The sequence below is a fragment of the Triturus cristatus genome, chromosome 9 (genome assembly GCF_964204655.1).
Source record: "Triturus cristatus chromosome 9, aTriCri1.1, whole genome shotgun sequence".
Taxonomy (NCBI): Eukaryota; Metazoa; Chordata; class Amphibia; order Caudata; family Salamandridae; genus Triturus; species Triturus cristatus.
The window spans coordinates 691,587,705-692,164,420 of NC_140592.1; the positions used below are offsets into that span (position 1 = coordinate 691,587,705).

At 43.5% G+C, this 576,716-nt stretch overlaps 2 protein-coding genes across 10 annotated transcripts in view; both read left to right on the forward strand.

Moving 5' to 3' along the window:
* LOC146798508 (cytochrome P450 2F2-like) overlaps positions 1–17,405 on the forward strand; it is a 528,068-nt gene extending 510,663 nt beyond the window's left edge. For all 3 annotated transcript variants that reach the window (XM_085625796.1, XM_085625797.1, XM_085625795.1), the window contains one exon: positions 16,140–17,405. In XM_085625796.1, coding sequence (XP_085481922.1) covers positions 16,140–16,321 — 182 coding nt within the window. In that variant the 3' untranslated portion in view covers positions 16,322–17,405. The remainder of the gene's footprint in view (positions 1–16,139) is intronic.
* A 10,533-nt stretch (positions 17,406–27,938) lies between these two features.
* Positions 27,939–276,899, forward strand: LOC146798509 (uncharacterized). 7 transcript variants are annotated; one of them, XM_085625800.1, is made up of 10 exons: positions 27,939–28,006; positions 91,393–91,476; positions 149,994–150,077; positions 164,345–164,428; positions 179,868–179,951; positions 220,653–220,763; positions 225,882–225,962; positions 242,903–243,001; positions 271,955–272,065; positions 276,671–276,899. In XM_085625800.1, exons 2-10 carry the CDS (start codon positions 91,405–91,407, stop codon positions 276,821–276,823), a joined length of 879 nt encoding a protein of 292 aa, XP_085481926.1. In that variant the 5' UTR covers positions 27,939–28,006; positions 91,393–91,404; the 3' UTR covers positions 276,824–276,899. The 7 variants fall into 7 exon arrangements, with proteins under 7 accessions (XP_085481926.1, XP_085481928.1, XP_085481925.1 ...); XM_085625799.1 differs by lacking the exon at positions 27,939–28,006 and adding an exon at positions 28,121–28,353; XM_085625798.1 differs by lacking the exon at positions 27,939–28,006 and adding an exon at positions 29,967–30,092.
* The last annotated feature ends 299,817 nt before the right edge of the window (positions 276,900–576,716 follow it).

A 576,716-nucleotide genomic window follows, 5' to 3' on the forward strand; every position in this document is an offset into this window, starting at 1 on the left:
GGGGCATATTATCAAGACAGGCGATAAAATTATTGCCGCTTTAGCGGCAGAAAACTGCCGCTAAAACGGCGATAATGGGCTTGATAATATGCTCTATGGAATTCCAATTGTAGCCCATGTTAGACGTCCTTCACATCTAACATGGGCTTCAATTGGAATTCCATAGAGCATATTATCAAGCCCATTATCGCCGTTTTAGCGGCAGTTTTCTGCCGCTAAAGCGGCGATAATGTTATCGCCTGGCTTGATAATATGCCCCTTAGACAGGAGTGTAAGTCTACCTTTGTGAATCAAGTCCTATGCCTTGCATTTCACGGGAACCCATGCAAAAGTTTAGTAGATTGAGGGGGATATTCTCAAAGACCGGCGATTCCTATCGCAAACGCCAGTTAGCAGCAATTTTTTTATCGCCGCCTAACTCTGAAAACTATTCCCGTGTTAGCAGTGTATTAACAAGCCGTCGCTACATGGCAATAGTATCAGCTAACATCAGTGTGATGGCGATAGGGAATCCGGCGTTAGTTGGCGAAAACTACTGATAGGTTCATTAGTGGCAAAAAAAACTCATGTTAGTCAGCCCAACGTGAGTTTTTTTTTGCCTCTAATGCAAAAAATAGCCTATCAGTCAACCTCCAATATATAATAGGCATAAAAACCAATAAAATGCAGAATGGAGCAGCCAGGGCCAAGTGCAGCACACATCAACAACCCCTGCCAGCCAGCCAATATCTAGGATGATCAGGATGAGAGCCTTGATGCCTCGCTGGACGTGCGCCTGGAGCCTGGATGCCTTGCTGGACCTGCGTCTGGAGCCTGGATGCCTTGCTAGACCTGCATCTGGAGCCTGGATGCCTTGCGCCTTGCGCCTGGATGCTTTGCTGGACCTGCACCTGGAGCCTGGATGCCTTGCTGGACCTGCGTCTGGAGCCTGGATGCCTCACTGGTCCTGCGCCTGGAGCCTGAATGCCTCTCTGGACCTGCGTCTCGAGCCTGATGCCTCGCTGGACCTGCGTCTGGAGCCTGGATGCCTCGCTGGACCTGCATCTGGAGCATGGATGCCTCACTGGCCCTGCGCCTGGAGCCTGAATGCCTCTCTGGACCTGCGTCTAGAGCCTGATGCCTCGCTGGACCTGCGTCTGGAGCCTGGATGCCTCACTGGACCTGTGTCTGAAGCCTGGATGCCTTGCTGGTCCAGCGTCTGGAGCCTGGAGTGGGATGTGGAGGAGCTGTGGAGTTGATGAGCCGTGGCGGTAGACATTGAGGCGTGACGATCGCCCGTACGTGGTGCTGAAGTCTGACAAGTTGCTGACCCGTGTGAGAAGACAGCCTTGCGACCCTTGGAGCTGTTAATGGTAGAGGCGCGACTGTGCACCAACATAGTGAGGTCCGCATCGCATACTACGATCCACCACTACACCTGGGTGCACGAAGGGGATTACCTACGCTGTGTGCCGTCTCCCTGCATCACAGGCCCGATGATGTTGGACTGGCCGTATGCTGTGGAGAGTGATCCACCTGTGCTACGCCAAACTTGTGTGGCGGGAGCGCTGCAACTTCACGCCTAAGGGGGCCCTTCTGCATCATTTGCATTGGGAGGTCCACCCGCGGACTAGGCGGCGACTGCTGTACCCAGCCTAGTGAAATCACACCTGGCTGAGGCTCCTGCTGGCTGAGTCACAGATTTGGAGAGAGTGGATTGCACCACAGTGTCAATGTCCAGATAAGGAGAAGGTGGGACGCGTAGCGCAGGAGGGCCGGGGGCGAGTCGCTCAGGCCTATCACACCTAGATGATGCACCACCAGTAGTGGCACTTCCGCAATGGTGGAAGAGCGTTGCCCCACTGCCCCAAGCAGTGCAGAAGAGGAACAATCTTCACATGAAGATAACTCAATCAATCAACCAATCAGGGGAATTGTAAGCAAGCTACTCACCCGTGAGGGTCTCAAGGGGCAAGGGGGGGAGTTCAAAGATCTGTTAGCCAAAGAGCCATGTCTTGAAGGTCTTCCTGAAGGTGTTCAGGGAGGGGGCGCGTCTGATGTCTGCCGGTAGCTCGTTCCAGGTCTTGGCTGCAATGTGGGAGAAGGATCTTCCGCTCTGGCTCTGTAGATGCATGGGTTTTCAGCCAGTGTGAGGTTGGAAGATCGGAGGTTTCTTTTGGGTACATGGAAGTTGATTCTGTCGTTGACGTATTTGGGTCCGTTGTTGTGTAGGCATTTGTCGGCGTGAGTGAGGACTTAGAAGGTGACTCTTTTCTTCCACGAGGAGCCAGTGGAGTCTTCGTAGGTGTTGGCTGATGTGTCCGTGCTGGGGGATGCTGAGGACGAGTCTGGCGGCGGTGTTCTGTAATGTTTGGAGTTTGCGGAGGAGAGACTTGTTAATGCCGGAGTACAGTGCGTTTCCATAGTCCAGTCTGCTGGTGATGAGTGCATGAGTGACTGTCTTCCTTGACTCCAGGGGGATCCATTTGAAGGTCTTGCGGAGGATGCGGAGGGTGTTGAAGCAGCTGGAGGTGACGGCATTGACCTATCGGTCCATGGTGAGGGATGAGTCGAGTAAGAAGCCAAGGTTTTTGGGATGGTCCGAGGGGGTAGGTGGACTTCCAAGGACGGTCAGCCACCAGGTGTTTTCCCATGCTGAAGGGGTGGTTCTAAGGACAAGGACTTCTGTCTTCTCGGTGTTGAGCTTCAGGCAGCTGTCAGTCATCCACACTGTGACATCTTGCATACCCTTCTGGAAGTTGAGTCTGGCGGTGGTGGGGTCTTTGGTGAGGGAGAGGATGAGCTGGGTGTTATCAGCATAGGATACGTTGTGGAGGCCATGGTGTCGGACGATGTCGGGGAGGGGGGACATGTAGATGTTAAAGAGGGTCGGCTCAGAGATGACCCCTGTAGGACTCCTCAGGTGATTTACGTGGGATCAGAGAGGAAGAGTGCCAGTCTGATCCTTTGGCTTCTTCTGGTGAGGACTGATCGGATCCAGTCTAGGGCTGTTCCTTGTATGCCGGCGTTGTGTAGTCTGGCAACTAGTGTGTGGTGGGAGACGGTGTCGAAGGCCGCAGAAAGGTCGAGTAGGATGAGGCCTGCAGAGTGGCCTTGATCCAAGAGGGTGTGGATGTCATCTGTGGCGGCGAGTAAGGTCACGGGGTGTTTGTGCACGGAGTGCACGCTGAGGAGGATGCATCTTAGGGTGTCGCCGGTGCTGGCATCGGCTGTGTTGGAGGCTGGGGTGGTAGTTTTTTTTTTTGTGCTTATTTTGTCTGGTCCGGTAGGTGATCTCTCTCACACAGTACAATCTTACAGTTTGTGTTGTACAGAAATTAAATATACATATGAAGACATTTATCTGCAGGTGTATTGAATCGGTCACCAGTACCTTGACATTTTTTATTGGCCAGGAAGGCCTCCCACACATTATAACAATTACATGCCATTATTCACCCCGGTGTAGTGCATTTAGATAACAGGCCCATGTTCATACTCCCCCCCCCTTAATATACCCAGTCCTCTCCGCCCATCTCGTACAGAGGTTGTTCAAATCTCCAAACTTGCCTTACTCATCACTCTGTCTTTGCTGAAGGTATTGCCTTAGCGATTCCCAGAAATCCCCGGGCCTTGATGCTTGTGGTAGTTCTTCCGCATAAACCTCCAGAGTTTCCCTGCAGTATGTCATGTCTACCAGCCAATCCTTGAACCTAGGGGGGCGCTTGCTGCCCCATCTAATTGCCACCTGTCTTTTTGCCAGAAGCAGGGATACCGCTAGGAATTTTCGCTTCTTCACGGGCTTTAGTTTATATATCCCCAACAAACACGCCAGAGGAGTGCTCGGCACTAGTTCAGCCAGCATACTCGTTATTGCATCCATTATTTCTTGCCAGTATGTGTGTATCTGAGGGCATGCCCACACTAGGTGTAGGAAATCTGCGTGTACAGCGCCACATCTTTGACATTTGTCATGCGTTCTGAGACCATATCTAAGCAATTGCGTCGGGGAGTAATAGAATTGATGCAAGGGATGGTAGTTAAGGTGAGGCGGCAGTGGAGGCAGAAGAATTGGCTGTGGGTCGTGTTTGGCGTGGCCTGTTGGCAGTCTCTGAGTTTCCTGGGGATGAGAGCGTGGAGGGTGGCTGTGCTGTAGCAGTGGGTGGCTCGAGATCCAGAGGTCCTGGCGCTGGTCGCGGTCGGGTCGCGAATGGGGGCAGACGGGCTTGACTTCCGTGCGCCAGCGGCACGCCTGCTGCATGCCACCACGCTGCGGCAGACATTTAGTAGGAGGGGAGGAACGATCAGCTGGGAGGCGGGAATAGATGAGAACAGGGGGCCGTGTTTACCTCCTCACTGCTGTCCAGCCCCCCCAGCACTTCTCAATGGTGGAAGCTGTGCGCCCATGCACAGTGGGCATACCACTCGTGTGCCAAAGGCACATACGTAGTTGCGACGCATGCCATAACATCGCATTCCATTCCAATGCATACTAATACTCGGTACATTGCAACAGTAGAGTAGGTGTTGCATAGCGGAGACATTAATATCACTATTCCCACTTCAGTGAGTGCGACCCAAAACTAACCTTTGCACCCCAAACCCAACCGTGAACCCTGGAATTCCTTTTTAAGCCCCCATAACACACCCAAAAATCAAATTTGACCCAAATGCACACCCTAATTTCCATATTTTACCCCAAAACACACCCCAATTTCCATGTTTTACCACAAAACACCCCCCAATTTCCATATTTTACATCCGAAACCCATACCCACCCGAAAAACTTTAAATTACCCCATTGCTGACCTCACAATGCGTTGTAGTCAAATGCGATGTAAAGGCACCTGCGTTGTCAGCGTTGCGTTGTTAACAATGTACTGCCTGCGTTGCAATGGTTGTCTACTGTGCCAAAAGCAACCCATGGGCTATGCTGTTTGCGTCTGCCTGCCCCTGGACCGCGCTCTGTACCAAGGAGCCTTCCTCTTGGACACTCCACCGCTACGACGCCAGCACCCTCCTCGCCATCAACCCTGGATGCCAACCTCTGCTCCGGACCGGACATCGCCATCACTGACGGCTGCAGTTTCACCCGCAAGGAGCACCCCGAGCATCAAGGAGGAGGCATTGCCATCAACTACAGAAGCACACTCCGACTGACCACGCACTCTAATGACCCAAGGGTGACCAAGGACCACCTCAACTCCCAAATCCAGACCAAGCCCAAGCACATCCTCTGCGGCACCGTCATGTGCAGGCCCCCCGGGCAATGGCCCCCCATTCTCCAGTTCCATTGTAGACCCCATTGCACCCCAGGGTCTCCCATCCACCGACAACATCCTACTTGGTGAACTCATGTTCCACCTTGACAACCCCAGTGACTAGGACACCACCCCCTCCCGGGGAAGGTCCCCTACATCAGACGCAAGCAGCAAGTCACTTCAACAAGCCACCTAACCGGACACACGGTCGAGCACGTCACCTCTGCCAGCGGGAACTTGAACTACTGCCACAACACCGGACTCTCCTGGACCGACCATCATTGGTAACATCACGTCATCACCTTGGCCACCGGACGCCACCGCCATCATCGCACCCCCTCGCAGCTGGATCAAGGCCACCGAAGATCGTCTCGTCAACTCCCTCCGCACCAACACTTCACCAAAGCATCCAAATGATGACATGCAGCGCACAACCACCACCGATGGATGTCTAACACCGCCAACATTCGGGCACCCCTCATGAACGGCACTGCGTCAGTACCTTCTGCCTTCCTGATGGCAGGCGTGAGGGTGACGCAGTACCACAGGGATAGGCTGGCCCCATGCATTGATGGAGTTGCATCATGGCTGTGACACGATTGCAGCACAGCGTGACTTTAGCGCAGACAGATACGTCTGGATTCCTGACATATCTGTCATTACTTGCGTCATGGAGCACTGTCCCGTGAATACAGCGCCTCCATGCTGTTGCAAGAAGGGCGTAGTGAGTAGTGTTGCAACGCTGTCTTGTTGCAGTGCTGCAGCACTTTTCATGACTGGGGCCCAGGAATGTGCATTATCTTATTGAATCCCGAGTCCTGGTTATACTTTTGGGACCCTCTATTCTGCGGCAAGGGCGGTTTTGGCTCTTGACTCTGCTGTCTGACAACCTTCTGCTGTTGCTGCTGATGATTACACACCTCGTTCTGCACCTGTTGATTCAAGGATTTATTCTCATTACTCACTAATGGTGGATTGGTACACTCGGATCTCCAATGCCCCAATTGTCCACAGTTGTGACAAGGGAACTTTTTCTTTGCTTCTTCTAGATCCCCCTTTCCCTTTCCTGCATATCTGGGCCTATTTCCTGGATTATTTGCCTGTTCCACCAACTGTGCTTCTTGTCTCTCTGCAACTTTCACCTGTGCCCACATTGCTTTTTCTTTCAGCTTTCTCTGTTTTGCCTCAATCTCATCACTGAAGTACTTTGCATGTCTCAAGATTTCATCAATCTTTTTACTCTGCCAATCAACTGTATGCTCACGTATTCTTTCACTGATTTCAGGTCTCAAGCCATATACAAATCTGTATACAAAATGACTCAAATCCTTATCACCCAGGTGTTCATCTCCACTGAACTGTTTAAAAGCCAGTATCAGCCTTTCATAAAAAGCATGAACTGATTCTTTCGCTTCCTGATGTGTTCGATCTATTTTAACCCAGTCTGTCTCTTTCGGGGGTACTTTATTTTTCAGGAACACAATAACTTGGTCATACTTCTTCATCACCTCTGGATCTGGTGCTCCTGTTTTCGGATCTCTTGGATACTCCTTAGCAGGCCAATCTACAACTATTTTACACTCTGCCCACAAGTCTGCCGGAACAATTATATCAAACAGACTATTCAGGTCAATCCACAGCACTTTTGACAATTTCACAAACCTGTCTACCTGCCTATACCACTCGACGGGCTTTTCTCTCAGTCGAGGGAAATCATTCGTAAATGACAAAATATCCTGTCTAGGCCATGAGACATGTACATATCCTCCTCCAGGAATCTCTCTCATAGGATAAGCATCCACTGTTTTTTCTTTTTCTCTCATGGGAAAAGCTGAGTAAGTCCTGTCCACTGAATCTTCCCTCTTCTTGTACCACCTATCCTTCCACCTTTCCACATCACCCCATTTTCACAATAAGGCAATCATTTCCTTAATCTGTCCTGTTCTGCCAGCACCATTTAGATTCTCAATATCCTTATCGGTGAAATCCACCCTGTAAGGCTTCTGCAAAGCTTTCACCTTATCCATGTCAACTCCTTGTTCACTCTCTATTGCTCTTAACCTGTCATGTGTACTCTTAGCCCTCCAGGTGATACTCTTGCACATGAATAACAACTCTACATCATGATGATTTTTCAGTATATCTGTAGGAATTGTTCCTGCAATAAACTCCTCCAGTTCTATGCGTAATCTGGCTACATCAATTGCCTGTGAATCTTTATCCTTCTTTTGAAGAACTTTCAACCAATCATTCAAATCCTCAGCTGTTATTTCAGTAGATCTTTTCACTGCACCCACTTGTTCTGCCATCCTCTGTGGTTCCAAAATCGTTCCTCCCAAACAACCAGTATTCAATCCTGAATTAGGCTGCACATCTGATCCTCCACTACATGTGTCATGTCTCGACTGTCTCAAATTATTTCCTCCCGTTCTCATTCCTGATTCCTCCAAAGAGCAAGTACCAACCAAACCATTTCCAACATAGGGAACTGTCAAACCATTTTCACCCATTCTTTGCTTATCAAAAATAGGCACAACCGGACCTATGGTTACAGGCACTGTAACAGCTTCCAGATTTTTCGTCAGCTCTCTAATTTTCTCAGTCAGCTCAGATGTGGTTCTGGCTAATTCTCTTGTTTTCTCGTCACTGACTCGATTCTCTCTCTCCCGCTCTCTCTCTCTTTCCCTTTCCATGAAAGAGCTACCACTTTTCAAATCAGGTGTCATAACCTCAGTTTTCACAATTCGCAAAGTATCTCTTATTGGAGTAGCAACTGGCGTGCTCTCTTCTGGTTCTGGTCTATAGGGAGGTGGTCTCTTGTAAATCATGTCATCTAAGACCTCATCCTCATAATCATTAGACCCATACCTTCTTACTTCTGCATCAGGCACCTTTTCCGTACCCTTCCTCTCTTACTTCTCGTCAACTGTCCTCATAGGATATAATCCCTCTGACATACTAGCATCTCGCCATCTCCTCATTCGATCATGATGAGTTTCACGATCATATTTTCTCCCGAACATATACTTGTAATTGCCTCCACTCCTCTGCTTTTCTCGCTCATGCACCTCATCTTCCCATTCCACCAACGCCTCGAACAGTGTCGGCCTTGGTCTAGGCTCTAGACACATCATTTTTTCCCGTAAATTTCTCAACACGGCCAGATTAAATGAACCATGTTCCGGGAACGCTAAAACACCATCCTCTTTAGTGTACTCAGCCCAGTTATCTAACCATATACAGGTATGATACCCATATTTCGCAACCATGAAGGATGCAGGAGTTCTCGTAGGAGGTAGCAATTCACCTTCTCTAGTTATTATGTTTTTATCCTTGTCGAACCACCTTTTAATTTTACCGAACAAGGATTTCTTCTTCTTTTCCTCCGGTTGGTAATACATTTTAACGTTTACCACTATTCTCTAGTCCCTTCCGCAACTCTACGATCTTTTGTCCAATAACAGCGCGACTCACACTAACGCACCAATCCCAACGCGTGCACTATTCTGATCCACTACCCAATCACAGCGCGGTCTGTCTCTGACGTCAGTAGTCGCTGCAGACGCTTCTGCTCTGTCTCCTGTCACTCGTCTACCCCTCCTTTACAAAGCCTTTTCAGTAGACTTCGTCTCAGATTCTACAAAATTTATTAGTTACAACATATAAACATCTCCATTGTCTGCTTCGCTAACCACAGAATAGTAAAGAAAATTCTTTCTCACAAGAATCCCGCTTCTCTCTAGAACAGCGCTTACCTCTGCTCCACTACGGAATTATTACTTTCGTTGACACAGTAGCACATCCCTCTACTCTGCCCTTCAAACATGCATCCATTAACTGTTTCCTCTAGGACTGCTCCAAAGAGTCTTACAATCAACTAAATGCTCATTCATTCACGCACTTTCACACCAGAAAAATATAGCACACCCACACAGAATCCTGCCTTTCCCGAGAACAGCGAGCAGTCTGTCCCACTACAGAATTATAACACACGTTAACCAAGCAGCGCTTACCTCTGCCCAGTCCTTCAGACAAGCTCAGAGAATACCTATTACTTCTCCAGCGATAAGCTTTAACGGCGAACCTTACGGATCCCTGGGACTTAAGACCAGAGTCTCACAGATAACCTTCGCTACCATACGCACTCCTTTTATACTGAAAATATGTCTCTAGTAGTAACACACGACGATGTCACTGATTCCAAACCCAGACAATGTGACGCGCAACTTCAATTGTCACACGTTTTCCCCCGCATACGTACAGGGCCAACAATACCGTTTTTCCCGAGAGCAGCACTCACTTCCCTCTGCCCTACTACAAAACCGTCACCAGCTCCCCACGTTCCAGAAGCCGTACACACTACATAAAACTCAATACGACGACCTCAACATATAGTATTAGTACATATACCAACATCAATCAATAAATCAATGAATCAAAAGCCTATGTACAAGCAATCTATCAGATCAAGACAATAATCTCTAACCATCATACTGCTACCAGGAAACTGCTGCAGATCGGCGCATATAAATTCTCCTTACTTCCACGGACAAAGTAAATCTACAGTCGTACGCACATACACTCATCATACGCTAGGGCCCATCACACTAACATTCATTACTATTACTCTATCCACACTGTATATATGAGCGAAACCTATACCAATCTGCATCCAGTGCGAGGTCAATGTGACCATAGAGATATGTCCTGAGTCATGATTTTAAACACAGGGAATACATTCAGAACTCAATAAATGACAAAGAAATAACCACCCAACACTGATATTCAAACAAAGGTTATCTTTTATCTAAATTAGTTCAAATGAAAGTCAATCATTAGCAAGATCTTCATTCTCATAGTTACCTATTCTAGCTAAATGGGTCAGGACAGGTCTCTCAGTAAAGTCTACCGAGTCGCCGTCCTCTCGATCAGCATCGATCCTCACGAGCATAGGTTCAGGAAGAAGTGGCCTTAGACCCTCTCTAGTCTAACATTATTTATAACAAAACTAACGAAATAAAAGTAACAAACAAACTCTAAACGTCCGTTGAGCCGCTGAGCAGAGCGAGCAGGAAAGGATGTATACTCGCACCATTTGGAAAACCTCCGCTCACAAAAATCACAAAAATTAAAACACGGAAGAAGGAAACTCAAGTTAGGAAACGATACATTCATGAATGCTTTTCCTTGGAACCATAGCGAAGCCACCGCAAATTTATCACAGTTCATTGTGGCTTTATTCTTCTCCAAGGGCACTTGGCAGCAAGCCTCGAGCTGCTGTCCTCACGGAAACTTTTAATTCAGCCAGAAGCCATGGTCAGGTGACTTTCAACCATGTTCAGCAAGGCCTCTCGTCACATTTCAATCACTCGAGTGCAGGCTGTAAATAGCGGCCATCTTGGTTTAGGCCAAAACGGACCATCTTAATTAAAAGAAACACAAAACAACGTTACCACATCATAATGATTATACAGTGTTAATCCCCACTAATACCCCCATGTGTATGTAATTACCTAGCCATCTGCGACACAAAGAAGCATTAAAGCACGTTATTTTTAAAAGCGTTTGCGCTTTAAACAAATAACAAAATAGCACATTAACCACACATATCTAATTTAATTCGCTCACCAATTTAGTTCACATGTTAGTAAAGCAACATAAATGCATTCCCGCGTGTAATTCTCTCATTAGTAATGTTGGTTAATCAAGACTTTAAACAAAACTAATAATTAATGATTATAAATCAGTAATTTTAATCATGACATATAAACAAAAACTGGAGCTTAAATCTCAATAAATTTTCAATAGAAAACTCTGCTCCAGCAGTGCACATTCCTGCACTGTAGTTTTGTCACAGGGCAGCGCTGCAACATTGCTTGCAGCACTGTCCAGCACCAAAACCTGCTGAGATGAGGCCCCAAGTGTTATCCCCATTTTTAAGACCAGCTATTTTCTGGTCTTAAGTAACTGACTCTAACTGCAGTTAGAGACAGTTTTTTTGGTCATCAGAGCTTCAAGGATCCCCTTGTGAATATGGAGTAGTGGGGTTTGCTGCCGTTTTTGCATGGGAACGACTCTCCTGCATATAATTATCGCTAACAGAAGTGGCAATCTTTACAATGGACGTTTTCGCCTAAAAACTGTCGCTAACTACTATTAGCGACAGCTTGGAAATAGGGCAATAAAATTATCACCACATTAGCAGCAGAAAAGTGCCGCTGATGCGGCGATAGCTCCTTGTGAATATGCCCCTGAAATTCTTTTTAGTTGCAGTGCTTTTTCTTTGTTCTGCATCAATGTGTGTTCATATGTGCGTGTGTGTGTGTGTATGTGTGTGGGTGTGTGTGTGCACATGTTTGTGCGTGCATGTGGGTGGGGTGCGCACGCTCTTGAGGTGGCAGGACAGGTAAAGTTCAGGTAGCAGGTTTTATCATGAATGTGTTAATGGACATAACTTATTAGAAATGGGAGGCCCCAAGAACAAAGTAAAAAATCTCCAACTTGATGCACTTGAAGAAGTAGTTGATTGGGATATTTACTAAAAGTTACTGCTTATCTTCCTGTCAATGTTTGGTGCAATTCTGAGTTTAGCTGAACTACCATTCTCTGCTTTCTTTGCTTTCAGTTAAAAGTATTTTTGTTACTTTACTACAGGTCTCAGAGTAATTTTGTAGCCTGCCTGGCTTCAGCCACTTCCTTGATGAGGCAGAATGTCTTGGCAGCAGTGTGAATACCAGCGCACTCTCTTTCACATATAAATTATTATTTCCTCCTGTCTCCGAGTCTAACATATCACATATTCTTAAATACATTCTAAATAAAAGGACATGTTCATCCTGGTATCGTGGTGCTGAAGAACAGATGTTTTTTTGTTACTCATCTGAGTGGTGTTTACTTTAGTGATCTCAGAAGGATGAAAGGTTAAATTGATCCACTGACACTGGAACCTGCCACCAAAGGGTCAAACATGGATCCTCATGAATGCATATGCCCATTAAGACACCTAAATCAGCCATTATTTGTTTTAAGACTATCCATATCAATGATCAAACGGTTTCTTGTTTCATTAATTCTACCAATCAGCATCTTACTTTATGTTAATTTACTTCAGTTTGATTTTACAACTGGAGCTTAAATTTGAAAGACTGGAAGTTTAGGTAAGCAAACATTACAGTCGAAATCAGATTTTTCAATTTTTTACATGAAGCTGCGGTTTGAAGAAAGACAAATGTAAAACATTTGGCTTCCTACATCTGAAGAAGGCTAACGCTCCAAATCCAACTAATAGTTCAGGAAAGAAAATTGTATGGCCACTTCTGAACAAGACATTAGCACTGAATTTGTAATCCTTTATAGAGCTCTGTGTGTGCAGAAGAATTAATATTCCACAAAAACGATTTTTTAAACAGCCTAACAATTGCAATGATTGTTCACAGAGAGGCAGGTTAGACTGAAGGAAATATCAGATTATTTGAAATTGGGTATGATTTACTCCCTACGCATTAGATAGGACTCTATTTCTGCTAGATTACGAACTAAGCCACCGATTTACAAAAATCCAGCATCACAGCATTGCATGAAAATTCAAAGCGCTGTTTTGCGTAAATGGGCAAATTATGCAGCGCTATATTTAGTATAAGCCACAGGGATGATGTCAGCCGCTATCATATTAAAAAAAAAGTGCATCAGAGTGATGCTACAGAGCTATTTCAAAGTGCAAAGGTGAGCAGCGTCTTGAGCCAGACTTAACCGTGTGGCCCATCCTCAAATGCAGATTTCTATACCTGGTCCTGTGTTGTCACATATTCCATGTGGGATAAATGAGTCAGATCTTCTAAAAAATGTATGTTGGGACTCATTTCAATATTTTAATTCTAATGAAATTAAACAATAAAAAATTGCTCCACAATTGAAATTGCATTAAAATTTCAAAAGTGGAGAAAGGGTTAATGGTGCAGTTGAACTCAGATGCCTGAAGACGTTAATAAAGTAGAATAGTCCTTTTTCTTTCATGCACTGTGACCAATGGGGTTTAGACCTAATTTTAGAAATAATCGTCAGCAATCAATAGCTCAATGTCAAATGGAAATCCAGATATAAGCTTCAATCTAGAAACCTACAATGAGATGGAGGAGGGTTTGGGGGGGGGGGGTTTACATGGTTATTTCACAGTCCAAAGGTGAGAGGCGTCTAGAGCCAGACTTATGCTTGTGAAAATCAGTGTTGATCTGGTTGGTCCTTTCAACCTTCTTCCTCCCTCCTCTCACTTTGCTGTTGTTGCCATTGAATACTATTCCAAGTGGCCCGAGATTCGTTTCTTTGGCGATCTGAATTCCAAAAATGTCATCAATTTTCTCACGGACATTTTCCTGGGGTAGAGTTTTCCCACTACCATTGTTTCTGACAACAGGGTACAGTTTTCCAGTCAGGAATTCCAAGCTTTTTTAGCGCAAGGTGGTGTTGCTCACTCCAAGAGTTCTCTTTATCACCCACAAACTTACAGCCTTTTAGAACGAATGAAAAGGGTTTTGAATAACTGTGTACAATGGGCTGTTGCTAGCAAGTGCATCGTTCAGAATGCTGTGCGCTCAGTGCTATGGTTCTACCGAACCACTCCCCACTCATGCACCAAGGTGTCCATTTTAAATTGTTGCGCAGAAGGAAGCCTTCCTCCAAGCTGTGTCATGGAAGGATGTCTAAATGTGTGAAGATGGATGCCATTGTGGGTATGGTTGACCTTGTCAGGGAAAATGTCTCCAAAGGTCAGTTACGCCAAAAGTCTTATTTTGGTGCTAGGAGAAGAATGGTTCCTTGTACATTTGTTGATGGGTACACTGTGCGTGTGAAGGTTCCTGTCACACCAAAAAAGGAGATGCTATGTTCTCCGAGCCCATGGTTGTGGACAGGGTTTGTGGAAATGCTGTTAGGGTGAACAAAAACATTAGTGGAACTTGTCTAGGGTTGTTAAGTTGACTGGATATACTCCCACCTGTCGCTTGTTTAGCAGTTCTGCTGATGAGTCTATTGAAAAACAATCAGATGCTCCTCTCACTCTGGAGTTGCGTAGGAGCACTAGACGCCGTTCTGTTCCTATGAGATGTCAGTAATTTGGCTCTCTTGTTCCTTTCTGTGTCCGCCTTCCCTTGTTTTTCTTTTCATGTGCACATCTGCTCACTCCCCTTTCCCCCCTCCTGTCTATCCTTGCTTCCCCCTTTATTTCTCCTGGTTCTGGGTTCTTTAAAAAAAAAAACATTTGGGGGGGTTAATGTAGAGGCTTCCCTCACTGCGTGTTCCTCTGGTGTGGAATGCTCACCCCTCGCGGGTACTTGTGTGTGTGCATTCCACAACAGAACCTTGAATGCTGGGTTTGAATATGTTGAGCAGTTGAATGAAGTTGCCTGTTCTGTTGGCTGCTTCGCAGTCTCTGTTGCAGATAAAGTTCTTTTGCTGGTACCTACCTGTGTTTTCCGTGACTTCATCACTAGAAAATATTTGGTCTGTAGTGGACTCTAACAGTGCCTCATTCCATAGATCTCTTAAGAATGTATAGTGGGGGGAGGGAGGCTCTGTTTGGAACACATTCAGATTTATTACACATTTTGTGCTAATTCAAGTCCTAATGATGCCAGACAAGATTGAAATAAACATTCAGAAATGAGCACCAAAAGCTCAAACTCCCTTTTGCCTGCAATTCAAACTGTACCAAAATAAAAAGAATGACCATTGATTCATAGATTAAGCCAATTCCTTTTGCAACTGGAAGCAGTATGTTTCAGCTTGGCATTGGTGCAATTTCTAAAAACTGAACTCTTACATTAGGATTTTTACTAACTGTGAAAGTTGTCACTTTCGGTATAGGTTTACAAATGATGGCCTGATTTAGATCATGGTGGGCGTGTTACTTTGTCACAACGGAGACGGATAACCTGTCCGCCAAAATATAAATCCCATAGGATATAATAGGATTTATATTTTGGCGGGCGGTTTATCCATCGCTGTGGCAATGGAGTAACACGTCTGCCAAGATCTAAATCAGGCCCAAAGCCTACAGCTCTCAACTTTGCACAGGGCAACACAGTGTGTAGGAGTGGATCTGTACTTAGAAGGACTATTGACTTTCCCATTTACTTTACCAGGGGCCCCCTTGGAATATGGGTGTCCTGGGCAATTTACTACTTTGCACTTTGCTTTGGAATAGGAAAGAATCAAAGATGAAATAGAAAGCATGAGTATATTCCAAACAGGCGCCCCTCGGTGTCTGGGGTAAGGGGAACATTTGGACATGGGGAGTTACCTGTTAAAAACAAATCAGGGCATTTGGTGATTATTCTTAGATGTGGAAACACTGGAATAGTGCATACATATTGCCTCTGCCTCTGTTTACCACAAACAAATCTATATTTTGGAGGTAGGCGCTCCAATTTTTTCTGTGAGGGTGCTCACTTCTTGATAATAAATTAGGCCCACTTTACTTTTTATGTTTTTTATTTACCATTCAAACTAGGCAGTCAGCCATCTTTGAATGGTAAGTGAAGGAAAATGACTGCTGCACCAAGACGCAAAGCATGCATGTGTGGTGACTTTGTGTCAGCCACAGCATCATAAGACATTGAGGCATATGTGATAATGCATTTATGCTGTTCATCATTACACATTTTTGCTTATTTTCAGCATTGGTAATAATCTACTTTTTTGTTTTTGCTGAGGCTGAAAAGCATCGGCAAAAAAACATTAGCAAGATCAATTGGTCTACATTTATAAAGCCAAATGGCAAGACCCATTGACTTTACTAATACTTGTCAAAAGTATATTTACCCTGGAACAGCAAGTTCATGTGTGCTATATGAAAGTTCAGAATCTGGCAAACCTTTTAATATCTTGTCATTCTCTTTCTTGTAGGAAAACGCATATGCCTTGGAGCAAGCTTTGCTAATATGGAGATTTTTATCTATATCATGAGCATCTTACAGAACTTCACACTGAAGCCCTTCCTCAGCCCTGAAGAAATTGACGCACACCCAATCGGGATTTTTTTGGCAAACGTACCCCGGTCATTCAAGTTCTCCTTGATCCCACGTTAACACAGCTACCCTAAACAAAATAAATTCATTGCTTGTAAATCATAGTAGCGGAGCAGCGAAATTTATGCTCTAGCCTTTAGTTGTCATAATTATGCAATTATAAACTCATATACAACATTATATTATATTGTGTTTTAGTTTCATTAATGTGAGCGCAGCAACTAAATGTACTAATGAAATGCAATCACTGTAGAGGCTAGGGATTTATATATGACTACACTAATATTCAATATAAACATGTAATCATGCTTACATTTATTCATGTTTTTGCATTTATACCCAAGTTAGTTGTGCACCTGTATAGTAATGCACTTGAAGTTCATGCTTACTGCTGGATTTATTTGCCCTAAGTTCAAATGTGCTTAGTCTTACCAGAAAACCTCTTTTTGAAGGTGAGTTATCATGTTTCTCATTAGCTAGAGAAAGGCATATTGTTTGTATTAGACTGCCAATAGTGAGGCCTGAAGGGAAACTCGGTAGTGAACATGGAGAAATAATGGTCGAAAGAGGCCTTCTATTCCTCATGTACAAGGACAATTGGATGTTTAAGGTTGCCATCTACAGTCTCAATTTCAATGCAGTGGGAAACAAGGGAGAGTGCGGATGCTTCTCCAAACAAATAATTTGGTTGGGTCCTGGTTGTGTGAGAAAAGAAAAGAAAGTAACTGAAACTCCAGTTGTCTTAATTTGTTTTCCCAAAGTTAGTTGTTCAGATTCTTTCTTGACTTAGAGAAAGACAGTCCTCTCTACTGCCCTTGAGAGTGTGAAGCTTTATGCTAAACATATTCCTTATTCTAGGTTACAGTTTCTGCATTATGCTGACACCTTCTAAGCTCCCTGAATACAATCCTTGATAGATAATACTATAGTTATTATTTATCAAGAAGAGAAAAGGGAAGTTTCTTTATGGAACACCTATTTACTATACTTTGTTTCTATATCGTTGTGGCTGTTACTATTCTGTATCTCATGTTATTATGCATTAACTTAAATATTTCAGTTTACCAGCTGTATTGCTGTACCTATTGAATCTATGTCTGCTCCGTTTATATACTGGATTGATTAATATTCTAAAATGTAACCATATTTAGTGACTCTTAGTCCTTGTTGTGTAGTCACATTGGCTTTACAAGTCCGAAATGCACTGCTGATGTCTTCTCCCTTACATTACTTCAAGTCAAACAACAAAGGTCCATACGATCATCGGGGAAAAACCTTTAATGACCTTACTAAAAGACTGTAGTGTAAGTACCAACAGGCTGTCAATAGTAACAATACAAAAAGTTAGGTACACAGCTCTAAAGAAACAGTATCAATTGAATAAGATTTGAAAACCAGTGGCACAATATTCTCTATCCATGCTGCATTGTGTAAGCCTTCTATTACCAGGACTCCTCCCAAAATACTAGTATTACTTATAGCTGATATTGTCATATTAGATCTGCTCTATTAATGAAAGTCCATTTGATGTGTCTCAGGCTCCTGTGGCTAAACAGTTCCAGTAATTCGCAGTGAGGGTGGGTGTAAGTATTGTTTTTGCGTGCAAGGCCATGTATCGAGTATTATGTGTCAAATATGAGCCCAGATGAATGTGCAAGACAATAACCTTTTGAAGACAAATGCACCATGAAATTCACCCTCACAGGTAACGGTCGCTCTTAAGCACACCAATGTTCTTATATACTTTATGGGTTGTAAGCAGTGCAGTGCTTCTATGTGGTTGGTACAGCACTTGTGCACAAAACTATGAAATTATGCAAGAGAGCATAATGTCTTGCCAGCAATAGTTGGAGGCTCAACAAATCCCCCCCATGCTGAGGTAGAAATCTTGTGATATGTTGATGTATTTTGCTTTTTTTACTCTCTTTCGGAAAATAGCTTGGCAATGCCTTCACATTACTGCTATTTCAGTTTAAAATATTTTATGCCAACAAGTCCATTCAAAACAAAATGTCAATATACCTCAGAGGGTATTGAACACCAACCTTTTACTTTCTGAAATGTAATGAATTGTGACTCTTTTGATTTATTGGCAACATGTGTATTTTTCCACTGGAAGTTTTGGGGAAATTATGTGAACTAATGCAAGGTTTTCAAAATGTTTGAGGCCTGTATCTTGCATGAATTTTCCAAGTGACAGTATATTTTGAATTGGAAAGTTACTCGAGATAGTAGAAGGCGAGTAATTTCAGCAGAAAATGCCCATCTATGGCACATTTTCTTCTAATACCTGTATTTCACAGGAAAACATCAGGTAAAAATTGCATATCACGAGGAATGGTGAAAATCTTTCACTTTGAGCTTAACATGACATTTGGTGATAACGATAGAGGTTATAGCTTTATAATTACAATTATAAACTGACCTAAATTTGAATAGCAGCTTTATTTTTACAAATGTACCACTCAAAGCCCACACTCAGAATAGAAAATCATACAATTATCTTAACTAAATACTAGAGCACTGAAAGCAATTGTTGTTTCTCTATTACCCTAGCTTAATGTATTTTCTATGGAATCAAATAGATTCTATTTTGCAGTGATTTTTTCACTTTAATTTCCATTAATCCTTACCTAAATCTGGGCCCTGAGTGTTAGATATTATCAAGTAACCTAAGGAGGTAGGTCAGTGAGTTATTTGCTCACTCATGCCTTATTATACAACCTACAGGTCACATGTTCAAATCCTAGAAAAGCTGTCTGAGATTGTAATCCTTTTGAGGTCAATATTCTAAAAGTCAATGCATTATGAAATAATAAAGTCTGTTTTGCAGTGATGCAAAAAGGTGCCATATACAACAAATTAAGAGTAGGTTTGCAATGTCAATAACCAGGCCTAAGCACAATAAAAGGGGTAAACATCTTTTACTATGCAGCCAGAAGTACGCACTACCATTACCACGCGGGCAACACAACTAACATGTTGTTGCCACGTGTTCCATTACCACGCATTCCATTCCCACGCAAGTTGTTACAACGACTAGCATTAGGGAACATGTTGTTGGATGTTAAAGTTGGAATAGTAAATTATACTGTTCCAAAGTCCATCGCTTCCCTAAGGCAAGTCGTTGTAACGTGTGGTAACACTTTCGCTGTATTGCTCACGTTGTAATGGCATGCGTTGTAAAAGCATTCATGATTGTGTCATACATCCTAAAAGGCTGTTAGCATGATGAAAGAAATGCTCTATGCTATCGCAGTCAAGGGGAACTGGCAATCTTGACTCACACACAGTCTTGTTATTGCTCATACACCTCTATTAGAAACCTCATTGACCTACACACTACAGGGACTCAGAATTAACTACTTGATGAGCTTCCTCTTTAATTTGTTCCAAAAGCCTTTTGCCTAAACAATTAACAATGCTTGTTTTATAAACACAGGGTTCTAGGCAGATTGAAATTCTGTAGCCATGGCAGCAGTTGGACTTTTGCCACTGCAGCATCATCAGAGAGCCCTCATGTAGGCATTGTTGTGTCATGGGCCAGTACTCTAGAATGTGGTGTCTTTGGTCATCTCATAGCTGGGAGAGGTGTTAGCGGAGAAGGAGTTGGAGCTTTAGTTGGAGTCAATTTATTCTGATATACTGTGTGCTCCATCAAATGCAGAAAAACAAGGTAAGAGCACTTCCAAAAACTGAACAGAAAATGTAGCAATTATCTCTAAAGGCTGATCTCAACCTACATTTCAGTCCACAATCAACAACTGCCTACTACTACTCTTTTTCTTAATTTAAGAAGTAGTGAATTAAAGAATACTTCTAAGGTGGCTCAACTATTTATTTTCTTGTGCAGTCCTTAGACCCATTTGAAATTCGAGGATTATTACACTGTGTCTAAAACCTGCAGGAAGCAAAACATGCACATAAATGGGCACTGGAGTATTGAAACCGTCTGTTTCCAAATTAAATAGCTTGCTGCACATGTATATTTGATTGACCTTAATGGAATAGCATTATAAGCCTTAAAATAGTTCTGTGAAAGATAATCGCCCTATTTAGAACCTAACAGATGGGGTACTCTATCCCCATGGGGAAACAGTGTTTACAACGCTGTCATTACTTCGCGTTACCTTTACAACACGGTCATTACAACAACCGCGTTTTTAGAATGCGGTAGCTTTAGAACGCAAGTTATTAGATCGACTTGCTGTAGGGGCGCTCTAACCTAAGGAATAGTATAATTTACTATTCCAACACCTTCCCTACTGTTGCACAGGCTGGAGTTGGAATAGTAAATTATACTATTCATAAATCCAACGCGCCTCCTACAGCAAGTTGATCTAATGACTTGCGATGTAAAGGTATCGCGTTCGTTGTATCAACGGCGTTGTAAAAGAACGCAATGTGATAGCATGCATTGTAACATGCTTTATTCGTCACTATGTGATGGATATTCCATCCACCTTATTATAAGTGGCCTATACTATAATCAACTTGTAATACAGTGGATGGGATGTCTCTCATGTCTGTGACAAAGTAACCCATCTGCCAAACTCTCAAACAAGCCTTACATTTCCTATTGGTCCTATATATTTGGCTTGATGTCTTTGAACATTTTGATGCAGCAGATTTGCCTTTACTGGTCTCAAGTTAGTGTTTTTTTGATGATGAAATGTACATTGTGTAATTAGTATCCTATACCAACTTCTAACTCTGAGTAAAGCGTTGGGCTTGATGAGTGAGATTAGCACCTTGATTTCCTGCATCGTTAAATCACTTATTTGACTTAGCTAATATAAATCATTACCTTAACAGGAGATATCCAATCAAAGATGTTTCATGATGATGATGTGTTGCAGTTTGGTGCAGAAGTGTTTGATTTCTGGCCTATCCCTTTTACAAATATCAAGGTCGACAATCACTCTCTAGAGATCTAGAGCTTTTAAACAACCTTGAATGATACATGTTTGAAATGATTAAAAAATAAAAATGTCAATGTTGCATGCACCGGACATACAACTTCAAGTAAATGTTTGATTGATTGTACATTTGTTTTGTTAAAGACATACTAGGAGATTGATGACTGCAATGTCTTGTGAGAGATAATAATTTTGTTCACGTTTTCTCAGAGGCACTACTCACAAGTTGATCAGAAGGCCATAAAGTATTTCTCAGACCCAGCAGATACAGACACCATTGGCTTGACATCTGTGAACATTTTGATGTAGCTCATTTACCTTTTCTGGTTTCAAGTTAATGTTTTTTGATGCGGAAATATACATTGTGTAATTAGTATCCTATACCAACTAGTACCTCTGGGTAAAGTGTTGGGCTTGTAAAATTAGATCAGTACCTTAAGTTCCTGTGTAGTAACCACGCAGACAAAGTTGTGGTTATTCTTCTTTATTGTAGTCGTCCAGTTTAGAAGTAAATGGGTGCATGCAGTAGCAAGCAGGGAAAACACAGAATGGATACATACATTCCAAGTTCTAACATTTATACAAATTCCATATGACCTATTCACACTCTAAATTCTAATCATTCTACAATGCTACTAAAAGCTGAGTTACTACACATCCCCCGTTCTTAAAACAAATAAACAAAACAAGAAATAAACAAAACAAAAGAATAATAAAATAACTCAATAACACAAAACTCTGCAATTGAGGGTAAGAGAAGTTGAACATCTAATACAAAAGGTGCACATTTAGTCACACACAAAGTCTTGCAAAGTTTTAGGAGTCTTGATTCGTCTTCCACATCTACTAGATCATTCTGCAATCTCCACATCCTCTGGTAATTCAGATTCACACGTGGATGATGTTGTGTTTTGACCCTCACGCTGATGAACATCACCCAAATCAGTTTCAACCCCATGATCATCTGAGTTCATCTCCGAAATTGTCTCCACACCAGGCAAAGAAGAGGACTCAGTGGAAACAGAAGGCAAATAATTGACTCGGTTGAAACACAATCCATCCACCAGTATTCACCTCTTCCCTTTTCCTTGACACTCTTCCCAGACAAAGAAACATGTTGTTGTGCTAAGGCAACACGATTCAAATGATGAACACTACCATCATCCAGCATCACAGTGTTCCGCATGACCCTAGTGACAGTCCTGGGTTCTGAAAATTGACAATGTAATTTTCCATCCTTTTTCCCACTTTTTACTCTGACAAGTTGTCCAACTTCCAAATGCACTTCTCTAGTACCATGCTTGGCTTCAAATTAAACTTTGTTTTTACTTTGAGATTTAGCAATACATTCCCTAACTTGATTACTGTCCCACTCATTCTTCCTACTGCTTCCCATCCATCCAGGATTAATTATGCAATATGGAAATCTTCCTCTCATAATACCAAAAGGGCTTTCACCCACCGCATCATGGACAGTAATTCTATAGGATCAAATCAACTTCTCCAACTCATCATTCCAATTTGTAATTGCTTTGTTAGCTATGTGTAATACCCCTTTGATCACTCTGTTGACTTTCTCAACTACAGAATTACCCCTTGGGTGGTACAAAGCTGTGAACCTTTGCTTAATGCCAGTAAATTCCATACACTTTTTCATAACATCCAATTTAAATTGCACACCATTGTCTGTCAATATTAAAGCAGGAAAGCACTCTCTAATGAAGCATTTTTCAAGAAATGTAATGACTGAAGACGTATCAACTTTCTCAACCACTTTCACTTCAATCCATCTAGAGAATAAATCAACCAACACCAGAACATACTTACTACAACCATCCTGCCAAACCATAGGTCCAATAATATCCAGGGCAACATCTTCCCAAGGTGATTTTGAACAACCTAGAGAAGACATGGGAGGATGTAATGTTTTCTGAGTCTTTTCAGAACACTCACAACTGACACATCCACGCACAAATCTCCCAGTCTCCAAATCCACTCTAGGCCACCAATACAATGCTTTAATGTTACTCTTAGTCCTGGACACACCTGGGTGTCCTTCATGTCCAATGCAAATAATCTTTTGTCGTATACCATTGGGAGGAATGATTCTCTCATCTCTACAAACAAATTCGCCATCTAAACATAACTCGTCCCTTACTTCCCAGAATGCCATAAGGTCTGGATTACTCTTGCATTCATTAGACCATCCGTTGGTAACTTTATCCTTCACTGCACGTAAGTTTTCATCCTTTACAGACTCTTGCTGCAATTCATCCATACGCAAACCGCAAGAATCTGAGAAAATGCCTTCCATGGATCCTGATGCATTTCTTTCAATGGTAAAGACAGTCTACTGAGAAAATCCGCAATGATGTTCTTAGTGCCAGGAACATACTGCACTTCATAAACAAAATCTTGGAGCCTCATGGACAATCTATCAATTCTAGCTGAGGCTCCGCATAACCATTCTGTGGTAAGTATTTTGGTTGAGGGTTTATGATCAGAGAGAAGAACCAACTTTTTTCCCTAAATGAACTTCTGAAAATGTTCCATGGTCCATACGCAAGCTAAAATCTCCCGCTCAATCACGGAGGACTTCTCCTCCATTGGGGATAAAGAGCGCGAAGCAAAAGCCACAACCACTTTCTTACCATGCTCTGCCACTTGTGATAGCACTCCACTCAAACCTGTACCACTTGCATCAGTGGTTAGAAAAGTATCAGCTTTCGGATCAAAGCCTTGTAACATGGTAGCATTAGCAATAGCCATTTTGATATCTCTAAAAGCATTCTGACACACATCACTCAACACAAAAGCAGTTTGGTTCTTCATTAATTGACATATTTCATACCTTTTCTGAGAAAAATGATTGACAAATTTCGAATAAAGTTTGGCTAAACCCAGGAAAGACCTGAGTTCATCCTTAGATTTAGGTGCAGGAGTGTTGACAATGGCATCAACCAGTTTTGCTTTCGGTTTGGTACCACCATCACAAATTTCATGCCCCAAATAAGTGACAGATATTTCAGCAAATTTGCACTTGCTACCTTCAGCCGCCAACCCATTGTCTCTTAAAATCCTGAGAACCTCCCTGAGAGTAGAATCATGGTGAGTTCTGTTCTTCCCCATGATTACGATATCATCCTGAAAGAAGACAACGTCAGGAATATGGCTGAATAATTTTGACATTAACCTTTGAAATACTGCCACAGCAGGCGTCAACCCAAACGGCATACGTTCAAATCTATAGCATCCAAAGGGTGTGAAAAATGTAGTTAAATGTCTACTTTCAGTATTGAAAACCACTTGATGGAATGCTGTGGATAAATCAAGAGTGGAAAACACACTTAGCATTCCGAATCGAAGACAACATTTCATCAATTCTAGGTAGGGGAAATTGATCTACTAGGATGCTGTTGTTTAAATACCTCAAGCCCCCACATAAGTTGGCCTTTCCTTTGGACATGGGGGCAACAACCAACGGAGAAACTCACTCTGATGCCTCCACAGGTTCAATAACTTTTGCTTTCAATAAAATGTCTAGCTCAGCTTTGACCTCATCACTAACAATAAAGGGAATATTACGTGCCTTGTGTACTTTAGGAATGGCTCCTTCCTTCAATCGTATTTGATGAGTGAATCCTTTCAGTTTACCCATGGTACCTGCAAAGACAGTGGAAAACTCTTATAATACCCAGTACTTGCTCCTTGCTATTGGGATCAAGGATAATGTTTAAACCTTTTTGATCTTTCCATCCTAATACCGTTGGCCCTTCTTTGGCAATGTACAATTTACCAGTAGAATGTCTATCTTTAAAACGGAAGATCAGAACTCTGAAGCCTAAGAGATCAATTTTTTCACCTGTGTAACTCTCATGACAAATGTCATTGGGTTCCAGCCAACAGCCAATATTACTTGTGAAATACCTTTCGCATACCTCTTGAGAAATAATGGTGTACGGAGACCCAGAATCAGCAGCAAGTTGAACTGAAACTCCCCCTAATGAGACTTGGCACATAGGATTGGAAGAGGAAGAGGAACGGTCAGAAATATTCACTACAACCTGTTTCTTTCAAATAAATTGTATTTGCACTTCTTCATCACTGGAGCTAGAGTAATAGTCTTGCACCCCTTCTTGTGCACACGCAATTGTGCCTTAAGGCTTCTTCTTAGATTTCCTTTAGCAAACTCTAACAAAGTGTCCAATAATTCCACATTCAAGACACTTTGCAGATTTTGCAGTGCATTTATCATACCTAGTTGAGTGATATGGACTACCACACCTGAAACAAATTATGTTGCCTTTTCTTTTAGGATCAACATTTTCAGTCTATGTGTTTTCCACCTTATACTCCCGGTTACTTTTGTGATTAGCTTTACTCTCAGTAATTTTCCCCACCACCTCAGTATCTTTTTTGTCATGAGAGAGAGTGGCTTTTGCACTACATTCAGACAACTCTGCTTTTTTTCACCATGGCAACAATATCTTTAACTCCATAATATGGGGCGACCTCTCGTCCCAAACCACTCGCACAGCTGTATGGTGCCATTTGGCGAATTTTCACTCGTTATTTTCATAATTTTCCTTCTTCCATCTTGCTTTTACACTATACTCTCTCTCGAATTATCATCCGCACGTGGAAATGAGTGCCTATTTTCCAAATTTCTTAAGTTCCCAATGTGCCCATCCGGACCTCTATGTAAGAACTCGACTGAAGCACTGTTCATAAAAAGGCAGTGTTTATTCGAATAAGACCCAATGCATTTCGGGCGAAAAAGACGCCCTTCCTCAGGGGTCACTGTAAAATGACAATGAAAAACACAATCAATTCATGTTTTTTTACAAAATTAGCACAAGTATATTCTAGCAACCATAGTATCAGTTTACATTACAACACTTAATTTTGTTCATAATCCCCACAGTAAGATCATGTATTACCAATACGAGTTCCTACCTTCTAATCACATGCAATGCCAATGTATAAGTGGGTAAATCCCCTTTCCTTCATCTGTATTTCCCTTCGTGCAGTCAGACCATCATCTCCCCTTCCTCACTAACAATGTCCTTTCCACACGTTATGTAATTTACGTTCTCGCTTCCCTGTTCTCCGTTCTTATCCCATTAAGTCAAAAATTAACCATGGCAACATCAACAAACATGTTATAATCCGTCTATCTTTCTCTCATTGTTTTAAACCTCTGTCCATTCACACGTGTTGGTTGCTTTCATTCAATCGTAACTTGAACATAAACATAACGAGGCTACTCCCTTCCTTTCAAATTAACTAGCGTTTCCTCGTACCTGCCAAATGTGTTAAAACTGCTCCGACCTCTTCTATTCCAGGAAGTAATTACGCTCCATTTTCCCTCCCCTATTTAACCTGAGTTCATACCCTCTATACTCCCTCCTGATTGGTCCTTATTTCCATCCATTCCCGCCATAAGCACCGCTTTAGAAATAGACTAACTACAAAACCCATGGTGCATTGTAACTGTGTGAGAACTTGAACTAAACAAAATATATCGTCTTATTGTCAGATCCAATTACAACAAAACAAATGGTTGCAGAAACCTATGTTAGAACATATTGTCATCAAAAAAAACTTATCAACCGTTCAAGAAATCAACGACCACTTTTAAATGAGCCGTGATGTTCCGCCATCGTGCGGGTTCGTACTGCATTGTCAGTTTCATGTTCTTGTCGCTGTTAAACAGGCGGGTGCAATCCCAAAAGGGCATAATTCAATTAACATCATATGTAGAAATGGGATGCACACCTTTATTATTCAGTAGTCACATATTTATCCAAACTGTTCCTTGAATGCGTGCAGGGTGGTACGGCGCCATGCCCGATAGACACCAATTGAAACAATAACTCCATAATATGGGGCGACCTCTCGTCCCAAACCACTCGCACAGCTGTATGGTGCCATTTGGCGAATTTTCACTCGTTATTTTCATAATTTTCCTTCTTCCATCTTGCTTTTACACTATACTCTCTCTCGAATTATCATCCGCACGTGGAAATGAGTGCCTATTTTCCAAATTTCTTAAGTTCCCAATGTGCCCATCCGGACCTCTATGTAAGAACTCGACTGAAGCACTGTTCATAAAAAGGCAGTGTTTATTCGAATAAGACCCAATGCATTTCGGGCGAAAAAGACGCCCTTCCTCAGGGGTCACTGTAAAATGACAATGAAAAACACAATCAATTCATGTTTTTTTACAAAATTAGCACAAGTATATTCTAGCAACCATAGTATCAGTTTACATTACAACACTTCATTTTGTTCATAATCCCCACAGTAAGATCATGTATTACCAATACGAGTTCCTACCTTCTAATCACATGCAATGCCAATGTATAAGTGGGTAAATCCCCTTTCCTTCATCTGTATTTCCCTTCGTGCAGTCAGACCATCATCTCCCCTTCCTCACTAACAATGTCCTTTCCACACGTTATGTAATTTACGTTCTCGCTTCCCTGTTCTCCGTTCTTATCCCATTAAGTCAAAAATTAACCATGGCAACATCAACAAACATGTTATAATCCGTCTATCTTTCTCTCATTGTTTTAAACCTCTGTCCATTCACACGTGTTGGTTGCTTTCATTCAATCGTAACTTGAACATAAACATAACGAGGCTACTCCCTTCCTTTCAAATTAACTAGCGTTTCCTCGTACCTGCCAAATGTGTTAAAACTGCTCCGACCTCTTCTATTCCAGGAAGTAATTACGCTCCATTTTCCCTCCCCTATTTGAAAATGGAGCGTAATTACTTCCTGGAATAGAAGAGGTCGGAGCAGTTTTAACACATTTGGCAGGTACGAGGAAACGCTAGTTAATTTGAAAGGAAGGGAGTAGCCTCGTTATGTTTATGTTCAAGTTACGATTGAATGAAAGCAACCAACACGTGTGAATGGACAGAGGTTTAAAACAATGAGAGAAAGATAGACGGATTATAACATGTTTGTTGATGTTGCCATGGTTAATTTTTGACTTAATGGGATAAGAACGGAGAACAGGGAAGCGAGAACGTAAATTACATAACGTGTGGAAAGGACATTGTTAGTGAGGAAGGGGAGATGATGGTCTGACTGCACGAAGGGAAATACAGATGAAGGAAAGGGGATTTACCCACTTATACATTGGCATTGCATGTGATTAGAAGGTAGGAACTCGTATTGGTAATACATGATCTTACTGTGGGGATTATGAACAAAATGAAGTGTTGTAATGTAAACTGATACTATGGTTGCTAGAATATACTTGTGCTAATTTTGTAAAAAAACATGAATTGATTGTGTTTTTCAGTGTCATTTTACAGTGACCCCTGAGGAAGGGCGTCTTTTTCGCCCGAAATGCATTGGGTCTTATTCGAATAAACACTGCCTTTTTATGAACAGTGCTTCAGTCGAGTTCTTACATAGAGGTCCGGATGGGCACATTGGGAACTTAAGAAATTTGGAAAATAGGCACTCATTTCCACGTGCGGATGATAATTCGAGAGAGAGTATAGTGTAAAAGCAAGATGGAAGAAGGAAAATTATGAAAATAACGAGTGAAAATTCGCCAAATGGCACCATACAGCTGTGCGAGTGGTTTGGGACGAGAGGTCGCCCCATATTATGGAGTTATTGTTTCAATTGGTGTCTATTGGGCATGGCGCCGTACCACCCTGCACGCATTCAAGGAACAGTTTGGATAAATATGTGACTACTGAATGATAAAGGTGTGCATCCCATTTCTACATATGATAACAATATCTTTAAGACATCCCTCACCTTCCACCCATAACCTGTCTTGCATAGTCTTGTTTTTAGTGTACATAACAACCTGGTCCCGAATGAATTCATCATGTAATTGCGCAAATCTGCATTTGCTTGCCAACTTCTTTAAAGCAGAAACACATTCTTTGACTTTCATGCTTTTCTTGTTTCCTCTGAAAGAAAGCATGTCTAGTCACAGCTATGCACACAGCAGGAGAACAGTGGTCATCAAGATCTAAGATTGCCGCTTTAAATACCTCCATATCCTCACCCACTCTATCATGTTTTTGCAATTCATTATACAAATGTAAACCTTTGGGACCTAAAGAATACATAAGAATTCTTTTTTTCTTTCTGGAGAAAAATTCCCATTAATATCTTCAAGATTGGCAATATAATTAAGAAAGTACTCTTTCCAGTCATTCCATGAAATAAGCGGTTCATCCGGAGTGGGTAGAAATTCCTTTGGAGAATTGATATGGATTGCAGATCCATTTGAATCACCCACAGCTGTGCTTGTCTGTGCTGTAGACATGGCCAAAAGCAAAAGTTCCTTCCAAGGATGCTCACAAAACTTAAAGTCCACTAGAGACTGACTTGGAATTGAAACTTCACAGTGTGATGTAGAAATAAAACAAGAGTTACCAGCTTAGCAATGTAAATCCACCTGTGATGTATTATATCTCTTTACCATCAGTAATAAGTATGTCAAAAACAGCTGTCAATAAAGAATGTAAGGAGACACAAAATGAATAATGTTACTGCACAGGACTGATGGAAAGCGAAAATGCTCTGCAAAACACCCTTGCAGAAATAGAAATAAATAAAACAGTACCGTGAGTTATATTCTCTTTTATTTTTTTATAAACTGGATCCAGTAAAAACAAACTCCGACGCTGAGTTGAGTCCTGTAACCTTGGAAACGACTCCTGAAACTATCAAAATGACTGCCGTGCATGACCTTTCAGCATGCTGGCATCAGCTGATCTCTGCAGCGCGTACAACGCGCCGTAGCACTCCAAGACCGTGAACGTCGTATGCTGTGCTGCGTCACTCGGAGAGCCATAGAATAAGGGTTGAGGAGCGCGCGGGGAACTGCGGTATTTGCAAATTTCAAAAGGCCGTTAAAGACTAACTGTAGGTAAGGCCTGACCAAAGCAGCACTGCACTTACACTTACACTGAATGCAGTTTCTGGTCCCTCGACGTTGCAGGTCACCGTTACAGCAAACTTTTATACCTCCGGAACTGCAGGAAATGCCAAAGATTTATCTTTAAAAAAAAAAATCCTAGGATGTAGTAGATTGAGGAGAGAAAAAAAATAAAACACATCTCCCATTTCCGTCGCCAAAATTAATGCAGTAACCACGCAGACAAAGTTGTGGTTATTCTTCTTTATTGTAGTCGCCCAGTTTAGTAGGAAATAGCTGCATGCGTCAGCAAGCAGGGATAACACAGAATGGATACATACATTCCAAGTTCTAACGTATACAAATTCCATATGACCTATTAACACTCTAAATTCTAAGCATTCTACGATAATACTAAAAGCAGAGTTACTACATTCTGCATCTTTAAATCACTTATTTGACTTATTTAAAAAAAATCATTACCTTAACAGGAGAGATCCAATTAAAGATGTTTTATGATGACATTCTGTTGCAGTTTGGTGCAGAAGTGTTTGATTTCTGTCCTATCTCTTTCCCAAATATCTAGGTTGACAATCACTCTCTAGCCATCTAGAGCTTTTAAACAACTTTAAAATATTCAATGATACATGTTTAAAAGGTTTAATAAATGAAGATTCCAATGTTGCATACACCAGATGTACAACTTTAAGTAAATGTTCGACTGATTATTCATTTGTTTTGGTGGGGACATACTTGGAGATTGTTGACTGCAATGTCTTGTGAGAGATCCTTTTGTTCAAGTTCTCTCGGAGGATTATTCCAAGTTGGTCAGAAGGGTATATGGTATTTCTCAGACCCAGTAGAGACTGACACCATTGGGCGAAGCATTTGCTGGTTTCAATAAATTCCTCGCATTCTGTCTTCTGATAAGTTATAGATGGAATTGGTACACGCTGCACACAATTCATCATGTCCTAGTAATTACCAGACATTTTTTCCACAATTAATGTTGGCAAATTTTGACCTGTCACAATTGAAATGAAAATAATTGCGGAGATGCAGAATAAATAATACTAATTATTACCATGCCTGGTAAACTCTGCATTGTATCGTACTGATATCCCTAGCAAATCGGGTTTCGCACAGGGTTCCCAATTTTAAAGTTCACTTGTTTTCTACAATGTGTTGTTTTCGCTTTGCCTATTTTGCGAGTTTGCATAGACACAGGCAAGAGAGAGAAATTAATAATCTTTCTATAGCATTGATTAATAATCTTTCTATAGCATTGTGAAAAAGGCTTTGATTAACTCAATATCTGAAAAAATAAATATATTTCAATTGTCTATAAAGCAAAAATGCTTCAATGATGTTGAATATCCCAGAAATGTGTTTAAGAGAAAATATGAATTAATAAATTCTGCAATTAAAGTAAATTATTGTTTGCTGTGTTTGAAGCTAATTAGTGATGGAAACATATCTCCCTGCCAATTTCTGCAATAGCACTAGAAACATTTCAGCATTCGTCATCCTGATAGATCACTGTAAGAAAATCGATTGTTGGTTGACTGGGGTGTGAGCCTGGTCAAACAGCAACCACAATCCTTGTCAGGGTGAGGCACAAGCCAACTCTAAACCAACCCGTGCTCAACCCTCTGGTAGCTTGGCTCAGACCAGTCAGGCTTAACTTAGAGGCAATGTGTAAAGTATTTGTGCCACACTTGAAACGGTAATAAAGTGAAGACACCACACAGCAAGCATTGGCAATGCCAATAGGTCTAGCATTTGTGAGAGTTAGAGCTATTGGTGTTGTAAATGACAATGTCTTTTACCCATGTGTTATGGAGTGGGGTGGATGAATGTGGTGTGGAGTAGAATTATGTGGAATGGATTGGAATTGTTGGTTGTAGAATTGTGTGGCATGGAGTGGATGTGTGCAGTGGAATTATGTAGATAGTAATTATGTGGTTTTGAGTATACTGGAGTGGAACTGTGTGTCATGGAGTGTAATTATGTGAATGGCATTTGTGTTGTGCAGAGGCACGTTGTGGAGTTTAATTATGTGGTGTGCTGTTGAATTTTGCGGCCTGATGTGTAATTCTTGCTTTAGTGCAACTTGAAGTGCATGCTAACTTGAAACACGCCAGCACGAGTCAGGATAAGGTCTTTGGGTCAGTCCTTCATGTATATATGTCCCAAAGAAGAAGAAAGATAACTCACATTTACCACACTACACCTAGATGCTGTGAAGGGATTAATGGTTGCATTTATTCTACTGAGCTAAAGCCAATACTCTAAAATTCAGCATGTAAACTGTATTTTTAATATACGAATATAAAAGTATTGTGTCATGCTTGGAGCTTGTCTCATCATTACAATAGGTTCATAAGTGCAGGCTCTTTTCTGTGATCTATCAACACCTGTGACTATAGATGAATTTGCTGTAATCACCCTGAAGGACATATCCTCTGCATCCTGATCCCAAACCCCATATAAAGGGTTTAGCTGTTGCCTGTTGAGTCTGCCTCGTGTCAATTTGTTCACTTAATTATATGGTAGTGCACCCTCATAGACCACAGAGACTATTTTTGAGTTACGCGCAGACAGATCTTTAAGAGAGCCATATAATTAAACAAACAAAATGAATCTCAATGAGAATCTCTGAGTAAATCATCACATCATGAGTGCATCAGTAGCTATTTGTATTGGGACTTTAAAGTGTTCAGCCTTGAAAAAGTAGCAAATGCAAAAACAGTCATATGCAAATCAGTCTTGACCCTGTGCCTCATGGGAACAGTCCAGCCCGAACTGCCAAGCCAGGTCCTCCCTGGTGGAAACAAGCATCCTAGGACCGGTTTCGGGGTTTCACCCCTCTTCAGTCAGGATAGCTTGATTCCAGTGGCATGGAGGGCACAGGACCCACGTCTGGGCATACCCGTCCCACTCAGGGTGACAAATTGATGGACAGAATGCAGAACAATGTCATACATTCACCCCAGTAAAGAGATCTGGGCCTAAATCCATGGTGCATCCAGGATGCTTGTTTCTGGTCCAGGGAGGACCTAGCTTGGCAGTTCGGGCTGGACTGTTCCCATGAGGCACAGGGTCAAGACTGATTTGCATATGGCCAGGTCTAACCTGGGGTGGCATGGTAGGCAAAAGAATGATGGATTTAACCCATATCTTTTGGCTTGGAGTGAATGTTTTGATTTGTTCTGCATTCTGTCCATCAGTTGTGTGTCTTTTGCTTTCTCGCCCTAAGTGTGCCAGGTATGCCCAGACGTGGGTCCTGGGCTCACTGTGCAACTGGAATCAAGCTATCCTGGCTGAAGGTGGGTGAAACCCCGAAACCGGTCCTAGGATGCTTGTTTCCGGTCCAGGGAGGACCTGGCTTGGCAGTTTGAGATGGACTGTTCCAAAGAGGCACAGGGTCAAGACTGATTTGCATATGGCCAGGTCTAAACTGGGGTGGCATGGTGAGCAAAAGAATGATGGATTTAACTCAGATCTTTTGACTGGGGGTGAATGTTTTGATTTGTTCTGCATTCCGTCCATCAATTGTGTGTCTTGCTTGAAAAAGTAGCAGGCTTGCATGCCAAACAGGCAGTGAAATGTGTTGGCAGGACTATGATTCATTTATTTGCAGTGAATATAATTTGGAATATCGATTCCTACCACATGACTGTATTGTAATTCATGTTTTTACAATGATTATATTCTGGAATATCACATCTTCCCACATGATATATTGGGAGCTGCGCAACTGAATCTCCGTATGAAGCAGAAATATAAGAATGATTAAAAAGTAAAAAAAATATTTTAAAAAACGGGATTACATTTCGGCATTTAAACTTTATTCATTTGAGGAATCATTTGTATCATCCTACTTTGTACCACTGGTATTTGTTTGCAGAAATATTGGGAATAACACACTCTATAAAATACCACTTGACAACAAATTAGAGGTCTCAGCTCTAAATGAGTGTAAATATTCCTTCAACACAGATATTATGATACAATAAAGGAACTGGTTAGCAGGTCCAGAGTGATTTGGGCCTTCATCATTTAACAGACTATCAGCATTACAAAAGTGGATGCACAAGTGTCTGCAGCCCCTATCTGTAATACCATTGTGACCTGGGGGCACACAAAGTGGGTGCACATGCTCGTTGTGCCAAGGGGCACAATGTATAGTACAGCCCCGGTGTGCATGGATTACAAATAAAAGGCTAACGGATTTACTACAAATTAATAGGGTATGGTTGACTTGCTTCTATCTGTTTCCTCTCAGATGGTGCAAGGGTCCTGGAAGCTCTATACATGTGACAATATAGACAGCTTCCGCTCTCAGTGGGGTTGAAAGCTCTGCCAATACCACAGGCCAGAGCTCCATCTGCACCTGCCAAGGGTCCATCTGCCAGCCCACCTTGTATCAGTGTGCACTGTCAGTGGTCCCCTGCTTTGTCGGGGTGAAAATCCCAGACCAGGTCCTCAGTTCAGTGGATGAGGGGCCCTCAGACCTGGGTCTCTGTGTGATGGACTGCCATGTTGCTTAGTGCCAAGGTGGGGTCCTACAGGCCCAGGGAGGGCTTCACTGCTTCACTAAGTTAAGAAGCTCTGACCGGCCAGAACTTGGCTAGCCCAGAAGTGTGAATGTCTGGTTGTGGGAACCACTTTACAGCCTGCTATGTTGCAAAATGCCGAGGAGGATTTCCCACAGCCCCAGGGAGGGCTATCGTGCTTCATCAGGATAAGAAGCTCTAACCGGGTGCAACGTCCCCATCTCTGGACACCATTTACTGACCTGCCATGTTGCAAAATGCCTGGAATGGGGCTTCCGAGGTCTGGAGAGGGCTTCCCTGCTCTGATGGGTTAGGAAACTCTGACTGGGTCTGACTGGGAGTACAGGCCCCAGACCTCAGGCCCTGGGCTCTCTTCTCTGGCCATTGGCATAGAAAAGTGCCTGTGACGGTGTCCTGTACCTGCTTTTTTGCTCTAAAGGGTTGAGAAGCTCTGACAGGGTCAGACCCCCAACTGGTCTGGGTTTGTAAAACACCATATGATCCGAAAAAGGTTATCCTGCTTAGCTGGCTTAAGAAGCTCTGAGTGGGCTATGACTGGCCCTGTTAGAAATGGGGTTTCTGGTTTGCTAGGGTATGCAGCTAAGCCATGCAGAACCCACCACTCTAGTCAGGGTAGGAAAGTTACACACTGAAGATAACCCCTGCTCACCCCCTTGGTAGTTTGTCATAGCAGTCAGGCTTATCCCAGAGGCAATGTGTAAAGCGTTTGTGCACCACAGACACACACCAGTGACATACTAGGCACACCAAAAAAAAGAGTCCACACAAGATTATACACAAATATCCTTAGTATTATTCATAAAAACACATTAGACCACAATCACATACATCACTGCACCACTAGGCACTTGTCATGATGTGACATAGATCATAAAACACTTTGCCATAGGGCAATTTGTCATTACATATGTAGTGCACTGAAACAATGCTTATAGGGCGCACATGTTACAAAACAGCATCAAAACATTATGCATAAACACCATCACTGAACACATATCTGACCCTTCCTGACCATTGCAAGATATGAGCAACTACACCACATCATAATATCAGGGCACAAATATGAGGCAATTAGAGTGAGGCATGACACATAGGAATCACCAGCATACCCATTACCATGGGTTACCACAACACTTGGAGCGGCACCGGCGCTACTACTTTAGATCACACATTAACCTTGTTTCTCACATGTAGGTTCCTGGGCCACCTGCCCGCCTATACCCGGGAATGTGCCAATTCCTGGGTCCTCCACTGCATCCAGGGATTGGGGCCCTCCGTCGAGGTCTTAAACCGTCTTCGAACCCAACACAGGCTGCCCCGGTCTTTAGAAAACGGGTTATCCTTAATTTCAGTGTAGGTTAGCCAAAGTAGGCAAATTAACTCTCCCTCGGTCAGGAAGAGCCCAAAGTGTGGTCAGCGACTCCCTGTGAGCCTTGGAGCCAGGCGCACCCGTGCTCACGGGAGCTTGTCTCTGCCCCTGGCCACTTCTTACCGGGTGCCTTGGTAATCCCAGGGAAGAGGCATGAATCCCGGAATGCCACAGTTTGCAATATCGGCCCCCGCGGGTGTGGGAACCCACCCACCTGCCCGCTCACCATTAGACCCAAAAAGCTCCTGGGGCCTCCATCGACTGCAGTACACTGGAGCCACAAGGATTCCTTCCTCTCTCCTTGGTGGCTGCCGGTCGTGGAGGGTGGGCGTGGCAGTCCTTTAAGGCCTGGTCCACAGCAGGGTAGCAGCTGAGGCTCTAAGTAACGTGGTCCCGGCTGGCCACGCCCACACCCAGGCTCAACCCTGCAGCCCACAACCTATGCCTGGTTTCTGGCTGCTTCCTGGTCGGTGCAACTAGCCATGGCGTCTCGGTGCTGGGTGGTTGCGGGGCAGTGGCAGTGTGAACAGAGGGGACTACTCCGCCCTTGATCCTCCCTGTGCAGAGGCTCCCCTCCCTCGCTTACCACGCACTTCAGTTGGTTTCCTTTGGCCCCGGGGGGAAGGTGCTGCCCTGCACACACTTGAGTGAGCCAGTACTAGGACTGGCAATTAGCACTCTCACCACGTTGTATAACAATTACAGCGCTCACCACGCGTTTTCTCTCAAACACGAAAGAAAGCAATCCCGCACTCTATAAGCACTTCCTGTAGGTCAGCCAAAAGCGCTCACCATGCTCTCTAGTTGCAGGGAACAGGGGCAGCCACCAGCCCCCTCCTGTGCTGCGCCTCCTGGGAGAACACTGGCAGCACCAACCCGAGAAGCACAGGCAGGCCAGCACAAGGGTTTCTGTAGTAAGAATTGCAGTCCTTCTCTCAGCCCAGCAGGCAGCAGGACCGTACTCCAAGCAAAGAAGTCCAATAGCGGGTTCTCCTGGCAATTCTCTGGCAAGGTGCAGTCTGTAGAGCCAGCAGCAGCTGGGTACAAGTCCACGCAGTTTCTTCTTCTCTTCATGGGGTCACAGCCCCTGCTTTTGTAGTGCAAAAGTATTTGTTCTGGGGTCACTTCAAACACATATTAGAAGTGCACAACGCCCCTGTTCACATTTCAATCCCTGGCTCCAGACACACCACAGGGGGGCGGAGACAGCATTGTAGATGGCAGGCGCAGCCCTATTCAGGTGCAGGTGCAACTCCTCCCGCCACTCCAAATGCAGACCAGGCCTATTCAGGTGCAAGGGAAACTACTCCCAGTACTCTAAATTCAGCCAAGGTCTATTCAGCCTAGCGCTGAGTCACCAATGAAAAACAGGACACACCTCGACCCCCCATGTGGCTGTCGAGAATGCACATCCCCTCTCTCCTGTCAGCCAAAACCAGATGGTGAATACACATCCAGGCAGAGCACAAAGACACATAAGCACACAGAAATGCCTACTTCTAAAAGTGAAGATACCTAGATCCAGTGGTATAGACACAGTGTGCACTATTGTATCCATTGCTGGGATTATTGCATGATAGAACTCTAGTGACTACTCTTCAACAATGTGAACAAAAAAGTTACATCAACAAAAGTACTTAGCAAACAAAAGTAGTACACATTTAAACAATGCAAATCAAGTATCTTTTCAATATCGCCCTCCGCGGGTGTGAGAACGCATCCACCTGCCCGCTCACCATTAGACCCAAAAAGCTCCTGGGGCCTCCATCGACTGCAGTACACTGGAGCCACAAGGATTCCTTCCTCTCTCCTTAGTGGCTGCCGGTCGTGGAGGGTGAGCGTGGCAGTCCATTAAGACCTGGTCCACAGCAGGATAGCAGCAGAGGCTCTAAGTAACGCAGTCCCGGCTGGCCGCGCCCACACTTAGGCTCGACCCTGCAGCCCACAACCTATGCCTGGTTTCTGGCTGCTTCCTGCTTCTGAGCCCCGGCCTGTAGAGGCCCTCTGCATCCCTGGCAGTGGACCTGGTAGGAGTTTGGGAATCCTCCAAGCTGAAAAAACCAATGTGAGTAAGGGTCTCAGGGGAATTAATTATGGACTGAGACAACTCCAATCCCCAATCAGTACCTAACAACTAACAGGAGGTGCTCAGTCTGTTCATGACAAACAGACAGCCACTGACCGCTGTGAAGAATGCTTAGAAACCTCTTCAGATAGTTTGATCATCACCAGGCAAGAGTAAAGAGTCCATCAGCCCACCCTTACTGGCGGAGCTTCGTCATCTGGGCCTCTAGAGGACTAGGTCTAGGGCGACAGTCTAAGGCCACATGGACCTACTGGGTACCTGACCTGACGTTCCTTAGGAGGGCTCTTGCCAAGGTGTATGTTCAAACCATATGAACTCTAGTGACGTGCAGTGCTCTAGTGTAAGTGAAAATTAAAAATGGCTACCTGGGCAAAACATAAATTTAATAACAATTGTCCAAGTGTCATACTTAAAAGAATCTGATAGTCTGGAAATCTTTTTTGACTATTTCCTGGCTCGTAGTCTGGTCTGAAGTACCGACGGACAGAGCGGTGCCTCCATCTCCGAGCAGTCAGGCGGGTGAGGTGAGGTTTTTCTCCCACATAAAGCTGGGAAAGAAGAGATAGCTCTTACCTTCAAGCACGAGGTTCGCTTGTACTGGTAGGGTGGCAATTGCCACATACTTACCTGATTATTATACTTCCTTTATGGGTATTGTTTCATAAATTTTTTTTGCACGAAGTGTATTTATCCTGCAGTAGCCTTTATTCGATTACATCTAGGTCCTGAAGAAAGCCGGGTCAACTGACCAATTCGGCTGAAACATGTCGACCGCTTTAGACTTAGCCAGGAAATAGTCAAAAAAAAATTCCAGACTATTAGATTCTTTTAAGTATGACACTTGGACAATTGTTATTAAATTTATGTTTTGCCCAGGTAGCCATTTTAAATTTTCACTTACACTAGAGCACTGCACGTCACTAGAGTTCATATGGTTTGAACATACACCTTGGCAAGATCCCTCCTAAGGAACGTCAGGTCAGGTACCCAGTAGGTCCATGTGGCCTTAGACTGTGGCCCTAGACCTAGTCCTCTAGAGGCCCATATGACGAAGCTCCACCAGTAAGGGTGGGCTGATGAACTCTTTACTCTTGCCTGGTGATGATCAAACTATCTGAAGAGGTTTCTAAGCATTCTTCACAGCGGTCAGTGGCTGTCTGTTTCTCATGAACAGACTGAGCTCCTCCAAGCTGACCAGTTCCAGTAATCTTCAGTGATAGGCAGATGAAGACATGATTTTTGCCTGTGAGGCCTGGTCCCTGTAGATCAGCGTTTTAGCCACTGGGCAGAGCCACCTGCCTCGCCCTGGGGTGTCTGACTGTGGAAGAGTCTGGGGCTCCTCTAGCTGAACAGTTCCAATAATTTCCAGTGAGAGGTGGTTGAAAGTATAGTTTTTGTGTGCAAGGCCCAGGGATCCGTTGTCACTTTACAAATATGAGCCCAGCTGAATGTGCAAGACAATAACCTTTTAAAGACACTGCACCACGAAGCTCACCTTGACAGGTAACAAAGTTGTTTTTAAGCAGCCCACTTTTCTTATATACTATAGGGGTTGTAAGTAGCTCCAGTGCTTCTTTGTGGTTGGTACGGAACTTGTGCACATAACTATGAAATTATGCAAGAGTTTAATATCTTGCCTGCAACAGGTGTGGGCTCAACAAACCCCCCATATACTGAGGGAGAAGTATTGTGGTATTTTGACGCCTTTTGCTTTTCTTAGTCTTTCAGAAAATTGCTTGGTGGTATCTTTACATTACTGCTATTTCAGTTAAAAGTATGTGTGCCAAAATGTCCATTCACAACAAAATCTCAATTTACTTCAGAAGGTATTGAACACCAACCTTGTACTTTCTGAAATGTGACGAATTTGTGACTCTTTTGACTTGTAGGGAATATGTGTATTTTTTGGGGGAAAATTATACGAAAATATGCAACGTTTTGGAGCATGTATCTTGCGTGAATTTTCCAAGGGACGGTATACTTTGAATTGGGAAGTTACTCGAGATATTAGAAGGGGAGTAATTCGAGCAGAAACTGCACCTCTATTGCACATTATCTTCTAATACCCGTCTTTTACAGGAAAATATCACGTAAAAATTCAATATAATGAGGAATGGTGAAATTCTCCTATTTTGCGCTCAACATGACATCTGAAGATTATACTTGAGGCTATGCCTTTATAAATAAATTATAAACAGACCTAAATTTGAGTGGCAGCTTTATTTTACAAATGTACCACTCAAAGCCCACACTCAGAATAGAAAATCATACAATTATCTCAAATAAATATTAGAACTCTGAAAGCAATTACCATTTCTCTATTATCTGTATTTTCTTTGGGAACGGATGGCTTCTGTTGTGCAGTGATATTTTCACTTTAATTCCCGTTAATCCTTACTTAAATCTAGGCCCTGAGTGGTTGGCATTATACAGTAACCTGAGGACGTAGGTCGGTGAGTTATTTGCTCACTCATGCCTTACTATACAACCTGCAGTGATACAAAAAGGTGGCATCAACTGCCATATACGACAAATTAACATTCAGCTTGCAATGTAAATAACCAGGCCTAAGCTCAATAAAAGGTTGTTAGCATGTTGAAATAAATGCTCTTTGCTATCGCAATCAAGTAGAACTGGCAAACTTGACTCACACACAGTCTTGATATTGCTCACACACCTCTCTTAGAAACCTCATTGACTCACATACTACAGGGACTCAGAATTCACTACTTGATGAGTATTCTGCTTTAATTCGTTCCAAAATGAAAATATCTACCATTTGCCTAAACAAATAAGAATGCTTGTTTTATGCAAACAGAGTTCTAGACAGATTGACATTCTGTATCCATGGCAACAGTTGGACTCTTACCACTGCAGCATCATCAGAGAACCCTCATGCAGACATTGTTGTGTCATGGGTCAGTACTCTAGAATGTGGTGTCTTTGGTCATCTCATAGCTGGGAGAGGTGTTAGCGGAGAAGGAGTTGGAGCTTTAGTTGGAGTCTATTTTTTCTTATATACTGTGTGCTCCATCAAATGGAGACAAACAAGGTAAGAGCACTTCCAAAAACTGAGCAGAACATTTAGCAATTATTTAGCTTTCATGTGATTTTCAACACTGTCTCTAAAGGCTGATCTCAGCCCAAATTTCAGTCCACAATCCAAGACTGCCTACTGCTTTTTTTCTTAATTTAAGAAACAGAGAATTACAGAATACTTCTAAGGTGGCTCAACTATTTTTTTTCTTGTGCAGTCTGTTGTGCTTACTTATGCTTGTTTAAGGTTCCATATAGAAAACTTTATGTACTGTCATGGTTCTCTGCGGTGCAAGTTCTAAGAAGAGTCAGTTGCTGCCTCTCTCCTGTGCTGAGAGGAGCGGTGGCTCGTTGTGCCCACAAATAAAGGCCTGTGACCTTTCTTCTGTGTCCTGTGGTCAAGAGTCTTTTTTTAGGACACAACAGAGTACTTATAGCCATTTAAAATCTGAGGATTATTACAATGTGTCGAAAACCTGCAGGAAGCAAAACGTGCACCCAAATGGGCCCTGGAGTATTGAACAGCCCTGTCTCCAAATTAAATAGCTTGCTGTACTTGTAGATTTGATTGACTTTAATGGAATAGCATTATTGGCCTTCAAATAGTTGTATGAAGGACACTGGCCTTATTTCGAGCCAAACAGACGGGTTACTCTGTCACCATGTGATGGATATTCCATCCACCTTATTGTAAGTGGCCTGTACTATAATCAACTTGTAATACGGTGGATGGGATATCTGTGATGTTTGTGACAAAGTAACCCATCTGCCAAACTCTAAAACAAGCCTTACAAGTCCTATTGGTCCTACATATGTGGATTGATATCTTTGAACATTTTGATGTAGCAGAAGTGCCTTTACTGGTCTCAGGTTAAAGTATTTTTGATGATGAAATGTACATTGTGTAATTAGTATCCTATACCAACTTGTAACTCTGGGTAAAGTGTTGGGCTTGATAAGTGAGGGCAGCACCTTGAGTTTCTGCATCTTTAAATCACTTAGTTGACTTAGCTAAAAAATCATCACCTTAACAGGGGACATCCAATCAAAGATGCTTGGTGATGATGATGTTTTGCTGTTTGGTGCAGAGGGTTTTGATTTCTAGCCTATCCCTTTTCCAGAATATCTAGGTTGACAATCATTCTCTAGAGATCTAGAGCTTTAGAACAATTTGAATGATACATGTTTAAAATTATTTAAAAATGAAAATGTCAGGGTTGCATACAGTGGACGTACAACTTCAAGTAAAATTTTAACTGGTTATACATTCGTTTTGGTGGAGGCATACTGGGAGATCGTTGACCGCAATGACTTGTGAGAGATCATTTCGTTCATGTTCTCTCGGAGGCACTATTCACAAGTTGCTCAGAAGGGTATAAGGTATTTCTCAGGCCCAGTAGATACAGACACCATTGGGCGAGGCATTTGCTGGGTTCAGTAAATTCCTCGCATTCTGACTTCCGACTCAGAAAGAGGGCGTTATAGATGGAATTGGTGCACGCGGCACACAATTCATCATGTCCTAGTAATTACCAGCCATTTTTTCCACAATACATTTTGGCATAAATGACCTGTCACAATTGCAGTGGAGACAATTGTGGGGGTGGAGAGTATGTGGTATTGATAATTACCATACCTGGTACACTCTGCATTGTATGGTATTCATATACCTAACAAACATGTTATTGCAATTTGCAATTTGCGAGTTCCTAAATGCATTCACAAAATAGGTCATCTCAATTTTGCGAATTAGTTTTGGGTTGATGCATCCTAAATGGCAAAATACCGGCCGCAAAGGGGCCGATTCTGCGAATCGGTCCGTTTGCGACCAGTATTTTGCTTGATGCATGTGGCCCGTAGACCTGTTAGGGCGTGATCCATTTTCTTTTACTTCTATATGGGGTTTTGTTTATCAGTGGAAACACTTTGGTCTTGTCGTGCAGAGCACTATGTTGCTCAATCTAATGATTTGGTCATTTGCATATCCTCTATTAATGTAGTTTGCATATTGTTTCTTTAGGCCATGTAAGTGCCACGAGCATACTATTTTGTGAATTATCAGTACGGTTTTTGCTCGTCACATTACTAATGCAATGTTAATGATATTTCCTGAATAAATCAAAAATGTTGAAAAGGCCGAGTGAATTTGCTTGTGGAATTCTTCATGGCAGAGTTTCCGAATCCTGTTTGCCTCCCAATGGTCTTGAAGATTGACTCTTGTTAGTAGAACAGGAGTGTCGACAGGTACAACACTGTAATGAATATGAATACAAGACAGTCAGGGGCACTGCATGACTACTATAGTGAGCCGTTCTCGGAAAGTCAATATTTGTCCTCTTCGTGACAGTCTAAACCATCAGCCTGTGTGCATGTTGCAAGTGCTCAGTCACACAGTTTTTGTAACATTCACTTTGTACTATAATGATGATGAGACTGTGACCAGACACAACAAAGGTGTGCATTAACCACCAGGGTTCCCTTACCATTATCCCCTGAAATCTGCTGGGTGTTGTGTTTGTGCTTGAGGCAAGGTGACCTCATTGGGTTCCAACTAGCACATTCTGTAGCTATGGAATTCGGTGAGATCACTTGCTGGCCGACCGACGTTGGAAGAGGAGTGTCCACACTGTCCTCCTCGCTTCTGCTGGGTTTTACAGAATAAATCGACTATACACATAATGACTTGGATCTGTCTTATGTTATAATGGCGACGAGCGACTAAACCCAGCAACAACGGACCCACATCAAAGGAAAAAAGAATAGAAACGCTTCGTTCTTCAAAAAGATAAAAAATCGGACTTTAAACGCATCGTTACTTTTATGCGGAAGTGTTTTGCATCCTCACCGGTGAAGTTCGGCAATCGCAAATCGGCAAATCAGCAAGGTCAGTGTAACGCTGTGTATACAGCATCGTTGGAAACCTCCGTTAAGCGTGATTTGAATCTGCAAGGTCCGTGCTGCCATTTTCAGTTTCCTTGCGCTGTGACGTGCGTAACGATTCACACGTCACACGCAGATTACTGAGACTAACGCTGTTCACGCGCTGTATCCTGGCAACACGACGCCTGCAATCGTCATCACGCTACGGAGTTAGGGAGCATCAGAGTGTATCTTAGCAACTGATACACGGAGAACAATCTCGCGTTTAACACGCGTTCTGCCACAGTAGTTCACAGGTAAAACCTAAACAAAAGGTCGTCTTGCTACGGTGATACACACACCGTGTATCAAGTTAAAGATTTTTTTTTCTTCTTGTCTTTATTTTATTCCTTGTACCTTCTCATTAGTCTTGTGCATTTAAAAACTGTCATTAGCACAGGAGAAAGGAGCAAAGGATATACTATGACAACAACAATGAACTTACCAGCCCCCCAATCTTTTATGGTTAAAGAATGTGAAGTGACTAGTTTGGAGTGGGAAGTATGGAAAGATCATTTTATAAATTATTTGGAAGCTTTTGACAATGAAGAGTTATCACCACAAAGGAAAAAAAAAATACTTTTGCACTGTTTAGGTTCTAGTGGATTAAGTATCTACAAAAGGATGGATAAAAAGACCAGGAGTGGAGATGAAGGAGACGTCTTTTCATACGCTTTAGCTGATCTGGATTCTTATTTTACTCCCACAGTCTGCAAAGCAGTACATCGCTATAATTTCTATCAGCGCAAACAAGGGTCTAATGAAAAAGTGGGAGACTATATTGCAGCATTAAAAAACTTAGCGTTACCAGCTAAATTTGGAACAATAGAAGAAGAATTGATCCGAGATCAATTGGTGATGCATTGCAACAATACGCATTTACAGGATAAGTTATGGATGAATGGTGATTCCAGCCTAAGAGAAATAACTACTATTATTTCCAAGGCTGAACTCACTTCCAGATGTGCAAAAACAGTAATTGCATCTAGCAATAGTAATAGTACACAAAGTGATGAAGTCATAAAAATTGTTAGGACTCGTATTCGTTCAGATGAACAAACAAAAAAAAAAAAGATAAAGATGTTACAATTAGAGAAAAAAAAAGTTTCAAAAGTTACCAGAATGAACGAATAAGTGACCTAAAAGGAAAATGTTATAGGTGTGGAAGCACATCCCACCTTGCTCATGACAGAAAATGTCCTGCATTGGGACAAAGATGTACTAATTGCAAAGTCTTGGGTCATTTTTCAAAAGTGTGTCAAAAAAGATCAAGATCTGTAAAATGCATAGTTGATGAATACGCAGGTGAGGGTGAAGGTTCAGACACTGATGATGTTATTTGTATCATTCAAGAACCTGAGGTTTTGGGAAAAACTGTCCAGAAGAAACCAGTTTGTAATATTCTCATCAAAGATATCTCAGTCTCACTTATGGCTGATTCTGGGTCACCATACACGATTATTAATCGTAATACATGGAACGAAACTTTTAGAGAAAAATTGGGTAACAAATTTGAGGTTCCTGATGTGCATCCTGTAAGTTATACAGGCGAACCCATTGACCTTATAGGATTTAAGAAACTACCGTTCGAATATAAAGGCAGGAATGCTGAGTGCAAACTTTACGTTTCTAAGTCAGGACCTTGTGTCCTAGGATGGTGGGACCAGGGTGAATTAAGAATATTATTGGATCCTAATAGCGCAGACCCAGTGCTAAGTATTGTTGATTTCAACAAGAAACAGTATGACACAATCACGGCAACATTTCCTAAAGTCTTTTCAGGGGAAGTAGGAGAACTAAAAGGATTTTCTCATAAGATTATTCTGAAGAGTGATGCCCGTCCGTGTATTCATAAGGTCAGGAACATTCCAATGAGTGTCAAAGATGAGGTTATCAAAGAATTAGACAAATTGGTGCCGAATGGTTTAATTGAGCATATTGAATCATCAGATTGGGTCGCCCCCTTGGTAGTTGCACGCAAGGCCAACGGCCGCGTCCGCCTCTGTGTGGATTTAAGAGAACTCAATAAGAATATTTTTGTTGATATGTTTCCACTACCAAGAATTTCAGAATTACTTTCTGCCACCAGAAACAAACAATTATTTTCCACCATTGACCTAACCTCTGCATACCATCAGGCTCCACTTCATAAAGAAAGCAGACACCTAACAGCGTTCATTACTCCTATTGGCCTTTTTCAATTTAAACGAGTACCTTTTGGTTTGGCATCAGCTGCAGCCATGATTCAGCGGCTGATGTATAGAATTTTCAAAGATTTGGAAAACATTGTTTTCTTTCAGGATGACATTTTGGTCATGGGTTCGAACAAAACTGAGCATGATAATACTTTGATCAAAGTTCTTGAAGTTCTGGAACTCAAAGGATTAACTGCTGAAGAGTCTAAATGTAAACTAGCAAGAAGTAATGTTACCTACTTAGGGCATGAAATAAGTAGTAAAGGAATTTTCCCGAAATCGGAACTAGTGAATGCTATTATAAATGCTCCAGTTCCCCAGAACAAAGATGAAGTTAGATCTTTTTTAGGTTTAGCCGAATTTTATTCTAAATTTGTACAAAACTTCTCAGGAAAAATGTACAGTATTAGACAACTAATGAAGAAAGGGTGTACATTCTTTTGGTCCCCCGAATGTCAGAAAAGTTTTGAGAGCATTAAAAAGGATATATGCTCTGCACCAGCGCTCAAAGGCTTCTCCCCAGATCTAGAGAGTATAATCACCACAGACGCCAGTGGGAAAGGTTTAGGCGCAGTGTTGTCACAGATCCAGGATAATGGGAGTGAGTCTGTTGTCGCATTTGCTTCTAGAGCTCTCACTGAGACAGAAGAAAAATACTCAGTGATTGAAAGAGAGGCTTTAGGCTGTATTTGGGCTTTAAAGAATTTCAGACAGTACATTTGGGGTACGTGTGTAACGCTTAGGACAGATCACAAACCTTTAACTAAAGTCCTTACTTCAAAAGGTTTGAGCAATGTGTCACCCAGAATTTCACGAATGTCAATTCAACTATTAGACTACGTCTACAATGTAGTGTATGTCCCAGGTGTAAAGAATAGAATTGCTGATTTTTTAAGCAGATGTCCACTTCACAATATTAATGAGGATAAGAGTGAAAGTGACGAGTGGATGGTTGCCTCTGTGTTTGGTAATGAGTTACAAAGTATTTCCTATTCTGAGTGGACACAAAGCTTGAGAAAGGATTCAAACTTGACATTAGTAGTTGAGTATGTTCAAAAAGGATGGCCAGCAAAGGCACTTATACACAATAGTCTAATTGCCTTTTGGGAGGTTAGGAATGACCTTTCAGTGGAAGAAGACTTATTACTTAGAAGTGGAAGATTAATTCCTCCCTTAGACTTTCGCAACAACATCATTAACCTTTGTCATGAAGGTCATTTAGGAATCGTAAAGTGCAAGGCCAGGGTAAAACAGTCATATTGGTGGCCTGGTCTAGATAAGGATATTGAGAGGGAGATAAGAAATTGTGTCCAATGTTCTAATTCGGACAAGAGTTTAGTTACTCACAAAACTCCTTTACATCCCATTGTTGTTCCCCATATGTCATGGGAAAGAATTTGCATCGATATTTTTGGCCCGGTTCAACATAACCATAATTTTGCGAAATACATTATCGTCATTGTCGATCATTTTTCAAAATGGCCTGAATATAAGATTGTAGACAAAGCTGACACTGAAGCTATATTGTTATTCCTAGCTGATATATTTGGTCGTGAAGGTCTTCCCAAGGATATTATTTCCGACAATGGTGGACAATTTGTCAGCGAATCATTTAAAAAATTCGTTAAAGAAGCAGGTATCAATCATAGAACCACCTCACTGTACCATCCAGAGGGAAATGGTTGTGTGGAACGCTTTAATAGGGTAATCAAAGGTATTATCGAACTCTCGGGCAGTAATCATCTAGACTGGGTAGATGAACTACGGAAAACTGTAAATGCATATAGAGTAACTCGTTGTGAGTCTTCAGGTTATGCCCCGTTTGAATTAATGAGAGGTAGATTACCACGCACAAAAGATAACATGGGTTGGTTAAGAAATACCAGATCTGTAGCCTGGTCTCCTGAGGTGGTAAGTAAAACTTTAGTAGATAGTCAACAGAAACAAAAAAATTACTTTGATCACATGCATAATGTTAAAAAAGTACAACTTTGTGTGAATGACATTGTTAAAGTAAAAAAAGGAAGGTTGGTGCGTAAAGGAGAAAGCAAATTTTCAACTCCTTTAAGGGTAATTAAAGTGTTATGCAATGCTGCATTGTTAAGCGATGGAAAGGTGTGGCATGCTAGCAAGATTGCCAAATTCAGGGGTGATGTAGATGATTCTTTCATAGATGAGACTAATACTCGGCCCATTGAATATGATTGGATTGAGGATTGTCCCTCTGAAATTGATTCATCTTCTTGCACTACTGAAATTATCACCCACAATGTATATTCATGTAATCCTGAACAGTCTTCTTCTGCTATGGAAGGGGAAGAGAGTGTTGTTGATGACACAAATGCCTTATCTAACGCCCTGTCTGAAGAGTCTGAAGAGTGTACCATTCCTAATTATGATGTTACTAGGGCTGGTCGGGTTTGTGTAAAACCGCTGTATTTAAAGGATTACATTACACATATTTGTTCTTCGTGAATGAGCATGTTATCACATACAAAGTTATTTACAATGTTTCATTCAAGCTTTATTGCTATACATGTTTTGAAATTTGTATAAGAAAGGGGAAGTGTTGTGTTTGTGCTTGAGGCAAGGTGACCTCATTGGGTTCCAACTAGCACATTCTGTAGCTATGGAATCCGGGGAGATCACTTGCTGGCCGACCAACGTTGGAAGAGGAGTGTCCACACTGTCCTCCTCGCTTCTGCTGGGTTTTACAGAATAAATCGACTATACACATAATGACTTGGATCTGTCTTATGTTATACTGGGCACACAGATTTTTTTGTCAGCAGGTGCCTTTAACCCAGTAAAATATTTTAATATGCAGCCTGTTTGTAACCAGCTGAGTACACCCACCGAAGAAGCCATTTCATTGTTGTATACATTATTTATGCCTCACTCACATTACACACCAGGTCACTTGGAATAACAGCTTGGTGGTCAGATCCAGTAACGACCAGGTCTGGTGATGGTGAGTTGAGTTGTCACTAAAATCACTGGTGCTGGTCAAGGAATGGGCTGCCATGCAGGTGAGGGGCAGAGAAGAGCAGGCACAGCCCAGTGGTAGAGTGGCCATGGCAGAGCATGTGTTCTGCACACAGAGGCAGAGCCAGAGGCTGGCCAGGCTGACCCAGCAGAGTCCCACACCAAAGAGCTGGAGTCTCCTTCTCCTTCACTCAGCTTCAGTCCTACCAGCCCAACTCGCTTTCCTTTGTCTGGTCTGAAGGTCATCTCACTCTCACAGTGAGTAAGTAGCTGCTCACTCTTCAAACATTTTGGCTGCCTGGGCCTAGATGGATGGTAGGTCACAGCAGACACACCTTGTTGGTCAACGAAGGAAAGGCACAGGAAGACACTCAAGAGCGTCCCTCAGAATCCCGCCATGGACATTTTGTTCCTAGAGGGCAGGGGAGGTGAGGGTAGTCCAATATGATTAAACTAGGGCTATCATTATTAGCGCTTTAAGGTGCTTCTGCATATTGACCACTGTGCAACCACTAACGCCACTGGGAAGGGTATCTTGCATGAATTTGCAAAAAACTTCAAAGAAGTGCATGTGTCAGTGAACCTGAGATCACCTAATGCTTGTCAGTGGGTGAGAGTGAGAGACTTCTCTGGCTCGCTACTGATGGATGCTCTGGCCTTGAGTGGGGTAGAGTGCAGGCAGTGGCACTGCGTCACTCACATGTTCGTCAACTTGCTTAGTGCAGTGTGGTTTGTGCAAGGGGCAATGCTTGAGATTAAAAATCTCAGCACTCAAGATTCAAAGTAGCCAAAAACGAAAGTGACCCAGCAGTTGAATTTTTTTCCTCCCAAAAATATCTCTCATACATGTGGGAAATAGCCCAGTCTGCCAACACTGCCCTTAAACCCAGGCATTCACCACAGTGCATTTCAAAAGGAAAAAAAGTGTTGGAGCATCATCTGGGGAAAATGCACCTGGTATGGTTCATATAACGTTCATCTAATTAGAATCAAGCAGAAAAGACTCAATCTGACCAAACAGCCTGTGGATTTTTTTTACCCAAATGGGTATGGTTTCAAATAGCATTATTAAACAGAGGGGGTGACACTCCCAGGAAATTGTTGAACAGAGTGGATTACTCCATCCCACTCAATACCTCCCTGAGAGTGCCTTGACTTTGGATAAGATTGATTAAGTATCTACTGCTTCTTTCAAGCTTGTGCCTGTAAGGTTGTTAGATCCCTCAACAATTCATGAGTAATTATCTGTGCATTTAGACCTCTTTCTCACTTTCTGCATTTAAAAAGGATATGACTGAACTACTGATTTTTTATATGACACACAATCAGTCCTCATAGTATTTGGGGTGGTCAGCCTTTGGGCGGAGCAGGGAGATTATATTGAATTTGCATCCTGTTTAGATGTTTTATAGTACTTGTTTAAGAAAAAGGTCATATATTAGACTGGCTTCTGACACCTGGCAATGCCCATTCATTAAATAATTCCACTCAGATTTTGCATGGGCTAATCATGTCCATCTTTCATGTATATTTCAACATTATTTAGGTGTGGTCTATAAAGGTCCACCCAACTGAATGTCTAGGTTCTGCAGGAGTGAACATTGTCCATCCAGTCCCCCATTGATCGTCCCTCAACACAATTTAATCTATATGAGTGTTGGTGGTAGACCTTCCCGGGAAAAGGGGATTGGGGGGGGGAGAGAGAGAGAGAGAGAGAGAGAGAGAGAGAGAGAGAGAGAGAGAGAGAGAGAGAGAGAAGAGATTTGGCTACTGACCTCTGGATTGTTAGAAGTTGGTTCTCTCAAGTTTCTCGTGGGTCAGTGTGACTGTCAGTTCTAAGTTTGCGTTCTTTCAGGCTTGATATTGCACTGCATAACATATGCACAAGAAGAGAGAATCTGAGATTAGCATTCCTAATACAAGGTTTGTTAAACAACAGTTACTCAAAAACACTAAGCATTGATAAATGTTAACTCATTTGCTCTCATCCAAACATTTCTAAGAATACAAGTAGATTAACCTTTCTTTTACAGAGTGGGTTTACATTCTATTCTATTCTGTCAGGATTTATAGAGTGCATGGCTACGAAAAGGCTTCAGAGCGCTAGCATTCACAACACTACTGACACCTATGCCCATCAGGGGACCCTTTCATGATATAGACTAAGCTACACAGAGCCGTGCTTTTAGGTGCTTTTTCAACATGAGTTTGTTCTCCATCAGACGCAGGCTAATGGGCATGGAGTCCCAAAGCTTGGAAACGAGATAAGAGAAAGAGCGTCCACCCCATCGCTACACTGGCTCCCAGTCAGGGCTCACCTCAAATTTAAGGCTCTCTGCATCGCCTATAAGGCACTGCATGACACTGGTCCTGAGTTTCTGATGCAGGCATTTGAATGGTATGAACCCAGCAGAAATCTGCGATCCTTTGAGGCCACACAGTGGTCCCCAGATTCAAGAGGATGAATTGGGGAGAAAGAAGGTTCATTACGGGCATGATCAATATTTTTAATCTTCTTACCCCTCACATCAGGGTATTGTCCTCTCTGCTATCCTTCAGAAAGGAGCTGAAAATGTGGCTTTTTCAAAATTAAGCCCGTATCCTTTTTGTGCTCAAGTAAAGTCAGCAACAAGACACCTCTGGGTATTTGAGCGCTCTATAAATCGCTGTAACATAACATTGCATCCTGCGTACTTGCGGCACTTTCATGAGTCGTGCATTGATTGACCTTAGGGCCCTGCTAAGGATGTAAGGCACCATAAGGGTCAGAAACAGAGGAGGACCTTTTGCATGAAGTCCTCTATGTGCCACGCATAGAGCCTTGAACTTCACCCACTGATGAATGGGAAGCAGTGACTAGTAACCGGGGTATTCTGAGCTGAGAGATGTCTTGGAATGTTAAGCAGAAGCAGAGCTGCTGCATTTTTGAAGACTTGTAAACTTCTGGTCATATATCTTGGAGCCCCAAAAAGGAGTTCTCATAGTCCAGACGTGAAAATTTTAAAGCCTGTAAAACAATACTTCTAGAAAGGAGAGGGAGCAAATCTAAACTTTCTGGAGTGTTCTAAGACCAAAGCAACTGGCGGCAAGTTGCCTTGGTTGTGCTTCTATTGAAAGTGATTTGTTGAGACATATCCCCAAGGTCTTCATGGGGCATTGGGGGCTGGTGGTGTACCTAGACACTCAGGCTATCCTAACATAGTCTGGAAATTCGGATTGTTACCAAGCATCATGACCTCCGTCTTGCCCCCATTGAACTTGAGGCACGCCATTGAACTAGCTACCTTTTCCAAACAAGGTACAAGTTGTGGAGATTGTGTACCCTGCTAGGATGAAATGGACAAACCAATTGGGTGTCGTCTGAGTAGCAAACAAGTGACAGCCTGAATTCAAGAACAATCTCTGCCAGAGGATGCATGTAAAGATTAAAAAGCGCAGGACTGAGTGCGGATCCTTGTGGCACTCTGCACTTCAAGGGAAAAGTATCTGAGTAGTAGGTTTTTTCACACACCTGAAATAATTCATGCTATAGAAATGAAGTGAGCCATTTCAAAGGATCATCTTTTATTCTAGCATCACTAATTCTTTGGGTAAGAATTCTGTGATCCACTGTATCAAATGCCGCACTGAGATAAAGGAGTATGGTGGCAGCAGGCTTCATTATCCAGCAGCATCTTAAGCTTCTCAGTTACCTATAAAAGTGCAGTTTCAATGCTGTGTTGAGGACGAAACCCATTCTAGGTGGGGCGCAAAATGGCATTCTCCTCCAGAAACAAAGATAGATTCTGATTTACATGTTTGTTCCGAGTCTCACCAGCTGCAGGAAGCAGTGAAATAGGCCGGTAATTCCCTGGACACAAAGGGTAATCCTTATCCTTTTTTAACAGGGCTTTTAGAACCGTATGTTTCCAGGCTGGGGCAATTAAACTACTGGAGAGTGAAAGGTTAAGACGTTTGTTGAAATGAATATCAGGAGGCAGAAGTAAGACAAAGTGGGTTTATTCCTGAATAATGTTCACCCACGACCACGGCGTCCTGCTGCTACGGATTCAAGCACGAAACTAAACGTTGCTTGAAAAACCGCTAAGCAGTGAACGGCGTGGAACACACTTTAAGTGCAAACATGTTGACACATGAGATGATCGCACGCAAGAGCCTCATAGAAAGCTGCATGCGCTGCGTTCATCTTGTGCACGGAGTTGTAACATCACTACAACATCTTTCCCCTTAACAAATAAAAGGAGAAAAATACATATCTATTAAAACAATAAGCTATCATTAGTAAGAACAAAAATACAATATGTAATGCAACTTTTACAGAATCTGAAAAATTAATAAAAATACTAAATTATTCTAGAACATAATCTTTGTATTTCTCTGGTAATCTCCTTGTACGAATAAAACTTTTTCCGCACATTACTTCACCTTTGTCACCTAATTGTGTAGTTGTAGGGGTAACTGGTGAGTGTGTATGACTCATAAGAGAAGGAACAGGTGTAACCAAGATTTTTTCATTTTGAAATTTGAAAGGAACCACATCTTCTAACGAATTGTAGGATTGTGAACGACCTGCGTTGTAACCATAATGGTTAACAATGATGTCAGCTTGAGAGTTTGAAATTAAAACTAGATTCCTTTTGTTCCACCACCCTTTGTTGAGTAAGAAGGCTGAATCTTTGGTTACTTTACAAACTCGAACGTGAGATGAGAATCTAGAAGAACACTTCAACACTTTCTTGGGCTTTTTGATTAAAACCCAATCACCATGTTTCAAAGAATCACCACTAAAGTGTTTGTTTGAGTCAAACTGACTTTTCATCGTTTCTTGATTGTTCTTTACTCTGTCTCTAATCACATCTAATGAATCAACTTTCCGTTCTGATTTATTAGATAACCATGTAGGGGAATAAATTGGAATGTGCCATTCTACCTCTCAGCAATGTGAAGGGCGCAACCCCAGTGGTGGAGTGGGGAGTGGTATTGTAGGACCAAACCTTTTCTTTCAAATACTCAGCAACATCTAGAATTGATGCAATGGCAGTTTGTATACCCTCCTTGATAAGTTTGTTTCCTCTTTCAACTAGACCATTTGAAGATGGGGAATAAAGATCTACTTTCAAATGTTGTATATCACGACGTTCTAAAAATGTACACATACGTTGAGATGAGAAGTGCGTACCATTGTCAGTGACAATAGATTTTGGTGAACCTTTAAGTTTAAAGACATGTTCTAAAAACTTGATGGTGTTCTCAGTAGTGGGTCCATCACAAAAGCAATGAAACATCCACCTAGGAAAATAATCAACTATTAAAATCAAGAATTTATTGTGTGTTGGCAATAATTCATAGGGTCCAGAAAAATCTATACCTACTTTGTCCCAGGGGCCGCATGGGAAGGGTACAGGATGTAATGGTGTTTGTAACGTTTTCCATCTTTTATCAGATAAAAGACACCCTGGGCATGTTTCAATGGTGGATTTCACTTGAGCTTCAATGGAAGGCCACCAATAAAACTCCTTGATTCTCTTACAGGTTTTAGAAATACCAAGGTGACCTTGATGTGCTAACTGAATGATTCTCCTGCGTAAATTCTCAGGAGGGAAAAACAGATCATGACTGTTAGACCTGGCATCTTTGGCGTGGTTACCCCTGACTTTTTTGCCTCTACCTCCTGTATTTTTGATGCTATGCTGGATTTCGTTTTTGCTGGTTTAGATGCTTTGGGCACTTTGCCACTGCTGATCAGTGTCAAAGTGCAAGTGCTCCCTTGGTAAAGTGTTATGTTGATTGGTTATCCATGATTGGTATATTTGTTTCACCTGTTAGCCCCTAGTAAAGTGCACTGAGTGTGCCAGGGCTGGTGATTTAAATGCTACTAGGGGGCTGCAGCACTGATTGTGCCACTCACAGGAGTAGCGCTAAAATGATGTCTTAGGCCTGCTTGCCGTGCCTATGTGCAGTCCAGGACTGCCATGTCGACCTGGCCAGTGCGCCCACTGACCAGGCCTTATCCTTCCCTTTCTGTACATGTCAGGCATCCCTATGGTGGCCCTAGGTACCCCCCTGGACTGGGTGCAGTGTGTCTGAAAGGTAGGGCATGTACTGAGGTGTGTAACATGCCCTGGTAGTGAATTACAGCCATTTTCGTTTTTCACTGCTGAGAGGCTATCTTGCCCATAGGATAGAATGGGAAAGCTGTTTACATGCCTATCTTCCCATAAGGGCAAGATAGAAAATCCAAGTTTGGTATCTCTGTGTTCAGAATTTAATTATAGATCTTTTTAGCAAGATGGTTTTTAAATTCACTGTGTGAGAATAGCACTTTTTAGAAAGTAGCTATTCTCCTGTTTAACCTTCCTGTGTGCCTGTGTGCTGGTTGGCTGACTGGTGTCATGTGATGGGCTAGGTGGCTCCAGGAGCCTGGATGAGTCAGCAGCAGGGTGAATAGGGATATCTGCTTTAGATGGGTGGGAGGAGTAGTCCCTGGGTTTGAATAGGGCTGTCCCTGCCAACACAATGCTGGCTCCACCCCCTGCTAGCCAGGCTGAGGACTCTGCCTCTGCCAGCACAAAGAAGGCTCCACCTCCTGCTGAGCGTCTAACGACCCTGCCCCTCACTCTGAAAGGAACCAGGTGCTCCAGAGCAGAGCACACCCAGGAACCGGTTTGAGCAGGGGAATCCCCCCACTGAAACACAGAGAGACAAAGACTTGGAGGGGTATAAGAAGAGGACCCCAGACACCTAAAACTTTAGATCACTTTGGAACTAAGAAGAAACCTCTGCCAAGGAGAAAGCTGAAAAGAACTGAAGAGGAGAAGACTGCCTGCTTGCTGTTTTGCTTTGCTGCCAAGGAGAGGGGAAGGACTTTGCTGTGTCCCCTTCTTTTGATTCTGATCTCCAAGGGCCTGAGAAGAGCTGGCTCCCTGTTAAGAAGTCCCAGGAACAAAAGGACTTCACCACCAGCTCCCCTGGAACTCTGCTGAGGGAGTTCTGACCTGCCTTGGAGTGCTTGCCCAGTCTTGGGGCCTCAGGAGGTCGTTTTGCTGTGTTTAGGGAGCTGGGAAGCAGAAGCGTGAAAAAGAGTAACTGGTACCCAACGCATCATCCGATTGCGTGTCGCAAGAACGAGAGTGCGAGGAGAATTTCATCGCGGCATCATCGCAGCTCCCGGAGTCCCCGCATCGCCAAGTGCGTCGAGCATCGTCCCGGTGCGAGAAGATTCCTGATGCTGCGAGGGTCGTCGCAGAACCAGTTTGCGAGCCGCACCACTGCCGGTGCGTGAAAGTATTCAGTCGCTGCGTGCGTCCACGCAAAGTCCCGTTCCGTGGCGCATCGAGAGTTGCGGCGCCGGAAGTCAACCTGTGCGTGAAGCTTCCCCCTAAGAAACCTACGCAACGAAAGCCAAAGTCATCGCATCCTCCCCCTACAGATCGGAGCCGGCGCATCCACCTCTGCTGCGTGAAGCAGGGCTGCTGCAAAGCCTCTCCAGGATCTCAGGAGTATCGCATCGCCTTTGCCATCTTCCTTGTGATAGCTTTTGGGAACCTTATCGCAACTACAGGTACTCTTGGGCACGAGAGTGTCGCATTTTGTGCATTGAGAGTCGCATTGTGCAGGACACTGACTTTTACAGCCTGGAGTACTTTCTGCAAACTCTTGAACTATCTTTAAAGTAACCTTTTTGAATTATATGTTGGTTTGTCTGTAGTATTTGGTCTTGTGAAGTTTTTAGTAAACATACATTATTTTTCTAAAACTGGTGTGGACTAAATCTGTGGTGTTTTCACTGTGTTACTGTGAGTGTTGGTACAAATACTTTACACATTGCCTTTGATAGCCTAGACTGCTCAGGCCAAGCTACCTAGAGGGTGAGCAGGGGTTATCTTAACAGTGTATCCCCCTTTCCCTGACTAGAAGCAAGGGTCCCTTCTTGGACAGTGGTATCTACCCTGCCAACTAGTGTTAGACCCGGCCCTCGTAACATAGCCAGACCTGACCCCTGCACCTCACTCCAGCCCGAGCCCACGGCCTAGCCGATCCTTCCCACCAGGACACACACACCCGACCCGGACTTCCCCGTCCGTGGCCTTCCTCCCTTCGGCCACACCGGGCCCGCGTGCCCACTTCATGCACCAAGATGGCCGCCCGGCCCCAGCGCGACCCTGGCCTAGAGGTGCCACTCCGGCTGGAGGACATCGCGCTCCCCTTGGGATGAGAAAGGGAGGAGCAGTTTCCATCACACCTCTGCGCTTCCCTGGGAAGGTGGGTTTCGATCGACCCGCCGGCCTCACCAAGGGCTGGCTCCACGCCTGCTGGGTGTCTGGGACTCCTCCCGACCCGGCCCGGAAAGGATCAAAGGACAATGGCAGGAAACCCCAACAAGCGACCCCCAGGTGACAAGACCCTGCCTGCACAGACTCCGGACATCAAAGAGGAGTCGCCCTATAACAAGGGGTGCTCTGGGACTGTCCGGCAGATTCGCCTTGGAAACACCTGAGCCCTCCTGAGTGACTCGCAGCTCCCTGAAGATTGTAAGACCTCCGAACTTGTGCTTGAGCCCTGCTGAGTGACTCGCGGCTCCCTGAAGATCGTAAGACCTCCGAACTTGTGCTTGAGCCCTGCTGAGTGACTCGCGGCTCCCTGAAGATCGTAAGACCTCCGAACTTGTACCTGAGCCCTGCTGAGTGACTCGCGGCTCCCACGGATTCTCTTGGTCCCGCCGGACCCCACGACGACAAGCGTATCCCCCAGCTCGAGGATTGTGAGCTGTGCGCCGGGTACGCTCCTGCATCTGATCCATATCCCCAAAGACTGTCCCGCTACCTCCTACCCTCCTCCAAGACGTTTGTGAGCCCGCGCTCCACTTGTATATATTTGCCGTGCTGATCATAAAGATCCTACAACTCCGATCTGATAAAGATTTATTCTTAAGAACTCTCGGTGTTGTGTCTCTTTGTCGTGTGGAGCCGAGTGTACAATCCTAGATACGAGATTGCTCCCCTGAGGAATCTCCCGCCAGTGCCCGGCTACGATACCCCGAGGGTGGGTCTCAGGACAGTCAGGGCCCCCTCCGGGCCCCTCTGAGGTCGCCTTCTAACATTGGTGGCAAGCGACGGGATTCGGGCCCATAATCTAGAGATCGTACCGTGAACGGCTGACGTACTACCGACAAAGATGGCAGAAGGAAACGCCGTGGTTCGCACAGAAAACGACACCAGTACCGTGTTCCAGGTGGAACAGCTGGAAGAGTACACACACAAAGAACTGAAGCAATTCTGTAAGGAACTCAAAATCGCTACCACTGGTCTCAACACCAAAGAAGATATGCAAAAGGCACTGAAAGCTTGGGTGGATTCTGGAGCCTCCCGCCCAGAAGGAGAGGGGGAGCCCCACGACGAAGCTGGACCCTCCCAAGGAGAACGCAGCAGCAATCCGGTGCGAGGCTTCGTACCAGACGGGGGCCTATCCCCGGAGGAACTCGCAGACCGAGAAAGAAGTCGCCATCACGAACTCGAATTAGCCAAACTCAAAATTGAGGGCGAGTTGAAATTAGCCGAGAAAAAGCTAGCGGTGGAACAGCTGCGAGTGCAGGGAGAACTAGAAGAGAAGAAACTCCAACGGGAACACGAAGGAAGGAGACTTCAACTAGAACATGAACGCAGCTTGAAGGAAATGGAGCTGAAAGCCAAAAGCGAAGAAGCGCGGCCCCCGGGGAACCGAGAGGCTGCCTCCCCGGCGGAGCAGAAGGTCCACATCCCCAAGGATGTGGTCAAAGAATATTACAAAAACGATGACATTCAACAGTGGTTCCGGGCCTAGGAGGTCGCCATGACCTCCCATCGGGTCCCGCAGAAGGATTGGGGGGCCGGGTTGTGGGGAAGATTCCTGAGCGAAGGGAGAGACACCCTGCTCGACCTACCAACCTCCATGCAGACCTCCTATGACCACATGAAAGCGGCCCTCCTCACAAGGTACGGCCTCACCCCGGAGATGTACCGCCAGCGGTTCCGGGACTGCAGGAAGATCCCGGGTACCACCTGGGTGGAGTATGTGAATTTCTTCAGCCGCGCCTTCGATGGGTGGATCAAGGGCAGCAAGGTAACCACCCTGGAAGAACTAACAGACCTTATGTTGTGGGAACACCTGGCTGCGAACTGCTTTGTGGAACTGCGCCAGCATCTGCTCGACAGCAAGCTCACGGATCCGAGAAAGCTGGCCGTCGAGGCGGATCGCTGGACCAACACCCGGGTCTCCCGGGGCCCTGTGGGAGAGTACCCCCGAGCCAGTCAGGGACCACCCCGCCAGAGAGGGGGGGGAAACCAGGGAGGGCAGAGAGAGTCCCAGTCTGGTCCCCCGAAGTCCCAACCTCCGCCTTTCCCGGCACCCCCACCAGCTGTATCCGGCCCCCCCCTGAGACGGGGGCACCGGGTGACCATCACTTGTTTCCGTTGTCAGAAGCCCGGGCATTACGCCAACGACCCTGAATGCCCCATGGCCCCACACACCACCCAGGCAGCACCCCCCGCTAGACAGATAGCCAATGAAGCACTGGGGGAGGAGGTTGAGGAGACCGAAGAGTGGGAACCCGCAGCCATGGCCCTAGTATCCTTAGGAGATAGAGAAATGGTCCCTGGAAGCCTCCTGCCCTCCAAAACGAAGAAATATGGGCAGCTCGTAACAATCAATGGCCACCAAGTAGAAGCCCTCCGTGACACCGGGGCCAGCATCACCGGTGTCCTCAGTCATTTAGTCCACGAAGACTAGGTCCTCCCCAACGTCTTTTGCCCGGTCATTTCCGCAGACAACACGGAAAGCCTATGTAAGGTAGCCCTGGTGCCTTTCGATTGGGGAGGGGTGGGAACCTCCCAGCCAGTCGACTGTCTCCTGGGGAACGACCTGGAAAGTTCCCCCTGGAAACAAGTCGAACGCAAGACCCACCTAGGGATGATGGGCCTCCCTGAGTGGGTGTGCGCCACCACTCGATCCATGGCGGCCCGACTGACCCCCCTGAGGGAAGTCGACGACACCCCGACCACTGAAGATAGGATGGTCCCCGCCGAGGGTCCCCACATCCCCCCACCAGAGGGGTCGGTGGCCAGTGACGAACCCCCGCCTTCCGACCCCGCCCAGGTCACCGAGTTAGGCGATCTGCCCGAATTGGCCCAGTGGCGCCATGAGGGGGGCCCCTCCAGAGAGGAGTTCTGCCGAGAGCAGGTTACCTGTCCTTCCCTGGTCAGGCCCCGGCAACAGGCAGAGGCCCAGGCCGCAGGCGACCAGACTGGGACGCACCGGGTGTATTGGGAGAATGACCTTTTGTACAGCGAGCAGAAGTCGGTGGAGCTAGGGTCCGGCTGGGTGCTGGTGGTACCCCTACGCTTCCGAAACCTCCTCGTGGGCTTGGCCCACGACGTTCCTCTCGCAGGCCACTTGGGCCAGGACAAAACCTACAGTCGCCTCGTGACTCACTTCTACTGGCCCAGAATGAAAGCAGATGTAGAAGCCCACTGCAAGTCCTGTCCCACGTGCCAGGCCAGTGGGAAGAGCAGAGGAAAGCGCAAGGCTCCCCTCCAACCCTTCCCTGTCGTCAGTACCCCTTTTGAGCGGGTCGGGATCAACATCCTGGGGCCTCTGGACCCCTCTACTTCCCAAGGGCACCGTTTTATCCTCGTCCTGGTGGATCATGCCACCCGATACCCCGAAGCCATCCCCCTGCGCACCGTCACAGCCCCCGTGGTGGGCCGGGCGTTGATGGGAATCTTCTCCAGCATGGGTTTTCCCCGCGAGGTCGTGAGCGATCGCGGTACCAACTTTATCTCCCGATACATGAAGTCCTTATGGCAACAATGCGGGGTGTCCTATAAATTCACCACCCCGTACCACCCCCAAGGAAACGGCCTGGTAGAGCGGTTTAACCGGACTCTGAAGGGGATGATCGCGGGCTTGGAAGAGCCCCTCCGGCGTAAGTGGGACGTCCTGCTCCCCTGCCTCCTATTCGCCTACCGAGAAGTCCCCCAGAAATCCTTGGGGTTCAGCCCCTTTGAGTTACTCTATGGACACCCCGTCAGGGGGCCCCTCAGCCTGGTCAAGGAAGGGTGGGAGGCGGCACCCCGAGGCCCCCCCGAGATGTGTTCCGTTACGTCCTGACCCTCCGAAACCAGACTAGGAGGTTCCGAGAGATGGCCGAAGCCAACCTGGAGGCGAGCCAGGAAGAAATGAAGCGCTGGTACGACCAGAATGCCACTCTGGTCGAGTTTCAGCCGGGCCAGCAGGTATGGGTCATGGCCCCCGTGAAACCCTGCGCCCTCCAGGATAAATGGACCGGGCCCTTCAAAGTGGTTGAGCGGAAGAGCCAGGTCACGTACTTGGTGGACGTCCAGTCACCCCGGGACCCCCTCCGGGTCCTCCACGTGAACCACCTCAAGCCCCACTTTGTGCGGACGGAGCTGAGCCTCCTACTGGCCACTGATGACGGGTCCGAGGAGGAGTCGGACCCTCTCCCTGATCTCCTGTGCACCAAAGAGAAGGACGGCTCCGTAGAGGGAGTGAACCTCTCCCCATCCCTCACTCCCCAGCAACGTGAGGATTGCCGCCAGCTCCTAGGGCAGTTTTCTGACCTCTTCTCCCTGGTCCCCAAAGTCACCGACTGGTGTGTCCATGACGTGGATACCGGGGACAGCCCACCGGTGAGAAACCGAGCCTACCGAGTCCCTGATCGGGTCCGGTCATGTATCCAAGCCGAGGTCTCGAAAATGTTGACCCTAGGAGTGATCGAACCCTCAGACAGCCCCTGGGCCAGCCCCGTGGTCCTGGTCCCAAAAGCAGCTGCCCCCGGTGTCGCCCCAGAACTCCGCTTCTGCGTGGACTACTGGGGACTCAATGAAGTCGCCCGAGCCGATGCCCACCCCATTCCCCGAGCCGACGAGCTCATTGACCGGCTCGGGGCTGCTCGGTTCCTCAGCACCTTCGATCTCACCTGCGGCTACTGGCAAATTGCGCTCACAGAAGGAGCCAAGGAGCGGTCCGCCTTCTCCACCCCGGATGGGCACTATCGCTTTCGCGTGATGCCCTTCGGGATGAAAAATGCCCCGGCCACCTTCCAGCGACTGGTAAATAGAGTCCTGGCCGGGCTGGAGAAATTCAGTGCTGCATATCTCGACGATATCGCAGTTTTTAGCTCTGAATGGAGTGAGCACCTCCAGCACCTCCGGAGGGTGCTGACCGCCCTGCACCAGGCAGGCCTCACCGTGAAAGCCAGCAAGTGCCAGATTGGGCAAGGTTCGGTAACCTCCCTGGGGCACCCGGTCGGAAGCGGGCAGGTCGCCCCACTACAGCCCAAAATTGATGCCATCCTAGCCTGGGAACCCCCCACTACCCAAACGGAGGTCCGAGCCTTTCTGGGCCTCACGGGCTACTACCGGAGATTCATCCGGAATTACGGCAGCCTGGTCGGTCCCCTCACGGGACTCATGTCCAAGAAACAGCCCAAGAAAGTGCTGTGGTCCCCTGCCTGCCAAGAGGCGTCCGATGCCCTGAAAGCGGCCATGTGCACTGCCCCCGTCCTCCAGGCCCCCGACTACTCCAAGGAGTTTGTGGTACAAACTGATGCCTCCGAGCATAGCATCGGGGCAGTCCTCTCCCAGGTGAATGACCAAGGCCTAGAACAGCCCGTAGCCTTCCTCAGCCGAAAGCTGTTGCCCAGGCAACAGAGATGGAGCACCATCGAGCGCGAGGCGTTCGCCGTAGTCTGGGCCCTCAAGAAGTTACACCCTTACCTGTTCGGCACCCATTTCAAAGTCCAAACCGACCATCGCCCCTTGCGATGGCTCATGCAGATGCGAGGAGATAACCCCAAGCTACTGCGGTGGTCAATCTCCCTCCAGGGGATGGATTTCACCGTGGAACATCGCCCTGGTACGGACCACGCCAACGCCGATGGCCTCTCCCGGTTCTTCTGCCTCAGCGAATAGAACCCCCAAGAGGATGGGTAGTTCTCTCCGGCTTTCAGCTGGGGGGGACGCTTGTTAGACCCGGCCCTCGTAACATAGCCAGACCTGACCTCTGCACCTCACTCCAGCCCCGAGCCCACGGCCTAGCCGATCCTTCCCACCAGGACACACACACCCGACCCGGACTTCCCCGTCCGTGGCCTTCCTCCCTTCGGCCACACCGGGCCCGCGTGCCCACTTCATGCACCAAGATGGCCGCCCGGCCCCAGCGCGACCCTAGCCTAGAGGCGCCACTCCGGCTGGAGGACATCGCGCTCCCCTTGGGATGAGTAAGGGAGGAGCAGTTTCCATCACACCTCTGCGCTTCCCTGGGAAGGTGGGTTTCGATCGACCCGCCGGCCTCCCCAAGGGCTGGCTCCACGCCTGCTGGGTGTCTGGGACTCCTCCCGACCCGGCCCGGAAAGGATCAAAGGACAATGGCAGGAAACCCCAACAAGCGACCCCCAGGTGACAAGACCCCTGCCTGCACAGACTCCGGACATCAAAGAGGAGTCGCCCTATAACAAGGGGTGCTCTGGGACTGTCCGGCAGTTTCGCCTTGGAAACACCTGAGCCCTGCTGAGTGACTCGCGGCTCCCTGAAGATCGTAAGACCTCCGAACTTGTGCTTGAGCCCTGCTGAGTGACTCGCGTCTCCCTGAAGATCGTAAGACCCCCGAACTTGTGCTTGAGCTCTGCTGAGTGACTCGCGGCTCCCTGAAGATCGTAAGACCTCCGAACTTGTACCTGAGGCCTGCTGAGTGACTCGCGGCTCCCACGGATTCTCTTGGTCCCGCCGGACCCCACGACGACAAGCGTATCCCCCAGCTCGAGGATTGTGAGCTGTGCGCCGGGTACGCTCCTGCATCTGATCCATATCCCCAAAGACTGTCCCGCTACCTCCTACCCCCCTCCAAGACTTTTGTGAGCCCGCGCTCCACTTGTATATATTTGCCGTGCTGATCATAAAGATCCTACAACTCCGATCTGATAAAGATTTATTCTTAAGAACTCTCGGTGTGGTGTCTCTTTGTCGTGTGGTGCCGAGTGTACGATCCTAGATACGAGATTGCTCCCCTGAGGAATCTCCCGCCAGTGACCGGCTACGATACCCCGAGGGTGGGTCTCAGGACAGTCAGGGCCCCCTCCGGGCCCCTCTGAGGTCACCTTCTAACATAGAGACCCCCAGATCTAACATTGGTGGTCAGCGGTGAGGATTGAACTTGTATTTGTACTTGACACACAGTAATTGGTGTACATCACTAGGAGCGCAGACCAATAGACAACCACATACTGTATTTTTCTATTTTTGAGTAACTCTTCAAGAGCATCATGTCTCAGTTGGCAACAAGTGAGAGGGCAGAATTGGAGTTTTCCATTGCGGATTTATATTCATACAAAGTTGAGCAGCTCAAGCAATTCTGCAAAGACCTTGGTTGCCCTGTGAAAAGCGGAGCTAGAAAGGATGTTCTACAAAGAATCTTGAAGGCCTGGTGGGAGGCCCAAGAGGAAGGTGGTGCAAATGAAGAGGATGGTTTTGTTCCCCAAGATCTGCACGTGGGCAGAGCAGTCTCAAGGGCTGGCAGCTCCCATTCCAGTAGGGGGCTCACTCCAGAGGAGTTGGAGGAGAATCAAAGGGTGAGAAACCATGAATTGGAAATAATGAAAATGAAAATGAAGCAATTGTAAGTAGACAAGGCGACGGAGGAGAGCAAGAATGCCCGTGCCTTGGAGTAGAAGAAATTGCTTCTGGCTCATGAAGTGAGCATGAGGGAACTGGACATCAAGGTCAAGCAGGTGGAGTCCGGTTCAAATGGTGGCAGCGCACAGCCAGTGCAGGGGGGTAAAGTATATATCCCCAAGGATTTAGTGCAGAATTACAATAGGAGTGAAGATATCTATGCCTGGTTTACATCGTATGAGATAGCATTAAGAATGAATGGTGTGCCTGAACAGCATTGGGGGGCGGGCCTGTGGAAACATTTTGAGGCTTCTGGGAGGAGTGCTCTAGAGCCCTTAGAATTAGCAGGTACCATGACCTATCCCAATATGAAGGAGGCCCTGTGTCTCAGGTATGGACTCACTCCAGAGCAGTATAGACTGCAGTTTAGGAACTCCAAGAAGAAAGAGTCTGAGACTTGGATGGAGTGTGTGAATCTGTACTCGCGGGCACTGGAAGGTTGGATGAAGGGCAGCAAGGTAACTGATTATAAGGGGTTGTTACATTTAATTAGTTGGGAGCACTTGAGTAGTCTATGTGTTCCAGAGCTGCGCCAGCATCTTTTAGACAGCAAGCTGACGGACCCCATTGAGCTTGCTAAGGAGGCGGACCGCTGGACCAGTACCAGGGTCCACAGAGGAATTGTGGGTACCATTGCCAAAGGTGGGCAGGGTCCCCAGCAGAAGAGTGGGGGGGACAGCACCTTCGATCTCACCTGCGGCTACTGGCAAATTGCGCTCACAGAAGGAGCCAAGGAGCGGTCCGCCTTCTCCACCCCGGATGGGCACTATCGCTTTCGCGTGATGCCCTTCGGGATGAAAAATGCCCCGGCCACCTTCCAGCGACTGGTAAATAGAGTCCTGGCCGGGCTGGAGAAATTCAGTGCTGCATATCTCGACGATATCGCAGTTTTTAGCTCTGAATGGAGTGAGCACCTCCAGCACCTCCGGAGGGTGCTGACCGCCCTGCACCAGGCAGGCCTCACCGTGAAAGCCAGCAAGTGCCAGATTGGGCAAGGTTCGGTAACCTACCTGGGGCACCAGGTCGGAAGCGGGCAGGTCGCCCCACTACAGCCCAAAATTGATGCCATCCTAGCCTGGGAACCCCCCACTACCCAAACGTGTCCCCTTCTTTTGATTCTGATCTCCAAGGGCCTGAGAAGAACTGGATCCCTGTTAAGAAGTCCCAGGAACAAAAGGACTTCACCACCAGCTCCCCTGGAACTCTGCTGAGGGAGTTCTGACCTGCCTTGTAGTGCTTGCCCAGTCTTGGGGCCTCAGGAGGTCGTTTTGCTGTGTTTTGTGAGCTGGGAAGCAAAAGCGTGAAAAAGAGTAACTGGTACCCAACGCATCATCCGATTGCGTGTCGCAAGAACGAGAGTGCGAGGAGAATTTCATCGCGGCGTCATCGCAGCTCCCGGAGTCCCTGCATCGCCGAGTGCGTCGAGCATCGCCCCGGTGTGAGAAGATTCCTGACGCTGCGAGGGTCGTCGCAGAACCAGTTTGCGGGCCGCACCACTGCCGGTGCGTGAAAGTATCCAGTCGCTGCGTGCGTCGACGCAGAGTCCCGTTCCGTAGCGCATCGAGAGTTGCGGCGCTGGAAGTCAACGCTGCGCCGCGCATCGTGCCACATCGAAGAGTGTCGCATCGAACCTGTGCATGAAGCTTCCCCCTAAGAAACCTACGCAACGAAAGCCAAAGTCATCGCATCCTCCCTCTACAGATCGGAGCCGGCGCATCCACCTCTGCTGCGTGAAGCAGGGCTGCTGCAAAGCCTCCCCAGGATCTCAGGAGTATCGCATCGCCTTTGCCATCTTCCTTGTGATAGCTTTTGGGAACCTTATCGCAACTACAGGTACTGTTGGGCACGAGAGTGTAGCATTTTTTGCATTGAGAGTCGCATTGTGCAGGACACTGACTTTTACAGCCTGGAGTACTTTCTGCAAACTCTTGAACTATCTTTAAAGTAACCTTTTTGAATTATATGTTGGTTTGTCTGTAGTATTTGGTCTTGTGAAGTTTTTAGTAAAGATACATTATTTTTCTAAAACTGGTGTGGAGTAAATCTGTGGTGTTTTCACTGTGTTACTGTGAGTGTTGGTACAAATACTTTACACATTGCCTTTGATAGCCTAGACTGCTCAGGCCAAGCTACCTAGAGGGTGAGCAGGGGTTATCTTAACAGTGTATCCCCCTTTCCCTGACTTGAAGCAAAGGTCCCTACTTGGACAGTGGTACCTACCCTGCCAATTAGAGACCCCCAGATCTAACAATGACGCATAATGATTTCATCAGCAATAGACAACTCATCAGCGACATGAGCAAATTTCTTCAGGTCACAAGAAAGCGTTCTAGTTGCTGGCCAACCTTCAACGATGAATTGTTTAACTTTGTTGAGGTTGTGATCGTTGTCACTTTCTTCTTTCGATGTATGCTCGGAAATGGAGGGGAACTCAATGACAGCATCTATGGCTGCCACCACACACTCAGAAATGTTACCATCACCTTCATTCTGAACATTTTCCAAAGACATTCTGGACAGGCAATCTGCTCTATAGTTCTTTCCTCCCGGTAAATGTTTGATTACAAAATGGTATTCTTGCAAGGTGGAGAGTAAACGTATGAGTCTTGCAGAAGCCTTGTTGGGGCCTGAGCCTGAAAGAATGTAGACCAAAGGTTTATGGTCAGTGAAGATGTCAAATTCTCGACCCCAAATATAAGATCTAAACTTCTGAATAGCCCAAACACATGCAAGTGCTTCTCTTTCGATTGTACTATAACGTGTTTCTGGAGTTAGTAATGTCCTTGAGGCAAATGCAATTGTGTGTTTCTTGTTTCCCACCCACTGACAAAGAACAGCTCCTAAGCCAGACAAACTAGCATCAACATTTAAAAAACATCTGCAATCATCCTGAAATGGACGGAGAGCAGGGGCACGTTCAATGATAACCTTGACCTGGTTAAAAGTGTCTTGCAAGTCATCGCTCCATGAAAATTTTGCACCTTTCCTAAGTAAAGCTCAAAGGGGTTCAACTATCTGGGCATAACCATGTACGAAGCAAGCGTAGTACTCAGCTAAGCCAAGAAAAGAACGCAGAGCATCTCTATCTTTAGGAGGTGACGCTTCACGTACCACTTGGATTAGTGAAAGTTTAGGTTTGATACCTTCTGGGCACAGTGTGCGAACCAAATAATCAAGAGTTTGAACACCAAATTTACATTTCTCATGTCTAATGGTCATACCAGAGGTGGGCAATATATACAATACTTTGGCCAAGGTGGAATTGTGTGCTTCGCGGCTGCTGGCATGGACCAAAATATCGTCCTGATATGCTTGGACTCCAGAAATATTTTTGAAAAGCGAGTCCATGAGTTTTTGGAATATGCTAGCAGCAGATGCGAGTCCAAATGGTAGCCTGAGATATTTAAATGCTCCAAAGGGAGTGATAAAAGTGGTGAGTTCTTGAGAATCGACGCTAAGGGGAATTTGGTGGTATGCAGATCATAGATCAATTAAAGAAAAGTACTTGGAACCTCCTATACCACCTCGCCTGATTTTTTTTGCAAACGACGATGTGAGAAACCCATTGGGATGAATCACAAGGGACAATGATCTCTGGCATTGAGGGGTAAGGGTCTAACTTTGTGTACTACCGGTTGGGCATCTGGTTTGAGTCTTATCTGATGTTCAAAACCCAAAACGGTACCAATTTTATCAGTACGAACCAAAGGAAACTGGTTAATGATATCATTGACATCAGTGCAAAGATCTGAAAATGAAGAAGTGTTAATAGCCAACATGTCAATACTGTCAGTATTGTCTGTAACATACCCTTCTGGTAATTCACCAAGAACAATAGGGTTATCTGAGCCAGGCTTAAGATAAATTCCCATCTTTGCAAGATCCTGCCATCCGACAATGTCCCTACCTTTAATTGCAACATAAATTTTTGGCAAAACATGACGCCCTGAGCATATTAGCTGAGATTTAAAATATCCAAGCATGTCAATTTCAGTTTCCCCAAATGCCTTAGGGTTGATGTCTGTGGGAGTGAGTGATATGGAGTCATGCCTAGTGTTTACAAATGAGATCTCTGAAAGAATTTTGATGGGAGACCCAGAATCACCCATGGCTGTAAATGGAACATCTGCAATAAAAATATTACACCAGGGACCTTTAGCAGTACCAACATAACTAATAGAATTACATTCAATTGTCACAACAACATTAGTGAGTTTTTCTGAAATGGTTTGTAAATCTTCAGCTACGTCTATGCTGTTGATTTTCACTGGTCTCCTTGAATTTCTGCATACTCCTTGAAAGTGTCCACATTTTTTGCATAAGTACATTTCTTGCCTATTGCTGGACATAGAGGAGGATTTCCAATATGTGATTTTGAGCCACATCTGTAACATATTACATTTTTCATTTGAATTTTTTTTCCGGAATTGTAGGTAGAGATAGCAGAAACAGTTGCTTCAGGTTGATTAGTAATTGAATTTACAGAATGTCCATCATGAATGGCTTTAGATGAGACCATAGAACGTTCAATTGATTTAGCAATATCAATGGTTTCGGATAGTGTTGGGTTTCTGCAGCTTAACAATCTTTCTTGTATTTTGTGCAAAAAACATCTGAAAACGAACTGGTCTCGGATTGCGTAATCTGTATTTGCACCAAATTCACAGGTGGATTCCAGTATTCTCAATTCTGCAATATATTCCTCTACTGTTTCTTCAATATTTTGTTTTCTTTTAAAGAAATTGTGGCATTCTAGCATAATGCTTGGTTCTTCATCATATTGTTTAGTTAAACGAGCTAAGGCTTCTTTGTAAGGGTCCCAATCATCACCAGAACCTGAATGAGCAATGTGAGGTAAATTATCAAAGACTTTTTGTGCTGCGAGACCAATGCAACTATATAGAATGTCAGCTTTCCGAACAGCTGGGTACTTTGTAGCATCAATTGCCACTAAATAATTGTCAAAAATGTTAATCCATTGATGCCATTTGACACTAGGTTTGCCAGGAGACTGAAGAAAAGGAGGAGGGGTTGTGATTTGTTGAGCTGACGCCACGTTAACAAATAAAGTCTGAGATTAGCACAATGTAATTAAGTGACTTGAAGAAATAAGAAATGATTTGTAAAGGCACAATGTGAAACAGTAAAAGGAAATAAGGTGCCTAAATAACGAGTCTGTGCTTGAAAATGATTTCAATTTAGTGGCAATTAATAAAGTTTAACAGTACCTGAGAGGAAGCTGCAATACACACCAATGTCACAACGATCAATAAAGGCTCCGGTTGTGTTAAACACTTCTTTTTTAAACCTTCCCGTTATAATTAGCGCGTGTAAGCACGTGAAAATTGGGTGCTGTTCCTTTAAATTTCCAAATTGTAGCAAGGACGTAACGTTGGAGATCGACGTGCACAATCTCGTTTGGATGTGATGCAGAGCTCCCCTGGTGAACCAATCGCGAAGGGTGAAGCTGGAGATCAGCGCATGCAAAAAGAACAATTGATGGACAGAATGTTGAACAGTGTCAAACATTCACCCCAGTACAGAGATCTGGGCCTATATCCATCTTTTTTTTTCTCCCTATGCCTTTCCAGTTTAAACCCAGCCATATGCAAATCAATCTTACCCTGCTCCCTATGGGAACAGTCCAGCACGAACTGCCAGGCCAGGTCATCCCTGGACCGGAAACAAGCATCCTGGGACCAGGTTCGGGCTTTCACCCTTCATCATCCAGGCTAGCATAACTCCAGTGTAATGGAGATCACAGGCCACGTCTGAGCATACCTGTATTACTCAGGTGATAAATGCAAAAAGAACAATTCAAGGACAAAATGTGGAACAATGTCAAACATTCACCCCAGTGAAGAGATCTGGGACTAAATCCATCATTTTTTTGCTCCCGATGTCATTCCCGTTTAAACCCAACCATATGCAAATCATTCTTGACCCAGCTCCCCGTGGGAACAGTCCGCCCAACCTGCCAGACCAGGTGCTGCAGACTGTCTTTAGAAGTAAATTATATGCAAATTCGACTTTGGAATGAAAGTTACTTCGAAGTAGTAATCCACCTTATTTTTACATATAAATCACTCCTAAGGTCTCCCTTAGGTACCTCAGGGGTAAGGTGCCATTTAACTATAAGCAGGGACATTATAAGAGATATTTTAGATGCCCTGATGAGGAAAAAAACTACCAATTTCGTTTTTCCCCCATTGTAGATAATTAGCTCCATAGGCTAACATTGGAATATTTAATTTAAGTAAAATATTGACAGAAGTGAGCTAGAAATTTCAATCAAAGACTTAAAATGATAGTGTTTTAAATCCAACAACTTGCCACAGTTAGATATATAATACCTATTACAGAAAAGGAGCTATAGAACTTTCTTTTCTGTAAGCCAAAATCCAGCCTTCCAGCTGCCCTCTACTGATTGGCCAGCCTTTACCAGGCTGAGCCAAGCTGTCTTAATGAGGTGTGAAGAGGCTTGCTAGAGAGACAAAGAATTTCCTGTAGGAGGAGAACTGAAACTGCAGAAGGTGAGTGGGGTGGGCGGAGTGGTCAATCTAGCCTTTAAACGGAGAATGGCACTTTGGGACAGCACAGGCTTACCCCCACATCCTGCACCCCCATCCACACAAGAGCCCATGTAATTTGATTAGTGAGAGGGAATCTCAGAAAGGGAATGTTACAGAATCTTAGCCACACCAGTGGGTTGGCTTAGCCTAATTTAACCTCCAAGGAGAGAGTTTCTCCATTTTGGATTCTGGAAGAAGGGTGCTCTCTGGCAAGAACATGCCACATTTTGAAGAAAGAAGTCATACACCTGGGTGGCACCCACCATCCCATTGGTCAGAGGTGCGCCCCCTGCTTGACGCCCAGGAACACCGCTTAAATACGGAAGAGCTGAATTCCATCTAATTCACTTAGATGTACTGCCTGCAACTTCAAGGAGAAGAAGGACTGCCCTGCTGGAGACTTGATCTGCACCCCAAAGGTCTGCACTCTGAAGGACTGCACCTGCGGCACATTCTCGGACTGCAGCCCTAAGGACTTTGCCTTGCTTCAAGAAGGATGAAGGAGTGGACTCCTTGCAAGCTACAGGTTAACAGAACTCATCTGCATCATCTCCACCAAGAAGTCCACAGCCTGGAGTGTGTCCAATGGACCTTTAAGGATTTAGCCAGGTGCATTGTGGGAATTGTAGTCCCAACATCTCAAGGACCATCTCAGAGATTCTAGTCCACTAGATTGGTGTTGTGAAAACTTTGAACCCTCAAGGAGACCTTCTGGAAGAAGATCCAGAAGTTTGGCGAAATTTTGAGAGTTAAGTTGGCGACCTCGCACCGCGACCTGGCCTGGATTTCAGGTTTGTCCCACTGAAAGCTCTGGAGCTCCAGTCTAGCAGGATTTTACAGAGGCCTCGCAGAAAAACAAGCTGACGATGTTGACACAAATCCGGCCTGAAGAGGAGCCTCACTCGGCGTGGAAAGAAAAAGCGCCAGAAAAATGACTAAGTGCAAAGGTCACATTTTGACCGAGGCCTCCCAGTTAGTGTATCCAACTAGAGCTCCATTGTGGTTGGCCTCATACTTTGACTTTGTCCCGGTAAAGCATGACCAGATGTCCCCATTTGGCACTATTGTTTTTTAAGCACTAGAAAGTGTTTATTTTTTTAAATGTTTATCTCCAGTTCCGTACACTAGATTTTTGTCAATTTGGTGTCTATTTGTTCATAAAATTATAACATACTTTTCAGTGGCGGCTCCTCCGCAATGGCGGAGGAGCGACATCCCACTGACTGCTTCAGAGGCAGCAAATGCAGAATAAAACGATGTTCTTGCCTCGTTTTATTTTACATTTGCCAGCTCTTAGCCAGCACTTTTGGGAGGGGCGGGCCAAGTCATGGGAGGGGGTAAGAGGAGTGATACGTGCACTCCACTCCCTAAGTGCTCATGTGTGTTTGGCAAGCCATCTCAGGCCAACCAAAACACACATGCGCACTTAGGTTTTCTCCAGCCCTGCTGCATTGAGCAGCCAGGCTGGAAAAACCCCACAGACTCTCTGGTCTGAGCAAGGCGACGGGCTCCTTTGACCAGGCAGGAAGAGGAGAGGCAGCGCGACAAGACACGACACTGGAGGCGGCCTGCGGCAAAAGGTAAGGTTTTCCTTTCTTTTAATATTGTATTTCTAACCCCCACGCAATGTTTCCCACGCAACCCACCCACCCACCCCACCACCCACTGTTTATGGCATCCGCCACTGATATTTTTATAAAATGGTGTTGGATTTTTATTGTGTGTTGTGTCTTACGTATTTAATGTATTGGTGTTTTACACACCTGTCTCCTAAGTCAAGCCTACCTGCACGTTGCCAGCTACCAAGGGTTGAGCAAGAGAATCATTTTTGAGACCATAACTGATCCTTTTACTGTGTTTCTGACCTTGTTACTAGTGGTACGTCATTTCTTATCACTCCTAATAAACTACTTTCCACCATTTGGTGTTTAACGGTGATGATACTTACTTGTGTTTAAATTACACCATACAGTAAATTAAGTTAAGATCTTTAAAAGTCATATAAATTGACTTAGAAAAAAAATTGAAATTTTGGGAATTTTTTACATTTGGACTAAACTGATGTTAAATCCATATTTTTGATTTTTAAAATTTGTTCTATTTCTGAAAAGTAGGGATACCATGGACCTCGATCTGGCTAATCAAAACAAATTCACAGTGGCTGAGTTTATGGTCCAGTGTAAGGCTAAGGGGCTACCTGCTGCTAATAGGTTTAGGAAGGAAGAGTTGGTTAGGTCCCTTAAGGCTGGATACAGACAGCTCCAGAGAATGAAGGGGAGGGTGACCCCTCCAACGACTTAGGAAGAGGATGGCAACCTTTTTATTTCTTCTAGCACCAGGTTCCTATTTCCAGCGGTTGGAGGGAGGGCAGGCTCCCCTGCTCAGGACCCACAGATACCCAGAAGAGAGAGGGAGCTTGATACTCAGTTAGCTTCCATAGCTCGGGAAGAGTAGAAGTTAGAACTAGCTAAAGAGAAGTGGGAAGTGGTGAGAGGAAGAAAACATGGTGGCAGCAACAATGACAAAGAAGATACTGAGATGTCCAGGGGTGGTGGGTTTACACCCAAGCTTCCCAAGGTAATAGTTCCAATGTACACTGAGGGGAGTGACATTGATAAATGGCTGACTGCATTTGAAAGAACACTTAATATGAGAGGGGTCCACACCAATTGTTGGGGTTCACTCAGGGGGATGAGGCAAAATCTTACTCCCACATGAAGAAATGTTTAGTCAATAATTTAGTCTCACTGCAGAGCAGTACAGGGTGAAGTTCAGGGACACCCAGAAAGTTAACACACAGTCCTGGGTGGAATTTGTGGACATCTCAGTGAAGGCACTAGGGAACTGGATGGAAGGTAACAACGTGAGTACATATGAGGGGTTGTATAATTTAATTCTTAAAGAACACATCCTGACTCACTGTGTACAAGAGAAGTTACGCCAGTACCCAGAGGACTCTAAACTGTCTAGTCTCAGGGAACAAGGAGAGACAGCTGATGAGTGGGTGAGAACCTGGGTTTTCAATCAGCACTGGGAGGACTCCAAGAAGAGGGGGTTAGGCCCATAAAATCCTAAGGAGGGAGGTGGTAAGCCTACCACGGTGCCACACTCAGGACCCCAGAACACTGAACAGGATGAGAGGAAATGCCACCCCAAATCTGATAAGCAGAGGCAGGAGAATCCAGGGCTGAAAAAGTACTTGAACAACAGGGTGTGCTTTGACTGTCAGCAGTCAGATCACTTCAGGGGTGACCCTTCCTGTTCTAAGAAAGTGATTAACACTGGGCTGTCCAGTGTACCCATAGAGAAGGACTACTTAAATGAGCAGGTCCTCTTAGCATTTTGTTGGGAGACAGGTCCAGATGGTAAGCTGGTGATCCTTGAGGGTTGCAGTAGGCACTTCCACTCCATTCAGGTGAATGAGATCCCTGCCATTGGCCTGTGAGACACATGTGGCAGTCACACTATAGTGAGTGACAGGCTGGTGTCCCCAAACATGTATGTGCCAGGAGAGACAAGAAGAGTAAGGATAGCCCCTGTAGCCATAGTACCCCTAGAAGGGGAGCTTACCCTTAGCTGGTATAAGTTGGTAGTCAGAGGTAGTCAGTGCAGACCTCCCCTTACATTGTCCCCTGGGCAATGACCTCCCAGAGGTTGGTCATATTCTAAGTGGGGCAGTCGGTCAGAGCCAGTCCCTACTGTTAGGAAACTGGAGTCTCAAAAAAAGGGAAATAGAAGAGGAAATGTAAGCCACTCTTAAAGAGAGTTCCAGTGGGCCAAGGGTCTTTTGTTCCAGTGAGGGAGAAATACAAAGTTGGCACTGGTGAGGCTTCACCTGAACGCAAGGAATTCCTGAGAAATCCGGCAACTGTCAAACAGCTGGGTGCCAGTGGCGTAACACATGCCCCCGCAGCCCCCAAGCTCCAAGGGGCCTCCTTAGCATGGTACTCCAGTTGGAGATCACCTGATTGAGTCTGGAGGAGGCCTCTCCACTTGCCTTGCAGGGGGGCCCCTCAAATTTTGTTACGCCAGTGCTGGGTGCCACCCCTGCACTGACAGAAGGGAGAGTGGACGGAGGATGTCTGCCACAGGATGTGGTAGCCCCCCACTCTAAACAGCAATATAGGTTGCTGGAATCCACAGTTGCCCCTAAATCAGCTCAGTCTTCTGTCAGTGGAGATCTTGGGGTGTGGTTATGGATTCTGACAGGTGTCAGTAGCCTCTGCTTGTTGCTGGCTTTCATGGCAGCACTGTACGTGACATGGGAGGCAGACCCCTTTGGCCAAAAGTAAGTTAGGCCCCCTGACCCTGTTGTTTATGGTGGGATTGCTCACGTGTTGGGTAACCTATGTGGTTAAGCTAGGTATCACCCTAGCAAAGTTAGGGATAGAGGGGGTGGGCACCTCACTACCCAAACTAAAAAGGGAGGAAGAAAATTAAAACAGCAGTGATGAAGCATCAGCTTAAAATGGACCCTGTTACTGTAGAGATGGTTCAGCCTTCCAGAGAAAGTGACCTTGGGAGGAGGTTGTAAGGCAGACTAGGTCCTGCAATTGTACAGCCTGATTTGTGTACTTTCTTCATTGCCTGACAGACCAGGGAAACTCTCCCAGGGTTGGGCTGAGTCTCCTCGGCTGTTTTCTGGGAGGGGGTTGTGTGAGAAATCAGTACCTGTTAGCAGTGTTCCCCACTTTTTGCTCCCATTTTGACTACTAGTTGCTTGTTTTCTGACTCTGAGTGTGCCCTCGGCTCTGCTAACCTGACCCAGGGCCAGTGCTCTTATTAAACATACATGATAATTAGGTAAAATTACAATTGATATTGACAGACCGCTGTAAGTCCATAGAATATAATAAGGCAAGGTGGGATTCAAACTTCCTATAATTTTCCAGTATCTAATAGGGCAGGGAGGTTTAGAGGCCCAGTAGTTTTCCTGCACCAGAGTGTGCGTTGCTGTGTTGTTTCCTGCTGTAATTTAATGGAACAATTCTGTTTATTAAAGCCGATTCATGACAATACATAGCTATTTGCCTACAACCAAAGGCAGGCAGTGGTCTCTAAAATATATAGTGTAGTTATAACAGCTTTTCTGCCTACAATTCTAGGGCCAGCAGCGTTAATCAGGTAGTTTAATTAGACAAAAATAACCTGTCAAACACCCCTTATCCCTCAATTGTCCTTAAGTACAGTAGCGATATGGTAAATAGTACTGGCATCACAATATGGTGTAGTATGGAAGGGAGGATGGTAGGATCTGGAAGGGTGCCTAGCTGTCTGTGGGGTTCTCAGTGGGAATCAAGTAGAGTAGCCCCACATAGGCCGGGAATGTCAGGTCTTGAAATTCAGAGGAATCAATTTGAATGAAGGGTGCCCACAGGTCAGAGTAAGAGGTGTGGTTCCGATCCAACTACAGGGATCGTTTCTCCAAATCCGTGTCAAACCAGAGCTTGTGTAACCAGGAGATGTGGTCAGGAGGAGTCTTATCAGTGCCCCAAAGTGCTAGAATCATCAGGTGGGCCACCCCCAAGGCTAGGACCATCTGCCTCCCTAGGTTAGAGCGTAGCGGATAAGTCCAGAGATTTGGAAGTCCAAGGATAGTGTAGGCTGGGAACCTCGGGATTGAAGTGTTAAAGTCAGAGTAGATGTTCTTCAGTATTTCATTCCAGTAGGTGGTGAGTTTTGCACAGTTCCATAGAAGGTGGAGTAGAGTCCCAGTGTCCCAGCACTCCCTCCAGCACTCTTTCAAGCACCCTGCATTTGATTTGTGAAGTCTTGTTGCGGTCAGATACCAATAAGAGACAATGTTGTAAGCAGTCTCAATGCTAGCCAAGTTATGTGCAGTGTGATGTACTCTGTATAAGAAATCCTCACACTCCTTGGAAGTAAGGGCTCTCCCAAGCTCTGCATCCCTTCTCGACTGTCCTTTAGATTTAGTCAGGGAAGACACCTTGCCTAGTATGGCTTGTAGTTCATTTATGAGGCACTTGTTGTCAGCTTTAAGGACTGGCCATTTCTCAAAGGGGGTCAGAGGTCGCCCTGCTTATTCTCCGGTCTTGTCACCTAGTGTCGTAGTTGTAAATAGTGTATGCGGTCGGAGTCTGTTAAGGAATAATCAGCCTTGATTGAGCTAGTCAAAGGGAACAAGCCCTAGAGTGTTGAAAAGGCTTCTACCCCCATCTTGTCATTGCCAGATCAGTTCTGGTTCCATCCCTGGGATGAGATCTGGTTTAGGCAGAATCAGGGTCCTGGTGGAAGGGAAAGTTGTGAGGCCTGCCCAGAGTGGGACCATGTCCCACACTTTGAGCATGTAATTCGTCACTTGGGAGGAATAGAGGCCCCCAGGCTCTATGTTTACAGGTCAGTCAGATGTCCTTCCATATGTTGGAACCAGCAACTGGTTAATCTATAAAGGACCAATGTTTTTCAGAGAGCGGGTGGTTCCATTCTACTAGAAATCTAAGTTGGGAGTCTTGGTAGCAGCGGAGTATCATAGGAACCGCAGGATCACCGTCCTACTTTGAGCGATAGAGTAACTAGTTATGAAGGTAGGGTTTCTTGCTGTCCCACAGGAATTTGTTGATTTTCAGTTGGAGGGAATGAAGGGTGTTGCGTGGAGGGGTCAGCGGTAAGATCTGGAACAGATTAAGTATACGCAGTATTAGGGTAATTTTGACTACCAATATTCTAACTATCCAAGAAAGTCAGAGACGGCTCCATGTAGACAGATCTCTGTGAATTGAGAAGTAAGGACGGTGTAGTTGGCAGCCAACATTTTAAGGAGAGTCCGGGCAAGCTTAACACCCAGATAGGAAATGAAACACATTGCCCACTCAAAGGGAAACATAGAGTGTAAAATATTTTGTTGAGGGGAAGAAACAGAGAGGTTCAAAATCTAGGATTTCTGCACATTTACTTTAAATCCCAAAACCTCCCCAAAGCTCTGGAGCTCTGCGAGTAGTGCGGGAAGCAAGGACATTGGATCAGTGATTGATCAAATGATATCTTTATCATAGAGGCTGATGAGATCATGATCACCCCTAAAGAAATCCCAACAACAACCGGATTATCCCTCAGCCATTGTGCCAGAGGCTCCATGTATAACGTAAATAAAAGAGAGGACAAGAGACTCCCTTGACTTGTGCCCCATTGTATAAGGAAGGAAGGGCACAATAGACCATTTACCCTCACTGCAGCTCAGGGGGTGCTATAAACGCTTCCGACCCATCTACAAAACTTCTCACCAATACCAAATTTCCACAGCATCTCAAAGATGTAGGGCCAATGCACAAAATCAAACTCCTTTTTGGCATTAAGGGAGTGAAGCAGTGCCTCTTTCCATGACCTATGAATTTGTCAAAGAAGTGCAGATGGCATTTGGTATTATTGCTAAACTAATGTGCAGGTATAAATCCCGCCTGGTCTGGTTCAATCAGGCCTGGCATTAATGGGTTCAAGCGGTGGGCTAAGGTACTGGTGAATAATTTTGCGTCTATATTTAAGAAAAAGATAGGTCTACATGACCCACAGAGGGCCGGATTTTTGCCTGGTTTCGGAATTTCCGATATAGCGACCTCCAACATGGAGCCAGTAAGGGAGCCCGAGACAGCAAAGGAATTATAGTGACGGGCAAGCAAGGTGGTGAGATACTGGCAGAAATCCTTGTAAAATTGTGTACTAAAGCCATCGAGCCCTGGTGACTTCATTGGTTTTAAACGAGCGATAGACGAGATCACCTCTTTTGTTCATATGGGTCGTTCCAGCGCCTCAGCCTCTTTGTCCGGATTGGGACTGAGGGTGACATTGTGGAGGTAACCGAAGGGATCTCCACTGGAGCCATCAGAGATAGAGTATAGAAAACCCTAAAAGGCCTGAAAGGCCAGTGCTATCTCTGTGTCTATTGACAGACCTCTGTAGATGGTTCGGTAAGTATGGTCTTCACAGATCCAGAATGGAGTTTGCTGTGTAGGCGGTGTGCCAACATATGACCGCAACTGTTACTCCCAAGATAACATGTATGTTTAAGGTGTACCATAGCGTACTCTGCCCTGATGAGATCTAAATGTTTGAGAAAAAGCAGTGCTTTTTCAAGTTCCCTCCATACTCTAGGGGTCTCTGTCCACTTTAGTGAGTTTTGAGGCAGATCTCTATAAACTCTGTCATTTGCCTTGGCGAATGTGATTTTCTTTGATGGAGACAGCTATAAGTTCACCCCGCACCACTAGCTTCAGAGCTTCCCAAGTAAAGGCCATGGAGATCTCCCCAGTATCGTTGGTTTGGAGGTTGTCTGCAATCACTTTCCGGAGGGAAATGACCATGGCTGGTGACTGAAGCAAGGAGTTTCTAAGGCACCAGCACAAAGTCCTAGGTTGAGAGACATTCAGTCTGAGAGATAAGGAGAGGGGGGCATGGTCGGAGAGCAACTGGGAAGCAATGTCCGCTTCTAATGTAAGAGCTAGCAGGGTCGCAAGGAAGTGATCAATACATGCATACGTTTTATGGGCATCCAAATAAAATGTGTAGTGTCTAGTAGTTGCCAAAAGTCTTGCAGTCCACAATCTGCTAGGCATCGTAACCTTGCAGCAGAGAAGGCCCCGGTTTGGTTGGAGCATTGCCCTGAGCGATCCATATTATTGTCAATTACCAAGTTCATATCCCGCCTATGAAGATAGTGGCATCAGGAGATGGAGCAGAGGTGCCAATGAGCTAGTAATAAAGGATTCTTGGTGCTCGTTAATTGTGTAAATACTTGCCCGGGTGAAGTGAAAGGTGCCCAATCTCAGCCGGACTATCAGGAGGCGTCTCTTAACCTTCGCTATTGTGGATAGTATTTCCCCTTTAAACCCCCTTAAGAAGAAACTGGCCACTTCTCTGTTTTTAGGGAGGCATGAGGAAAAAAGTTGGTGCTGGAACCAGTAGAACTGCATTCGGGATACATCCTTAGAAACTAGATGAGTTTCCTTCAGAAGGCATATGTCACTTCCTGATTGTTCCAGGAGTGTCAGGACTGTAGACCGTTTATTGGAAATATTAAGGTCTCTGACATTGAGGCTAGTGACCTTAAGTTCCTAGAAACAGGGCTGTAAGGCAGAGTGCTCTCTAGACTGTCAGATATTAGGAAGAACAAGGGTCCCATACATGTAGGATAGGTGCAATATCACAATTCTCACAATCAAGAATTGGAATTATGCGTATATACAGGAAATAAAACCAATTTATTTCCAATGAAATTGAAGCAAATTAATAGGAAAAGGGTGAGTGAGCAAACCGTGACGGGGTACAAGGAAATCAGCCGATTTCCATACCGCAGGTAAGTGACTTAAAAAGTGACTTTTAGACTGTGTGGAAATGCAGATAAACAAAGTCACAATCAATTAGCATCTCATACTCAATAATATGATACAAATTTAAGTATTAGAGTTTAGAGACGTGTGTTGACGACGTTTCGATCCCCAAGAGATAATGGGATCTCATCAGGACAAGGCGAATGAACGGGTGCCTGGAAAGTTAGCCTGGGTAGGTGCAAGCAAGGAGAATGGGGAAGGTGGGAGAGGAAGGGTAGGGTGGAGGGGGGGGGGAAGGAATAAGGGTTAATGGAAAGTAAAGGATAAGAAAAGTATGTATATATTGGTCACAACATACTGATATTTAAGAGAAGAATTAAAATGAATTAAGAAAGGGACTTAAAGAAAAAAGCAAGATTTAAACCGTCTGGTATATGCTATATTGGGAGATAACAGTATATGCTATATTGGGAGATAACAAGAACAGCGAACAATAATCGTGTGATCAAGGGGTATATACTTGCAGGGAATAGCTAGTGTAAAGTTAAGAGAGAGGTAGTAATAAGAAGGAAGGAGAAAGTAAAATCAAGGTCCAAGCATGGTTGGTACGTAAGGAATAGTTCAAGGGTGGATGAGTTTTAGTAAGCTTCATGAGATGAGAAAAGAACTGTGTCAATCAATCAATCAATCAATCAAGCATTTGTAAAGCGCACTACATATCCGCAAGGGTGGGGAGAGGGGGGGTGCTGTTGCTACTGGTCGAACAGCCAGGTCTTGAGTTGTCTCCTGAAGGTTAGAAGGTCTTTGGTTTGTCGTAGGATGAGGGGGGAAGGTGTTCCAGGTCTTGGCGGCGCGGTGGGAGAAGGATTTGCCTCCGGCTGTGGTTCTACGGATGCGTGGGACGGTAGCCAGGGAAAGGTCTGCGGAGCGGAGTTTCCTGTTTGGTACGTAGAAGGAGAGTTGACTGTTGAGATAGGCTGGGCCGGTCTTGTGGAGTGCCTTGTGTGTGTGGATCAGGAGCTAGAAGGAGATTCTTTTGTCAACAGGGAGCCAGTGCAGGTTTCTCAGGTGGGGGGTGATGTGGTTGCGGCACGGGACGTCGAGGATCATGCGTGCAGAGGCATTCTGGATTCTTTGCAGTCTGTTGATGAGCTTGGTCGGGGCTCCAGCGTAAAGGGCGTAAGGGCGTTTCCGTAGTCGAGTCTGCTGCTGACTAGGGCCTGGGTGACTGTTTTCCTTGTGTCTGTCGGGATCCATCTGTAGACCTTGTGGAGCATACGGAGGGTGTTGAAGCAGGTGGAGGAGACAGCGTTGACTTTTTTGGTCATGGTGAGTTTCGAGTCGAGGATGACTCCCAGGTTGCGTGCGTGGTTGGTGAGTGCGGGGGGTGTCCCCTGCGATGTGGGCCACCAGGAGTCATCCCATGCTGAGGGGTTGGGCCCGAGGATGAGGATCTCCGTCTTGTCTGTGTTCAGCTTAAGGCGGCTATCCTCCATCCAGTCGGCGACGGCCTTCATTGTCTGGTGGAGGTTGGATTTGGCGGTGAGGGGGTCCTTGGTGAGGGAGAGGATCAGTTGCGTGTCATCGGCGTAGGAGGTCGTGATGTCAGGCGATGCGTGCGAGAGGCACCATATAGACGTTGAACAGCGTCGGGCTGAGGGATGATCACTGCGGGACGCCGCAGATGATCTCAGAGGTTTCGGATCGGAACGGTGGAGGCAGTCTCTCTGGGTTCTTCCGGAGAGGAAGGAGGAGGTCCAGTCCAGGGCCTTGTCTTGGATCCCTGCGTCGTGGAGTTGTGTGCATAGTGTGCGGTGGCAGACTGTGTCGAAGGCGGCGGAGAGGTCCAGAAGGATGAGCCCTGACGTCTTGCTGTTGTCCAGTAGGATCCTGATGTCGTCTGTAGTGGCGATGAGGGTGGTCTCGGTGCTGTGGTTGCTGCGGAATTCTGACTGCGAGGGGTCCAGGATGCTGTTGTCTTCGAGGTAGGGGGTGAGCTGGATGTTGACAATCTTCTAGATGACCTTAGCTGGGAATGGAAGCAGGGAGATGGGCCGGAAGTTTTTGAGTTCGCTCGGGTCCGCCTTGGGTTTCTTCAGTAGGGCGTTGATCTTGGCGTGTTTCCAGCTTTCAGGTAAGGTCGTGGTCTCGAAGGAGAGGTTGATGATGTTGCGCAGGTGGGGTACGATGGAGCTGCCAGCTTTGTTGAAGATGTGGTGTGGAAAAGGGTCAGACGGCGAGCCGGAGTGGATTGTGCCCATGGTCTTGATTGTGTCTTCGATGCTTACGTTGGCCCAGGTTGTCAGGGGGTCGTGGTCGGTGAGTTGTGGTGGTTCCGGCGTGTTGGGGCCTGCCCGGGGGTTGAAGCTATCGTGGATGTCAGCGATCTTGCGGTGGAAGAAGGAGGTGAGGGAGTTGCACAGGGCTTGCGATGGCGGGATGAAGTTGGCGTTGGAGCTGGGGTTGGAGAGTTCCTTCACGGCGTTGAAGAGCTCCTTGCTGTTGTGTGCATTGTTGTTGAGGCTGTCTTTAAAGGAGATCCTCTTGGCGTTCCTGATGAGGTGGTGGTGGTTGCGGATGGCGTCTTTGTGGGCTGCGCGGCTGCCCAGCGACTTCTCGCTGTTCCATATGTTCTCCAACTTCCGGCAGGTGCGCTTTGACGCTAGGAGTTCCGGGGTGAACCAGTTGGCTCTCTTGCTGGTGTCTTTGAGGGTTTGTTTTTTCAGCGGGACTAAGGTGTTGGCGCAGTCGTCCATCCATCGTCTGAGGGTGCGCGCACCATCGTTGGGTTTGGAGGGGTTGGTCGGTGGGTTGAGTGCGAGGTTTGGCTGTAGTTGTACTTCGGTGATTTTGCCCCAGCAGCGACGGGGGATCTGTAGGGTGCGGTGATGTGCGATGGGTTTCTGGAAGGTGAAGTGGATGCAGTGGTGGTCAGTCCAGGTGGGTTCGGAGATGTGGCTGAAGGAGATGTGGGGGCTTGAGGAGAAGATGGCGTCGAGCTTGTGTCCGTCGATGTGGGTCGGCGTCGTGATGAGCTGTTCCAGTCCGAGGTTGGCGAGGTTGTCTATCAGGGTGGAGGAGTTGCTGTTGTTGTTCCTCTCTAGATGGAAGTTCAGGTCTCCGAGGAGGATGTAGTCGGTGGAGGTCAGTGCGTGCGTGCTGATGAAGTCGGCGATGGCGTCGCAGAATTGTGGTTGGGGTCCAGGTGGTCTGTAGACGAGGGTGCCTCTTAGGGTGGTCTTGGGGTCCGTGTGGATCTGGAAGTGCATGTGTTCAGCAGTGCTGAGAGTGTCGTCGGTGTTTGTTGAGACCCTGATGGTCTTCTTGTGGACGATGGCGATTCCTCCTCCGATTCCGTTGGTGCGGTCTCTGCGGACGATCTTGTATCCGTTGGGGATGGCTATGGTGATGTCTGGAGAGGAGGCTTCGTTCATCCAGGTCTCGGTCAGGAAGGCGACGTCTGGAGATGCGGTGTCGAGTAGCTCCCAGATCTCGACGGCGTGTTTGCGTGTGGAGCGGGTGTTGATCAGGATGCATCGGAGCTGGTTGTGTTCTGTCGTGGCGGGTGTCTCTGCATCTTCGATGCAGGAGAAGCTGCAGTTCTGGCAGGCGAAGGGACCGTGGGTGCGGTTCGGGGTGGCTCTGCATCAGGTGGGGGTCCGTCCTGGGTTGAGAGCGATGAGGGTGCTGGCGTCGTATCGGAGGCGGTCTTCATGGCTGGTGCGGGGGCCAGGGGTTCTGGCGCTGGGCGCGGTCTGGGCACGGACGGGCGCAGACAGGCTTGCCTTAGGCGCGCTAGTGGCTGCCATTTTAAGGGGAGGTGGGAGGGATGAGCAGTTGGGAGGTGGGAGGCGGGAGGCAGGGGACAGCGAATGGGCACGGGGGTGGCGGGGTCACAGGGGATGCAGCTGCGGGAATGGGAGCGGCGAGGGGGGTGAGCAGGCACAACAGGGGGCACAGAAGGCAAAAATGGGCGGTGGGCACAGGGGAACGAGGGCACACAAGAACGGGGAAACAAAAGGCAAAATGGGCAGCGGGGCAAAGAGGGAACGAGGGCACACAAGAACGGGAAACAAAAGGCAAAATGGGCAGCGGGGCACAGAGGAGCAAAAGGGCACAGAGACACTCAGAGAGCGCAGGTGGAGCTGCAGCGGGGAGGGAGTGACCTACCTGGCAAGGTCAAGGGTCGCTCTTGTCATGCCAACAAGATGTATAGCCAGTATAAGGGAGGGAGGTAGGTACGTGAGGAAAGGTTAAGGGTTGGAAGTGAGGCGCTGGTATGTGGGAGCGGTGGGCGTTGAATAGAAAACGATGAGGGGCTGGCGAGGCCCAAGGTAGAGAACACGTTATGAGTGAAGGTGCGTTAAACCCATACTGCTAGATTAAGAAAAGCATGCAGGTAGGATGAGGTGACAGGAACTTACAATGATCACGGTGGAGGGGATGGCCGTCGGGCGGCAGGTAGCTGTGAGACCGTGGTGTAGGATAACGCTAACATTTAGCGTCCAGGGAACAGAGAATGCAGGTATCCTGTCTGGGATATCTGTCCTGGAACTCAGTAGGGCGGGGAGTGGCGCCTGAATATAGAAGCGCACAATGGTGGGAAGAGGTGGGGGAAGGGAACCTGGTGAAGGGTAATTGAATTGTGCGCTTACCTGCGTAGATTGAATGAATGAGGCACGATGTGGCAGGTAGGATCCCAGCCAGGATCGAGTTCGAAATTTTTGGTGGGTCAAGAGCGGTGCCTACAGAGGGAGGCAGGGATGTAGGGACAAGTAGGCACCAAGCTACTGACAGAATTGCAGCAGTGGCGTTAGGTCACGTGGAAGAGTTATCCAGTGAATGAGTGGGCTGATGGGTGAGGTGAGGGCTAATGTAGTCCCTCCCTCCAGAGGCAGACTGCGAATGAGAGCATGCGTAAGGGGGCAGAAATAGCACGGCCATCTAAGAGAAGGATGGGCTTACTGAGGTAGTATGGAGAAATTAGAGGATACGGTAGAATACCTAGGAAAGGTGCGTAAGGTGACAATGGAAGAAGGAAATAATGATAAGAACAAGAAATATGGGTGAGTTGAAGGCTAGGGTAGTCCCTCACTGCCAAGGGGAGACTAAGGGGCCCATTAGTATGGCGGGCGGACTTTGTCCGCCTGCCATACCCTCGGGAAACGGGACCGCCCGCTGAGGGTGCGGTGGTCCCACACTCCTGATTAGCATGCGCCCGCCACACTGGCGGGCGCATGGCGCATCTGCAACATTGCAGCGGGCAGTGCAGAGAGCACCGACCGCCGCAATGGCACAAAGGCAGCCTGTGCCTTTCAATGCACAACGTGACAGGCACCACGTTGTACATTGAAATGCAGGGGGGTACCATAGGTACCCCCCATGTGCACACCCCACCCCCCAAAATCCCTGGGGGCCTGCTACAGGCCCCCAATGTCAAAAACCGCCTGCCTTTCCGAAAGGCAGGTCCCTGCCTGCATAGTAATATGGATGGCGGTGTCTACCAGACACCGCCACCATATAAACTGCTTTTCTGCCCGGTAGGCAATCGGGCGGATTGCCTACTGGCGGGCAGTCTTCCCGTCCGCCGGGGTCCCCCCGTCATGGTAATGTGGCGGGGGTAAATTTGCAGCAGGCGGAAGTTTTTAGCGGGTGGATCGCCACCACCATACGGGCGGTGGCGATCCGCCCTCTATACTAATGACCCCCTAAGAATGAGAATATGTGCAGAGGGTGAAAAAGAGCACGGCCATCTTGGAACAGGATGGGGTTACATAGGTGGTATGCAGGAGGATTGGTAGACTAGCGAGGGAAGGTGTATGAGGTGACAAGGGAAGGAGAAAATAATTGTAAAGACAGAAAAAATACAGAGAGTGGAAAAATAGAGTTAAGGTAGGCACATGAGACTGGGCAAAACATTTTCAGAATGTAAATACAGTTCATAATATATAGACATTAGGCAACTTGACATTGTTTCTTCAGGGTAACACCCATTTAAAGCAGGTTTGTCCAGTCCTCCAGGCGATTCAGACCTGTGTGGAGGCTCTCAGTGCGGATTATCCATTTAAGTTCTTCCTTGTTAAGGATGGCAGCAATGTTTGTATTTCTTGCGGGCTGCTGGATCACGTTAATCACTTGCCATTTTAAGTCATCTTCTGTGTGATTAAGGCAAGTGAAATGTTCAACAAGTGGCGCATTTGGTGTTTTGCAGCGTACGCGGCTTCTGTGCTGGCAGATTTGGATTCTGATCTTTTGTGTCGTTTTTTTCCACATATATAAAGTTACACGGGCAAGTGATTGCATAAATAACATTGATGGTATTGCAGTTGGAGAAATGAGTCAGAGTAATGTCAATATTTGCATGCACAAATTTTTTTGTCTCAGTGGTCAAATGGCAAACACTGCAGCCGCCGCATTTGAAATGGCCAACTATAGGCGGTAGGCCCCAAAGGCCTCTTAGGTACAAGTCTTTTCTGGTATTGGGGATGGCTGCCCTGACCAAATGGTCTTTTATGCTTTTGCTCTTTTTGAAAGCGAAAAGAGGACGTGCTAATTTGAGCTGGCCTACATTCAGTGTGTGCCAGTGTTTCAAAATGCATTTTCTTACTATGTTGGAAATGGGTGAGAATGTGGTTACGCATACTATCTTGTCACCATCTTTTCTTTCTTTGGGACTAAGTAGTGTTTCCCTAGGACAGTACCATGCTCGTTTCAGTGCTATTTTTACCAGTTTGCGTGGGTATCCTCTGCTGGTCAGTTTTTTGGACAGAATGTTAGCCTCCATAAAATAATCCTCTTTACGATAGCAATTGCGGAGTATACGGAGGAATTGTGAGTATGGGAGGGAATCACTTAAGGCTCTAGGGTGGTGACTATTGTATGCTAGTAGGGTATTCTTTTCAGTGGGTTTACGGTATAGTGTAGTGTAAAGTGTGCGGTTGTTAGCTATGATAGTTATGTCAAGGAAAGCTACCTCCTGTTTATTGGTACTGATGGTAAAGCTAAGGCCATTACTATATGTGTTATCCGCAGTCCCATTCCAGATAAGAAAAATATTGTTTATGTGTCGTTTCCATTCAAGAATATTAATTCTGAATGGGTTGTAGGGGAACAGTATTTTCTGCGTCTCTATCCAGTCCATGTAAAGTATAGCAAAATTTGGCGCAAATACTGCGCCCATGCTGGTACCCATAACTTGCTGATAAAAATTGCCATCGAACAGGAAAATATTTAGTGTGAGACAGATCTTTAAAAGGTAGAGAATAAATGATGTTGGGACAGAATGGGGTTGGGGTCTCGAATTAAGGGCCATGCTAATGACATCAATGCCCTTGTCTTGGGGAATATTGGTGTACAAAAAGAACTATTGATGGACAGAATGCAGAACAGTTCGGGCTGGACTGTTCCCATGTGGCACAGGGTCACGACTAATTTGCATATGGCCATGTCTGAACTGGGGTGGCGTGGTGAGCAAAATAACGATGGATTAAACCCAGATCTGTGACTGGGGGTGAATGTTTTGCCAATGTGCAACATTCCGTCCATCATCTTGTGCGTTTTGCTGTTCGCCCTATGTGGGAAGGGTATGCCCAGATGTAGGTCCCGTGCTCACTACGCCACTGGAGTCAAGCTATCCTGGCTGAAGAGGGGTGAAACCCCGAAACCGGTCCTAGGATGCTTGATTCCGGTCCAGGGAAGACATGGCTTGGCAGTTCGGGCTGGACTGTTCCCATGTGGCACAGGGTCAAGACTGATTTGCATATGGCCATGTCTGAACTGGGGTGGCGTGGTGAGCAAAATAACGATGGATTAAACCCAGATCTGTGACTGGGGATGAATGTTTTGCCAATGTGCAACATTCCGTCAATCATCTTGTGTGTTTTGACTGGGTTAATGTCTCCACTCCCCATTCATGCACATGCGCAGTCATCTCAAGTCCTGCAGCAAGGCAGTTTCACTTTCATTATGGCCCAGAAAGGACAGGAGAAACACCATTGATTACCGCCACAGAAGACTGAGGTAAGCCGTAAAGCAGGTGGCAGTCTGGTAGTTAGGAACCCTTCAGGTCTGCTGCATGCATTGGGCGGAGCCGAATTCCACTGAGTTTTTAGGTAACTCTGTAGAAATCTGCTTAGTGCCATTCTGCCAACTCCGCCCACCCTGAGTTGGGACTCCTTTCATGCATATATTGTTACGCAGTGAGCGATTTTCTAAGTCCTCGGCATGGGCCTGTAGGTTGAGCTCTTGCTCCCGGAGTCAGAGCACTTCTTGTGGCAGCCATTCAACTTCTTCAATTCACCCGGACTCTTGCTACTCCAGAGGAGAGACCCTGTCACCCATGTCCTCCAGGTCTTGACGAACCTCATGCAGATCAGAAGATAGGTCCTTTGTGACTGCTTGTAGGTCATCTTGTAGTGATGCGAATAAGGACACCAGGAAGGACCAAGTCACAGACCCATCCGTGTTTCCAGTCTCCAGGAGGTGATCTTTGTTAGCTGTGGGAATCTTGTCGCCTGAAGGCCCCCCAGTGGACCTAGTCAGCATGTCCTGCAAAGAGCAAACTCTTTTCACCCTGAACAATGACATGGCAACGTCCCTCTGTATAAGCGAATCCAGAGATGGTCAGCTAGTCAGCGATGACATGGTCAAGGGGAAACGCACATGAGCAATTTCACAGGTATGTCAGGAGTGGCCACCGTGGGCCCAACAGGTCAAATGTTTCTTCCTTTCCAACCAGAGCCCTGGCCGGAGAGAAGTTTCACCCAGGCAGCAGCCTGGATGAAGCCAGTACAAATTGGCCTGAACACGGCTACAACCCCCTTAGTCTGTCAGGTGTCACCGTCGACGGTGAGGGCTCTCTGGTGATTTAGGCTGTTGCCCCTTTTAGGAGGGTCTACTCAGGGAACTCCAGAGTCACAGACCAGGCCCCCCAGCAGACATTGGAGTGGGGGTCAAGTGTCACTACAGCAGGTGGGAGCCACTGGTCTCACGTCCTACCTCACTCCGAGGTATCCAGGCCAAGTTTGGGTATCACAGACCTTGACCACGTGGCAGGTCGCAGGCAGCGGTAAGCAGAGAATCATGAAAGATATGCCTATATTTGACCAGCCATCCTCCTCAGATGGGCACCAACCTCCAGTCCGTCTCCTTCCTTGGGTGGGGAACGCAGTGGTTGCAAGGGCCAGCAGCCACCAAGGCAGGTCAACGGCTTCAGGGGGTGGGCCTGCCTATAGTGAGCAAGACACTAAGGGGGACCCTCTACCTCTCAGGTCTACTGTTTTTCGGCTTCCCCAGGCAGCGCCATTCACCCTCGAGGATCCGGGGGTGGGGCAGCTATTGCCTAAATCTCTCAGCCGGTTTTCTGCTTGAGCCAGCCCCATCCATATCAACTGCCAGTCCAGCTGGGGAGCCGATGTCCACTCCACAGGTACACAGCAGCCCAGGCCTCAGAGCCGGGTCCGGGAGTCCCGCCGTTCACATGTGCTGGATGCTGTAGCTGGCCAAGTTCCCCGCGACTGGTCTCACTTATCTATGGCCACCAGGTCCTCATTCGGGGCTTCACCACAGCTTAAGGGTGCTGTTGCAGGCTGAACGCGGGCACCTGTTGTGCGCTCCTCTGCTCTGCAACCTGGGTGCAGGAACACAGCAGGCAGGACCTTGTCTCTGCTAGCTCGGGCTGACTGTCGCCATCTTGTCGCAGAGTGTGGCCTCCACTCCCGCAGCCCATACCAGGAAGGACCGCCTGTCAGCGCCAGGAGGGGCTCCCAGTCTTGTCCTGTGTGCCCAACAGCATCTGCAACCTGTACGGGGCAGAGGGAGTGTGTTATGCATTGTAGGTACGGTGCTATATGAGGGTAAAGTTATAGGGGGGACAGAGAGACAAGGAAACACGCCTTACCCGTCCACTTTCTTGGCCACGCCCCCCTTGCTGTCATTTTAAAGGCAGCCCTATTTTGCATATTGTCTTTAAAAGTAAATTATATGGAAATTCAACTTTTGGATTAAAGGTACTTCCAAAGTAGTGATCTAGCTTTTTATTACATATATCACCTCTCAAGTCCCCCATAGGTGCCGCAGGGGTGTAGGGTACCGCGTAACTATAAGCAAAGATATAAAATATGTTTTATATGCCCTGGTGAGGGAAAAACTGCCAATTTCATTTTTCCCCATTGTAGATAATTACTCCATAGGCTAACATTGGAATATTTAATTTAAATATATAAATATTGACAGGCATGCTTGCTCATTGCCAGCTACCTAGGGATGAGCAGGGGAATAATTTATTGAGACCCTAACTGAACCTTTTATTGTGTTTGTGGCTTTGTTACTAATGGTAAGTCACAACTTAACACTACTAATAAACTACACTCCACCATATCTCAAGGATCCTTTGAGAAAGTTTGCACACCCTTTGTTCATAATTTCCTTCAAAATAAAAAGCCTTCAAAATGAGTCTGAAAAAACGAATCAAAAGTAAATCCCAAAGTGCGCTATGTCTTTTGACTGTCTTACGGTTCAACGCAATGACACATGTTCACAAAGTCTTCTCTCTTCTTTTCTGTAGGTGATTCGAACCATGGATGCAGGAGCCAAGGAGGACTCTGATCCAGGAGCCCAGAACTGGAACAGAGGAGCAATCAGGAAAGAGGTACGTTTAGAATGCAGATGCGGGAGCTGGAACTGTACGGAAGATGTTCTTTCTGCAAAGACTGCAAACCAAGCAGAGTTGAGAGACTGGGCATAGTCTTTACAGACCGTGCCCAGAGATGACTGCCTGATCTCGCTAGAACCCAAGACCTCGAGAGTTCTAAAGCAAGGCCCGAACAGATGGGCTGAAAGAATGCCTTATTTGTATGGAATGTGGAGGGCAGGTGAGTTTGCTGCAGATAATGGTGGAAGCCCCCATAAGGCCTGTTCAGAAGCAGGGCAAGGCTTGGGGAAGGAAAAGGTGACAAATGGGGAAATATGGATCACATGATCTAGTGATGATATGTACAAAGGTTTACAGGGATTCACTTGGTAGTGTTGAGCATGCCAGAAATGCTGAGTGATTCCCAACATGGTCCAGATAGAGTGAGGCTCCAGAAAAATACAGAGAAAAGGGTAAAACACTTGTTCATATGGATTTGAAGGGCTCTTGTTGAATTATTTACCCACATTCTCCCTTGACATATATTGATGGTTGACTGGCAATATAGAACCATATTAGCTGTTTGCAATCAACTATACCCTCTAAAAGATATAAAAGTTAGGGAACAGGCTGAATCTTCCCAGGAGTGATACATTGAGGCTCTTAAAAAGGCCAAACAATGACCAGGGTCTGAAACTCAGAACCAGTCTTCTGTAAGATATAGAGGTAGTTACCACCCAAAAGAAAATATACAGACAAGAGATTAAGGGCCGATTTAATTCTTGGTGGTAAGGATACCCCATCACAATGGTGACAGAGTAACCTCATCACCAAGAATGAGTTCCGCCTGCCACATTTAGATGCAAACTGATCTTCTGGCTCATCATGGCTACTCTGTCTCCACCGTGATTAACAACCCTAAAATGGCCCTGGGAAGCAAAGCCCATCGGAGAAATTACTACATGTCCACCGTTCCAAATTGGATGGGCGGGTATGTAACATTTTTTACTGTTTCTTACCACCAGTTCAAGCCTGGCGGTAAGGAGCAGTGAAAACATTTCTATGATCCCCCCCCACCCCCCCATAGAAGAAGCCGCACATTTTGAGGGAATCCTTACTTTTTGTCTTTTCAAAAAGAAAATCCCATTTTGGGAATTTCTGTTTGAAATGAAAAAAAAATTGCTGTTTGTTACAGGGCTGCGTCCTTCCGTTGTAGCTCTGTAACAAACAGTAAAATGCATTGACAACAACTGCCATGACCGCCATTCCTGCCAATGCCTTTATAAATGACCACCTGCGGGGCAATCATTTACATATTTGGCTGGGAGAGTAGTATCAGCATTTCAGAAGAAAGGTCCTCAATAAGCTATGGTGACTACTCCATCCGCCAACAATTAAATTGGGTCTTTAGTCTGCTAATGAAATGTACCATAGCACACAAGTATTGGAGGCAGGAATTGCAAGAAAAATCTTAATTAACATTCTCAAAGAGGGAAACACTTTTTAAATTGTTGAATGAATACTCATGCTTGCTATCAGGTCACACGATACTGCATGAAGTTTGCAATTGAAACAAATGAAAGCATGAGTTTTGGGTTGTTTTCAATTTCCAAACTGACTAAGGCTTATCGCACAATAACTCACGAACCACAACTTCCTTGTTTAGCAAAAAAGGCCACTTTATTAAGACAGGTGCCAATTATAATTTTCTGCAACACATTTTGCCATTATCCAAGGGAATAAAAATTCCCCAAGTTTGTCTTCACCTATCCCCAAAACATACCCCCAATGTAAAACCCCACTCCGAACCAGAATAACTGACCCCTGTGTATATCTTCCCCTAATTCTCATTTCCTGTTCACGTGAGTGAGCCCCCCCTCCCCCGTTGGAGGATGGACTATCCCGCTCAAGGCTGCCCACCCCCCCAGCAAAACCTGCCTACACAAGCTCACTATCTAGCCGAAAAAAACAAAACCTGTCTTAGCGTGGCAAGAAGAAAATAATTCAGGCTGTCACAAAAGGGGGATAAACATAAAGGCTCCCAAGAAAGGGGGTACAGACAGATAGAAAAAAGAGAGGGGAAGGTGGGTGGGTCAAAAATGTTGCGGCCCCTCCTCCCCGCTCCCGATGGCACACTGATTTTCCCACCCTTCTCTCCCCCTACTTATGCCCTTTTCTCGTGCGCCTCCCGCCTCCCTGATTGACCCCCTAGCTACACCTGGGTGGCCGCTCCATTGTGCGAAGCCACCCAGGGGGAGACCTGGTTCGCGCCCTGCACCCCCTGGGTCCCCCCTCGCCCAATAACTCACGAACCACAACTTCCTTGTTTGGCAAAAAAGGCCACTTTATTAAGACAGGTGCCAATTATAATTTTCTGCAACACATTTTGCCATTATCCAATGAAATAAAAATTCCCCAGGTTTGACTTCACTTATCCCCAAGACATACCCCCAATGTAAAACCCCACTCCGAACCAGAATAACTGACCCCTGTGTATATCTTCCCCTAATTCTCATTTCCTGTTCACGTGACTGAGCCCCCCCCTCCCCCGTTGCAGGATAGACAATCCCGCTCAAGGCTGCCCACCCCCCCAGCAAAACCCGCCACCCAGGAAAACCAACAGAGTTTTCCTGCCCCACCTAAAAGAAAAATTGTGTGAAGACCCTTCTCAGGAGCACCATATACTTTCTTTCCAGATTTGCGCAATCAAGTCCCTTAACTCCAGTAGGTAGTAGGCCTGCCCCATCTTAGACAAATGTACCCCATCTTCCCGAAAAATATACCCTTCCATGCTTCTTATGTTAGAGTGAGCGAGAACCCTCACCCCAAGACCCTCACAGAACAGTCTCATGGCTCGGTTGACCTTCCTTCTCGCCTTCTCCATAGCTGCGTGATGCCGTGCTCCTCTCCAGTGCAGCCTCGTAATGAACTCTGTCCAAATCAACTGAGTGCCCTCCCAAGTAGACGTGAGGACCTCCAGATCATGTTTCGTCAACTTTATTAGAGTCAGCCCAGATAAGTCAACTAGATCATTCTCGCCCAAATGAGTAATGAGCAAATTCGGTGGGCCCCCTCCGGAACACATCGTGGCCAACAAGGGAAACAAACCCTCCCATCGCATTCCCCCTTTTCCTTTCCATACAACTTCATGGCTTGCACTTTGAAGTCCAAGTGATCTCCCGCAAATCTGTTGCTCAGCATAAACAGCGGCCCATTTTACGAAGGAGTGTCCTATTATCCATGTTGTCTTTTTCGAACTTACAGGCCCCGGAACCTTACCTAGATAGAAAAACAATTATTAACCAAAGGAACGAGGATCTATGCGGAGTATTTCCTAACATATTTTTCGCAACATTTGGACTTCCATCTCCCAATGCGACGTATGTCTGCCCATGACCACCCCAACCTGGCCGCCTCTGTGGCTGCCCCAATACAGAAAGAGTGCGTTCCAAAACATAAGGGATTTTCACCCAAGCTAATGAGCACCTTCCTCATCACTGCCAGCAACTGAGCAACGGAAATCGGTTGTCCCGAGGCATGGCAAAAAATGTTTCCCGTAGAAAAATGACTAGAAGCCTTGAAAACCTCCCATTCCCCAACAGGACAGCAGAGGCCCACCACACTTCTGTTTAAGAAAACCCATTTGCCCCTGCCCAGCTGATCAGTCTTGGAAAACCTCAACCAAAGGCGCAATCTGTGCTCTTCTAGAAAAACCTCATCACTGTGAATACCTGACCTATGGCGCAGACCAAGAAGCTCCAATGCTCTGAATGCCCCATAAAACAACCATACAAAACATAACCGAAAAAGGCCACACTCAGACTCATTGTAACAGAAAAATGGGAGCTGCAAAAGCATTCTTTGTAGCAAATCATATGTCACAGCCCTACGCAACTGCTTCGTCCCCGCCTGCACCCTACTTAAACCTCTAAGGACCCTCTTCACCAAAACCTCCTTTAGCAGATCCCTCCCCCACCACAACTGCCCGCAAAAGGAAATCCCAGCCAATTTGCCAGAAATGGTAGTATGGGAAAAACCTTTGTCTATCAGGTGTAACACAAAACCTAATACAAACTGGTCATCGTCCATCATCCACCTATTCTCAGCACACAGGTTACCATAGCGTAAGAACTCGCTCCACGCTTGCTGATAGCTCCGTCTTGTAGATGCCGCTATTGAGTTCTCTATCAAGGCGACAAGTCTCAGTCCCCCCACTCCCAGACACACTGCAGGATTTTAGTCTAGGTGTGTTCCGCCCCGGGGGCCAGCCTGCGAAATCTCGCCCACTGCAAACGAGACAGAGAGTCTGCTATACCATTATGCACTCCTGGTATATGTCGTGCCTTAAAAACAATGTTAAGCTGTAAACATTTGAACATAAAAGCACGCAACAAGCGTAAGACTCTCAAATCCCTGGCTTTCTGTTTACTAATCAATTCCACCACCGTCAGATTATCTACATTAAACAGCACTGAACGATTCTGAAATTCGTCGCCCCAAACATACAAGGCAACTAGAAGGGGAAAAAACTCTAAGAAAGCGATACTGCGACCTTGCAATATCCAACGCCGTGGCCAACTTTCAGCGCACCAACGCCCTTCCCAAAATACGCCAAAACCTTTTGCCCCAGACGCATCCGAGTAAATCTGAACTTGCCAAATCATGTCTTCATCCGTAATAAATAAAGACACACCATTAAACTCCGCCAAAAAAGTCAGCCATATGGACAAATCAGCCCTAGTAGCTGCTGAGATACGCACTCTGGTGAGGGAGAAAAGCCCCTGATGTAGACATCCCCAGCCTCCTACAGAAAGTTCTCCCAGCCCGGACCACCCTGCACGCAAAATTGAGGTAGCCCAACAGTTTTTGCACCTTCCTGAGCTCCAATTTGCGCTCTGCCATCACAGAGGTCAAAAATTCTGAAATCTCCTGAACTTTTACCGCTGGCAACCGTGCTACCATAGACACTGTGTCAATTTCAATACCCAAGAAAACCATCGTTGTACTTGGACCCTCCGTCTTGTCTGGTGCCAACGGCACTCCCAGCTCCTGTGCCATTATCTGAAAAGAATGCAAAGCCCCTTGACACTGACCTGTGTTCTGAATGCCAATAAACAGAAAATCATCCAAATAATGACAAATGAGGGCATAACCAGTAACATGAGTGAAGCGCCACTGCAAGAACGTGCTGAATGTTTCAAAAAAGGCACACACTATAGAACATCCCATAGGCAGCATTTTATCTACATAAAAAGCCCCTTGCACCTGCATTCCCAACAGTTCAAAATCGGAAGGATGAATGGGTAGCAGATGAAAAGCCGATTGGATATCACTCTTGGCCAATTGCGCAGCTCTCCCTGCCGATCTAACCAAACGCAGAGCATCATCCACAGAAGCGTAAGACACGCAGGAGTCTACAGACAATATAAAATCGTTAATTGAGGAACCCTCAGGCCATGACAAGTGGTGTATCAGACGGAACTCCCCCGCTTTCTTTTAGGGTACCACCCCCAGCAGAGAGACAATCAAATTGGGCATTGGACAGGGCACAAAGGGACCAGCAACTCTACCTGCCTCCACTTCGGACCGTAACTTCTGTTGAACCACCTGTGGGAACTCTTTAGCTGACTTCAAATTATCAGACCACCTACTCTGCCGTGGACCCTGGTAGCCAATTTTGAAACCATCCTTGAAACCCCAAAAGAGTCTGTTGGCAGCCTCAGCATCTGGATAATCCTCCAGCCATCGCACCAAAATCTCAAACTTAATTGGGGTATGACCCTTTTGCCGCAAACTGTAAAACATGTCCTCTTCCCCGCTGCCCCCTGCCCTCTTCACCAAACCTCTGGCCAGCGAAGCATTGTGTGAGGGGATGTTTGCCGCCACATTGTGAGCACTCATGCTTATATCTGCAAAACTGCCTACTGCAGAAACCCCTGTTGAAATTCCAACACGCCCCAAAATTGGTTGTCTCACCTTTGCCACCAAACCCCGCACCAGGCTGGGCGGGACAAGATTGAAAGGGCCGATAAGATACTGGTAACCCACTTGCCGTATGAGTGGTAGCAGGCGACTGAGAAGACGCCATCCATTGTAGCCACAGCTCGGAATCCACATCACCCCAGGGTCTGTCATGGAACACACTCAGTCGAGCTCTAAACTCCTCGTCATATGACAACCATGCAAAACCCCCAAAGTAACTCTGAGCCTTCCTTATAATATCCTTGTATTTGAAAATTGCTGCCGCCCTATCCGGATATTTTTCACAATATATGCTGGCGTAAATAAGAAAATCAGAAGTCCAGTTCTCAATAGTTTTGGGGACCCTAGGACGCCTGTCCAACTCCCATTCTTCCTCCTTAGATCCTTCTTTTGCCTGAATATCACGATGTAACAATTTAAAAACATCCACAAACTCATGACGTCAAATTCTGCTTTTTGTCTTTTCTGATAAATGCGAGTCCAATGGCATAGCAATCCCCATATAAGGCAATTTTTTGTGTATATTTTTATCTTCCTCCACTGCACCTGTGACCTCCTTACCCGGAGCCGTAATGGACTGTGCCCCAGGGACGGGGGCAACCCCCGTACCTCCCCCAGGGATGAACCTTGTTGTAGAACCCCGGAAGGCACCGTATCCCCCAATGTTTCCCCCCCCAATGCCAATGGACCTGGTTGCTTTTGGCGGGTGACCCCTTTGCTGCCAAACGGACCACCATCCCGCCGTACCTTTAGGCAACGGAGCTGCTCTTATGTTGACGACTGGCCGGTCCTCTTGTGGTTGACTGACAGTTGCAGGATCCCGCACCTTTGCATTGCCCGCACTTGACGTCTGCAGAAAACTAAGCACATTTTGTTGCCCCAAAAAACCCCTCTTACCCCTCACAGATTTCCCCAAATGTTCCCCATTGTCACCATCCCCGTCTCTCAATTCACCTTCCTCCAAATCATCACTGTCCATATCCGGACGCACAGAATCACCAAAATCACCAGAAGGTGCCCCACTGTCCCCCATCATATCCAAAAAAACCCTCTTCCAGAACCCAAATGCCAATTATCAGTCCTTGTAGCGGAGGGGTGGCCTGACTGTGAAGGGAAATCCGCTCCAGATCGCCCTCCCTCATTAGGCCCCCCAGACAGAGCCGCAGCATGCTCCATCCGCAGTGTGCGCTTGCCGGCCGCAAACCTTGTGGATAAAACCGGCATATTGTCTTGCCAGCCGCTCAAACCATACTGTTCCTTCTCACCAGCTGCAAACCCCCGGTCCTCAAGACTGCCACCCCGTGCCTTGACCGCTGCACCCTCACTACCCACCCATACCCACTGACCCGCCCGTGGCTCCTGTACCCCCGTCGGGGAAAACCCCTCCAAAAGTGATCCCTGTGGTCCATGCACTGACGATGTGCATGTGAACCGATGAGCTGCCTGGCCACTAACCTCACCATGGGAAAAAAGGGGGCACGTGCCACAGAATTGTTGAGATCTGGCAGGCAACTGCACGTATTCTGCACCTCCTTGCTCACTCCTCTGCCCCAAACTGTCTCCACCTATGTGGGCTGTACCTGGCCTGACTGTACCCGGGGCTCCCACGACACTCCCGATTGGCAATACCCCCAACGGCTCCCTATTTAACTCCTGTGTGGAAATGCCTGGCAATGACGGCGCTGGGCTCAGAATAAACTGTAACCCATTAACTTGCACCAACTGAGGACTGTCCTGCCACACCAAACCAGCAGGCCCTAAGGCTGGGGAGGGAGCTTGCTTCTGAACAGGCCCGGGGATCTCCACTGCCTCCAAACTCCTTGCACGCCTCCCTCTCCTGCCATACACATGCTGTAAACCAGCCCGGCCAACAGCACTCCTCCCACGAATCCCAGCTGAAGCTAGGTACCGCCCCCTCCTTCCTCCCGCTTTAGCGCGCTGCCCGCCCACAGCTAGACGGGCGGGCGCACGTACCTGCACGTCTTCAGTCACCACATCGGAAGGGCCAGCCTGTTCCTCCACTCCCGCAAACCAGACCAGTTCAGGCCCCACCGTCACCTCCAGCGCGACCTCCTCAACTGCTGCGTGTTGCGGAGATAGGCATGCCGCCACCGCTCGAGCGACGCCACTCCTCGCTTTCCTGGGAGCGCGTTCGAGGCCCACCCTGGCCTGACCAGAAACGCCGGGCTTTAACAAATCGCTTCTGCCGGCCTCGCAAAGCACCAAGACCGCCTCCCGCACCACCTCCTGCGACGTCATCCTGCCAGCGCAAACACTATGGTGAGAGAAAAAGGACAAACATTTTGCGGCCCCTCCTCCCCACTCCCGATGGCACACTGATTTTCCCGCCCTTCTCTCCCCCTACTTATGCCCTTCCCTCGCGCACCTCCCGCCTCACTGATTGACCCCCTAGCTACACCTGGGTGGCCGCTCCATTGTGCGAAGCCACCCAGGGGGAGACCTGACTCGCGCCCTGCACCCCCTGTGTCCCCCCTAGTCCCAAACACTTGTCCCCCAGAATTCTAATTTCTCTGATGTCTCATGAGGCCATGATAAAAATCATCAAAGATATGAATATTTGTGGTGTCCCCTCTAGAATCCCCTATTTCTTGTCCATTTAAAAATCTGCATAAAGCCTTTACATGGCCTTTTGACTGCACTGGGTTAAGGTTTGAAATCAACACTGACAATACACACATGTTCCTTTGTGTGAGTGGAGATGCAGGTTTAGACTTTGATATTTTGTCTAACCTGAAAAAGATGACCAAGGAATGGATGCAGAAAAGCTGGCTAGTATTACCACTTACCAGTACACCTCATTTATTTAAGGCTGGTGATAATAAAATAGAAAAGTCTTATGAATCGTGGAGTGTGTCGGTGAGCACAAAATAGTCTCTTCAGTTAAAGTGAAAACTCTTGGGGCCAGGCTTTAGGTTATGCCAGGTACTTAATTAACATTTGTTTACATCATATCTTATCAATATTGAAACTCCTGTCCCAGAAAAGGGGAAAGTCATACTAGCTAGAGCCATAACAGGCTCAAACTTGAATACTGTGTTTTGTTCATTACACGTGGCAACAATAAAGCGCTGAGTCTATTATAAAATTGAAGACTTTGTAGCATATGCTTTAGCATACCTGAACTGACATGTCATAGAAGCCCAAACTTACATAAGCTTCAGTGAATCCCAGTGTTAGAATATATTAAATTTCAGAGACTTAATACAATTTTAAAAGTAATTAACCATAGCTTTTGGAAAGATAGGAAAAGCAGGCTTAGAATCTGTAAACACAATAGGCCTGTGAGATTATCAGAGAAAGAGTACCTGGAGGTGTAAACCTTTGAAAGGATACCTTTGTCAGAAAATTAATGCAAGTTTTGGGAGCATGCTGGCAGAATGATATCCCTCTGGAAATTAGCCAAATAACTAGTTTCCTAAGGTCTAAGAGGAGGCTGAAGGCATGTATTTTCTAGTTGATTGCAATGGTTTGTTGTGCTGACATTGGATGCCCTTGGGTTCTAGAACTTTGTAAGAAACTTTGACTTAACTATATACTGTCAACCTATTCCTAACTCTAGTCTTATCCCTAACACTATACATACCAACCAGACATTGGGTGACCACTAACAACATAATAAACACAATCTGGTTAGGCCAAAACACAGTTCCTTGAGAATCTGCTTAACCCACAAGAAGCAGGCAAATCCCAAGTGCTTGTTAAGCTCAAGCATTATCAGCAATTTTAAAGTCAAAAATCCAAAATGAAATTCCCTTTGCAATTTAGCAAAATAGATCACGATCACCCCTAAAGGAATCCCAACAACGACCGGATTATTCCTTAGCCATTGTGCTAGAGGCTTAATGTATAATGCAAAAAAAATGAGAGGACAAAATACACCCTTGACTTGTGCCCCATTGTATAAGGAAGGAATGGCACAATAGACCATTTACCCTCACTAAAGCTCAGGGGGTGCTATAAATGCTTCTGACCCATCTACAAAACTTCTCACCAATACCAAATTTCTACAGCATCTCAAAGACATAGGGCCAATGCACACAATCAAACTCCTTTTTCGCATTAAGGGACTGAAGAAGTGCCTCTTTCCGTGACCTATGAATTTGTCAAGGTGGTGCAGAAGACATTTGGTATTATTGCTGCACTAATGTGCAGGTATAAATCCCGCCTGGTCTGGTTCAATCAGGCCTGGCATTAATGGGTTCAAGCGGTGGGCTAAGACACTGATAAATAATTTTGCGTCTATATTTAAGAAAGAGATAGGTCTATATGACCCACAGAGGGCCAGATTTTTGCCTGGTTTCGGAATTACCGACATAGAGACCTCCAACACGAGCCAGTAAGGGTGACCAAGACAGCAAAGGAATTATAGTGACAGGCAAGCAAGGTGGCGAGATCCTGGCAGAAATCCTTGCAAAATTGTGTACTAAAGCCATCGGACCCTGGCGACTTTATTGGTTTTCAATGAGCGATAGCCGAGATCACCTCTTCTATTCATATGGGTCGTTCCAGATCCTCAGCCTCTTTGTCCAGATTGGGACTGAGGGTGTATTGTGGAGGTAACCCAAGGGATATCTACTGGAGCCATCAGAGATGGAGTATAGATAACGGCAAATAGGCCTGGAAGGCCAGTGCTATCTCTGTGTCTGTTGACAGACCTCTGTAGATGGTCTGTTACGTATGGTCTTCACAGATCCAGAACGGATTTTGCTGCGTACATATGCCCACAACTGTTACTCCCAAGGTAAAATGTATGGTTAAGGTGTACCATAGCGTACTCCGCCCTGTCGAGATGAAAACATTTGATAAAAAGTAGTCCTTTTTCAAGCTTTCTCCATACTCTAGGGGCCCCGTCCGCTTTATTGATAGCCTCGAGTTCTGAGACAGATCTCTCTAAACTCTGTCATTTGCCTTGGCGAATACAATTCTCTTTCATGGAGAGAGCTATGAGTTCACCCGCACTACTAGCTTCAGAGTTTCCCAAATAGAGGCCATGGAGAGCTCCCCAGTATCGTTGGTTTGGAGGTAGTCTGCAATCACTCTCCGGAGGGAATTGACCATGGCTGGTGACTGAAGCAAGGAGTTTCTAAGGCGCCAGCACAAAGTCCTAGGTTGAAAGACATTCACTCTGAGAGATAAGGAGAGAGGGCATGGTCGGAGAGCAATTGGGGCTCAAAGTCTGCTTCTGATGTAAGAGCTAGCAGGGTCACAAGGAAGTGGTCAATACGTGCATATGTTTTATGGGCAGCCAAATAAAATGTGTAGTGTCTAGTAGAGGGGTGCAGTAGTCGTCAAGTGTCTTGCAGTCCACAATCTGCGAGCCATCATAACCTTGCAGCAGAGAAGGCCCCGGTTTGGTTGGAGCATTGCCCTGAGCGATCCATATTAGTGTTGATTACCAAGTTCATGCCCTCCCTATCAAGATAGTGGCATCGGGAGATGGAGCATAGGTGCCAAGGAGCTAGTAATAAAGGATTCTTGGTGCTTGTTAGATGTGTAAATACTTACCAGGGTGAAGTGAAAGGTGCCCAATCTCAGCAGGACTGCCAGGAGGCTTCTCTTAACCTTCGCTATTGTGGATAGTATTTACCCTTTGAAACCCCTTAAGAAGAAAATGGCCACTCCTCTGTTTTTAGTGGGGCATGAGGAACAAAGTTGGCGCTGGAACCAGTAGGACTGCATTCTGGATACATCCTTAGAAACTAGATGAGTTTCCTGCAGAAGGCATATGTCACTTCCTGATTGTTCCAGGAGTGTCAGGACTGCAGACCGTTTACTGGAAATGTTAAGGCCTCTTACATTGAGGCTAGTGACCTTACGTTCATGGAAAACAGGGCTGTAGGGCAGAGTACCCTCTAGACTGTCAGGGCACAGAGCTATGAAACCTCCCCACCCGAAGTATACCCCAACAGCCAAGGATTGACCAGATCCAGAGAAGGAGTAACAATCCCCCCAAAACAACCCCTACAAACGAATCAGAAAAATATGCAACAAGTAACCATAGATGTCCATCAGTGAAGGGAGCAAGGAGTGGAGTGCCGACCGGGTGGTCAGAGCTGAGGTTCTGGACTTTTAAGAGTCCAGAGGTGTCAGGGAAACAACACCCGAAGACCCCTGAGTTCCCGCTGTCCCGGTGCACAAATAAACAGAGACACGGGCTTCTCGATGGCGGCGTCAAAGACCAAGGTTTATTTACTGCAGGGACACAGAAGTCATAGGAACCACACAGAGGCAGAATCTAGGAGACTGTTCAAATTGCATTAAGTGGGTCGCTTCTTAAATACAAGAAAAATGTCTTGGGGCAACATTGCACGAATATTTCTCATGCCCAACCCGGTATCCCAAACAGATAATAAATAAATATCAAACAATGATTAGTTGTAGGTTTTCGGTATTCGATCAGGTCCTCTCGACAGTTTTCCATTCTTCGCCCGATCCTCCCCATCATAAAAATCTTAACCTCCCCATTGTAAAAGCCCAGAAGGAAAGGAGCAGAGCCAGGTGCAAAGGATTGAAATGTAGGATAAGAGGTGTTTATGGATCATAAACGGGCAGGGCAATCGTCTTCGGCCTTTCAGTCAGGACAACGGACACGAGAACCAGTATAGCAGGACTGGCCTCAGGCAAGGGAGGCAGCTTGATTCTGCCTAGTCACGCATCGTCAGCCTTTCTCGGGCTCGAGCTTACGTGTCCTTAACAAGGTGATCCTGCCGGGGTCATCGTCCGTTCATTGACTATGTGAGGGCAAGAAACAAGATGGATGCCGTAACTAAAATGGATGCCGTGACTTTTACGAGAGAATGCCCTATTTTTCAGTGAATTCATGCTAGTTGCGCAGCGAAAACACTGTCATGTATACAATGGATCATTTGCGGTTCATTGGTACCAAAATCGTGTCAGTACTATGATACCGAATTCACGGGTTCGGATCGCTACAGAACCTCAGACCGTCCTTTTGCCCTTACATAGGCAATAACTCACTCTATGTCAGAGTCTATTTCTATGTTCATCAGGTCACTGATGTGCTGTTGCAGCATTACTCTATCTCGTGGCATATCTCTGAAAACAGGTGGTCTTCTTACGCATGATGAAACACAAACGCTACATAAGGCAGGGCCACACTGAATAATGAGACAGCACGAGAATAAAAATACCAACGCAACACCAATGACCATTAGAACCTTCCACCCCCCTGCAGATAACAGATTATTATTATTATTATTATTATTATTATGTTTCTTATATAGCGCCTGAATCGACCCCCGAAGGGGTATCTCCGCGCTTGCCTTGGGAACCCATCCTGGCTTTTCCCTGTGAGATAGCCCCTACAGGGCATCCCCAAGGTGAAAGCCAGGCATCCCGCCGCGGGGGGCCGTTGTGGAGATTAAGCAAGCTTAATGCCCAGAGTTGCAGAGTGTGAACCCATGATTAGGTCAGGCACCGAAGCGAGAATTATCGAGTCCATGGACATTTGAGCTCAAGCCCCTGCCGCGTCGGGAATTGAACCCGGGTCCCGGGTCTGACCTCTGCTTCAGGGTCAGCCTGCTCTAACCAGTGAGCCACACTTCTCCACTTTCCAGAACCATCCCATTAGTGACCAGTCACCTTCCTCTACGTGAATGGAGTCGGAGATTTTGTGTAACTTAGAGATGGCCTTGTATACTGTTGGCGCATTATCTGGGATAAAAACGCAGCAACTTGATTGGATCATCTTGCATACCCCACCTCGATCTGCAAGTAACACATCAAGAACCATACGGTTCTGTAATGTCATGAGGCGATCCGCTTGAAGCTCAGCTGTCAGGTTACTAAGGGCACCTGTAGTTTCGGTAATGGTGGATTCAACTACTCGTGTTAGTTGACGAAGGTTTCTACTGTTGACCATAGGCCCCCAGAACGGGAGGTAACCTTTGAAAAAGTCTCCTGCTTCTTGGCCAGCAGTATCTTCTTTACTGAATACACCTCACAACTCTTGTTTTGTGATAGTCCGGTGCAGCAGTGTATGTCGGAGGTAACAGTTGAGCAATATAACATGAGCCTGAGAAGTCAGCGGGCAGCCATATATATGATCTGTCTTGACAAACAAAATAGGTACCCTTAGCAGCTAAGAATGCAGGGGAAGATTGTGACGGGAACACGTATGTTTCAATACAGTCACTCTTCCCTAGTCGAGCTTTCGGATTCCTCCCATTTCCTTGCAAACAGACCTGACCTTGGTGGGGTACGACCCAGATCGGAGTTGAGCTCTTACGTTTGTTCTCACCCAGAGTAATGCCATATTCTGTAATGTTCCACCCCATGTAAACTCGCAACTCATCCTTGGGAATGTACGGAGTATTATTGACATCTCTCACCATATCAGTGATTCCTTTTACCAAGGCTCTATTAGCAGAGTTATACCGGGTGGAACGCGGAGGTCGTGGAGGGTAGGTCTCTAGAGCATAGGCGAACATGGTCTGAAATGCCCAGAATGATCCATTTTAACTGAAAGGCAGAACCAAATAAGGGATGCCCTTGTCCATGGTATGTGGTATCAGGCCACATACCCAGCAGTTTGTTGTGTTAACCACTAGTTGATGTTGGTGCAAGAGCTGAATGAAAGTGTTATTTATAAACTCAGAGCGTCGAGCTTGCTCGTGGGCAGGAAAAGGATGAAAAGAATGAATAGAACCAATAGTCGGGGAAACAGAAATATGGGGAGATACTGTAGACGTAACAGGTGCAAAGATCAATTGAATACCAAAAATAATTCCGCCTACCAGAGTTATAAAAACAATCAGAAGTGTCAGGGCACATTGCATTAGGAAACATTTACTATACAATATGTCATATAATTTTGTCTTGTGCACATTTATGACTTTAACCCGTCGTAATTCAGGAAGCTCCATCTTCTACAACCGTTCGCAACGGATGGTTTGTACCTGTTAAAAACTTACCTCTGTTTATCCTGGGAGTTCCCAAGACAAACAGAAGAAACCGACCTAATGTCTGATTCCCTGTAAATTAAAACAAGGCACACGTTACGACCCTACGGTAACCCAGACGGCAAGGTAAGAGGATAGCAAAAAAATAAAAGCAAACTTCCTGACTGTACGGGATGCAATACGATCAAAACAGTTTTACAGTTTTCAAACAGAAATGTAATAATGCAATGTCATCAGTTCATCACATGAGAACGTAGATTATATCTGTACTTTCCAGGTCTTGTCTGGTCTTGAAATAGCTGGTCTACAGGTGCAGAAATGTTCGATTCCACTGGTGACAAATGTTCACTTTGTACAATACTCGGTTCAGGATTCGAAGGAGCGGTTCCTGCTGAGGTGTCAAAGTTCTGCGTTTCAGTTCGTGGATGGTCCGTTAGGTACTCTGCATCACTGAAAGGGATGTGCCTAGGAACAGGTTCTGTCTCGGATACACCAATTCCCTGTCTAACCCAGTTGTCATAGGGGAGTGGAAGAGGGACACGCTTCGTGTGGCTGGCGTGCACCCAATTTTTCCTTCCAGCTAGGCGTACTGCAGTTCTGGTTACGAGGAGGACCTGGAACGGGCCCACGAATCTTGGCTGAAGGTTTCGAGTACGTTCAAAGTTCCGAACTACAACCTGGTCGCCGGGTTTCAACGTATGGCCTGGACTCTCCGGCAGTTTAGGCAAGGATTCGAATACCTGTTGATGAATAAGGCTCAGTTTAGCAGTCAGATCATGAAGGTAATCAATCAACATTGGATATTCTATCTGTTTGAATTCCTTTGGCCTAGGGACTCCCCAAACATTAGCAGGGCGGCCGAACACAATCTCATATGGGCTAAGCCCTACTCGAGAGTGTACAGTCGCTCTGGTGGACAGTAAAACTAGAGGCAGTGCGTCTGGCCAAGAGAGACCAGTGGAAGCTTGAATTTTCGCAAGTTTCAGCTTCAGGGTGCCATTGTACCCTTCCACCAAGCCTGCTGACTGTGGATGATTCGCACTGTGGAATTTTTGTACAATTCCTAGACCTGCACACACACTCTTCATAACTTTCCCTACAAACTCACTTCCATTGTTTGACCAAACAATCCGTGGCATACCATACCTAGGGAAGTATTCTTTGAGGAGGATTTTGGCAGTGGACATGGCAGTGTTATCCTTTAATGGGTATGCCTCAATCCATCTTGAAAAGGCACATACTACCACCAGGACATATTTAAGATTATTACACCTGTACATATGGATATAATCCAATTGAATCACTTCAAAGGGACAAGAAGGGGGAGCAAAATGACCAATTGGGGTTGGGGTTCCCTTGCCAGGATTATACATCAGGCATACCATGCAGTTTTTCACCACTCTTTCCGCACACTTAGTAACTCCATCATTCTTCCATACTGGAGCTAACATTTTACAGATCCCTTTCGAACTGATGTGCGCCGCTCCATGCGCCATCGTGACAGATCAACCCAACATCCACTTGGATCCATTTTACCCGTTTTCTCCTTCCATTCATTCTTCTCATTTTCAGTTGCCTCATTCTGGATTGCTTTCACACTGTCAATCGTATTCTTACACATTCCTGATTCAGCAATCCATCTTGCAGACGTTGCATCATACATCCGGCTCGTCATGTTCTTGGCCGTTTCTTTAGCGACCTCATCAGCAAACGCATTCCCTCGGCCAACATCATCCGTAATCTTTCGATGTGCACTGCACTTCACAATCGCAACTTCATTCGGTAGGGTCAGGGACTCCAATAGATCGCTGACTAACTGTCCATGTTGGATCTTAGTTCCATGGGACATGAGAAAACCTCTTTCTTTCCAGAGACGTCCAAAGCTGTGTGCAACGCCGAAGGCGTACTGGCTATCAGTAAACACATTCACTCTCTTTCCCTCAGCTAAAACACACGCTCTTGTCAATGCAATTAATTCTGCAGCCTGGGCAGAATTCTGACTCACTCTTGCGGTCTCAACAATCGTACTCAAAGTCGTAACTGCATACGCGGCCGTCACATCACCATTCTGTAGTTTAAAGCAGGACCCATCGACATATAACGTGCCGTCTGGGTCTGATAACGGAGTATCTTTTAAATCAATTCTACCTTTTGTCTCTTCCTCAGTTCTGAAACAACAGTCATGGGGCTCTGAATCACTCGACTCCTGAGTAGTCGGCAACAGTGTTGCTGGATTCAATATGTTACATCGCTTGATCTGAATGTGACTTGCCAAAAGCGTCAGCTCATAGCCTGATAATCTAGCACTGGTGAGGTGCTGAGTTTTCGTTCGATTCATGAGTGTATCCACAGCATGTGGAACCATGACTACTAACATGTTGTTCATGACTAGTCCAGCAGACTGTCGAATAGACACTGCGGCTGCTGCCGTGGCTCTTAAACAACTTGGCAATGCTCTAGCTACCGGATCTAACGTGGATGAGAAATACGCACAAGGCCGCTGTTTGTCGCCAAATTGTTGTGTTAATACACTTAATGCACAACCTTCTCTTTCATGGACATATAGTGTAATCGGCTTACTGTAGTCAGGAGTACCCAACACAGGAGCTGAACACAGCGCATCACGTAAGTCGGAGAAACTCTGTTGACATTCATCAGACCATGGCAGAGGGCTCGGAACACCTTTTGCAGTCAGGGCCACCAATGGTTTTGCCATGAGAGAAAAATTTGGGATCCATTGCCTACAGTATGACGTAATACCCAAAAACGCACGCACTTCTCTCTGTGTGCTTGGTACAGTCATCTGCGAAATTGCTTTGATTCTCTCTGGGGTCAACCTTCTTCCCTCCTTTGACAAAAGATGACCTAAGTAGGTCACTTCTTGGCAACAATATTGCAGTTTAGAAGGTGACACTTTGTGATGTAAGTCTGACAAATGACGCAATAAAGAAATAGTAGCTGCTTTGCAAGTTTCCTTGTCGTCAGCGGCTAGTAAAAGATCGTCTACGTATTGGGTCAGAGCAACACCATGAGGAAGTACAAGAGCGTCTAATTGACTCTTTAATGCTTGGCTGTAAATTGAAGGGCTCTCACAATAACCTTGTGGAGCTCGTTTGAATCTGAAACTGCGTCCTCCTAAGGAGAAACCAAAAATGTCTCTACTTTCTTCTGCTATGGGAATGCTGAAAAATGCATTTTTCAAGTCGATCACCGTAAACCATGATGCCGATGCAGGAATCAACGTCAGTAATGCAGTGATATCTGGTACCACTGGAAACTGTGGAATCACAATTTTGTTAACCTCTCTGAGGTCAATCACAAATCTGTAGATTGGAGGTTTGGAAGGGTCAGTACGTTTCAGAATCGGCAGAACAGGACTATTGCAGACGTTTCCTCTAGTTTCCTCGATCACATCTTTCTGTATCAAGTCTTTCACGATCAGTAAGAGTGCTTGTTCACCTTCATTCGAAATCCGATACTGTGGGATTCGTGGAAATTTAACATTCGCTTTTAGACTTACCACGTAAGGGGGAATTTCCAAGAGGCCTACATCGTTAGGACCAGTTGCCCAAAGAGTATCAGGGAGAGAACGCAGCTCCGGTGGGAGCTTGTCCATCGACATGTACATCGGAGATATGACTCCTTTGCCTAATGTGAGCTGTACTCCCGAAGGAGAACAGTACAGTGTCGCGTGTAGGCGTTTCAACAGGTCTAAACCAAGCAGATTCTCATTACAACCGGTTGTTAAGATGAGGGGTGCTTCTAGCTCGCATGGCCCAACAGAGATAGATAAAGGACTGGACACAGGATTGTGAACAGGGGCGCCTGAGAAACCTACTGAAGTGTTTGTTAAGCCGGACAAAGGTGCGCCAGGGAGTTTCGTACGCATGATTGAACTTTTTGCCGCACCAGTATCCAACAGAAACGGTTCGATCACGCCTGATGTAACTACTGAGACATAAGGTCCACTCTGATCAACTGGAACTGATACTACTCCCTCTCTCTGCCTGCGGCTGTCCTATTGCTCGCTTCTTTGAATCTCTTCATTATGATCATAGTAATCTTCAACATGATACTGTGGAGATCTACCTGGTTGCATAGGTTGTATATTTCGCTGGTCGAAATAATTCGATTGGCGATCAGCCTGTGGTGTCATTGTACCACGCCCTCTACCTCTAGGAGCTTGCATAAACCCAACATTACCTCTCTGAGCTGGGACACCACTAGTTTGTGGGTGTAGTACTGGACACTCATTCTTATAATGACCCTCCTTTTTACAATAAGCACACTGATTCCATGCTAACTGTTGTCGGGGAAAATTATAATTAAATCTTTGGGCCGTCCCTTGCTGGAATTGTGACTGTTGCTGAAACTGGGGTTGCTGCTGTGAATCTGACTGATTCGAACGAGGCGGATATGCCTGTTGCAAAAGAACTTTGGTTTTTAAATCTTTCGTTTTCTTTTCTGATTTTTCCTTCTCTTCTTTCTCTCTATTCTCGTAATACTGAGCAGTTGCAAGTATCTGTGCTGTCGTTGACACTGCCCATGCACTTTCAGAATCCTTTAACTTGTTACTAAGCTCAGGTAGTAAATTAAACACGAACTTATCGACAAACAACCTCTGACCTCCCTCGGTACTCATATCTTGCCCACTGTGGTCTACGAAGGTCTCTTCAAATCTAGTGAAGAAGTCAGAGACGCTTTCGTCCTTCTTTTGCTTGCATGCTGATAGTTTATCCCCATTTACTCGTAACACTGGCATCAGCGTTTTCATCAGATTAATTATTCTGCCAGGTAAGTCAGCAATCAGAGGTTCAGGTTTAGCTCCGCCAACCTGCTGTGCGTCTGCCGCTACGATAGCTGGCCAATCACCTCCTAAGGCGACTGGGTGGTTCTCTTGCCGAATCTTGGCCCATATAGGCTGTGGCACTACATTGCCAAATAGCATTTCAATGTCTGCCAAATTCATGATACACGCTTGGACTGTTTGCGTTAACTCTTTATAATAACCAGCAGGATTTTTACGAGGGTCTGGTAATGCTTGTTTTACCGCTAGTACTTCAGCTCGCTTCCAAGGGATGTGTATCCACACTCTCTGGAATTGTGCTGGAGCAGCTGCAATACCCAAGTTCCCATCAGCGGCAACTGCTTCGCGCCATATGGGCGGAACTTCCCTCATTGGATACTGACCTCGTCTTTTTCTAGTTATCGGTGAACCATCATGGTCTCTTGTCGCCCGAAAAGGGGACTCATCCCTATAAGCTAAAATCAATTCTATCGCTCTCCCTACTTCTGAACCTATCACCATTCCTGCGGCGAATTTCTGCTGAATATTTATTAAATCAGAGGGGACTGTATCTAAGTCATCATCTTTCCATTCTTCACGCACAAGAGAACACATCACATCAAAAACATAACGTTGAGTTGGTTCGTTCCATTGCATAAAGGTGTCTAACACCCTTCGTACATCATACTTCGCAGCTTTCGACATCCACCTAAGAGCTGTCGAATCTAACGTGTCTCGTTCCTCAGGACCAGGAAGCTGGCTACGTCTCTGTATAGAGTCAGAAACGGGGGTCCCAATTAAGGACCTGTAGAGAGGAGTTAAGATATTAGTTACAGAGTCGGTTATTTTCCGACGAACGGAAAGCGGAGTCAGAATGACAGGGCTTGGGGACAGGGCAGCTGGAGCAGATGAAATGGTAAGGGTGGGAGTAGTAGGTAAAGCAGTTTGCGAAACGACAGGCAAAGGCGGAATAGGCGACCCAGGAAGAGGGGGTGCCGTAGGATCATTGATCACGGGAAAGACAGGAGCTGGATTCAAAGGAAGTGGAGCACCTATTCCAGGCTGACCAGCAGCTGGCTGTATAACAGGTAGTAACTGTGGTGCTGTAATACCCTGTGCATACGGTGGAGGTGAACTCAACAGGTAAGACAACAGAGGATCCTTTTCAGGGTCCTCTATCGGCTTAGTAGGACAAGATGGCAATACAGGGTAGCATCTATCAATCGCCAAATTATGTTTTCTATTCGCCATCTCCATTGCTTTCTCGGTCTCGTTGACGTGCAGCTGCCTAGCAGACTCCATTAAGGTCAACCCTTTCTCTTTCTGTTCTTTCTTCGTTTTCCTAATCTCTCTCTGTTTGGCTTCTTTGCGCCATACGCGAAAAGAATCAAACATTGCCGGCCGGGCTTTTTTCTTGAACAACTTCATTTCTAAATTATCTAGTATTTCCGTTTCGAAACTACCATGCGGTGGCCAACTAAGGACACCATCTTTCTTGGTATAACGGACCCATACTTCATTATACGTAATAGGACCCACACCATGTTTACAATAGAGCTCATATGTAGGAGTCCCAATCGGAGGAACCGAACACAAATCCTCCAACCGTGAATCCCCGTTGCAACGTAATAAGGACAAGAAACAATTGTTACCTTTAGTCATGACTACAAAGAAAAATTCCAACCAAAATGCGCAGAGAACTTAGGCCTACCAAAATGAACCAATACCAAATACAAAGATTATCTTAACAAGAGCAACCAATGATAATCTACAAATCCAAAACAAACGTATCCAAATAACCAAACTGAGCACAACCCACTTAATACTTAACTGAAATGTGGAAGACGTCACCAAGGAGAACCCGTCTACGTCTCGCCGTACTAAGGTCTGCACCTCGGGTCCAAGACAGGGCGACAGTCAAGGCAGCGGTCCTTTGTAGCCGTCTGGGAACGGGAACCCTCGTGGAAGAGATCGTCGGGCCACTTTTACGACATGCAGGGATCGATGAAGCGGGGTACCTCCCTCCGGAATCTTCACACGAAACTTCTCGAACTTTTCAGGCTTTGGACCGGTACCGAATGACGTCGCCCCACGTTGGGCGCCAATTTGAGGTTCTGGACTTTTAAGAGTCCAGAGGTGTCAGGGAAACAACACCCGAAGACCCCTGAGTTCCCCCTGTCCCGGTGCACAAATAAACAGAGACACGGGCTTCTCGATGGCGGCGTCAAAGACCAAGGTTTATTTACTGCAGGGACACAGAAGTCATAGGAACCACACAGAGGCAGAATCTAGGAGACTGTTCAAATTGCATTAAGTGGGTCGCTTCTTAAATACAAGAAAAATGTCTTGGGGCAACATTGCACGAATATTTCTCATGCCCAACCCGGTATCCCAAACAGATAATAAATAAATATCAAACAATGATTAGTTGTAGGTTTTCGGTATTCGATCAGGTCTTCTCGACAGTTTTCCATTCTTCGCCCGATCCTCCCCATCATAAAAATCGTAACCTCCCCATTGTAAAAGCCCAGAAGGAAAGGAGCAGAGCCAGGTGCAAAGGGTTGAAATGTAGGATAAGAGGTGTTTATGGATCATAAACGGGCAGGGCAATCGTTTTCGGCCTTTCAGTCAGGACAACGGACACGAGAACCAGTATAGCAGGACTGGCCTCAGGCAAGGGAGGCAGCTTGATTCTGCCTAGTCACGCATCGTCAGCCTTTCTCGGGCTCGAGCTTACGTGTCCTTAACAAGGTGATCCTGCCGGGGTCATCGTCCGTTCATTGACTATGTGAGGGCAAGAAACAAGATGGATGCCGTAACTAAAATGGATGCCGTGACTTTTACGAGAGAATGCCCTATTTTTCAGTGAATTCATGCTAGTTGCGCAGCGAAAACACTGTCATGTATACAATGGATCATTTGCGGTTCATTGGTACCAAAATCGTGTCAGTACTACGATACCGAATTCACGGGTTCGGATCGCTACAGAACCTCAGAGCCATAATAAGTTGAATTTCCAAAATGGTGGAATGTCCCAATGAGGAAGGATCCACAAGACTTGCACATGTCACCAGGCTTCCCCCACGTCCCATCATCCTTCACTCCCCGGTGCCGTGGTAAGAATCCTTGTAACCAAAGTCTCCTCGGCCTCAAGGTGTGTTTGTCTTTTCAGCATCGCCAGTTAGCATCTCAAGAACCGACATCCTTTCCAGCACCATCATTTTTCAATTAGGCCACAGTCCAACCGGCACATTTTTGGACCGATGCCAGTGTGGGCGCCTGCACGCCGTTCAACTCTGTGGGCTGGTTCGTTGTCCCTCTGCAGGAGGGTCTGCAATATCAAGCACTCGGCAGGCCTCTATAAAAGATCTGGTTTGGTAGACTTTGTTCTCATATCGGAAAATGATCTGGAAAGGGTGGCCCCAGAGTATGAAATACAGGCTTCCCTTAGGTGAAGGTAACTAGACAGAAGTCTCAGGGCTATTACAGAGTAATGGATTGTAAGTCCTGATATAGCAAAGGTGTGTCCCCCTAAACTTGAACTTTGCGCAGTATGTTCTCCTTCAATTGAAAATCATGGATGCACACCAGATTGTCCGCAGAAGGGGCCTTCTCTGGTCTCGGTGCTCCTACCCAGTGAACACGTTCCAGCTTTATTTCTTGGTCTGCTCTGGCCCCCAGGATATTTCTAAAGAGAGCTCCCACATAGTCTCCCAAGTTGGCCCCTTCTGCATTAATTGGGACTAAGGGTGGGTGGCAAACTCCCCGCTGCTAGTGGAGTTTGCAGAGTTTTGCCAATTGGACGCGGAGTTTGACAAAAAACTCTGATTCTGCCACATGGCAGATTTTGTCCCTGCCGCCCACCCCTAGTTGTAAGGGAGAGGGCAGCGGGGGTTGGACAGTAGTTGTGCAGTGACGGAGAGGGCTGCAGGAAAGACTGTGAAGAAGACAGAGGACTGCTAAGGCTTGACAATGAGGGAGGGGTGGTGGTGAGTAAGGGTTGGTGGATAGGGAAAGAACTGTCAGGCATGGATCGTGAATGAAGGGTGGTGGTGAGGGAGAGGGTTGCAGAATTTGGACAGTGAGGGAGAGGTGCTAGCAAATTATGGTTGGTGACGGTACAAGTGCAGAGGGGTGAGAAGGGGGCAATGTTTGGTTGGTGAGGGAGAGGGCTGCTGGGGCAGGTTGGACCTAGCGAAGACAGATTGTGCCCGAGTCCTCCTTACCTGGATCAGGCATTCTCCGTGCCCGGGCTGTCCTCCTCCTGTCTCCTCATTCTCAAGAGTGGAGACTGGGTTAATTTATCCACTCTCCAGGCGCGCACATGCGCAGTCATCTCAAGTCCTGTAGCAAAGCGGTTTCACTTTCATTATGGCCCAAGAAGGACAGGAGAAACAGCATTGATTACCGCCACGACAGACTGAAGTAAGCTGTAAAGCAGGTGGTAGTCTGGTGGTCAGGAACCCTTCAGGTCTGCTGCGTGCATTGTGCGGAGTGGAATTCCACAGAGTTTTTAGGCAACTCTGAGGAATTCCGCATAGTGCCATACTGCCAACTCTGCCCACCCTTAGTTGGGACTCCTTTAATGAATATATATTTATGCAGAGAGCAATTTTCTAAGTCCTCGGCATGGGCCTGAGCGTCGTGCTCTTGCTCCCAGAGTCAGAGCAGTTCTTGTGGCAGTCACTCAAATCTTCAACTCGCCATGACTCTTGCTCCTCCAGAGCAGAGACCCTGCCTCCTGTGTCCTCCAGGTCTTGACGAACCTCACGCAGATCAGAAAATAGGTCCTTTTTGACTGCTTGTAGGTCATCTTGTAGTGATGCGAATAAGGACACCAGGAAGGACCAAGTCACCAGCTCATCTGTGTTTTTTAGTTTCCGGGAGGTGATCTTTGTTAGCTGTGGGAATCTTATCCCCTGAAGGCCACCCAGCGAACCTAGTCAGCATGTCCCGCAAAGAGCGATCTCTTTTTTTACCCTGAACAATCACATGGCAAAGTCCTTCTGTACAAGCGAATCCAGCGATGGTCAGCTAGTCAGAGATGACATGGCCAAGGTGAAACGCACATCAGCACTTTCACAGGTATGTCAGGAGTGGCCGCCGTAGGCCCAACGTGTCAAGCGTTTCTTCCTTTTCTACCAGAGCCCTGGCTGGAGAGAAGTTCCCCCAGGCAGAGACCTGGATGCAGCCGGAAAAATTTGGCTTGAACACGTCTGCAACCCCCTTAGTCTTTCAGGTGTTCCCGTCCATGGTGAGGGCTCTCTGGTGATTTAGGCTGTTGCCCCCCTTAGGAGGGTTTACTCAGGGAACTCCAGAGTCACAGACCAGGCCCCCTAGCAGACATAGGAGGGGGGTCAAGTATCACTACAGCAGGTGGGAGCCACAGGTCTCACGTCCTACCTAACTCAGAGGGATCCAGGCCAAGGTTGGGTATCACAGAGCTTGATCACATGGCAGTAAGCAGGCGGCAGCAAGCCGAGAATCATGAAAGATATGCCTATATTTGACCTGCAATCCTACCCAGATGGGCCCCAACCTCCAGTCCGTCTCCTTCCTTGGGCGGGTACGCAGTGGTTGCAAGGGCCAGCAGCCACCAAGGCAGGTGAACGGCTTCAGGGGGTGGGCCTGCCTATAGTGAGCAAGACACTAAGTGGGACCCTCTACCTCTCAGGTCCACTGTGCTTCAATATATTTTGTTGGCCTCCCCAGGCAGCTCCATTCTCCCTTGAGGATCCGGGGGGTGGGGCAGCTATTGCCTACATCTCTCAGGCGATTCTCTGTGTGGGGCATCCAAATCCATACCAACCGCCAGGCCAGCTGGGGAGCCGATGTCCACTCTACAGGCACACAGCAGACCAGGCCTCACAGCTTAGACACCAGGCGCCGGGAGTCCCGTCGTTCACATGTGCTGAATGCTGTAGCTGGCCAAGTCCCCCGCGACTGGTCTCACTTGTCTATGGCCACCCGATCCTCATTCAGAGCTTCACCACACCTTGATGGTGCTGTAGCAGGATGAATGCGGGCACATGTTGCGTGCTCCGCTGCGCATCAACTTGGTTGCGGGAACACAGCAGACAGGACCTTGTCTCTACTAGCTCGGGCTGACTGCTGCCACACCACCGAGTGCGGCCTCCACTCCCGCAGCCCATACCAGGAAGGACTGCCTGTCAGTGCCAGGAGGGGCTCCCAGTCTTGTCCTCTGTGCCCCGCAGCATCTGGAATCTGTACGGGGTAGAGGGAGCGTGTTAACCACTGCAGGTAAGGTGCTATATGAGGGTAAAATAATGGTGGGGACAGAGAGACAAGGAGACACGTCTTACCCGTCCACCATCTTGGCCACGCTCCCCTTGCTGTCATTTTAAAGGCAGCCCTACTTTGCAGACTCTCTTTGCAAGTAAATTATATGGAAATTCAACTTTTAGATAAAAGGTACTTCCAAAGTAGTGATCTACCTTATTTTTTAGGTCTCGCCTAGCGAAGCAGCACAAATGTGCTGCCATCGCTTTGCGAGGCATGCAGTATACACTGTAGTGTGGAAGCTTTGTGGAAGCTCCGCCCACTCTCTGCCCATTGGCTTTTGTCTTAAATGCTGCCTTCTGATTGGTTTGAGGCTTGTTAGTCCCGCCTCAGTCATCATTTGTATCCTTCCACGGCTACTGGCCCCTTTATTCCTAACACTATGTTCTTTTAGGTCTCGCCTAGCGATGCACCGCGAATGCCGGTGCTGTTTGTTTCCTCAATGCAATAGGACTCGTGTAAATGACAACGTGCTTTGTTTACGTTTAGCGCGTCGTGGTCCGACTCCCTGTTGCTGTCTCAAGCCGTAGGGGAGGCTGGCCAATTATCATCGATTAAGAAGGAGCAGGGGAGGGCAGCCCATTGTTTAGCAACTTTGCCACCCCTCCCCGCCATTGCAGTCAAAGGACACCCCTGCTGAGAGACTGGAGGCAAAATAGGCGACCTCTGAACAATCTGCCAGTGCTGTCGGTCCGCTGAGGCAGCCGTGACCCAAAACGCCTGCTCCGAAAATCCTCACATGTTTAGTAACTCGAGGACAGACTGCAGGAGAGGTTAGAGCGGTGGATTCACTTGGTGGCAATCTTGCTCCGCATATTATGCCTCACAATAAAGTTGATTGATTGATTGAAACATAGACTAGGAATATGATGGAATTGAGAAATATGAAATATAAAATACCAGTAACCACATCCATTGATGGGCTGCGAATTGACTTTTCAATAGCACATCGGAAGCATTTTTGCTCACTGTTATCTTTGATATGCTTATGATGCTATGTCTGTGCCCTGGGATCTCTCCATATCACCAATCATTTTTATTTCTGGAACCCCAATTTTGTGAATCAACAACATCTGAAATGTTTTTTCATACGCAGTGATGTCTCCCTGCCTACAGAACACCTTGACTTCCTTGCAAGGGCAAGGTGTTTGAAAACAGCGCGAGGCCAGATGATTGTAGAGGGCCCCCGTAGAGTCCATGGGGGGAGGGGTGGAAGCTAAGATTTTGTTACCCCACAGAAGCATTGGGGTAACTTGGAACAGCATGCATGCTGTGTTCATCGCACATTATTCCTCTGCGGTGTCACCCAACACAGAATTGACGGCAGAAGATTTACGCACATTTTTGAGTTAGCACTTTTTCTGTGACTTAATAACACACTCAGCAAAGACCTCCACGTGCGATATTTAGCGGTATAAGCTCGCAATTACCGCATCACTCATAACAAGCTGCTTAGATTTCAGAATCCTTGGGTTGCTGTACTGTACAGAGCTACCAGTTCAAGTTTTAATTCTGAATTTTGTAGAATGGGTTCCATGACCCCACTGTGCAAAATGTAAGAGCTTTTACAGGTTAGAACATTATTTAAACTGTGTAATTTCTCGTACGGCTTGGAGTTCAAGCCGCTCATGCATATAGATGACTTAAATCTATACAAACAGAAAACTCTGGAGGTGTTAAAACCAGACCTAATGTCGTTGCCAGTGCTTGTTCAACCTTGACATTCCTGCGAAGGTTAGCCTGATCTCAAACCATAACAAGCTTCGCAGATCATATTTGTTTGGCAGATCATATTTCAAGTTCGTCTCGTGTCTTTCTTGAGTGCAGAACACGCTTCTGTTTCAGTCTAGCTATTGCTCATGATCAGTTTCAGTTTCATACCACACAGTTCCTTACCTCCACATTCCTCTGCTGATCCACGTCCCTTACAAAGCAACACAAGCATTTGCAAAGGTAGCTGGTCCAACTTATGCCAATGCATTAGTGTTGGACTTGGCGCTTTTTGCAGGGTCATCCCTGAACTTTTTGCCTTCCTCCTGTATTTCTTCTGACCTGTTTTTGTTAGTTTTATGAACCTGGGCACTTTGCCACTGCTGATCAGTGCTAAAGTGCGTATGCTCTCCCTATTGTAAATTGATGTATGGATTAGTGACTCCATGATTGGCTGATTTGGTTTACTTGTCAGATCCTAGTACAGTTCACTGTGTGTGCCCAGGACTTGTAAATCAAATGCTGCTGGTGGGCTTGCAGCACTGGTTGTGCCACCCACCAGAGCAGCTTGTAAAGTGTGTCTCAGGCCTGCCATTGCAGAGCCTGTGTGCAGTCTGGTCATGCCATGTTGACTGACAAGTGCACCCACTTGCCAGCCCCTAAACCTTCCCTTTTCTTCATATCAGACACCCCTATGGTAGGCCCAAGGGCAGGGTGCATCGTAAGTATAAGGTAGGACATGCACTGGTGTGTGTGGCATGTCCTAATAGTGAATTACAGCCATTTTCGTTTTTCACTATTGCAAGGATACCTGTTCCCCATAGGCCAGAATGGGCAGTTTGATAATAACATCCTATAATCCTAACTGACCCAGGGAACATGTTAGAAATTTGAGTTTAGTATGCCTGAACTCCGAATGATAAAATACATCTGTTAGTGAAGTTGGTTTTAACATTCTGTGTTTGAAAATACCACTTTTAGTAAGTAGGTATTTTCTTGTCTAACCATCCAAGCCTGCCTCTGCTAGGTTGTGTATTCCTTGTCTGGAGTTTGAGTGACAGGGGCTGGGGCATTCCAGGAGACAGGGTGAGTCAGCACAGGGCTGAATAGAGAGATCTGCATGTAGATGGGTGGTAGAAGTTGCACCTGGGAGCTGAATAGGGCTGTGCCTTCCCTCCACAATGCTGGCTCCACCTCCTGTGGTGTGTCTGATGTCCCTGGCCTGCACTTTGAAAGGAAAGAAGGAGTCTTGTCAACAAAGTGCTCCAGGACTGACCAGAACTGGTTTGGACTAGGCAAAGGCGTCTCTGCCTTCAGAGAACAAAGAGAAACTGTGCATAAAAAGGGGGACCCAGACCCCAGATCTTTGGATCACTTTTGGGAAACAAGAAGAAACCCTTGCTGAGGAGAGGAGCCAGAGAGACTGAGGAGAGACTATCCTTAAGTTTGACGGATTGGCCTGCAGTGGTTGCCTGACTGCCAAAGAGAGATGAAAGGAACTTTGTGTGTACTTTTGATCAACTTGAGAAGGATCTCCAAGGGCTTGAGAAAAGAGCTTGCCTCCGGCTGAAGTCTCAGGGACAACAGACTTCACCAACCAGCTACCCAAGAGTTATTTGGAAGTGCCTGCAGTTGTGTTGGGCTTTCTGAGGGACTGCATGTCGCAAGGAGCTGAAAGCGCGACGCACGAAGAAGAAGCGTGTCGCAGAACTGCCGCTGTCGCATCACAATGTGAAAGCGCCTCGCATCGCCGGAGAAGAAAAACGACGTCTTACCAGACGCCGCCGCATCATCGGAGAAGTGCGTCGCAGCCGCTGTCATCACATTGCTGGGAAAGCGTGTTGCCGCTGCAATTGTCGCATCTTTGCCGAAGCGCCTCGTATCGCCAAAGAAGAGGATTGACGTCGCATCAGATGCTGCCGCATCACCGGGAAGCGTGTCGCAGGGCCTGTCGCGGCTCAGAAGAATCATTGAGTTGCCGCACGGCCATCGGGTATGCACGCATCGTGTCGCATCAAGAAGAAGATGTCATCTTTGTCACGTTGTACTGGATCTTCATCGCATCACGACGTTGTGGGCCGCATCGCCACGGAAGCGCAGTAAGAAACCGAAGCATCACCTCACCTCACAGAGAAGAACCAACGCATCCCCTACGCATCAGTAGGAACCCGACGCATCACAGTTTTTGCGTGTAAGGAACCGACGCATCACCTTCCCTGCAACACTTTCGTTGTATAGTGTTACGCATCCTAAGGTACATTGAACACAAAGTGTCGCATTTTGACATCTGAAGAGAACTAAGCTAATTCTACCATTTTAAGTGCAGTATTGTGGATTTTTGTCGTTTATGGTCTTGTGTTAAAACTATATAAAGAATACTTATTTTTATACTACAACTTGTGTGGTGTCCATCTGTAGTGTTGTCACTGGGTTACTGTGTGTTCACAAATGCTTTACACACTGCCTATGAGATAAGCCTGTCTGCTCGTGCCAAGCTCCAAGGGGGTGAGCAGGGGTTATTTTAGGAGTGTACCCCCTTACCCTGACTAGAAGCAAGGGTCCCTATTTGGTCAAAGGTACCTACCTCTGCCAACTAGAGACCCCCAGTTCTAACATTGGTGGTCAGCGGTGAGGATTCTGGCCTTGCATTTGTGACTCATGTAAAGTGATTGGTGAACACTACTAGTGAGTGCACACCAAACGCAACCACGTACTGTTTTTCCCTGTTTCCCTTTGGAATTTCGTTCTTGTAACTCTGGTTAGTTGTTGCACCTGTTGGACCTTGTCAAAATGGAAGTCAACTTTTCTCACCTGTACATCTACAAGATAGGGGAGCTAAAAGTATTTTGCAAGTAGAGGGGGCTGCCTGTGAAGAGGAGATCCACAAGGCAGGATCTTGAGGCAGCCCTGTATAGCTATGAGGTGCTACACTGGAAAGCAACACTAGCAGATGACTCTGAGGAGGAATCTGATGGGGAGTATCCACAGCCAGAATACCAAGAGGGCAGTGGCCCTGAGGAGGAAACATTTTGGAAAAGATTGGCTCGTGAAGAGAGGAATCGGATTCGTGCTCGTGACCGGAGGCTGAGGCAGCTAGACCGGGAGTGCAAGGAAATGGATCGAGCCTTAGCTGAAAAGAAAAAGTGTGTAGCTCAGGAAGTGAGCTTGGCTGGGTTGTAGGTGGAGTCCAGCTCAGATGGTGGCAGAAAAATTGAATTTTCTAGTGCTGAGGGAGTAGTACACACACACAGTGAAGTGGTGCCTGACTTGAAGGAGGAGGTTAACATACACCAGGAGGTTCAAGGACATGAGGTAGCTCCAGTTGTGAGCAGTGTCCCTGAGGAGAGCGGGGAAACTGACGCAGGGGTTCATGGTCCTAGTGGTGGGAGGGACACTCTACCAACTCTAGATGAGAGGTGCAGGGAGAGGGGTTCCCCCAAAGTTGGAGTCCTGGTATGTGAGTGTAAAGACCGCCCAGAAGAGTGTGGGTTGATTGACAGAGACAGTCAGATGCTGTCTTGCCAATCTCAGGAGAGTGGTGTGGAGTACGTGTGCGAGGCACTGGATGGTGAGGTAAAGGATAGTTTGGTTAACCCTTGTAGGGGACTGAGTGATCCAATTGTGGGAGAGCATATTGTAAGTCCCTGTTTTCCAGAGCTATGCCAACACCTGTTGGAGAGTGATATCTCTGACCTCAGGGAGCTCACATTGGAGGCAGACCTTTTGGTGGATTCCAGAGGGTCTGGAGAGGCATTGGAGACTGACCCTCAGAGGACTGGCTCAGGTATCTTCCAGCCCAGAGTGGGGGAAGAGGTTCAGTGTAGCCCTGCTAGGTCTCAGTGTAGTGGGAGGGTGTAGGGGCTCACGTCCTGTCTCAGTGGAGAAGGAGTGAGGGTGGGACTGCGTGTCCCAAGGTGCCTGAAACCCAGTCTCAGGACCTTGATGGTTCCTTAAGGGAACACCAGGTAGGGAGCTTAGGCTGTCCCAGTAGTCCATGGGAGGGGTTCCCCTAGTGTCTGGTGAACTGGGAGTGTCCGTAAGCAGGCCTCCATCAGTTCTGGTGTCTGGCAGTGCCACTCCTAGGTGGAGGGTGCAGAAGTACAGATGGGGGTAAGAGGGGGGGGAGTCCCCAGTGGAAGAACCAGTGGGTCAGGGGCCAGACAGAAGGGTTGAGTCACAGGTGAATGACCATGGTTACCCCACTTCTGTCCTGGGGGATCTTCACGTGCTGTCAGATGGACAGGGGTCGGGAGATCTGCGCCAGGCAGACTGTCACATGACACATAAGTTGTGTGTGACCCTCCGGGGGGCATATGTGCTCCCAATGAAGTCCTGGTATGCCAGGCAAGTGTTCAACCGCAGGGGATGGTCCCTGGGTTGGGAAGCCAGGTTCAGGTGTTGTCTGACCTGGAGGAAGGGGCAACTGTAATCAGTGTCCTGACCGATGTAGCTTCTAGGGGTACCACTTCAGTTGGGAGGGTGCAGTGCTCTGGATGAGGGTGCAGAGCAAGGGAGTCCTTACCTCTGACCCCAGTGCAGCCCGAGGGTTTAGACCCTAAGTTGGAGGGCCAGGTTCAGGGTGTCCCCCCTGACCTGGAAGCCCAGTTGCAGGATAGAACCCCTGAACTGGTGGGTGAATTGTGCAGGACACCTGCTACAGGCACCCTGACAATTCTGGAAGGGGGTACTGCTCCAGGTGGGAGGGTGCTGAGCCCCAAGGAACAGGACCGGGTGTGGGAGAGCCCACCCCAGTCTCTTGTCCAGCCGCTGGGTACAGGCCTTGGGCTGGTGGGTCAGTGTCAGGATGTCATACCTGACATGACAGGAGGGAGAGTGGACAAAGGGTGCCAAGCACCTGGAGCTACTGCCCCCATTCTCTCTGACGCCACAGAGGTTTGAGAGCCCTGAGAAGCATATGGCCTGGGTCTCATCACTGACTACTGTCAGTGGTAACTGTCTGTTGGGACACACCTGTGAGCAAGTTAAGGTTAGGTGCTGCACAGATGGTGTCCACAGGTGAGGGGAAGGGTTCCACATGGGTTGGCTTGGTGGACCCTGAGAGTATGGACAGAGGTATCCAAATAGGTTCAGATTGGCGTAGAACTGGAGTATGCCCTTGCGGTTGCAGGCCAGGGTCTGGGTTCTATCGCCCAAAGCAGGGAAGCCCATCAAGGTACTGATTGGTCTCCCTTGCGTTTTGGCTGGAAGGGGGTTGTGCTGGACTTGGCCCTTTTTTGCAGGGTCATCCCTGGACTTATTGCCTTCCTCCTGTATTTCTTCTGACCTGTTTTTGTTGGTTTTATGACTCTGGGCACTTTGCCACTGCTGATCAGTGCTAAAGTGCGTATACTCTCCCTATTGTAAATTGATGTATGGATTAGTGACTCCATGATTGGCTGATTTGGTTTACTTGTCAGACCCTAGTACAGTGCACTGCGTGTGCCCAGGGCTTGTAAATCAAATGCTGCTGGTTGGCTTGCAGCACTGATTGTGCTACCCACCAGAGCAGCTTGTAAAGTGTGTCTCAGACCTGCCATTGCAGAGCCTGTGTGCAGTCTGGTACTGCCATGTTGATTGGCAAGTGCACCCACTTGCCAGCCCCTAAACCTTCCCTTTTCTTCATATCAGACACCCCTATGGTAGGCCCAAGGGAAGGGTGCATTGTAAGTATAAGGTAGGACATGCCCCGGTGTGTGTGGCATGTCCAAATAGTGAATTACAGCCATTTTCGTTTCTCACTATTGCAAGGCTACTTGTTCCCCATAGGCCAGAATGGGCAGTTTGATTATAACATCCTATAATCCTAACTGGCCCAGGGAACATGGTAGAAATTTGAGTTTAGTATGCCTGAACTCCAAATGATAAAATACATCTGTTAGTGAAGTTGGTTTTAACATTCTGTGTTTGAAAATACCACTTTTAGAAAGTAGGTATTTTCTTGTCTAATCATCCAAGCCTGCCTCTGCTAGGTTGTGTATTCCTTGTCTGGAGTTTGAGTGACAGGGACTGGGGGATTCCAGGAGACAGGGTGAGTCAGCACAGGGCTGAATAGAGAGATCTGCATGTAGATGGGGGGGAGAAGTTGCACCTGGGACCTGAATAGGGCTGTGCCTTCCCTCCACAATGCTGGCTCCACCTCCTGTGGTATGTCTTATGTCCCTGGCCTGTACTGTGAAAGGAAAGAAGGAGTCTTGTCAACAAAGTGCTCTAGGACTGACCAGAACTGGTTTGGACTAGGCAAAGGCCTCTCTGCCTTCAGAGAACAAAGAGAAACTGTGTATAAAAAGGGGGACCCAGACCCCAGAACTTTGGATCACTTTTGGGAAATAAGAAGAAACCCTTGCTGAGGAGAGGAACCAGAGAGACTGAGGAGAGACTATCCCTAAGCTTGAGGGATTGGCCTGCAGTGGTTGCCTGACTGCCAAAGAGAGGAGAAAGGAAATTTTGTGTACTTTATTCAACTTGTGAAGGATCTCCAAGGGCTTGAGAAAAGAGCTTGCCTCCAGCTGAAGTCTCAGGGACAACAGACTTCACCAACCAGCTCCCCAAGAGTTCTTTGGAAGTGCCTGCAGTTGTGTTGGGCTTTCTGAGGGACTGCGTGTCGCAAGGAGCTGGAAGCGCGACGCACAAAGGAGAAGCATGCCGCCGAACCGCCGCTATCACTTCACAACGCGAAAAAGGATATACGTCGCGCCAGACGCCGCCACATCATCGGAGAAGTGTGTCACAGCCGCTGTCGTCGCATCGCTGAGAAAGCGTGTCACCGCTGCAGTTGTCGCATCGTTGACGAAGCACCTCGCATCGCCGGAGAAGAGGATTGACGTTGCATCAGACACCGCCGCATCACCGGGAAGCGTGTCGCAGGGCCTGTCGCGGCTCAGAGGAATCGTTGAGTCGCCGTACTGCCGTCGGGCGCGCACGCATTGTGTCGCATCAAGAAGACGCCATTTTTGTCGCATTGTACCGGATCTTCAACACATCACGGCGTTGCGGGCCGCATCGTCAAGGAAGCGCAGTAAGAAACTGACGCATCACCTCCCCTCGCAGAGAAGAACCAACGCATCCCCTACACATCAGTAGGGACCCAACGCATCACCATTCTTGCGTGAAAGGAACCAATGCATCACCTTCCCTGCAACACTTTCGTTGTATAGCATTACGCATCCTAAGGTACATTGAACTCAAAGTGTCGCATTTTAACATCTAAAGAGAACTAAGCTAATTCTACCATTTTAAGTGCAGTATTGTGGATTTTTGTTGTTTATGGTCTTGTGTTAAAACTATATAAAGAATACTTATTTTTATACTACAACTTGTGTGGTGACCATCTGTAGTGTTGTCACTGGGTTACTGTATGTGTTCACAAATGTTTTACACACTGCCTCTGAGATAAGACTGTCTGCTCGTGCCAAGCCACCAAGGGGCTGAGCAGGGGTTATTTTAAGAGTGTACCCCCTTACCATGACTAGCAGCAAGGGTCCCTATTTGGTCAAAGGTACCTACCTCTGCCAACTAGAGACCCCCCCAGTTTTAACAATTAGCTTTGTCAATGCATATATGTTTTGGTAAACTTTATTGTTTGGGACTAACAGTTACCTTAACCCCTTTCCATGGCGGCCCACTGAGAGCAAATGCTCTTTTCATCCGGTTATAGCAGTTGTAAGGCTAAATGAGAAGAGTTAATATAACACCCAGGATAATGTGCTGCATGTCTAAATACTTTTAAGATCCTAAAGGCGAGACCGTGGCATTGCAAATGCTTGTTACATATCTCACAGGAGCCCAGAACAGGAACAGAGGAGCTGTCAGGAAACAGGTAAGTTTAGAATGTGGGTGCGGGAGCCGGTGCTGTACAGGAGATGTTCTCTCTGCAAAGACTGTAAAACAAGCAGAGTTAAGAGACTGGGCCCAGTCTTTATAGACCGTGCCCAAAGATGGCTGCCAGGTCTCGCTAGCACCCAAGACCTTGAGAGATCTCAAGCAAGGCCCAAACAGATGGGCTGAAAGCATGCCTTATTTGTATGGAATGTGGAGGGCAGGTGAGTTTTCTGCAGATGATGGCGGAAGCCCCCAAAAGGCCTGTTCAGAAGCAGGGAAAGGCTTGGGGAAGGACAACGTGCCACCTGGGGAATATGGATCACATGCTCTTATGATGATCTGTGCAAGGGTTTACAGGTATTCACTTGGTTGTGTTGAGCATGCCACAAATGCTGAGTGATTCCCAACATGGTCCAGATAGAAGGAGGCTCCAGAAAAATACAGAGAAAGGGGTAAAACACTTGGTCATGTGAATTTGACGGGCTTTTGTTGAATTATTTACCCACATTCTCCCTTGACATACATTGGTGGTTGACTGGCTTTATATAACCATATTAGCGGTTTGCAATCAACTATACCCACTAAAAGATGTAAAAGCTAGGGAAAAGGCTGACTCTTCCCAGAAGTGATACACTGAGGCTCTTAAATAGGCCAAACACTGACCAGGGTCTGCAACTCAGGAATGGCAGAAAACCAGTCTTCTGGAAGATATTGAGGCAGCTACTACCCAAAAGAAAATATACAGACAAGAGATTAAGGGCCTGTTAGATTTGGTGGTCTCTGGTTGGCACAGGTAGGTACTTGTGACAAGCAGGGACCCTCTCCTCTAGTCAGGACAAGGGGATTACCCTCTCAAAATAACCCCTGCTCACCCTCTAGGTAGCTTGGCGCGAGCATTCAATGCTTATTTCAGAGGCGTTGTAGGTTAAGCATTTGTGACCACATACAGTAACTTAGTGACAACACCACAAATGGACATCACACTCATATTATATCAAAAAAAGCTTAGCTTTTATGTAAGACTTAGCACAAGACCACATAACGACAAAAATAATCCACAATACTGTCAGCAATAAAGAGTTCTGGTTTAAAAATGCTTATCTTAGAGTTCTGTGCGCTTCGCACCCTTTGTCTGGCTCTCACGGTGATGAAAATGCCCGAAAGAGTCTAACCGGCGCAGCAGACGCTCCGGTTCGATGCGCACACAAATGCAGTGCGAGTTGTTCAGAGTACCTTAGTTTGATGTGTCCGGCACGGACGGGGTGATGCAAAAGAAAGCGTTGTATGCGGCGATGTCCTCCTGTCACGGTGCGAGCTACGGCTCGCCGACGTCCTCAGTGCGGGTCGTTTGGAACTCAGAGCCGCGTTGTTTGAGGGGACGGTGCCTGGTGCGGTGCGATCTCTTTACGTTGTAGCGTACGAGCCGTACCTTGGGAGCTGGCGCCTTTCAGTCTTTAAGCGCGGTGCGAGGCATCCAGTACGACGTGGATGGGCGAAGCGTACTCCACCTTTCAGCGCGATTGCAGATTTGACATCAGCGGCAGGGTGCGCGGTGATCAGTGCGGCTCGAAGGGATGAAGCGAAGTGCGGGGCGTGGTCCCCCTGTCACGGTGCGAGCTACGGCTCGTTGACGGCGCTTGTGCGGGTCGTTGGGCTCAGAGTCACGTTGCTTGAGGTGGACGGCTTGGCACGGGGTTTCACAGAGTTCGAGTAGATCCTGCGAGGCGTACACAGCTCCCTGCCTCTGCGCTATGGGGAAAACAGCGTTTCCAGCACCTCTCCTCAAGGCAGGTGGAGTCCACTGGTCCTGGAACTTCGTTCAGGGGGCAAGCTCACTCACAAGCCCTTGGAGATCTTTGGCACAAGTTAAAAATAAAGTTGTTGAGTCTTTCTCCTCTCCTTCAGCAGCAAGGCAACCACTGCAGGCCAATCCCTCAGGTCAGGGACAGTATTCCTCCTTCAGCTTTCCCAGTTCCTTCTTTTCAGGCAGAGGTTTCTTCTTGGCAAATCTGGATCTAATTTCTTGGGAGCAGGGTCCCAATACTTATACCCCTAAATCCTTTGTTCCTCTGGGGTAGAGAGGCCTGTGCCTAGTTTAAACCAGTTCTGGAGCACTCTGTTGACATGACTCTGGCTTTTCTTTCAGTGTGCAGGGCAGAGGCATCAGACACTCCACAGGAGGTGGAGCCAGCATTGTGGTGGAAAGGCACAGTCCTATTCAGACTCCTCCCACCCATCTGGATGTAAATATCTCTATTCACCACTGGGCTGCCCCAGTCTGTCTCCTGGAATTCCCCAGCCCTGTCACTCACAGAAACCAGACAGCAGATACACATCCTAGCAGAGGCGGGCTGAAATGGTTAGGCAAGCAAATACCAACTTTCTAAAAGTGGTATTTGCAAACACAGAATATTAAAATAACCTTTACTAAAAGATGTATTTTATTATTCTGAGTTCAGGCATACTAAACTCGAATTTCTACCATGTTCTCTGAGTCTGCTAGGATTATAGAATGTAATAATTCTAACAGCCCATTCTGGCCTATGGAGAACAGGTAGCCTTGCAATAGTGAAAAACTAAAATGGCTGTAATTCACTATTAGGACATGCCACATCCACCAGGGCTTGTCCTACCTTATACTTACAATGAACCCTGCCCTTGGGCCTACCATAGGGGTGACTAATATGAAGTTAAGGGAAGGTTTAGGGATTGGCAAGTGGGTGAATTTGTATGCCCTGATCTGCAGCAGGTGCACTTGCCCATTCAGCATGACAGTACCAGACTGCATGCAGGCTCTGCAATGGCAGACCTTAGACACACTTTACAAGGCTGCTTCTGTGGGTGGCACAACCAGTGCTGCAAGCCCACTAGCAGCATTTGGATTTACAAGCCCTGGGCACTCCTGGTGCAATTTACACAGGGAGCACTTGCACTGTGGCACTGGTTGGCAGTGGCACAGTGCCCTAAGCAGCTAACACCAGCAAAACACATGAGGCAACAGCAAAAAATGGAAGGGAGACCCACGCCAATGGTGCCAGGTCTAACACGGCCCGATTTAATTTTTGGTGGTAAGGATGCTCCATCACAATGGTGACAGAGTAACATCACCAAGAATGAGGTCCTCCCACCACATTTAGATGTGAACGGATCTTCTGGCTCATCATGGCAGAGACTACTATGTCTCCACCGTTATAAACCCCCCTCTAATGGCCCAGGGGAAAAAAGCCCATCGGAGAAATTACTACATGTCCACAATTCCAATGCTAGGATTTTCTTTTTTAAAAGAAAAAAAGATAACTGTTCATTACAGGGCTGCGTCCTTCCGACGTAGCTCCCTAACAAACAGTAAAATTGATTGACAAGAACTGCCATGACGGCGGTTCCTACCAATGGCTTTATAAATGACCACCTGCTAGGCAATCATATATAAATTTGGCTGGGAGAGTAGTCTCAGTATAGCAGACGTAAAGTCCTCACCAGGCAATGGTGACTACTCCATCTGCCAATAAATAAATTGGGCCTTTAGTCTGCTAATAAAGTGTACTATAGGACACTAGTATTGGAGGACGGAATTGCAACATAAATCTTAACTAACATACTCAAAGAGGGAAAAACTTTTTAAATTGTTGAATGAATACTCATGCTTGCTATCAGGTCAGACGATACTGGGCATCTTTGTACATGACGTTTTGTGGTGTCCCCTCTAGAATCCCCTATCGCTTGTCCATTTAAAAATCATCTGCATAAAGCCTTTACATGGCCTTTTGAAGATTCCAAGGCTGGTGATAATAAAATGGAAAAGTTTTATGAATCATGGACTGTCGGTGAGCACAAAATAGTCTCTTTACTTAAGGTTAAAACTCTTGTGGCCAAGCTTTAGGTCATGCCAGGTACTTAATTAACATTTGTTTACATTCTATCTGATTAATATTGTACCTCCTGTCCCAGAAAAGGGAAAAGTTGTACTAGCTAGAGCCATAACAGGCGCAACTAGAATACTGCGTTTTGCTCATTACAAAGGGTAACAAAAAGCACTGAGTCTTTCACAAAGCTTTAGACTTTGTAGCACATGCTTTAGCATGCCTGAACTGACAAGTCATACAAGCCCAAACTTACATAAGCTTCAGTGAATCCCAGTGTTAGAACATATTAAATTTCAGATTCTCAACACAATTTTCAGGGTAATTAACCATAGCTATTTGAAAGATAGGAAAAGCAGGCTTAGAATCTGTAAACATAATAGGCCTGTGAGATTATCAGGGAAAGAGTACCTGGAGGTCTAAACCTTTGAAAGGATACATTTGTCAGAAAATGAATGCTAGTTTTGGGAGCATGCTGGCAGAATGATATCCCTCTGTAAATGAGCAAAATAATTAGTTTCTTATGTTTAAGAGGAGGCTGAAGACACATATTTTCTAGTTGATTGCGATGGTTTGTTGTGCTGACATTGGATGCCCTTGGGTTCTAGAACTTTATAAGAAACTTTGACTTAACTTCACACCCTTAACCTATTCCTAACTCTAACCTTATCCCTAACACTATACATACCTACCAGAAACTGGGTGACCAATAACAACATAATAAACATAATCTTGTTTGGCCAAAACACAGTTCCTTGAGAATCTGCTCAACCTACAAGAAGCAGGCAATTCCCAAGTGCTTGTTAAACTCAAGCAATATCAGCAATTCTAAAGTCAAGAATCCAAAATAAAATTCCCTATGCAATTTAGCAAACTAGAGTAAAGCATCATGAGTTAAGTAATACCAAATAATTAAAATTGAGTTAGAAGAGGCAGATATATGAAATGTAGAGTTGTAAAAGAAAAACATGCGAAAGAGTACCATGGCATACCTTTGCTGCTGGTACAGCTTTGGCACCTAACCCCCAAAGGTTTTTTACCTTCGGTCTCAGTTACTTTTATTTAGCTCCCACAATCCTACGGTCGACCTGGACTATGTAACCAGACAATGCTCCCTGAGGTTGGATGCCTTTACCAAAAGATGCTGCAGAATTTATTCTAAAGTGATATAAAACAACAGGAAGAACCAATATACCCAGCTGAGACCTTGGGTGAAAAGCAGTATCATTCAACAATGTCTCACCGGGTAACACTTTTAATGATAAATCATATAATGTAACTAAATTATAAAGACAAATAAAGCACCAAGGGTAAAGTCAAGAGGTATATATTTTCAAACGATAAACAAAAAGAGCTTGTAAGCAGCATCAATGTTATTGTGAGTAAAGTGCATGGTGAACACTTAGTGCTTGTAGGGAAATAGTGAACTGTGCAAGTGAAGCACGTGAACATTGGAAGGAAAAAACTGCGTTTGGAATTAGAATTAGCAAATATTTAGGCATGAATTAGGGCTTAATTAGGTATAATTTGACAAACTCATGGCATAAATAGACAATCCGGTCATCATCAGGGCAGATAGAACACATAGATTAAAGATTGCTACCTAAAGAGTGAAAGAAGAGTAGGATTTTAAGAAGTAAGGCGAGACTAGGATTGAGTCAATTGCATGTAAAAGACGGGCCATATCTGATTTACCTGTAAGAATTCCAGGGACCTACAAGAAATGGGTAGAAAAGAAAACGGGTAATGTTAAACTTAAATCTGGAACGATAGCAATCGCAGAATGAAGTCCTCAGGTCAGAACGGATAGAAAACTCACATGTGAAAGGGGTTGGTACAGTGTCAGAAAGTGATTCTTTGGCTCCGTGTGGAAGGAAACAAATCAAAAGATGTTTCGGGAAGAGGACTGTGAATAAATGTGTTAGTCGGTCACATTTGGAGGAGGGAATTAGATCTAAAATGAAAAAGGCAATGTGCTCAAGATATGTTATATTTCAAACCCACATCGCATTATGGAGGACAGCGTGTTATGCATGTATACAATAGTTGTCATGTTAGTTCTTGCGGCCAGCTTGAGATGTGTGTATTGTGCTTGTGCTTGTATACTTATTGTTATGTGAATGTGTTGCTCGTGCGTGCTTCCAAATCACAGTGGGGGGGCTGTCTATTCTGTTACGGGACTTAGGGGCATATCAACAACAACCGGCGATAATTATCTCTAAGCGCACTTAGCGCTAGGATAATTATCGCCGGCTAGCGTGAATTTTTATCGCTGAGATAGCGTGCTATTAGCAACGCTTATCTCAATAGCGATAAAAATCCTCACGCTAACAGGCTAACGTGAGATTATCGTTGGAAACCCAGCGATAATCTCACGTTACCTTGTTGATAGGGACAGGCAAACTTAGCCATGATATCCTCCTTCCATAGGATATCATGGCTAAGTCTGAAAAATACCAGACGTAAAAAAGCAGCGTTAACCGCGGTTAGCACTGCTTTTTTTGTCTCTAACAGGGTTAGCGACATTCTTGATAATAGGAGAAATGTCGCTTAGCGACATTTCTCCTATTATTTTACTCTGGAACGCCCCCTTTGCATCTCATTAGAGATGCAAGGGGAAGCGTAGAGTAAAAGGGTGCTTACATGCAAATTTGCATGTTAGCACCCTGTTGTTGATAGGGCGCTAGTTTTATTTCTCCTTTTTTGGCTTTTAAAGCCAAAAACGCAGAGATCAAGCCCTTGTTGATATGCCCCTTGGAATCAGGCTGAGCAAGGAGGCAGTGGGAGGTCTTCTACCTCCTGCATAGGTGTTTCAGTTTACAAGTAAACTACTTGAATTCTTAAGTATGTATTCATCATTACACAGCGTGCCTTAGTACTCCCCAGCTGGTGAGTCTGATGGTCCTGGATAGGAGTGCAGGGTAAATGCGCATTGGGTCACTGTAGTAAATTTGGAAACTTAACAGGAATTGCTATGGGGCATGATGCTCTTGAGCGGTGCGCTGGTTCCAGTAATCGGATTAAGGGGCTGATGATATTCACTTAGGAAGGCAGGCGGCACAGTGTGCTGTCGGATTTACAGAATGGAGAATGAAGCTCCAGGTGCGGATCAGCATGAACAAATTGGCACTGCTGAGTAGGGCGACAGGATCAAGATTTAAAAGTGTTACGGGGTGTCAAAGGGCTCACATTCAACTAGGCTGCTAACTCTAAGGTAGAAGGCTTGGCCCAGGGGGGGGACTAGGGCTCAGAATGTAGCCCTGGGGGCACTGACAGCCACATTTGTTTGGCTGTAAGGAAGGCCCAATATGGATAGAAAAGGGAATAAAAAAACAGGAAAAACGTAACGTAGGTCTTGTTCTGTCCATATCAAAGGGCACACCTTCTATATTGGACATGGTGAAAAGGAGTACTATATACAATCACATGAATTCCTAAGAGTTAAAACCTTAGTAAAACCTTTATATGGGAGGAAACATTACAGAAGAACAATTTCATTTGGGTAAAACAAGATATGCTACAAAAACATGTTATGCATATTTATTGTGACCAAACCAGTAACATGAACTTAAGTTGTAGCCATACTGTTCCATTCTTCAAGAGTTTTTAGGCCGTTGTTGACAGAGTTACAACATGTGATCCAATGGCATTCACAGTGTTGCAAGAGTTCCTGAAAATGTTGATTTTCCACAGCTGTGGTGGGCTGAAAATCTGGTTTTTATTAAGGACACAGAAGCTAATATTATGCAATAAATCCTTTATTGCTACCACTCAGCAGCAACAAGAAAAAAACATGTTCTTAGAATAAAGTATACAGAACCTCCAAGAACATTCCAATACTAACAAAACTCCTCTACATCATCTGTTTTTCCTTCTGACATTGCCTGCTAAAAGAGTAAAACTTAAAACATATTTCATATTTTCAGTCTAAAATCACGAAACAAATCCAACAAATTGAGTTATTCTTTCTTTCCCAAACGTAGAGATGAGATATGTCCGAGATCGTCCAATCCCATTCAGCTTAATTTTGACCTGCATAAATACAAGACATCAACATCAGGGTTGGGTAACAATAAGGGAGGGATAATATTAGCATCCGTGTCCTTAATAAAATCCAGATTTTCAGCCCACCAAGGCTGTGGAAAATCTACATTTTATGTCACGACACAGAGGCCACCATTATGCAAGTTTAAAGCATATCAACAATACATTGAGCTGCACTCTCAATAGGTTTAAAATAAAATCTTCTAAAAACAGAATCTGTTGACCAATCTGCACATTTTAAAATATCTTTCAGACTACCTCCTAAAATACGTGCCTTTGATGCGGCTGCACCTCTCACAGAGTGTGCACCAAACATACTTATATTAATACCTGCTTTTTCCATTAAACATTTCACCCATCTAGCCAAAGTGGGTAATGAAACAGCTTTATGTGGGTACCTGAAAGAAATGAGTAATTGATCCACCCCGACAGGTCTTAAAGACCTTGTTCTACATTCATATTCCTTCACACAACGCACCACACAAAGCTTTTCCTTTTCTAACAGGTACGGATAAAAAACAGAAGTAGAATTAGTTTTCGTTCTTTGTTTTATATAAGAACGAATTCCCTCAGGAGTAAAGCATCTGCTTGTAATCTCTAAAGCACGTACATCAGAAGCTCTTCTAAAAGAAAGAAGACACAACAACATTGTAAGTTTATAGGATAAATCTTTTAGGTCCAAAAACCTATTATCATCCCAAGATTCAAGAAAGCGTTAGACCAGAGACACATCCCAAAGGGAAGTATACCTTGGCCAGGTGGATTAGCCAACCTGATGCTCCTTAATAACCTCTTTACCATAATGTCCTGACCAACTGTAATTCCATTCACCAAAATATGACCTGCAGACGTGAGGCCCTTGCTCACTTTGCCACTGGATTCTAGCAAGCCTGGCTGAAGACGGCTGAAATGCCAGAAACTGGTCCTAGGAAGCTTGTTTCCAGTCCAGGGAAGGCATGGCTTGGCAGTTCAGGCTGGACTGTTCCCATGAGGCACAGGGTCAGACTGATTTGCATATGGTCATGTCTGAACTGGGGTGGCAGAGTGGGCTAAAGAATGGTGATGGATCAAACCCAGATCTGTTGACTGGGTGTGAGTGTTTCATTGTATCTGATGCTCCGTCCATCACCACCCCCTTTTGTACCGCTTTGTTCGCCATAAGTTGGCAGGGTATGCTCAGACGTGAGTCCCTTGCTCACTTTGCCACTGGATTCTAGCAAGCCTGGCTGAAGACGGCTGAAATGCCAGAAACTGGTCCTAGGAAGCTTGTTTCTGGTCAAGGGAAGGCATGGCTTGGCAGTTCGGGCTGGACTGTTCCCATGAGGCACAGGGTCAGACTGATTTGCATATGGCCATGTCTGAACTGGGGTGGCAGAGTGGGCTAAAGAACGGTGATGGATCAAACCCAGATCTGTTGACTGGGTGTGAGTGTTTGATTGGTTCTGATGCTCCGTCCATCACCACCCCCTTTTGTACCGCTTTCTTCGCCATAAGTTGGCAGGGTATGCTCAGACGTGAGTCCCTGGCTCACTTTGCCACTGGATTTTAGCAAGCCTGGCTGAAGACGGCTGAAATGCCAGAAACTGGTCCTAGGAAGCTTGTTTCCGGTCCAGGGAAGGCATGGCTTGGCAGTTCGGGCTGTACTGTTCCCATGAGGCACAGGGTCAGACTGATTTGCATATGGCCATGTCTGAACTGGGGTGGCAGAGTGGGCTAAAGAACGGTGATGGATCAAACCCAGATCTGTTGACTGGGTGTGAGTGTTTGATTGGTTCTAATGCTCCGTCCATCACCACCCCCTTTTGTACCGCTTTGTTTGCCATAAGTTGGCAGGGTATGCTCAGACGTGAGTCCCTTGCTCACTTTGCCACTGGATTCTAGTAAGCCTGGCGGAAGACGGCTGAAATGCCAGAAACTGGTCCTAGGAAGCTTGTTTCCGGTCCAGGGAAGGCATGGCTTGGCAGTTCGGGCTGGACTGTTCCCATGAGGCACAGGGTCAGACTGATTTGCATATGGCCATGTCGGAACTGGGGTGGCAGAGTGGGCTAAAGAACGGTGATGGATCAAACCCAGATCTGTTGACTGGGTGTGAGTGTTTGATTGGTTCTGATGCTCCGTCCATCACTACCCCCTTTTGTACCGCTTTGTTCGCCATAAGTTGGCAGGGTATGCTCAGACGTGAGTCCCTTGCTCACTTTGCCACTGGATTCTAGCAAGCCTGGCTGAAGACGGCTGAAATGCCAGAAACTGGTCCTAGGAAGCTTGTTTCCGGTCCAGGGAAGGCATGGCTTGGCAGTTCGGGCTGGACTGTTCCCATGAGGCACAGGGTCAGACTGATTTGCATATGGCCATGTCTGAACTGGGGTGGCAGAGTTGGCTAAAGAACGGTGATGGATCAAGACCAGATCTGTTGACTGGGTGTGAGTGTTTGATTGGTTCTGATGCTCCGTCCATCACCACCCTCTTTTGTACCGTTTTGTTCGCCATAAGTTGGCAGGGTATGCTCAGACATGAGTCCCTTGCTCACTTTGCCACTGGATTCTAGCAAGCCTGGCTGAAGACGGCTGAAATGCCAGAAACTGGTCCTAGGAAGCTTGTTTCCGGTCCAGGGAAGGCATGGCTTGGCAGTTCGAGCTGGACTGTTCCCATGAGGCACAGGGTCAGACTGATTTGCATATGGCCATGTCTGAACTGGGGTGGCTGAGTGGGCTAAAGAACGGTGATGGATCAAATCCAGATCTGTTGACTGGGTGTGAGTGTTTGATTGGTTCTGATGCTCCGTCCATCACCACCCCCTTTTGTACTGCTGAAATTGCAGACATATGTAAATTCACTGACCTATATGCCAAACCTCTTTTATACAAATCAGTTAAATTATTCAAAACATGAACTACATCTGCTGATACGGGATCCATATTCCTTTCTACACACCAACCATTCAACTTATTCCAAGCTGACTTATATACCTTCCTTGTTCCATGTGCCCATAATTCCTCAATGAGTTTCGAAGCTGCAGATGAAAGTCCTGGCTTACTCCAGACTCTCCTGAAAGTCTCCAAGCCAGCAGATGAAGTTGACCTGAATCCACCAGACTGTGAACCTCCCCCAGAGGGCCCCACAAGATCCCTTGAAACATAGGTACAAGAATTGGCATATCCACACTCATCTCCAACAACATAGGGTACCAAGCATGTGAGCTCCAAAACGGAGTGATCATCACTACCGTTTCTTTCCACTTCCGAATCATCCCTGTTACTCTGCTTATCATTGACAAAAGGAGGAAAAGCATATGGACGTAGACCTCTCCAATCCTGCAGAAAAGCATCTATCCCCATCGCTTCCGGATCTGGATGCCAACTGTAAAACCTCTCTAGTTGTGTGTTTATTCTGTTCGCAAAAAGATCTATCTGAAATGGACCCCAAAATTGGTTCAACCTTGCAAAAACTAACCTGTCTAACATCCAGTCGCTGGAGTCGTAAAAGGTCCTCGAATACCAATCTGCCACTGAATTGAAATTCCCTGGAATATGTTCTGCTTGAACAAAAATATTCCTCTCCAAACAATACTCCCAAAAGATTCTCGCTAAATCTGCTAGACCTTTCGGTCGTGGACCTCCCGTCCTGTTGGCATATCTTACTACAGAAACATTATCCATCCTTAATATGACAGAACATCTTGCAGTCTGTTCCCCAAAACATTTTATTGCAAAAGATCCTGCTAATAATTCTAAACAATTTATATGCAGATTTCTTTCCTGACTTGTCCATCATCCTCCAGTACTTAACAATCCGCATCTTGCACCCCAACATTCCAAGCTTGCATCTGACTCCACAATTAGATCCGCATTCTCTCCAAAAATTGCTTGCCCATTCCACGCTTCCATATTCCTCAGCCACCAAATCAACTTATGCCTTGCTTCTTGCGAAAGACATACACTCTCTGAATATTTCAAACCATTCCTTAAATGCAAAGCCTTCAACCTCTGTAATGCCCTGTAATGTAAAGGATCTGGAAAAATTGCCTGAATTGTAGAAGACAGAAGTCCAACTATGCGAGCCAACATTCTTAAAGAGATGCTGTTCATTTTCAATTCATTTTCAATTCTTTTTTAATTCTCTTTAGTTTTTCTCTTGGAAGTTTCAGAACAACTTGCACCGTATTTACCACAAAACCTAAATACTGTGTTTGTTGACTGGGTACACATTGAGATTTTATCCTGTTCACTACAAAACCCAGAGACTCTAGCAACTCTGTTGCTAACTTCGTATGAGAAAGAAGAGTATTCCTGTCCTGATCAATTATCAATATATCGTCCAAATATATTATCAAACAAACACCCCTCTCTCTCAGGAATGCCGCCACCGGCCGTAGTACCTTTGTGAAACACCACGGAGCGGATGACAGGCTGAAAAGTAGACACACAAACTTCCTCATCTGGTCTCTCTACACAAAACTCAAATATCTCTGATGCTCTCTCCATATTGGTATTGTAAGATAAGCATCCTTCAAATCCAATCTTGTCATCCAATCTCCTTTCAATAACATCTTTCAACAGATGTATCCCCTCCATTTTGAAATGGTGAAAAACCACACAATAGTTAAGCTGACGTAAATTTATTACAGGACGCATCTCCCTTTGTCCTTCTTCTCCACCAGAAAAATATTGCTTATAAAGCCTTCCACAAACTCTCTCTCTCTTTCTATTGCACCTTTCCTTACTAAATCTTGTACCTCTAAGTCTATCATCTTCATCTGTTCTTTTTTTGAAAACCATACGATTCGGTACAAATCTTTGAACTGAGTTTGCTATAAATTCTATCTTGAAACCTTGAACTGTTTCCAACACCCAAAGGTCTTTTGTTACTGACCTCCAAACCTCTGCAAATTGGGCATGTCTTCTGCCCAATTTTAAGTGGATAACAGAAAGGTCTTGACTTACCACTTGAGCCTCTGCCTCGTCTCTCTCCTCTATTGTATCTTCCTCTTGCACGTTGACGTTGAGGAAAAAATCCACCTCCGGGAAAAAACTGTTGACCCTGGTAGCCTCTGCTTCCGAAGCCACGTGAAAAGGAGCCTTGTGATTCCTTGTCATCGGCCGGAGAACCGACTCTGCATTCTCCCGGCCAAACCAAAAACTCGCTCACTAAATACCTTTTTTTATCTCTCTTTGAGACTTTTGTAGGCTGCTGAACGCACCTACATACCTTGATAAATCTTTTACAAATTCATCACCAAATAGAAGACCCTTAGCCAAAGGTCCTTCTTCTTTAGTCGCAAGGTCTACCAACTTTGGGTCAATTTTGAGTAATAAACTGTTCTCTCAATTGATAAAGCTGCATTTGCGTTGCCTAATAAACATACAACTCTTTGAACCCATTCACGAAGTTCCTGTACATCATTATTGTGCTTACCAACATAGGCCTCTTCTGCCATGTCAACATTTTTTCAAACTGGTCCTACAACATCTAATAATCTATCTTGGCAGGACTTCAACCCTTGATCAATTGCTTTCCTTGGGTCACGACCCCCTTTCGCAATAAATGCAATCACTTTTGAGTCAAGTTCTGGTGTCATCAACACCCTATTCTCAACAATAGGTCGAGGGCACTCTGATCTAAGTCTAACCCGTACCTCCTTTCGAATTTCCCTTCTGATCCAGTATTCCAAATACTGTGAACATGATCAGATGGAGTCCACTCTGTTGAAAAAGAATGTTTTATAAGTAATGGGTCAAACATATCATCACCCAATGGATCTTTTATATTTTTAATTTCTGATCCTGTATTTTCATCCTTTTTTGTTCTTTTTTATAATTACCTCGTCTTCAGATTCAAAATCAGAACTACAACTTAGTTCTATCTCTGCACTCTCAGAGGAATCTTCACATACCACGTATTTATGTCTGTGCATTCCCTTACTGGCTTCATCACTTGTGCCTCTTACTTGCCCCTCTTTAGTGCCCGAGGCCTCCACTACTTGCCTGTCTGAACAGCAAACATGCTCTACCACAGTAGATCTTGACTTCTTCCCATGTTGAACATTTGAGGAAACATGTTTCCTTTTCCTTGAAGCCTTCTTATTACTAGAATGTGCATTTTCATTCTCAGGAGCTGACCAAAATCTTTCCTCCTCCTGTCTTCTTGACTTAGAAGCAGCCATTAATTCCAATTTCTTTAGCATTCTCAAAGATACTTCTGACGTTATTTTTTCTATTGCTTTGTTTAATTTTTCTTCTAGCGTTCCTTCTCCTTGCTCAATATTTACAAACTAAAAATGTTCACACTCCAAAACATACTATTCCTTAAATTAATAAATATTTATTATTATTCCTAATAACCTAAAGATATTCAATTAATCTCTATTAAAAAATTTTTCTTAAATATATTCCAAAAATATAACCGCTTTCTCGTCCCTAATCAAACTTCCTCCACTCCGATCGTAAAACTCCTTCTTCACTCCGTACTAATCTCCTCACGAAAACCTGACCGGAAAAAATCCCGAGTTCGTCAAACAAAACGTCGTTGCAAGCAACTAACGTCTATACGGCAACTCCAAAGAGACAAAAAGTCTCAAACTAGCTCACGTGTATACAATTCAAAGCGCGATCACCTTCATTCGACTGAAGCTGCGTCACACGGTAGGCACGAGAGCACAGCTCGTGAATATTTTAACTTTTAAATTTGTTTGCGCATACAGCGCATATCAACTGTATCGCTCACAGTGCATTTCAATTGTTTCCCTCACGCATACAGCGCACATCAATGGTAGCCTTTTCATACGCTTTACTAAACTTGAATAATAAAACTTCGAAATGTCAATAAACTCGCTCTAAATCCACAAACTCAAACTACGCAAAAACAGTTCTACTCTATACTTCGATCTTAAAAAACGGTAACATCATGTAAATGCGCTATAAACCATATTCTTATCTCATTTAGACAAAGGTTTGTTCCGCTTTACAAACCCTTCCAGAATTAATTTTTACTTTCAAATCTTCTTTAGTAATACTTTTTTATAGAATTTATTTCAACCCAAATCTTAATAATTAACTAAACACTATATATGCAATTCAATATGTGTATCTCTACTAACATCTTCATTTATTAATCATACAAACATCAAAACATTTTACAAGTCTGTCTTTCATTATATTATCATTTTTAAATATATCAATTATATAAGTGATACTTATCTCTTTGAGCAGCAGCAATAAAAGAAGGAAGAACAGATTATGTAGAGGAGTTTTGTTAGTATTGGAATGTTCTTAGAGGTTCTGTATTCTTTATTCTAAGAACATGTTTTTTTCTTGTTGCTGCTGAGTGGTAACAATAAAGGATTTATTGCATAATGTTGGCCTCCGTGTCGTACCATAAAATCCCTCCCCTTAATGGTAGATTAGGTTGAATAATTACCTGCCAGGTAAAGTCACTCTCAGTGTAATTAAAGGAGGTAAAGTGAGAAACTAATGGTGAATTCTCAACTTTGCACCGCATGCAGCTTCTATGCTGAATGATCCGGGCCTTGACCTTTTGTGTTGTCTGTCCAATGTAAAGCAGATCGTAAGGGCAGCGGATCGCATAAATGACATAGGTGGAGGGACAATTACTCCTTTGTTTGTGAGGATAGGTGTTGGTTCCTGCTCTAAAGTTTTTATAAAAAATGTTTGGGCACATAGTGCAGTTTTGGCATTTCAAGTGTCCTACAAGAGGTAGTAATCCCCATGATGTTATGATCGATTGGTTGGTGTTAGTTGTGGGTGTCTGTGCTATGTGGTCCTAGGTAGTCTTCTAGATTGTTACCCTCTTTCACAGGAGAACAGGGGAGATTCACTGAAGATGGTCTTGGAAAGGAGTATTTCCAGATTTTTCTTTATTACTTTGCTCACCTTATTGCTTGAGAAGCAGAAAGCAGATATGTTCTGGGGGTAAGTAATGTGGATACCTTTACCTACAGATCCTGCTGAACCCATTTTAAGTGCAGCAAAAAAGTGCTGACCAGAATAAACTTGGTTATATTCCCTATCATGTGAGTGAGCTCAATCCTGAAGCTTTAGTACCATGACTAAGTTTTAACTTTCTTCACACTGCTGGTAAAGTTCCTTATGGTGACTCCTACATCCCTCAGTTCCTCAACTGTGGCTCCTGGGCACATGGTCGTCTGTTAGAAGGGCTACTAATCCTTAGTAGTCAGCTGGATCTTTTTGAAGTCAGGATTCCTTCTATTTTCTTGAAGCTAGCTGACCATTGGAGAGAAGTTCCGGTCCTTGGGTCACAGAAGAAGTCCTTTGATCTTCTTTTTTACAGTAAGGATTTCTTCAAGTGTAGACTTCCAGGTCCGAGAATATTCTGATTAGGTGGTGGTGGGGTACCAGTCTTATCCTTTCCACTTGCTAATGATTAGATGAGCACATTTTCACTTCCAAGCACTATTTTCCTGCCCTAACCACACTTCTTTTTGAAACACCTCCTCTTTTTTTTACTCTAAAAATCTGAGATACTCAAAATTCTAGATGGTTAACCCCTTCTTCCATTAGAAGGGTTCTGGCTCTTTATAAATTTCTCATTTTTTTAGATGAGGAAGCCGCCCCTCTGTCTGGGTCAGCATTGGTTATCCCTCCTGCTGAGAATGAGGCCAGAGTGTCTAGCAGGGCCCTGTGAATGAATAGGAGCAGATTTTGTGTTACCCATTTCGGATCAGCAAATCAAAACAAGTGTTAGGGCCTTTCTTCTGCCACCTGTTTCTCTCCCTCACTCTTGAAATGGCTAATTTCTGCTATAAGATCAGTTGCTTGTAACACCCCTACTTTATTGGACCCAGGGACCAGGTCATTGCACTCTCGAAAGCAGGGCTATTAACTCCACCCAGGAATGTGCAGAGAGCCTCTACTGGTGAGATGAGTGTCAGAACTGGTTCTGGAACAGTTTTGGCAAACTTGGCAAGTGAGCAGGGTCCTAAAACTGAGGGAATTTTTGCCACATTCAAACACAAACTGGATGAGGTAAACACCGAATTGGGCGAGGACAGGCCCTACCCAATGCAGTCAAAAATATCGAAGCTGCAAAAGACCTAAGAAAATTCTCAAAAGGAAAGGTGTACCCCTATACCAATGAGGACTATGTTCAGCAAAAACTTGCAGAAATGGAAAAAGGAACCCAACAGGGAAAGAAATATCAGGATATTCTAAGCAGTAGTAGTGAGGGCAATGATTATGAAGTCCCACAACGCAAGAGAGGTAGGGGTAGAGGTCATCAAAAGGGACCAAGACCCTTCTTCCCACCCCGTTCCAAGGCTACCCGAACCAAGGCTACAACTGGCCTGGGATGGGCTTCCCCCCACATCCCGGCTTACAGAACTCACTTTTTCAACCACCCCAATTCCAACAACCAGAGGTCTCTTTTTTAGGCAGGGGCAGAGGCAAACAGAAGGGCCAGCAGAGAGTGACTTGCGACGAACAGGACCAGGAGTTGAACCAATGGGTGACGAGGAGCATGGCCCAGAGCATGATGCCAGGAACAAGCAGAAAACATCACTAGTGGTCAATTTGTCCTCTACCATCCTCACCTTTCCCCAGGAGAACCTCCTCAATAAAGGTCTGGGTTTCGTTCCAACCAACCAGCTGGACCATTTCCTATTACGCCAGGAATTAGCCACGTTCTTCAGAAGTGTGAGATTGAAAATCTTCTTTGAGGATGCCGAAGCAAGGAATACCACCACAGGGGACACACCCTTACGCCCTAAGGCAACGTTTACACTACAGATCGCAACACTACCACAGGAGGTAGGGACATTTGAACAAGCAGTCATCCACGAACTTGAAAGCCTGGGGAGACGGGACCCATGTTTGTTTACCAACTTGAGCAACATCGAGAAAGGGGCACTCAAGGAACTGAAGGAAAATCCCTCCATTATCATAAAACCGGCGTATAAAGGAGGAGCGATAGTTATTTTGGACAAAATAACTTACACCAATGAATGTCAGCACCTCCTCTCAGATTACAACACTGGTGGAAGAGGGATTGGTCAATGATTGGATTTCTAAACATGATGCGAACTATCTTATAAGAGACCAATCGAAGACGCCATACTTCTACATACTGCCAAAAAATCTACAAACCCACCAGACCCCCTACCGGAAGTCCCATTGTGTCGGGCATCGGATCTATTCTGGAACCACTGTCACAATTTTGTGACTTCTACTTAAAACCTTTAGTCTGAAAACTACCAGCCTACCTACAGGACACCCAGGATATCCTTAATCTCATAAAAGAGATGGATTTTGACCCAGACAGCAAATTCCTACTAGGCCTTGACATCGAGGCCCTATAAACCAACATTCCCCAGAGAGAGGCACTGAAGGTACTGGAGGAAATCCTTTTCAATTGCGAATGGAGATACCAAACTCCAAAAGCCTTCATCTTACATCTAGCGGAGATAGCCCTGACAAGAAACATTTTGAGTTTGAGGGCACCCTGTACCTGCAGACTCACGGGACCTCAATGGCCAGCACTTTTGCCCCGAGCCTGGCGGGTCTGTTTGTGGGCGCCTTTGAAAAGGCAGAAATATAGAATCCCTTATGCCCGTGGACGGATAACATCAAACTATGGCGTCTCTAAATTGACGACGTCCTGGTGATATGGAAGGGAGACATGCAATCAGTCACCCTGTTCTTGGATTGGCTACTCCATTTTACATCCACAGTAACGAAGACTGAGTTACCTTTTCTGTACCTAGTAATTGAACCAAAAGGAGGGAGACTCCACACCAAGGTGTACCATAAGCCAACTGATAAGAACTCTCTGCTAGCATACGATAGCTTCCACCGAAAATCCCTCAGAGCAATCTGCCGGTGGGGCAATTTTTCAGATTAAGGCATAATTGTACAGAGAGAACCACCTTTAAGGGAGAGGCAACACTCCTCACGAAGAAACTTGCACAAAGGGGAAACCCTAAGCACACAATTGCTAGAGCCAGAAAGAGGGCGACCAACAATGACAGGGAAAACCTTTTGGAGAGAAACATCAGGCCACCAACTGAAAAACTGGTGTGTGTCACCACCTTCAACACGGCCTCACATCAAATAAAACAGACTGTGCTAAAACATTGGCGTGTTCTAAATTCAAATGGTATGAACCTAGAGAAGCCCCTATTCTCTTTTAAGAGGAGTGCTAACCTAAAAGATCTTTTGGTGCACACAAGACCAACGACAACCATATCACAGCAGAGAAGGACCACAATAGCAGGGGGACTACCTCCTGTAGAAGGACACTTGCGATGTGGATCATACAGTGTTTGTCACCTCACCAAAAACCCGAAATCAATTGAGGTGGGATTGACCTACCTGTGGGAGCAGAGATCACAGACCAACTGCAACTCGAACTTTGTGATCTACATATCACTTGCCCTTGCCTCAAGAAATATGTGGGCATAACAAGCAGGAAGGTTAAGACACGGGTTATAGAGCACCGCAGCACCCTAAGGTGCTTAAAATCTAACACTAATTTCACAGCACACTATCTGTAAAAATACCATACCACCGAGGATCTTACTTAGACGGTGATCGAAAAACCCGCTCTGAACTCTGCCACTGGAGAAAGGATGAGGGCTCTCCTACTTAGAGAGCAGAAATGGATGGATCGTCTGAAAAGCCACCTAGTGGGCCTTAACGACGACATTCCTTGGCACACCATGAGCAGATAGGGACCACCCTACTAACAGACCCCTGGGACCAAAATCCTATCACTAAATGTAATCTACAAATAGATGTCCCCTTAGCGTGTGTAAGGGGAGCTCACAGATACTCCACTTTCAAATATCCTCTGAGAATGAGATTACATGATAGGTGGTAAAACAGTTAACAAGATGAAACGTCCTTTCATATGAGCATCCTAAGAGGCATCCCATTTTTATTGTGACTTTAGATACTTTTTAACCCTCAATTTACTTAATACAACATACTCCCACCTTTTGTGGCAAATATTTTTTGCCACAAACACCATTTGAATCAAATCGACACTTCTCTAAAATCTGAGCTAAGCATCGTCTCCATAGGAACAGGACGCTATGCGTACCTCAGCCGACGCCCCCGGCAACCTGCACGCGCATGTGACCGGAAACGCTCCGTACCAGGAAGGCATTTAGTACGACCTCGTCCACTGCCCTGCCATATCTCTACACGGCAGGAGCAGGCGAGCTGTTTACAGGAGGTGTACCCACCTTAAAGTAGTAAGGAGATGGGGTGGCGGGGCATTTCATATTCGGGTGCTACCCGTACCGCACATGCATTAATGGGAAAGCTCCGCCCGCCCGGGGCCATACACTTTACAGGGGTATCTCTCGTAGCCACAACTAGAGGCAAGGCAATTTACAGGCACAATATCGTGAGGCGGGTAACTGCATAACTGCATGTCTGAGTATTCAACGGCTTGATACAGATAGCATTGATAACAACTCTGACCACTATATATCAAGTTTTCAAGCCATTGCGGGGAGAGATGCATGTTTTGGTACACATCAGCTCGACTCTGATTACAGTTAAAACAATTTCAAACTCGATGTACTCTACATCTTGGCCATCACGGCACACTCATATGACTGTCGATGTTTACAACCACCACAGAGGTGACAAATAGCATGCCTCAAAAAACCTACAGGATGTACTGCTACCATTATCATTAACTACGATGATGTTATTTTTGTCTTTCCAATTTCTTTTTTCCTTAGAGTGTGTCTACCGTGGGACTCTCCTTGCCTACCGCTATTTTTAGCATTGGTTAGGGGTAAACTCGGTAAGTCAGGACACACTATGGATCCTATGTTCAAGTGCACAACATCGCAGTTTGGTGCATTAAGTTGCATTGCTCTACACCTACCCTATGGGTAGGATAAAACTTATTGTTAATTACAAGTGACTAGCTTGACTCCTTAATGAGGAACACAACAGGGGTGAATCAACTCCAGTATGTGGTGGAGCTTATGTTTCTATTATGTCTTTGGTAACATAGAACCACAAAGGGGAATCTAATTGCTGAACCCCCTTTCTGTTCTGTTGTCTCCTCCTCTTGTCCCCTCTTTAGTATACCAGCAGAGTACAGTCGAGGGGATATATTGGAGCCAGAAAAAGTGGTTCTGACACCCTCCTATCTCGGATTTCGAGGTGAGAGATACATAATATAATAATCTGGGACCGGCAGAGCCCTGAGGAAGGCCGGTGTGACCCCGAGTATGGGGGGCACTTCATGGCTGAAACATGTCGACGATTTGGCAGTAAGGAGCACATTACATCTCCCAATAACCACCATCCTTCACATTTTTAATCCTGGCCAGAGGGTCCAGGAATAAAGTATAGGCACAGGGACACCTTCGAGCTAGTTTTAACCCACACTGCACTTTTCACTTCCGGTGATCCCAGTAACTTCAGACTTTATTGTTTTTCTTAAATGTTGTGTTTGTCTTCCCCCACTCTATTGCTCCACACCAGGCGTTGGCTGCACAGGGGTGTTTGGTAGCAGTCCTTTAATGAAGCATGTCACACAACTGTGTGTGTAAGGGCACTATTAGGAATCACAGCACGTGCCACCACAGAAAACAAAAACACTAATTTTTATCCCTCCCTGCTCCTTCAGGTGTTAAAAAGTATTGTCAGGGGGTTCGGAGTAGGCGAGTCCGTTACCCTCACTCCTCCCCCTGTGTGAATTACAGTTTTGGCTCAGTCAGAACAAAATAAATGTTTATAACATTACTTTTCAACTACTTTATCAAAAAGGTGATTTCAACCCCTAAATTATACTTTGAAAACTTACTAGAAAATCATTTTGATTCCTTTTTCTAGTATTTTCCCAGGCAGACGTGAAATAAATATTTTAATCGCTCTTAGGCTTGTTTATGGAAAATCCTGCCTAAACCTACACAATGACCAAAGCTTTTCGACATTCTTTTACAATGTCACACATCTGCAAATATGTAGTGTCCCACTTTTTTATATGTTAAGTACACTGCCCTGTGCACTGACAGAGGTGACTTATTATGGCCACCAGGTACTCATTCGGAGCTTCATCACATCTTAAGGGTGCTGTTGCTATATGAACGCAGGCCCCTGTTGCGTGATCCTCTGCGCAGCAACCTGGGTGCGGGAACACAGCAGGCAGGACCTTGTGTCTGCTAGCTTGGGCTGACTGCCGCCATCTTGCCGGTGAGTGCAGACTCCACCCCCGCAGCCTATACCAGGTAGGACCGCCTATCTGCGCCAGGAGTGGCCCCCAGTCTTGTCCTCTGTGCCCCGCAGCATCTGCAAGCTATACACTGCAGGTAAGGTGCTATATGAGGGTAAAGTGATGGTGGGGACAGAGAGACAAAAAGACACTACTTACCCATCCACCATCTTGGCCACGCCTCCCATGCTGTCATTTTAAAGGCAGCCCTACTTTGCAGACTGTCTTTAAAAGTAAATTACATGGAAATTCGACTTCTGGATTAAAGGTACTTCCAAAGTAGTGATCTACCTTATTTTTACATATCTCACCTCTCAAGTCTGCCATAGGTACCTGAGGGGTGTAGGGTACCATGTAATTATAAGAAGGGACATAAAATATGTTTTATATGCCCTGGTGAGGGAAAAACTGCCAATTTCATTTTTCCCCATTGTAGATAATTAGCTCCATAGGCTAACGTTGGAATATTTATTTTAAATATAAATATTGACAGGCGTGCTTGCGTGCTTGCTCATTGCCAGCTATCTAGTGACGAGCAGGGGAATAATTTATTGAGACGCAAACTGAATCTTTTATTGTGTTTGAGGTTTTGTTACTAGTGGTAAGTCACTACTTATCTCTATTAATAAACTACTTTCCAACATATCTCAAGGATCCTTGAAAAAGTGTGGACACCCTCTGTTTATAAATTCCTTCAAATTAAAAAGGCTTCAAAATTAGTCTGGAAATGGATCAAAAGTAAATTGCGAAGTGCGCTATGTCCTTTGACTGTACTATGGTTCAGTGCACTGAACCTTGTTACTTTTTTTGCATAGCTGTTGACCTTTCGGGAAGTTGAAACGCAATGACACCTGTTCAGAAAGTCTTCTCTCTTCTTTTCTGTAGGTGAGGCGAACCAGGGATGCAGGAGCCAAGGAGGATTCTGACCCGGGAGCCCAGAACCAGAACAGAGGAGCTGTCAGCAAACAGGTAAGTTTCGAATGTGAGTGCGGGAGCCGAAGCTGTACGGGAGATGTTCTCTCTGCAAAGACTGTAAACCAAGCGGAGTTGAGAGACTGGGTGCAGTCTTTAAAGACCGTGCCCAAAGATGGCTGCCAGGTCTCGCTAGAGCACCCAAGTCCTTGAGAGATCTGAAGGAAGGATTTAACAGATATGCTGAAAACATGCCTTATTTGTATGGAATGTGGAGGGCAGGTGAGTATGCTGCAGATGATGGCGGAAGCTCCCAAAAGGCTTGTTCAGAAGCAGGGCAAGGCAAGGCTTGGGGAAGGAAAAGGTGACCCATGGGGAAATATGGATCACATGCTCTAATGATGATGTGTACAAGGGTTTACAGGTATTCTCTTGGTTGTGTTGAGCATGCCACACATGCTAAGTGATTCCCAACATGGCCCACATAGATGTAGGCTCCAGAAAAATACAGAGAAAGGGGTAAAACACTTATTCATGTGGATTTGAAAGACTTTTGATGACTTTTTACCCACATTCTCCCTTGACACATATTGATGGTTGACTGAATTTATATAACCATATTAGCGGATTGCAATCAATTATACCCACTACAAGGACTGTTGTGTGCAGATTTAGATTCCGTGTATCGGTTTCCCGATTTATGCCCTTATATAGTTACAATTCACATTGCCCTTATTTGGACATAGAAATCCAGCCCTTATTTAGACATTGTCCGTACAAACCAAATACAGGCATGGCCGCCTACATCCGTCCATCCACGTCACAACAAATTCTTGGAAAACCAGACCCATAAGCCTTTAGGAATTTTCCTCAGCTTGAATATTGATTTCTCCAAGAACTCATTAAGTATGCATGAACATCTATTCCTCCGCATAGGTTATATGAAATAACACTCCGGATGGAGGGAGACATAGCAAGAAAAGTGAAAGGACTCTTTTGGGAGCATCTTTCAAAGGGTTATGATATACTTCTAGCAGAACAGGACTGGCCACCAGAATTTGTCAGGGAGTGCCAACATGGCAAGGCCATCATTATGCCTGCCTTCTCGAACCATATTCCAGTTCATTTAAAATATCCAATAGCCAGGAAATGGGCAGTAGCCCAAGCCCCAGCACTGTATAAAAATCATGTAGGATGGGATGAGGACTCACCTCACCACAAAATCCAGTTAAAAAATCAACCGACTGCACAAAGGCAGTACCCAGCTAAAACACAGGTCAGGGAGATCTTAGTTCAACTTGAATATCAGGGGCTGATTGAAACATGGACCTCATCAATGAACAATCATTTGTTTCCTGTCTCCAAACTAGACAATACATATCGTCTAGTTTTGGATTACAGACACTTAAATTCTTGTTGCAAAACATTTGCAGTGCAAAATGCACATAGTACAGCATTAATAAATAACATTGTACGTAAAAGTTATTAAACCACATTAGACATTTCAAATGGTTTCTTTTGTCAAAATATTGCACCAGAAAGCAGATAATTGACCGCTTCTCAATAATGGGGACCCAGCGTCAATTTTCTTGTCTGCCCCAGGGATTCAAAAACAGCCCGGGGTTATTCTCAGCAAGGGTAACAGAGTTACTCCAAACTTATGATGACGAGGCATTGTCGTATGTTGATGATATATATCTGACAGATGATGACCTGGATAGGCACTTGAACAGGGTGAGCACCATAATATTGGGCTTCACCTCAGAGGGTTACAAATTCAATTTTGAAAAGTCAAGAATTGCCCACCTGTCAAGGGCGTCCTTTAATTGCGAACCACACAGGAGTAGAATGACGCAAGTTCCCAATGCCCTACTCAGAACCTTCCCCACTAGGTTTCTATAGTTTCACCTTCGTAGGTAAGTACCGAGGGGGGAAAGGGGATGGGACAGAGAAGAGACAGCTCCAACACACTCCGTTCTGCACGAACTTCCTTCCTCAATTGTAGGGTCTGCTGTAGATCAAAACTGGATTAGATAGCTTACTTTCTTAACTTACTTGCATTTTAAATTAAGGATAACTTATCTTACCAGGAAGGGTGTGTGGACTTGCCCCTCTTCTACTTCTCTATGGTTTCAATTGTGCTTGTAGAGAAGTCTACTCTATTCTTGTGCTATTCTCACAGGAACGCCACTATTCACTGCTCTGTGGAGAATGAGAAAACAATTAGTGTTCTACGTACTTTTCTAAGTTCAGTCAAATTGGCGCTAACCCTTCTCTCAGAATACTCACTGAATAGTTCTAGAGTAGTTTTATTTATTGGGAGTCTGTATGGTTATTGTTCTTAAATGTTGCCTCTGCTTTTAGTCTGGAACCTTTCTTTTAGAGAAACGTTTATTTTCTGGTGGCTAGATTTGCTTTCATTACGTTTTATGTTAACTCACCAATTGACAAGGCTTTTATTAAAGATTCCTTAATGGACAGTCTGTGTTCACTATCTTTTAATATATTTCTTATTTATTTATAGCGTAGCGAGTTAGCGTGCTCGCATTTGCTAGGATTGCTCTTCCCTTAAAATGCGTCTTTATTTGAGAAAGAGGAAGAGTTTAGATATTGCAGTCAAGCCTTCTGACAACGCGCGTAGAGCTTGTGGATGAATGTGCTCGCGTGTCTTAAATGCTGCCGGCAAGAGTTCCTGGCTTGCTCTTCCTTTTTTATGCGACTTTAAAATTAGGAAAAGGAAGAGTCTTGTTACTTCAGGCAAGCTTTCAATCAATGCGGGTTGAGCGTGTGAAAGAATTCGCTCGCGCGTCTGAAATGCTGCTGGTTAGAGTTTCCTGTTACAAGATTAAACCCGCATAACAATAACTCACGCGTCTCTTTTTAACTTCCTTTTTAAAACGACACGAAGACTCTGAGGCTGCGTGTACGTTAATTTATTCCTTGGTACACCATTGAGAATATTATTAACGCGGCGAAAATGAGTGAATTCGCCCGCGTTCTCTCTATTTAATATTTCAACAGTTTGGTCTTTTAACAACAGTCCTAGTTATACTTGAGGAATTGCATTAATTGTAGTTATTTTACCTCACATAGGTTTCTGCTGATTATTTGTTTACTGAAATTCGAATTTATCTCTTGGCCAAAATCTTAAATACTCTGCTCATTTATTCATTACATTTCTCACTGACCTTGGGTTATTTTACCGACGAAGCTAACCCCGAGAATGTCGCCACTACCCTGACTAGCTTTCTCGCCGCAAGAAACAGGTGCTGCTCCTGAAGAATCTTCGGTGAAGTGCATTATAGAATGTTAGAGCACACCTCACCAACTGTCATTCCCTACAAGACTAGACTGCTAAACTGCAGTATGCTACTGCAGCAAATTAGCGGCCATGTTGGAATTCCTACGATGCCAACAAGCACTCCAACTGAAGGAATTAACTGTCTTTTCAGTCTGTGATGTAAGAATAGAGGCCACGGAAGCAGAAGAAGGAGGAAACCTTCCGTGATTCCTGACACCACCTCAATGTCCTTTTCCTAGGATATGAACTATCAAGTGAAGGCAAAAGCCTGGCTGCCAACTTTTTAGAAAAGCGTGCGCTGCTCCAACCACCAAAAACGCAGAAAAATTTACTGTTGATTCTAGGTTTCCTGAATTTTGGAAGAACTTACATTTTAAATTACGCAGAAAGGGTTAAACCTCTCTACGAATTAATCAAACCTGATTTTAAAATCACACATTGGACACAAAAACACACAGAAAATTTGCGTTCACTACAAACAGACATGTTAGCAACGAAATACTTGCAAACACGCGTAAACGTACGCAACTTAGTGATCCGAATAATTCCGGGTCAATGCGGATTCACCTACTTAACTTTTAACGAAGGTGAAAAAGTAACAATTGCATACAAGTCCCACTTGTATACACAAGCAGAAATTAAATTCACTTCTACAGAAAAAATTCTGACAGCAGTTCAAACCGCTGTAGCAAAAGAAAGAGCCCTAGCACAGGGGAAACACATTATAGTTGTGACTCCTGTACCAGCCCTAGAGGCAGTTACAAAGGCTAGCATTCCAAATGCAAAAGCTTTACATCCGAGATGGATACAATGGGTTAATTCTCTTGCTGCAACTGATGTTGAATACGTTTTTGATCCATATTTAAAAACACAAGCATTCCTGCAATATGAACACGAATGTCCTCTGCCTACTGAAATTCTTCCTCTTGACCAGTACGTATTTATAATTTATACTGATGGATCTGCACAGCCCGCTATGGGAGTAAACAATCTTACAGTGCAGCGTGTGCTATCATTAAAGATTGCATGTGAGATGGCAAATTCAGACCAATGGTCACAAAAACCCAATCTCTAGGAGATTGTACAGCTCAGCAAGCTGAACTACAAGCATTGAAGATGGCACTTGAAAACACGGATCGCAAATTCCCCACACTCATAGTATGCGATTCTTTTTACTGTGTTCAATCTTACAATGAATAATTACAGAATTGGTTTCAAAATGGTTTCAAAGATGCGAAAGGTGGCACAATCAAGCACAAATTGCTTTGGGAGCAAGTAGTTCAGTTGCGAAACGGACTACAGAACACTCACGTGATACACACGCTGAATCACCAACGTGATGGCGTTCACGTTGAAGGGAATTTATTGGCTGATCAAGCCGCGAAAGGGGCTGTGCAAACGGCTTCCGTAGCTGCAATCACTCGTTCAAAAACGAAAATAGACAGCGAAATAATGCTGGCTGTCAATGCATCATGCAAAGGCAGCGGTGCGGCATTACCTAATAAGTTTCCACTCAAATACTCATACATAATTGATGCGAATGGCATTACGTTTGCTTGAATCCCTGGAGTGGGGGATAGAGTAATTCCAAACAGGGAACGTAGAGCAGCTTTGATTTACAAAACGCATCTGGGAGAGGGTCTGATACATCAGGGGATCTCAAAGACAATTTTAGAACTTAAAGAGATGTACTGGTGGCCAGGGATGAATACTTTCATTTACATCTTCATTAATAACTGCATAGACTGCAATAGAGATCGCAGTACAGAACGCCACCAGATACCTGACTACAACATAGCCCAGTTCAGACACCATTATTAGACAGCATTAGACTATCTACGTGCAGGCATCCTCTTGGACAAATGCAATTCCAGAAACACTAAGTCTAGGTTCCTAGGGGATGTGGCCTCAGAGCTCGGCTGACACTCGAACTGTTATAAAATATTTGCGAGTCTTTATCGGCACATACGCAATAGGCACACTACATTCTGACCAGGGTCCTGTATTTAGCTCTAGGGCTTACAAAGAAGCCATGGCCAGTCTGGGTGTAGCATTGCGGTATTCTTCTCCATTCCATCCTGAGGGCAATTCTGTTGTGGAAAGAAAAAGCCGGGACATAAAGCAGCCTATAACAGCTAGGGTATTAGGTTCGGGTGATGGGTGGGTCAAACATTTATATGGGGTCCAACTTGCCAAGAAGTTCTGTAGGGGGTGTCACTCCATATGAGGTCCTGTTTGGGACTAGAATGTTGGTTCCGGACTTAGACATGAAAGGCACAGTGGTGGAAAACAAACAATTTGGTATCAAAGATCGTTTGGCTGTTTTACAGGACTTAAATGATTTAAGAACGCACCAAAGCAACGTGGTCATGAAGCCAACCACCACTGAGAAAAACCCAGTCGTCCCAACAAGGCCTGTCTGGATCCCAAAGCTTGGGGATCTAGTCAGAGAAAAGATTGTGGACAAGAAGGAATTTGGGCCTTCTTACAGACAACCAGTACCTGTCCTAGCAATCCACGGATCAAGAACAGTACTTTTGCCGCCCCTTGCTGGCAAAAAGGAGAATGATTTGTGTCCATCGACCTGATCAAACCACACTATGTGGCCAATACTGAACAGTAGGCCAAGTGGACTGCGCCAATGTAGGAGACGCACTCCTCTAGCTACAATCCAAGAGGTTCAAACTGAGAGACTCATCACCTTTGAAGATTCGACAGCAAGAAATAGAGGACTAAGCAACAATGCTATGGACCTTGTACCTCTTGAGACCCAAATAACAGTTCATCCAGATACACCTGTTTACAACAAAGTAACAAGTGATCAACTGGTTACAGCAATTTCATCAAATACGGATGCAATTCCAACCATTGACAGAACTGCTTCTGGCTATTTCATGAACTTTGATACGTTTTCTGAGGATCCCAGCGAGCCTGAACGACACCAGTACAAAGAACTTTCAAAGAACAAGCAACAAACTCTTTTCATCTACTGGAAAAAACTTATCTGGTTTCACCATGGATTGAAGTATGAATTGATTTGGGAATATTCTTCTTTTTACTTTGGTTAGCTCTGGTAGTAACTCTGGGTATGCTGATTATTGGAAGATATATTCAAATGGACACAGCAAGTAAAATAGTGAACTTACTTCTCCAGCCACACAAATCATCCCATCGTGAAGCAAGAGACTTGTCAGCAGTGAACATCACAGCGATTACTATACCTGATGGTATAGTTTGGGACAAAACCGAATATGACATTTTTGGTCCGTCTGAGCTTTTGAAGATTCCACATTTATTTAAAATTTCATTAAGTGACTTTATTACCTTCAGTACCTTTTCTGATGATTGGGACTTCGAGACTGTTAATAATATGATGTCTAATCTACAGATGTCAACTGCATTCACTAATAATGAATATTTAGTAGGTTCATCAGACTATGAACAACTTTATTGTTATAACCATTATGGTCATCATTTCTTGCATAAATCTGTAACACCTAGAAATGTATTTATGTATAACCAATGGGAACATTGTCCTAAGCCACCAAAGGGTAGCTCAAAAACATTTGCAATGAAATTTCCATATTTTTCAGGGTTTTTTATCGCAACATACCTTAGTCCTATGTCAAATCTATAGTGTATGTTATTCCAATGTGCAGAGCCTACCAGGGATATAGGAATTACACTACAGGACTAAAAGCGAGGGATAAGGCTGACCCTTCCCAGAGTGATACACTGAGGCTCTTAAACAGGCCAAACACGGACCAAAGTCTGCAACTCAAAAATGTCAGAAAACCAGTCTTCTGGAAGATATTGAGGCAACTACCACCCAAAAGAAAATATACAGACAAGAGATTAAGGGCCCGATTTAATTTTTGGTGGTAAGGATAAGGATGCTCCATCGCAATGGTGACAGAGTAACCTTATCAACAAGAATTACATCCTCCGACCACATTTAGATGCAAACGGATCTTCTGGCTCATCATGGCCGAGACTACTCTGTGTCAACCGTGATTAACCCCCCTCTAATGGCCCTGGGGAGAAAAGCCCCTCAGAGAAATTACTACATGTCCACCATTCCAGTTTGGATGGGCAGGCATGTAGTCATTTTTTACTGTTTCTTACCACCAGCTAAAGCCTGGCGGGAAGGAACAGTAAAAACATTTCAATGATCCACCCTCCATAGAAGAAGCCTCCAATCGTACGGGGAGCATTACTTTTAGTCTTTACAGAAAGAAAATCCCATTTCAGGATTTACTTTTTGAAAAAAAGAAGCCTGTTTCTTTCAGGGCTGCGTCCTTCCGACGAAGCTCTATAACAAACAGTAAAATTAATTGACAAGAACCACCGTGACGGCGGTTCCTGCTGATGCCTTTATAAATTACCACCTGCAGGGCAATCATTTATGAATTTGGCTGGGAGAGTAGTCTCAGCATGGCAGACGTAAAGTCCTCACAATGCTATGGGGACTACTCCATATGCCAATAATTAAATTGGGCCTTTAGTCTGCTGATAAAGTGTACTATAGCACACAAGTATTGGAGGCAGGAATTGCAACAAAAATCTTAACTAACATTGTCAAAGAGGGAAAAACCTTTTACATTGTTGAATGAATACTCATGCTTGCTATCAGGTCAGACTATTCTGGGCATCTTTGTCCATGAAGTTTGCTATATTGGAGAGAACATTGCTATTGAAACAAATAAAAGAATGAATTTTGGGTTGTTTTCACTTTCCAAACTGACTGAGGGTTATAGTCCCAAACACCTATCCCCCAAAGTTCTAATTTGTCTGATGTCTCATGAGGCCATGATAAAAAATCATCAAAGATACGAATATTTGTGGTGTTTCCTCTAGAATCCCCTATTTTTTATCCATTTAGAAATCTGTATAAAGCCTTTACATGGCCATTTGACTGCACTGGGTTAACACTGAAAATACACACATGTTCCTCTGTGTGAGTGCAGATGCGGGTTTAGACTCTGATATTTTGTCTAACCTGATAAAGATGACCCAGTAATGGATACAGAAAAGCTAGCAGCAATACCACTTACCAGTACTCCTCATTTATAACAAGCAGATTTCAAGGCTGGTGATAACAAAATGAAATGTTTTATGAATCAAGGAGTGTCGGTGAGCACAAAATAGTCTCTTTAGTTAAGGTTAAAACTCTCTTGGGGCCAGGCTTGAGGTCATGCCAGGAACTTAATTAGCATTTGTTTACATCATATGTGATTATCATTGTAACTCTTGTCCAAGAAAGGGAAAAGTCATACTAGCTGGAGCCATAACAGGCTCAAACTTGAATACTGTATTTTGCTCATTACACGTGGTAACAAAAAAGCGCAGAGTCTTTTAAAAAAATGTAGACTCTGAGGCACATGCTTTAGTATGCCTGAACTGACAAGTCATACAAGCCCAAACTTACATAAGCTTCAGTGAATCCCAGTGTTAGAATATATTAGATTTCAGATGCTCAACACAATTTTCAGAGTAGTTATCCATAGCTATTTGAAAGATAGGAAAAGCAGGTTTAGAATCTGTAAACACAATAGGCCTGTGAGATTATCCGAGAAAGAGTACCTGGAGGCCTTAACCTTTGAAAGGATACCTTTGTCAGAGAATTAATGCCAGTTTTGGGAGCGTGCTGGTAGAATGATATCCCTCAGGAAATGAGCAAAATGACTAATTTCTTAGGTTTAAGAGGAGGCTGAAGGCATGTATTTTCTAGTTCATTGTGATGGTTTGATGGGCTGACATTGGATGCCCTTGGGTTCTAGAACTTTGTAAGTAACTTTGACTTAACTTCACACAATCAACCTATTCCTAACTTTAGCCTTATCCCTAACACTATACATACCTACCAGAAATTGGGTGACCACTAACAACATAATAAACATAATCTGGTTAGGCCAAACCGTTCCTTGAGAATGTGCTCAACCCAGAAGAAGCAGGCAATTCCCAAGTGCTTGTTAAGCTCAAGTATTATCAGCAATTTTAAAGTCAAGAATCCAAAATGAAATTCCCAATGCAATTTAGCAAAATAGAGTAAATATCATGAGATAAGTAATATCAAATAATTAAAATTGAGTAACAAGAGCCAGATATATGAATTGAAGAGTATTAAAAGAAAAACATCCAAAAGAGTAGTATGGCATACCTTTGCTGCTGGTACAGGTTTGGCACCTAGCCCCCAAAGGTTTTTTTCGTTCGATCCCAGTTACTTTTATTTAGCTTCCAAAATCCAGTGGTCGACCTGGACTTTGTAACCAGACAATGCTCCCTGAGGATGGATGCCTTTACCTAAAGATCCTGCTGAGCCTATTCTCAGGTGATTTAAAACAACAGGATGAACCAGTATACCCAGCTGCGACCTGGGTGAAATGTAGGATCATTCAACAAAGTCTCACCAGGTAACAATTTTAATGATAAATCATATAATGTAACTAAATTATAAAGACAAATAAGGCACCAAGGGTAAAGTCTTGAGGTATATACTTTCAGAAGACAAACAAAAAGAGCTTGGAAGTAGCATAAAAGTTATTTAAACAACATGAGTATAGTGTATGCTGAACACTTAGTGCTTGCAGGGAAATAGTGAACCGTGCAAGTTAAGCAAGGTAAGGGAAAAACAGGGTATGGACATTGAATTAGGAAATATTTAGGCATGAATTAGTGCTTAGTTAGGTATAATTTGACAAAATCATGCCATAAATAGACAATCTGTGAATTTGCTGATGAATGTCAAAGGCGTTTTGACCTTCGTTACTTTCAGGTCATCATCGAGACAGCTAGAACACATAGATTAAAGATAGCTGCCTAAAGCGTGAAAGAAGAGTAGGATTTTTAGAAGTAGGCATGGACTAGAATTAAGGCAATTAGATGCAGAAGACCTGTTGCACCTGGAAGAATTCCAGGAACCTACAGGAAATGGGTAAAAAAAAGAAAACGAGTAATATTAGGCTTGAATTTGGAACAATAGCAATCGCAGAAGGAAGTCCTCATGCCAGAACGAATAGAAAATTCACATGTGAAAGAGGTGAGTAAAGTGTGCCAGAAATTGATTTTTGGCTCCATGTAGAAGAAAAAAATCGAAAGATATTTCGGGAAGAGAACCGTGAATAAATGTGCCAGTCAGTCACATTTGGAGGGAATTGAATCTAAAATAAAAAACGGCAAGGTGCTCAAGATACGTTATGTTTCAAACCCATATCGCATTATAGAGGACAGCGTGCCTTAGTACTCCCCAGCTGGTGAGTCCGATGGTCCTGTATAGGAGCGCAGGGTAAATGCACAGTCGGGTCGCCATAGTAAATTCGGAAAATTAACAGGAATTGCTTTGAGGCATGATGCTCTTGAGTAACGCACTGGTTTCAGTAATCGGATCAAGGGGCTGATATTCACTTAGGGAGGGAAGCGACACAGTGTGCAGTTGGACTTACAGAATGGAGAATGATGCTCCAGGTGCGAATCAGCATGAACAAATTGGCGCTGGCCAAGTAGGGCGACAGGGTCAAGATTTAACGTGTTATGGTGCGTCAATGGGCGCACAATCCACTAGACTGCTAACTGTAAGGGAGGAGGCTTGGCAAGCTAGTGAAAGGCCCACGGGGGACTAGAGCTCAGAATGTACCCCTGGGGGCACTGATAGCCACATTTTTGGGCTGTAAGGAAGGTCCAAGATGGATAGAAAAAGGAGTAAAAATAGAAAAAACATAACGTAGGGCTTCTTCTGTCCCTATCATAGGGCACACAGTCTAATTTGGACATGGTGAAAATGAGTACTATATATAATACATGAATGACTAAGAGTTAAAACATTAGCAACACCTTCATATAGGAGGAAGCATTACAGGAGAACTATTTCATTTGGATTAAACAAGATATGATACAACAACATGCCATGCATATTTATTGTGACCAAATAACTAACAGAAACTTAAGTTGTAGCCATACTGTTCCATTCTTCAAGAGAGTTTAGGCCATTGTTGACAGAGTTACAACATGTGATCCAACGACATTCGCAGCATTGCAGGAGTCGTTAAAAATCCCGTCCCCATTATGATTGATTAGGTTGAATAATTATTACCTGCCAGGTAAAGTCACTCTAAGTGTGATTAAAGAAGGAAAAGTGAGAAAATAATGCTGATTTCTTAACTTTACACTGGATGCGGATTCTATGCCGAATGATCCGGGCATTGACCTTTTTTGTTGTCGGTCCAGTGTAAAGTAGATTGTAAGGACAGCAAATCGCATAAATTACATTATTGGAGCAACAATTACTCCGTTGATTGAGAGGATAGATGTTGGTTCCTACTCTAACGTTTTTATAATAAATGTTTGGGCACATAATGCAGTTTTGCTATTCCAAGTGTCCTACAAGAGGTGGTAATCTCCATGACGTTATGATCAATTAGTTGGTGTTAGTTTTAGGTGTCCCTGTTATGGTGTGTACCAGGTGGGCTCCTAGATTGTTACCCTCTTTCACAGGAGAATAGGGGAGATTCACTGAAGATGGCTTAGAAACAGAGTATTTCTCAATTTTTCTTATTTACTTTGCTCACCTTATTGCTTCAGTAGCAGAAAGCGGATATGAATGATGTCTGTTTATTCTGTCTTCTTGTTCTAGGGGTAAGTAATGTTAATACCATTACCTAAGGATCCTGCTGAGTCTATTTTTAGCGCAGATCAGGATGAACTTGGTTTTATTCCCTATCTTGTGAGGGTGCTTGCTGCTGAAGCCTCAGTACCATGACTACGTTTTAATTTTCTTCAACTTCTGGTTAAATTCCCCATGGTGACTCCTACATCTCTCAGTTCCTCAACTCTGTCCCTTGGGCACATGGTCATCTGTTAGAAGGGTTTCTAACCCTTGGTAGTCAGCTGGGTCTTTCTAAAGTCGGGATTCTTTCTGATTTTTATTTTCTTGGAGCAAGAGAATAGGAGCTGAGCTAGCGGACCATTGGAGAGAAGTTCCAGTTCTTGGGTCCCAGCAGAAGTCCTTTGATCTTCTTTTTTACAGCAAGGAGTTCTTCAAGTGTAGTCTTCCAGGTCCAAGAATATTCTGATTATGTGGTGGTGAGGTACTAGTCTTGTACTTTGCACTTGCTAATGATTAGTTTAGCAAATTTTCACTTCCAAACACTATTTTCCTGCCCTAAACCCACTTCTTTTTGAAGCACCTCCTCTTTCTTTTTTACTCTAAAAAATCTGAAATACTCAAAGTTCTAGAAGGTTGACCCCTTTTTCCATTAGAGGGTTCTGGCTCTATATAAATTGCTCAATTTTTTAGATGAAGAAGCCGCCCCTCTGTCTGGGTCAACATTGGTTATCCCTCCTGCTGACACTGAGGCCAGAGTGTCTAGGGAGGCCCTGTGAATGAATAGGAGCAGATTTTGTCTGACCCATTTCAGATCAGCAAATCAAAATAAGTGTTAGGGCCTTTCTTCTGCCACCTGTTCCTCTCCCTCACTCCTGAAAAGGCTAATTACTGCTATGAGAACAGTTGTTGTACACCCCTACTTTATTGGACCCAGTGACCAGGGCATTGCACTCTCGAGAGCAGGGTGATTAACTCCACCCTGGAATGTGCAGAGAGCCTCTACTGGTGAGATGAGTGTCAGAACTGGTTCTGAGACAATTTGGGCCCAGTCAGTACAAAATAAATATTTATAACATTACTTTTCCACTACTTTATTAAAAATGTGATTTCAAACCCTAAATTATACTTTGAAAGCTGACTAGAAAAAGCTTTGATTCCTTTTTCTAGTATTTTCCTAGGCAGATATGAAATAAATATTTTAATTGCTCTTAGACTTGTTTGTGGAAAATCCAGCCTAAAGCTACACAATGACCTACGCTTTTCAACATTCTTTTACAATGAGGTCACACATCTGCAAATATGTAGTGAGTCACTTTTTTATATGTTAAGCACCCTGCCCTGTGCACTGACAGAGGCGACTTATTTTGGCCACCAGGTACTCATTTGGGGCTTCATCACAGCTTGAGGGTGCGGTTGCAAGATGAATGAGGGCACCTGTTGCACGCTCCTCTGCGCAGCAACCTGGGTGCGGGAACACAGCAGGTAGGACCCTGTCTCTGCTAACTTGGGCTGAGTGCCACCATCTTGCTGCTGAGTGCGGACTCCACTCCTGCAGCCCTTAGCAGGAAGGACCACCTGTCTGCGCCAGGAGGGTCTCCCAGTCTTGACCTCTGTGCCCTGATGCATCTGCAACCTGTACAGGGCAGAGTGAGCGTATTATGCACTGCAGGAAAGGTGCTCTACGGGGGTAAAGTGATGGTGGGGACAGAGAGACAAGGAGACACGTCTTACCGGTCCACCATCTTGACCACGCACCCCTTGCTGTCATTTTAAAGGCATCCCTACTTTGCAGACTGTCTTTAAAAGTAAATTATAGTGAAATTCGACTTTTGGATTAAAGGTTACTTCTAAAGTAGTGATCTACCTTATTTTTACATATTTCACCTCTCAAGTCCGCCATAGGTGCCCGAGGGGTGTAGGGTACCATGTAAATATAAGTAGAGACATGAAATATGTTTTATATGCCCTGGTGAGGGAAAAACTGCCAATTTCATTTTTCCCCATTGTAGATAATTAACTCCATAGGCTAACATTGGACTATTTAATTTAAAAATAAATATTGACTGGCATGCTTGCTCATTTATTGAGACCCTAACTGAACCTTTTATTTTGTTTGTGGCCTTGTTACTAGTGGTAAGTCACTACTTATCACTACTAATAAACTGCTTTCCAAACATATCTCAAGGATACTTTGAGAAAGTGTGGGCACCCTTTGTTCATAAATTCCTTCAAATTAAAACGGCTTCAGAATTAGTCTGAAAAAATGAATCAAAAGTAAATTGCGAACTGCGCTATGTCCTTTGACTGTCCTATGGTTCAGTGCATTGACCTTGTTAGTTGTTTTTGCATAGCTGTTGACCTCTTGGGAAGCTGAAACGCAATGACACAAGTTCACAAAGTTTTCTCTCTTCTTTTCTATAGGTGAGGCGAACCAGGGATGCAGGAGCAAAGGGGGATTCTGACCCAGGACCCCAGAACCAGAACAGAGGAGCTGTCAGCAAACAGGTAAGTTTAGAATGCGGGTGTGGGAGCCGGAGCTGTACTGGAGATGTTCTCTCTGCAAAGACTGTAAACCAAGCGAAGTTGAGAAACTGGGCGCAGTCTTTATAGACCGTGCCCAAAGATGGCTGCCAGATCTTGGTAGCACCCAATACCTCGAGAGATCTGAAGCAAGGCCTGACCAGATGGGCTGAAAGCATGCTTTATTTGTATGGAATGTGGAGGGCAGGTGAGTTTGCTGCAGATGACGGTGGAAGCCCCCAGAAGACCTATTCAGAAACTGGGCAAGGCTTGGACTGGACCACCTCCTTCATCACCGGTAGAACCCAGAGTGTCCACCTCCCCCCATTCCGCTCTAAAGACACCAAGATCATCTGCGGCGTACCCCAAGGAGCGTCCCTCAGCCCGACACTCTTCAACATTTACATGGCACCGCTCACCAACATCACCAGATCGCACGACCTCAACATTGTCTCATACGCCGACAACACCCAACTGATCCTCTCCCTCACCAAGGCCCCCACCACCGCCAAATCCAACCTCCACGAAGGAATGAAGGCCATCGCCGAATTGATGATGATCAGTCTCCTGAAACTGAACTCGGACAAGACAGAGGTCCTCATCATTGGATCCACTCCCTCCACCTGGAATGACTCATGGTGGCCGGCCGCACTGGGAGCTGCACCGACGCCCACTAACCACACACGCAACCTGGGAGTCATCCTGGACTCCGCATTGTCAATGACCCAGCAAGTGAATGCCGTCTCCTCCTCCTGCTTCAACACCCTCCGCATGCTCCGCAAGATCTACAGATGGATCCCCACCAGTACCAGAAGGACAGTCACCCAGGTCCTCGTCACCAGCAGACTGGACTACGGCAACGCTCTCTACGCAGGAACATCAGCCAAACTCCAGAAACGACTAGAACGCATACAGAACGCCTCTGCACGCCTCGACATCCCCCGTCACAGCCACATCACAGCCCACCTGAAAGACCTACATTGGCTCCCTGTCTACAAGAGGATCACCTTCAAGCTCCTCACCCACGCTCACAAAGCTCTCCACAACACCGGACCAGCGTACCTCAACGAACGACTCACCTTCTACACTCCGAACTGTCAGCTTCGCTCCGCTGACCTCACCCTCGCCACCGTCCCCCGTATCCATCGAGCGACCACCGGCGGCAGATCATTCTCTCACCTCGCTGCAAATACCTGGAACACCCTCCCCAACTGCCTACGACAGACCCAGGACCTGCTGGCCTTCAGGAGACTCCTCAAGACTGGGCTGTTCGAGCTGTAGCAGCACCCCTGCCCCCCCTCCAGCGCCTTGAGACCCTCACGGGTGAGTTGTGCGCTCTACAAATGTATTGATTGATTGATTGATTGGGTAAGGAATAGATGACAGATGGGGAAATATGGATCACATGCTCTAATGATGATGTGTACAAGGGTTTGCAGGTATTCACTTGGTTGTGTTGAGCATGCCACTAATGCTGAGTGATTCCCAACATGGTCCAGTTAGAAGGAGGCTTCAGAAAAATACAGAGAAAGGGGTAAAACACTTGTTCATGTGGATTAGAAGGGCTTTTGTTGAATTTTTACCCACATTCTCCTTTGACATATATTGATGGTTGACTGGCTTTATATAACCATATTAGCGGTTTGCAATCAACTATACCCACTAAAAGATCTAAAAGCTAGTGAAAAGGCTGACTCTTCCCAGGAGTGATACACTGAGGCTCTTAAAAAGGCCAAACACAAATCAGGGTCTGCAACTCAGAAATGGTAGAAACCCAGGCTTCTGGAAGATATTGAGGCAGCTACCCCCCAAAACAAAATATACATAAAAGAGATTTAGGGCCCAATTTTTGGTGATAAGGAAGCTCCATCACAATGGTGACAGAGTAACCTCATCACCAATAATGAGGTCCTTCGACCATATTTAGATGCAAACGGATCTTCTGGCACATCATGTCAGAGACTATTCTGTCTCCATCGTGATTATCCCACCTCTAATGGCCCTGGGGAGAAAAGCCCATCGGAGGAATTACTACATGTCCTCCATTCCAATTTGGATGGGCGGACATGTAGTCATTTTTTACAGGTTCTAACCACCAGATAAAACCAGGTGGTAAGGAACAGTAACAACATTTCAATGATCCCTCCTCCGTAGAAGAAGCCTCTCATCGTGAGGGGAGCCTTACTTTTAGTCTTTACAAAATGAAAATCCCTTTTCAGGATTTTCTTTTTGAAAAGAAAAAAAAGACTGTTTGTTACAGGACTGCCGCCTTCTGACACAGCTCAGTAACAAACAGTAAAATTATTTGAAAGAACCGCCATGACGGCGGTTCCTGCCAATGCCTTTATAAATGACCACCTGCATACTCTATCCGCCAATAATTAAATTGGGCCTTTAGTCTGCTAATAAAGTGTACTATTGCACACAAGTATTGGAGGCAGGAATTGCAACAAAAATCTTAACTAACATTGTCAAAGAGGGAAACACTTTTTAAGTTGTTGAATGAATACTCATGCTTGCTATCAGGTCAGACGATTCTGGGCCTCTTTTTGCTTGAAGTTTGCTATATTAGAGAGAATATTGCTACTGAAACAAATGAAAGTATGAGTTTTGGGTTGTTTTCAATTTCCAAACTCACACGGGGGATTATAATCCCAAACACCTGTCCGCCAGAGTTCTAATTTCTCTGTTGTCTTATGAGACCATGATAAAAGATCATCAAAGATACAAATATTTGTGGTGTTCCCTCTAGAATCCCCTATTTTCTGTCCATTTAGAAATCTGCATAAAGCCTTTACATGGCCTTTTGGCTGCACTGGGTTATGGTATGAAAACAACACTGACAATACACACATGTTCCTTTGTGTGAGTGGAGATGCAGGTTTAGACTCTGATATTTTGTCTAACCTGATAAAGATGACCCAGGAATGGGTGCAGAAAAGCTGGCAGCATTACCACTTACCAGTAACCCTCATATATTACTAGGAGATTTCAAGGCTGGTGATAATAAAATGGAAAAGTCTTATGAATCATGGAGTGTCAGTGAGCACAAAATAGTCTCTTCAGTTAAGATTAAAACTCACGGGCCAGGCTTTAGTTCATGACAGGTACTTAATTAGCATTAGTTTACATCATATGTGAATAATATTGTAACTCCTGTCCCAGAAAAGGGAAAAGTCATACTAGCTAGAGCCATAAGAGGCTCAAACCTGAATACTGTGTTTTGCTCATTACACGTGGTAACAAAAAAGCGCTGAGTCTATTACAATTTTTTTTAATTTGTAGCACATGCTTTAATATGCTTGAACTGATAAGTCGTACAAACCCAAACATACATAAGCATACATAAGCTTCAGTGAATCCCAGTGTTAGACTATATTACATTTCAGATGCTCAACACAATTTTCAGAGGAATTATCCATAGCTATTTGAAAGATAGGAAAAGCAGGCATAGAATCTGTAAACACAATAGGCTAGTGAGATTATCAGAGAAGGAGTACCTGGAGGTCTAAATCTTTGAAAGGATACCTTTGTCAGAAAATTAATGCCAGTTTTGGGAGCATACTGGTAGAATGATATCCCTCTGGAAATGAGCAAATTGACAAGTTTCTTAGGTTTAAGAGGAGGCTGAAGGCATGTATTTTCTTGTTGATTGTGATGGTTTGCTGTGCCGACATTGGATACCCTTGGGTTCTAGAATTTTGTAAGTAACTTTTACTTAACTTCACACTGTCAACCTTTTCCTAACTCTAGCCTTATCCCTAACACTATACATACCTACCAGAAATTGGGTGACCACTAACAACATAATAAACATAATCTGGTTAAGCCAAAACAACGTTCCTTGAGAATCTGCTCAACCCACAAGAAGCAGGCAATTCCCAAGTGCTTGTTAAGCTCAGTCATTATCAGCAATTTTAAAGTCAAGAATCCAAAATAAAATTCCTTATGCAATTTAGCAAAATAGAGTAAAGCATCATGAGTTAAGTAATACCAAATAATTAAAATTGAGTAAGAAGAGCCAGATATATGAATTGGAGAGTTTTAAAAGAAAAACATCCAAAAGAGTACCATGGCATACCTTTGCTGATGGTACAGATTTGCCACCTAGCCCCCAAAGGTTTTTTTTGTTCGGTCTCAGTTACTTTTATTTAGCTCCCAAAATCCTACGGTTGGCCTGGACTTTGTAACCAGAGAGTGCTCCCTGAGGTTGGATGCCTTTACCTAACGATCATGCTGAACCTTTTTTAAGATGATATAAAACAACAGAAAGAATCATTATACAAGACCTGGGTGAAATGTAGAATCATTCAACAATGTCTTACAAGGTAACAATTTTCATGATCAATCATATAATGTAACTAAATTATAAAGACAAATAAGGCCCCAAGGGTAAAGTCATGAGGTATATATTTTCAAACAATAAACAAAAAGAGCTTGTAAGCAGCATCAAAGTTATTCAAACAATGTGAGTAAAGTGCATGGTGAACACTTGGGGCCGGGGAACAACCTTTACAACGCGGTTAGTACAACGCGTGCCGTTACATCGCATTCGTTACAACGAACGCGATGTAACCACGCTATGCCATTACAACGCAAGTCTTTACATCGACTTGCGCTAGATGGCGTGCTAACATTAGAAATAGTGTAGTTTACTATCCCAACACCTTCCCTACTGTGGACTGGAGTTGGAATAGTAAATTACACTTTTCTAATGTTAGCACGCCATCTAGTGCAATTCAAGGTAAAGACTAGCGTTGTAATGGCATAGTGTGGTTACATCCGTTCGTTGTAACGAATGCGATGTAACGGCACGCGTTGTAAACAATCGCGTTGTAACATCATACATCCCTTGGGGCCATATTCTCAAGGAAGTGGCAGAGAGAGGCCTTAACTTTCTTGGCTCAACTCCTCTCTCCGCCACTTCGGAAATGCGAGGCTGCACTCTAATCTCAAGGATATAGTGCAGCCTCGGGTTTCCCCCTGAGAGGTGGCTAAATTTCACAACTTAACGCCAACACAGGCACCCTTGCACCAGAGTGCAAAGATGTCTGCAAGCAGGGTGGTTTGTTTATGTACAGGAAGGTGTCCCTTCGTGCACATAAACAAACCTTAAATGCCAGTTTGTAACTTACATGTGTGCTGCTTCATGCAGCACACATGTATGTTACAAAACAGCATTTTTAAAAAAAAGGTTTGTTTATGTACAGGAAGGGACACAAGACAGCACACATGGAAAAGCAAAAACAAGGTGAAATAAAGCATTTCGCCACCTTAAGACCAGATTTTTCCTGGTGTTAAGTTTGGCGCTACCTCATATTTACGCTGCCTTTGTGAATAGGAGGTAGCGTCAAACTCAATGGGTGTTACGGTGGAACGCCCACCGCAACACCCACTGCACACCCCTTTCACGCTAAAAACAGCGTGAACGGGGCCCTATTCACAAGGCAGGGTTAAGCCGCGTAGCTTAACGCTGCCTTGTGAATAGGGCTAATCCCCTATCGCCACAACAACGTCACTGAAACTGACGGTGTGGTGGCAATGGAGGCTTGAGAATATGTCCCTTAGTGCTTGTGGGGAAAAAGTGAACCGTGCAAGTGAAGCACGTGAACATGGGAAGGAAAAAACAGGGTATGGACATTAAATTAGCAAATATTTAGGCATGAATTAGTGCTTAATTAGATTAAGTATAATTTGACAAAATCATGGCATAAATAGACAATCCGTGAATTCGTTGATGAATGTCAAAGGCCTTGGTTACTTTACTTTGAGGTCATCATCGAGGCAGCTAGAACACATAGATTAAAGATTGCTGCTTAAAGAGTGAAAGAAGAGTAGGATTTTTAGAAGTAAGCAGGGACTAGAGTTAAGGCAATTAGATGTAAAAGCCCTGTTGTACCTGTAAGAATTCCAGCAATCTACAGGAAATGGGTAGAAAAGAAATCGAGTAATGTTAGGCCTGAATTTGGAACAATAGCAGTCGCAGAAGGAAGTTTTCATGCCAGAACGAATAGAAAATTCACATGTGAAAGAGGTGAGTACAGTGTGCCAGAAATGTTTTTTTTGGCTCCGTGTAGAAGAAAACAAATCAAAAGATGTTTCGGGAAGAGAACCATCAACAAATGTGCCGGTCAGTCACATTTGGAGAGAATTTGATCTAAAATAAAAAACAGCAAGGTGCTCGAGATATGTTATATTTCAAACCCACATCGCATTATAGAGGACAGCGTGACAGCTGGTGAGTCCAATAGTCCTGGATAGGAGTGCACTGTAAATGCGCAGTCTGGTTGCCGTAGTAAATTCGGAAACTTACCAGGAATTGCTATGGAGCATGATGCTCTCGTGTGGTGCGCTGGTCTCAGTAAACAGATTGATGGAGCTCCGATTTCACCTATAAAATGTATGCATTGTTATATGACAAAAAGCTGCAGACAGGCACACAGATTTTGGCGCAAGCAAAATGAAAACATGAAATGAGTCAAATGTATTCTTTTTTAAGTGGCAGAATTTGGTGCATTAAAAGTGAAAACATGAATCAGATGCTTTTAAAGGGTAACACTTTTGGTGCCTACAAGTGAAAATATGAAATAAGGCCTGGTCAGAATGCTCTCAGTAAAAACAAAATTCTTTCATGTAAAACATGCTCAATTAATTAAACATCCATGTTTAAATGTGATTAATCAATATGTAATCTCACTATAGAATGCACATTAATTTAGAAAATATGTTTGCACTTTCAAAATGGCATATAATTGTACTCAATTGACATGTATTTTTGCAAGAGTAGAAATGTGCTGAAATGTGTTTTACAGTGTAGAAAACCACGTGATTTCAGTTTGCTTTAGTAGACTCCGCTTATTGCAGTTTTTGCCCTTGAAGATTAGAATAGAATGTGCTCCTCTTCCCTACCAACTCTCAATGAAAGGGTTTTGTTAATAAATCACGCCCTCCTGTTTCCTTCTCTTCGACCTTGACTATGTTGTTGTTAAAGTATAAGGATGTGAAGTCATCTAGCACAAGACTAAAATTTGAACAGTAATACGCCTGATTAATGACGTATCGAATCAACCCATGGGGAGATGATGTGTCTTGAAGTTCTGATTGGACCAGCTACGAGGACCAAACACGTGGACTTTTGCTTGAAATATGGCTTACAAGTGGGAGGGGTGGCTTTTTTCTCATTTTTTCCTGAGGGTCAGGCCCAGCTTCTGTGCTGGACACGGAGAAGGGGAGGAGAGAGGAGGAGCTGCGTCTGTGGGGGCTATTTTGCAACCTGAGACAGTGAGACAGACCAGCACAGCGAGGCAGAGAGAGAGAGAGAGAGAGTTGAGAGGATCAGAACAGGTTTAGATTTAGGTGCTAAGCTTTAAATTTCATGCTTTGACTAACTGCTTTTAAAAAGATGTATTTGTCCTATGCATTTATTTCTCTTTATGGAAGATTTTTGCCATTATTAATTATTGATTAGCCTTGCAAGACTCACTCTTTCCTTAGAAACTCTTTAAGAGTTTTGACTGACATTTTGCGCCACTTTTCTTTTCTATATGTGATGCTTATATGCAGACTGTAAAATGTTCTGTATTAATGTTATTTTCCTAATTTCCAAATTCTGTAACCTTATTGATATTTAACTAATGAATAAAGGGTCAGAAAAACTTCACTTTTAACTAAGAAAATAAAACCCTTTAAAAATACTCACAACTCTCTTTATTGGCTTAAATATTAAATGCGATTTTGATTTTTCATGTAAAGTCTCCAGAAGTTAATACATGGTCTCAAGGGCTTAACACCTTTTCAGCTGTAAAAAGAGGTAAATAAGGTTTTGCATCGAGAAATTACCGTGAAATTACCGCTGCATCAGGATCAAGGGGCTGATATTCACTTGGGAATGTAAGTGACATAGTGTGCTGTTGGATTTACAGAAAGGAGAATGAAGCTCTAGGTGCGGATCAGCATGAACATATTGACGCTGGCCAAGTAGGGCGACCGGGTCAAGATTTGACGTGTTATGGTGCGTCAATGGGCACACAATGAACTAGATTTCTAACTGTAAGGAAGGAGGCTTGGCAAGCTAGGGAAGGCGGGGTGGGGGGGGGGGGGACTAGAGCTTAGAATGTAGCCCGGGGGCACTGACAGCCACATTTTTGGGCCATAAGGAAGGCCCAAGATGGATGGAAAAAGGAGTAAAAACAGAAATAACGTAACATAGGGCTTTTTCTGTCCCTATCTTAGGGCACAGTCTGTATTGGACATGGTGAAAATTAGTACTATATACAATCACATGAATGCCTAAGAGTTAAAACATTAGTAAAAACCTATATAGGGGAGGAAACATTACAGAAGAACAATTTCATTTGGGAAAAACGTTATATGTTAATTACCCTGCCCTCTGCGCTGACAGAGGTGACTTATTATGGCCACCAGGTCCTCATTTGGGGGCTTCACCACAGCTTAAGGGTGCTGTCGCAGGCTGAACGCAGGTACCTGTTGCGCGCGCCTCTGCGCAGCAACCTGGGTTTGGGAACACAGCAGGGAGGACCTTGTCTCTGTTAGCTCAGGCTGACTGCCGCCATCTTGCCGCTGAGTGCGGCCTCCACTCCCGCAGCCCATACCAGGAAGGACCGCCTGTCTGCGCCAGGAGCGCCTGCTGGTCTTTTTCTTGGTGCTTGACTGCATCGGCAACCTAGACCGGGTGGAGGGAGCGTGTTATGCTCTGCAGGTAAGGTGCTATATGAGGGTAAAGTGACAGAGAGCCAAGGAGACACGTCTTAGCCGCCCATCATGTTGGCCAATGCCCCTTGCTGTCATTTTAAAGGCAGCCCTGCTTTGCAGACTGTCTTTAAACGTAAATTATATGGAAATTTGACGTTTGGATTAAAGGTACTGCCAAAGTAGTGAACTACCTTATTTTTACATATGTAACCTCTCAAGTCCCCCCAGGTGCCCCAGGGGTGTAGGGTACCATGTAACTATAAGCAGAGACATTAAATATGTTTTATATGCCCTGGTGAGGGAATAACTGCCAATTTCATGTTTCCCCATTGCAGAGAATTAGCTCCATAGGCAAACATTAGACTATTTAGCTTAAACATAAATATTGACAGGCCTGCTTGCTCATTGCCAGCTACCTAGGGATGAGCAGGGGAATAATTTATTGAGACCCATTTTCATTTCATTTCATAAGGCTTTATTCGGAGCTTAAACACAAAGTCCATAAAAGCACATACATTGCATTATAAAACAAACATCATTAATACAAATTCAATCAGACAGTTAAAAATACATAAAATGACAGTTTAAAATATCATACTAGGCCTTGCTTTGATGGCTTGAAGAAGAAAAGTGGCAGTGAAGAAACAGACATCGGGTGGTGGGTTAAATAACAATTTCATGGTGTCTTTTACAATCCTAACTCCATACTTCTTAAAAACAGGTTTTAAAAAAGCTGAACGAAAATTGCCATAAAGTGGACAAAACAATAAGAAGTGCATGGTGCTTTGTACGGTAGTATTATCACATGGGCAAGGACCAATCGGGTGTTTTTTGATACTTGGAAACACCACCAAATGGTGAACAATCCCAAAACGCAATCTTGTCAGTACAAACCGGTGGGAGGGTCTGGTTACAAAGCTCAAATACGGTTGGTACCCAATCGTCTCACAGAAACTACCGTAGAACAGACAGGAGGTTTAAGTTACCACTGGCCCTCCCACGCCGCTCTGACTTGTGGCTCATAAAAACAGATTTCGTCTCATTTTTGGTCAAACTAGAGGCTGCATAACAATCCTCAATTACATTAATACCATAGATCTCCAAAAAACTACCCGTAACAAATTTGACCCATGGGATCTTTAGATGATTATCAATAGAGAAACAATCTTTAATGATAGCTCTATTTAGGGAGGTCTCTTCCTTTGCCCAGATTGCACGCCACAACATCAGTGGTCTGAGGGCCACAGAATCTGAAAGATGTTGAATTCCAAACTCCCTATGCACCAAATCGGTAGAAACCGATATGGGTAAACTTAGGAGTCTTTTTAGGAAGAGATTTTCCTCCACTTGTAGACGCCCAGTCAGAACATGCCCCCAAATACCAGCACCATAAAGAGCAATAGAAAGACACCTCATTTGATAGATTTTCAGCATGTCTTTAAGCCGTTTATCCCCTATTTTAGATGCGAACTGAAACACCCCATGGGCACATTTCGCCATTCTAGCCCTAACAAGGTTGATCTCACTGGACCAGCTACCTGACTTGGAAAAGGTAATACCTAGGTAGTTAAAAGAGTCCACCGTTTGGACCTTATGCCCTTCTATAAAAAACGAATGCGATTTTTTACAGCCTTTACCACACTCCATAACAAACGTTTTTGATTTATTAATCATCAACTTCCTTTCCTTAACGAACAGGGAAAACCTGTCCATTAGGCGTTGTAGGCCAATAGGGGTCCTAGATAAAATAACGGCATCGTCCGCATAAAGTAAAACTGGAACGTGAAAATCAAGTGTTTTTGGGGCGTCAGCCTCAACGGTCTTTAAAACAGAATCGACCTCATTAATAAAGAGTGTAAAAAGTAAAGGGGCAAGCACACACCCTTGTCTAATACCGCGCCTGATAAGGATCTTAGGGGTGCGCTCCCCTCCCGGGCCGTAACGAACACTTGAACTAAGGTTGGCGTATAACCGGGCCAGGAAATAAACAATGCCCTCCGGTGCCCCCATTTCTAGTAATTTCTCCCATAGGATCTTATGGTTCACCATATCGAAGGCACTGCTCAAGTCTGCAAAGCAGAGAAAAAGAGAACCTTTCTTGGCCTTCGTATACTTCCCTATAAGAAGTTCTAGGTTGAGGCACTGTTCTACAGTCCCTCGTCCCTTCCTAAAACCATATTGGGAATTTGCCAGTATGTTATTCGATTCGGCCCATTCTTCTAATCTGACCAGAAGCACCCTGCTCATGATTTTCACAGAGGAATCTAGAAGGGAGATTGGACGGTAGTTCTTAGCGTCCCTCCTCTCGCCCTTCCTATAAATAGGGATTATAATAGATTCCTCCAAGGTGTGTGGGACGCCATAACAGACAGCTGCATTGAACACATTAGTTAATAACGGGCCCCATATCTCTGGTTCTTTTTTGTACACATCTATGGGCACCCCATCAGGCCCCTGGGCCTTCCCTCCCTTACTAACAGAAATACAATCCTGAACCTCGGAAGTGGATATATCTAAAGGAATGACTGGCCAGTCACCTCCACCTACATCCATAGATTTATCCGAGTCAAAAATCATGGAGAAGTGGGAAACCCAACTTTCTACACTAACATTTGCCGTCAGTTCAGGCATCTCCTCGTTCTTAAGAAAGGGACAATTGACTGTAGCCCAGAATAGGGAGGAATCCGAAGTTTCAGCCGCCTGGTCTAGCTTATCCCATGCCTCTTGTCTTAATTCGGCCTTCCTATTTTTAACTGCAGCCTGATAGGTGGCTCTGAGCTCCCTAACCAAAATTGTATCCCTTGGTTTGGCTACAAGGGCCTCTTTGAGACCCTTAAGGGCAATAGTGCTGGCATGGTCGAACCACCCCCTTTGCCCGCACGACTTACCCTTGAGAAGCTTAGTAAATTTGGCATCAATAATGAGATTAATATTTATAAACTTGGGTATAATTACATCTGTTAGATCTTTGCTCTCTAAGATAACAGCAATATCGTTGACACAATTATTAATAATGGAGTTTGACAGGATGTCAGCTTTATCCCCCTTCCACCTAATTCTGGTTCCATTTGGTCGGTGGGGTTCAATATTAGCTATTATGTTTAAATTGGGGCCTTGTTTCGCCTTCCAAAGGACAGCCTCCATAGTTAGGCAGTTATGATCGCTAATTAAATTATCAACTACCAAAGGGGCTGTACACCACGGGTTAAGGCTAGATGAAATGCAAATAAAATCAATCACAGTATTAGCATTTCGGCCCGTGAAAGTAGGAATGGTTTCACCAGAGGCACCTCTCATATTCTCCAGCATCTCCATATCATAGGTCACCAAGATTTTATTTAGTGAATCTCCATAAAGATTATGGGGGAAATGAGAGACGCCTTCTCCCCTGCAATTTACAAAACCACAAACCCTATGGGCGTGGGATGGACACGCAGCTGTCTTAAAGTCCCCAGGCCAAATGAAATCAAACACGATGTTGTTTCCCGTAACTATATCTGCCAAAGCGGACTCTAAAGCAAACACTACCTGCTGCCTAGTATTATCAAATACATTATTATAAAAATTAATTAAAAGGATATTTCTACCCAGCTCCTGATAAAGCCATAAAATCTGGGAATGGGCCCCAATCGGTACGTATTTCTTAACAATGAGTGGAACTTCCACTGAAATCAAGGTTAAGAGCCCACCCTTTGCTCTGCCCGAAGTGGAAGCCACAGCCGGCAGATGGTAAGAAACAAAACCCTTGTAATTAATGGGGTCCAGACTCCAGGTTTCCTGAAAACAAATAATATTAAAAATGTTAATAAAATCAAACCAACCTAAACATACATTCTTTTGTGAGAGTCCAGCAACATTCCAACAGGCAATTGAGCACAGGCCCCAGTTGTCTGGTACAGTGAGCTTAGTTGATACAACCCTATCCCTATGATCAGTGGTCGGTCTTTCAGTTCCGCAATCGACTGGGACATCAATATGGTCAACACTGCTACCACTTATACCAATAGCCTCCTCTGATTCTGGAACCCCGGGGACCACACTACGCCTCCCCTCTCCCAAGGAAGCGACCACAGTCCCTGGGTCCACCAAAGGTAATACCAGTCAATCGTTACAATCAAGCCCACTCAGGGGCTGGAATCTGTTAGACGTGGAAATAGTAGGACCAGCACTCATGTTTAAATCTCTAGACCTCCATCGGTGACACTCAACATCAGATTGAATATCATAGTCTCTATAAAAGTACCCAAGGGGGCGTAGAGAGATTCCTTGGTCTCGTGTAGGGAGAGATGCGGCTTTGATCAGCACCGTGGAGGTAAGTTGTGGGTTTCGAAAATTGATAACAATACAATCCCCTCCACAGGTCTTACGAGATTTGCCTACCCAATTAGTTCTTCTAGTGCTTAAGATATCCCCTGATAAGGCTACGGGAAAGCCACACTGCCGGTGGAGCCAATCCACGGTTTTATTCTTTAGTGACGAATGGGATTCACCAACGCCGTGGTTGCTTCCGGACACTCTAACTGGAGGGACATTGGTTAAAAATGCCACAAAAGGTGCACAGGTCGGCGGTAAATCCGGCTGGGGGCTACTTGAACTATTAAAATTTGCATTGGGACCCACCTGCTTCCTCAGTACTGTGCTAAAGGAAGGTTTAGTTTGGCCCGACAACTGCGGGAGAGTGTTGGGGACAGCAGGAACCGCTTCGCGATCATTCCCAGAACTAGAGTTAGGATTACTACACACAGCCGACGTTAGAACTATGTTCGGAGTATTGGAGGGAACCTCAACAGGTCCATGTTCATTATCGTTAGTTTTGGCTCCTGGACCAGTATTAATAAATGTATCCAATAAACCTCCCAATCTGACTACTTCATCTGAGATTATAGCAAGTTTGGTCAATAGGGGTTTAACAAGTAAATCAAGCTTGACATCAATAGCATTTATCAAAATATCAAGTTGCTCTTTATCTAAATTGACCGTGGTACCATCCTGCGTCGTTTTTTGGTCACGTTGAGTATTGGGCAATGAAGGGTCTACTCTCTTGGAGGGGCGATTCCCCCCTCGTTTAGGCTGATTAATCTTGCTATTGTTCCTGCATGAGCGTAATAATCTTTGAGGCCTCGGGGCCGTCACGCTAGGAATTAATGGATCAAGAAAGGTTTCTTGACCGGATTCTAAATCGTTAGAGGGCCCGGGAGTGACACTAGCCTCGCTTGTGATATCCATTGGAACAACCAAGATGGAACTATCCATAGGATCTAAAGAAATACTGACATCTGGATTAGTAATTGACTGGGGGCCAATCGGTTAAGAGAGGGAGGGCTCGAGTTTAGTGACCCCGGCCGTCCTAAGGACTTCCTCCGTTCTTGGTTGATTTTATCAACCATCTTGACTAGATAGTTATCCATAGTAGTGGACACAACCGCTGGTTTAGCTTTGGGCATTATAAGCCGGGTTTGACCAGTACCGATACTCAACCACAGAGTAACACCACAATATACAGCAACCTATTGACCTACGGTGTTTCTGGCTGCCTAGCACAAATAATGGCTTCCCGTAATACCACCATACACCTCACTGCCCTACCCTGACAGTAGTAACGTTTAGGCGGATCACACAACAAGTTAGGCAGGTTAACAACATTCATTGAAAAAAGCCTATATTCGGCCCCCTCCTACCCGCTCCTGTCCCAGACTGTCACAGACTGTCCGCCCTTTGTCCGGGCTTCGTCCTGGGCGTCCCGCGGCGCGTCCCGCGCTGCGGTATCGAATGAAATTAAAGGGATACTGGAGCCAATAGGCGGGTGGGCAGGCCGCGACTCAGGTGCGGTCAGGCACGGGCTCCTGGGAGCTGTAGTCCATCCATCAGCCCCTCTCACCCTCAACTGCGGCCAGCGACTCCAAACACAGCCCCTCCAGGCACGACAAAGCTCCGGTATGCAGATGCCCACAGCTGCGATGCGGGACCCGCGCCAGCGGGTTCCGCGAGCGTATTTAAATGTTTGTGGGCGGGTGGGCGGGCCGCGACTCAGGTGCGGTCAGGCACGGGCTCCTGGGAGCTGTAGTCCATCCAGCAGCCCCTCTCACCCTCAACAGCGGCTAGCGACTCCAAACACAGCCCCTCCAGGCACGACAAAGCTCCGGTATGCAGATGCCCCCAGCTGCGATGCGGGACCCGCGCCAGCGGGTTCCGCGAGCGTATTTAAATGTTTGTGGGCGGGTGGGCGGGCCGCGACTCAGGTGCGGTCAGGCACGGGCTCCTGGGAGCTGTAGTCCATCCAGCAGCCCCTCTCACCCTCAACTGCGGCCAGCGACTCCAAACACAGCCCCTCCAGGCACGACAAAGCTCCGGTATGCAGATGCCCCCAGCTGCGATGCGGGACCCAAATGAACCTTTTATTGTGTTTGTGGCCTTGTTAGTAGTGGTATATCACTACTTATCACTACTAATAGACTACTTTCCAACATCTCTCGATAATACTTTGAGAAAGTTTGCGCACCCTTTTTTCATAAGTTCCTTCAAATGAAAAAGGCTTCAAAATAAGACTGAAAAAACAAATCAAAAGTAAATCGCGAAGTGCACAATGTCCTTTTGGCTGTCCTACGGTTCAGTGCTCTGACCTTGTTACTTGTTTTAGCATAGCTGTTGACCTTCTGGGAAGCTGAAACACAATGACACGTGTTCACAAAGTCTTCTCTCTTCTTTTCTGTAGGTGAGGCAAACCAGGGATGCAGGAGCCAAGGAGGACTTTGACTCAGGAGCTCAGAACAGGATCAGAGGATCTGTCGGGAAACAGGTAAGTTTAGAATGTGTGGGAGCTGAGCTGTACGGGAGATGTTCTCTCTGCAAAGACTGTAAACCAAGCAGAGTTGAGAGACTGGGTGCAGTCTTTATAGACCATGCCCAAAGATGGCTTCCAGACCTGGCTAGCACCCAAGACCTCAAGCTCTCTGAAGCAAGGCCCGAACAGATGGGCTGAAAGCATGTCTTATTTGTATGGAATGTGGAGGGCAGATGAGTTTGCTGCAGATGATGGTGGAAGTCCCCAAATGGCCTGTTCAGAAGCGAGGCAAGGCTTGGAGTAGGAAAAGGTGACACATGGGGAAATATGGATCATATGCTCTAATGATGATGACAGTGTACATGGGTTTACAGGGATTCACTTGGTTGTGTTGAGCATGCCACAAATGCTGAGTGATTCCCAACATGGTCCAGATAGAAGGAGGCTCCAGAAAAATACAGAGAAAGGAGTAAAACACATGTGCATGTGGATTTGAAGGGCTTTTGTTGAATTTCTTTTACCCACATTCTCCCTTGACATATATTGATGGTTGACTGGCTAAATAGACCCATATTAGCGGTTTGCAATTAACTATACCCTCTAAAAGATGTAGAAGCTAGGGAAAAGGCTGACTCTTCCCAGGAGTGATAAACTGAGGCTCTTATAAAGGCCAAATACTGACCCGGGACTGCAACTCAGAAATAGCAGAAAGCCAGTCTTCTGGAAGATATAGAGGCAGTTATCACCCAAAAGAAAATATATAGACAAGAGACTAAGGGCCCAATTTAATTTTTGGTCGTAAGGATACTCCATCACAATGGTGACAGAGTAACCTCATCACCAAAAATGAGGACCGCCCGCCACATTTAGATGTGAACGGATCTTCTGGCTCATCATGGCAGAGACTACTCTGTTTCCTCCGTGATTAACCCCCCTTTAATGGCCCTGGGGAGCAAAGCCCATCGGAGAAATAACTTCATTTCCACTGTTTTAATTTGGATTGGCGGGCATCTAGTCATTATTTACCTTCTCTTACCACCAGATAAAGCCTGGCGGTAAGAAACAGTAAAACATTTCAATGATCCCTCCTCCATAGAAGAAGCAACCCATCGTGAGGAGAGCACTACTTTTTGTCTTAATAAAAAGAAAATCCCATTTCAGGAATTTCTTTTTTAAATGAAAAAATGATCACTGTTTGTTACAGGGTTGCGTCCTTCCAACGAAGCTCTGTAACAAACACAAAAATGCATTGTCAAGAACCACCATGACGGCGGGTCCTTCCCTTGCCTTTATAAATAACCACCTGCTGGGCATTCATTTATACATGTGGCTGGGGGAGTAGTCTCAGCATGGCAGATGTAAAGTCTTCACCAGGCTATGGTGACTACTCTATCCGCCAATAATTAAGTTGGGCCTTTAGTCTGCTAATAAAGTGTACTATAGCACACTAGTATTGGAGGCAGGAATTGCACCAGAAATCCTAATTAACATTCTCAAAGAGGGAAACACTTTTTAAATTGTTGAATATATACTCATGCTTGCTATCAGATCAGACGTGTCTGGGCATCTTCATGCATGAAGTTTGCTCTATTAGAGAGAAAATTGCTATTGAAACAAATGAAAGTATAAGTTTTGGGTTGTTTTCGATTTCCAAACTGACTGAGGGTTATAGTCCTAAACACCTGTCCCCCAGAGTTAAGCACCCTACCATGTGCGCTGACAGAGGTGACTTATTATTGTATAAAAATTGGCAACCACATTTTTCCTCCCCATGTATCTTTCCATTTATTTTAAACTGCAGCCCAGAAAAATAACAGTGGTGCTCCTCAAGCCCGATACGTTTATCATATATGTTGAAGGTGCAAATACTCGTTGCAGCCACCTATGACATTTAACATCCATGAAAATGTTGCAATTTCTGCGCAATTTACCATTGCCTAGTGGGAAAGGTAAAAAGACCAATTGGGTGGAACTAATTTGACAGTACCATTTTAAGGCCAAATCTGATAGAGGTGTGTCATAATACCAGAAAAAATAGGGTTCAGAAAAAGCAGAACAATCTGCAGTGACCCTGTAGAAAAGGCCTGGATTCCTTCCAATAAGCCTAGCTTCCAACCTCACAAGTACCCTTATACTTGCCCTTACCGGAACTCTATTCCTATCCTTAATCCTAAAGCATGCCCATAACCATATCTTTACACTTACACTAAAGCTAACCATAACTCCTTCCTTAAACTAATTTGACAGACTCCATATCTTTGCATGACATATTCATTGATTGGTCTGTACTACTCAAAAAGACGTTCAAGCATGTAATACGATTAGTTTCAACGTGTTGGCGCCTCCTGGATGAGTGCTTTAACTGGCATTCTATTATCACGTTGAATGATCCTCAGCTGCTTCTGGGCTTTAAAAGAATGGCTGAAATGTGTGCAGATACTTCTGCAGGTGGTCAGTAAGTTGCTGGCCCAGCTTTCTTTTTTCAGAAAGTCTTGAACAATGATGTTATTGCAGTGTGCCAAACACAGGACCCTGAAAAAGCCACCATCAGCCACGGCTTTAACCATATTACTACCATTGTCCGTGGCAACAAAACATATGTTAATCCCGCTTGGTCACAGCCATTTAAAGACCTTGTTGTCAAAGTCTTCCAAGATGTTTGCAGCAGTATGATATTTCTCCATGGCGAACATGGCTACTGTTGCATGTTTCCAAGCCGCATTAAAAATCTCAACAGTGTCAACACCTGCAGCTATCTTTCTCTGACCACCACAAAATAGATCCAGTGTGCAGTGATGCACATGTAATCAGTGGCTTTGCAACTGGTCCACATGTCTGTTGCAGGTGGATAGTGTGAACAGCACTCTGCTGCAAAGCTTAGCCAAGCAATTCCAGCATGTCGTGATGTAGTGCTGGAACAGCAACTCTGGCGAAATAGGAGCGGCTGGAAACCTTCCATTTTGGGCAGGTGACTGCCACAGATTCAAGAAAACCCATCCCTTCCACAAAAGAAAAAGGGAGGAGGTCCAGCGCTAACATTTTAACCAGCTATGCATTGTACAAATGTGTCGTTGGGTGGTTGCATTCGTACTGCCCCTCCGATCTAAATGTGCTGAGAATAGTAGCCTGAATTGTTTTCTATTCTGGTGCTACTGATGCAGGTGACTTCTTGACACCAGATGTTAGACTCAATGTGAGTTTTTTTGTTGCTGTATTCTCTTGCCTTGGACCCCTTGGTATCTCAGCCTGGCTCTTGTGCTGCTGCGATTTTGCTGATGGTGATGTGGGCGGTATCACTGCACTGCTGGGGACAGGTCTGCTTTGTGTACTGGAGAAAGTGCCTCCCTCTTGTTCACCTTCCACCGTGATCGGATCTTCTTTCTCCCCTCCACCAACAACACTTGCAGCTTTTTGGCCACTAAAGTGTGCCTCCCACTGGATCAAGTGGTGTTTTCTCAGATGGGTTGTTTGGGCTCCAGTACCATAGTTTGTACCAGGTTTACTCTGACTAACACCTACTCCACAAATGGAGCATATAGCAATGTTCACCTCCTTCCTGCTAACCGAAAAGAAGTCCCAAACTGGGGAGGTCAACTTTCTGACGCTGCTGGTGCCACTTGCAATGTCGGATGAACTGGTAGGTGGGTGTGACGTTTGACTCTCTGCAGTACCTGAGGTAGTTGTGGTGGATGTAGGTCGCTGTCGGGACTTTGTAAATATGGCAGCTGGAGGTGGTGTTGGTGGTATCTGTGCCAAATCCCTCAAAGCATTTTGGGATGGTGTAAAATCAGTCTCTACTGGGGTGGGGCTAATGTCCATGATGACTGGCTCGTCATCATCCTCCTCTTCAGCACCTTCCTCCATAACTCTAAGGCTTTCTGGAACCTTCCTTTTCTCTAGCCTCCTCTAGCGGCTTGTCTCACTCTCGGACTGAGATGGGATCCAAGTGCCATCAAGATCACAAGAAAGAGGGCTTGGAGAAGAAGTTGATGGACTAATCCTCATTTTCCTTGCTAGGGATCTGGAAGACAATTGATCTTCTGATAGAGTGGCTTGCTCTTCTTCTTCCTCAGCAGGAAGCTCAATCTCCTGAACTGCCCCTACTTTGGGAGGAACAACTACCATTGGGGGTGGTTGCGGCTGTTGTTGCCCACTTATCTGACTTTCCTGCATTGATTGGGTACTACTTTGCGATAATGATAAGTCAATTTTAACATCATTGCTCGTCGGCGTTGTTATGATTAGACTGGCTGCCTCTGCGACAGACATGGGTTTTAGCCTAGGTTGGCGGGGAGGGTCCACTGATGAGGGGGTTCTGCTCCCAGCTTAGCTTGCTCACCAGACACCGCTGGTGCAGGCGCAATTTTTGGTTTCCCATAAAAGGTCTTGGGTGACATACCGGTGGTGGTAAGTGACAGTGCCTTCTTCTCACTGGCAACTTTCTTGGTACTGGACCTGGTACCATTCTTTGGGGCCATCTTTAAGATGTCAGTTAGCACGCAGTGGCACAAGTTGAAGAGATGTCTGTCTATGGGCACACGTCACATGATGTTGTGTGCAGGGCGCAGGCCTTCTGTCTGTTAGTACAATGGGTGATGTAGTCTCCTCCTCTTTTGTGCACCTAAAAGCAAAGAAGCAAGAATGTGGCATTGTTGTGGTTCAATTACTAGTTCAAACAAATACAATATAATTTAGTTTATGTGGTCACACTTGTTAGTGTTATTACCTTAGTTATTAAAACAATTAACAATACAGTGTAACCATTTGTAAGACGTTAACAACAACAAGGGCTTTCATGGTGTACTTTGTACACTAAAGTAGTTCACTTAGAAAGGATAGGAAAGAAGAAAAATAACAAAAATACAAATGTAACTGTTTGGCATTGTGCATCATGTGGGATGCCGCACTCAGGGAGCTGCAGCTGACAAATGACAATAAAAGCAATAGGCTAAGGGGAGAAAAGGGAAGATAGACATGCAGGCCCATGTGGCAAAAGCACAATACCTGCCTCCACAAAATGACTGCCAGCCACAGGTCAAGCAACAACAACAAGAGGAGGCCTGGTAAACGATGAACTCAAGCAGGCCTATATGGAGTATGGACTCCTGCCCACATGGGGAGGCTCAGCCAAGGTAAATGATGGCCCACTATTACAAACACACTCACACACTGGCCAGACAAAGTAGGTATGCTAAACAACACATCGTTAATGCAATAATGTCAAAAACGAAAATCCACAGGGCTAAAAAGGTTTGCAAGTTACAACACCACACATCCAACAAAGGCATTTAATTTAACAATATACCTGAAGAAAAAAACTTGGTGAAATAAATACCACAAAAAAAACATTTTGTATTTTTAATCCAATGCCATCCATGACCAAAAGGATGTTTACATTTAACAGACACCATAGAAACAGTTGTTTCATGCACCCATGAGTAGCTCTGGGCCTACTTGCTGAAAGGCCTATTGGCAGACTACTGGGATACATAATGAATTAAATAAATATTGCAAATTGATTTCAAAAGTTGGCAAAAATGTACTGAACATGTTTCCTTTATAAAAGAAGAAAAATGACGCACAAAGGAACAACTAGCCCCCTGCTGAAACAACAGGCCACCCACCACAATACATTTTAAAAAACGGTGAAAAGTACAAATAAATCTAGGTGCATGGCCACAATCAAACAAACACCAATTTTCCAACTTACTTGTGAAATCTCAAATGCAAAAGTCCTCAAATCCAATGATATATGATGCAGCAGACACAAAGAGTGTTCCTTCCAGCTAAAAAGCCAAATGAAAAGTGACCAGGAGATGGACAAAGCACTGGGAGGAGCCTGCTGAACAGGAACAGGAAGTTGGAGACTCTGGGGCACTTCCTTCCTCTTAAAAAAAAGAAAAAAAAGAAAAAAGACTCCTTGCACAAAAAAGTACAGCAAAATGTCAATTTGAGGAGTTTTTTAAATCCGAATCGTCGTTTCGAGAAGGTTTTGATGCTGCTCGGGGAGAGAACCTTCTCCAGATTGCATTCGCTGTAGATTCAGCATGTTTGGGATTATGTTCTTCAAAAACTTCCGCTGGAAGTCTGATGGCACGCCCGAATGACCTGTCTGTGACCACAAACTCTCGTAGGACCATGTGGTCACTTAGCAAATCTCGTGGCACTCGCAAAAAACAAAGGAAATCTCGTTGGCGATCACAGGCATCCGGGAAGTCGCTCATGCGCATTTAGGGCAGGCAAACAAAAAAAACCTCTGCTCCATTGAGGAGTGCGGAGTTTTTCGGCAACTCCGCGTTCAACGCGGAACGCTGAGCTGCCAAAACTCTGCAAACTCCACGAGTGGAATTTTAAGCCCAGGGTTAGTTGGAAGTCTCAGAGAAACCAAAGACTTCAAAATCTTTTGGGTACCGTTCTCTGGAAATTGATGTTTTATCTGCCACAAAGGAAAAAGGTAACCCAACACCATCAACGACGCCGCTGCTGGCTCCGTGACCCGAAGGCACTGCAGAGGACACCGCCACACTTCGCAGCACAACCTTAGTCTCATCAACGCCACCACCGAGCCGCTGCTTGCAATGTGACCTGTGGGCACTGCACTGCCTCACTTCCCATGCTGCCCTGGTATCCCCAGAGACAATGCAACGCCATCACTGACACCGCTGTCTGCATCGTGACCTGTGGAAATCACTTGTGAAGGACACGGAGCACCGCCCCACTTCGCACCACAGCTCTGGTCTCACTGACGCTACTCTAAGCTGAAATCAAGGCCGCTGTCTGCACTGTGGTTTGGGGGCACCGCTCGTAGGTTACTGGATAAACAGCCCCTACCACACCACAGCCTTGGCTCACTGATGCCAGTGGCATCGACTCCAGATCGTCAACCGATGCCTCTGCCTGCAAAGCGACCTGTGGGCCCCGCGCACTGTATTGCCCCATCTCGCACGGCAACCTTGGGTCTACCACCGACAGCGCTTCAGCAATGATGACAATGCTGGTTGCACTGTGACCTATCAGTACCGCAACGAGCATCACCCCACTTTGCACCACAACTCTGGACTCACCAATGCTGCTGGATGACCATCACGAGCCGCTGCCTGCACTGTGACCTGAGGCACTGCACGTTGCTCCACCATGCTTCATACCGTAGCCCCGACACCTGCCAACGTCCATGCTCCTAACTTCAAACACACAGAGCTCGACCTGCAACGTGCTTGACTTCAAGAGCCAATGACTTCTGCACAGACTCCTAGAATCGACGCCACTGCTCCAGAGCTCACCATGAGATCTGATGCCCTGCATCTCCAAAGGTACTTTTGAAGGGTCTCCCAGACACCGTAGCTGGCCCACGATGCCGTGGTCAGCCAGAACTGTTGGATTTGTTTGCTCATGACACCGTGATAGCCCAGGACAGAGCTAATGAATTCAAGGAACTTTATATAAAGACTGTTTTTGCTTTATTAGTATTTGGATCACTGTATGGTGAGTTTTTATCGTTTTGGTCTTGATTTTACACAGATAAATATTGGATATTTTTCTAAAACTGGTGTGGTGTCCTTTTGTAGTGTTTTCATTGTATTACAGTTTATGTGCAAATGCTTTACACACTGCCTTTGGGATAAGCCTGGCTGCTTGTGCCAAGCCACCAAGGGGGTGAGCAGGGTTTATTTTTGAAGTGTATTCCCCTTATCCTGACTAGAGTGGTGGATTCTGCCTGGCTAAGGAGCATACCCTAGCCAACCAGAAAACACATTTATATAGTTGGTTGTTGGTGGTGAGGATAGGACAAAAATGAAATTGAACTTTTGGCACTTGCACATCTACATGATGGAGGATTTACAAGTCTTTTGCAAGGATAGGGTTTTGCCTGTGAAGAGGAGATCCACAAAGTGGGATCTTGAGACAGCCCTATTTGAGGAAACACGTTGGGTAGCAGCACTGCCAGGTGACTCTGAGGAGGAGTCTGAAAGGGAGAATCCCCAGCTAGAGTACCAGGAGGGCAGTAAACATGGGGAGAAAGATGGGCTTGTGAAGAAAAGAGTAGGATCCGAGCTCGGGATCAGAGACTGACAGAGTTCGACCGGGAACTCAAGAAGACTGAGGCTAAGAGGGCATTAACCTATGAAAAAGAAATGTGTGTAGCTCATGAACTGAGCTTGGCTGCGCTGGAAGTGGAAGTGGAAGCCATGAGGGCTGAGTCCAGCGTAGATGGTGGGATCAAAAGTAATATGTCCAGAACTGACGAGGGAGATGCAACCACAGAGACTTGATGCCCTACTTCAAGGTTGGGGTTGACATACACCAGGGGGGTTCGGCATTGTGAGGTAACTCCAGTGGTGTGCAGGGTCCCTGAGGTAAATTGGGGAACTGGCACAGGGGATCATATTCCTAGTGGTGGGAGGTACACTCTAATAACTCTAGATGAGAGGTGCAGGGACAGGGCTTCCCCTAGAGTAGATGCCCTGGTAAGTGAGTATGGAGACCACCCATACGAGTATGGGTTGAGTGACAGCAACAGTGAGACACTGTCTCACCAGTCTTACATGGGTGATGGGGGTACATTTGTGAGGCACTGGATGGTTGGGTGATGGGTAGTTTGCTTGACACTCGTGAGGGGCTGTTTAATTTGAATGCTGTAGCATATGTTCAGTACCTATTTTCCAGAGCTGTGCCAACAATTGGTGGAGTGTGAGTTCTCTGACCCCAGGAAGCCTGCACTGGAGGCAGACCTTTTGGTGGAGTCCAGAGGGTCTCAAGAAAGAAGCATCTTGGGGGGCCCACAGTGAGTAACCCATTTCTAACTGTGGTCCTGCTCATTTTATCCCAGACTAAACTTAGTGACTCCAAGTGCCAGTTGGCAGACCTTCTGTTCTGAGCTATAGGGTCACAACAAGCTCCAAATGTAAGGAACTCCAGGCGGAGCTCCCCTCAAGGAATATTTCCCTACGGATGTAGTGTACTGAAGCAGAGGAGCAGTAAAAGGCATAGACCAGGAAAGGACAGATGCAGTGTAAGCACAGGAATCAGATAGAGAAGGCAAGCAACATAAACTGACCATATCGGGAATGGACCAATAATGGACGAACACTCTGGGTTGCCACTAGAGTTGTACACAGGTAAGACTCAGAACTATTAACAGCTACAGGGAATGAGAATGCGTCTGTACAGATCACTCTTACAGATAGTCACACTGCAAGCCCCATGGAATGGAGGTAGCAAACTTTATTCTGTCTCTGGACCCTAGGGCACAAACAAGGATTGTACTTACATACACGTTACAAGCCCTTATAGGTCCAGCTGGATAAACAGTGGTAATTCCTAAGAACAATAGAAATGGTACACTGTCTCAGATAAGGCACCTAAGACTACATATAACACAAGAAAAAGAATGGGGAAGTAATAGCCTTGTGGAAACCAGTAGCCAACCCTTGTACAAACGAATACACTTAAACACAAGTCTGGACCAGAAAGTATACTTACCAAACACAGGAGCCCAAGGGGAAAATGCAAAGCAAGCACTAGACTGGATCCTAAGAGCTGTAGCAAATAGCTAGGAGCAAGGTATTCATGGAAAAATGGAGAACAGGCAAGCCAGAACAAGGATCCTAGGAACTGTAACAAACAAGAGACTGGAACTTTAAAGGAACTAGAGACTGTAGTAGAGTCACTGAGAAAGATAAAGTTAAACTAGGAGCACATTTAGGAGTCTGAGATGCAAAATGCAAGAGCTAAGGCAGAAGCAAAAGGAATAAGTAAAGAGAAAATAATAGTAGGAACAGAAGGAACAAACTAGGGGCAATTAGAAAGGGAGCAGTTTAGGGTGCACCAAAGGGTAGAAAAAGATGGGCAGGGATTACATCAAAAGCAAAGCAGGCTGAGATAAGCTGTAGCAGGCTGCACAGGAACAGGACACAGGCTTTGGCTGAAGCAAGGCAGGAACTGGACCGGAAAACAATCAAAAAGAGGTCTGATACACAAACTTCAATGAACGAACAAGGAGCTTCAGCAAATGGCTGCTTACAACCATTTCAAGGCAGCAGCAAGCCCAGGGCGGATCACATAACTGGCGTGCAAATTTCCCGAGAGGCGGAATTATGGAATGGTAACATCAATGACTTCCCTGCAACTGCCTAGGGATCTGCTACACTGGAGTTGCTTGGACTTGCAATAGGGCCTGCCTGAGCCCTGCTGACCTCTGCTGGAATGAGTCCCTGAGCCCCAAGAATTGACTCCCCAAGTCCTGGACACTTGGCTGGCATCAGATAGAACTCCTCCTTGCATAACTGAAGGTTTCATGGAATTTGAAGTGACATGAAGCCCACAAAGACTTGCAGTACAGATGCAAACTTCATCGGAACTGACACAGAGTGATGCGAAGCCCTTCAAAGCCTCGCACACAGCTGAAAGCTTCATCGGCAGTGACACTGAGCGACTCAAAGCCCCGCAAAGTCTCGCCGCACAGCCTCAAGCTTTATTGGAACCGAAGCCAAGCAATGCAAAGCCCCACAAAACCTTACTGCAATGCTGCAAGCTGCACTGGAACTGATGCCAAGCGACACGAAGCCTCACAAAACACAAAAGGCACAACTCCTAGTAGGGTAAGTCAAACTTGTTCCGGTGCCCGGCCTGCACTCCATCGGACCCATCCTGAACTTGTGACATTTTCTTTGTCCAGCATGGCCAGATACCCTCAGTTGGCTCTTTGTTCTTTTAGGCACTATATTTACTTACATTTTTGAAACTACGTACTTCTCATTCTACTGCTGGCTTCTTGTCTTCTAGTATTATTTTATTTATTAAAATGTGCTCTATTTTTCTAGATTGGTTTGGGACTTTTCTTGTGTTGTGTTTTCACCTTTTTACTGTGTGCTGCATAAATACTTGATACATTGCCTTGAAGTTAAGCTTCGCTGCTTTTTTGCCAAGCTACCAGAGGGTTAAGCACAGGTTAATATACTGATTTTTAACGGTTCACCCTGACAAGGATTGTGGTTGTTTTTTTTGGTTGTTTTTTTTAGTCCTCATACGCCATTTTACATATCCAGAGCAGCTTTGTTTAAACTCTGCGGCCCCCCAGTTCATTGGCACCAACAGAAGAGCTCAGATCTTAATGGTTTGCTCTTTACACAGAACCTCTTGTAACTGGTCAGTTCCTTTCCTTTATATGAATACCAACACACTGACCCGAGTGGTGAAGTAATTCTATGTAAGGGCATAATCATTGGACATATATTCTGATTTAGAGGTTGTCCAGCCAGTCTATGCATGGTAGCCAGAAAGCTATCTTCTTGCTATTTTTTCTAGATGCTATATCTAATTTCATTACACACTAAAAATGTCGGAGTGTTGCTTTAAATCCAACATTTACATATTTCTCGTCGAGTTAGTAAAATGAGAAAAAAGCATAATTTGTTGTTGTCTAAAGATACATTTGCATAGTTCTCTAAAATACCCAAATATATTAAATGAATGCTCACCTGGATGTCAGACCCAAATATGCCTTCCATACCTCTTATTACCGGGTCCCAAAATCGATGTAATCTAGGGCAGCTGAAAAACATGTGCTCGTCATTAACTTTCTCTTGCCGACATTTCGGGCAGCACGGAATAGCTCCCTTAGCAAACTTTGAGAGCTTGAAAGGGGACCAGTATACTCTGTGAAGAGAGAAGAGGTGATTTCTTCTTAGGTTGGCAGTTTGAACTGTAGAGTATAATAAATCAAAAGATACTTGCCAAATTTCTTCTGCGTCGGAGCCCCGCAAGCACTCGCCCCACAGCTGAGACGGAAGGGAGAAGTCGCTATCAGACAATTCAATCAAAAGCCAGTAGAGATTTGCCACTTCCCTCTTATTTTGTTGTCTTGTCCTTAAAGCCGTCTCGTAGGGCCATATGTAGGTAAAACGTGTTTTGCGATTCTCAAATTGCAATTTTTAGGGAATCGCAATTAGAGAATTGCAAAACGCAATGTAGGTAGGATTAGCAAAATATTTTGCGATTCCCACCTATTCCTTATTTGCGAATCCCAAATTGAGATTCGCAAATAAGGAATACCTTGCCATTCATTCCTATGGGCTAGAAGGCCCATAGAAATGAATAGGAAGACATTCTCAATTTGCGATTCTCAATTAGAGAATCGCAAATTGAGAATGCAATTTCAAGGTTGCAAGGGTGTCAATAGGACACCCTTTTGCACCCCTGAAATAAACATGTGTGCACATGTGGCGCACATACATGCGCTAAGGGCATGTATGTGCGCCACATGGCACTTTGAAAAATGCAAAAAAGTGCATTTTTCAAAGAAATCGCAAATTACCAACAACCTGAAGTTGGTGGTAATATGCGATTCCTTAAGCCAAAATCACACAACTTGGGTGCTTCCTACATTGCATTTAAGGAATCGCAATTTGGGATTCCTTAAATGCATTAGCAAAATAAGGAATCGCAAATTTTGCAACATTTCCCTATACATTTTCCCTATATCTGAACTGTTGGGCTCAGACAAAAGCATTTTACCAGCTCTAATCAAAAAAATCCATGCATATAAAATTATGTCCGATGCACACAATCCTTCCTTATTTTTTCTTCTCTGACATTCTTTCCAGGAGATCCTTATGCCCTTAGAGGTCCATATAAAGGAAATGATTTTTGCCTGGATTTTCCTCAAAATTTTTTCATTGAAGGCTAATGGTATATTTTGGAATATAAATATCAGTTTTGGTAAGAGCATCATTTTCACTAAGTTAATTCTTCCAAATAATGATAGAGGTATGTATGACCAACTTTTCATAGAGTCAGATATTTCTTTATCTAATTTGCATAAATTGATATCAGGTATATCATTGATGTCCTGTTGAATTTTAATACCTAAATATCTTATCTCTTTTTTCAATAGATGAGTACCAGCATTTAAATTCCAGGCCATACATTCTGTTTTGGACTGATTAATCTCATAGCCTGAAATGTTGCCGAATTGATATGCAAGGTTATATGTAATAGGAATAGATTTCACAAGGTTTGAAGTGTATACCATGATATCATCAGCATAAAGTAAAAAAAAAAAAATCCCAGTTACCACACCTAAAAGGGAAAATATCTTGGTGTCTTCTGATCCTTTCAGCAAAAGACTCTATGTAAAGATTAAAAAGCATTGGAGAAAGGGGGCATCCTTGCCTAGTTCCTCTTTGAACTGGAATAGAAGGGGAAAGGTTACCATTTATGAGTATCTTAACTGTGGGAGCTTGGTAGATTGATGAAATTACTCTACAAACTTTCTCCCCTAAATTGCATTTGCCCAATACTTGACCTAAGTAGAGCCAATTAAGCCGATCAAACGCTTTAGTTGCATCCAATGTAATAATTGCCAGAGGTGTTTTATGTAGTGTCGCAAGATCTATAGCACCTATCAGGCTATAGGTAAGGTCTTGAATACCTCTCCCTTTAACAAAACCCTTTTGATCCTGATGTAACAGTTCATTCATAATCCCATTTAATCTCTCTGCTAAAATCTTTACAAAATGTTATAATCCAGGTTAAGCAGGAAAACTGGTCTATATGAATCACATTGGTTTGGTGATTTGGACGGTTTTAAAATCAGAGCCACTGTAGCTTCATCCCATGAGGGAGGCATATTCCCACCCTTATCAAAGATGTGAGAAAAAAGTTTGTCCAGGACAGGAATCAGGAGCTCAGCTAATGATTTATAAAGCTCGGCCGGTAGACCATCCGGTCCAGGTGCTTTACCTTTCTTCCCTGCTTCTACTATTTTACTAATTTCGAACTGACTAATGGATTTATTTAAGTTTTTAGAGGTCTCTGCACTGATTTTTTTGGATGGGAAACAATCAAGCCAGGATCGTACTGTTTCTTCCTGTGGATTTAGGTCTTCTCTGTAAACCTTTTCAAAATGTTTTAAGAAAGCTCCTTCAATTTCTGCCGGAGTTTGACAGAGTTTACCGGTTATACTGCAAACTACTTCCCCTATATTACTTTTAGCTAGGTCCTGTTTTGTTTTCCAGGCTAAAACGCTTGCTACAACCTTCCCCGTATTCAAATTGAGCAAATTTGCTAGCCTCCTATCTCTTCTGTAACCTAACATCCAAAACCGCTGCCAGTTCCATTTAAGAGAATGTATTTTATCAGAAATGTTCCTTTCTGTTCTGTCCCCTTGATCTATAATTTCAAGCTCTAATTTCTGAATATTCTCCTCTATCTCTTCTACCTCTATTTTATATTTCTTTTGTCTATCAAACTGGATAGAGGTAATACATCCTCTCAGGAATGCCTTATAGGCGTCCCATACAATTTCTATGGAAGTACTAGCAATGTTGACTTCAAAATATTTCTTCTTTTCTTCCAGTAACCTTGCAATAGTTTTTTCCTCTGATAATATAGATCTATCCAGTGTCCATCTTTTGTTCTTTAAATTATTTTGGAGTTTCAGTGTTAATAATACAGCGGCATGATCAGATAGATGACCCGGTTGGTGTTTTATTTCTGTTACTAGACCTCTAAGTTCCGTGCTGATTAGGAACAAGTCTAACCTTGATCTGTGACCATGCTTTTTATTATGGAAAGTATATCCTTTCCTATTTCCTTTTCTTTCCCTCCAAATTACCGTCCAGCTTAACTGTTTCATTGTGTTTTTTATTAAAGATCTCAATTTACAATTCAACAAAGTTCTACTATTTAAAGATCTGTCTATCACAGGATCAAGAACTAGATTGAAGTCCCCTGCCAGAATTAGAGGGTCTCGAAATAATAGAAGTTCAGCACATAAAGCTTTTAAAGGAGTTGGATCATCTAAATTCGGTCCATAATAACCTGCTACCGTAAATTTATGAGTATGAAACCTTACTCTTGCTATAGCCCATCTACCCATCTTTTCAGTTTTAGAGCCTTCAATTGATAGCGCCGGATTTTTTTTTATAAGTATAGCTACCCCCTTCGTTGTGGTCTGCTGAGTGGTGCAGATAACCTCTTTAATCAAGGTTTTAGCTTTACATTACACAGGCTTCTCATCTTTTCTTCATTTAGATGTGTTTCTTGAAGGATAAAGGATTGTGGTTGTTGCTTGAGTAGGCTTTTCACACCCCTCAATAAATAATTCAATTTCTTACATTGGTGTTTAATGGTGGGATCAGTGCATGTGTTTTTGCAGTTCCACTCAGTGACTTTTTGTAACACTAAAATCCCATATAAATACATTGACATCAGATTCAAATTCATTTTAAATATCCCTTTTGTTTTTTTACAAATTCATTTCCATTCCACCCGACTTTTTGCACTTGCGACTCTGCCTGCAAACATGGACTTTGAGATAAAAAAACCTAGAGAGCTGCACTGTGGCTGAGCACAAGGGATTCTGTAGGGAAAACGTGCGTCCAGCAGCTGAGAGCTCCAAGAAGCAGGAGCTCCAGAAGGCCTTTAGGGCCTGAGAAGAGGCCCACCAATTACAATATACAAGATACAGCACAGGAGCATAAGGAGGAGGATGACATGTAGGAGCAGGAGGAGGAACTAGAAAGGGGGGGTGACAGTGAGGTCCTCTGCCAGATGCACAGCAGGCAGCAGCATCTCTTCACACAATCTGTCCCCTAAAGATATGGAGGACAGGATGGCTGAAAGGGAGGTCAGGTTGCAGTTAGAAAAACTCAAGATGGAGGAGGCTGTTGCAAATAGGTTGCAGAGGAGGTTGCCCCAAAGAGGGCTGCAAAGGAGGTTGCTGCAAAGAAGGGATGAATTACTGGTCCGAGGGAAGGAGGACAGGCTTACGTATTCCCTCACGAAGCAAGCACTAGTCCAGAGAAGTATAGCGGTCCCGGGAGAAGTATAGACAGAAGTTTAAAGCCAGCCAGAAGCTTTCCTACCAGTCGTGGGTGGATTATGTGGATTACATTTAGAAGACACTGCATGGTTGGGTGAAGGGAAGTGTTGTAAGTTATTGGAAAGGGCTGTACAATCTGATTGCCAGAGAGCACATGTTCAGTAATTGTTTTGCAGAGCTGCGACAACATCCTCTTCTCACTTCCTTGTCTCCTAGGAGGTACCTCAGGTCCTCAGAGGCACTGTTAGTGCAAGTGCCCAGAGTCAGGAAAACTTGCTCGGTGGAAGATCTTTTGACTTTCTGGCATCTAAACTTTGGAATTCTCTACCGTTGCTCCTGAGGCAAAAATTTAAAGACTTGGCTTTTCTAGACTGGCTCCTTCCTTTACCTGTCACTAGTTAAGTTGCTTCTGACCTCTTAGCGCTGGTACACTCCTTCTTTTCGCTTTAAAAGACTCAAATTCATTAATTCATTCTTTTATTGTCCCAGATAGCATTTGGGTACTGCAGAGGTTAACTTTGTGGCAGGAGACAACCATGAGAGTCACTATCACGTGTCTCTGGTTCCCTTTGAGTGGGGGTGGGTCCTAGGTTCCTTAAGCGTAGCTGTGAGTACAGCCATGACAGTGAATTTTCTGCTTGGCAACAACATGGAGCACACCATCTGGAGGGAGGTGGAGCTAAGTTTTCACCTGGAGATGTTAGGATTGCATGAGTTGGAGTGGATGTGCCTGATCACATGGTACATTGCAACCCAATAGGGAAGTCAAGAGGGCCTGGAGCCTGGAAGAATGGCCCAGGTACCTGCCAAAAAGAGGAATGTCAGGGGGTGTAGGACACCTGCTCCTGAAAATCTCACAGTCTGGGAGAAGAATGAGCCAGAGGGTGATGCCTCAGAGCCTACAGGGGAGAACATTGCCTCAGATATTTGGACCTCAAGATCCCCAGTAACCTCTTGGGGGTCCTAAATGGCAATCACCTCAAACCCCACTATGAGAGGACAAAAGTCACCATGCTCCTAGTAACAGATGATGGAGTGGATGAGGAGAGTGAACCTCTCCCTGACCTTCTATCATCCATGAAGCAGGATGGGCCAGTGGAAGGTGTCCACCTCTCCCCTGCCCAGACCCCTGAGCAACAGAGGGACTTTTTCTACTTGCTGGGACAGTTAGCCTCCCTATTCCACTGTTCCCTGGGTGTACCCATCTGTATACCCATGACATTGATACAGGGAACAGCATGCCTATGAAGAAGTGAGAGACAACTTCAAGGTGGAAGTTTCCAAGATGCTAAAACTAAACGCCTTCAACAGCTCTTTGTGTAGCCCAGTGGTGCTGGTACACAAGGCTGCCATGCCATGCACCACACCAGAACTCAGGTTCTGTATGAATTGCTGGCACTCAATTCAGTCACTTAGATTAATGCCTACGCCATTCCCCGAGCTGATGAGTTCAAATTGGTGGGGGCTGCCAAGTTTCATGTTTCATTTGACATGAAATGCCCCTGCTACCTTCCAGAGATTGGTCAACCAGAACCTGGCTGGGAAAGAGAGCTTCAGTGAAGCCTACTTGGCTGGAATTGCTGTCTTAAGACCTAGCTGGGATGACCACCTATTCCACCTCCAGTATGTGCTTCAGGCCCTTCAACAGGAAGGTCTGACAATAAAGGCCTACAAGTGATAGCGCAGAGTTCAGTGGTCTACTTAGGGGACCAAGTTGGTGGTGGCAGGGTGCAGCCCCTCCAAACCAAAAGTCTGATCATCTTGGCTAGGGAGCTCCCACCAAGACCCAGACTAAGATGAGAGCCTTCTTAGGCCTCATCTGACACTACAGGATATTTGTCAATGGGTATGGACCATTGTTGCCCTCTTGACTAAGCTGACTTTCAAGAAGCAGCTCAGTAAGGTGATCTGAACAGAGGTTTGCCACACCACTTTTGACACCCTGAAGGCAGCCATGTGTGCAGCACCAGTGCTCAAGGCCCCTGACTTCTCCCATGAAATCATTATTCAGACAGATGTCCCATAGCATGGCATAGGGGCTGTGCTCTCACTGGAAAACGAAGAGAGCCTAGACCAATCTGTAACCTTCATCAGTAGAAGGTTACTTCCCAGGTGACAGAGGTGGACTGTAATTGAAAGGCTAAGATTTGCAGTGATCTGGACACTGAAGACGTTGAGCTCATAATTGTTTGGGACTTACTTCTAGGTTCAGACAGACAACAGACCCCTCAGATGTCTAATACAGATGAGTGAAAATACCAAACTTTTGAGATGGTTCCATACAGGGAATGGACTTTTACGGCAACACATCACCCTGGAACTGACCACGCCAATGGTGATGGTCTCTCCAGGGTCGTCCGCCTTAGCAATGAAAACTCCCATGAAGGTGGGTAGTTCTCCGACTTTCAGCTGGGGGGACACATGTTAGATCTGACATCCTTGGCATGGTATTTCCCTAAACTACTTGCCTTTATTTGTCCTGTATGCTAAATTTGATTTTGCTGGCTTTAAGACTCTGTACACTGTACCACTGCTAACCAGTGCTAAAGTGCTTGTGTTCTCTCCCTGAAAATGGTAAAATCGGCTTACACCTATTTGGCACATTTCATTTACTTGTAAGTCACTAGTAAATTATTCTACATGTAGGCAGGGCCTGTAAATTAAGTGCTACGAGTGGGCCTGTAAAACACATTGCATCACCCACTTATGTAGTTGTTGTAAAGTAAGTTTCCACAGACTCCAAGGCTGGTAAGTCCAAATCACTTTATTACTGATCATCCACTCTCCATCTGACAGGGGAGATTCCCCAACATTCTAAATGAACTCCAGTGGAGGGGACCACTTACAGGGGATGTAGGGGGGGGGCGGGGCATACCAAAGATAACAACAAGTGTGATAACGAGAGAACGAACTACACACTTACAGTATTGATAACAGTATTGATTAATTACAACACATCTCCCTCTGTGGGGAAAACAAGCTTGACATCTGTAACATTTCAGAGCTGCAAACCCCTCAGGGTTATGTTGTCTTCACCACTCTATCCTTACTCCATGTCTGTCCGCTTTCCAGACGCACTACATTTTTTCCTGTCTTTTCTACTTTCGTGGAGTCCCCGTACTTACTCGCCCCTGGTGTTACATGAGTTGGTTTCTTAACCCTTACGAGCGTACCTTGCTCAAACTCCACATCCTTCACCCCATGTTTTCCATCATACCATGCTTTATACTTTTGTTGATGAACTTCAACTTTCCTTCTGCTCTGTTCTAGATCATGACCAACACTTTTACCACTGCCCAACCACCTGGGATGCATCTTAGTACCCGGCTCCCTCCCTCTTAGGAATACAAAGGGAGACATTCCTGTAACCATGTTGGGTGCAGTATGGTATGCCCACAACCATTCTTGTAACGAGTCTTCCACATTGAACCCATTGGTGAGAGCTAGTTGGATGTGTTCCTTCACCATCCTGTTCACCCTTTCCACTAGGCCATTTGCCTTCGGACAATAAAGTGCAGTTCTCTCGTGTCTTATATTGAGCTCCTCCAAAAAATCCTTCATAGACTCCGAGACGAATTGCACCCCATTGTCCGTGACCAAAGTGCTAGGGATACCTTCATATACAAAAATGTTCCTCAAAAATGTGATGAGGTTATTGGTTGTTGTAGATGTCGTGAACTTGAAATTGACCCAATGGGAGGTATAATCCACCAGGACAAACATGAACCGCTTCTGTGGGCCTAACTTGTCCATGGGCCCTACGATGTCTACAGCTAACTTTGTCCATGGGATCGTAGGGACACTGACGGGTGACAGAGGAGTTCTGTGGGGGATCTTACTTTTGTCACTCCTAGCACAGCTAATACACTCCTTCACTTTTACCTCGATCATGGAATCCATCTTCGGAAACCAATAACAGCTCCTGACCTTGTTCTTCGTAAGGCTTCTGCCCAGATGCCCCTCGTGGGCCAAGTCAATTATTTTGCTTCTCATCTCCCTTGGAGGAATGATTTTATCCCCACGGTGTATGCGACCCTCGAGGATGAACAATTCTAGCCTCACTTCCCAAAAGTCTTTGATACTGTCAGGAACTTCCGATATTTTCTCTGGCCATCCTTTGATAATGAAATTCTTTAACGTTTCCATGGCAGTGTCCTCCTTCATTCCTTTTTCCCACTCACCATTAGTAATGGACGTGAGATGGATAGGGAATATGGGAACATCTAGCACTTCATCATTAGGACCTCCTTCCACGGGTGCCCTCGAAAGGTAGTCTGCTATGACATTTTCCGGGCCCGGCAAGTACTCTACCTTGAAACAATAGTTTTCTAATCCTAGGACCCATTTACTTATGCGAGGCGATACACTCTGAGCCTGTTTGGGGGAAAACATGAAGGTGAGAGGTTTGTGGTCAGTGTGTATTACAAACTTCGTTCCCCACAGAAAAAACTTAAAATGTAGCACTGCCCAAAAACAGGCCAATGCTTCCCTCTCAATAACTGAGTAGTTACGCTCAGATGAAGTCAACACACGGGACGCAAAAGCGATGACCGTTTCTTCTCCGTCTCCTTTCTGTGACAGCATGGCCCCCAGTCCTTTATTGGATGCATCTGTCGTTAAAATGGTTTTCTTTTTAGGGTCAAAAGTGCCAAGGGCTGGGGACTCGACAATTTTCTGTTTTATCCTTCCAAACATCTCCTCATGTCTACTTTCCCACACAAATTCTGCATTTTTCCTGAGGAGCTCCCGCAACCCTTCACATAACTCTGAAAAGTTCCTCACAAATTTCGACATATACTCCACCAGACCCAGGAACGATTTGAGCTCCTCTTTGTTGGTTGGGTGTGGGGCATCCTCAACCGCTTGAATAAGGCTGTATTTAGGTCTAAAACCTTCCCTGGATATAGTGTGGCCTAGATAGTCAACGGAAGTAACCTTAATCTTGCATTTGTCCAACCGCACTGTTAGTCCCGCTTCTGAGAGTTTACAACACACCCTGTTGAGCGTGTCATCATGCTCCTCCTCTGTGGCCCCATACATCAGTATGTCATCTTGGAAGCAGAGTGTGTTCCTAACTCCCTGCAGCACCTGTTGCATTATTTTCTGAAAAACGGACGCCGCCGAAGCTAGGCCGAACGGCATCCTCTTGAACATATATGCACCAAACGGGGAGCTGAAGGCCGTTAACGGTCTAGAATCAGGGTGCAGTTCCACCTGGTGATAAGCCATGGACAAGTCAATGACCGAAAAGAAACTGGCCCTCCCCATGGTACTCAACATTTCATTTATATTGGGGAGAGGGAACCTTTCCACCCATATGTTGTCATTAAGAGAGCCCATCCTCGTCGCCAGTGTTGTAAAGTAAGTTTCCACAGACTCCAAGGCTGGTAAGTCCAAATCACTTTATTACTGATCATCCACTCTCCATCTGACAGGGGAGATTCCCCAACATTCTAAATGAACTCCAGTGGAGGGGACCACTTACAGGGGATGTAGGGGGGGGGCGGGGCATACCAAAGATAACAACAAGTGTGATAACGAGAGAACGAACTACACACTTACAGTATTGATAACAGTATTGATTAATTACAACAGTAGTGTTTTCAAACATGTCTCAGGCCTGCCATTTCAGTCTGTGGGGCAGTTTTAAAACTGCTATTTAAAATTGGCAAAATAAACCTTTCCCCAGGTCTAAACTTTCCTTTTTAATTTATATAAATCACCCCTAAGTTAGGCCCTAGAGGCTAATAGGGTAGAGTGTATTATATTTAAAAAGTAGGACATGTGTTTTTAGGATTTTCATGTCCTGGTACTGACATACTCCTAAATTCGTTTTTCTGTATTGCAAGACCTCATTTTCCCATTGGCTAACCTTAGGTTACCTTATTACATTTAAGAAGTACTAATTTCTGATTGGCAACAGATTGGGATGTCAAGTTTGGACTTAAATAAATTGTGATTTAAAATCCTCTTTAATAGTAGAGTGATATTTTAAGTCACCATTCTGAGAATACCTCTTTTAGAAAGGTTGCATTTTCCTGCCCTAACTATTTGGTGTCTATTGCCAGGGTTCTGGGTCACATGACTGTGAATAGCTTAGCTATTGGGCTTTGTGTCTTATTCCCAGACAGAGATACAAAGGGGTTGTTCTCTGCCCCACTTATATTTTGAAGGGATGCTTCCAACACACACAGACACACACACAAAGAACCTGACACTAGTCTTTTGTCACCCAGACTTCTTAGAGCCTTGGCATGGCAAGGGAAGAGCTTTCCAGAAAAAGATGTGTGGATAGCCAGGATGTCCCTCAACTTGAAAGCTGGTACAGGGTATACATACTGGACCTCCAAAGCCACTCTTCAGTAGACTTGTGGACCTATGGGCATTACAGATGAAGACCTTGTCATGTTCCCCAAAGATCTACTTTGCTGCTTGAGGCCTGCCGTGCTGCCTGAGAAGGAAGACTGGACCTGCATCCTTCATCCCAGGCCAACCTGAGTGACTTCCAAGGGTCAGCTTGCTGGTCTCATGTTCTGAACTACAGAGACACAAAAAGCTCCAGAGGCCTCCCTGCAACTGACCAGCTGACCTGCTGCACTGGGCCTGAATGAACCTGCAAATCGACCTGTCTCAACCCCATTCTCCTCTGTTGGAGTGAGTTTCTGGAGTCTCTATCTGCCTAAGTCCTAGACTCTTGGCTGGAATTAAGAAAAACTCTTCCTTGGCTAACCAAAGGTTCCTTCAAATCCAGGGTGAAGCAAGACAAAGCCCTTCAAAGTCTCGTTGCACAGTTGCAACTTAATTGGATCTTACGCCGAGCAACGCAAAGCCCCACAATCCTCTCAGCACAGCTGCACGCCCCATCATAATTGACGCTAACTGACGCAAAGCCTCATAAAACAATACAGCGCAGACCTAGCACCAAGTACATAAGGTACAACTCCTAGCAGGACAAACTTGGCCTTGTGCCTGGCCTGCACCCCATCGCAGTTGGCCTGAACTCGTGACATTTTTGTCCCGGTCCAGCAAGGCCAAATACGCTCAGTTGCCACTTTGTGCATTTTAGATTCAATATTTACTTAAATGTTTACAATCCCCTATCTCCAGTTGAACTGATTTGATCTTTTCGTTCTGGTATTATTTGAGTTATTTTGATTTACTCTATTTTTCTAAATAGCTTTGGGATGTTTTTGTGTTGTGTTTTCAACTTATTTCTGTTTATCTGCTAGATAATTACTTTACATGTTGTCTCTAAGTTAAGCCCGACTGATTTTGTGCCAAGATACCAGAGCATTAAGCACAGGTCAACTTAGTGACTTTTGTGGTTTACCCTGCAAGGAATGTGGTTGCTGCTTTAGTAGGGTTTTCAGCCCCCTTCAATGAATAGACAAAATTAGTTACAGGCTTCTTCTAGGTACTAAGACATGTATGTTATACCCCAAAGTAACAAGGAATGATGTAGGAATTACTTTTATTGTAACTGATTAAGCATGGTGAGTATGTTCCAGTGCACATTAAAACATTTGTCAATAATTACAAATGCCATTTCTGATCAACCAAAAAGGGCTGTCATTGAACAGTAAAACACACAAGATGATGGATGGAATGTTGCACAATGGCAAAACATTCACCCCCAGTCACAGATCTGGGTTTAATCCATCGTTATTTTGCTCACCACGCCACCCCAGTTCATACATGGCCATATGCAAATCAGTCTTGACCCTGTGCCTCATGGGAACAGTCCAGCCCGAACTGCCAAGCCATGTCTTCCCTGGACCGGAATCAAGCATCCTAGGACCGGTTTCTGGCTATCAGCCGTCATCAGCCAGGATAGCTTGACTCCAGTAGCGTAGTGAACACGGGACCCACGTCTGGGCATACCCTTCCCACATAGGGTGAACAGCAAAACACACAAGATGATGGATGGAATGTTGCACAATGGCAAAACATTCACCCCCAGTCACAGATCTGGGTTTAATCCATCGTTATTTTGCTCACCACGCCACCCCAGTTCAGACATGGCCATATGCAAATCAGTCTTGACCCTGTGCCTCATGGGAACAGTCCAGCCCGAACTGCCAAGCCATGTCTTCCCTGGACTGTAATCAAGCATCCTAGGACCGGTTTCTGGCTATCAGCCGTCATCAGCCAGGATAGCTTGACTCCAGTAGCGTAGTGAACACGGGACCCACGTCTGGGCATACCCTTCCCAAATAGGGTGAACAGCAAAACACACAAGATGATGGATGGAATGTTGCACAATGGCAAAACATTCACCCCCAGTCACAGATCTGGGTTTAATCCATCGTTATTTTGCTCACCACGCCACCCCAGTTCAGACATGGCCATATGCAAATCAGTCTTGACCCTGTGCCTCATGGGAACAGTCCAGCTCGAACTGCCAAGCCATGTCTTCCCTGGACCGGAATCAAGCATCCTAGGACCGGTTTCTGGCTATCAGCCGTCATCAGCCAGGATAGCTTGACTCCAGTAGCGTAGTGAACACGGGACCCACGTCTGGGCATACCCTTCCCACATAGGGTGAACAGCAAAACACACAAGATGATGGATGGAATGTTGCACAATGGCAAAACATTCACCCCCAGTCACAGATCTGGGTTTAATCCATCGTTATTTTGCTCACCACGCCACCCCAGTTCAGACATGGCCATATGCAAATCAGTCTTGACCCTGTGCCTCATGGGAACAGTCCAGCCCGAACTGCCAAGCCATGTCTTCCCTGGACCGGAATCAAGCATCCTAGGACCGGTTTCTGGCTATCAGCCGTCATCAGCCAGGATAGCTTGACTCCAGTAGCGTAGTGAACACGGGACCCACGTCTGGGCATACCCTTCCCACATAGGGTGAACAGCAAACCACACAAGATGATGGATGGAATGTTGCACAATGGCAAAACATTCACCCCCAGTCACAGATCTGGGTTTAATTCATCGTTATTTTGCTCACCATGTCACCCCAGTTCAGACATGGCCATATGCAAATCAGTCTTGACCCTGTGCCTCATGGGAACAGTCCAGCCCGAACTGCCAAGCCATGTCTTCCCTGGACCGGAATCAAGCATCCTAGGACCGGTTTCTGGCTATCAGCCGTCATCAGCCAGGATAGCTTGACTCCAGTAGCGTAGTGAACACGGGACCCACGTCTGGGCATACCCTTCCCACATAGGGTGAACAGCAAAACACACAAGATGATGGATGGAATGTTGCACAATGGCAAAACATTCACCCCCAGTCACAGATCTGGGTTTAATCCATCGTTATTTTGCTCACCACGCCACCCCAGTTCAGGCATGGCCATATGCAAATCAGTCTTGACCCTGTGCCTCATGGGAACAGTCCAGCCCGAACTGCCAAGCCATGTCTTCCCTGGACCGGAATCAAGCATCCTAGGACCGGTTTCTGGCTATCAGCCGTCATCAGCCTGGATTTAACCCAGATCTCTTGACTGGGGTAGAATGTATGCATTGTCAGCATTCCGTCCATCATTGTTTGTTGTAACGCTTTTCGCCCTAAGTGGGATGGGTATTCCAAGACGTGGGACCCGTGCTCACTACGCCACTGGAGTCAGGCTATCCTGGCTGATGACGGCTGATAGCCAGAAACCGGTCCTAGGATGCTTGATTCTGGTGCCAGGGAAGACATGGCTTGGCAGTTCGGGCTGGACTGTTCCCATGAGGCACAGGGTCAAGACTGATTTGCATATGGCCATGTCTAAACTGGGGTGGTGTAGTGGGCAAAAGAACGATGGATTTAACCCATATCTCTTGACTGGGGGAGAATGTATGCATTGTCAGCATTCCGTCCATCATTTGTTTGTTGTAACGCTTTTCGCCCTAAGTGGGATGGGTATTCCCAGACGTGGGACCCGTGCTCACTACGCCACTGGAGTCAGGCTATCCTGGCTGATGACGGCTGATAGCCAGAAACCGGTCCTAGGATGCTTGATTCCGGTCCAGGGAAGACATGGCTTGGCAGTTCGGGCTGGACTGTTCCCATGAGACACATGGTCAAGACTGATTTGCATATGGCCATGTCTAAACTGGGGTGGTGTAGTGGGCAAAAGAACGATGGATTTAACCCAGATCTCTTGACTGGGGGAGAATGTATGCATTGTCAGCATTCCGTCCATCATTTGTTTGTTGTAACGCTTTTCGCCCTAAGTGGGATGGGTATTCCCAGACGTGGGACCCGTGCTCACTACGCCACTGGAGTCAGGCTATCCTGGCTGATGACGGCTGATAGCCAGAAACCGGTCCTAGGATGCTTGATTCCGGTCCAGGGAAGACATGGCTTGGCAGTTCGGGCTGGACTGTTCCCATGAGGCACAGGGTCAAGACTGATTTGCATATGGCCATGTCTAAACTGGGGTGGTGTAGTGGGCAAAAGAACGATGGATTTAACCCAGATCTCTTGACTGGGGGAGAATGTATGCATTGTCAGCATTCCGTCCATCATTTGTTTGTTGTAACATCATTGAACAGTGGCAGATGATGAACTTTGAAAGCGACAAGAGCTAAATGCAATTTACAAAACTACATAAAGTGAGCCTGTGAAGCAAACATGACTGAGGTGCTCCAAGTGTTTTATCGGGGCAGAGGTTCTCCTACTGGAAATACTTCATTAATTGGGATAATAGTGCATTTTAGAGTAGAATTGAAGGATGTCTCGGTAAACAATAAAGAAGTCCCCATTAACACTACAGAATTTCATAAAGAAGCAGGTTATTTATAATATGATGACTGTGAGAAGTTGGCCTGGCATATGCTGGTCACTAGTTATAGTGGCCACCTTGCACCAGTCCAATTCGACTCTTATGGTAGATAGGTTTAAGACAACCTTTTAAAGATAGCTATCCTAGTGGTAGCTGTGGAGAGCAGCCTTCAGGCTAAGTCTCAGAGGAATGTAAAGCAGCTCGTTTTACCTTATAATCTCTTGAATTACCAAATGAAAGGACACCAAACAGGTATATATATCAAATATATATGTATTTATTTCTAGACACACTCTACTAATCTCTTTATGAGATTAGAAGCCAGGAACACATTCAAATATCAACGTTTCACAATAAGTTAAGCACAAATATGGCTGGGCCCCTAGGGGCGTACCAGACCATATACTAAAAAAGAAGTTTAGGAAAGTCGACTTGCAGAATGACAAGGCCAAGGGCCTGTAGAATCACTGGGGCGTCACGACTGCTGTGATAGCAGATAAGTAACAGACCCACGGGAGACACGTGCAGTGTGAGAACACAGCCGCGGGTTCCCTATTGATTAAAATGGAGCAAGTCACGGTTTGATTTTTAAAGTTTTAGGGTACTTCGAGGAAGTCTACAAGCAATCCACTTACAAGGTAAGTAGTTCGAGGGCCAACACACACTAGGGCACCGGAGTGCACGAGTTACCTCACCCAAGGAAGCCGGGTGCATAGGTGTCTTTTGGTGTCGGGTCGCGTTGCTGTTTTCTATGGAGACCAAAGAAGACTTGCTGCTTGTGGCACTGAAGAAGTGTCCGGTGGAATCCAAGGTGGGATTCAAGATGTAGAGGACCTGAAAATTGAAGGGACAGTGTTCACAGTCACTTGCCAGTGACCCAGGACCAGGAAGATGGATGCCCGCGGATGTCGGGTGATTTCAGGTGATCAAGGGTGTTTTGACTCTTCGCTCACGAGGTCCAGTAGGGATCAATGATGACCAGCAGCTGGATTCGGAGTGTCCCACAAGGTCTGCAGCTGACTGCGGTGTCGGCAACCGGATTGGAGCCAACAAGCCTTGGCAACAGCAAGTCTCGTGGGGAGTGAAGAAAGTTGATGGTGCAGACCAGAAAGGTCTGAGGGACTCACCCAGCAAGGGTGAGTGAGGGCAGTCCTAGAGCAACCAGGGGAACCCTTTTAGATGATAGGAAAGCCTTCGGGGGACCCACAAGCCAACGGGCAAGGGATCACAAAGACGCCTCTTGAGGAAATGCTTCACAGGAGCCCACGGTCACTCGGGATGGGGTAGGCTGCTGATTTTTGCTGCTAAACCTGCTGGAGGCTTGGGTCACAAATGGTCCAAAGCACAAGTTCGTAGAACATCGTGAAGGGGTTGCACTTGACAATAGTGCATGGTTCCCATGTATTGCAGTTCCTCGTCACTCGTGGGGTCCAGACGTACAGCTTCGCTGGGGACTCAAAATGGCTGATGAGAGGTCAGGAAATCTGCTTCTGGAGCTGCAGGGACTTCCGACTCCGGCAGGAGCGGGAAAGTTTGCAACCATTGTTTCAAGTTTTGGTGCCTGCCAAGCAGGGGAGTCACTCCTTGACTCCAAGGGAGATTCTTCCGTCTTCCAAAGGTAGTGGTACGTCGAAGGGCCAGGATTCTTCTTGCAAAGCATCATCCAGGGTTATCTAACTTGCAATGGCAAGGTGTTCCTATCTTATAGTAAAGGAAAGGGAGGGACTAGCTCTATGACCACTCCTCTAGGAGGGTCAGGGGGGTGGGTGGTTACACCCACTTCCCTTTGTCCAGTTTCGTGCCAGATCAGGGGCTGGTAGCCCCTGAACCAGTTTGAGCTGGCATATGCGCAGAGGAGCCTACTGCTCCCCCAGTGCAGGACTTCAAAGCACTCTAAGAGTGCACCCACCCAGCTCCAATACACTAAATCCTGCCTGGAAGGTGGTGACACCTCCCTGTGACAGGATGCCTATTGGTCGGTGTAGGAGAGTAGGGTCTGCTATCCTATGGTCACCCCAAAGTTTTGCTTTTTGCTTCACTGGTTTTTGACATATTGAGGCTGTGGGCCTGCTAATCAGACCCCCAGCCTGCTGTTCTCTCTAACTAAATTGACACTATGCACCCTAGGTGCATAACCAATTGGAATTGGATCACCCTGTGAGCCCCTGTACCAGTGTACACTAGGTACCCAGGGCATTGGTGTATCTAAGGCCTACCAGGGGCTGAAGCATGTATTGTGCCACCCCTGGCCTGGCCTAACAAATTTGACACAACTGGCCGATCACTCAGCTGGGGTAAGTTGGTGTAACCACCTCTCACTTAGGTGTAGTATACCTATACCTAACCTTAAATGAGACACATGGTAACCTATACGTCACTCCTATGGCAGGCCTTGACAATCCTGAAGGCAGAGTGCTTGGTTCCATGTGAGAGGGTGCTCTGGCATGAGCTGAGCCTGTCTGCAGTGGTCGGAACAACTTCCTTCTACCGTTTCCAGATATCGTCATACCATATACTCTTAAGTGCATTATGAACCTTGCGGTTAAATGCTATCTTTGGTTTGGCTTTATCAAAACATGTCGAGTAAGGTGTCATACGAATTGGAATACTAACCCCTCGCCAATTCTAGTGACGGGGTTAGCATTCCACCCTTCTAGAGGGACACGACATGTACAGTACCTGAAACCCGGGTAAAATCAGACATAGCCTCAGCTCCACAAAATGGATGCTGCCACCACAGACACATGTCTGCCCTCCTGCTGCTGGGAGTCCTTCCAGCTTGGGAGACGTGGACAAAGGGTTTCCTGCCAGGGGAGGTGCGAGCACCACCCCAGACAGGATTTTGTGTATTGGTCAGGTAGGGCTTGAAAGGAAACAGACATGCCTGAGGCTCACAAGGAGCCTCGGCGCATATGCCAGTTCAAACCGGCCCTGGGGTACACCAGCCCCGGACCTGGGGCGAGCTGGACAAAGGATTGGGGGTGTAACCACCCCCCTTCCTGGTCCCACCCTTAGGGAGGGACCTAGCAGGTAGTCCGGCCCCTAGAATCCGCTTAAAGGTAGGAGCTGTGTCCTAAGACTTCAGACATCCTGGAATCAACTTAACCACAAGAAGAAGACGGGAACTTCGACGCTCTGCTGCACAGAGGACAGAAGGAAATCTCCCCTATGGTCAGGGAGTGACCATCTTGCTAACGCAAGCACCAACCAGCTATTCGATGTCTGCTTTGCCGCCGCCTCCCGCCGGAGCCCGAGCCCAGAGCCCAACAAGACCTGGACCTCCAGGCCTCTCACAACCCGATCCACAGTCCCTGCAAAGAAGCAACCCGTGGAGGCACCGAGACACGTGGAGCCAGCCATCTTGAAAGACCGGCGACAAGCTGCAAGCGCGACAACAGAGGCTCCCTCCAAGTTGTGCTTTGGGTCCTGAGAAGCCCAACATCCGAGCAACATCTGCACCAAAGGTGAGCCCTCCAGCATCTCCACGATCTGCGTGGGGCCCCTCTGCACTTTGCATCTCGACGCACCTGCCCGGTCCCTGGCCCGTTGGCTAGTGGCCATTTTAGCGACCTAACTTGAAATCAACGACACTGGTCTGGTTGCTCCAGACTGGCCCCAGCTGCTCTCCAAAAGAGCAGCCCCTCTGACCTTGCTGGTCAGAACAATCAGCTTTCTTTTTTTTCCACGACTCCTGCATTTGCCAAGGCTTGTTTGCTTCTTTCGAGTTGCCGACAATGCCGACAGCGAGAGCCTGCGTGGGACAAGTTGTGACTTGACTCCTGGACGTCGTCGACCTTCAGGGACCACGTGGCTGCGGAGACAAGCTACACCCCATCACCTGTTTGCACCCGACATCGCCTGGTACCTACCTGGTGCCACGCCGGTCACTGGCTAGTGACTGTGAACACTGTCCCCTCTGCTTTCAGGTCTTCTACAACTCCGATCCACCCTTGGATCCAACGCAGCTCTTCTGGACCGACCGCCTGCAGCATCTTTGTCATCAGGCTCCATTGAATCGATAGACGAAACCCGACGCACTTCGAGACCTATGCACCCGCTTCCTGTGGGTGAGGTAACGCTGGCACTCCGGTGCCCAAGTGTAGAGAAACATCTCTAGTGTCTGTGTTTTAAGTCTTAAGTTCGTAGTCCATCCAGAAGATCCTTTCTGCAGTAACTTTTAAACTTTTACGCACCCATTGAAACCTATGGGGGCTCGCCTGTAACTTTCCTCACTGCACACGCGACCCGTGGACCTCCTGGTCACTAACTGAAGTTAGCTCCTTGTAGGCCCAGCGATTCTAGAGGCCCTAGGCCTTTTCCCTTTCCTGTTCGTGGTACTTAGACCACTATTTTAGTATATGGTTTGAGTGGCCACTAGGGCCCATCCATATAAAGTGCAACTTCTGTATATTATAACACTGTCTTGTTTAACGATTTGTGCTCCTGTGCTCATAAAGGGTCTAGGGGATACTTTGAGTAATAAATACATATATATTTTGAATATATATCTGTGTGGTGTCCTTTCATTGGTATAAAGGGGGGTTACATTTAGTAAAACAGCCTGCTTAACACGCTTTAACGAGTTTAGCCTCAAAGTCTGCTTAGCCTACGCTACCACTAGGGCAGCTAGTCCGAAAAGGTTGACTTACAACCACACCATAAGGGTTGCTTGGCATGGTACAAGGTGGTCACTTTATCTAGTGAACATCATATACCAGGCCAACTTCTCACATTGGTGAGCAGCGGTTGGATTTGAGCTTGCTGTGTTTTACCTCTGTAATCTCTTTGTTACCAATTGAAAGATCATACAGGTACCTTTAGGTACATATAAAACAAGATAGATATACTTAAGTTCTACTGAACTTAGTTGTTGTAGAGCAAAGGGAGTAGCACACCCTGACTACAACTACTAGATAGATTTAGTAGGAGAACCCAAGTGTAGGTAGATTGCAACACATCCACCCACACTTAAGAGCAATGGAGGGGGCAGAGGGGTCCAAGGTACCCATCTCTGTCGAGAGTGACCCCAGAGGGCACCAACTCTCTTTGCTACCCTAAATCAAAATGAGCTCAGGCAGTTGGCAAATATCAGGGGCCTTAAACAGCCCAAGAACCCTACCTCTGCTGAACTCAGAGAGCTTTTACAAGCTGATGAAGATCAGAAAGCTCTCAAGAAAGCCTCCCAGTTAGGCCCCTTATGGACTGGAACAGGAGGCCCCCCTTCTGAAGATGCTACTGAGGTACCCCTTTCCAATAGTCACGCCTTAGATGAGAATCATACTACAGAGGAGGAGAGTGATAAGGGTACTGATACAGAAGGTAGTGGGGATGAAGGGATAACTAGCCCAGTGCCAAGTGTTATACGTGGCCCAGCTAACCTAAGGCTACTGGGGACTGACAATGGGATCATCCCATTGGATCTCCCTAGTGGACTTAACCAGGGGTTTGGGAGGCAAAGGAATCACTCAGGTGAATCTAATGCTTCTCATGCCTCTAGAGGCTCTCAAGGTCACTCCAGAAGAAGGATGACCACCCCTCAGAGGAGGGAACATGGGGCCAGAATGCAGGAAGCTCAGCTGAGAATCAGGAGACAGGAGCTGGAAGTAGCCCTGATGGAAGAGAAACTGAGTAAGGCTAGGCAACCTAGAGAGAGTGGGTCTATACCCACTGGTGGCAGCATTGTCCCTAAGGACAAAGATAGGGTCTTTGACAATAGGAACCTGTCCAAGGTTGTGCCCCCCTACAAAAGTGGGGATGATATCCACAAGTGGATGACTGCTCTTGAGAGAGCCTGCAAAGTGCAGCAGGTTCTTGAAGACCAGTGGGCAGCAATGTTATGGCTCTCCTTTGAAGGTAGAGGCAGAGATAGACTCCTCACTGTTAGAGAGGAGGATGTCAGAAACTACAGAGCCCTGAAGAGTGTCCTAGTTGATGGGTAAGGCTTAACCACTGAACAGTACAGGTTAATGTTCAGAGACACCCAGAAGACACAGACTCAGGACTGGTCTGAATACATTGAATGTGCCACTAAGGCTTTGGAGGGTTGGTTGCTGGGAAGTAAGGTATCTGATTATACAGGATTGTACAATTTGATGATGAGAGAACAGATTTTAAATAACTGTCAGAACCAGCAACTGCATCAACACTTGGTTGACTCAGATCTGACCTCTCCCCAAGAATTGGGAAAGAAGGCAGACAAATGGGTCAGAACCAGGGTTAAGCAAAAGAACCAGAACCAGGGCCAAGGGGGTGATCAGAAGAAAACAGACCAAAAGGCTGGAGATCAGAAATCTAAAGACCAAAAGTCTTCAACAGGGCCCCAAACTAGTACTAACGAGGGTGGGTCCCAGCCTAAAGGGAAGAAGAAAGAAGGTCCAAAGAAACCCTGGTGCAAATCTTGCAAGAATACAACTCACTGGACTAGTGATTGTAAGAAGGGTGGAGCCCCCAACACTGTTGCCCCTAAGGCACCTGCTCCCAGTACTACTGCTAGCAGTGTTGGTCCCCAGACAAAGGGTGTAGTGGGAATCACTATGGGAACTGAAGGATATTCTGACTTAGACAGAACCCTGACACAGGCAGTCTTGATCTGTGATGGGGACATGGATTTGTCCCTGACTGTGAGCCCCAGTAACCTGGGCAAGTACAGACAGACTCCTTTAATTAATGAAAAAGTGGCTCAAGCCTACAGGGACACATGTGCCAGTGTCACTATGGTGACACCAGGCTTTGTGGACCCTGGACAGTACATACCAGCTGAGAACTACCTGGTGACCAATGCCAGCAATGCCACTACTTCACATAGTGTGGCAGTTGTTAACTTCTCATGGGGAGGGGTAACTGGCCTCAAAAGGGTTGTGGTTAGTGCAGACCTCCCAGTAGAATGTTTGTTGGGCAATGACCTAGATAGTTCTCTATGGTCAGAAGTGGAGTACAGGATACATGCAGAGATGTTAGGTATATCACCACATGTCCTTGCTGTGACCAGGTCACAGGCCAAAAAGTGCCTTACTGAACCACAGGTCTTGGATCCTGGAACAATGGACCAAGCACCTACCAAGAAGAAGAACAGGAGGGTTAAGGCTGTGCCTTCCCCCCTGCCTCCAAGTGATGATCAGCCTTCCCAGGAAGATGATCTAGAGAACCCTGAAGGAACTGTCCCTGAAGAGCTTGAACCTGATCAGGTTGAGTTTCTGGGGACAGGGGGACCTTCCAGGGCTGACTTGGGGCAGGCTCAGTTAACCTGTCCATCTCTTGAACCCCTCAGACAGCTGGCTGCTGCTGAGGCTGCTGGGAATGCTCAAGGTACCCATAAAGTGTATTGGGATGATGGAGGCTAGAGACCCAAAACCTGGTGCAACCAGGAGGTTGGTTATACCTCTGCAATTTAGGGGCTTCCTTCTTACCTTGGCCCATGATATTCCTCTAGCAGGACACTTAGGCCAGAACACGACTTGGGACAGGCTTGTCCCTCACTTTCACTGGCCTCACATGAATGAAGATACCAAGGAGTTTTGTCGCTCCTGTGTGACCTGCCAAGCCAGTGGCAAATCAGGTGGCACAACAAAGGCCCCCCTAAAACCACTACCGGTGGTGGGGGTCCCCTTTGAAAGAGTGGGAATAGATATAGTGGGTCCCATGGATCCTCCCACTGCATCTGGGCACAGATTTATACTGGTGGTAGTGGATCATGCCACCAGGTATCCAGAGGCAATTCCCCTTAGGACCACTACAGCTCCTGTTGTGGCCAGGGCCCTGCTGGGAGTATTCTCCAGTGGGGTTTCCTAAGGAGGTGGTTTCTGACAGAGATACCAACTTCATGTCAGGATACTTGACAGCTATGTGGAAGGAATGTGGTGTCAACTACAAGTTCACCACTCCTTATCAACCACAATGCAATGGGCTTGTTGAGAGATTCAACAAGACCCTAAAGGGTATGATCAAAGGATTACCTGAAAAGCTCAGGCGAAGATGGGACATCCTTCTACCCTGCCTTCTGTTTGCTTACAGAGAGGTCCCACAAAAAGGAGTTGGCTACAGCCCCTTTGAATTGTTGTTTGGGCACCCTGTAAGAGGCCCACTGTGTTTAGTGAAGGAAGGATGGGAGTTACCTCTCAAAAAGCCTAAACAAGACATAGTGGTCTATGTACTTGGTCTCCGCTCCAGGATGGCTGAGTATATGGAGAAGGCATCCAAAAACCTTGAGGCAAGCCAGGCCTTACAGAAAGCTGGCATGACCAAAAGGCTGTCTTGGTTGAGTTTCAGCCAGGACAGAAGGTATGGGTGTTGGAGCCAGTGGCCCCAGCAGCACTCCAAGACAAATGGTCTGGACCCCATACAATCCTGGAAAAGACGGGAGAGGTTACCTACTTGGTGGACCTAGGAACTCCCAGGAGTCCCCACAGGGTACTCCATGTTAACAGGTTAAAAGCATATGTTGACAGGGCAGACATGGGCTTGCTCATGGCTACAGATGAGGGACAGGAGGAAGAGAGTGACCCTCTCCCAGACCTGTTGTCTCAGAACCCTGAAGATGGTTCAGTTGAAGGAGTGACCCTTGGAGGCAACCTCACTGAGCATCAGCAGATTGAATGTAGACAGGTTCTACAATCATTTCAACATATGTTCTCACTGATACCTAGTCAAACTGACTGGTGTACCCATGTGGTGGACACTGGTGACAGTCTGCCTGTGAAGAACAAACTTTACAGACAACCTGACCACGTCAGGGACTGTATAAAGGCTGAGGTACACAAAATGCTGGAACTGGGTGTCATTGAACCCTCAGGGAGCCCCTGGGCTAGCCCAGCGGTTCTGGTCCCCAAACCTCACACCAAAGATGGCAAGAGAGAGATGAGGTTCTGTGTGGACTACAGAGGACTCAATGCTGTCACTAGGACAGATGCACATCCTATTCCAAGGGCAGATGAGCTCATAGATAAACTGGCTTCTGCTAAGTTTTTGAGCACATTTGATTTGACAGCTGGCTATTGGCAAATCAGGTTAGCTGAGGAGTCCAAGGCCAAAACAGCATTCTCAACCCCAGGTGGGCACTATCAATTTTTGGCGATGCCCTTTGGTCTGAAGAATGCACCTGCCACCTTCCAAAGATTGGTGAATGAAGTCCTTACTGGGTTGGATGACTTTTGTGCAGCATATCTTGATGACATTGCTGTCTTGAGCTCCACCTGGGAGGATCCCTTGATCCACCTGAAGAAGGTACTTGAGGCTCTGCAAAAGGCAGGCCTCACTATCAAGGCTACTAAGTGCCAGATAGGGCAGAGTAAGGTTGTGTATTTGGGCCACCTTGTAGGTGGAGGCCAAGTTAAACCACTGGAGAGTAAGATACAATCCATCAAGGACTGGTCTCCTCCAACCACCCAGACTCAAGTTCGAGCTTTCTTGGGCTTGACTGGGTACTACAGGAAGTTTGTTAAGAACTATGGGCCCATTGTGACTCCTCTTAATGATCTGACATCCAAGAAGATGCCCAAAAAGGTTCAGTGGACAGTAAGCTGTCAAAAGGCATTTGATGACCTGAAGGAGGCCATGTGCTCTGCACCTATCCTGAAAAGTCCTGACTACTCCAAAGAGTTTATTGTCCAAACAGATGCTTCTGAGTTGGGTGTGGGAGCTGTGCTGTCACAACTTAATGTAGATGGTCAAGACCAACCCATTGCTTTTATTAGCAGAAGGTTGACCCCCAGAGAGAAGAATTGGTCAGCTATTGAAAGGGAGGCCTTTGCTGTGGTGTGGGCCCTGAAGAAGCTGAGGCCATACTTGTTTGGCACTCACTTCAAGATTCAGACCGACCATAAGCCCCTCTTGTGGCTAAATCAGATGAAGGGTGAAAACCCCAAACTGCTTAGGTGGTCCAATTCCCTACAGGGGATGGACTTTACAGTGGAGCACCGGCCAGGTACAGACCATGGGAATGCAGATGGTCTCTCCAGGTACTTCCACTTAGGACATGAAGACAAGACTGGTCAAGGCTAGTTTAATGTCCCTGCGTTTGGGGGGGGGGGGTTGTGTAGGAGAGTAGGGTCTGCTATCCTATGGTCACCCCAAATTTTTGCTTTTTGCTTCACTGGTTTTTGACATATTGAGGCTGTGGGCCTGCTAATCAGACCCCCAGCCTGCTGTTCTCTCTAACTAAATTGACACTATGCACCCTAGGTGCATAACCAATTGGAATTGGATCACCCTGTGAGCCCCTGTACCAGTGTACACTAGGTACCCAGGGCATTGGTGTATCTAAGGCCTACCAGGGGCTGAAGCATGTATTGTGCCACCCCTGGCCTGGCCTAACAAATTTGACACAACTGGCTGATCACTCAGCTGGGGTAAGTTGGTGTAACCACCTCTTACTTAGGTGTAGTATACCTATACCTAACCTTAAATGGGACACATGGTAACCTATAAGTCACTCCTATGGCAGGCCTTGCCAATCCTGAAGGCAGAGTGCTTGGTTCCATGTGAGATGGTGCTCTGGCATGAGCTGAGCCTGTCTGCAGTGGTCGGAACAACTTCCTTCTACCGTTTCCAGATATCGTCATACCATATACTCTTAAGTGCATTATGAACCTCGCGGTTAAATGCTATCTTTGGTTTGGCTTTATCAAAACATGTCGAGTAAGGTGTCATACGAATTGGAATACTAACCCCTCGCCAATTCTGGTGACGGGGTTAGCATTCCACCCTTCTAGAGGGACACGACATGTACAGTACCTGAAACCCGGGTAAAATCAGACATAGCCTCAGCTCCACAAAATGGATGCTGCCACCACAGACACAAGTCTGCCCTCCTGCTGCTGGGAGTCCTTCCAGCTTGGGAGACGTGGACAAAGGGTTTCCTGCCAGGGGAGGTGCGAGCACCACCCCAGACAGGATTTTGTGTATTGGTCAGGTAGGGCTTGAAAGGAAACAGACATCCCTGAGGCTCACAAGGAGCCTTGGCGCATATGCCAGTTCAACCCGGTCCTGGGGCACACCAGCCCCAGACCTGGGGCGAGCTGGACAAAGGATTGGGGGTGTAACCACCCCCCTTCCTGGTCCCACCCTTAGGGAGGGACCTAGCAGGTAGTCCGGCCCCTAGAATCCGCTTAAAGGTAGGAGCTGTGTCCTAAGACTTCATACATCCTGGAATCAACTTAACCACAAGAAGAAGACGGGAACTTCGACGCTCTGCTGCACAGAGGACAGAAGGAAATCTCCCCTATGGTCAGGGAGTGACCATCTTGCTAACGCAAGCACCAACCAGCTATTCGACGTCTGCTTTGCCGCCGCCTCCCGCCAGAGCCCGAGCCCAGAGCCCAACAAGACCTGGACCTTCAGGCCTCTCACAGCCCGATCCACAGTCCCTGCAAAGAAGGAACCCGTGGAGGCACCGAGACACGTGGAGCCAGCCATCTTGAAAGACCAACGACAAGCTGCAAGCGCGACAACAGAGGCTCCCTCCAAGTTGTGCTTTGGGTCCTGAGAAGCCCAACATCCGAGCAGCATCTGCACCAAAGGTGAGCCCTCCAGCATCTCCACGATCTGCGTGGGGCCCCTCTGCACTTTGCATCTCGACGCGCCTGCCCGGTCCCTGGCCCGTTGGCTAGTGGCCATTTTGGTGACCTAACTTGAATTCAACGATGCTGGTCTGGTTGCTCCAGACTGGCCCCAGCTGCTCTCCAAACGAGCAGCCCCTCTGACCTTGCTGGTCAGAACAATCAGCTTTCTTTTCTTTACATGACTCCTGCCTTTGCCAAGGCTTGTTTGCTTCTTTCGAGTCGCCGATACCGCCGACAGCGAGAGCCTGCGTGGGACAGCTCGTGACTCGACTCCGGGAAGTCGTCCACCTTCAGGAACCACGTGGCTGCGGAGACAAGCTACACCTCATCACCTGTTTGCACCCGACATCGCCTGGTACCTACCTGGTGCCACGCCGGTCACTGGCTAGTGACTGTGAACACTGTCCCCTCTGCTTTCAGGTCTTCTACAACTCTGATCCACCCTTGGATCCTACGCAGCTCTTCTGGACCGACCGCCTGCAGCATCTTTGTCATCAGGCTCCATTGAATCGATAGACGAAACCCGACGCACTTCGAGACCTATGCACCCGCTTCCTGTGGGTGAGGTAACGCTGGCACTCCGGTGCCCAAGTGTAGAGAAACATCTCTAGTGTCTGTGTTTTAAGTCTTAAGTTCGTAGTCCATCCAGAAGATCCTTTCTGCAGAAACTTTTAAACTTTTACGCACCCATTGAAAACCTATGGGAGCCCGCGTGTAACTTTCCTCACTGCTCACGCGACCCGTGGACCTCCTGGTCACTAACTGAAGTTAGGTCCTTGTAGGCCCAGCGATTCTAGAGGCCCTAGGCCTTTTCCCTTTCCTGTTCGTGGTACTTATACCACTATTTTAGTATATGGTTTGAGTGGCCACCAGGGCCCATCCATATAAAGTGCAACTTCTGTATATTATAACACTGTCTTGTTTAACGATTTGTGCTCCTGTGCTCATAAAGGGTCTAGGGGATACTTTGAGTAATAAATACATATATATTTTTAATATATATCTGTGTGGTGTCCTTTCATTGGTATAAAGGGGGGTTACATTTGGTAAAATAGCCTGCTTAACACGCTTTAACGAGGTTAGCCTCAAAGACTGCTTAGCCTACGCTACCACTAGGGCAGCTAGTCCGAAAAGGTTGACTTACAACCACACCATAAGGGTTGCTTGGCATGGTACAAGGTGGTCACTTTAACTAGTGAACATCATATACCAGGCCAACTTCTCACATTCGGCCTCCTACACTGTGAGTTTCGGTCAGCAGCAGGAGGGCAGCCCAGTGTCTGTGCTGGTGGCATCCATTTTGTGATGCCATGGCTCTTTCAGACTTCTACCGTGTTACTACAGTAGGTACATGTAATTCCCTCTAGAAGGGTAGGATCATACTCCCACACCAGTTACTGGTGTGTGGGTATGATTCCAAGTTGTTTGACACCAAACACGACATGTTTTGATGCAGTCATTCCAAAGTTAGCATTTACCGCTAGGTTATAATGCACTTAAGAGTATATGGTTTAACTGCATCCACAAACAGCCACAGAGAATAGACTCTGCCAGCTGCAGAGGGGCCCTGCTCAGGCAGTGGCACCCCCTCACATTGTAAACCAAGCACCCTGCCCTCAGGATTGATAGGGCCTGCCTTAGGGGTGACTGATAGGTTTATATGTGTGTGTATGGTGAGATATAGGAACCTATACCTCTGTGAGGAGTGCTAACACTACCTCACCCAGGCTGCAGGAGCAGGCCGGTGGTGTCAGATTTAGTCTGCTTCCCAGGGGTGGCATAATACATGCTTCAGCCCCTGGTAGGCCTGTGAAGTACCTAGGCCCTTGGTACCTAAGGTACCATATACTAGGGGCTCATAAGGTACCACAGTATCCAATCACTAGTGCATCTAATATGCACACCAGTCATTTAAGGGAGTAAGCAGATAGGCTAGGGTCTTGGACAGCAGGATCTCAGCCAGACGAGTCAAAAACCATTCAAACACCAGGAAAAAAGTGGGGGCAACCATGCAGTCAGATTCCACCTTCCTACAATGACTTTGATTTGAAAAACAGTACAATTAAGTACCAAAGTTATGATGCAGAAATGCATGAACATCGGAGTTGCAAAACTAAGATGACTGCATTACCATCGGTTTAATTTGATAATTTGTCAGTTGCATACTACAGTGCACTAAACTCAGATTTGAAAATGTAGAGTGCATGCCAGTTTTAAGAAATCAGTCTTTAAAATTCAAGTGAGGCCTGTTGGAAACATCCATAAGACTTTGCAAATGATCCAGTTAACATTCCACATGGTTTCAAAAGATCAGAAAGCCCCCTAGAGCATGAAAAAGATTTTTGTGTTGCAATCTTTGTTTTTCTATTCAAATAGTTTTAATAATTTTTTGGTACACTCATCTTACTTACCTGATTCATTTTGTTTTCATCTTGGTGCTGCTTAAGATTATGATCATGATGATAATGACAAAACTAGTCCTGTGAAAACAAGACAAGCATTTAGTTTGGCATCGAGTACATAATAGAAAAAAAATATTAAATTTAAGCTTTGGAATGTGTAAAAATGTTTCTGATGATCATCAATGTATGTGTTTCTACTCCATAGGTCTCCTGGTTTATGGGAAGCATCTGCATCAGAGCCAATGCTTGCACAATCAATGCATTAAGTATCGGTGGAACTTTCAGAACATACATCTTGAAGGCCAAGGCTAGGATGGTAAAGCTTCTTTGATTGGTTATAAGTAGAATATGATTCACCTGTTATAATGTGTATTCTTGTAATAAATTATCTTCAATAATATTCGCAATTGGAATCTCTATAATGCCTCCTATTTATGAGAATCCATGTAATTCTGAAATAAATCTTGTGGGACATCTATTTTAACATTAGGTTTCTGCTTGGACTAATGGGATAATTTTCTGTAAAACTTCTTAAAATCATATGTCTTATCCTCTTCCAGGAAACAGGTATATCTGAAAAAAATGTATATGTGTACGGGATGGTTAATGTTTTTTTATCTTTTATTTTATCATTGTAGAATGATGTAGTCAATTAAATGCACAGGCATATTATATTAGGTGGAGTCTGTGATTATGCACAGTCACTGGTGAGGTAACTTTATATACCACTAGTCTATCATCAAAATATTGGCATATTTCAATATTGGGAACAGATAGGCTACCTCATTAGTGCCTGGAAGAAGTACAAATGGTAGGATTCAAATATGTTTCTTTTATGAAGGATTCATCTTTATGCACATCAAATTTAAATTTTACCAAAAAAACAATCTAGATTTTCCCTACAGAAACATGAATTATGATTGTGGAGGTGTGGTTGGTATGCAGAATGTTTCACAGTTGTAGCAGCCATGAAGGAAGCTTGAGGGGGCTGTAAGTGCAATCGATTAGGTGTTTTTTTAGTTTGTTAAATGCAACATAGAAATATTGAGACTGCATGGAACTTCACTTCTATGTTATGCAAAACTGGGGAAAAGAGATGCCAAAGACAACATACAAAACACAAAATGTTTCGTAATGATCCACTACCCATACAGAGCAAGGGTTGTCAGTTGGGCAGGATTTGGGTCCTTCTCAAGTAATAAGTCCCAAAATCTAGTCATGTTCAACGCAAGTTCAATAAGTAAACCTGGGCTCAACCCCTGGTGCTAATGGCACTGAGCAGACTAATGAAACTTAATCAAAATGTGTTAAGTATCTAGCAGTACCAAAAGCATGAAAAATCAAACCAGTCAAGCCTCAACACAATTAAAATCCCACGACTAATCTAGAATAATCAAGATAAATTAAAAAAGGTGGATGACACAAAAATGTTTAACATCCAATAAGTAGATATTAATTTGTTAAGTTTTAGGGCAAAAAGCTTCTAGAAAAATAAAGCACCAATCAGAAGTTACTGTTCCCTCTTTACCCCGACCTAGTTTTGGTTTTAGGCTGACCTCGATGGAGTGGAGGTCAGATACACCAAGCTGGTCATTGTTGTCAAAGTTTTTACCTTCGTATTTAGGGCCTGATTTAGTGATTGATAAATAGATGCAGAGTACCCTATCTGCCAAGCTCCTGGACCACCCACCCTATTTCGGGTTAGGTGGTCCACCAACTTTCCGTCTGCAGGTGAGCCGTTGGCTCCATTAATAGAAGGCTTATTCTAGCAATCTGAGATATTCCTGACCATCAGCTTAAGGGCACAAGACTGCAAATGTTAGTGCTGATGGTCTGATGCATTTTTTGTCTGTCAGTCACTGTCCGGACATCTTGATGATGGCAAACAGAAAAATACAAATAATACCCCCCCCCCCACACACACACACAAACAGCCTTCAAAACGAATGTTGGCAACCTATCAATCTTTTGTCACCTTCTGCAGTCCACTGTAATGTCAGTTAGTTTGAAGTTACAATGATCATTGCTGGGCAGGCAGGGTTTTCTAAAAATGTTGGCCATCTGTCCGTCAAGGTGACCTGGTTGACAGAGTATGTATTTCTATAGGTTAAATTAGGTCCTTATGCTTTTTTTAGCGGAAGTTAAAATAGTCAACTGCATAAGGTTGAAGCCTGTATCCAAATATTTAAAGAGGTCCAGATACCTGTTTGCCAATGTCCATTGGTATTGGCTGCAAAGTTTCTAAGTGGGAAAATTGCAATTTTGTGCCTAAAGTCATTGTTACATCAGTGGGATACTTTCTCATCTTCTCAGATTTGATGAAGATTCATATGTTCATCTCTGTCTGCTCGAAACAGAGAGGATGGTCTGACACACCTACACTGAGATCCCTTACTCCACTAAGTCATCAGTATAAGCTTTCCCCTGGCAGAGACAGCTGGGGCACTTTTGTCAGAAAGATGACAATTCATCTGATTTTAAACAGAGCAGGTGGACCATCAGTTAGGCAGATAGGGCACTCGGCCACCACATTGGTGTCAGCATACCGTATCCACCGAAAGGTAGGCCCTTAGTCTCTTTTTTGGACCTTGAAAAGCTCCAGCAGGACAAGCTTGGCAGCTGTAGCTGGACAGGTCTCATTAAAATGAGGGTCTGCTGAAGTCTTCTTTCAAGCAGCAAAAACCATGAGGAGAATCTGATTTTCCTGCCCGCCACATTGCACTTGTCTGGCTAGTCTTGGGTGGTTGTTTCAGTCCTCTAGAGGGCAAATATATTGTAAGGGTCTGATTTAGAGTCCAGCAGATGTGGTTACTCCATCAAAATGTGATAGATATTGTGTCCGTCGTATTACAAGTGCATTATATCCAATGGCACTTGTATTACGGGGGATGGGATAGCCATCAAGTTTGTGTCGGAGTAACCCTTCTGCTGAACTCCAAAGCAGGCCCTAAGCCCCAACTTTTCCATGTTTTTTAAGTGGTTCCTCTCCATCATTTTAAAGGTTGCCATGACCTTGGAGACAGCACCTAGAGTCTTGGACATGCTCCAGCAGAGGCCACCAGCAGAGTCTAGTCCACGTCTGCTTTTTGACAAATACTCACTAACAAAAAGCCTATTGAATCTAGTGATGCCCCTGTACCCAAACAGAAGGTCAGCTAAATTACTCTTCGAGTCCACTTCTCTGCAATGGGTACAATTCGGAATAGGTGCATCCCTTCAGGTCTCCACTCAGGTCACAGATAGCAGTTCAAGTACTCTTCTATAGTTCCACACATCAAAATGTGTTCTGATGAGCTGTGGGAGAATTGTCACTTTTGTAGAAATCACTAAACAGTGGGTGAGGTGACACCTGGGCACTCCCTTACCAACTGGAAACGAAGTTCCCAGTGGCAAATATGCCCACTTTTGAAGCATAGCCTGTATGCCTTACTTCAAGTTATACCACAGTGCACAATTTGACAGAGAAAATCAAGAAGGCAGAACCTTTCTGCCCCGGAGGAGGCTGGTGGCACACCCAGGGGAGTGTCTAGGGAAATGAACAGTCCCTTACTCAACAACCCTCGACTGGTTCTTGTTCCCTGGAATGGGAATGAGCCGGATAGAACTGGCCCTGGGATCAAATAACTATCGTCCCAAGGTCTCCATTTACAGTTAACTATGAATTGGCAAATCTCACCCTGATTCCTTGCAAGTAACTGTAACTGTAGAAACATATCCACACTATTTTTTTTACATGTTGGAGACAGAAAGACATTTGTGCCTTCCAAAGTCCCATAGGTGCATGTGGAACTGTGGTTTTGCGACTGTTAAGTCTGTGATTTTGTGAATTACAGGTGTTTCAATCTCAAAGCCTTTTACTATATCAGGACCAATGAATCTTCAAAGATGCGGGTATTTATAAGAAAATGTATTACGTTTGTTTGATAACACTGGTTCTCATGGGTTCAACTTTACCTCTGTAAAAATTATTCTAACCTGCAAACTTCCCAGGACATTCTTAAGATATTTGAGCCTATATGTAGCTGGAATTACCTGGATTCTAGGGAGATGGGCATCACTGCAATGTACCAATTATAGCCAAACATGCAACCCTGTCCTTTCAATGACATACGACAAGAGTACACCACTCTGAGACATAAACCATTATCAATGATAGTGTGGAAAAGCAATATAGATATTAAAGTAGTATCCTGGTAGCAGGGTTATCATGAGACATACAGACCCTTCCTGTTTATATAGTTGCAAGCTAGAACATTTGCCTTGTGCAATAACCCACTATCATAATGGGTTTTGGCATCTTTAGGCCTAACATCATGAAATTTGTGTTATTTCTTCCCAACGCCACAGATGATTTTATATACAATGCTTATGATGTATGCACTGTTGGCCCTTCATTGACCCATCTTTGGGAGAAGCACTGACTCAGACAATAGGTAATGGTCTTGGTTTATCCCTAACACTAACATCCTTGGCCATGCACATTTTTCTCATGTGTAGATGCCTGGCGAACACAGGTTCAAACATATCTGTAAAAACCTGGATAACCAAAATCACACTTAAGCCCAGTTCTACAAACCATTTTTCCAGTCTCAAACTGGCAGATTCGCAGAATCGGGCCGTTTGAGACAGGAAAATGTCCTTTGGTAACTTGTTACCGAATCAAATTTTGTATACGGCATTCCTTCCAAATACAGAATCGGTATGGTATGTATTGCTGTTTTGTGACTAAATTCCTGCCGCAAAACAGTAATACTTTACCACAAGTTTAAAACTGGTGATAACCCATTTGCAAAGGACCCCATTCCATTTGAGAATGTAAATAATAATATTTTTTAACAGCATTCAGTTGTCTCATGGACCACTGGATACTCTTCAAAAATTAAGTGTCAAAACGCGTTGCATTTAACAAAAAAGATTGCTTTATTTAAAAGCAATCACAGACTTAGTTTACTGCTCAGCCCAGCAGGCCACCATCCCTGTGATGGCAGTGAATCCTAGTGGGTTGCAAATTGTGACGCACCTCATTAATATGAACGAGATAGGTCTATTTGCGACCCAAGAGGAATTGCTAATGAAACTCAAAAGTGTTTCATACATTAGGAACAGCCATTTCCTAATTAGAGAGAATTGCAGTTAAGCAATCCATATTCCTAATGTTTTTACATCCAGTCCTAAATCTTCATTAGTATATAGAAATAGTTTGATGTTATCCTGCATAGTCCTCTCATATGAAGTGCTGATAATGGTCTAGGTATTTATCTCTGCTGATTCTGTAACTGGTGATAATGAAGATGAATATATACTTTCTATTGACAGGTTTATTAATAGGTTTGCATGTTCTTTAATACTTGTAGAGCATCCATTTGCTAATGTGTGCGCCTCAGTGTGACAGGACACTTCTAAAGATTATCAATTTACCCTTTTTCTTGTGTAGTTTCTTGGATTCCTTCAATTGATCACATATAATCAAGCACATCTTCCCGGTACTGCCCCAGATTGCAAACTTTTACTTCAGGTTAGTATGTATGAAGTTCTGTCATTTTGTCTTTGAGCAAAAGTTGATTAATGCTGATTAGTGTGATTTCCAGAAAGACATCAACTTTAATTACATCTTCCATTATATCTCATGGAGATTCCATTTATTTGTCATCAAGTTATCATTGTCAGTGTGCAGTATTTATTCTCTGTGCTCCCCAAGTTCTTTCATCATTATGCCATATCATGGATACACATACCACATTAACATTATCAATACCATGTTCCTTTCCCACACGTAGTGGTTCAACTTTTAGAGTAGGTGGAAACAAAAGTCCCAGTTGTCATACTTTCCATGCCTCACCATACATTTGTAACCTACACACCCTACTCTTTTTTCTGTCTCTCATACAAATTGGGTATGATTGGCTAAGTGGCACACACTCTGCTAGTTCACCATTTTTTACTCAATGTTCTTGGTGTCCCTATCAAGGTACTCCTATGCTTTTCATGATATAGTCTTTCTTGCAGAGCTTTTTAGTTTGGTTTTGGTGTCTCAAATCTGCTGATGGCCAAAGGTAATATTGGCATAGCATAGTATGCAATGCTAGGTAGCAGTGCCATATACTCTTAAATGAAAGATGAAATAACCCATCTTTGTTGACATTTTCTTAGGTGGAAACCACGTCACATATTTTGCTCATTGATCACAGGCTCTGTGGGTGACCCCTTCTGCGGGGGATTCTTCTTTGAAAAATTACATGGAACTCATATTATTCAGGAAAGGCACATTTTGGTATTCTGTACCACATTACCCAATAGCCTTGAATATACTCTACACCATCTAAATTGTACCTTTAGACAACTGTGTGAAATGTAATAATTATTTAGGATGGACAGCGGGCTACCTCAAAGGATAATCGCAGCTCTTGTTAGGGTGAACCCTCAAATTCTCTAAATTAACCTGATCTCAACCCCATGGTAGCTGTGGCAGAGAGCAGACAGGTAAATAAAGTCAAAACACCAAGCAGTAAAAATCCCAAACAAAGTTAGAATTTTTGCAATGAAATTGAATAAACAAAATGCCATGCAAACAACAAAAATCTAATAAAGGAAAGTGGAGATATGAAGTTTTTAAATGTAATTAGAACATAGCCAAATTGCACAAATGATAGTGAATGGTCATGGTAGACTGAGACCTAGGAGCAATTTGAGATCGGCTGTGATGGATCCATGGTCGAATGCAACAAGTGGATTGGTCACCTTGACATGTATGCCACTGCAAGTTCGAAAACATTTCTAGGTCCCAATTTTTAAAGGAACTTTGTCACTTTTTTTAGTTGAAAATCCTCTCAGTGCATTTCATAGCTGAAACTGTAAAGTGATACCAAAGGGCGTGATGGACGGAGCATTTGAGCAAATCAAACACTCACCCCCAATCAACTGATCTGGGTTTAATCCATCATAATTCTTTAGCTCACTCCACCACCCCAGTTCAGACATGGCCATATGCAAATCAGCCTGACCCTGTGCCTCATGGGAACAGTCCAGCCCGAACTGCCTGGCTGATGAGGGTTATGAACCCGAAACCAGTCCCAGGATGCTTGTTTCCGGTCCAGGGAAGACATGGCTTGGCAGCGCTCCGTCCATCATCCCCTTTGGTATAGCTGAAACTGTAGCCATTGCAGTAGCCCTGCAGGTTAGATACAGGAAGCAGGTTGGCCCAGCTAGCGCTATGGAGTTTTTCAGTTTTTGGTAAAATAAACTTTAAAGTCCCAACACAGAAAGGGAATTTGTCATTTTTTCAGAGTTGCAGAGATCTTTGTGAGGGAAAAATCTGAAATTCAAACTGATGTTGTGTAACTGCTAGTAGGATACTTTTCGCAGAGCAGGTACAGCTGAGGTTCTGGAGTTATGAAGCAAAAGTTTTTCACAGTATTCAAACTGTCTTCTGGTGCCCAAACATTCATAGGAGTACATTTCTAAGACTTTGGATGGCACTTAAAGACTCTCAGGGTATCAGGTGGAGGCCAACAGCAGGGTCCATAAATTAGCTATTTTGGGCTATCCACCATTTACAAATGTAAATTAACTAGAAAGTGTAGACTTACAACACTCTACCCTTCAGTTTAAGGGGGAGTCTGAAAAAAATTAATTTACTACCATAAAGTTACTACGGGTAAGTTTGCAACAGTATTTTATGTTCTGTACGCTTTGTGGGATGACTGCACTTGATGCGGTGCCGTCGCTAGGACCTAGCACAAGAGGGAAGTGATCAAAGGCATGGAATTCCCTTGAAACCCTTTACATTTCAACTAGAGAAGATGGCATGGAAATAAACAGGTGGGCACTTCTGTTGATGCATCATAATACCTGACGCAAGCATCAAGACAGGCTTGCCTGTGAGATGCCAACAGTGTCATAGCAAACCCCTTGGATAAATGCAGTAGCCATGAAATAGAGTAGGAAGATTATTTTGACATACACAGGGGTAGCCTCTGAGCGGCTGGGGACTCAAGTCTACGCTCCAAATCTGTAACCAAGTCAAGGATCACCTCAAGTGAGAAGCGGTATCTGATATTGAAGGCATTTATGGTCATGACAAAGATATTGATCCTTTGCCTGCAAAGCCTCTCATTACACCTCCTCAAATAATTATTCCTTAAATTGAGAAACAAAGCAACAACAACATTAACTGACATAGTGAAGGTAGGAAAGAGGTTTGGTGTGTGAGATTATTTCTCATGTGGTCACCCTGGCTGTGATTGGATGGTGTTCTAATAGGTTCCAACTGGAGATGGGTGGTGGAGTTGAGAGCAATCCCTCCTTTTATAACCAGGTGGGTTGCAAGTGTTGTAAGCATTGTTATTTACCTTTACACCAATTGCTTCTAAGTTAAAAAAAGTAATATTTCCCACCTGAAAGTAAAAATGCATAATTATTTATTATCTAGTAAAACATCTTAAAAGCTATGCACAGAAACCATGGAATTACATTATATTAATTTGTTCTTAAAAATGTAATTACATTAACTATTACATTTAAAATGGTTATTAACATATTTTATAATAAACTATTATATAAATGTATGCATCGTTAACATTTAATTAAATGTATTTATGTTTCTAAAGAGTGAAAATAATTTGATTTAATTTAACATTATTTGTAATAGGGTTTTATTTTAGGTCTCTGCTGTTGGAATAAAAATATTTTAGCTCTGATGTTTATGTATTGTACGTCTTAAGTTAGCATTCACTGCACCATTTTATGATTAACCAATATTTTGAGCTATGATCCTAACCAATTTTTCTCTTTGCCTCTGCTGAAAGCAGCTGCGGTAGTTTTAGTTTCTCCAAGGTTGGGCATTGCTGTACTAATTAATACACTGTTCTTATTATCGCATACCTTTCACACTAGATAGAGGCCTGTTCCCACCTTTAGAGCGGCGGGCACAGGCAGAACAACCTTGGCATTAAGATAGCGTGTGCCCAATCTCAGGATCGAAACTCATCCTTCTGTCTAGCTGTCTCCAAAGGGAAATTTCCAGTCAGGGCGTGTCTTCATTGGTTCTGAATTGTACATAATGTATCACTATGTTTGCCGAGTCAGTCCCTCTGCAGCAATCCCAGGAGGCTGGTCAGACTGGACTCCCCTCCAGTGTACCTGAATAAATATACTTGGTTTGTATTCTCTACTGTCTGACCAACTCTTCATTTGTATGGAAGGTTGAGAGGTGGTCGCGGGTTACCCGGGTGGCCCTAATCGGGTCACTTTCTTCAATTGGCATCTGAACAAGGACTCCATCAGGTGACCCATCCTCATGAGGATGTCGGGCCATCGTCTGGTCAGAAGGGCAGACCAGGGATCCCTGCACAAGAGTTCTTGAACTCGTAGCTGCCCCGTCTGTCTGACCGGTCGGTGCCTCGCCCAGCGGTTTTCACGACTGGGGTCCTGAACGGCAAAACCCTTGGATATGACCGTTTGGTCCGAAGAGTCAGCAGTGGAGAATACATTTGTTTGACCTGTGTGCACCAGGTGAGTTTGTTTTGGTTCTTTGTGGATATGGTACCATTTTGGTTTGTCTTTGGTACGGATTGAGGACCGATTTTGGTTTGCATTTGGTACGGTCTGAGCACCGATTTGGATACAAAGTGTGTCTGAGCACTTTGCCAGGCAACATAACAAATTTGGCTTACTTTTCAAAATGCCTGGGATCAGCCCGCTTTTGGTTTCCAGTTGTCGTTGTCGTTCAACTGATGCCCGACTGGAAGAAAATCAGCCAGCGCCTCCAGAAGGTACTCCGAATTTTGATATGTATGTGAAGCATGGCCATGGCCCTATTATATTTAGTACACTATGGTACAAATATACGAGGGACAGTGCTGAGTTGCAGTGGCTGTTGACGGGCACTTTTTGTGAACAAAAAAATTTGTTTTTAGAGAAGAAGTTGTTTGCAAGAAGAAGTAGGCAGTTTATGTTTGATTCCCTCAGAACATGGCAAAAGGAGGCTAAACAGTGACGAGTGAAAGCAGAGAAAGAGGCCCGGAAGGGGAGAATGCTAACATTGACTCAGAAAGCTGTAGCGCATGATAGAAAGAAGCAAGAGCTAGGGATTGAACGTGAAGATAGGAGATTCCAATTACAGATTTATAAATCTTATGTGGCTCAAGAAGAAAATTATACATTTGTGGAACAATTGTTAGATACTCAACCTCCACCTCCGTATGCCCCGCAGAGGATATATCCTGCTCTCCCCCACATGCCCAGCAACCCGGTTCTTCTGTCTCCACCGTTTCTGCTTCTATTACTATTGATCAGTCTGCCTTGGCTACGGCACCTCCTGTCCTTTCTTTGTCCTTGCCGTCTGTGGCAACTATGACTGTTAGTACTCCTGCAACACCTATTGCTTCGGCATCTCTTTCGCCAGCTCTTACAACAGCGACACAGCCAGCAGTGACGTTAGTGCCTACTGCCTCTGTCATCACTTCCACTGTGTTCCTCCATACCCCGACATTGCAGAGTAGTGGGACACCAGTATGTGGATTTGAGGATAGAGACTGGATGAAATTTAAGGAGCGCATGGGGTGGACGTTAGTCCACTCTGATATGGGAGATGAAGAGAAAAAGGTGGTGGCTAATCAGGCTGCACAGTGGGCCTGAAACCCCATTTATAGTGTGGAAGATGTGAGGAGTGTGATAAAAGATTTTGAGCCATTTGTATAGCAGCATGCCCTTAAGCATGTCAGCTACTTTGATCGGTCTTTGGTAGCAGTGTTTCAATGGTGCAGCACCGCAGATCATATTTGATATTAGGGATCATGTGTTAGTTACTGATATGGCGCCTGCCCATGTCTTCGGTAATGTTGCGATATCGGTTGCTTATTGAGGTAGACTGCTTGAGAAGATCCCCACCCGGTATCTCAGTTTCCGATGCGGGAGGTTTATCCAAGCTACCATCCCGAGATACCAGAGCTAAGAGATCAGCATGATCATGTTACTAGGCCAAGTGAAGAGGCCCGTTTCCAAGAACAATGGGTTTATACTCCGTAGAAAAAGAGTGACGTTTTGTCTCCTAAGGCTCAGATACCCGACCCTAGGAAAAATCCTATCACTTATTATAAAGAATTGACTGAAGCAGCCTCTTCAGCAGTAATGACGCTTGCGGATATTGAAATGTTTTTTGGTTTACTACTTCCGGTTGATATTTGGAGACAAGTGCACACCCAGGATCACGTTGCAGAATTGGGTGGTACCTGGCATCAAATTAAAGCATGGGATCAGGAACGGAAACCAGGTGTCCTTTTTGACAAAGAAGGGTCATGGAACAACGCAATTGAGAATAGAAATACCCTGTTTAGTACGGCCTGTTGGTCTGTTAGAGTCTTTGCAAATAGACTTGGCAAGAAACCCCCAGAAATGTTGATGAAAATATATAAAGCTAAATGCACTAGCACAGCACTTTAAGGGGAGGGTATATGGGGACACAAGAGATGTGCTGAGATGCAAGTAACAGAAAATAATTTATTTAGATATCTTTTAGCAACCCCTAAAAGCACCTCAGCTTATGTACTCCACTCCGAACTCGGCGCCCCCTTTCTCACTAATTTAATTCAGCTAGAACCAATTCTGTTTTGGCATAAAATATGGACATCAGACTAAACAGACCTCAACTGAGCGATAATTACCGACTGTTTGAAATTAAGTGCACATGAGTCTATTCCGTGGCTGATGTATGTCCAGCGGTTCCTTGGTGACATGGCCCATTCAGAATATTTTGATAAATCAGAGACACTAGTTACCATCAGCAGAAAGACATTGAAAACAGAGGTGATGGCTCATCTGGAAAAGCTTAGTTTGACAATCGAACTCCATAAATCTTCTGTTTTACACAATCAAATGATAATAACCACTTTTAATATGCAGACTTACCTTACAACTGTTTTAAACTCACAGCATAGGTTTATGCTTACACGTCTAAGATTGGATATATTTCAAAGATTATGTACCTTTCCTACAATGAATGATTGGGCAACAGATCTGGTAAATTGTCCGTGTGAGGGCAGGCTGCACCAGAACACCATGCACGTGGTTCTTTTGTGAAAATTTTACTCTAAATACAGGAAGCGGTATATTTTTCCAATTATAAGGCACTTACATTTCAAACAATGCTGTCTTGCTTATTTGTACTTGCAGTCGTTGCCAACTCTAGCGATCTGCTGCAGTATGCCATCTTTTCTCTGGGAAATTTTTTATGCTAGAAAGAAGATCACAACAGGTACTATATAGAGTATAATAATGGGAATATACATCAATGAGCCATGGTCACTAAGGTAACTTGGAACAATAAAATCTGGAGGGAAGTACGAGGAACACTGTACTAATGCATGTTAACCATTTTAGGATTATATTTATATAAATGTATAATGGAACTTTGGGGAGTAGGGGTCTTTTAGCAATTTCTCATTACATCTACAATTTTTTATACGTACCTGAATGAATTTAATTGGTTAATCAGGGAACCGTGTTGAAGGTGAATGATAATGATCTTGTCACCAGCTTAATTCTTTCTCCAGCGGATGTTTCTCTTTCTCGCTGTGTACGGCGGTCTCATTCCAGCCGACGGTTCCCTGATTAACCTAGAAGTACAACCTGAAATAGCATATATGCTTGTTCAAAAATTGGAACTTTAACGACTATGCTGAACTAAGAAAAGAAAATATAAAAAAATCTATAATATTTGTTCTGCGTTATAGATCGACTGATCTATCCACCGTTTGATTGAGTTTACAGGTCCTGATGAGAGCCCCGTGATTGGAGGGGGCTTGAAATGCGTAGACCTTTACTTTGGCCATAAGAATCGCAAATTAATTTAAATTGTTAAATCTAGTGGTGACTTTGTTTAGCAAATTTCTATGGCTTGTATAGAAGAACATTTAAAAAAAAATTATGTTCTTGAGAAGTGAGAGGATGCATGTTTTGAGTGTTTAGCTTGATGTGGGTAATGAATGAGTTTGGACAGAAATGTATGAAAAAGTATGGATAGAGTGTTTAAAGAATGTAAGTGTAATGTATATAAATTTGTAGTAATCACTAGGTGTTGTTTTTGAAGACTCGACAAATCATTCATTGAAGGTGTGTCAAATTGAATAAAGGAAATTAATTGATTAATTAGACGGAAAGAGAGGTCTAAGGTTCATGTTGTTTTCTCTCAATATGTTCCCTCGTAATTAAATGCGAGTTTAAAGAAAAGTATCAGTACTGGTATTGTTGTTGTTATTTGATGCACAATCCTGGCAAGGGTACCCCTACACCATCCAGCAATTTTGCATCTCCCACTTTCCCTTTTGAGGTCCTTCAAATGGACTACATAGAGATGGCCAGAGTCAATAATTTGAAGTATGTGTTTGTGGTTGTTTGTGCATTCAGTAAATGGGTTGAGGCTTACCCCACTAAGGAGAATACAGCCATTGCGACTGCAAAGGTACTCGTGTAGGAGTTCTTTCCTCGCTTCGGCTTGCCCTGTTTGATCTGGAGTGATAACGGAAGTCACGTTAATGCCAAGGTTATCCAGTTAATTTGTGACAGTTTGCACATAAAGCAGAAGTTTCATGCTGCAAATCGCCCCCAGTCAGCAGGGTTAGTTGAGAAGTACAATGGTACTCTCAAACTGAAATTAGCAAAGATTCAGGAGACAACAGGGTTACAGTGGCCAGATGCTTTGCCATTAGCTCTTTTGTCAACGAGAACTACAGCACATTCTAGAACAGGATTGTTAGCCTTCGTGGTCATGTTTGGACACCCGGCAAATGTCTGGGGCATCCTGCGCCCACATAGGGTTTCTGAAATTGAGTACCCTTTATTGAAGACTACCTGTGCAAGTTAACTGAAAGTTTGCATTCTATTCACCAACAGATTTGTGAGTCACTCCCACCCATACCAGAGGGACCCGGTCACAACATCCAACCTGGGGACTGGGTTTTGCTGTGAAATTTTCAGTGGAAGAAGCTTGGAGCCCTGGTGGAAGGGGTCCGAGCAGTTACTCCTCGTTACCCCGACCACTGTGAAAGTTGCTGGCCGAAAGAATTGGATTCATTCCAGCCATTGCCGCAGGATACCCTTACCCTTACCCAAAGATCAGTGGGTAAGGGACGGCATTGGGGACGCTGAGGGTGAGAAAGTGCCTCAGGTTTTCCCTTTTGGTGATGCGGTGATGCAATGCTTTCATGGACCCAAACGGATGCAGAGAATGATGACGTGCTAAATGCATCGGTCCCTCCCGAACTTCAAGCCATTAAAGAGCCACTGTTTACCAACCCCTCTGTGCCTGGAGTCACCAGGTACAATTTGCGTCCTCGGCCGAGGAATAGTGCACCAAAGGAGAAGTCAGATTAGTTAGGGATGGGCTGTGCAAGTTAGGGTGTACTTTGCTATAGTCCCAATGGTATTAGCTTAGGGTGAGGCGAGATTGGTGCACTGTTCTGACATTGGACAGGATAGCTCAACATGCTCCCTTGGAGGGGGGTACATTATCCTGAGCGAAGTGGGATTCATCGAGAGCTAAGACTAAGCAAGCTCCACCACCGGTGCTCAAGAGCTCCAACATTGATGAACAATAGGAGCCTGTACCAGTGAGGCTCAGACGGACACTGGGAACAATTGCATTTGCTATCAATTTTATTGCATTCATTTTCTTGCTTTATAATGCATCCGTTTGGTCGGCCTATGAATGAGGAGGAACAGCCATTTGCACCACCGTGTCTAGAGCAGGGTTGGTCCACAAAGAGTAAAATAGCTTTTCTATTAATAGTTGTGATTGCATTGATAACAGTACTTGGAATATCCTGGTTTCTGGTGGGAAAGTATACCGTACATTACTTGGTTGGTATAATGCCCACTTCCCCTGAGCACATTTTTTTTTACTTTGGCCCCTCACAAAGAAGAGCATAGAAAGTCCTTCACAGACAATATATTTATACAAATGTTGCATCAAGCCCATGATGTGTCCAATACAACAAATTGTTGGGTTTGTGTATTTCTTCCCTCAGTTACTCACAGGAGCAATAATTTGTTGTCCATGACATTGTCATATATTGGTAGCTGTGAAGATTGATATGAATTGTTCATTATGGTGCATTACCATTTGCAACTCTCTACTCAGGTTATGACATCTGCTGGCTTTCGCACTGTGGTAGAGTATACACGTTTTCATCATGGATTTACTCCCATAGGACAGGCAGGAAATGGGACCTCCAGTACATTATCCCCGAAATCCTGTATGAGAATATATGATAAAATGAAGAACAAAACATGGCTTAGAATGGAAATGGCTGATTTCCAAAGGTTCAACACCTTCGAACACTTCCAATCTTTCCAAGATTGTAATGTTACTAAAGACAAACTGATGCAGGTGTCCGTGGTCAACACAACAGCTAGTTTCTGTGTCCAGGGGACAGGGGAGGTAAAGGTGGTTGTCAAGTAAATGCAATTTCACCTACAGACTGAGCACGATTAATAGTCCACACTTGATCCTACCCCAGAAAGTCTATTTTCTCTGTGGATCCCAAGCTCACATCTGGCTTCCGAGGGGGTGGTCTGGCAGTTGTACCACGGGGTAAATAAAACAATAATTAAATCAGGATTGGGAGAATGGGAGGGATAATATTAGCCTTCGTGTCTTCAATAAAATCCAGAATTTCTTCCCACCAGGCTGTGGAAAATCAATATTTTATGGCATGACCCAGACGGCTAACATGAATATTCAAAGCCATTCCAAGAAACAACTTGCCTCATTCTCAACTGGAATGTAATAAAATCTTCTAAAAGTCACATAATTTGACCAATCATCACAGAGCAGAATGTCTTGCAAAGAACCTCACATCATGAAAGCCTTAGATGCAGCCGCTCCTATAACTGAGTGAGCTCCAAATGTACTTACTTACACACCTGCTCTACTCATCACATTTTTCACCCATGTAGCAAGCGTTGGAGAAGACACTGTCTTTAAAAGCTTCTTAAAAGAAATAAGTAACTGATTCACTCATTGCGGTCTGACCACCAAGCATTGGAGAAGACACTGTCTTTACAAGCTTCTTAAAAGAAATAAGTAACTGATTCACTCATTGCGGTCTGACCACCAAAGTTCTTTTCTCATACTCCTTCACACACTTAACCACACATAAATGTTCTTACTCATCAAAAAAGGATAACATATTGGAAAAAATTTGTTTGTGTACTTTTAGTGAAATAGAAACATGCCCTCGTACATCTGATACTCCCCTAAACCAAACCAAATGCAAAAAAGCTGACAATTTGAAGTACAAATCTCTTTGAGACAATGACTCATTTGATTCCCAACTAATCAGGAAATGGAATACCTTTGCAACATCCTAAACTGAATTATAGCTTAATACAGGGGTCTGAGCTATAATATTGCTTTTCATTAAACTACGAACCACAACATCCTGTCACATCGATAATCCATTTACTAACTCATGACCTGCAGCAATCACCAATCTATACACATTCACTGTCCTGTAGGATAAACCATCTTCAAACCTTTCCAATAAATAATTCACGACCTCCACTGAGGAAACTGAAACGGAATCAAAGTCCCTCTCCGTGCACCATGCAAACCCATTTCTTTCAAGACAATCTATATATCTTTCTTGTTCCTGGAGTCCAGGATTCCTCAATAAGTGCCGAAGATTGCCATGAAAGCCCTGGTACTGCCCAAACTCTCCTGAAATTCTCCATGCCATCAACCTTAATTGATCTGTTAGTACTAAATTGTGCACCTCCGTGGTTGGTTCCTGCAAGAGATCTGGAAACCAAGGCACCAGAATGGGAAAGTTCATGGACAATTCCAGCAGGATAGGGTACCACACTTGAGCCCTCCAAAGTGGAGTTATCACCACCGTTGTCTCCTTACATGTGCGAACCATCATTGTCACCCGAGCAATCATCAAGAAAAGTGGAGATGCATATGGACTGAGACCCTTTTAATTCTGCCTGAAGGCATTTATCCTCACTGACTCCATGTCGGGACAAGCTGAAAAACTTGCTTACCTGAGCATTCAAGCCTGATGGCAAAGAGATCCACCCCAAATGGGCCCCATATTCCTTCAACTTGTAAGAATACTGTCCTGTTCAACATCCAATCACTTGAAGGCCTGAATTTCTGCGAAAACCAGTAGGCCACCACATTGCTCAACCCAGAAATGCATTCTGCTTTCACACAAACGTTTCCCTTCAGACAATAATACCAAAACACCCTCTCTAGATCTGCCAAATCCTTTGATTCCTACCCCCTAGTTTGTTTACATACTGAACTGAACACATTGTTCATCCATAGAAATACTGAAAACTTCACCTCGCTCTGCCTAAAACAATTTATTGCAAATGATCCTGCCAGCAACCCCAGGCAAATTATGTGCATCTTCTTCTCTTCCTTTGTCCAACGACATCCTGCTGGTGCTGCACCACAGCATGCACCCCAACCTTCTAAACTCTCATCTAACTCTATTATCAACTCCGGACTTACTCCGAAGATCGCTCTCCCATTCCAAGTTTCCATATTCATCAACCACCATCTGAGCTCCTTTCTCACCTCCTCTGTAAGAGGAACCTCTTCCAAATATCTTAAACTACTTCTCAGATGCATTGCCTTCAATGTCTGTAAAGTTCAATAGTTCAATATTCAAGGAAAAATAGCCTAAATCGTCGAAGACAAAAGACCAACCACATGCGCTAGCATCCTCAGAGAAATATTAACCTGCTGTAAGATCCTCCGTAATCCTTTTCTCATTCTCTTGAACTTCTCCTTTGAGAGTTTTTAAACCCCATCTACAGTACTCACCAAGAATCCTAAAAACGAAGTTTCTTGTTTTGGAACTAAACAAGACTTTTTCCTGTTGAGCACAAAACCTAAAGTTTCTAGTAAATTGACTGCCATCTTCGTATAATTCAACACTCTTTCCTTGCTCTGATTCGTGATCAGGATATCATATAAATATATGGTCAACCAGACACCTCTTTCCCTCAGAAGACAAGCCAGTGGTTGCAAATATTTCATAAAACACCATGGACTTGAAGAAAGAACAAATGGAAGGCAAACAAACTTCCATGTCTTTCCACCCCATCCGATCATGAGATATTTCTGATGCGGTTCTCAAATTGCAGCAGTCCGATAAGTGTCCTTTAAATCCAACCGGGTCAATCAATCTCCTGTTTGTAAAATGTCCCTCAACATGTGCATTCTTTCCATTTTCAAATGGTGGTACACTACCTAATCATTCAAACTTCTCAAATGTAGTATCGGCCTCATGCCTTTGTCCTTTTTTTCTACCAGGCAAATATTGCTCACAAACCTTCCTTTTCTTGGTAAACTTCTACAATTGTACCTTTCTCTCTTAGCTCCAGGACCTCCTTGTCCATTGATTCTGCATGATCCGCACTGAACTGAACTCTAAAGGAACCCAACTTTGAACTGGTTCCTCTATGAAATATATGCGATAACCCTGCACTGTCTCTAAAACCCAAAGATCGTTGTCACCTAAAATCAATTGCAATAAAATTGGGCAAGTCTGATGCCAAACTTTACAGAAATAGCAGTAAGGTCTACCCTGACCTCTTCCTCAGAATCGCCGATCGCTCTGACCTCCATATACCCTAGGTCCTTGCCATTGCGGGTAGAAGCTGGTAGATTTCTATGCACCTTGACCTTTAGAGGAGCGATATCATCGGGAAAATGAAGACCTTGTAAATCCCTGTTACCGGCCATCACAATGACCCCTTGTTGTCCCGGCCCAACCAAAAACACAATCATTGAAGACCCTCTTAATATCTCGCTGGGACATTTGAATAAATGAATGTACCCCCACTAACTTATAGATACATTTTATAAAATCATCCCCTAAAAAGAAGACCACTAGCTGAAGGCACTTCCTCATTATTTGCCAAATAAACCAAATTAGGGTCTATCTTAAACAGTATATTCTTTCTATGCTCCAGAGAAAGAGTTGTATTTTCATTGCCCAACAGACCAATTTATGGAGCTCATCAATATGTCAAACTTCCCTTGTTCTCATGGGCCTCCTCCACCATTTTGAATATGTTTCTCAATGGCCCTATTACATCCAAAAGGTGACACTGGCAGTGGCACATATACAACCCTATGTCAACCACTTACAGCATCAGTCCCTCCTTTTTCAATAAATGCCAGAATTTTAGGATCTAACTCAGGGGTCACCAAAACCTTGTCCTCTAATGAAGGTCTTGAACACTCAGAACTCAGTCTGACCCTGACCTCCTTAGGAATTTGCTTCCTGAGCCAGGAATGCATGTAAACAGCAACGTGCTCCAAAGGAGCCCACTCTGGTTTAAAGAGGGTGTCTAATCAAAAACTGGATCAAACATTCAATACCCCAGTATCTGTATACTTCACCCTCTCTTTTGGCTCCATAACCTTTAAAACATCTTCACCTCCTAACTTATTAGTCCCAAACTGGGATGAGCAAATTATCTCAACGTTGCCACTTACCAAAGACTCATCACATTGCACCACAGTGTGTCTATGGCCTTTTTAAATGTTTTTAACTACTCTCTCTGGGCCTTTGTACTGCCCACCATGTGTGTCCTCGACAACTCCCCGACCCGTGCTCATACAGCTTTCATGATCCACAACTGCAGACTTCCTCACTCCACAGAAAGGTGCTTTCTCTTTCTAGTCATCATTCCCTGTTTTTGAGAATGGGAAGTCTCACCTGAAGAGCAAAGTTGTTCTTCTTCCGAGCCAGCCTTATTACATGCCAGCTTAGCCTCTAGGTTCTTTTCCATTATTATGCTCAATTCAGTAGACATTCTAAAGCCATCTTCAATCTCTCCTCCAACATAGCCTCATCAACCACATGAGACCTATCTTCATTCATTTTACAATATAATCAAACTCCCCTATAGAGCGGAAGACCTAAATTTAAACTCCCAGAAGACAGCAGAAATACAATAAAAATATTCCTATATGTCAGCAATGAAACTTTCTGCCAATATCAATCACAATCCTGAAATTACCCTCTACAAGCTAAGACATCAACCCAGTCAAAATCAAGAATCCCTCATCGCAAAACTAAGGACACTACATTAAAACACCAACTGGCAGAACATCAGCTCACTGACAATTTGAGGTGTCATTTCAGCAGCTGTAACTGTCATTGATAACTGTCACTAAGGAAAGTATGAAGTCTTCAATCTTCCCCAATCCTCAAAGATGGGTGCCTAATGACAACACACGGCCAATATCTAATGGGTTTCTTCCCACTCAACCTTTTTCATCTTCCTTTTATTCTATACCCCAAAGTTTCACTTTTGAAAATGAATATATGCCCCCGGAATGGTGCATGGTACTCTAATCGGTACCCAGCACTCTTAGCCAGCCTGTTTCACAAAGAAAAAGCTGTCTGTGAAAACTCCTGCATGGGCAGCACCAAGAACAGGCTACATTTAATCTTCCAACGTGGCCAGCTCAAGAGGCCGATGCACTGAAATGAATCTGAGCTCCCAACTGAGCTACACATGGCCAGCCCAGCACGTGCTGAAGCCGGTGCGTGGCCCACAATGTTCAGATCTCTCTGTGTGGCCGGCTCAAGCACCCAGCACAGACTTAATCCAGTTGCAAACTCTCTACTACCACGTCAAATGGGGCCTGGGGAGATAGATGGAAATACTGTCAAACTCTACTGAAAATACTATTTAAAACGTTCAAACCTGTAAACACCATCTATTATGTTTCCCAAAGCCTCTAATCCCAAAAGGTCTAATAATAAACAGGAAAACAGATGTCTGATCCATGAGCACACAACAAGTACTCCTTCTGAAAAAAGATAGGCCTTAGTTAATCATTCCTAAATCGTATTATCCATAATCAAACAAAATACACATCAGTCAAACCAAATATCTTTCTCTCACCAAACAAGTCTTAACTGCAGGAGCAGCAGCGAAAAGAAGGATGAGGGTTGGGAGTTATGTGTTTTTATTGTGTTGAAATTCCTACGTTCTAAATTCCTTAAAGGAGCTGTTGGGGGCAGTGGCAATAAAGAAGAATGCATAATGTTAGCCTCTGGGTCTTGCCATAAAATTGTATTTTACTCTTAGAAAGCCAGGGTTCATTTCTTCTCCTTAACCTACTAAAATGTTGCTCTGATATGAATATACCTTAAATAAATGAAAAGACAAGAGACATTTGGCAAAACAGGAACACTGGTTAAGTTTACTGCTGCAGCTAGAAAACCTGAACTCAGTGTGTGTGCTCAAAATCTCTCGATGCACAAAGTTGTGGCCATTAATTTATACAGTTCATGAAGTAGAATATAATGATCTCTAAATTCCTAAAGAGCATCTTAGTTGTAAATCAATCAACCATGTGCACCTGATGAGGACACAGATGGCTCTCAACCATGGAGAGAACTAATGTGGCCCAGTGTGTATGTGTCCAGATGTCCGGCATGAGGAGTGCGTGTTCACTACATGTGGTGTGCATGTCGTGTCCTAATTGGTTGAGTGCATCTATCTACATGTGGTATATCTGGGGAATGCGAGCCTTTGGCCAAACATGTTTTATTGAGGCAAATTACCTCAGACTTGTTTGTGGTGCAACTATCTATTTGTGGGATCGATCAGTGTTTTCCCTGGGCGCATGTGTGCCTTTAGTTTATGGGGTACCCCACCTGTGACCTGTTACTTGATAGACGTGGACGTGGGTCGCAGGACCTGACTGACCATGCATCTCTGACTTGGGGTTGATGGGGAGGTCACCTTGATCGAATCAGAAAGCAATGAAGTGAGTTCATTGGAACTCCTAAGAATAATAAGGCAGCCACTGTATTATTTTTATCACCCTTATTACCATTGTGTATATAGTTGTTATCTGGTACATTAACATAGTTCTTTCTGGTTTTGCCTTGGTCTGAATGTACATTGACATTGTTGTTACAGGCAACATTCTTATCATACGAGCATGGATTGTGTCATACATTGGTATCATTATTGCTGATGACGGCACCACTCTTCTTCAGTATAAGCTGTTTTCTTGGAAGAGCCCTACATATACTCAAAACATGTAAAATCTGTAAACCAATATCCTGTTTTATAAAATCTTAAGTCACACGTATAAACATTTAGGGAGCTACAGCTTGATAATGCATGGATGAACGTCCAAAACTAGCTACCGCATTACAATTAATGGTGCCCAATAACATTTGATACACAAGCAAAAATAAATAATTTCAATTTAGAATTCATATTTTCTGGGTCTGTGAAGCCATTGTGTATATACATTTTAAGATGGGTCAAAATCAGTTGTAAACTGTTCATTCAAGATTTAGATTACCAAAGTCTGACTGAAATGTAGCAATATGCTACATTATAAAAAAAGACAGTGTTAGATTTCATGCTTGTGAACAAATGTTCTGATCGATTTCTGTTCTACAGGATTTCAGAGAGACAGTTATTAAAAAGCGCAAAACCCCGCGGAGTAAGCCCTCTAAAGCAAGACGTGGTGTTCAACCAACGCAGGAGTCAATTATAAAGGTACAAAAGATACCTGTTCTTATCTATAGGAATATGTTTATTTAAATTGCTGCCATTCAAAGTTTGTTTCCACAGGAAATTGCCAGGAATTTGCTTAATAATTTGGGATGGGTTCCCCACCTGTAGCAACCTAATAAGTCCACTTGGGTTTGGTTAAAACAAAGTCCCTGGAGAACTGTTGCTCAACTCCTGTTAGCTGTGATGGAAGTAGCAGCCAATTCACCGGAGAAAAAATAAATACATTCAAGCAGTGTCAAGAATTATAAAATTCAGAAATCAACACAATAAACTTCCCGAAGCTATTTAGAAACCTAGAGAAAATGTAATGAGCAGATGACACTAAGGTCATCAAAACTGGTAATTTCAGATTGAGAAATAAAACAAAACATAATCCCATTCTGATCCCACCGACCTCCTTTTCTTCTCACCTATCCCCCTTCTGTCATTGCAAGTAAAATAGATAGGACCTTCGTACTATAGTTTAGAGATTCCTGGGTGAAGTTTCGCATTACAGCTGGATCACTTGCAATGCTCTCATTGTCCTGGGGCATGTCTGAAGTCTTAAGCAAGGTATTGCTGAGCTAGGCCCAGGTTTTCTCAAAGTTATTTTCATCATCTTGTACCATGTAAGTGAATTTCTCCATCTCCTTCCTTCATTGAACATATCAAACCCCTTTGTATTTAGCATATCACAGGGTTGCCCATTGCTCCTCAAATAGAGTAGTGCCCAGCTCCTTCTCCCACTTGAGCTCTGTAGCAGTCTTAATAGGTATTGTTTCCTAAATAAGTATTTTATACATTTTGGGACTCACATGTATATCGTTATTCACTTTCTGCCGCAGTTTTATGTAAAAAAATTGCTCTTTTTGCATGACCATCCCCAGCTACATACACCAAGAGAAGGGTCTGTCCATGTTGGGAGTGGCCAGAATAGTGCGCCCTAGGATAGCTGAGATGCCTCACTTCTCAGGTGGGATGGAATATGATAGCCCATTGGCTAGTTAGTCGCCACTGCCTTCCAATCTTGTAGTGGGCATAAAAGTGGATCTTGGCAGCTGGACCTCAGATCGCATCTGAATTGTAGAGAGGACCGAAGAAGGGCTGCCCTGCAGTTCCCTGTATCCAGCAGAGACAGGCTGTACCAAAACTGTACTGCACCTGCTGAACCGAAAAACTAGCAAAGAAAGGACAACACTTGTGGTACTCCCCTTATGGAATAGTTGCCACAAATGCCAGAGGAAACTCCAGGAGTCACTTGGCTGACTCTCTATTAAAGCAACAGGTCAACAAAAGCTGAGAGGCTTGAGAGCCCAGTGCCAAGAAGCCTTACTCTGTTGGTTGCCTAAGTGCAGCCTGGGAGACCAAGCCCTGGCCATCAGAAGTTGAATCCGAAGGAGCTGGACCTGGGAGAGTCATCTGAGTGTACTCAAGTCAGCCAGTTACAAAGTCATCTTCAGTTAAAGGAAACCGCTGGTTTTACTTTTACCTAGAGAACAGTAGACCAGTTAGAACTGGTCCTGCTTGGAATTAACCTAGACACTATGGGAGATCGACCCCTGATGCTATAGTTGCTCCCCCCATGTTTTAGGACATAGGGGTGGCCACAGGAAGATCCACCGTACTAGCTCATCACCCCCAGCACCTTCCGCATCCTTCTTCAGCCTGTATCTCTTGCATCAGGTTCTCTCCATTGACTTCAAATGCGGTTTTACCTAAGGATCCCGAACTGGACTGGAAACTGCTAAAAATGACAGGTTACTGTCCCCTTATACCTGATTGGTCCCTATGACTGGATCCCTATTGAGTTGGCATGCCCAATAGTGCCCATATAGATGTTTTGTTTGTCATGCCTAATCCTAAACTAATAACGCAGTAGATTACAATAATTTATTGCACTGAGTGAAAAGCAGTAAATTGTTTCTTTAAAAATTCAAGTCTCTGGAACTCTTTAATAGATTTCTGTCATTGATGTGTTTTTTAATGTTTTTATATTATTTTTATTGCAGAATTTAAATACAGAATTTCTTTTACCCCCTCACCACCCCACACTCCCCACTCATCTCCATATCATGAAATTACATACAAAAAGACAGCAGAAGGGACCAAATTACTTTAAAAAGATCACAATCTATAGCTAATTAAATACAAAGAGGAGAAATATATAAACACAGACTTTTCATAAAAGGGATGTTCAGTTAAATGAGATAGGCCATTATTCTATTCAGTTAATCATTTCAAAATGCATGTGCAATTCCTGTGCAGTTCATACCCTCTTTAAGTCTTACTAGGTGGGCTAGTATCGGGTACACAGTTTAAGACAAAAAAAATCCAAAAGATGAAGGGGTTATTCTATTCTTATAGAAGGCATATGTAGTTCAACCATTCTTTTGATCTACCCAGCTAGACAACTGCTCCCATATTTTAAAACCTTTTCTCTGTGCCCTCGACCCTTTCCGGGCGTAAATAGATTTTTCTAAATTATAAGTGGACAGTAATCGAGCCAGCCACTGTTTATAAGTGAGAGGATCGGGTCCAACCAAGCCGAGGAAACACATAGCCTAAATATGGCCATGGATATACTTAAAAACTCTCTTCCCTCGTTAGCATTATAACCCTCCTGTATGCTCAATAAAATTAGGGCTGGAGTCATAACTACATTCAGGCTTAACTTATCTCTAAAAAATTCCCCCATTTGTCTAATAACAATGGAAAGAGACCCACAAGTTGCAAACATATGGACAATATCTGCCTTGTGCAGGTCATATCGTGGACACCGGGTTCCTTTGCCTTCGCCCCACTTGGAAATTCGTTAGGGTGTATGATAGAAAAGAAACAAGTTTTAAAAAACTGGACCTGCAGTTTAGCTGACATCAGTGCAGTTTGAGTGGTTATGAAAGCTTGACAAAACATGGTATCTGTCATATCCAGTTTAACTTGCCACCTTTCTGAGCACTTCTCCATAGTGTCGTTCATCAACCCATTTAAAAGATTAAATATAGTCCCTATTCGTGGGGGGGCACCATTTGGTAATTTCTCTACCAATTTGTTTTTTGCTATTCTTCCTTGCCCACCTCCTTTCTTTTGTAAAAAGTCTCTTATGTGGAGGAATTTAAAAAACTCTTTATGGGCAAGATTAAAATTGCAAAAACAACAATTGATGGACAGAATGCAGAACAATGTCATACATTCACCCCAGTACAGAGATCTGGGCCTAAATCCATCGTTTTTTTGCTCACCATGCCATTCCAGTTTGAACCCAGCCATATGCAAATCAGTCTTGACCCTGTGCCCCATGGGAACAGTCCAGCCCGAACTGCCAAGCCAGGTCCTCCCTGGACTGGAAACAAGCATCCTAGGACCGGTATCGGGCTTTCAGCAAGATTAAAATTGATCTTAAGTTCTTCAACCGACACAATACCTGACTCTGAATAAAAACACACTATTTTGTTAATCCCAAACCTCAGCCACTTATTCATACAGGAGTCTGAAAAATCCATGGAGATTAACGTTACCCTGAAGTGGAGTATAGAAATTGAAATTGCCTAATCCTAAAAGACGGCAAATAGGGCCACATATTTTATAGGCAGTCATGAGCGTCTTAAATCTGACTCTTATGTAGTAACCCAGCTCAAGATGGCGCTATAGGCACCCCCAAGCCTCGGCCCAATTAACAATTCAAAGGGAGAGGGGTACATTGGTTGGTTTTTACTGGGAAATTCCCTCAACAAAATTGTAAAATGCACTACAGCTGTAGCCTAATAACACAATTTTAAGCTAGTTAAAGCTAGGCCCTCGTCCTCTTTAGGAAGTGTCAGACATTTGAGCAACCTTCTGGGTCTTGAATAAGCCCAAATAAATTGTGAAAAAATATTATCCACTTTTTTAAACCAATGATTAGAAAAATGAAGGGGAATAGCTCTAATTAGATATAGTAATTCGGGAAAATACATAATTTGTATTAGATTGCACCTACCCACCAGAGTAAAATGCAGATTATCCAACTTCCTCAATGCACATTTGGTTTTTTCGCCTACCGGTGTTAAAGTTTTGTCAAGAATAGTACATAAATCCGCCCTAATTACAACCCCCAAATAGCTAGCACTCTCGACTACGCTGTGGTACGTCATAGTAATATACTGATTAATAACTATCTGAGTTTTCCCTTGGTTGAGGGAATACCCTGATAGTTCCCCAAAAGCTCGTGCTTCATCTTTTATGGATTTAATAGACAGCACTGGGTTAAGGTGGCATTTGCCACATCGTCTGCATAGGCCAGGACTGAGATGCAAAAGCCATGTAATACTCCAGGAGGTATGCATGGATTAGCTTCCAGTTTTTGTAAAAAGGGATCCACATAAATTGCAAACAGCAATGGTGAACAAGGGAAACCTTGTCGAGTCCCTCTTGTTATGCTCAGGGGTCTGGATAGTTCACCATGTATACACACTGTAGCTGCTGGATTTGTATACAAGGCTCTGACTGCCTTGATGAAGTTAGGACCGCTCTTCCTCTTCATTATAGCCCACATAAAGTGCCAGGATACCTGATCACATGCTTTCTCTGCATCAAGCAAGATTACGCCATAGGGTCTCCTGACACTTGTCCTGAGTAAAAAAAGGAAATTATTATTTTCATGTGTTCAATGGTCCCCTCCCAGGGATAAATCCACGCTGATAGTTGACCATCATCTGTCCGATCACATGGGACAGACGGGAAGCCAACTCCTTTGAGTAAGCCTTAGCATCGCAGTTGACCAGGGTCGGTAAGAGCCAAGCACTTAAGCTGGTTTAATCCTTTTGGGTAAGACAATCATTTTTGCGTCCGCCCATGACTTCAGCGGGGTATCCCCATGAAATTTCTGCATGAAAACTCTCAACATTACATCTTTTAGCTGTTCCGAGAAAATCTTTTAAAAATCGGAAGGTATTAGATCGGGCCACGCGGCTTTCCCGTCAGATACGCTCAAAAGTGCCAATAGCAACTCATCCATAGCCAAAGGTGCCTCTAAATACTACAGACAGAGGTGGCTCAGCACACAACTTGAATACAAATATAATGGACAAAATTATTCGTCATAGTCAATGTATAAACAAATGAATAATGTATCCCCAAAGATTCACGATAAACTTCGAAGTCTTGAAGGTGAGTTTTCTTTATTTGGTAATTCAGATTTCCATTTAAAATTACAGCATACAATTCATTGCCAATTCATAGCCGACGCGTTTCGTCCCAACGGGACTTCTTCAAGGCTATAAAAATACATATATAAAACATACATTATTATATACAATTAAAATTATCAAAAAATGATAAAGGAGAGAAAAGACTGTTATTACTTCAAGACCTGAGGTATAGTCCTAATACAATTATTATACCCAATATAATCTGTGAATCTAAGCAGACTGGGGGATACAGCCTAATGTGAATTAAATTTACGCAATAATTTTTGAAGCAATATAATTGAACAGTTTAAGACATTTATTTTACCAACAATTTTTTAATGCAATTTTTGAAGACATTTTTGAGGTTCTGACAGGATGTCCCTAATCTTTTTGAGCAAAACAGGCAAAATATATTTATATTCATTATTGACCTGCTAGTTCTTATATTCACTTTTGATTTGATTAAGATTGGTCAATTTGATATTAAAAGCCAATGATGGGCCAAAGTTCTATTGGTGAAGCTTACTTCAGTTAATCCTATATAGTAATTTCCAACATAAGACAAATGGACCTATTATTTAATCAATTAGATTACAATTTTTTTACATACCTTGCGAACGGTAATTTTAATAAAATCCACACAATTTAGAGTGTTCCATTTTCTCTTATTCAGTAATTATACTGTCAGATGTATAAGATCTACAAAGAGCAGAGTATTGCGACAAATTATACGTCAGAATTACAAACAATTCACAAAGAGTTATTGTCTTGACTAAATCACCGTACCAATTGCTCTGCTTATATCTGAGTCAAACAATTAGTTCGTATTCTGACAATGTCAGTAAAACTTATTAACATATTAGACTTATAAATTAAACAATTAGCATCATTTACTCTGAACATGAACTTTATATACATACGGTACAAGAAACATACCTCAATATTGACCTAGACCCAGTGTAGGTATGGAGTAAAATGTAGAGAAAGACGGTACGATGGCCGTGAACCTATCAAAAAGGAGGAGTTCTTATTAAGAATCATGATATTATTATTTTTTTAGAGTTTCATATTTTGGTCTTACTATTCAAACTATAATGAATTTATGTAAAACACTTTGTAATATCTGATGTGTCCATTTGAACACTATTCGATTAAATGGGGCTGACACTCCAACACCCACGTTAAATATGGGAAAAGCCCATGCTATTCAGATGGTCATATATAAATTCCAAAGAGAGGTGCAGGCGATGTTGTTTTTTTGCTTTTGCGCAATGTGCTCTGCTCTGCAAACTGTATCATGAACAAGTTAAAGTGTATCCATTGTTTAAATTGGCATTATTGCAATTGTAAAAGATGTCTAATGCATAGTCCTACAATGTTAGTTGGGACGTATTTAAATTACCAAACTAGACGTATCTAGTGTGTCCTCAACTTACGATTTTAAATTGGGCAACGTAAGTGAACGGAACGCGCATTCCGTGGGGGCATTCCCAATCTAATCTTATGTCAAAGCCCGATGTTTACTAGTTATGCATGTCGTGTATCATCCAGATAAGATCGACATTAGCTCTACTGACTCTAGCTCATATATGAGCAGCCGCGCCGTGCAATTAATTTAACTGATAATGTATGGGATAGCTTGTTTGTTTTTAGGGAATAACTATTATTAACGGTAAAGAATTTTTTTAAAAGGGGTAAAGGTTAAGCAAAAGTTGTAACTACGAACCATAAGGTTATAAAACTTACGTGCGATGTATTCAGAATCGCCTGGTCCGTGCTCCGTATACGCCAAGGGGTCTAGATTGACTAAGAGCACCTGGCCTCTATATAAGTCCATGATTAACTGTCCACACCTGTAACTGATGCTCCGAATTTGGCGAGAAGAACGGTAACCGAATGTTGAAAAGGAAAAACCTTCGCAAACGTTTCGGCCATCTTGGACTCGTCAAAAGATCATAGTCGTGTGTGAGGATTATTTAAACGTGAAGCAATGTCTGAAATATATAATTGTATGTGATGGCCAAATCGTGATAGGTATTATCATTCAACGAAACGGTACCGACTTCAGATAGAAATTCAGATGATATACCAATTGTTACATTGGGGGAACATCATCCTTAAGAATACTGTCAGCCATTTTGTAGTGGCGAGCCATCGTGATCAACTCAAGGTGCCGAAAAAGAAAAAGGGATTATTTGTTCTATATATGGTCTAACTTATACATGAGATGAAATCTAAGTGATACCTGTTCAATTTATAATCAGAGGTGGTGGATCACTGGTGAAAACATTGCCATTAGACATATCGGCAGTTTAGTTACCGTGGTTGTAAACAATATTGTCGGCCATATTGTAATGGTGTTTAGTAAAACGAAAACGGGAACCTTTTTTGTCGTATTCTCCTTCTGGATGGGATGATCCAGTGGGGATGAAGGAGATATGTTATACATATCCGTCTTTTTTTTAAAAGCTTAAATTGTGCCGACTAAATCACCATATTATAGTGGTGGTGACGAAGGTGTGATATTTTGCGAGAATATGAATCATAGAGCAAAATTGAACAATATGTCTGGTGATGCACTTAAGTTGTACATGCTTGGCGATCAATAATAGTATGTAGTATTATTCATTAAAGTGGGCAGAATTAATATAATTCCCAGTATATTGAAATTTGATGAGATGTCTCTCCCAAGGTCGAATATATATGTAACTTATATATATATAGTAGAGTCACGGTGTGTGATAGAGATCGAAATATCTATGCAACTCAATGATTCAGCTTGATATTAGATGTATAATCAGATGCAAACATCAGGTCTACAGATGTTGTTACAAGAAGTGATGAAATTCATTGTTGGTATTAAGCCCAAATAAGACCGTACGTAAGCGACAAATCCAGCGTGCCTCAGTTTGTCTTAGGTGCGCTGTTCTATCGCCACCCCTTTCATTTTTGACAACATGATCTATCGCATGGAAGGTGATCATGGTGTTTTCCGGATGAGTTTCATGTATGTGAACCGAAACGGGATATTTGTCATCTCGATTCTTTATGGCCCTGACATGTTCCTGTATTCTTGTCTTGAGACTGCGAATACTACTGCCGACATATCCTTTACCACATGCACATTTGAGAAGATAAACTGTGTGGGTGGTATTACAGTTGATGAAGGACTTGATATCAAATGTCTTGGAGTTGTTATACTGGAAGCTGACAGTCTTGTTTGCTCCCAGGTTACAAACATTGCAGTTGCCGCAAGTAAAGAAGCCACAAGGTTTGGCAGGCAGCCAAGTTTGTTGGCTTGCTTTCAAGGGTTTTATGTAACTAGGACAGACAACACTCTTTATAGTTCTTCCTCTCCTGTAGATTACTTTAGGTTTAGTGGGGACTAAATTGGCCATTGAGGTGTTTGACGTCAATATATGCCAATTTTTTCTTAGTATGTTAAATATTTGTCCACTCAATGAGTTGTATTCTCTTATAAATGCCAGATCAGAGTGATCAGCATGAGCCTTCTTACTTTTGGCCTTAGAGAGAGTTGATTTTCTGTCTTTTTTTACAATCTTATCTTCTGCTCTCTGTAAACAGTCCTTGTCATAACCTCTTTGTTCAAAGTTTTTCTTGATCTTTTGTATTTGCGTCAAGAATGTGTGATCCTCGCTGCAATTGCGGCGAGCCCTCACCATTTCACCGAAGGGAATAGCCGAAATAGTTGCTTTTGGATGGCAACTCCTGGCGTGGAGGACACTATTGCAAGCCGTAGACTTTCTGAAGATGTCACTGTGTATTGTGTCGTCTTTGGCATACAATCTAAGATCTAAAAAATCGATCTCTTGTTTGGAGCTCTTGATTGTTAAATTGACATTGAACGCATTATTGTTCAAATAGTGATGATAATCTATGAGCTCCTCCTCACTTCCTTTCCATATGAGGAAGATGTCATCAATGTATCTGCAAAAGAAGAGAATGCTGTCTATCCATTTGCTTGCCCCTGAACCCCAGGCATGCTCCACCACATACAATCCCATGAAGAGATTAGCATAAGATGGAGCAAACCTGGAACCCATGGCAGTGCCCTGTTTTTGAAGGAACCAATCCTCGCCATGCATGAATGCATTATGTGTGAGGATAAGTTCAGACATTTGTAATAGCATGTGGGTATGGTGCAGATGTTTTGCATTCCGTTTGTTCAAGTAGTACTGCAAGGCCCTTAAACCACATGACATCTGTATGCACGTGTAAAGACCTTCCACGTCCATAGTTACAAACGTGAAGGTGTTTTTTTCCCATTTGAAATCTTCCAGTTTGCAGATTAGGTCTTTGCTGTCCCTTAAATATGATGGTAAATTTAGGACTATTGGTTGTAGAAATTGGTCAACGTACTGAGCAATTCTTTCGGTGGGTCCTCCGTTGCCAGATATTATTGGCCGGCCAGGTGGAAAGGACCCACCTTTATGTATCTTTGGTAGAATATAGATACAGGGGTGCCTAGAGTTGTTTGCTGTGAGATATCTGTATTCCAAGTCAGTAATAAGACAGGACTCTTGCCAATCTTTCAGGTGAGCATTAATCGTCTTTTCAATGGCTGTGGTGGGATTGCTCTTAAGTTGTTCATAGCAATTTTCTTGTCTTAATTGACGATTAATCTCAGCTACATAGTCAACCCTATCCATAAGGACAATGTTTCCACCCTTGTCTGCCTCACGGACCACTATGCTCTTGTCATCTCTGACGGAGTATAGAAATTCTTTGTCCTTATTCGTTAGATTGGGGGGGCATGCATATTTTTTATTCTTGGCATGACAATCCTCAAGTTTATGTAATTCCTCAGATATTTTTTTCGAAAACTCATCTATACTGTGATCTGTTGCAGTTACGGGAGTAAATTTAGATTTTTTTCGTAATCCACTATCTATGGAGGTGTCCTCACATATATTAAGATCTAAGGCAAAGTCCATGAGGTTGGTAGAATCATTCACATCATCTAATGTCGTGAGAAGATGTAACACATTCACATCTGAGATAGTAAAATTCGAGTCTGGAACAACATCCGAAACAGAATGATGGGCAAAAGGATAATCTGCAAAATATTTTTTTAATTTAAGTTTGCGAACAAATCTAAACAAATCCAGGTGAACATTTTCAAATAAAGGTCTCTCAGTAATACAGAAATTAAGGCCCATACTTAACACATTTTCCTCATGGTCGTTTAAGACTCTAGATGATAAATTAACAACACTTACTGTATTCAATACATCATTACTCTCACTGACCATTTCATGGTTCACAATCTCTGTTACTTCTTGCCCTGTTGTGTTTCTACTCGAGCCTTGGTTCCTGCCCTTGTGTTTCTGGCCACCCCTTCTGGTTCTTCGATAGGGTTTTTCTTTTTGTTTCCCAAGCGGTACCTTTGTACCTCTCGTAAAAAAACTGAAGGGGCAGTCGGAATGCTCGATGTACTAGTCCCTTCCCCAGGGTCACTTTCAAGTGAAGAAATGGAGGTGTTACTGGAGGAGGTATTGGTATCTCTCACATTGCTCTGTGAGTCAGTGGTCTGTTTGGGTATCATGTCATCATATTTACGAGCAAATGTGAAAATACGGCCTTTGTCATAATCTCCCTGGTCACGTAATATTTTTTGTTGTTTTTTCTCCTTTAGATATATTTGATATTTAGCTAGTTCTTTTTTCAAAATTTCTTGATTTTTTATGGTAACATCTCCCATGTTCATGTCACTGATTTCTTTTTCTAACCTGGATATGTCTTCCCTGATTTTTTTGACTTTTCGTTCGGAATTCCTAATAAGAATGTCCATCATTTTGTAGGATGAGTCATAAAGACCCTCCTCCCATTCCGCTAGAAGATCAGGGTCCAGATCTTCATAGTTGGGGAAGATGAGAATACGGAGCCCACGGGGAATTCTTTTATTTTCCAAATATTTCTTTAAAGTGGCTCCGTCCCACCATTTGGCAAGTTCCTGTTTTTTTAATCTCTCAAGTCTTATATATTTACTTTTTAAACCCTCGTTTTTAGTTGTAGACGATGGGGGATTATTAGTGTTCTCACTTCTTTAACAATCAAGAGCTCCAAACAAGAGATCGATTTTTTAGATCTTAGATTGTATGCCAAAGACGACACAATACACAGTGACATCTTCAGAAAGTCTACGGCTTGCAATAGTGTCCTCCACGCCAGGAGTTGCCATCCAAAAGCAACTATTTCGGCTATTCCCTTCGGTGAAATGGTGAGGGCTCGCCGCAATTGCAGCGAGGATCACACATTCTTGACGCAAATACAAAAGATCAAGAAAAACTTTGAACAAAGAGGTTATGACAAGGACTGTTTACAGAGAGCAGAAGATAAGATTGTAAAAAAAGACAGAAAATCAACTCTCTCTAAGGCCATAAGTAAGAAGGCTCATGCTGATCACTCTGATCTGGCATTTATAACAGAATACAACTCATTGAGTGGACAAATATTTAACATACTAAGAAAAAATTGGCATATATTGACGTCAAACACCTCAATGGCCAATTTAGTCCCCACTAAACCTAAAGTAATCTACAGGAGAGGAAGAACTATAAAGAGTGTTGTCTGTCCTAGTTACATAAAACCCTTGAAAGCAAGCCAACAAACTTGGCTGCCTGCCAAACCTTGTGGCTTCTTTACTTGCGGCAACTGCAATGTTTGTAACCTGGGAGCAAACAAGACTGTCAGCTTCCAGTATAACAACTCCAAGACATTTGATATCAAGTCCTTCATCAACTGTAATACCACCCACACAGTTTATCTTCTCAAATGTGCATGTGGTAAAGGATATGTCGGCAGTAGTATTCGCAGTCTCAAGACAAGAATACAGGAACATGTCAGGGCCATAAAGAATCGAGATGACAAATATCCCGTTTCGGTTCACATACATGAAACTCATCCGGAAAACACCATGATCACCTTCCATGCGATAGATCATGTTGTCAAAAATGAAAGGGGTGGCGATAGAACAGCGCACCTAAGACAAACTGAGGCACGCTGGATTTGTCGCTTACGTACGGTCTTATTTGGGCTTAATACCAACAATGAATTTCATCACTTCTTGTAACAACATCTGTAGACCTGATGTTTGCATTTGATTATACATCTAATATCAAGCTGAATCATTGAGTTGCATAGATATTTCGATCTCTTTCACACACCGTGACTCTACTATATATATATAAGTTACATATATATTCGACCTTGGGAGAGACATCTCATCAAATTTCAATATACTGGGAATTATATTAATTCTGCCCACTTTAATGAATAATACTACATACTATTATTGATCGCCAAGCATGTACAACTTAAGTGCATCACCAGACATATTGTTCAATTTTGCTCTATGATTCATATTCTCGCAAAATATCACACCTTCGTCACCACCACTATAATATGGTGATTTAGTCGGCACAATTTAAGCTTTTAAAAAAAAGACGGATATGTATAACATATCTCCTTCATCCCCACTGGATCATCCCATCCAGAAGGAGAATACGACAAAAAAGGTTCCCGTTTTCGTTTTACTAAACACCATTACAATATGGCCGACAATATTGTTTACAACCACGGTAACTAAACTGCCGATATGTCTAATGGCAATGTTTTCACCAGTGATCCACCACCTCTGATTATAAATTGAACAGGTATCACTTAGATTTCATCTCATGTATAAGTTAGACCATATATAGAACAAATAATCCCTTTTTCTTTTTCGGCACCTTGAGTTGATCACGATGGCTCGCCACTACAAAATGGCTGACAGTATTCTTAAGGATGATGTTCCCCCAATGTAACAATTGGTATATCATCTGAATTTCTATCTGAAGTCGGTACCGTTTCGTTGAATGATAATACCTATCACGATTTGGCCATCACATACAATTATATATTTCAGACATTGCTTCACGTTTAAATAATCCTCACACACGACTATGATCTTTTGACGAGTCCAAGATGGCCGAAACGTTTGCGAAGGTTTTTCCTTTTCAACATTCGGTTACCGTTCTTCTCGCCAAATTCGGAGCATCAGTTACAGGTGTGGACAGTTAATCATGGACTTATATAGAGGCCAGGTGCTCTTAGTCAATCTAGACCCCTTGGCGTATACGGAGCACGGACCAGGCGATTCTGAATACATCGCACGTAAGTTTTATAACCTTATGGTTCGTAGTTACAACTTTTGCTTAACCTTTACCCCTTTTAAAAAAATTCTTTACCGTTAATAATAGTTATTCCCTGAAAACAAACAAGCTATCCCATACATTATCAGTTAAATTAATTGCACGGCGCGGCTGCTCATATATGAGCTAGAGTCAGTAGAGCTAATGTCGATCTTATCTGGATGATACACGACATGCATAACTAGTAAACATCGGGCTTTGACATAAGATTAGATTGGGAATGCCCCCACGGAATGCGCGTTCCGTTCACTTACGTTGCCCAATTTAAAATCGTAAGTTGAGGACACACTAGATACGTCTAGTTTGGTAATTTAAATACGTCCCAACTAACATTGTAGGACTATGCATTAGACATCTTTTACAATTGCAATAATGCCAATTTAAACAATGGATACACTTTAACTTGTTCATGATACAGTTTGCAGAGCAGAGCACATTGCGCAAAAGCAAAAAAACAACATCGCCTGCACCTCTCTTTGGAATTTATATATGACCATCTGAATAGCATGGGCTTTTCCCATATTTAACGTGGGTGTTGGAGTGTCAGCCCCATTTAATCGAATAGTGTTCAAATGGACACATCAGATATTACAAAGTGTTTTACATAAATTCATTATAGTTTGAATAGTAAGACCAAAATATGAAACTCTAAAAAAATAATAATATCATGATTCTTAATAAGAACTCCTCCTTTTTGATAGGTTCACGGCCATCGTACCGTCTTTCTCTACATTTTACTCCATACCTACACTGGGTCTAGGTCAATATTGAGGTATGTTTCTTGTACCGTATGTATATAAAGTTCATGTTCAGAGTAAATGATGCTAATTGTTTAATTTATAAGTCTAATATGTTAATAAGTTTTACTGACATTGTCAGAATACGAACTAATTGTTTGACTCAGATATAAGCAGAGCAATTGGTACGGTGATTTAGTCAAGACAATAACTCTTTGTGAATTGTTTGTAATTCTGACGTATAATTTGTCGCAATACTCTGCTCTTTGTAGATCTTATACATCTGACAGTATAATTACTGAATAAGAGAAAATGGAACACTCTAAATTGTGTGGATTTTATTAAAATTACCGTTCGCAAGGTATGTAAAACAATTGTAATCTAATTGATTAAATAATAGGTCCATTTGTCTTATGTTGGAAATTACTATATAGGATTAACTGAAGTAAGCTTCACCAATAGAACTTTGGCCCATCATTGGCTTTTAATATCAAATTGACCAATCTTAATCAAATCAAAAGTGAATATAAGAACTAGCAGGTCAATAATGAATATAAATATATTTTGCCTGTTTTGCTCAAAAAGATTAGGGACATCCTGTCAGAACCTCAAAAATGTCTTCAAAAATTGCATTAAAAAATTGTTGGTAAAATAAATGTCTTAAACTGTTCAATTATATTGCTTCAAAAATTATTGCGTAAATTTAATTCACATTAGGCTGTATCCCCCAGTCTGCTTAGATTCACAGATTATATTGGGTATAATAATTGTATTAGGACTATACCTCAGGTCTTGAAGTAATAACAGTCTTTTCTCTCCTTTATCATTTTTTGATAATTTTAATTGTATATAATAATGTATGTTTTATATATGTATTTTTATAGCCTTGAAGAAGTCCCGTTGGGACGAAACGCGTCGGCTATGAATTGGCAATGAATTGTATGCTGTAATTTTAAATGGAAATCTGAATTACCAAATAAAGAAAACTCACCTTCAAGACTTCGAAGTTTATCGTGAATCTTTGGGGATACATTATTCATTTGTTTATACATTGACTATGACGAATAATTTTGTCCATTATATTTGTATTCAAGTTGTGTGCTGAGCCACCTCTGTCTGTTGCAATTTTTGGGTCACACCAAATATTAGGGGCGTATGAGGGTCACGTCCCTGGCTTCTTGCACCACATCTCTTTTCTTCAATAACATTGCATCACAGTTTTTGATTAGTGCAGTCTTTTAAAGTGCCCTGACCTTCTCATCTCTTCTATATCGTGCCTCTAAATACTCTTTATCTTCCTCCTTTAAAAAAGCCATAGGCACTACATTTAAATATTTTCTAATGGAAATTAGGTTTTGAGGGCTTATCCTCTCGGGTTCTTCGGTGTACAATTTTTGATAGAATTTTTGAAAGGCCTCTTGAATCCCTTTGGAGTCAGTGACTATACCTCAATCAGGGTCCCTGATATTAACAAATTATCTCCGTACATATTCCTGCAGAGTTCGTACCGCCGATTGATGACCTATTTTATCACTGTTCTCATAGACCTTTTACAGATGGATAATGGCTCTGTCTGCTGATTTTTTCAAGAGGATTTCGCTAATGGCCGTTTTAGCTATCACAACCTCAATCTGTGCATCAGTTAACCCAGTACTAAGCTGTGCGGCCACTACCATTTGGGTTTCTGCTTGGGCAAGTTTTAAGTGAAGGTCTTGCATCTTCCGTTTTTCATCTTTCCCTTTGTTCAAAGAAAACCGAATAGCTTCCCCCTGAATACCTGCTTTTAGGAAATCCCAGACATAATTTAAATAGGCTGTGCCTGTGTTAACCAGCAGGATCACGGTATCCACTTCCCATGTCCAAGAATGTTCTGCGGAAGTGTGAGCTTTGGTGCCAAATGTATTCCGTTGCTTAGCCAGTTATTGGAGACTTTTTAGTTTCCAAACCTAACTACTTTCTTGCCCTATGCCTACCTCCTTTTTCAGTACTTCCTCTTTGCCTTTCTTATTTTTGGCAGGTTTTGGCTCAGGCAGCACAATGTACATTTTTATTAAGTTACTTGGGGCCTCATGTACGTAGCCGAATACCGGTCGGTAACGGCCGATTTTCGGTAATTATACCGTTACCGACCGGTATTTAGGCTTGTGACATGTAGGGGGCTCATTTCTGTATTCGGTAATTTACCGAATCGGTAAAATTACCGAATCGGTAATTTTACCGATTCGGTAAATTCCGAATACAGAAATGAGATGTAGGGGGAGTGTGTGTGTGTTGTTTGGAGTCGGTATTTACCACCAACTAATAGTTGGTGGTAAATGAAGTATGGATGTGTGAAAGCATGTGATAGCGCTTAGAAGTGTGCAATGTGGCAGACATACATGCCCTTAGGGCATGTATGTGTGCCACATGTGCACACATGGCCGAATCAGGGGTGCAACAGGGTGTCAATGTGACACCCTGCCACCCTTGCTTGTGCTCCCCCATTACCGAATCGGTATTTAACGATTCGGTAATGAGGCATACCTTCCCATCAATGGGAGTGTGCCTCATGGGAACAGTCCAGCCCGAACTGCCAGGCCATGCCTTCCCTGGACCGGAAACAACCTTCCGAGGACCGGTTTCCGGCATTTCAGCCAGTTCCCATGAGGCACAGGGTCAGACTGATTTGCATATGGCCATGTCTCAACTGGGGTGGCAGAGTGGGCTAAAGAACAGTGATGGATTAAACCCAGATCATTTGACTGGGTGTGAGTGTTTGATTGGTTCTGATGCTCCATCCATCACCACCCCCTTTTGTACCGCGAAGTTCAGGATAGAGCCTTTATCGTGTGTGAAGCTGTTACAGATTTGGGTGGGGTCAAGGTAAACAAATAAGGCTTTGAGGCTATTGACCGCTGAGTCATTCAGGTCATTCCAATGGAGATTGAGGTCTCTGAGAAATATTTGGGAATTTTGTTGGCTGGCATTTGTAGAGACAATATCCATGATATATTCGATGAATGTAAGGTTATCACCTGGTGGGTGATAGAGAGTGTGTAGAGAGCTCACAGGCTGCTTGTTAATCATGATGTCTAAGCATAGATATTCGCAAGAAGAGAATACTGGGGATTGTGCTTGGTTAACTGAAAGATTGTTCCGTTCTAAGCAGGCAATACCACCACCTGGTTTATCAGTTCTGTCGAGTCTTGTGATGTTATAGTTAGGGTGTACCAGAATGTCGAGGATGGGCGTAGAAAATTCATTTAACCAAGTTTCTGTCAAGTAGGTCGGGTTCATAAGGGAGTATAAGTTCGGCTATATCAGCTGGATGTCTTGAGGCAGACCTACAATTTAGTAGTATGCATTTAAGACGGAGTTAGATGAGGGCTGTGTTGGGTTCTTGTGTGAGGGGTACTTGCCTCAGGTTATTTTGACTTATCCCTCTGGAATTGTGAGTTGTGACTGTTAATGTTGGAAGGGATAGTTTGGATTGTGGAAGGTTTCTGCCGGTTATCTAATTGCAGTGTGTTAAGGGTGAAATGGGGGAGATCATAGGAACGGAGTAGGGAGAGTATGGCATTGGATGATAGGGGATTTGACCTTCGGATTGGGTGAGTTGAGGTGTTAGGATTTGGAACTGTTCTCCACCTTGAGGGCTGCTGTTTCAGGGGATGCGTGCGCAGCTGTTGGATGTATCTGGAGTGGTTGCTGTGGAATTTTGTCCTAAATTCTTGTTCTGAATGTTTGGCCAGGGGTTGTTGCAGGATCAAGTCACAAAGTTTTTGTAGGTCCTCTTTGACTTGTAGTAATGATAGTATGATCTCATCCAGTCTGGGGTCTGGAATGGGAGGTAACAAGCTTAGTGATTGGAATGAGGGTGAGGGTGGAGTGCTGGGGTAGTATCTGTGGTTTGCGGGTAAATTGTAGTCCGGGTCTTTGTATTGTGGTCTTCCTGGGTGGTTATTGGGGGAGGTGGGGGGTAGACTGGTGGGATGAGTCGAGGCAGGGGCCCGATGTGTGTGCAGTGTGGTTAGGCCAAAGGGACTGTTGTTGTTGAAGGTAGAGGAATTGGATTTAAGCTGAAGTGAGTCCTTGCTTGGCGAATCAGAGGTATGTGTGTGTATGTGTGGTATGGTTATGATAATGGGAGTGTTGCTGTTGCATGGGGATGAGTTGGATTTCGGAGGATATAAGTCATCACCTGAGGTGGTTAGTGGGTCTCGGGAGGGTGTAACAGATGATTGTGTCCTAAGCGGGGAAATTGTTGAAAGGGAGATAGTGGGGAAGTTAGGTAGAGGGCTGAGATTGGGAGCCAATGGGGAGGGGGGATGGAGTTTCATAACTTTTTCCTTAATAAGGGAAGATGTTATCCAGTAGGTTTAGGCTATGGTCAGAGTATTGAATGAGATTTCTACCATTGTTATATATGGTGATTGTGGCTGCTGCTTTGTAGATTGATGAGGGGGAAATAGAGATAGTGTGACCATGCGCTGTTTTCCTAGTGGAAGATATTGAGAACAGGGCGAGAAAGGCTTTCCTCCATTGGGCTCTTCTTTTGGTGTAAAAAATTATGTCGGTAGTTATGTATCCTTTGTTTGTTGAATAGTAAGGATCTGAGATTGGCGTTTCAGGGTGTGATTTTAGTAGATTATGTTTAAAGCATTTGGCTGCTTTTTTTGTGAGGTTGGGTGGGTATTTAATGGTATGAGTATGCTGACCTGTGTACTCCATAGTGGTAATGGAGTAGTGGGCGGTATGCGAGGAAGTGGGTATGGAGCAATTCCGGGGAAGTGTTTAGTGCAGGCAGGGCTGTGAGTGTTTAGGTTGAGTTAAGGCATGAGGGGATGGGGAGGTGTTGGGACAAGGGGGAAGAGAGCATAGGGTTATGGGCTGGAGAGGAGAGAGTGAGGAGTCTTAGAGGCTCACTCTCTTCTGCAACGCTGCCGCCAAGAAGGTGTATAGTAGCTGTAGGGCTATAGCAGAAGTAAAAACACTCACCAATGTGCTTGTGGGGTGGGAAGACAGAGGGGTGTTGCCTAGATCCTCAGGAACCAACCCCTACCGGGGAAGAAAGTCCAAGATGGCCACCCCGTTTGACGCAGGAGTATTAGGCTTGGGCCAGGTAGTCTTATCACTCTTTCCATTAGATGCTCACTAGGTTTGTAGTCATGTTACAGTTTCTATTTCATTTGTTTTCCCGGGAAGTCCTATGTCTCTGTCTGATAATAACAGTCAGAGAGTTTGTCCTTTTTCCATATCAATCAATGTGTCCGCCCTCTTGTTGAATGTAATGGCAGCTGTTGAGCAGTGTGCAAACATGAAAGTGAAAGCCCCCAAAGTGACCTCCGCTCAGTGTAACTGAGACTATAGGTGAAGCTTAGCAACAGAGATATGTCTAGCGAGTGCAAGGACCCTGTGATAGTCTGGTCTCTCTTGCCTCAGCAAACTATAGGCAAATGTAAACAGTTTGTGAACAAGCAGCTGCTTCACCGATCCACTGCTTCTCTTCAACTCCCTTCCTACTTGAATCTCTGTGAGGGGAGGAGTCAGGGCTCATGTAATCCTGGTAACCGATACAAGCAATCGGTGTGTGACCCCAGTGGAACCAGAACCAGAAACTGCTTATAGGGGGCGAGCCTAGTCTGGATGTGATCAGCCTCTCTTTCTGCCCATGATAGATCCCGGTGGTCTGGGCCCCACGGTCGCCGTGGTAGGTCAGCATATAAGGAGTGCAGCTCCCCTGTATTCTCCACGATGTGTGTTGATGCGCCAATCTCATGATGGGGGGACAGCGTCAGCACTGTGGATTGACTCCAGATGCCTCCATTGTTCTGGATCCACTACGATGTGGGTCCTGCGAGGGTCGCAGCACCTATCCTCTGCCCTTTACATAAATAGGGGGGGGGGTCCGATGAGGAGGCGAGTCCTGGGAGGCTCAATGGATCTGCTCCTTATATCTGGCCTCAAGGAGGAACAGGGCCCGGACCAGACAGGATCTCCCCTCCCTTCCTTCACCCCTGCCCCAGAACGTAGGTTCAGCACTGCGGTGGGTGTAAAGTAGATTGCAGGATTCGCTCCCTTCATCCAGGCACGGATCGGCACAGTTTCTGCACGGATCAGCAGCTCGAGCCTCGCTTAATTAGCAAGCAGCTCTACAACAAGGCGAGAGATGGGATTCAGGAGACAAAATAGTTGCCTCGGTGTTGTGCAAAATTTCCTCTTTCTGTTTCCGAGGCACCACAGCACATGTTCAGTGATGTGGTGGTTACACAAAAGATTGCAGGATTCACTCCTTTCCTCAGTGCCAGTATATGAATGGGGGTCCCCGTCTGATTGGACCAGCAGCCTAAGCCTTGCACAATCAACGAGCGGCTCCAATACGAAGTGGAAGAAAGGATTCAGGAGACAAAAACAATTGCGTCGGTGTTGTGCGAAATTTCCTTCTTCACGCTGTTTGATCGGCTCCGAGGCCACTGGGGCTTACCGGGATATCCAATAAATTGCGATCTCAAGCAATCGGAGCTCCTTTGTGAGCTCCTCACCACAGAGTAGCTTTTGATTTCTCTGTGAGAGCACACTATCTCCAAAATGTAGGGTGTCCTATTTTTATATATTAGGACCCAACCCGGCGGGCTTACAAGGAACAATTTAGTGACATTTTTCCTTATGAGTTGTCCTAAGGAACATTGGCAGTGCTGGCCAGCCAAAGCACAGTGGGTCTCTTGGCAGACATATTCATTTTTCATGTAGGTAGGAGGTCTAAATATGCACATATTCATTTGTCATATAGTTGGGTGGTCTAAATCCATACTGTGGCTCATATATGACATTTAATCCTCCATGCATTGGTGCATTTTCTCCTACATCTCTCATGGCCTTAGAGATTGGTAAAATAAACATATTTTACTGATACTATTTTAGGAAGAGTACACATGCACTGATACTGAATAGAAGTGACACATTGCACAGAGTCTTAATACAAGTAACAATGTGGTCCAGAAAAAAAGCATAATTTCCTGAGTGACCATGCAGCAAAGGGCGATTTGATGCACACATTCTACATAATAACATTTTTTGATATCTGGAATTCATTCTGTTTCAATGTCATCACAGTTAAACAGTCAAAATTACTCCTGTAAGAATTGGAACCACTTTGTGAAAAATCTTGCATACATTTTGAGGAATTCTGTTTATCAATTTAAATGAATTAGAGATGTCCGCCAGCCCAGCAGACATCCTTTAACATTGGCAGGAATCGCTGTTTCTGCCAATGTATTAAAAGTTAGATTTTGTTGTTGAAAATACAAAAACCAATGCCTCCCACGACAGTTTTCACTGAATATGGTAAATTGACTGCCGAATCTGAATCAGGTGGTCGGTCTAAACTCTGTTGGGCCAATGAAGGAGTATGACAGCGATGGAGACAGAGTAGTAGTTATTGCTGCCATACTTAAGGTCTGCCAGTCTGTAAATCAGGCAGGCAGACCTTCAGTTTGGAGAGAAGGTACTCCATTGCCACAAAGTATACTCTCCAGCAAATTCTAAATAAGATCCTATTTTTTTTAAATAGTTTGCAAGCAACCAGGAGCCATATTACATAAGGTGCCCCCGGGGTGCAACGGGCGTATGTGCCCGCTTTGCGTGCCCCCGGGGCACTTTGGTGTTATAGAAGGGGGCTCGACGCTTGGGTGTCCCCTTCTATAATACCAATAGGGCTGGCACACTTAAAGCGCCAGAGCTATCTACAATGTGTGTTCCCTCAATTGCATAGGGGCATGTCCTATGCAAATGAGGAAATTCATTTGACTCTGCACCGCGCCATATTAGAGACACGGGCGCAGATTCAAAGAAGCCCTCAGGAGGTTCACTGATGGTGTGCCATTTAAAAGGTGGTGCACTATCAGTGTGCCTCCTGACAGCAGCCCTCTGCAGGGATTAAAGGGGGTCCCTTGGACCCCCCAGACATCCCCTTGCAGGCGGGTGCAGTCACTCACTGCACTCGCCTGCAAGGGGATCTTGAAACCCCTTTGAAAGTGTAGGTGGGTGCAGCCTGCACTGTGAAAACACGAAGCAGCCGCTCCGCGTTTTCACATGAATGCGCTGCCCCCGGGCCAGTGTAAGTTTGAGGCTGCCCCCAGGACAGCGCATTCACCATAATGGTGTGCATTGGCATTGTTTGCGCCCGGCGCACCTTTTCAAAGATGCGCTGGGCGCAAACAATGGCAATACGTATTACAGCCCCTGGTGGTTGTTTCTGTGGAAAATGAAATAGTGAACATTATTCAGAACCACCTGTCCCCCTCTACTGCTTTAAACAAAACATACAGCAGTGAGATGTTTCAAAGATTCACCATTAAAATAGAGATGTACCAGTTCTAAAGTAAGACCAGGGGTCTTTGTACAATGTCACTGCATGAATTTTCACACTTTGAGATGGTTTTTCTAGTCAACTGTGCTAGCCACTAATAGCAGGCATATGGAGGATGTATTTCTCATCAAGAAGATACAAATAAATTTCTTACATCCTAATAGAAGGAGGGTGTAATGTGCAGAGATCATTTGGCATAGATGACGAATGTGACCTCTTTAACAGCAAAGTGACATTCAGTCTAAGTCAGGGACTTCCTGCCAACAGAAGTGTAAGCTCTCTTCTGCGGTATAGTACAACCATCAGGCAGTCTACCAGGTATTTGGTGATGCTCTTTAGCGTTGTGGCCCATGTGATTGGCAACAATAGAAAACACTCCTTAGCACACGTGATAATTTAAAAATGCCAATATATATAGCGCGTTTCCACAGAAGCTCAACAAAAGAAGTCCTCCGTGACGCCAGCCTATAGTTGTGATGCCGAGAGCGCACTCGGCATCACAACTATAGGCTGGCGTCACGGAGGACTTCCTCATTAGTGGAATAAGCACTGAGAGGTTTAAACCTGAAAGAACAAGAACCGGATAAACACTTCCGATACTTAAGACGCCGCCACACCTGAAACCATTGGCGGTTTGGAATTATCACCGCTTACTAAATACAGTATCCACTCAAGATATAAAAAAGTCGCGGGACAACATTCCCCTGTAGCGACGAAACACGTGTTGGCTGTTGGCTGTTAAGAATAACTGAGAAGACTTGCATAAAATAAAAAGAACAACTAAGAAGAAGGAAGATAAATCCTTTTTGTATTCTTTTGTTGAGCTTCTGTGGAAACGCGCTATATATATTGGCATTTTTAAATTATCACGTGTGCTAAGGAGTGTTTTCTATTGTAGAGGGCTAAGGCCCCCATTTTTGAGAAGTAGGGTGGTTCTTCTCACCTTTTAGCACCGTCATCTACAAAGTTCCAAATACTAATGTGTGTGACTATTCTTTGTGGCGCCTTAAGCTAAAATAAATACCACTGTTGTGCTCAATTTGATTGGCAACAATTGTCTTCTTTGAGATATTGGACATCAATTCCTGAAACTCTAACAAGTGGGCTGACTGTGGTGGACCAGTGGCTTTGCTCTGCAAAGGCAAGAATCCCAAGAGTACCTGCAAATAGGTTGGAGTGAAGCCAGGTTGATTCCCAAATCATAGAGGATGGTCACTCATAATTTAGAGTACTGAAAACACAGTCAGTAGATATGCAACCCATTAATCGAGTGTTCATGTAAAGAATGTCTGTATATTTCCCCAGCACAAAGAAAACATAATAACAAAATGATGGCTTCTCTCTTATGCCATCTCCCACCAGGAAAATAAAGTTCAGTATAAAAGTATAAAGGAGGGAATCACAAGTCTCAAGTCGTTTACCACATACCCCGGTTTCTGCTTTTGAGGTATAGATAAAGATAACTGGGTTTTCAGCAACAGACCTCCGTTTGAACTGTTATAATAGATGTTTAAAAAAATATGGCCGAAAACTCGATTTGTAAAAATGGTGTAAAATATGTTTTATGTCACGCTGACGAGCCAGTATGCGCTGAAAGGTTAATTATGCCCTGCATATCTTAATTTACCAAACTACAAATACATGCTGACGCTCTATATTGCAAAGCAGAAGATTGGCAGCAGGGTTATAATTCATATGCCCCAGCTTCACATAATATTATTCCGCTGTGGGCATTGTGGCATGCAGGCGCGGCCGGTACAGGTAACAGCGGTGGGTGGTGGGCGAGGCCGGCGGGGGGATGGGCAGTAGATAGAGGACGGGATAGGGAAGGTAAAATAAAAAATGTAATAAAACCACTTACCTTGTGCTCGCTGCATCACTAGTCGGTGATGCGGCGAGCACAAGGTAAGTGGTTTTATATTTTTTACCTTCCCTATTGAGTCGTCTGTCTAATGCCCATCTGTTTTGACATGGTAGCTTTGGTTCCTCATTCTGGCCCTCACACCAAGTAAATATCTGGTGAAGAAGAACAGGAAAACTTTATTTTGCGTTTAGGTTGAGACTGCAAATAGATGTTTGCAAGAAAATAAAAAGCCTGGGACATGCAGAGCACACAGACAAGAGGACCCCCTACGTTAATTATGGAGACAAGCTCTGCAAAAGAAGGCAAAGTGCAAACATATACCCAAAAACAGAAGTTTCTTGTATCAATCACATGAAAAAAATCTCACCAAGACCACAGGCAGGTGCATAGATGAGCTCGTGAAAGAGCTAGTTAATATCCTTTCTAAATAATAACATTGTGCATGGTTCAGCAGCAAGCTAGATCGTGTAAAAATGCTTGAATATCAACAAAATGTCCGAATACCATGGTAGATGTTGCCATAAATTTGTAGATGAACCTCAGCTGGCTAGTTCTTCACACTGAATGTGTGGGGGAGAAAAAAGATATCAGTGAAGACTGGGTTTATAGTGATCCTTAACATAGTTTTTCAATGAACCCTTACAATATACGCAGTCTTTCCTTCCTCCTTGTGCATATTCACAAATCACCTGTGTCTTCCAAGGATTGCACATTGAGGGGTTGCAGCCCTTCGGCAAGATTACATGACATACAGCCCATTTTATGCACACAAGCACAAACTGGAAATTTCCTTCCTTGCATTACCTGCAATTTATGCACGTGCATCTGTGGCCCCTATCTAAACGTTCTCTCTCTCTCTGTAAAAAATGGTGATGTTTGCATACCTTAGAGGAGTATAGGAAAGTTAGAGTCAAAGGGGCTTATTTATGAGCCCTTGCATCACTTTTGCGCCGCCAGTGCGTCACTTTTTGTGACGCACCAGCAGCGTAAAACATGCGCCATTTTGCGTCATATTTGCAAAGTGACGCATCTAGGTAGATGCGTCACTTTGTAAACCCCTGCACCACATTATACCTGCACCAGGTATAATGTATGCAGGGTGGGCGTTCTGACGCAAGTAAGCCTCGCAGAAATGACGCAGTGAAATCTATGAGACTTCACTGCGCCACTTCTAGGACGCAAATGCGTCAATATCTTACGCCTGCCTCACATCAGGCGTAAGACTGATACAGGCACATTGAAATGGGACTTGCCCATGTTAAATGACTCATTGCTGAAGTTGCGTCACTTTTGTGACACACTCCAGCAATGCGTCATTTTTGCTCCCACAGATACGTCGGAAATACTGACGTATCTGTAACTCCTTGCGACATGCTGCGTCATACTATAAATATGACGCATCCAGCATGTCGCAAGGAGGGTGCAATAAAAAGTGAAGCATCGCTGTTTTCACGCAGCGATGCGTCGCTTTTCATAAATGAGGGCCAAAGTGTTTCTATATGCCATATCTAAAAAAAAAAATCATCCTTAGGGAGCCCTTGGAAAATATTCACATACAATTCATGTTTTATTTCCACAGCATTTATAATATTTGCTACGAAGTCCCTTATGACGGCCTTGGGCATGTATTGACAAATGTACAGTGGCAATATTTGGCACATACGGAAGGACATCTTTCTATTCTTCCAAGATAATAGCAAGGGTTTCTAGTTCTGACATTTGGCCCTTTTCTTGACATGCAAAGAGCCACAACCAAAGTTTCGCCCTGGAAAAGAGTTCTTTATTTTGAAGTGCACAGTCTCCTTTTGGAATCTAAACAAAAGTCTAGCTATTGGCCGAATGTGGTCAGTACATATCCTGCTTGCTTTGGTGAACCCTTTGGAAGACCAGACACAGTAAAATTCGGGGCATATGTACAATCCCCTATCGCTATGGGTACGTCACTTTTTGTGATGTTCCCATGGTGATAGGGGCCTTGCCTTATGTACAAGGCAGCGTTAAGCCACTTAACGTGGCTTAACGCTGCCTTGTACATAAGTCACCCTTTCACACTATGTTTAGCATGAAAGGGGCATGCAGTGGGTGTTGCATTGGGCGTTCCAACGCTATACCCATTGAATTTGACGCTGCCCCCTAAGTACAAGGGTGCATAAATAGGAGGTAGCGCCAACATTAAGACCAGGAAACACCTGGTCTTAAGTTGGCGAAACGAGGAGAAACACATTATTTCTCCTCGTTTTTAATTTTTCCATGTGTGCTGCCTTGGCATTGAGGTTAGCACACGATACCCGTTTATGTAGGTCAGCGTTTGAAAGAGTTAATCGCCAGCTGCTGGGTAATGTTGGGATTGACAAGGAACTGATTCAGCCCCAGGACGTTTAGCAGACACAGTGCTGGATAAAACCCTGTGGAGCCCCTAGGCAGTCGAAATGTCGCCCCTCCCCCCTTTGCAAACTATCTCCTAATACATTTTACATTTTCCCAACCAACAAACTTAATACACCAATTTTATTACACAAAACTAAACATTAACAATAGTTAATGTTAATAAACAAAAAATAATTGGAAACAATTTAAGAAAGCTTGATTGTAATTTTCTTTCAAGATCAAATCAACATTATTTTGATCTGTTGTCGTGGGGCCCTTCAAAGGAGTAGGGCCCAGAGGCCGGTGCCTACTTTGCCTATTTGGTAATCCGGAACTGAGCAGACACCATCATGCATGTTGCCTGCCCCTAAAAGAAGGTAAAAAACAACATGTAGAGGGACCCCACATTCTGGGCATGGAGGGACTTTTAGGCCTCAGAGGTGTTTTACAATTGTGAAGCAAGTAGAACCTCATGCTTCTAAGGCTTAAGATGAAAAGGCCGGGTCTCCTTACCTGGTCAAAGCTGTCAACAACGCTGCAGTCTCTAGAAAGTTTTGCGGGCAATAACCACACTTATCATAGGGAGGTGGTAGCATTCTTTGGGCATTGAAATCATCTTGCTGAGGAGGAATGAGATTTGAATGGAAAATATGCATATTCCCGATCTCACCAGATGCTTATGTGGGCTCTGGTGCAGAGCCCCAAGGATATCGAAACACAGGTTGCTAGATGCATGAAGGGGAAATAAATTATGCACGGACAACAATTTTGTGTACTAATCATTGGGCCACCCAGCGAACTCAGCTAACAATCTGTATGCGACACCCCTAGGAGCAATTGTTAAGACCGACATTATTGGGACTGGAGGAATCTTACAAGGAAATTGAGTTTCTCTATTTCTCTCTGCTTTCCTCTAAGGATGCTTTTGAAGACTGTTTGCAAAGTTTATAAGTAAGATAACTTTTGTGCAATAGATTCAGAGTCACCTATCAAGCTCTTATAACCATTGTGAAATCTTATTTCTCATGTATAGACAGTTAGAGAATGATACCTTGACAATCGTTGACATAATGGCACTTCTTACACTAATTGAGGCACAGAGATAACTAACGTAAATTAAAACAATAATTGCCGGAATTTTATTTATGGAAATCATAATTTTGGGTCTGTGGAGCCAGGCAAAATATAGATTTAAATTGGATGTAAGCGTAAGCCTCTGGGGACTCTCTCCTGCTGCAAGAGAAGTGGTGCTGAGTAGCCTACTTGGTTTAATTGATAAGAAGGTACAACCATTGCACATACATCCTATAGACTGCCCACAGATGGGAGGTCAGGAGGTGGAGCAGGCGGTGGAGCTGTTATGTTATCTCCTCAATTCTGCTGACTTACAAGACTCTGTCCAGCAAGCTGTGTACAGTAAAAAGAGGATTGAATGGAAAGGCAGTATTTTCTTCACAGAAACATTGGCCAGAAAGGTATCATTTAAAAAATCTATGCCTGCTTTGGTTGTTAGAGGATTTCAGGCTTCATTGGGCCTTTCATTTTAACTGAAACTCAACAGTGAAAAACCGTTTCTCATAACTGAGGGGGGCCATTTTGGTTTCCCACTGATTATTGTTGAGTTTGTGACATGTCTATCTCTCCTTCCCATGGATGGACGTGCTGCTTATAGGTGTGATAGGGATGCTTATTATTAAGACTCACTAATGTGGGACGGGCTGGTGGATGAGACCTGATGCTTTGTTGTTTGAATGTGCTTTGTAGTCTATTCTTTTCCTGCAATGCCCCTTGCACCCTTCCTTGCCTTTTGGGCATCAGAGGGCTGAACACTGGGTTATCCATCAGTGTAGCTCCTCTGTGGTTTGAGTTTCATACTATTGCTGTAATAGTGAGATTGTGCCTATCTTTACATGCAGCCAGAAAAACAATGTTATTACATTGGATATAAGCAGATCCACTCAATTTAGGGTGATCACCTCCTTCCTGGCCTTTTATGGGCAATATTTCCACTCCTCAAGTTTTGAGTGATCATCTTATACATTCTTTGTGTTTCAGACTAACACGTGTGAAAACAGTGAATTTGTAGGTGAATGGTTCAGGACTGGAGAGAGTGGCTATCATGACCTGGAGTTAGGTGCACACCCGAGCTAAATTCAGATTGAGCTCCAACAGAAATATACTACAGTATAACGTAAATCATATTGATAGTCATAAAACTTAGCACAAAGTGAACAACCGCTTGTCATCTATTTCCATTCTACAGTATTTCAACCCGGAGCTTACCATCTACCGCCTAGACCCGATTGATGAGGAACCTATTAGGATGGGCAGAAGCACTTTAGTTGACATACCAGAATGGCAGGCAAGAAGGAAGGTACAATCTTTATGTGATATGAGGTTTGGGGTCATATATATTTGAAAGATTTCCATTCACATATGATTTAAAAAGGAGAATTAAACTGAAATATGATATTTAGAATTTTCTCTGCTTCAATATCATTTCAGTTAGAAGGTCAACTTTTTTTCTCGCTTAGTCCCTGATTTACAAAGGAAAATTTACACATGTAAATGTACTCATGCGTAAATCTACTTCTGCACATAAGTTATACTTTTGGTTCTCAGAGGTAGGAATTCCTCGGATTTCTTCTCGCTAATAACTTTGCGCCTGTTTGATGAATCTCCACAAAGCTTTGCAGCCCTATAGCTTTTTCTACATTGGTGGATGATGGAAAGTTTTGCAGTGATTTATCAAGAGGAGCAGAGAGAAAAGGGGGTCCCAAAATGTGTTTAGGTGAGTGAGGTGACAAGACTGTATTGAGGTGCAGGACTTATGGTACATTAAAGGTGCTGCATAAATCAGATATTTAAGTTATAACTATAACATTGGAATTTCTAATGTTTGTATTGTTTAAGTAGGGTTTGTATAAAAAGAATAAAGTTTTCCTAACTATGACTTATCCTTAACCTTTGTTTTGTTTAAATGAAAATATTTATATTCCCTGAAATAACAAAGGTTTAAGTGGCTTAATAGTTAGGTAGGGTAATAATCTCCAACTTATTATTTAAAAAACTCAGAAACTCACTAAAAAAGACACAGACTAAAGTAATGTTATAGTTAGGTGAAATGTTAGTTTAAACTTAACATTTTAAACTAAAAAAAAACTGAAATTCACAAATTATAGTTATTTCAGGTAACTGAAATGCATGACCCATAATGCACAATTTTGCAGACAATGATGTAATTTCCGATGTGATATTGATGCTAGCAACAATGTGATGTCATGAGTGATGTAACATGTAAGATCATAAGCAGTCCGTGGCAAGGGTGCTAGCTTTCACATTTCTCTATGAATATATAAAGACATTTACACAGAATACGTCAATGTTATAACACACTTCACATGTCCCCCCTATGTAATGAATCAAATGCCTTAAGGGCAAATAACAAACCAGTCTACTTCGTACCACTCCACAAATATGGGTCAATACTACACCCCACAAAATTAGAGTGCAAAATTGAAAAATAACCTTTGAAAAAATAGTTTTCCATTTATAACTAAATAGTGTAAATTAGGACTAAATAGTGTAAATTTGTCTATTAAGTGACTCTTCTGTGTATATGGGTGCCAACTAGTTGGGGTGTAGCCAATCATCTGGATTACACTATTGTTCCGTTCACATCAACAAAGATCTACATCATACATTAGTGAATGTTTTTCTGGCAAGTATTTTTATTTGTTTTGTGGTCTGAAGGTTTGCCACAGCAGAGATACATTTGAATGTCATCGTTAAACATTTCGAGTTGCAGCCAGCATTGTGAGATGATGTTAGTAAGAAGTCTCATGTAAATATTGGGAATAAGGACTGGGCCTGGAAGGCTTCAGGAACAATGAGCTTCTGCTGCAATAATGATTCACCTCATTTTGAATGTGATATGAGACAAACAAATTACAGAACTGGTGTACTGTTCAGTTTAGTCCCCCCAATTTTACAATACTTCAATAAGTGTCCTCCGATGTGCTGTCTTATATACAAATCGGTCAGATTGGATTTCCATTTTAATGGTGTTAAGGCAGAAATACAAGTCTTCAGTGAGACATTTCAGTCTCTTGCCCCTGGCTGATATTATGTCTGATTAGCTGTTAAGTGAAATCTTATTGGAGTAAATTAATTCTTGTGACTGACAAGTAACCTTACCCTTTACATTTTTGCTTTGGAATAGGTTGGTCCATATGGATTTGTAGTCCTCTAGTTTCTTTCAATAGAAGGGTTATATTTGATGTCTTTATTAGTAACAAAGTCTTGCTGAAATGAGGCATTTATGATTCTTTTGATATTGATTCCTAAAGATTTGGGCCAGTTTTACTAACATTTGACACTGGGTTTGCTACACAAAAGTGAAGCAAACCAACAAATTAATTTTATTAAGTCACTTTCCAGTGCAAACCTTGTTTCATGCTGGAAAGTAGTCTTAAAGTAACGCAAACCAGCGAGAAGCACTGCTTTGCGTTATTTAGATTCAAGGGGGCATTTCATGGGTTTTACATGGGCGTTCCCTTGCAACCACCAATGGTTTGTGACACAAAACCATATCTAGCAATGGTAGACAGGGTTTTTCATCAAACATTAATATCACTTGAAACCAGTTATTAAAAGGAGAATTGTTTTCATTACTCCTTTCTTTTCTGGCTTTGCATGTGTGCTACACTGTACAGCACACATACAGAGTAAGAAACTTTTTAAAAGCTGTCTAGGCATAGTATTTTGTACAGAAAGGGAAATCTTCCAGGACAAAACCTATACTAGACTCAACCACGCACCCTTGAACTATGGCGCAAAAGTGTGTGTGTGTGTTTGTGGGGCTCGGCAGAAAAATTCTGCTCCGGTACTACGAATAGGGGAGGGGAGTGCCATATCTCTGTAGGTATGATGCTCTCCCTGTCATGCAATGCAGCACAGCTTTTTGGCTGTTGCACTGTGTTGCGTGACACTTTTGTAAATCTGGCCCTTGATCTTTCATGGCGTATAAGTGTAAAAATCTAGGGCCCCCCTGCAACTAATGAGAAGTTCCTCTTTTTAGATTCGGTCGGACACGCTACCCGTGTGCGTTATCATTCAGCACACATGGCACACTACGGTATCAGCACACCTAAGGACCCCTGTATTACAGAAGATCCTTCCATCTTTGTCTGGTAACCTTCCTTTTAATTGTGTGGTCTCGGAAGTAAAAGAGGAATATCTTCATCGGCTTTTGGCCCTCATACCTGTAGTGAATCACATGGAAAACTCATTACCACCCCACAAGTGGCTTGATATTATCCCATGGCGTTTATGTGACGTCCGTTTTAAAAGCAAGACTTCATTATTGTCTACATCTGGTCCAGCTGGACCTTTTGATTTCAAGATTGTACCTGTATCTGAGGTGTCTTTTTTTGAAGAAGGCATTTGTATGCCGAAATGCCCGGAGAAACCACCCGGGAACTACAGTCGCTTCACGACACTGATACACGCTGTACATTAAAAGCCTAAAAATAAGGCCTAGTCTTGAAAAATGTCAAAAATAAGCGAGTGTTTTTAAAGAAATTAAATGCATCATGTCATGTACATAATATGTTGATAAACAAGGTTTCACATACTGAAGATACCTGTACATGTATATATTTATGAATGATAAGTATGTTTGATTAGATGAGTGTGGTGTGTATGAAGTCTGTCTATATTTTATATTGAAGTAAAAGTATATATGGCTGTCAATAAATATTATTTTTGTATCTGCGTATCACATTTGTCTCTCCCAATGTTTATTTCATGGTGTAGGTTTACAATAGTTGTTGAAGTTGCCCTGGGAATCTACAGTATGTATATCTTTCATGGTGTATGCCATGTAAAGCTGACGACTCATTGCAGAGAGGCTGAGGTGAATGAAAGTTCTTGGTTAGCTATCCAACTGAATTTCCCCTCCACTTACATCTGTGGAACTGAGATTTAGCATAGAACACTTTGTTGTCTCAAGCAGGTAATCAGCACTAGTACAACGTCCCATAAATTCTCGATTTCTATTACACATAATTGCCTCTCTTCACACTTTTTCTGAGAAGATTTGTGTTCAAATATGTTTTCAAAAGGAATCATTTTTTCTAAAGTTGCCTCATTAAATACAATTTTTGTTTTAATATGCACATAGTATGTTGTTCATTAACTGATTTCTGATACGTTGCCCATGCCAATCAATAAAATGGATGCAGCACCCAAATCACTTCACCTGACAATCGCAATCTAGAAAGAAAAAGAGGTTTTCCATGAGCATGTTTTTCCTCAGTCTACAATCATCATCAAATGCTGTCAAAGATGATGTGTACTCATAAGCATCATAATTCCTGCTCACCTTATCAAAACCAATGCCTATTTATGTAAAAACTGACAAATGTTCCAAAACTCTGCAACACCCTTCTCCCATATTTTACTTGCACATAATCAGGTCTCGTTGAGCTATGAACTCCTCCCCTTCCAAGGTCTAAAAACACAATATGATTGCTTGCAGTTCCAGCACTGCATATATGGTTCACCTAGACTCGGAAAAAAGGCTGGAAAGGACTGAGTGATGGCATGCTTGCCATAATAAAAGTGTCATGAAATTGGGTGCAGTATTTTAGTGAATATGAGTAGTCAGTCACCCCTCCATGTAAGACGTAGGGGTGATGCTAAATCCTTTATTAACCTAAATAGATTAATTCCCAACAGGACAGCCTAGTCTCCCTCCACCAGTCTGTTCTAACCCCACAATTCCATCACCTTAGAACACATATTTGCTGAAGTATGAACAACATTATGGTTGTACAATAAATGACACTTCATGAGAGTGGCAATATAAAGTGCCCAACTGCTATTAATATAAAGTTGCTATCTTGTTATCTAAATATTTATATCACATATCCTAAATATATTGAACTGATTTCTGTACTAACGTCACCTTTTACAGATGGAATTTATGCAGAGTCTGTACACGGACCCCACAGTGTTGGAAACTTTTAAGATAAAGCGATCTCTATGCCAGGAAATAAAGAATTATAAAAGCAACAAAGAACTCTACACGAAGAGGAGACGACTTCTTTTTTGGAGCTCTGCTGTATGATACAAAGCACAAGAATGTATTACATGTAGAAGTTTTTTTGCAATATATAATTAAAGTTTTTGAACATTTGTATTATAAACTATAGCTATTGCATACTCTTTTATTGCTGTTTGTACATGTTATAATTTGACCTTGTTGTTTTCTAAATGTTTCTGTGCTTTGGCTCCCATGGAGTGTCATTTGCTCTCTTTGGTTTAATTTGAAATTGTCAAATCAGTCAGTTTGGGGTAAGTGTACACTTTGAGGAGGCATATTGTCAGCTTATGCATATGGTAACATTGGTTCCTAATTAACTTTTAAACTATTCAGTGGCGTGACAAGCAAGCATTCAGTTTCAACTTGAATATCTAATTAGGTCCCAAGAAGAAGTTTGTACATGACAAAAACTAGCAGAAAGAGAACATCGAACAATGAAATATTGTTGTTTGCCAAGTATTACTTTCTCCCCCTTCTGTCCTGAGGCTTTCCCACCCCAGTGCATACAATTTTCGGGATGTTTTTGATACTTCACACTTAAGCTATTGAATATTTTTTGCCACAAATGATATCAAAGGCAAAATAAGGCATGAGGTACAAACAATTTTGTGGTCGCACAGCCTTAGATTCTCAAAATCACAAAGTCACATTTTTGTAATAGATATTTCTGGAATCTGCTGGAATACAAAAAAATACTACCCCCCCAGTATTATCATACTTCTCTAAATAAAACGGTACACAACTTGTGTGACTTTGCCTAGCACCCACAACAGTAACGGATCAAACCATGAGAAGATCATGATTACTTCAAATCACCATGATTTTATTCTTTGCTATCAAAGATGGTAGGCCCAGCCACACAAGTGGGTACCGTTTTCATTAGGAGAAGTATAATAATGCTGTCTTGTATGAATTTCATCGATCTCTCTAGAATTTAAAACTTTCCCCCTAGGGAGGCAAAAATGTTGTATTGACCAGGACTGGGGTGAGCCTTAAACCTTGTCCAAGAGGCAGCTGCAAAAAAGTAACTCCCTGGTGACTAGCAGGGTGGATCCTTGCTTGGTGTTTTACTAGGGAGAAAGAGCATCTTCTTTCCCACATTATCTCTGCTACAGACATTGGTGCTCAGTTCCCTTAGCCCCATTCATCAGTGGAAATAGAAAGTGCCATTAGTTCGGTATACTTTCACTTTGTTATGCTGTGATGTAAGCACACTATGTGCGATGGCGTTACAACAAAACAATATAAAATCAAACTCAAGATACTTGGGAAGCTCTACATTGGAACTTTGATTTTTGAAAAGAAAATGTTTCTGGTGTTTTCAATAGAAGCATTTTTTCCGTATGAGGCCATTGAGCTGTCCCCAGTGGTCACACTGTAAAGGAAATGCAGCTGTCGGGAATGAGTCAATGGCCACACTAAACAAGTTAACCATGCTCTTGCACCATGTTCTTTAAAAAAACAAATCATTTTAATTTTTGTTTTTGTAAACAGCCAGAAACAACAGAGCAACACACCACTCCAGTGGGTGCTACATGTACAGTAATGTTCCATAAAACATTTTCCACAGTGCACTGAACATTGGATATGTGGGTTGTTAGCTTTCAGTGTCCCATCCCTTCAACATCACCAACCCTCTGTCTCCCTCCCTCAACATCTCACAGAGGTATATTATCTGGGGACTCTGACATCCTATTATTCATTACTCCCCATGTTACTTGTTCTTACACCCCTGCCTCATCTCGCCGTGTAAGTCTAGTGAGTACTTTGTCAACTATTACCCATTCATTCAAATTTTCTTCCATTGCCCCACTGCTAGGGGTCATGTAGCCCCCCAATTTACAATGCTCAATAGACACAGTTTAACAGAGCCCCCCAGTGCCAGCCCCGTAACCCATACCAGGTACAGCATCAGAATTTTACTATAGAGGAACACCACCAAGTAATGTGTAGGAAGTCCACCGCTGTGCGGTCATGTAGGTCCTGTGTAAACAAATTAAGTGTATGAGTTTGAATCATGCATTAGGTGACACTTGTTTGTGCACAGGCCTTTTTCCAATCTGTCAATGTCAGTTCATCCAGACAATCCTCTCCCCACAGCTCCCGGGCCCGTTCTGTGTCCCTCCCTCGTTCCCCACTAAGGCGACATACAGGTGGATCATCAATTGCTTACACCCCACCAGTTCTAACATTAGTAAACCAGGACATACTACATTTATTTATTTATTTATTTATAAATTTATAAAGCGCCTGGTGACCCGGAGGCATCCCCGCGCTATAGAGCTGTGATATCCCAAGAGGAGGGGGGACCGGAGGATTATTTGGGGAATAAGAAAGTTTTTAGTTTTTTCCGGAAGAGGGCGTGGCAGGGTTCCAGACGCAAGTGGCGAGGCAGTGCGTTCCAGCCTGAGGAGGCTTTGACCCAAAAGCGACGGCCACCGGTCCGAGCCTTCTTAAATTTAGGGACGATGGCCAAATGCTCGTCGTCCGAGCGCAGTGCCCTAGGGGCTTTGTAGGGGGCGACAAGGTCTTTCAGGGCGGCAGGGCCGGCACCATTAATGAGTTTGTGACTGGTGCACATTGCCTTAAACTCAACTCGTTGGCGGACAGGGAGCCAGTGCAGGGCCTTGAGGGCTGATTTGGCAGAGGCTCTGGGGGGGAGGTCCATTATAATCCTTGCCGCGGCGTTTTGTGCCCGTTGGAGTTTGGCTAAGGTAAACTCCGGTGCACCGAGGTAGACGGCGTTGCTATAGTCGAGTCTGGCTAGGATGAGCCCTTGAACCAGCAGTTTCCTGGATATTGGAGGAAGGAGAGGGAGAATTTTTCGGGTTGACCGCAGGAGGCCAAAGCATGATCCAGCGGTCTTGGTTGCCTGGGTCTTCATGGTGAGGCTTGGTTCCAGCCAAACGCCTAGCGTTTTGACTTCTGACTTTGGAGTGGGTATCTCACCAAAGGTGTCCGGCCACACCGAAGCGGGGATTGATGACCATTTGTTGCCCAGGAGCATAATTTCGGTTTTAGAACCGTTCAATTTTAGGGAAGATTCGCACATCCAGGAGTAGATGTCTTGGAGGCAGTTCCGCAGGCTGTCTGGGTGTTTGTCTAGCTGGGAGAGGGAGACGACAAGTTGGGTGTCGTCAGCGTAGTTGACAATTTTGATCCCATAGGGGGTCACGACGTCTTCCAGGGGGGCCATGTAAACATTAAACAGGGTGGGACTAAGCGAGGACCCCTGCGGGACTCCACATGTGAGTGGAAGGGGGTCTGAGCGAGAGTTGCCGTCCCACACCTGAAATGAACGGCCTGATAGGAAGGAGTTAATCCAGGCGTGTGCTGAGCCCACAATTCCTGCCCTGGCCAGGCGATGTAGAAGGACACGGTGATCCACCGTGTCAAAGGCGGCACTGAGGTCCAGGAGGATCACTGCCACTGATCCTCCTGAATCCAGAATGCGCCTTGATTCCTCAATGACGGAGAGGAGGGCTGTGTCCGTGCCCTGGCCGGGCCTAAAGCCAGTTTGAGATGGGCGCAGGATTTTGTTGGTCTCAAGGAATTGGGAGAGTTGGGAATTAACTAGTTTCTCCGCCATCTTGCTGATGCAGGGAAGGAGTGATATGGGTCTATAGTTAGACATATCGTCAGGATTCAGATGGGGTTTCTTTAGCAGGGCTTTGACAACCGCATTTTTCCAGTTGGGCGGCACTGTGCCTTGGCGCAAGGAGATGTTAATGAGATCCCTGATGGTGGAGGCTATGCTGGGGGCGGCAGCTTTTAATAGTCTGGCCGGGGCTGGGTCAAGAGGAGAGCCGCTTTTCATTTTGGCTAACGTGGCGGAGACCTCAATGAGGGAGGTTGCTCTAAAGGAGGACAGCCGCGGGCTGTTGATACAGACCTCAGTATCAGTGGAGATGTGGGGGGTGATGCTGGGGAGAGAGTCCAATATTCGCGAGATTTTAGAGTCGAAGAAGGAGGCAAAGTCATTACTTCTGTCTGGGGGGGCATGGGAAACGGTGGGTGCTGATGGAATGTTGAGGAGTTCTTTGACAATCAGGTACGCTTCTTTTGTGGAATTGGTGGCGTTTTGTATTCTGTTGTCATAGAATCCTGCCTTAGCAAGTTTGAGAGCTGATTTGTAGCGTCTAACTGCACTATTGTAGAGGTCTTTGTTACTGTGGAGCCAGTCCTTTCTCCACTGCCTCTCGGCCTTTTTGCACTCTTTGCGTAGATCCCTGAGGTCAGGAGTATACCAGGGGGCCTGGCCTTTTATCCTGTTTTTGATCTCCCGATTTTTTATGGGGATAAGATTATCGAGAGTGGAGGATATCCAGTCTCTGACTTGGGAGTCGGCGGTGGAGGGGTCCTCAGAAAGACTGGGGGTCGAAGCGTCCAGGGCTGTGGACCAATCCTCCACCGAGAGTCTGGCCCACGCTCTGTCTCTGGTGAAGGTGGGGGGTTTTTGAGGCTTTTTGAAAGCTCCAGGGAGATGGGTCGTGACTAGAAAGTGGTCCGTCCACGGGAGGGGTTGGGAGTTAATGAAAAGGAGGGAAGGGATGTTGGAAAACACCGGGTCGAGAAGGTGCCCTTTCGTGTGAGTTGGTTCAGAGTTGGCGAGAAGCAGACCCAAGGCCGCTAGGTCGTCAATAAAGTCGGTTGCCCCAGTGTCAAGGGGATCCTCGAGATGGATGTTTAGGTCGCCTGTTATAAGGAAGTTAGGTGTCAGGTGTGCCGCGGAGGAAACGGTTTCCAGGAGGGCGGCTGTGAAGGGGCCAGAGTGGCCGGGCGGCCGATACACCAGAAGGCCTGACAGGGAGTTCGTCGAAGACAGCTGAATCGTGAAGAGGCAGCTCTCTGAGTCTTGGATCGCGTGGTGGTAAAAAAAGGGGGCCAAATCACTCTGCACATGTGTGCACTCCTAGCAAACACCGGGAGTTGTCCTGATCCAACACAATACTGCTCTTTGACCTGGGCAAAAGACATGAAACGGTCATTAAAGTACAGGTTTATGATTTTCGTACAGGCCACCTCACACCATACTGTGCACAATGTGTCTTTATTTGTATTAAAAATTGTGCTAGTCCACACAGGGGCAGATCCTCTACAGAAGACCTTGTAAACTACCCTGCTCCACACCGCCGCCACTTGCTAGATCAGATATGGAAATTCTCACAGTACACCCTCTCCCAGTAACAGGGCCTCAGGGACCCAGTTGGGAACCTCATCTAGCCAATACACTCCAAATGGCAACTTTGACACCGTGCAGTAAAGAAACTTATATGGCAACCCCCCCCACCATCTGACATTGGGAGTTTCAGCGTGGATAAGCATACTTGACTTCTCTTACCGACCCACACCAGATCTATCAGCAGATTATCCAATTGGACAAATGTTGACAATAGGAGTGGGCACATTACCGTTTGCGGGACATACAGATGCTGTGGCGAAAACACTATTTTTGCCAGGGCAGCGCTCCCAATCACAGAGAGCGTGAGTTCTTTCCAGAATTCAACAGCCCATGTCAGCTGATCTATTACCCTTTTAACTTGACCTGTGAATTAAATTGTACGTAATTGTATTTTACCTGTTTTACTCGCTCTCACGCCCACCGCTCGACACCTTCTTAGCGCTGTACCTCTGGGGCCATCCTAGCTCCTCGTATCGCTGTTTGTTGGTGCCGGACGGAGAGGGGCAAACTCATCATCATAGCGGCCATCTTGGGGAGGACGAGGTTGGCGCGCTAGTTGTTGGGGAGGTAGGGCGGGACACGCAGGCAGAAGACACATAAATTGACTGATACTGATCAGCCTGGTAAGACCTAGCGACGCCAGTTGCTCCTGAGGCGGAAGCCGGGAGTTTAGCTAATTTTAATCCATTGTTGAATTTTAACTTGACCTGTGAATTAAATTGTACGTAATTGTATTTTACCTGTTTTACTCGCTCTCACGCCCACCGCTCGACACCTTCTTAGCGCTGTACCTCTGGGGCCATCCTAGCTCCTCGTATCGCTGTTTGTTGGTGCCGGACGGAGAGGGGCAAACTCATCATCATAGCGGCCATCTTGGGGAGGACGAGGTTGGCGCGCTAGTTGTTGGGGAGGTAGGGCGGGACACGCAGGCAGAAGACACATAAATTGACACGGTCCATCTACGCGCTAGCGTACGCGTTTGCGGACGCGCCGTTGAGCGCCGAAGGAGCGCCTAAGGAAAGCCCGTCTGTGCCAGGCCGGACCAGGACGGGGCACAGGGCCAGCGCAATGGATTCGATTCTCTCCAAAACTATTATTTACAATGGTGAGCAGTTAAAGGCATTTAGTAAGACGGCGAGGCCCAATTGCCCGATAGAGGCTCTACCTGAAGATATTTGCACTGTCTGCCCACACTGTAAGCCCATGAACCTTGGGATAGCCAAGAACGTTTGTTATTCATTTGCCCTGCTAAATTGTAGATCCCTTCCGAAGCACGCCCTCGAGATCCATCTTCTGTTAGAGGAGTGTGATCCTGACATACTCTTCTTAACGGAGACATGGCTGACAGAGTCATCTGACCCAGACGTAGTTCAGGCGCTCCCGCCCAACTACTCCATCATCAGACAGGATCGTCTGTCAGGTCGGGGAGGCGGAGTTGCAATTATTCATAAAAATACCGTCAGATGTAGAACTTACGAAAGCCCTCTTATTGACTGCGAAAGCCTTGGTTTCTCCATTTCCCTTTCACCCACATGTACCTTTTCGGGGATCTTGGTTTATAGACCTCCGGGCGCCCATCATAATTTCTGTCTCAACCTTGTAGACAAAATCTTTCACTCTATCAGTAATTCTCCCAACTTCTCCATTCTGGGTGACCTTAACATCCACCTTGATGACAGTGATGCTGCTGCCTCACAATGCCTGCTTGATTCTTTGGGATTAGTACACTTGAAACAAATTGTGACAGAGCCTACACATGTTGCTGGCCACTTATTAGACCACTGTTTCACTAATCTCTCGAACTTGGCATGTGAACGGCCCCTCTTTGTCCCCTGGTCAGACCACGCCCTACTTTCTTTTAGGTGGTTGCCAGAAACACAACACCACAGAGTCACCCTCTCTAAGAAAGTTAGTCGAGTGTGGTCCAGACTCCCAGTTGGGGAGTGGGAGACTGCCTTGAAGAGCTGTCCGCCTTCTCCTCACGACGATCCAGTGGTTGCGAATGAAGCCTTTGACAACTGGCTCAATTCCACCCTTGACACCACTCTCCCTAAGAAAGAGATACATCATCGGAAGGGCCAAAACAAACAACCTTGGTACTCCGATAAACTCAAGGAACTTAAGCGGGTGTGTAAACGCGCGGAAAGGAAGTGGAGAAAGGATTTTGCACCAGCTTTGAAAACCCAATACAAAGCCTCTCTCAGATCCTACAAAAATTTATTAAAATCTACTCAAGCAGCATATTATCAGGGTAAAATCTCAGAAGCAGCTAATGCTCCTAGAGAGATTTTTAAAATCTTCCAATCTCTGGTGACTACTCAGAGACCAACTATCCCAGCTTTGGATCCCCAAAAACATTGTGAGGATTTAGCCGCTTTCTTTGAATCTAAAGTCTCCAATATCTACTCGAGTTTTGCAACAACGTCACATAGTCCAGATGACTTGGAGACTAGCCCTGACACGCCGGCTGTGGCTACCACTAATTCAGCTGGAGTTCTCCAGATCTTTCCGCCGCTTGATTTGGCCAATGTTGAAAGGCTCCTTAACCACCTCAAATCAGGCTCTCCACAGGATGTTGCCCCCCCAACGGTTCTCAAACAGGTCTCTGGAACAGTATGCCCGGTGATAATGCAGGTCATCAATGCCTCTTTAACTTCAGGAGTTGTGCCCCCCAATTGGAAGAAGGCAAAGGTTCGGGCCCTATTGAAAAAACCTAATTTAGACCCTGAAGATCTGGCTAATTACAGACCTATCTCGCTTCTCCCTAGCCTTGGTAAAATAGCCGAAAAACACGTCAACCAGGTTCTTTCCTCATTTGCTGAGTCCTCTGATGCATTACATTCATCCCAGACTGGATTCAGAGCGAAGCAAGGAACAGAAACTGCACTGGTGGCGGTAGTGGAGGCGACCAGGACTATTGTAGATGCAGGAGGCTGCGCTGCGGTGGTCCTATTGGATCTCAGCGCAGCCTTTGATACTGTAAACCACTCTCTTCTGCTGCATAGGCTACGTCTTGCAGGGATTTCGGGTCTGGCTCTTAAATGGCTTCAATCCTTTCTATCGGATAGACACTTCTCCGTCTTTGAGGATGAGGTGGCTTCAAGCCAGCTGCATCTGAGTCACGGCGTTCCCCAGGGTTCATCCCTCAGCCCTACTCTGTTTAATATCTATATGAGACCTTTGGCTGAGGTGGTGCTTCCTTGGGGAATTCAGCTTGTCACCTACGCCGATGACACACAGCTGGTTGTTTCCCTGGTGAAAGACGATACCTCACATCAGGGGATTAACAATCTTACCCCTTGTCTCTCCAATGTACTTGATTGGATGACCTCGTCCTGTTTGAAGCTGAATGGAGCCAAGACAGACATCATGCTGCTGGGCTATAAAGCCCCAATCAACCTGGACCCTTGGTGGCCGCAGCGTCTTGGACCCCCTCCGAAGCCCAAGACCAAAATAAAAAGTCTAGGGGTCTGGCTGGATTCTGCCTTGAACTTCCAGCATCAGGCCAACAAAGTAGCCTCGACTTGCTATGGACTCATGAGAGTTCTTAAAAAAATCCTAGACCTACTCCCTTTTGAAGCCAGACGCATATTAGTACAGTCGCTGGTTCTTTCGCGACTGGACTATGCGAATGCTATCTATCTGGGGGCCCCTGCTACTACAATAAAAACTCTGCAAACTGTACAGAATTGTGCAGCTCGCCTTCTCATGAAAATCCCTAAACGATCATCAGCTAAACCCTCAATCAGACTACTACACTGGCTTCCAGTCCATGAAAGGATTGTGTTTAAGACTTTGTGTCTGGCTCATAAGTCTATTCACAACCTTGGCCCATCCATTTTGGATCCTCTCTTTCAGCGCTATCATTCGGTCAGATCTCTTAGATCTAACCAACGCAATCTGCTGGTTGTGTCAAAGGTCAGACTGGCCCGTATGGGTGGCCGTCGACTTTCGGTCCTAGCAGCTAAAGAATGGAATAAACTCCCTGACAACATCAGGCATGAATTAAATCATACTGCCTTCAGGAAGCAACTAAAGACATTCTTGTTTAAGAACATCCTTTAATGCCTGACATCGTCCTCAGTCTTAACAGCGCTGGGATGCCCTAGGGTAGCCATGCGCTATATAAATAGGTATTCATTCATTCATTCACTCTCAGATCATATTGTTGTCATCGGACTTGAGTTACCCATATCCAGAAGTACCTAAAGGTGCCTTGCTTCCAGCCTGATCCCAGCCCTTCCAGAAGGAGCCTCCCTATCATCCCAGCCCACTGAGTGTCAATATTTTAGATTTTTCTCTGTTGGTCCGACTTTGGCACCACCATGCTGATGGTCACTGATGGTGTTTAAGAGAAGGAACACATAGAAAGAGCAAAAATTAAGAGAAATAAAAGTATTTCTCCTCATTGCACCAATCTAATACCTGCTTTTAAATGGCGTTAGTTTTTGGTGCTGCCTCAGATTTACACATCCTTGTAATTCTGGGGCAGCGTCAAAAAGCAATGGGTGTTGCGGTGGAGCGTCCACAGCAACACCCATTGCAAGCCCTTTCACAAAGCTACCTGCTTGAAGGCGTACCATATTTACAAAGTGACATTAAACCACACAAAGTGTAAATATGGGAAACAGTGTCCACCGCGGGACTCTTTTCAGATTGCTATTGGCTACCCTCTTACATCAGTTCGGGGCAGCCTCCATTCAATGTCATATTTCTAAACACCAAGTGGTGCCTAGACACTTTGGTTATCTTTCATGCAAACGTGAGTGCAAACAACGATCAAGAAATATAAATATACTGACAATGGTTTCTGTGATAATTTTTGTATTATTTTCAAAAACCAATCTATATGCATATAATATAATGAATAACGTAAGGGCAGGCGATGCAGTGCTCAACTGTGACAAACATATATCAAAATATACACATAAGAAGCAAGATATAAAAGTAAATTGGTTATATATTTACAGGGAAAATCATGTCTATATCCCATTACAACATGTGAAGCAATTACTGCTCAAAGCACCCAATTGAAAACATTTGCAGGGCATTGCACCACCGGACCATCTGTAAAAGTGATGTTCCCGTAGCGCAATCCCATTGTAAATATGCCCCCTAGTTTTGCAAAACTCTGCAAACCTGAAAATTCAAAATATACTCAATTATTATTGCCCAAGGGAGCATTTTCTCCTGTAGCTATTTTGAGACTGCAACTTTTCGTCTGACTTACGAAACTGAAACAATAGAATGGGCTGGCTGTTACTCTGTGTAAAATGTTGCAGCTGCCATGGCATGACATGGGCACATGTTTGCCATGTCTCAGGAAAAATTTGTGAAAGGGGATATAAAGGAAAGAGTGAGTACACTCGGCCGAAAGAACCCCTATGTGAGAATTTAAATAGAGGTTGAATTTGCTGCATGCTTCCTGGAACCAAGCCCTGATTTCATGGTTCCCAGAGAGGCATACCTAGTTGCAGAATCCTTGTTGTGAACAGCAAGCCCAGTACAAACAAGTTCAAATACATTGAACCCAGGGAAAGCTTCATGGACGCACAAACACCTTGTGTATGACTCACTGACCTAGTTACAGAATGGTGGTTCCAGCATGGGTCTGTGAAGCTTGCCTTGTGTTTCAAGTACGAGGCGGTGAAGCTTGCTGTGAATTGGCAGTCATTGACTAGGAATTCTGGTACTCGAGGGGTCACACACCTGGTTCTGGGGTATGCAAACCCCCAAAAAATATATATAAAAAGAAAAGTTAGAAAAGCCTGGCTGTAGACCAGGTCCTGGGGCCAGTCCCCACTGTGCATGACCAAAGGACAGTGCAATGGGGTTGGCTGCCCATGGTGGGTTGGGTCCAATGTAGGCCTGTATGAAGAGGAGGTTGGCTACCAACTGTGGCTTCAGCGTAACCAGGTAATTAATTCAATCCCCTTCACATAGCCTTTGACCATGCGCAGGAGTGTTGGTTATTTGTGGTGGGTTGGAAACAGAGTATGGCAAAAATCTAGGTCCTTTCTTTAAGAGATTTGCTGGTAGCAGAGGTTTGGGCAACAATGATTGACTTGAGGCCAGTTCATCCACCAACCTCTGTTGCACAAGAGTGAGAGCCGTGCTAAGTGGGAGTTGGCTGCCTGCCGAGTGTTATCAGCAGGGCCTGCACTATGTGCAGTAGAGGTTTGCCACCCACAGGTAATTGAGTACATATCATTGCCTGAATTTAAAGCCATGTGTCTTACTCCTGCTGTATATGGCCAAAGATTGTGCACAGCGAGAGTTGTCTACCCATGGAGGGTTGAGCGTAGGGCATGACCAAAGGTAATTTGCAGTGGAGATTTGCTCCTAACAGGTGATTGGGCCCAGGGCCTGGCCAAAAGCCAAGCTCTATGGCCAGCCTTTCACTGCACACGACTGCACTTTCACACACATATGCACGTTTTTAGTCCTACACTGTCCATTACTTTCACACACTCGCAAAACACACATGCCTATTTTTCTTTTTTTAGCCATTAAAATTGTTGCTGAAATTATTTCAGTTTTTTGTGCTTTAACATTTTTGTATAAAAATATCCCCAAAATACAACAAAAAAAAATTGGGAAAGAGCTGGGTCAAAAAATAGTTTGGGCTCATCTTTTGATGGATATTTTTGCATTCACTTCCACTTTGCTTACCGAAGAGACGACCTTGCCACACCCACAAAAGAATGCAATCTCACACTTGCAAAAAGGGCTCAATTTCTTCTTTTTCCTTAGGCACAATGCCACCAGCCAACCTCTCTCCACAGGGATGACAAATAGCAACACTGAAAAAGATGTACTCCTCTCTTCGCCATGCCCCATGCTCTTGTCAGAAATGAAGTGCTGTTCTTGACAAGTATTAAGATGCTTGTGCATTGTTTAGATTCGAAGCTGTATTTCCTCAGCTGCCCATGCTCAGCTTTCTTTGTCCCACGTGAAACACACGTACTTCAAGGACATTTTCTTCTAAGAGGTGAAATAATAAACCTTTCGTAATGGTTGATCCTGGTGGTCTGTTGGAACCCTCAGTGTGAACGTCTCGTCCTTCTTGCTTTGACTTTCTCCTCTACCTTTTTTCCTGTACAAAAGGCAGTGCAAAGGTAGAAGACGTTTTGGTTTTCAAAAAACGCAGACCACGGCCCAAAAAACTATACAGTCCCCTGTGCTACAAATCTGCAATGGAACACTATCCAGGGAATTGTTTCAGATAATCAATCAATCAGTAATCTTACAAAGCACGACTACTCACCCATGAGGGTCTCAAGGCGCTGAGTGGGGGTGGGGTCTGCGGTTCATTCGAAGAGCCAGGTCTTGAGGCATTTCCTGAATTGCGGCAGCGATGGTGATTGCTTGAGAAGCAGAGGCAGGAAGTTCCAGGTCTTTGCAGATATGTAGGAGAAGGATCTTCCTTCAGCCATGGTCTATTAGATCCATGGGGATGCTGTATCAATAAAAATCTATATTGTGCTTCAAACTCACTCCAAGACCCACAATCGACTGCCAGTGGAGGAGGGGTGGAGGAGATGGGTCCCTCTCATGACTTTACATCTTATACCAGTACATAGCACCTAAAGATTTCCTGATGCGTGGGATGCTATATCAATTTTCAAGGGAACTATAAGCCCCACAATCCAATAGGATGGGGATGAGGAGGAGGGTCTCTCCCTAGCTTTACATAGTGCCAAAAGATCTCCCGCTGCACTGGATGCTATATCAAGCTTCAAGAGGACTGCAAGCCCCGCAGTCCAATTTCCGAATCACATCCCAGCCTGGAGCTATATAGTGGCAAAAGATCTCCTGTTGCGATGGACATGCATGGGCCAAGGGCAGGCCCATTCTCTCTCAGAGAAGGACCCCCTCGGTTTGTTCATTGCATTGGAATATCATTGTGACGCTCTTCCCTGCACTTGATTAAGATATTTTGGATTTTCTGTTCTTTGTAGGTTTGCTAATCACCACTTGGACATTGATTTGGCATTTTATTTAGCTTTGTGTGTGTTTGGCCAATCATTGGGAATTGAGAGATTTTATGCTTCATTATTGGGAAAAAGGAAGGTGGTGTCTAGCCCAAACGGCACGTAAAACAAGATGAAATAAACTAAGCATGCTGGTGAGAACTGCACTGGGGAACATACAGGGGAAGAAGTGAATTTGGATACTGACATGCAGGTGGGAACACAATTAAGGTCAGGGCAAGTGATCAGCCTCACTGGTCTTTCAATCTCTTGTTACCTCATTGACAACTGAGATTTAAGATCTAAAACATACGTTGGTACGATTAATCAATTTAATTTGTAATCTTACTTCTGTTCCCAACACCTGGAACAGCCCAAGCCTTGGTCAACACTAACAGTTGCTTAGACTGTAATTGTTCAGTTTCTCATACTATGGCCAACCAAGGGGGGTTGCCTTATACGAGGGATTTCTGCCAGAGAGGCCCATCGATCGCAATCAACCCAAACTGCAAGGACGAGCCAAGGGTCTCATACTTGGACTTAATTGACCCTGAATGAGAAAATTGACTAGAAAAAGCAGGGTGGAAGGACAAAGACTACCACATAACAGTGGCAAATCATATGTTGTAGCAAGCAAAAGCCCAGCGTCTGGTAAAATAACTATAATTTGGATACTCGTAAACGTTTCTCTCGAACAAATCTAAAACTTGCAGGTAGCTATAATTTTTCCAAAAAGTAGATAATCTTTATGGAAAGGTCCCTACAATACGCAAAAGTGAGCTTCAAAACATGACATCACTAAAAACAAAGTAGTACATTGGTTTAGGACCGTGTAGCAGTGTTATTATGCCAGTTACAGTGGTGAGGTGCTGAGGCAATAAGTTACCCGGACCCCACGGGTCTCTGAGACTATATTAAGATCACCCTACATGATGTCAAACTAGCCCAGGCCTAATCATACTTGGCATAAGGACCGATCCCCCCCCCCATTCCCCCCCATAAGGGTTCTGAGATTCAATTTAAACCCTCTTAACCTTGTCTCCAAAATATGGCAAAGAGAGATTCCGAGCTACTCGAATAGGGAGGGAATAATCCAGACCATTGACCTATGGAACCTGATGACTTCATTGGCTAGGGACTGGGTGCTGCCCATCCTATAGATGGCTTATGCATCTGGGTGAAAACATCTTTCTTGTGCAATGTAAAATAAATTGAATAAAAAAATTGTTTGACATCCTGGGCCTAAAACTTTTAATAAAATAGAAGAACGCTAATCCTAGTTAATTTATGCAATAGAAGTGTAAACAAGTCATAAGAATCATCTTCTCTACTACAATTAGACGCCCTTTAAAATATTCATAGCAAAGATTCTGTAATAATTTTAATACCTCTTTTAATACCTCCTTCGCACCATCCTGGCTATTGAGAGTGATGACTAAAGAAGAGGACGCATATTGGGGCATCCACGACCTAATAGCCCCACTGGAGGATATTTCACTATCAGATAGCTTTGCAGGCTTGTAATGAGCGCTCTTCTTCAAATGCTGTAGGTGCTCCAATATTTAAAAGAGGCCAATATAGAATTAACATCAATTACATACTACTGGGTATTGGGTACTCACATGTGGTAAAAATTAAGCGCTATGAAGGACTCCCCAAGAAATTAAAGCGATCACGATCCATTTGTTTTTTATCTTGATGGATCACTGATACAGAGCAAGGTAGATAGATTCCCTTTCAAAAGTAGCAAATTGGTCATTGCCAACAATAGGAATATAACATCTGGCAAAATTGGGTTTACTTCCTCCTGTGGGTAGAGCACATACCCCACCGCGTCCAGTCTTTGGCCGTGCAGTGGGTTGGATGCAGGACTTGACCATAAGCCAGGACCTACTGCTAAACCCCAATGCGCACACCTGGAAGGAGTTGTCCTCCTGTCGTGAATTGTGTACAGGGCCTGACTGAAGGCCAAACCATTAAGTGGGATAAGTGCAATATCATAAAAAATAATTCACTGAGAAAAAACATAAGTTAACAGAGTTATGGTTAACTTGCTTATAAAAATGAACATATGTTTAACAGACTCTGAATTTTACTGTAAAACATACTGAATGTTTAGTTGTGTCAAAACAAAACCAAGAAACCAATGAACTCCCATCATTCACTGCGTAGACCTCGCATATGGCAGCACTCATGTCATGTTAACTAATATCATTGATTACCTCATGAAGGTGATTTCAAAAGGCAACAATAATGACATCACTGATTACAACTCTGATTATGTTATTGATACTGCTGTTGACATGACACGCACCATCATACACTGCTGATGGTCTCACATATGACAGCACTTATGTCAAAGTATACACCATCTTGATTACATACCTGGTAGTATCCATAATGACATCATCAACATGACCTCATTGATCATATCCCTGATTACATAATTGATACTTCAGTTGACATTACTCTACTACTCGAAAAATATTATTTAAAAGTACAAGGAAAACCACCTTGTGGCCAACCCTCGCTGTGCATGGGCAAAGGCAAGGGCTGATCAACTATAAAGGGTTGGGTGCTGCGCCTGACCAAAGGCTATGTCTGAATCCAACCCTGGAGGGCCACAGGCCATTATCAGGCCGGGCCTGGTGCTAATGAGATTTGGGCTTGTGGCATGGCTGCAGCCTCCTCAAAATTTGCACAGCTGAAGGATCTTTGCTTTGGGATAGGTTCTTTGCTGGTGTTGTCACTTACTTATCCCACTTGTGTCTCCTCCCGCACACTCAAATTAAATCTCCCATCCTAACCTTCCTCCCTTGCCCTTCTAACCCCCCTTGAATCCCATAGCAAACTCTTCAAACAGGAAGGCAGGCTACCAAACCTTACCAGAGATATGACTTCCACTACCATTCTTTATTCCCGCTAACTTTCCACCTTCCTCAACTGTATGCTTTCTTGACCTCTTCCTTTACTTTATCCACACACATTGCTCCACTCTCCATGAACCACTATTTTCTTTTGGCATCCCCTCCTCCCGAAACACTTCAAGAGCTGAGCTGCCTCCTTATCTTGTGTGATGAATACAAACGTATTAAACATCTACAGTCTGATATAAGGCTCTTGACCATACCTACTCTTCCTTACCGAAATCTGGTTAGGACATGATACTTCCCTGCTCCATCACTAGGCAAGCGCCTAGGTTACGGTAGCTTCACATGAATCCACTTGTTGAAGAATGGAGGAGGACTGGCAGCCATTTTTAGTCACTCAATGCTAATCACAAGCACTCAAAACGTTGGGCCTGATTTTGAGTCTGGGAGGTGGCCTGCCATCCATTAAGGTTAAGAAGGGCATTACATCTCCTACCCTGGCTGGACTATGTTTGACATATTTAGGGATCACTACCAGCCCAGTGATGATGTCTGTGCCTTCAGAGGAGCCACAGTTCTAGCAGTTACTCTGAAGCCACTGCAAGTCTAGTGTGTGGCTGCCATCTTTCTGCTGGCTGCACATCAAACTTTTTTTTTCAAAAACAAACTCAAAATGCGTGAGTTTGCTATTGAAAAAAAAAGTAATGACACCTCACACTCAGGGACTTTTTCCCCCAGGCCGCGGAGGGTCATTTTTCTTTTATTCTGGTCACTAGGTATTACCTGGTGATAATAGACAGAAAAAACCAGATCATCCGTTATAAATAGCGTGGGTGATCTAATATCCTTACTCTGATGGACCCTGCTCCCTCGTCCCTTCAGAGTAAGCTTTCCCACAGCAGAACCAGGGGGCATTATCGCAGGAAAGAAAACAATTTGCCGGACTCATCTAACAGAGAGAATGGACTGAGGGTTTGGTGGAATGGGAATCCTACCTTGTTTGTGGGGGACTAGCATATCTACCAAACTCTAAATTTGACTCCAAGCCAACAGGCCGTGTGAATCTCTCCTAGTCTGCTTCTCCACCATGTCAACTGTCTCTAGCTCATTTCTGCAAATTTACAGAATGCCCATGAATAACAGAGTATTTACAGACACCTTGCTATTTGCAGCCTTGAACTTTACCTTAAATCATCTTATTTTAGCTTGTAATTTGACAATGTTAACCTCCCACAGACAAGATCAATTATACAAATCTAAAGGTTATTAATTTCAGTGATCTCATTTCTAGGACTACAAATATGTCTTGCCACATTATGAACACAATCTTCTTGCTGCACAGAGACATCTCAGAAATAGGAAATCTCCTTGTCATCTGGGCTGACAATCATGTCATCTGGACTGACAACCATCTACTTTGTTGTTAATCTCCTCAAAAGCACCGCTGAAGCAACAGTGGCCACCTAAAGGATGTGACTTGATTCTCATCTCTTTAAGGTCCCATCTTCTGACCAAATGATTGTTGTAAATCAGCTCTATGACTGTCACCAGCTGACTAATTTCTCTCACGTTGTTCATATGGAGAAAATAAATGTAAATAGAAATCACTGAACAATCACCATGACTAAACCTACCCCTATTGACTGAAAAGGATCAATAGGTTTCCATCAATGAAAGTAAAAAGACTCTTTTATTCCAACAGGGTCTATAGAGTTGTGGAAAACTGGGTTGTTGGCTGGCTCTTGTGCGATCCCTGGTCAAGCAACAGCCACAATTCCTTGCAAGTTGAACCACAAAAGTGATTAAATTAATCTGTGCTTAACCCTGGGTAGCTTGGCACCAAACACAGTCAGGATCTACTTAGAGGGAATGTGTAAAATATTTATGCAGAACATAAACAGTAATAAAATGAAAACACAACACAAGAAAAATCCCCCCCAAAAATTCAAAAAATGAGCACATTTTAATAATTGAGTTGACACCAAAAAAACAAAGATCCAATCAGTAAAACTAGAGGTATGAATGTTTAAATTTTTTTGTAAAAACTTGTGCCTAAAAGATCAAACCACCAACCATGGACATCTAGTCACTTGAGACTAGGTGAAAAAGTCAATGGACCGTGGTTTCGGCACAAGAAGACGATTGGACCTAGTCATCAACTACCTTTGAATTTAGAAGAAATTCTGAGAAAAAGTGTCTGAGAAGGTAAAGTTCAGCAGGGCAATGCTGCAGGCATTGTCCGAGGATGGACCCTATCCTTTGGAGGGCATTGTGTTGAAGCCCCAGTGAAGATTTCTACATTCGGACTTAGCCATTGAAATAAAAGTCAGAAAACCTCTAGCAGGGTGAGGCTGAGGTCGGTAGGCGAAGACAATTCCATGAGGTCGGATATTCCTTTTACGAAGGGCCACTGAAAAGGATTTGCTGCCGTGGAGAAGAATGTAGTGGGAGAAGTTGTGAAGTCCATTCGGCCGGCGATGCACCTCAGGTGGATAGGCGAGCAGGTTGGCCCCAGTCTCCCCCTGGTTCTTAGAGAACCTTTGGGTCAAAATTTGTTTAAGTCCTCAGTTTTGGTTTTTGCCAATCTGGGAACCTTTAGCACCACAAGCAAGGTCCAGGACTGGTGGGACACCTCTTAGGTGCTCAGGACTCACTAAGGCTGGGTCCAGGTATGGGTTCAAGATGGTGGGAGCCTTTCATGTCCCTGTGACTCTGTACAGGATGTCAGCAAACTAGTCCTTGGGGTGACTTCTGGTAGTCCTGGGTACAGGTAGAGATGCAGGGCTCAACAGCAAGGCTGGCTCTGAGGGTTTAAGGCAGGCTCAAGACAGCAAGATAGTCTTTCCAGGTACAACAGCAGTATGGCAGACCGTGCAGCAGGTCACAGTAGCCGGCAGTTCTTTCAGGGTCCTTCTATAGGTCCAGTAGTGAACTGACCCACTGGTCTGAAGGACCTATTTTTTATACTGGTTTCTTTGTCTGAACGATTGGAGAAGCTTTTTGAAAGGTTCTTTGAAGTCCATGGAATTTCCTTACTCTTCTGCCCTGGCTCCAACCTGGTTGCAGTGACAATACAGGGGCGTTAGGCACTTTGTGTGAAGGTAGAGCACAGGCTATTCAGGTGTAATTGGGGCTGTGTGTCAGCTTTGCCCCCTCATCCTGCCAGCAGATGGCCCATTGAGGCACATCTAATTACTCTATTGTGTGACTGTCTGGGAGTAATTCACAAAGTTTGTCAGCTACACCCTGTGATGTGACACAGTCAATGCTACAGGCACAAAAGGGCTAAGTACAGGAAAATATGAACTTTCTAAAAGTGCCATTTTCAAAGCTGTAATGAAACATCTGACTTTACCATTAAGGAGGGTTTATCATTACATTTTCATAGGTACCAAACATGAGAAAAATACGTGTTCCCAATTAGGAATTGTAGCCTATTAAATGTATTAAGGAATTCTCAATGTTATCCCATGGGAGGGGGTTGGCCTCACAGTTGTAAAAACGAATTTGGGAATTGTTCACTACCATGACATGTAAAACTTAAAAGTATATGCCCAACCTTTTAATTACAGAGCACCCTGCCATATGGGTTGCCTTGGGCCTACCTTCTGGGTGTCCTAATGTAATAAAAGGGCAGTTTAAGGCTAAGCAAGATGGTTTTAATGCCAGGTTTAGGCTGCAGTGACAGGCTTGGGGCATGTTTTAAGGTGCTACTTAACTTGGTGGCACTATACGTGCTGCATGCCTACTGGTACCATTTAATGTACAGGCCCTGGGTATAATGGTATATCACTCTACAAGGACTTACAAGTACATGAAATATCTCAATTAGGTATATGCTTAATAAACTCAACAATTATGAGTGAGATGCAGGATACCCTTCTGATAAAAAGGGACAGGGTTAAACATGCAGCAACAATAAAAAAAAATACCTTTTGTGAGACACATCCACATTAATCCATCATTAAACATATCTTTTCGTGGGAAAACACTCATTCATCTATCAGCCGCACCATTATCTACACAGTCCTGAATGATGTAGGAATTTCTCCTTTTATTACCAATAATAAATTCTCAGTTTGTAACTTGGTACAGTGATGCCAAGAGAATCCACAGTATCACAGAAACAGTTCTTTAAAACATTATTCATGATCAATATATCATCACACAAAATTAAAAACATTAAAAACACAATCATCTCTAATTGTGTCAAATACACAATAGACTTTTTGACACTTTTTTCCTAAAAAAATAATTTGTCGTCATTGACGCAAGAAAGAAACCATTGCAATTCTAGTTTCACCTTTAAAAACAAAAATTAGGACACAGTATATCAATGCAAACAGTAATAATTCACAAGAATAACAATTTATATCACACTACAATGTCAATAAAAAATCACAAGAGTATCAATTTATACCTCACACAAAAATGTCTGTGTGATATATAAATTGACACTTGTGAATCTGCTTGTATTTTGAGGTGAAAACTAGCATCGCAATGGTTTCTTTCTTGCGTCAATAATGAAAAAGTATTTGTTTAGTATATAAGTGTCAAGAAGTCTATTGTGTATTTGACACAATTGGAGAGGATTGTGTTTCTAATGTTTTTAATGTTTTGTGAAGATATTTTGATCATGAATAATGTTTTAAAATATTTTTTTACATTATATTGTGGATTCTTTTGGCATCACTGTACCAAGCATACTTTTACGAACTGAGGATTTTTTATTGGTAATAAAAGGAGACATTCTTACATCATTCAGGACTTAGTGTGTAGATAATGGTGCGGATGATAGATGGATGAGTGTTTTACCACAAGAAGATACGTTTAATGATGGATTAATGTGGATGTGTCTCACAAAAATGATTTTTTATTGTTGATGTATATGCTTATTGAACCATGTTTAAAGGGGTGAGTACAAGCACTTTAGTACTGGTTAGCAGTGGTAAAGTACACAGAATCCTAAGGCCATTAAAAATGAATCCAGTAAAAAATGTGAAGGGTAAAAGCAAAACATTTGGGGTTTCCCTGCAAACAGGCCAGGTCCAACAAGAGTCAAAACCCTTCCAATGAACATTGCAGGGTTTTCATGTAATTCCAAAACCTGGTGTACACCAAAGCAAAAATGTGTATTCTCTTTGGTTTCTGTAACACCAAACCAGACTTTATTGTTGCCAAAGTAAAGACTCTGGATCAACACCTAAAGAGCAAGATTCCCTTCATCCACCAACAACATTATAATAGCCCCACTGGCTCCTAAAAAGACATTTATCTTGCTAAATCCTATAAGAACAAGCATTTACCAATTACTGCAGTCACCCCTGCAAGAACGATCCTCAACAACTTGCTACAGTCAGACTCCTACAGCTTAGGCCTTAAAATCTCCTACACTCATGATTAAGAGCACTCTATATCCCTCAGAGTCAGACAGCTAACAGACTACACTGGAATGACATGCTATAAGGAAAACTCATTGAAAAAGTAATGTTCACTGAGAAATACACTTGCATAAACAAATATCACCTACCTGCAAACCATCTAACTGGATCTGCATTGGGAAAGACATGGAAACCATTCTCTTTTCTATCTGATATGACTTGGGAACGATTTCTGAAAGAGATGGGGTCACTGCAGTTCTACTTCTTGAACTGTTTTTTGTATTTGCCACAGTTCAGCACCTTCTCTCCTTCTTAAAGGATCTTTGCATAAAATGAATACTCTGCACTGGAAGTCTTTTTACCTCTCCAACAGGTCCAATATAATCATGTTGCCCTTGTTTTGGCCTGCTATTTTAGCATTTGCACTTATATACCTCAAAGCTCAACAATAAGTCTGATCTTCTTTAACACCAAACTCAGTCCCCTTGTTTGACCCCATAGAGTTCTTCAAAGTAATATGCTACAACTGCATCAACAATAAGCAGATCATCTAAAAACTGGAAAACCAAAGGGACTGGGCATGATCACTGCCTCCAAGATGTGGACCGATAGATACAGAGGTGCTACCTTAAACTCAACTAGTCTAAATGAAAGATTATAAACAAAACAGAAGGAAAGAAATACCAACCTACAATCATCTGGTTCCAGGATCTTCATTTATCATGATTACCACAAACAGAAGTGTAAATCCCTAGAAATTAATGCAAACTTAATCCTATCTAACCCTGGGCGTAGTTTGCATAGTAGCGCTACGCGTAGCTACGCGAACTGCATAGTGCGCTGTTCGGGATGATTGCACAGTGCCGGATGCTTGTCCGCACTGTGCAATCATTGAAAACAGCATCTGGCACAGTGTGAGCTGTCGTTTTCTGCTGCTTGAGTAGATTTTTACTCGAGGGGCAGCTTTCTCAACGCGGACTGGTAGTTTTCATCGCGAGTGGTCGCGAGCATACGCGACCACTCGCAATGAGAAACCTGACCTCCCCGCGTTGCGAATCTCGCCGGGAGGTTTATTTTCCACGCTCGCGATCTCCAACTTGATTTTGTTGATCGCGAACGAGGAAAAAGTCTCGCCGGGATATCATTTTGCTAGCTTGCGGTCGCCATCCTGACGTTGAGGACCGCGAGCGAGCAAAAAATGTCAACTACGCTACGGTACGTGCTTTTGCACTGTGCTACGTGCAATTCGCGTAGCACGAAGTAGCACAAATTACGCAAACTACGAAAGCGTAGCGTAGTTGGCCGCCCAGGGTTAATCCTATCCCTGGTCCCCCAAGTGAACAAATATCCATCTGGCCCCAAGAGCGTTGTGCTCCATATGTAATATTGACAGAACTATCCTGACTGACTATCCCTTGTTTGCCAAGGGGAGTAAGTCACAAAAAGCTAAGTCTAACCAATGCATACTCTCTAACAAATTTCCCTCATCAAAGTTTGCTTCACAGACTTCAGGCTAAGAGCCGCCAGGTGCCCGGCTGCCATCTTCCTCGCTATATCTCATCAGCAAGTATACTATACATTAAATTCCCATCCTCCTGCTCCGTAGACTGCAAAGAATCTGAACCAGCAAACCAATATAGCATCATTGAATTGACAACACCCCACCTGCCACCAAGCACCCTCAACTGGTATCAATATTCAGATGCACAGCCGTCAAGGCATCACTCACAGCACCATCAATGTCAAGTTCTGTTCCTGCATCCAAGTAAAGATGAATAGATATTCACAGGAGAGGCTTGTGTGATCTTTACTGGCACCACAAATAGAGAAACACATCAGTGGAACCTCCTTGCTCGCATAGACAGCAACATCTTGGCACTCACACCTTGAAAAGACAAAGAACACCCAAGACCAAATGGAAATCATAAAGTTAGTGAAGAAAGACCCTTCTCAAACTAAGACTGGCCACAGAAGCCAGAACTTATGATACCAAGATCTAATAGAGAAAACAGAAGACACAACCATGCCCACCAGAAATGGGAACACATAATTTGCTAGATGATAGTCACAAACAAAAACATAGCTATACCTCTCCATGACCCTACACACATAAGCAAGCATTATATCTGCAGCCTCAGCCATAAAAGCATGACTCTTAAACACTCCCCATCCAGGCCATGCACATTAATACACCTATCACTGTCTCCATTATTCCATCCTTTCACTGCCGAACGTGCCAATGGCGCAGCGGCAAAATCACCATTAGAGCATAAGTCTGGTAATCGTGAACAGCAAGGGACTATTTAATATACAAGCCACTCCAAAGACCCATTCTTGTCCATGCTTCCATAGAAGCATGCTCCTATAGTATGGAGGTGCTCACAGGAAACATTTACTTTGGGTCCTCCTTAGGGATATCAATTCCTCTTCGATACAATACAATGTTATGTCTAGAATTATTTGACACATGAAAGTTTGGTTGGTATTTTACTTGGAGCCTGTGACCTCATTGGGCAGAAGTAAGCTCTAGTGCTCAATCAACACTGGAGGTTAAATCTGAGTGTTGCAAAACTGCATCTGGTTACTCCTTTTGTAATCTGGCTATTATTTTCAATCATTTTTCTCAGAAAAGATACAACAGTAGTTTTGAGAAGACTTGAGATGTTCATCACATATAAAAGAAAACAGCCATATGGTTACTATATGCATAAACCTTGGCTCCACATTTGGGTCTATCCAGATTTCGGCTTTCTACATCCCATCACTTGCCAACTTCTAATTGTGTCATATTTAAAAAAAATGTTAAGACGCTTTAAATTAGTGATATTTTACTTTCAATAGGGCAAGTTAACTACACACATATGCCTCAGTCAACCAAATGCTTAGATTAATATGTTAGAAAGGACTCTAAATATTCTTTTTTTTAACCTTTTAGTATCAGTTGTTCAGTAGTACGAATTTCAGATTTCAATAAGTGCTGAAATATTGCTGTTTCAATACATCTGTTTTCAATAAATCATTTGCAAACAATTTTTTTTAAATAGGGCTGAGCCCCAGTAAAAATCTTAGGCTAATATAGGGATTTCAATTGACCAATAGCTAGCTCATTTAGATCTCTGCGCTTGTTAACATTTGAACCAGATTCACACTAGTGCTATTAAAAGACCATCCGGTGTAGAGTGAAATATTCTCTATACGTTGGTGTGCACCTCCAGCAATCCCCGAATTAGAGAATGTTGTCTTGTTTCATGACGTCTGCTAGAGTTTCGATGTCTATTGGGAATTAATTCACCGGATGGCCACTTTAAGACGTCGGCGTGAATGGCACACTTTCTTGTGTCTGTGCCTCCCAGAATCACTCGAAAATACCACCACTAATAACAAGCAAATATCCTGAAATATCACTTGACTTTTGCGCTGTTGTTAAATCAGGTGCAAAAACACTAGGGGACATATTATCAAGCACGGCAGTTTTCTGCCGCTAAAGCGGCGATAATGGGCTTGATAATATGCCACAGAGAATTCCAATAGAAGCCCATGTTGACACCAGAACATGGGCTTCTATGGGAATTCTCAAGGGCATATTTTCAAGCCCATTATCGCCGTTTTAGCCGCAGTTTTCTGCCGCTAAGTGGCGATAATTTTAATGCCGTTTCTTGATAATATGGCCCCAAGAGTGCCAAACATTAATGCACTTTGAAACTGTATGTTTTGAACCCATATTTACCAGTTACGTTTATATGACCCGTTACAATTCTGAACTGTTAGATATTTTCAAACAATCCATCAATTTGGCCAGTTGAATTATCTGTACAAGGGCCCAAGGGGCATATTATCAAGACAGGCGATAAAATTATCGCTGCTTTAGCGGCAGAAAACTGCAGCTAAAACGGCGATAATGGGCTTGATAATATGCTCTAGGGAATTCCAATTGAAGCCCATGTTAGATGTGAAGGACATCGAAAAAGGTGTGCAGCAGTGGGTAGAAGGTGTTGGATTTAACTCCAACACCTTCCCTACTGTTGCATACACTGGAGTTGGAATAGAAAAGTAATCTATTCCAACTTCCAGCGCTCCCCCGACTGAAAGTCGATGTAAAAGTTGGCATTACAATGGCATGCGATGTAATGGCATGCGTTGTAACGTCACATATTCGTTACAGATATTTCCCTTGTCAGCTTAATGCTATTCTTTAGGTTCCTATTGGACTTGCCTAGAGGCACACCTAATAAACTAGATTCCAGCGTAGTTCAGAGCTCGAGGTTCATACAGGAAATGCACCGACAGCTGTCCAGGTAAAGGATGCTGTTGGGATGATAATGTTCCCTGCATGGTAAACAAACATGTTCCCCAGCTCTGAGCCTTGACTACATGTGAAACTGTTACCCTGACTTCACACTGATCTAACGTGTGTGAAGAAGGCTAGGCCTGTCTCTTACGAAGTGTGCCCTCATAGTATCATAGTAGGCAGTGAACCATTATCCCGGTCCTGATTATATCACATAAAGCAGAAGTTTCAGCATACTGTGTTTTGTGAAACTTTAAAGTGACCAGGCTTTTTTAACTGTGTCTTTGAGAGTATTGTCTACTGACCCCTCTCATGTAAAGGTATGTGGCACCCGGAACCTTGCGCTGAAATCCTGTATGCATGTTGAATGCATTTGGATGTACAGTGAGCATGTGAATTTTGTAAGGTAGTGTGACTCCATGAGTATGTGAGTATTGAGCCCAGTGGGATCTACTGTGGATGGAGCTGAGTGAAGCATAACACAGGATGGAAGGTGAGGATAGTTTCATCAAACAGTGCAAATGTACTGTCTATATTCCCTGTTACTACAGGGTGGAGACACAGAATGAAGTGAGAGGTATAAAGAGAGGGCTACTTTTGAAAAAAATCATGAAAGCTTTGCTATCAAGGGGCTGCTAATTAGTTCTTTCTGAGCACTGCTACTTGATAGATTGTAGGCGTGAGACTGCGGTTTCTGTTCAAGTAGTGGATGCTTCTAGACTAGGTCTGTCGTTTTGTCTGTCTTAGATTACTGTTTCAGAAGTTCTGATGACAGCCAGATGAAGCAATCTGACACTTCATTGTGCTTGTGTTGTGGGTGCTCCTGCTTCAAGCCAACCCCAGTACTGTCTGCAGAAAAGACAATCACTTTACACAAAGGCTGTGTCTGGAGATCATCCTGAGAACACTTGAAAGAGAACCAACCCAAGTCAGTTCTGCTGCTTTAGACAATGGGTCTGCATCCTCTGTTTGGAAAATGAGCATAAAAGAGTGATCCAAATCACCCCATTTTTTTTCCACATCAGAGAAATTAAGCCTTTCAAGTTTTAGCGTTGTAAGTATGAATATTCACAGGGAAATAAAATCCAGTAAATGCCACTTTCACATTTTCACTACAAAAGGTAGGTGTACCATAACTTTGCTGTTGTTTGGACACAGTGAAAGACATTTCATTCATAGGGTCTAAATAAGAAATTGCTAACTAGTTTTTTTTATTTAATTAACAGGGATATCATAGTGGGACATGCTAATATCTCTTTTGTTTCTCAAAATTAAAGTATTTGCATTGAAAGTTAACAAGTATGTTTTTTATTGATATATTTCACTGGGTGATCACAGACGATACAAATTAAAAAAGCAATCTGTGTTTAACAGGAAATTTGGTTCATAATGTTTTTTTTTGCTTGCTTGTCCCAAAGCCACTATCTTCAAAACATGTACATTACATACCTGGTAGTATCCATAATGACATCATCAACATGACCTCATTGATCATATCCCTGATTACATAATTGATACTTCAGTTGACATTACTCTACTACTCGAAAAATATTATTTAAAAGTACAAGGAAAACCACCTTGTGGCCAACCCTCGCTGTGCATGGGCAAAGGCAAGGGCTGATCAACTATAAAGGGTTGGGTGCTGCGCCTGACCAAAGGCTATGTCTGAATCCAACCCTGCAGGGACACAGGCCATTATCAGGCCGGGCCTGGTGCTAATGAGATTTGGGCTTGTGGCATGGCTGCAGCCTCCTCAAAATTTGCACAGCTGAAGGATCTTTGCTTTGGGATAGGTTCTTTGCTGGTGTTGTCACTTACTTATCCCTCTTGTGTCTCCTCCCGCACACTCAAATTAAATCTCCCATCCTAACCTTCCTCCCTTGCCCTTCTAACCCCCCTTGAATCCCATAGCAAACTCTTCAAACAGGAAGGCAGGCTACCAAACCTTACCAGAGATATGACTTCCACTACCATTCTTTATTCCCGCTAACTTTCCACCTTCCTCAACTGTATGCTTTCTTGACCTCTTCCTTTACTTTATCCACACACATTGCTCCACTCTCCATGAACCACTATTTTCTTTTGGCATCCCCTCCTCCCGAAACACTTCAAGAGCTGAGCTGCCTCCTTATCTTGTGTGATGAATACAAACGTATTAAACATCTACAGTCTGATATAAGGCTCTTGACCATACCTACTCTTCCTTACTGAAATCCGGTTAGGACATGATACTTCCCTGCTCCATCACTAGGCAAGCGCCTAGGTTACGGTAGCTTCACATGAATCCACTTGTTGAAGAATGGAGGAGGACTGGCAGCCATTTTTAGTCACTCAATGCTAATCACAAGCACTCAAAACGTTGGGCCTGATTTTGAGTCTGGGAGGTGGCCTGCCATCCATTAAGGTTGCGAAGGGCATTACATCTCCTACCCTGGCTGGACTATGTTTGACATATTTAGGGATCACTACCAGCCCAGTGATGATGTCTGTGCCTTCAGAGGAGCCACAGTTCTAGCAGTTACTCTGAAGCCACTGCAAGTCTAGTGTGTGGCTGCCATCTTTCTGCTGGCTGCACATCAAACTTTTTTTTTTCAAAAACAAACTCAAAATGCGTGAGTTTGCTATTGAAAAAAAAAGTAATGACACCTCACACTCAGGGACTTTTTCCCCCAGGCCGCGGAGGGTCATTTTTCTTTTATTCTGGTCACTAGGTATTACCTGGTGATAATAGACAGAAAAAACCAGATCATCCGTTATAAATAGCGTGGGTGATCTAATATCCTTACTCTGATGGACCCTGCTCCCTCGTCCCTTCAGAGTAAGCTTTCCCACAGCAGAACCAGGGGAAAGACAACAATTTGCCAGACTCATCTAACAGAGAGAATGGACTGAGGGTTTGGTGGAATGGGAATCCTACCTTGTTTGTGGGGGACTAGCATATCTACCAAACTCTAAATTTGACTCCAAGCCAACAGGCCGTGTGAATCTCTCCTAGTCTGCTTCTCCACCATGTCAACTGTCTCTAGCTCATTTCTGCAAATTTACAGAATGTCCATGAATAACAGAGTATTTACAGACACCTTGCTATTTGCAGTCTTGAACTTTACCTTAAATCATCTTATTTTAGCTTGTAATTTGACAATGTTAACCTCCCACAGACAAGATCAATTATACAAATCTAAAGGTTATTAATTTCAGTGATCTCATTTCAAGGACTACAAATATGTCTGGCCACATTATGAACACAATCTTCTTGCTGTACAGAGACATCTCACAAATAGGAAATCTCCTTGTCATCTGGGCTGACAATCATGTCATCTGGACTGACAACCATCTACTTTGTTGTTAATCTCCTCAAAAGCACCGCTGAAGCAACAGTGGCCACCTAAAGGATGTGACTTGATTCTCATCTCTTTAAGGTCTCATCTTCTGACCAAATGATTGTTGTAAATCAGCTCTATGACTGTCACCAGCTGACTAATTTCTCTCACGTTGTTCATATGGAGAAAATAAATGTAAATAGAAATCACTGAACAATCACCATGACTAAACCTACCCCTATTGACTGAAAAGGATCAATAGGTTTCCATCAATGAAAGTAAAAAGACTCTTTTATTCCAACAGGGTCTATAAAGTTGTGGAAAACTGGGTTGTTGGCTGGCTCTCGTGCGATCCCTGGTCAAGCAATAGCCACAATTCCTTGCAAGTTGAACCACAAAAGTGATTAAATTAATCTGTGCTTAACCCTGGGTAGCTTGGCACCAAACACAGTCAGGATCTACTTAGAGGGAATGTGTAAAATATTTATGCAGAACACAAACAGTAATAAAATGAAAACACAACACAAGAAAAATCCCCCCAAAAAATTCAAAAAATGAGCACATTTTAATAATTGAGTTGACACCAAAAAACACAACGATCCAATCAGTAAAACTAGAGGTATGAATGTTTAAAATTTTTTGTAAAAACTTGTGCCTAAAAGATCAAACCACCAACTATGGACATCTAGTCACTTGAGACTAGGTGAAAAAGTCAATGGACCGTGGTTTCGGCACAAGAAGACGATTGGACCTAGTCATCAACTACCTTTGAATTTAGAAGAAATTCTGAGATAAAGTGTCTGAGAAGGTAAAGTTCAGCAGGGCAACGCTGCAGGCATTGTCCGAGGATGGACCCTATCCTTTGGAGGGCATTGTGTTGAAGCCCCAGTGAAGATTTCTACATTCGGACTTAGCCATTGAAATAAAAGTCAGAAAACCTCTAGCAGGGTGAGGCTGAGGTCGGTAGGCGAAGACAATTCCATGAGGTCGGATATTCCTTTTACGAAGGGCCACTGAAAAGGATTTGCTGCCGTGGAGAAGAATGTAGTGGGAGAAGCTGTGAAGTCCATTCGGCCGGCGATGCACCTCAGGTGGATAGGCGAGCAGGTTGGCCCCAGTCTCCCCCTGGTTCCTAGAGAACCTTTGGGTCAAAATTTGTTTAAGTCCTCAGTTTTGGTTTTTGCCAATCTGGGAACCTTTAGCACCACAAGCAAGGTCCAGGACTGGTGGGACACCTCTTAGGTGCTCAGGACTCACTAAGGCTGGGTCCAGGTATGGGTTCAAGATGGTGGGAGCCTTTCATGTCCCTGTGACTCTGTACAGGATGTCAGCAAACTAGTCCTTGGGGTGACTTCTGGTAGTCCTGGGTACAGGTAGAGACGCAGGGCTCAACAGCAAGGCTGGCTCTGAGGGTTTAAGGCAGGCTCAAGACAGCAAGATAGTCTTTCCAGGTACAACAGCAGTATGGCAGACCGTGCAGCAGGTCACAGTAGCCGGCAGTTCTTTCAGGGTCCTTCTATAGGTCCAGTAGTGAACTGACCCACTGGTCTGAAGGACCTATTTTTTATACTGGTTTCTTTGTCCGAACGATTGGAGAAGCTTTTTGAAAGGTTCTTTGAAGTCCATGGAATTTCCTTACTCTTCTGCCCTGGCTCCAACCTGGTTGCAGTGACAATACAGGGGCGTTAGGCACTTTGTGTGAAGGTAGAGCACAGGCTATTCAGGTGTAATTGGGGCTGTGTGTCAGCTTTGCCCCCTCATCCTGCCAGCAGATGGCCCATTGAGGCACATCTAATTACTCTATTGTGTGACTGTCTGGGAGTAATTCACAAAGGTTGTCAGCTACACCCTGTGATGTGACACAGTCAATGCTACAGGCACAAAAGGGCTAAGTACAGGAAAATATGAACTTTCTAAAAGTGCCATTTTCAAAGCTGTAATGAAACATCTGACTTTACCATTAAGGAGGGTTTATCATTACATTTTCATAGGTACCAAACATGATATAAATACGTGTTCCCAATTAGGAATTGTTGCTTATTAAATGTATTAAGGAATTCTCAATGTTATCCCATGGGAGGGGTTGGCCTCACAGTTGTAAAAACGAATTTGGGAATTGTTCACTACCATGACATGTAAAACTTAAAAGTATATGTCCAACCTTTTAATTACAGAGCACCCTGCCATATGGGTTGCCTTGGGCCTACCTTCTGGGTGTCCTAATGTAATAAAGGGCAGTTTAAGGCTAAGCAAGATGGTTTTAATGCCAGGTTTAGGCTGCAGTGATAGGCTTGGGGCATGTTTTAAGGTGCTACTTAACTTGGTGGCACTATACGTGCTGCAGGCCTACTGGTACCATTTAATGTACAGGCCCTGGGTATAATGGTATATCACTCTACAAGGACTTACAAGTACATGAAATATCTCAATTAGGTATATGCTTAATAAAGTCAACAATTATGAGTGAGATGCAGGATACCCCTCTGATAAAAAGGGACAGGGTTAAACATGCAGCAACAATAAAAAAAAATACCTTTTGTGAGACACATCCACATTAATCCATCATTAAACATATCTTTTCGTGGGAAAACACTCATTCATCTATCAGCCGCACCATTATCTACACAGTCCTGAATGATGTAGGAATTTCTCCTTTTATTACCAATAATAAATTCTCAGTTTGAAACTTGGTACAGTGATGCCAAGAGAATCCACAGTATCACAGAAACAGTTCTTTAAAACATTATTCATGATCAATATATCATCACACAAAATTAAAAACATTAAAAACACAATCATCTCTAATTGTGTCAAATACACAATAGACTTTTTGACACTTTTTTCCTAAAAAAATAATTTGTCGTCATTGACGCAAGAAAGAAACCATTGCAATTCTAGTTTCACCTTTAAAAACAAAAGTTAGGACACAGTATATCAATGCAAACAGTAATAATTCACAAGAATAACAATTTATATCACACTACAATGTCAATAAAAAATCACAAGAGTATCAATTTATATCTCACACAAAAATGTCTGTGTGATATATAAATTGACACTCGTGAATCTGCTTGTATTTTGAAGTGAAAACTAGCATCGCAATGGTTTCTTTCTTGCGTCAATAATGAAAAAGTATTTGTTTAGTATATAAGTGTCAAGAAGTCTATTGTGTATTTGACACAATTGGAGAGGATTGTGTTTCTAATGTTTTTAATGTTTTGTGAAGATATTTTGATCATGAATAATGTTTTAAAATATTTTTTTACATTATATTGTGGATTCTTTTGGCATCACTGTACCAAGCATACTTTTACGAACTGAGGATTTTTTATTGGTAATAAAAGGAGACATTCTTACATCATTCAGGACTTAGTGTGTAGATAATGGTGCGGATGATAGATGGATGAGTGTTTTACCACAAGAAGATACGTTTAATGATGGATTAATGTGGATGTGTCTCACAAAAATGATTTTTTATTGTTGATGTATATGCTTATTGAACCATGTTTAAAGGGGTGAGTACAAGCACTTTAGTACTGGTTAGCAGTGGTAAAGTACACAGAATCCTAAGGCCATTAAAAATGAATCCAGTAAAAAATGTGAAGGGTAAAAGCAAAACATTTGGGGTTTCCCTGCAAACAGGCCAGGTCCAACAAGAGTCAAAACCCTTCCAATGAACATTGCAGGGTTTTCATGTAATTCCAAAACCTGGTGTACACCAAAGCAAAAATGTGTATTCTCTTTGGTTTCTGTAACACCAAACCAGACTTTATTGTTGCCAAAGTAAAGACTCTGGATCAACACCTAAAGAGCAAGATTCCCTTCATCCACCAACAACATTATAATAGCCCCACTGGCTCCTAAAAAGACATTTATCCTGCTAAATCCTATAAGAACAAGCATTTACCAATTACTGCAGTCACCCCTGCAAGAACGATCCTCAACAACTTGCTACAGTCAGACTCCTACAGCTTAGGCCTTAAAATCTCCTACACTCATGATTAAGAGCACTCTATATCCCTCAGAGTCAGACAGCTAACAGACTACACTGGAATGACATGCTATAAGGAAAACTCATTGAAAAAGTAATGTTCACTGAGAAATACACTTGCATAAACAAATAACACCTACCTGCAAACCATCTAACTGGATCTGCATTGGGAAAGACATGGAAACCATTCTCTTTTCTATCTGATATGACTTGGGAACGATTTCTGAAAGAGATGGGGTCACTGCAGTTCTACTTCTTGAACTGTTTTTTGTATTTGCCACAGTTCAGCACCTTCTCTCCTTCTTAAAGGATCTTTGCATAAAATGAATACTCTGCACTGGAAGTCTTTTTACCTCTCCAACAGGTCCAATATAATCATGTTGCCCTTGTTTTGGCCTGCTATTTTAGCATTTGCACTTATATACCTCAAAGCTCAACAATAAGTCTGCTCTTCTTTAACACCAAACTCAGTCCCCTTGTTTGACCCCATAGAGTTCTTCAAAGTAATATGCTACAACTGCATCAACAATAAGCAGATCATCTAAAAACTGAAAAACAAAAGGGACTGGGCATGATCACTGCCTCCAAGATGTGGACCGATAGATACAGAGGTGCTACCTTAAACTCAACTAGTCTAAATGAAAGATTATAAACAAAACAGAAGGAAAGAAATACCAACCTACAATCATCTGGTTCCAGGATCTTCATTTATCATGATTACCACAAACAGAAGTGTAAATCCCTAGAAATTAATGCAAACTTAATCCTATCTAACCCTGGGCGTAGTTTGCATAGTAGCGCTACGCGTATCTACGCGAACTGCATAGTGCGCTGTTCGGGATGATTGCACAGTGCCGGATGCTTGTCCGCACTGTGCAATCATTGAAAACAGCATCTGGCACAGTGTGAGCTGTCGTTTTCTGCTGCTTGAGTAGATTTTTACTCGAGGGGCAGCTTTCTCAACGCGGACTGGTAGTTTTCATCGCGAGTGGTCGCGAGCATACGCGACCACTCGCAATGAGAAACCTGACCTCCCCGCATTGCGAATCTCGCCGGGAGGTTTATTTTCCACGCTCGCGATCTCCAACTTGATGTTGTTGATCGCGAACGAGGAAAAAGTCTCGCTGGGATATCATTTTGCTAGCTTGCGGTCGCCATCCTGACGTTGAGGACCGCGAGCGAGCAAAAAATGTCAACTACGCTACGGTACGTGCTTTTGCACTGTGCTACGTGCAATTCGCGTAGCACGAAGTAGCACAAATTACGCAAACTACGCAAGCGTAGCGTAGTTGGCCGCCCAGGGTTAATCCTATCCCTGGTCCCCCAAGTGAACAAATATCCATCTGGCCCCAAGAGCGTTGTGCTCCATATGTAATATTGACAGAACTATCCTGCCTGACTATCCCTTGTTTGCCAAGAGGAGTAAGTCACAAAAAGCTAAGTCTAACCAATGCATACTCTCTAACAAATTTCCCTCATCAAAGTTTGCTTCACAGACTTCAGGCTAAGAGCCGCCAGGTGCCCGGCTGCCATCTTCCTCGCTATATCTCATCAGCAAGTATACTATACATTAAATTCCCATCCTCCTGCTCCGTAGACTGCAAAGAATCTGAACCAGCAAACCAATATAGCATCATTGAATTGACAACACCCCACCTGCCACCAAGCACCCTCAACTGGTATCAATATTCAGATGCACAGCCGTCAAGGCATCACTCACAGCACCATCAATGTCAAGTTCTGTTCCTGCATCCAAGTAAAGATGAATAGATATTCACAGGAGAGGCTTGTGTGATCTTTACTGGCACCACAAATAGAGAAACACATCAGTGGAACCTCCTTGCTCGCATAGACAGCAACATCTTGGCACTCACACCTTGAAAAGACAAAGAACACCCAAGACCAAATGGAAATCATAAAGTTAGTGAAGAAAGACCCTTCTCAAACTAAGACTGGCCACAGAAGCCAGAACTTATGATACCAAGATCTAATAGAGAAAACAGAAGACACAACCATGCCCACCAGAAATGGGAACACATAATTTGCTAGATGATAGTCACAAACAAAAACATAGCTATACCTCTCCATGACCCTACACACATAAGCAAGCATTATATCTGCAGCCTCAGCCATAAAAGCATGACTCTTAAACACTCCCCATCCAGGCCATGCACATTAATACACCTATCACTGTCTCCATTATTCCATCCTTTCACTGCCGAACGTGCCATGGCGCAGCGGCAAAATCACCATTAGAGCATAAGTCTGGTAATCGTGAACAGCAAGGAACTATTTAATATACAAGCCACTCCAAAGACCCATTCTTGTCCATGCTTCCATAGAAGCATGCTCCTATAGTATGGAGGTGCTCACAGGAAACATTTACTTTGGGTCCTCCTTAGGGATATCAATTCCTCTTCGATACAATACAATGTTATGTCTAGAATTATTTGACACATGAAAGTTTGGTTGGTATTTTACTTGGAGCCTGTGACCTCATTGGGCAGAAGTAAGCTCTAGTGCTCAATCAACACTGGAGGTTAAATCTGAGTGTTGCAAAACTGCATCTGGTTACTCCTTTTGTAATCTGGCTATTATTTTCAATCATTTTTCTCAGAAAAGATACAACAGTAGTTTTGAGAAGACTTGAGATGTTCATCACATATAAAAGAAAACAGCCATATGGTTACTATATGCATAAACCTTGGCTCCACATTTGGGTCTATCCAGATATCGGCTTTCTACATCCCATCACTTGCCAACTTCTAATTGTGTCATATTTAAAAAAAATGTTAAGACGCTTTAAATTAGTGATATTTTACTTTCAATAGGGCAAGTTAACTACACACATATGCCTCAGTCAACCAAATGCTTAGATTAATATGTTAGAAAGGACTCTAAATATTCTTTTTTTTAACCTTTTAGTATCAGTTGTTCAGTAGTACGAATTTCAGATTTCAATAAGTGCTGAAATATTGCTGTTTCAATACATCTGTTTTCAATAAATCATTTGCAAACAATTTTTTTTAAATAGGGCTGAGCCCCAGTAAAAATCTTAGGCTAATATAGGGATTTCAATTGACCAATAGCTGGCTCATTTAGATCTCTGCGCTTGTTAACATTTGAACCAGATTCACACTAGTGCTATTAAAAGACCATCCGGTGTAGAGTGAAATATTCTCTATACGTTGGTGTGCACCTCCAGCAATCCCCGAATTAGAGAATGTTGTCTTGTTTCATGACGTCTGCTAGAGTTTCGATGTCTATTGGGAATTAATTCACCGGATGGCCACTTTAAGACGTCGGCGTGAATGGCACACTTTCTTGTGTCTGTGCCTCCCAGAATCACTAGAAAATACCACCACTAATAACAAGCAAATATCCTGAAATATAACTTGAATTTTGCGCTGTTGTTAAATCAGGTGCAAAAACACTAGGGGACATATTATCAAGCACGGCAGTTTTCTGCCACTAAAGCGGCGATAATGGGCTTGATAATATGCCACAGAGAATTCCAATAGAAGCCCATGTTGACACCAGAACATGGGCTTCTATGGGAATTCTCAAGGGCATATTTTCAAGCCCATTATCGCCGTTTTAGCCGCAGTTTTCTGCCGCTAAGTGGCGATAATTTTAATGCCGTTTCTTGATAATATGGCCCCAAGAGTGCCAAACATTAATGCACTTTGAAACTGTATGTTTTGAACCCATATTTACCAGTTACGTTTATATGACCCGTTACAATTCTGAACTGTTAGATATTTTAAAACAATCCATCAATTTGGCCAGTTGAATTATCTGTACAAGGGCCCAAGGGGCATATTATCAAGACAGGCGATAAAATTATCGCTGCTTTAGCGGCAGAAAACTGCAGCTAAAACGGCGATAATGGGCTTGATAATATGCTCTAGGGAATTCCAATTGAAGCCCATGTTAGATGTGAAGGACATCGAAAAAGGTGTGCAGCAGTGGGTAGAAGGTGTTGGATTTAACTCCAACACCTTCCCTACTGTTGCATACACTGGAGTTGGAATAGAAAAGTAATCTATTCCAACTTCCAGCACTCCCCCGACTGAAAGTCGATGTAAAAGTTGGCATTACAATGGCATGCGATGTAATGGCATGCGTTGTAACGTCACATATTCGTTACAGATATTTCCCTTGTCAGCTTAATGCTATTCTTTAGGTTCCTATGGGACTTGCCTAGAGCCACACCTAATAAACTAGATTCCAGCGTAGTTCAGAGCTCGAAGTTCATACAGGAAATGCACCGACAGCTGTCCAGGTAAAGGATGCTGTTGGGATGATAATGTTCCCTGCATGGTAAACAAACATGTTCCCCAGCTCTGAGCCTTGACTACATGTGAAACTGTTACCCTGACTTCACACTGATCTAACGTGTGTGAAGAAGGCTAGGCCTGTCTCTTACGAAGTGTGCCCTCATAGTATCATAGTAGGCAGTGAACCATTATCCCGGTCCTGATTATATCACATAAAGCAGAAGTTTCAGCATACTGTGTTTTGTGAAACTTTAAAGTGACCAGGCTTTTTTTAACTGTGTCTTTGAGAGTATTGTCTACTGACCCCTCTCATGTAAAGGTATGTGGCACCCGGAACCTTGCGCTGAAATCCTGTATGCATGTTGAATGCATTTGGATGTACAGTGAGCATGTGAATTTTGTAAGGTAGTGTGACTCCATGAGTATGTGAGTATTGAGCCCAGTGGGATCTACTGTGGATGGAGCTGAGTGAAGCATAACACAGGATGGAAGGTGAGGATAGTTTCATCAAACAGTGCAAATGTACTGTCTATATTCCCTGTTACTACAGGGTGGAGACACAGAATGAAGTGAGAGGTATAAAGAGAGGGCTACTTTTGAAAAAAATCATGAAAGCTTTGCTATCTTGGGGCTGCTAATTAGTTCTTTCTGAGCACTGCTACTTGATAGATTGTAGGCGTGAGACTGCGGTTTCTGTTCAAGTAGTGGATGCTTCTAGACTAGGTCTGTCGTTTTGTCTGTCTTAGATTACTGTTTCAGAAGTTCTGATGACAGCCAGATGAAGCAATCTGACACTTCATTGTGCTTGTGTTGTGGGTGCTCCTGCTTCAAGCCAACCCCAGTACTGTCTGCAGAAAAGACAATCACTTTTACACAAAGGCTGTGTCTGGAGATCATCCTGAGAACACTTGAAAGAGAACCAACCCAAGACAGTTCTGCTGCTTTAGACAATGGGTCTGCATCCTCTGTTTGGAAAATGAGCATAAAAGAGTGATCCAAATCACCCCATTTTTTTTCCACATCAGAGAAATTAAGCCTTTCAAGTTTTAGCGTTGTAAGTATGAATATTCACAGGGAAATAAAATCCAGTAAATGCCACTTTCACATTTTCACTACAAAAGGTAGGTGTACCATAACTTTGCTGTTGTTTGGACACAGTGAAAGACATTTTATTCATAGGGTCTAAATAAGAAATTGCTAACTAGTTTTTTTTATTTAATTAACAGGGATATCATAGTGGGACATGCTAATATCCCTTTTGTTTCTCAAAATTAAAGTATTTGCATTGAAAGTTAACAAGTATGTTTTTTATTGATATATTTCACTGGGTGATCACAGACGATACAAATGAAAAAAGCAATCTGTGTTTAACAGGAAATTTGGTTCATAATGTTTTTTTTTGATTGCTTGTCCCAAAGCCACTATCTTCAAAACATGTACATTACATACCTGGTAGTATCCATAATGACATCATCAACATGACCTCATTGATCATATCCCTGATTACATAATTGATACTTCAGTTGACATTACTCTACTACTCGAAAAATATTATTTAAAAGTACAAGGAAAACCACCTTGTGGCCAACCCTCGCTGTGCATGGGCAAAGGCAAGGGCTGATCAACTATAAAGGGTTGGGTGCTGCGCCTGACCAAAGGCTATGTCTGAATCCAACCCTGCAGGGACACAGGCCATTATCAGGCCGGGCCTGGTGCTAATGAGATTTGGGCTTGTGGCATGGCTGCAGCCTCCTCAAAATTTGCACAGCTGAAGGATCTTTGCTTTGGAATAGGTTCTTTGCTGGTGTTGTCACTTACTTATCCCTCTTGTGTCTCCTCCCGCACACTCAAATTAAATATCCCATCCTAACCTTCCTCCCTTGCCCTTCTAACCCCCCTTGAATCCCATAGCAAACTCTTCAAACAGGAAGGCAGGCTACCAAACCTTACCAGAGATATGACTTCCACTACCATTCTTTATTCCCGCTAACTTTCCACCTTCCACAACTGTATGCTTTCTTGACCTCTTCCTTTACTTTATCCACACACATTGCTCCACTCTCCATGAACCACTATTTTCTTTTGGCATCCCCTCCTCCCGAAACACTTCAAGAGCTGAGCTGCCTCCTTATCTTGTGTGATGAATACAAACGTATTAAACATCTACAGTCTGAAATAAGGCTCTTGACCATACCTACTCTTCCTTACTGAAATCTGGTTAGGACATGATACTTCCCTGCTCCATCACTAGGCAAGCGCCTAGGTTACGGTAGCTTCACATGAATCCACTTGTTGAAGAATGGAGGAGGACTGGCAGCCATTTTTAGTCACTCAATGCTAATCACAAGCACTCAAAACGTTGGGCCTGATTTTGAGTCTGGGAGGTGGCCTGCCATCCATTAAGGTTGCGAAGGGCATTACATCTCCTACCCTGGCTGGACTATGTTTGACATATTTAGGGATCACTACCAGCCCAGTGATGATGTCTGTGCCTTCAGAGGAGCCACAGTTCTAGCAGTTACTCTGAAGCCACTGCAAGTTTAGTGTGTGGCTGCCATCTTTCTGCTGGCTGCACATCAAACTTTTTTTTTTCAAAAACAAACTCAAAATGCGTGAGTTTGCTATTGAAAAAAAAAGTAATGACACCTCACACTCAGGGACTTTTTCCCCCAGGCCGCGGAGGGTCATTTTTCTTTTATTCTGGTCACTAGGTATTACCTGGTGATAATAGACAGAAAAAACCAGATCATCCGTTATAAATAGCGTGGGTGATCTAATATCCTTACTCTGATGGACCCTGCTCCCTCGTCCCTTCAGAGTAAGCTTTCCCACAGCAGAACCAGGGGAAAGACAACAATTTGCCGGACTCATCTAACAGAGAGAATGGACTGAGGGTTTGGTGGAATGGGAATCCTACCTTGTTTGTGGGGGACTAGCATATCTACCAAACTCTAAATTTGACTCCAAGCCAACAGGCCGTGTGAATCTCTCCTAGTCTGCTTCTCCACCATGTCAACTGTCTCTAGCTCATTTCTGCAAATTTACAGAATGCCCATGAATAACAGAGTATTTACAGACACCTTGCTATTTGTAGTCTTGAACTTTACCTTAAATCATCTTATTTTAGCTTGTAATTTGACAATGTTAACCTCCCACAGACAAGATCAATTATACAAATCTAAAGGTTATTAATTTCAGTGATCTCATTTCTAGGACTACAAATATGTCTGGCCACATTATGAACACAATCTTCTTGCTGTACAGAGACATCTCAGAAATAGGAAATCTCCTTGTCATCTGGGCTGACAATCATGCCATCTGGACTGACAACCATCTGACAACCATCTACTTTGTTGTTAATCTCCTCAAAAGCACCGCTGAAGCAACAGTGGCCACCTAAAGGATGTGACTTGATTCTCATCTCTTTAAGGTCTCATCTTCTGACCAAATGATTGTTGTAAATCAGCTCTATGACTGTCACCAGCTGACTAATTTCTCTCACGTTGTTCATATGGAGAAAATAAATGTAAATAGAAATCACTGAACAATCACCATGACTAAACCTACCCCTATTGACTGAAAAGGATCAATAGGTTTCCATCAATGAAAGTAAAAAGACTCTTTTATTCCAACAGGGTCTATAAAGTTGTGGAAAACTGGGTTGTTGGCTGGCTCTCGTGCGATCCCTGGTCAAGCAACAGCCACAATTCCTTGCAAGTTGAACCACAAAAGTGATTAAATTAATCTGTGCTTAACCCTGGGTAGCTTGGCACCAAACACAGTCAGGATCTACTTAGAGGGAATGTGTAAAATATTTATGCAGAACACAAACAGTAATAAAATGAAAACACAACACAAGAAAAATCCCCCCAAAAAATTCAAAAAATGAGCACATTTTAATAATTGAGTTGACACCAAAAAAACAAAGATCCAATCAGTAAAACTAGAGGTATGAATGTTTAAAAATTTTTGTAAAAACTTGTGCCTAAAAGATCAAACCACCAACCATGGACATCTAGTCACTTGAGACTAGGTGAAAAAGTCAATGGACCGTGGTTTCGGCACAAGAAGACGATTGGACCTAGTCATCAACTACCTTTGAATTTAGAAGAAATTCTGAGAAAAAGTGTCTGAGAAGGTAAAGTTCAGCAGGGCAACGCTGCAGGCATTGTCCGAGGATGGACCCTATCCTTTGGAGGGCATTGTGTTGAAGCCCCAGTGAAGATTTCTACATTCGGACTTAGCCATTGAAATAAAAGTCAGAAAACCTCTAGCAGGGTGAGGCTGAGGTCGGTAGGCGAAGACAATTCCATGAGGTCGGATATTCCTTTTACGAAGGGCCACTGAAAAGGATTTGCTGCCGTGGAGAAGAATGTAGTGGGAGAAGCTGTGAAGTCCATTCGGCTGGCGATGCACCTCAGGTGGATAGGCGAGCAGGTTGGCCCCAGTCTCCCCCTGGTTCTTAGAGAACCTTTGGGTAAAAATTTGTTTAAGTCCTCAGTTTTGGTTTTTGCCAATCTGGGAACCTTTAGCACCACAAGCAAGGTCCAGGACTGGTGGGACAACTCTTAGGTGCTCAGGACTCACTAAGGCTGGGTCCAGGTATGGGTTCAAGATGGTGGGAGCCTTTCATGTCCCTGTGACTCTGTACAGGATGTCAGCAAACTAGTCCTTGGGGTGACTTCTGGTAGTCCTGGGTACAGGTAGAAATGCAGGGCTCAACAGCAAGGCTGGCTCTGAGGGTTTAAGGCAGGCTCAAGACAGCAAGATAGTCTTTCCAGGTACAACAGCAGTATGGCAGACCGTGCAGCAGGTCACAGTAGCCGGCAGTTCTTTCAGGGTCCTTCTATAGGTCCAGTAGTGAACTGACCCACTGGTCTGAAGGACCTATTTTTTATACTGGTTTCTTTGTCTGAACGATTGGAGAAGCTTTTTGAAAGGTTCTTTGAAGTCCATGGAATTTCCTTACTCTTCTGCCCTGGCTCCAACCTGGTTGCAGTGACAATACAGGGGCGTTAGGCACTTTGTGTGAAGGTAGAGCACAGGCTATTCAGGTGTAATTGGGGCTGTGTGTCAGCTTTGCCCCCTCATCCTGCCAGCAGATGGCCCATTGAGGCACATCTAATTACTCTATTGTGTGACTGTCTGGGAGTAATTCACAAAGTTTGTCAGCTACACCCTGTGATGTGACACAGTCAATGCTACAGGCACAAAAGGGCTAAGTACAGGAAAATATGAACTTTCTAAAAGTGCCATTTTCAAAGCTGTAATGAAACATCTGACTTTACCATTAAGGAGGGTTTATCATTACATTTTCATAGGTACCAAACATGATATAAATACGTGTTCCCAATTAGGAATTGTAGCCTATTAAATGTATTAAGGAATTCTCAATGTTATCCCATGGGAGGGGTTGGCCTCACAGTTGTAAAAACGAATTTGGGAATTGTTCACTACCATGACATGTAAAACTTAAAAGTATATGTCCAACCTTTTAATTACAGAGCACCCTGCCATATGGGTTGCCTTGGGCCTACCTTCTGGGTGTCCTAATGTAATAAAAGGGCAGTTTAAGGCTAAGCAAGATGGTTTTAATGCCAGGTTTAGGCTGCAGTGACAGGCTTGGGGCATGTTTTAAGGTGCTACTTAACTTGGTGGCACTATACGTGCTGCAGGCCTACTGGTACCATTTAATGTACAGGCCCTGGGTATAATGGTATATCACTCTACAAGGACTTACAAGTACATGAAATATCTCAATTAGGTATATGCTTAATAAACTCAACAATTATGAGTGAGATGCAGGATACCCCTCTGATAAAAAGGGACAGGGTTAAACATGCAGCAACAATAAAAAAAAATACCTTTTGTGAGACACATCCACATTAATCCATCATTAAACATATCTTTTCGTGGGAAAACACTCATTCATCTATCAGCCGCACCATTATCTACACAGTCCTGAATGATGTAGGAATTTCTCCTTTTATTACCAATAATAAATTCTCAGTTTGTAACTTGGTACAGTGATGCCAAGAGAATCCACAGTATCACAGAAACAGTTCTTTAAAACATTATTCATGATCAATATATCATCACACAAAATTAAAAACATTAAAAACACAATCATCTCTAATTGTGTCAAATACACAATAGACTTTTTGACACTTTTTTCCTAAAAAAATAATTTGTCGTCATTGACGCAAGAAAGAAACAATTGCAATTCTAGTTTCACCTTTAAAAACAAAAATTAGGACACAGTATATCAATGCAAACAGTAATAATTCACAAGAATAACAATTTATATCACACTACAATGTCAATAAAAAATCACAAGAGTATCAATTTATATCTCACACAAAAATGTCTGTGTGATATATAAATTGACACTCGTGAATCTGCTTGTATTTTGAAGTGAAAACTAGCATCGCAATGGTTTCTTTCTTGCGTCAATAATGAAAAAGTATTTGTTTAGTATATAAGTGTCAAGAAGTCTATTGTGTATTTGACACAATTGGAGAGGATTGTGTTTCTAATGTTTTTAATGTTTTGTGAAGATATTTTGATCATGAATAATGTTTTAAAATATTTTTTTACATTATATTGTGGATTCTTTTGGCATCACTGTACCAAGCATACTTTTACGAACTGAGGATTTTTTATTGGTAATAAAAGGAGACATTCTTACATCATTCAGGACTTAGTATGTAGATAATGGTGCGGATGATAGATGGATGAGTGTTTTACCACAAGAAGATACGTTTAATGATGGATTAATGTGGATGTGTCTCACAAAAATGATTTTTTATTGTTGATGTATATGCTTATTGAACCATGTTTAAAGGGGTGAGTACAAGCACTTTAGTACTGGTTAGCAGTGGTAAAGTACACAGAATCCTAAGGCCATTAAAAATGAATCCAGTAAAAAATGTGAAGGGTAAAAGCAAAACATTTGGGGTTTCCCTGCAAACAGGCCAGGTCCAACAAGAGTCAAAACCCTTCCAATGAACATTGCAGGGTTTTCATGTAATTCCAAAACCTGGTGTACACCAAAGCAAAAATGTGTATTCTCTTTGGTTTCTGTAACACCAAACCAGACTTTATTGTTGCCAAAGTAAAGACTCTGGATCAACACCTAAAGAGCAAGATGCCCTTCATCCACCAACAACATTATAATAGCCCCACTGGCTCCTAAAAAGACATTTATCTTGCTAAATCCTATAAGAACAAGCATTTACCAATTACTGCAGTCACCCCTGCAAGAACGATCCTCAACAACTTGCTACAGTCAGACTCCTACAGCTTAGGCCTTAAAATCTCCTACACTCATGATTAAGAGCACTCTATATCCCTCAGAGTCAGACAGCTAACAGACTACACTGGAATGACATGCTATAAGGAAAACTCATTGAAAAAGTAATGTTCACTGAGAAATACACTTGCATAAACAAATAACACCTACCTGCAAACCATCTAACTGGATCTGCATTGGGAAAGACATGGAAACCATTCTCTTTTCTATCTGATATGACTTGGGAACGATTTCTGAAAGAGATGGGGTCACTGCAGTTCTACTTCTTGAACTGTTTTTTGTATTTGCCACAGTTCAGCACCTTCTCTCCTTCTTAAAGGATCTTTGCATAAAATGAATACTCTGCACTGGAAGTCTTTTTACCTCTCCAACAGGTCCAATATAATCATGTTGCCCTTGTTTTGGCCTGCTATTTTAGCATTTGCACTTATATACCTCAAAGCTCAACAATAAGTCTGCTCTTCTTTAACACCAAACTCAGTCCCCTTGTTTGACCCCATAGAGTTCTTCAAAGTAATATGCTACAACTGCATCAACAATAAGCAGATCATCTAAAAACTGGAAAACCAAAGGGACTGGGCATGATCACTGCCTCCAAGATGTGGACCGATAGATACAGAGGTGCTACCTTAAACTCAACTAGTCTAAATGAAAGATTATAAACAAAACAGAAGGAAAGAAATACCAACCTACAATCATCTGGTTCCAGGATCTTCATTTATCATGATTACCACAAACAGAAGTGTAAATCCCTAGAAATTAATGCAAACTTAATCCTATCTAACCCTGGCCGTAGTTTGCATAGTAGCGCTACGCGTGGCTACGCGAACTGCATAGTGCGCTCTTCGGGATGATTGCACAGTGCCGGATGCTTGTCCGCACTGTGCAATCATTGAAAACAGCATCTGGCACAGTGTGAGCTGTCGTTTTCTGCTGCTTGAGTAGATTTTTACTCGAGGGGCAGCTTTCTCAACGCGGACTGGTAGTTTTCATCGCGAGTGGTCGCGAGCATACGCGACCACTCGCAATGAGAAACCTGACCTCCCCGCGTTGCGAATCTCGCCGGGAGGTTTATTGCCACGCTCGCGATCTCCAACTTGATGTTGTTGATCGCGAACGAGGAAAAAGTCTCGCCGGGATATCATTTTGCTAGCTTGCGGTCGCCATCCTGACGTGGAGGACCGCGAGCGAGCAAAAAATGTCAACTACGCTACGGTACGTGCTTTTGCACTGTACTACGTGCAATTCGCGTAGCACGAAGTAGCACAAATTACGCAAACTACGCAAGCGTAGCGTAGTTGGCCGCCCAGGGTTAATCCTATCCCTGGTCCCCCAAGTGAACAAATATCCATCTGGCCCCAAGAGCGTTGTGCTCCATATGTAATATTGACAGAACTATCCTGCCTGACTATCCCTTGTTTGCCAAGGGGAGTAAGTCACAAAAAGCTAAGTCTAACCAATGCATACTCTCTAACAAATTTCCCTCATCAAAGTTTGCTTCACAGACTTCAGGCTAAGAGCCGCCAGGTGCCCGGCTGCCATCTTCCTCGCTATATCTCATCAGCAAGTATACTATACATTAAATTCCCATCCTCCTGCTCCGTAGACTTCAAAGAATCTGAACCAGCAAACCAATATAGCATCATTGAATTGACAACACCCCACCTGCCACCAAGCACCCTCAACTGGTATCAATAATATTCAGATGCACAGCCGTCAAGGCATCACTCACAGCACCATCAATGTCAAGTTCTGTTCCTGCATCCAAGTAAAGATGAATAGATATTCACAGGAGAGGCTTGTGTGATCTTTACTGGCACCACAAATAGAGAAACACATCAGTGGAACCTCCTTGCTCGCATAGACAGCAACATCTTGGCACTCACACCTTGAAAAGACAAAGAACACCCAAGACCAAATGGAAATCATAAAGTTAGTGAAGAAAGACCCTTCTCAAACTAAGACTGGCCACAGAAGCCAGAACTTATGATACCAAGATCTAATAGAGAAAACAGAAGACACAACCATGCCCACCAGAAATGGGAACACATAATTTGCTAGATGATAGTCACAAACAAAAACATAGCTATACCTCTCCATGACCCTACACACATAAGCAAGCATTATATCTGCAGCCTCAGCCATAAAAGCATGACTCTTAAACACTCCCCATCCAGGCCATGCACATTAATACACCTATCACTGTCTCCATTATTCCATCCTTTCACTGCCGAACGTGCCATGGCGCAGCGGCAAAATCACCATTAGAGCATAAGTCTGGTAATCGTGAACAGCAAGGAACTATTTAATATACAAGCCACTCCAAAGACCCATTCTTGTCCATGCTTCCATAGAAGCATGCTCCTATAGTATGGAGGTGCTCACAGGAAACATTTACTTTGGGTCCTCCTTAGGGATATCAATTCCTCTTCGATACAATACAATGTTATGTCTAGAATTATTTGACACATGAAAGTTTGGTTGGTATTTTACTTGGAGCCTGTGACCTCATTGGGCAGAAGTAAGCTCTAGTGCTCAATCAACACTGGAGGTTAAATCTGAGTGTTGCAAAACTGCATCTGGTTACTCCTTTTGTAATCTGGCTATTATTTTCAATCATTTTTCTCAGAAAAGATACAACAGTAGTTTTGAGAAGACTTGAGATGTTCATCACATATAAAAGAAAACAGCCATATGGTTACTATATGCATAAACCTTGGCTCCACATTTGGGTCTATCCAGATTTCGGCTTTCTACATCCCATCACTTGCCAACTTCTAATTGTGTCATATTTAAAAAAAATGTTAAGACGCTTTAAATTAGTGATATTTTACTTTCAATAGGGCAAGTTAACTACACACATATGCCTCAGTCAACCAAATGCTTAGATTAATATGTTAGAAAGGAGTCTAAATATTCTTTTTTTTAACCTTTTAGTATCAGTTGTTCAGTAGTACGAATTTCAGATTTCAATAAGTGCTGAAATATTGCTGTTTCAATACATCTGTTTTCAATAAATCATTTGCAAACAATTTTTTTTAAATAGGGCTGAGCCCCAGTAAAAATCTTAGGCTAATATAGGGATTTCAATTGACCAATAGCTGGCTCATTTAGATCTCTGCGCTTGTTAACATTTGAACCAGATTCACACTAGTGCTATTAAAAGACCATCCGGTGTAGAGTGAAATATTCTCTATACGTTGGTGTGCACCTCCAGCAATCCCCGAATTAGAGAATGTTGTCTTGTTTCATGACGTCTGCTAGAGTTTCGATGTCTATTGGGAATTAATTCACCGGATAGCCACTTTAAGACGTCGGCGTGAATGGCACACTTTCTTGTGTCTGTGCCTCCCAGAATCACTAGAAAATACCACCACTAATAACAAGCAAATATCCTGAAATATCACTTGACTTTTGCGCTGTTGTTAAATCAGGTGCAAAAACACTAGGGGACATATTATCAAGCACGGCAGTTTTCTGCCGCTAAAGCGGCGATAATGGGCTTGATAATATGCCACAGAGAATTCCAATAGAAGCCCATGTTGACACCAGAACATGGGCTTCTATGGGAATTCTCAAGGGCATATTTTCAAGCCCATTATCGCCGTTTTAGCCGCAGTTTTCTGCCGCTAAGTGGCGATAATCTTAATGCCGTTTCTTGATAATATGGCCCCTAGAGTGCCAAACATTAATGCACTTTGAAACTGTATGTTTTGAACCCATATTTACCAGTTACGTTTATATGACCCGTTACAATTCTGAACTGTTAGATATTTTCAAACAATCCATCAATTTGGCCAGTTGAATTATCTGTACAAGGGCCCAAGGGGCATATTATCAAGACAGGCGATAAAATTATCACTGCTTTAGCGGCAGAAAACTGCAGCTAAAACGGCAATAATGGGCTTGATAATATGCTCTAGGGAATTCCAATTGAAGCCCATGTTAGATGTGAAGGACATCGAAAAAGGTGTGCAGCAGTGGGTAGAAGGTGTTGGATTTAACTCCAACACCTTCCCTACTGTTGCATACACTGGAGTTGGAATAGAAAAGTAATCTATTCCAACTTCCAGCGCTCCCCCGACTGAAAGTCGATGTAAAAGTTGGCATTACAATGGCATGCGATGTAATGGCATGCGTTGTAACGTCACATATTCGTTACAGATATTTCCCTTGTCAGCTTAATGCTATTCTTTAGGTTCCTATGGGACTTGCCTAGAGCCACACCTAATAAACTAGATTCCAGCGTAGTTCAGAGCTCGAGGTTCATACAGGAAATGCACCGACAGCTGTCCAGGTAAAGGATGCTGTTGGGATGATAATGTTCCCTGCATGGTAAACAAACATGTTCCCCAGCTCTGAGCCTTGACTACATGTGAAACTGTTACCCTGACTTCACACTGATCTAACGTGTGTGAAGAAGGCTAGGCCTGTCTCTTACGAAGTGTGCCCTCATAGTATCATAGTAGGCAGTGAACCATTATCCCGGTCCTGATTATATCACATAAAGCAGAAGTTTCAGCATACTGTGTTTTGTGAAACTTTAAAGTGACCAGGCTTTTTTAACTGTGTCTTTGAGAGTATTGTCTACTGACCCCTCTCATGTAAAGGTATGTGGCACCCGGAACCTTGCGCTGAAATCCTGTATGCATGTTGAATGCATTTGGATGTACAGTGAGCATGTGAATTTTGTAAGGTAGTGTGACTCCATGAGTATGTGAGTATTGAGCCCAGTGGGATCTACTGTGGATGGAGCTGAGTGAAGCATAACACAGGATGGAAGGTGAGGATAGTTTCATCAAACAGTGCAAATGTACTGTCTATATTCCCTGTTACTACAGGGTGGAGACACAGAATGAAGTGAGAGGTATAAAGAGAGGGCTACTTTTGAAAAAAATCATGAAAGCTTTGCTATCAAGGGGCTGCTAATTAGTTCTTTCTGAGCACTGCTACTTGATAGATTGTAGGCGTGAGACTGCGGTTTCTGTTCAAGTAGTGGATGCTTCTAGACTAGGTCTGTCGTTTTGTCTGTCTTAGATTACTGTTTCAGAAGTTCTGATGACAGCCAGATGAAGCAATCTGACACTTCATTGTGCTTGTGTTGTGGGTGCTCCTGCTTCAAGCCAACCCCAGTACTGTCTGCAGAAAAGACAATCACTTTACACAAAGGCTGTGTCTGGAGATCATCCTGAGAACACTTGAAAGAGAACCAACCCAAGACAGTTCTGCTGCTTTAGACAATGGGTCTGCATCCTCTGTTTGGAAAATGAGCATAAAAGAGTGATCCAAATCACCCCATTTTTTTTCCACATCAGAGAAACTAAGCCTTTCAAGTTTTAGCGTTGTAAGTATGAATATTCACAGGGAAATAAAATCCAGTAAATGCCACTTTCACATTTTCACTACAAAAGGTAGGTGTACCATAACTTTGCTGTTGTTTGGACACAGTGAAAGACATTTCATTCATAGGGTCTAAATAAGAAATTGCTAACTAGTTTTTTTTTTTAATTAACAGGGATATCATAGTGGGACATGCTAATATCTCTTTTGTTTCTCAAAATTAAAGTATTTGCATTGAAAGTTAACAAGTATGTTTTTTATTGATATATTTCACTGGGTGATCACAGACGATACAAATTAAAAAAGCAATCTGTGTTTAACAGGAAATTTGGTTCATAATGTTTTTTTTTGGTTGCTTGTCCCAAAGCCACTATCTTCAAAACATGTACATTACATACCTGGTAGTATCCATAATGACATCATCAACATGACCTCATTGATCATATCCCTGATTACATAATTGATACTTCAGTTGACATTACTCTACTACTCGAAAAATATTATTTAAAAGTACAAGGAAAACCACCTTGTGGCCAACCCTCGCTGTGCATGGGCAAAGGCAAGGGCTGATCAACTATAAAGGGTTGGGTGCTGCGCCTGACCAAAGGCTATGTCTGAATCCAACCCTGCAGGGACACAGGCCATTATCAGGCCGGGCCTGGTGCTAATGAGATTTGGGCTTGTGGCATGGCTGCAGCCTCCTCAAAATTTGCACAGCTGAAGGATCTTTGCTTTGGGATAGGTTCTTTGCTGGTGTTGTCACTTACTTATCCCTCTTGTGTCTCCTCCCGCACACTCAAATTAAATCTCCCATCCTAACCTTCCTCCCTTGCCCTTCTAACCCCCCTTGAATCCCATAGCAAACTCTTCAAACAGGAAGGCAGGCTACCAAACCTTACCAGAGATATGACTTCCACTACCATTCTTTATTCCCGCTAACTTTCCACCTTCCTCAACTGTATGCTTTCTTGACCTCTTCCTTTACTTTATCCACACACATTGCTCCACTCTCCATGAACCACTATTTTCTTTTGGCATCCCCTCCTCCCGAAACACTTCAAGAGCTGAGCTGCCTCCTTATCTTGTGTGATGAATACAAACGTATTAAACATCTACAGTCTGATATAAGGCTCTTGACCATACCTACTCTTCCTTACTGAAATCTGGTTAGGACATGATACTTCCCTGCTCCATCACTAGGCAAGCGCCTAGGTTACGGTAGCTTCACATGAATCCACTTGTTGAAGAATGGAGGAGGACTGGCAGCCATTTTTAGTCACTCAATGCTAATCACAAGCACTCAAAACGTTGGGCCTGATTTTGAGTCTGGGAGGTGGCCTGCCATCCATTAAGGTTGCGAAGGGCATTACATCTCCTACCCTGGCTGGACTATGTTTGACATATTTAGGGATCACTACCAGCCCAGTGATGATGTCTGTGCCTTCAGAGGAGCCACAGTTCTAGCAGTTACTCTGAAGCCACTGCAAGTCTAGTGTGTGGCTGCCATCTTTCTGCTGGCTGCACATCAAACTTTTTTTTTTCAAAAACAAACTCAAAATGCGTGAGTTTGCTATTGAAAAAAAAAGTAATGACACCTCACACTCAGGGACTTTTTCCCCCAGCCCGCGGAGGGGCATTTTTCTTTTATTCTGGTCACTAGGTATTACCTGGTGATAATAGACAGAAAAAACCAGATCATCCGTTATAAATAGCGTGGGTGATCTAATATCCTTACTCTGATGGACCCTGCTCCCTCGTCCCTTCAGAGTAAGCTTTCCCACAGCAGAACCAGGGGAAAGACAACAATTTGCCAGACTCATCTAACAGAGAGAATGGACTGAGGGTTTGGTGGAATGGGAATCCTACCTTGTTTGTGGGGGACTAGCATATCTACCAAACTCTAAATTTGACTCCAAGCCAACAGGCCGTGTGAATCTCTCCTAGTCTGCTTCTCCACCATGTCAACTGTCTCTAGCTCATTTCTGCAAATTTACAGAATGTCCATGAATAACAGAGTATTTACAGACACCTTGCTATTTGCAGTCTTGAACTTTACCTTAAATCATCTTATTTTAGCTTGTAATTTGACAATGTTAACCTCCCACAGACAAGATCAATTATACAAATCTAAAGGTTATTAATTTCAGTGATCTCATTTCTAGGACTACAAATATGTCTGGCCACATTATGAACACAATCTTCTTGCTGTACAGAGACATCTCAGAAATAGGAAATATCCTTGTCATCTGGGCTGACAATCATGTCATCTGGACTGACAACCATCTACTTTGTTGTTAATCTCCTCAAAAGCACCGCTGAAGCAACAGTGGCCACCTAAAGGATGTGACTTGATTCTCATCTCTTTAAGGTCTCATCTTCTGACCAAATGATTGTTGTAAATCAGCTCTATGACTGTCACCAGCTGACTAATTTTCTCACGTTGTTCATATGGAGAAAATAAATGTAAATAGAAATCACTGAACAATCACCATGACTAAACCTACCCCTATTGACTGAAAAGGATCAATAGGTTTCCATCAATGAAAGTAAAAAGACTCTTTTATTCCAACAGGGTCTATAAAGTTGTGGAAAACTGGGTTGTTGGCTGGCTCTCGTGCGATCCCTGGTCAAGCAATAGCCACAATTCCTTGCAAGTTGAACCACAAAAGTGATTAAATTAATCTGTGCTTAACCCTGGGTAGCTTGGCACCAAACACAGTCAGGATCTACTTAGAGGGAATGTGTAAAATATTTATGCAGAACACAAACAGTAATAAAATGAAAACACAACACAAGAAAAATCCCCCCAAAAAATTCAAAAAATGAGCACATTTTAATAATTGAGTTGACACCAAAAAACACAACGATCCAATCAGTAAAACTAGAGGTATGAATGTTTAAAATTTTTTGTAAAAACTTGTGCCTAAAAGATCAAACCACCAACCATGGACATCTAGTCACTTGAGACTAGGTGAAAAAGTCAATGGACCGTGGTTTCGGCACAAGAAGACGATTGGACCTAGTCATCAACTACCTTTGAATTTAGAAGAAATTCTGAGATAAAGTGTCTGAGAAGGTAAAGTTCAGCAGGGCAACGCTGCAGGCATTGTCCGAGGATGGACCCTATCCTTTGGAGGGCATTGTGTTGAAGCCCCAGTGAAGATTTCTACATTCGGACTTAGCCATTGAAATAAAAGTCAGAAAACCTCTAGCAGGGTGAGGCTGAGGTCGGTAGGCGAAGACAATTCCATGAGGTCGGATATTCCTTTTACGAAGGGCCACTGAAAAGGATTTGCTGCCGTGGAGAAGAATGTAGTGGGAGAAGCTGTGAAGTCCATTCGGCCGGCGATGCACCTCAGGTGGATAGGCGAGCAGGTTGGCCCCAGTCTCCCCCTGGTTCCTAGAGAACCTTTGGGTCAAAATTTGTTTAAGTCCTCAGTTTTGGTTTTTGCCAATCTGGGAACCTTTAGCACCACAAGCAAGGTCCAGGACTGGTGGGACACCTCTTAGGTGCTCAGGACTCACTAAGGCTGGGTCCAGGTATGGGTTCAAGATGGTGGGAGCCTTTCATGTCCCTGTGACTCTGTACAGGATGTCAGCAAACTAGTCCTTGGGGTGACTTCTGGTAGTCCTGGGTACAGGTAGAGATGCAGGGCTCAACAGCAAGGCTGGCTCTGAGGGTTTAAGGCAGGCTCAAGACAGCAAGATAGTCTTTCCAGGTACAACAGCAGTATGGCAGACCGTGCAGCAGGTCACAGTAGCCGGCAGTTCTTTCAGGGTCCTTCTATAGGTCCAGTAGTGAACTGACCCACTGGTCTGAAGGACCTATTTTTTATACTGGTTTCTTTGTCTGAACGATTGGAGAAGCTTTTTGAAAGGTTCTTTGAAGTCCATGGAATTTCCTTACTCTTCTGCCCTGGCTCCAACCTGGTTGCAGTGACAATACAGGGGCGTTAGGCACTTTGTGTGAAGGTAGAGCACAGGCTATTCAGGTGTAATTGGGGCTGTGTGTCAGCTTTGCCCCCTCATCCTGCCAGCAGATGGCCCATTGAGGCACATCTAATTACTCTATTGTGTGACTGTCTGGGAGTAATTCACAAAGGTTGTCAGCTACACCCTGTGATGTGACACAGTCAATGCTACAGGCACAAAAGGGCTAAGTACAGGAAAATATGAACTTTCTAAAAGTGCCATTTTCAAAGCTGTAATGAAACATCTGACTTTACCATTAAGGAGGGTTTATCATTACATTTTCATAGGTACCAAACATGAGATAAATACGTGTTCCCAATTAGGAATTGTAGCCTATTAAATGTATTAAGGAATTCTCAATGTTATCCCATGGGAGGGGTTGGCCTCACAGTTGTAAAAACGAATTTGGGAATTGTTCACTACCATGACATGTAAAACTTAAAAGTATATGTCCAACCTTTTAATTACAGAGCACCCTGCCATATGGGTTGCCTTGGGCCTACCTTCTGGGTGTCCTAATGTAATAAAAGGGCAGTTTAAGGCTAAGCAAGATGGTTTTAATGCCAGGTTTAGGCTGCAGTGATAGGCTTGGGGCATGTTTTAAGGTGCTACTTAACTTGGTGGCACTATACGTGCTGCAGGCCTACTGGTACCATTTAATGTACAGGCCCTGGGTATAATGGTATATCACTCTACAAGGACTTACAAGTACATGAAATATCTCAATTAGGTATATGCTTAATAAAGTCAACAATTATGAGTGAGATGCAGGATACCCCTCTGATAAAAAGGGACAGGGTTAAACATGCAGCAACAATAAAAAAAAATACCTTTTGTGAGACACATCCACATTAATCCATCATTAAACATATCTTTTCGTGGGAAAACACTCATTCATCTATCAGCCGCACCATTATCTACACAGTCCTGAATGATGTAGGAATTTCTCCTTTTATTACCAATAATAAATTCTCAGTTTGAAACTTGGTACAGTGATGCCAAGAGAATCCACAGTATCACAGAAACAGTTCTTTAAAACATTATTCATGATCAATATATCATCACACAAAATTAAAAACATTAAAAACACAATCATCTCTAATTGTGTCAAATACACAATAGACTTTTTGACACTTTTTTCCTAAAAAAATAATTTGTCGTCATTGACGCAAGAAAGAAACCATTGCAATTCTAGTTTCACCTTTAAAAACAAAAGTTAGGACACAGTATATCAATGCAAACAGTAATAATTCACAAGAATAACAATTTATATCACACTACAATGTCAATAAAAAATCACAAGAGTATCAATTTATATCTCACACAAAAATGTCTGTGTGATATATAAATTGACACTCGTGAATCTGCTTGTATTTTGAAGTGAAAACTAGCATCGCAATGGTTTCTTTCTTGCGTCAATAATGAAAAAGTATTTGTTTAGTATATAAGTGTCAAGAAGTCTATTGTGTATTTGACACAATTGGAGAGGATTGTGTTTCTAATGTTTTTAATGTTTTGTGAAGATATTTTGATCATGAATAATGTTTTAAAATATTTTTTTACATTATATTGTGGATTCTTTTGGCATCACTGTACCAAGCATACTTTTACGAACTGAGGATTTTTTATTGGTAATAAAAGGAGACATTCTTACATCATTCAGGACTTAGTGTGTAGATAATGGTGCGGATGATAGATGGATGAGTGTTTTACCACAAGAAGATACGTTTAATGATGGATTAATGTGGATGTGTCTCACAAAAATGATTTTTTATTGTTGATGTATATGCTTATTGAACCATGTTTAAAGGGGTGAGTACAAGCACTTTAGTACTGGTTAGCAGTGGTAAAGTACACAGAATCCTAAGGCCATTAAAAATGAATCCAGTAAAAAATGTGAAGGGTAAAAGCAAAACATTTGGGGTTTCCCTGCAAACAGGCCAGGTCCAACAAGAGTCAAAACCCTTCCAATGAACATTGCAGGGTTTTCATGTAATTCCAAAACCTGGTGTACACCAAAGCAAAAATGTGTATTCTCTTTGGTTTCTGTAACACCAAACCAGACTTTATTGTTGCCAAAGTAAAGACTCTGGATCAACACCTAAAGAGCAAGATTCCCTTCATCCACCAACAACATTATAATAGCCCCACTGGCTCCTAAAAAGACATTTATCCTGCTAAATCCTATAAGAACAAGCATTTACCAATTACTGCAGTCGCCCCTGCAAGAACGATCCTCAACAACTTGCTACAGTCAGACTCCTACAGCTTAGGCCTTAAAATCTCCTACACTCATGATTAAGAGCACTCTATATCCCTCAGAGTCAGACAGCTAACAGACTACACTGGAATGACATGCTATAAGGAAAACTCATTGAAAAAGTAATGTTCACTGAGAAATACACTTGCATAAACAAATAACACCTACCTGCAAACCATCTAACTGGATCTGCATTGGGAAAGACATGGAAACCATTCTCTTTTCTATCTGATATGACTTGGGAACGATTTCTGAAAGAGATGGGGTCACTGCAGTTCTACTTCTTGAACTGTTTTTTGTATTTGCCACAGTTCAGCACCTTCTCTCCTTCTTAAAGGATCTTTGCATAAAATGAATACTCTGCACTGGAAGTCTTTTTACCTCTCCAACAGGTCCAATATAATCATGTTGCCCTTGTTTTGGCCTGCTATTTTAGCATTTGCACTTATATACCTCAAAGCTCAACAATAAGTCTGCTCTTCTTTAACACCAAACTCAGTCCCCTTGTTTGACCCCATAGAGTTCTTCAAAGTAATATGCTACAACTGCATCAACAATAAGCAGATCATCTAAAAACTGAAAAACAAAAGGGACTGGGCATGATCACTGCCTCCAAGATGTGGACCGATAGATACAGAGGTGCTACCTTAAACTCAACTAGTCTAAATGAAAGATTATAAACAAAACAGAAGGAAAGAAATACCAACCTACAATCATCTGGTTCCAGGATCTTCATTTATCATGATTACCACAAACAGAAGTGTAAATCCCTAGAAATTAATGCAAACTTAATCCTATCTAACCATGGGCGTAGTTTGCATAGTAGCGCTACGCGTATCTACGCGAACTGCATAATGCGCTGTTCGGGATGATTGCACAGTGCCGGATGCTTGTCCGCACTGTGCAATCATTGAAAACAGCATCTGGCACAGTGTGAGCTGTCGTTTTCTGCTGCTTGAGTAGATTTTTACTCGAGGGGCAGCTTTCTCAACGCGGACTGGTAGTTTTCATCGCGAGTGGTCGCGAGCATACGCGACCACTCGCAATGAGAAACCTGACCTCCCCGCATTGCGAATCTCGCCGGGAGGTTTATTTTCCACGCTCGCGATCTCCAACTTGATGTTGTTGATCGCGAACGAGGAAAAAGTCTCGCCGGGATATCATTTTGCTAGCTTGCGGTCGCCATCCTGATGTTGAGGACCGCGAGCGAGCAAAAAATGTCAACTACGCTACGGTACGTGCTTTTGCACTGTGCTACGTGCAATTCGCGTAGCACGAAGTAGCACAAATTACGCAAACTACGCAAGCGTAGCGTAGTTGGCCGCCCAGGGTTAATCCTATCCCTGGTCCCCCAAGTGAACAAATATCCATCTGGCCCCAAGAGCGTTGTGCTCCATATGTAATATTGACAGAACTATCCTGCCTGACTATCCCTTGTTTGCCAAGGGGAGTAAGTCACAAAAAGCTAAGTCTAACCAATGCATACTCTCTAACAAATTTCCCTCATCAAAGTTTGCTTCACAGACTTCAGGCTAAGAGCCGCCAGGTGCCCGGCTGCCATCTTCCTCGCTATATCTCATCAGCAAGTATACTATACATTAAATTCCCATCCTCCTGCTCCGTAGACTGCAAAGAATCTGAACCAGCAAACCAATATAGCATCATTGAATTGACAACACCCCACCTGCCACCAAGCACCCTCAACTGGTATCAATATTCAGATGCACAGCCGTCAAGGCATCACTCACAGCACCATCAATGTCAAGTTCTGTTCCTGCATCCAAGTAAAGATGAATAGATATTCACAGGAGAGGCTTGTGTGATCTTTACTGGCACCACAAATAGAGAAACACATCAGTGGAACCTCCTTGCTCGCATAGACAGCAACATCTTGGCACTCACACCTTGAAAAGACAAAGAACACCCAAGACCAAATGGAAATCATAAAGTTAGTGAAGAAAGACCCTTCTCAAACTAAGACTGGCCACAGAAGCCAGAACTTATGATACCAAGATCTAATAGAGAAAACAGAAGACACAACCATGCCCACCAGAAATGGGAACACATAATTTGCTAGATGATAGTCACAAACAAAAACATAGCTATACCTCTCCATGACCCTACACACATAAGCAAGCATTATATCTGCAGCCTCAGCCATAAAAGCATGACTCTTAAACACTCCCCATCCAGGCCATGCACATTAATACACCTATCACTGTCTCCATTATTCCATCCTTTCACTGCCGAACGTGCCATGGCGCAGCGGCAAAATCACCATTAGAGCATAAGTCTGGTAATCGTGAACAGCAAGGAACTATTTAATATACAAGCCACTCCAAAGACCCATTCTTGTCCATGCTTCCATAGAAGCATGCTCCTATAGTATGGAGGTGCTCACAGGAAACATTTACTTTGGGTCCTCCTTAGGGATATCAATTCCTCTTCGATACAATACAATGTTATGTCTAGAATTATTTGACACATGAAAGTTTGGTTGGTATTTTACTTGGAGCCTGTGACCTCATTGGGCAGAAGTAAGCTCTAGTGCTCAATCAACACTGGAGGTTAAATCTGAGTGTTGCAAAACTGCATCTGGTTACTCCTTTTGTAATCTGGCTATTATTTTCAATCATTTTTCTCAGAAAAGATACAACAGTAGTTTTGAGAAGACTTGAGATGTTCATCACATATAAAAGAAAACAGCCATATGGTTACTATATGCATAAACCTTGGCTCCACATTTGGGTCTATCCAGATTTCGGCTTTCTACATCCCATCACTTGCCAACTTCTAATTGTGTCATATTTAAAAAAAATGTTAAGACGCTTTAAATTAGTGATATTTTACTTTCAATAGGGCAAGTTAACTACACACATATGCCTCAGTCAACCAAATGCTTAGATTAATATGTTAGAAAGGACTCTAAATATTCTTTTTTTTAACCTTTTAGTATCAGTTGTTCAGTAGTACGAATTTCAGATTTCAATAAGTGCTGAAATATTGCTGTTTCAATACATCTGTTTTCAATAAATCATTTGCAAACAATTTTTTTTAAATAGGGCTGAGCCCCAGTAAAAATCTTAGGCTAATATAGGGATTTCAATTGACCAATAGCTGGCTCATTTAGATCTCTGCGCTTGTTAACATTTGAACCAGATTCACACTAGTGCTATTAAAAGACCATCCGGTGTAGAGTGAAATATTCTCTATACGTTGGTGTGCACCTCCAGCAATCCCCGAATTAGAGAATGGTGTCTTGTTTCATGACGTCTGCTAGAGTTTCGATGTCTATTGGGAATTAATTCACCGGATGGCCACTTTAAGACGTCGGCGTGAATGGCACACTTTCTTGTGTCTGTGCCTCCCAGAATCACTAGAAAATACCACCACTAATAACAAGCAAATATCCTGAAATATCACTTGACTTTTGCGCTGTTGTTAAATCAGGTGCAAAAACACTAGGGGACATATTATCAAGCACGGCAGTTTTCTGCCACTAAAGCGGCGATAATGGGCTTGATAATATGCCACAGAGAATTCCAATAGAAGCCCATGTTGACACCAGAACATGGGCTTCTATGGGAATTCTCAAGGGCATATTTTCAAGCCCATTATCGCCGTTTTAGCCGCAGTTTTCTGCCGCTAGGTGGCGATAATTTTAATGCCGTTTCTTGATAATATGGCCCCAAGAGTGCCAAACATTAATGCGCTTTGAAACTGTATGTTTTGAACCCATATTTACCAGTTACGTTTATATGACCCGTTACAATTCTGAACTGTTAGATATTTTCAAACAATCCATCAATTTGGCCAGTTGAATTATCTGTACAAGGGCCCAAGGGGCATATTATCAAGACAGGCGATAAAATTATCACTGCTTTAGCGGCAGAAAACTGCAGCTAAAACGGCGATAATGGGCTTGATAATATGCTCTAGGGAATTCCAATTGAAGCCCATGTTAGATGTGAAGGACATCGAAAAAGGTGTGCAGCAGTGGGTAGAAGGTGTTGGATTTAACTCCAACACCTTCCCTACTGTTGCATACACTGGAGTTGGAATAGAAAAGTAATCTATTCCAACTTCCAGCACTCCCCCGACTGAAAGTCGATGTAAAAGTTGGCATTACAATGGCATGCGATGTAATGGCATGCGTTGTAACGTCACATATTCGTTACAGATATTTCCCTTGTCAGCTTAATGCTATTCTTTAGGTTCCTATGGGACTTGCTTAGAGCCACACCTAATAAACTAGATTCCAGCGTAGTTCAGAGCTCGAGGTTCATACAGGAAATGCACCGACAGCTGTCCAGGTAAAGGATGCTGTTGGGATGATAATGTTCCCTGCATGGTAAACAAACATGTTCCCCAGCTCTGAGCCTTGACTACATGTGAAACTGTTACCCTGACTTCACACTGATCTAACGTGTGTGAAGAAGGCTAGGCCTGTCTCTTACGAAGTGTGCCCTCATAGTATCATAGTAGGCAGTGAACCATTATCCCGGTCCTGATTATATCACATAAAGCAGAAGTTTCAGCATACTGTGTTTTGTGAAACTTTAAAGTGACCAGGCTTTTTTTAACTGTGTCTTTGAGAGTATTGTCTACTGACCCCTCTCATGTAAAGGTATGTGGCACCCGGAACCTTGCGCTGAAATCCTGTATGCATGTTGAATGCATTTGGATGTACAGTGAGCATGTGAATTTTGTAAGGTAGTGTGACTCCATGAGTATGTGAGTATTGAGCCCAGTGGGATCTACTGTGGATGGAGCTGAGTGAAGCATAACACAGGATGGAAGGTGAGGATAGTTTCATCAAACAGTGCAAATGTACTGTCTATATTCCCTGTTACTACAGGGTGGAGACACAGAATGAAGTGAGAGGTATAAAGAGAGGGCTACTTTTGAAAAAAATCATGAAAGCTTTGCATTCAAGGGGCTGCTAATTAGTTCTTTCTGAGCACTGCTACTTGATAGATTGTAGGCGTGAGACTGCGGTTTCTGTTCAAGTAGTGGATGCTTCTAGACTAGGTCTGTCGTTTTGTCTGTCTTAGATTACTGTTTCAGAAGTTCTGATGACAGCCAGATGAAGCAATCTGACACTTCATTGTGCTTGTGTTGTGGGTGCTCCTGCTTCAAGCCAACCCCAGTACTGTCTGCAGAAAAGACAATCACTTTACACAAAGGCTGTGTCTGGAGATCATCCTGAGAACACTTGAAAGAGAACCAACCCAAGACAGTTCTGCTGCTTTAGACAATGGGTCTGCATCCTCTGTTTGGAAAATGAGCATAAAAGAGTGATCCAAATCACCCCATTTTTTTTCCACATCAGAGAAATTAAGCCTTTCAAGTTTTAGCATTGTAAGTATGAATATTCACAGGGAAATAAAATCCAGTAAATGCCACTTTCACATTTTCACCAAAAAAGGTAGGTGTACCATAACTTTGCTGTTGTTTGGACACAGTGAAAGACATTTCATTCATAGGGTCTAAATAAGAAATTGCTAACTAGTTTTTTTTATTTAATTAACAGGGATATCATAGTGGGACATGCTAATATCTCTTTTGTTTCTCAAAATTAAAGTATTTGCATTGAAAGTTAACAAGTATGTTTTTTATTGATATATTTCACTGGGTGATCACAGACGATACAAATTAAAAAAGCAATCTGTGTTTAACAGGAAATTTGGTTCATAATGGTTTTTTTTGCTTGCTTGTCCCAAAGCCACTATCTTCAAAACATGTACAAGTATTTTTCCCCTTCAGCTTTAGTATTTCTGAAATTGAGAGAAGGGTTTACTCCTTTTTGCACTATTAGTATGTACGCTTTCTCAATTGTCCTAACACGATCATATAAACTCAGTAAATGACCACCTTTAACATCTTATTATTTTCTTTGCATTAATTCCTTTGTCCTCTGAATATGCTGATCATATGGCCAATAATTCAATAAGATATTCACATCCTTTGTTTGCACATACTATTATCTTGTTTTCTGCATATTCCAGCTGTATCACAATATCTAAGAATCTGTTTTTCAAACAAATCCCTCTCAGTTTAAAGGTCTCCTCTAGTTATATCCATTCCTTTGTTTGTCTGGTATACTTTCCCTGTTTCCACCGGACACAGTCTCCTTTGGCCCAAAAAATCAAATAGACAAATGATACATTACATCTGCACTGGTATTAGGCATGGTATTAAAATGTTTGCACCCAGTTTTGAATTTGGCAGTCGGGCTACTCCGTTACACATGTGACAGACACCTCGTTCGCTGTATTACAAGTGCCATAGGATATAATGGACATGTAATATGGAAGACAGAGTTTCAGTCACATTTGTGATGGGGTAACCCATCTGCCAAAGTCTGAATAAGGCCCTAAGTCTGTTGAACAGAGATTGTACCAACACACATAATCACAGATGTTGAATACTGAGTGACTGTGTAACTATTCATTTTTTTCCCTATATGTAGGATTATCCTCATGAGGGAGTCCAATGACTATATTTTCTGCAGTAGTAAATATTATCAAAGGGTGAAAATTATTTGGCCTGTATATCTTTTGTGAAATAAAGTTATGAAGGCTTAAACACAAACGTATTCAAATGTAACAAAAAGTACTAAGCAATGGAGAAGACCCAGCAATAAAAGAGTTAAATGATGCTGATTGGTGTTGGTTTTTAATGTTCAGCTGTCTCTAGTTAAAACATGCTGTATCTCACAATGATGAACCTGGTGTATAAACATACTATCAAAAATAGATTGAGTTAAACCATAGACAGATTTCTTCTCCTCCCAATTTGAAAACAAATGAATTAAGGTGATGCGTAATACCTGTCAAATTGGTAGCTTCTTGTCACTCCCATTTGCACCACTAATTTTATCAATGTTATTTATATATTGTGATCCCCACAGCCCTTGCTGTGCATGGGGCTCGAGCTCCAGGGAGCCCCCTCCAGCACTGTGCATGGGCATTGGGCCCCTGGTCAGAGAGCTCCTGGCTGGGTCTAGAGCATGGGAGGGCAGCGCTCCATGTACTCTGCAGGGGGAGCCCGCTAGTTTTGTTACGCCACTGGATCAAAGATCCTGGATCATATTTTCCTGACTTTATACCTTCTTTGTGGGATTAGCTTATTCTCAACCTACATATACCTGTGACACTAGCCTTTTGTACCTACTTACTGATTGAAAAAACAACAAAGTGTTGGAATGCTTGAATTAATCTCAGCCACTGACAGTCACTCGGTGGCATCTTAAACCATCTTTTCTTGCCCCCCATGCCACCGGATTCAAGTTAGCCTGGCTGATGAGGGGTGATACCCTGATACCGGTACCAGGATGCTTGTTTCTGGTCCAGGGAGGATCTGGCCTGGCAGTTTGGGCTGGGCTGTTTCCATGACTGTTCCCGGGCTGGACTGATCTTGATCCAGTGCTCTAGGAACATTGGACCTTTCGGCTTATGTCAATATCAGAGGTGTATAATTAGCTCAAACCGCGGTTCTCCCTTAGTCCCTTAGTACACCTGTAAGTAGTTAATGGCGTCAGCCCTTTTAAATTCGGGTTTTTTATTAGGTATGCGGTGTTATATACTGAAAGCCATTTGTTCAAAGTCCGCCCTTCAAACAACTATAATAAAGAGACCTCCATCCCACACAACTAGCACAGGTTTAGGGGCGAGAACTAGGGCTTATGGCTTTGTGCAGGTGTTGCCCAAACATTTTACTTGAAAGAGGGGTGCGTCAATTACAAATATAAAGCAATTGTAAGGGGGAGGGTATCGCAAAACTAACAATAAACCTACCTCCATTCAGAGTCCTCCAATCCGGTTTAGTCCCAGCTCGACTCCTTGGGTAAACAGAGGTATTTAAGTCTTGATTGCACAGATGTTTTCACATTGAAACCATCGCTGCAGCATGTCACTGAATATAGCTTTCCTGGGAGAGGGGGCCTCAAAATCTCACAGAACCCTGAGTGTTCAAGCACAGTGCCTGTTTTCTCTCCTGTAGTTCGGGGTAGTTTCCAGCTAGAAACCAGGAAACGAGTACCCTTGAGGAGGGGCAGCCCAGCCTCCCCCAGGCTCTGATGGGCATGGATGGGCCCTCCGTTGGCCCTGGCTTTGCCAGGGTGCCGCCGTGACGTGCTCATATAGCGTGAGCAGGGAAGTTGGTATGAGCAAGGGTTGACGGGACCAGGAGTCCCCAGCGGCTCGGTTGAGGCTCAACCCTCTGCAAGCTGGTCCTTTCTCAATAGCCAATGAACTCATACAGCTCTCCAGTGCAAGTTGTTGACACAGTGAAATGGTCCCACATTGCTCATCACTATCAGTTCAGTGCTATTTTAAATAATAAGAGTCCAATTTTTGTTTGTCAAAACACATTTCAGGAAATCAATAGAGAAATTATTTGTCGGCGACTATATTACGCTATCCTTAGTGACAACTGGTTCCTGGACTGATATTTGATAAAGAAATCAACAATGCTTTCTTTAGTAAAAGTGAAGGACTACGATTGCTGTCTGCCACCAGCCTAGTTATCAGGTCGCCTGATTCACAAAGTGGCCCGGTACATGGGGCAGAATCTCATCAATGAGAATTCTCATTACGAAGATTCATCCCAGAGTGCGAAGACTCCCCCATGATTGCGGAACCACCATCACAAGTACAAAGGCCCTTTGTGAATTGGGCAATTTATAATTATTCTGAAAATCCTCCAACTTTAATGAATGGTTTGACTACAGTGGAAATTATAATACAACCTGAACCTTGGTTTCATCTTGGAGGTGTACACAAGCATTTGATGAGTACAAAGAGAAGACTTCCCAGTTCACAATCCTGAGAAAATCCTAGAATTAATGGGGATGGAATACATCACCACTTGGCCAGGAGCGCAAAGAGCCTTATGTAATACTTGCTTCCATTGGATGGCCACATGTATAAGGCATACATTAACTGACAAAGGTAACAACGGCCTTCTATCTAATGGATTACCTATGCCACAGCTCCCATTGTACCCCTCTAAATAGGACAGCATTGAACTCACATGTAGAGAAATGAGCCACATATTTGAACATTTTGAAACTGGCATTTTATGGTTTATTTTCTTCTCTTCTTGTTAGTTACAAATTTCATCAAGTCTCTACTGGTTACTCTAATACACACTCACTGGTGGCAGAGCACTCACACAATGACATTTTTTGTCATAGATGTTTTTGACCAAAGATAATGTTCTTCTGTGTTTGATTATCATCAGAATAAGAGACATAAATATTCTAATCAGTGACCTCATTGTCTGTCTTTTGAGGGGAAATAGGGATCAGCTTTTAATGAAAAAGGGATGGAAAAATATTTGGTTGTACTTGGACCTGCAAAGATAAGAGGAATCTCCTGAATTTTTCACTGCCAGGATAGAGTATATAAAAAGTGATATTGGATAAAGCATTTCTCTGGATAAATAAATGTGTGGAAATGCTTAAATTAACCTAAACTAATGATGATTATCAGGTACTTTAACATGTAAAGACTAACCTGGGCGTGGTAAATAGCAATATCTGCGGGCAAGAAAACTCTAGGACAAACATATTAATAATGACAGTTATTGTTGTGACTAGTATCAAAACAACAATTGTTTATTTTTTATTTTTTACCAAAATTTATCAAAAACAATTCTTTTTCTAAATAAATATATTTTATACATATATGTAAATTATTCATAAATGAAGTAAATAAAAACATTTTCAAAGTCAATCTGTGTTGTCATATTTCACAGTAAATATATGTAGATCAATGATACAGACATGTACACATAACTCATAATTCATTGCATCAAAGATTACATAATCAGCGGTCAGATATCAAAATGTTACAATGATCTGCAGAGACTGGCGGTATGTTGTCAAACTACGCACGTTTCGGCAAGGCCTTCGCCAGGACTCCGTCACAGTATCTACCCCTGGACAGCATTCGTATTATCATATCTACTTTGCCCCACCTATCAATAGAGGGTGCTAGGGGCATTTCAGCACCTATAATAATGCATAGATTTGACAGGAAGTGTGTCTTTTCATCATCCCTTCAATATCTGCCCTGCGACCATCAAACCTAATATTCCCTCGTTGAGCCATAAATATTTCATCATTTACAGTGATTACTATTACTGTGACGGAGTCCTGACGAAGGCCTTGCCGAAACACGCGTAAAAAATAAACAATCATTATTTTGATACTAGTCACGACAATAACTGTCATTATTAATGTGTTTGTCCTAGAGTTTTCTTGCCCGCACATATTGTTATTTACAGTGCCCAGGTTAGTCTTTAACTGTTATTGTATATGCCCTGTCAGGGCTTACATATCCTATTTACAGGGGCCCCAGTTCTTTCCCAGATAATGATTATCAGATAATTTCTATACCATGTTTAAGCTTACCTCTCTGTCTTTAGAGACAGTTACCAACTATATGTAAACCTGTTTGTTTCCACTTCCAATAGGAATAATCCCATCTGAACTGTTAGGTAACAGTCTGTCCTAATTATCACAACGGCAACCAAATACTGATTTTGGGATTGTTCAGCCTTTCAATCAGGTGCATCTTGAGTCCCTTTGACACAGTGAGCAATAGACTCACTTCTGGGCATAACACACAATGTTGAGTGTAGACAGCAACCCCTAGATAGAAGTGCCTGAATAAATTTGAGTACAAATTCCTTGAGGACATAGGGTCTGATTTAAAGTTTAACGGATGGGTTACTAAACCACAAAAGTTGATGAATAGCTCTTCCTGTGTATTCTAAGTGCCGTAGGATATAATGGACTTGTAATGCGATGGATGGTATATGTGTTATGTTTGTGACAGAGTACCCTGGTCCACCAAACTCTAAATCAGGCCCGTAATTCCTAAGGCTATAAAACTAATTCTGAACAATAATGTTGAGTGAGCATATTGGGTTCTTTCAAAAATTATTTAAAGGAGTCAAAATCCTTCAAGGTTTTGAATTCAAAGGTCTTCACTTCTAAGGCAGGTGAATGATTCATAGAGCTCCACAATTATAATTATGATTAACATTGCTCAAATGAGTACAGTGATCTAGGAAAAATGGTACATTGTTATTGGTTGTGAAATGAGTCCTATTGAAAGTCAATAGTAAAGGCTTGACACTCTCTTTTACAGACAATATAACTCATATTTGTTTTTATAATCACAATTCAATAAATATTGTGTAATGGTATAATGGCACTTAAACTCAGCGACTTTAGTGATGGAATTCTAAGTGCTACTTCATAAAACTTCTAAGATGTTAATATGATAACACATCTGCGTTGCCCCCTTGCTTACACCCTACAATAGACCTTTCTAGGGTCCCTGTGGAACAAAAGGAGTTAGGATCACTTTGAGTTTACAGTGGGTTTAAGTGTAAATTTCTTACAAATTCAAAGCCAAAGTAATATAAATCAGTCTCAGAAGCATAGTATAGAAATACCAAATTACCAATGGAAAATCAAATATTAACACAAAGTTTATCTTCAATACCAAAAGGCAAATGAGGAACTCAGTTGCCTCGGTACTTAGAATAAGGAAAACCGTTTGATGGTTAGATTGAAAATCTCAGTCCCCCTGACTATCATGCAAGAGGAAATACTAATTCTCCTCAACTAACCTACACTAATTCCAGCCAAATGGAAACTCTAATTAGATCCAATAAAGTAGTAAGGTAAGGTGTCAGCATAGCAGAACATCTGTAAAAGTGCACTAAGGAACAAACCAGCATAGCATAAAGCCGCACGATAAGAGTAGTGCATAAAGGTCTGTCCCTCTTCTAGCCTGAAAAAAAAATCTGACAAAAGCAAAAAAGTATGGCCTAGTTATACCCACAGAAAGAACCATCTAGAATCCCATATCAAAGGTCTCACTAGTGTCCAACTCCAAATGATACTCTTTGTTAACCCCCCTCCTAATTCTCTTCTTTGATTCACATATTCAAAATGACCTTGGAGTCTATCTCCTCATTCCAAACAGACATTATTACTCCCTTTGCTCGTTAGTCTTGTCTTCCTCGCCTAGAGTACTTCCTTCGAACTTTCCTCAATCAATCAATCAATCAGGGGTTTAGAAAGCGCACTACTCACCCATAAGGGTCTCAAGGTGCTGGGGCGGGGTGAGGTGCAGCTCCGGATCAGTCGAAGAGCCAGGTCTTGAGGCTCTTCCTGAAGATGTGCAGAGTGGGGGACCGTCTGATGTTCACTGGGAGATCGTTCCAGGTCTTTGCTGCGACGTAGGAGAAGGCTCTTCCACCTGCTCTGGTTCTGCGAATACATGGGGTCTCTGCCAGGGTGAGGTCGGCGGAGCGGAGGTTCCTTTTGGGTATGTGGAAGGAGACTCTTTCATTGAGGTATTTGGGTCCGATGTTGTGGAGGGATTTGTAGGCGTGGGTGAGTAGCTTGAGGTTTACTCTCTTTTTGAATGGGAGCCAGTGGAGATCTCGTAGGTGCTGGGTCTTGTGTTCGTGTCGTGGGGTTCCGAGGACAAGTCTGGCTGCGGAGTTCTGAATGGTTTGGAGCTTGTGTAGCAGGGCTTTTGTTGATTCCGGCATAGAGGGCGTTACCATAGTCCAGTCTGCTGGTTATGAGTGCATGGGTGTAATGAATGTGCTTTTCACTAAAAGGACACACCCAAACCATGCACTCCCACTTTGGAGGCAAATATACCACTGCACCTTTAAATAATACACTTTGAGCAGCACTCCCAAAGACGAGGAAAGGATGCAGCACTCCCTTTAGGCGAGGCAAGAAAGCAAATTCAGGTGCATTTATAGTAACACACACTTTGAGCAGCACTCCCTAAAGACGAGGAAAGGACACAGCATTCCCTTTAGGTGAGGCAAGAAAGCAAATTCAGTTGCATTTAAAATAACACACACAAGTTTATTAATGCAACATTTCAGAACGGTAGGTCAAATATATCAGTTAAATGCAGATTCCAAAATGTCAAGTGACTAATATGTACAATTGCAGTATATACAAGCAAAGAGTAAAACATTTTTACAAAATGGTTAGGAACACCTCACCGATTGAATTTGCATCATCCTTGCCAACTCAAGCTGGGGAAGCCCTTCAACAGCCCAGGAAGGAGTTCAATCAGGACTCAAGTTTCGTCACCTCCACAGCAATACGTCTATTCTGTGGTGAACTTCTGCCTGGCCCCCGAAGGCACCCAGCTTTAATACCATTACTCAACGTGAGGCGAAGCTTCTAGAAAACCTCGCCCCCTTCTCATGAGAAGAACCGAGCTGGCTGTACCAGTCTGCGTCAAGGCGAAGACGGAGGCTGGCCAAGCTCCCGTATTTTGACTCCGAGGCAGAGTTGTACATTCTCACATCTTCCAGCCTCTATCTTGAAGAAGCTCCCACAAGGCATTCCAGAGTACATTAAACAAAAGCAATCACTCAGAAAAACAGAAAGACCTTGAATGTGAATAACCCAAACAATTTGCAAGCACTGCTATGCACACAGGAAAACTGCAGCAAGGCAAAGCCAAGAAAAAAGGATGACATGAGGCCATGTCAAAGCCAATAGTAAGAACTCATATTTCTCATAACTGTACAACACAATACACATTTCTGCACAACTGCTTATAGCATCACATACTTTATCTCTCAATGTACAACATCAAGCACATGTGTGCACCACCGCTCACAACACTGCACTTCGAGACCAAAAAGTACATTCCACACCTTCTATTCTTGGCAAGACTATTCTACACCGTGACAGCTCCCACTGAAAGACAGCAAGATTACATGAAAGAAGAGAAGCAGTCATATGAAGGACCGTCCTACATTAAGGCTAGGGTAAAATAACACACTAAAGTCAGTTAAAATGATGGTAGTCAAAGGTCATCATAGGGTGCCAAATCACAAGAGTGCCTCTATCACTGCAGTTGGTGACGGTCTTTCTGCATTCTCGGGAGATCCACTTGAAGGTCTTGCGAAGGATGCGGATGGAGTTGAAGCAGGTGGAGGTGAAGGCGTTTATCTGCTGGGTCAAGGTGAAGGAGGCGTCTAGAATGATGCCAAGGTTCTAGGCATAGTCTGTCGGGGTGGTTGGGTTTCCGAGGGCGGGGGCCCACCAGGAGTTCTCCTATGCAGTGGGGGAGAGTTCCGAGGACAAGGAACTCTGTCTTCTCCGAGTTCAGTTTTAGGCAGTTGTTGCTCATCCAGGCTGCAACGTCTTTCATTCCTTCTTGGAAGCTGAGTCTGGTGTCTTCGGGGTTCTTCATGAGAGAGAGGATGAGCTGGGTGTTGTCAGCGTAAGATACTATGCTGAGCCCATGCTGTCTGACGATGGTGGCAAGGGGTGCCATGTAGATGTGGAAGAGCGTGGGGCTGAGCGAGGATCCTTGGGGTACTCCACAGTTGATCTCTGTAGGTTCGGAGAGGAAGGGAGGGAGTCAGATCCTTTGTGTTCTGCCGGAGAGAAAGGAGCGGAGCTATTCAAGGGTGGCTCCCCGTATTCCGGCGTCAGGGAGTCTGGCTGTAAGAGTGGGGTGTGAGACGGTGTTGAAGGCTACGGAGAGGTTTAGTAAGATGAGGGCCGCAGTGTGGCCCTGGTCGAGTAGCACGCAGATGTCATCGGTGGCGGCGAGTATCTTTTATTACACAATGTGTCTTTCTTCATTCATTAGGTCAAACCATGGGACCCTCAGAGAAAAGAAAAACATTGCACCCAAAGAAAACATTCAAGTTGGAGGCTGAAAGTTGCGAAATCCCAATGCTTAAGGCCTTCAGTCAATTTTGTTATAAAAATAATGTCAATGAACTTTATGCTGCATGACTACAGATACATAGATAGTTATATTATACGTATAAAGTGAAATTCTAATAGATACATGTTCCATTATATTATAGATGCAAATTATTACTGAAATGAGTTAGCAAATACATGAAGATTGACAGCGTTAGTCAAACCACACACATACAAATATGTATGACAACTCCAATTCATTGTTACTGTAAGTAAAAACGTTAATGCACACACCCATATAAATGTCAGGATTACATGGTCAATGCTCTTTCTATATTGCTTCAAGTTCACTACACTTCATTAATCATTTAAATTATATCCATACATAAGGCAATAAGTAAACATATATGTGGCCTCATTAATCATGAAAGGGTAGAGCCAAAACTATGCTGCTCCAGTCCCCCCTCTGATGGAAAATCAAGCCATCACAGATGACATTCTGATCTTAATAGTCGGACCATCTAAAACCTCATGGTTTTGAGCATTTTTTAATCAAGAATCCTGCAGACTCTTCATATCATCACAGTATCTACTCTGGCTCTCCTCTAACTCTACAGCTGCTATCTTCCTTTTCACTCCCCGTGTAACTTGACCATACTTATATTCCTTAAAGATCATGGATAGGAATATTACACAAAGGGCAATAATCAAAAGGGGCTTCAAAATGGTACCTAGAATTCCACTTCCCAGGTTTCCAAACCACTTGCATACAGCAGACAATCCAATCCCAAGAGCTTTTCAAGCTCCAGTGTCTTCCAACTCTTTCAAATCCTTTGTCAACTAAGGTATGTTCTGAACATATTGCTCGGAATCCTGACTTTTGTCAGGAATATAAGTACAGCATTGCTGAAATTTGAGCATCCTGCAGACTCCGCCCTCTTTTGTGAATAAAAGTTCTAATCCAAGTCGGTACTGTAAAACCATAGACCTTATCGCAACCATTTCAGTATTTAAAAGCAATAAAGAATTAGCAGTACTAGTAGCCAGCTTATCCACTATAATAGACAGCTATCTAAATCATCAGATTATTCAGAATCACTCTTGTCTATTTCTTCTAAATTTCTTTTCCTATACAGGATCATTGAAATGTTCCACATGGTAAATTTTCAGGAAAACTATTCCAAGATAACATATCCCATGCCTTCAATGAAGACATTTAAAATATGCATTCTATCGACTGCTGAAATACACTCCAGGCATCACAAGATCCTGTCTCTTCAAATAAAGGTCATTTTCCCTCTCGCCTCAAAAACATGTTCACAGTCAGTCTGTCCAAAAAACCAATGGGTCTATATAACTTTGATCAACATGTATACACAGTTTTCCTGAATGTTGCTACTCTAATGTCAGAGTAGTTAAATTTCCCTTTAACTGATGTTCAATTTCTTCACTATTCCGCCTATGGTGCGTCTTTCAATCTTTATCAGTTTCAGATTTGGACTCTAAGTCTCTCCTTCTTTCCTACTACCCCAAATTCAAGAATTTCTTTTCCACAAATGGCATGGGACGGATCAAATTATGTTGATTTGTGAATGCAGTGTCCAGTGACTTAAGAGATGTAAAAATTTTAACTGCAATCTCTGCAGCTTTAAAATAAGGATTCTTATTCAAATGTTTGAATATAGGAACTTCTGAAAGGACTAAATCATAGTTTGAAAAATAATATTAGAAACTACTTTGCCTATAAAACAAGCTCAATAGAAGACTACATGAGATTCCATACATCAAAGGGATAGGTGGTACATCTCTGCATTCATAGTGTCAATGAATTCCTACAGCAACCTAAAATATGCATTGAAAGAGTTATCCTCTCTGGATGAATCAGTGTGAAACTTCATAGCTCCTCACAATTGTAATTTACTATCAGCAGAATGTGATGTGGTAGGAGCAACGGTAGATATTATTTCTACAGACTTATATGTGGCTGTATATAACCCTGTAATCATTATGATCAATACTACAACTATTAATGTACTTTTTATGATGCATCAATGCCTTTTAGGTTAAGGTGAGAATTTGTATTAGTACTGTCTTCATTATAATCTAAACTGTTGGGTAAATCGTAGCAGCTACAGAGCCTTTTCTGTCGGTATCCACCTGTGCAAAACCAAGTTCAAATGACGCACAATGAAATTATGTACAAAGTCTTTATGAATCTTTTTTCTCCCCTACAAAGTCTAGTTAATGTCTCTAATGATGAAAGGTTCAGTTCTCCTGATAGCACAGGGAATTCATTTGCATTCAGGAAAGCAAACTCGGTCACATCTAAAATAAGATGTCTCAAAACACTCAATTTCCCACTGTTTCAGTTGAATTTTCACAATGATTCCAGCATTCCCAGAACTCGTTTTCTCTGTCATTTGTATAGACATAGTCCATTATTGGGTTCCTATGATAGGGCACTCTTGCTCGATTTGACCTTCCGAGTGCAGTCTCCTCTCCTTCACTAAGATCTGAATTACTGGGAGATCACCTTCTCTCTGCGGGACCAGTCTCCCCCTCTCTTGCCTTCTCTACCAATTTTCTTCTGCTGCCACTCATGGTTCTACAGCACTAGGCCCTTCATCAGGGTGCAAATCTGGCTCAGTCACAACCATAGCAGTAACCACTTCTAAAGCTTTGATAACCAACTCTCGAAGACCCCCCTCAGGCCGATCAAGTGCTGTTTCAGATTCTTGCTGGTCCCCAACAGCTTGACTAACTTGCTCCCGTGGCCTCTCAACCTCTACCGGTGCTTCTGGGAGAGATGCTGCTATATCATTAAGGGGACATGGAACTAAGTGTGTGGGTAGCAGGCACCCAGTTGGGGAGACCTCCGTACTTCACAGCAGTCGTTGTGACTAATATTACTGGGTGTGGCCCACATTGTTCAGCATTCCATTCATCATTTTTTCTTTTTGCATTTGTTACCCTGATTGGAACGGGTATACCCAGACATGGGTCCCGTGCTCACCATGCCACTGGATTCATGCTAGCCTGGCTGATGAGGTGTGATACCCCGAAACTGTTCCAAGGATGCATGTTTCCAGCCCAAGGAGGACCTTGCCCGTCAGTTCGGCTGGACTGTTCCCATGTGGAGCATGGTCAAGACTGATTTGCATATGGTTGGGTTTAAACTGGAATATCATAGTGGGCATAAAATTATGTATTTAGGCTCAGATATCTGTACTGGGGTAATCATTGACATTGTTCAGCATTCCATCCATCAATTGTTCTTTTTTCGTTTGTCACCACAAGAAGGAAGGGTGTGGCTAGACGTTGGTCCCGTGCTCACCATGCCATTGGATTCAAGCTAGCCTGGCTGATATGGGGTGATACCCCAAAACTGGTCCCAAGATGCTTGTTTCCGATACAGGGAGGACCTGGCCTGTTTCCATGGGGAAAAGGGTCAAGACTGATTTGCGTATGACTGGGTTTAAACTGGAATGGCATAGTGGGCAAACAAATGTTGGATTCAGGCCCAGATCTCTGTACTCGGGGCGATTGCTTGACATTGTTCAGCATTCCATCCATCAATTGTTCTTTTTTCGTTTGTCACTACAAGAAGGAAGGGCATAGCCAGACGTGGGTCCCGTGATCACCATGATCTTTGGATTCAAGCTAGCTAGCCTGGCTGATATGGGGTGATACCCCAAAACCGGTCCTAGGATGCTTGTTTCCGATACAGGGAGGACCTGGCCTGTTTCCATGGGGAGAAAGGTCAAGACTGATTTGCATATGATTGGGTTTAAACTGGAATGGCATGGTGGACAAACAAATGATGGATTCAGGCCCTGATGTCTGAACAGTGGGATGAATGTTTGACATTGTGCAGCATTCCATGTATCAATTGTTTTTTTGCACATTTAACAAGGGCAACTGGTGCAGGCATCTGTAATGCTTCAAGGAGTTTTCAAACTCGCTCCCTGTTACAAATCAGCGAACCTGAGAATGTCATAAAACCTCTCTCTCTGGGATAATAACTGTCCAAAATCGTGAACGGGACCAAAGCTGCACAGACTATCTGTGAAAATTGTCACTCTCTCCTGGTCTGAGACACAGGATGCTTTTGTAAGTGCTACTTGTGCTGAAAACATTGAATGGAGCCACAAAACTTGTACTACTCCTGAAACTGTACAAACTGCATAAGAGACTCACAACTTTCCTTCATGAACCCGTAAACACAAGCCATCTACAAACAATGCAAAAGCAGATTCAGGTAGTGGCTCATCTTGAAAATATGGCCTTGGCGCGAAGTTTAGTAACATCGAAACAGTCATGTTCCATCTCATTTTCATCATCACTTTCAGGAAGTATCAATAAGATGGCAGAATTTAAATCAAAACACCTCTTTAATGTAACACTTTCAGCCACCAGTATGATCCACACATTCTGGGTCAGAATGCTGTTTGTTAAATGCCCGAGTACACGTCAACAGTATTTTTACAGAGTGAGGCATGTACACCGTTAAAGGATGACCCCTGACAATGCCTTCACACCTATCAATGCTGACACTAGCAGCCGCCACTGATTTAAGACATCCAGGCAGAGCCGCTGCTACTAGATCTAAAGTAGCTGAGAAATATGGTACAAGTCTACGGTATTTTCGTGAATCTTTGTAATCACTGAGAGAGCGCAGCCCTCCCTCTCACTGCAGAAAAGCAAAACGTTTTGTTGTTATCAGGCATTCCCAGCGTTCTGGTGTGGCAGACACTTTCACTCAACTCTAGGAAGGTAACCAAACAAACATTGTCCCAAGGCAACAGATTCAGTACATCCTTATGTGTCAGCCTTTGCAAAGGCTCAGCCACTAGGGAAAGTGTGGTATCCACTGGCGACAGTAGCTCACTATTCCCAAGAACATCATGACCTCTTTCTGATTTGTTGGCGATTTCATTTGTAAAATCGCTGAGATCCTCTTTGGTGACACCTTTCTAATCCCTTTCTCAATGTGATGACCAAGATACAAGACTTCTTTCAAACAATAGTACAACTTGCCAGGGGACACTTTACATCCATATTACAGGGTCCTTCATCCTGGATAGTCCAAAGACCTTTGGTACAATTCCTTCAGCCTATACCTAACACTCCCTTCATGCACTTCACTCTCCCTTTTTGAGATAAATATTGGGGACTAAGGGTGGATGGGGCACATGGGATACCACATGCTTCTCTGTTAACTGACCCTGTTTCCTTACGTTTCAAGGTACATTCTTGTGTTCCTATAAAAGAGAATTCATACTAAGCTACCAGATTCTCCTTCCCTGTGTCCCAGCCTTTTTTCTTGTCCACATACTATACACAGGCAAGTAGGAGGAAAGGAATGGTGAAGCCAGGTTCATATCATCTATGCGAGGCCACACCATGGGCAGAAGGTAAGGACAGCGGTGGTCTGACAGTGAGTCTCACTACTTGTGTCTCACCCACAGTAATCACTTGGCAAATTAACTTTTCATGTTTACCACCAGTGTCTGCCTTTTAGATAAGGTGGTACAAAAGGGGGTGGTGATGGACGGAGCATCAGAACCAATCAAACACTCACACCCAGTCAACAGATCTGGGTTTGATCCATCACCGTTCTTTAGCCCACTCTGCCACCCCAGTTCAGACATGGCCATATGCAAATCAGTCTGACCCTGTGCCTCATGGGTACAGTCCAGCCCGAACTGCCAAGCCATGCCTTCCCTGGACCGGAAACAAGCTTCCTAGGACCGGTTTCTGGCATTTCAGCCGTCTTCAGCCAGGCTTGCTTGAATTTAATGGCAAAGTGAGCAAGGGACTCACGTCTGAGCATACCCTGCCAACTTATGGCGAACAAAGCGGTACAAAAGGGGGTGGTGATGGACGGAGCATCAGAACCAATCAAACACTCACACCCAGTCAAGAGATCTGGGTTTGATCCATCACCGTTCTTTAGCCCACTCTGCCACCCCAGTTCAGACATGGCCATATGCAAATCAGTCTGACCCTGTGCCCCATGGGTACAGTCCAGCCCGAACTGCCAAGCCATGCCTTCCCTGGACCGGAAACAAGCTTCCTAGGACCGGTTTCTGGCATTTCAGCCGTCTTCAGCCAGGCTTGCTTGAATCCAATGGCAAAGTGAGCAAGGGACTCACGTCTGAGCATACCCTGCCAACTTATGGCGAACAAAGCGGTACAAAAGGGGGTGGTGATGGACGGAGCATCAGAACCAATCAAACACTCACACCCAGTCAAGAGATCTGGGTTTGATCCATCACCGTTCATTAGCCCACTCTGCCACCCCAGTTCAGACATGGCCATATGCAAATCAGTCTGACCCTGCGCCTCATGGGTACAGTCCAGCCAGAACTGCCAAGCCATGCCTTCCGTGGACCGGAAACAAGCTTCCTAGGACCGGTTTCTGGCATTTCAGCCGTCTTCAGCCAGGCTTGCTTGAATCCAATGGCAAAGTGAGCAAGGGACTAACGTCTGAGCACACCCTGCCAACTTATGGCGAACAAAGCGGTACAAAAGGGGGTGGTGATGGACGGAGCATCAGAACCAATCAAACACTCACACCCAGTCAACAGATCTGGGTTTGATCCATCACCGTTCTTTAGCCCACTCTGCCACCCCAGTTCAGACATGGCCATATGCAAATCAGTCTGACCCTGTGCCGCATGGATACAGTCCAGCCCGAACTGCCAAGCCATGCCTTCCCTGGACCGGAAACAAGCTTCCTAAGACCGGTTTCTGGCATTTCAGCCGTCTTCAGCCAGGCTTGATTGAATCCAATGGCAAAGTGAGCAAGGGACGCACGTCTGAGCATACCCTGCCAACTTATGGGGAACAAAGCGGTACAAAAGGGGGTGGTGATGGACGGAGCATCAGAACCAATCAAACACTCACACCCAGTCAAGAGATCTGGGTTTGATCCATCACCGTTCTTTAGCCCACTCTGCCACCCCAGTTCAGACATGGCCATATGCAAATCAGTCTGACCCTGTGCCTCATGGGTACAGTCCAGCCCGAACTGCCAAGCCATGCCTTCCCTGGACCGGAAACAAGCTTCCTAGGACCGGTTTCTGGCATTTCAGCCGTCTTCAGCCAGGCTTGCTTGCTTGCTCACTTTGCCACTGGATTCAAGCAAGCCTGGCTGAAGACGGCTGAAATGCCAGAAACCGGTCTTAGGAAGCTTGTTTCCGGTCCAGGGAAGGCATGGCTTGGCAGTTCGGGGTACTTTTGTAGGCTGGGGTTGTTTTGTGGGCTGGGGTGGGTCAGGAATGTTTTATAGGCTGTGGGTAGTGTAGCTATGGACTGATGGAAGCAGGAAGATATCCGCGGTGAGGTGAGTGGGGCTGGGGGGTAGGATCAGGGTACTTTTGTGGGCTGGGGGTCGGGGTAGTTTTGTAGGCTGGGGGTTGGTCGGGGGTACTTTTGTGGCCTGGGGGTCAGGTAGTTTTCTGGACTGGGGGAATCGGGGCTAGTCTTCAGGGCTGGGGGGTTGGCAGTAGTTTTTAGGACTGGGGGTTGGAGGTAGTTTTGGTAGTTTTCAGGGCTAGGGGATTGGGGCTAGTTTTCAGGGTTGGGGGATTGGTGCTAGTTTTCAGGGCTGGGCGGTCATGGGTAGTTTTCAGGGCTTTGGGGGTCAGGGGTAGTTTTCAGGGCTGGGGGTCAGAGAAGTTATAGGGCTGGAGCAGTGTTGAGGTACTTTTTTTAATTGGGGGTTAGGGTATTAGGCCTCAGAGCAGGGGTAGGGGAAAGGGTAGTCGGGTCGTTTTTATGGCTTAGGGGAGGGCGGGGCAGCTTTTAGGGCTGGCCAAGGTCAGGTTAAAAGACAGGGTTAAGGGACAGGGTTTTAGTCATCAGGGCAGGGGGAGGACACAGCGTGGGGGTTGGGAGGGGGTAGGGGTATTTGCACCTCAAGGTGGGTGGGGGATGGGGAGTTTGTACCCTAGGGTGGTGGGGAGGGGGGTGGTGACCTTAGGTACGCATACCCCTTTACCGTGCATGCCTTTGCCATGAAAATTAATGTAAAGGCATGCACGGTAAAGCAATGCATGGTTAAGATGCAGTTGTTATTCCGACCGCGTGGTTTAGGAATACGGGGTTGCGCACCTCGCTGTTCCATCATACAACTGTTTTTAATGTGTGGATTGTTTATCTTTTGATGTGGTGCAACTTTAATGAAGGCACTCAGATTTCTAGATATGTTTTTGGGGTGACCCCATATTTAAAGTGATACCCCTTATCTTGTGATGGTCTAATTTGTACAGGTAGGGGTGTACTGTGATTATGGGGAATCATGACCCTTTAGGAATCAAAATGCGATTTTAGAATGTCACTAAGGTATTTTTAATCAGCCTAATTTATATATTCCTAAATTAATGTGCAGAATTTAGTAGGGTGCGTATGTACTTAATGTACTTTTCCTTTCTCAAAGAAAAAGCATTGACCAGACAATTATTTATTGGGTGTTATTATTGCAAGCCAGAGAATGGGGATTGCTAGCCCACACCACCTCACCTGAGTAAGCATTGGACTGCTTTGTATCACTGCTGTTGACCTGTCAGCCTTAGGGTGGTTTACCCCCAAACCCTTTTCCTTCTCTCTCCTGTTTTGCTGAATTTGTGTTTGTTGGATTTAGGACTCTGTGCACTTTACCTCTGTTAACCAGTGCTAAAATATACTTTTTCTCCCTCCCTAAGAGATGATAAAATTGGCTTCCAACTAATTTGAATTTTTTATTTACCTATAAGTCACCAGTAAAGGGTATAACATATTCCCAGGGTTTATCAATTAAATGCTACTAACAGGCTTGCAGCACTTATTGGGGAAACCACTCAAGTAGCCCCTTTTAGCACGTATCTTTCCTGACATTGCAGTCTATCTGCATTGTTAAGCTGCCAATTAGACATAGTAAAATAAACCTTTTTCCAAGTCTTAAACTCCCCTTTTAATACTCATAAATCACCCTTAGGTGTAGGCTCCAAAAATCCCATGGGGCTGGTTGAATTGTTTTTAAAAAGCTGGACATGTACTTTTACGTTTTACATGTCCTGGTAGTGAAAATGTGTCTTCCGAAGGATAACATTGGGTTCCCCTATTATATTTAATGAGTAGTAACTTTTGTTTGGGACAGCTCCAAATGTTATGTTTGGTGTATAAGGAATTGTATTTTAAATTGAAAAACTTATTGAATGGTAAAGTAAAATTTTATGTCACAATTCTGGAAATGCCACTTTTAGAAAGTTGTGGCCATATTTATCAAAGGATTGTGTCACTTTTTCACCCCACAACATGGTGCAAAAGCGACGCAAATCCTAAGATGTGATTTATCAAGCCACTCAAGGTCCCCTTGTGTGGCTCTGAGGGGCTTGATAAATCCAGAGTAACGCGGTGCAAATCACTGCTTTGCGCTACTCTGCTCTAGAGAGGCATTCCACCGGAGGTGCATTGGTGTTCCCATGCAAAACCCATGGATTTTAATGTATTCCCAGATTAACTATTATTTGTGGATCTGGGAAGGTGCCAAATTGCTGTGCCTGCCCACGTGAGGCTTAACGAGGCGAAATATCTCCTCACTATTCTGCAGCACAAAAACAATGCTCCTTATAATGAAGGTACCCTTGCACCATGAGGCAACAGAAACAGCATTGGCGCCAGGCAGCACATTATGCTCCAATGTAGGGAAAAGGCAAGAATGTGCCATATTGTGATAAATACTGCACATTCCTGCGCTTTACTCGTAATACAGTGCAGCAAGGTGGCTTACTGCGCTCCTTTACATTATGATAAATATGACCTTCAATATTTTCTTGTCATAAACATTTGGGGACTGCTGCCTGTTTCCTGGGTCACATGACTAGGTCCAGTTGGCCTTTGTGTATTCCCCTCAGGCAGCCGCACAATAGAGTAACTGGGTGTTGGCTGGATGGGCCATCTAAAGTAGGATGGGTGCAGAACCGTGCACAGTCCCAAGTGCACTTCAAAGACACTATCTCAGCTCACAACAAAAAACTTCACACTAGCCCCTTGTTACTGCAGACAGGCTGGGACTAGGGCAGAGATGCAGAAAATTCCAGACATTTATGTGGGGAGAGAACTCCAGAAGTTTATTCCACTTCTAAGCTGGCATCAGGTATGAAAATAGGACTCACTGACCCATTCTTCAGTTTACTTCCGAACATGCTTTTGACCTGCTTCCCTGCTTAAACCAAAGACTTCCTCAGTGACTCCATGAGCTGGTTGGCCGGCCTTCTGATCAGAGCCTCAGGGTCTGACAAGGCTCCACCCATCTTATACCCACACTGGGATTTAGCCTGAGTGAGTCCTGACCATCCGAGTGGTGCCCTTTCCACCATGGACACTTTGAATTGGTGCTAACTGTGCCCAGAGAGCCCAAGCCAAAACTTGTAACTTAAAAAAGTGCTCAGAGAACCAAGAGGAGTCCAGGACCTAACTGCTCACCAATCAGCCCAAGGAGCATTACTGGTTGGCCTGACTTTGTGGCAGCTATGTTTTTTCAGCAGCAGCAAATCATGGTCAGTGGCTCCGCACCTATTGAGCCTACATAGGCTGCAGCCTGCAGCATTGTTCCGCTGGAGATTTTCAACTTCCAAACAAGAGCATAAGTTTAAACCTTGAAATCTTCACAGTGACTTTATTCAGCAGCTCCCTGATGATAACGCCTTTGCCTCGGACAACGATGGCTGCCCTGCCCCTCTGAACTTTACCATCAGGTCTGAAGGTAACAGAGACCAAGCCTAATCCACTTCATGAATCCGACCAGCATTCCAACACAGCAAGCCACAACTTTCAGCTTTGCCCCAGTCTCGTGCAACTAGATATCTGCACAAAAGGGAAAAGGGAATAGAAGAGAAAAGAAGACAGAAAGAAAAAGAGAGAACAAAAGAAAGAGAAGAAAAAGAGAAATAATTAGTTATTAGGGAGATGATGAGTGTGAAGATAGGAAGGTATTAAAGGGGAGCCAGAGTAAGTCAGATTTGATTTTTCAAGATAAAGAGAAAGAAGAAACAGTAGATATTCTATGTTCATCAAAGATAAGGTTCCACCAAGCCATAGTAGATAACTTAGAGTTATCTTTCCAACATGATAAAATAATTTTAAAAGCAAGAGAAATAAATAGATCAAATATAACAGGTTTTGGAGATAAGTTATCAAAGTCCGCAGACAAGGTACCAAGAAAAACATCCTGGACAGAAGAGGAATATTACATGAGAAAATCAATAAACATTTTGCCCAAATAGTTTTCAAAAATACAATAACTTTACGACAATGATAAAGGAGGTGACTCAAAGTACTATCAGATTCAAGACATGACCAACAGGAGGAGGAAACAGATGAGTCAATTATATGCAGAAAAAAGGGGTAATTATAGATCTACTATAGATAAAAAATAAAGATTGAGTTATATTGGCAGTCTCAGAGGTTTTAAATAATTTACTCCATAATAAGTCCCATTGTTTGATAGATAAAGATTGAGATAAATCTCTCCCCCATAATAGATCAGTTGGTCAGTTCTGTTGATTTGATTTTTGTTGTTTTAGTGTCAAATAATGTATTTAAATGTACTCTAGATTTCTAAATTACTGTGGGAATTATCTTGTGTTGTATTTTCATTTCATTACTGTTTAAGTGCTGCTTAAATTATTTACACATTGCCACCAAGTGAAGGCTGACTGCTTTTTGTGCCATGCTACCCAGGTCTAAGCACAGGTTAATTTAGTAACTTTTGATGGTTCACCTTGAAAAGGATTGTGGCTGTTGCTGGAGAAGGACTCACACCCCTCTTACCCAACAACCCAAATTCTCACAGCTGCCCTGGGAGAGTTAAGTGCTACAATGGTTTGCTTGGTTCCAACTAAGGGTATATTGTGGACCTATCACTTGTGCAGGTCTCACATTCTACACTAATAACCATGGGGCCTAATTAGGAACCCCTTTTTTGTCGCTCTTGCCCCACAGCAAGTGGTGCAAGAGTGATGCAACTTAAAAATGAGATTTATGAATTCATGCAAGGCCAGCTTGCATGACCTTGAGTGGCTTCATACATTTCGAGTAATACAACACAGTGCAAATCACTGCATTACTCTGTGCCAGGGAGGCATTTCCATGGGTGTTGCATGGGTGTTCCCATGCAACATCCATGGATTTTGAAGCCTTCCCAGATCTACCAGAAGTGGTAGACCTCGGAATGCACCAAAAACCTACTCCTTCCCAGGTGAGTCATAACAGGGAGAAATATCTCTATTTTTCCTCATTGTTTCCTCTTTCTATAAGCGCAGCAAGATGACTTGATGCACTGCACTGTGCTGCGCTGTACTGTGTAAGTTGGCCATAAATATGGCCCTCATAGGTCATTTGTGGAAAACATGAGAGAAAATTCATCATTGACCAGGTAGTACATTGTGGTGTCCCTTAGGTGAGCCTTCATAGGCTGCAGCCTGCAGCATTGTTCCGCTGGAACAAGAGACTAAGTTTAAACCTTGAAATCTTCACAGTGACTTTATCCAGCAGCTCCCTGATGATAACGCCTTCGCCTCGGACACCGATGGCTGCCCTGCCCCTCTGAACTTTCCCATCAAGTCTGAAGGTAACAGAGACCAAGCCTAATCCACTTCATGAATCCGACCAGCATTCCACCACAGCAAGCCACAACTTTCAACTTTGCCCCAGTCTTGTGCAACTAGATATCTGCACGAAAGGGAAAAGGGAATTGAAGAGAAAAGAAGACAGAAAGAAAAAGAGAGAACAAAAGAAAGAGAAGAAAAAGAGAAATAATGAGTTATTAGGGAGATGATGAGTGTGAAGATAGGAAGGTATTAAAGGGGAGCCAGAGTAAGTCAGATTTGATTTTTCGAGATAAAGAGGAAGAAGAAACAGTAGGTATTCTATGTTCATCAAATATAAGGTTCCACCAAGCCATAGTAGATAACTTAGAGTTATCTTTCCAACATGATAAAATAATTTTAAAAGCAAGAGAAATAAATAGATCAAATAAAACAGGTTTTGGAGATAAGTTATCAAAGTCCGCAGACAAGGTACCAAGAAAACATCCTGGACAGAAAGAGGAATATTACATGAGAAAATCAATAAACATTTTGCCCAAATAGTTTTCAAAAATACAATAACTTTACGACAATGATAAAGGAGGTTACTCAAAGTACTATCAGATTCAAGACATGACCAACAGGAGGAGGAAACAGATGAGTCAATTATATGCAGAAAAAAGGGGTAATTATAGATCTACTATAGATAAAAAATAAAGATTGAGTTATATTGGCAGTCTCAGAGGTTTTAAATAATTTACTCCATAATAAGTCCCATTGTTTGATAGATAAAGATTGAGATAAATCTCTCCCCCATAATAGATCAGTTGGTCAGTTCTGTTGATTTGATTTTTGTTGTTTTAGTGTCAAATAATGTATTTAAATGTACTCTAGATTTCTAAATTACTGTGGGAATTATCTTGTGTTGTATTTTCATTTCATTACTGTTTAAGTGCTGCTTAAATTATTTACACATTGCCACCAAGTGAAGGCTGACTGCTTTTTGTGCCATGCTACCCAGGTCTAAGCACAGGTTAATTTAGTAACTTTTGATGGTTCACCTTGAAAAGGATTGTGGCTGTTGCTGGAGAAGGACTCACACCCCTCTTACCCAACAACCCAAATTCTCACAGCTGCCCTGGGAGAGTTAAGTGCTACAATGGTTTGCTTGGTTCCAACTAAGGGTATATTGTGGACCTATCACTTGTGCAGGTCTCACATTCTACACTAATAACCATGGGGCCTAATTAGGAACCCCTTTTTTGTCGCTCTTGCCCCACAGCAAGTGGTGCAAGAGTGATGCAACTTAAAAATGAGATTTATGAATTCATGCAAGGCCAGCTTGCATGACCTTGAGTGGCTTCATACATTTCGAGTAATACAACACAGTGCAAATCACTGCATTACTCTGTGCCAGGGAGGCATTTCCATGGGTGTTGCATGGGTGTTCCCATGCAACATCCATGGATTTTGAAGCCTTCCCAGATCTACCAGAAGTGGTAGACCTCGGAATGCACCAAAAACCTACTCCTTCCCAGGTGAGTCATAACAGGGAGAAATATCTCTATTTTTCCTCATTGTTTCCTCTTTCTATAAGCGCAGCAAGATGACTTGATGCACTGCACTGTGCTGCGCTGTACTGTGTAAGTTGGCCATAAATATGGCCCTCATAGGTCATTTGTGGAAAACATGAGAGAAAATTCATCATTGACCAGGTAGTACATTGTGGTGTCCCTTAGGTGAGCCTTCATAGGCTGCAGCCTGCAGCATTGTTCCGCTGGAACAAGAGACTAAGTTTAAACCTTGAAATCTTCACAGTGACTTTATCCAGCAGCTCCCTGATGATAACGCCTTCGCCTCGGACACCGATGGCTGCCCTGCCCCTCTGAACTTTCCCATCAAGTCTGAAGGTAACAGAGACCAAGCCTAATCCACTTCATGAATCCGACCAGCATTCCACCACAGCAAGCCACAACTTTCAACTTTGCCCCAGTCTTGTGCAACTAGATATCTGCACGAAAGGGAAAAGGGAATTGAAGAGAAAAGAAGACAGAAAGAAAAAGAGAGAACAAAAGAAAGAGAAGAAAAAGAGAAATAATGAGTTATTAGGGAGATGATGAGTGTGAAGATAGGAAGGTATTAAAGGGGAGCCAGAGTAAGTCAGATTTGATTTTTCGAGATAAAGAGGAAGAAGAAACAGTAGGTATTCTATGTTCATCAAATATAAGGTTCCACCAAGCCATAGTAGATAACTTAGAGTTATCTTTCCAACATGATAAAATAATTTTAAAAGCAAGAGAAATAAATAGATCAAATAAAACAGGTTTTGGAGATAAGTTATCAAAGTCCGCAGACAAGGTACCAAGAAAACATCCTGGACAGAAAGAGGAATATTACATGAGAAAATCAATAAACATTTTGCCCAAATAGTTTTCAAAAATACAATAACTTTACGACAATGATAAAGGAGGTTACTCAAAGTACTATCAGATTCAAGACATGACCAACAGGAGGAGGAAACAGATGAGTCAATTATATGCAGAAAAAAGGGGTAATTATAGATCTACTATAGATAAAAAATAAAGATTGAGTTATATTGGCAGTCTCAGAGGTTTTAAATAATTTACTCCATAATAAGTCCCATTGTTTGATAGATAAAGATTGAGATAAATCTCTACCCCATAATAGATCAGTTGGTCAGTTCTGCTGATTTGATTTTTGTTGTTTTAGTGTCAAATAATGTATTTAAATGTACTCTAGATTTCTAAATTACTGTGGGAATTATCCTGTGTTGTATTTTCACTTCATTACTGTTTAAGTGCTGCTTAAATTATTTACACATTGCCACCAAGTGAAGGCTGACTGGTTTTTGTGCCATGCTACCCAGGTCTAAGCACAGGTTAATTTAGTAACTTTTGATGGTTCACCTTGAAAAGGATTGTGGCTGTTGCTGGAGAAGAACTCACACCTCTCTCACCCAACAACCCAAATTCTCACAGCTGCCCTGGGAGAGTTAAGTGCTACAATGGTTTGCTTGGTTCCAACTAAGGGTATATTGTGGACCTATCACTTGTGCAGGTCTCACATTCTACACTAATAACCATGGGGCCTAATTAGGAACCCCTTTTCCGCCGCTCTTGCCCCACAGCAAGTGGTGCAAGAGTGACACAACTTAAAAATGAGATTTATGAATTCATGCAAGGCCAGCTTGCGTGGCCTTGAGTGGCTTCATACATTTCGAGTAATACAACACAGTGCAAATCACTGCATTACTCTGTGCCAGGGAGGGATTTCCATGGGTGTTGCATGGGTGTTCCCATGCAACATCCATGGATTTTGAAGCCTTCCCAGATATACCAGTAGTGGTAGACCTCGGAATGCACCAAAAACCTACTCCTTCCCAGGTGAGGCATAACAGGGAGAAATACCTCTATTTTTCCTCATTGTTTCCTATTTCTATAAGCGCAGCAAGGTGACTTGATGCACTGCACTGCGCTGCGCTGTACTGTGTAAGTTGGCCATAAATATGGCCCCCATAGGTCATTTGTGGAAAACATGAGAGAAAATTCATCATTGACCAGGTAATACATTGTGGTGTCCCTTAGGGCTAAAAATAATTCTCACTGTGATGTAATCTACACATGGCATCTCTGGCTGGGCTGCTTCAAACCCATGGCTTTTATTGGTATAAAAAAATTGCAAAGGACCTAAATTAACGGATTACCAACACTTGAATCAGAATAATCACAAAACTGAAATAAATTGCCCTTTAAAACACAATCCCTATTTAAATATTTGGTGTTAGCCTTCTTATCTTGGTCCCAGCACTGTGCACGAAAAATCTAGGAGTGAAAGTAGATTCTAGTCCCTTGTTGGACAAGGAGATTGAGGGGCATATTTATCAGAGGCATGTGTCTTGTTTGCACCATGGTACATGCTTAACGACAACCTCTATATAAGATTTTTGAAGCCACACAAAGCCACTGTGCGTGTTTCTATGTGGCTTCCAAAATCTGGAGTAACACAACGCAGCACAAACTTCTGTGTTGTGTTACTGTGCCCTGAGAAGGCATTCCATGGGCGTTGTGTGGGTTTTCCCATGCAACTCCCATTGTTTTTGACCCATTCCCAGATTTGTCAGTACCGAGAATTTAAACAAAAGCACACGTGCACCACAAAATAATATCACTGAAGAACAATTATAAAGTCCATTTCCAGTATAAATATTCTTCCAAATTTTCTTTTTATTCCAAGATCAATGGCTTTTTTAAAACAAAGTCATGAGCATCACTGTTCACAACACAGCCGACGCGTTTCGTCCTTGGAGCGGGCTTCTTCAGGGCGCTGACTATTTAGAGAAAAAAGTCACTCTTGTAAAGAAAGGAGCCAGTCGATCCCCAGATCCATGTTGCATTAGTCATTCCCATTTAAGAGGGGCTTATTTCATATCGATAGTATACCCCGGCTTCCTCTTGATAATGGGGAAGCTAGACGATGTGAGTTTATAAATTATTAAAAAGTAGTCCAATGAAGATTCACAGAGGGCTTCAAAAATGTATATAAAGACTTTTGTCAACGATGGTCGAAATTATAATTAGATCTTGGCCGGGGTATACAGGTTCCTAATCATATATGAAACGTATCAAAAAAGGTATCTGCTGAAGATCCCATGGCTTAAGTAGGTCACAAAATATAGTGATTTTACACCAAATGGATTTTTCGTCATATAGAATGATAAGAGGGGCAATATCATGGGTCACTGTGATTTCAACGGTCATCCCATCCGTATACCTTCAAAGCCTCATAAGTTACATGCCCAGATTCAAAACTGCAACCGGTATAAGGCTAGCATGGAATCTTCAAGATGCGGGACGTCACAATCGACGAACGAAGAAAAATGGGGTTTCCCATGCAACTCCCATTGTTTTTGACCCATTCCCAGATTTATCAGTACCGATAAACCTGGGAATGTGCCAAAAATGTATGCTTTTCCAGGGATGGTGTGATGAGGAGAAATATCTCTTTTTTTCCTTGGTTCTTCCTTTCTATGTGTGCTGCATTTTACATCACACATAGAAAGAGGAATATGCCTCCAAGGATTTTTTTTGTGCAGGAAGGTGACCCTTCCTGCACAAAAACAATCCTGCAAGCAACACAGAAACCCTTGCACCATGGTACAAGGGTGCCTGCCTCGGTTCTAGGCTGTCAAAAGGGTGCCAGCACAAGGGAAACTAAAGGAATGCGATGCATTACCTTAAATATAGCGCATTCCTGTCCTTTCCTTGTCCCAGTGCAGCGCAGAGAGATGACTTGCTGCGCTGCGTCACTTTCTCATAAATGAGCCCATGAGTGTGTGGTGAGCTGTCACCTGCTTCAGTTCCGAACAATAACAAGACTGATGGAATTTACTTTCATTTTTTTGCAAGGTGCTGATTCCTGATGCTTTTACAGCTGCCCAGCTGGATTATTGTAACATTATCTAATACAATCTTCTCTTGAGTGAACAAACAGAGGGGCAGATTTATGTTCCCTGGCGCATCCCTGCAAATCAGCATGGATGCGCCAGGGAAGATGCGTCACGCAAGTTTGCCCTTGCGCCACCGCAGATGCGCCGCATTTACAATGCGGCGCATCGTGGCGCAAGGACAAGCAGATGCGTGACGTATCTGCCGGCGTAAGGTTGGCTCAGTGCTGAAGTTGTGTCGCAAGCATGACGCAACTTCAGCACTGTGCCAACCTACCCCATACCTAACATGGTGCATCAAGCCTTACGCCTGCTTCAAGCAGGCGCAGGGTTTTGACGCTTCAGCGTTGGGAAAGTGACTCAGTGAAATCTTATAGATTTCACTGAGTCACTTTTCAGGGGCGTTCCTGCGACGGAACGCCCCCCCTGCATGGAAACGCCCACATGAAACCTGACGCAGGTTTCATGTGGCGCAGGGCTTTACACCGTGACGCATCTCCATAGATGCGTCACGATGTAAATAGGGCGCAACGTGGTGCAGGGTTTATGCCGCCGCTGTGTCACAAAAGTGACGCAACGGCGGCGTAAAAGTGGCGCAACTCCAACATAGATCTGCCCCACAGTATTTATTCAGACATAAGTCTTACTTCAGTGAGTTACTCAAAATATGCTAAGATGAAATCTATACTGAATGCACCCTCAGTGTTATAGCTGAAAATATTGAACCTGATTTGAACTTCGTGCCTCTGAAGGTGTTACCCTGGGGGCTCTTTGCACACTGTTTTTTTTATCATGGAATGCCTCGACAAGCAGAGGCCTGTATAAGTAATGTTTCTTTCTGGGTCCTGCTGATGTCTTACAGAAGGGTCACGCTTACAACCTCAGTATTTCAGCCAAGCTGTCTCGGCTACTTTGAATCTTTTTCATTCGCAAGTCACCAGAATCTGAGAACACTGCCCGCCTTTGCAACGCGCTGCCAAATAGCCCTTTCTATGTGTGACATCTTCAGCCAGCCTGTATTTAATGTAAAATTGTCCTACTTCATATGAGAAATGTAAACTGTTGTCTAAAGTTACAGAACTGAACTGTGTAAATGTCTTATTGTTGACGGACACGTCTTTCACACCCAGCTTCTATCAAATCGCGGTGTTGCCTCGCTCTATGCTAGAGAGGCATTTCATGGGTGTTGAGTGGGTGTCCCCACAGAACCTTCATGGATTTTGATGCATTCCCATATTTACAAGAACAGGTAAACCTGGGAATGCGCCAAAAAGATATCCCTCCCATTGAGAGGTGTGATGAGGAGAAATATCTTTATTTCTCCTAAGTCTTGTCTCTACATTCTATGTGTGCCGCATTATGCAGCACACATAGAAAGAAAAAAAGCCTTACAGGATTGTTTACTTGCAGAAGGTACCCCTTCCGACACAGAAACAATACAAAATGCAAAGCAGGCACCTTTGCACCATGTGCAAGGGTGCTTGCGTTGGCACTAGGCAGCCTATTGTGCATTAGCGCAGGGAAAAGGACAGAAATGTGCTGTATTGCATTCCGACCCTTTCCCAGTGACACAACAAGGTGACTTGCTGTGCCACTTTTTCATAAATATGGTCTAATGGGCATGCTAACCAAATGTGGGTCTCCTGAGGGCTATATATGCTTCCTTAGACAGGCTAAACTCCATGGAATTTCCTTTATCACAACTTATAGTCTTGGCCTTTTTATTTTCCTCTGTGAAAAAATGTGTTGTCCAGTGATTTTCATTTTTGATTTCAGTTTTTGTATCATTAGAGAGTATTTTAGCTTGGGTAGACATTGCTAATCCAGGCTGGAACTTTTTAAAAATAGCGGATGTTTTGTAGTGATGATGTAATATTTCAGGAACCATAATACCTATAAATTTCATTTTGGTGTCAAAACAAGTTTAGGAGGTCAAGTAGTTTTATAGAGACAGAAAATAACTCTTTAGAGAAACCCTTCCACCATTTTCCAAAATGGTGGCTATATAATGATGCGTTTTAACCATCATATTGATATTTTATTTTCACTATTGTTTTTGTTTCAGGTTTTCCGTTAATTAAAATTCGTAAACATGAGCGAAGCAGGTGGTAGCCGAGGATCTTTACCTCCTGACAGAGTGTTGCTAACTACAAACTCTGAGGACTCCTTCAACAAAGAAAAATGCGTCATATGCCAAACTAATCCAAAAGAAAAGATTACATCACCTTCAGCTGGACAGAAGAGGGTTCAAGATTCTGCAGATATATATCAAGACGCAGTTGACAAAAGATTAAAATTGATGGGTGAAGAGGATCAAAGATTTTATCATTTTAACAAGTGGTACAAGTCATATACAAAGGAAAAAGCCTGGCAATAATTTGTCAAAAAATAGCAGAAACTAGTGAATTACAACACAAATCTGAGTTTTCTGAGAAAGCAACGACAAACAAACCCAATGTCCATCCACTTAGAAGAAAGATGGCTACCATTCGTCCATCTCCAAGCACCAATCAGAAAATAAAGTATCTTCAATGTGTTATCTGTGGTTTAGCCAAAACAGGAGCCAAAGGGATTGACAAAAGAACAAAGTGCAGAGTATGTGAGTATCAAAGGGCAGACATGTTTTTATCTGCAGCTACTTTCTTCCAAGGTGACGTTTTCAGCTGAGCAGTTGATCTAAACAGCAAGGTGAACGTATTTGCTGTGGATTTGCCTGCCCACCCAAACTGCATGCATGCATGCATTCGAAAATATGAATGTAAAATGAGTTCCCAGCAGAAACGTGACTGCCAGTCTTCAGTTAACTTTTGACTCTTTGTATCACAGCTCACCTGAAGTTTCCGAAGGAATGAGATGCAAGAACCTGATGAGTAGTTCCCCACTTCCCTTTATCACTTGATATGCTCAACGCAGTCAAAGCAAGACCATTGTACAAGGAGAAGAGGGGAAACAAGGGAAGGAGAAATGAAGAAGGTCCCTCGGTGTGACCAGGACAGCAAAGAGTCATCACGAGGAAATATGTGTGACCCGGAAATAGAGAACAAGAGTAAGACCTTGAAAGGGGAAGAGTGTAGCAGGTTGTATGTAACAACTAGGTAAGTAACTCTCTTCACTTCATGATTTATTCCCCTCTTCCACTACAATCCAATAAAGATTCCCTCAGGAGTTAAAATAGATCTGTAGTGAAAAGACAAAACACAAAGACAGAGATAAGTCAGTGTATACATAGCCCTTATGCAATTTAATGGTGCATGGCAACTTTTTTACCCTTAAGATAGAAAAAGGAAAAGAAAAATATCCCCCAAAAATTAATTCTCTTGATACTTATAGTCAATTGATCTGAATGATACAAGTATATTCAGAAGAGAGTGAAAATAAAAAGATGCAAAAAATATGCGGGCTAATATAATGTTTCCTTAACTTTAGGAAACTATTCCCAGACCGCAATACTTAGGCTCGGTCTTCAACACGCAACAAAAAGAATACAGATGCCCAGAAAGAGCCAAGTGGATGTGAATCAGATAAGTTTGTGTTTTGCCTTAATTTTAAGCATTCTGATATTTGCTGCAGTGCAAGCGCATTACCACCATCAGTAGAGGCTTTGCTCCTTTTAGTGATTCTTTCTTTTTTCCTTTCACAGGAATAACAGCAGGTGTAACCAGAGGTGAGGCACCCGCAAGCAGCCACAGGAGAGGACGTCCCACCAGTCCAGGAAGTTCCAGGGGGCAATGAACGCTGAAATCGATGAACACCACTTGGATACAGAAGCATAAGGAGCGAGGAAGATCGTCCAGAAAGCCGCGATAACCCGGAAGGGGGTAGGTTCACCCGGATGTGAAGGAGACGCTTGCGGAACTAGAATGCGAAGTGCTCCTTCTGTGTTGTCAGGTTGTTTTAAACCCAAGCGGCTCCGCCCATGCTGCAACATGCCGCATGAGCGGAGCATTTCCGACACTTTAGAAAGGCAAAAAAAGTTTTAAAGCCACTCTTGAGTGCTGGCTACGGGTACACATTCAGTGAGATCAGAGAAATAGTGGCCAACATTGATGAAAATGTATTGATCCATAATAATGAAATTAAGATTTTTATGGTGAGAATGTACAATGACCGAATTTGTTTTTGTCAGCCTACCAAAAAGGATGAGCCACTCATGGTGTTCTCAGCTGATTTGACTCATGAAGTTTTTGCTGCCAAAATAAGATCATAGGATGTATATAAAATCAGCAGGAACTATTTTAAGAAACGTCCTGAAAGATTTCGATTTTGGGCTTAATGACAAACTTTGTGATGCACCGGAGCTCCACAAATCGTGGGAGTCAACAAGAATGCCTGATGTTGTCTTAACATTTTTTGCATCATTATTTAATATCAGCAAAGCAATCCTCTTGCAAATTAAAGTTCTTGAGTTCGGAACAGAAGCCGACAACATTAATGATGCCTTTGAAGATATAAGAGAAGAAGTGAAAAACAATCCCATGAACCTACAGGCTTATGCAGTGCAAATGAACTGTATTTTCCGAATCATGTTTTATGAATTGCATCACGCCAAAAAGAAAACTCCGCTACTCATGATGACTGCCCACGCAAACTATGACAAGTGCAAAAGTAGAGAGCTAATCACTTCAATGAGTAGGACTGGTGTATCAACAAGTTATAACAGAGCAGGAACTTGTTAGCAGTTCATGCTGTAAATTCTGTGAATCCGGCCACACACCACTTTCAAGTCACTTTACCAGAAAAGGATTTATAAGTGCTGCGCATGATAATTTTGAAGGCAGCTCTTCTTTGTCTGGACCATCCATCACACATGATACTGCCATGGTGCTTTTTCAAGACTGTACCAATGAATTAGCTGTTGAAAAGCAAGCTAAGTCAGCTGTAGGTATAAACAAACAAAACTGCAAACGTATAACCCTGCTGCCTTGCCAAAGTATGTAAAATCACTACAAGCCATCCACACGCCCCAGTCTATCAGAAAGTTTCAAAGTGGCTGAGGACATGGATCTTCTAATACCTGATGCTGCGGTCCGCAAAGCTGATTTAACTGAATTTATCATATTGCTTATTCGGTGAGGACTGAAGGATGAAGAAAAGCCAGTTTCTCCGTGGGCTGGAATTCATGCTCTCATCTCCCAGAGTATCGTCCCACTGAAAATGTTGTGTTTTTACCAGTAATACCATCTCCAGTCACAAACTACCCAACAGTATACACAGCTCTAAAAAATATCAAAAATGTGCCTAGCCTGCCAATTTTCTGCAATTAAGGGGTTTTCCATACTATAGCTGACATTTCTAAGAGTAATCCAGCAGAATTTGATCTTTATCCAATGGTGGGTGTTTTTCACATGACAAAAGCTGTGTTGCGGTGTACAGGAGGTTATCTCAATAGATGTAGCATAGACAATGCACTTACTGAGGCTGAAATCTTTGGAAGCAAGACTGTCTTGTCAGTTTTGAGCAGACCTCATTATGTTTGTTCATTACAAGGTATGCTCATCATATCTGAGGCTACAGAAACATTGCATTGGAATGCTTTCTGGAACAAGAATGACAAAATAAGTTTTGCATATCTTATCTCAGAAGTGAACAAGGCACAGGATGCACTTCATTCAACAGACATAATGCAAAGCCAGGCAATGTTCAATACACTCAGTTCAAAACCTGAAAATCTGAAAACCAAGTTCGTAGAGTTTGTCAAAGAATGTGAAGAAAAATCAGAACTTTTCAAGTACTAGGGAAATGTTTTGCACATGATAGTGCTAGTGAAAAACATGGTTCATGCTGATTGGGAAGGTGATCGTGAGCTGCACATGAAGACAGTGGAACCACTGATTACTGTGTTTTGCAAATTCGATTGCATAAACTACCTGAGATATGGGTCCTGATATATGGAAAGATTGAAAAAGCTAGTGGTGGAAAACCATACCTCTACAGAAAATTCATCCAAATACATTTTGTGATGAAAGACAGAGAGGGAAGATTCAATGCTATGGCTCCAGATATGAGACTGGAACAGACGATCCAGAGATCACAGATAAGCTTCAAGGGAATTGTTGGTCAGACAAGAGAAAGTGAATATGTTGCTCATTGGCAGTGGGGAACTTTTTAATGAACATGTTGACAGCCTTCTTCCTTTGATGCAACAGCAAGAAAACCTCCATGAAATGACTGAGCCTGAGTGACTACTCAACTATGTGATCAAACAATTTGTGGATAACGATATAAAGGCATGTATACTAGATGTCCAGAAACATAGATTGAAACTATACCCAGAACTGAAGCAGGAGAAATTTGTATTGAAAGAGAAAAGCTGTTTGACATAATCACTGAAGCTAAACTTCCATGCTTTAAATGCCATAGTAAGATTTTCATTCAACCAACCACTAAGAAACAGGTTAGAAAAAAACTATTTTCGCAAGCACATAGAGAGATGGATGTAGCAAAAGAAAGGGGTGAATTTATCAAGGACATTCTGTTGCATGAAACAAAAATGTCACCTGAAGAATTTCAATTCAAAAAGGTGTCCTCATTGAAAACTGCTGTTGTTGTGGGCTATACGTCACAATTGCGAATGGTCAAGATTTCATCCATGCAAAACTCCTCTGAGTTTGTTCAGAATGTTCTACAGATTTCAAAGTCAGTGTGCACCTTGCAAGAACTGAACATTGTCTTTGACAGTTATCTTGAACAATCTGTCTAAGAATGTGAGAGAATCAGACAAATGTCCACAAGTGGAACAATTGACCTTGTCTGCATCAAACATTCAACACCTATACCTGTGCAACCTGATAAATTCTGGTCATCAACATCGAACAAGTTGAACTTGGAGACAATAACTTGCCAAAACATTGCTGATGCTTCATTTTTTAAAACATTTTTCTTAATTTAATTCATAAACAGAAGAAAAAGAGCAAATGCAGCTTAAGTCAGAATACACGTGAGTACAATAAACTAATGAAATTCATTAACCAATGAAGGCTAGATTACCCAAATATATATATATATATCCTTACGCATTAATACGCACTAAACAACGTGATGGTTGTTTCTGAGACATCCAATCCAAAACATGTCTCCTGCATTCAAGTAAAATGCAATTTATGTAAATGCACTCTTGTCTAAATTACTATATAAATCCCAAGTGGGATAATATATTATTTGCATTATATTAATACTATCGACAATTATGCCCAAGTGGGCATAAACTGCTAAACATATCTAGTATTGTCTTCTTGAATGCATATAGAAGTGTTTCTTCACAGCAGACTTACGTCAATAATTCTCTCCACATAAAAAAAGGAGGGGGGGAGAAACAAAATCAAATCTCATGATTTGATCTTAAGCTTCAGTGGCTCACTTCTAGCAGTCTAAAAACAGTATAATAGTGTCATTCTAAACATCAATAGTGCAATTTAAAATCTTACTGTAAGTTAAAAACTTTAGATACAGATTGCATTGTACAAAATACAACAAAACAATTTATACTTTTCAGATATTTCCAAAATTTAGTATTCTGAGAACTTCATGAGAATTTCAAAAAATGAGAATTTCAAAAAATGAAGAGGCATATAAAATTTCAGATACAATCTGTGACCTTATTGACGAAATTTTTCTCTTCCATTATGACATTGTTACAGCGCTAACTATGAACAGTATTCATCAAAATAACTACTTAATCACCCAGATACCAAGACAATTCTTCTTCTGAATTAAGGCCTCTAGCTCCAGCTCCAAAATATAGTTGGATTCCAACTGGCGCAGCCTTTGTTTCCTATCTCCACCTCTACTGGTGGGAGGGACCCGATCTATCACAAAAAAGCGTAACAGATTACGATTGCTTTAATGAAATCCCTCGAAGTGGCGTGCCACTGGAGACAGTTTGTCTTGATTTTGTATCACCCTCATATGTTCCAAAATTCGTTTTTTTGCAGGAAACATAGTACTGCCTACATATTTTTTTGCACATGGGCAGATTAGGATGTATACACAAAAGTCACAGAGGCAAGTTAGATATGTTTCTATGATTCTTTCTGAATTTGTCACTGGATATAAGATCTTCTTTACATTGAAACTAAATTTGCATTGAATATCGGAATTGTTCGGTTTTGTGAGTGATACTTCGTTATTACATAATCTGTCTTTCAAAGAGTTAGCCTTCCTGAATGAAATAGTTGGAGAGTCTTTCAACACTCCTTCAAGGGTTGATTCAGTTTTTAACACTCCCCAATGTTTCCTTAGGCATTTTCTCAGATCTTGCGAGCTTGAGTTGTACATTGTCACATATCTGATAATACTATCATCTTCTTGTTTGGCACTAACTCTGGGAACCAACAGTACTTCTCTTTTCAGATCTGCTGCTTTAACACATGCCATCCTGACAGAATTGGTATTGTAACCCCTATCCAAAAATTTGGCTGTCATGCATTCACGTTCTTTTTTAAAGTCAATATCAGAGCTACAGTTCCTTCGGGCCTTAAGGAACTCTCCATATGGGTTACTCTGAATTAACATCTTAGGATGTCCACTTTCTGCATGCATGCATGCATGCAAGAACGTGTTCTCTGCAGTTTTCTTTCGGTAAAGTTTAGATGTTAGCTGACCCTTCACCACAAAACTCAATGCAGGTGTTACTCATACTGCCTTCAAATCTGAGATTGACATCATTCGTATTGAGAATCGAAACAAAGTCTATGGCTTGTTCTTGACTGCCATGCCAGACGATGAACAGGTCATCAATATAGCGCAACCAGTTTTTAATATGGTCGACATATTGTATAAAGATCTTGGTCACCTGCCACTCCCACCACCCCATGAAGAGGTTAGCATAACTGGGAGCAACGCAGGTGCCCATCGCAGTCCCTTGTTTCTGTCTGAAAAACATCTCATTAAAAATAAAGAAATTGTTCTCAAGACAAAACTGGATCATCAACAGTAACATCTCATTGTGCTGCAGAAAAGAGATAGAATGTGATTTCAAGAAGTGTCTACAAGCCTGAATACCATCAGCATGTTTAATCGATGTATACAAACTGCACACATCTAATGTTATCAACAAAAAGCCATCTTGCCAAACTACATCCTTGATTTTATTTAAGAAATCTTTACTGTCCTTGATATAAGAAGGCAACACCTCAACATATAGATGCAAAAAGAAATCAATGTACTTGAGTTTTTTTTCCAGTAAAGAACCCATCGAGGACACTATAGGTCTCCCTGGTGGCCTAAGTGGGTCCTTATGTAGTTTGGGTAATAGATTCAAAATAGCTATTTTGGGAGAGCGATTGAGAAGATAAGAGTACTCATCCCATTCAAGTATACCCTGTGTATGCCATGATTTAAGCATACCATGATATGTAACATTAGCATTCTCAACCAAATCTTTGGAAACTTTTTCATAACATTCTTGATCTTGCAATTGTCACATACCTTCTTGTAGATGGTATGTTACATTCAAAACAATCACATTACCCCCTTTATCCGATTGGCAGATGACTATACTGTGGTCTGACTGCAAGGTTTTCATAGCCAGTCTTTCTTTCTTATTCAAATTGTCCTACCGCCAGTAACTCTTTTTCTTCACTAATACCTTTAAGTCATTAATCACCAGAGTTTAAAAAATGTCAGTACCACACGGTGGGAGGGCAGGGTTGAAAGTAGATTTAGAATTAAAATCATTGGGACAACTTAAGTTCACCTCAAAACCCAAGGTTTGAGCATTTAAAGGGGATGATTCAGGTATATCAAACTCCAATTCTTTCAGTGCAATCACAGTTTCGACCTCATTGATTGTCTCATTGGCAGGAATAGTATGTGTGGAAACATTAACACTGGGAGAGTTCTTAACCTTCAATTTGTGCCATTTCCGCAATCTTAGTTTTCTTACAAAATGATAAAGATCAATTCTTTCTTGCGGATATGTAAATGAGGTAGTTGGACAAAAGGACAAACCATATTGTAAAACATTGTATTCAATAGTATTTAAAGGAAGGTTTGAGAGATTTAACACATTTCTGCAGTCCTTCATTTTCCCCGTCTCTTCTGACCCCTTGTTTCCACCCCCACAGGGGTTGTTGTTATTCTTCCTCCAGCTGCCCCGCCTTGTCTGTTTGCAGATGGCGCGTTTTCTCCAATGGTTTTGCCTCTGCCTCGGCCGTTTTGTGCCCTTCCTTTTCCTCGGCCCCTGTCTTTCTGCGAATTCTGTTGACTCTTTGTTTGGTTCAATAGGCGATATTCCTCCCCAAAATTTGTCGGCACAGATACCAATTTTTCACTTATAGGTGTCCCATCTTCAGAAACATTGCTTTCACTAGCGTCACTGCCCGACTCATTAGTCGCCCTGAATCCCTCTGCAATTTCTTGTATTCCCTTCTTGCTCACGTTATCAAATCTGCGGCTAAATGTAAACACTCTCCCAGACTGATAATCAATTTTGTCCCTCATGAACTTCCTTTCTTTCTTAGCTGTAATTTCCTCTTCGTGCTTCTCAATTTTCTTCATTATTTCCCCAATATTTGTCTCAAATATCTCCAGATCTTCTTCATTTTGAATTGCAGCCTTAAGTTCAGCAATTGTTTTAAGTAAGGCTGAGCGTTCTTTTCAGGCAAACTTAATTAAGATTGACAGCATCCGATTTGAGCAATCCATCAAATTGCTTGCTCATTCATCCGCCAATTCAGAATCTGGGTCTTCATAGGATGGAGTGATAAGAATTGTGAGCCCACGTGGAACTCTTCCTTCTTGTGCATGTTTCTCTAAGGTTATTGCTTCCCACCATTTTGAGATCTCTTTCCTCATCAAGTTTTCCAATTTCTGGTACTTTTGAGTTAAAGAGGTGGGGAGTGTTGCCTTCTCACAATCCTGTACCTGATTGGCGGTTTTGACAAACATTGTTTTCGCTCTCAGCCTTCGTCGTGCCACTGTATCCTGTTCCATACCGGCTATACTTGGATACCTAAATTAAATTGAACAATTCTTGTCTTCCCATCCCAAAGTACTTGGCGCCTCGTATGGAATATCGCCGGAAACCACACTTGTGTTCGAGGAAGCCCAAAAACCACCAATCCTTTTATCGGGGTTTGAAGGGAAAGCTGCAGTGTAAGGTAAATGATGCCACCGTACTTTTTATGTTTTCAAGCCAGCAATCAGCCCTGAATCCAGATAGTCTTCACTCCGGGATACTATCGACGGGAGAACAGCCGAGCAACAGCAAACCTCCCCCGCAAGCCACCGTCGAAGCCTCACAGAATTCTCTGCGGCTCGTGCAGTGAAAAGCTTTCCGGCTTGGCACCGCAAATAAAGAACTTTTCCCAAGCACCAGGATTTTGTGCAGTACTTTTCTCTGGAAAGAGTGTGCACGCGCAAAGTTTGTGCAGTGGTTTAGGAGTCATAACGGGGATTCCTCGAACCCCGGCGTGCACCGCTGCCTTGTGTCCCGGCAGGCTCGAGGAGGTGGAAAGGTATACATATATAAATATATATATATATAAGGTTACCCAGATCGAAAGCAGAGAGCTAAAGTCGTTTAGATTACAAGAAAAAAGTGACAACCCAGACCGGGGTTAGGTACAAAAAGATATATCAAAGAATTAACCACCAAGCGTCATTATGTATACAAAAACATAATTAATCACAGCCTACAAATTTATTATCCTCGGCAAGTGAAGTAGTCCAAGCAATTAACGGCCCCCAGATCCTATTCCCTTTAATCCTTCCCTTTTTGCCTCTCCAATCATAGAGTGCTTTTTCCAGACTGACTATGTTCAGAAATTGGCCTTTCCACTGCTGGAAGGTCGAGGGAGAAGGGTCTGACCAAGCTGAGGCAAGACAGGGTCTGAGAACTGATATTGCTATAAATATAAGCTCTTTTCCAGATTTCCCATCTTGTTCACTTACACCTAATAACATTTGCTGGGGATGAGAGCGTGACATCCTCCTTAAATACATGCCGCAAAAAGCCTGATATTTCTTGGCTGATTGATTCTGCAATAGGACATGTAGAGAAGACATGAACCAAGTCCGCACCATGTATCTTACATATAAAAACACTGAATCCCTTCCCCTCCACCCCACTTTGCAATTTTTGTGGGCGTTATATACAAGTCGAAAAGGGTTTTAAAATGTTGTGCCCGCAGATTAGCAGATAATAGTATAGAATCGCCTATCTCTATTGATCTGAAAAAGCAGGAGTCAGGGTCCCCTAGCCTGCCCTGCCATTTCAGCCCATGCTTGTCCAGATCATTTGTGATCCCTTCAAGCATGCAACTATACAATTGTGAGATCGAAGAGCCAGGCGCCCTTGTTAATACTTCGATCAGAGCTACCTGGGCGAAACCCGCTGCGCCCCCAGCTTTTTGAGAAGAAAGTCCCTTAGGTGTAAAATGTTTTACAAATCGCGATGACCTATGTTCAGCCTTTCCCTGACTACTTCGAAAGATTTAATGTGATCCCCCGCCAAAAGATCCCCTATCCTGTACATACCACCTTTTTTCCACCTTACTAGGCACTCATCCTGAGAGATTTTAGGGAGCTGGTCATTACCAATAAAAGGAGAGTATCTGCTAAACCTACCCAGCCCAAGTTTTTTCCGGACACCTGCTCAATTACGGAATGCAGCAATTAGTGTCTTAAACCGTGTTTTTTTCAAAATAATTTGGTTCATAGATTTTTAAAAGGCAGCCGTTGGCCCGTGAACCAATCAGCACCTCAAAAATTAACGGGCAAAACTGGGATTGTTTTCTTCCCTCGCCCTGATTCCAAAGAGAGGCCAATAATATTGTAGAGCTGCAGCAAAGAAATATAATTTCAAATTAGGTAGCCCGAGTCCCCCTTTATCCCTAGGGGGGACAAAAATGCGTTGGATCTTCTAGTCCGGCTATATGACCAGATGAATCTAGCCACCTCTCTCTCGATTTGCCTAAACCAATCATTCTGTATTTCCAAAGGAGTTGTATGAAATATATAAAGTCGTTTTGGCGGAATCATCATTTTAATTAAGGTGCATCTACCCATTATTGACAATTTTAATTTGTTTCATTGCCGCATATCATTCTTAATTTTCCCCATTATAGGAGTCAGATTTATATCCACAATATCTTCCTCCTTTTCCCTAATGTGTATGCCAAGGTATGTTGCTTCCTCCATGATTCTGCTATCAGAAGCAGTGGTAAATCTATTTATTAAGATCTATAGTTTTTGCCTTATTCAGTGAGAAGCCTGATTGCATCCCAAAATATTTGGCAACAGCTTCTACTGCGGAATGCGCTCTATCGGGGTTGGAGGTAATTATCGCCACGTCGTCGGCATACGCCAAAAGCTTTGTATCCCACCTCTGTAGCCTTATGGGAGGAATATCCAGGGAAGACTCAAATCGTCTGAGAATAGCATCTATATATAATGCCAATAGCAGGGGGGAAGAAGGACATTCCTGCCTAGTTCCCCTGTCAATTAGAAATGCCTCAGATCCTTCTCCCATTATCTGCAAGCATTTTTAGGGTTAGTATACAAAACCTGTATTGCTCTGATAAACTAATCTTCTAGGCCATTAGCTTCCAAAATCCTCCACAGATAGCTCCATGACACCCTATCAAAGGCCTTCTCGGAGTCCAAAAAGGCAACTCCCATAGGTTTCATAAGAGCCTCCGTGAAATTACACGCCTAACATGATCAGCTGTCCCCCTCCCCTGGATAAAACCATGTTGCCAGACTGATTCCAAGTGCTGCATTACCTCATTAAGTTGGGTGGCAAAAATCTTGGAATATAACTTGGTATCACTATTTAAAAGTGTTATGGGCCTATAGGAGCCCAGATTGATGGGGCCTTTGTTTTTCTTTAAAAAGATAACAATATTTACATCTTCCATACTCTACCTTTACGGCCACCCTGAGGTGGATCAAGCAGGTTCAATCAGAGCTGTCAAAGTTCATCTGGTGGGGCTGCTGACCCCGCATGACGGGAGCCATCGTGATGCTGCCTCCCGAGGAGGGCAGGCTAGGGGTCCCGGACCTCCGGCTCAACTTTCAAGCGACACAACCCGACATTTGGTAGAATGGAGCAGGTCAAAAACAGAGAAACATGGGCTGTTCCAAGACCAAGCGATAGCGGCCATGACCCTGCAGAGAATTCCCTTTCTACGCAGGGCACACAGACCTGCCAATCTCTGCTTTCCACATCACCCGGATGATTCTTGAGGCCTGGGATCAGACCTGTCAGAAATACAACCTGACTTCCTTCCCATCTCCCCTCACTCCGCTCTTTGACAACCCTGAATTTCAAACGGGGATGGGTGAGACCTCCTTCACAAGCTGGCGCCCTACAGATTGCCGGTCCCTGGGGCATTTGTTTGACCTTGATGGGATCCTCCCTTTCCCTCAGGTCCGATCACTCTATGGGATTCCGGAGTCAGAGTGATTCCACTATCTCCAGCTCCGACACTGGGCTCTCCATCCCCTCATAAAACCACGCGCACAGAATTTCCTCACACCCTACAAAAAATGGCCACTAACAAACTCATCCGACAAAAAGCTAATTTCAGACCTGTATAAGATGTAGCTAGCTGGACATACACATACTTACAACGCAGCGCGCATGCGCTGGGAACAAGATCTAGGTCGGGCCCTCAGTCACAAAGAATGGGAAGGGATATACTCTAGAGCTAGGCACCCGACCGCCTTAATTCTATGGACCCCCGACAAAGTGCTGACTGCTGGCGGGGCTGCGGAAACGGGGCACACTGGTGCATCTTCTATGGGAATGTGAGCAGCTGCACACCTATTGGGCGCAGGTCATTAATGAAATAGACAAACACTTTAATACTCAGCTTCCATGTTTCCCAAGCTATATCCTCTTGGGCCTCCCAAACCCTCTCATATATCAACTTCGCTCACAGCAAGGCCGTCAGATGGCGGTTGCGCTGGGCTCAGCCACGCAAAACATTCTGCTCCACTGGCAGACTACTCGCATCCCCACATTTACTGGCTGGCTGCAGCGTCTATGGCAGGTCCTGGGGATGGAAAATATCACTATTACTTTAGATGGGAAGGGTTCCACTTTCACAGATCTCTGGCAGCCATATCTCGACCTACGGCTCTGAGTTTAGGGAGCTCGCCTGCCCGAGATACCGCCGTTTGTTGTGCCTATCAGCACCTCCTGAGGGGGAATCCCAGGAGTTGGTGGATGAGGGTCAGGGTGGGGGGTGGGTTGGGAGGGCAGGGTAAGTTTTCCTTCTTGGCCATCTGCAGTGTTGAAATTTCTGGTTTCCTCCATTAGCCGCATTTCATTGTTGATTAACCTGACTTGCGTTGGAGAACATATGTGTAGCTCACTGTTGGCCTTTGCTACAAAATGCAAATAAAAAAGATTTAAACCATAACAAGATAATTATATTGGCGGTGCCCCATGACTCCATTGGTGCGGCCCCATTCCTAACCTCCTTAAATAGTTCCAGAACTTCCTGACAGATCTCGCTAAAAAGGTTTTATAGAATTCTAATGGTATGTGGTCAGTACCTGTGGCTTTACCTAATGGGAGGGCTGGAAGAGCCGAATGAATCTCTTCTCGAGAGATATCCGTCTCCAATAGGACCCTCCTACAGGGATACCTTCACACTCAGAGCGAATTCAGATAAATCATCATGCATACAAGAGCCCCCTACAGGTGAAACTGTATATAGTTCCTCATAAAACTCCCTGAAAGCTTTCCTAATATCCGCCGGATCTGATACTACTTCTCCCTGCATATTCCTGACCTGCTTAATGTGCCCAGTCGCAACCTTTTGCCTGGCCTTAACTGCTAATAATCGGCCAACATTTTTGCTGTACTCATAGCATTGCTGCCTTTTGGCAAGATACCTGCCCACCGTCTTCTCGGCGTTGAAATCATTCAGAGAGGCTTTAGTGACCATGACTAAATCCATCATTGAAGAAATACCACCTCCATTATTTACTGTACTGATTAGTTCTGTCTCGAGAAGGGCTAATCTTTGATAAAACCCTTTAATTGGACCTATGCCTTTTTTTCATTTGATCAAGCTAAATCGTAGAGTCTCACCTCTTGCTGACACTTTAAAAGCACCCCAGACCATTCCGGGGGAAGCACTCTCCTTATTATTACAAAAAAAACCTCCCGAATCCAGCTCTTTATATGATTAACATACTCCTGGTCAGAAAGAAGTGCCCTTTCAAATGTCCACCTTTTATGCTCCTTTCTTAATCCTACAAGGGAAAATTTAAAAACGAGGGGATTGTGGTCCGACATCATTCTGGGAAATAACTCCACCGGGCTTCCTTAAGTGAAGATGGTGATGTTAGAAAATAATCGAGCTTGGCAAACATGCCGTGGGGAGCAGAGCACTAAGTGTATCCTGACTCATTGCCCATCAGGCTAGGCCACACATCCACCAGGCCGACATCCCTTACAAAAATGTCATCGCCCTGGAAGATTGAAGTTTACGCTTCTTACTTGATACCTCATCCCTCTCTAAAGCTCCTCTAGATCCATTAATATTTAAGTCCCCTCAGACTAGATATGGTGCAGGCCAGGAAGGTAGCTCAATAGCTGAAAAATTCAGTAAACCATGATCGTCTAGTACTGGGGCATATACTAAGCATAAAGTAAACGTGCCTGTCCCTCCTCTACATTCCAGTATTATCCATCAAGGATTCTTGTCCACTGCCTTCCTTCCAAACATAACGGCACTACCTTTTGCTAAAATGCCACCCCCTTAGTCCTCACGTCTTAAGTTGTAGAGGCGACTACCTTAAAGCCTAAAAAATTAAGTAGATTATGATCATTGAGGCAGTGTGAGTCTCCTGGAGACGTAGCAGATCTGCTTGAAGAAACTTAAGATCCTCTTGAATCCTTCTCCTTTTAGCCCCATCATTTAATCCACAAATATTTATAGTGGCAATGCGTACCTTAGCCATGGTACAGTAAGTCATCTTTTCCAGCCATGTTTCCTCTCCATATGTTGACATAGGCCCTATAATGTCTACAGAGGCTCTCCTTTTGAATCTTAAACAGACATTGCTCTTCGGCTTTTAATGATTCCAGAAAGTAAAATAAACAGACATTCTTCAGCTGCAATTTACATACCAATTTTGTACCACATAGTCCCAAACCCCAAACCCCAGATCCCCCACGAACCCTTCCACCCCACCCTCCCTCTTCCCTCCCCTACCCTTGAAAGCAGCCAGACCTGCTAGGTCTGTGTGATAAAGAGAGCAAGAAACACCATGGCACCTCCACCCTAAACCCCCCTACACACCCGGTCAAACCGCAATTTCATCCAGATTATCCGTCCAATCATAGGGAAAAAAAGAAGAGAACAAAAGGCCCCCAGAAGAACATATCTCACCAATTTATAGAGACTAAACACAGCAAGAAAAAGAGCAAAAAAGTAGAGGAAAGAAAAAAGGAAAAAAGAGAGATCGGGCCTTTTTTAGAGTATACCATCTATAAAGCAATAGTAATTTCTTGTGAAAATTTCATCCAGGCTCACTTAACCAGCTATTCACACACTTCTCTTCTCCATCTGAGCCTGTTCCAAATACTCTCTGGCCTGTATTTCAGAGGTAAAGAATTTTACAGACCCTCTGACAATAGTTTTTAGCCTCGCCGGGGCCAGCAACAATGCCTCAAAACCAGCATCTTGGTAAGGTTTGATTAAGTGCCGTAATCGCCATCTGCGCTCAACAGTTATGTGGCAGAAGTCAGGGCGAACGAAAAAAGAAGACCCCTTATAATGCCTTCTAACCTCAGGACGAGCTTTCATGAATATAGCCTGTTGAAGCGAGAAGTTAAGAAAAAAAACAAGATGGCCCTCAGCTAGGCATTTTATGGCGGGCGAATGGGAACCTATGCACCATCCGTACTTCCCGTTCCCAGTCCCACCCTGTAAGCACGGAGAAAGCTTCTTTAAGGAGGTCCAGCATGAAAGATCGAATGTCATCCCCTTCCAAGTCTTTTTTAATCCCAAGAAATCAGACATTATTTCTTCTCTGATGTTTTTCCAGGTCCTCCAGTTTCCGCATGATATCTGTAAGTTGGTCTTCATGAGATTTTGCTTGCTCTCTCACAGCAACCAAATCCTTTTCCACAACTGATGTTCTCTCTTCCATGGTATCCAAACATTCACCGATTTCCACACAGGTTTGCCCAACTTTCCGTACTGCCCCTTCCAATTTCTTGGTGGCCTGTCTTGCTTTCTTTCCATCCGCCCTGGTTTCCTACTGGTGTTCCTTAATTGACTCCAGGATCGGACTCAGGGCCCGGTTTACATTGGTTGCCATCTCGTCTTGCTGTTTAGCTATAGAATTTCCAGCCAGGGCAGATGCTGAGTCTGTAAGTCCCATAATCCTCATGTTAGAATAGTCCCATTTCAACCCAGAGCCAGAGATACATTTTCCCTTCTTTTTTTTTCCGTGACTCTGTGTGGCCCTTAGATCCTTTAGAGCACCTTCGAAATTTTGGGTGCTTAGGGGCGGTCTCCGGTGCTTCCAATGTGCTCGAGCCTGAGGTAGAGGCACTGTCCTCTGTTTCCCTGTGTCCTAAATCGGAATCTGAAGCTACTGAGTGTGAGTCTTCGATAAGTAAAAATAATTCATCCGTCCTGTCAGATATAATATCAGCCGCTAATAACCCGTCTAGGTCAGTGCCATAGGACTCCCCCCGGGAAGACCTTCAGCATAGAGTTGAGTGTCTGACGATGTTCCATGTTCATTCCTGGTGTCTTCCTGAGTCATCTCTCTCAGAACAGATTCTATGCTAGCAGAGGCCCCCTGCTCCCCCATCAATACTGTTAGAGCCATACTTGATGCACCAGGCAGAGATATGTCATTATCTGCCACTTTGTGTGGTGTTTCATTTTCCTCCTGGTCCTCCTTATGCTCCACAATATTGCCACTCGTGCTTTCAAAGGGATTTATTTGAGGTATCCTGGAGCCTGCTTAATATGGGGATTCGGAAGGAATCTGACTCCCTGGACCATCCCTTATTTTGAAAAAATCTGTGATGGCAGGTTGGGGTGGAGTTGGAGTGGTTATTGCATTGCCCCATCAAAGATTGCTCTACTTCTTCCACAATCTTAGGTACACTTGTTTTCTTACCCCGAACCTGCCCCTGTTCCATTAGATTCCTCTGCTTCCCTGCCCCCATAATGTCCTGCTGTTTCCATAGAACACGGGCCTCATTAGGCTTACCAGCATTAATCTCTGGATTCACCTGTCTTGGCCCCTATGACTGAGTTGAATTCCGTCCTAGTGTCTCTTTAACTTGCCTCTCTGTTTTTGGAGGCATTCCTCTAGTTTCAATTGTGATAATCCTGTTGGTGACAGCCGTGTGTGCCCTCTGGGCAAGTTCAGTGCTAACAGCCGTAGCAAGATCCGCCCACAAACACAAAGTGGGGCGAAATGATCGGACGAGTCTCGCGGCTGCGACGCTACTCACGCCGGGGCTGCTCCACCTCTGACCCACCGTCGTCACTGAGCAGCGTGCCCCTGATGCTTCCTGTGCTGACAGGCTGACAACCGCCTCAGCCAGAGACCGAAAAGACCCAGCAGATGAAAAGGACTCCGATGTGCCCCAGTGAACACCGCGCAGCTGCATCCGTGTCCTGCAGGTAAGCCGCCCAACAGTATGCTACAGGGTGTTTCAGGAGGTCGAGGGTAAAAGCTCTGCCGAGGTGTCCTACGCCGTCGCCATCGCCATCTTGCTTTCCGCACCTGTTCATTGCTGATGCTTCAGTGAACACTGAATTATCCAAGTGGAATGATTGTCAATGAGAAGTTGGCACCTGCAGAGATATATTCAAAAGTTATGGAGTGGGTTGTTCGAAATGGTTCCAATTGAGTCACTGTACTGTCAAATGGCACCAATGTTATTATTGTGCTACTTAGATTTGTTGCAATGTGCATAAGTCAAGGATTGTCAGAGCTATGGATACACTACGAAAGAGGTGAGAAAAGACACTTAATTCTGCTACTTATTCTGTACAAGAAACCTGATCCAGAGATGCCCAGTGTTCTTATCAAGGCACATATTCTAATGGGTGATGACACTATGAGCAAACTATGAACAAAGCTTGGAGCTTTAACTGCTGAACCTATGAAGTCTCTAAAAGGATTTGAGGAGACAGAAGAAGAATGTGACTTTAAAGAGATAGAAATATTCCTTGTACATGTGTGGAAAATGAGTTCTAACTTTCACACATTTGATGATCTTTGGTACAGTGAGATCAAGAGATCAGTCCCACTAAGTTACCTTCCACCGATATGATATTCTATGCATGGACACATTAAAAGAGCATTCTACTTGATCAGAAGATGTGTAAATGTTTTGGGATCATGCATATGTAGTGAATGATCTATCTGAATTTGGTTGGGAAGATATTTATAGGGTGCTAAAAACTACGAAATTTCTAACGCCTCTACCCACAGAACCTAAACGCACATGTACTTGCAAAATATGTGCTACAAAAAGATTTCCTTGTCGATATGTTCTTAAATGTTCAACATTCTGTAAATGTACCATGAGTGAATGCCAAAAAAATAAATGAAGTGAGCTATGAAAATGTGTCTAAACAGGACTGATGAACATATTTTTTCCCTATTCAGATAGTAAACATTGTTTGGTATTTACATAACAGGATTTAAAAAATATATAATTGTTCCATTTCTATATATGTCTCTCCTTCCTCTATTATAGCTGCCGTTTTGGAAAATGAAGGAAGGGTTGCTCTCAGGAGTTATTTTTTATCTCTATAAGACTACCCAACCCTCAAAACCTATGTTTTGACACCATAATGAAGTATCTAGGTCTCAAGGTTCCTGAAATATTATATCATAACTGCAACACATCCACCATGTTTAAAAATGTCATTCAGAAAAATTTGTCTGGGATCAGCAATGTCTACCCAAGCTAAATTACTTCGCTAATGATCCAAAACACAAATCAAAAATTATAATCTCTGGACAACAATTCTTTTATGGAGTATATCAGGGGGTTGGGATTATTAGGGCCTTCTTTAGAATGTGGTGAATGGCATACTGTATCACAAATGTGGCTGAAGTCCCTTCCATCATATTACAATGACATCATAGCCTGTGGCACTTACAGGACAAGAGGGTAGGATATCCTCCACGTTGTGATGCAGTAGCAAATCCGCCAAACTGTATTTAAGGTCTTTTGTTTTTTGCTCAGCATCAGCCAATCCTGCACGGACACCCTAACTGGGAAAGATACACATAACATTATCTTTCCATTGCTCAACCATTCATGCCAGTCCTGCACGAAAGAAAATCTCCACTTTAATAATCTTGGGAATGTCGACTGTTGACTACATCTGGGACCCTCCAATGTAATCAGAGTTGTGTTTATGGTCTATTGTCAGTGTCTAAGACAATCAAATATAGCAAACTGAAGTTCTGACAAACTACATGTGTCTGTGGTGCTCAGTTGTAAAGACATAGGAATTGACCTGTTGCCAGTGCCTGGGCCCTAGGTTTTTTTTAAAGGTGGTTATTGACTTGCTTCCATTGTGTCCAATGGTTTTACGACAGCGGAGTTCCAGCTTATCTACAGATCTTCAGAGGTACATTGTAGTCATGCCTCAAGAAGTAACGCCGACTGAACCTCCAGTATTAGTCCATGTGATACCTCAGTGGCTCTATGAATTAAAAGGAGGAACATCAAAGAAGTAACATGCTCGCCAAACATTCTACCCTCCCTTACTCCAAAAGGCTGACAATTGTTTTACATAGAAAGCAAATTGGCCGGTGCTACATGCATCACTGCTATGGCTGTGCAGAGCTGCATCCTTCTTAAAAATTATTTTTCGCTTATTTTTCCACAAATTTAGCACTACTTTGAATGTTGAAGTCACAGAATTATCAGAGTTTCACACTCGTTTTAAGAGCCAGGAATGTTTCCATTACTTCCCCTGCCTTGAGGAAACGTGTTAAGCCTATGGATGTAGGCCTGCAGGAACCAAAGGTCCAGGAAACAAACAACAGCTTTGTTAGTGGGAAAGGAGCATTTCAATAACATCAATTTCAAATTCAGTTACAGCAAAATATTAGCACTAAGGATTTATGAAAAAAGAAGTATATTACATGTTGTGGTTATAAGACCTCACTAATACACTCATGATACCATATTGGGTCCAGTCAGGATCAATAGTAAAAATAAATAAAATAAAGTTGAAAAAAGTCTTTGCACAGAAAAGACTAAGACCACAAGGATTGGAGAGTAAATCAGTGTTATCAAAGATAACAGGAAGGGATATACACCCATAAAGGACACTGGCCACCCAACAGATGAAGGCAGCAGGAAAAAAATTACATGATGAAGTGGAGACCTTATCAGATATGGAATTGTGCCAGTACTTAGGGATTCCAACAGATGAAGCAACCGGAAGCGGCTGTAAATCAAATTCGAAATGTCGTCCCGAGCTCCCAGTGGGAAACAAGGTGGACATATTTCAGTAGATCATGATTGAGGGTCTCAACAAAATCAATGATGATATTAAACAAATGAATTGAGAGAAAAATGTGCACCGAAATGTGACACAAATGGACTGTGAGGCACTAATGGATTTGAAACAGGATGAGAATCTCATCATAAAGTCAAGTTATAAAGGTGGAAATATTGTGGTTTTAGATTGTTATACATACTTAATGGAAGCCAATAGGCAACTGCCAAATAAAAATCACTATAGAAAACTTGAGAAAGATCCCACTGATGAATATATGAAACTCTTTCACTTGAAACTGAAATGGTATGACACGTGCCTCCTAGATTATGAGGAAAATCAATATCTGAGGACAATCCATCCAACCTTACCACAATATATTTTCTTCTGAAAGTACATAAGGACTGTGAAAATCCCCCAGGGAGACCGATTGTTAGTTCAATAGGATCCCTCCTTGAAAAATACATCAACATTTATAGACATCTTTTTATTTCCATATTTGGTTGCTCTTTTTAGTATATATGGGATGTCCAAGTCTTTTTAAATAGAGTCATTAATGTGCCCTGGAATTCAAATTATTTCATGGCTACAGTAGATGTAATCTCACCTTATACTTCAATTCAGCATCAAGATGAGTTAAAGGCATGTCAATATTTCTTGAAGTCCTAGTCTATATCTCTTCTGGAACATTCTAATAGGTTACTAGAGATGATGGATTTCTGTTTGAATCACAACTTTTTTGTTTTCAATAAAGAATACTTTTTACAGGTACAAGGAACTGCAATGCGGACATCATTTGCTCTAACTTATGCAAAACTTATGATGGGATAATGGGAAGCTGAAGTTGCATGGAACGCACTAAATTCGTTATACATGGAAAAATTAATACTGTAGGTCTGTTCAATTGACAACCATTTTTATTATTTGGGAAGAAGACAGAGTAGAACTAGAAACCTTAATGAAATCCCTGAATAATTATACACAAGGCTAGAGGTTCACTTATGAAATTAGAATTAGTGACAAGGAAATAAGTTACCCGGATAGTGGAATTTATATTGGTGAAAACAAGATCAGTACTATGATATATAGAAAGACAAACAGTACTAACAGTATCCCACATGCAAATAGTGGACACCCTCGGAGTTTAAAGTGGAGTGTCCCCTATGGAGAGTTCCTCTGGGTGAACAATTTGAAAAACAAGCTAGGGAGTTGTATGATTGCTTTAAACATATAGGATACCATAGCCAAGTCTTGGATGATGCACTACAAAGATCGAAGGAGAAGAAAAGAGAAATCCTCCTACCTCTCAAATCAAAAACTGAAAAAGATGGCTCTGAAATAACTAGGTATAGTATAGGCATATTATGGACCTCAAACTTTGAGGTAAAAAAAACTATTGAAAGATAACTGGAAAATTCTTCGGATGGATGATGACCTTAAAGGTGTACTACCAGATCCTCCCAATATCACTTATAGGAAAATAGCATCACTTGGAGATATTTTAACAAGTAGGTTTTACAATCCTGATAAATCAAAAAAATACCAAGATTGGAAGCTGGTTAGCCAATATGAAACAAGGTGCATGTGCCTATGGACTCAATGTAATCTAATTTGAGACAGTCCAAGGAAACCCCAAAAAATAAATGACTGGATAACATGTGAAACAAGTTTTGTGGTTTACGTCCTACACTGTTCATGTGTTCAGAAATACATTCGAAGCACAATAAACAAAGTGAAATTGTGCGTCTTGCAACGTCTACATGCAATAAAAAACTAATGTTTCTCTTCTAATACGACGAAGCACATTTGGTATGCACACAATAGAGAAATAAATGACATGAAGTTCTATGGAATATGCCATGTGCCAAAGAAGATAGGAGGTGGTGATAGAGAACTGGAATTACGTTGGGTTGAATCAAGGTGGATAATATTAATGGGGACAGAACATCCTAGAGGACTAAACGCAGATGCTGAACTCCATGTTCACCTTTGACTGGTCACTGAAACATGTGCTTTGTCTGAAATATATCATTTTTTAAAGATATGTTTAGAAATCTATTTAAAAATCTATTTAAGAAATGTATTTAAAGTTTATTTAAAATAAAACATTTGAATTTTAAATCTATTTTCAATGTTGGTTTATACTATTGGAAGCAAAGGTGAATGAATATCTGTCAGAACTGAGCATTTGAAATGGAAAAAGGAGGAAAATAAAGAGTAAAATCTTTGTGACTATGGGCTTAAAGAAATGTGGAGAAAGAGTATCATATATAGACCGTTCTATAAAAAGTATGTTGAGGTGATTACATTTATGCACTTTACAGAAATATGAAGAACGTGTATTGCACATAGATCCTTGCTATAATCATTTGGATGGTATAACCCCAACTGTAATGCATTTGTACTTTAAAGAGATATGTGACAGTATTTGCATTACATATCAAGTGGAGGGAGATCTTTTTTTGGTTGGGATAAGGAATAATGAAATTTAGAATGTCCCCGTACTTGAAATAAAACCTGCACAACAGTACCTTATTGAATTGGCATTTCCTGTAATGCACTTGCACTTTGAGGATATAATCAAGACATTTGCATTTTACATCTGGCTAAGGAAGGTCCTTTCATACACAGGATCAGTTTAATGAGGTAGTGAAATGCATTTACATTGGACAGATGAAATAGATGTGATGCACTTTAAATGGCGTATACTTGCTTTTCATTCCGTATGTGAAAATGTAGGTATTCAAAATGGGTGAATTGATAGATAAAAAAGATCTGGGTCATATATATACCCTGTAGATGTACAATGTTTTGAATCTCAAGGTATGTGCATCTCAACTCATTTTGCTAGAACAATGGAATTTTGTAATTTTTACATCAGTAGATCTCCAGGAATACTACATGCTGTATTATGATTCAGGCAATGACACTTTTTCAAAAAGAAGTTCCTTCTATAGAGATAATAAAAAAAAGAGAAAGAAGTCCCTCTTTCTGTTGGCATTTTCTATTTGCACTTGCTCTTTTTAAAAGGTGCATTTTATTGAATGTGAGTTGAAATGTGGGCCAGAATAGTGGGAATTGCTGAATTGATGCTTTTTGATGAATTTGTTGTCAAGATTTACCAAGTGAAATGTGATATTGAAGGTACTTTACCATTATTCATAAACAAGAAAATATATAAAGAAAGTACAGAAGGTTAAAAATTAAAACGAATGGCAAGCACTTTGCCATCAAGAAGGTACTTTACTGTTCTTAAATCAGGAAAGGGTAAAAGCTAAAATTGATGGCAAGAACCTTGGCAAAGAATAGGGTTTGAAAAAAGAAAAAAAGCCCATAATTCTTAAAAGTTCCCCTGCAAGGAATTATTGTGTGAAGTTTACCTCAGGCTTGTACTATAAAAAGCAAAACGAACTGGATATTGAAATCTTGTCACTCAAACATGTAAAAGACATAAGGTAAATGTCCCAGTTAGATATCATGTTTTTATTAGTAGTGAGGTAGGCTTGTTCCTTTAAATTGACACTCTACCCCTCTGAACTCTAAGACCCTGTGGAAGGCTAACGCCGAAACATGCAGGTTAATTATTTCTTGCAACGAATGTTAAAAATTGAATAAATAAAGAAGATTGCAGGAGACTTACCACTCTGTGTCACATGCTTCTGTCACACTGGAGATGTGTTGATGGATTGATACATGCAGGGTTTTGAGGAGTATTCGTGTGTAAAATACACACACAAACACATATATATATATATATACACATATATACATTTACATAGACATAAAAAATAAAAAGTACAACAAATACACTGTAAAAAAAGTTACAATATTTACAATTTAATTATACGTAAAAATATTTAAAATTTTTTACTAAAATATTATAAAAATAACATACATTTATATATATACCAAAATATTAAATTAAATACAGAAACACTAATAATATATAAACAATATTAATTTAAAATATTCTAACTATAGAAATAATAAATATACTATTCCCACTTAATTTATATAACAGTAGAGAAAGCGTTAAACTCAGGAGAGTTAACATTTACTATTTCCACTCTAGTGTCTGTAACAGTTGGGAAAGCATTGGACTCAGGAGGGGTAACATTTCTAATCCCATTCCAGTCTGCTCAATAATAGGTATGTTATTAAGCAACAGAACATTAATGCAAATGTATACAATATTAACAACATTTGCATCAATAGGAACCGAGAGGAAACAGTCCATCATAAATAACAATGATAGATATTATAAATAACCTCCTAAGGCAATATTCAAGTAAGGCATCATAAATAGCAATAATAGATATGATAAACAACAGCCTAAGGCATGGTAAATATTCATAAGTAATGTCATAATTAATAAAATGAGGCATTAGAAATAGCAATATGAAACTTTATAAATCATAAACCACTAATGTGCCCAACAGTATGAAAATTGGAGGCATCTGTGAAAAAATACTAAAATATATAGAAAGATATAAAGTTCCAAAAACCACATATACCATATTTGAAGACAGACCAACATATTATCATATCTTAAATAGAAAAATAAGACAATAATATTAGATAAATATCAATTAAAAGCATTATGAATAACCATAGTAGATAATATAAATAACAGCCTAAAGCCTAATAAATACTCATAAGTTGCATAATAAAATAGCAAATTGAAGTAATATAGCTACCACTAAAACAAATTATAAGTCACGAACTGCTAATGTAACAAACGCTTTAAAAATTGATAATATCTGTGAAAAAGTACTAAATTATATGGAAGGGAAGGAAGTAAACAGTAAATAACAGTAACAATACAAATCCTATAAGATATAACAAGTTAGATGACTAACCAACAAGTTGTCATTTAGGAATCAGTACTAAAATATATGAAGAATTAAGAAATAAATATCATATTCCACAGAAGACGTAGTTCATAACTTAGGTCCATAGATACTTGAAGCAAGAAAAAAGAAGATACTAAATAAATTCATATATAAACAATTGTACAACCCAAACACAACTGAATATAAGAAAAACAATTATGAACAGAGACACAAATAAATAATAAACACACAGAAAAGGAATAATCACCAGCATAGAATCAGAGAAAGAGAGGACGCAAAAAGTGAAGGCAGCATAGAGAGAAAAATCAAGCAAGGAGAAAGAAAGAATGAGGAAAGTGGAGACAACCAATAAGTAACAAGATAGCACCGAAATAGAACTAACAAATCAAATGTAAACTCCAAACAACATTCATATGAATATAAACGACCTTAAGACCTGTAAAGGAAAAAAGAGGTTAAAAGAAAATATCCAGCATAGAACAACATCGTTAACAATGTATAAAGATCATTACAAAAAAGAACACAGAGAAGCACTATTACCGACACACTATGTGGTAAGGCATAATAGCACAAAACAAACTATCAGAGCAATAAGGACATTAGGGGTGAGAAGTGCCAGGAAGAGAGTCGGAGTCCATCTGTGATTCAGACTGATTATCCAAAAAAGTGGAAAGCTCTGCAGGCTCATAAAAAATCTGTATCGACCTCTGAAAGTTATTCTGAATTGTGAGGGACCTGCAAAGGGAAATGGAATATTCATATCTATAAGTCTTCTGCATAGATTCAAGAACCCTTTATGACGAATGACGGTGTCTCTGGCAAAGTCCTGTGATATTGATATTCTGTTCCCTTCCCAATGTAATGTTTTAAGCTTCCTCATTTGAGCTAGAATTTGCTCAGTATGTTGATGACGCAGAGGTTTAAAAATCACTGGTCTTGGATAAGATAACGTTTTAGGTTTAAAGGTGGGAACTCTATGAGCACATTCTATTTCAAAGTCCTTTTGAAATGAAATGTTCATGACAGAAGGGATCCAAGTAAGTAAAAAATCCATCAATGAAGGAGCAGTTTTCTCGCAGTCTTCCGGTAGACCAAAAATTCGAAGGTTACTTCTACGATTTCGGTCTTCCTGTTCAGTCAGGTCTCTCCTCAAAGAAGCCAAAGAGCGCTCCATACTTTGAACCTGTTTAGCTTGTTTATTTGTGAAGTCTTCAACAGTGCTTATTCACATTTCTGCATTGGAGACACGTAAAGAGAGATTCTTGAGGTCATTCCGAATGGCCGCCACCTCAACTTGAAGTAAATCTGTTTTTGTTTTGGTACTCTGTGCTATGTCATGAACTCAGTTAAGTTTGAGTGGCATGGTGTCTAGGATCGAAGCAGCTTCCAAATTGCCCTTAGCTATAACCTCAGAGGTGGGTGAGTTTTGTTTGGCTCTCTTCAGATTCCCTTTCAAATCCCTGTCTTTGGGAGTAACATTAGACTCAAATACAGTGGGCACACCAACTAACTAAGAAAACGTAGCAAAAGCGGTATGAGTACAGAGAGCTGTAAAAAAGTTACTTCATGGAGCAAAGAGTATGAATTAAAACACCGCACCGCCAGCAAAAATGAGGACAATCATCAAAGATCAGAATTAAGCCAAAGACATGCTGCACATGTGAAAGTCTGTACAGACAAATGAGCAGAAGCCACTAAATAGGCATTACAATACCTCAAGAGACCTGTCACTGACTGGCAGAATGTAGAAGATAAAACGAAGACTCAGGTTCTGAGACCTTGAATTTCTAAGGCGCTCGTGCCGGTCATCATTGTGAAGCGTTACCGTGAGGAGAATATCGCCAGGTATTGTTGCATTCAGGTAAGCCGTCCGCAACCACAGCAATCAGTTTAAACTGCTCCCCGCTGTTCCGCCACTCAAGTCTGCAAATCGGTGATCAGTTTAGACACAGGGAGCAATACTGAGTATATTCCTCACAACCAAATGTAACAGAAGAGGTTCCAGAGGCTTCGAATTGCGCAGTCAAACAATGTGCTGAGGAAAGTTCACCCTCACTGAATCAGTAGCAGCTGGATACTAGGTCACAGATTAGCCCGTATGGTTTGAAACAGTTCAGTCAGTGGACGCCTTTTTCTATGGCCAGAGCATGCTGCAGCATTGTTCCCTTAAAAGCCCATCACACTCCCAAGAGAGGTATAAAGGATAGTAACACAATATCTCATGTAGATTGGGGAACCCACATGGAGCTGAAGTAAAGAGGCCAATTCAGTCAGGTATTCGGGCTGAGTGATGCCGGAACTACCGTCTCAGCCGCCATTTTGAAAACCGACTTGAAGAGAAAATCGCTGCGAAGCTCGTAGCACCAGCAGGTAGACTGAATCCCCTGAAAATCGGTCCTGGAGTTCCTAAGCCGTTCCGCCTCTCATTAGTGCTGTGTGGTGAACATAAATCACCAAAACAGCATACTTATGTGAGCGTCTGCATCGGCGGACTGACAGAAATCACAAAAGCGCGGCGATCTTGCATGCGCGCTAAGCTACGCCCCCAACAACATAGATACTTTTAACATCAATATTACTTACCAAAAAAATGAAAATCCTGCACGTCCGTGCACCATGTGCCATGCACCATCATGCAAGGCACATGGTGCACGGAGGTGTGTGAGGGCCCTACATGTGCCCCCGGGGCCACTTTTCAGTGGCCTACAATGCCATCTGTAGCCAAAAAAAGATGCAAACACGTTATTTTAATTTTCAATGCTTTTTTTTATTAACTTGTTTTTATTGGAATTTTACATGTACATGCTTTTACTGATGGGTATGGTTGTGGGACCCAATGCAATACATAATTCGTTGCCAACGTTTCTCCGCACCTCCAAATGTGCCCATTCTATAAAACATGTATGTCACAGGGTACCTCCAGGCCCATTGGTCATTGATGTAAGTGGTATACTAAAAAGCTTTGTGAGAAAACAGGAAACAATGTTACAGTTCATGTACACCTCAGTCACCCAGCCACTTCAGTTAATCCCTGTTGCCTAGGAGCCTCTGTGAATGTATACTGGATCGAATGGTGGATTTCTGCCGGCTCCTACTTGGCAGTGCATACCTGCAGACTTAGGTGCATGAGCCTTCCAGCTGAGATTTCCAAAATATCTATCACAGTATTATTGTATCTTTTATGGATGTGTCTCCATCTGAAATAAAGAAAGAAATTAATATTATCTATGACGTAGGCCTCATTTTTAACACAAACTAACTCGGATCTGTCAAACTACTGTTTCTAGGGTGGTATGCCATACTACTATGACTCTTCTCATGGGGATGGGGGGAGACTACTGACATGAGCATCCACCCAGCAACTGGAAACCCCTAGATTAGATCAAGTGGGAGAGCAGACCAAGGCGCCACCACGAGCAGTAGACCCACCAGGAGTGGGTCAGGCAGACACCCCCACCCAAAGCCCACATGGTTGCATTTCTGACCCAGACCTGCCCACCAAGCCCCTCCCTGGACTTCCAGGCCATTGCTATGCATCTCTTTGCTAGTATAGCTACCAACTCCAGGAACCTATTTCTGACCTTCTTAGGTTTGGGTCTGGGGAAGATACCCAACAAACACACCTCTATATCAAACAAGGTTGTAATTAGTTTTGCCAGGATAGTCCCCCAGTACACTTCATGTGGCAAAAGTTTGCATCTAGAAGTGCACAATGGGGACACTTCTGGGGTTCACCCCCATTCATGGCTCTGATTGTTTGTGGGGTCAGGGATGTCATGTGTGTGTAGTTAAACTGTATTACTTTAGGCGTGTATTGCAGGACATCTTCTATGGGTATGTCAGGATTTTACCTGGTTCCAGGTCAGTGAGGTCACACCCCAGCACCATTTCCCATTTTTTCTTAAGCACATTCAGGGGTTTCATACCATCTCATGTAATACTTTATCGAACCATGTGATTAAGTGCCGCACTGGCCCCATCATCAGCAATAATGGGGTAGGAGGTTCCTCATCTCCTATGCCCCATAGTTCTCAGAAGGTCAGCAACCTTGCCTCATAGGTAAGGAATTGACCCGGGGGTAGGTTATTATGTGTGACCACCTCCTCTAGTGGGATAAGTGTGCCCATGTGGTAACAATCACTCACTGTCACGATCCCTGCATCTGTCCATACGGTGAGTTGCACTGCAGTAAAGAAGGAGACATGGTTCCCATGCAGCAGTCCCACCAATGGCAGCTTAGGTACCTAACGTACATTTCTGACCATACATTTTACACATCTGCACTAGCATCTCAGCACAGTAGATAGCACTAGCCCTAGCAGTTTGCCCAGTAAAGCCCCCTGATTAGGGGCTAAACTCTGCTTGATTAGCCCTATCCAGCCACCGCATGATCCACTGGAGTTGAGCAACTCTAAAATATAGCTCAAAGTCTTGGACTCCCAACCCCCTCTCCAATGGCAGGCAGTGGAGAGTCTCAAGAGAGACCATTTGGCGGCCTCAATCCCAAATTAACTCCTGAAGGAGGGTGTCCAACTGTCTGAACCAGGGAGCCAATATATCCACCTGTAAATTAGTGAAGTAGTATAGTAGCTGCAGAACCATCACTATCTTGTAAATCGCAGTATGTGCCATGAGAGGCATGTTAAGCGATCTACAGAAGGGAACACAGGACCTGAGGAATCTCAATGCCACTCCCAAATTGCCCACCCGCAAGTCCTTTGTCTCGTGAAAGATTTGGATGCCTGAGTACTTAATGGTTTGTGGTGCCCAGAGTATGTCAGGTGGAAAACCCATTAATGGTGATGTCATGGACCACCTGAAACACACAGGTCTTCACCATTTTTACCCAGAGACCTGAATAAATCCCAAACTCTTCGAGGAGCTGTAATGTATAGGCAATGTCTGCTTCCCGTTCGCCATATAGATCAGTAGTTCATCCGTGTAAAGTGATATGTTGTGTTCACACCCCTCTACAGTAATCCATCTGCCCTTTCCTACCATCCTGATTAACTCTGCCAGTGGCTCAATTGCAGTGGCAAACAGGAGGGGAGACAGAGGGCAGCCCTGTCTCATGCTCCAGAGAGTATGTCATATTGGTCAGAGATTGTGCAACCTATTTTGACCCTGACAGTGGGGCGTGTATACAATCGCCATACCCATTTGACTGAGTGCATTCCTAGCTCCCTGCAGATCATAACCTTCTCAAGAAAGTCCCACTTTATGGTATCAAAGGCTTTTTCCAGTTCTACTGACATGATCATAGCCTGCAGGTTGGTCCTTTAGTCGTGGTTGTTCATTTTCAATGCTTTATTGCTTTATTGATCATTTATGCTGACAGTGTTTTTTTGTCAATGTTGAAATGCTTTATCGAATTTGCACATGGTTATCGATTACAGTGAAATTACTGTGATTTATAACATGTTGACTGTTTTTCTTATAAGTGGGGCTCCTTTGGCAAAGCCAATAGACTTATTTTGTTTAAAGTGATAACCCCCATAATGATAACTCTATCTGGATTAGGTGGGGTGAGGTGGTGTTGGAAGGAGTGGTACTGTAGTTTTGAAGGTCTTGAATCAGTAAGGGTCAAATGTGATTACATAATCTCATCTAAGGTAAGTTTAATCTGCCTTACTAAAATATTTGTAAATCAATTTGCAGTATTTAATACTGTGTGTGTAATAAATGTACTTTTCCTTTAAAAAAAAAAAAACACAGCCGAGGTAATAATTTATTGAGTGTTATTATTGTGCGCTAGCGAATGATGATTACTAGACCACACCACCAACTCTGAGCAGGCCTTCAACTGCTCTGCTTCGCTGCCCAGAAAGAGTCAAGCACTACAATGGGGTGCTTGGTTCCCAGCAGGGGGAAATTCTGAACCAATTACTTATGCAGGGCTCATTTCCTGCACAACTAATAATCAAATTCCTACATTGGTGTTCAGCACTGGGAAAACAGTATCAAGTTGCAGTAAGCATTGTTCACATTAATAAGATCAATCCTGCACAGCTAATAACCGGATTTCCTACACTCACCTTTTGGGTTTGGACACTGTGTTGCTTTATGCCTGGGAGAGGTAGTACCTCTTCCAATGACAGAAGCTTCTATTGTACCCTTTCCTGGGAGTCGTTAACACTTCTCCCCAGGTGGGCAGAAGGCTGTCTCCTGGCCAGTATCTGCAAATGGCCACTGGAAACCCTGAGCAGTAGACTGGCAACTTTCTAAAAGTTGCAGGTACTTAAACATTGCATTAAATTCGACTTGGGCATCAAGTCAGGTTTAAAATAACCAGGGGCGGCTTCTGAGAATGTGTGGAGGGGTTCTATCTTTCAAACTACGTGTTATGGATGGTAGTTTACATAAAAGCAATTACCATTCTATTTACATTAAAGTAAATGCATCCAGTGCCTTGTCCTGCCTAGCCCACTCTCTGAAACTGACATCAGGCAGTTTTAATTAGGCACATGTACTAGTGCATATATGCTATTATATGGTGATAAGAGGCAGCAGTGAATGTTAAGCAGCCTACAGACTCACATGCTACCAGCCTGGGTCTGCAATACTTTGAGGTCCTCTTGGACCGCCCACTAATAAGGCATCTCATTCTGTAGCAGCCTCAGACATGTACAGCATCAGGCCCATATTCCTAGGGCTTCTTGTCAATTATTTATAGCTGCCTTTAATCACCCCTCCCTTTCCCAAGTCGTCACAGGGTGAGAAGTTGGGAAAGAGAGGGGTTACAATGTGTGGGAGAGAGCTGGCAGGCCGTGAAAGACCTGACATCCGGGAGGCTGGGTCACAAGCTGCATGCTTTGAAAGGGTATACTGTGCATGCTTCTTTTTGCCTCGTATCTGTATAGAGCATTTCAGACAGTGAGAGGATTTCAGTAGCTACCAGGTGATGTAAAAGAAGTGCTGAGGACTGTTGTTGTGACGTACCTCCAGTGAAGAGCAACATCAACTGAACAGCAAGACTGTTGAGGAAAGTTGTCTTGACTTGTCTATCCTTCATGGTCCAGTGTACCCGTTCTCTCTTTCCTCTTTCCACCTGCACTCTCTCCCTTCTCCTTCCTTTTCCTCACTGTCCTTGTCCTGTTGCTCTCTTCCCCTTTTCCTGTCATTTGCTTTCCCTCTCTTTCTTTCTATTATAAGCAATAGTGCTGTTTCTAGAGAGAAAGCAATAGAGAGCAAATAGCTCAACAGGCAATAAACTTGGCACTTGCCTGGTTTTTGGCAGCACAGGCATCCAAAATTCTGCCTGGCTGAAAAGTAACAAAGACCAATGCTTCTTAAAGTAATGTATCCCAGAGGCACATTCTGTGTCTTCAAAGCAAGTTTGGTGCTAGGCTGTGCACCAGTGCAGAGTGACAGCAGGAATGCACCACATCTCAGCAAATATAGCGCAATGCTGCTCTCTGCTTTTGAGGCGGTGCAGAAAGTTTTCTTGCTAAGTTGTGTTGCGCAAATGTTAGTGAATCTGGCCCTTGCATTCCAGACACAGAACGTATGTGCTGGATAAATTGCCACTATTAAGAAACATCAGTTTTGGTTGCTTTTCAGTCTGTCAGAGTTGATAATGCTGTCTGTTAACTTGACCACTGCTCCGTCTGCCCGATTGAGAGGCCTAGGATGAAAGCCTTGTCTTTCTGACCTCGCCAGCTGCTCCCCTTGTGTGGTGCCTCAGTCACCTGGTTCCCTGATAGAGCGTCTGCCAACCTTCCATACAGCCACTACGTTGACCCCTGTGGCAGGGATCGCTAGGTAATCTCTCCCCATAGGCTCAAATTGGGTTGTGTCACTATATAACCGATGGGCTTACTTGTAGTATTGGGTGGGTTATTTCAGTCTTGGTTAATTTGTTTTTCTGTTCACGTTAGCCTATGGGTCACCTTACCATTTACCTCAGTGTTTGGGTCTCTCTTGTATTCGCTGACTGCTAATCCCTTAGCCCTGCCCCCACCCGCTCCCGTTGTTTTTCACCTGAGGCTCCCGCCCACGTAGGTATTCCCTCTCCATGCCCACTCCCTCCTGGCCAGCCCCTCCCACCTCCCAGGAATATTTAGGCAGGCCACTGCACGGCCTCATTGAGCAGTCTTGACTTCTTGGTCTCGCTACTAACTCCCCTTGCCTGCTTCCTCAGTCACCTTGCTCCCTGATAGAGTGTCTGCCGCTACTTCCTACAGCTGCTAGTTCGACCCCACATCAAGGATCGCTGGAAAAACCCTCCGCATAGGCTTGGAATTGGTTGTGTCACTATTTAACTGGTGGGTTTACTTGTAGTATTAGGTGGGTTAATTCAGTCTAGGTTCCTTTGTTTTTCTGTTTACCTAAGTCTTTGGGTCACTTTACTGTTTACCTTAGTCTTTGACACTCGCTTGTATTTGCTGAACGCTTGCCCTCCTGTCCCCTGACCAGCCCCTCCCACCTCCCAGGACATCTTATGCAGGCCTCCTGATCCACACCAGATTGCTGTGCAAACACTCCACCGAAGTCTGGGACACCATCTCCTCTATCGCCCCGACTTGAGCTTCATTACAGAGACCTGGCTCACCCAGCATCAGCCCCTGACATCGCTATGGCAACACCCATTGGCTACAAAATGAAACAGCACAACCTTACCACCAGACACAGAAGTGGCATCGCCATCGTATATAAAGAATCGATCACATGCACCACCACCAATGACGAAAAACGCCTATCATGAAACACATGAACTTCCAGCCCAGCATCGATGATAGAACCACCATCACAGGCACCGTTGTCTACAGACCACCAGGACAGTGAACCATCCTCAGCTGTGCTATTGTTCAAATTATCACCCCGCTCACCTTTGAATCCGAACACTCCGTCTTCCTGGGAGACCTCAACTTACACCTGTACGACCCCACTGACTTAAACTTCACCATCCTCCTACAAAGATTGGACAACATCAGCTTCAAGCAGCTGGTCACAGACCCCACACACAAAGCAGGACACACGTTAGACTCCAACGTCAAGTCCAGCAACAGAATCAGATGCAGCCACACCAAGGAACTCACCTGGTCGGACTCTCCATTATACATTTGACCCTCGCAGGACCACCCCGAATCGCCATAGCACCCCCTTCTGCAGCTGCACCAAGGTCACTCAGCATGAATGGACTGACACCCTCAGCATCACACAAACCAACGCCACCAAGCAGTAGAGAACTTCAGCGTCTGGATCACCAGCGCCACAAACCGAGTCATCCCTACCACTCAGCCAAAATGCACAGATCCACCAAATGATCTAGATGGTACACCCCGGAACTCAGCATGTCAAAGTGCAGATGTAAACAACTGGAAAGAAGATGGCACACCAGCAGAAAAAACATCGACAGAGCCACCTTCAAGTCGGCCCTCAACAACTACCACCACCATCTCAAAGCCACGAAAAAGGAGGCCCTGACACAGCGGACCAAGACCAGTGCCAACCATTCAAAGGAACTCTTCACCACTGTCAGAGTGTTCACCTGCCCATCAGCCACTGAAAGCTCAATCGTCTCCTCACAGGAACTCTGCAACTCATTGCCGACCACTTCCACAACAAAATAGCAGACAGCTATAATAACTTCGGTCCCCAACTCACGGACCTCCTCAGCATCTCATAGACCACTACGGCTGACCACCCGCTCACCGCATGGGAACAACTCAGCACAAGGAACACAATTACTCTAATGAACTCCATCCACTGAGGAGCTCCAACCGAACCTTGGTCACACCAACCTTTTAACCTCGGAAGAGAAAAAATCAGCCACCAGCTCACCACTATCCACAATGCCTCATTCACCACAGCCACCTTTCTCAATGCCTCGAAACATGCAGAGGTTAGACCCATCCTAAAGAACCCTCTGCAAACCCCAGCGACTACCATCCCATCTCACTGCTCCCGTTTCCCTCCAAAGTTCTCGAGAACGCCATCAACCTCCAATTCACTGAACACCTGGACAGAAAGAACCTGCTGGACCTTTCCCAATCAGGTTTCAGAGCCAATCACAGCACCTAGAGAAAGCCCTGATCACCGCAACTGAAGACATTCACACCCTACTCGACAGAGGACAATCTGCTGCCCTGATCCTGCCCGATCTCTCCGCAGCCTTCAACACCGTCTCCCACCACACACTTATTGATCGACTATGCCAGATCGGAATTACAGATGACGTGCAGAGATGGATGGCACCCTTTATCATGGGGCGCAAACAGAGAATCTACCCCCCCTTCACCTCACAAGCTAAGCACGCCATCTGCTGCGTCCCTCAAGGCTTTTCCCTCAGTCAAACCCTCTTTAACATCTACATGACACCACTCACAGACATCATCAGAACCCATGACATCAACATCATCTCCTATGCTGATGATACCTAGCTCATCTTTTAGATCTTTTAGATATCAGCGGACCCCACTTTAATGAAGAACAACTTCCACAACTGTATGAAGATCGTCTCAGCCTCGGTGAAGAACAACTGCCTGAAGCTCAATACGAACAAAACTGAACTTCTGATCTTCGGCAGACACACCGCCCTCTGGAATTACTCCTGGTGGCCATCGAAACTTGGTCCGAACCCCACCCCTAAAGACCACGACCACAACCTCAGCATCATCTTGTACAGTCAACTCTCCATTAAACATCAGGCCAACACTGTCTCCTTAACCTGCTTCCAAACTCTCTGCATGCTCAGCAAGGTCTTCCTTCAAGTGTCTCCCTATCAATACCAGGAAAATGGTGATGCAGGCCCTCATCATCAGCCAGCTGGATACAGCAAAGCACTCCATGCAGGTGATCCAGCGGCGTACCAGTAACAGATACTCCAATAACATATACTCACCTGGGCCCATAAATACACATACACACAGTCTAGTAAGACCGCTGGAGTAAATTGTTTTATGTTTCTAAAGTCAAGATTAGTTTCCTTTTATTCCTAACTAATCTTTTCACTGATCAAAAAGTTATTTCCTCTGGTCGATGGACCATTAGTTGAACTAGTTCATGGTGAAATGACATTAATAATTCCTTTTATTACCAATGAAATGACCACAGACTTGGGAACATTTTAAAATCTTTATCTAAATTAATTTCATGTGAACCACCTCAAAGCACAGTACAGTCGCCCTCTCTCATGGGAAGGAAATTCAATTAAACAATCATCAAACACATACATTATACCTTGCAATGACTTATGCTCAGAAAGGAGAGGACAGAGAGAGAAGAAGATATATACTTTCACAGGAAAATTAATAGTTACCTAGGATGGCGTAAAAACCAACCCCCTGGCCAAAGGGCTGGTAAGGGTCCCCCGGGAAAGATCAGGCGACTAAGTCTTCAAGACAGGATTCAGGACAGGATAGATGACCTCTCCAACACCAATGTTTGCGTAGCACTCCTCTCTGACACTCTCTTCCTCCTCGAGATTCTTCTGCGATCTTCTTCTAAAATCAATCACTTAAGATAGATGGTTCTGCATTTGATTCTTCATCAGCATCTCTCATCACTCTGAGAGCATCCCGAGCTCTGCAGCATTCAGCAAATCTCCGTCTGACTAACTAACTAAAGCTACCTCAATTATACTCTTTTATATTCATGTACCACCCATTAATGTTTCAATATTGTGAAAATACTAACTCTGATTGGACAGGCAAGGGGGGAAGATCATCACACAATACTTGTATGTTATCTTAGTCTATCATTCCAGTGTTCATAAATTCAACCCCTTAATTTTTATTCCAAAACTTTATTCCCACCCGTATTCACATTTTATTAGAAACATTTGTTTTATTTTGTCGTGAACATTCATTCATCCAGTGGTCTTCAGTGCTTGTTCCCAGGGTATGCAACTTTTGTGTCCTTGGATCGCATTCAAGAACATCATCACTCTTCCGTCTCGATCTCACCAGGCATGCGCGGAGGTCACATGTCTAACAAACTCTGGACACATACGAGAGGCCCAAATGCGCACTAATAAGAAAGTCAGAAAGACAAATGTTATTTTCAAGAATAAATGGTTTCACTGTATACCACCCATCTTTACTCTAATCCCATTTACTTATTAATGCTTTCCCCGTATTAGCATTAGTAAAATAGCTTGGTTTTATTTCAGCAAAGCAGATGCCGTGCATGTGAGCTTTCAATCCGCCATATTAATATTTTCTGCTCATGCGCAAGAATTTCCCTCCAAGCGATAGCTCGTTATACTGCGCAGATGCCGGTGACGCATACGCATTAACGATTTCCTGTTAGCAGCCATTTTAAAACTTCGCTTGAGTTACTTACGTTAGTAAACACATAGGCGAGCTTCTCTAGTCCTTATTTTGATGTGGTGCATATTAGTTTTACAAAATACATAATTAATACAATGTTAGAGAGTCGAATGAGAGGATTGCTTCCGAGCAAGACTCTTTTCTACGAGTCCTTGCTCCATCAAACCCCTCTCTGATGGCATTTTGAGCCATCACAAAATTACCCATCCCAATCAGATGCCAACTTTAACATATCTCAATTTCTTTTCCACTCTTTTCATTCTTATCCTCATCTTGATTTTTCAAATCTTTCATTCCTTTGTATAACTTCCCTTTCATCTCCTCTAGTTGAATCTCTTCATACTTTCTTTTCCTTTCTTTTCCATTTACTTCATATTTTCTTCTTTTCTCTTTGTTTCTGCAACATTTACACCATATCATTATTGTTAAAGCTATTATTGTTATACCAACTAACAGAAAGACTACTTAACCTATAATACCTTTCCCAATATTAGTAAACCAAGTCCCTATTGAGGTAATACCCTTTGTTAGTCTCTCCCATACACTGTCAACCTCCAGTGGTTTCAAATGTTCTTGAAGTTTTGTAATATTCTAAATATATTCTCTGATTTCTTTGCTTTAATCAGGTATGTAAGTGCAACAATGTTGCACCTCCCGCATTTTACAGACTCCGCCTTCCTTTGCCAATAATATATCAAGCGCAAGTCGATTTTGTAAAACCCTAGGCCTATTTGCAACCATTTCCATATTAATCATCAAGAAACCCCCAGCAGTATCAGTTGAAAGACGATCAACTACTGTTGACAATTGACAAATTCTATGTGAATTCAGAGTGACTCCCACTGAAGGTATCAATGCACCAAAAATGTCACCTATTATTTCCAAAAAACTAGCTCTCTTTCTTCGTGTTAGTTCATTAGTGTTTTCATTGCTTCCAGTGATTATTTTTACATGGTATATTTTTGGAAATGCAATTCCAAAGCAGCAACTCCCATACCACCCTGCAGGCAGCTTACAGTAAGCTTTATTCCCAGACACGTAGTACACCCCAGAAAATACTGGATAAGTTCCCCCTTTTAGTCCCCAACATCCTAGAATCAGGAAGTTATGTTCACATTCACTGGAACCAATAAATACGTTATTATAGTCTGTCTTTAATCTATGGAGGCAGTTCTACCCCGTCTTTACAAAGTCTAGGTACATCGCAGCATGAGCTTTGCATGCTGTATAAATTCCCTCTTTTTCAGCCCACGGTGGAATTTGGGTTTTATGTTCAGCAGCTTTTTTGGGAAATCTTGTCTCCTTTTTTCAACTAAATTCAAAAACACTTTCTCTTCTTCACGTAATGAGCATGTTAAATGCTTTTACTATATCTATTGACTTCATTGTTAAGAAAAATTCAACCATAAACTGTGCATCAGGACTACTAAGCACTGGATTTATATTCTTCCGAATAGGAATTTCTGAAAATACTACATCTAAATTAGAATAGTAATACTGAAGTTTTTCTGTTCCATAGAATAGACTTGTCAGTACACTACATGAAATGCCATATGTTAAAGGTAAATGATGGTATGTGACTCCTTCTGCTACTGAAGCTGGTAATTTCATACAAACATAACAATCACTAATTTCCATTGTGTCTACATACTGAAACAATAACTTTGTAAATACATTTAATGACTTTGCATTATCTGTCATTGTGTGATGTAAACCTATCTCATCTGCTGCTTCTAGTTCTATTCTATCTTCTTTCATGGTAGCTGTCTTTTCATTAGTATCTGTGTCATTCTTCTTGTCTGTTATCATGAGATAAGGAACTGCTACTGTTAGGAATAGCCATACTATCGTACCACTATTAAAATGCTACATATGCAAGCCCTACAGTATATTTTAGTACAACTTCATTTTGGTCTTTTAGCAACCCTGTCTTCAGCCATTTTAGACTAAGAAGATTTCTCTTCCTTTCTTTTCTTTACTTGTGAATTCAAATCTTTGGTACTTCAAGAGGGTCTCGCTTTCCCTTTATCAATCTGTTCAGCATTTATTTCTTCCTCGTCTGTCTCTTCATTCAAATCCACATTTTCAAATTCTTCTAATATTACGTAGGTCCACTCAGGACCCTTGAACTTATTGTTCAAGATTCTCAATCTTGGGATTCTTCGAATGTTTTTTACAATTGACTGCGTTGACTGAGTTTGACTAGTGACTTCATTCACTTGTTCAGGTTTTTCACTTGTCTGTCTCAAATGGTATTTTAACCTTTTGACTCCACCAGGCCAGTTATCACCTTTTCTGACCCTTTTGACTTGCACTGCACTTTCACCTTCTTTGTCTCACTCAAGAGTTTTTTTATTTTCGTTATGTTGTGGCACAATCCGTTCTTCTTCTTCTTCAGAGTCACTCTCTATCTGCTCTTGTTCAGGTCTTATTATCGTGGCTTCATCTGCTTGAACTTGTTCTTCTTCATCTATCTGTTCCTGTTCGTGTCTTATTTCAAATTGATCGTCTTCTTCCCGAACTTGTTCTTCTTTCCCTAACTGGTCCTGTTCCGGTCTTACTACAATTTGTTCTTCTGCTGCGTGAACGCATTCATCAATACCAGTCTGTCCCTGCTCAGGTCTTTTTGTTGATCTGCCTGCCTGAGTATGTTCTTCTTTCCCTATCTGGTCCTGCTCAGGGTCTCGAGTAACTTTGTTCACTTCTTCCTGAGCGTGTTCTTCTACACCGATCTGGTCCTCATTAGTTTCTTGTCTTTCTAATCTGGTTCTGCTTCTTGTTCGAATAACCACCTCAGGAATGTCGACCACTGGTATCCAGCCCTCCTGACTTGTGCTCGGTTGTTCTTTGTCAGTCACTTCAGAATCTGTCACTCTAGATTCTTCGACCACACAACCTTCATCAGTCTCAACTGTTTCAGACAGTTGCAGTCTCTTCTCAGTAGGGGCTGGAACCCTTTTTGTATGACTCACATGGATCCAATTGGGCAAACCTGCACACTTCACTGCTGTAGTAGTGACCAGTATGACTTGCCGTGGATCATCCCACCTATGTGCTAAGCACGACTTTCTGGTGTGCTTCTTCACTACCACCCAGTCTCCAGGATTCAAATCATAAGCCTATGCTGGCTGCCTGGCAACTGTGTCTTCTCCAACCTGGTGAGAGACAGAACACACTAGGTCAGCTAATCCTTTGCAATAGTCCAGTACCAGAGCATCAGATATATTCAGCAATTTATGTCCTGGTATAAATGCTTGTCTCATTGCCCTTCCTATGAGTATCTCATGGGGACTCAATCCAACTTTTCCAGTCTTGACTTGATTGGGCGATTCAATTGTTCTACCACTCCAGAAGCCTCTGGATGGTATGCACAGTGCAGTTTTTGTTCTATTTTTAATAATTAACAGATTAATCGAATTATTTATTTATTAAAATGAGGTCCTCTATCTGATTCCAATTTTACTGGAAAACCAAAACAATAAATTAACTCCCTCAACAGCAATTTAGCAACTGTCAGACTGTCACTTCCCCTAGTGGGCATGCCCCCACCCATTTTGAAAACAAACACACTATGACAAGGATGTACTTCATTCCATTGCTTGGTGGTAACTCTATAAAATCAAGCTGTAATCTTATGAATGGTCCTTGTGCCTTTCCAATTTTTCCCCAACTGACTACTGTTTTCCTGCCTGGATTTATTTGCTGACAAATTAAGCATCTTTGGCAAAGACTCTCTGCGACTACCCTAAACCTTGGGTTATACCAATATTGTCTAAATAGTCTGATCATAGCATCCCTGCCTACATGAGTGTCTCCATGATACATTCTTGCCATATGAGAGAGTAAGCAGTCTGGCATAACTGGTCTGCCATCAGAGTACACCGACACGCCATCTTCTGCCCTCCTTTCAAAGCCTGATGTTATCCAATGTTCCTTTTTGCTTACCTCTACCTCAGCCTGCAATTGTCTCACCTCATCCTATGCTTCGAAAGCTGAGAATAACATAAGTTGGCAGCTGATTCCACTTGTTTCAATTTTCTTATTCAATACCACATTATTTCTTGCACAATATTGAGCAATCTGGTCAGCATATCTGTTACCAGCCGCCACATAGTCATTTTCTGACTGGTGAGCAGCACACTTGACCACTGCTATTTCTTTTGGCAATTGTATTGCTTCCAATAATTCTTTCACAAATTTCACATTTCATATGGGGGATCCTGAAGAAGTCAGAAATCCCCTCTGCATCCAGAGCTGGCCAAAGTCATGCACAACCCCGTAACCATATTAACTGTCTGTAAATATGATTATCTTCCAATTTTTCCCAATTTTGCATGCCTTTATTAAGGCCACCAATTCGGCTACTTGTGCAGACTTGACTCCCGTTAAATAGGAAGCTTCAATGACCCCAGATATTTTACAGACACCATAGGCTGCACTCGGTCCTCCTCCCTCAATTCTTAGAAGAGGGTCATCGACAAATAGTTTGTGATCTGACTCTTTCAGGGGCTCCTCCTGTATATCAGGGTGGGGCTTAGTACACATCTCAGCCACATCTAAGCAATCATGATCCACTTCATCTTGGGTGGATCTGGCAATAGTGTAGCAGGGTTTACCATTGTACACCTAATCACTGTCACATTTTATGCTCCAAGAATTACTCTTTCATACTTAGTCATCTGACTAGGGGTACGGGTTCGAGTTCTTGTTAAGAGAATCTCCACTGAATGTGGAACATAAACTTTAACTGGATGTCCCATCACAATTGACTCACTTTGCTCCAGACTCATACAAGTAGCAGCTACTGTTTTTAAGAAGCCAGGTAAAGCTGAAGCCACAGGATCCAAAGTAGCAGAAAAATATGCTACTAGACGTCAACTTAATCCATGTCTCTGAGTTAAAACTGAAAGCGCACAACTCTCTCTTTCACAACAAAACAGTGCCAATTCTTTTGTTTAATCAGGCATACCTAAGGCAGGGGCCTCGAAAAAGCAATTTTGCAATTTCACAAATGCTTTCACACTTTAATCATTCCAGACAATTGGATCCTTCACTCTCTTTCGTGTCATCTGAATCAATGATATTACTAACAAAGAAAATCCTACAATTCACTGCCGACAGTACCCAACCACTCCAAGAAACATTCTTATCTCTCTTTCTGTCTGTGGTAACTGCATTTGCTTGATTATTTTAATTCTGTCAGGGGTCACTTTTCTCACTCCTCTTTCTATTTTGTGACCTTGGTATTTTACTCCTGTTTGACAAAATTGCAATTTCTCTGGAGACACTTTGTGTCCTCCATCAGCCAAATGATTTAGCAATGCAATTGAATTAATAACACAGTCTTCTTTGGATTTCGATGCCATAAGTAAGTCATCGATATATTGCACTAGGACTGAATTTCTGGGCATAACTAACTTCTCTAGACACTTCTTTAGTATTTGATTAAAAATTGAAGGACTTTCTATACACCCTTGAGGAACTAGATTCCATGCCAAGATACGATCCTCAAATTTAAAAGAAAAAATATACTGGCTGTCTGGATGCAAAGGAATAGAGAAAAAGGCTTGGCTGTAAGCCAGCCTGCATTCCAGGGTATCTGATAAAGAATCACTACTGGATTCGGCACCACAGGACAACATGGTACTACAACTTTATTGATTTTCCTCAAATCTTGCACTATTCTATATTTTTCACTAGGCTTTTTAAGTCCTATTATAGGCGAATTACAAGGACTACTCATTATTTCTTTCAGAATGCCCTGTTTAATCTCCAATATTCTCAAAGTCACTATACTGCTTGAATACCTGTAGCAGTTGCTCATAGTACCCATGAACAGATTCATTGGGTTCGTGGGTGGTTCTATCTATCTTCACCCAATCTGTTTCTTTGGGTGGGATTTTCCCTTTTAAAAAAGTAATTACTTGGAGATATTTCTTCATCACATCATCTGAGGGTGCTCCTGTTTTTGAATCTCTTGGATACTCTTCGCTCGGCCAATCAACTGTAATCTTACATTCCATCCATAAATCAGCAGGTACTACTATATCAAACAGACCATCCAGATCTTTCAACAAGACTTTTGAAACCTTCACAAACCTATCAACCTGCTTGTACCATTCAACTGGTTTCTCTCTCAATCTAGGAAAATCGTTTGTAAATGACAAAATATCTTGTCGACTTCATGGGAGCTGAACATATCCACCTCCAGGTACCTCTCCCATGGGACACATTATTTCTACCTTTCCTGATTATTTTAATAAATATGCAGAGGACGCTTCTTTCGCATGTGCTTCCTCCTTCTTCCTTGTCCACCTTGACCTCCACTTGTCAATGTCTCCCCACTTTTGCAAAATATTCATCAACTCCTTTACCTGTAGCTTTCTACCGGACACATTCATATTTTCTAAATCTTTGTCAGTAAACTCCACTCGATATGGTTTCTGTAGCACTTTTGATCTTCCTATATCTTTTCCCATCTCTGAAGCAAACTTTGTCAATTTCTCATGAAACACTTTCGCATTTCTTGTTATGCTCCTGCATATAAACAACTCTTCTTCATTGTAAGTGTTCAATCCTTCTATTCCCACATTTCCAGCTATCATCTCTTCCAATTCCACTTTCAGTTTAAAAATATCAAATATTTTTGGGGTCGAACTTTGTTTTTGTATTCCCTGTGCCCATCTCTCCAGATCTTCTGGAGTTACTGCTGTTGAACTTCTGGTTCCCGTGGATATCATAGACCTTCCTTCTTTCGAACTGCTGGGTGTAACTCTTTTTGGGGGTTTAACTTACTGATTCTCCCTTTTGGTTGATCCATTAATGAAATCACTGAATCGCACTCACTGGCTTGGTCATCAATTATTACCATTTCTTTTCTAGGATTATTCAAAGGAGTTGTTACATCTTGTGGTTTTGGGAAATTTACTTTGTCTCCATACAAAGGAACAATGGGACCTATAGTTACGGGTATTGTCAATGCTTCAGTGTTTAAATTTAATTGGCTTATTTTCTGTATTGATTCCTCTGTTTTTATTTAACATTTCTTTTTCATTATCTTGTAGTACCCTAATAACTGATGTATAATGTAAAATTTGTGGAATCAAGGGTGTTCCCATGACTGATGCACTTGGGGTAACTCTACTGGGTCCTTCCCGATATGGTGGAGGGTTTTTAGTTAAAATGTCCTCCAAAAATTCATCATCATATTCACCATAACCTGTCACTTTCATATGTTTTGTTTTCTCCTTACACTTGCCCCCTGACTGTTCCTCAGCTATTAACACTGGATATAAACCTTCTGATACCATTGCTCTTCTCCATTGCTTCATCTGACCCTCATGTAACTCACGTAAATATCGGGGAAAATGTCCCATATATCTTCCACTCCTATTTTTCGCTCGCTCATATGACTCAGTCTCCCATTCTTCTAAAGCCTCATACTGCGTTAGTCTAGGTCTTGGATCTAAATCATTCATCCGCATTCTCAAATTCTGAAGAATTCTCTCTTTAAACGTACCATGTTCAGGAAAAGCTAAAACACCACAACTAATAGCAGAATAGGAATTCCCTCTCTAGTCAACACAGGCTTATCTTTCTTAAAGAAATTCTTAATTTTCTTTATTAATGACATTTTTCACTGTACTACATACATTTTAGACACTCGATGCACAGAACAATAATCCGCAAACCCTCGAGCTTTTCTGTCGGGCGACTCACTTCAAAGGGCAAATGGGAATCAAAAATATATATTTTCGTGAACCAATCCTTAAACAACTTCCATTCAATCACCCAATCAGATTCCAGCTCACGCTCGTGGTCTGACCAATACCAGCGTGGCCTTTTCAATGTTGTCAGTTCTGCTCCTTACTACTGACTCCTCCTTTACAATTCACGTCAGTCACACACCCGCTGTTTCAACCTATCCCAGCACAGCTCTCTGTGACTTCAGTGCAACTCTGGCAACTGACCCTCCCTTTACAAGGAAATACGAAACATATTTCTTTTGCTTTTCTTTAAATGAAATTGGTTAATAACAACATAAAAACATTCCCTACTCTGCCTGTTCGGCTAAACAAAGGATCGATTTGCGACTTGTTCTGGAGTTTCAGAATTGCTCCTCTTTCACCACGAGTAAAAACCTCTGCTTACCCTTCATCCAAGCTCAAGAGAACCTGTTACTCCTTCAGTGTTACCCTTATTAGGTGATATAAGACCAAAGTTTCACTAGCGAACCTTTCGCTTTCATTCACACTCACTTTTACACAAAATAGTCACTAATTTTACCACTGCCAGCCCTGCGTAGCTTCTCAGTGCTATTCCAACAGAGGAGTAACCTCACTGTAGTATGGCTTCTATCACCACCCGCTATTCATTCCCCGGGAATTTTTCAGACAACATAAAACAAGACGCTAGCTGTTTTTGCTAGACATATATCAATAAATCAAAAATCAATACTTATCACCAAACTAGTCAATAATAACCATAGCTCTTCTACCAGAAAACAGATCCACGGCGTACCAGCAACAGATACTCCAATACCATATACTCACCTGGGCCCATAAACACGCATACACACAGTCTAGTAAAACCGTTTGAGTCAATTGTTTTATGTTTTTAAAGTCAAGATTAGTTTCCTTTTACTCCTAACCTTTTCACTGATTAAAAAGTTCTTTCCTCGTGTCGATGGATCATTATTTGAACTAGTTGATGGTGAAATTACATTAATAATTTTTATTACCGATGAAATAACCACAGACTCTGGATTTTTTAAAATTCTTTATCTAAATTAATTTCATGTGAACCAAACAAAACACAGTACAGTCTCCGTCTCTCATAGGAAGGAAATTCAATTAATCAATCATCAAACACATACATTATACCTTGCAATGACTTATGCTCAGAAAGGAGAGGACAGAGAGAGAAGAAGATATATACTTTCACAGAAAAATAATAGTTAACTAGGATGGTGTGAAAACCAACCCCCTGGCCAAAGGGCTTGTAGGAGTTCTCCGGGAAAGATCAGGCGACAAAGGCTTCAAGACAGTATTCAGGACAGGATAGATGACCTATCTAAAACCGACGCTTGCGTAGCATCCCTCTCTGCCACTCTCTTACTCCTCGAGATTCTTCCATGATCTTCTTCTAAAATCAATCACTTAAGATAGATGGTTCTGCATTTGATTCTTCATCAGCATCTCTCGTCACTCCAACAGCATCCCAAGCTCTGCAGCATTCAGCAAATATCCTTCTGACTAACTAAGTAAAGCAACCTCAATTATACTCTTCTATATTCATGGACCACCCATTAATGTTTCAATATTGTAAAAATACCTACTCTGATTGGACACGCAAGTGGGGAAGATCATCACACCATGCTTATATGTCATGTTAGTCCATCATTCTAGTGTTCATAAATCCAACTCCTTAATTTCTATTCCAAAACTTTATTCCCACCCGTATTCACATTTCATTAGAAACATTTGTTTTATTTTGTCATGAACATTCATTCATCCAGAGGTCTTCAGAGCTTGTTCCCAGGGTATGTAACTTTTGTGTCCTTGGATCGCATTCAAAAATATCGTCACTCTTCCGGCTCAATCTCACCAGGCATGTGCGGATGACACATGTCTAACACACTTTGGACACATACGAGAGGCCCAAATGCGCACTAATAAGAAAGTCGGAGAGACAAATATTATTTTCAAGAATAAATGGTTTTACTGTATACCACCCATCTCTACTCTAATTTACTTATTAATGCTTTCCCCGCATTAGCATTAGTAAAATAGCTTGGTTTAATTTCAGCAAAGCAGATGCCGTGCATGTGAGCTTTCAATCCACCATATTAATATTTTCTGCTCATGCGCAATAATTTCCCTCCAAGCAATAGCTCGTCATACTGCGTAGATGCAGTTGACACATGCGCAATAAAGATTTCCCATTAGCAGCCATTTCAGAACCTCGCTTGAGTTACTTACGTTAGTAAACACATAGGCAAGCTTCACTAGCCCTTATTTTGATGTGGTGTGTATTAGTTTTACACAATACGTAATTAATACTATGTTAGAGAGTTAAATGAGAGGATTGCTTCCGAGCAAGTCTCTTTTCTACGAGTCCGTGCTCCATCACAGGCACCTTCACCGAACTCCTGAAAAGACTTCATACGATCCAGAACGCAGCAGCAGACTGATTCTCACCCTGCCCAAGAGAACCCACATCACCCAGCACCTGATGACCTCCACTGGCTCCCCATCCAGAAAAGATGCTAGTTCATGCTTCTTACCCATGCCTACAAAGCCCTACATGATCAAGAACCCACCTACATGAACCACCACCTGAATTTTCACCGACATCCCAGGAACCTCCGCTCCTCTCACCCTTGCACAGATACCAAACATCAGCTGCTGCTCCAGAGGACACTCCTCCCACCTCGCCATCAAGTCCTGGAACACCCTTTCCCTCCACCTCCATACTTCACCTTGCTGACCCACTTCAGGAAGCGACCCAAGACCCGGCACTTCTACTGACACCCGCAGCACAGTGCCTGGATACCCTCCCGTGTGATAAGCTGCACTGTATAAATACCCCTTGATTGATTGATTAAATGACAATGTAGTCTTAAAAGCTTTTTGACCCAATGACAGGCACTGTGAATAATGTGCAGTGTCTGCGGCCTGCATTCTAGAGCTCACAATCATGGCCAGCTATATTCACCTGGAAGAGACTCATTTGAACGTAGAGGTGGCCGAGCCAACAAATTAACAGGCACAGCCAAACCAAGGATTTGGCTCTTCTCTTGGAGCATGTGCACAAGTTGAGCCCTAAAAAATGTTTGCTGTGTAAATCATACAACAAACATCACATAAAATATTATAATGTCTCTTAAAAATGTGGGAGGTTTTGACATTAATATGCCACACTATAGCACTGAGACTTGCTTTTCGAAAAAGATAGTATTTAACCATTAACCATTAGTGAACTAAGAGGCAATACAGAATTCATGTAGACCTTGTGCGTGGCCCAGGTTATTACAACTGGCATTCTAAACTCACATATTTGAAAGTGCTTAAAAACATGATAATGAAGAAAATTGAGTTTTGGTGAAATAAAATATTTGCCTAAGATCACACAGGGAAGCTGTAATTTACTCGGATTTTCTGGTTGCGCTTTATACAAATTAGCCACTAAAGGTGTATCAGTTTGTCTTTAATTGTGTTAAGGCTTTGTTTTAACCTCTTTGTGCAATTTTTATATAGCACAATCCCGACCTGAAAGTATTTAATCGCTTTACATGAGCACCAATTACATTACACCAGGTTACATTCCTGTTTTAATAAGCACAGAGAAGATTAAGTGATTTGCCAAACATCACATGAAGTTGATCCAATGCCAAGCATTGAACCTGGTATCTCAGTTCCAAAGTTGGCAGCTCTGGCTGTAATGCCACATCCTGGATAGAGGGAGGTTAGCAAACTGAAGTCAGTATAGGAACTGCATTTTTGGTCCAATTATCACACATTGCACCAAAACAGACCAATTTTCAACAATGTTCGGGGGGGGGGGGGGAGACCTTCCCGAACTCCCCTAATAAACATCAGTCTCGCTCGCTCACGTTATAATTAATTCATTGCTGTCATGCCCCGCCACTTCCAAATTTTCCCAGCCACCACCATGTAACCATTATTTTGATACCTTGAAATACCAACTTTAGTAGCCCCATTCAGAAGTTAGCACAGCTAAGTTGTCAGTGTGTAAAACTGCATTCACCAATGGGGCTACTAGCCTTTCCACAGTAAAAACAGCAATTTAAGGTTTTTGCTGTTTTTACTGTTAGGACATATAGAAATACATGTCCTATGTTTCAATATACAGATCCCTGCCTTACGTCTCGATAGGCCTGCTGTAGGGGTAACATATATATTAAAAGGGAGGTTTAGACTTTGCTGTTAGTTTAAATGGCAAAGTTGAGTTAGCAGTTTGAAACTGCTCTACCTGTCTGCAGTGGCAGGCTGTGTGTCATGTTTTACCTTGTCACACTCAGGGCAGCACAATAATTGTTACACCCCTGGGGGGGGGGACACTTTAACTTACAGGCCCTGGGAACTCCTGGTACTATATACTATGGACTTGTAATTAAAGTTATACTGATTCAGTAAAAGCCAATCAAACATATACATTTAGGGGTCAGAGCCCTTGCACCGAGGTCCCTTTAGCAGGTCTCAGTGCACTCTCAGATCAAAAAATCAACAGCATCAGTCCAAAACTTTGAGGGTGATCATGCAAAAAGATGCGTTTGATTTCATGTCCCCCCTCCAGATGAAAGGTGATAAGCCGCAGACCTACACCCTAGTAGTTCTTATCATGTAAGTGAAAGAACCTGGAACAGCCATCTGCATTTCCATGGTCAGTCAGCTCTGTGTTCCACTGTAAAGTTCATACCCTGTAGGGAAATGGACTACATCAGCAAATTGGGGTTCTCTCCTCCAATCCGCATAATTCGCCTAAGTGATCTGTGGACATATTGAACTCTGAAGTGAGTCTCAAACGGGTATGGTTTCAGCTTCTTCAAGGACCAATCAACAGCAAAGGCTTCCCTCTCAGTGGCACTCAAATGCAGCTCTCTGGGTAGGAGTCACCTACTGATAAGGGCAACTGATTGATCCCTGCCCTTATCATTTACCTGAAACAAAACTATCCCAATCCGATGTTCAGAAGCATCTGTTTCGACAATAAACTCTGCTGAAATTTAGGTACATTTAGGACAGGTAATGAGCACAAAGTATTCTTGAGGGTGTCAAAGGCCTTTTGACACTGGTCAGTAAACACACCATTTCTATGTTGTTTCTTTAAAGTAGGTTCTGTTAGTGGTGACATAGCCTTAGATAAATTGTACCACTTTGAAGATGGTAGGAGGTGGTGAACTTGTAGATCACACCACATTCATCCCACATCGCTTTCAGACAGACTGACATAAAGTTAGTACTCCTATCTGAAATTACCTCCTTAGGGAACCCAACCCCTGGGAAGATTCCAAGGAGGGCCCAGATATTGTAGGAGTAGTGACTGTCCTAAGGGTATGACTTCTGGTTTTGTAAAGACCATGAGGCTAACTCCATCTTAACCCCTTCGCTGCTGCGGACATTCCGCTGCAGCGCTGGGGGGGGCAGGGGGGCAGCGCGGTGGGCCTGTGCTCATGACGGAGCCGCTCCGTCATGAGCCACAGTTGAGCTGTGCTCATGACGGAACGGTTCCGTCATGACTCCGCCCATTTGCGTTGTCGCCCCGCACAGGCGGGGAAACAGCGCCGCGCAGGCGGAGCGGCCGCCAACAGGATTGTCATGACGGAACCGTTCCGTCATGAGCACACGCCAACCGTGGCTCATGACGGAACGGTTCCGTCATGAGCGGGGAAGGGGTTAAGTAGCCTGAGGCTCCAATTTCTGTATTTTTGCAGAATCATCAACATGTTTGCCTTTGACGCAGATGTAGTCTATCGTTATCTTACCAAACATCTGCAAAAGTGTCAAGTCACTGAGACCTAGACATCAACAAGATATCTGATGGGACATCAGTCTGGTCCAAGGGCCTTGTTATCTCTATTTCAAGGTCAAACAAGTACAATAGCCAAAACAGTATAGTCTGAATTGTTGTATTTTTACCTTTTTTGTTTATAAGAATGCATCTTAGACTAGCATCTTGATGCTCATTGGTTAGACCAGACATTCCTAAGGTGATGTTGGAAATTCCATCTTAGATAAGATATAGTATAAAAGGGCTGGCACGTGACCACTTGTTAGGAGAGGTCCTTTGCCCCTCATTATCATACAAGATACTGCCAGAGACGATCTTGACTGCCAGAGATACTGCCATATCACACTTTCTCTGAAAGCTTATATTGAGCCCGAGTCTGGGAGCTGATGCTGATGCAACATGTTTGCCTTTCGCAGGGGACATGGTCTCTCTGACTACTGAGCATTAAAACACTTGGCTGTAAGTATGTAGTGTGCTGATTCTCCCTAAAAAACTCTAGATGCAAGTAAAACTACTTCATTCTCTCCTAGCATTTATTTATTTATAAATTTATAAAGCGGGCAGCTACCCAACAGGGTCTCCCCGCACTGGACAAATTGGAGGCAGGATAACTTAGGCAACAGGCACGAATAGGAATCAAGCCAGGTCGCTGATAAGCAAAGTCTTCAAGCGCTTACGAAAAGCTAACAGAGACTGACAGTTCCTAAGGTCAATTGGGAGAGCATTCCAGAGATTGGGGCAGAGATAGGAAAAATAGTGACCCCTCATACGTACGAGCTGAAACCTGGAGACTGAAAACAGTGAGAGGCTGGAGGATCTCAACTGTCTGGCTAGAACATCAGGTGTTACCAAGCTTTGAATATAGGAAGGAGCAATGCCCCATTTCACCGGAAACATGTTTAATAGGGCCTTGAACTCAATGCGCTTATTGACTTGCAGCCAATGGAGTTGGTGAAGCAAAGGAGACGCAGAGACGCAGAGGCGCATCTAGGCAGATGCACTGAGGCTTTGTCTGCACCCAGCTACAGCACATTGCATAGTCTAGCCTGGATATCACGAGAGCCTGCAGAACCATTCTCTGAGCTGCTGGTGGAATAAGCCAGAGGATTTTATTGATCCATCTAAGAACAGTAAAGCAGGAAGCCGGAATCCTGGATACCTGAGGTTTCAGGGAAAGATTTTTATCAATAATGAAGCCCAGGTTTTTAACTTTGGGGACAGAGGCAAGCACAGGGCCCAGAGTGTCAGGCCAATGTTTGATTTCCCAGAGCTCAGGGTTGTTACCCAGAACACGCACCTCAGTTTTGGTGCAGTTTAGCTTCAGGGCATTACTGGTCAGCCACGAGGAGACATTCCTCCGAAAAATCTGACGCAGAGAGGGATCTCAATGCTGGGCAGTGGAAAGAGAAAAAATAATTTGGGTATCATCAGCATATGAAAAAATTGTCAGTCCAGACTTCATAGCAATGTCAGACAAAAGGCAAATGTAAATGTTAAAAAGCAAAGGGCTCAAAATAGAGCCCTGAGGCACTGCAGAGGTTCGAGCTAGAGTGTTAGATCTTGCTTTGTTCGAAAAGACGTGGAAGTTACAGTCAGTTAAGAAAGAGATCAACCACCTCAGAGCCAGACCCACAATGCCAGAGGTTACAGACAGTTTATCAGAATGGAATGTGACACCGTGTTAAAAGCTGCGCTTAAATCCAGCAAAAGGAGAGCGGAAGTACCTCTAGGGTCAAGTTGTTGTCTGAGATGTTCAGTGACGCCGAGAAGAGCAGACTCTGTACTATGGCCAGGTCTAAAACCTTACTGAGAGGGGTGTAGCAAATTATGAGTAGTAACAAAAGAAGAAAGTTGAGCATTAATATCCAAGGATTTTGGAGAACACAGGCAGGAGAGAAATCGGGCAAAAATTAGACCAACTGACAGGATCAAGACCTTCTGTTTTTTTAGTAAAGGAAGGACAAGTGCATGTTTCCACCTCTGAGGTACCGAACCCCATCTCAAAGAAGTATTAAGAAGGTTCAGAATCACAGAGAGGGCAGTCTCGTTCAAGACTAAGTTTAGAAGGGAGGAGAGTATCAAGTGGTGAATCGGACTTGATAGACCTCAGCAACAGTTTCAAAGAAGACAGATCCAAAGGAGGCCAGGAACTAATCTGAGAAGAATCCCCAGACACGGGAACCTGGGGGAAAATGTCAAGGGGCCATACCGCTGGATTGACAGGTAACATTAGATTTCCTTGTTGGGAGGCATCCACAGGAAGTTGGTCATGGATAGACTTAACTTCACTGTGAAAGATCAGAGCTAGTTCATCACATTGAGGTTGGGAAAACGATGGAGGCATCAAAAAAGCACTGGCAGCTGAGAGTTTACAATGAAAAAACAAGTAAAAGATGGGGTCTAAGGGAAAGCTAAAGGGCCACGTGGACAAAACCCCCTACTTAATCTATGCAAACATAGGAGTCCACGGGTCCAAGAAAGAGAATGGAAAACTGTGTGAAATAAACACTAAGACTCCTGTCTAAATGAAAGAGTCCTCATATAGAGGACCTAATCCCATCACCCACCAAAGTGGCATGCTTCATCATATGGGATCTCCTCTAAACCGCAACCTAGTGCGATTAAGGAGCTACAACTCCTAGCCTTCGTCAAACGGAGGAGCTCACGGATGTTTTAACTATACTGTGAGGACTAGATCTCCTAAAGATCGATGAAGCCAACCAATGGTGTGGTGAAAAAGTAAGTATTGCAGTGTAAGATGTGAATGATATTAAAATTGACTACGAGGAGAGCATTTTTTATTTGGTAAGTAACTCCAAGTGTCAATGTTAAAAACGACAGTAGTGTTTCATACTACTTCGATAGTGTTTCATATGTCAACAAGACGACATTAAGGTAGACAGTTGGTTGTATTGTTCCACTGTTGCTTTTATTTCCTGGATGTTAGTTATTCTTACATTTTTGTGATCTCGTCACATTGAATAGTTGCAGTAGTTATCTGTACTGGTCCTGAAGAAAGCCATGATCGCAGTTTTAGATCGTTGATGGCTGAAACATGTAGACCGTTGCTTAATTCACTAGACGCGTGTCCGTTAATTTGTTAAGGACCGCGCCTTCACTGTCGTTTTTAACATTGACACTTGGAGTTACTTACCAAATAAATTTTTTTCTCCTCGTAGTCAATTTTAATATCATTCACATCTTACACTGCAATACTTACTTTTTCACCACACCATTGGTTGGCTTCATCGATCTTTAGGAGATCTAGTCCTCACAGTATAGTTAAAACATCCGTGAGCTCCTCCTTTTGACGAAGGCTGGAGTTGTAGCTCCTCAATCGCACTAGGTTGCGGTTGAAAGGAGATCCCATATGATGAAGCATGCCACTTCGGTGGGTGATGGGATTAGGTCCTCTATATGAGGACTCTTTCATTTAGCTGAGAGTTTAGTCATAACTTTAAACAAAGTTTTCTGACAGTTTTGGGAGCTAGAAATGTTCTCAATAAAGAAGGCTGCATGAGCCGATCTTCAAAGAGCATGATATTTCTTTAATGCTCACAAGTACTCCAACTTAGCATTAGACAGATAATGTTTCCTCTCTAAGGCGTTACAACATTTTTTCTCTTGTTTAAGAGAGTCTGTAAACCAAGGGGAAGGATGATACGTTCTAAGCTGTGGCTTTACTGGAAGAGGTAGTACAGAGTCGATAGCCGCTGTAAGCCATTGGTGCATGGAAAGCTGGTCTTGATCCGGGGAGGAAACAAGAGAAGGGGTATTAGTGCATCGAAGTAGATTTTAGGGAGTTAGGTTTTTCAGATGACATTTTAACCATAGAAGAAATACTCATTTATTCTCATTGTTCGCAACATGCATTTGAGCTGTTTTAATTGTATTCTGTGTAGTTGTTTTTGATTTGCAAAGCAACAGGGTGCATTTATTGAAATGAACATGTTTTTTAGTTGCAGTATGTGTTTGTGCTATTTAGAAGAAGAATGAATAAGGTTTATTTCCAATCACCACAGTGTCCCTGGATCCCAGTTTAGGCACTGTTAGTAACCCAAAAGCATTGATGCCACATCAACTATGTATTGGGTGGGGCTCTGCAGAGCTACAAAAACCTGCATTTCGCATTCAAGCATTGACACATCCAATTAAGTTCACTTGTGTCACCTGTGAGTCTGAAAATAAACCTTGTAGAGCTGAGGCAGATACCCAGTGGCATGGCCAAATACCACAATGGTTATGCTGGCATCTGTATCCCTTAGAGCCTCTACTTCAAGCCCATTGATGCTTGGTCTCTGCTTATACTTTTTCATGCCTGGAGGCCAGTGGACTAAGGGACTAACTTCCTCCCCACCTAACCCAACTAAGGTGGCCTCTGTGTACTCTTTGCAACTCCCAGGGATAACTTCCACCCCCAACCCTACACTAACAATGCCTTTGGTAAGGACACCAGTGAGTGACTTTGTGGTGCACACAGCATCTCCCCTCTTGTGCCTTGGCTGCTTACAGTCATCGCACACCATAGCTTTTGTTTTGAAGGGTCATAATTCTTTCTAAAGTACCTCTTCTCCTTAGAATGGGATGTAGCTATGAGCTCCCCCCTTTGGTATCTTTTTTGGGTCTCTTGGGGAGATTATTTATTTGTATTCTTGCCCACTTCTTTCACCCAATGGGGGTCTTGTCCCCTTCCTTATGATCACACCAATGGAATTTCTTGGGTAAACTAGTGCGTACTCACTAGTCAGTCATCTTACCCAGCTCTCTGGGGCTAGATAGCTTAGAATTTACTTGGTGCTGGTGCAACTTCTCTGAGGAACAGTTAGTTGCTCTTTGACTTCTAATTGTAGAGATCTTCATAAGTATTCACTTTGTTACCTTAGACCCAGCCTACCAGTGACTTCACAGAAGTATCCAGAAAGTAGGGCCGAGTTTGTGTTTCCCCCTTGTGTGTGTTTTCCCAAATTTCTGCCTGTACTCTTCAAGGGTGACCCAAAGAGCTAAATAAGGGCCTGCTTCATGTGTGGATAGAACTCAGCTATCTTATCTTCAAGTGTTAACAGCCTGTCCCGCCCTTCCACTGGAACCAATTCCTACAACAAGGACCCCGAGTGCTGAGCCCCTACCTTTCTTAACATCAAAGTCCTCTCATAGAATGCTAGCTACTTATCAATGTCATCCCCCTCAACATAATTAGGTACAATACTCTTGGGTAATCTGGGATCATAGGCATCCCCTACAATTGCCTTTGTATCTTTGTTGCTGCCACCATATCCTTGGGACTTCAATCCTATCTTGACCCCTTTCTCTTAAAGGGCTATTCTTCTTTCTACCAAGGCTACCCCCTTTCCTCCAATTCCAGGAGCCTGACTTGGCCCTCAAGATTCCTCGCTCCCCTCTCTGATGCATTGCTCTTCTTACTCTCAGATATGGAGGGTTACCTTGAATGGATGGTGGGGGCCTGGCTGTCATTGTCCTCTTTATCCTCTCCTTCGATGACCTCCCTGTCATCCTCCTCTTCTTCACTGTCAGGGGTTATATCAGTCTCAAGTAGGACTTGGGCTCTCCTGGCTTCCTCCCAAGTTCTGAGGGCCTTTTCCAGATCCTCCTTCTTAGCAGAGATGCCAAGTCTGATTTTCCTGTCCTTGCACAGTACCCTCAGGTCATTGATTTTCAGTGTGTACAGGGTGGCCAATTCGATCCCCATGTTCTCCAAACGTTTTGTGACTTCACAAACTTGCTTGATAGTTCAGGTTGGACTGTTCCCATTAGGAACAGGGTCAAGACTGATTTGCATAGGACTGGGTCTGAACTGTGGTGGCAAAGTGAACTAAAGAATGATGATGAATTCAGGGCTTCGTCCATCATCTCCTTGTGTTTGATTTGTTTGCCCTAAGTTGGCAGGCTATTCCCAGACGTTGGTCCCTTGCTCACTTTGCCACTGGATTCAAGTTAGCCTGGCTGATGAGGGGCGTTACCCCGAAACTGGTCAACAGATTCTTGTTTATGGTCGACGGAAGACCTGGCTCTGCAGTTCGGGCTGACTGCTCCCATGAAGAACAGGGTCAAGACTGATTTGCTTTTGGCTGCGTCTTTACTAGGGTGGCAAAGTGAGCTAAAAAAACGATGATGTATTTAACCCAGATCTGTGACTGGGTATGATAGTCTGAAAAGTTTCAGTGATCCATCCATCATCTCCTTGTGTTTGCTTTGTTTGCCTTAATGGGTATGCCCAGACGTGGGTCCCTTACTCATTTTGCCAATAGATTCAAGATAGTCTGGATGATAAGGGGTGTTACCCTCAAAACCGGTCCCAGGATGCTTTTTTCCGGTTCAGGGAAGACCTGGCTTGGTATTACAGGCTGGCCTGTTCCCATGAGGAACAGAGTCAACACTGAATTGCATATGGCTGGGTCTGAACGTGGTGGCGAAGTGAGCGAAAGAACGATGAAGGATTCAACCCAGATCTCTGACTGGAGGTGAGTTTCTGAAAAGTTTCAGCGCTCCGTCCATCATCTCCTTGTGCTTGCATCACAAACTTTTACCAAATGTTTTCAAACTTTTTTAAACATTTGCACACTTTTCTAAAACTTAGTAAACTCTAGGAAAATGGTGCCTTAGAGAATCAGAACTCGGCTAACCTTAGAATACACTTTCTTAGATGTTGACTTGATGGATTTTCAGTGGTTACTGACTTATTAACTGTCTGGGACAGCTAAACACAAGTTTTGGATCTGGCCTGCTAGGCACCAATGTTAAGAATTGGTGTATTATATGGTGTGGTCGTGAGACATCACTATGTAATACATTCACTATACCCTCTTGGGTCCAGTCAGGCTCATTTGTAAAACCTTTAGCTTAACCCTGGGAAGCTATAACTTCAAGCAGCAAGGCTTAAACATAGGAACAAGTGTAAAGCATTTAAAAAATCCAAAACATTGAAATAAGAAAGTCACACAACACAAAAGAAATCAGACACAATTCATAAAAATAAATTTTATGAAACAAACAAAATCCACTGGATGGTTCTGCAGATATAGATTTCTAAGTTCTAGATCAACTAACCTGCTCTCTGAAACTTTAACAGGTCCAGTAGACTTGGTGGAACTTTTGAGCATTGGGACTCTTCTCCCTGGTTGCACGCCAGTAGGCAGGAGCAATCAGGTAATTGTGGCTGCAGACTAGCCAGGATGAGCTTCTTCAGCTTTTGTGGCCCTGGAGCTGTAACAGAAAGTCAGCAAGCTGGCTCTTGGAGATTACCCCTTCAGTCTGGGGCTTTTATTGCAAGCAATTCTTTATGAATCACAGTCAACGAGCCAGCTGTATAAGTTGCTGTAGGAAAACAGGGCTTTTTTGCCCCCAGTTGGACTACTAGATGCTGATTTTCTTCTCTGACAGCGCACTGAAGCCTGCTAACCAGGCCCCAGTGCCAGAGCTCTACCCCTAAAACTGATATGTGCATCTCCAATTGACAAGGACTTTACAGCACTTAGAAGTTCCTAGTATATGGTGCCAGTGGTACCCAGAGCATGGGTGCTAAAGGGCTCCCATGGGCTTGAAGCACTGTTTGTGCCACCCTGAGTGACCCAAGTAAACTACTGACAGTAGCCCTGCCATTGCAGACTCCAGGAACAGTGTAAACTGCTCCATTTCGACTTTGCCCTCGTCATGTGTCAATGCACTGCTTTTAGTATAAGTCACTAGTAAGGAAGGCCTCCTGAGCCAGGAGGCAAGATGAAGTATTTTAAAGGTGTAGACATGTAAATGCAAGCGTATACGTCTCTCTATAGGGGCCTTTACCATTAAACACTATAAGTAATAGCTGGTCTATAGGATAACATGTAATAGCACCCAGGTGAACCCGAGGTCACTTGTTCCATTATGGTACCACCTATGTGTGTCCAGTTTAGTGTCAAACAACATGCCTCATTATCCCTGACACGAATCCCATTTTGAGGGTGAGGTGACATGCATTCAGGTGACTACCTTAGAGGTTATCTACCTCTTTGCCCCCGCTTCTCTATGCTCTGGCTGGCAACCAATGCTGACTGCTACCCAGACAAGATTCAGTCCTCCTGCCAGACAGTGTGATCACTCCCAGGAGTCAGGAACAAAGGCTTCAGCAAGAAGGAGGTCACACCTCCTCCCTTCCAGGAAGGCTAGTGAAGTGGCACATCTCAGCGGTGAACTTCAAAGGCAACACCACATCTGATGTGCATCAGGGTTGACACCCAGAGGAGGAAACATCCCTCCCCTTCCCCATGCACATTTGCACCCAGGCGGGCCGGAAATTAGATTGTCAAGGCTAGTCATACCTCCAGGGTGAGCTCCCCATTCTGTACCTGAAAGAAGGGTTCTGCCCCTTTTAGAAGTGACAGAATAGAGGGTCTGGATAAAAAAGGTGACTCAAACCCCTGGATGTGGTCATCTCAGGGCTGGACTAGTTGTAGGGACTAGCAGCCCTTTGGCTACTAGCTCCCACACCTATAATGCCCCTAAATCTAGGATTTAAGGGACTCCTCTGACACCAGAACCTAAGTTCTGAACAACCTGCATCAAAGAGGACAAAGGAGACCCGTGTCTATGACAACAGGACTTGCACAAAGCCAAAAAGAAGGATACTCTGCCCCTGTGGCAACGCGCCTGGAACTTCCTGATTGAGACTCATCCTAGGTTAACTCTTGGTCCCCACTGACAGAGGAATCCCTTTGAGAGCCTAAAGCACCCTTAGACTCTCCTTGAATAGTGGTACTAGCCCCCTTCAAACTCCAGGTAAAACAACATTCTGGATCCGAAGAATAGCTGACTCTCCGGCCCTCCAAGGGATCCCCCAAATCCAGATGGGCTAGTGCGAACTGTAGTACCTGCCTTCATTGAAGTTCCAGGCAGCTACCTCGTTCCTCTGGACCACTGGACGTCAAAGTAATTTTTTCCAAGGATTACCACTGCCAAGGTTTGTAGGTTGCCAGTCTGGCAATCAATCCCTGCACTCAATGCTGCACCTAGAGGAAACTCCATCCGACCTTTGACCGATGTTAGCAACAAGTTGTTGTGTTTTTGCACCTTGTTCCCTGAAGCACAGAGTAAGAAGTAAAAACAGCTCTCCAGCGGCTTCTGTTCAGCACCAGGGGCAGCCAGGACAACTCTGTACCCGGGCTCCACAGCACAGGTCAGGTAAAATTGAACTGACTGCTGTGGCGTTGTCCTGGGACCCACATCACCTTCAATCTTCAAGGGTACCAAGCAACTCGACTGGAAACTGACCGATTGTCACAAGTGTTTTCTTCCCATTGACAGCAATGATAAAGTTGTACTCTATTATTGTGCACTGATTTTATATTGCTTCTAAAATCCACAACTCCAGTTATATGTATGCTATTCTGTTTGTTTTGGTGTCTAAATTAAGATAGAAAATACACTTTATTTTCATAAATTAGTGTCGTGATCTCTCGAGTCATGTAAGTTACTTATCGCCATGTTGGTACTCTGAAATGCTTAACACGTGTTCCTCTAATAAAGCCTGACTGCTCTTTGCCAAACTACCAGGACTGAGCTAAGGGTTTATAAGGTCCATCTTTGGGGTTTGTAATAGTATTGCATCGTGAAGTCTGACCAACATCCCTACATAATACTCCACCTTCCTACAGTTGCAAGTCGATCAACTAAAGTAGGCAATTTTCTAATCTTAGCATCATTTAGTGCTACCCCTATGGAGGGTATGAGTGCTCTGAAATTATTGCTACGAATCTGCTTAAAACTTTGCTTACTTTCCCTAATATATTTCTCAAGAGGAAAATCTAACTTATTAGTATGATAGATCCGAAGGAAAATAAAGCGGCATTGCGGCTGACTAACCAGTTGTGCGGTCGTTGGAAAAAAGCAGATTTACCAAATACGTAGTCAATGTCCTCAATGCTGACCTATAGCTAGTTCATTCCTGCACCTGGCCCTCACACATGACTGCAAGAGACTGGAAAAACATGGGTACTCCAACAAGAACCCAACCGACCTCAGTACCTACAGGTACACCCTTGTAGGATCTGACTGCATGGTTACCCCCACTGTTTGTCTGGTGTTTTATTGGTTTTTGAATAGTCTGACTGGGATCCTGCTAATCAGGACCCCAGTCTATCTGCGTTCTCCCTAAAATGTAATGTCATGTACTTAGGTACACTCCAGATTGGATACTGGGGTATCCTTGTCAGTCCCTAGTATATGGTACACATGTACACATGTACCTAGGGCATTGGTACCCCAGGGACCTCCCATGGGCTGAAGCATGTATTATGCCACCCATGAGAGGCCATGCAAAATGGAACTACAGGCCTGCAATTGCAGCCTGTGTAAGATGGTACATGCACCACTTACTTTAGATATAGGTTTAGTATATCTATAGGTCACTACACTTAAAATCTATAAGTCACCCCTATAGATGGCCTTGATAATCCTGAAGGCAGGTTGCTGGGGTTTACGTGAGAGGGTTCCCCTGCATGAGCAGAGCACCCCTGCAGCCTTCGGAGACCATTCTCCCGAGTTGTCGGTGACGCAGCCAGACATATGGTTAGAGGTGCATTATATGCTTGCGTAAAATGCTATCTCGAAAATGGCTGCAAATGACTTGGAATCATACCTCTACACCGGTAACCGGTGTGGGAGGTATGATTCCACCCGTCTGAAGCAAGCTTCATGGGTCCCTGGTCATCTCGGTACCAATCTTTTTGACCCGGACAGCACAAAATTGTTACTGCCGACCAAAGACACATTTCTGCCCTCCTGCTGCTGAGCCAAGCTCGAGTAGAGGAAGGCAGCACAATAGGCATCCTGTCACAGGGAGGTGTGACCACCTCCCAGACAGGATTTAGTATATTGGAACTAGGTGGGTGCACTTCCAAAGTGCCAGAAAGTCTGCATGAGGGGCACATTTGATACTCCTGTGCATAGTCTAACTCAAACCAGTTCTGGGAGCCATTGGATCCTGCTCTGGCACAAAACTGGACAAAGGATATGGAAGTAACCGCCCCACTGTCCTGACCCTCCCCTGGGAGAGTCCCCTTAATCTGTCCATCCCTCTCCCATGGATACAAAATTGCTTACCTGGCTGTAGGACCCTAGATTCAATGTGGACAAGATTCTTAACAAGAAACCACTGACATACGACCGTCTGGACACTCTGGACTTTGCTGGACTTCAACTGTGCCCGACTTCGTCTCCCTCTCCGAGAAAATGCATTGCCTGTGCCCGTGCACCATAAAAGCTCTGTGCAGGACCTGTGGAGCATCAAGGACAACTGAAGTATCTCCCTTGGGGTGAAGGAGTCACTCCCCTGCATTCACAGGCACCGTAACACAACTGACCGGTCTGCTGAACCTGAGCTCCTGCGGACTCCAACGGCTCCAGCAACACAGGAGGAGGGTTCCTGAATTCCTTGAAGTTGAGCTGCCTCCTCACCAAATTTGAGGTCAGTATCCCTTGTGGGTACCACATAACCTGAACCCTGTGCACCATATACATTTGCAACTTCATATGCTCGTTGGTGTTCCCCAACTTTGTGCATTGGGCTGCTGTTAGCCCTAACCTCTGCGCACATTTTGTACAAAGGACTTTGGCCTCCTCGCACTCTGTGCCCTGCAAGCTGCTGCTTTGTGAAACTGCTAGTGGTCCCCTCACGACTCCTGTGCCTTCAGCCTGTGGGTCCATTTGAGGGACAATCCTGATTTTCTTGGGCTCCTCTGGTTGCTCGAGGCCTGCCCTGACTCCCCTTGCTGCGATGAGTCCTCTGGTCCTAGCTGGGCCAGACCATAACCTTTCTTGTGCTTCTTCGTCGGTTGCCGTTGCCAAGGCTTGTTGGTGCTCCCGCCGGACACCGACTCCTCGACACTCAACATCCTTTGTGGGACAGCTCGTATCCGGCTCCTGGTCATTCTCAACATCTCCTGGTCCCTGCAGCTGTAGAGTCAAGGACTCATTCTTCCACCTGAAGCACCCAACATCGATGGGCATTCGTCTACCGAGTCCCTGGTCACTCCTGAGTGACCCAGACTCTGTCACCTCTGCTTTAAGGTTCCTTCCATCAAGAATCCACCTGCGGATTCCATTGGACACTTTTCTTCTTTCCAGCAGTGGCATTTCTTTGAAGACTCCCATTGAGAACGACGGCGGTTTCCGATGCCAATTCAGCCCTATGCACCTGTCTTCCCTTGGATAGGTAACTCTGTTACTTCGGTATCCACGGGTGGGGTGGCTCTCCAAGTTCCAAAGGATTTCCTCTTAATCCACTGGTAAGGTTCCTTAAACTGTAAAACTGCAACGTGACTCTCCCATTGACATGCAAGTAGCACGCTGTGGTGTTCTCACACTGCACCCGTCCAACATGGGGACCCTACTTACTCACCTTGGGTGGTTCCTCGGGTTCCCAGCGATTCTACGCTCTCTAGACACTATATTGACTCAAGTCGTGGTTCTTATACCTCTATTTTAGTATATGGTTTGGTCTCCCTGGTAGCCCACTGTGTATTAGTGCTACTTACAATTGTTTCTGTGCTGTAGTATTGTGTGCTTTGTGTTTATCTGCGTGTAGCAGATACTGTGAGGTATTTAAGGTGTTGTAATAATAAATATATATTCTTATAGCTACTGTGTGGTTCTCCTTTCATTTAACTAATACCATAAGGTTGCATTCTGGTAAAACTAGCTGCTTAACATTCCTTCAAGACGAAGCCTGAAGGCTGCTCTCCACAGGTACTACTTGGATAGCTTTTAAGGTTCTCTTTGACCGATTAAATCACCATAAGGGATGTTTGGACTGGTGCAAGGTGCCCACTTTAATTAGTGAACATCATATACTAGGCCAGCTTGTCACAACCCTCAACACCTACCAGGAACCACCTCAGGAAGGCCATGAAGAACAAACTCACCAACATACATCATTGCAAGCATGAACCATGCCAAGAAACTCTTCAGCATCATCAGAGAGTTCTCCTCCCCAGCCGTCACTGGGAACACAATCCACCCGTCCCAGGCCCTCTGCGACAGCCTACTGAACTATTTCCACCACAGTATCAAGGACATCTATAGCAACTTCTACCCACAACCCACTGACCTCAACCAACACCACACATCTACCAGCATTATCCTCAGCCACTGACTCACAGACTGGAAGCAGCTCTCTATCCAAGACACCACCACAATCATTAATTCAATCCACTCGGGGTGCCATCAGATCCCTGCCTGCACCACATCTGAAACCTAGGAAGAAAGAAATCAGAAGCAGCCTAAGAGATTCTCAACTCTTCCATCACTGTTTAATTGAGTTCTGGTGATTAGGAAAATAGAGCAAGAAAACAAGTGTGACAGAGTTGGATGAAAGTAAGCTGCTCCTTCAGGAAGCAGGAAGATAAGAACAAACAAAATAATCTTCAACCTGCATGACTTTTACATATTCAGAAAACATCTGATAATTGACGTAATAGCTGTATACACTCTTATGCTGTGGGAGATGTGAAACCTTACTCTCTCGGGCAACAGAGGGCTGGTTACAGGGGTAAGGGTGAAATTATTTGGAACAGTAGGATTATCTTCTCCCAGTCAGTAAACATACAACAGCCATCCAAATATAGAATCTGAAATGGCAACTGCAAAATGTACAACTACCATGTTCAACTTAAATCAGATCCAGAGCCTTTGGATAATTAGTTAACCCTCTAGTTGCTATCCTATTGTCTCTACCTTACCTCAAAAGCTACAAGGATTTTTATTCTGTCAGCTGGAGGCCTATGGTGCTTTCATCTTCTAATTATTACCCTAGCTCTTTATCCTGTTGACATTTTTGTCATTTGTTGGTGTGGAGGATTTTTATTGTCATAAGCTCTTTAGTCTCAAGGAGGCTCACCTGAGTCCATCAGACAGTCATCTGTGTCAAAGTTGATTGGACCTGAGTACTTTTGATTTACCTTTCTTTCCCTCTTAGGTCTCTTCGCATTGGTCAACTCCAAGTCAAAGTTCTGAATGTCAATGTGGTCCAGTTTTTCTGTTCTTCTTGCTCACTATCTTCCTTAATTGTCTCTGGTCTTTTCTTAAGTGTCAACAGTTGTTTCTAGGAGCAGTTGTCTTTGGCCTGCCTTCTTACAAAGTGCTCAAATTTTCTGGCTCGGATGGGTCTGATTCACTCCCCAAGGTGGAGTCTCCTGGTTCAATTTCAGCTTCCGCAGCTTGGAAAAGTTGCTGTAATAGATAATTCTCAGCCTTCCATGAGTTCTCACTGTCCTGGTGTATACATATCCTCAGTCCAGTAGTTGGTATCACAGTGGTAACGAGAATGACAGCATCCCCAGTAGAATCTGACTCTGCAGGCTGTTAGTCCATGGAGATGGCGGATCTCCAGTCTGGTCCTCCTCGCCTTCTTCCGGGACTTTGTACACCTCAAACCAGGGGTGACTCAAGGAATTGGCAGATATTGGCTCTGCTTATTCCCCTTGGTACCTTGCCTGCTTGGGAATGGAAGTTGTGTATCTAATTCCACAGACCAGCCCATTTGACAGCAGAGTTTCTAACCACGATCATCTGGTGGGGTCCATGCCGGCTCTCTTCCAGGCAAGACCTGCAGGCATGTTTCTTGATGTAGATGCAATCACCAGGGTTCAATTGAAAAACAGAGAGGGACCCTGAATCTAAGAAATAACTACAATTGGGGAACAACCCGCCAGGGCGAGAACAAGAGGAAAAAACATGAAAAAGGGGGTGTTCCCTTAAATGACAGGGAAAAAAGTTTAACTATCAAAAACAGTATACCCACACACCACAACAAGAATAAATGTATTCAAAAAGGTTTTTAATTTTAATTTTTATATATATATATATATAGATATCAACATGATTTTTTATAATAAATAGAGTAATTCCATTTGAACAATACAAAACATTTAGGAAGAATATACATAATCAAAAAAAAAAATGCAAAAACAGTCTGAAACCTAGGACACGCAGTAACACTTCAAAAAAAGACACCAATTAGATCCACTCATACATCCAAACATCCCTTTTATACAGTCAAATTCATACACAAACATTCACGTCCATATCACTATACATAAGGACAAAAAAAGCGCCGACGCGCGTTTCGGACAAGTGCCAAATAGAGGCTTCCTTCATCAGGGCGCACTTGAGATATTACACAGGCAGACAAAATAATGTCTGTGACACGGTCCTGAAAAGCGGTCCTAGTGGCAGCAAGGCTGTGGGTGGGTATTCTGTAGGCAAAAAGGACAAATTGGGGACAGCTCAGGATAAAATTTCATAAACAAGAGCAAGGAGGCCTGTAATTAGAGTCAGCAAGACAGAGGGGTTCCAATCAGCCAGGCACATACATGTCAATAGAGATAAGCCCTCCTTATATCCCCAAAATTTACAAGCACCGAAAAAGGTATAGTCAAGGATTAAAAAAAAAAAGGTGTGTAAAGAATATAAGAAAATACATAAATCGTTCGCCCCATAGATGGTGCACCTGTAACCAAAAACCAGGTATCAAGAAATAGCAGCCTGCCTAGATACCCTACAATCACGAGGCCCCTTTAAGTATGTAAAAGGTCAGCAGATTGTAAAAACATGAATACGTGGATAGAAATCCCAGGATTCCACCGATCAAGATTTCGCACTTTTAGATAGGCCCACAGGGGATCCAGGCGTAAGAGGGAACCAGGTTTAAAAACAAATCAACGAAAACATTCCAGGTATCTAATAGGAGCATAAAAATAAAGACAGGGGTAACACATCTATACAAGTAACAATAGGGCAAAGCAGAGTGAAATAAGTGTAATCTAAAGAAGGGAGAGCTACCTCAAAAGGAAAGATAAACGCTGATAAAATACAGGAGGTAGTACCGGAGCCAACAATGAAAAACGACCTGAAAAGCAATAAAGCAACAAAAAGCTTCACAGATCATAGAGAGGTCGTGCTTCTAACACGGTACAGAATTGACACACAACGAACTGAAACATACCTCAATGCAAAAGAAATTAGCAATCCTTTAATTGCGGTGAGACGAAGACGGGAGACATCATGATATTGAGAAACTTCAGACCCGGGGAATAAGGGGCCTAAAGGAACAATAAAAGCAACGGGATTTTCAGCAGGGTTAAAGTAAGATAAGTGAAAGAAAGGTTGCGAGAAAAAAGGGGTCTCGGGAGGATGGAAAACACGATGCCCGCAAAAGGTACATACAAGATCCGACTACACTGACCTGAAGCGGCCCGGCGGTCAAGTATAAATGGTGTCCTAGATAGAAGAGAACGCGGGACTCCTTCAACCTCCAGCAAAAGGGTTTGTCGATAAGGGAAAGCGGGAGGGACAGTGGGATTATATACAGGTGCTGGAAAGAGAAATACAGCGCACCTGAACGCAATAGAAATTAAGAAAGGACAACGACGTAAGTGTTGGGAGATAAAAATAGACAAAGGACAAAAAATAAACAACTGCACAGTAGGTAACAATGAAAACAGACTCTCAGAACCAACTAAGAAAACAACTAGAGAAAAGATATACATATCAGTAAACAAAAAACACGGTCCAAAACATAAAAAAACGAAAATGGGGCGGACAGAAAAACCACGGATTGCGAAGAATGAAAAAAATAAAAAATATAAAAGAACCAGGAATCAGGGCATAACTAAAAAAGAAAATATAAACACTATAAAGAAAAATAAATTTGAAGCAAAAATCGACTAAAATAAAACAGGAAGGAAATATGCAGAACAAAGCAAACTAGTGAGTTAAAAAATAAACACTCTAACCTAAACAGAAACTCTCTCATAAATAAGTCTCGAACAGAAAAACTAAACGAATGTGAAAAATCAGGAAAATCCGTGCAGAAGTGTAACGTCTCCAGGCCATTCACTGAATGGCATTCTCCCAGGGGATAGATTTGTTCAATCCTGAGACAGCCGTCTCAAGATAAAAAATCCAGAAGACTTCTCTTTTGGCTCTGATAGCTTCAATGTTGCCATCCTTAGGGTGTTTTATTTTCTCCAAAATAAGCCATTTCAAATCTTCCAGGGTATGATTAAGGGCTTTCCAATGTGCAACAAGCGGGGCTCCAGGGCGTAGGTTTCTGATGCAAGATTTATGCTCCGGAAACCTGGTCCTGAAATCCCTGCCCGTTTCTCCTACATAGCCCTTGGAGCACGGACATGTAATTAAGTATATGACGTTACTAGTTCTACAGTTCGTCATATCTTTCAATGTAATTCTTTTTTTGTTCCAGTTAAATTCAGGGACAGTCATGATATTATCACAGGCGTGACATCCGCCACACTTATGACTCCCAGTAATGGGATTAGTCCCTTTGATGCTGCGTTGACTGACCATGGGTACATCAGGGAGGGAAGCTCTAACCAGGACATTTCTGAGATTCCTATTGCGGCGAAACGCAAATATAGGTTTCTCGAATTTCTCCATATTTTTGTCTAGGTTAAGAAGATGCCACTGTGAATTAATGATCTATCGAAGTTTATCATTAAAGTTAGAGTGGGTAGTAACTAGCACCAACTTGTCCTCAGGTTTTAGGATTTTTGATTCTAAAAGAGCCTCCCGGTTGTAATATTTGGCTCTTTTGTAGGAATCCCTAATAAGCCTATTAGGGTATCCCCTGTCGAAACATTTCTTCTTCATAACAGTGGCATGTGTTTCAAAGTCCCTAGGGTCAGTACAATTCCGACGAAGCCGTAGAAACTGGCTGAACGGTATGCTGTTTCTTTGTGTACGAGGATGGAAACTATCGTACATCAAGAGGGTATTCCGTGCTGTGGGCTTGGTGTAAAGGGAGAATTCTATGTGTCCATTAATAGCCTGAATCCAGATGTCTAGAAATTCAATTTTAGAGGAGCTGATGTTCGCTGTGAATTTGAGATGGGAATCACAGAGATTTATCCATAGGATAAATTCATCAAGTTGGTCTCGTATCCCCCGGCAAATGAAGAAGATATCGTCTATGAACCGGTTGTAGTTCGTGATGTTTTCAAAAAACGGGGCCATCTCATTATAGATGTATTTCTCCTCCAAAATCCCCATGTAGGTATTAGCCACATTTGGAGCACATGCCGCCCCCATGCTGATGCCAAGAACTTGTTTGTAGATGGACTTGTCAAATTCAAAATAGTTCTCCTTAAGCACAATACCTAGGCATTCGAGAACAAACAGTTTCTCAGAAGGACAATCAGAGTCTCTGAGAATTTTCTTGACAGCTTGAAGGGCACCCTCTTGGGGGAAATTCGAGTATAGTGCCTCAATATCCATAGAGACAAGTAGGTCGGAGTCAGTATTGAATTCTAGTCCCTCAATTTTAGTAATGAGATGTCCGGTATCACGGACAAATGCAGGGAGGCCACTTACAATGGGAGAAAGACAAGAGTCTACAAATTTAGAAAGGGGTTCGGTAAGGGACCCAATGGTCGAAACGATAGGCCTAAAAGGTGGACATGTAAGGCTTTTATGCATCTTAGGAAGTCCATATAGGACTGGTATTTTGAAAAAGGATTTATTCAGAAAATCAAATTCCTGTTTGCAAATAGACCCACGTTGTAAGGCACTATACGTAACATTAAAGATCTCAGTCATTATTCTTTTGGACGGATAGTTAGCCACTCTAAGGTAGTGTTCTTGATTACTGAGCATGAGCAAAATCTGTTCCTTGTAGTAATCACTATCCAGAACAGTGATGCCGCCCCCTTTGTCGCTCGGTTTCACAATAAGGGTGCGATCAGTCGACAATTGTTTAAGGGCCTGATACTCATCGTAATTGAGATTGTAAGGTGGCTTAGGAACAAACTTGGTAAGTTTAGAAATTTTAGAGCAGACGCTTTTCTCAAATATTTCCACCTCAGGCCCAACCTGCTCAATGGTGGGCATAAAGACTGAAGTAGGTCGGAAACCAGAGATATTATTCTCTCCTTCAAATTCTCTTCCCATGAAAAACTTCTTAAGGCGGACTTTTCGAAAAAAGGCTTGTAAATCCTTGTTAAGTTCGAATGCATTGAAAGGGGCACTCGGGACAAAGGATAATCCACGAGATAGAACTGCTACAGTACTGTCTTTTAGAGGTTTTTTAGACAGATTAAAAATAGGGATAAGAGACTGATTAGTAGGTGTCTCTAATTTCTCTTCCAGGCAAGACCTGCAGGCATGTTTCTTGATGTAGATGCAATCACCAGGGTTCAAGTCATGCCCTGGGGATTCTTGAACTGCTGGAGTAGCAATGTCGACCTGATAAGAGATAGAATGCACCACATCAGACAATCCTTTGCAGTACTCGAGAACCATGTTATCTGTGTTATTCACAAGGGCCGTTCCAGAGACAGAGGGTATGCACATAGCTCTTCCGATGAACACTTTATGTGACAATAATTCAGTTCTTTTACATGGGATACTTCGGATACTCATGAGCACTAAAGGAAGGGTGTCAGGCCATTTTAGAAATGTAGCGGTACAAGCTTAAGCCATTTTAGCTTTGATAGCCACATTCAGTCTTTCTACTATTTCTGATGCTCTGGTCTGTAGCTTCAGTTAATGCTTGTGGTCATTCCTTAGAGCTGTACCTATCTATTGCATGATCTCACTATTCAAATGTGTTCCTTGATCCAATTCAAGATGGTCTGGCATCCCGAGTATTAATTCCCGCAAAAATAGTTTGGCAACTGCTAGACTGTCACCTCTCCGGGTGGGATAAGTCTTGACATATTGTGAAAAAACACATTAAAAAGGATGTACCTCAGCTGATTGCATTGTGGCATTTCCACAAGGTCAATCTGAAGGCAATTAAATGGACTATCAGGTTTTCCGATGTGACCCATAGTCAGGGCAACTCTCCTGCCCACATTTTGCTTTTGACAGAAATAGATCTTAAACACAAATCTTCTGCTATCATTCTGAACCGAGAATTAAACCAATGAGAACAGAAGGTAAACACCAGTATGCCTCTTCCCACATGAGTTGGACCACACATGAATCTCACCATTGCTGGTAAGAGGGAATCTGGGAGAACTGGCTTTCCTTCACTTGATACACAAATATTACTGGCATCCTTATCACATTCCATCCTTTCCCATTTAGCTTGTTTTATTTCGGGTATAGCATGTTGTAATTCCCTCAACTCATTGAATGTGCATGCAGTATTCAATATCATATTGGTCACCATCTCTCCCTCTGTTTTACTTGGTTCATCTAGGTGAAAGGTACTGGACTCAAGGGCGCAGTATCAGGGGACTTCGTTCGCAGAGAGGCTGCCTCTGGTGACAAAATTATTGCCGTTCTTATCTGAAGCACACATCTCCCATGGCAATTGGAGGGCATTTAACAGATTTGAAACATACAACCCATTTTGGATGGGGGTACCAGCCAAAGTCAAAAATCCCCTCTGCAATTATGACTGACCAAATTCATGCACAACTCCAAATCCATACTGTCTGTCGGTGTAAATAGTAACCCTAGAGCCTTATGAGGTACAACAGGCTTGGGTAAGGGCTATTAATTCAGCAACTTGTGCAGATGTTACATGGCACAAGTAGGGTGCTTCCACTACCCCACTCAAAGTACACACAGCATAAGCAGCTCTTAAGATACCACGTCGGTCTTTCAGACATCACTGATTAACAAAAAGGGTATGGTCACATCCAGTAAGGTGGGCATCTAGTATGTCAGACCTTGGTTTTGTGCACTACTCAGTTACACTGATGCAGTTTGGTCGAATTCAGTCTTATCATTTCCCTCTGGGGTTAGTAATAGGGAAGCTGAGTTTAATGTGTTACATCTCCAGATGGAAACATTCTCAGCTGCCAAAATTATTTTCTCATAGTGAGTAAGGCGCTTATTTGTAACATGCTGAGTTCCAGTCGGAGTCATGTGAATTTCAATGGAATGGGGCACCATCACAATCAATGGATAGCCCACCATAATCCCCTCAGTTCCCTGAATGCTAAGGTTAATTTCTATAACCGCTTTGAGACAACCAGCCAAAGCTGCAGCCTCGGATCTAGAGTAGTGGAAAAATAGCCAATGGGACGCTTGGTGTCTCCATGGGCTTGTGTTAGTATAGACAGTGCACACCCATCTCTTTTGTGACAAAATAACTCAAAACCTTTCATATGATCTGGCATTCCAAGAGCGGGTGCGTTGCAAACTGAGGGCCATATTTATGGCGAAGACACACAGTGCTGCATAGCAAGTCACCTTCCTGCACTGCCCTGCATGACAGGGAAGGGGCAGGAATGTGCCATATTTAAGGCAATACAGCGCATTCCAGACCTTTTCCCTATGCTGACATCCTTTTGCTTGCCTCGCGCCAATGCAGGCACCTTTGCACCATTGTACAAGAGTGCCTGCATTGTAAGGAGGATTGTTTTTGTGCAGGAAGGGGCACCTTTCTGCACAAAACCAATTCCCTGAGGATTTTTCCTCTTTCTATGTGAGTCCTTTTCCTCTTTCTATGTGTGCTGCAGGTTACACTCCTCCCTCCCCTCAGGCATAATATTGATCCTGATCAATGGAAGTTTCAAACACCATGGGACCTGGGTTTCTTTGCATCATCATCGGATCTTGTGAGACCTTGAGATTTAGCTGCGGGGTGGGATACTTCCTAACATCAATATAAGGTTGAAGTTGTTAAGCAATGCTCCAGCCTTTTGGACTTTTATGAACAGCCATAGGGGTACTGGAGAAACTCTTTTTGGCCTGTCATAGTCACCCTTTGAGATTCTGTTACGATTTAGTGAGAATTGTATCTTCACTCCCTCTTTCAATGCCCTACCCTGTTACAAATGTAGCACTGTGTAACCTTGTTTAGGCCACTTAAATAAGTCCTAGCTATGTTTCCCTGACCACTCCCTATTCTGGGTACATTCCCTTCATAGTTTGGGGAAACTCCTTGCATTAATGTCCGAAATGAGGATCTAATTCAGACCGCTGGGACGGGAGCTTGTAATTCCTTTGTCCCTGTATTCTGAGCTAAATGGGTTTGGGCAATCATAAACTTTTCTTTCAGTCCCTTTCGTTTTGCCTCTAAGTCTTGCTGCAATATAATGCATACTGTAGGATCTTCTCAACTGATTTTCTCTGTCAACAGAGGATGCCTTGAATAATTTGGTTGCTGATTTCTGGCTTCAATTCACATACATAAGAGGCAAGAAATCCTCTCATGTTTTCGCCTAAAGAATCATTCATTCCACTGTGCTCTCTATACAACTGCATTAATCTCTCAAAATAAGCATTCACTGATTCCTTGGAATCCTGAGATGTTCAATACATTCTGGGCCAATAAATCTCTCTTTGTGCAACCTTAGTCCTTAGGTGTCTTATGACTTCCTCATACTTGGTCCTAACTATAGGTGAATGGGCAATAGTACCTGGCACCAGTGGTGGTTTCTGGTGGGCCATTCAACAGCTGTGTTATATTCTGCCCTCAGGTCTTTCGGGACTACTACCTCAAACAACACCTCCAAGTCTTCTCACAATACCTTAGAAATGGTCACAATCTGCTCCATCTGGGTGCACCACTTATCAGGATTCTAAGCTTGGGAAGGAAATTGGTAAAATGGAAAAAATCTGATTGAAACCATGCTATGTGGGCTTATGCTACTCCGTGTACCTCCTGTAAGGGCAACTTCTTTACCTCTATGCCAATGATTACTTATTCTCCCTCTTTTACCCTTTGTTTCACTTCAACCCTCTCTTTCTTGGACCACATTTCTCTGAATTTCTCAGTTTCACTCCACTTTCTAATGTTTTCAATTAGTTACCTTACATGAGGCCTGGGCGGAACTCTCAGAACTTTGCTCCACGGAATTTCACTGAGTTCCATAATAATTCTGTGAGATTCCATAGAACTTAACGAACGGGTGAAAGAATTGTTGCTTGCTCATTCATTCTGCTTTTTCAGTTTAGTAGCATCAGTAGCGTGTTCAGTGCTGAAAAATCAGTGCAAACGGTATCACGTGGTCAGCAAAGGGCGCAACCATTTTGTTTTATCTGCTTTCTGGTCTGTGCATGGTGCTGGACCTGATTTTTCAATCCATATTAAATCTATTCTAATTCTCCCCCTAGCCCACTCATCCACTCCTCAATTTTTTTTTTTAATCAGTGTGTGTCTTTGTGCATTTTACATTTTTGTATTGTTGTTACTTTTTCTGTGGCTTTTTGTACATTTTTATCTTTCCTTTCTACTTCCTTTAGTTCTTCCTTTCTGCTTCTTTTTCTTACTTCTTTGTTTCCACCCCAGCACCCTGTCGGAGCAACAGGCAGCAAGCAGTGGCGTCAGTGCGGCTGCAACAAGCTGCACACCTTGAGGTCATCGGCGTCCCAAGGGGTGCAGCCGGACCCATTTTTTAGGGGGTGAAGATGATGACCGCACTTGTTTTTTATGTGCAGCACCACCTCCCCTCCATGCAGGCAGCAGGCTGTAGGCCTGGGAGAGGGTACACCCTGTGGGAGCATGGGCTACTCTGCGGGAGCGTGCCGGAGCACTGGAGTTCAACACACGATGCAGCTGCTGAAGCGCTGCAGCATCAACCTGCTGGAGAAAGGGAACAGGATCTGCTAGACCTGCTGGGTGTCTAGGTAGGGGAGCTCGGTGAGTAATATTTATTTTTCGTTTTCTAAAATGCAAATTTGTTTTCAAATACCATGCTGCTCACAGTCAGAGGTAAGTTAAGTTTCCATTACAAATATTATGTGATCCAGCTTGAGCTATTCAGGTGCTCAGTGCTACTTAATCGCACTAATCGGTGCTCGCTATGGCTCATTACTTAATCAGTCATACAGACTCCTCTGTCCTGTCACTAAGGGCCTGATTTAGATCTCAATGATGATGGATATACCATCCACAAAATATAAATCCCATTATATCCTATGGGATTTATATTTCTGCAGACGGGATATCCCTCACCGTTGTAAAGGAGTAACCCACCTGCCAAGATCTAAATCAGGACCAAAGATAGTGGTAGTAATATCAGTGAGTTAGTATTCTCTATGTATTTCTTTATGTAGCTTATAAGGTCTCAATTAAGGGTGAGCGTAGTGGGCGTAGTGGGGCTATGTGAAGCAGCGCATAGTGTGCCCAACTCTACGCACACTACGTGCTTCGCGTAGCCCCACTACGTGCCACCCGCCTCCCGCCCGCCCTCCTTTTAAAACATACCCTAATTGTAAATTAAATAAAAGTAAAGACTCTTACCTGAAGCGCAGCGTCTCCGGGGCTCCCCCTTCCTGGTTTCCAACTTCTTCTGACAAAGGCGCATGCGCATTTCTTGTGAGAAATGCGTGGATTCAAGCAAGCCTGGCTGAAGACGGCTGAAATGCCAGAAACCGGTCCTAGGAAGCTTGTTTCCGGTCCAGGGAAGACATGGCTTGGCAGTTCGGGCTGGACTGTTCCCATGAGGCACAGGGTCAGACTGATTTGCATATGGCCATGTCTGAACTGGGGTGTCAGAGTGGGCTAAAGAACGGTGATGGATTAAACCCAGATCAGTTGACTGAGGGTGAGTGCTTGCAATGTTCAACACTCCGTCCATCATCTCCTTTGGTTTTTACCATCAGTACAGTGGCAGGTGGAACCACCACCAGAGCCATGGCAAATGGTTCTGCTGGCCCCAGTAAGTCCTGTTTTAAAAAAAAAAAAATCCATAACTTTTACCTCTCCCCGCTATTAGAATCATTTTGCCTTGTTTATTTTTTAAACTATCTTCTTTTTCAACTCTTGTGGAAATGTGGATTTTCCTGATCAGTTATGTCCCCTATCTTGGACCCCAACGATTCTATGTGCATGTCACAAGTACATGTATGTTCCCTCCAGTTCCAGTTTCCAAGACGCAAACATATGTGTGTCTACCGTCGACATGTTCTCTGTCAGATCCGCCATCAATGGGCTGGATATTCAATTCCTAAGTATGAAAAGCCACCGACTTTATATGGCTAAGGTACTCCATTTTTACAGTTCAGGCAAGTAGGCCCGATTCTTTCCTCAAAGCCTTTCCCTGCTCTCTGTCTCTGACAGTTTCAGCTTGAGCTCGCATCTGTATCCATGAACTTTGTCCTACTCCCTGTGCAGCTAACGGTGCCTGCCTCGGCCAGTTTTCGCCTGCCTGCCAAGAAGCTGTATTTCACCTTCGAATTATCTATTTTGCTCTTCAGCCGATGCATTCCTGTCTAGTGATTTAGGTAAACATTTCCTTTAGCTCACAAGCAAAGGACTCAGCCTTTCCGTCCTCCTGCAAGTGATTCATAGCCCTGTTGCCATGGAAAGTTTTCTGCCCCTCGCTTCTCATATAGGCACTTAGACGCTTGTACACGCACATACAGTTAGTATAGAGTAGATTCTGTCCGAGAGTCCTTCCTTGTGGATAACATAGTTCTCTAAACATAGGATGTTAGATATGATTTGGGATTAGGTTGACATGACCCCCAGACTTCTCGTCTCCACATGTAGAGCTAAATGTCAAGTCCCCTTCACCCCCTAGTTGCACGTCAATCACACGTCATGCTGCTGCGCACGCATCTATGTTAAGTATTATCGTATAGATCCACCTATGTAAGATAATCAGAGCCAATCACGTTTCTTTTTGCTCCTTATTACGCCTAGTTTCAATTACGTATCACTATGTTAATTTATCTTATCAATTGTCACGCCTTTCTGCACTTGTTTCATTGTAAATGTATGACCTATAAAAGTTACTTCTTGTCAATAAAGTATTGTACTTCACTTCCTGAACCCTCGTGGTGACGGAACCTGAAGGCCGCGACTCGAGTCGGCCATTTTGGATGGAATAAAGCCCATTTAGAAAACCTCTTATACCACGGATTCTGCCTCTTGTTATTCTGAGCTATTTTACTTTATTTTAAAGATTCCGTATGAAATTCAGTTTCGGTAAAAAGAATATTTACCACATAATGGCGCCCGAACAGGGACACTTTCTCATCTCACGCGCCGGCGGTGCGTTGCAGGCCCGGTCTCCTGCCACAGCTGGACGGACCATAAACGCGTACCAGCAGGATTTCCTGTAAGCTCCCTCCGGTCAAGCGGGGGCGACTGAGGCTGCGATCAACCCAGACGAGGCGGTGAGAAGTGCGAAGTATCCCGACCAGAGCCTAGCTGAGAGAGCAAGATCCGAGGTATACAGAAGCCCACCAGGTTTTTCGAAATCCCGATGTCCAGAGGGTCCGCTGTCCGCAGTCATCGAGTCCTGTCCATTCTCTGAGGCCTTCCGTTTCAAGGAGCTACTCGGTGAGTACCATCGCCGAGGAGGCGTGTTGACGCGCACATAGGTTGTGCCGGTCAAGACGGATTTGGGTACACAAATCCGGTCTGCACTGTTTAGCAGTGTATATGTACTGTTTAGCAGTATATCAAGTATTCCGAAGTATTCAGTTATTGTCAAGAATTCAGCGTGGTGATTAGTTAGGCAGACTGTCATCATTGTCGGTTATTGTTAAAATGTTTAATGTTCAATGTTTAAAGTGTTCAAATGTCTTGCATATTGTGGTATGAATGATTGTTCTTTGTTCACTGTTCATTATTGTGTTTTTCGTATTAAGTGAATTCAAGAGTAAGTATCAGATCAGTTGTCAATATGCCGCTCTTCTCGAAGTTAAGACAGATTACTACCAGAAAAGGGGTGCTTGAAGAAGCAGTTCCTATTCCTCCTAGGGACACTCCAGGGCATTTTATGTACCACAAGCATGGCTTAGATGCCATATTGTTTCTTGATCTATGGGTAGATTATACCAAGGGATTACCGGAAAGTCAAAGGTGGCCCGCAGCGGGAACCTGGGATGCAGAGTGCATCATGAAAGTGGAGGAAGAGTTATGGAAAAGAAAGGTCAGACAGTCACAGAAAGACGCTGTTGAGTTATGGCGTAAAGAATCTCATAGACGTACAGAAAAAGCACGTAGACAAGAAGAGAGGAGTAAAGAAAGTTCAAATAAAGTTCAAGAAAATCTATTAATTGAGGAAGGTATCCGAGTGAAGTCAGAACAAGTAAATAGACAAAGAAATGCTCTTATGAATGGTATGTATCCCCTTCTAGCCGAAGGATTACCTACGGCTGTTCCAGGAATGCCAAAAGACTTGCCACCCCCGTTATTTCCAATTAAGGTACATCAAAAAGGGCATCCCAGAACCGCAGAAGATGTTTTTCTTTCCTCATATCTAGACGACACAGCTCCCGAGTATGCTAACGCCACACCACATAGACCGTCTGGCGGAGGGGTTCAACGTCAGGATCAGGTATCCGACCCCGTGCAACAGCAAGTCCCGATACAAGCTTCGGCAAGCACATCTGTCCCCGCAGTCGATTCTACAGTGGTATCGACACCCATAGTTGCTGTGTCACGTTCAACGAACCCATTCACACCCGACGCCCCAGATGGGGCCACGGGAGGTGCTAGCAATACCTTTACACCACCCAGAATAAATAAACTTGTCTTTCAAGAATCAGCGCATTCACGTACACCTAAATTCGTAAGTGAACGTACGCTTAAGGAACTCCTTGTAAATTGTAGATATGACCCGGTGGTTGGTAAAGAGGACGAAATGGTCCTGGCATCATTACGCATCAGGCGAGCCGCAGAGTATTTAGCAAGGTTACCAGGAATGACTACGCATCTAGATAACATATACCATTTTGTTCAAACAGGACGAGATCCAGGATGTATTAACAGAGCTATGGAATTCCAGAAAGTAGAGATACAGGGGGAACTGTTACGTTTCCTCATAAACTGTGTGATCAGAAATCAAGACCGTCCGGGGGTAGACCCGAATGCAATGCTTATTCTTACAAGATGGAGCCAGAATATATCAGAAGGGAGACACGATAAGCAAAATTGTATAATAGCCATGTGCCGAAAAATCCGTAGAGAAATAGAGCGTATTCATGAAGAAAGATTGGGAACAGACGAGTTCGAGCAAGATGAAGTGTCCGAATCAGGGAATTCCGCAAGACAGTCAGAGACCATAGCCTATGTAGGCAGAGGAAGATCCTGTGAAAATACTAGATGTTTTTCTGATCCCATACACTCTGTATGCCCAAATAATAGCAGAACGTATCCGACGCCTGTAATAAATCTGAAGTCTCCTGAACATTTGTTTCAAGCCGCAGATAAAATACTACGAGAACGAAGGGGTTACCACCTCCTCGATTCCATGGATGAGCAAGAATTAGCCAGATCAGCTGTTCACTGGATTGACAGTCCTGAAAAATACGGTGATGAGACCGTAGCACACACGTTTTTTAATCTCAGTGCAGATGAACAACGTTTAGCTGGAATCTATATGATTCAGCAACTCCTTATATTATATAAGAGCCAACATGCTGACCCTGGTCCTTTACCTGATATATTAACGGAACTACTCACGAACAGATGGAGAGGTTCTAGTAACAAGCTAATTAAAGAGATATTAGTGTCACGTAAACAGTATGTCCTTTTTGTAAATCCGGATTCTCTCTCGCTGCCCCACAGAGAAAGAACGCCGTACTATATGGATAGACAAAATCCTTTACGAGAAGTGCACCCAATAAAAGGCGAAGACAATGAGTTTCACCGTGTATTTGTTTACACACCCATATCAAAAATGGAATTATTAGAAATGAAGAAAGTAGTACCTAGTCATGACAAAGACCCAGCGGGTTTCCACCGAGAAATTAAAGACATGTTACTAATGGGAGAGTACACCTTTCCTGATATTATGACGATATTAAAGGTGCTTTTGCCTGCTGGCATCTATGAAAAACTGAAAGAAAAAGAGTGGGAAGTGGGAGACCAAAAGATAGACTGGACAGCATTAGCAGAGGAAGAAAGGGCCCGAACTGCAGGTTCAGGGCTCGGGGATAAAGTTAAACTGTTACCAGGTTTACTAGTACAGGTACTGCCACGTCTATTAACTACAAAAAAGGAAGATTGGGGTGCAATCACAGCCTGCAAACAAAAGCAAGATGAAGACACAAGCGATTATTATGCTCGATTTGAAAAATGTTTTGGTATAAACAGTGGTATAAAAGCAAGTAGTGACTCATATCCACATTTATTTGTGACAAAATTAGTGGAAAATGCATTGCCTCCAGTGAAGAATAGAATATTGAAATTCGAGAGTACCTGGCAAAGTAACACTCCGTCACAAATGCTACAAATGTTACAGTATCATCACAATAGAATTAGGGATGAACAAGAGCACGAGCATAGACGCATGAAGGATACAAAAATGAAAATGCTAGTTTCTCAGACAGTACCAGCAGAGGGTCACAAAAAGGGTGTGACACATTCTGGTGATTCTGCAGCTCCTGTAAAAGGAACCTGCAATTACTGTAAGCAACTAGGCCATTATGTACACGATTGTCCAGTCCTGAAACGTAATATCGCTACAGGTATTGCAAAAGAGAGACCACGATTAGTTAGACAAGATCAGAATGAACAAGGAGCTATGCAGCATGGACAGTCCATGCCAGTTCAGCAACAGTCCATGCCAGTTCAGCAACAGTCCATGCCAGCCTCACAGCAGCCCATACAGTTTGTGCCAGCTGCACCACCGTTGCCTGCTACTGCCACACAAACCACAACACGACAAATGTATCAGACTGCACAATATGAATATCCTGAGTATCAGCGTTACGCATGAACAAGCCTAGAGAGGGAAGTTGACTTACCGCTCATCGAGATTCCTGTAGATCAAGAAGGACCGTATGTACATAGTGAATTGTTAGGTCAAGATAGAAAATTCTTACTCGATACAGGGGCAAGTCGAACAACTATAAAACGTAGTGAAGTTCCAGGGGCACCCCTCTCAGGCTCTCAAAATGTTTCCCTTGGTTTTTCAGGAAAACCTATTGTTAATGAAGTATCACAGCCTCTCCCACTTACGATAGGACCTTTGACACGAACTACAGATTTATTGCTTACTAAATCATGCCCAGAAAATCTGTTAGGAATTAAAACTCTGAAAGCACTAGGAGCCATAATATGTTGTTCTCCGGAAGGAGTAAGGTTGTTTCTACGTGATTTTAAAGGTCACTATGTGTCTAGGGACATGGATCCCCGACTACAGACTTTACCAGTACATCTATGGGCACAAGGCCCTACGGATGTTGGCTGCATGAACATTACACCATACCGAGTCACATTGAAAGCAGGAGTGGTACTACCACGAATGCGACAATACAAGTTACCGCATGATGCTGTAGTGGCTTTGCTGAAAATCATTGATGAGCTAATTGCCCAGGGAGTAGTTGTAGAAACAGACTCCAATGTATGTAATTCACCGATAATTCCGATTCTTAAACGAACTGATCCTACTGCCCCACCAGTATACCGATTGGTTATTGATTTGCGCGAACTAAACAAGTGCATTGTACCACAATTTCCTGTGGTCCCTGATATATCATCATTATTGACAGCAATTGATTCCGAAGCAACATTCTTTACTGTAATTGATCTCAAGAATGCCTTTTTCAGCGTCCCAATAGATCCGGAAAGCCAATATTTGTTCGGATTCAGTTTAAATGGGCGCAGCTTTAAATTCTCACGCGCTCCCCAAGGATTCACAGAAAGCCCCAGCATCTACAGCCAAGCACTGAAACGAGAACTTGACAGTATCCACATGCCAGTCAATACTGCACTGCTTCAATATGTCGATGATCTGCTGATCACCGCGAGAAGCGAACCTGAATGTGAAAAGGCTTCTCTGACAGTTTTACATTTTCTAGCCGACAAGGGGCACAAGGTGTCTCCTTCTAAGCTGCAATTCTGTGTCCAGCGAGTTATTTATCTTGGTCACTCGCTGTCCAAGGAGGGAAGGCAGCTTACACCAGATCGCATCCAGTTAATTGCTAACATGTCAATACCCCAGACACAAAAGGAAGTGCGGGCTTTTATAGGCCTCACTTCATATTGTAGGCAGTGGATCCCTCAGTACGCATTTCTAGCAAAACCACTCATTCAGTTAACCACACAGGAGGCAGCCACATCGACTGTTCTCCCTTGGACTCAGGAACATACACAAGCTTTTGAAAGCCTAAAGGAAGCTTTATGTCAAGCACCTGTTTTAGCAACACCATGTTATAGCAAACATTTTACACTCTTTGTTACAGAACGTGAAGGTACTGCCTTGTCAGTACTCACTCAGGATCAAGCAGGATCACGCAAGCCATGTGCTTATTTTTCCAGTACATTAGATCCCGTAGCTCAGGCTTTGCCTGCATGCCTGAAATCAGTGGCGGCGACAGCTTTAGCAATCAGACAAAGCGATGCCATAGTATTAGGACATCCATTGACAGTACAAGTACCACATGCAGTAGAGGTTCTTGTGAACCGAACACAAACACAACACTTGACCATAGCAAGACTTACCGGTTATGAACTGACATTGTTTCAACCACACATAGAGATCCGACGGTGTAATACATTGAATCCTGCTACACTATTACCTGTAATTGGAACAGACCCACTAGCTCATGATTGTGTTGAAATCATTGAAATAAAGACGAAACCTAGACAAGACTTGACAGACGTTCCATTGGTAGATCCAGACCTGACGTTGTATGTAGACGGATCGTGCATGAGAACAAGTACAGGAGATTTAGTGGCCGCGTATGCAGTCACAACAGACACTGAAGTTATTGAGACAAATTGTATAGATACTTTGTCAGCCCAAGCAGCAGAACTTATTGCTCTAACACAAGCCTGTATTCAAGCCACAAATAAGAAAGTTAATGTATACACTGACTCACGTTATGCATTCGGAGTTGTACACGACTTCGGCGTACTGTGGCGAGAGAGAGGTTATTTAACCTCCCATGGTGCCCACATTCAGCACGGACCCCTCATTCATGCCTTGTTAGACGCAATACATCTACCCACTGCTATATCGATTATGAAATGTAAAGCACACACGAAGGTTACTGATATCATTTCTCAAGGCAATGATTTAGCTGACAGAACAGCTAAACAGACTGCTCAGAATCGCACATTAGACATGACAAAGCCAATAGTTCAGACACCAACACAGTGTATGACAATTAAGGATCCCGCACTTGACGTAATTGACATACAGACACATGCTACTGCAGAAGAATTAAAGAAATGGACTGAACTAGGAGGGATCCAGACAGATCAGGGATGGATGACGAAGGAGAAATCTGTATGGTTTCTTCCTGACTCTATGGTCCAAGCCATTATAGCTACAATTCACAGCCCGGCGCATTTAGGAGAAAAAGCTATGCTAGATAGCATTCAACACATTTGGTTCAATAAACATTTACGAGCAGCAGCTAAACAAAAGGTCCGTACCTGTATGATATGTTGCCAGTTCAATCCGGGAAAAAGTGTTCCCGTAGAACAGGGTGGATTCCAGACTCCTGATCATCCTTTTGAAGTGCTCCAAATGGATTATATCCAGATGGAACGATGTCGAGGATTCAAATATGTTCTTGTAGTTGTCTGCGCTCTCTCCCGATGGACTGAGGCGTACCCAGTATCAGATTACACGGCCCCGACTACTGCCAAACAGTTAGTTCGAGAATTCTTCCCACGGTACGGGCTACCACGTGTTGTATATTCAGATAACGGCCAGCCTTTCTCATCCGAATTAATGAAACATGTCTCACTTTTGTTGGGATATCAGTGGAAATTCCACTGTGTCCGACACCCCGAGGCAGCAGGTCTCGTGGAACGACATAATCAAATTTTGAAAATCAGATTGTCTAAAATATGTAAGGAGAAAGGTGTTGACTGGATAGTAGCCTTACCAGTTGCACTATTTTACATAAGAATGGTAGCACACTCTCGAACAGGGCTATCCCCGTATGAGGTGATCTTCGGAAGGCCACCAAATATGTGGGGGACGCCTGTACCACGTAAAATAACTGATGTTAATTGTAATATGCTGACAGATTACCTGGCTTCCTTGATGTCTGCACTACAATCTTGTCGTTCACAGGTAGCTGCAGCTTTTCCTGACAACACTGAGGTGAAACCCCATGACGTTGCTCCGGGGGATCTGGTGTTTGTGAGGAATTTCGATCGGAAAACCCAATTGGAGCCCAGGTGGAAAACACCGAAGCTAGTCCTGCTGACCACAAGAACAGCCGTGAAAGTGGAGGGCCGCAAAGGATGGATACATTCCAGCCACGTTAAGAAATTTCATGGACTATCCTCGGATATAGACACTGTGCCCTGCACTCCCTCACAGACTGATTCAAAACTTCCCTTTGTTGAAAGGAATGACTCTCAGAACTATAAATTAAAACTTAGGCCCAAACAGTCGAGCAATTTGATTGTTTAAGTCCTCTCCAAGGTGAAGCGGTTGAATTGTCTCTGACATGTATCCCTTGGACCTGAGTAGAGAAAATACCAGAGAAATGTTGAAACGACAGGCGTATTGTAAAACACTGCGTAGCTACTGTGTGAGGACATTATTAATTCTGTTTTTTTTGAGTGTTTTAATAATCATTACGAGTGTGATTTTGCACATATATCATCCTATTTCTAGACATGTTTATAATATTACTGCTGAACATTCTTTTAGCGATCTACCGCCACATGAATTATCTTATAGACTTGCGCTGCGCAATAACACCTTCATTAGTATGTTACATCATTCCCATCAGACTAGTAATGCCACCAATTGTTGGGTGTGTGGCCGACTCCCTCCCTATCAGAATAACAAAGGAGTTCTGCCTTTCTTTCCACATCCGTTCACACACAATGGCTCCTGTGGAGCATGGTTTAGTTTACTAAATTCCATAGACCCAGACACAGCAGTTTATCAACAACATTGGATATGGGGAAATCTGAATCTAGTTTTATTCAAAGTCTGTCACCCTAATAAGGAGGGTCACCCCAGTAGAACAGGAACTGATTTAGAAAATGAAGTGTATAAATTAGGTAATTTTACGCCTAATCTCATGATTTTGAACGTCAAATCCGAAGTTGAATTAATTCTGCCCACTATGTCAGTATTTCCAGTTAAGGGTGAATTATGTGTGAGAAAAGTTGGTTCCATACACATGGGCCAAAGCAAATGCGTTACTACAGTAGAATATAGTGATCAAGGGAAATCTTCATTTAGAGCTTCTCGCCATTCTTACTTTATATGTGGTCAGACGGCATATATGCGTCTGCCTCTAGATTGGGATGGTACCTGTTACATAGCATTCCTTTTGCCACCTGTTTTCCTAGCTCCCCCTGATTATTATCGAAATGTTCATTTAGTACACAAAAGAGAGCGTAGAGATCTCCCAGTTGTCGATTATACTGAGACGGCATGGGACAAGTATGTAGATTTCAATAAAGGTATCTTTCCCTATATAGGTACAATATCAAATAGTAAGCTGATACGCAGACTCACCAAGACTCTTGAAGCTGTAGTAAACGAGACTATAGCCGCCCTAGGCAATCTGACAGAGGAACAATCAGTGATGAGAATTGTTGTTCTCCAGAATCGTCTTGTCCTTGACGTCATCCTGGCCGATAGGGGCGGAGCTTGCAGGGTCATCGGATCCAGCTGCTGCATATTCATACCAGAAAATTCGCCATCTGTATATAAAGCTATAACACGCCTTCATAAGATTGTAAGCCAGATACACGAGAATCCAGGCACTTGGACGTGGTCCGGGTGGTTTTGGAGTGTGATATCAGCCTGGGGATGGAGAGTTCTATCTTTCCTAGGTATTGGCCTTCTTATGCTCTTCAGTTGTTGTTTATGCCTACAATGTGGACCAGCTATTTGTGGTCTGTGTGCCACATCATGCATTCCATATCAAAGTTCTCGTTCAAAATGCCGGAAAAAGAAGGAAGAAGAAATGATGCTCCATGAGCAAATCGATGGAATAATGAAGATTGATATCTCTTGAAGGGCAAGTAGGGGACAAGGAGGGAATGTGGAAATGTGGATTTTCCTGATCAGTTATGTCCCCTATCTTGGACCCCAACGATTCTATGTGCATGTCACAAGTACATGTATGTTCCCTCCAGTTCCAGTTTCCAAGACGCAAACATATGTGTGTCTACCGTCGACATGTTCTCTGTCAGATCCGCCATCAATGGGCTGGATATTCAATTCCTAAGTATGAAAAGCCACCGACTTTATATGGCTAAGGTACTCCATTTTTACAGTTCAGGCAAGTAGGCCCGATTCTTTCCTCAAAGCCTTTCCCTGCTCTCTGTCTCTGACAGTTTCAGCTTGAGCTCGCATCTGTATCCATGAACTTTGTCCTACTCCCTGTGCAGCTAACGGTGCCTGCCTCGGCCAGTTTTCGCCTGCCTGCCAAGAAGCTGTATTTCACCTTCGAATTATCTATTTTGCTCTTCAGCCGATGCATTCCTGTCTAGTGATTTAGGTAAACATTTCCTTTAGCTCACAAGCAAAGGACTCAGCCTTTCCGTCCTCCTGCAAGTGATTCATAGCCCTGTTGCCATGGAAAGTTTTCTGCCCCTCGCTTCTCATATAGGCACTTAGACGCTTGTACACGCACATACAGTTAGTATAGAGTAGATTCTGTCCGAGAGTCCTTCCTTGTGGATAACATAGTTCTCTAAACATAGGATGTTAGATATGATTTGGGATTAGGTTGACATGACCCCCAGACTTCTCGTCTCCACATGTAGAGCTAAATGTCAAGTCCCCTTCACCCCCTAGTTGCACGTCAATCACACGTCATGCTGCTGCGCACGCATCTATGTTAAGTATTATCGTATAGATCCACCTATGTAAGATAATCAGAGCCAATCACGTTTCTTTTTGCTCCTTATTACGCCTAGTTTCAATTACGTATCACTATGTTAATTTATCTTATCAATTGTCACGCCTTTCTGCACTTGTTTCATTGTAAATGTATGACCTATAAAAGTTACTTCTTGTCAATAAAGTATTGTACTTCACTTCCTGAACCCTCGTGGTGACGGAACCTGAAGGCCGCGACTCGAGTCGGCCATTTTGGATGGAATAAAGCCCATTTAGAAAACCTCTTATACCACGGATTCTGCCTCTTGTTATTCTGAGCTATTTTACTTTATTTTAAAGATTCCGTATGAAATTCAGTTTCGGTAAAAAGAATATTTACCACACTCTTCTAACTAATGTTTGTTATATTCTTGTTATCCCTGCATTATCTTTTTTTTCTATATTTCATGTTTTTGTAGCTGACTTCCTCCTGTTTATACTAGTCTGTAGCTTTCTTATTATTTGTTAGTAAGCTTGACCTCTCCTCTTATATGTCTTGTGCTAATGTAAGACTAATCAAACAGATTTTTGGTACTCTAATGTGAAGATTGCATGCCCAAGTAAGCTAATATTCACCACATATGTTTGCTGAGAAGGCTTTCTTTTTCTTGCTCATGCTCAAGTCAGTGATGGCTAGTGAAACTTGAAAGTGGTGGGGTGAGAACTTCAAGATGTCCTCTAAATGGAAGACATGCATATCGTTATGGATTCTGTTTTCATCTGTGCTCGGTTTTCCCATTAAGAACTGAAAAAAGCAGTGCAGCTGCACTTTTATTTTCATCTTTCCATATCTGCCTAACTTGGTCATAATTAAGCCTGGGCAAAGCACTACGCTACGCTCGCGTAGTTTGCGAAGTTCGCGCTACATCGCACTACGCGAACTGCACGTAGCACAGTGCGAACATGCGTAGCGTAGTGTTGCGTAGTGCTGCGGTCATTTTTTGCTTGCTCGCGGTCCTCAACGTCAAGTTGGCGACCGCGAGCAAGCAAAATGACATCCCGGCGAGACTTTTTCCTTGTTCGCGATCAGCAACTTCAAGTTGGCGATCGCGAGCATGGAAAATAAACCTCCCGGCGAGATTCCCAACGCGAGGAGGTCAGGTTTCTCATTGCGAGTGGTCGCGTATGCTCGCGACCGCTCGCGATGAGAAACTACCAGTTCGCGTTGAGAAAGCTGAAGCTCGAGTAAAAATCTACTCGAGCAGCAGAAAACTACAGCTCGCACTGTGCAAGATGCCATTTTCAATGATTGCACAGTGCCGGTTGCTTGTCCGCACTGTGCAATCATTGAAAACGACATCTGGCACAGTGCGAACAAGGTACTACGCAGTTCGCGAAGTGCTACGCGTAGCTCGCGTGGTGCGAACTTCACTTTGCGTAGCTTCGCGAAGTGCTACTTCGCGAACTACGCCCAGCCCTAGTCATAATAACAGTTTCACCCTATTTTTCTATCATTAATGTGAGTTTTCAGCACAGCTAAAAAACGAAAAACGAATGACCGGGAGACATGTGTGCATGTTTTTCATTTTAAGTGTAGGACAGCAGCAACAATAAAAAATAAATCAACAGGTGGTTGTTGTTGTTGTTGAAGTCAGGAGCAGCTTAATCAGTGTATGAAAAGCACTAACCCATTCAGTGGCTAACGTTTAAAAGTAAATATAGTTGTAAAAAAAACACCCAGTAGAGTCCCTCCAAGCTCACACTGCTTGGGAGCAGAGGGTTAGGGGTTTGACGAATGGATGGGAAGGGCTGTTGGGGAAAGGTGTGACAAAGACAAACACTACACAACAACAATATTCATCAGGGTGATGAGTAGCACATCATCACCAATCTGTTGTGGATGGAAATGAAGGAATGAGTATGACACAGTTCAGGTAAATGCACTGCAAATAGTCCTTCAACCCCAAAGACCCACGTTATTATTATATATCTAAAGTTCTGCTATCTAGGTTTGAAAAATACAAATTATGGAGGAGTAAACCCACACAGCTCTAAAAATTATGATTGTTAAAAGAAAAATGATACTGTATTGGGTGGTGCATCTGTATTCTTCTCAGAATGTCTGTCTTGGGTGTCTGGCTGAACCTGTCCGGTAAGGTAAGCAGGAGTGTAATGGAGTTTTCGTAAGAGAAAAGAAGGCATGTGGATTGTACAACAGAAATTATATTACAGAGTTAAGGAGGAGGACAGAAGGCAAGCTTCATGAGCAGTGTATTAAGACTCAGAGGTAGAGCAAGAGCATAGGCTGCTGCAATCATTCATTATAATCTATGTACAATTAATGGAGAAGTGAGAGCAATTTTGCAACAATCACGGACTAGTAGCTGCATATAGCAGGCTAATCAATCTCACAACTGTCATCATAAAATGTAGCTGAGTGCATGCATCATTTGATAATGTGACATCACATGTCTATCTCCATTTTCAACAAAACCCCGACCACAACCACAAAATAGAGGAGTTTCACATTTGAGCCAGTACACACACTCAGCAGCATTTCCCAAATTAAGGTACCTCTCTCTAGTACGGAGAGCTGAGTAGGCCTCTTAGAATCATCATCATGTTGGTTTCACTTTGAAATCGATAACTTCCTTTTTCTGGCTGCTGAGGAATTCTCACCCTGAGTCTTTCCATCCTTACTCTGAGTAACAAATCAGTTCAACTCCGTCCCGACCTAAATGAGAGTGTTAGACCTGTAGTGTAGTGCTGTTAATGAACAAGAAGAGAGAAAGAATTTCAGTATTTTGTGTAGATGTGTGCTTGTTAACTAAACTGAGTGGTCTGGTCTGTAAAGAACTAAAAAAAAGTACAGCAAGGAGTGGACCCTGCAATTAAATCTTGCTAAGTGTTAAAGAGCCAATCTTCTCCAGAAAAAATCACCCATGGGGCACCAAACACTTCTAATCATCATCAATCGAAATCAAGTTTACAAATTAGTTGAACACACTCCCTCACAGTCTACCACTACATGAATCATCAATCAGCACTCACAATCACTCAATACTACATTACTCAATGGTGCAATAGTTACCTGTTTCAGTCTAAGCACGGGGCTACACAATTGTTTCTTCTTTTTAATGGAAGCAACACATTGGCAGTCTTGTAAAGCAAATGATCTTTACTTGGGCAGCCCTGCTAGAGGGTTGAAAAAAAAGGATAGGCAAGGGATAGAGGCAGGCATTGTCTTCAAAATCCTTGAAGGTAATGGGGTGGCTTCTTCACTCCACACTGGTGCAACTCTAATCCGGCCTTATATTTGCCTAAAAATGGTAGAGCTGCATAAGTCAGGCACAAACAAAATATATTTTGTTCCTCTAGCTTTATCCATTCGTCTTTTAATTTGGAGAAAGCAGTTTGACAATAAATAATTAAAAAGTTCAATGATGGCCTACTCGGTCAAGGGAGGAAAGTTTGTCCTCAAACTTAGCTGGCTTACCCAGACATTGGTTAGCTAACACACATGAGCCTGATCAATTGCCCTCATCCTCCTCCTCCTGTAGTATTTTAGGAACAGTGTAATTGTGTGGTATGAAGTGTAGGTTAATTTTGATCATGGTCACTCTCTACATCTTGAGGCGAGAGACTGGTCCTTCGCAATGTACCAACTGTGCCAGCTGCACTGAACACATGCTCAGTATACACACTGACTACCGGACAAGTCAGAACCTTATTGACAGCCTGTTGATCTCTTGTCACTGGCGCATCTTCCCATACCAATACATCAATGAGGTTTGATCCACGTTTTTGGGTCATCCAGACAGTCCTGGAACATCCTCTGAGTTATCATTGGTGCTTCCACTTGCTCGATCTCTTTTGCCTTCACCACTGCACTTGCCCTAAGCCCTGCCATTTTAAAACAAGCCAATGAAGAGGTAGTGTTAAATTTGTCTGCTCCTGTTGTTGTTGCTGATGTACTTGTTGCTGGTGTGGGCTGCTATGACATACCAACACTGCCCTCTCTGGAAATTGAAGGGTGCACCCTAGAACTTCTGCCTAGGACTCTAATTAACAGCTGTTCTTCTTCCAGGTCTCTCGCTTGCTCAACAATCAACATTTTATCTAGTGAAACATCTATGTCTGAAAAAGGAATCAAAGTGACCAGTATTTATTTTGGAGCATTGCCTGAGTATTGTGGCATAGATGTACTCTTTGGATGACACAATGTCTCTTTGCTACCTTGGATTAACAGCCAAGTGAAGGACAAAGCTCTCAACCAAGCCATGTGCTTCTTCATTGCCAATCACACCTACGAACCTTTGTGACACCTTTTTTAACTGACCTGTAGCAGATGTAACAATGGGATAGCTTGGCTCATCATACTGTCCTTGCTGACTTCCCATGTGAAAACCTCAAAGGGAAGTAACATCCGCTTCTAAGCCCTGGTGAGACAAATCCTGCAGCAAGACCGCCGTGAGGGGAACGGCCTGTCGTGGGGAGCACACAAACCCGGATTCCTACTTATTCCTGCCTATTCTACCGCCGTGAGGGAAACGGCCTTTCAGCCTACACTACCCAGCGCTCCCAGCCCCGGGCGCCTGCCGCTGACATCATCAGGCAGCGCCCGGGCTGCATTTAAACCACCTGAGTGCCCCGCAGCGCGGGATCCGCTTCTAAGCCCTGGTGAGACAAATCCTGCAGCAAGACCGCCGTGAGGGGAACGGCCTGTCGTGGGGAGCACACAAACCCGGATTCCTGCTTATTCCTGCCTATTCTACCGCCGTGAGGGAAACGGCCTTTCAGCCTACACTACCCAGCGCTCCCAGCCCCGGGCGCCTGCCGCTGACATCATCAGGCAGCGCCCGGGCTGCATTTAAACCACCTGAGTGCCCCGCAGCGTGGGACGCGCGCGGGCAGCGCCCGGGCAAAGCCCGGGCCAAGGGCGGGCCCGTCCTTGCCCGTCAAGGACCGTACGAGGCCGGGCTGGGCATACCCTCTGACATCTGCCGTAGATCATCTGAATTGTAAGTGCTGCCAGTGATTGCTTGGCTTTATTAGATACTCTTGTGCTTCTGTTGATCATCAAAGCAGCATTGTTGTGCACGAATTCGTAGGCACCCCTGTATCAGTCCTGCCTTCGTGCTATCAGATCCACCCGAACCCGGCTATACCATCTGGCATTGTCCCTTGGGATATATGTTATTACTAACTCTGGACTGATAAGGGTCGTAGATGAGTTTGTCATAGACTAGTAGTTCATGTTGGAACCTTTTTGAACTGCTCTTTATTTCCTTTTGAGTTCCTTTTTCGCCAAATGTGCTGAGTACTGTTGCACCTATCGACGCCTTTCACATATCAGACCATCGGCCCTTGCTGACGCCGCCAACGCGCCCGGAGGCGCCTTTAAGATCGCGGCTCTCCCCGCGTCGCGGGACGCGCCGGCAAAGGGCGGGCTGCCTGTGACCGCTAGGGGTTGACAGAGGCTGGGCTGGGCTACCCCTCTGAGCTTTCGTGATTCACAAGTAAAGACTGGTGGACTGTTTCGCCGAGGTTGCGCATCCATCTCTGCCATTGATTTAATACTCTGTTAGCACTTGTGATTGTGATACCATGGCTGGGAAAGGGAAGCGGACTACGGGTACTGCCTCAGTGACGGGAACTCTTGACCAGTTCACAACTAGAGCTGTCTCCGTCCTGGAGCATGAAATTTCTATCACCGAACGCCGCCTCTCAGCTGAACCTATGTATATTAGGCGTTCATCTATTGGCGCATTGGCCCGGGCAAAGTCACCAATCAGGCCAGTGGAACAAACTTGTGGTAATTTGCTCCAGCATAGAACTTCTGACTCCAGTCTTATTTTATCTTTGCAAAATACAAGTGTAAGCGCCTCTGAAGTTATTAATCTCCCTCCTCCAGCTGAGGGTCATGTAAGCCCTGTAGGCATTGCCCCATTAACCAGGGCCAATAATAAAGTATCCAAAGTACCTAGATCAGTTCCTCCTAAGAGGAAGAGGGGTACTGACGTCCAAGGTGCAAGACAGCGTAAAATTCCCAAAATCTCAGAGAATGTGTCTATTTCTGCCATTCCCCCACATGAAGTGCGTTCAGACCCTGTTGAGGCTTCTATTTGCCCACTAGGTCAGCCACAAGCCAATGATATCCTTTCCACGATTGAGCAACTGGTTCGCTCTCTAATGCTACCCCTTTTGGAAAGAATCAAACTGGTTAGTGATAAAGTTGACAACCTAGAGCAGACAATTCTTGACAACTTTTGTTCCTTAAAGAATGTAGTTAAACTCACCGTAAAAGCAAGTTATAACCGGAGCTCTCCACCTTTAGTCACCCCTCCATCTGTTGTTTTAGCTCCTTCAGCTCTTCCTGGTACACGACCAGTTTCAACACTCGATAGCTCTGGTCTGGGTCAGTTAAAATCAAGGAATAAAAATTGTGTCCCTTCTAAGAAGGCTTTACAGCCAATTGCTGTCCCAGAGGTTGATCATACCGAGGTTGTCACACACACTGGTCCTATCGAATTCACTTCTCGTCCTACCTTGGCCCATATCCATCTTCCCCCTCAGTCTCTTCCTTATGTGGTGGTTTTAACTGGTGTCCCCGAAATAAAAAATCCAAAACCCGAAACCTGTGAAGAACTTAAGAATAAAGTGATCCACTGGCTAAATAAGTACACGCCCATTCCTAACAATTTGGATGGGAAAATTTTGCTTGTAAGAAGGGTTAGCTGGGTAGGATCACGACCCAAAGATGTTTTGGGCGATTCTATTATTATCAACTTTAAAGACAGCCGTGTTGTTAACTTTATATGTCATCATGCTCCTTTTTGGTTTCATTCGGGGATCCAGGTGCATGATCTACACTATTTTTATATGCAAGTTGCCATCCACGAGGACAGAAGGGGTCTTGCTTGGCCGGGGATAGGTTTTAACTGTGGGTCTTCTGCTCTGAATCCCAATGATAATAATGGTATGTGCTACTGGAATGATATAGACTGACCAGTGATTGATCATTCTAGCGCAACGATCCCTGGTGGAGCTTGCTCTAATGTTGATTTGCCACTGGCTTACTCTGATGTTTCTTCCTTGGCTGACTTTTGTACTTCTTCCTCTCCTAAGGAAAAAGTTTTAAACTTGCCTATTCAGCTTCTGAGTCCACAGGTAGCCACACATTGTTTTGATGCCCAGAGCGGGGTGTCAAGATCTAGGCCTGGATCTTTGATTTCCTGGAATGTTGCTGGCCTCAAGGCGAAGATGGATTCCCTTGCATGGTTAGAGTTCATAGGTAACTTTGATGTCTGTTTATTTCAGGAGACTTGGTCTGTTGAGCCATTATTTCTGCCAGGCTATTTAAATTTCCACATTCCAGCATCTAAGGGCTCTAAGGGCCGCCCTATGGGTGGCCTAACCATCTGGGCTCGCCAGGCTTTATTCCCTAAGGCTAGTGAGTTCCAGACCGGGTCTCCAGATATTCAATTAGTTAGGTTGCCCTTGGTCTCTATGCAAGACCTGGTTATTTTTAACCTCTATCTTAGAGGGACAAAGGGGAAAAGGTCGCAAGTTTTGGCCACTCTGGATTCTCTTATGGATACCTACGGCAGTCCGAAGGGCACGATTATCGCAGGAGATTTTAATGTTACGTTCAAACCCCTTTTAGCCTCGGATTCAGAATGGGGTCTTGATCCTGAGGAGGATCGTCTGTGGGTTATTCCAGCCTTGGCTCTCCCCCCAATTAAACGTTGGTCTGAGGTCATAGTCCAGGTAAATTCTCTTTGTTATGAGCATGGTCTTAGGGCTTTGAATGGTAGAACCCAGGGCGATAAGTTGGGCGCTAATACTTTTGATAATGGTCGCTCCAAAAGTAGAATTGATTATGTCCTCTGCTGTAATAATTTATGGCATTCCATTAAAGATATGGTGGTGGAATCTAGAGCCGAGAGTGACCATAATCCCATTTGTGTCACCCACCAGTGGTGGAGCGGTACTTCCTCTGTAGCAGGTACAATTGAACTCCATCCGCCAGAAGTTGTTCCCTCTAATAATATGCGCAGGGTTAGATGGCGGGAGGTGGCGGCTAATGATATGTCCCTAGCAAAAATAGATGCTGATTTGGCTGGTGCCATCTTGCATCTAGAGGACGTATTGGCCTCTGACGAAGGTTTGTTCCAATTTACAGGTGTTCATGAGCTATTCTTTGAAAGATTAAAGGGTTACTTTTTGAAGCCAGTTGTTAAAAGCAAAACACGCCCTTTTGGGCGGCTTCGTTGGTTCTATAGGGAATGTAGAAAGGCAAGATCGAATCTAGCTGCTGCCCTTTCAAGTGATAACAGGACTCGCACCCAGCTGGCAAGGCAGGCTTATAAAAAATGCCTTGTGCAAGCTAAAAAGAATTGGGACAAGCTCTTTTGGCAAGATTTGAAGGGAGCAAGCTATGGGAATGACCCGAGAAAGTTTTGGAATATTATTAAATGGAATAGGGGTGGCCTGCCTGATACTCCTTCAAATCATGTGGCCCAGGATGAATGGCTTAAGTATTTTAAGCCTCAATATGCCTGTAGTTTTTTATATAGCCATTTGGCTACAATCCCACATGTTTTTTATAACAAAGGACCTTTCAGCCCCAAAGATGTTTCTATAGCCCTGGCCTCGGTAGCCACCGGACGTGCACCTGGATCCGACGGGGTTCCGTCTGATGTCTTTCTCCAGAATAGAACTTGCTGGAGCAAGTACATTGCACTAGTGGCCAACGCGGTGGCTGAAGGTGCCCCTGTACCAAAATCTTGGGGGGGCGCCATTATTATCCCAATCTTTAAAAAAGGTGATAAGGCTCTCCCGAGTAACTACAGACCTATTAGTCTGATAGATACAATACAGAAGATCATCGGGAGGATGGTCCTGAATTTAATATTAGATTGGGAAGAGGATAATGGGGTTTTATCTACATTTCAAGCTGGATTTCGTAGATCTATTAGTACAGTGGACCAGGTTTTTCGTTTCATCCAATTACATTGGAAGACTGTGATTCTGGGGAAAGGCAGTCTCTTTGTGGCTTTTGTTGATCTAAGAGCTGCCTTTGACCTGGTTCCACGTTCAAGGTTGTGGCTTGTTTTAGCAAAGCTGGGGCTTCCTCTCGAAGTTCTGACTCTGGTTATGAGATTACACGAGTCCAATTTTGCTAAAGTCCAATGGGGTGGTTATGATGATGTCACTCCTGAGTTCCCAGTCGAGCGCGGTGTACGCCAAGGCTGTACTATGGCCCCGACGCTCTTTTCTTTGTATATTAATGGGATTGTAGATCGTATGCTCAGTGTTTCTACAGATGCTCCTAAGTTGGCGGGGATAGCCACCCCAATACTGATGTTTGCGGATGACACTCTCATTGTGTCAAAAACGCCAAGTGGTTTGCAAAAAGCTTTGTCTGTTTTTGATGATTTTTGTCTAGCCCATGGATTGGAAGTAAATGTCTCTAAGACCAAACTTATGGTTTTTAACCCACCTCCTAGTTACAGAGTAAGGAAGTTCTTTATGAATGCCCAGCCACTAGAGGAGGTCAACAGCTTTATATATCTTGGTATGAACATATCTAATGATAATAAGTGGAACAAGCATGTCATGATGACCTCCTTGAAGTTACAGCAGACTACTGGGGTTTTACTCAAGGAGTTTAAAACCTCCTTTACTAAGCCAATTAAACCTGTCCTTCAAGTTTATGAGGCAAAGGCTTTAAGCTCTGCCTTGTACGGGGCAGAGCTATGGGGTTTTGACTCGTTGAGATCCCTAACGGTAGTCGAAAATAAATTTTTACGTAGTATCACAGGCCTACCGCAGAGTACTCCCTTGGTCCCCTTAAGATACGATTTAGGTAGGAGAGCTATCCTGGAACTAGCCAACCTCCGTCCTGTCTTATACTGGCGGAGGTTGTGGACTACTCCGGAGCTCTCCTCCTACGCCAGGGGACTCTTGGATGTTATTAAGTCTGATACTTCTCATAAGATTGGCTGGCTTAGGAAGATACGTGCTGCCCTCGTTGACTTGGGCTTGGTGGGGCTGTGGAGTGATCCAATGACAACGACATTCCCTTCTAAGAGCTCCTTGAAAATGTTGTATTGGGAACATATTGATTTTAAGATCTGGAGCCAAGTTAATAGCTCCTGGATGACTAACTGGTTCCTAGTGACAAAAATTACTCCAGCCCTAGAAACTTATTGGGACCTGATTACTAAACCTAGTGACAGGAAATTATATTTTCAGCTACGAATGGGTTCCTTGCCACTCAGGTCTCTGACTAGTAGTTGGTCAAGTGCTGGTAATGATACATGCCCGGTATGTGGCATGCAGTCTGAATCGATTGGACATTTTTTGTTTGTCTGCCCCGCTTATATTGTCCCAAGACGCATTTGGTTGTCTCCATTGTGTAGGGCTTTGGGCACTAGGAGTAGTATTGTGGCCCTAAGGATCTTACGCATTAATACCCTACCAATTATTTCCATTGGTCTTGCCAAATATTTGGGCTGGGCATGGTACCTAAGGAACAAATTGATACGCTCACTCTGTTATTCTTAATTGAGCTTTGTATACTAGAACTATGGAATATTCTTGCTGTTTTAACTTCCCTTATTTTATATGACATTCTATCATCTAGTCGTCTGCTTTATTGTTTCATCTTTTTTTAATACTCATTTTAATATTTATTATATGATGTATTTTATGATACTTTTGCATCCATTTTTGTGTTTTTAATAAATTGTAATATTGTGATATTTGTGTCTTTTATGAATTTGAACTTTCGAATAAAGACTATGATGATGATGTAACATCTGTGTCAGGCATGTAACTAGGCCCCATTTGTCCACCTCCGTGTTTATGCATTTTACAGTTGCATCCCCTCCTCTTTAAATGACATAGTCACTGATTGGTTTGTACTGCTCAAACAGATGTTGAAACATGTAATAGGTTGAGTTCCAATGTGTTGGTACCTCCTGTATGAGGGCTTCAACTGGCACTCTATTAGCATGCAAATGATCCTCAACTAGTTCTGGGCTTTGAAAGAATGGCTGAAATGAGTGCAGATTCTTCTGCAGTTGGTCAGTATGTTGTTGACTATGTTTTCACTTTGAGAAAGTCCTGCACAATTAGGTTGATGCAAAGGACTCTGAAATAGCCACCACCTGCCATGGCCTTAACTGTATTAATGACATAAATGCAAAGAGAGGGCCCCCACAATCCAAAGGGACAGGCCACTGTGAAAGACTTACCAGTCAAAAATAATTCCTTTTGGAAACCACTATATTATTATTAATGGAACATCTATATACCCAATCAAAAAGCATTCATACTCCCAATCTTAAATGAGTCAGAGGTTGCATGCTCAATTCAATCTTAATACATTAAAAAAATGTAATACAAATTCAATCAATGTATCAAAAAGATAATTTACAATAATCTAATAAAGCAATTCATGACAAGTTAAAAAACAGACTATCATATAAACAATATATAAACAATAAACTATATAATCAATCAACAATATGAACAATATAAAAAATCATATGAATCATATAAATGAAATATAACACTACCTTCTTCATTACAACAAAGATTTTTCACTCTTAACCCCTTTCCTGCTAAGCCTCCCCCCCTTTGCTAAGCCTGTTTTTGGCTATTTGGCGTAGTGAGTGCTTAGGCCCCTGTAACTGTTTGACCACATAAGGTATCCATGCCAAATTTGCGTCCTTTTCTTCCAACATCATGGGGATTCTAAAGGTACCCAGAGTTTGTGAATTCCCCTGGAGGGGACCCAGAAATCAGCCAAAATACAGCTACATTTTGTTGTTTTTGGGAAAAATGGGAACAAAGTGCTGTAAATGAAAGCTTCTGGGTTTTCCCCTGCAAATGGAGTCAAAAAAGGGTTTGAGGGGCTGAAATCACAATTTTCCCAACCTTTAGTGAATGACAGACTTTTGTCAGAAAACCCAAATTTTTTGCACAGTTTTGGCATTTTTCCGGGACATAGCCTATTTTTGCTATTTTTTGTGCTTTCAACCTCCTTCCAGTTAATGGTAGAAATGGGTATGAAACCAATAATGGATCCTGGAAAGGTATACATTTTAGAAAAGTGGACAAAATTCTGAATTCATCAAGGGGTCGTTTGTGTAGATCCTTCAAGGTTTCTTTTTACAAACTAACAGTTAAATATAGGAAAAATTAAAAATTATTTAAAAAAACAGCCTTGTGTGTCAACGTTTTCACATGTAACTTCTTCTAATTATGACAGCTCTTTGAAAGCAATATACCGTTACATCTGCTGGACCTTACTGGCCGTGGGTATACATAGGACTTGTAGGTTCACCAAGAACCTGACGAACCCAGAGCCAAAAACTGAGCAGTGACTTTTATGTACCCGGTATATAGAAATTATTCTTGGAAAATGTATACATGGAAAAATCGGTATGAAAGACACCTATGTATTTCTGAAATGGGAACAAAATATAGAGTTTAGAAACAGTAGATATTTGCACATTTCCGAAATTGGCAATACTCATACTAGCATGAGAATTATCGGTCATTTTTCAAGATGACTTCTTTTTTTACACATTGTCTTTCATTTGGAAGGCCGAAATGCATCGAAAATCAATAGGCAATAACATTTGCTCTACAAATCTGAATTACCCTAAGTCTCCTGATAGAAATGGTACCTCACTTGGGTGGGTAGGCCTAGTGCCCACTACAGGAAATGGCGCAAAACGCAACGTGGACACACCACAATTTCACAGTGAAAACGGACCCTTTTTTTGCAATGTGCCTAGCTGTAGTTTTTGAACCCTAGCTCTGCTGGCACCTAGGGAAGCCTACCAAACCTATACATGTTTGAAAACTAGATACCCAGAGGAGTCCAGGATGGGGTGACTTGACTGGCTCTCACCAGGTTCTGTTACCCAGAATCCCTTGCAAACCTAAAACATTGTAAAAAAAACACATTTTCCTCACATTTCTTTGGTGGAAAGTTCTGGAATCAGAGTGGATCCACATATTTTCAACCACCCCACTTTCCCAAAAGTCTTCCGAGAAAAATGGTACCTCAGTTGTGTGGGTAGGCCTAGTGCCCGTGACAGGAAACAGTGCAAAATGCAACGTGGACACACCACAATTTCACCGTGAAAAATGACCCTTTTTCTGCAAAGTGCCCAGCTGTAGTTTTTTAACCCTAGCTCTGCCGAGACCTAGGGAAATCTAGCAAACCTATAATTTTTTAAAAAGAGACACATAGGGGAATCCAGGATGGGGTGACTTGACTGGCTCTCACCAGGTTCGGTTACCCAGAATCCCTTGCAAACCTAGAAAATTGTCAAAAAAACCAAATTTCCCTTACATTTCTTTGGTGGAAAGTTCTGGAATCTACGGGGATCCACAAATTTCCACCCACCCCGCGTTCCCCACAGTCTTCCGAGAATAATGGTACCTCCCTTGTGTGGGTAGACCTAGTGCCCGCAACAGGAAACGGCGCAAAACGCAACGTGGAAACACCACAATTTCACAGTGAAAAATGACCATTTTTTTGCAAAGTGCCTAGCTGTACTTTTTTAACCCTAGCTCTGCAGGCACCTAGGGAAACCTAGGAAACCTATACATTTTTGAAAAATAGACATATAGGAGAATCCAGGAAGGGGTGACTTGACTGACTCTCACCAGGTTCTGTTTCCCAGAATCCCTTGCAGACCTAACAAATTGTCCAAAAAACCACATTTCCCTGATATTTCTGTGGTGGAAAGTTCTGGAATCTGCATGGACCCACAAATTTCCACCCACCCTGCATTCCCCACAGTCTTCCAAGAAAAATGGCACCTCACTTGTGTGGGTAGGCCTAGTGCCCGCGACAGGAAACGGCGCAAAACGCAACATGGAAACACCTCAATTTCACAGTGAAAAATGACCTTTTTTTTACAAAGTGCCTAGCTGTAGTTTTTGAACCCTAGCTCTGCTGACACCTAGGGAAATCTAGAAAACCTATACATTTTTTAAATCTAGACACGCAGAGGAATCCAGGATGGGGTTACTTCACTGGCTCTCACCAGGTTCTGTTACCCAGAATCCCTTGCAAACCTAAATAATTGTCAAAGAAACCACATTTTCCTCATATTTCTTTGGTGGGTAGTTTCCACCCACCCCACGTTCCCCATAGTCTTCCAAGATAAATGGTACCTCACTTGTGTGGGTAGGCCTAGTTCCCACGACAGGAAACGGGGCAAAACACAACATGAACACACCACAATTTCACAGTGAAAAATGACCCTTTTTTTGCAAAGTGACTAGCTGTAGTTTTTTAACCCTAGCTTTGCCGGCACCTATGGAAACCTAGCAAACCTATACATTTTTGAAAACTAGACACCCAGGAGAGTCCAGGATCGGGTGACTTGACTGGCTCCCAATGGGTTCTGTTACCCAGAATCCCTTGCAAATCAAAAAATGTTAAAAAAAACCATTTTCCTAACATTTCTATGGTGGAAAGTTCTGGAATCTGCGTGGATCCACAGATTTCCACCCACCCCGCTTTCCCCAAAGTCTTCTGAGAAAAATGGTACTTCACTTGTGTGGGTAGGCCTTGTGCCCGCGACAGGAAACGGCGCAAAACGCAACATGGAGACACCACAATGTGACAGTGAAAAATGACCCTTTTTTTTGCAAACTGCCTAGCTGTAGTTTTGTAACCCCAGCTCTGCCGGCACCTATGGAAACCTAGCAAACCTATACATTTTTGAAAACTAGACACCTAGGAGAGTCCAGGATGGGGTTACTTGACTGGCTCTCACCAGGTTCTGTTACCCAGAAAATCTTGCAAACCTAAAAACAATTGTCAAAAAAACATTTTCCACACATTTCTGTGGTGGAAAGTTCTGGAATCTGGGTGGATACACAAAATTCCTCCCACCCCGCTTTCCCCACAGTCTTCTGCGAAAAATGGTACCTCACTTGCGTGGGTGGGTCAAGGACCCGCGACAGGCAAGGGCAAAAGACCTATTAAGGCGACATCAAAATTACTTATCACAAACCAACCTGGTTTTGCAAGGGGGGGGTCCCATGAGATTTTGGGCCGGGACTCGGCGGCCATCTATGGAAACCTACCAAACCCACACATTTCTGGAAACTAAACACCCGGGGGAGTCAAGTGAGGTATGGCTTGCATGGGTCTCCCAACATTCTCCTACCCAGAATCCCCTGCAAACTGCAAATTTTGCTGAAAAAATCACTTTTTTCTCAAATTGCTGTGTGGGAAAGTTCTGGAATCTGCGTGGATCCACAGATTTCCACCCACTCCGCATTCCCCAAAGTCTTCTGAGAAAAATGGTACTTCACTTGTGTGGGTAGGCCTTGTGCCCGCGACAGGAAACGGTGCAAAACGCAACATGGAGACACCACAATGTCACAGTGAAAAATGACCCTTTTTTTGCAAAGTGCCTAGCTGTAGTTTTTTAACCTCAGCTCTGCCGGCACCTATGGAAACCTAGCAAACCTATACATTTTTGAAAACTAGACACCCAGGAGAGTCCAGGATGGGGTTACTTGACTGGCTCTCACCAGGTTCTGTTATCCAGAAAACCTTGCAAACCTAAAAAAAATTGTCAAAAAAACATTTTCCACACATTTCTGTGGTGGAAAGTTCTGGAATCTGGGTGGATACACAAAATTCCTCCCACCCCGCTTTCCCCACAGTCTGCTGCGAAAAATGGTACCTCACTTGCGTGGGTGGGTCAAGGACCCGTGACAGGCAAGGGCAAAAAGTCCTATTAAGGTTTTCGGGCCGGGACTCGGCAGCCATCTATGGAAACCTACCAAACCCACACATTTCTGGAAACTAAACACCCGGGGGAGTCAAGTGAGGTATGGCTTGCATGGGTCTCCCAACATTCTCCTACCCAGAATCCCCTGCAAACTGTAAATTTTGCTGAAAAAATCACTTTTTTCTCAAATTTCTGTGTGGGAAAGTTCTGGAATCTGCGTGGTTCCACAAATTTCCTCCCACCCAGTGTTCCCCCTGGTCTCCCTATAAAAATGGTACCTCACTTGCGTGGGTGGGTCAAGGACCCGTGACAGGCAAGGGCCCAAAACATATTGAGGAAACATCAAAATTACCTATCGCAAACCAACCTGGTTTTGCAAGGGAGGTTCCAGGAGTTTTTGGCCCGGGGCTCGGCAGCCATATAGAGAAACCTACCAAACTCATACATTTCTGGAAACTAGACACCCAGGGGAGTCCAGTGAGGTATGGCTTACATGGGTCCGCCAACATTCTGCGACCCAGAATCCCCTGCAAAACCTCAAATTTTGCTCACAAAATCACTTTTTCTTGAATTTCTGTGTGGGAAAGTTCTGGAATCTGTGGGGATCCACAAATTTCCTCTCACCCAGCGTTCCCCCAGGGCTCCCGATAAAAATGGTACCTTACTTGTTTGGGTATATAAAGGGAAGCAACGGTTCTTGTGGACTAATATAAGTGATTCAAGCAATTCAGATTGCACAATCGCAATAAAAGAGGGTAGAGTAATGTAAGAGGGCAAGGAACCACCAACACATTTGTACATTTATGACTTGTTTTATAAATTACTCAAAAAATCAGACAAATTATATACATTGTTTCAATTTACAAAGAACAGATATTTGTGCACTGTGTTCCAAAGTGAAAAATGGAACCTAATCGTAAGTGACAGGGTGTATATTTATATACAAGGTTTCCACAAATCTTAGAAGGCGACCATTCTTGTATAATTTCTTTATGAACAGCAACTGTATGTAATAATATGCGCTGGGCAATGGTTCGCTCTTTCAGCATGTCGACGGCGTTTGGACCCTCTATCAATGCGGGGTCTCCTCAGAAGTAGTGATGCAGGGACATCTGAATTGCTAAATGCACAGCCTCGTGAAGTAGTGATGTGCCACAAGTGAGAAGTGAAGAAAGCGTGTTACTCACATGAGGACCCGTCTGGGTACTCAATGTGAGGAAAGGCAGTCACTCAGGGATGCGGTTTGGCCGACCGGCTCTTTACATCAGCACGCTACCGCCGTAGTGGTATGGATAATCCCTGGTAAGTTCTGGAGACGGTAACAATGCACTGTGTGAGTCCGGATAGTATTCTGTGTGGGATGAATCACAGCATCTGTTTTCAAGAAGCTGCATGAGTCAGCTTCAAGAACAGTACAGCTGACTCATGGATTGCGTGGAGTGGCGTTTGGCTAGCAGTGTGTGTAGTGACCAGTAGCAAGTCACTACTCACACATAGCCAGCCAAGCACCAGTCCACCCACACCACCAGCCAAGCACAAGTCCACCCACACCGCCAGCCAAGCGCCATCCACGCATACCACCAGCCAAGCGCCAGTCTACGCCCACTGCCAGCCAAGCGCCAGTCCACGCACACCACCAGCCAAGTGCCAGTCCATGCACACCGCCAGCCAAGCGCCAGTCCACGCACACTGCCAGCCAAGCGCCAGTCCAAACACACTGCCAGCCATGCCCCAGTCCACGCACACCACCAGCCAAGTGCCAGCCTACACACACCGGCATCACATTTAGGATTTTTTTATACAAAACAGAAAACACAAACACATTGCAAATAGATACAACTCTACTAACACAAAATCTGAAAGTAAATACATTGCACTAATGCCAACCTTGAAACTGAACAAAAAATATAAAACAATAGAGACCAGGCAATTCACTTTACCACTCATGGATGCTCCCAAAAATTATTTTGCGTGTGGTACATTCTAAAACAAGCAGGCACACACAGCCCAGGGTTAGAAGGACACTCGGGCAGTACATACGTGTCTCCTCCCGTGTACCTCTTCGCCAACAGACTCTACATCTCCTACTCGGGAAGTCTTTTGAGGGTGTGGGAGGAATGTGATCAGGAAAGTGGCGATCTTTCAATCTAGTCACATCCTCCACCACTCCAACTCTAGGAACACTTGCCTGTTCCACTAAAACAAGGCTGCCTATTACAGACTCCTGAAACTTAGCAAAAGTCATCTTTGACTCAGGACAAGAATCCTTGAATACAACAAAACCATTAAAGGTTGCCAAGTGGAAAAGATGGATAGCCAACTTCTTATACCATATGTAAGCCTTACGAAGAGCAGAGTAAGGTTCCAACCTCTGATCTACTCTGTCAACACCACCCATGTGCCTATTATAGTCTAAAATACACACAGGTTTGCACGCTTCAGCAACCTGACCCCAAACAGTCATCATGGATGGTAGTCAGCATGTGTACATCTCTCCTATCTGAAAACTTCACAGCTAGAAGTTCCTCGCAACGCAACGCAATGCACTGTCCCCGCACAAGCTTTTGACAAACTAGTTCTTTATGGAAACCTTTACGGTTAGACCAAATTGTGCCACAAGCAACAGTGTCCACTTTGGCCAATTCCCTGAACAACCGCTCACTAGTGTAGAAGCTATCTACATATAAAGATGACCTTTGTTAAAAAGTCCTCTACCAAGTTCCCACACAACTTTCTCAGTCACTCCAAAAGTGGACGGACAACCAGGGGGGTTAATCCTCAATTCCTTACCGGTGTACACCCTGAAATTGGAGACATATCCAGTCCTACTGTTGCACAGTATCTGCAGCTTAATTCCAGAGCGTGCCCTCTTACTAGGAATGTATTGCCTAAAAACCAAGCGGCCCTTAAACAAGACCAAAAACTCATCCACTGCTATTTCTTTCCCTAGTGCACAGATCTCAGAAGATCGATCTACAAAGTGATCACTGACAGGCAGAATCTTAAAAAGACGGTCACACTCAGGGTGATATTGTGACACGCTAAACCATTATCGACAAAATGCAGCATCCGAAGCAGAAGCAAATACCTATAACGACTCATGACTGCCGGAAATATAGCTGTTGCCATTAAGGGACTAGTAGACCATTGACGGTGCCAAGACGCCTCGGCATTCGAGCGCTTTAGAAACATATAAACATAAACATAAACATGGCTTCCTTAGCAAGCCCATCAAAAAAGTTAAACCCAAGAACTTCTTCATCTCTTCCAGATTTGTGGGAGTCCACCGGGTAGCTCTAGAATGGGGCTTAAGGCTGGCACTGTTGTCCCTCAAAAACTGTTCGCATACAAATTAGTCTGCTCAACAATCTCTGCCAAAAACACATCTTCCATAAACAACTGAAAAGAAATTATCGACAAAAAATATTCTGTATTCACTCTACACCCTGGAACACCAGTAAAATCTGGCAATGCCGGCTGCATCATGCCTGGAGCAACCCAGAGGTCATCACTTCCACTGTAAGCCTTGCGGCCCCAGGCTGCAACCCAGATGCCTCTTGATGCACTATTGGCACATCAATGTCCTCCACTAAAACAGACACTTCATCCGCACTAAGAGTCGCTTCATCCGCACTGAGAGTAGCTTCATCATCCAATGATTCCATGTGGAGAGAAAACTCACTGCCTGAATCTTCCCCTCCCTCCTCTGCCTCAGATGCAGAGTCAGTCTCTGAACCATGGTCAGAGGAAGACTCAAAAAGCATACCAACAACCTGCTGAGCAGTAATCCTGCGGCTAGCCATTATCCTTACTAAGAAAGGAGACTGCACAAACAAGTCAACAACAACCAACACTGTGAAAAATAAGTAAGTTAAAAAAATGTGTGCCTTTATCACAAAGATCTATATACTCAAAAACTACACGATTCACTTGCAAGAGACAGCTACACTCACCAGCACCTACTCTGCAGAGAGACTGCAAAAACCAACGATATCCCACTAGAAAGAAAAAAACAAAACCAATTACTCACAAGACAACAAAATACACATCCAGCACAAATGCAAAAAAATTTTGACACTCAAAAAACAGAAGCCAGACATACTGCTATTATTACACCATTTGCAAAAAACACATTTATGCAGAGAAATGAAAAACCTTTACATTGTACAAAAAAGTCTCTCACCAAACACATGCAACTACACAAACAGCAGAACCACCAGTAACGAAACCGCAACTTGGAACAGTCTAAAGAGCAAAAGCCTTGAATTAAAACAAAAAGGGAGAAAAAAAGCATTACAATTGCAATTCACAGGAAATTAAAACAATTAACATTATAACACGCTGTGTCACTTACCCAAATGGTCAATCTGCCAGATGGGCCATCAAATATGGCTGAGAAAAATGGAAGCAACCCTTGCCCAAGGGGTCGCTTCCATTTTAATTTTTAACTTTAAATAACTCCCTGGTGTCTAGTGGGGTTTTCTGCCCCTCGGGGGCAGATAGGCCTAATAAACAGACCGATCTGCCCCCGGGGGGGGCAGAATACATATAAAAAAAATATGTCCCTTGTAAGAGACCCTTGTCCAAAGGGTTGCTTCCAATTTATTTATTTTTAAATACCGGTCTCTAGTGGGCTTTTCTGCCACCCCCGGGGCTAGAAATGCCAACAAATGTAGGCGATCTGTCCCCTGGGGGGGCATAAAAATCTTAAAAAATAATAAGGCCCAAAAGGAAGCGACCTTTGCCCAAGGAGTCGCTCCCATGTAAAATGTAAAACATTCCTTGGTGTCTAGTGGGGTTTTCTGCCCCCCCCGGGGGCAGAAAGGCCAAATAAACAGACCGATCCGCCCCCGTGGGGGCAGAATATACTTTAAAAAAAATATGGCACCTGGAAACGACACTTATCCAAGGGGCCGCTTCCATCTAAATTTTTTAAAAATACCGGGCTCTAGTGGGCTTTTTTGCCCCCCCCGGGGCCAGAAACACCAAAAAATGCAGGCACTAGTGCTGCAGAAAGAAACATTAGGGCACATTTTGACTTCTCAAGTCCTCTTCTATTTCATAAAAACATTCTGACATGCAGACTGAAACATTCACTTTGAATACCAGCAGCAGACTTCCCTGGAGAGCAGTAGCTTTACTACAGTGATCTAATGAGCAACTAGAGTGCTAACATTCATAATTTATGTAAAATGTGTGACACATCTGAATGCCTTCTTGATGGAACCAAAGTAAAAAACTGAAAGTATTTCCTACTGAGAAGACTGCAGTAAATGAGGAAATTAGGAAACTTCATAACAAATAAGTCTCCCAAGATGGCCACCAGAGACAAAAGAGCCCAAATGTAGCCCAAATATCACCCAGATGTAGCCCAAGTATAGCCCAATGACAGAATGTTCCAGAGTGTTCTTAAGAACAAGCGCTTACTGTCTTACATATGACAAAAGTATGGCACACCTGAAGCCATCTTGATTGGAATACACTGGTAACACTTAAAACATTTAATTCAAAAAGGAACACAATGAGGGGGTTCATTTTGACATAGAAATTATAATTAGTGCTGAAGAAAGAAAAATCAGGGCACATTTTGAGTGACTTCTTAAATCCTCTTTTATTACATAAAAAAAATTCTGATATGCAGACTGAAACATGCACTTTTAATACCAGCAGCAGATTTCTGTGGTGAGCAGTAGCTTTACTACAGTGATCCAATGAGCAACTAGAGTGCTAAAATTCATAATGGATGGCAAATGAGTGACATATCTGAATACCTTCTTGATGGAATCAAAGTAAAAAACTGAAAGCATTTCCTACTGAGGAGACTGCAGTAAATGAGGAAATTAGGGAACTTCATAACAAGTAAATATCCCAAGATAGCCACCAGAAACAAAAGAGCCCAAATTCAGCACAAATATCACCCAGATGTAGCCCACATGTAGCCCAATGACAGAAGTGAGCAAAACACTTATTTTTTGCGTTTTTGCAGTTTTATATAGTGCAGACTTGTCAGGTATAGGAGTGCTTTACATGAGCATTGGTTACTTCACACAAGATCAAATTCATTTTGGTTGTAGACATGGGGAGCTTAAGTGATTTGACCAGAATCACAGAATGTTGAGCTGAAGCAGAAACTCCAATCTGGTTCCCCGGTTGCAGAGTCTGCAGCTCTGGAAGTAACACCACATCCTCTCCCCTAAGTGCAACATTTAATCAAGTGGTCAAATGGATAAAAAAACATAAAGATAACAAATAATTTAAAAGTGCTTTGTTGCTATTTGAAAACTCAGAAAATATGTCCTCATTTTAGTATTTTAGGGCACTAACCATAATTTTGATGCAAATAAGACCCTCTCATATATGTAATTTCTAAAGGAAATGCTCTAGGTATTACAGTTTTGATTACATCAAGATGACGTAAGGCGTTCCACACTTTCGTAATAAATATAGAATGTTAGCAATCTAGTTGTTCATTAGGATACTGTTGAGAGGCAGAGGCCAGGGGCACGGACTCTGAAAATTGAAGGCAGGTAGGAGAGTGCAGAGGCAACAACTTGACCACACTGGGCAGGCAGGAAGGGCAGTGGCAGCACAACAGACTGTGGAGGGAAGTGGAAAGGGGGGCAGGGGCAACAAATCAACAATGCAGGACTGGCAAGAGAGGCTGTGGCAATATAATAGACCATTGTGGGCAGAAGGAAGAGGCAGTGGTATTACAACCATACATGCCAACAGACCCGATTCAGCCAGGAAATGTTCAATGTTTTTAAGCTCAAATGGGCTTTATTTGATCTGTCTCCTGTCTACAATCTCCTTTTTTTCAATGTAACTCAAAGGGGAAAATCAATACCCCAGTTTTTTTTCAAAATCTCCCTCTTACCAAGCTCAAAATGTTCGCAAGTATGGTACATTGGATCATGGAAGGCAGGAGGAATTGGGGTAGGGACATGGACTCGGATAACAGAGGACAGGAGGGACATGGAGAGGTGTACCAAACTGACCCTACAGGGCAGGCATCAGGGTTTGCAGCAGCACAATACACCACACAGGGCATGCGGGACGGGAGTGCAGCACAACAATCCATAGAAAACAATAGGGAGGGGACAGAACCATGCACATGGACAACAGAGAACAGAGGGGAAAGAGGCAATGGTAGCTAGCTGACCATAATGGACAGACAGGAGAGAAAGCTGCAGCATAACATGCAAGCCAGGAGTGAGGGAATAGGGGTCTGCACATGGAAACAGAGGGCTAGGGGCAAGGGGGCAGGGCAGGAGCAGCAAGATGACCATGGAGGTCAGGCAGGATGGGCACTAGAAACAAGACACACCATGGAGAGCAACAGTGAGACTATGATGGCATACACACAGACCATGGAGGGAAGGTGGGAGGGGGTCAGGGGCAGCTAGCTGACCACACAGGGAAGGTGGGAGGGGCTGTGGCAGCACAGAAGACCATGCATGGCAAGCGGGAGGGTTAGTGGCAGCACAATGGCTATGATGGGCAAGAAGGAGGGTGCAGTGGAATGCACAAAGGACCATGGAGGATAGAAGGGAGGGTTAGGACCTGGGCACAGACAAGAGAGTTCAGAGGAAGGGGCCTCACAACAGACCAAGCGGGGCAGGCAGGAGGAGCAGTTGCAGCACAACAGACCATGGAGGGAAGAAGGGTGTGGCAGTAAAATGGACCATGGAGGACAGGAGGAAGGGGATAGGGGTATGGCATGTGGACAGGCAGGGTGGAGGTGGCAGTGACAGGTTACAGGCTGACAATGCTAGGTGGGTGGGAGGGGAGAGCCAGCTCAACAGAACACTCAGAGTAGATAGGAGTGGCAGGTGCATGGAACATGGTGGGCAAAAAGGATGGAGCATGGGCATGCACAAAGACATCGGAGGGCAGAGGGAAGGATAATAGGGCCCGCAAGCTAAGCACAGAGGCTAAGCAGGAGGTCAACGATGGGGCTACGAATTGGGCAATGGAGGGCAGGAGGAGTGGACTGGTACATCATGCTAAATGGAGGGCAGTGGCAGCACATCAGACCATGCATGGCAGGAGGGAGGAGGCTAGTCCATGGATTCAGACAACAGAGGATAGGGAGGATGTGGACGGGGCAGCAAGCTAACTGTTCAGAGAAGGTGGGTATTAGGAACTTTATTGTTTTTAAAATGTGTGTTTGTGCAAACTACTTAAAATATGAACAAGTGTGCAGCATAATCTCACTTTTATTCAGGAAGAAGAGGACGTTTGTGACTATGACTCTGGGCTCACTTGGCAGAAACACCCCCTGACCCTCCACCCCCATCGCAAAATGTAATGCCCGTGAAAAGGGTAGGTGAACGCAGTGTTATATAGATCATAGTACTTAGAGCACGATTGAAAATGAAAACTAGATATATTGTATGGTATAAACTATGCACCAAAAAGTGTGATATAAGATGAACCGGGCTGTGAAATATAATATGCAATACATTGTGCGCAATGACAGATTCATTGGAGAGCGCAAGATAGCACAGGCACTAGCGCTTGCTATGCGATATGCACCTTGGAGTGTAATATGCACAGGGCAGTGTTGTGTAACCCAACTAGTCTCTAAAGTTGTGATATAAAATATGTACTGGGGAGTGTAACGTTGCATATGCACTGTGACAAAGATATGGATCCCAGAATGTAATATGTATGGCATATCGCTGTGCGTTATAACATAGGCATCGAGGAAGGCCCGTTAGATGGGGTAATATAACCCGTGCGAAGGCAAGGGTGGCATGACATATTCACGGGGTGGTGTTACAGTGCGCATGGGCTAGAGAGTGTCATAGAATACGCACTAGCTGGTGGAATACAACACAGAGGTGTGTGGCACTCGGCGGGCACTGGTGGGTGTAACACAGCATTGGGCTCAGCCAGGAGCGCGCTGTGACTCTCAAGTAAGGTTTGTCTCCTTTCCAGAGAGTAAAATAAAAAGTATTACACATCCGGTGGTGGATGTGTGTTTTATTAACCGTGAGGGGGGTATCTTGCATATTTTTGGGGGAATTTTTGTCGAATCCCCTTTGAATGGCTTGGTGTGCGTGTGTATTAAATGTGCCCGTCAATAGCTACCCATGTTTGTATAAATAAACGACAAGGGTGTCTACTTGGAGAGTACCCACTGGCGGGGGCGCCGAGATCAGGCACGGTAGGGCGTCAGACACGTCAGAGCTTCACTAGCGGTGTAAATACATTATATGTGGATTCATTGTATGAATAGTCGCCTTTTAATGAATATCACGCAAATCGTCATGGTGATAGGTACATACGGTTTGTCCAGCATGTCCTAGGTGTTTCTATAAATATATTAAATAAATAAATGAATAATAAAAAACAAAGGCCGGCCCCGGGGGATGGGGTCCCCGGGGCCATAAGTGGCCTGAGGAGGGCGGCAACGCAGCCCCCCTCCTAAAGAATTTTTTTTAAAAAGGCCATGCCCCGAGGGGGGGGGGGGCAGGCCGTGGGAGTTGGGGTCCCAAGGGCCAATAAATTAGAAAAAGAAGGTGGGCCGCAAAGCCCTCCTTCTTAAAAAAAAAAAATAAATAAAAGACTGGCATCGCGCCGGAGGCCACGCCCCCTCCTTGCAGCACTCTGCAAACGCGCCCCCTGGCGAGTTGTAAGTTGTGGAATTGATTCCCCTTCAATACGAGGGTCCCTAAGGGCCAACTAGCCCAACAGGTATCTCCAGTATGCGCCAGGGAGCTGCATTGCAGACAGGTGTTCTGAGGCCATGCCCCTTTTTACACCTCTATGCAACGCAGCTCTGTGGCGCTTATTGGAGGTACCTAGTGGGCTAGTTTGACCCCAGGGACCCTTAGGATTCAAGGGGACTTAATCTCTCAACTTAGAACGGCCACAGGGCGCGTTTATACAGTGGTGAAGGGAGGGGACGGGGCCTGAGGTGACGTGTGCAAACACGCCCTGTGGCGCATTGTAAATTGGGGAAATAATTCCCTTTTAATCCTGAGGGACCCTGGGGACCAACTAGCCCACCAGGTGCTTCCAGTAAGCGCCACTGCTCTGCTTTGCAGAGAGGTGGTGCAGGCCGTGCCCCTTTTTACACCTCTCTGCAATGGCGCTTACTGGACGTATCTAGTGGGCTATTTTGCCCCTAGGGACCCCCAGGATTCAAGGGGACTTAATCTCCCAACTTAAAAGTGCCACAGGGTGTGTTTGCACAGTGGGGAAGGGAGGGGACGGGGCCTGAGGTGACGTGTGGAAACACGCCCTATGGCATGTTTTAAGTTAGGGAAATAATTCCCCTTCAACCCTGAGGGCCCCTGGGGGCTAACTAGCCCACCAGGTGCTTCCAGTAAGCGCCACTGAGCTGCGTTGCAGAGAAGTGGTCCAGGCCGTGCCTCTTTTTACACCTCTCTGCAACGCAGCTCTGTGGTGCTTACTGGAGATACCTAGTGAGCTAGTTGGACCCCAGGGACCCTCAGGATTCAAATGAACTTAATCTCCCAACTAAAAACGGCCACAGGGCGTGTTTACAGAGTTGTGAAGGGAGGGGACGGGGCCTGAGTTAACGTGTGCAAGCACGCCCTGTGGCGCGTTTTAAGTTGGGGAAATAATTCACCTTCAATCCTGAGGGACCCTGGGGGCCAACTAGCCCACCAGGTGCTTCCAGTAAGCGCCACAGCGCTGCGTTGCAGAGAGGTGGTCTAGGCCATGCCCCTTTTTACATCTCTCTGCATCGCAGGTCTGTGGCGCTTACTGGAGGTACCTAGTGGTCAAGTTGGACCCTAGGGACCCTCAGGATTCAGGGGGACTTAATCTCCCAACTTAAAACGGCCACAGGGCGTGTTTACACAATGGGGAAGGGAGGGGACGGGTACTGAGGTGACATGTGAAACCTGCCCTGTGGCGCATTTTAAGAGGTAGTTTTAATACCCCTGCCCTATTATATACTAGGGGCTTACAGAGGAGGTCATGCTAATCACAGGGGGACCCCAAGGCATAGTGTTCCCTAGTGTATGTAGGTGTTTTCACTGTATTCTGAGTGTCTTTTAACTTAGCACTGGTTCTAGGACTGGTTAGTCAGACTCAGCTACCACCAGTATCCGTCTGAAAAAGTTGAGGGTACAGGATGATTTTGCAACAAGGCTTCTTTCTGCTCTTCTGTTTGTTGTTTCTGCACATTATGCTGCTTCCTGCACTTTTCTTCGTCTTTGAGGACTTCTGTTGCTTCTTTCTGCATTTCTTTTTTTCTTTCTGTGCATTTTTTCTTCTTTCTTCACATGTCCTATCTCTGTAGGCATAGTTAGAAATTTTCATTTAAAAAACCTTTGAAATTCACTGAAAAAATCATAGGTTTCAGGCACGTTATAGTTAGGAATTAGCATTTAAAAACCCTTAGAAATTCACTGAAAAAAACATAGTTTTCAAGGGCGTTATAGTTAGCTGGACTTTTCACTCATGCAAAACCATTGAAATTCCCCCGTTATAGTTAGTTCAGCTAACTGTAACTCGTGCGCCCACAATGCACTGCTGATGACCTCACATATTACATCACTCTTGACATGGTCAGTGACATCACTGATGACATCACTGATGACATCATCCTTGTGAGAGAGTGGCAGACCTCCTCTCACCCTAATATAACCTTTGATACACACATTCAAAAATAGAAACTACAATTTTCAAAACAATGGACATACCAATACCAGTTACAACAACCTATTCAGTAATTCTAAGATCCACATACACATCCACTCATTCACCAACAGTCCTATAAAGTCACTCAAACATGTACTCACTCATCATATGTACTCATACACCTATACATCCTGTTACACAACGACACTCATCCATAGAGTTACTCACACACATAGTCACTCATGCTAATAAAGAATCAAACATCCATTTACTTGCATATACAGTTATACACACACCACCACACTTACTTCTACAGAAACTTACACATACTTAGTCTTTTAAACAATCACTTATATAAACATATACTTATTCATACAGGAACTCTTCCAATCTCTCACTCTCACATATACTCACTTATATACGCCAATAGTCACATATACTAGTTTAAAACATATGTAGTTACTCATAAAGACACTATTGAGACAGTCATTCACTCACTAACACACCCATGCACACACTCATCTACCCATACAGTCCTGCACACATGCTGTCTTCAACACATACAAACAGTGAGTCACTCATTCATGCACCTATGCACTACGTAATACCCCCCACCGAACCATACAGACACTCAGACACTCATACTGATACTCAAAAAACCAACTAATAACCTATATAGACACTCATGTAGCTACTCACCAACCCATGCAGCCACTTATACACAAAGTGAGAGACTGATACAGATATTTACATATGTAAACATTACTCACTAAGCCATGTATTCACTAAGATACACTTAATCAGTCAGTTATACAATCAATTTTTCAAAAACAAATCATCCATTTAGACACCTATATACCCATTTATTCTTCCATCGACTTTGAGATATACATATATAAAACATGTTTAATTTTCAGAAAAACAAACATTCACTGGATGATGTCATCAGTGATGTCATCAGTGATGTCATTTGAGATGTCATCAGTGATGTCATGAGTGATGCCACTGACCATGTCATGAGTGATGTAATATGTGACGTCCTCAGCAGTGCATTGCGGGTGCGCAAGTTATAGTTAGCTGAACTAACTATAACGGGGGAATTTCAATGGTTTTGTATGAGTGAAAAGTCCAGCTAACTATAACGCCCCTGAAACCTATGAAAGACGAAGAAAAGTGCAGGAAGAAGGATAACGTGCAGAAAAAACGAACAGAAGAGCAGAAAGAAGCCTTGTTGCAAAATCATCCTGTACCCTGTACTGCTCGGCTGCTCACGCCGGACACGTAATGCTCGGCTAGCTGTCCTGCGCCGCCTTCAGAGATGCCAGATCGTCACGTTCGCCAGCTCTGCTCTGTAACGCAAGCACCGAGGCTGCTTTTCTTCGAAGGGGGCTTTGCTCTGGTGATCGTGTGCCGGTCAAAGGTTAATCAGCCTGCCCTCTCTGCTCGCAAGAAGCCGGTGACACAAGTACGGGGCGCTCTGCATTTTTTTACAAATCCGACCCTATGCCCGGCTTTTCTCGGATCCCTCATAACCTTTAGTGAGGTCAACGAACTCTGGGACCTCTGGATTGTTCTTCTTAAAGACCTCTGTGGAGCAAAGCTGTTTGAATCCAGCAGGACCACTATGAGTGCTCGGGGAGCCCGAAGAGGCTCCAAGCAAAAGACTCCTGTTGCCACCTTGGACTCTAAGGATATCAAAGCTGCCAAAGATGCCGCCTCCGCCACTGAGGGAGCTTCTAAACCTAAAACTGAGGTCAGTGGGGATAAGAAAACGCAGGGAAAACAGTGGGGCAAACCAGGGGGGGTGCTCCGCCTAGATATTCTAAAAGCACTGAGACTGTTCAACCCCCCCCTGCAAAAATCTTTTTGGGAATCAAAAAGAATATGTTAAATCCCAATATGAAACCCCCATCCTCTTTCATCAATCACTTGCCAGCAGATAACATAAAGGTGGGGGCACCTCAAGCAGGGAGTGGAACGGATTGCGTTGCCCCATCCTCATACCAGAAACTGACTTGGTTGAATTAACAGAGCCTACAGGGGTTCAGGATGGGCCCTCCCTAGTCCCGGTGTCAGCACTCCCACTCGGAGACACTACAACTCCTTTGTCACAGCCTACCCAACAGGCACAGGCACCTGATAATATACTTGGCGAGAATAGTATGGAGGCCCCACGGCTCATCCCTGACCCTGACCCTGGCGAAGCAGGGACCAACAACGTGATCCCAGACTCCCTGGACACCCGAAGCAGGAGGGGAAGATTTGTACTCCGTGTCAGACAGTACTCCAAATTCTTTCAATGAAGATGGCTGTGAGGAAGCCAGCAAAGGGGACAGTGAGATCTCACTTCAAAACACAGGAACAGTGCAGCGACATAAAAAGCCCACCAGCAAAAGTAAGCGCTGCAGTCAGCTAAAGTGGGATTACTCCGACTCTCAGGTATCGTACCCCCTAGATGAAGACGATTTAAACTCTACTCAATGGGGAAGCACCAAGAGCCTGCAAGCTGACACCTCTGAACCCTCTCTAGCTTCCATCCTGACCTCCATCAAGGAGTTCCATGAAGAAGTCCGGGCGGACAACCGTATTGCTAAGAATGCTGCCAAAAAGCTGCAGGGTGGGCTGAGGCGTTTGAATAAAACGTGCGCAGACATCAGTGATCGGGTTACGATGGTAGAGGCACGAACTGAACATCTGGAAACTGACGCTCTGGCCACCAAAGAGCAGGGGGAGTCTAATACTGCCTGTATGATGGATTTGATGATAAAAATGGAGGAGCAGGAAAACCGTCAGCGCCGGAACAACCTCCGCCTACTCCCTATCCCGGAGGGGAAGGAGGGGGATGACCCCAGGCTCTTCATAGTTAAATTACTAAAGGATTCCTTCCCAGACCATCCGGGATGGGATTGGGACTATGAAGTTCAGAGGGGGCACCGATTTCCTTTTCATCAAAAGCGACAACACAGCGGTGGCAACACGTCAGGAGGGCCACCCAGGGTATTTCTCGTGTACTTTGGAAATTTCCTCCGTAGAGAGATGATCTATGACCAGGTCCGCTTCAATTCCAAGAAAGGAGCAAATGGGGTAACATTCTTTGCTAAACCAGACTTTTGCCATCAGACTGTCGAACGGAGATGGCGAATGAGAAAGCTAATCTCCCCTTTTCAACAGCTGGGTGCAGAAGTGTATCTTATGGTTCCCTTAAGGCTCAAAGTAATCTTAAACGGGTGTACTAAGGTTTTTCTCTCCGAGATTAAAGCAGGGGAATATTTGGAGGAACTGAAATTCAGGAAGAAGTAACATTTGCTCACTCTGTCCAATGAGTGAAACCAGACCTAAGCCGCACTCTCCGTGACCTTGACTTTGGCATTATTTTGACTTTATTTGATATTCGCTCTATTTTCTGTCATGTGGTTTCTTTATTCTTCTAAGTTATATTCACACTATTTCACTTTATCACTTTATCACTGAGCACCGTCAAGAAAAAGGGGCACGCGGCCGAACTGATAAACTAGATTTATAGTTTCTATCAATCCGGCGTGGCTGGCAGTCGGGGCTCAAGTTGATTATCATCACTCGGGCTTCGCCTGATTGCCCGAAGAAGGGGGGGAGGGGGGAGGGATGGGAAAGGCACTTCAAGAGAAGAGTTCTGCACAGAAAAATTAAGCACGAGCTTTTTAATCTTTCTTGCACATACACATTTATACCTAAGACACACTTGCTATGGTACAGGACAAGATGTTAGGAGTCTGTTGGGTTATTATTCTTTGGTCTTTTTTTTCCTTCTTAAATGGCTAAGCTAAACTCCTTAAGAATTGTCTCTGTTAACATCTGCGGGCTAAACGATCGCTCAAAAAGGCAGAATGTGGTGCTCGGGCTTCGTTCTCTAGCGGGGGATATCACCTGTATACAGGAAACTCATATCGAGGGCTCCCAGAGGCACTTATTAGACTCCTTGGGTTTCCAAGTCTCGGGGGCCACCACACAGGGTTCCAAAATCAGGGGGGTGGGTATACTGGCTGAGAAAAGACTTTCTATCTCTTCACCTCTGGTCAAGGCTGATTCTTTAGGCAGATGGGTGATTACTGAGTGTCATGTTTCTAATAACCCCCCTTTTACCCTTTGCTCAATTTACGGGAGTAATGTAGATGACCCAGGAGTTATCAACTTGGTTTCAGGGGAATTAGCACACTGGCCCACCCCCATTGTCCTTTGCAGTGATCTGAATTTGCATCTACCCTCCAACTGGGATAGTGTTAGCCACTGGAAATACAAGGGTAGGAAACCCCTGGTATATCAGGCCTTGATAGATCTTGCGCAGATGCATGGTCTAAGTGATTGTTGGGCAAGACTGAACCCTTCCCAGCCAGGGTATACATTTTTTTCTGCTCCGCATCACACCCTTGTTAGACTGGACTACTTTTTCCTTTCATCTTCAATTATCAACAATTGGACTATTGAAATGGCCCCACGCTTTCTGTCCGACCATAATCCCCTTATCATTAACATTAAAGGTTTAGGGAAAGTTAGAGAGGCCTCTACCTGGAGTTTTGAAAAAGCTTTACTACAGGACCGGCTGTATAAAACACACACGCAAGGATGGCTAGAGGAATTTTTGGAGATTAATGTTGGCTCTGCCCCTCTTATGACAGTTTGGTAAGCTTTAAAAGCGGGGATCATGGGCGAGACCCAGGGATTCTCAGTGCGCAAAAATAAAAAAGAGAAAACGGTGATAAGTAGCTTACAGGGGAAGTTAAGGGTGGCCGAAACCAAATTGACTCACTGCATTCAAACAGGACAAGATGTCGAGATAGTGCAGAAAGAGGTAGTTTTGGTCAGAGCCGAAATTGGGGCAATTTTTGCTGAAAAAACTGTTGCAAAATGGGCAAGCACCCGGGAGAAAAATTACGAGTGTAGCGACAATATTGGGCATCATCTGGCTGTTAGGACCAGGCAACAGGTTTCCTGTAGTGAGATACCCACAATTAAACTCCCATCAGGGGATGAGACTAACGACATAGATCACATACGAAAGGGATTCCAGGACTTCTATTCCAAACTTTATAATGAGGAGAATCATGGTCCCAGTGACCTAATCGCTAATGAGACCACCAACTACCTTAGCGAGATTAACCTCAGATCTCTTTCCTTAGAGGATAGGGAAATGTTAGACATAACTCCCACATGGGACGAGATACTGGAATCCCTCAACAGCCTGCCTAATGGGAAAGCTACTGGGCTGGATGGCATCCCAGTAGAGTTCTATAAGACTTTCGCTCCACAAATTAAGACAATTCTTATAGAAGTAATAACCTCTATCTTTAATGGGACTTTACCACCAGCATCCTGGTCTATGGCCAGAATAGCTATTTTTCCAAAGAAGGATAAATCTCCCACAGAGATGAGTTCGTATCATCCAATAACGCTCATTAATTGTGATTCAAAGATCTTCTCCAAAGTGCTAGCTAACAGAATTTCTTCAGTGGTTGAATCTTTGGTTTCCGAGTGGCAGCATGGGTTTATCCCGAAAAAAGGAACAAGTGAGCATGTTAGAAGGGCCATTACTCTTTTTGACGCCGCACAGGCTGCTGGAGACCCGATGTTACTTACACTCTTGGACGCTGAGAAAGCCTTTGATCGGGTCTCCTGGCAACTTCTGTGGGCAGTCATGAGGTGAATGGGATTCGGGCCAAAGATCACGCAGGCAGTACAAGCCCTTTATGTAAAACTAACAGCTTGTGTCTCAGTTAATGGGCAACTAACCGGGCAGTTTGAGATCTCCCAGGGCACCAGGCAAGGCTGCCCATGCTCCCCTCTGCTGTTTGCCCTTTCTTTGGACCCTTTCATCAAGCAAATAGAGAGAAATAATGAGATTCTCCCAGTCAACTTCCAAGGCAGCTTTATCAAGCTCATGGCTTACGCCGATGATATGGCCATCACTTCACCTGATCCTTTAAACACCATAGTGGCTCTTGAAAATGAGGCGCTAAAATTTGGGAGGCTCTCTGGCTATGCCCTGAATCAAAACAAAACCCAAATAATAACAAATAGCCAAGTACCATGGACCGATTACAGAGTGGCTTCCAAAGCCAAATATCTGGGAGTCTCCATCTCATCAAATCTGGATGAAATTGTTACAGACAACCTAGCTCCTTTGGCATCACACACTAAAAAGGCTCTGAAACAAATCAACAACCTACATTTAACCCTTGTTGGCAGATGTAATGTCATAAAAATGACATACTTTCCCAAACTCCTATATTTTTTCCGCACAATACCTCTGGAATTCAGTAAATCTAACCTGCAAAAATGTCAACAAATATTCACACAGTTTATCTGGTCTCATTCCCAACCCAGGAGGGCATTAAGGCAGCTCTGTCTACCAAAAGAGAGAGGGGGTTGGTCTTTTCCTAACATCACTCTTTACTATTGGGCTTCGGATTTACAATATAGCGCAGAATTGTTAAAAGAGGCTCCACCCCTGCAGACATTAGGGCTCCCCACGCCCTTCCAGCTACTGTTGGGAGAACAGTCCTGGGCTGTCTACTTCGGGAAACTACCTACGGATACTATAAAAGGGTGAGATTTAAGACATTACTAAACTCTTTTAAAACCTTCCGCAGTATCCGCAAATTCTTAGGGTTGGGCAGATTTAACTTCTATACTCCCACGCTGAACAACGGCAGCTTGCCTGCTATCTTCGGCAGGGCTTACTTCTCAGACTGGCATAAGGCCGGCATATTGAAATTGGGAGACCTCGTTACCTGTGAAGGGGTAGTCCCTTTCTCTGAGTTACTGGCTAAAATCAAACTAAAAAATGAAGACGCATTCAAATATTTCTCTGTATTTGACTTCTTGTCTAGGAAGGCAGGGGGGGCCTCAGGTTTTAGGGAAATTGACCTGCTTAATACTTTACGTAAGCCATTAATCCCTCGAATTGGCCTATTATATAATATCATAAATAGGCAGACCCCTGACGACTTACAGAACATAGCTGATAAATGGCACAACAAAACTGACACTTCTAACAGCACTTTTTTTTAACTCACTTGCCCTCTCACCGAACATTCTAATCTCAGCCAAACTACAGGCACAACATTTCAAAACTATTTTTTTTCTATATCTCACTCCTAGTAAAATTGTAAAGTGGGGGACCGGCCAAGGTACCCTATGTCCTAGATGTTTGGAATATGGGGCCAACTCTATCCATATTTTCTCCACATGCTTAAAACTCTCCATCACTTTAAACCGAATACAGGAATTTTTAAGGGAAGTCACAACTCAGCCTATAACACTGAATCCAACTATTATTCTGCTAGGAACGCAGTCCCGAGACCTCTCAGTTGAAAAGAGAAGGTTTAATTTTCATCGCAATGACTGTTTGGCGGCTCTGTGTGGCCTCTGCCTGGCTTGACCCAGAGCCCCCATCGTTTTCACATTGGCTAGCCAGATTTATCGCTACGTATCATCTAGAAATCGCTGTGTATGCAAAGAAAGGAAGGAAAGGACTGAAAAAGGGACTGGAGGTGTGGGAAAAATTGACTTTTTGGCTGGCACAGTCAGGATAGCTTTCACTTCGTCCCACTTCTCCTCCCAAGTGCTGTGTAAAGTAAATCTTGGTTTTCCTTCTTTTCTTTCTCTTTTTTTTTTAATCTGATGTGGTGAATGAGCCACTTTTGTGGTCTGACACCCTATGATGACCCTCGACCACCACCATTTTGTACTGACTTAAGTGTGTTATGTTACCTTAGCCTTAATGTAGGATGGGTTTGCATATGCCTGCTTTTCTTCTGCCTTTTAGTGGAATAGTCTTTCCAAGAATAGAAGGTATGGGATGTTGAGGTGCAGAGTTGTGGGTGGTGGTGCACACATGTGCTCAATGTTGTATACTGAGGGATTAAGTGTATAATGTTATTTGGGTTAGGTGAATTATGACTTTGGCCTATTGGCTTTGATGTGGTCTAATGTCATTCTGCCTTCTGACTTTACCTTGCTTCAAACTTTTCTGTGTGCACAGTGGTGCTTGTAAATTGTGTGGATGAGAATTATAGGTGCGGACTATTGCCTTTGACAGGGCCTCATGTCTGACTCTGCCTTGCTGCTGCGTGCACAGCCGTGCTTGCAAGTTGTTTGGGTCATTCACATTCAAGGTCTTGGTGTTTTCCTGAGCGATTGTTTTTGTTTAGTGTACTGTGGAAGGCCTTGTGAGAGCTTCGTCAAGACAGAGGCTGGAAGAAGTGCGAATGGAGGAAGAGACTTGAGAGCTCCTTACTGCCATGGAGATGCTTGCTTGGAACTTGGCCAGTTCTGGTAAAATTCCTCTGGCGGTGGGAGGAGGTCTTTCACGAATCTTCTAGTGTGTTTATAGCTGAGGGTTGCAGGCTGAGAAACTGGGAGTTTGGATTCCGAGCGAGGGCAGACATGTCTATCTCGGATTGAACCCTGGCTTGCTGAGCTCTGATCCCCGGCTGTAATTCCCCCAGTCAGAAGTGGGCAGTGTATGCACCAGGTGATGTATTGAGTTGTGTGGTTCTTTGATCATTGGAGGTGTTTTCTTTGTGGTGTGGGAGGTGCACATCCAGAGTACTCCTCTGCTCTATATATATGTATATCTTTCTGATCTCTTGCAGGACGTCCAGTGTACCTTATCTTATATCAGTTATTGCTTGTTTATTCATCAGTATTATAGTTTGCTCAGTTATTGATTCATGCCTTTAGATTATAAGTTTGCTACATATATTTGAATCTTATGCATTTGGTATCTGAGATAGCCTTTGTTTAGAGAGTATTATGTAATAAACCCCAAGCCTTATTCTAAAAGTGATAGAGTCTTTGCATTTTGTTATTTGCCTCCCAGGTGGGAGTGCAGGGATTGGGTGTGGCTTATTGGTGAGAAGCTACATTCAAAACATTTTGGCGTAGTCGGCAGGATCTGAACATTGATTTAAAAGGGGAATAAATATGTTTTTTTTTTCTTTCAGAAATTGAAAGCAGACTATTAGATATCAATTGATTTATTTGCATGGGGGTAGCCCATATGATGTGCTGGCTCATGAAGTGAGCTAATTGTGCTGAGTTAGAATTGGTGTGTGTGTGTCTTTAAGTGTGTTTTGTAAAAAGTGCTTATAAATAGCTTGCTACGTGAGGCAGAAAGGGCTGGATCCCTTTCAAGTGTTTGCTAAGGAATGCATATCAAATGTTTTCAGTTGCAAAGTGAATGTACGATGTCAGAGCATAACTCTGAAGCGTGGACTCCTTCGAGTTTAAAGACTCCGGAGTTGCAATGAAGGGTGTTAATCAGCAGGAGATTAAAGACATTTTAGACAGAGACAGCGGTGTTATTTTAAATGTGTTCGTTAATATGCATCAAACATGTGGGCATTTGCAAAAAGAACGTAGTGAGTTGAAAACAGAGCTAGTTGATGCCCAGTTTGAAAATATATCTTTGAAGACAGAATTAAACGTGTACCAGGCTCTGAAGCTGTTTACTTTGACCTGCCAGAATGATTCAGAAAGGAATCTGCAGGAAAGTGAACAGACTAATGTTTTAGGCTTAACGATCACCGGTTGCGGACATAAATTAGACATGACAGTGAATGATACATTTTGCTTCAAAAGTGGAATGCAACAATATGATTTTGAATGTGAACAGCAGATTGTGTACAATGATTACAGGAAAGTGCAGGGAAATGAAAGGTTACTTTTAAATTCAAATGCTGGACAAATGCAGATGATTCTGTGCTTTCTGGCACCGAAAGATACTGGACAGAACAGCGTTAGAGAAAATGTGGTTTGCCTATGGGAGATTGCAATGGTTATTAAGTGGCATGTACAGACAGAAAAACAGTTTGCACAGGATTTGATAGAAAGTCCTGAAGTGGAGTTTGAAACACAAGATTTCCAAGTGAAGGTGCCCCATGTTACAAAGGAAATTAATTTGAAACAGTACAGAATGCCTGATGGGCGTGAAGGGATCAGTGAGATCATGCAGGGCTTGACAGACTGTGGTGGTGACCCTAATTGTGTAGCCTGTGTGCAAATATACCTTCTTTGACTGATGCTGTCCCAGATATTGTTACAGAAGTAGCATGGGACTTGATATGTGACTTTTGATATTGCCAATGCTTTTTTCTTTTTGATATGTCAAGAGCAGTTTAGTTTTTTTTTCTCATGAGGTGATAGACTGATGACAGTTAAGAATTTGCTTGAATTAGTTAGACAGAATGGGGGAGCATTTTCAGATTAAAGAATGTGAAGTCTTCCTGGAGGTAAGAAAAGGTTAAAGCTGTTTTTCCTCTCAGACATGTAAAGAGTTGTTCTGGAAGTGGGTCATTTGAAAGCGTCTTTCAGATTGATGTTTGGGAGGCTTGCAGTGAGATCATCCAGCAACGCTGAGCAGAGCTCAGGCTTTCTGTGAAGTCTGAGGAGGAATTCCTATGGGAGGGGTCATCTCAGCTCCTCTCCCCGGTAGGTAGAGATAGCTTCTTGGAGATAGATGTCTGGGAGGCTTGCAAAGGCGCAGAATCCCCCCCCATGAGGAGAGTCGCAGACAAAAGTTGGCAGAAGTGCAGATCACTCCGACCTTGAAGGAGATAAGGTGCGAGCTAGAGACAGCCGGAGAAGTCTCTGCTTCTTATGTTTGGCAAGGGGCCATTTAGTGTCCGCAGAGATTTGTGAAGGGGGGCAGCACCTGTGAGGGGTGCAGTAAGAGAAGTGAGAGAAGGAGGCTGCCCCAGCCCTTCTTGCTGTGTATAGAAAAAGAGGGATTTTACCAAGAATTCACAGGCTAAAGCGTTGGTAGTATTCTTAGACAATTCCCCAGAGCTGGAGGAGACCTATGTAGACAGAAATTAAAATATTGTATTTTTAGAAATGCAAGACGGAAGAAGTGTACTTTTGAAAAATGTTTTTTGGAAGAAGAGTGATGCTTGTTTCTTTTTCAGATTTGCCCAGTTCTCCGCGTGTGAGTGGGACTCCCTTCTCCTGTGTGAGTGGGGCCCTCCCTCTCCCCCCCTCCCCCCTCCCCTCCCCCCCCAAGCCTGGAGTGATCGCCAGACCAGACGGTGGCGGCTGATGCCTGTGGCCGACCAGAATGGATGGGGTCCTCCCTTGTCAAGGAGATACAGATATATACCAGAGAGCATGATGGACTGCTTCTTTCCAAGCAAAGAAGGATCAGCAAAGTGTGGAACTGTTTCCTTCATATGACGCCAACTTTACATGCATAAAGGCTGTGTGTCTTTCACACAGGGTACCTGCTTATGTGACAGCAAAGACAAAACAAAAGAAGGAACTACAGGATGTGCTATGCCAGAACTGTTTTATCAACGTGAACTTCAGATGCGATGGGAGACGGCTGTGTGTTTTTTCACACAGAAGTACTGTTTTTGTGAATGAAGACCTATAGAGATGCTTTGCTGCAATCGGCGTAGATATTTTCTGAGTTAGTGAACAGTAATAACCTATAGCTGTTGCTACAATATATGAGTTTGGCAGTAGAGTTTCCAGTTTAACCATTAGAGGCATTAGGAGCATTCAAAAGCTTGATTCATGTATTTTGTGTATTCATTTCAACATGTATCCAGATGTCTATGAGCTATTTCTATATGCACCTGAGTTATTGCTTCTACATGTATTTAGAGAATGCAGACTTTATTTGCTCTAAAGTGATTCTCATATACTTTTGATGAGTTTTTCAGTTTTGCAATGGAGCATTTCGATCATAGTTGCTTTTTAGTCATGATTTGTTTTGAATTATGTATTTTTGTTTAGCGACTTCAACACATGAGTTGCTGTTTCAACATGTGCTTTTTAGTAGTTGTGCCTTTTAATTTAGAAATGTGGTCTTAAATGATTTTGCTTTCAGTTGAGATATGCAGTGCTTCAATGATAGTTTTGTTTTTTCGTTAAGATATACAGTTGCTATTTGCTTTGCAATGATTCAATTTTTGCATTTAGGAGATGCAGTGCTTCATTCATAGTTGTGCCTTTAGTTGAGGATTTTGTTTTTGATATATGTGAATGGTGATGATCGAGGGTCATGGGGTGCAATGTTGTGAATGAGCCACTTTTGTGGTCTGACACCCTATGATGACCCTCGACCACCACCATTTTGTACTGACTTAAGTGTGTTATGTTACCTTAGCCTTAATGTAGGATGGGTTTGCATATGCCTGCTTTTCTTCTGCCTTTTAGTGGAATAGTCTTTCCAAGAATAGAAGGTATGGGATGTTGAGGTGCAGAGTTGTGGGTGGTGGTGCACACATGTGCTCAATGTTGTATACTGAGGGATTAAGTGTATAATGTTATTTGGGTTAGGTGAATTATGACTTTGGCCTATTGGCTTTGACGTGGTCTAATGTCATTCTGCCTTCTGACTTTACCTTGCTTCAAACTTTTCTGTGTGCACAGTGGTGCTTGTAAGTTGTGTGGATGAGAATTATAGGTGCGGACTATTGCCTTTGACAGGGCCTCGTGTGTGACTCTGCCTTGCTGCTGCGTGCACAGCCGTGCTTGTAAGTTGTTTGGGTCATTCACATTCAAGGTCTTGGTGTTTTCCTGAGCGATTGTTTTTGTTTAGTGTACTATGGAAGGCCTTGTGAGAGCTTCGTCAAGACAGAGGCTGGAAGAAGTGCGAATGGAGGAAGAGACTTGAGAGCTCCTTACTTCCATGGAGATGCTTGCCTGGAACATGGCCAGTTCTGGTAAAATTCCTCTGGCGGTGGGAGGAGGTCTTTCACGAATCTTCTAGTGTGTTTATAGCTGAGGGTTGCAGGCTGAGAAACTGGGAGTTTGGATTCCGAGCGAGGGCAGACATGTCTATCTCGAATTGAACCCTGGCTTGCTGAGCTCTGATCCCCGGCTGTAATTCCCCCAGTCAGAAGTGGGCAGTGTATGCACCAGGTGATGTATTGAGTTGTGTGGTTCTTTGATCATTGGAGGTGTTTTCTTTGTGGTGTGGGAGGTGCACATCCAGAGTACTCCTCTGCTCTATATATATGTATATCTTTCTGATCTCTTGCAGGACGTCCAGTGTACCTTATCTTATATCAGTTATTGCTTGTTTATTCATCAGTATTATAGTTTGCTCAGTTATTGATTCATGCCTTTAGATTATAAGTTTGCTACATATATTTGAATCTTATGCATTTGGTATCTGAGATAGCCTTTGTTTAGAGAGTATTATGTAATAAACCCCAAGCCTTATTCTAAAAGTGATAGAGTCTTTTCATTTTGTTATTTGCCTCCCAGGTGGGAGTGCAGGGATTGAGTGTGGCTTATTGGTGAGAAGCTACATTCAAAACATCTGACTCCTAGGCCTCGTGTTTTTTCACGTATTTTATATTTTGTTCTTTCTCTTCTTAAATGTATGTGCTGCTTGGTTTACTGTGTTTTTATCTCTTCTCTAAACTATACGCAGTTTCTTCTCTCACTGAGGGGTGGGGGGGTGGTTGCTCTATTGAAATGCTTAATGAATCTTTTTTTTTTACGTTGGCTAATACAAAAATTAAAATAAAAATAAATAAAAAAATTGAATACAGTGAAAACACCTACATACACTAGGGAACACTATGCCTTGGGGTCCCCCTGTGATTAGCATGACCTCCTCTGTAAGCCCCTAGTATATAATAGGGCAGGGGTATTAAAACTACCTCTTAAAATGCACCACAGGGCGTGTTTGCACACGTCACCTCAGGCCCCGTGCCCTCCCTTCCCCACTATGTAAACACGCCCTGTGGCCGTTTTAAGTTGGGTGGTTAAGTCCCCTTGAATCCTGAGGGTCCCTTAGGGTCCAACTAGACCACTAGGTACCTCCAGTAAGCGCCACAGAGCTGCGTTGCAGAGAGATGTAAAAAGGGGCACGGCCTAGACCACCTCTCTTCAACGCAGCGCAGTGGCGCTTACTGGAAGCACCTGGTGGGCTAGTTGGCCCCCAGGGTCCCTCAGGATTGAAGGTGAATTATTTCCCCAACTTAAAAGGCGCCACAGGGCTTGTTTGCACACGTTAACTCAGGCGCCGTCCCCTCCCTTCACCACTGTGTAAACACGCCCTGTGGCCGTTTTTAGTTGGGAGATTAAGTTCATTTGAATCCTGAGGGTCCCTAGGGTCCAACTAGCCCACTAGGTACCTCCAGTAAGCGCCACAGAGCTGCGTTGCAGAGAGGTGTAAAAAGTGGCACGGCCTGGACCACCTATCTGCAATGCAGCTCAGTGGTGCTTACTGGAAGCACCTGGTGGGCTAGTTAGCCCCCAGGGGCCCTCAGGATTGAAGGGGAATTATATCCTCAACTTAAAACATGCCATAGGGCGTGTTTCCACACGTCACCTCAGGCCCCGTCCCCTCCCTTTCCCACTGTGTAAATTCACCCTGTGGCCGTTTTAAGTTGGGAGATTAAGTCCCCTTGAATCCTGAGGGTTGCTAGGGGCAAAATAGCCCACTAGGTACGTCCAGTAAGCACCATTGCAGAGAGGTGTAAAAAGGGGCACAGCCTGCACCACCTCTCAGCAACGCAGCGCAGTAGTGCTTACTGGAAGCACCTGGTGGGCTAATTGGCCCCCAGGGTCCCTCAGGATTGAAAGGGAATTATTTCCCCAACTTAAAACGCGTCACAGGGCGTGTTTGCACACGTCACCTCAGGCCCCGTCCCCTCCCTTCACCACTGTGTAAACGTGCCCTGTGGCTGTTCTAAGTTGAGAGATTAAGTCCCCTTGAATCCTAAGGGTCCCTAGGGTCAAGCTAGCCCACTAGGTACCTCCAGTAAGCGCCACAGAGCTGCGTTGCAGAAAGGTGTAAAAAGGGGCGTGGCCTCAGAACACCTGTCTGCAACGCAGCTCCCTGGCGCATACTGGAGATACCTGTTGGGCTAGTTGGCCCTCAGGGACCCTCAGTATTTTTTTTTTTATTTATAATTTTTTTTTGTCCTCATACATGCCGCCAGGAACACTCTAGATGGGATTCCTCCCTATCCTCCAACAGGCAAATTCGATGGCGACCCTTCATAATGCCTATGGGGGAAAAAAAGAAGAGTCATCCCAGAGATAAGACTGTACCCTTGTCCAACTCCCGTTCACCACATCCGGAAGGCCATTGGTTACTGGGGAGGACCGGACCAACAGTCCTCTGGCATAATCATAGGACCCATTTTACCGCTCTCTCCAGACCACCAACGCCGCCCATGTCTTGCAAATACTGGACTCATCACAAGCCATGTCTGATTGGCTAATAAAAATTATTTGTTTTAAGCAATCTGCAAAAGAGGGGGGGGTTTCTGATTTCCAAGCTCTACAAATTTCCCTTCTTGCAATAATTATTACATAAAACACAAATCTCACTGCTAGAGCGTTAATATGATAGTTAGACATGAGACCAAAAAAGATTAGACTCGGGCTAACCTCAATCTGCTGAAGCAACAAATCCTCAAGAAAACCACGTACCTCCTTCCAAAAGAGCTCAATTCCGGGGCAGTCCAGAAAAATGTGCAGGTCATCAGAAGCCGGGTACTTACATCTGGGACAATGATAAATCCTTCCTGTTACCTTTGACAGTTTCCCAGGAGTCCACTAGACCCTATAAGGTGTGTAGAGATGATTCCTCCTCAGTGAAGCTGGTTTCACCACTGCCCGCAACACAGTAAAAGAATCGCACCAGAGCTTCCATGTTTGCTCAACATCCCCTACGAGGTTGCTGCCCCAGAGTTTCCCAACCTCAAGGTTCCCCCGATCCCCAGCATCTATAAGGGCCGAGTACCAAAAAGATACTTCCCGTTTCCATATTCCTGTTCTGGAAACTGAATCAAGTAACAGATTATCTTCACCATTCCCCCACGACTGCGTTGCCCACCAAGCAGACAAATGGAAAAACTTGAATCTGTACAGTGTCCCACAAGTTAGCCTTGAGATCAACTCCCAGCTGATCAATTGTGAGTCCAGCCATAGATCTCCCCAGAGTCTGATACCAGCTAGTCTGAGTGGTTGGCAAAGTTGGTCCTGAAGGCATTCTGGAGTGCCGGGAGAGCCCCAAATTGGAGCATGTAGAGAGTAATGCGGGATTTTTAGAGCTCGTCTTAAAAACATCCAGTTATTTAAAGCAGCTTGCAGGGTCTTAAGTCTAACCTTCTTGTAGAACTTGGGATCCCCAAATTTATAAAGAAAAAACTCCTGCCCCAACGGGATATCATGTAACAAGGCCTAAAATAATAAACCAAGAAAAGAGGAATCCGTTTTATTATCCAGGATTCTAAAATTCCGAAAATGGAAAGCATGGCAGTAAAACAGCAGGTCAGGTAGAGCTAGTCCCCCCAGCTTTAACCCTCTCCTAAGCGTTTTCCAGGCGATTCTCGGGGTTTTTGTGGTCCAAACAAAGGACACGATTTTGCCCTGCAGTATAGCAATATCCTTGGTATTAAAGGATAGAGGGATTGAATTGAACAGGAAAGTTAGCTTGTAATTAGTGCTATGCCTCCAGTACAGCCCCTCTGTTTAGAACATAACCCTCCTGAACCCAGCTAAGCTTGCTAAACCCCTGTTGGCATTCATAGGCCTCCAAATGGGTTTCCTGTAACAGAAGAATGTGGGCCTCACTATTCTTTAAAAATTCACACACCCGAGCCATCTTCCTACTGTTCCTTAAGCCATTAACATTCCAAGTTAGGAATTTGATTTTATTTAACCTACTCATGTTCAAACCAACGTACTACCCACCTGAGGCTGACGTAGTCTACTTTAGATAGTATGAGGACAGATTTTTCCAATTTTCTGTCCCTTCCACCCCACCCGCCCCCACCCTGTGCACACCACCCTCGCCCGCCCTTGAGGAACCCCCCTCTCATTCCTTGGCGGTAAGGAGGGTGCGTGGCCTCCGGCGCGATGCCTGTCTTTTATTTATTTTATTTTTTTAAAAAGGGTGGCTGTGTAACCCTCCTTCTTTTTCTAATTTATTGGCCCCAGGGACCCCAACCCCCAGGGCATGGCCTTTTAAAAAAAAAAATCTTTAGGAGGGGGCTGCGTTGCCCCCCTCCTCAGGCCACTTATGGCCCCGGGGACCCCATCCCCCAGGGCTGGCCATTGTTTTTTTTTTTTTTATATATTTATAGAAACACCTAAGAATGCTAGACAAACCATACGTACCTATCACCATGACGATTAGCGTGATATTCATTAAAAGGCGACTATGCATACAATGAATCCACGTGGAAAGTATTTACACCGCTAGTGAAGCTCTAACGTGTCTGACGCCCTACCGTGCCTGATCCCGGTGCCCCCGCCGGTGGGTACTCTCCAAGTAGACACCCTTGTCATTTATTTACACAAACATGGGTAGCTATTGACGGGCACATTTAATACACATGCACACCAAGCCATTCAAAGGGGATTCGACAAAAATTAGACTAAAACAATACATAAACCCCCCTCACGGTTAATAAAACACACATCCACCACCGGATGTGTAATACTTTTTATTTTACTCTCTGGAAAGGAGACGAACCTCATTTGAGAGTCACAGCGCGCTCCTGGCTGAGCCCAATCCTGTGTTACACCTACCAGTGCCCGCCGAGTGCCACACACCTCTGTGTTGTATTCCACAAGCTAGTGCATATGCTATGACACTCTATAGCCCATGTGCACTGTAAAACCAACCCGTGAATATATCATGCCACACTTGCCTTCGCACAGGTTATATTACCCCATCTAACGTGCCTTCCTCGATGCCTATGCCATACATATTACAATCTGGGATCCATATCTTTGCCACAGTGCATATGCAAAGTTACACTCCCCAGCACATATTTTATATTACAACTTTAGAGACTAGTTAGGTTACACAACACTGCCCTGTGCATGTTACACTCCAAGGCGCATATTGCATAGCACGTGCTAGTGCCTGTGCTATCTCGCGTTCTCCAATGAATCTGTTGTGGTGCACAATGTATTGCATATTATATTTCATGCCCGGTTCATCTTATATCACACTTTTTGGTGCATAGTTTATACCATACACTATATCTAGTTTTCATTTTCAATCGTGCTCGCAGGACTATGTTCTATATAACACTGCGTTCACCTACCCCTTTCACGGGCATTACATTTTGCAATGGGGGTGGAGGGTCAGAGGGTGTTTCTGCAAAGTGAGCCCAGAGTCACAGTCACAAATGTCCTCTTCTTCCTGAATAAAAGTGAGATTATGCTGCATACTTGTTCATATTTTAAGTAGTTCGCACAGACACACATTTTAAAAACAATAAAGTTCCTAATACCCACCTTCTCTGAACAGTTAGCTTGCTGCCCCATCCCCCTCCTCTCTATCCTCTGTTGTCTGAATCCATGGACTAGCCTCCTCCCTCCTGCCATGCATGGTCTGGTGTGCTGCCACTGCCCTCCATTTAGCATGATGTACCAGTCCACTCCTCCTGCCCTCCATTGCCCAATTCTATGCCCCATCATTGACCTCCTGCTTTAGCCTCTGTGCTTAGCTTGCTGCCCCTATTCTCCTTCCCCCGCCCCTCCGATATCTTTGTGCATGCCCCTGCTCCATCCTTTTTGCCCACCATGTTCCATGGACCTGCCACTCCTATCTAGTCTGAGTGTTCTGATGAGCTGCCACTCCCCTCCCACCTGCCTAGCATTGTCAGATAACTGTAACCTGTCCCTACCACCTCCACCTTGCCTGTCCACATGCCATGCCCCTATCCCCTTCCTCCTGTCCTCCATGGTCCATTTTACTGCCACACCCTTCTGCCCTCCCTGGTCTGTTGTGCTGCAACTGCTCCTCCTGCCTGCCCCACGCAGTTTGTTGTGAGGCCCCTTCCCCTGAACTCTCTTGTCTGTGCCCAGATCCTGACCCTCCCTTCTATACTCCAATGTCCTTTGTCCATGCCCCTGCACATTCCTTCTTGCCCGTCATAGCCATTGTGCTGCCACTAACCCTCCCGCTTGCCATGCATGGTCTTCTGTGCTGCCACGGCCCCTCCCACCTTCCCTGTGTGGTCAGCTAGCTGGCCCTGACCCCCTCCAACCTTCCCTCCATAGTCTGTGTGTATGCCATCATAGTCTCACTGTTGCTCTCCATGGTGTGTCTTGCTTCTAGTGCCCATCCTGCCTGACCTTCATGGTCATCTTGCTGCTCCTGCCCCCTTGCCCCCAGCCCTCTGTTTCCATGTGCAGACCCCTATTCCCTCCCTCCTCACTTGTCTGTTCCATTGTAATGCCGCTGATCCGTCCCTCCTGCCCTTTATGGTCTGTTATGCTGCAGCTTTCTCTCCTGTCTGTCCATTATGGTCAGCTAGCTACCATTGCCTCTTTCCCCTCTGTTCTCTGTTGTCCATGTGCATGATCCTGTCCCCTCCATATTGCTTTCTATGGATTGTTGTGCTGCACTACCATCTCGCATGCCCTGTGTGGTGTATTGTGCTGCTGCAAACCCTGATGCCTACCCTGCAGGGTCTGTTTGGTGCACCTCTCCATATCCCTCCTATCCTCTGTTATCCAAGTCCATGTCCCTACCCCAATTCCGCCTGCCTTCCATGATCCAATGTACCATACTTGCGAACATTTTGAACTTGGTAAGAGGGAGATTTTTAAAAAAACTGGGGTATTGAGTTTCCCCTTTGAGTTACATTGAAAAAGAAGAGATTGTAGACAGGAGACAGATCAAATAAAGCCCATTTGAGCTTAAAAACATTGGACGTTTCCTGGCTGAATCGGGTCTGTTGGCATGTATGGTTGCACTACCACTGCCTCTTCCTTCTGCCCACAATGGTCTATTATATTGCCACAGCCTCTCTTGCCAGTCCTGTATTGTTGGTTTGTTGCCCCTGCCCCCCTTTCCACTGCCCTCCATAGTCTGTTGTGCTGCCACTGCCCTTCCTGCCTGCCTAGTATGGTCAAATTGTTGCCTCTGCACTCTCCTACCTGCCTTCAATGTTCAGAGTCCGTGCCCCTGGCCTCTGCCTCTCAACAGTATCCCAATGAACAACTAGATTGCTAACATTCTATATTTATTACAAAAGTGTGGAACGCCTGATGTCATCTTGATGTAATCAAAACTGTAATACCTAGAGCATTTCCTTTAGAAATTACATATATGAGAGGGTCTTATTTGCATCAAAATTATGGTTAGTGCTCTAAAAAACTAAAATGAGGACATATATTTTGAGTTTTCAAATAGCGACAAAGCACTTTTAAATTATTTGTTATCTTCATGTTTTTTTATCCAGTTGACCACTTGATTAAATGTTGCACTTAGGGGAGAGGATGTGGTGTTACTTCCAGTGCTGCAGACTTTGCAACTGGGGAACCATGTTGGAGTTTCTGCTTCAGCTCGACATTCTGTGATTCTGGTCAAATCACTTAATCTCCCCATGTCTACAACCAAAATGAATTTGTTCTTGTGTGATGTAACCAATGCTCATGTAAAGCACTCCAATAACTGACAAGTCTACACTATATAAAACTGCACAAACACAAAAAATAAGTTTTTTGCACACTTCTGTCATTGGGCTATACTTGGGCTACATCTGGGTGATATTTGGGCTACATTTGGGCTCTTTTGTCTCTGGTGGCCATCTTGGGAGATTTATTGGTTATGAAGTTTCCTAATTTCCTCATTTACTGCAGTCTCCTCAGTAGGAAATGCTTTCAGTTTTTTACTTTGATTCCATCAAGAAGGTATTCAGATATGTCACACATTTGCCATAAATTCTGAATGTTTGCACTCTAGTTGATCATTAGAGCACCGTAGTAAAGCTACTGCTCGCCATGGAAGTCTGCTGCTGGTATTAAAAGTGCATGTTTCAGTCTGCATGTCAGAAGTTTTTAATGCAATAGAAGAGGATTTGAGAAGTCACTCAAAATGTGCCCTAATTTTTCTTTCTTCAGCACTAATCATAATTTCTATGGCAAAATGAACCCCCTGATTGTGTTCCTTTTTAAATTAAATGTTTTAAGTGTTACTAGTTTATTCCAATCAAGATGGCTTCAGGTGTGCCATACTTTTGTCATAAGTAAGACAGTAAGCGCTCTAGTTGTTCTTAAGAACACTCTGGGACATTCTGTCATTGGGCTATACTTGGGCTACATCTGGGTGATATTTGGGCTACATTTGGGCTCTTTTGTCTCTGGTGCCCATCTTGGGAGGTTTATTTGCTATGAAGCTTCCTTATTTCCTCATTTACTGCTGTCTCCTCAGTAGGAAATACTTTCAGTTTTTTACTTTGGTTCCATCAAGAAGGCATTCAGATGTGTCACACATTTGCCATAAATTCTGAATGGTAGCACTCTAGTTCCTCATTAGATCGCTGTAGTAAAGCTACTGCTCACCAGGGAAGTCTGCTGCTGGTATTCAAAGTGCATGTTTCAGTCTGCATGTCAGAATTTTTTAATGAAATAGAAGTGGATTTGAGAAGTCAAAATGTGCCCTAATTTTTCTTTCTGCAGCACTAATCATAATTTCTATGGCAAAATGAACCCCCTCATTTTGTTCCTTTGCAAATTAAATATTTTAAGTGTTACCACTTTATAAGTCTCCCAAGATGGCCACCAGAGACAAAAGAGCACAAATGTAGCACAAATATCACCCAGATGTAGCCTAAGTATACCAATCCTTTTCAACACGACAAATAATCGTTGGAACTTTCTGTCTACATTTGTCTGAGACAGTGTTTTTATTCTTTGACCGTGATTAAACCGGAACAATCAAATTTAAGATAAATATGTAAAACGAGCCTTCTATATATTAAGATATATATCACATTAGTGAGACCTGTTGTTAGAAGCCCAGAGGTTCACTGTTAGCTAATATACACAGGCATGAGCTGAGGTATGCTCATTAATATGTACTAAAGGAAGAAATATTATTGCCGGTCCTGAAGAAGGTGGTTTTATCTTTTTATCCCACCGAAACGCGTCGACACAAAATTCTTGGTTGAATTTGTCTTGGGACTAGAATTTTTGAAATTTGGATGAATAGCCCCTGGCTATTCCTGGTCCACAAAGGTTGCAAATCAACATTGTTAAGGCACAATTTCAGTGCTTTTCTATATATATTATATTTTCCTTCCATTTGATGTTTATTCATTGTCTTCTTATGAGATATTGAATTGATCATACTGTTTTATTTATGTACTTTGTGGATGAATATGTACATGTGTTTATTTTTAAGAAAATGTATTTGTAGTACTTTCTCTGATAACCCATTGCTGGTAATTAGATTATTAATGTGTCAATAAATTTTACCTAATTCAGTTTAATCTTTCTCACATCTCATTTTGAGTTGTTCAGAGTGTGTGATATATTTGACTGAGTGATATATTTGTCTGTATGGTGCAGAGTTGTTGATTTTAGTAAAGATTGTTTACAAAGTTTAAAGGGAAAAAGTTCTTAACTTTTAAGTTAATTCTGGTGCTCTGTCCCTCTGGACTTAAATGAGCCCCTCTCCTTGTTTTCAAAGCTAACACGGAAAGTGCACATCCATCTCTCTCACTGCAATAGAGCTCAAACTCTTTTTCATAGTCAGGCATTCCAAGAGCTGGGGCTTCACACAGGCTGTCTCTCAATTGTTTAAAAGCCTTCCATTCTTCTTTGTTCAATTTAAGAGGGTCTTTCACATCACTCTTTGTTAAGCGTACCAGAGGTTTTCCAATCAGCGAAAAGTTACTGATCCACTGACGACAGTATCCAACCATTCCAAGAAACATTCTCACCTCCCTTTGAGTCATTGGTGCTCTCATTCCTTTTATTATCCTGATTCTGTCTGCAGTCACCTTTCTCAGACCTTTCTCAATTTTATGACCTAAATATTGTACATTTTTTGTGCAAAATTGTAATTTCGATGGGGATACTTTAAGTCCTCCATCCGCCAGATGATTCAGTAATGCAGCTGTATCTTCCACACAGGCTTCTCGGGTTCTCGATGCCACCAGTAGATCATCGATGTGCTGCACTAATACTAAGCTTTCGGGCATTTATAAGTCTTCCAGAGATTTCTTTAGGATCTGATTATATATCGATGGACTTTCTGTATATCCCTGTGGGATTCGTCACCATGCCAAGGTACATTCGCCGAACTGGAACGCAAAAATCTGTTGGCTGTCAGGGTGCAATGGGATGGCGAAGAAAGCGTGACACAGGTCAATGACCGCGTACCATTCTGCATCATGGGGAATTTCATATAGGATCACTGAAGGGTTTGGTACAATGGGTCAACACGGTAAAACAATTTTATTCACTTTTCTCAAATCTTGCACTATCCTGAAAGTCCTGTTAGGCTTCATTAAACCCATAATCGGTGAATTACATGGGCTGCTCATTATTTCTCTCAAGATTCCCTGCTCAATCATTTTGTCTATTATATGAGTCACTCCGGCAAAGATTTCTGGTGTCAATTTGTAATCGGGAATATTCGGGTAAGTTACTCCTTCTTTTACTGTTATTTGCACAGGATATACCCTTTTCATCAATCCCATGTCTTCTCCTGTGAAATCCCACACTTCAGGTCTCACTGTTTTCTTTAATTCCTGAGGTAATTCTTCTGGGTCAAATACAACAAATGCTTCAGTAACTTCGGGTTCCATATTGGCCATGGTCATTTTATACAGTACATCCTCATCAGGAGCCTCAAAAGCTATAGAAAACAACTAACAGAAGGTGTTAAGTCCAATCACGAAGAACAGAAAGCCACTAGATGCTGTAAACAAAATGAAAGCCTCTTCAAATAGTTAATACATCACTTGGCTGGAGTTAAGAGTCCATCAGCCCACCCTTTTTGGCGGAGCTTCGTCATCTGAGACTCTAAGGGGTCAAGGTCTGGGCCCACAATATCGACCCAGCCGGCCCTGCTGGGTGCCCGACCTGATGATCCCAAGGTAGAAAAGAACTCCTGCCACGGTGTGTATTCCAACTCGTGAAGACTCTAATAATGTGCAGTGCTCAAATGTGAATGTGCATTAAAAATGACTACGTGGGCAAAAAATATGTTTATTAAGGATTGACCAAGTGTCATATCTAAAAGAACAAATAGTCTTGAAAAAATTGACTATTTCCTGACTTTGTCTCGTGAGGTCGACATGTTTCAGCCGATGTGGTCAACTGACCCGGCTTTCTTCAGGACCTAAATTGATGGAAATCAAGGCTACTGCAGGATTGACTTATTTAGTGTAAATAATGTGAAGAACAAAAATTCCTTAAAACAGTAAAAGTATAATCATCAGGTAAGTCTGTGGCTACAGCCACCCTACCAGATAAGCAACCTTTTGCTCGGATGTAAGAACTTTGTCTTCTTTCCTATAAGGAGTTAGGAGAATAAAACCATTAGAAAGGTGTCTCACATACGTATACAGCATCAGTGACTACTATTCTGCAGTGCCTTTTACGCACTGCACTTGCTACAAAAAGAAGCCTCAAAAGCTATGCCATCCGGAGTACAGAAAATCGTGCAATTCATTTTACACAACAAATCCCTCCCCAACAAATTTACAGGGCTGGTATCGCACACGACAAAACGGTGCATGTCAGTAAATTTCCCTATCTTAATTTTAACAGGTTCGGTAAGATACGTTTTTATTTGTCTATTTGAGACTCCAACTACTTGGATTGTGTCATCCAAGAGAGAAAGATTTTGGACGTCAGCTGATCTAACAGTTGAACGAGGTAGCACCAGTATCTACTAGGAAAGTAATATTTTCGTCATTTACCTTTCCGTCCACAAACGGTCCTGTCTGGTCTACCTCTAGAGTTGCGCCAAGAACGCACTCCTCTTCCTCTTCTCGTCACCATCAATAACTCTCTTCTGACTCACTCTCATCGCGCTGTAGCCAATACTGCGAAACAGCAGTAGCGCGCGGTAGCTTTGTTACCTGTACCTCATTCTGCACCTGTGGATTCAATGATGCATTATCGCCATTAGCACTCGGGGGTAATTTACACTCGGATTTCCAATGCCCTAATTTCCCGCATCTATGACTTGGCCACTTCTTTTTCGCCTCGTCTAAACTAATCTATCCCTTTCCTTTTTCAATATTAGGTTTTGGTCTCACCTGGCCCATGCCATTTGCTTGTTCGAACAACTGGGCTTTCTACCTTTCCACTACCTTAACCTGAGCCCACATGGCTTTCTCTTTCAGCTTACGTTGCTTTGCTTCAATTTTGTCGCTAAAATATTTTGCATGTCTCAGTACTTCATCTATCTTTTTATTTTGCCAATTTACCGTATGCTGTTTAATCATCTCGCTTACTTCAGGTCTTAACCCATACACAAATCGATATACAAAATGACTTAAATCTTTTTCACTCAATTTCTCATCACTGTATTGCTTAAAGGCCAACAGCAATCTTTCATAGTCGGCGTGGACAGATTCTTTAACTTCCTGGTGAGTTCTAACAATTTTTACCCAATCAGTTTCCTTTGGAGGCACTTTATTTTTCAGAAAAGTAATTGCCTGTTCATTCTTCCTCATTACTTCAGGATCAGGGGCACCTGTTTTAGGATCCTTAGGATACTCTTGAGTGGGCCAACCTATTGTGATTTTACATTCCACCCATAGATCTGCTGGCACAATGATATCGAACAGACCATTCAAATCAATCCACAATACTTCTGATAATTTAACAAACCTTTCTACCTGTTGGTACCCCTCAACAGGCTTCTCCCGGAGCCTGGGGAAGTCATTTGTAAATGAAAAAATGTCCTGTCTAGTCCAGGGAACATGCACATAGCCCCCTCCTGGGATCTCCCTCATAGGGCATTCGGTGACTCGGAGACTCCTTTTCTCTTACCGGGAATGCCAAAAAGGTCTTATTTGTTGCATCATCTCTTTTTCGAAACCACCTGCTTTTCCATCTATCCACATCACCCCATTTTCATAGCAAGGCAATCGATTCTTTATTTTGAGTCAACCTTCCTGCAGTATTCAAATTATCAATATCCTTTTCAGAGAAATCTGCTCTATATGGCTTCTGTAATGATCTTATCTTTCAAAATTAATGCCCATTTCGCTTGCTGTCTCTTCCAGTTTCTCATGCAAACTTCTTGCTCTCCGAGTTATACTTTTACAAAGAAACATTAGCTCCTCATCCTGATATGCTTTTAATTTTTCAGTTGGAATAGTCCCTACTATTAATTCTTCCAATGTTATTTTTAATTTTGCCACATCTAAAGGTTGAGGTTCTGTGTCTTTTCGCTGTAAACTCTTTAACCAATCGCTTAATTCATCAGAAGTGGGACATACAGGAAGTATTTCATTTCTCATTTGCTCCATACTTCTTTCTGGGGTCCCTGGTGCTGATTCTGTTGTCATTAGCGTCTTGCTTGCTGGACTTTGATTCATTGTCAGGTTTTTAGGTGTACTTAAACCTGATGTTCCTACGAATTTTCCCCATGGATTTTCTGCTGAATCTCTTTTTCCCGTCTCAATTAGTTTATTACTATTGTAAGGAATTGTTAAACAATGCTCACTATCCTTCTGTTTATCAAAGACAGGTATCACTGGTCCTATAGTTACAGGAACGGTTACGGCTTCCATATTTTTTGTTAATTCCCTAATTTTCTCAGTTAACTCCAGGGAAGTTCTAGCCAGTTCAGCCGAATTTTCATTTACCATCCTGACAGGTTGTGCTATTTCAGAGTCTCGGAATGGATTATTTTTCCCTGAATCGGGTGGCGTTTGCTCAAAAGTTTTATTTCGCGGTGTTTCTTTTACTGGCGCACTCGGCGTCAGCAACGTGGAGTTTGGTTGATACGGGGGAGGATTTTTATAGAACATGTCTTCTAGCACATCATCCTCAGACTCATTCACACCATACTTGTAACCTTCTGACCCTGCATTGTTTCTCTTTTCTGTACAATTTCTACCACTAGTCTCTAGCATTTCTTAATGGAAGCATCCCATCAGTCATGTTTGCACTCCGCCATCTCCTCATTCTGTCATCATGACTTTCTTGTCCACACGATCTACCAAACATGTAATTATACCTTCCGCCACTCAGCTGTCGTTCTCTTTCATACATCTCTTCTTCCCATTCCATTATAGCTTCAAATTGAGTAGGTCTAGGTCTTGGTTCTAACCTCATCATCCTTTCTTTTAGGTTCCTTAATATGGCTAAACTGAAAGAACCACTTTCTGGAAATGCTAGAACTCAATCTGCTTTGGTATACTTTGCCCAATTATCTAGCCAAATACATGTATGGTACCCATATTTTGCTACCATAAAGGACGCAGGCGACATCGGTGGAGGAAGGATCTGTCCTTCCCTAGTCACAATTGGCTTATCCTTTTTAAAGAAGCTCTTAATCTTTCCGAACCATGACTTTTTCTCCTTCTCTGGTGGATCGTAATACATCATCTTTCCTTTTCTTAGTCCTGTACTGCTAGACTTCTCAAATCGCTTCTCTACGCGAGTATTCTGTTTGCTGTCCAATCCCAACACGATTCACACTAACACACCAATCCTGTGCGTCTACGTTACTCCTGAAGTCCTCCAATCCCAGCGCAACTCACACTAACGCACCAATCCTGCGCGTCTATGTCACACTGGCAATTCTCCACTCCTAGTGCGGCTCACACCAACGCACCAATCAGTGAAAGCTTTGTCTCTCTTCGGCTGGCCAATCCCAGCGCAGTTTTTCTGACGTCAGCTTGACTCGCTACTCCTGCTTCTGCTGACCCCTCCTTTACAAAATTTATCGGCAAACTTTCTCTCACGATCTCTTCAATTAAACATCTGTTAGTAACGACATAAAAAACACCACCATTGCCTGTTTCGCTAGACCAAAGAGATAGTTTTATTCATGTATACAAGAATTCTGTATTTCCAGTAGGCAGCGCTTACCTCTACCCTACCACAGAATAATTCCGTTTCACCGATAAAGTAGCACTTCCCTCTACCTTACCCTTCTAACAAGCAAAAAGGCTAACCGTTTCTCTGGGGATAAAACACATGTGGAGACTACACTGCTCCTGAGAATTAAGGCCAGAGTTTCACGAGAGAACCTGTTGCTATTGCACTCGCACACCTTCACACAGAAATGTCCCTAACGATAACACACGACGATGTTACCAATCCGAAACCAGACAATGCGTCATGCGACTCCAATCACCACACGTTTTCCCCGTGTACCTACAGGGCAACAAGACAATACACCGTGCGACTTCACTTGCCAAACATTTTCCCCGTGTACCTACAGGGCATCGATCTTCCTACATCCCGGAAGTCTTCAAAACAACATAGAACGTGACGCGACTCAACATATAATGTTAGTACATAAATCAATCATCAAGTATCAATAACCAACAATCACCAAACCAATACAATAAAACCATCAATCTGCTATCAGAAAACTGCTCCAGTGGAAAAGGGCAAATTTACATATCCTCCCTGCGTCACAGACCCGTCATCACACTATCTCATTCAAACACGCATCCATTGGTGGGGCCCATAACACCAACATTCATAAGTCTCACTCCGAGTCTGCACAAAGGAGGAAAGAAACGCTGGACATGTGGGGGTACCTTATTACCTATAGGAAGAAAATTCTTTACATTATATACATCTGCACTTATATCCCTAACTTTAACATCAAGGCACTACACCACTTGGTCGACGGACCAATTAGTTGGACTGGTTGATGGTGACTTAGAACCAGCTAAACACATCCAAAGTTTCAGAACTTTTCCATTAATCAATACCTTATTAAAGAATCACAGACTCATAATCTGTTAATAAATGTTTAGTTTATCTAATTAATTCACTTTCATTGGCATAGTCAGCATTTGAACAAATCAGAGTTTCACGGAATATTTTGTTACCAATTTGCATAATCTTTATATTTACCTAAATTCTGATATCGGTGACCATTTCCTGAAACCTGTCAGCCCTGCATAATCAATCCCTTCCGAGGAAACGTCCAATCAATTGCAGGCTAAAACCCAAATAAGTCCGGGAAAAGTTCTTTCGCTCGGCACAACACAGCCCCAAAGGTATTAAAGGGCCAGGCAATCGTGCAAGCAAATCGATTCTCCTCACCAGCAATCACCAATGGAAAATCCGGACACACTCTTCTACCCACCCTCTAAAGTTCCCCTTATATAATAAATTCTGAGATAATCCGCAACATCTCTAGGAGGAAAATGAATACCCCAGTATGCGGATCCTTCACAATGTTTCTAAAATGGGGGCTAGAATCCGTGCACCCACCGTGATGTGTATGCTTTGGGTGCGCGACTCCCAAAAAAAATTGGAAAAAAAATGTAAAAAGAAAATAATATAAATATATTAAAATAAAAAAATAAAACAAAAAAATTAAACAATATTTCAGTTTTAATATTCTTTTTATTTTTTTGCAATTTTCAGAAAAATATATAATGTTATTTAATGAATAAAATATGTATAAATAAACAGTTAAAAAACTGTGGAAAATCAGTACAAAAAAAATAGGTATAACTACTATTACACTTAAAAATTAGCATTTAAAAAACCTTTGAAATTCACTGAGAAAACCATAGGTTTCTGAGACGTTATAGTTAGAAATTAGCATTTAAAAAACCTTAGAAATTCACAGAAAAAACCATAGGTTTCCGGAGTGTTATAGTTCGCTGGACATTTCACTCGTACAAACCCATAGAAATTCCTCCGTTAAAATTAGTTCTGCTAACTATAACTTGCGCGCCTGCAATACACTGCTGATGATGTCACATATTACATCATTCATGACATGGTCATTGACATCACTGATGACATCACAGATGACATCTCAAATGACATCACTGATGACATCACTGATGACATCATCCACGTTACAATCTGATACACCTCATCATACACTAATATAACCTTTCATCACTCACTGTAAAATACAGAGTACCTTATTTGAAACCATTGACACACCAATACCACTTACTACGTACCCACTCGCTGATTCCTAAGTCTGCACACACAACTACCCATTCAACAACAAAATCACTTATACATGCAGTCACTAATTAATAGAACACTATCAAATGCACTTATCCACATATATAGACATTGACACATCACCAGTCATCTTAGTTGGTTATGCAGTCATCCTACTCACTCATGAAAAAAATGTATCACACTTACATTTACTCACTTACACAATTATACAGACAACACCTCATTTATTCAAACACATAGTAACTCATAGTTAATATGTTAAAAAATCACCATTACAATTATACACTCATTGATATAGTTACTCTCACAATCACTGACTCTTATATGTACTTATTTATATACACCAACTCTCACATACAATGCCTTTTATTTTTTTACTTTGTTGAAGATGTACAACTAAAACATATATTTGCTCAAAAGCACACAAATAAATACACTCAGTCACCCAAACAACTGTTTCCACATGCACTCTTAAACCTATACACCTAGTCAATCAACCATTCACACATCTATGCATAGTTACACACACCCCATCCAACCACAAATCAACTCAGTGTTCCATACTAATACTCACCCAACTAATCAATAACTAATATACACACTCATGTAGTTAGTGACCAACTGATGCAGCATGTTATACGACAACAGATACAGTGATGCACACATTCACATAGTTTAGTTACTAATCCATGTATTAGGTGAGACACTTTTAATTACTCACTTAAACAGACAGTCAGACAGCTACTAAATACTCCATCCAGACAGTTATATATCCACTCAATCTTCAATACAGATTGGTATATATATATATAATACATATTTAAATTTCAAACTAAACCACATTCACTGGATGATGTCATCGGTGATGTCATCAGTGATGTCATTTGAGATGTCATCAGTGATGTCATCAGTGATGTCACTGACCATGTCATGATTGATGTAATATGTGACATCATCAGCAGTGCATTGTGGGCGCGCAAGTTATAGTTAGCAGAACTATAACAGAGGAATTTCTATCCTTTTGTACGAGTGAAATGTCCAGCTAACTAGCACACCCCTGAAACCTATGTTTTTTTCTGTGAATATATATATATATGTATATATATATATATATATATATATATATATATATATATCTATATATATATATTATCTACTGGCGGTCGCCAGTAGATAGTTATAGTTAGGACCGTGTTTCCATGGGAAATCCGCAACATTCTATTTGGAATAACTTTTGCGCCGGTTGACGAATCCTCGCGCAATTTTCAAAATAGGTGGGGCGCTCTGCTCCGCTCCTACCCTGAAAGTCTCGGGGGGATTCGTCAAGCGGGGGCTGAGAAAAAAGGGGGGTCCTAAAACACGTTTTCCCCATGCAATTTTCCATAGGGACCTTTAGTCGAAGGTACAGCCCGAACGGCTGAACAGAATTACTTGAAATTTGGCAAAGAGGTAGTCCTCAGGTCAGGCATGTGCCTTTTGCATATATGGTGTCAATCTGTTCAGTAGTTCCTGAGAAAATCAAAAGTTAAATCACATATATATCTGGGTGGAGCCTAACCACACATCTCATCGTTAGATCTGATTGGCTGTCAGCACTTCATCCAAGAAGTGTTGGCAGCCATCTTGGGACCAATATACATGATACCACCTCATTAAAAAGCATTGCAGTTAATAGAAGGTTTTAAGACTTTAGTTACATTATAAATCATTTGTTGATGGTACCATACTCATTTTAGGAATTGTAGTGTGTTCTAAGGTGATTTTACCATGTGAAAAAGCCTTCTGCTGTGATATCACGAACCATGTTTGAGAGAAAACTATTTTCTCATACTTTTCCCACAGAGGTTTGGAAGGTGATCTATAAGCTAAACTGAGAGCATATTTTCTGTAAATTCACATTATCTTTCTCAGTCATGTAAGAATGAAGTCTGACATTCTCAGTAAAACATGTACATCCAACAAGGGCAGAGACTGTCAGTTGATTTCTTTGTGTTCTACTGCAGCTTCCCAGAGTGCTCTAAAGAACAACTAGAGCGCTAACAGTCTTACTTATGACAAACGTATGGCACACCTGAAGCCGTTTTGATTGGAATAAAGTGGTAACACTTAAAAAAATGTAATGTATAAAGGAACAAAATGAGGGGGTTCATTTTGCCATATAAATTATGATTAGTGCTGCAGAAAGAAAAACTAGGGCACATTTTGACTTCTGAAATCCTCTTTTATTTCATAAAAACATTCTGACATGCAGACTGAAACATGCACTTTGAATACCAGCAGCAGACTTGCCTGGTGAGCAGTAGCTTTACTACAGTGATCTAATAAGCAACTAGAGTGCTAACATTCAGAATTTATGGAAAATGTGTGACACATCTGAATGCCTTCTTGATGGACTCAAAGTAAAAAACTGAAAGTATTTCCTACTGAGGAGACTGCAGTAAATGAGGAAATTAGGAAACTTCATAACAAATAAATCTCCCAAGATGGCCACCAGAGACAAAAGAGCCCAAATGTAGCCCAAATATCACCCAGATGTAGCCCAAGTATAGCCCAATGACAGAATGTCCCAGAGTGTTCTTAAGAACAACTAGAGCGCTTACTGTCTTACTTATGACAAAAGTATGGCACACCTGAAGCCATCTTGATTGGAATAAACTGGTAACACTTAAAACATTTAATTTAAAAAGGAACACAATGAGGGGGTTCATTTTGCCATAGAAATTATGATTAGTGCTGAAGAAAGAAAAATTAGGGCACATTTTGAGTGACTTCTCAAATCCTCTTCTATTTCATTAAAAAATTCTGATATGCAGACTGAAACATGCACTTCTAATACTAGCAGCAGACTTCCGTGGTGAGCAGTATCTTTACTACAGTGATCTAATGAGCAACTAGAGTGCTAACATTCAGAATTTATGGCAAATGTGTGACATATCTGAATAACTTCTTAATGGAATAAAAGTAAAAAACTGAAAGCACTACTGAGGAGACTGCAGTAAATGAGGAAATTAGGAAACTTCATAACAAATAAATCTCCTAAAATGGCCACCAGAGACAAAAGTGCCCAAATGTAGCCCAAATATCACCCAGACGTAGCCCAAATGTAGCCCAATGACAGAAGTGTGCAAAAATAATTATTTTTTGTGTATTTGCAGTTTTATATAGTGCAGACTTGTCAGGTATTGGAGTGCTTTACATGAACATTGGTTACATCACACAAGATCAAATTCATTTTGGTTGTAGACATGGGGAGATTAAGTGATTTGACCAGAATCACAGAATGTTGAGCTAAAGCAGAAACTCCAACCTGGTTCCCCACTTGCAAAGTCTGCAGTAACACCACATCTTCTCCCCTAAGTGCAACATTTAATCAAGTGGTCAACTGGATAAAAAAACTAAGATTACAAATAATTTAAAAGTTCTTTGTCGCTATTAGAAAACTCAGAAAATATGTCCTCATTTTAGTTTTTTAGAGCACTAACCATAATTTTGATGCAAATAAGACCCTCTCATATATGTAATTTCTAAAGGAAATGCTCTAGGCATTACAGTTTTGATTACATCAAGATGACTACAGGCATTCCACACTTTTGTAATAAATATAGAATGTTAGCAATCTAGTTGTTCATTGGGATACTGTTGAGAGGCAGAGGCCAGGGGCACGGACTCTGAACATTGAAGGCAGGTAGGAGAGTGCAGAGGCAACAATTTGACCACACTAGGCAGGCAGGAAGGGCAGTGGCAGCACAACAGACTATGGAGGGCAGTGGAAAGGGGGGCAGGGGCAACAAACCAACAATACAGGACTGGCAAGAGAGGCTGTGGCAATATAATAGACCATTGTGGGCAGAAGGAAGAGGCAGTGGTCATACAACCATACATGCCAACAGACCCGTTTCAGCCAGGAAACGTCCAATGTTTTTAAGCTCAAATGGGCTTTACTTGATCTGTTTCCTGTCTACAATCTTCTCTTTTTCAATGTAACTCAAAGGGGAAAATCAATACCCCAGTTTTATTTCAAAATCTCCCTCTTACCAAGTTCAAAATGTTCGCAAGTATGGTACATTGGATCATGGTAGGCAGGAGGAATTGGGGTAGGGACATGGACTCGGATAACAGAGGACAGGAGGGACATTGAGAGGTGCACCAAACTGACCCTACAGGGCAGGGATCAGGGTTTGCAGCAGTACAATACACCACACAAGGCATGCGGGACGGGAGTGCAGCACAACAATCCATAGAAAGCAATAGGGAGGGGACAGGACCATGCACATGGACAACAGACAACAGAGGGGAAAGAGGCAATGGTAGCTAGCTGACCATAATGGACAGACAGGAGAGAAAGCTGCAGCATAACAGACCATAAAGGGCAGGAGGGACGGATCAGGGGCATTACAATGGAACCGACAAGCCAGGAGGGAGGGAATAGGGGTCTGCACATGGAAACAGAGGGCTGGGGGCAAGGGGGCAGGAGCAGCAAGATGACCATGGAGGTCAGGCAGGATGGGCACTAGAAACAAGACACACCATGGAGAGCAACAGTGAGACTATGATGGCATACACACAGACCATGGAGGGAAGGTGGGAGGGGGTCAGGAGCAGCTAGCTGACCACACAGGGAAGGTGGGAGGGGCCATGGCAGCACAGAAGACCATGCATGGCAAGCGGGAGGGTTAGTGGCAGCACAATGGCTATGATGGGCAAGAAGTAGGGTGCAGGGGCATGCACAAAGGACCATGGAGGATAGAAGGGAGGGTCAGGACCTGGGCACAGACAAGAGAGTTGAGGGGAAGGGGCCTCACAACAGACCGCGTGGGGCAGGCAGGAGGAGCAGTTGCACCACAACAGACCAGGGAGGGCAGAAGGGTGTGGCAGTAAAATGGACCATGGAGGACAGGAGAAAGGGGATAGGGGCATGGCATGTGGACAGGCAGGGTGGAGGTGGCAGGGACAGGTTACAGTCATCTGACAATGCTAGGCAGGTGGTAGGGGAGTGGCAGCTCAACAGAACACTCAGAGCAGATAGGAGTGGCAGGTCCATGGAACATGGTGGTCAAAAAGGATGGAGCAGGGGCATGCACAAAGACATCGGAGGGCAGGGGGAAGGAGAATAGGGGCAGCAAGCAAATCACAGAGGCTAAGCAGGAGGTCAATGATGGGCCATAGAATTGGGCAATGGAGGGCAGGATGAGTGGACTGGTACATCATGCTAAATGCAGGGCAGTGGCAGCACATCAGACCATGCATGGCAGGAGGGAGGAGGCTAGTCCATGGATTCAGACAACAGAGGATAGGGAGGAGGTGGATGGGGCAGCAAGCTAACTGTTCATAGAAGGTGGGTATTAGGAACTTTATTGTTTTTAAAATGTGTGTCTGTGCGAACTACTTATGAACAAGTATGCAGCATAATCTCACTTTATTCAGGAAGAAGAGGACGTTTGGGACTGTGACTCCGGGCTCACTTGGCAGAAACATCCCCTGACCCTCCACCCCCATCGCAAAATGTAATGCCCGTGAAAAGGGTAGGTGGACGCAGTGTTATATAGAACATAGTCCTGAGAGCACGATTGAAAATGGAAACTAGATATAGTATATGGTATAAACTATGCACCAAAAAGTGTGATATAAGATGAACCGGGCGTGAAATATAATATGCAATACATTGTGCGCAATGACAGAGTCATTGGAGAGCGCGAGATAGCACAGGCACTCGCGCTTGCTATGTGATATGCGCCTTGGAGTGTAATATGCACAGGGCAGTGTTGTGTAACCTAAGTAGTCTCTAAAGTTGTAATATAAAATATGTGCTGGGTAGTGTAACATTGCATATGCACTCTGACAAAGATATGGATCCCAGATTGTAATATGTATGGCATAGCGCTGTGCTTTATAACATAGGCATCGAGTGAGGCACGTTAGATGGGGCAATATAACCCGTGCGAAGGCAAGTGTGGCATGACATATTCACGGGGTGGTGTTACAGTGCACATGGGCTAAAGAGTTTCATAGCATACGCACTAGCTGGTGGAATACAACACAGAGGTGTGTGGCACTCGGCGGGCACTGGTGGGTGTAACACAGCATTGGGCTCAGCCAGGAGCTGTGACTCTCAAGTGAGGTTTGTCTCCTTTCCAGAGAGTAAAATAAAAAGTATTACACATCCAGCAGTGGATGTGTGTTTTTTTAACCGTGAGGGGGTTTCTTGCATAGTTTGGTCGAATTTTTGTCGAATCCCCTTTGAATGGCTTGGTGTGCATGTGTATTAAATGTGCCCGTCAATAGCTACCCATGTTTGTGTAAATAAACGACAAGGGTGTCTACTTGGAGAGTACCCACCAGCGGGGGCGAGGGGATTAGGCACGGTAGGGTGTCAGACATGTCAGAGCTTCACTAGCGGTGTGAATACATTCTACGTGGATTCATTGTATGCATAGTCGCCTTTTAATGAATATCACACAAATCGTCATGGTGATAGGTACATACGGTTTGTCCAGCAAGTCCTAGCTGTTTCTATAAATATATTTAAAAAACAAAAAACAAAGGCCGGCCCCGGGAGATGGGGTCCCCGAGGCCATAAGTGGCCTGAGGAGGGGGGCAACACAGCCCCCCTCCTAAAGAATAATTTTTTTTTTAAAAGGCCATGACCTGGGGGTTGGGGTCCCCGGGGCCGATTAAGGCCTTGGGAGGGCCAAATAATTTTTTTCAACAAAAAAAATTAGGGTGCAGGCCCTGGGGGATGGGGTCCCCAGGGCTCATAAATTAGAAAAAGAAAGCGGGCCACGCAGCCCTCCTTCTTAAAAATCAATAAATAAAAGACCGGCATCGCGCCGGAGGCCACGCCCCCTCCTTGCAGCACTCTGCAAACGTGCCCCCTGGCCAGTTGTAAGTTGAGGAATTGATTCCCCTTCAATACTGAGGGTCCCTGAGGGCCAACTAGCCCAACAGGTATCTCCAGTATGCGCCAGGGAGCTGCGTTGCAGACAGGTGTTCTGAGGCCACGCCCCTTTTTACACCTCCATGCAACGCAGCTCTGTGGCGCTTACTGGAGGTACCTAGTGGGCTAGTTTGACCCTAGGGACCCTTAGGATTCAAGGGGACTTAATCTCTCAACTCAGAAGGCCCGCAGGCCCTGCAGCTTATTTTTAAGTTGGGGAAATAATTTCCTTTCAATCCTGAGGGACCCTGGAGTCCAACTAGCCCACCAGGTGCTTCCAGTAAGCACCACTGCTCTGCGTTGCAGAGAGGTGGTGCAGGCCGTGCCACTTTTTACACCTCTCTGCAACGCAGCTCTGTGGCGCTTACTGGAGGTACCTAGTGGTCTAGTTGTACCCTAGGGACCCTCAGGATTCAAGGGGACTTAATCTCCCAAATTAAAACGGCTACAGGGCGTGTTTACACAGTGGGGAAGGGAGGGGACGGGGCATGAGGTGACGTGTTCAAACACACCCTGTGGTGCGTTTTAAGAGGTAGTTTTAATCCCCTGCCCTATTATATACTAGGGGCTTACAGAGGAGGTCATGCTAATCACAGGGGGACCCCAACACATAGTGTGCCCTAGTGTATGTAGGTGTTTTCACTGTATTCTGAGTGTCTTTTAACATAGCACTGGCTCTAGGACTGGTTAGTCAGACTCAGTTACCACCAGTATCCGTCTGAAAAAGTTGAGGGTACAGGATGATTTTGCAACAAGGCTTGTTTCTGCTCTTCTGTTTGTTCTTTCTGCACGTTATACTTCTTCCTGCACTTTTCTTCGTCTTTTAGGACTTCTGTTGCTTCTTTCTGCATTTCTTTTTTTTCTTTCTGTGCATTTTTCCTTCTTTCTTCCCATGTCCTATCTCTGTAGGCATAGCTAGACATTAGCATTTAAAAAACCTTTGAAATTCACTGAAAAAAACATAGGTTTCAGGCAGGTTATAGCTAGGAATTAGAATTTAAAAAACCTTAGAAATTCACTGAAAAAACCATAGGTTTCAGGGGCGTTATAGTTAGCTGGACTTTTCACTCGTACAAAACCATAGAAATTCCCCCGTTATAGTTAGTTCAGCTGACTATAACTCGCGCGCCCGCAATGCACTGCTGATGACGTCACATATTACATCACTCATGACATGGTCAGTGACATCACTGATGACATCACTGATGACATCATCCTTGTGATAGAGTGGCAGACCTCCTCTCCCCCTAATATAACCTTTGATACACACATTCAAAAATAGAAATTTTCAAAACAATGGCCATACCAATACCAGTTACAACAACCTATTCAGTAATTGTAAGATCCACATCCACATCCACTCATTCACCAACAGTCCTATACAGTCACTCATACATGTACTCACTCATCATATGTACTCATTCACCTATACATCCTGTTACATAACGCCACTCATCCATAAAGTTACTCACACACATAGTCACTCATGCTAATAAAGAATCAAACATCCGTTTACCTGCATATACAGTTATACACACACCACCACACTTACTTCTTCAGAAACTTACACATACTTAGTCTTTTTAACAATCACTTATAGAAACACATACTTATTCATACAGGAACTCTTTCAATCTCTCACTCTCACATATACTCACTTATATACACCAATAGTCACATATACTAGTTTAAAACATATGTAGTTACTAATAGAGACACTATTGAGACAGTCATTCACTCACTAACACACCCAAGCACACACTCATCCACCCATACAGTCCTGCACACATGCTGTCTTCAACACATACAAACAGTGAGTCACTCATTCATGCACCTATGCACTACGTAATACCCCCCACCGAACCATACAGACATCAGACACTTATACTGATACTCAAAAAACCAACTAATAACCTATATAGACACTAATGTAGCTACTCATCAACCCATGCAGCCACGTATACACAAAGTGAGAGACTGATACAGATATTTACATATTTAAACATTACTCACTAAGCCATGTATTCACTAAGATACACTTAATCAGTCAGTTATACAATCAATTTTTCAAAAACAAATCATCCATATAGACACTTATATACCCATTTATTCTTCCATCGACCTTGAGATATACATATATAAAACATATGTAATTTTCAGAAAAACACACATTCACTGGATGATGTCATCAGTGATGTCATCAGTGATGTCATTTGAGATGTCATCAGTGTTGTCATGAGTGATGTCACTGACCATGTCATGAGTGATGTAATATGTGACGTCATCAGCAGTGCATTGCGGGCGCGCGAGTTATAGTTAGCTGAACTAACTATAACGGGGGAATTTCTATGGTTTTGTATGAGTGAAAAGTCCAGCTAACTATAACGCCCCTGAAACTTATGTTTTTTTCAGTGAATATATATATATATATATTAGCTACTGGCGGTCGCCAGTAGGTAGTTATAGTTCGGACCTATTTTCCATAGGAAATCCGCAAAATTCTATTCCCAATAAGTCTTGCACCGGTTGATGAATTTTCGTGAAATTTCGCATACTTTTGGCCAGCTCCGATTCGCTCCTATCCTGAAAGTTTGAGGGTGATTCGTCAAGCGGGGGCCGAGAAAAAAGGGGGATCCCAAAATGCGTTTTCCCTATGCATTTTCCCATAGGACCTTTAGCCGCAGCTACAGCCCGAACTCCTGAATGGAATTACACCAAATTTGGCAAAAAGGTAGTCCTCAGTTCAGACTCGTGCCTAAGGTGTTAATCTGTTGAGTAGTTTCTGAGAAAATTACAGTTAAAAGTACATATATATCTATGGCCTCGGAGGATCCACGCACCCAGAGCGCACCCTCTGCGCACCATGCGTGCACCCACTTGATCACACACTGAATGCTAATTGGCTGTCAAGTGTCTCTCAACATTCAAAACCAGGAACTGTTGGCAGCCATTTTGTGCCTCGGTAGAAGCGAGGCTGAAGAAGTAAGGGAAATAAGTGTGTAAAAGATATAAAGGGGGCAGGGTAGAAATACTCTGACCCTCTAGACTTGCTTAGGGGGTCCCAGAAGGACTCCCAGGACCACTTTTTATTTTTTTTTTAACGGCAAAATGCGCACAGGGTGCGTGGATACGGCCATAAAAAAAAAAAACGAAGCGCGGGCTTCCGCGCTTCCTTAATAATTAGCCCCCAGGGGGGCCAAATCCCAGGGGCAAAATCCGTAAAAATTAATGGGGGCACAGGGGGGCCCCCCAGCCCCGGGGACCGCTACCCCCCAGGGCTAGAAAAAAATAGGGTGGGGGCTGAACGGCCCCCCCAACCCCCAGGGCTTTATTTATTTAGGTAGGAGGGCAGCGTGTCCCCCCTCCTGGAGCCCTTGAGGGCCCTGGGGACCGCCACCCCCCAGGGCCGGCTCCTGCAGTGTCCTGGGGTGCCCACCCCCAGGACACTGTTGTTTGCTATGAGAGGGTGGGAGTCTCCCACCCTCCCATAGCAAACTTCGTTTGGATTTTGAAAGAGAGAGCAGGAAAACCTGCTCTATCTTTCAAAATCCAAACGATATTGCTTTTCCACACGGGGAGCTGCATGTCAGCAGCTCCCCATGTGGAAAAGCAATGCCGGCTCCCGAAGGACGCGGGGAGCCGTCTGGAACCGTGGGGGCTCCCCCCACGGCCCCCAATGTTTTTTATAAGCCCCGGGGGATGAGGTCCACGGGGATAAGAAAAATTAGTGATAGGGGCTATTTTATTTTTTTACGGTAAAATTAGGAGTCGCGCACTCTATCGCATTGGGTGCGTGACTCCAAGGAAAAAAAACTGAAATATTTGGGAGATAAACATCAAGCTTATGTGTTTCGTTCTTGAGTGGCTCTAAAAAGAGCTGTTGTGTTCATTGAGAGTTTTTGGTACTTGTAAGTAAGTACCTATACAGAGTCTAAAGTTGTTGAGGAAGACTCTGTTTCCTTCATCAGTAAAGTTTACTCCATCTCTCCTATACATCTCTTGCATATGAAAATGCAGATTGTTATTGTAAATGGACCCCATTCTATAGTCTCGGATAAAGGCAGAAACAGATTTATTCACATGTTTCCTAGCTTTCTCAATCTGTGGACAAAAATGATTGGACCAGTTCCATTTCTGCCTTTGGCATACGTTAGAATACACAAAGGCAGTTTTGGGAATAAATTCTGCAAAGGTATCCTTGATACCTACCCCAGTCAAAGTGCCTAGGTCATTGCCACCACAGTGCACTATTATGAGGTCAGGGTGTTGGAGAAGCATAAAGGATTTTACCAATGGCATCAATTGGTGCCACTTTAACCCTCTCTGTCCAATCCATTTAATGTCTACATTTGGCAAACCTAGGTCTTTGTGAATGCCTTTGTTTTCTGCATACATTTGGCTCCAGAAAATATAGCTGTGTCCCACAATCCACACTCTAAGACACTCTAAGACTCTTGAAGGGAGGTCTGGATGCACTCAGATGGTCTCTGTAAATGAAATGGTAGTTTGAAAAGTAAGATTTTTCTAAAATGGTGGATAAGATGCAGTTTTGAAAAAAGAAAAGAAATGGTTGGTTGTTTGACAACCTTCTACACTGAAAACTAGGGTGCATGTTTCTGTTTTTTAAACACATGAATCTGATTGTTTAACAAAAACTGATTGAAAGGAACATTATATATGATAAGCTGATATGTTGAAAAGTCAAGCACACTTGTTGTTTTGATTAGCAACATTGTATGCTGAACTTGTGACCTGTGTGCTCAGTTAAGTGTTCCATGACCTGTTTCTATGGTAACAGGCAGAAGGCAGAGTGGCGGTAGGGTTCAAATGTATGTCATTTGTAAAGGGTTGAAATGTTTAACCAATAAAAATGTGTGTTAGCTTTTGAATTAATGTGGGAAGGAATGTGATTTGATGTTTACATGTATATGTGTGCAAAATGAGAGGGAAACTTTGCCATTCTTTGGTTTTTCTGACAGGTGCACAGTGCAGAGATTCTGTATAAGAACATCTGGTGTGTGAGTGACATACTTCTTAATCTACAGTGTGAGGGGATGTATGTGGTCTATTTTGATTTTAATTAGACTACTGTACTTTGCCTGCTAAAGTGCAGGGAGTACTTTTTTTTGTCTACAATCTTATTGACAGTGTGTGTGCATGTAGAAACCATTCTGTGATAAGCATTTGTGTTTTTCATGTGTTTGCAGACTGATAACTGTTCTGTTTTTATGTTTTGGTAGAATTAGAAACCAGTCTTTGTTTATGTATTTGCAAAATGAGTCATGTTTCTACACTAAAATGTAGTACTCCTTCTAGATTAAGAAATGTGTTTTGGTACAGTGCAAGGGATAGTGTTGTTTGTCTAGAGTCACCCAGTGAGTCTGTGTGCATTTAGGAATCATTTTGAGAGAAACATTTTGGCACTAATGTGTAGTAGGACATTTTCTGCAATGTGTGCAGTCACCTTACATCTTGTAGACTAGTAAATGTATTTTTTACAAGGTATAGTTGGTTGTCTACAATTACACTGTAAGTCTATGTGCATTTGGGCAACTATTGTGAGAAAAGCATTTGGTAACATCATGTTTTTGCTGGCAGATAACTGATTTAAAACCTGATTTGTTGTCAAGTTTTAGTAGCATTAGAGGTTAGTCATTGCTTATGCAATTGCAAAATGAGTCAGGCTTTCACAGTAGTGTGCAGTATTGAAATATGTAGAATGGGTGCAGGCACCTTACCCCTTCTAGACTAGTGATTGTGTCTTGGTAAAGCACAAGGAAGAGTGTTTCTTGTCTAGAATCACACTGTGAGTCTGTGTGCATTTGGGAACCACTGTGAGAGAAGCATTTGGGTACTTCATACCTTTGCATACACATAAATGCTTAAAAACCTTTCCTGTTCTCAAGTTTTGGTAGAATTAGAAGCCAGTCATTGCTTATGTATTCGGAAAATGAGTCAAGCTTTGACACTAAAGTGCAGTACTGAAATATGTAGAATGTATGCAGTTACTTTACCTCTTCCAGAGTAGTGAATGTGTTTTGGTAAAGTACAGGGGATAGTGTTGCTTGTCTAGAATCACACTGTGAGTCTGTGTGCATTTGGGTAACCATTGTGAGAGAAGCATTTGGTAATGTGTATTTGCTGACAGATAACTGTTTTAAAACCTGTCATGTTGTTCAGTTTTAGTAGCATTAGAACCCAGTCATTGCTTATGCATTCATAAAATGAGTCAGGCTTTGACACTAAAGTGCAGTACTGAAATATGTAGATTGTGTGCAGTCCCCTTACTCCTTCCAGAGTAGTGAATGTGTTTTGGTAAAGTCCAAGGGATAGTGTTGCTTGTCTAGAATCACACTGTGAGTCTGTGTGCATTTGGGCAACCATTGTGAGAGAAGCATTTGGTTACATCATGTATTTGCTGATAGATAATGGCTTACAAACCTGTCATGTTGTCAAGTTTTATTAGTATTAGAAGCCGGTGATTGCTTATGCATTCACAAAATGAGCCAGGCATTGACACTAAAGTGCAGTATTGAAATATGTGGATTGTGTGCAGTCCCCTTGCCCCTTCCAGAGTAGTGAATGAGTTTTAGTAAACTCCAAGGGATAGTGTTGCTTGTCTAGAATCACACTGTGAGTCTGTGTGCATTTGGGCAACCATTGTGAGAGAAGCATTTGGTTACATCATGTATTTGCTGATAGATAATGGCTTACAAACCTGTCATGTTGTCAAGTTTTATTAGTATTAGAAGCCGGTGATTGCTTATGCATTCACAAAATGAGCCAGGCATTGACACTAAAGTGCAGTATTGAAATATGTGGATTGTGTGCAGTCCCCTTGCCCCTTCCAGAGTAGTGAATGAGTTTTAGTAAACTCCAAGGGATAGTGTTGCTTGTCTAGAATCACACTGTGAGTCTGTGTGCATTTGGGCAACCATTGTGAGAGAAGCATTTGGCTACATCATGTATTTGCTGATAGATAATGGCTTAAACCTGTCATGTTGTCAAGTTTTAGTAGTATTAGAATCCATTGATTGCTTATACATTAACAAAATGCGTCAGGCTTTGACACTAAAGTGCGGTACTGAAATATGTAGATTGTGTGAAGTCCCCTTACGCCTTCCAGAGTAGTGAATGAGTTTTGGTAAACTCCAAGGGGTAGTGTTGCTTGTCTAGAATCACACTGTGAGTCTGTGTGCATTTGGGTAACCATTGTGAGAGAAGCATTTGGTAACATTGTGTATTTGCTGACAGATAACTGTTTTAAAACCTGTCATGTTGTCAAGTTTTAGTAGCATTAGAAGCGAGTCATTGCTTATGCATTCATAAAATCAGTCAGGCTTTGACACTAAAGTGCAGTACTGAAATATGTAGATTGTGTGCAGTCCCCTTACCCCTTCCAGAGTAGTGAATGAGTTTTGGTAAACTCCAAGGGATAGTGTTGCTTGTCTAGAATCACATTCAGTTAATATCCAAGTAGTAATGGAGTGAGGCAGGCCTTAGCACATGGATTGATTCAATCGCCTATCCACTATGCATGCAGTCCTCTAACCACCTACACATTTGTCTTTTACACCTTCAATACCCCAGTCGGTATCCATACAGTTCCTTCAAACACCCTGTCATTCCTCTTACACAACTTCAGTGACTCATTCAGCACCATGTAGTAATCCATTCACTGCGCCAAAACCCAACCAGTAATAAATGTACCCAGGCCTTCTCTTTGAAGTACTCTAATGATTGAGTCAGTATTGAGGTGCTTAAGTAGTGAACCCAGGTTTACTACATGCACTGCATCAAACGTCTACTCACTATGTATGCAGGCCTCTAATCCCCTACACACTTGTCTTTCACACCTTCAATACCTCAGACAGTATTCATAGAGTTCCTGCAAACACCCTGTGACTCCCCATATACTCTTTCAGTGACTCATTCAGCACCATGTAGTAATCCATTTACTGCGCCAAAACCCAAACACTTATAAATTCACCCAGGCACTCTTCTTGCAATACTGTAAACATTTAGTTAGTGTCGAAGTACTAATGGAGTGAGGCAGGCCTCACATGGATTGATTCAAATGTGTATCCACTATGCATGGAGGCCTCTAACCACCAACACAATTGTCTTTCAGACCTTCAATTTCCCAGTCAGTATCTATGAACTCCAATAAACTCCCTGTCACTCCACTTGCACACCTCCACTGACTCATTCGGCACTATGTACTAATCTATTCACTGTGCCAAAACCCAAAAACGTAAACATATTCACCCAGGCACTATCCTTGCAGTACTTTAATGATTCAGTCAGTACCCAGGTAGTTATGCAGTGATCCAGGCCTTAGCTCATGGACTGTTTCAAACGTCTATCTACTATGCATGCAGGCCTCTAGCCACCTACACACTTGTCTTTCACACCATCAATATCCTAGTCAGTATCCATATAGTTCTTGCAAACACCCTGTCATTCCGTTTCCACTTCTCCAGTGATTTATTCAGTACCATGAAGTAATCCATTACCTGTGCCAAAAAACAAACACTTATAAATTCATGCAGGCACTCTCCTTGCAATACTCTAAACATTCAGTCAGTACACAAGTACTAATGGACTGAGGCAGGCTTTAGCACATAGACTGCTACAAACCCCTATCCACTATGCATGCAGTCCTCTAACCACCTACACACTTGTCTTTCAAGCCTTCAATTCCCCAGTCAGTATCCATACACTCCAGCAAACACCCTGTCACTCCACTTGCACATCTCCACTGACTCATTTGGCACTATGTACTAATCTATTCACTGCGCCAAAACCCAAAAACTTAAAAAGATCCACCCAGGCACTCTCCTTGCAGTACTTTAATGATTCAGTCAGTACCTAGGTAGTTATGCAGTGACCCAGGCGTTAGCCCATGAACTGTTTCAAACGTCTATCCAGTATGCATGTAGGCCTCTAGCCACCTACACACTTGTCTTTCACACCATCAATATCCCAGTTCAGTATCCATACAGTTCTTGCAAACACTCTGTCACTCCCCTTGCACTTCTCCAGTGATGTATTCAGTACCATGAAGTAATCCATTAACTGTGCCAAAAAACAAACACTTATAAATTCATGCAGGCACCACTCTCCTTGCAATACTCTAAACATTCAGTCAGTTCCCAAGTACTAATGGAGTGAGGCAGGCCTTAGTACATGGATTGATTCAAATGCCTATCCACTGTGCATGTAGGCTTCTAACCACCAACACACTTGTCTTTCACACCTTCAATTCGCCAGTCAGTATCTATACACTTCCAGCAAACACCCTGTCAATCCCCTTGCTCTTCTCCAGTGACTCATCTGGCACCATGTACTAATCTTTACTGCACAAAAACCCAAACCCTTAAAATATTCATTCAGGTACTCTCCTTGCATTACTCTAATGTTTCAGTCAGTATCCAGGTACTCATGCAGTGAAGCATGTCTTTTCACAAGGACTGTTTGAAATAACTATCCACTATGTATGTAGTGGTCTAACAAGTTTTACACTTGTGCATCAGGCCTACATTTCCACAGTCACTATGCATACACTCCAGCAAACACACTGTGACTGCTGTTGCAAACCCATAGTGAGTCTTTCAGTACTATGTAGTGATCTATTCAATAAAGTAAAATTCAAACAACTGTGAATTCACCCAGTGTCTCTCCTTATAGTACTGTAATCCTTCAGTCAGTAAGCATGTAGTCTTTCAGTGAGGCAGGCTTTAGGGCATGAACTGCTTCAAAGTAGTATGCACTATGCATGTAGTGGTTTAACCACCGTCACACTTGTGCTTCAGGGCTATCATTTCTTAGTCAGTATTTATATAAAATGTGTTTGTATAGTAATAGAAAAGTATAATTTATAAAGATATTAATATACATTTATTTGTGATTATTTTTTACAGATACTGTTTATCACCATTAAAATAGAGAAATCATGCCGGAAAAAGTAAGAAAAAGAAAAGAACAGAAAAAGGACAGTTACTTGAAGAAAAATCAACCACAAGTATTGAATGAACAACATAATGTGGTTAAAAAGAAGAAATCTTCTGGTAAGATCACAAAGCAATTTATTAAAAATGTTTGTAGGACCAGACAGAATGTACAGAATGCTGAAACCTCTGAGAATGCTTCAACTAGAAAAAAAAACCAAAATAATAGGAAAAGCAAAAAAGCAAATGGACAGTCAAAGAAGACGAAGTATGGTAAAAGAAGGCAAAATCAGTATAAAGAAATACACAAAAAAATATTGTACAAGAGAGCAGTACATACTTTGCTGAAAGATGTGAAGAGATATAAAAAGAGAGCTCTATTGTATAAAAAGAAGAAGCATATTGAAACCATTGTTGAAAAGGCTTTTGAACTAAAAAGGAAACTATTCATTTAATATTACACAGAATTTGATCACTAGATAAACCAATCCATGTAATGAAGGCCAAAAGTAGGAGGAAAAGAGTAATTAACAGAACATATCTTTGTGATTTTCTTTGGGAGAATGGAAACACAGTTCAAGTTCAGAGCCTTTCTTTAATGAAGATAGTTATTTACAGAGCAATCATTTATTGCATGCAGTTGACACCAGTGGTCGAGGTTATGAGGTTAGAAATGGTTATCCAGTTGACAGAGAGAAAATGGTTGAAAGAAATGCAGAAGAAGTGATAGCTGATGAAGTTCTAGGGAGACGTCCTAAACACCCTGTGTACACTTGAGATTGCAGTAGTATTTGTAGTGTACGACAAGAATCTATTGATAAATTATGTCGTTTCTTACGAGCATATAGTAAAAAAAGTATTAAACAAAAGATTAAGGTGTTGCAAGGACTAGACCCTTGCAGAGTGAGAAAAAATACTGGTTTGCAAGGTCATTCTCTGGCTTGTCTTTCTAGGAAAGTTTGTCAAAATATTTTTCACCATTTCAGGATGTTGGCAGTACATCATACTTAAATGCGGAAATTGGGGAGAAGATTGTATTATGCTAAAAGTCCAGCACTAAAGTTAAATGAGTTGAACAGTGCTCTTTTGGTTGGGTCAGTATCAGATGTGAAGAAGGTTTGTGATGATATTGAGGTTTGTTACTTTGGTCCTCAGCAAGAGAGTGCAGAAACTGACACATTAGTAGAACAAAATGTTGAAGACAATGTAGAACCCATGATTACAACATTTTTTGAAGATCAAATCACAAAGTTTAAGGTAATTTCAGGTGAAAGACCAAATGTTTCTTGTATTTGTCAGCGAACTCACTATAAAAATCAGACTAGGAGTGTCAATCTGTATTTAAAAAGTGAAACAGAAAATAATGATAAGCGGAAGGAATTTGCAACTTATTTGTTGGTAGAGGATTGTTTTGATTTGGGATCTGAGCAGCGTATTTGCAAATATTTTTATGACAAATTAAATGAGAATAAAATGCCTGCTAGAGCTGTTCATAATAATCTAGAGTTGGTTGCTATTCCTCCAGAGTTGATAGATTTAAATACCTATGAGTCTATTCTCATTCAATGTGTGCATCCGTTTCAGGCTATTGTTCGTATGGAGCCTAAAACAGGTAAATTGCCTCCATCAGACTTACAAAGAGGATTGAAAGGAAGAGTTGTGTATTTACCGTTAGATTTAAAGAAAAACATTGAAACTATTGGTGTAGACCATGGAGAAAATGAGCCACTAGTCATTCTAGTTAATGGTGTTCCTACTAAGAATAAGAAAATCTGGCAAGAGTTAGAGGATGTTAGAAAAGTGCAAAAGGCATCATTGTATCTGATAAAAAATATTGAGTACTATAGAAATGTGTTTGTAGGAGAAGAAGAAATAGATTTAGCAGAAGATACTGAAACAGTAAGTGGACAAATTGAAAAAGTGGGTATGTCCAGATGTGAAGAAATCTATGAACATTACAGTGTACATCCACTTCATTCCAAAGAGGTGATGGGGAATACGATTGAGTTGTTCCAAATGAAAAAAGCAAGAGGAAGTCCCATGAGTGTATGGGAAGAGAGCTTGGAAGCTCGTTGTTTCCCGCAGTTGTTTCCAACAGGAAAAGGTGGACGATATGATGAACGTCCTGTGCAGATTCCTGCATCTGAATATCGGACAACAAGATTATATGCAGAAGATCCAAGATTTCGACAATGTATCCCTTATATGTTTCATCTTCTGTTTGAAAGTGACTTGTCTGGACTTTCATATGCAGTAAATCACATTTTAAAAACTGGAATGCATCTGCAAAATGTAACTGCAAAGGATTTTATGGATAAAGTGCATCAGAGGGATGATCATTTAGAATCTCAGTTGATTAATCTGATGGCATGTCAGCGTGGGACTAATGAATATTGGTACCGTCGTCATTGAGAACTGAAATGTATGCTACGGAACTTAAGAACTCCTATATGGTTCGTTACACTAAGCTGTGCTGAGTATGCTTGGGATGATTTACTTGAATTTCTTCGAGAGGCAAATTCCAATATAAAAAATATTGAATACAAGACACCTGGAGAATTGTGCTCTTTGGATCCTGTTAATGTATGCAGATATTTCAATCATAGATTTGAAGCTATGATGTCTTTCATCTGCAATAAAAAGAATCCTTCTCTTGAAGAAGTTGTGTATTTCTTTTGGAGAAAGGAGTATCAAGCAAGAGGTGCTCCTCATATACATATGTTGTTATGGATCAAGGACGCCCCCAAATTTGGAACAGATTCAGATGATACTGTTTGTCTTTCATTGAAGATTATGCCACATGTGCTGTACCCAATAGCAGAGAAGATAAAAACTTAAAACAACAAGTCTTACGATTCTAAAGCCATAGATGTGGAAAATACTGTCGACGAAAGTACAAGTCTAAGGATAAGTTCTATACCAAATATCGTTTTGGTTTTCCACGTCCTGTATTAGGGTGCGCGAATCGAAAAAAAATTGGAAAAAAAATAATAGGTATTAAAAATATAGTTTAAAAAATATTAAAAAAATATAAAAAATAGTTTTCAAAAATATACAATTTTTTTTTTAATTCATTAAAAACAAATGATATTTTTTAATTTTTAAAAGAAATAAGTAAAAAAACGTTAAAAAATGGTGAAAAACAATATAAAAAACATAATTAAAGGAATTGATACACTGAAAAATAAAGATTTAGAAATCCTATGAAAATCATAAAAAATCATAGGTTTAGAGATAAGTTATAGATAGAAATTAGCATTTAATAAACTTTTGAAATTCACTTAAAAAACCATAGGTTTCAGGTATGTTATAGTTAGGAATTAGCATTTATAAAACCTTTGAAATTCACTGGAAAAAAACATAGGTTTCAGGCACGTTATAGTTAGGAATTAGCATTTAAAAAACCTTTGAAATTCACTGAAAAAACCATAGGTTTCAGGGGCGTTATAGTTAGCTGGACATTTCCCTTATACAAAACCATTGAAATTTCCCGGTTATAGTTAGTTCAGCTAACTATAACTCGTGCCCCCGCAATGCACTGCTGATGACATCACATATTACATCACTCATGACATGGTTAGTGACATCACTGATGACATCATTGATGACATCCCAAATGACATCACTGATGACATCACTGATGACGTCATTCATGTGATCATTTGATGCATCTTCTCACAATCTAATATAAGCTTTGATACACCCACTCTAAATTACATACTGCCACTCTCAAAACCATAGACACTCCAACACCAATAAGTACTTACCCCGTCACAGAGTCTTAGGTCTAAACACCCATCCACTCACTCACCCGTACAGTCACTCATGCATATGGTCACTCAGAACAGGACTATCATATGCACTCATACACCTATATAGACACTCACACACCGCTACTCATCCATAGAGGTACTCACACACCTAGTCAGTCATGCAAATAATTAATCACACTTCCATTTACTCACATAGACAGTTATACACACACTAGCTCAATTACTCATACAAATACTAGCACATTCATATGATCTGATACAATCAATGATACAAGCAGACACTCATCCATACAGCCACTCACACTATCACACAATGTCAGTTATAGTCATTTCTGTACTCCAACATACATATATACTGCCGTTCACATATGTAGTAAATTACACATGTACTTCTGAAATATATATTCACTCACTAACACAACCATACACATATTCACCCACCCATACAGTCCATCAAAGACCTAGTGTTGAAACCATACAACAAGTGAATCACCCACTGACACATCTATGCACAGAGTCACACACATCCCACCCACACAAACACTCAGGCACCCATACAGATACTCAGTCAACCAATCAATAATTTATATAGACACTCATGTACCTATTCACAAAACCATGCATCCGCTTACACATCAACAGACAGACGCATACAGACATTCACACAGTTTAGTCACTTACCCATGCATTCAGTAAGATATGTTTAATCACTCACTTATGCAGTAAGTCACGCACCTACTAAATCCTCAATACAGACACTTATACACCCACTCATTCTCCAATACAGCTTGGCATATATTTAAAACAAAATTAAACTTTACAGAAACACACAGACACTGAATGATGTCATCAGTGATATCATCAGTGATGTCATTTGAGATGTCATCAGTGATGTCATCAGTGATGTCACTGACCATGTAATGAGTGATGTAATATGTGACGTCATCAGCAGTGCATTGCGGGGGCATGAGTTATAATTAGCTGAACTAACTATAACGGAGGCAATTTCAATGGTTGTGTATGAGGGAAATGTCCAACTAACTATAACGCCCCTGAAACCTATGTTTTTTTCAGTGAATTTCAAAGGTTTTTTAAATGCTAATTCCTAACTATAACGTGCCTGAAGCCTATGTTTTTTTCAGTGAATATATATATATATTATATATATATATATATATATATATTACCTACTGGCGGTCGCCAGTAGGTAGTTATAGTTAGGACCCTGTTTCCATAGGAAAACTGCAACATTCTATTTGGAATAACTTTGGCGCCGGTCGACGAATCCTCGCGAAATTTTCAAAACTAATGGGGCGCTACGCTCCGCTCCTACCCTGAAAGTCTCGGGGGGATTCGTCAAGCAGGGGCTGAGAAAAAAGGGGGATCCCAAAACGCGTTTTTCCCATGCATTTTTCCATAGGACCTTTAGACACAGCTACAGCCCGAACGGCTGAACAGAGTTACTTGAAATTTGGCAGAGAGGTAGTCTACAGGTCAAGGAAGTGCCTTTTGTAGGTCTGGTGTAAATCTGTTCAGTAGTTCCTGAGAAAATAGCATTTAAATCAATATATATATCTGTGGCAGCTTACGGAGCGCTTACCGTGCGCTTACGGTAAGCTTACCGTACGCGTACGGTGCCGTGCGCGGGCGGGATTCTGATTGGCTGTTACAGCTTATTAAACATTCGAATCGGTCGAAACCAGGAAGCGGCGGCCGCCATTTTCTCTCTCGCACTACGAGGGGGGGAGGAAAAACAAAGGTTGAAAACATGTAAAGGGGCATGTTAGACAGCTCCTAACCACCTAGCCTTGTTTAAGGTGTCCTAATTGAACCCCCAAGGCAAAAAATTCAATTTAAATTTTTTTCGAAAAAACGCCGATTACGCTTACCGTACGCGTACGGTAAAAATTCAATATAAAAAAAAACTATCCACACTTTCCCACCCCCGTGTGCAAAAGGTGCCCGTAGGGCACCTTTTGTGCATAGCATATTTACTGAAAGGAACATCTAATAGATTAACTTTCACAACGAAGCGCATAATATGTCCTCCGTGTGCGGACAGTGCGCGAAGCGCATCGTGCGTACATGGCCCATCCAGCGTAACGTGGGCACGCGGTGCGCGTAGCGCACCGCGTGCCCACCGTGCGTGCACGGCACTAACTGCGTAAAGTGGGCGCGCGGTGCGCGAAGCGCACCGCGTGCTCACTGTGCGCGCACCGTGCGCGCACGGAACGAACTGCGTTAAGTGGGCGCGCACGCCACGAACGGCGTAAAGTAACTTAGCATTTAAAAAAACGTACAAATTCACTGAAAAAACCATAGGTTTCACACACGTTATAGTTAGGAATTAGCATTTAAAAAACCTTGCAAATTCACTGAAAAAAACATAGGTTTTACACATGTTATAGTTAGCTGGACATTTTACTGATAAAAAACCATTGACATTCCCCCGTTATAGTTAGTGCAGGCAACTATAACTCACGCGACCGCAATCCTCTGCTGATGCTAATACTGTATTTAGACACTTATTTGCCCATGTCTTCTTCCATTAAATTTTAGCTATACATATATTACAAATATTTTTTTTCATAAAGACACATATGTCATCAGCAGAGGATTGCGGTCGCGTGAGTTACACATGCTGTCTTCAACACATACAAACAGTGAGTCAATCATTCATGCACTTATGCACTACGTAATACCCCCCACCGAACCATACAGACACTCAGACACTCATACTGATACTCAAAAAACCAACTAATAACCTATATAGACACTCATGTAGCTACTCACCAACCCATGCAGCCACTTATACACAAAGTGAGAGACTGATACAGATATTTACATATTTAAACATTACTCACTAAGCCATGTATTCACTAAGATACACTTAATCAGTCAGTTATACAATCAATTTTTCAAAAACAAATCATCCATTTAGACACTTATATACCCATTTATTCTTCCATCGACCTTGACATATACATATATAAAACATATGTAATTTTCAGAACAACACACATTCACTGGATGATGTCATCAGTGATGTCATCAGTGATGTCATTTGAGATGTCATCAGTGATGTCATGAGTGATGTCACTGACCATGTCATGAGTGATGTAATATGTGACGTCATCAGCAGTGCATTGCGGGCGCGCGAGTTATAGTTAGCTGAACTAACTATAACGGGGGAATTTCAATGGTTTTGTACGAGTGAAAAGTCCAGCTAACTATAACGCCCCTGAAACCTATGTTTTTTTCAGTGAATTTCTAAGGTTTTTTAAATGCTAATTCCTAACTATAACGTGCCTGAAACCTATGTTTTTTTCAGTGAATTTCAAAGGTTTTTTAAATGCTAATTTCTAACTATGGCTACAGAGATAGGACATGTGAAGAAAGAAGCAAAAACGCACAGAAAGAAAAAAAAGAAATGCAGAAAGAAGCAAAAAAAGTCCTCAAAGACGAAGAAAAGTGCAGGAAGAAGGATAACGTGCAGAAAGAACAAACAGAAGAACAGAAAGAAGCCTTGTTGCAAATCATCCTGTACCCTCAACTTTTTCAGACGAATACTGGTGTTAACTGAGTCTGACTGACCAGTCCTAGAGCCAGTGCTATGTTAAAAGACACTCAGAATACAGTGAAAACACCTACATACACTAGGGAACACTATGCGTTGGGGTCCCCCTGTGATCAGCATGACCTCATCTGTAAGCCCCTAGTATATAATAGGGCAGGTGATTAAAACTACCTCTTAAAAAGAGCCAGAGGGCGTGTTTGCACACTTCACCTCAGGCCCCGTCCCCTCACTTCCCCACTGTGTAAACACACCCTGTGGCCGTTTTAAGCTGGGAGATTAAGTCCCCTTGAATCCTGAGGGTCCCTAGGGTCCAACTAGACCACTAGGTACCTCCAGTAAGCGCCACAGAGCTGCGTTGCAGAGAGATGTAAAAAGGGGCACGGCCTAGACCACCTCTCTGTAACCCAGCGCAGTGGCGCTTACTGGAAGCACCTGGTGGGCTAGTTGGCCCCCAGGGTCCCTCAGGATTGAAGGGGAATTATTTCCCCAACTTAAAACACGCCACAGGGCTTGTTTGCACACGTTAACTCAGGCCCCGTCCCCTCCCTTCACGACTGTGTAAACACGCCCTGTGGCCGTTTTTAGTTGGGAGATTAAGTTCATTTGAATCCTGAGTGTCCCTAGGGTCCAACTAGCCCACTAGGTACCTCCAGTAAGCGCCACAGAGCTGCATTGCAGAGAGGTGTAAAAAGAGGCACGGCCTGGACCACCTCTCTGCAACGCAGCTCAGTGGCGCTTGCTGGAAGCACCTGGTGGGCTAGTTAGCCCCCAGGGGCCCTCAGGATTGAAGGGGAATTATTTCACCAACTTAAAATGTGCCATAGGGCGTGTTTGCACACGTCACCTCAGGCCCTGTCCCCTCCCTTCCCCACTGTGTAAACACGCCATGTGGCCGTTCTAAGTTGAGAGATTAAGTCCCCTTGAATCCTAAGGGTCCCTAGGGTCAAACTAACCCACTAGGTACCTCCAGTAAGCGACACAGAGCTGCGTTGCATAGAGGTGTAAAAAGGGGCATGGCCTCAGAACACCTGTCTGCAATGCAGCTCCCTGGCGCATACTGGAGATACCTGTTGGGCTAGTTGGCCCTCAGGGACCCTCAGTATTGAAGGGGAATTAATTCCCCAACTTACAACTGGCCAGGGGGTGCATTTGCAGAGAGCTGCTAGGAGGGGGCGTGGCCTCCGGTGCGATGCCGGTCTTTTATTTATTTTATTTTTTTAAGAAGGAGGGCTGTGTGGCCCCCCTTCTTTTTCTAATTTACTGGCCCTGGGGACCCCATCCCCCAGGGCCTGCACCCTAATTTTTTGGTTTAAATAAAAAAATGTGGCCCTCCTAAGGCCTTAATCGGCCCTGGAGACCCCAACCCCCGGGTCATGGCCTTTTTTTTTGGTAATTTTTTAGGAGGGGGCTGCGTTGCCCCCCTCCTCAGGCCACTTATGGTCCCGGGGACCCCATCCCATTGTTTTTTATTATTCTAAAAAAATATATATTTATAGAAACACTTAGGACATGCTGGACAAACCGTATGTACCTATCACCATGACGATTTGCGTGATAATCATTAAAAGGCAACTATGCATAGAATGAATCCACATGGAATGTATTTACACCACTAGTGAAGCTCTGACGTGTCTGACGCCCTACCGTGCCTAATCCCGGCGCCCCCGCCGGTGGGTACTCTCCAAGTAGACACCCTTGTTGTTTATTTATACAAACATGGGTAGCTATTGACGGGCACATTTAATATGCACGCACACCAAGCAATTCAAAGGGGATTCAACAAAAATTAGACCAAACTATGCAAGAAACCCCCCTCACGGTTAATAAAACACACATCCACCGCCGGATGTGTAATACTTTTTATTTTACTCTCTGGAAAGGAGACGAACATCACTTGAGAGTCACAGCGCGCTCCTGGCAGAGCCCAATGCTGTGTTACACCCACCATTGCCTGCCGAGTGCCACACACCACTGTGTTGTATTCCACCAGCTAGTGCATATGCTATGACACTCTCTAGCCCATGTGCACTGTAACACCACCCCGTGAATATGTCATGCCACACTTGTCTTCGCCCGGGTTATATTGCCCCATCTAACGTGCCTTCCTCAATGCCTATGTTATAACGCACAGTGCTATGCCATACATATTACAATCTGGGATCCATATCTTTGTCACAGTGCATATGCAACGTTACACTCCCCAGCACATATTTTATATTACAACTTTAGAGACTAGTTAGGTTACACAACACTGCCCTGCGCATAATACACTCCAAGGCGTACATCGCATAGCACGCGCTAGTGCCTGTGCTATCTCGCACTCTCCAATGACTCTGTCATTGCGCACAATGTATTGCATATTATATTTCACGCCCGGTTCATCTTATATCACACTTTTTGGTGCATAGTTTATACCATACACTATATCTAGTTTTCATTTTCAATCGTGCTCTCAGGACTATGTTCAATATAACACTGTGTTCACCTACCCTTTTCACAGGCATTACATTTTGCGATAGGGGGTGGAGGGTCAGGGGGTGTTTCTGCCAAGTAAGCCCGGAGTCACAGTCACAAACGTCCTCTTCTTCCTGAATAAAAGTGAGATTATGCTGCATACTTGTTCATATTTTAAGTAGTTCGCAAAGACACACTTTTTAAAAACAATAAAGTTCCTAATACCCGCCTTCTCTGAACAGTTAGCTTGCTGCCCCATCCCCCTCCTCCCTATCCTCTGTTGTGTGAATCCATGGACTAGCCTCCTCCCTCCTGCCATGCATGGTCTGATGTGCTGCCACTGCCCTCAATTTAGTATGATGTACCAGTCCCCTCCTCCTGCCCTCCATTGCCCAATTCTATGCCCCATCATTGACCTCCTGCTTAAACTCTGCGCTTAGCTTGCTGCCCCTATTCTCCTTCCCCCTGCCCTCCGAAGTCTTTGTACATGCCCCTGCTCCATCCTTTTTGCCCACCATGTTCCATGGACATGCCACTCCTATCTACTCTGAGTGTTCTGTTGAGCTGCCACTCCCCTCCCACCTGCCTAGCATTGTCAGATGACTGTAACCTGTCCCTGCCACCTCCACCCTGCCTGTCCACATGCCATGCCCCTATCCTCTTCCTCCTGTCCTACATGGTCCATTGTACTGCCACACCCTTCTGCCCTCCCTGGTCTGAACAGAATTACTTTAAATTTGGCAAAGAGGTAGTCCTCAGGTCAGGGATGTGCCTTTTGCATATATGGTGTAAATCTGTTCAGTAGTTCCTGAGGAAATCAAAAGTAAAATCACATATATATCTGAGCGGAGCCTAACCACACATCTCATTGTGAGATCTGATTGGCTGTCAGCACTTCATCCAAGAAGTGTTGGCAGCCATCTTGGGACCAATATACCTGATAGCACCTCATTAAAAAGCCTTGTAGTTAATAGAAGGTTTTAAGACTTTAGTTACATTATAAATCATTTGTTGATGGTACCATACTCATTTTAGGAATTGTGGTATGTTCTAAGGTCATTTTACCATGTGAAAAAGCCTTCTGCTGGGATATCATGAATCATGTTTGAGAGAAAACTATTTTCACATGCTTTTCCCACAGAGGTTTGGAAGGTGATCTATAAGCTAAACTGAGAGCATATTTTCTGTAAATTCACATTATCTTTCTCAGTCATGTGAGAATGAAGTCTGACATTCTCAGTAAAACATGTACATCCAACAAGGGCAGAGACTGTCAGTTGATTCCTTTGTGTTCTACTGCAGCTTCCCAGAGTGTTCCAAAGAACAACTAGAGCGCTAACAGTCTTACTTATGACAAAGGTATGGCACACCTGAAGCCATCTTGATTGGAATAAAGTGGTAACATTTAAAACATTTAATTTAAAAAGGAACAAAATGAGAGGGTTCATTTTGCCATAGAATGTATGATTAGTGCTGCAGAAAGAAAAATTAGGGCACATTTTTAGTGACTTCTCAAATCCTCTTCTATTTCATTAAAGAATTCTGACATGCAGACTGAAACATGCACTTTCAATACCAGCAGCAGACTTCCCTGGTGAGCAGTAGCTTTACTACAGTGATCTAATGAGCAACTAGAGTGCTAACATTCTGAATTTATGGCAAATGTGTGACACATCTGAATGCCTTCTTCATTGAATCAAAGTACAAAACTGACAGTATGCCTACTGAGGAGACTGCAGTACATGAGGAAAGTAGGAAACTTCTAAACAAGTCTCCCAAGATGGCCACCAGAGACAAAAGAGCCCAAATGTAGCACAAATATCACAGAGATGTAGCCCAAGCATAGCCCAATGACAGAAATCCCAGAGTGTTTTAAAGAACAACTAGAGCGCTAACAGTCTTACTTATGACAAAGGTATGGCACACCTGAAGCCATCTTGATTGGAATAAACTGGTAACATTTAAAACATTTAATTTGCAAAGGAACAAAATGAGGAGGTTCATTTTGCCATAGAAATTATGATTAGTGCTGCAGAAAGAAAACTTAGGGCACATTTTGACTTCTCAAATCCTCTTCTATTTCATTAAAAAGTTCTGACATGTAGACTGAAACATGCACTTTGAATACCAGCAGCAGACTTCCCTGGTGAGCAGTAGCTTTACTACAGTGATCTAATGAGGAACTAGAGTGCTGCCATTCAGAATTTATGGCAAATGTGTCACATCTGAATACCTTCTTGATGGAACCAAAGTAAACAAGCATTGAAAATGCAATAGGTCTCGCCCTCGTTTAAGTTAAAGCAATTCTGTTTGTAATTAGGTGGCTTTTTAGCTTTGCTTTTATTAGTGTTTTTCAAAATTTCATGTACATAACATGCATATATGTATATGTATGCATGTATTTATATTTTTATTTATATAGATATGCAGATTATATATATGTGTATATATGTATGTATATATATATATATATACACATAAATATATATAAATGCATATGCATATATGTGCATATGTGTGTGTGTAGAGAGAGGTAGAGAGGTAGAGGTGTAGAGGTAGAGACGTAGAGGTAGAGAGGTAGAGGTAGAGAGGTAGAGAGTAGTAGAGAGAGAGGTAGAGAAAGGTAGAGAGGTAGAGAGTAGAGGATGAGTAATAGAGAGTAGAGAGTAGAGAGAGAGTAGTAGAGAGAGTAGCAGAGAGTGAGTAGGAGAGAGTAGTAGAGTGAGTAGTAGAGAGTGAGTAGTAGAGAGCAGTAGAGAGTGAGAAGTAGAGAGTAGTAGAGAGTGAGTAGTAGAGAATAGTAGAGAGTGAGTAGTAGAGAGTAGTAGAGAGTGAGTATTAGAGAGTGAGTAGTAGAGAGTGAGCAGTGGAGACTGAGTAGCAGAGAGAGAGAGTAGTAGAGAATGAGTAGTAGAGAATGAGTAGTAGAGTGAGTAGTAGAGAGTAGTAGAGAGAGTAGTAGAGAGTGAGTAGTAGAGAGTAGTAGAGAGTGAGTAGTATAGAGTAGTAGAGAGTAGTAGACATAGAGTAGTAGAGAGTGAGTAGTAGAGAGTGAGTAGTAGAGAGAGAGTAGCAGAGAGTGAGTAGTAGAGAGTAGTAGAGAGTGAGTAGTAGAGAGTAGTACAGAGTGAGTAGTAGAGAGTGATTAGTAGAGAGTAGTGGAGTAGTAGTGAGTGAGTAGTAGTGAGCAGTAGAGAGTGAGTAGTAGAGTGAGTAGTAGGGAGTAATAGAGAGTGAGTAGTAGAGTGAGTAGAAGAGTGAGTAGTAGAAAGCAAGTAGTAGAGAGTGTGTAGTAGAGAGAGAGTCGTAGAGAGTAGTAGAGAGTGAGTAGTAGAGAGAGTAGTAGAGAGTAGTAGAGTAGTAGAGAGTGAGTAGTAGAGAGTAGTAGAGAGTGAGTAGCAGAGAGAGTAGTAGAGAGTAGTAGAGTGAGTAGTAGAGAGTGAGTAGTAGAGAGAGAGAGTAGTAGAGAGTGAGTGGTAGAGAGTAGTAGAGAGTAGTAGAGAGAGTAGTAGAGTGAGTATTTGAGAGTGAGTAGTAGAGAGTGAGTAGTAGAGTAGTAGAGAGTTGTAGAGTAGTAGAGAGTGAGTAGTAGAGAGTGAGTAGTAGAGAGTAGTAGAGTGAGTAGTAGAGAGGGTGTAGTAGAGAGAGAGTAGTAGAGAGAGAGTAGTAGAGAGTAGTAGAGAGTGAGTAGTAGAGTAGTAGAGAGTGAGTGAGAGTGAGTAGTAGAGAGTGAGTAGTAGAGAGTAGTAGTAGAGAGTAGTAGAGTAGTAGAGAGTAGTAGAAAGTGAGTAGTAGAGAGTGAGTAGTAGAAAGTAGTAGCGAGTGAGTAGTAGTGAGTGAGTAGTTTAATTTAAAAGGAACACAATGAGGAGGTTCATTTTGCCATAGAAATTATGATTAGTGAGAAAAAAGAAAAATTAGGGCACATCTTGAGTGACTTCTCAAATCCTCTTCTATTTCATTAAAAAATTCTGACATGCAGACTGAAACTTGCACTTTCAATACCAGCAGCAGACTTCCCTGGTGAGCAGTAGCTTTACTACAGTGATCTAATGAGCAACTAGAGTGCTACCATTCAGAATGTATGGAAAATGTGTGACACATCTGAATGCCTTCTTGATGGAATCAAAGTAAACAAGCATTGAAAATGCAATAGGTCTCGCCCTCGTTTAAGTTAACCCCTTCCCCGCTCATGACGGAACCGTTCCGTCATGAGCCACGGTTGCCGTGTGCTCATGACGGAACGGTTCCGTTATGAAAATCCTGTTGGCGGCCGCTCCGCCTGCGCGGCGCTGTTTCCCCGCCTGTGCGGGGCGACAACGCAAATGGGCGGAGTCATGACGGAACCGTTCCGTCATGAGCACAGCTCAACTGTGGCTCATGACGGAGCGGCTCCGTCATGAGCACAGGCCCACCGCGCTGCCCCCCTGCCCCCCCCAGCGCTGCAGCGGAATGTCCGCGGCAGCGAAGGGGTTAAAGCAATTCTGTTTGTAATTAGGTGGCTTTTTAGCTTTGCTTGTATTAGAGTTTTTCAAACTTTCATGTACATACCATGCATATGCATGCATATATGTATATGTATATGTTTGCATGAATTTATATTTATATAGATATGCAGATTATATTTATATTCACTGAAAAAACCATAGGTTTCACACACGTTATAGTTACGAATTAGCATTTAAAAAACCTTGCAAATTCACTTAAAAAACCATAAGTTTCACGCATGTTATAGTTAGCTGGACATTTCACTCGTAAAAAAACAATGAAATTCCCCCGTTATAGTTAGTGCAGGCAACTATAACTCACGTGACCGCAATCCTCTGCTGATGACGTCAGATATTACATCACTGTATTTAGACACTTATTTACCCATGTCTTCTTCCATTAATCTTTAGCTATTCATATATTACAAATATTTATTTTTCAGAAAGACACATATGTCATCAGTGATGTAATATCTGACGTCATCAGCAGAGGATTGCGGTCGTGTGAGTTATAGTTGAGTGAAATGTCCAGCTAACTATAACATGTGTGAAACCTATGGTTTTTTTAAGTGAATATATATATATATGTTACCTACTGGCGGTCACCAGTAGGTAGATATAGTTAGGACCTATTTTCCATCTGAAATCCACAATATTCTATTTGGAATAACGTTGGCGCCGATTGACGAATCTTCGCGAAATTTTCCACACTTTTGGCCAGCTCCGGTCCGCTCCTATCCTGAAAATTTCACGGTGATTCATCAAGCGGGGGCCGAGAAAAAAGGGGGGTCCCAAAACACGTTTTCCCCATGCAATTTCCCATAAGACCTTTTGATGCAGCTACAGCCCGAACTGCTTAACGGAATTACACCAAATTTGGCAAAAAGGTAGTTCTTAGTTCAGACTCGTGCCTTTTGCTTAAATGGTGTAAATCCGTTCAGTAGTTCCTGAGAAAATGACATTTAAAAGTACATATATATCTATGGCCTCGGAGGATCTGCGCACCCAGCGCACACCCTGCCGTGAGCTGTATTCTAATTGGCTGTCAACACTCCAAATCAGGAATTGTTGGCAGCCATCTTGTGCCTCGGTAGAACCGAGGCACATGAAACCTAAAAAACAAACGTGAAAAACGCAAATAGGGGGCAGGATAGAAACACCCTGACCTCCTAAGCCTGCTCAGGGGGTCCCACAAGGACCCCCAGGGCCACCAAAAAAAACATTTTTTTTTTAACAGCGAGATTCGCGCACCCAGCGCGAATTTCGGCCGGAAAAAAAAATTTCAGCACGGGCCCCCGTGCTGAATATGGTAATTTGCCCCCAGGGGGACAAATCCGGGGGGCAGATTTAAAAACAAAGTTTGGGGGGGTCCCAATCCCCCCACACTGCCCCGGGGACCGCCACCCCGGGGCTCGAAGATAGTATATGCGGGGGGGTTCACGGCCCCCCCCAGCCCCGGGGACCGCCATCCCCCGGGGCTTGAAATAATTTGGGATGGGGGCTCTCAGGGCCCCCAGCCCCGGGGACCGCCATCCCCCGGGGCAACTTGTCAATGTGGGAGGGGGGCCTCGCGGCCCCCCTCCTGGAGCCTTGAATCGGCCATGGGGACCGCCACCCCCCAGGACCGACTCCTGCACTGTCCCAGGGTGCCTACCCCCGGGACACTGTAGTTTACAAAGACAGGGCGGGAGCCTCGCGGCTCCTGCCCTGTCATTGCAAACTGCTTTGCTTCATTGAAGCGAGAGCAGGGAAACCTGATCTCACTTCAATGAAGCAAAGCTGATTGCTTTTCCACATGGGGAGCAGCATGTTAGCTGCTCCCCATGTGGAAAAGCAATGCCGGCTCCCGCAGGACACAGGGAGCCAGCTGGGACCGTGGGGGGATTGGGGACCCCCACGGCTCCCAACGGAGGCCAGGCCCCGGGGGATGGGGTCCCTGGGGCAATAAGTGGCCTGGGAGGGGGGCCACGTGGCCCCCCTCCACCATTAAAAAATGTAAAATAAAAAAAATAAAAAACAATGGCCGGCCCCGGGGGATGGGGTCCCCGGGCCTAAAAGTGGCCAGAGGAGGGGGGCTACGCAGCCCCCCTCCATAAATTTCTTTTTTTAAAAGGCCCATGCCACGGGGGATGGGGTCCTCGGGGCAAATTATGGCCTCGGGAAGGGGGCCAAGAGGCCCCGTTCCCGATTTTTTTTTTATAAATGAAAATTGGGTGAGGGCCCTGGGGGATGGGGTCCCCAGGGCCAAAAAAATAGAAAAAGAATGGGGACTACACAGCCCCCTTCTTAAAAAAAGTTTTTAAAAAAAAATACGGGTTGGGCTGGAGGCCACACCCCCTCCTTACACCACTCTGCAAACGCGCCCCCTGGCGCATTTGCAGAGGGGGAACTAATTCCCCTTGAATACTGGGGGTCCCTGGGGGCCAACTTGCCCACCACGAACCTCCAGTATGCACCAGGGGGCTGCGTTGCAGAGAGGTGTAATTAGGCCATGCCCCTTTTTACACCTCTCTGCAACGCAGCTCTGTGGCGCTTACTGGAGGTACCTGGTGGCCTAGTTGGCCAGCAGGGGACCTCAGGATTCAAGGGGACTTAATCCCCCAACTTAAAATGCGCCACGGGGCGCGTTTGCACAGTGGTGAAGGTAGGGGGCGGGGCCTGAGGTGATACTGTGCAAACACACCCTGTGGCGCGTTTTAAGTTGAGGAATTCATCCCTCTTCAATCCAGAGATCCCCTAGGGGCCAACTAGCTCACCAGGTACCTCCAGTAAGCGCCACGGAGCTGCTTTGCAGAGTGTTGTAAAAAGGGATGTGGCTTCTGGACACCTCTCTGCAATGCAGCTCCCTGGCGCATACAGGAGGTACCTGGTGGGCTAGTTGGCTGCCAGGGGACCTCAGGATTCAAGGGGACTTAATCCCCCAACTTATAACACGCAACGGGGTGCGTTTGCACAGTGGTGAAGGTAGGGGGCGGGGCCTGAGGTGATATGTGTGCAAACACACGCTGTGGCGCGTTTTAAGTTGGGGAATTAATTCCTCTTCATTCCAGAGTACCCCTAGGGGCCAACTAGCCCACCAGGTACCTCCAGTAAACGCCACGAAGCTGCGTTGCAGAGTGTTGTAAAAAGGGGCGTGCCCTAGTCTGAACACCTCTCTGCAACGCAGCTCCCTGGCGCATACTGGAGGTACCTGGTGGGCTAGTTGGCCCACAGGGGTCCTCTGGATTGAAGAGGAATTAATTCCCCAACTTAAAACACGCCACAGGGCGTGTTTGCACACGTCACCTCAGACCCCGCCCTCTTCCTTCACCATTGTACAAATATTCCTCTAAAATCAGCCGAACTATGAATTCCGATTTACTCACCTGTTATCAGGAGAGAACCCAGTGCTGCATCTTTTAGAGCAGCACTGACCCTGCAAAGTAATTCTAAGTGTACTTACCAGTAACTTGCATTTCCTTTCATAGGAATCCATTGTGTGGTTTTCACCAGAAAAGTTTCTAAGTGTCCATTTTTGAAATGTACAAATATTCCTCTATAATCAGCCGAACTACGAATTCCGATTTACTCACCTGTTATCAGGAGAGCATCCAGTGCTGCATCTTTTAGACCAGCCCTGACCCTGAAAAGTAATTCTAAGCGTACTTACCAGTAACTTGTATTTCCTTCCATAGGAATTCATTGTGTGGTTTTCACCAGAAAAGTTTCTAAGTGTCCATTTTAGAAACGTACAAATATTCCTCTAAAATCAGTCAAACTACGAATTCCGATTTACTCACCTGTTATCAGGAGAGAATCCAGTGCTGCATCTTTTAGCCCAGCACTGACCCTGAAAAGTAATTCTAAACATACTTACCAGTAACTTGTATTTCCTTCCATAGGAATCCATTGTGTGGTTTTCACCAGAAAAGTTTCTAAGTGTCCATTTTTGAAACGTACAAATATTCCTCTAAAATCAGCTGAATTACGAATTCCGATTTACTCACCTGTTATCATGAGAGAACCCAGTGCTGCATCTTTTAGCCCAGCACTGACCCTGAAAAGTAATTATAAGCGTACTTACCAGTAACTTGTATTTCCTTCCATAGGAATCCATTGTGTGGTCTTCACCAGAAAAGTTTCTAAGTGTCTATTTTCACAAACTAAAAATATTCCTAAAAAATCGTCTGTATGACTTAAACACATTCTTTCAACTGTTTTCAGGAGATTCACCAGTGCTGGATCCAGGATCCACCACTGAGTAAGAAAAAGTAACGATAACACTACTTACCTGCTAAGTGAATGTTCTGCCATAGGGTAACATTGGTGATTCTATGTGAAAAATGTTCTGTGTGTCAACTTTTAAAATACAATAATATTCCTTAAAAATCTCTACTGTAACGAAAAGGCTTTTACTCAACTGTTTACAGGAGATGTCCAAGGACTGAATCTAGGATCCAGTCCTCTGATTAGAAAAGTAATCCATAAAGTAACTAATTGCATTTGACTAGAAATTCACATTGAACTCAATTTTGCATTGTGTTTGAAATTGTGTTGCCCATTGCAACAACTGTAACTACTGTACTTAAAAGTCTATTGCCTATTTGCAAAGTATTTAAACTAAAGTAATTCATTCTGAGAAAGTATATTTTGTATTGTAATGTATAATGTAATTAAAAGAATAAAATATCTAAAAATAAACAGTTTACAAAATGTAGTAAATCAGTATCAAAATAATCAGTATAACAATTAATACATTAAAAATTGTCATTTACAAAACCTTTGAAATTAACTGAAAAAACTATAGGTTTCAGGCCTGATATAGTTAGGAATTAGCATTTAAAAAACCTTTCAAATTCACTGAAAAAACCATAGGTTTCAGGCCTGATATAGTTAGGAATTAGCATTTAAAAAACCTTAGAAATTCACTGAAAAAACAATAGGTTTTAGGGGTGTTATAGCTAGCTGGACATTTCACTTGAAAAAAACCATTGAAATTCCTCCGACATAGTTAGTTGTACTAACTACATCTCGCGCGCCCGCAATCCACTGCTGATGATGTCACATATTACATCATTCATGACATGGTCAGTGACATCACTGATGACATCTCAAATGACATCACTGATGACATCACTTATTTGCATCCTTCTCTTTTTTCGTCAACAGATTCCCCATTATAACAACAATTGCAAGCAGCCCCAGTTCAAACTTTCACTCTTCTCACTCTGACAATCACACTTGATGTATCTAACAATCCCAGTGCGACTCTGTCAAAGGTCAGCCTATCACAGCATAGCTTAGCTGTCCGCTAGCCAATCGCTGTGGGGCTCTGTGGTAGCACAACATTCCAATCCCTCCTAAGTCTCTTTTCAACCTTTACTTAGTTTGCCTACTTTGACTAGACAAATGTTTTCTACAGAGACAAGAATTCTACCTATTCTCGCACTAAAGTGAGGTCTTGACCTGTGAAAGTCACTAGTCAGCGTGTCCACTCCCTGTGCACTAAGGAAGAATCACCGTTGAGCTCTTTTAATGCACTCACACAAGAAAGTTATGTTTCTAATTTGGTGTATCTGATAGTGCCTCACGCAGGGCATGTTTACTGATTCAATTCTCAACTTAAGGTACATCTTGGTAATAGTTCAAAAACATAATCAGAACCACAGTAACTATAACTCCAAAAAGTCAGATAATCAAAGCTGTGTGATAATTATCCTCAATTATCGTTCACTGCTTCTCTTTTTCTTTATGCTTACTACAACTCCCAACAAGCACTATGCTGCTTACTTCATTCCTTTATTTAGCATGCAGTCCCTATTGATGTTCACATCATTGTAATTCTGTCAGTCACCCTGTCTCTCTAGACCCAGTATCGGATTGGGAGTGGTCCATTTAAATCTCGAGACAAACTGTCTGGACCATGAAGGTACCGTACCGGATCTACAGCCAATTAATTTCAGGTTATAGGTCGGCTCCAATTGGAACGATCACCTCTACTACCAGATCTGTCAGTGCAGAAATCAATATAAATTCTAACTCATGAGGCATGCCAACTTCTAGGACTGGGTATAGTCTTCATACGGACTTTAGTGCTCTTGACTGGACCGTCACTTTAGTTAGAAGGAGCACATACAATGATGCTAAAATATTCTCATAGGAATGGCAGACAACTGTTCTCTTTCCTTGCTTTATATAAGTATCAATGAGCAAAACACAGAAAAGGTGCCATCAGCAAATTTATCAGCAAAGCATATAAGTTATGAGTACAAAGAAGTCAGTATAGTTCTAAAAGAAATCTGGCATAGATTTGCTTTCTATGATGTGGAATAGGGGACTACTTTGCTAGAAAAATCCACACTCTTATATAGGGCTTTAGACATTCTGTAGGAATACAAGATTCTCAGAGGTTGGACAAATAGGAAACATCCTAGAAGAATCATTTTACTGCAGAATACATTTGAAGATTCTCTTAGCATATTAGTACTTTCATGTTCAACCCATCTCATAGTCTTAGTTGTACAGTTAGGCTGATACATTAACATGGCTTGGGACAGTAAGAACCATCCTTGATTTAGTACAATGAGGAAATTCTCTGAGATGTTCTCCTGACTCAATTTAAACTAGGCAAGTTTTGTTTAGAAGACTCAAAAATGGGCTTCTGTTCCTGAGAAAAGAGGAAAGCTTCTCTTAATATGTAGAGAATGACTGGACCAAAATCATGGAGACAGTCAGCAGGACTACCTCATGTTGCCCTCACACACACCCTAGGGGATGTCATGCTTCATCATATGGCAGTGCTCCTCGTCTGGCCGGTACTGCAATGTCTTACAGGTCCCCCAAAGGGTCACTTTGTCAGAGATCTCTTAGAGAGGCTCCCATATGATGAGTGCAAGTGAGGTGATCAGTTTAGTGGAGAAGTGACATGTGATTGAGAATTAAAACTGACAGGGGAGGTCGCAAGCTATCCTTTAATGAATGGGCTGCCCTTTCAGAGATAAAGGGATGCCGAGACTGAACGGCAGGTGTAGACGCATCATACGCATTCCAAAACTCTCAGCACGCTCGAGCACGGCACCCCTGCGCCACCTGATGTGGCTCTAAGCATTTTTTCATCTAGGTTGGACCTTGAACTGCACACACAGCAGGTTGCACTTTAGGGGTACCAATTCCTGTGGGGTAGTGTGTCACTATATGTTTTTTGTCCTGACGTAGTGCCACGGATCCTTCATTTTTTTTTTTTACTATAAATGCTTTATTTCAATGTTTAATGACAACAATTGTAATGACATCTTGACAAAACCAATAAGCCTGCCTTCTGTATATTGACAGTGGCTTATATTTTGAAAATAATCTTAGAAATTTTCTGAAAAACAAAAGCATTTTTTTGTTTATTGGTTTTATTACATTGCAGAATACAACAAGCAGAGTTCCTATGGGCCAACCCTGCAAACAGGAGCTGTGCAATAGTGGATACAAACATTTTTCCTGGTACATTGAATTATACCCAATCCCACCCCAACCCAACCCATCCCATTCAGCAGGTACAGCATGTAGAGCATATTCACAATTTGTGCAGTACAGTGCTACCTCCGGGAGGAAAGTATATTCTATCGCAATGTTCTAAAGTCAATCTAGGCAGTCATTCCAAACAGTTCAACACAGGTCTGGGTTCTCAAGCAGAAACATAGACAACGGCGCCCAGAAATCTTTTGGTCTTGAGGTAACAGCTAGCTCTTCAGCATATACCCCCATCTGTTCTTTAGAATACACCAAATTGCGAATCAACTTCAGCAACGTGGGCTCCGGTCCATTGCGACTGCGCGCTAAGCAAACAGGGTAGATTTTGCAACAATACGACTATTACATGGTTTAGTCTACTTTTCCAAACCGAGCAGGCACATTTCGGGAGTACATTCAATTCTTTCGAGTGTTATTTCAGTGAGCACCTGTACAACTCGCTGCCAAAAAGCAACTATAACAGCGCACCCCCACGCCAGATGCATGAAATCAGCTCTGTCTTGCCTGCATCTGATGTACTTTGGCTCTCCCTCAACCCAAATCTCCTTACCTGTAAAGGTGTGTAATACAACTGGTGTAAATATTTGAAATGTATAATGCGAAGATTGCAATTAGCGGTCAAGCAACCAGTCATCCCACAGCAGAACTCGCAATTCTCCAGTGTCAAGGTGGTCTCAAGCACCGCATTCCATTTATTAGGTGAAGGTGGGTCCGCCAGCCCATTTTCCCTTTGGGAAGCGTTATACAACCTAGTGATCAGCCCATTATGCTCCTCCCCGGCCAGGACCGCCTGTAAGGCCTTCAGGGTTTTTGGCTCTGCGGGAAACTCAGGGTATAGGGGCCAGACCTCCTGGCGCACCCTGGAAATTGTAAAGCCAAGCTTTGCATTATACGTTTTTCCTGCCTGAAAATCAATGTGAGCTTGAAACAGCCATTCAAGTACATGTCTCCAAGCTTTGTGATTCCTGCCTTCTGCAGTACCATTAAGGTCCCCTGTTCCTGCTCCGCAGAGATACCCGGATGTGCAGAGATCGACATAACAGGGGCACATATATATTCCAGCTGAGCACGTTTAGCAAGGGTCTTCCACGCCCAGGCAGTGCACCTGATCAAATTGATTTCTTTCCTGGCGGCACCCTCCCCACCCAGCAGGACCATGGCAGGTAGTGGGGTTGGATGCGCTGTATCCACCTCCACAGCAGTATGTGGAAGATAACGCTGTGGGAAATACCAGTAGGGTGCAAATTGCGCTTGGGTGCACAAGAAATACAAACGCAAATCTGGTACCTCAAACCCACCTTGATCAAATGGTAGCGCTAGAGTGTTCCAACTGCACCTTGACTGCAATCTAGCCCATACCAGCAATAGTAGACGGGAATGCAATGTTTTAAAAAGTGCCACATTCAGTCGCATTGGGATAGTGACAAATTAATAAAGAAGCTTGGGCAAAATAGTCATTTTTTTTACTACTGCTATCCTGTCCGCAAGTGAGAGGGGCAAGTGAGTGCAGTGTGAGACTTGCTCCGTGATTTTAGTAATGGCACGCCCAAGTTCATGGTCAGAACCACCTCGGGGTCCCTATTTATCCATAGCCTCAAATACTTCACCAGGTTGTTGAGCAGGAAAGTGGGAAATCCAACGCAGTCTTCTGAGTGCCATTAGTCAACGGGAACACTGTGGACTTCGCCCAGTTCATTCCCAGGCCCCGAGTACCTCTCAAAAACGACATATTCCCGCAGCAAGGCCGGGAGATATGTGGCCAGCTCACAAACGTACAGCATCATATTGTCCGCGTATAAGGAGATGGCAAGTGGTCGCTGTTGAAATCTTAGAGTGGTGTTGACGTGTTATTTGTCGGACCTTGCAGGCCAAAGGTTCAAGCACCAAGGAGAACAGCAGCGGGGACACGGGGGGCACCCCTGTCTGGTGCCCCTCTTTATTGGAAAGGCGTCTGAAATCCACCTATTAACCTGCAGCCGGGTCACTGGCACAGCATATAACAAACACACCCATTTCAGAAAGAATGGCGGCATACACATTCTCTGCAAAACAGTAAACATATACCCCACTGTAAATAATCAAAGGCTTGTGCCTCATCTTGCATCACCACAACCGCCGTGAACTCCAAGTCCAGATAGTGTAAAACTGCAAAGATGGTGCGCAAATACTGAACAGTTGATCGCTTAGGGACGAATCCCGACTGTTCAGGGAGAATCAGCTTTGGGACCAGTGGCTGCAACCTATTCACAATTATTTTTGCCAAAATCTTAGTATCAATAATAACTACGGATAAGGGAAGGAGTCACAGGCTTTAACAGTGTGACAATAATCGCCTCTTTTAGAGAGGGAGGCAGCGTACCTGACTCATATGCTTCAGCAATTTTGGTGCCAGCTCCTCAATATAGGCCTTATTGAACTCACTGGGCAACCCATCCAGACCCAAGGCTTTGCATGTGGGGAGGGGCATTATACCTTCCTTAACATCTTCCACATCAAAAGGTTGTGTCAAATACTCTTTCTGGCCCTCGAAGAGCCACCCAAGCGCTGTGTCCTCCAGATAACTGGAGATCTCTTCCACGCTCACCGAGGGTCTATTCCCATATTATTCAGTGTAAAAATCTAAGAATATCTTACTAATGTCCATAGTGGAGTGCCACGCAGCAGCATCCCCATCCAACATCTCAACAATATGTCCCTGACCCCTCGGCACTGAAATCTTGTCAGCTAGTGAGCGGCTCGGCCTACAACCCTCCCCATAATAACGCGCTTTATATATTTTAGATCTATCCCCCAGAAATACCTTCAATTAAGTCACAGGATATAGTCTTGTCAAGTCTGAAAGTTGCCTCTAGTGATGATGGCTGTCAGCAGTGACTCTGTGTTGTAGCACTAGCAGGAAGTAACATGAATGGTGGAAAGCCAGGGATCTGATGATCAGGAGAGCACAACTGCTACTGAGACACCATTGCAGAGACACTCAGCCAGGAACCAACCCACAACTCCCAAACCTGCAGTTAGCCAAGACGCTCTTGACTGCTGCTGCCACTGCTCCGCTGGTCCGTGGGCTCGCCGGAGGACTCAGAGCCCCACACGTCATCACTCCCAGGAGTGAGGGGCCACAATTGCGCGCTCCTAAGCGCTGGTATCATCCCGTGGCACGGGATGCTCTTGACCGCTGCTGCCACTGCTCCACTGGTCCGTGGGCTCGCCGGAGGACTCAGAGCCCCACACGTCATCACTCCCAGGAGTGAGGGGCCACAATTGCGCGCTCCTAAGCGCTGGTATCATCCCGTGGCACGGGATGCTCTTGACCGCTGCTGCCACTGCTCCACTGGTCCGTGGGCTCGACGGGGCACTCAGAGCCCCATAAGTCATCACTCCCAGGAGAGAAGGGCCGCTATCTCGCACTCTTAAGCGCAGGCATCATCCCGCAGCACTGGATGAGCGCGCGCCTGCCCGGGCAAAGTCCAGGCCAAGGGCAGGCCAGTCCTGGCCCGTCATTGCCAGGAAGAGGCAGGGCAGGGCCATCTCTCTTGGCTCTGCGTTCTGGGGACACTACCACTGTAAGTCCTACTAAAATGTGTCTTTTTATTTTTTGGCAGTTCCTTTTTGGTTTCGCCTTTTGGTTTCATTGTGAAACAGGCTGGACCTTGGACTTTTGGACTCGCATTGGGACTCTAAGTGTAGCTTATTTTCGGCTTTTTCTTCTTTTTCTTCTTCTTTTGTTTGGATTTGCGAGATGCTTGATGGTCGTACGTACTGACTGTACCAATTGTCTTGATTACAGTATTTTTTCTTTCTTACATTATTCCTATACTTCTACCCTTTGTTTTTTACTCATATACCACAAAAAATTCACAAAAATAATGGGAAAAAGAAAATCAGTAATGAGTAAGGAGGGAGGTGGGACTGAAGGGCATTGCCCGAAGGCCACTAGGCCACTAGGCACAAACTGGCTCGTAAATCAGTAGAAACCAATGGTGTTTTAGATTGTATTAATCATTTATTAGTGGAATATGAGGAGATTTTGGCTCCCGTCACTCCCCCCAACTCATTAGGTACTTTGTACCCTTGAGTGGAGTTATTGAATCCAGGGCCGGCTTTAGTGCTGGTGGCGCCCTGTGTGACAATGTTTGTTGGCGCCCCCCCAATGACCACCTCCACCACGGATTCTCTCACTAGCACCCTTTAACAGTGACCAAGTCTCCATAACCACTCTCTCAGATGCATTCCATTAGTTATATCGCGCCACTCATACCAGTGTAGGGTGTCCGAGCACTTTGCATCACACACACACATTACACAGAGACAATCAATCATATGTGTGTAAATCCGTGTATAGGAAATGATACTTAAGCCAAAGAACTAAACTGTAGGAGTCACACGTCACCCATACTGGTAGGCAGTATAGTTTAGAAGTGCTTGGTGTGGAGAAGCACAAATGCAGAGTTGAAAAATTAACAGCATAGTTGAGAGTTTTCTTTAATAATAAGAATCGATTTCTAGCCTAATTAACCCTTTTTGCAACATTAATCAATGTTCTAATGTATATTTTGCGGTCTGTATGCAGTTCTTGGATGAAAGTTAATAGCTCACTATTCTATATTAGGACTTTAAGTTATAAATTGCAAGTAACAAAAGGATGTCTCTTTTGAAAGCAGTAATCTGCTGATCTGTTTACATCATACGCACTCTGTAATCTACTGGGTACACGTTCTTTGCAACAGGCATATTAACCGTCTGCACTAACCTCACATAAGTCAAAACCTCAACCATGCAAAATGCTGATCTCTCTCTCCAGGAAGATAATTAATCACACGAGTTATCTTGACATTTATCTGAGGCCTGGTAATTGCCGGCGGAAAGAAACGCTGCAGCAGGTGCTTCAAAAGCATAATAAACTTTTAAACAGGGCGCCCCCAGGAAGCCAGCACCCGGTGCGGTGGCACCGGTCGCACCGCCCTAAAGCCGGCCCTGATTGAATCCTACCAACGCATCCTCCATTGCCAACACTATCCCGGTCTCCAATCCTTCTATTCCTCCGGGACGTGTACCTGCCATTTTCAAAAAGCGGAATTCACGCAGCAATAACCCCCCCCCCCCCCCCCCGCCCAGCCATCCAAGGCAATCCCAATGATAGTGGGAACACAGTTCTATTCGATGCATTAGAGAGAGGGGTATCGTCCATTGCCATCAATGTCACTAATCCTACAGATTAAACTATAGATATCACTGATATCACCGATAATAATTATATACTTACTGACACTAATATTGTTTTGACTAACAGGTTTCTCCCTCTACGAAATTTGGCCCACGACAAACAAAATCGAGCAATTGAGCTGGGGAGCATTTCTTCTGTAGGGTGTACTCCATACAAAAGATCAAGTAACAAAAGGGCTAAGGGCACTTTAGAAGCATTACCAGTAGGGGGTCAGGACTTGGCTTTAATTGTGCTAGATTTAAGAGCTGCAGTTACCTTTCTTAAGTCGCTGATTGCAGCACTTACTGACGAACTTAAGCTTCTGCAAGAGAGAAGCATTCCCATAACATCTCATTCTAAGCCAGAAACTGGCGGCGCCCAAGGATCTGATACCAACCCGAGCCCCATAGTTCCCTTAATGTCCATTCCTACACTCCCTTTGTCTCTGCCCTTAGCAAGAATGACTTGCGCAGCCATGGCAGATCTCAAACTACCAATGGCCAAAATATGAATTATAGCCAACACCAGGTCCAAGACCAGGGCAGGAGCATATATATGATAAATGTCCCCAAAATCCCCTCACATATAGGATACAAAGACAAAGAATCCCTGACTAATAAAGTTGGATCCGTAAGTGAGGGGGTGTAGATCAGTTATCAGGGAGGATATTTTATGGGCTAAAAGACTAGGCGATAACTAGGGAGATCTACCCCTCAAATAACAGCAGGCAAATTAAATGGGAGTGAGACGCAGTTGATAGAGGGAAACTCGAAAATATAAAGATCAACTTATTAGATAGCTACTGTGAGTTGGGAAGTTTTCTTGAGCAGCAGGACGGGCTTTCTAAGATCACGGAGTGCCACTCAGCTTTCTTCAAACAACTGACGTCCTATTTTATCATGCCCCATCGGCCCAAGGGCAAGCCCAAATCGGCCGGAGCAGGCTCCACTTGGTTTAAAGAGGAGTGCAGGATAGCAAGATCTAAACTAACTGCTGCCATTAGAACAAACATTCTGCCAGAAATAAGAGAAGAAAGGAGAAATTATAAGGTAACAATAGTCAAGGCAAAAAGGGCTTGGGAGGAAGACTGATGGCTCCAGATTAGTGATGCATGTATGAGGAAAGAGTCACAACAGTTTTGGCTTCTAGCGATAAGGGGGGCAGAACAACTGAATCCACCTTCTAACAATATTTCTATATCTACCTATCTGGTATGACCATTTTTCTGCAGTACATACTGGATTTGGGAATATGGCCAATAAAGCTTTTTTCATTAACCATAGCAACCATCAGACCTCAAGGTTATTTTCCTTAACTGAAATCACACTAAGCATAGAATCCATTGGAAGGAATAAGGCTCCGGGGCCTGATGGCATCCCTGGTGATGTCTTTCTAAGTGACATCCCCAATTGGTCCAACTACATCTGGGCTTTCGCAAATGGCATCGCTGAAGGGGCTCCCTTACCACCTCTGTGGAAGGGAGATGAGGTGATTCCAGTGGTTAAGTAAGGTGATCGCTCACTAGCAACCAACTACAGGCCCATCAGCCTGATCGATGGTGCACAGACTGTTTTCTCTCAGGCACTCCTAGCAAAGATCACTGCGTGGATGGAAGAGGAAAATATTCTGTCCCTTTTCAGGCAGGGTTGAGGAAGATGGCTAGCACCATTGACCAGGTCTTTTGTTTTAGTTTATTGGCCTGGAAAACTGTGAGTATCAAAGAGGGGAGCCTGTATATTGCATTTACTGATCTGAAGTCAGCTTTTGACCTCATCCCCAGGTGCAGGGTGCTGTGTGTCTTGCAGGAGCTGGATCTTCCCCCTGAGATCCTGGCATTAGTTGTCCGTCTTTATGAGGACAACTACGCCAGGGTCCACTGAGGAGACCAGGGCCAATTGACAGATCCGATCAGTGTGGATAGGGGGGTCAGACAGGGTGGCGTGCTGGCCCCCACTTTATTCTTCTTATTTATCATTGTGTTGTCCAATACTTAGCGGAAGTGCCAGTGCTGGAGTGGGCTTTTCTTTAAAAATTATATACCCTCTCCATTTTGCATGTTTGGATTAATAAAATTAATTACTTAATAGTAATTATATTAATAGTTTGCTGTGTGTACTGATCAACATTACTAATATAAGAAATATACGTGGGAATTGCATTTGCATGGCCTAATTAATGTCGTAAACTAATTTTCGTATGCATATTAATAATAGACAATCAGAAATCGCATGATTATATGTTGCTTACGTGATGTATTTGTGGTGTGTGCTTTATTAATGTGAATATAACCTGCATTAAGTGTTGCCTCTGCTAGATAAATACATACACATATGGGTATTAGTAAGGGGATAACAGATTAATAGTTATTTTTGTATGTATTAATTACAATTTTGTTTTTCTTTGCTTAAGTTGACCATTTGGTGGCCACAAAATGGCTGACGTCCCTGTTAGACGAGAACTATTCCATTGTAAGCATCTCTGGGTGAAGTGCGCATGCGTCGCCAATCAGCTGCCGCAACCTTTCTACGACCCCGACTCAACTGGGACAGCCAAGGTCGCTCTGGGCTTTCGGCCAGCAGCACTGAAAGAAACAATGAAAAGATACTATTGCGTGGATTGGAACTATATCTAAAGACACATTATATGTATGGGAAAGAAGTTGAACTTTCCCCAACGGACCAATCAGAGTTGTTCAAAATATAAATTGTTACACTTTGGAATGTAAATTCACTATAAAAATGGTAGACTAGAGAGGATAGATGAGATGACAATTCGGATGAGATGACGATTCGGTCGAGACCCTTCAGAAGATTTACGATTTCTTGACGTTATGCTGACGGAGAGGATGGTGACACTGCAGGACAGCTGTTTTCCAAAGACTCTGACAGTATGAACTGATGGCAAAGATTTTGACTTAGAGGGCGACTTTTAGCCAGAATAGGTAAATATGATGTTCCATTTTGCTTGATTAAAACCCAGAGACTCAAATTTCAATTACTTAGATAAAATGTATTAATCATTACAAGAATTGTGTTGGGTCATTATTATTGAGCAAATGTGTTTATGTAAATAATGTTATAGATTTCGTTATCATTTCAAATCAGCAGCTAGTAGATCCATGGCCTATACATGGGAGGAGTACTAAAAGTTAAGCTTATGAATAGGGTTATGTGAGTACTCTCTTCCATTACAGCGAGTGGAACAATCACCTCTTTGAAACAGGTTATTAGATGAGTGTATGTTGGTGTTATGGGTCCCACCAGCGAATGTAGTGAATGAGTGTGATCTATGATCTGTGACGAAGGGAGGGATTTTGCATTCCGCGCTGCATCAGTTTTCTTGGTAGCAGAGATATGGTTTACTACTGTTTTGGTTTAGTGAAACATTGCTTGTAAATAGCTTATTGATTTTTATTGATTGGTATTGATTTATGTACTAACATTCTATGTTGAGTCGCCACAAGTTATATGTTGTTTGCACGGCTTCTGGGATGTAGGAAGTCGGAAGTTTGTAACAGTTCCGTAGTAGAACAGAGGTAAGCGCTGCTCTCAGGAAAGACAGAATGGTTGTTGCCCTGTAGGTACACAGGGGAAACGTGTGACAAGTGAAGTTGCACGGCGCATTGTCTGGGTTCGATTCGGCGGCATCGTCGTGTGTTGCCATTAGAAATATTCTCTGTGTGATAGAAGTGTGTATGAAAGCGAAGGTTACCTGTGAAATTTTGGTCTTTAAGTACCAGGAAACCAATTGGCATACCGATAACGCTTATCACTGAAAAGGTAGCAGGTATTCTCTGAGCTTGTAAGAAGGACAAAGTAGAGGGAAGCGCTGCTTTGTTAACGTGTGTCATAATTCTGTAGCAGGACAGACTGTTCGCTGTTCTCGGGAAAGACAGGATTCTGTGTGTATGTCCTACATTTTCTGTATGAACGAGTGTGAATATAAAGGCATTCGGGTTGATTGCGAAACTCTAGGTTTATTTTCTTAAATACCAGAGAAACAATTAGCTAATGCTTGCTAGAAGGGTGAAGTAGAGGGATGTGCTACTTTATCAATGGAAGTAACGATTCCGTAGTAGGGCAGAGGTTAGCGCTGCTCTCGGGAAAGACGGAATTCTCGTGAGAAAGGTCTATTGCTATTCTTTGGTTAGCGGAGCAGACAATGGAGATGTTTTAGTGTTGTTACTAATCAAATTGTAAAGTTGCAAAAAGAGTTCACTGAGCGGATTTGTAAAGGAGGGGTAGACAGAAGCAGAGCTGCCGCAGCGGCTGCTGACGTCAGAACGATCGCGCTGGGATTGGACAGTGGATCAGAGGTGTAGAACGCTCCGGATTGGTGCGTTAGTGCAAGGCTGCGCTAGGAGTGGAGAAATACAGGGTGACGTAAACGCTTTCCATTGATGCGTTGGTGTGAGTCGCACTGGGATTAGAGGACAGAGACAGTGTCGTAGATGCTCCTGATTGGTGTGTTAGTGTGAGTCGCGCTGTGAGTGGACAGAGTAGCGGTACAGTTGTAGAGAGACTAGCGATACACAGAAATCAAGAAAATGTATTACCAGCCGCCAGAGAAGACAAAGTCGTGGTTTGGTAAAGTGAAAATGTGGTTTAAGAAAGACAAACAGGTCAAGACTAGGGAAGGACAGTTACATCCTCCACCGAAGACCCCTGCATCTTTGATGATTGCGAAATATGGGTACCATACTTGTATTTGGTTAGACAATTGGGTAAAATATACCAAGGACGATGGAGTCTTGTCATTTCCAGAACATGGTTCCTTTAATTTAGCGGTTTTAAGGAATCTGCGTGAGAAAATGACAGATTTAGAACCAAGACCTAGACCGACTCAGTTTGAGGCATTGACGGAATGGGAAGACGAAATGCATGAACGAGAGAGACAAAGGAGTGGTAGGGGGTATAGACATCTAATTGGTAGACCATATGGACATGAAACGTGTGAGGATCGAATGAAAAGATGGCGGAATGCGAGTATGACTGAGGGTGTGTTTCCTGTAAGAACGGTAGGAGAGAATGAAGGAAGAAAATGTGTGGAAAAAAGGAATAATGTGGAATCAAGAGGTTATGGAGCGAAAGAATCAGATGATGACATGCTGGATGATGTGTTTTATAAAAATCCACCACCATACTGTCCAGACCCAGAAATGTTGACACCAAGTGCCCCAATGAGAGAAACCTTACGGATTATCAAGACTGAGACTATGTCACCAGATTTAGAAAAAAGAAACTCTATCAGAGAAGTAGAAAAGAAATCGGAGAATAGATTAGATAGTGAAAATTCAGCAGAATTGGCCAAAACAACTTTAGAATTGACAGAGAAAATAAGAGAATTGACTAAGAATTTAAAAGCTGTAACAGTTCCTGTGACTATAGGTCCAGTAATGCCCATTTTTGAGAAGCAAAAGGATAGCGAACATTGCTTGACGGTACCATACCGGAACAATAATGTGATTGAGAGTCCAGAACGGAGTCAAATTGAGAATCCATGGGGACCGACAGTAAATATGTTTGAACCACATGTTTCAAATAATCCCTTTATAAATCAGAATTATGCTGAAAGGAGTAGAACGACAGTGGAAACTTTGTTGGAACCCCAGAGAAATCCAGAGCAGAGTAATGTAGAAAATCCGGTAGGACCTTCTGTGGAAGAATTGAGTGAATGGTTAAAAGGGTTGCAGAGACCAGATAAAGATTCTCAGTCAATAGATGTGGCTAAATTACGGATGGTATTGGAAGAATCGATTGTAAGGACTATTCCGGTAGAGAAAATAAAGTTTTATCAGGATGAAGAGCTGTTATTCCTATGCAAGAGTGTGACCTGGAGAGCGAGGAATTTGCATGAAAGATTAGGAGAAGTTGCAAATGAAATGGGAATAGATATTGAAAAAGTAAAAGCGTTGCAGAAACCCTATCGAGTGGATTTTACTGAAAGAGACATTGAAAATCTAAACACCACAGGACAGATAGGTCAAATTCAGGACATAATCATTGTGTTAAGAAAATGGGGGGACGTGGATAAATGGAGAAGTAAATGGTATAGAAAACGTAATGATGCCCCAGAAAGGACAGTTTCGGCATTTCCTGTTAGAGAAAAAGAAAAGGTAGTGGCTGAATACCCAATGAGGGAGATTCCAGGAGGAGGATATGTACATGTGCCATGGACAAGACAGGACATTTTGTCATTTACTAATGATTTCCCTCGACTACGTGAAAAGCCCGTCGAGTGGTACAGGCAGGTAGACAGATTTGTGAAATTGTCCAAAGTACTGTGGATAGACTTGAATAGTCTGTTCGATATAATAGTACCGGAAGATTTATGGTCTGAGTGCAAGTTGATGATCAACTGGCCCACTCAGGAGTACCCTAGAGATCCTAAGACAGGAGCCCCAGATCCTGAAGTAATGAAAAAGTATGAACAGGTTACGGTATTTTTGAAAAACAAAGTGCCCCCTAAAGAGACAGATTGGGTAAAGATCGATCGGACGCATCAGGAAGCAAAGGAATCAGTACATGCATACTTTGAGAGACTAATTCAAGCTTTTAAGCAGCTCAGTGGAGACGAGAACCTGAGTGATAAGGATTTGAGTCATTTCGTATACAGATTTGTATATGGTTTACGCCCAGAAATTGGTGACATGATAAAACAGCATACAGTTGATTGGCAGAATAAGAAAATAGATGAAGTATTGAGACATGCTAAATATTTCAGTGACGAAATTGAGGCTAAACAGCGAAAATTAAAAGAAAAGGCAATGTGGGCACAAGTAACGGTAGCTGAAAGACAGGAAGCTCAGTTGGTCGAACAAGCAAATAACCCAGGAAATAAACTGAGATTTGGCCCAGGAAAAGGGAAAGGTAATATAGAAGAAGCTAAAAAGATGTTCCCATGCCATAATTGCGGTAGGTTAGGGCATTGGAAATCCGAGTGTAAATATCCTCCAAATACTAATAATGAAAATGCATCATTGAATCCGCAGGTGCAGAATGAGGTGAGTGGTGAGCTGCAGCAACAGCAGCAGGTGGTTACTTCACAGAATCAGGTGCCAAAACCACCTTTCCCACAGAGCAGAAACACCCAGAAGTATAGTAATGAATCGGGATTCTACAATGAAGTACAGGTAAATAAACCACTGCGCGCTCGCGCTGTTTCGCAGTATTGGCTGCAATGCGATGAGAGTGACACAGAAGGAGATTATTGACGGTGCCGAAGGGAGGAAGAAGAGTACGTACTTGGCGCAACTCTAGAAATAGACCAGACAGGACAATTTGTAGATGGGAGGGTAAATGATGAAGATATCACTTTCCTAGTGGACACTGGTGCTACTCGATCAACTGTTAGATCAGCTGATGTTAAGAATCTTCCTCTTTCGGATGAAACAATCCAAGTAGTTGGCATGTCCAACAGACAGATAAAGACATTTTTGACAGAACCAGTGAAGGTTAGTATAGGGAAATTTTCTGAGATGCACCGCTTTGTTGTGTGTGATACCAGTCCAGTGAATCTATTAGGCAGGGACCTGTAGTGTAAGATGAATTGCACTATATTCTGTACTCGAGATGGAATAGCATTTGAAACACCAGAGGAGGATGTGCTCTATAAAATGACTATAGGTACCCGAGACGATGAGGTGACTGAGACTTATGCCATATTCAACCCTGATGAATTACCTAAAGAATTAAAACAGTCAGTGAAGGCAGAAGTGAGGGATTTTACTGGAGAAGACGTAGGGTTAATGAGAAACGTAGATCCAGTGAAGGAAGGGATAAGTTATCCAAATGTTCCTCAGTACAGATTGACACCGGAGATAATTGAAGGGGTTACTCCAATAATTGAGAAAATGATCCAGCAAGGTATTTTGAGAGAAATTATGAGTAGTCCATGTAATTCACCAATAATGGGACTGAAAAAGCCTAATGGGAAATTCAGGATAGTGCAAGATTTGAGAAAGGTAAACAAAATTGTGGTATCATGCTGTCCCATTGTACCAAACCCATCAGTGATTTTGTACCAGATTTCCCATGATGCGGAATGGTATACAGTGATTGATTTATGTCATGCATTCTTTTCTATCCCTTTGCATCACGACAATCAGCCAATTTTTGCATTTCGGTTTGGAGAGCGGATTTTGACATGGTGCCGAATCCCACAGGGGTATACAGAGAGCCCCTCAATATTCAATCGGTTGTTGAAGAAATCTTTGGAAAGTCTGCAAATGCCTGAAAGTTCAGTACTAGTGCAATATATCGATGACCTATTGGTGGCGTCGAAAACACGTGAAGCTTGTGAGGTAGACACAATCGCACTACTGAATCATTTGGCAGACGGAGGATTGAAAGTGTCACCAGCAAAATTACAGTATTGCAGGAAAGAAGTACAGTATTTGGGACATAAAATCGAGAAAGGACTGAGGAAAATAACAATAGACAGAATCAGAATTATAAAAGGAATGAGAGCCCCTATGACCCAAAGAGAGGTGAGAATGTTTCTGGGAATGGTGGGGTACTGCCGTCAGTGGATTAGTAACTTTTCCCTGATTGCAAAACCCTTGGTACGACTAACAAGGAGTGATGTAAAAGATCCCCTTGAATTAAACAAAGAAGAATTGGCAGCATTCAAACAATTGAAAGAGGGCCTGTGTGAAGCACCAGCACTGGGCATGCCTGACTATGAGAAGGAGTTTGAGTTGTATTGTAGTGAGAGAAATGGATGTGCACTCTCTGTGTTGATTCAGAAGCATGGAAGATTGAGGAGACCGATCGCATATTATTCCTCAATGCTTGACCCAGTGGCTGCAGCTTTACCTGGGTGTCCGAAAGCAGTGGCTGCAACATGTCGAAGTTCGGAGCAGAGTGAAGGTATTGTGATGGGGTACCCATTGAAAGTGTTTGTACCTCATGATGTGGCGATTCTTTTAACAAGGAGTCGTACTCAGTATATGACACATAGTCGGCTGACTAAGTATGAGAAGGTCAAATTAGGTGCAACGAATGTTAGCCTAGCGAGATGTGTGAATGTGAATCCTGCAACTTTGTTACCTGATGCTGAGAATGTGGAAGTGAGAGATGAAGTAGATCATGATTGTTTGGATGTGCTTGAGTATTGCACAAAGCCAAGACCAGACATTAAAGATGTACCTTTGCCTGAGAGTTATGTTGTGTTGTTTGTTGATGGGTCATGTTTGAGAATAGATGAAGGAGTGCTAAGCGCATCATATGCAGTATGCACGGTTGCAGCAGTGATGGAAGCATCTTATCTGAAAGGAGTGAGGTCAGCCCAAGTAGCTGAACTCGTTGCTCTGACTAAAGCATGTAAGATTGGGAAAAGCGTGAGAGTGACTGTGATAACTGACAGCCAGTATGGCTTTGGGGTTGTCCATGATTTTGGCCAGCTTTGGCTACAAAGAGGTTTCCTGACCTCAAGTGGAACCCCTATAAAGAATGCTGAAGTGGTTGGGAAGTTGATTGAGGCGATACAGCTGCCTAAACAATTGGCTGTGGTAAAATGTGCTACCCATAGTCAAGGTAGTGATTACATCACTACTGGAAATAGGTATGCGAATGGCATGGCACAGTATTGTGCACGGAACCAGAATTCGGTTAATCGGGCCAAGGAAAGAGAAATGTCTTCTTGCTCAATAATGTTTACTAATGTTGTGGGAACTTGGGAAGAAGTGAGACAATTACAGGAAGAGTCAGGAGATGAGGAAATGAAACAGTGGATTAAAGCAGGGTGTGCACCAAGAGAAAAGGACCGTGTGTGGGTCTATCGAGATGGAAAACCAGTGATGCCTGATAGCATGATGTCTACCATGGCACGGATGTATCATGGCCAGGGACACATAGGGAGAGACGCCATGATAAGGTCTTTTAAGCAGACCGGGTACAATCCAAAATTCAGACTGATAGCAGAAAGCCTATGTCAAAGATGCTTAATATGTCAGCAATATAATCCTGGAAGAAAGACGGTGGTAAGTCTAGGAACTATAGGCCGATAAGGTGGACCTTTTACAAGAATGCAGGTTGATTTCATTGAAATGCCTCTATGTAACAGACTGAGGTATGTTCTGGTTGTGGTTTGCCTATTCTCTAGGTGGGTGGAGGCATTCCCAACAAGAAGAAATGATGGGATGACAGTGGTAAAGCTACTTCTAAGAGAATTCATCCCTAGGTTTGGGTTCCCAGTGACTCTTGAATCAGACAGAGGAGGACATTTTCATAATGAGATTGTGAAATTGATTAGTGAAGCATTGAATGTACAACAGAAACTACATTGTGCCTCCCGACCAGAGGCTTCTGGTGTGGTTGAACAGATGAATGGTACAATCAAAAACAGAATTGGGAAAATGTGTTTAGCCACTGGTATGAAATGGCCTGATGTCTTGCCTCTTGTTTTAATGACCATTAGAGCAACACCAGACAGAACCACAGGGTTAAGTCCTCATGAAATAATCATGGGACGAGCGATGAGGCATGTTTAAATTCCAGTCAACAAGCTGATGACTATAACTGATGACATGGTGTTGGAGTACTGTAAAGGCCTGGCTGACGCAGTTCATTCTGTGTTTCATCTGGTTGGAGCGGATGCCACCACCCTTGAGAGGAAGCCAGCCCATGATCTGAGCCCAGGAGACTGGGTAAGGATAAAAGTTGTGAACTACAAAAAGAGGGACAGGAGGGGCTTTTTCCACTCACAGGGAAGTGGGAGGTCCAGCAAGAAAAGGTGCCCCAGTAATGAGGATTACAAAAAGGGTTATTCCTGCTGTTCCTCTATTCAAAGAGGAAAGAATCAAAAGGAAGGCTGGATCCAACTGAGTACACCATGTGTCTATGGTTGGTAATCCATTTGTTGGATAATAATGCCCTCACACACCCTTTCAGGTGTCATGCTTCATCATATGGGCTGCTCCTCGTCGGGCCGGCGGTGCAATGCCTAACGGGCTCCCTTAAAAAGGGGCACTTTGTCAGAGATCTTCTATCCAACTGCCGTATGGTGAAGTGCGGGTGTGGGGGCCTGAATAGTGTAGATGTGAATAAGCGATATAAAACAGGGTTGAAAGTGCCTGCTAGGAATTAATTTTATTCTGAGGGCCGCCTTCCCTGATTAAAAACGTGTGTATGTAGCACTCAACAGAGTATAATGTCTCATGTAAGAGTGGCCTATATTAGTAATTAATGGTCAACATGTTTCTCCCATGGAGTTAGTACACTCGTGATTCTTCAGGACCTAGAAAAACAACTATCTACAAAATGGAATGCTATAATATTCTTGATTATAAAGTATATAGAGAGTCAGTGTCTCTTGAATAAAATACCTATTATGTTCTGGTACTACCTGTAAAAAAGAAGGTAGGTTATACCGTTTGTACATAGGTATATAATAAACATAACAGTTGGAAAAAACCTTGGAAGTGACTCATGAATCCTTATTTACATTAAATGGTGGTGACTTCTGATGCACCAAAGTGCATCAGGGAACATTACAGTATTTCGTGGTGAATCCCCACAGTGAACTATCGTGACTATTCGCCTATGTGGAGTTCATTAAAAAACAGCAAGAAATGCACAGGGGTAACTCACCCTATTCAGTAGAGGTCCAGACCACAACAGTACTCGGTCGATTGAACAAGAGCAAAAGTTCCTCAATAGGTAGGACTGGACCAAGGACCGATAACAAAATAGGTAAGTAAGTAGTGAGGCGTATATATAGTATCTAATAACAAAAAGGGAGTTTAAACATGAAAACAGAAGGTCATGAACTGCGAGATATGTCTTATGTATGAGTGCAAGACAAAGCTGGTGTATGCAGCCATTGTAGTAAATCACGTCAGGCTAATAAAGCGTATGTTGACACTGGGCGTTAATAAACTAATTGTCACGCTAGACTGAAGTCGTGGACAGTCAGGAAGGTGTCAATGGTGGTAAGTGGGGGGCCAAAAGGCAGTTAAAAAGATCCAATGTCTGGTGGTTAAGGGCAACATGTTGTGATCTTCCTATCGTGCTCAAAATAGTAACCCATATGATAAGTCGATCACATAAGGGACAGGGATGTAATGGTAAGTAAAACTCTGCCATGACATTTCAGCGTGATAGAACTAATGAGATAAAAAAACAGACACCTGTGATAGAATGCGGGCAAATGAAAGTCAGGGATCAAAATGGCCGCTGCAGTTGTGCGCGCTACCACCTCGGCGCACTTAAAGATTTTTGTCCCCCCCGAATAATATGAGAGGCGTTGAAAACCCTCCCTCTGCGTTAACTACATTTTTGTCCTTTACCCCACTCCATGATGTCAGCCATCTTTAGTTGGAGCAAACATCGATGCGCATCCTAACTCCACCACAAACCACATGACATCACCGTCAGTATAAGTCCTACCTCACTGTCTTGTGCTTTACCTTCCGGACTCGGTGGAGAGGGTATGTCAATACGCACAGCATGAGCAAGGAAAAACGTGAGTAACACAGCGTTTTTATCAGATTATTTTCATAATATTGTTAAATAACTCTGAACCCTATGAGGGTGTACGCAGAGATACAACCATTAGCGTTTTTAAGCAAGTCGCTAATCAGCCCTTCTCTACACTACGTGTACTCACGAATCATTTCCCCTTCAGTCTACTCTAGTTCCCTTTCTGAAATGCAGGCTAAGTCTAACACCGACATATACGTTTTGTCAGGGTGCTAGTAACTTTAACTTTACTTTGCCCTGCCTTATCGACTGAGAGGGTTTGCTCACTACGTGATCCCCGACTTTCATTTGCCCGCATTCTATCTCGGGTGTCTGGTTTTTTATCTCATTAGTTCTATCACGCTGAAATGTCATGGCAGAATTGTACTTACCATTACATCCCTGTCCCTTATGTGATCGACTTATCATATGGGTTACTATTTTGAGCACGATAGTAAGATCACAACATGTTGCCCTTAACCGCCAGACATTGGATCTTTTTAACTGCCTTTTGGCTCCCCACTTACCACCATTGACACCTTCCTGACTGTCCACGACTTCAGTCTAGCGTGACAATTAGTTTATTAACGCCCAGTGTCAACATACGCTTTATTAGCCTGACGTGATTTACTACAATGGCTGCATACACCAGCTTTGTCTTGCACTCATACATAAGACATATCTCGCAGTTCATGACCTTCTGTTTTCATGTTTAAACTCCCTTTTTGTTATTAGATACTATATATACGCCTCACTACTTACTTACCTATTTTGTTATCGGTCCTTGGTACAGTCCTACTTACTGAGGAACTTTTGCTCTTGTTCAATCCACCGCGTAGTGTTGTGGTCTGGACCTCTACTGAATAGGGTGAGTTACCCCTGTGTATTTCTTGCTGTTTTTAATGAACTCCACATAGGCGAATAGTCACGATAGTTCACTGTGGGGATTCACCACGAAATACTGTAATGTTCCCTGATGCACCTTGGTGCATCAGAAGTCACCGCCATTTAATGTAAATAAGGATTCATGAGTCACTTCCAAGGTTTTTTCCAACTGTTATGTTTATTATATACCTATGTACAAACGGTATAACCTACCTTCTTTTTTACAGGCAGTACCAGAACATAACAGGTATTTTAGTCAAGAGACACTGACTCGCTATATAGTTTATAATCAAGAATATGATAGCATTCCATTCTGTAGATAGTTGTTTTTCTAGGTCCTGAAGAATCGCGAGTGTACTAACTCCATGCAAGAAACATGTTGACCATTAATTACTAATATAGGCCACTCTTACATGAGACATTATACTCTGTTGAGTGCTACATACACACGTTTTTAATCAGGGAAGGAGGCCCTCAGAACAAAATTAATTCCTAGCAGGCACTTTCAACCCTGTTTTATATCACTTATTCACATCTACACTATTCAGGCCCCCACACCCGCACTTCACCATACTGCAGTTGGATAGAAGATCTCCGACAAAGTGCCCCTTTTTTAGGGAGCCCGTTAGGCATTGCACCACCGGCCCGATGAGGAGCAGCCTATACGATGAAGCATGACACCTGAAAGGGTGTGTGAGGGCATTATTATCCAACAAATGGATTACCAACCATAGACACATGGTGTACTCAGTTGGATCCAGCCTTCCTTTTGATTCTTTCCTCTTTGAATAGAGGAACAGCAGGAACAACCCTTTTTGTAATCCTAAGGATAAAAGTCCACAGAAGAAGGAATTGTCTTGTTCCAAGGTGGGGAAAACCAAGACAAGTCTTTCTGACCACGACAGCTGTGAAGTGTGCTGAAGTGAAAAATTGGATCCATGCCAGCCATACTTTGAGGATACCAAATCCAGTTGATGGTAAAGGAAAAGAGTACTATGACGAATCAGAGTCAAGTACTGAATCAGATAACGAAGAGCCAAAAACACAAGAAAATCCTGAAAGGGGGGAAAAAGAACCTGATCAAATATTGGTCCCCAGAAGTATCTCTCTGAGAAGACGATTGCAGATTTCTGATACAAGTTCAGATTCTGAAGACGAACAAAGAGGACAAGGTCCCAGAAAGAAAATCAAAAAGAAAAAAGAAGACAATGAAAAAGCAATAAGAGAAATTCGAGAAAAAGAGGTTTCAGATGAAAGACCAAGAGAAATTCCACCTGAAATAATAGATAAAAGTGAAATAGGGACAGGTACAGAGAGAGAGGGACAGATTGCGGAAGACCCCCGAGGAGGTGTAGGGAACTGCAACATCCAGCTAGTTGAAGGGACAAGTAGCCAGCAGGAAGATTGCGTGCCGGAGACCCGAGGAGGGACAGAAGTAGGGAAAAAAGTGGTGGAAAAAGAAATTGTCGAAAAGGAAAAGCAAGTTGAGACAGAATCTGAAGAGAGTGAAAATGAGATACCAGAGGGACGAGTTCTAAGAAAAAGAGCTTGGAGAGAGGAAAAGAATAACAAAGAAAGCAAACAGAAAAGAGTCAAAAAGGACGAAGTGTGGCCAAACAAAATTAAAAGATGGAGATATCGGCTGACACGAGTGAAATTACCAAGCGCAGATAAGGTGAATGAAGTGACAAGTCAGGAAAAATCAAAAGAAGAAGAAACAACTCGAGAGAAGGAAGAGGGAAAAAGAACAAGGAAACCTAACCAGAAGTATAAGTCACCAGAATGGACGTACGTGACACTGCCTGAAACGGAAGAAGAGGTAGATAGTCAAAGAAATCCAGAGGAGACTGTACTGAAAGTGGTTGAAGAAGAGGAAGAAGCAGGAATCATGAGAGTTATCTTGTCAGACATCGGAGAAGAGGAAACGGAAGATCAGGAAATTCTGTATTTGGATGAAGAGAAAGAAGTGAAAAATTATGTAATGCCAAACTGAGAAAAACTAGAAAACTACTAATGAAGAAGTAACAATTGAATTAAACTATAGATATTGGTAGAACTAAGTAGGGCCTTAGAGGCCTAAGATTAGAGAACTAATTGCGGAATAAAAGAGGCTAAGTCAAAAGACACAGTCCAGAATAACAGGATGGCTAACAAAGACAGTAGCAAAAGTAGATGTACATTCATGAAAAGATGGTGTAAAATGTGTTGTTGTTGTACAGGATCATTAATGCTTCTATGGAGTATACTCGCTCTGTTGATTTCTTTTAAGGTCACTATAGATACACTGGAAGGACACACTGAAAACATTACTAACATAAAGAAGATTCCAAAGGTAGTTCCGACTAGAATAGATAATAATTATTTACATAAAGATAGGTCTATTCATGATTTTTCAAATAATGTGTTTTCAAAGTTGTATGAATATGTAAAGACCATGGATGTGAGGGACTGCTACGTATGCATGCAGTTACCTGCATCTGTGTCAGAGGGAGTGACTTATCATCATCTTCCAGTAACGTATGGAATAGCATGTAGTATGATTGCTAGTTTATTTTATAAGACAGGTAAATTAGAATATTATTTTTCAGATGTAGATAACATTTTTGCACAAGTACCCGCTAATAACAAACTAAATAAAGTGAGACCTGCTAAGGTATTAGGTGAATTTTTCTTAGAAACTAAAGAACTAACATTAGAATATATATTTAAAAATAATTTAACTTGCAGTTTGAATAAAGAGGAAAAGACATTTCTAGACATGGTCGAGGAAAGGAGATTGAAAATGCGAGAGAAGGCAACTGGAGAAAAAGGAAAGAAAACAGTCTGGGATGTAGAAATGGAAAAACATATGAAAGGAGAGTCTAATCCAACATTGGCTCTAGATTGGCCTCAGAAAGGGAAATTGTGTATAAGAAGTAATCAAACGGCGTATGACAATCATTTTCTAGGGAATAGTGAGTGCCATCATACATACCGAATCATGGGAGGATGGGGATTTAAAGGTGGAAGAGATCCAGTCTTTCCTGGACTTTATTTTATCTGTGGGAACAGGGCATATTATCATTTGCCAGACCATTGGCATGGCACATGTTACGTAGGCCTGGTTTTTCCAAAAATCTTTCACATGGACAGAGGTCAAGATGGTATACATAGTTTAGGTAATCATTTAGTGCGTTGTAGAAGAGAATCTTGGGCAGAAATTGTAGGTGACATTTTTGGAGCATTGATACCAGCAGTGGGAATATCTCTGAATGCGAACAATATTAGAAGATTATCAACAGTTGTGGAGCGCTTGTCAAGAAGCACCGCTGGAGGATTTCTATTGGTTAATACTGAAATGGTTGCCATGCGTGCTGTGGTAATGCAAAATCAACTTGCGCTTGCTATCTTATTGGCAAAAGAGGGTGGAGTCTGTGGAATGCTGAAAGTTCAACATTGTTGCACGTACATTCCAGATGAAAGCAAAGATCTGAAAGTTTATATTAAAAATATTACTGAATTGCATGACGAAATTGTACCACTGGAGGTTGAAGGTGTTTGGGAAAAGATTGGGAAGAAAATAGCTGCTATGAAATTTTTTTTTGTGAAAATAGGTAGTACATTTATAGGCAAAATATTATTTCCATTGACATGTGTGATTTTTGTGTTATTCTTATTAAGATTAGGTTGTATGTGTTGTAAAAACAAGAAAACTAAGAATAAAAAAAAAAGGCAAAACAAGATGAAGAAACTGAACTATAACTAAGAGCAAGAATACATTTTGAGTTTCCGTAAAAGGGTGAATCAATTTAGTGTTGTAGTGATGATAAAATCACCAAAAGGGGGATTGCTGGAGTAGGGTTTTCTTTAAAAATTATATACCCTCTCCATTTTGCATGTTTGGATTAATAAAATTAATTAATTAATAGTAATTATATTAATAGTTTGCTGTGTGTACTGATCAACATTACTAATATAAGAAATATACGTGGGAATTGCATTTGCATGGCCTAATTAATGTCGTAAACTAATTTTCATATGCATATTAATAATAGACAATCAGAAATTGCATGATTATATCTTGCTTACGTGATGTATTTGTGGTGTGTGCTTTATTAATGTGAATATAACCTGCATTAAGTGTTGCCTCTGCTAGATAAATACATACACACATTGGTATTTGTAAGGGGATAACAGAATAATAGTTATTTTTATGTATTAACTACATTTTTGTGTTTCTTTGCTTAAGTTGACCATTTGGTGGCCACAAAATGGCTGACGTCCCTGTTAGACGAGAACAATTCCATTGTAAGCATCTCTGGGTGAAGTGCGCATGCGTCGCCAATCAGCTGCCGCAACCTTTCTACGACCCCGATTCAACTGGGCCAGCCAAGGTCGTTCTGGGCTTTCGGCCAGCAGCACTGAAAGAAACAATGAAAAGATACTATTGCGTGGATTGGAACTATATCTAAAGACACATTATATGTATGGGAAAGAAGTTGAACTTTCCCCAACGGACCAATCAGAGTTGTTCAAAATATAAATTGTTACACTTTGGAATGTAAATTCACTATAAAAATGGTAGACTAGAGAGGATAGATGAGATGACAATTCGGATGAGATGACGATTCCGTCGAGACCCTTCAGAAGATTTACGATTTCCTGACGTTATGCTGACGGAGAGGATGGTGACACTGCAGGACAGCTGTTTTCCAAAGACTCTGACAGTATGAACTGATGGCCAAGATTTTGACTTCGAGGGCGACTTTTAGCCAGAATAGGTAAATATGATGTTCCATTTTGCTTGATTAAAACCCAGAGACTCAAATTTCAATTATTTAGATAAAATTTATTAATCATTACAAGAATTGTGTTGGGTTATTATTATTGAGCAAATGTGTTTATGTAAATAATGTTCTAGATTTAGTTATCATTTCAAATCAGCAGCTAGTAGATTCATGGCCTATACATGGGAGGAGTACTAAAAGTGAAGCTTATGAATAGGGTTATGTGAGTACTCTCTTCCATTACAGCGAGTGGAACAATCACCTCTTTGAAACAGGTTATTAGATGAGTGTATGTTGGTGTTATGGGCCCCACCAGCGAATGCAGTGAATGAGTGTGATCTATGATCTGTGACGAAGCGAGGGATTTTGCCTTCCGTGCTGCATCACCAGCTGACGCACAGGTGCTGGGGGAAGTCAAAGTAACAACTCTTCTGTTTGCGGACAAGACATTGATAGTGTCCAAAACGCCCAGTGGTCTGCATTTGCTCATGGATCGCTTCAAGGACTTCTGTGATCAAAGAGGTCTCAAGGTTAATACCTCGAAAACTAAACTCCTGCAAATGAATCCACATAAAACATTCAAAGGCAAAATACTGCTGGGAGGGATTCCGCTTTAGAGAGTGGCTACCTTTGCAGATTTGAGCATTACCCTATCTGAGAAAATGGTATGGAAAGATCACATTACGAAGCAGAATCTTCATCAGAAACAGAGCATTGGGCCACTGATTAGGTAACATAGATCTTCCCAAATTAAGCCAATAGCTGTGCCTTTGAAGATTTCTGACCACAAGGTGGTGAGTTCCGCCCTGTATGGGGCGGAACTCTGGGGATTTGAAAACATTGAAAGCCTGTTAATCACAGAAAACAAATTCTTAAGATCTTTATGTTCACTCCCCCAGAGTACACCACTTCACCCATTGCGCTGGATATGGGTAGACGCTCGATTGTGGACAAAGCTAGGCTGCGCCCCCTACAATTTTGGTTGCGCCTTAGGCCAACCCTCAAGCTCTCCCATTACACAGCAGCACTTGATGAGGTTTCCAAGCTTGATCGTTTTAAAAAGTTTAGGTGGCTCAATGAAGCTAGATCACAACTAATAGCGATAGGTTTGGGAAGTTCTTGGGAACCTAGAGATGTAGGCCAATTGCCAAGCAAAGAAGTGATTAAAACCCATTATTGGAGTTGGGTAGGACAGTTGTTTGTTGCTCAATCATCAGTGGGCCGCCTCACACTAGAATTCATGGAATTCAAATTTCAAACCACCTTTGAAGAGTACATGGAGTTTATCACCATCTCGCAGGATAGGAAAATTTATATCAAGTTTAGACTTGGATCCCTTCCTGTGAACTCCTTTAAAGCTGTTTGGCGGCAGCCCTTGTCCACTACACAGCACTGTCCGGGATGCCCCACAATGACTGAAACAATTGGCCACATTTTCTTTACTTGCGCTCTCTACAGCTTCCCCAGACACCAGTGATTAACCCCTGTTTGCAGGCTATTGGGAACTCATTGCCATCAGGAAGCGCTCCACATTTTAAAATCAGATTGTAGGCCTTCTGTAGCATATGGAGTTGCAAAGTTCCTTGGAAAAATGGGGATTATCAGAAGGTATGCGCCCAAGATGTGATAGCCTCCACCCTGTAACTGTTCTAAATAAGTAATTCCAGGCTTTGCAATAGCCATGCAATGTTATAACGTGTAAATCGATCAAATTCTGTTATTATGTGGGTTCCCTTTATAATCTGGTATATGTTTTAAAAATATTAATAGATTTTATCTTTAAAAAAAATAGTTTTTATATTCTAACAGTGATGATTTAAAAGTTTTGCTAATAGATGTGCACTATTTAAGGATTTTCTTATTTATATAAATTGTTGGAGCATTGTATTGTAAGCACTCGCACTTTAATGGTCGTAATGACCAAATAAAGTTTATGATGATGAATGATGACAGCAGCTGTCCAAGATGGGTGTGACTGTGCAGATCTGGCCAGTAAGCCTAGTCCATAACCCCTGCCCCAAGTGAGGCTGTCGCCACGTCTACCACCAAGAAAGGACCAGTGTTGTGAGTTATGAAGCATGTTCAGTGTTGCCGCACAGCCTGAACTGAAATCAAGCCAAGAGCAGGTAAACCCAGCCTTAGCCTGACAGCCATTGACAGCACTGGCAAGACCAATGCACCACTTTAGACTTTTGAGTTAGGAGTTGAAAAATACATTGAGATGAGTTGCTTTAAGGACTTAATTTGACTCACAAACATTTCAGATATGCCATCCACCGTATTACAAGTTCCATGAGAAATAATGCACTTGTAATATGGCGGACCAGATATCGTCATGTTTGCGATGGAGCATCCTGCCCACTGAACTCTAAATTAGCCCCTAAGTTATCTGCACCTATGCCTTACCCTTGCCTACTCCTTATTGCTTTGGGAAACCATAGCGACATGAGCTCGACCATAGCAGGGGCAACAGGGCCACAATTGGAAGGAGAGTGTAGCTCTTTACTGTTAGATGCAAAAGATACAACTCTGTAATACTTTTTCATTTGCAATTACATATTATCATGTCTGTGCTCATTAACACCCTGAACTCCAAATGCATACAAAAGCTACATAAAACTTGGCAAATAATATTACATTAGAAATATACAAATGTACATTACCCCGTTTGGGACCTGCGGTTGGACTGGCAACAGCTGGTTATAGCCAAGGAAGACCAGTCACAATGCTAGCTAGACCTTCTGGGGTATTGGTCATGCAGGAAGAAGATCAGATCATAAAGGCAGATGTAGCCTAGCTGGCAGCTGTCTTTTCCTGCTTGAGGACGTCAATGACTTTTAAAGTTGTCTGTAGAGAGAGCAAAAAACAGAGAGCTTCAGGA

Bases quoted from the DNA above. Each gene is read 5' to 3' on its own strand.
- LOC146798509 (XM_085625800.1), top strand. From the start codon at position 91,405: ATGGATGCAGGAGCCAAGGAGGACTCTGATCCAGGAGCCCAGAACTGG. The intron at 220,764-225,881 runs GTAAAGCTTCTT...TTTCTTGTGTAG, and splicing joins TGAAGGCCAAGGCTAGGATG to TTTCTTGGATTCCTTCAATT. The intron at 272,066-276,670 runs GTACAATCTTTA...CACCTTTTACAG, and splicing joins AATGGCAGGCAAGAAGGAAG to ATGGAATTTATGCAGAGTCT.